The 440,607-nt window shown below is 42.0% G+C and overlaps 4 protein-coding genes and 2 long non-coding RNA genes across 8 annotated transcripts; 1 reads left to right on the top strand and 5 right to left on the bottom strand.

The window, feature by feature from the left end:
* Nucleotides 1–77,256: 77,256 nt before the first annotated feature.
* Nucleotides 77,257–81,222, bottom strand: LOC141982445 (uncharacterized). Its single transcript, XR_012638081.1, has 3 exons — nucleotides 80,817–81,222; nucleotides 78,768–79,011; nucleotides 77,257–77,300 (listed from the first exon to the last, which is right to left on the bottom strand). It is a non-coding gene; the product is annotated as an uncharacterized LOC141982445 (long non-coding RNA).
* A 1,121-nt stretch (nucleotides 81,223–82,343) lies between these two features.
* Nucleotides 82,344–313,425, top strand: GREB1L (GREB1 like retinoic acid receptor coactivator). The gene is made up of 35 exons (XM_074944514.1): nucleotides 82,344–82,454; nucleotides 153,517–153,577; nucleotides 186,148–186,259; nucleotides 201,745–201,904; nucleotides 202,165–202,362; nucleotides 214,376–214,552; nucleotides 219,238–219,414; nucleotides 220,217–220,339; nucleotides 228,664–228,798; nucleotides 229,971–230,108; nucleotides 230,473–230,592; nucleotides 232,547–232,684; nucleotides 234,418–234,603; nucleotides 242,543–242,869; nucleotides 243,826–243,954; nucleotides 244,510–244,644; nucleotides 254,358–254,555; nucleotides 260,345–260,525; nucleotides 262,593–262,785; nucleotides 264,508–264,641; nucleotides 269,053–269,392; nucleotides 279,236–279,351; nucleotides 279,771–280,015; nucleotides 281,612–282,171; nucleotides 282,672–282,774; nucleotides 285,358–285,513; nucleotides 285,716–285,855; nucleotides 287,499–287,660; nucleotides 287,973–288,180; nucleotides 290,579–290,744; nucleotides 291,925–292,152; nucleotides 296,079–296,220; nucleotides 297,475–297,675; nucleotides 307,565–307,703; nucleotides 310,336–313,425. Exons 4-35 carry the CDS (start codon nucleotides 201,748–201,750, stop codon nucleotides 310,497–310,499), a joined length of 5,916 nt encoding a protein of 1,971 aa, XP_074800615.1. The 5' UTR covers nucleotides 82,344–82,454; nucleotides 153,517–153,577; nucleotides 186,148–186,259; nucleotides 201,745–201,747; the 3' UTR covers nucleotides 310,500–313,425.
* On the bottom strand, nucleotides 129,280–138,679 carry LOC141982446 (uncharacterized). Its single transcript, XR_012638082.1, has 3 exons — nucleotides 138,379–138,679; nucleotides 135,824–135,900; nucleotides 129,280–129,385 (listed from the first exon to the last, which is right to left on the bottom strand). It is a non-coding gene; the product is annotated as an uncharacterized LOC141982446 (long non-coding RNA).
* A 6,297-nt stretch (nucleotides 313,426–319,722) lies between the features above and the next one.
* On the bottom strand, nucleotides 319,723–387,330 carry ESCO1 (establishment of sister chromatid cohesion N-acetyltransferase 1). 3 transcript variants are annotated; one of them, XM_074944518.1, is made up of 12 exons: nucleotides 386,996–387,330; nucleotides 383,020–383,124; nucleotides 380,738–382,815; nucleotides 379,934–380,045; nucleotides 376,705–376,771; nucleotides 373,824–373,935; nucleotides 357,126–357,191; nucleotides 352,377–352,508; nucleotides 335,892–335,981; nucleotides 332,915–333,058; nucleotides 331,575–331,762; nucleotides 319,723–320,718 (listed from the first exon to the last, which is right to left on the bottom strand). In XM_074944518.1, the coding sequence occupies exons 3-12, from the start codon at nucleotides 382,811–382,813 to the stop codon at nucleotides 320,571–320,573; spliced, it is 3,135 nt and encodes a 1,044-aa protein (XP_074800619.1). In that variant the 5' UTR covers nucleotides 382,814–382,815; nucleotides 383,020–383,124; nucleotides 386,996–387,330; the 3' UTR covers nucleotides 319,723–320,570. The 3 variants fall into 3 exon arrangements, with proteins under 3 accessions (XP_074800619.1, XP_074800621.1, XP_074800620.1); XM_074944520.1 differs by lacking the exon at nucleotides 357,126–357,191; XM_074944519.1 differs by lacking the exon at nucleotides 383,020–383,124.
* A 6,418-nt stretch (nucleotides 387,331–393,748) lies between these two features.
* ABHD3 (abhydrolase domain containing 3, phospholipase) lies at nucleotides 393,749–431,398 on the bottom strand. Its single transcript, XM_074943121.1, has 9 exons — nucleotides 431,181–431,398; nucleotides 422,771–422,934; nucleotides 420,738–420,920; nucleotides 418,808–418,853; nucleotides 415,191–415,303; nucleotides 408,746–408,919; nucleotides 406,214–406,262; nucleotides 405,961–406,126; nucleotides 393,749–394,675 (listed from the first exon to the last, which is right to left on the bottom strand). Exons 1-9 carry the CDS (start codon nucleotides 431,340–431,342, stop codon nucleotides 394,497–394,499), a joined length of 1,236 nt encoding a protein of 411 aa, XP_074799222.1. The 5' UTR covers nucleotides 431,343–431,398; the 3' UTR covers nucleotides 393,749–394,496.
* LOC141981449 (uncharacterized) lies at nucleotides 398,783–400,932 on the bottom strand. The gene is made up of 2 exons (XM_074943120.1): nucleotides 400,310–400,932; nucleotides 398,783–399,730 (listed from the first exon to the last, which is right to left on the bottom strand). Exons 1-2 carry the CDS (start codon nucleotides 400,890–400,892, stop codon nucleotides 399,189–399,191), a joined length of 1,125 nt encoding a protein of 374 aa, XP_074799221.1. The 5' UTR covers nucleotides 400,893–400,932; the 3' UTR covers nucleotides 398,783–399,188.
* Nucleotides 431,399–440,607: the final 9,209 nt, after the last annotated feature.

Raw genomic sequence — 440,607 nt, 5'->3', positions numbered from 1 at the left:
AAGGGCCGGAACCAAACGCGCATGCGCTGCGGAAGAGCGCGCGAGCGAGCGGGGCGGGGAGGAAGCTCGCTATCCCCAAGCCCACCACTGAACGGCCGCCGAGCACGCGCAAGCGAATCTCCTGCCCGCGCATAAATGAACTGACGGGTGGAAGCGCGCCCCCTACCCGGATGCACGCGCGCCTCCGATCGCTTTCGCCGCTGGAGGGTACGCGAGCGATCTCTTGTGGGCCAATCACCGGTAGCGGAACGTTGAGGTGGCAGGAGGTGAGATGCTGCAGAGAGTAGGAGACTTGTGACATGTCTTGCCCCAGAAAAGCAAAATGTCCAGGGCACTGTAGACTGGGAGTGGACATTTGGCCGGGAAGGAGTGTCTCTAGCGCAAAGTCTGCTTCCCTGGACACATTCCATACTAGTCTGCAGTTTACAATCAGCCAAGAGCCACATGTAGAACAGACTGAGAAAGTAAAAATAATACATCAGGAAGTTTAGAAAGACACCTCACCTGTACAGTATTTCTTGTGTTGCTACTTCATTGTGACAAAGTGGAATAGCTATGGACAAATATTAATTTGTAACATTAATAAGGAACATCCCTTTTAATTATTAATCAAGTGGTATAGCCTCATTACTGGGGCCCTACCAAATTCACAGCCGTGAAAAACATGCCATGGACCGTGAAATCTGGTCTCCCCCTGTGAAATCTGGTCTTTTGTGTGCTTTTACCCTATATGATACAAATTTCACCCACGGAGCCTGGCGCCTATGGCAGGACATACATTGCCTCTAAGGTATGCACATCCGCGGCCATGCAGGAGGCCACCAAGGGCCATGCAGGCATGCACACTACTGCACTCAGGGGCATGTGATGAGGTGGGGGGTGGCGATGGAGAAGCTTGGGGCATGCAGGGCTGTGGCAACTCCTCCAGCCCCGGGGCTGCGGCAGGGCCAGACACCTCTCCCCCTCTCCATCCCCGGGGCTGCAGCGGGGCAGATGCCTCTCCCTCCCGCTCCCCAACCCCGGCGGGGCCAGATGCCTCTCCCTCCCACTCCCCAGCCCAGGCGGGGCCAGATGCCTCTCCTCCCCATGCCCCAGGGCTGCGGCAGGGTCAGACACCTCTCCCCACCCCCAGCCCCAGCGGGGCCAGACACCTCTCCCACAAACACAGCCACGGGGCTGTGGTGGGACCAGACACTTCTCCCCCAGCCCTGGGGCTGCGGCGGGGAGAGAGGGCTGGGGCAAGTCCTCTCTCCCCACCACAGCCCCAGGCAGCCTGGGTCCCAACCCCCTCACCCCCCACACCCGAACCCTCTGCCCCAGCCTTGAGCTTGCTCCTGCATTTCGAACCCCTCAGTCCTACCCCCACCACACATCACTTCCATATTGATGCACATAACAAAATTTATTCCACACATGGATGGGAAAAATTAGAAGGAACATTGGTCAGGACCCCTACAATTCCTTGAAATTTCAGATTTAAATAGCTGCAATCATGAAATTTACCATTTTTAAAATACTATGACCATGAAATTGACCAAAATGGACCATGAATTTGGTAGGACCCTAATCATTGCATATCTTCATGGAGATGTCCATGTGCAGATTCGGTTGACTCCTTGACTCCTGTTGCAGTTATAAAAACTGTTTTATATAAAACTTGTTTTATGAAGACTACTAGTCATTAGATAAGGAAAAGTTTAATGATGTGATATTCTCTATCAAGTGTAGAACCAATGCATTATATTTGTTTTTTTTTCTTAGCCATAACTGTGTACCTCCAATGATATTAATAAAGTATATAAAGTTATTGTTGAAGTACACTTACTGCTGAATACTTGTATTGACATTTGATTTAACTCATTTCCTGCTGGCTGTTACCACAAAACCTTGAGTGCAGGGTTGGTTGTTCTTTGAAATAGCAGTATTCTGTTTGAACAACCACAGTCCAGAGAGAACATATCATGTACCAGAGAGTGTACTGTATGTGCATATTTGTGCAAGGGTTTTGTATGTGACGCAGCAAGTAATCTGTTACAAATACAGCTAAAATTACCTTTATAGCCATAATAGTTAAAGAAAATGGCAGTTAAAGTGTACATTTTAAAAAAATATGAAAGGGACAGATTCAGCTACAAAGACCTCAGAAAGAAGAGAAATTGTAAGTTGAAAAGCAGACGCTGATGGCATAGAGCAGTGGTTTTCAAACTTTTTTTCTGGGGACCCAGTTGAAGAAAATTTTTGATCCCTGTGACCCAACGGAGATGGGGATGAGGGGTTTGTGGTGTGGGAGGGGCTTAGGACTGGGGCAGAGGGTTGGGGTGCAGGGGTGAGGGCTGCAGGGTGGGGCCAGGAATGAGGGGTGCAGGAGAGGCTCCAGGTTTTTGGGGGGCTCAGAGGCAGGGGGTGGGAGGAGGTCAGGGATCTGGGCTGGGGGTGCAGGCTCTGGGGTGGGGCCAGGGATGAGGGTTTGAGATGCAGGAAGTTCTGGATTTGGGGGGCTCAGGGCTGGGGCAGGGGATTGGGGCGTAGGGTTGGGGCATGGACTTAGCTCCAGTAGCTGCCAGTCAGCAGTGCAGCCGAGGTGCAGAGGCAGGCTTCCTGCCTGTCCTGGCACCATGGACTGCGCTGCGCCCCAGAAGCGGCCAGCAGCAAGTCCGGTTCCTAGGCAGAGGCATGCAAGTGGCTCAGTGCAGCTCTTGCCCACAGGCACCACCCCCCAAAGCTCCCATTGCCCGGGAACTGGTCAGTGGGTGTGCGGAGCTTCTGCTTGGGGCGAGGGCAGCACATGGAGTCCCGCGGCCCCCCTGCCTAGAAGCCGGACCCACTGCTGGCCGCTTCCGGGGCACAGCAGGTGTCGGAACAGGTAGGCACTTTTAACGTCCCGGTCGGCAGTGCTGACCAGAGCCACTAGGGTCCCTGGGTGCTGAGCAAGGCGACCCAGTGCTTTACATGCCGCGACCCACCCGAACTTTGAAAAACTGGCATAGAGCTATGAGGTATAGCATGCAGGAGACTCATTAGTAACCTTAATAGTGTATTAGGTCCCACCCTGCAAAGAGACATTTATACATACACGTGTAACTTCACTGGACCTACTTGCACTGGACCTACTTGCACGTATAGAATTAAGTGCATGCATGTTTGCATTGGAACCTTAGCTATTACATCAAGTCTGCAAGAGGGTCAGGCATATCCTGAGCACCCCATCCATGGCCACAGGTGGCGCTACAGCATCCTGCCTCTTGTTTTCTGTTTTCAGGGCCCCTTAAGAACTTCATGCTCTTTCTCATGGCTAATATCACGCTTGCCTGGGGTTGGTTTAATAACAGAAACAGTTCAAAATTATCCCCAGAGTCCCAAAATAAAGTCCAACATTACATCACAAAAGTTCATACTCAGCTCTGGCATCTCCTACCACACCCAGAGCTCTTCTGTCCCAGTCTACTTTTCATGAAGCTGTCACTTCCAGCCTTTCCTAGCTGGAGTTCAACCTTCTGATTTCTAGGCCCAGACTCTTCTCCCAGTCAGGGACTCCTCTGCCACACCTTTCTTTTCTGTGGTGAAGTAGACTTGACTGAGTAGTCTATCCCAACTATAATTCCTCACTACTTAACAGTTTATATCCTCTCACTCTGCCCTATGTCTTTCAGGTAATGTAACAGCATCTTTTTAATAATAATCCAGTTCACCAATGTTGTTACTAAATCACATAATGTTTTTTTTTTTACCTTAAGATATTTTAATTCCTCAAAAAGCTTTGTCTTCTCTTTGTCAAAGCCCTTACATATCCATAAAAGGTGATCAATTGTTTTTTTTCCATCTTACAGAGGGCACATAGTCCATCTTTGTGTCTTTTTATTGGAAAAAGATTTGTTTAAACCACAGTGGGCAGTTAGTACTCTAAACCAGTGGTTCTCAAACTTTTCTTTTTGCAGACCACTTGAAAATTGCTGAGGGTCTCGGCAGACCACTTAATGATCTTTCCATATGTTGTTTGTACTGTTAGCTAACTATTGTAAAGCGCTTTGGATAAAAGTGCTATATATAAAAAAAACCTTAATAATAATAAACATTTTTTTGTTCTACAGATAAAAGCCCACAACTCATATTTTAATATCAGTAGTCTTACCTTTCTAATGCGATGGATGTGCCCTCTCTCCCGCACCGCGGCAGCCCCTGAGCTGGGGCTGGGAAGGAGGTGGGTCTCTCCCCTGCCACAACAGCCACAGAGCTGAGGCTGAGAAGGAGGGCTGTCTCTCCCCGGAAGCCACAGACTTGGAGCTGGGGAAAGTCGTCTCTTTCTCTAGCCGCCACAGCCCTGCACATCCCAAATTCCCACTATTTCGAGGATATTTTCTTTTCGTTCTTGACCATGTGCTATCGGACTGTGCTCATTCCAACAAAAGACTGGGATCCCCATGCTCATTATATTTCCCCCTTAACTTTATTCAAAATTGCATGAATTCGGTTCATTGACAAGCTGCTAATGTTCAAGTATTTTTCCACTGCCCTTGCTATAATTTCTGATTCTTTCACAGTTTGTGATGTACAATTTATCACTTCTATCACTAATGCAATAAACCTGTCTTTTTTCATTAATAGTAGATAGTCTATTCATTCCACAGTGTTTATCATATTCTTTATAGAATGTGACTGTTTCTGCAGTTCCCCTTTTCTTGTGCTGGTTGTTCCTTCCCTCTCCACCTGATGCTTTGAGAGTCTTCTTACAGTTTCTGCATCAGGTATGTTATTAAAATTTTTTGTCTTTTTTATCTCTTTAGCTTGCCTTGCCTCAAGACACCCTCTATATGCCAGAATCTGGGTACCACTGCAGTTCCTACATTTGACCTCTGTCCCTTCTATACAAATTTCATAATCTCTCTTCCACACATTGACTGCATCTTCTTTTGCCTTTACAAGCAGCTGCTACATGCCCATACCTGTTGGTGCTCATAACAGCTTAAGGGAGGGGGATATATGACTTTGTTCTGAATATCTGAAACCCTAGTGTTAATTTCTCAGGTAGAGTCTCTCCCTTAAATGTAATCCGTACTGCTGTTGATAGCTTGCTTTCCTCTCTTTCACTAATTAATCACTTATTTACTAAAACTTTATCTTCTTCTATGCTTTTGATTATCTCATCATTGGTCAGTTTTAATGGCACTCCATATATTAACCCTTTACTTCAGTCATCTTTGGTAGCTGGCAATTTATTTTAACTTTGCTTAGTATTTTAGTTTTTAGCAGTTTATTAGCTTACTTTTTGTTTTACATTCAACTAAAAGATTACCATCCTGCACCCTCCTATTTCTTACAGTATTCACTATGCTTTTTTTAATCCAATCAGCTACTTTCACAGAGTTAACATCACCCAATCTTATTTCTTTGGCTAGGAATCTTACAAATGTAACGTTTTGGTTTATTTCCTTCCTCGGCTTTGCTTTTTTGCTGTTATCATCATCATCTTCTGCTTCTACTCTTTTCTCCCTCACCCCCCCCCTTTGTATCCATTCTCCCTCTTTAATAAACTCTTCAGTTTCCATAGTGACTTTATTTGAGATCAGAAAGTCCTCCATCTCCCACTAGCCCACCCTAGCCACACCAGCCTACCTTTCTTTTCCTGTTACCCTCTAGTTCTTTAGAGAGGACACCTGGTTCTCTAACAGGCTTCATAGGGACTTGTTAATGAGCCACAGTTGGGCTGGAGTAATTCTGTCTTAAAGGGCCCAGTCCACCCTGTGACAAAATCCCATAAAGTATAGTCAGCTATAATAAAACTGAATATAATTGTTTTTACCTAATCTGATGTAAACTGAAAATTGGTCATTTCCTCTTCCTGCATTTGTTGCTTCATTTACTTTAAAATTTAGCTAACTTTTGTTGAGTGAAATGGAAGTTACTCAACATACATGTGTCCTGATAGCACTGAAGAGATGAAGCAAGCTAATGTGAGAGACAAACCCTTCCTGTGTCTGAAAGCACATATTCTCTACTGATACAAGATGTCTTTTTATGTAACCAAATAGCCATGCCTCCTCTTAGTCAAAGAAGTTAATATTCTTAGGAAAGCAGAAATCACTGCTTTTACATTCATTTAGTCTTGCCTATATTTTCTGTAGTATGTTTTAGGTACTGTGGTTTTAATGTGATACAGAGTATAAAAGTTAATATAGATATGAGTGCTAATTGTAAGATGGAGAGTGCAGTTTCCACTGCATGTAGTTTTCCTTGACTGATATAGAAAAATCAATGAAATATAAAAACATTCCTTTGGCTTCCCCTACAAAGATGATAAAGTACCCTGTGATAAATAACTTGTATATAGTGCTTATCATACAGATGCTGCTCCCGCATACTGTACAATAATCAGACTAACAAAAACAATAACACAGTTTTAGATAAATGAAGAGTTACCATAAAAGAAACAAAGCTGAGGAAGGTTAAAGACTAAATTGGCAAATGCTGCCTGGGCCCTCCCTGACTTGGGTTCTACTGTGGCCACCATCTCATGAAAGGACAGGAAGGATTAAGTCAAAGACCTTGCTTTACCTGGCCTGCTAGATTTTTTGGAGGCTGGCCCTTCATCGCTTAATTGTGTGTTTACACTCACAGAAAGAGAAGAGATTGGGGTCTACATTTCTAAGGCTAAGCTAATGATGCAACTACTGACTTCAGTGTTGCTATTTGAGGCACAAATCAGGCCACTGTTGTAGCAGCCAGGCAAGGTACTAACAAACTTCAACAGGACTTTATTTTTTAAAGTGGAAACCTCTTTTCCAAGCTGCTGCTGCACCCTTAGTAGCTCTCCCTCAGCCTCTTCAACTCCTCCCCCCTCCTTCCTGTTTCCTGTCCTTTCAGACTCCCAACAGCCAGTGCTCCCAATTCTAATAATTACAAGCAACATCTAAACACAACAGCGACATATTAGACCAAGTTACTAATATGTAGTCTATCTTCAGCTTCAACTCCCTGTTTAGTCATCATGAAATCAGAAGTAATAAATTCACATAAAACCAGTTCTCTGTTCTTCGCTTTCTACCTTGGCTTCCCACAGAATACTGAGTTAAGTTCAAGGTCTTGGTCCTTACCTTCAAGGCGCTCCATAGCCTGGGCCAGCCAGCATAAGAACATAAGAACGGTCATATTGGGTCAGATCAGTGGTCCATATAGCCCAGTATCCTGTCTTCCGACAGCAGCCAATGCCAGGTGCTCCAGAGGAAATGAACAGAACAGGAAATCATCAAGTGATCCATCCCCTATCCATCATATCTAAGAGACTGCCAAAAGCTTTGGGTTGAAGACCATGGTTGACCAATCCACTCCTCAAGCCCAGTGGAACTTTCTGCCATAAGGATAAAGCTCATCTGTACCAGAAGACAAAGTTTTCTTACAAGATTTCAGAATGAATTTCCGCAGTAACTAAGGACCAATAGACCTTCCAACTTTCTGCTCCAAGTCCAAGATGCACTTCTTCAAACTTGCCTTCTCTAACAGACACATAGCAGCATGTGCATTTAAACAAAAAAAACCCCCAAAACAAAAAACACACAGCTTACCAAAACACTGCACTATTCATACAATTCTCCCTCTGGGGAGAGGATGAGAAAGAAAACAAACTACACGTAAGAGATGTTAGCATCACTTAATGTACTACTGGAAGGCCTTCAACTACTGTAGTGTTGAGGTTAAAGAAGCTAGGTAGAATAGAACAGCACTGACCTAAATAGTAAACGGGCCAGAAAGACGATAAACTTTAATAATTATATTAAAGGTTAAAAAAAACCCTGGGCATGGACTTATCCATTGAGAACTAGTGCCTTTCATATATTTGAAGACATTTTGTTTACAAATAAAGTTAACATCTGAAAATGCTGTTTTGCACATATACATTTTGCTTTTTTTTTTTTACTAAGTTTAATAAACATAGAAGGTTCTAGGTACATGAACTCATACACATCTGATGCATCAGATATTTTAATAGAGCTGCACTTCTCTAATCTACATTTTCAAAATAAAGGCAGTTACAACATGACCGCACCCTGGTTTCTGTAGAAAAATAAATGACAGAATCAGAGCTTATATTAAATTTTAACTAATCCTGAAGTGTATGCATTAGTGACACAGTCTCTCTTGCTGGTGCAGCATGTAAGTGTACACATACTTTCTGTTCCTATATGGTGTTTGGGAACTCAGACTGAGTAAGGGCTTGAGCCAAAGAAAGTGTTTCCCTTGACTTAAATGGGCATTGGACCAGGACCTAAATAAGTAAGAAACATATTGTAGCTGTGTTTATTTTTACAATTGACTAGTAATATCTCTGTTTTTGTGAAGTCCTTTTAAAAGTGTTTATACCTATATGTACTTTATATATGCAATATGAATTATCACCTTGCAGCTAATCCTGTTCCCAGTGAAGTCAATGGGAGCAGGACTGGGAGCCCACTGTATGGACGTGCCAATAGTTATGTTTTTAACATTACACAAAGAAAATACTAATAAAAAGATAGGAACTGCAGTACCACATTAGATCCATGGTCTGTTTAGTCCAGTGTCCCATCTCCAAGAATGGCCTTTATGAGATACTTCAGAGGAAGGTGCAAGAAACCCCACAATGGACAATTATATAATAACCTGTCCATAGGGCAGGTCTACACTAGAAAGGTGTACTGTTTTAACTATACTGGTATAAAAGTGTTTATTACAAGAAGGGGAATAAACTATACCAGTATAAGGCACCTTTATGCCAATATAACTGCATTCACACTAAGCGTGGTACCAGTATAACTATTTTGGTAAAGAAAAAAAACACCACCATGTCCATATGCAAACTAGTTATACCAGTAAAATTTTCACGTGCAGACCAGGCCTAAGTTTCTGCATAAACTTAGGCAGCAGTTAATGGTTAGTTTATGCCCTGAAACAAAAGATTATATCCCTTTAATATTTAATCCTATCTAATGTAACTATGGTTATTCTTCTTATAAATGTTTGATAAAAGACTCAGTGCATTGTTCGGATTAACCCAAATAGCATTAACAATAATTGAATTTTCTATAGTTAAATTAAACAAGTAAACAAAGTAAGCAAGAGGCCTGAAAACCACAAAGAAGATAATTGCTTCTAGCGTGGACTAGAGTAAAATTGTAACAGTAATATTTTGTACCTTGGGATTATTTTATAACATTTATGACTTGTTTAAACCTAATGAAATGTCTTCACTGTTCTAAAATGCACTTGTACTCTGCAATATACAGCTTCGTCTTTTTTTTAATTATTTAAAATTAGGAAAATAAGTGGCTAAAATTTGATCCTTGGTTCTTGACAGGATACTGGAGCCAATTTTACTAAGTTCTAGATAACTAATATGAACCTGAAGATTGTTACTATAAAATAGTACTTACGTCACCCATTTGAGTAAGAGGTGTGGGAGGAAGAATTAAGGATTTTCTGCATAAGCAACTTTTACTATAACAAAAAAAAATCTATAGTCAGACAACATTGCCTCCAAAACTGAATTAATGGAAGGATTAGCCATGGTAGTGCATGGTCTCTTGATATACAGATGGTCTTGTAAGCCACCATCCCCCCCTATTCACAACTGTGCAGTCCTCCTCCCCTCCCATTTATGAACATATAAGGTCCCCGTGGCAACTACAACAACAATTGTTTATGTGGATATTATGAGAAAAGTATTTAGTGCATTATTTCAGTTTAGCAATAGGAAATGAGGAGTGTAAGACCTTTGTGACCAGCCAGATCTCTATGGATCACTGCTAAGTGCTCCATGGACACAACTGACTCATACACCAAAGATTGAGAAACACTGACTGAGCTGGAGATACTGGACCATACAATCACAGGCAGAACAACCAAAATGTTGCTAAGATAACTGAATCTTGTAACAATCATTCTTTCAAATTGCAAACTGCAAACACCCCAAACAACACTGTCCTTTATCAGAGAATATGTTCTCCAAAGTTACATGATTACTTTGAAGGTCAGTTATATAGTGATATATAGTCTCACTTTATTGCTGGACACGGATGAATATCAATATTATTCATATGTTATATTATTTCTTGGGGTCAAGTTTCTGTAAAACCACATGAAATATTAATGTTTTATATGCTTCCATTTCTCTTTCTTCCATTGCATCCCACACTTCAAAGAAATCTTAAGCTTCCATGGCTTTTCCCCTGACTCCACAGCTATTAAATAAAATCAGAAAGTATGGACTGAATTTTCTCCCTTGTTTCTGAAGGCACACTGCTTTTAACTTTCATTTATATTTCCCCCCACCCAAATCCTGTTTTGTTTTCTGCTATTTTTATCCTTTGATTTCTGTTATTAATGACATTTGTGTTGTTTTTTCTTATTACACCTCTGCTTGCTCTGCATTTTTTTCAACCCTCTCATTCTGTCCCCCCCTTCCTACCCATTCTGTCTCACACACACAGATGTATTAATTCTCTACACTCATTCATTTTTCTTCCCTCTCTTTCACATAGCCACTCATTCATTATCACCCCGTTAATCCCATCTAGTAAGACATCTATATTCAAGTACCTGTAGTCACTCAGCCACACATATACCCACCAACACATGCATCTAATCTCCCAGCCATATAGCTACGTACACATGCAGTCACCAAACCCTGCATAGCCACTTGTCACACTTATCTACACAGTCACCAGCGGGAGCCTGAAGCCAGTTTAGAGGCTTGTGAACTGAGGAGTACTTCACTTGAAGCCCCACAGAGAAAATGCTGCAGCAGCCTACCTGGTGGTGGAGGAGAAGAGTCAAAGCTAGGGTGGTCACCTTTTCAAAATGCAAAAACGGGAGACATGCAGGAGCTCCACCCCATCCATGGCCCTGCCCTTGCTCCTCCTCTTCCTTCTGAGGCCCCGCCCCAGCCAGGCCAGAAGCCAGAGCTGGGCAGTGGTAAAAGCCACCCAGGAATCCCAGGCTGCTGTGGAGAGTCCTGGACTCTCTACCTGCCCTGGATGGGGTGGGCAGCTGGGGTGCCTAAGAGCAGCCCCCATCCCATGACCCCGCCCCACCCCGGGCACCCTGCCCAGGGCAGGTGGAAGGTCTGGGGCTGCCCTTAGCAGCCCGGGTGGCTCTTACCACTGCCCAGCTCTAGCTTTTGGTCCCCCATCTCTGCCCCCCCCAGGAAAAAATTGGCACCACCCCGAGCCTCGGGCTGGCACAGAGCAGCACCACAGAGAATCTGGGACAAATGCTGTCCCAGCATAGGTGCCAACTCTGTGGGTACTCTAGGGCTGGAGCACCCATGGAAAAAAATTAGCGGTTGCTTAGCACCCACCGGCAACCAAGTTCCCCTCCTTTCCCCCACCCCACTCCTTCCTGCCAGCAGCCCTGCCAATTAACTCCTCCCCCTCCCGCCCAGGGCCTCCCACCCTCCGCAGATCAGCTGTTCTGCGGTGTGCAGGAGGTGCTGGGAGAGAGAGGAAGGAGCAGGGATAGGGCATGCTCAGGGGAGGGGATGGAACTGGGCAGGAAGAGGCTGGGCAGGGGTGGGGCCTTGGGGAAAGGAATGGAGTGGGGGTGGGGCCTGGGGCTGACTTGGGGTGGGAAGGTGTGGGGGCTTGAGGGAAGGGTTGGAGTAGGGTCCAGGCCAGGGGCTGAGTGGGGATTGAGCACCCCTGGGGGATACTTGGAAGCCGGTGCCTGTGTGTCCCTGAGTTATTCAGTCCAGGGTTGGGACTTGAAATGTATAATTAGGGATGGGTGGTCACCCTAGTCAGAGCGCTGAAAAGTAATCACTTGAATGGTCCAGCTCTGGAGGGATGAAAGGGGGTCTGGAACCTCAGAAAGGAATTACTCCAGCAGCCTGACTTTGGGCGGGAAGTGGGGGACAAAGGAGTACCAGAAGCACACAAAGGAGCCACCCTGTTTACCTGGATAGGCAGAGAGAGGTCTGAGCTTCTCAGAGGAACAATTTTAGCAGCCTGGGTTGGTGGTGGGGCCCCAACCCTGAAGAGAAGTCATTGCAGGCAGGACAGGGGTTAGATCAGGCTGCATGCAGTAATGGAAACTCTGAAGCAGTTTCTGCCAGTAGCCAAAGGGCACATTTCTTTGGACAAACAGCACAGCACAGCAGCTCTCAAAGTAAGCAGTGCTGAGCCTAGAAGGAAAAGCTCTGAGGCCTGAGACAGACACCAGTTCACTGGGCAAATTCCTGGTTGCCAGATAGTTCAGTCCAGTCTTGGCAAAAACATCAGCCATGAATGCATGTTGTTGTGTATCTTAGTTGTATATCTTATAAGTTTAGAAAATCTGTGTAAAATAGACTGCACAAGCTCAGCATGTGATTTGCAAGTCAAATCAAAACAAAATTTCACTGGAACTCTCAAAGGCACCACACCCTGATGAGGCCTATTTCCATGCCAAATGCTGGTTTCCCTCCCCAGCCATTTTGGCTGTAGATATAATAAAAATGTTGCCAAAAATTATTATGGGAAAAGTATATTTTTTCCACTGTCCTTGAGCTTAGAAATGGCCAACCCATTTTTTTGCTCAAAATCTTAAAAAACCCTCCCTTTTTGATTAGAGAACAAGGCTGGAAAATTTCAGCCTGAAAAACAAATATTTCAAAAAGTTATAAGTGAATTAAAATGGAAACCACGATCCAGCATCAAACTGTAGTGATCATTGCCATTCACACTACAAAGCTATTTGTCATTTGTTATTTTAGCCTGATCTTTTGTTCTTAAGCTGTTTGCTGTGAATAATTGATAACTTTTTCTCCTGTTTTTTCCACTTCATGAACACCCCACCACCACCACAAGCACACACACAGAGATTATGCACCCTTCCAACTGCCCATCAGTGCCCTATACACTTCCCGTGGAGGATTAATTCTGCACAAAATTCCCTCTGAAGTCAACAATGACCTTATTCTCAGAGTCAATTATCCTTGATTTCTATGTGGAGTGTGGATGTTCAGTACATCTGAAAATGAAGCCATAGAGTTTTGCTTTAGTAAGGACTACAGTGTCAAATCCACAGTTACTCAAACAACATAATTTAAGAGATGGAATCTTTGAACTGCCTCACTTCATTTTGTCTGTCTTTAGAGATAATCTTTTCTGTATTATTATAAAACATTTATAGAGCAGCATAGAGGTTCACAGTGTTTAAAAGGCCATATGTGTGATATTTATATTCAACACTCTTTACGGTTGGAAATAAGACAACACACACAAACAAATTTCATCCTCTGTCCATGTCATGGAAGCAAGGAAGACTCATTGATATCTTAGACCTTCTGGAATACGTTTAAGCCATCTTGTTTTAGAAAATAAAGTTTCATAAGAGAAACACACACACAAAAACTATGTTTATGTTTGTTAGTTTTGAACAACAAAATATCTGACTTTTTGTTTAGACCATTGCCAGGTTCAATCATCACTAGCATTTATGGTTACCAATTTTTAAGTTCTCAGCCATTTTGACTTTCAGACTAACAAGAGGACTTTATAAAATACAGAGTTACAAATTCCACAACCTAAGTGCTAGTGTAAAATGAACTATAGTGACTTTGCATGACTCTTCTGTGGCTGAAAATTGCAGAATTGTATTTCTTGCAATTCAGAATATAAAGTTTTGAAATATTGTTTAGTAGAAGTTGTTGCCCACTTCTTTTTTATCTTGAAGTTCAAATAGCGTACTGTACCTTGTTTTTGCATTTTTAAACTGGTTTTAATTAAAAACACGTACAGTGCATTGCATGCAAGTCCATCAAATGTTTTAAAAATAAAAAGGTACTTAAGATTTAATTTAGTTCAAAAGAACTGTATATTTCAAAACACTTTCAATCCATATGGTTCCTGTAGCTACCTATTCGTGAGGTATTTAAAAGTTGCAAAAAGGAACTTGCAGATATCTTTGCCACCAACAAATAGTGCAAACAATGCAAGTGTTGCATTTATAAAGAACAATGAATTAATGTAGTAATTTTTGTGGGTTCTAAATAATTAATTAAATTGCAGCTGTTGAACTATTAGGCTTTGTCTATACTCGGGATTTTCTCAAATTCTCCAATTTGATATTGCACTGATGTTGTCTAGACCTGCTCTAAGCAGGGTGAGCTGACACAGTGGATAAAATGCTGACAATTATTTTACACTAGCACTTCCATCACTGTTATCATAGTGGAACTGCATTGGTTGTAGAACAACCGAGAGAGACTTTCATTCTACTCTATTTTTTCACACTCATAACATTCCAAACCCCTTTAGGCTGAAATTCTGTACTCTCTGTCACTGCTACAAGATAAATATTCCTTTGAAAGTTTTAGCTAACTTTACAATTTTGGAGTTATGAGAAGGTTAATCTCTTCTCCCCTCCTATCCCTGTAAAAAAAAACCCACCCTCCTATCCCTATAAAAAAAAAAACCACCCCACCATATTTCTCACTTCTCGTTGCAAAAGACCATTTTTTCCACTGGGTAACTCAAATGACTGAAGTTTAGGGAACTGATTCTGAACTTCATTATACCAATATAATTCCATTGACTGTAATTGAGTGGAACTCTCATAAAACTGTTCAAACAGTAGAGAGTCAGGCCCTAGAACTTCAAATTTGGTGTAAAAATCAGCCCGGATAAGTAGGATGTACTTATCTAAAATGTCCATTTTAAAATATCAAAGTTATGTGAACTTTTGAAATACGTATACCATAGAAAGTTACTTTATGCTATAGCTGTGCAATCAATGATGAAAACACTACATTTGTATGCACAGATAATTAAATTCACACATATTTGCTGAAATAATTTATAAGCCCCACTGTTGAAGTTTATGGAGCAAGCAATCTCTAGTAGACAAAGCAATTTACAAGCTTTGCAAGCTAATTACCTGTAAAGAAATGTATAGGAAATTAAACTAAAAATACCAAATCAAACCAAAGTCCTTAGCATTAACTGTACTAACATCTGCATTGCCTTTTCTGTGGTGTCACCATATGTGCCTGGGACATGCCTCCACCACCACTTCAAGGAGGTTCATGGACCAGGGGATTGGTTCAATATTCCATCATTTGCATAGCAAATGTGGTTGTTATTCAAAACATATATATCTGACTTTGATATATCTGCTATACTTTGCATTAAGGCCTGCAAGACTTTATTATGATGAAAAAATGGTTACCTTTTATTATAAACTAGCAGCTAAACAAAGCTGTTGCATGGGTGTGGCAGTTGGGCAAGTAATCCACCATGCAGTCTCCCTCACACAACCAGTGATATTTTTGCATGCAAATTAGCTGTAGAGTAAGGGTGATGATTGGTTGAGTTACCGCAGATGTCACAATGAACTGGAACTCTTGGCATGGCATAGATCAATGCCTTACTGTGGCTGTACACTGTACAGGTGTAATTCATAAAGTCAAAATGGCTGAGAACTTAAAAACTGGTAACAGACCACAAATCCTAGTGGGGATTGAACCTGGCAATAGTCAAAACAAAAAGTGCTTTCAGCCATGCTTGTAACTGTGTCCATCATTTCACACTGACTCAGAAAACATTCTAGGCTTCAGAAAGATACAGTGTGACAATCCTGTAATTTTATTATATAGATTAACAACAAGGTTGCACACAGATATTGATTTTATTTAACTATTTCAGAACATCCATGGGAAAGAACAGAACTGAATGGAAGTTACTATGAAATAGGAAAGGAAAACAAGTGTTTTGAAGCATGCTTTTGAGAAATTAAAGGCCTGTCCCATGTGTTTATTTGATTATGATATGTCACGCTGACCATGGCCTGCTATTCACTTTAGTGAGAGGCATGCTACATTTTTAGTCCTTATAGCGAGTAGGTGTGGCCTCCCGCAGAGATTGACAGGGAGGGACCAAAACCTATCACCTGCTGGGTGGAGTGAGGAAGGCCCTGCCCCACCCACTGGAAGCAGAGAGGCGGGACAGGAAGTATAAAAGGCCTTGCAGCTCAGTTGGGCTGGAGCCACCAAGGGAGATGGATACATCCCTCTTGCTGCTGGAGCCTGAAGAAGACCCTGGCCTAGTGCTTACCAACAACTGTGTAAGCAATGGGAACAATGGGTTCAACCTAACAAAAAAAAAAAAGGAATTTTCTCAGGAAAACCAAGTAAAAGGAGAAAAAGCAAGCTGCTTTACAAGGGCTAAAAATTGTAGCCAGTACCCTGGGTTTAGAAATAGATAAATTCATAAGAGAAATACAAGAGTTAAGAAAAGAAAAAAAGACATAGGAAAAGAAGTAGTTAGCTTAAAAGCAGAAGCAGATACATTATGAGCAACTATGTTAACTCAGATAGTTCAGATTATTGATTCACAAAATGAACTAAGTGAGATAAAAAGCGAGCAGGAGAAATTGGTTCAATAAATTGAAGCATGGAAACAAAAAGCAAAAGATAGGCAAGCTGCAAAGAGAATTGTACTCTCGGATCCAGGTAAAAAGAAAGAAAGAAATCATGCAGCCTGTAAAAGGCAAATATGTGCAGTAAAGGAGGAATTAAGAGTAAGTAAAGGGGGAAAAGCAGTGATAAAATCTGGGAGGGGTGAAGGAATAGGATTTGTACGCCCCTTGTTATCACTATTTCAAGGAACCTTTCCCAGGATCTTATAGAACTACAAAGACCACCTCCTATGGCTCCAATCATTACAACTACAGTGATTAAAACCACTGTATGTGGTAATGAGGGAGGATGAGAGGAATGAACAGAAGAAAGATCATATATCCCAGAAGAAATTAGGGCTTTGGGAAAGTTTATGGGACTCCTAACTAGAAGTACAGTAGTTGGAAGGTTAGCTAAGGCATCAAGAATGCCTGAGTTAACAGAGAGTGACTTCTCAGATCTAATAAAAGAATGTATAAGTACAGAAGATTTTGCGGGACATACCTATGAAATGCAGGGTGGAGGACATAGAGAGAAAATCTTGAAATTTATCTTCCCTAATGATGACCTGGTTGTGTGGTTCCATAGGGAAAAACAACAACCAAGAGAAAGACCAGCACCATATGTAGCCAGAAGGAAATTATTGTATAAACACTCTGGGATTATCCCAGCAGGTAGAGTAATAATATATGATGTAGTACAATTTAAAAGAGCTTTATTGTTGGGGTTTAATTCAGCATTAAGAATGGCTATGGTTTCTGACTATCCAGAAACTACTGTATTACAGGAAATAGAGGAACAAGCAAAAAGACTGTGTGAAATACAAAGGGAAACGTTCCAGCCTTTAAAAGAAAAGAAAATATTAAGAGAACCATGTTATCCTTTAAAAGAAAAGATACAGTATCAGTGGTGACCTTTTCCAATAATGGTCCACAAGGAAAAGGAAACCAGCAAAGCAAACAAAATAAAGAGGAATTAAGAAGAGAAGAAAATAAAAATAAAAGTTTGTTCCCTCCAAAAAGAAATGTTGGTGACTTAGGAAGAAACTGGCTTTGAAGAAAATTATTACAGTACAAACCTAGAGAGCAAATTAATGGATTACCTATTGAAGAATTTCTTTGAAGATTAGCCAGCCATGAAAGGAGCATACCCATTGCTCCACCATGTCCCAAAGATCAGGTATAGGGAAGCCAGGCACCCTCTATTTTGTCCAATATGAACAAAAGATCGTGCTGATTTTGTGGCACATTTTAAATCAGATGATTGGGGAAGACCCAATGTGGAATTTAATAAGGGAGCATTCGGACAAAATATGTTAATAGATACGGGTGCCACATTTTCTTTAGTTAGTACTAAAAACAAAAATGTATTTGGACCCCCAGTAACAATAAAAAATGTTGCAAGGATTTAATGAAGCAAAGAGTAAGGTGCCATTCAGCCTTCCAGTTTGCTTTCAACTAGGAACTAAACAAGGATGGGAACTATTTGGTTTAATAAATCTGGATGGAGATGGAATAATAGGTATAGATATATTGAAAAACTTTAAATTAATATTAGATTTGGTAAATAAAGTATGAAAAATAAAACAAAGGTCTTAGACCAACCAGTTGTTATTGAAGCAGGATACAGATTAGCTACCCTTAAGGCTGCTGAGGAAATAGAATGGCCCAACTGGCCAGCAGAAGTAGTAGAAATTGCAAAGAAGCATAAAGAGGTTTGGGCCACCAATAAAGTAGAATGTGGGAAAATTAACACAGAAGTTTTAATTATTGGACCTGATCCCCCACCCCAAAAGCAGTATAAGTATCCCAAAGAAGCAAAACCTAGTCTAATGAAAACTATTCAAGGGCTCTTGGAGCAAGGAGTCATAATAGAACAACAAAGTATAAATAATGAAGCCATTTGGTCAGTTCTAAAAGCAGATGGTAAAACCTGAAGGTTAACCATTGATTTCAGACCACTCAACAAAGTAACTCCAATGACTGCTCCAGTGGTAGCTAAATATCCAGAAGTAATAGCCTCTATTATGGAAGGAGCCCAGTGGTTTACAGTTCTAGATTTGGCAAATATGTTCTTTGCTATATCTTTACATCAACATTCTTGCTATAAATTTGCATTTATGTTTCAAGGACAGCAGTATGTATTCACCAGAACTCTATAGGGTTTCCATAATAGTCCTGCTGTCTGTCATATGCATGTGATTAAGATTGGACCAATCTTACAGCCACAAGAGTGGCAAATAGGTGATATGGTTATGTATAGATGAGTTAAAGAAAAGGGTCATGTGCTTAGTCCAACATGGATAGGACCAGCAAGAATAGTTAATAAAGCTAGTCCCAAGGTATATCAATTAGATATACAAAAAGGAAAAAGAAAAGTGTCAAAATGGTTCTATTAGTCACAATTGAAAAGGTGAAAGGGAAAATCAAAATAGTAATAATATCTCTCTTATAGGAAAAGAAAAGAATGGAATAAAAAAGAATGCAACAGGAAGGAATGCAAAAAGAAGTATGGGATGAAAGAGTATGGTATGAATTTCCAGAATTCCCAGAACAAGACCTCAATGACTTATTTGAAAATGTACCAGTTATAGAAACTATTAACTCAAATCCAGTAATAGAACAATAACACTGATAAATCAGGTGATGGAACAACCACTCCAAGTTATAACATAATTGTGGAAAGACCAACATGGAAGACCAATAATAGACATAAATATAGACAAAGGAAAAATTCAACAATTATTTTGCTTAGACAGAGGATCTACATATTCAGTGTTAAATAATACAGTATATATAATACAACAGACTTTCTCCCGTATACTTCTCCAGAAAGAGCAGAAATACAGGGAATAAGAAGAAAATTCTACTGAATGTTCCACTCATAGTTGGCATAAGAAATGAAGAAGTAAAGAATGTGCATTTTGGAATAATGAAACTTGGGGTAAATGGACTTTGAATAGTAGGGGTAGATATTCTCAAAGTATTGCAATACTTAATAGATCTTGTAAAAAACCATTCAATGGGCAATAGAGTAATGTAAGAATAAGTTTTTTAAAACGGGGAAGTGTGTGTAAAATAAAAATAAAATGCGTGCGGAATTTTTTGTTTAATTATTAAATTTAATAGAGAACGAGAGAAAGACAGAAAAAGAAAGGAGAGAGTGAGAAAGAAAGAAAAGGAAGCCTGACAGGAGAGTGGTTTGAGGACCTCCTGGAATCAAATGAACAATAAATATTAAATTAATACTTATGTCATTATGACATATTTATTAATTCTTTAATAGAAGAAGAGGATAGTGGTATAGATAAACAGCCAGAGGAGAATGAGGAGGTGCCACCTATGGTTATAGCCCAGCTGTTTTTCGACCCATCTGGAAGACCTTAACCCAATAAGAGTTAATCCAGCAGAGACAGAAATGCTCTGTTACCTAGATACGGGGTCTAACATTTCAATTTTAAACATAGCGACAGACTTTGACCTTGTGCAGTATGCCTCAGATTATATATATATATATATATATATATATATGGTTATGGGAACATTAGGAGGACAGACCCCAATTTCCCTAACCAGACCAATATCAATTAATATAAGATTTCGACAATTGAGTGATGGACCAGGGGGGGCACCAGTCATATGGAATAATCGACGTGGATATTATAGGAATGTTGGATTGTCTGATTGATGTGGGGAATAAAATATTATGGGATACCAATTAAAAGGAAAAACATTGTTGTTAAAATAGGTAGTCATCGTATTATTGTATTAAAATAGTTGGTTAGCTTATGTAATAGTAATAGTTTAATAATAATTTAAAATAGTATAGTTATAGATAGGTAAAATAGTATAAGAATATATGTTATGTATATTTTTTCATAAATTTAATGGTTAATTAAGTAAATACATACTTTTATAAGGAAAAGGGGTCTTTTGTTATTCCTGTCTTACAGACGAGAAAAGCCAGATGGTGGAAGATGGAGTTCTATTCATTCTGGCTCTTCTGGATGTTTATGGCTACTGGATTCTGCTAATGGTAGTGCGAATTTGGATGTGAAGAAATAAAAAATGACGATTCAGTGGACCAAGTCCAATCAAACGGCTATTGCCAATAGTAATGTGGAGTGTTTTCTTACAATTCCAGAAATAAGTGCTAAACTCAGAATAGTAAAAGTTGTAGTGGGACCTATAAGGGTTATAAATTTTATTGCACAAAATCACTTAGGCAAAATGTTTATTACAGAAAATGCTCATTAATGTTTTATTAGATTCTCCTCTCTAGGCAAGGGAACCTTAGGTTCCCATGACCACCCCTCACCAGAGTCAACAAAACGTGAATTGGCAGCTGAAGAAGGAACAGGTGCAATATAGGGAAAGGCAGTAAGTATCGAACAATGGCAAAGTGCACTAATAGACAAGTTTGAAATATTTGCACGTTCATATAGTCTCTTGGTAGCACTAGAAAGAATAACTAGTACCCCTTCTGTAATTAAAATACCAACAAATAGCATCCAGGCAAAAGAAGAGAAAAATAATATTACAATGATGTGTGAATGGTCTTCAGACAACAATAAGAAGAAATGGAGTTTAGTACATGAAACCAAAATATTAAATATGAAAGAGGGCCATACCCGATGGATAAACCCATCTAATCCATGGGATAAAGGGAAAATTATCTAAAGTTCTGTCATATTAATTGGACAATAATATAAATGGATTTGGGTAAACAAGGAAGAAACATGGGCACATGTGTCAATGACATATTGACTACGACAAAATATGAGAATTATAAATGATGGCCCAGGAAAAGATAAACCTAGGCTGTGGTACAAAGGGGAAGGGGTTTGTATATGGAATGACACAGGAAGAAGCAATTGTACACAAGTTTTAGGAAGAAGCTTTTCATGTGCCTTCATAGCATGGCATGCCCCCAAATGGACAGGAGATGATAAAGAATTAATATTATTAAAATGGGTTCATAACAATGCTAGGATAAAAGATGCTTCATTTAATGTCATTGAGCCACAGGGAGGAGTTAGCAGAATAAACATTCAATGTGAAGTATGACCAAAAAGTTATATTTAGAAATTAATTAAGCCTGCAAGTACCCTGGTTTAAACAAATGATAGGAGGTAGTTGAATGTAAGGGAAACAGTACAGGCCAAATTTTGTTTGTCTGTTAGGGCAACAGTAGTGTAATTATAACAAAAAGATGTGAAAGTGGAACATGGAGAATTACTGGCCCTAATTTCAATTATACTTTTACTATTCTATGGATATTCAAACTAAACAAATCCACATTGGTCCTTATGTAATAAAGGAGGAGGCTAAAAGACAATAATAGACACCGCTTATTCTTTAAAAAGGTAATAGTGAATTTAGCCTCTATGAACATTTCATCCACACAGCCACAATGTATTAAATATGTTGAACCTCAATAGATACAGCGCTAGGTGGAGCGGGCACAGAACTTGGAGTACTAAACAGTATAGATGTACAGGTGTTGGCTAACAAGTTAAGTGCAGTAGGACAGCACCTAGGAGCTTTGTCCAAGCCTTTAAAAACATCTTTAAATGACATAAGCACTAGTCATTTTCTAATAGCTAGCCTACTCTCTAGCTGGGAAAAATTACAAAAAGCTGATCATTTAGCCATACTACATACAGTAGAGGTATTGCAAAGCAATTTATCCATGGCATTGGCTTGCATACAAGCACAGATTTGGACTAATGACGTGGTAAAAGATATTATAAGAGATGGAATGAGTGGAATCTTACCTTTAGAAATAAGAAGTATAGTACAGAAACATGCCACTAAGCCTGAACAAAATTAATATTCCTTGTGGAAGATGGCGAATTTCACATACAATCCTCAACTAAATCAAATTACCACATTCATAGTCATAATGTCTAATGCCCAAATTGAATGGATATCTCCTATTGTAGCGCTAGGGTTAAATGTTAATAACAGCATAATGCAATGTATAGAACACAAATTATGGGCCATAAGGCAAAACTTTACATGCAAAACTGTGGAACTTGAAGCTTGTATGGAAGAACATGGAATTGGATAAAATTGCAATAGTGATGTAATCCAGCCATATGATGTATGTTTAAATGAGGAAAGGGGAAAGTCATTATCAGTTAGCCCCTTAGATCCATTTAATGGATCAGTTGTGTATATATTGGAAATAAATGTGTATGTGTTAGAAGTTGGTGTAAATTGTTTAAAGTTAATAATTTGGGTGATGTAACTCAGAACCCTTATTACAAAAGCATTTGTTTTCATATCACCTCCATGATTGATTGCAATTTCAAATTCATGCTACCTGAAACTGGAAATGAGGAAATTAGGGATCAGTATCAAATATATAAAAAGATTCACCTAATACCCTTGGGATTAAATATAAGCTTAGTTAAGCAATTAATGGATCATCCTGACTTACAACAACTAGAAAAAGCTCAGGAAAATGATTACTGTTCACCACTCCACTAAGAAAATTGAGCAAATTATAGAGTGTATAAAAAGTGACACCAAACATAGCTGGTGGGAAGTATTCTTGGGATGGTCTCCTACAGCTACAAGATTCCTTAATACAATTTTACATCCTGTTGTAATAGTCTTAGCATTTCAGATTGTGATGGCACTGATGCTTATTGTCCTGGTGTGCTGGGTCAAACAAAAATTTAAGCAGCTAAAGCATGTACAGTCCACAAGTATTAAAAGAAACTATAATGGCCAGGGCTTTGGAACTTTGCTCCAGCTCCAGGCAAAAACCTGCAGTTCCACTGCTCCAGAGCTGCTCCGCACTCCAGCTCCGGGCTCTGCTCCAAAGCCTTGATAATGGCACACAGGAAAGTGGATGGTGAGGAACTGTGCCAGTAAGATGAGGTATCTGCTCAGTCCTACGGGAGAGCCTTGAGCCAATACTGGGCAAGACCAAACATCCACTGAACTCACCATTTAAATGAGTGGTGGTTTGGTAAATAAGTATATCACGCACCAAGGAGGGGACTGATACAAGAGGCTTTTAGCTGCTGTATGCTCTGTAAGAAAATCAGCAGCATCAAAGAGAGCAGTCAGCCATGCAGTTGTAAATATTCAGAGAGAGGGAGACAACATTGTAAAATTCTCCTCCCCCAATTAGCATAACAAAAGTGGTGACAGTATCATAATGCTTAAACATGCGTAAAAATGTAATCAGAGATTTAAGGCTTTTGATAAGTAATAAATAGTGATAGTTTAGAACAAGTTTTCCAAAACGGTGGCCACAATGATTTTACATTAGAAAAACTAAAATGGAGGACTCAGGCTGAGTTGACCAAAAGCAGACAGGTAACTGGGGTGAAGTAAAGTTCCGCAGGATGAGACTGAGTTAACTCCAAAATACCTGAAGGGAGGGGTCAGTCAGGTGAGAAGGAGGTTCTCAGCCAGGGCCAGCTCAAATGACAGGTAAAGCTGATTGGCTGAATAGGTATCACCCCAAAGGGAGGAACTATGCTAATTACTAGCATTGAGAGAGCAACCTATCAGAAAGGATCAAAAATTGTATATATGGCAGAGAGCTGACAGGCTTCAGTGTGGGTGAACAGAATAGCAGAACTAGAGAAAGCTGAATATCACTGAAATCCTTGACAGAGCAGAAAGACCATAGATGGTGAAGAAGGAGAATAAGTGTAATTTCTTCTTAATTATAAGGAATGCATAGGTATGATTGTAAATAAAGCTGGATGTCTGTATCTGAATGGATTTTATCCCAGCTATTCTATGATTGCTTGATCACCACTTATAGAATGTTATTTAGTAATGTCCTTTAATGTGTAATCTTGTTTTAAACATATATATAAGGGTTTGGTACTATATTATAACACTGTATTAAGGCTTTATACATATGCATAAAGGGTCTATGGGTACTGTGTTGTGCAGCATTGTATCTGCTATATAGTTTGTGTAGTCTTTTGTGTTGCCTTACTATAATTTATTAATACAATGCAACTGTACTATGCCTATGTGTTATGTATCACAATGCATTCTTTCTCAATTATTAAATGTATGGTAACTGAATATTTCCTTCAAATAAATGTTACTTTGTTTTTTGAAAAATTACTGCTTGAGCATCAGTCCTTTGAGTGGAATGCTGTATCCGTGTCCTCTCATGGGTTAACAGAACTAGTCTGTTCTGGGGAGTCCTCTGAGGGTCAGAGACAAACTCCCTGGTAAAACCAGGCAATTCCTCTAGGATGGGCCACCTCCTGTCACCCATCTAGATGGTCCAAATTGACAATTGGTTTACAGTTATAGGCAGGCCATTATTGGAGTGCCTTGGGTCCAAATTTTGGTATTAACAGCATCCCCCTACCCCTAGCACCCCACCTTAGACCAGGAGGCCTGTGTTAGTCTCACCCCTGCCTGAGCCCCTAGACTGTTTGCTGCCCTGCCCTGACTGAGGGCCTGGGCTTGTAGGCTGATATTGCTTTGCCCTGATTGCAGGCTAAAGTCCCCATAGACTATTTGCTGCCCCATCCTGATGAGGGCTGGGGCTCATAGACTGCTTTCCTGCTCTGCCCGGCCTGAGGGTCTGAACACTAGGAGCAGCTAATCCTTCCCTCACAGGTGCATGCCAGTGAAGAGGCGTGGCCTCCCTTAGAGATTGACGGGGAGAGACAGTCACACACTCTTACAGCCCTTCCTTTGGAACTTGACTTCTTTGCAAGTTGCAATAGGTGCCATTCTCTGGTTAGAAAAATTTTGACCGCAAGAATGACCTTATAAAGTCCAGCACAAATATCCTTCTAGATTCTTACCCAGCTCCATTCCAGTGGTGTAAAGATGATGGAATCTGGCCCCCATTTTCCCTGCAGAGGATGTCTCAGTCATAGGGAGTCCCTAGTGAGCATAAAGGCAGCATAGACGGCTCCTATGCCATCTTTTCCTACAGCCTCCAGAGTAGATTGTGTGCCAGGGAATGGAAGAGGCATGGCTGAAGTGCTCTGCTCTGACTGTCCTACATTGGTGGTCTATCTATTAGCCATTATTGACAGCTGGTGCAGTTTAGAGCAGCCCCCAGTATAACTGACTCCCTAACAGACCCCCTGTCTGCTATACTGAGCAGGAATTTAGCACAGCAAAGTGACTGGACTTACATATCCAGAACAGCCTATGAGCAGCCTGTTGTGGATAGTTAACATTTCTCGCATATTTACCCAAGGTGTTCCATGACTGAACATTATTTCTAAAAACCAAAAATTGTGCATCTGATGATGATATAGGGTTTGTTAGCTGGAAGATAATCTATCTTATTTTGTGTGGAGTTGGAATCAGACAACTAACAAGAAAACAATGCCTAGTGTGGCACCCAAATACTATACGCGAGTCAGTTTTTATACTGAATGTATGTTTGAGACATATGGGTCTATAAACCCATGTTCATATCTAGAACCACAAAGTGAGAGAAAGAGACATGTTTTTAAGGGCAGAATTTAATATAAATTCCTCTTCCCTGATCTCATGGCATGATCCTGTGAAACTTGTTACTCACACTTTTTTTCATAATAAATTTGTGGTGACACTCTTAACATCATGATGCAGCACGAGAAAGGGGTTAGACTGCTCTGTAAACTGTTTGAGAGGATTACAAAAAGTGTAATCTAGCTGACTCACATATGGCCCATAGCCATGTAAATGCTTGCAAAATTGCTTCCTGCTTGTGCTCTAGTACCACTGACCACAGAGAAGCAGAAGGATAACAAAAGGTGGTGTGGCGAGGGAAGCTCTTACTAAATAACCAGCTACATTTTTAATTGCTGGTATAGAAAGAAAATAGAATGTCTGAAATAACGTGTCTAGAAGAATAACTGTATTTGTAAAAAGAATAGCTTTAAGCCATGTATATTCAGTTTGTTTTCTGCCTGTGTCAGGGATCTTTAAACCTATTGAATAATTCAGACCTAGAGTAAACAGGTGCAATTCCATTGACAGCACTGAAGTTACACCCAAATTCCTCGGGTCTGAATTTGATCCAGTGTCATCCAGTACCACATGGTCAGACTAGAAGAAGGATCTCCTTTGGCCTTTATCTGAGTTAGCAATATACATTTTGCAGCATGGCTCACACATCATTATGTATTTTCATTTGAGCACAATAATTGGATTGTCACTGTGAAGCAGTTCCAGGAACTGTCTAGAATTTGACAAATAATAAATGTTCAGACAAAAAAAAATCTGCAAGCATATAGTTTGGAAATAGCATGTATATCTGTTAAACAAGGACATCCTGTGGTCATTTAAGTTAATCTTACTAAAGGTAAATATTCCTTTTAGATACATTGAATAATATGTTAAGTACATATTTTTCTGCTATTTCATGAACCACATAATTTGGTTAGTCATTACTTCTTCCTTCTCACATCATATCTAAAATGTATTAATATATAAAGTTCTAACCAGTTAATGTTTTCTGAATGTATCTTTAAATCAATTCTAAAATCCACTTCTACAGCATCATCTACAAAAAAGGGTGTGTGTCTATTTAAAAAGCCCCCCAAAAAACACATTTGAACTATAAAGATGTATGCATGCCTACTATGAGTAACCAGGTAATTATATAGAGCCTATGGATATGGGTTCATTAGGAAAGTTAGTAAGGAGACATAGGGTCTGGTGTTTTCAGAATACTGTTTGCATCCATGTCCCCTGACTTGGATTACATGGTTTTTCACTTCATCCAATGACTAACCGAGATTGGAGTATGGATGAATGAGCTGGCTGAAGAAGCTCAACCTCGATAAGACCAAAGTAATGATGGCAACAACTAGAGGAAGTGGCAGAAGCACTATTAGTCTCTGACTGAGGGAGTTTGCCATTGGTAACCAGAGTTTTCCATTTAGAAGTGATTTTAGACCTCCAGCTGCTGTTAAATAATTATATTACTGCAGTAACCTGGTAAAGTTTCTAAGGCCTGGTCTACACTGGGAGGGAAATCGATCTAAGTTACGCAACTTAAGCTACGTGAATAATGCAGCTGAAGTCGACGTACTTAGATCTACTCACCGCGGTGTGTTCTACTCACTGCGGTGAGTCGACAGCTGACGCTCCCACATCAACTCCGCCTGCGCCTCTCACCCTGGTGGAGTACCAGTGTCAACGGGAGACAGACTAGATGCGATAAATTGACCCCCGCTGGATCGATGGCTGCCCGTGGGTAATGTAGACAAGCCCTTAAAAACATGCATGGCAGGAGGTGGTCATCTTTTCTTTCAGATACAGACCTTTCCACTGTTATGCATGCCTTTGTTATGTCAAGATCAGATTATTGCAATGCACTCTACATTAAGCTGTACTTTAAAACCATTCAGAGGTTGAATGTGGTACAGAATGCAGCAGCTCATTTATTAAGCAGGGTACCTCCCTACAAATATGTGACATAGGTGCTAAGAAGGGGTCTGCACTGGCTGTCTGTTGGTCTCCAGGTGGACCTTAAGGTATTAATCATAACCTAAGAAGTCCCTGACTACTTGAGAGACTATCTTCAGCTTTATGGCATACTGCTCCAGCTGCATTCTGCAGAGATGTGCAAATTAGATCTCCCTTGTTATAAAAGGCATTCTCCACAAGGGCCCTATCCCTCTGGAACTTGTCCTCCCCTTTGATCCTGTACTGTATCCCTAATCCATGTCTTTCCTCACCTTTCCCCTTCTTAGCATGTGTTATATTTTCATTTGACTGCTTTTAGACCCTGAATCTGCAATAAGCTTCCTTATGTGGAATCTTGTGCCTCCATGGACACCCACTGAAGTCAATGTGTGTACATCTAGAGTTTCAGGGGAATAATGGCCTATTTCTTCCTCTTACCCTTTTTCAGCCTCACCCCCTCTTTTATTCTATATTTATAAAATACCATTTCTAATTACTAGCATTCAGAGAGCAACCAATCCGAGGATTTTCTCCTCTCCAGTCTTGTTATAAAGGCTTATTCTGATCAGAGGTGCTTCTTTCATCATTCTTTCTTCCCAGTTAATTCTAAAGCTTGTTATCACTCCAGAAATTGTTAACCAATGCCCCTGAGGGAGATAACCTATAAATAATCATAGAATAAAAACCTTTAGAGCAACGGTTCTCAATCTATGGCCTGCGGGCCGCATACGGCCCAATTAGCTTAGCTGTGTGTAAAAGGCGGGTGCCAGGGTCTGCCAGGTTCCCGGCTGGCCAGCCCCGCAGGGTCGGGGGCCTGGGGTTCGGGGCAGCCGCCCAGCCCCAAAAACTCCAGGGTCCGGGGCAGCCATGTGGCAGGGATCTGGGGCAGGCAGCCACCCCACCCCGAAGGGTCTGGGGTCTGGGGCTCTCAACCAACCCCGTGAGCTCCGGGGTCCGGGTGCGGGTCAGCTGGCCCACCCTGCATTGTGCAGTCCGGGACAGCCACCTGGCCCCATGAGCTCTGGGCTCCAGGGCAGCCACGCAGTGGGAGTCTGGGGTCTGGAGTCCAGGGCTCCCGGCCAGCCCCACGAGCTCCAGGGGCTGGGTCAGCTGCTCGGCCCAGTCGAGGCCAGGCAGCCAGTTCACCCTGTGGAATCCGGGGCAGTTGGCCCACCCTGCATGGAGGAGTCCGGGGCTGCTGGCCTGCCCTGTGAGCTCCTGGGGCTGGGGCAGCTGCCCCGCAGGGTCCAGGACAGCTGAGCGGCAGGGGTCTGGCCAGCCCCACACAGCAGGGGCCTAGGGCAGGCCACCAGACGGCCCTGCACAGTGGGGGTCCAGGGTCGGGGTCTGGGCTGCCGATGCCCTGCCACCCAGCCCCTGCAGCCCAGGTAACAGTGTGGGACGCATGTGCCGCCCACAATGTGTAATCAGTTGAGAACCACTGCTTTAGGAGGTCAAACATGTTCACAAAACCAACTTTGAAACATAGTGGTTTTGTGTGAGTAATCTTTCCCTCTAGTGGCAAGAAACATACCACATTAAGACCAGCCAAGGGAGCACTCTTTTAGCTGTGTTTTTGGAGCTGAAGGACCAGTACACTTATTGTGTTTTCCCTGTGAGGGAGTGGAAGTAGTCTGTGTGTTTTATCTTTGTATCTGTCAGTAGCAAGTATATTCACTACTTCCCACTGCAGTATCTTGATTCTTTTTAACAGCTTATACTTTATGTAGCTTAACCAAAAAGTTAAGGTACACAGCAAACACTTAAACCCCTACTATGATAAAAATTATATTGCTAAATTTTCAGCTGTGGTCACATGAACGTCCCAATGTATTGTAAATGTTGTTCCTCTGGAGACTGGGTCTAAAGTATCTCAACATGCACATGTGAACATTTTCCAACCAGTGACTGTTGTGACTTGCTGTGCTGAAGTTTGCTGGACAGTTTGCCCATGTTATTTATGAGTGAGATGTACCACTAGTCGCAGGTACTCCCTGGTTTGCCATTTGTTGTCACTAAGGTATGAGAAAAATCTCATGGAACCCCATCTATTTCAAGCCTTACAATTTACACTCACTAAATTACTAGGATCAAAACTATATTCAGCAAATTGTTCCACCCTTACCAGCCTACTTCCTTAGTCTGTTTCAAGGCATCTAATTCCAAATCTTTTTGCATAGTGACCTTATTTGCCGGGAATAAGATATGTAGTGCAGATCCAGAATGCTTTTGTTCAGTATTTAGCTTCTCTTCTTTTTTCAGGAAAAGTGAGTTATAAAACATGCTATATAAGTAGATGTAAAAATAAATAATAATAATACAAATTTAATCCACTGCTCTCCTGAACACCCTTTTTCCTTAGATTTTATTCTCATGGGACCTGTCATAAATATAAAGGGAAGGGTAAACACCTTTAAAATCCCTCCTGGCCAGAGGAAAAACCCTTTAATCTGTAAAGGGTTAAGAAGCTAGGATAACCTCGCTGGCACCTGACCAAAATGACCAATGAGGAGATAAGATACTTTCAAAAGCTGGGGGGAGGGAGAAACAAAACCTCTCTCTCTCTCTCTCTCTCTGTTTGTGTGATGCTTTTGCCGAGAACAGAACAGGAATGGAGTCTTAGAACTTAGTAAGTAATCTAGCTAGATATGCGTTAGATTCTGTTTTCTTTAAATGGCTGAGAAAATAAGATGTGCTGAATGGAATGTAGATTCCTGTTTTTGCGTCTTTTTGTAACTTAAGGTTTTGCCTAGAGGGATTCTCTATGTTTTGAATCTAATTACCCTGTAAGGTATTTACCGTCCTGATTTTACAGAGGTGATTCTTTTACTTTTTCTTCTATTAAAATTCTTCTTTTAAGAATTTGATTGTTTTTTCATTGTTCTTAAGATCCAAGGGTTTGGGTCTGTGTTCACCTATGCAAATTGGTGAGGATTTTTATCAGACCTTCCCCAGGAAAGGGGGTGTAGGGTTTGGGAGGATTTTGGAGGGAAAGACGTTTCCAAATGGGCTCTTTCCCAGTTATATATCTGTTAGACGTTTGGTGGTGGCAGCAATAAAGTACAAGGGCAAAAGGTAAAATAGTTTGTACATTGGGGAAGTTTTAACCTAAGCTGGTAAAAGTAAGCTTAAGAGGTTTTCAAGCAGGTCCCCACATCTGTACCCTAGAGTTCAGAGTGGGGAAGGAACCTTGACAGGACCTTACCTACCATTTCTCCTAATTTGTTAAAGTCTGCATTTTTGAAGTCCCTTGTCCTTATTTTGCTGCTGTCACTCCTTCCTTCCTTAGAATCTTGAAGCCTATCATTTCATAATAATTTTTGCCCAAATTGCCTTCCACCTTCACATTTGCAACCAATTCCTCCCTGTTAATCAGAATCAAATCTAAAATGGCTGTCTTCTGGTAAATGACAATGTGTTGAATAGGAAATTGCAGGGGATCTTTTTGCTCCTGGTCACATTAGAATATTCATTAACACTCCTGAAGAGATGGTGAACATCAGGTTTATTAAATTTGCTATTTGCAGATTAACTTAATTTAAGAGATGTTGCAAGCACCCCTAAGGACTGAGACTTTGCCTGGTTGTTGTATGAAAGCACAAGGTGAAGGGAAAGCTCAAAGAATCATCTCCCCTTACCACCATCCCAATGCCCCACAGTATGTGCAGGACACAACTGCATTCCCTCCTGTCATCCCCCTGAGGTGTTTGCACCCCAAAGAGAGCTGGAAAGAGGCATAATAGTCCCATCATATCAAACTACATGCTGCATCTTGCCCTTCAGGGAGTTCTGGAGAAACAACACCTTCATAGTATCAACTGGGGTGGTGCAGTTCTGCACTACTCTCCATACAAGCCTATGCCTTAAATGTATAGACTGACTTCTAGATTAAATACGTAGGCTGGGAATTATTCTTTTACATTCAGCTTGGGGAGGAATAAATGTAAGCTAATATATCTGAGGAAAATAATTTTAATTATTCTCTAATCAAAGTATTCTCCACTGGCATCCTGGGGTGGGCATGTCACGGTTGCTTCCCCAGTTTCAGTGTCTCCATAAAATTTTTGATACATTTGACATGGCAAAGGTCAAAAAGGGCCATCTTCTGTTCTTGCTGCTGGGATCTCTGGGTTCTACACCACATGACACATGATTCTTTTAAAATTGTGAGCCCTCCCAGAAAGACAGAGCTCATAAAAGCACCATGCCTCCCCAACTCATAAGTGCTGTAGGCCCACAGACTATACTGGAGGAATTCATAACTTTGTTGAGACATCAAATATTGTTGTTCTCATACCTGGTAGAAGCTTGCAAGCCTCCTAAAAATGACAGCTGAGTCTCCATAAAAGTTCTGAATTCTGCCAACAAAGCCTTGCAGAACTCTAAACTCTCATGAGCATCACCTGTTAAACCAAGTTAAAGCTAAAGGCTGATCTTAAAGATACTTTTTGCCAAGCTTATATACAATGTGAATATTCCCAATGAAGGCAAAAACAGGTGATATACAAGACTCCAGATACAAAGTTCAGGGCCATGATTTTCCAGAGTGCTGACCACCCAGTGGCTCCCAAATCAGACTACTTATCTAGATGCCTGTTATGGCCTTAGTCTCACTTTAGGCATCCATTTTAAAAAAATCATTGGCCAGTTATTTAAGATATAGAAATAGATACAGAGATCATGTAATGGAAATTCTGAGGTCTACTGAATTTTCCCACCATAAAGAAGGGGAAACAGAAAGTAGAGTTGACATAACAAAGCTTTTCCAGAACTTAGCAAAACATTTATCTGGCTGTGCGAACAGATATGAATCAGTATGTCTGTGTGTATGAGTTTTAACTTTATATATTAAAAAGGATAAGCAAGAATATACTGGTTAATGTCTCATTTCTTCCTTTCCTTATAAACATTTTTGTGCAAAATCTTTGGAGAGGATTTTGCTTCATCTATTCTGTAGGAACTACAGTGTACTGATGGATTTAAACTTTACTGCAGACTGCTGGACTAATTCACTGAGAGAAGTGAAAATAAGTATTTTCTTCCTTCTTAAAAATAGTACATTCTGGGATAGGTGGGTCCACTATAGAAGGCTATAGCAGGCCAGAATATTGATATTGTCTGCCAGAGTGCTCATTAGAGATTTCTGTAAAAATCAAAATCCAACACTTGTTTTGCAATAACCTCTAATTATATTACTTATTCATCCAACTATCTGCAAACACTTTACAAATAGATCAAATAGAAATCAAATAGCTCTGAAAATACCAAAAAAATCCCAAGCAACTCTCTTTTATTTTGTGTTTACATAATATCTACCAACCTTAGTAACCAAATCCCTGTTTTGCAGATGGGAAAATGGAGGCAGAAAGATTTGGTGACTTGCCTAAAGTCAAGACTGTTTTAAGAGGAGAAACTGGAATCCCTCCCTCCCCCACAGTATCCTGGCTCCCAATCTCAAATGGACCAGGTTGTTAAACCTAGTGTGTGATCACTGCATATCTGGTGGTGATTGTGTGATAAAGGAATAAATGCAATGTAACAATCCCATCAGCACTCTGACCACTAACCCATGTCCACTTGTAGATATGTCTAACATTCCAAACCTGTGAGCAATTTTTAAATAGCTGTCATTTAAAAAAAACCATCCTAAAACCCTACCACAAAAATGCTTCCTCTTTTTCCTATAAATGTGTAATTTCTATCAAAATTATATCAGGCTGAGGTAGAAGCTGGCAATATTCAGTCCTGGCCAGTAACTGGTTTAAGGTTCAGTATCATGAGTTCTAGGATTGGGAGTTTGATATCAGACAGGAGCTGGCAAGCTCCTCTTTCTGATGTGATACAGTACTTGTCACAAGCACTAGGCACGAGCTATCAGACCTTAAGTTCAACATAAGGCACTAGGGCTGGTCTTCACTATGGGGAGATTGATGCTGCTGAGCCTGGGGTAGGGGGTTGGAGTGCAGGCTCCAGGAGGGAGTTTGGTTATGGGAGGGGGCTCAGGGATGAGGCAGAGAGTTGGGGTGCGGGAGGGGTGAGGGATGTGGGCTCTGGGAGGGAGTTTGGGTGCAAGAGGGGTTCAGGGATGGAGCAGGGGGTTGGGGTGCGGGAATGGGTTCAGAGTGCAGGCTCCAGGCAGACGGCACTTACCTCGGGTGGCTCCCAGAAGCGGCGGCATGTCTGGCAGTGGCTCCTAGGCTCAGGGGTGGCCAGGCAGCTGTGCATGCTATCCCTGCCTGCAGGCATTGCCCCTGCAGCTCCCATTGGCCACAGTTCTCCATTCCCAGCCAATGAGAGCTGTAGAGTTGGTGCTTGGGGCGGGGGCAGCATACAGAGATCCCCTGGCTGCGCCTCTGCTTAGGAGCTGCTACCAGACATGCTGGCCACTTCCGGGAGCGATGCGGAGCCAGGGCAGGTAGGGAGCCTGCCTTAGCTCCACTGTGCGGCCAGACTTTTAGCAGCCTAAAATCTCCTGGATTGGCTTCAGTAGCATCCAGGAGATTTAGCCTGATTCTGGGAGACTTCTGGCCAGTCCAGGAGGGTTGGCAACCCTAGGTGCTGGGGTGGGCCCAGTAAGGTGACCAGATAGCAAGTGTGAAAAATTGGGACAGGGAGTGGGGGGGGGGCGTAAATGGCACCTATATAAGAAAAAGCCCCAAATATCAGGACTATCCCTATAAAATTGGGACATCTGGTCACCCTATGGCCCAACCCAGCTCCACCCACCAGGGGGTAAAGGGGGTCTCTCCCCTTCAGGCTATGAGAGAGGCCACTCCAACTCACTACAGTCAATGGACTTTGGAATTATATTGGTGTAAACAAGTGGAATCTTTGAATCTTCCTCAGAATCTCTACCTGGGCCTCTGTAGGAGCTGCCCCGGCAGAGGCTGCAGTGAGAATGTATTGAATCAGTCAGTGACTCCCAGCCTCAGAGCTGGCCTTACCATGAGGCAAACTGAGGCAGCCGCCTCAGGTGCCAGACTGTGGGGAGGTGCCACTAGGACCCAGAGTGGGTCTGTTGCTGGTGCATATGTATTCTCTCTACTCTAGATGCACAGAGATGGTGGAGTGCTGTGCTGGAGGAAGGAGGGCAAAAGAGACATAACAGGCAGGCAGGCAAAAAGGCGAGAGGGAATAACAGAAAGCAGCAGGAGCTGCAGGGAGAGAGAGGAGGAGGAGCCTCTTATGTACCTCTCTAGCAACCCCAGGAGCCTGTACTGATTAACACCAGCTTCTCAGGGAGCTTCCTGTTTCCTGCTGCTTCCCTGAACCCACTTGAGAACAGGCAGTCAACTGAAGTAGTAGGAGCCAGTTAGGCCCTTAAGACTCAGGCCTTGCTACCAGCCTGCTTATTTGTCCCCTTCAATTGAGTGTTGAGAGCCACTATAACTGGCACAGAACAGCAATCATGAGTGAAAGAAGAAAACACCCCTCCGGGGCAGCATTCAGAAAAAGAAAGAAAGCAAAGGAAGCTTTTCTATCTAAGCAGGAAGGAGCTCTCCTGAGATACATAGACACAATACATACATAGATACAAATGTTCACGGTGAACCTTCCGGCCCCCGTGAGGATGTGAGTGGTGAGGAGATGCCTGATCTTCCAGTTAGTCAGAGTGCAGGTGACCTGGCAGCTACTGTAGCATCCATATCTCCATCTCAAATGAATGTAACCATGCACATTCCAGAAGAAAAGTGTAGATCAGAGAAGAGTGTGGTGGAGGCGCAAGAAACAGCTGCTGCTGAGTTTAGTTCCTTAAGTCGAAATGATCCATGACTGTGGACCCACTTAAACAGTAGCCTGAGGGACTTCCTTGTACTGCATGGACCAGAACGAGTGAAAAACTTCATGTTTCCCAAAGACAATGAAAATAGAAGTTTCCATGCAACACATTACTGGCGTGAAATCCCCAATGGTGACAAAGTGGAGAGACCATGGCTTATGTACTCAAAAACCCAGAATGCTGCACATTGTTTTTGTTGCAAACTCTTCCAGTTTAATGTTCCAGCCACATTGGGTTCTACAGGAAAAAAGGACTGGAAAAATCTGGCTAGGTAAATCTGGCTTGCCATGAGAAGGCAGTAAATCACCAGAGAGCATTCCATAGGTGGAAAGAGCTTGAGATGAGACTAAGGTTAAAGGCCACCATAGATGATCAGCATCAAGAGAAGATTGCATCAGAGTCTCTTTACTAGCAAAATGTTCTGAAAAGGCTCATTGCCTTTGTGAGAATGCTTGCTACCCCAAACCTAGCACTGCGTGGCACTTCAGATCAGCCAAATATCCCTAACATTGTGGAGTTGATGGCTGAGTTTGATGCTGTACTCCAGGAGCATCTAAGAAGAGTCACCACCCAAGAATTGTACAGACACCACTACCTTGGAAAAACCATTCAAAATGAGATCATACAGTTACTGGCAATAAAAGTCAAACAGAAGATTGTGGCAGATCTGAAGTCAGCAAGATATTACTCTGTTATTCTGGACTGCACACCTGACATCAGCCATACGGAACAAATGACTAATGGTGCGTTTTGTAACAACAATAGAATCTAGTGAAAATGTCCCTGCAATGGTGACTGTCAGAGAATTTTCTGACAGACAATAAATTCTAGACTTTATTGACATTGATGATACTACATGAGCTGGTATGACAAATGTGCTTCTTAAAAAGCTGGAAGATATGGGAATTGCGATAGCTGACATGAGAGGTCAGGGCTATGATAATGGAGCCAACATGAGAGGAAAGAACAAAGGAGTGCAGACACAGATCCAAGAGTTAAACCCTCAAGCTTTTTTTTTTTCGTCCCATGCAGTTCTCATTCATTGAACTTGGTGGTCAGTGATGCAGCATCAGCTTCTAGTGAGGCTGCTGAATTTTTTAAATGTAATTCAAAGCATCTATGTATTTTTCTCTGCATCAACTCATCGATGCCAAATTTTGAAGCAACATCTGGGAACATCCTCTCTGACACTGAAACCACTCAGTGCCACACAATGGGAAAGTTGAGTGGAGGTGATAAAGCCTATCAAACACCAAATTGGGAAGATAGATGATGCCATAGTTGCCATTATGGAGGAAAATGCTATGACAGGAACTGTTCATGGGAGAACAGTGGCAGAGGGAAATGGAATCACCAGAAACATACATAACTTCAAATTTCTGTGTGGCTTAGTGTTGTGGCATGACATACTGTTTGAAATAAATGTAAGCTAGCGACTCCAAGGTGTTGACCTTGATATATCTGGAGCAATGGGAAAACTGGACAAAGCAAAGTCATACCTACAGTCTTACCGGTCAGATGAGGGATTTCAAAATGTTCTGAAGAGTGCACAGAAGTTGGTAGAGGAACTTCACACTGAAGCTATTTTCCCACCCATTCAGGAATACAAGGGTCACCGAAGAAGAAGACATTTTGATTACGAGGCATGGGATAATCCCATAAGAGACCCCAAAAACAATTCAAAGTTGAATTCTTTAACCAGGTGCTAGATTGTGCAATACAGTCAGTTGAAGAACATTTCATGAAGCTCAAGGAACACAGCAGTATATTTGGGATGTTGTATGATATTCCAAAACTCCTCACTGTGCCTAAAGAAGACCTACACAAGCAATGCAGGGCACTAGAGACAGTGTTGACACATGATGACATGCGCGATATTGATGTGAGTGATTTAGGTGATGAACTGAAAGTCCTTTCAAGATACATTTCAGCAGAATCAACTCCAAAGGCTGTTCTGGAAAATATGTGCATAAATAAGATGACAACCCTCTTTTCAAAAGCTTTTGTTGCTCTGCGCATACTTCTAACACTTCCTGTAACAGTTGCCAGTGGAGAACGCAGCTTCTCCAAGCTGAAGTTAATAAAAAACACATCTACGCTCCACAATGACACAGGAGAGGTTGGTCAGCCTTGAAACCATGCCAATAGACCATGAGCTGGCCCAGACTGTAGACTTCAGCAGGAAGCTGTTTAAATCTTTGCAACCAAGAAGGCACGGAAAGGACCACTTTGATTATTCAAACAGATAAAAATACTAGTGTTTACTATGCAGACAAGAAAAGTTACATTTGCTGTTCAGGCATCTGAAAGTTAAGTGTTACTTAAAATTTTTGAACAAGGCATTTTAAGTTGTTAGTTCTCCTTTATTGGGGCAGGTAGCAGAGCAGTACCATGAGAGGAATAGAACAGAAAGAAGGCAGAATTGAGACCTTTCAAAGTTTTGGCCCAAGCAAGGGGGCGTCATTTGAGCTCCCTGCCTCAGGTGCCAAAATGTTGTGGGCCTGCCCTGCCCAGCCTCCCCAGGTTTTATGGCTATTCTGGCTGCTTATGGGCTCTCTTGCACTTTTTACTGTTACAACCCCATCCCCATGATGATTTTTCTGTTGGGGAAGCGCTGTGCTCTGATTCCAAAAAGACAGATGCGCAGGACAGAGGCAGATGTTCCTCAAAAAGGTGGTGGGAGGGGGAATCAAGAACTGTATGCAGGTCTGGTACAATGACAACATGTGATTAAATAAAATGCTCAGTATTAATCTGTTGTGGATGCTGCCATCTCCAGAGTTTTCTTTTTCTTTGACATCCCATAGCCAGAAACAGAACAAAACAAAAGTGGACAAAACCCCTTTAAAAGCAACATAAGACAAAACACTAAAGCATTTATCCAGCACACTAACAAGAATCTATTTATATATTTCCACCATTGTGTTGTATCTTCATTCTTCCTCAAGACATTTATTTGCAAGTGCGCAGAACTTGATTTCTATATCAAACATTGAGATCAAATGAGAGATGAATTATGTTTTGGCCAAGGCTTTGAGGGGTCACCCCACATCCTGAGAATAGTCAGTATAAAGAGGTGGGCCACACCCTATAACCTATGACACTACTTCACATTATATATACTAGTCACCATTGTTTTCATTATACGGTCTTCATCCAGAGCTTGAACTCTGGTTGACTGTGAAGTTTATATAGGAAGAAAAACAGGCAAACAGCTGCTAAAACAAGCAAGCAGAGATCAAACAGCTCTGAAGGAATTAAAAAACTCCACAGATACTCTTATCTTTTACTTTGAATTTACCAATGTTCAGTTATATCTATGCATATGTCAAACATGATTACATACAAAAATCTCCTATTTTTTTAAGGTTTGCAAAGTCAAACTCTTGAAAGTTAGAAAATGCCAGATTTAAGGTTGCTATGCAATCTTAATTCTGCCCACTAGAATGTCCAGTCTGTGAGGTGAATGAGGCTGGGGTCTGTGAGGAAAATAGTATGTGATCATGAGACTAAAGGCTATATCAAAATGAATATGCACCTCCACCAAAAGGTGTGAGGCTTCTGGTTTCTCTCTTCAGGAGGTGTGTGGTAGGTATAAATACGCCCCCCCACACACACACACACTTTGGATAGGGTTCTAACACACTACTGCTCTTCACTTAAGCTTGATAAATACAGGAAGTACAGATCATTTAGGAAAAAACAAACATCCTGAACGCAATGCCCCTCACTCTGGCCCATCCTTCCCTCAGGATTCCTTTGGGGACCATCTGCTTTCAGGTAGGCAGGATTCCCTCTGCCTCATCAGGCTCCTGCAGCAGCTTCCCTCATGTTGAGCTGGTGAAAAATGGCCAACAGGTCAGCTTCTACCCAAACTTCCTATGTGTGTCCTGTGTCTTCCCCCGTCAGTCCTTTTATAACCTTTCAGTCCCTCTGAAAGGTGACTACTGCATCAGCCTCCTCAGGTGATCCCAGATCTCTTCCGGTTGACCCCTCATGTTGATACATCAGTTTTCCTTGTTTGGAGCCAGTCCATTATCTAGGTTGTTTGTAGTCTAATAGAGGACCATCCCAAGTTAACAACCTTCTAATGTCAGCTCTGTATCACTGTGCCTTGAAACTTCCGTCCCAACATGGAGGTTAAAGTACAGTGGGAAAGGCAACTAGCTCCCACATTCAAAATAGAGTTTGTAATTTCATAAAGATACCTACAAAGAGCTCATAATCTCCCACAGAAGAAATTTTACAGACAGATTTCTAAATAGTGTTTGTTTGTCACAGGGTCAAGGTGCTAGGTCTGGGTCTGGGGAGTGATTGGGGGGCACGTGGTCCAGCTCCAGCTCCCCCTGTTTCCCCACTAAAGCTGCTGCAGCAACAATCAGGCATTCCCAGTGCAGTGAAAGCCTAGCTCTTTAAAATGTTCATGTACACTTATTATTTTAGCATGCTGCCAAAACTTTCCTGAGGAACACCAGCAAGAGAAGGGAAATGGTGATTTTTAACAGTTTATATTTCAGCCAAATCTGAACCGAAACTCATGGAACAAAGAAAAGTTACTTATCTGGCCCATGCCTGCTAAAAAAAAATTGAGGTGTTAGAACTTCCCCCCAAAATGTCAAATATATTTTATAATGGAAAGTGTTAGGCAACCTAGTTATATATAAATAACCTACATTGAATTGTAATTATCTGCAATTTAGTGCACTTGCTGAAAGAATAGGAAAATTTTTCCATGCATACCTAAAAACTTCCTTTCTTTGAGTGGAAGGCCTCAGATCCATTATAATGGGTAATTCAGCCTGTTTGCAGCTTGGGGGCAAAAGCAGACCTGTCAGTCACTGTCAGCAGGAGAATGCTCCACCTCCTGAAGTCCCCTCCAGTTGAGATAACTTCCACAGGAAGGATAATTAAAATCTATTTATTAAATTACAGATGGTCTTAAATATACTTTGAGGAAAAATAATTTGTCCTACTGCAGAGCATTGTAAATTCTACCTCATGACAAGAAACCCCAAACTCAATTTCCATCTCTGTTCTGGATGATCCTTTTTTCTCCAAGATGGGTTGGATCTGTGGACCTTATTACTCGAAGAAAAGAAACTTTCAGGCAAGCACAACCACATTTTCCTTTTTGTCTTCATGCAACATTTGACAAACCTGTGTCCGTCTAGCAGATCTCAGTACAGGAGATGTAATTACGGTCCTCTGAGATTTTCAGATTGTTCCTAGGACCGGGAGTTTGTTTCTTAGTTGAAGGAGGAATATTTCTTGCATTTACTTATTAAATGAACACTAGTATAGTTGTGAGGACTACCTGTCTGAATTAGAAGTATGGTACTGGGTCTTGTTAGAGAAAGCTCCCAACTTCAAATAAAAACCTCATCTGATAGGAGATAGGAGCCATTGGGAGGCCTACTCTAATGGAAAGGAAATATTATGGTACCAGTTGTTCAACCTTGGTAGTTCTGTAAGGAGCACAATGCGGTTTCAAGGTTGTGCTCTATGACCTTGATGTTGGAATCAGGTTGATGCCTTAAAAGATCATTTAATCTTGGGATTTGTCTTTCTTAGTGGCAATTCATAGTCATTCATGCTGACAATAGTGACATAGTCATTCATGCTGAATAGTCAGTGGGCAAGAAACTGTGATTGGCCTCACTAACCCTCAGGCTCTAAAGTCAGTTACCTAGGCTGTGTAAGACCCAAGTTCTAAACCTGGTCCCCTAACTATTTAATTATTATCTCTTACATCCCAGATGAGTACTTTCAGGACCGGCTGTAGGCACCAGCAAAGCAAGCATGTCCATGGGGGAGCACATTTCCAGGGGCGGCATTCCGGCCATCCTTTTTTTCCCCTGGCCCCGCTCAGTCAACCAATGAGCCCTTATGTAGGGGTGGGGGTTGGGTTCAGCATGGGGGTCCCAGCCCAGGGGCGGTCCCTGCCTTGGCCCCCTGCTGCCAGGGGAGTGGGGCGATACGACTCCTTCCCCCCGCCCACCCCTGCCTCACGGGTCACAAGCAACGGAAGAGCTGGAGCCGAGTGGAGCAGAGCCTGGGATTGGGGCAGGACCCGCGGCCAGTAAGGGACCCACTGCCCCGGGTGGCTTGGCACTGGGCGGGCGCCCCGGTCTGCCCCCATCCCCACGGCTGACCCACCCCCCCAGCCACTCTGTCGGTTACTGTCCCCTCTGCGGGGCTGGGTCTGGGTCTGAGATCAGGCTGGGGGCCCCAAGCACCTCACTCCAAACACTGCTATAGCATTACGCATTCTTTTAACATTACCAGTATCGGTGGCTTCTGGTGAGCACAGTTTCTTAAAACTGAAATTACTAAAAAATTATTTGAGGTCCACCACATCTCAAAATCGTTTGTCAGGACTTGCATTAATTTCAGTTGAAAGGACCATTGCAAAAAATTTAGATTTCATTGAATTATTAAAAGACTACACAAGTATAAAAACCATAAAAAATCAGTTCATATAAATTCTTTTAATTTATGAGAAACTGGGTGCACCGGAAGACACTAATGTTTTTCATTACAGTGTATAGTTGAACCCAAATTGTTTGTAATTGTGATTTTGTTAAAATTAAATGAGTACACTCGTCGGAAATTGTTTTATTTCACTAACTACAAATTCTCTGTTTTCATTTTTTAAATTTTAAACAGCCAAACAAACAAACAAACAAAAACATTGCAAAGTGCAAACATGTGTAAAAGACAAAAAAAAAGGGGGTGGGGGGGCTGCCAAAATTTGTTTTGTTTGGGGCTGCAAAAAACCTAGAGCCAACCCTGAGTACCTTAGCCCCAGGGCTAAATCTTATAAAGGAGGCAGAGCTACCTTTCCTTTGTTTTGATTTGCTTTTGTCAAAATGCCTGAAATCAAAACAAAATTTTTCGAGCCAGGTCAAAATGAAATGTTTAAATTTGATCTGACTCAACATGTTCGCTTTTTGATTCACTGAAAGTTTTAGAAAAATTTCATGTTGGTTTGATCCAAAACAAAAACATTTTTCAGTGTTTTGGAATTGCCAGCAAACTGAAAAAATCCATCATGTTCCCAGCTCTAACAGCAACCTGAAACAGAAGCTAGGAACAATAACCTGGATATTAGGGCATGGTGACCCATGGCAGCAGCTGAGGCCAACAGCCCAATATTTTCTCAGTCTTTTAGGTGTGGCAGAAAATCACCATCCCTGTATTACACTTTCCCAGGGTGCATGAGAAAGACTACATAGCTATAGTTTATCTAGGGCAGCCACAGACCTCCAAAGCATAGCCTCACAACACTGAGGCTGTCTGTCAAGACTGCACTATCCTCTGATTTTTTTTTTTAACTGGACTTCACTATTTGATTCTCTAACCCTGATTTTGAATGCTGGCTTTTGTCCCCTAAAGAAGGAAGAATTTCCAGTGCTGGTGGTGGAGTTGTATTTGTGGCTAGAAGAACCAGCCTATGTATATGTTATGGTCTTTACCACATTAAGGTGCCATGCTGCACTCTGGGAGGGTGAGCGGGGGAACCTGGCACTAATGATTATCCCCTATGCTGTTCTTCTCAAAGTCAGCAGGGGAACCAAGTGCTGATTTTATTGTTCATTTATTTCCTCTTTGGGAGTTTCACCCCACAATTCTGCTTCACAGAAGGGAAAAATTGGTTCAGAGATTGTTCTGAAAACATTTCAAGTGGCTAGCAGTCTCTCTTCAAAGAAGCGGGACCTATTTGTCTCCCCTTCCCTACATGGGCCCTTTCTGTGTCTCTCAAGGAAGATAATGGCCTGGGGCTCAAGGATGGGCTTCTCAGAAGCTCTTCCTCCTCTCCACATGGGCCAGATAGGTCTGTGTTTCCTCTGGAAGTCAGCCTGGATTCTGAGCAGGGATCGTGGGAGAGAGGGTCTGTTATAGAGATGGAAGCAAGAGGAGAGAGCTGGGCCCAAAGGCCCCTTACTGCACTCTAGCATTGGGAGCATCTGTGCTGTGCACATTGTCCTCCACCTGTAACCAACGGGGAAATGATGGGGCAGGGGAAGGAGGCAGCTCTGTTCTGCAGTCAGAGGCATGACTGCTGGTGCAGGCTATTGAGACTCAGGCAAGATTTTTCATCTGGCGCACTGACCTTTGGCTTCACTCCCCTCATGGAGATGCAGTGGGGGCGCTGCTTGCCCCTGGAGCCAGTTCGTTTCCAATCCAGCCTGGCTCCTAGGGGAGAAAGGGCACCAATGTAACCCAGTCCAGACTGGGCTATGAGGGAAATTGTGCCCTGCCCAGAAAGCCAGCTGATCCCCCAACCAAGACCCAGGCCCCATGGAAAAGGACGCCATCTGATTTGAATGTAGAGGGGAGAAAAGCTGGACATGGGTCAGGAAAAGTTTAGATGGGGACAAGGAGTCTAGTGAGATAGGGACTGGAGAGTTGGGGAGATAGAAAGTGTGACTGGGAGTCGGAGGAGTCAGAGTTGGGAGACTAGGAGCTGGGATGGAAGATGAAGCTAGGACTGGGAACAGGGGTGGTGGGGGGAGGCAGGGAAACCTGGGGCTTTTTGGCTTGGAAGGTTGGAACTGGCTGGAAAAGGAGACTGGGTCCCAGTGAGGAAAATGTGGGGCAGGACTGGGAGCCAGCTAGCTGGGTGGGGAGGAACACTAGGACAGGACAAGGAGCTGGGGAAAGGAGGTAGACTAGGATTGGCTTATCAAGAAGACTAGGAATCAGTATGGGCAGAGGGATGGGAGACAGATCTGACAAGGAGCTGGGTACAGAGGAAGAACTAGGACTGGCTGGGTAAAGAGATTGGGACAAAGAGCCAGGGAAGGGGGAGAATGAGACAATGAGCTGGTGATGATTGTGTGGAGGGGGGACTGCAATTGGATTAGGAACCTAGGGAGGGAGACTAGGACAAGGATTCAAACTGGATGAATAGCTTAGAGGGGATTAGTTGGGCAAGGAGATGGGGCAGGAAGTGATCATTGGGACTGGTTGGGCAAAGTGACAGGAACTGGGATGAGAAAATTGAGGAGTGGAGACTGGGACTAGGAGGCAGGGGTGGGGAAGAGAGAGGACTGAAATAGGGATGATTTGGAGTAGATCAGGCAAAAGAATCTATGCTCACTTGAGCACACTCTTCTCCAGAACCTGGAATGGAACCCAAGATTTCTGAGTCTAATCATTCCTCTTCAAATATATGTGAAACCCAGTGGCAAGGCGTGAGTCTCTTCCCCTCTCATGTTGATCTAGATCAGTAATGCTCAGACTGCAGCTCGGGAGCCACAAGTGGCTCTTTAATATATGTCTTGTAGCTCTTCGCAGCATGATATTAAAACACTGTGTGATTTAATTAACCAGTCTAAGTTATTAACCAATCAGGATGTTTTTAGTATGTTATTAACCAGTTATCAATTTGCATAAGTTATTCCCTTATTTGCTGCAAGAATAATACTTATATAAAAACTAAATGTCATACTGTTTAAATATGAATAGAAGTCTAATAAATTAAACAATGAATTCACACTATTGTGGCTCTTTGGGTAATGTTGATCACTAATTTGGCTCCTGAACCACTGAGGTCTGAGTATCACTGATCTAAATGAGGATGACAATTTACTATTGCTACCAATTGCTCCATTAGTTCAAGTGGCAGATCTAAATGTTCCAGCTCCACTGATGACCAATGATGGAATGTCTGTATTTCCAAGTTTTCTTTTTCAGAAATATAGGAAATTACACACAAAAAGATATGTGAAAAGAACATTATTTAAGGTTACAAAAATCAAAGCACCCAAAAATTAGGAAATATCTGAACTACAGTTTCCCTGTAGAACACCTGCCTCATTTGTTGCAGAAATTGGAAGTTGCGTAACTACTGTGCTTGCAAGGAGATGGCGGGCCTAAGCCTGTTCCCAGCTAAAGGCCCTCCTCTTCAACAGAGGAGGAGGGGCCATTGAACCCAGGCCATAAGTAAATACAGGGGAGAATAAATGAAAAAACAGGGATGGGAGTGAAGGTCAAAGGGAAACAGTCAGGGAACTGGAAAGGGACATTGAACAGAGAACCACATCAGCTCCTACTGCTCCTCAAAGAAATCTAAGGAGTCAGTGGGCACCACTCAGAGGAACTCCGCTCAGAGGTGTGACTTTGCAAGGGATCAGAAATAGACTCCACAGTCACAGGGCACCCCACCCCCCAGCTTCCTTCTCTTGGAGTGATGGATGGCCATCTTGGCCAGCACCAGGAGGAGGCTGTCAAGGAATCCTGCATCTTTGTGTGGCCATAAATGGGGTGTGCATACATGAGGAAGTGTAGGGAGAGGTGCAGACAGAACCTCAGTCAGAGGTTCTGGAGGAGCCAGAAGAGAAGCTGCAGTCTTACACACCTTACATAGACGTGCACCAATGTCTCCCTCTTGCTGAAGGAGGGACAGGTGTCAGGGGAGGTCATGAACCACACCAGGTACACACCTGTGTTCACAGCTCCACAGAGGAACCACCAACTAATAATCCTAGCGAGGCGTGGAACCAGAGTGGAGTATAGACAGGCTCCCTGCGGCTCCTCTCCCTTCTCAGGGGGCAGCAGGTCCTGCCACTTGGAGATTGGGTGGGACACGAGAGTGAGGAAGTGGATGGCATGAAGCACAAGTGTTTAGAGATGTTTCCTGGGCATGGTTTGGACACAGAGCAGCTGGATGTTGTTCAGACGACAGGTTATGTATCAGAGATGCCAGGAAGACTTATGGGGCAGGGAACTGATGATGAGTTCCAGAGGGCCATGGGTTAATTAGGAAGCATCCTCCAGCAGCGCCCGCTCAAGGAAAGTGAGAGAGGCGGGAGCCAAGGCTGCACTCACCTCCTGAATTACACATGGGGGATGTGCACGGTAGACAACCCATGCACTGGCTGAGTACTGCGGTGTCCGATCAGTCCTTCCAATCATAATCCAGCAAGTCTCCGGGTCTGGTGGTCTCAGCCAGGACCAGCCTCCAGTACAAGGAAGTTTTGTAGTGAATGAGAGGGGTTTATAGGAAGAGAAAAGATGATCTCATGGTAAGGCTGTTGAATGCTGCCCTGGAGAACTGGATTCTATCCCTGCCTTTGCCACAGAGTTCCTATGTGATGCTGTGCAAGTCACAAACCAAACTTTTCACAGGTGGTCACTAGTTGTGTGTTCCTCATTTTCTGAATGCCCAACTTGAGTCCCTGTTTCGTAGAATTGCTGAGCGCTCTGCAACTGCAACTGAAATCAACGGGAGCCGTGCTTTGAATAGACAGCATGCTATTTAATGCTAAGTACTCTGAAAAATCAGGTCCTAGTTATCCCAAATTGGGCACCCAAAATTAGTGGAAACTTTTTACCTTGGGTCTCTGTACCTCAGGCCCCCCATCAGTAAAATAGGGATAATATCCCCTCACCTCACAAGGCTGTTGTGAAGGTAAATTAATGTTTGTGAAGCACTCGGATACTATGGTGATGAGTACCATAGAAAAGCCTAGGAAGAAATTAATAACTCTGTCTTCTGATAATAGAGCTTGCACCACTGGCAGATCAGGCATAGTGTATCTCAACTCCACCAGAGTCCTGGCACACTCCCTGCTCACACCCTTGGACTGTGGGATAGGTGTGAGTAAGTGGGGTAGTAGATGGCTATCCCACTTCAGCCAGATTTATACCAGCAGAGGTTTCCTCTGCACAGGGGGAATTCTACCGTGGGAATCTCCAGCCAGTTTGAGTTCACTGGGCACTGCATAAGTGGAGCAGAGTAACCTGGCAGACTGAACAATCTGTCCCTTAGGAATACTGAAATATGAATGTTAACTTCATTACCTTGGTTTTTCCTGTCTTGTTTGGTTACTTTACACTAACTCCAGCATCTGGAGCCACTTTGAGCAGCAGAAGGAAACATTTTCCTCTGATGGAAGCAGAATATTTTTTAAGTAGCTATTAATAAATCATCATATGAAAGGTTTATCTTAATATAGCTACATGGCCTGCATCCATTAATTCCAGTTAATACATTCAACTCAAGTTAAAGATGTAAACTTATTCCTGGACTTGCCCCCTAACACTTCAGCCCCCTACCCCCCACCTTCACTATTCATTAATCTAGTGTCTTTATCTGAAGGGTGAAAACACAAAAGAAACAAACATCCTCCCTTGGTGTTCACACCTCAACTGCTAGAAGAGGGCCTCATCTTCCCTGATTGAACTAACCTCGTTATCCCTAGCCTGATTCTTGCTTGCATATTTATACCTGCCTCTGGAAATTTCCACTACATGCATCTGATGAAGTAGGTATTCACTCACGAAAGCTTATGCTCCAATACGTCTGATCGTCTATAAGGTGCCACAGGACTCTTTGCCGCTTTTACAGATCCAGACTAACAGCTACCCCTCTGATGATTGGTTAATTAGTTTTCCACATGGGGAAAGCAAACAAAGCTGATCTCCATGCCTGGGAACACTTGAAGGGCAAGCCCACTGCAATATGAAAGCAATGGTCAAAGTTGAAAAGATGACCCTATCCAAAGGGGGCTGATGTGGGAGGCAACATTTTCAGATAGACCACTTTGTTGCGGTCAGATCCATTGGGGGTTGCTGCCTGAATAACTTCATAGCCCCATATTGGTAGTTCACTTGGTATCCTTTAACAGCCATGGTCTTCATTGCCTCTGATTCCTGTCTTCCACATAAAAGACAGTGAGGATTTCAGTAGTGAGGAGATAATTGAGCAGCCCTATAAACCTATGACCCAGACAGAATATTGGAAACAAATGTACATGCTGTAATCTGAATTTAATTGGGGAGTGGTGAGGGAGGGTCCATCTTGATTTTGTCCTTACATTTAGCATGCGTACATTTTTGTTCCCTATGTTTTGATTGGAGCTGGGATTAGAAATTGACCTGAACTAAAACCTCAGATTTAACTCCCTACTACCAACCATTGTTCCAAATTTTAAGTCCAATTTTGTATCAAACAGCTAGATTCACACAACCCTGGACTTTGGAGAAAGTTCAGATTGGATTTTGTATCCTTAGCTTCAAGCCCTTCTCTATCTAAAATTAACACCCTCAATAATATAGTGCATACTAAACAAAAAAATCTTTGCACAGCATCATCATCAAGATATCACTGCAATGCTAAGACACAGTTAGTCAGAGGCAGCCTTTGTTAATTAACCGCTGCTACAGAGCTAGCACAGAAGAGAACATTTTGTTTTCAAGTCCTATTAAAAACAGCTAAATCTTTGTTGGCAATGCAGACGTAGTTTTAATTCTAAAAATAGATGTTTAGAAATCAGGAATTTATTTATTAGATAAAACAATTCTAAGACAAGTTTTCTCCATATCTCATTGAGATCCCACAAAATCCTCTACTTCCTCCTATTTTACTCTCCCACTTGCATTAAGACATATTCCATCTGTCCCCACAAAGGTTCACAAATGGAGAAGAGCCCAGAAAACATTCCCTACCCACTCTTGGACCCCATGCCATGGCTGGACACAGTCGCAGTCCTTGAACACATGATGGACAAACATTGCTTGAGGCTGCCATGAACAGTGTCACTAGTCTTCTGAGATGGAGATGTGAGGTCATATACCCATTTTCCTGTCACACAAGTAAGTGGCATTGACAGTGCATAGTGTTGTGGGGGAGAACCCCACGTCCTTCAAGAGTTTGTAGCAGAGACTGCTTCGTGTGTCTGCACTCCTCATGTCGTGGGGCTGTGCTGTGAAGAAAAATCAAATTCTAAAAATGTGGCCTTGTTTTCTTTTCATTTTCACTTAAATAGATATAAATAAGAAGTAACTTCATTGAAATCAATGGAAATGCACCAGTATAAGTGAAAGGAGAATCAGGCCCTAGGTATAAGCAGCATGTAATTCTATTACTTTTGAGACTGTACAGCGCTATGAAGATATTAATCTATTACTAATAATATTTTATTATAATTATTAAAGTTCTTTGAGGGGATCAACAAACATGTGAACAAGGGGGATCCAGTGGACATAGTGTACTTAGATTTCCAGAAAGCCTTTGACAAGGTCCCTCACCAAAGGCTCTTAAGTAAATGAAGTTGTCATGGGATAAGAGAGAAGATCCTTTCATGGACTGAGAACTGTTAAAAGACAGGGAACAAAGGGTAGGAATAAAGGGTAAATTTTCAGAATGGAGAGGGGTAACTAGTGGTGTTCCCAAGGGTCAGTCCTAGGACCAATCCTATTCAACTTATTCATAAATGATCTGGAGAAAGGGGTAAACAGTGAGAGGGCAAAGTCTGCAGATGATACTAAACTGCTCAAGATAGTTAAGACCAAAGCAGACTGAAGAACTTCAAAAAGATCTCACCAAACTAAGTGATTGGGCAACAAAATGGCAAATGAAATTTTATGTGGCTAAATGTAAAGCAATGCACATTGGAAAAAATAACCCCAACTATACATACAATATGATGGGGGCTAATTTAGCTACAACTAATCAGGAGAAAGATCTTGGAGTCATCGTTGATAGTTCTCTGAAGATGTCCACACCCTGTACAGCGGCAGTCATAAAAGCAAACGGGATGTTAGGAATCATTAAAAAAAGGATAGAGAATAAGACAGAGAATATCTTATTGCCCTTATATAAATCCATGGTATGCCCACATCTTGAACACTGTGTACAAATGTGGTCCCCTCATCTCAAAAAAGATATACTGGCATTAGAAAAGGTTCAGAAAAGGGCAACTAAAATGATTAGGGGGTTTGGAATGGGTCCCATGAGGAGAGATTAAAGAGGCTAGGACTTTTCATCTTGGAAAAGAGGACACTAAGGGGGGATATGATAGAGGTATATAAAATCATGAGTGGTGTGGAAAAAGTGAATAAGAAAAAGTTATTTACTTGTTCCCATAATATAAGAACTAGGAGCCACCAAATGAAGTTAATGGGCAGCAGGTTTAAAACAAATAAAAGGAAGTTCTTCACTCAGCGCACAGACAACTTGTGGAACTTCTTGCCTGAGGATGTTGTGATGGATAGGACTATAACAGGATTTAAAAGAGAACTGGATAAATTCATGGAGGTTAAGTCCATTAATGGCTATTAGCCAAGATGGGTAAGGAATGCTGTCCCTAGCCTCTGTTTGTCAGAGGGTGGAGATGGAAGGCAGGAGAGACATCACTTGATTACCACCTGTTAGGTTCACTCCCTCTGGGGCACCTGGCATTGGCACTGTCAGTAGACAGGATACTGGGTTGGATGGACCTTTGGTCTAACCCAGTATGGCCATTCTTATGTAAGTTCCTTACATTAACTGGCTTCAAAGATAATAAAGTCTTAATTATATATGCTGCACAGTATCAGTGAAGTTTACTGCTGATGTGTACAACATATACAAAAGTACATTATGTCGAGACTTTAAATTTAGTTTGGACCACACAAAAGATATCTTTTTAAATAATAATGTGACGACAGACCTCATTCCAGAACAGATGAAGAGCTAATTTTTTCACTGATCCTAGATTTGGCTGATTAGATTTAAATGTGACCCAAGACGTTTCTTGTTTCTTTGGAAACTACATCAACATACTTGGGCTGGAGATGTCACAGTTAGAGAGAAACTGGTGTTTCTACTAAAATAAAACAAAAGCCCCCCTGGCTCCATGTTTCTTTTTTAAATAGAAAACTAAAAATTTTCTATGTAGCTGTATTTTTTTCAGGCTGAGCAAACTGCAGCAAATTCAAAGGCAGTGGAAACAAGGGGTCATCTGGGCTAGGCCAGAAAAATTAACTATTTGTTTTTTATTGTAAAAAGTTTCTTCATATTAATATCATTTAAAAGAGCCTGGCTATAAATTAAAAGCCAAGTTTAACCTTTACTTTAGTTTTGATTTAAAAACAACAACAATTTTCTTTTAGGAATACGAGACTCATGTTTCAGCAGTGGGTGAGAATAATAATTATAAACAAAAAGGACAAAAAAATCAGAGCTATGCATTTGCTGGATATCATTGCCACAGGATCAGATCTTGTGAGATAAGTGCCCTCATTAGGAACTAAATAGGAGTTGAGGGCACACCACACATTGCAACAGCTGAATAGCCCCTGGCAAAATCAGGCCTGTGCCATGTGAAATACATTACTTACATTCACTCAGAAAGCTCCATTTGTTTCCAGCAATCTGAAGTCTTTCCTAATAACATAGTGTTCTCTGATATGAGAACAATCTCACCCCAGAAAAACAGGACTCTAATACTTAATATGAATAGAACAGACCTCTGCTTTATATAGTGATTCTCATACTTGACATCTGAAAAGGCTTTAAAAAGAAATGTGGTAGGCCTGGTCTACACTATGAGTTTATGTCGGATTTAGCAGCGTTAAATCGAATTAACCCTGCACCCGTCCACACAACGAAGCCATTTTTTTCAGCATAAAGGGCTCTTAAAACCGATTTCTGTACTCCTCCCCAACGAGGGGATTAGCGCTGAAATCGACATCGCCGTTTCGAATTAGGGTTGGTGTGGATGCAATTCGAAGGTATTGGCCTCCGGGAGCTATCCCACAGTGCACCATTGTGACCGCTCTGGACAGCACTCTGAACTCGGATGCACTGGCCAGGTGTACAGGAAAAGCCCCGGGAACTTTTGAATCTCATTTCCTGTTTGGCCAGGCGAGCTCATCAGCACAGTTGACCATGCAGAGCTCATCAGCACAGGTGACCATGCAGTCCCAGAATCGAAAAAGAGCTCCAGCATGGACCGAACGGGAGATACTGGATCTGATCGCTGTATGGGGAGAGGAATACGTGCTATCAGAACTACGTTCCAAAAGACGAAATGCCAAAACATTTAAAAAAATCTCCAAGGTCATGAGGGACAGAGGCTACAGCAGGGACGCAACACAGTGCCACGTGAAACGTAAGGAGCTCAGACAAGCGTACCAGAAAACCAAAGAATCAAATGGACGCTCCGGGACAGAGCCCCAGACGAGCCGCTTCTACGCTGAGCTGCATGCAATTCTAGGGGGTCCGCCACCACTACCCCACCCCTGTCCGTGGACTCCGATGATGGGGTAGTCTCCGCCATGCCTGAGGATTTTGTGGACGGGGAAGATGAGGAGGAGGAGAACGAGCTTGAGGAGAGCAAACGGGATGTTAGGAATCATTAAAAAAAGGATAGAGAATAAGACAGAGAATATCTTATTGCCCTTATATAAATCCATAGTATGCCCACATCTTGAATACTGTGTACAGATGTACTGTGTACAGCACACCATTCTCCCCGACAGCCACGATCTTTTTATCACCCTGACTGAAATACCCTCCCAACCCAACGAAACTGGAGAAGGGACCTCTGGTGAGTGTACCTTTTTAAATATAATATATGTTATAAAAGCAAGCGTTTTTTAATGATTAAGTAGCTCTGAGGACTTGGGATGCATTCGTGGCCAGTACAGCTACTGAAAAAGTCTGTTAATGTGTCTGGGGATGGAGTGGAAATCCTCCAGGGACATCTCCATGAAGCTCTCCTGGAGGTACTCTAAAAGCATTTGCAGAAGGCTTCTGGGGAGAGCAGCCTTATTCCGTCCTCCATGGTCGGACACTTTACCACGCCATGCTAGTAGCAAGTAATCTGGTATCGTTGCATGACAAAGCCTGGCAGTGTATGGTCCCGGTGTTTGCTCGCATTCAAGCAACATCCGTTCTTTATCTCTCTGTGTTATTCTCAGGAGAGTGATATCGTTCATGGTAACCTGGTTGAAATAGGGGAATTTAATTAAGGGGACATTCAGAGGTGGCCGTTCCTACTGGGCTGTTTGCCTGTGGCTGAAAAGAAATCCTCCCCGCAGTTAGCCATGTGGTGGGAGGGGGGACCCATTGGTGTTGAGCTGTTTGCGTTTGGCTAGCAGGGATCTTCCTTGATACCAGCCACGCGGTGGGGTGAGGTGTAAAGCAATCATCCCAGAGAATTGGATGCGGGGAGGGGAGGGTTAATTTGGTTTCTGCTGCTGCAGGTTAACAGGAAAACCACAGCACTAAATGGCCAACTCAACGTGCTTTGCTTGGTATGGGAGAGGAGGGCGCTGCTGTTATGAAGGTTGCAGAAGCCGAAAGACTATGGCTTACCATGGCCACCTGCAAGCTGAATTCTGTTGCCCGGCGCTGCGTGTGTGATCTCTAACACCAAAGCCGCAGGCACTCAATATAAGATGCAAAATACGACCTTGTACCAAAATCACATGTGCTATGTAATGTGAATAGTGTTGTTCACCGAGAAAGAGTATAGCCATTGTTCTGTAAAATGTATCTTTTTTAATACTTCACTCCCTTTTTTTCCTCCAGCAGCTGCAAATGTTTCAAGCCTCCCTCCTCCGTCCCAAAGGCTACCTCAGATAAGGCGGCAAAAAAACCGCACGTGCAATGAAATGTTCTCTGAGCTCATGCAGTCGTCCGGCACCAACAGAGCTCAGCAGAATGTGTGGAGGGACACAATAGCAGAGTACAGGAGAGTGGCTGATGAACGTGAGGAGAGGTGATGGCAGGAAGATCAGAGGAGGCATGAGGCAACGCTGGGGCTACTGCGGGATCAAACGGACATGCTCCGGCATCTGTTGGAGGTTCATGAACGGCAGCAGGATCAAAGACTGCCACTGCAGACCCTGTTTAACTGCCCTCCCTCCTCCCCAAGTTCCATAGCCTCCTCACCCAGACGCCCAAGAACGTGGGGTGGGAGGCTCCAGGCACCCAACCACTCCACCCCAGTGGACAGCCCAAGCAACAGAAGGCTGTCATTCAAGGATTTTTAAAGTGGCCTTTTCCTTCTCTCCTACCCTCCTCCCACACCTCACCTGGGCTACCTTGTGAGTTATCTCCCTATTTTTATAATCAATTAATAAAGAATACATGTTTTTTAAATGATAGTGACTTTATTTCCTTTGCAAGCAAGCTGTGATTGAAGGGGGGAGGGAGGGTGGCGTACAGGGAATTTAGAGGCAACCAAGGGGGCGGGTTTTCATCAGGGAGAAACAAACAGAAGTGTCACAGAGTACTCTGGCCAGTCATGAAACTGGTTTTCAAAGCTTCTCTGATGCGCAGTGCTTTCTGCTGTGCTCTTCTAACTGCCCTGGTGTCTGACTGCGCGTATTCAGTGGTCAGGAGATTTGCCTTAACCTCCCACCCCACCATAAACATCTCCCCCTTACTCTCACAGAGATTGTGGAGCACACAGCAAGCAGCAATAACAATGGGAATACTGGTTTAGCTGAAGTCTGAGCAAGTCAGTAAACTGCGCCAGCAACCCTTTAAATGTCCAAATGCACACTCTACCACCATTCTGCACTTGCTTAGCCTATAGTTGAACAGCTCCTTACTACTGTCCAGGGTGCCTGTGTTCGGCTTCATGAGCCAGGGCATTAAGGGGTAGACTTGGTCCCCAAGGATAACTATAGGCATTTCAACATCCCCAACAGTTATTTTCTGGTCTGGGAAGTAAATCCCTTCCTGCAGCCGTTTAAACAGACCAGAGTTCCTGAAGACGCAAGCGTCATGAACCTTTCCCGGCCATCCCATGTTGGTGAAAGTCCCTTGTGATCACCAGTGCTTGCAGCACCATTGAAAAGTACCCCTTGCGGTTTATATACTGGCTGCCCTGGTGGTCTGGTCCCAAGATAGGGATATGCGTTCCGTCTATAGCCCCACCACAGTTAGGGAATCCCATGGTAGCAAAGCCATCTAGTATGACCTGCACATTTCCCAGAGTCACTACCTTTGATAGCAGCAGCTCAATGATTGCATTGGCTATTTGTATCACAGCAGCCTCCACAATAGATTTGCCCACTCCAAATTGATTACCAACTGACCAGTAGCTGTCTGGTGTTGCAAGCTTCCACAGGGCCATTGCCACTCGCTTGTGAACTGTGAGGGCTGCTCTCATCCTGGTATTCTTGCGCTTCAGGGCAGGGGAAAGCAAGTCACAAAGTTCCATGAAAGTGCCCTTATGCATGCGAAAGTTTCAGAGCCACTGGGAATCATCCCAAACCTGCAACACTTTGTGGTCCCACTACTCTGTGCTTGTTTCCCGGGCCTAGAATCGGCGTTCCACAGCATGAAGCTGCCCCAATAACACCATGATCTCCAAATTGCTGGGGACCGCGGTTTTAGAGAAATCTGTGTTCATGCCCTCATCATCGCGCTGCCATCACCTCCTCACCTGGTTTTTCAGGTGCTGGTTCTGCATAAACTGCATGATAATGTTTACAATGTTCATAACTGCTGCAGTGAGCTGAACGGGCTCCATGCTTGCTGTGCTATGGCGTCTGCTCGGGCAATCCAGGGAAAAGGGCACAAAATGATTGTCTGCTGTTGCTTTCATGGAGGGAGGGAGGGTTGACTGACAACATTTACCCATAATCACCCACGACAAATTTTTGGCCCCATCAGGCATTGGGAGCTCAGCCCAGAATTCCAATGGGCAGCGGGGACTGCAGAAACTGTGGGGTAGCTATCCACAGTGCACCGCTCAGAATGTCAATGCTTGCCACAGTACTGTGGACGCACACTGCCAAATTGATGTGCTTAGTGAGGACACATGCACTCGACTTTATACAATCTGTTCCCAAAAATCGACTTCTGTAAAATTGGAGTACTTTTGTAGTGGATATAAATAAATAAATAAACTAAGATACTAGTTTATTTAGGCACTTATCTGGGCCCTATCACAATAGCATCCAATTGCCTCCCAAGTATTTAAAAATTAGAATGTGCTCAGCAAGAGTTCACACACAGCCTTGGACATTAGAAAGCATTTTGACGAGAAAGGGAATGTTGGCCAGGACACAGTTAACCACCTTTGCTCCCTATTCAACCTAGAAGTAGAGCTGGGCCTTTGAATAAAACTCTGTCCTTGAGACATCCTCCACTGCTCAGATTTGCTGATGTCAACAGGGTCTAAACTCATCTCTCTTTAAAAGCTATTGGCTGTCAGCCAGTCTAATCACAGAGAAGATTGTTCTCTTTTTATTATTCTGCTAGTGTGGCATAAAAAAACCCCAAAGCTGCTTCTAACTTTATTGCAATTATGGTGATTTGGGCCTGGGAAGGCCTCTGTAGTTTGAATACTGTGACAAAGTTCCTCCTCTACCTTGGTGGGTCTTGCGCTTATTGGCCAATTTGCTTGCCCTGGAGATTCACAGCAGCCCTCAGTTTGGCCATTTTCGTGAACCCACAGTCCAGGTCAACTCCTCCTGTGTCTGATCAGGAGTTGGGAGGTTTGGGAGGAACCCGGGCCTGCCCTCTACTCCAGGTTCCAGCACAGGGCCCTGTGGAATGCAGCTGTCTAGAGTGCCTCCTGGAACAGCTGTGCGACAGCTACAACTCCCTGGGCTACTTCCCCATGGCCTCCTCCCAACACCTTCTTTATCCTCACCATAGGACCTTCCTCCTGGTGTCTGATAATGCTTGTACTCCTCAGTCTTCCAGTAGTATGCCTTCTCACTCTCAGCTCCTAGTGCCTCTTGCTCCCAGCTCCTCACACGTGCACCACAAACTGAAGTGAGCTCCTTTTTAAACCCAGGTGCCCTGATTAGCCTGCCTTAATTGATTCTAGCAGCTTCTTGATTGGCTGCAGGTGTTCTAATCAGCCTGTCTAACTTAATTGTCTCCAGAAAGTTACTGATTGTTCTGAAACCTTCCCTGTTACCTTACCCAGGGAAAAGGGACCTACTTAACTTGGGGCTAATATATCTGCCTTCTATCACTCTCCTGTAGCCACCTGGACCGACCCTGTCACAATACCTTACCGGAAAAATTGAGATGGAGAGTCAGTCTTTGAAAACACTAGATATATCCCTTGTCTGTACCTACATTTGCTTTGGGATAGATAATTTCGCTGACGGACAAGGAATTCCAGTTTAGGACAGCAATTGTAACAGTAAAGCCCCATCACTAATTATTCTGCAGTACCAGCAGTGAGTCTGATCCCAAGTCCTGCTGTTAGACTGCCCCACAACTAAGCCATCTTGACATTGCAGAGAAACATTTTATTTGGATTAGATATGGGGAATACTGTAAATATTTTACACTTAAGAGTCCTTTAATCTCATTTGTTTTGCAGGAAATGACTTGACAAGTCAAAAACACTGCAATGATGTGGCAAAGTCTTCTTTGGGAAATGGGTTCCTAGGCTTATGGCATGGGGCAGCTGTTGATCAGTGGGTAGGCCAGACTTCTTTACATTAGAAGTGAGTAAATTTTAGTCTCAAACCCTTTGAGTGGCTCAGGCATGGTTTTTGAAGCTTCCTTAGTCATTGAGAAATGTGCTGCCATAATAAATCCCATATAAATAAATGATTGGACTTACTCATACTTTAACTTCCACAGCACTGAGCACATGTAGCCTCTAAACCAGGGATGGCCAGAATCATTGACCCTCTGAGCCACATACGACAATCTTCAGAAATTCGAGAACCAGGGCTATCTGTTAATGAAAACACTTTTTTGTTTCCTTTAGATAAAAAGTGATACTAGCTTGTATGGCCTGCCAAAAGATACAAGAAAATGTGTCTATTGATTTTTCTTTTAGCATTTTTAAGATTCCTACATTTTTAAATTATGTTTTTGCTTTAAAAGAGAAGTCTGGTCACAAATGCAGTTTTGGCATGATAAGGACCCTCACTGCTCTGACCAAATAGTATGATGTGTAAAACGTTATAATGTTTAATAGACTGCATATGTATTCTACACGGATCACTGTTTCTGAAATAAACATTAAGCCATGATCACTCCAGTGTATAATCTAAGCAAGGTTAGGCTACTAGTTACATGAAAAGCATGCAAAGAAAACTTCATGTCTTGTAGGAAGTTGTGTTGGTAGTAATCAATTAATTACAACACGCTTCTCTAGAAATCAATAAACAGGTATGTTATTTACCCTCTTTCTCCAGTAAGAAAGCACACCATTGTTGCAGGCACAGGGTATATCTATACTACCCGCCGTATCAGTGGGCAGCGATCGATCCAGAGGGGGTTGATTTATTACATCTAGTCTAGACACGATAAATTGACCCCCCAGCGCTCTTCCATCGACTGTTGTACTCCAGCACCCCAAAAGGCGCAGGCAGAGTCGACGGGAGTGTGGAAGCAGTCGACTCACCGTAGCGGAGACGCCACGGTGAGTAGGTCTAAGTACGTCGACTTCAGCTACTTTATACACGTAGCTGAAGTTGCGTAACTTAGATCAATCCTGCCCCCCTCAGTGTAGACCAGGCCACAGTGTTACCCCAGCCCTATTCCCACTCTACATCAACAGCAATAAATCCGACATTAAAATGGACAAGGCCAAATACAATATGGTTGAGCAACACTAGGTGTCACTGTCATCCTATATTTAGGTGTGTTTGCAGCCTATTAGATACTTTAACAGTTGACAATCTATGATCCAAAACTTTTTGGAAGAAACATTGTGGCTATACAGGGCTGTAACATCTATAAAAACCAGACATGTTAGAAAAAGAAGGGTTATTTACTAGTAATTGTTGTTTGAGAGTTGCCCCTGCAAATCCACACTTATGAGAATCTAAGGCCTCTAGCATTGAGCTGCAGAACTCTATTAAAAAAGCCCTATCTGCTGGGGGAGTGCAGGAGCTCTTTCACATGAGGATGACATTACAGATCCCTCTACATAAGCCTGACCACCTCAGTTCCTTCTCCTTAGTCTGCAAAATCCTGAAATAGAAAGAAATGTTTGGGACCAGGCCATGGGCAATCTTGCCTCATGGTCACGGAAGGAGGTTGGCCTAATGCCTAGAACAGATGTAACCAGCTCTAAGGGCCAGAGCCCAAACTAGGAGCCAAGTTACCAAGTCCAGGAAATAAGTCAGAGCCAAGAGCCAGGAATTCGGAGCCAAGTATCAGAGCCATGGTCAGAAGCCAAATACCAAGTCCAGGGAGTGAGCCAGAGCTGAAAGCCAGGACTCAGACACCAAGCTTCAGAGACAGAATATCTGGAGCAAAGGGCAAAGAACAAGGAGCCGAGAGCAAGAACAGAAAGGGAGCTGTGGACCTAGAACTCTACTAAGTAGCTCCAGGCCTGCTGCAGAGTTTAAGAATGTGCCTGCTGGAATCTTCAGCCAATCAGAAGGCCAGGTTCCTTAGCTGAATCAGCTGAGGGCAATGAGCTGGGTCTGGATTCAGCTGCGGATTCCTCACAAGAACTCTGCAGCAGAGGGGAAAGCGCTGAGACAACTCTTGGAGAACAGGAATTATTAATAAGTAATTCTTCCGTCTTCAAGGACTTCTGTGTGCTCCTATTTATAAGAGATTATTAAGTAATGCCCTGATCAGAGGATGGTGGGCAAGGAGTTGTAGGCAAAAATGGAGTGTTGCACCTTGTCGCAGGGTGACGACTCGCGGGTGTGGCACCTCCTGTCGGTCGACCTGGGAATTAGCGCTTTCGGCCAGGAGCACCCTCTGCAGGCCAGTGTCTCGTCTACTGCTGGCCCCTGTGTCCCTCCCGGACCCCAGTGCCCTCCTCATCAGGGTTCCGCCCCAGCAGTAACCCACAATCCAAGTCTCCCCACCCACGGGATCTCCCAACCCTCTATCCCCACCTTGCCTCAGTGGCCACTGCCAGTCACCATCTAACCCCCGCTCCCTAGGGCAGACTGCAGTCTACGAACCACTCATCATCGGCAAGGGTGGTTGGACCAGCTGCCTCTGCCTATTTCTGGGCTGCCCCTCTGCAGCCCCAGTACCCTTTCATAGGGCTTTCACTAGGCCTGCAGCCTGGGGCTTTGCTAGGCTGGAGCCCCCCAGCTCTGTCTGCCCTTCCCCAGCACCGCTCCACTTCAGGTACCCTGCTAGTACCTTTTATGTGTCCTTAACTAGGCCTGCAGCCTTGGGGGTTGCTCAACTAGAGCTCTCCAGCTCCCTATGCCCTTCCCCAGCACTGCTTCACCCCCTTCTTAGCTTCCCAGGCAGTCAGATCCTTCTCTCTCTAGGAAGCTAGAGAGAGTGTCTTTTTTCACTTCTGGCCCACAGCCCCCTTATAAGGGCCAGCTGGACCCTGATTAAGCTGGCCACGGCTGTGGCTGCTTTCCCAACCAACCTGCTTTTCCCATTCACAGCCCTCTCCCAGGCTGCTTTAACCCCTTCAGAGAAGGAGTGGGGTAGTTACCCCGCTACACACCGCTTTCCCGAAATAAGCGTTGGCGCACGATGCTGAGTCAAATGAGTAATATTTAACAAAAGCATGAATGGAACTTCACATTGCTGGTTTGCAAACTTCTACAATAGGAACCTGTCCCGGGTAAGCTGCAGAGGAAACTGTGACCCTAGTAGGGTGTGTCTTTAAGCAAAGAGATACTGGTTTTGTGGCTTAAGAGTAATAATACTTGATACATCTCTCAGTCCAGTGGGAAAGCGTTTGTTTATTAAGAGGTTCCCTCTTACACATCTCCCCACAGGCAGCAAGTAATCAGTGTGATTTTTTTAAAGACTTAGTCCTCTTTAGGTAATAGCACAGGACTCATTTTACATCTAAGGAGTGCAAGGGGGACTTCCCTGGATGAGCATGAGGTCTGGGGAAGAAAACTGGGAGGGAGATATACTCTGACTGATGGAAATCTGAGATCAGTTTAAGCATAAAGCTGGGATGAGATCTCCTAACTGTGTACTACTGTATATGGCGGAAAGGCCATCAAGGCACTGAGCTTGGTAACCCTCCTAGCAGATGTAATCGCTATTAAAAATGCCATTTTTATAAAAAGGTGTTCTCAGAAAGCTTGAGACTGGGAGTCTTAAGGCAGACCTATCAACATAGTTAACACCAGGTTCAAGTCCCATGCTGGGGGGAGGTAGTCTAATAGAGGGAAAGGCATTAGTTATTCTTCTAAAAAACCTGGAGGCTGTGGGGTGAGAGACTATAGGGTGTCAGCCATTCTCCCCATCAGCTCCTGAAATTGCTTTTGTTCACCAGAAGGGGAGACAGACGAAGTCCCAATTTGATCCTCAAGGGACATACCCCTGGTATATTCCTCAAGACTGACTGCTCCATTGCGTCTGAAGGACTCTCCTGCCAGTCATCATAGATATGCCACTCCTCTTGAGAAGGCAACTGGACCAGTGCTGGGATTGAGTGCCAGTTGTATCTGTACTGATTGAAACATGGGTTCCCTTGAAGGCAGTGGTGCCCGAGATGAGGATGGTGCCTGGAAAGCTCTCAGTATGGATGGAGGTACCTCCAGTATCAGTGCAGCATCAGTGATAACGGTATTCCTGGTGTCAAAGTCCGTGTCTGATTCTGGAGACATCGTACAAAGACACTAATGAGTCCTGAATGTAAGGATATATTAACAGTTGGAGGGGGACTAGCATAAGGTCTTTATAGGCAGATGGAGCTTTTGTCAAGGGAAGCCTAGTAGGCTCAGCATGGTTGGTTCTGAGGGAATCCCGTGCTCTTCAAGGATGTTCTGGATTGATTGACAAATATTGCTGCACAGAGTAAAGGACTCTCCAAAACTTTCTCAAGTCCCCAGTCACAAGAAGGGAAATAGAGTCAGAGGGATGTATGCTGGTGTACCTGCCAAGGACAGCTGCAACACCAACAAGAAGTTGCCAAAGGTGACGTGCATCTGGGAGGAGAACAAATGTCCCCCTTCTTTTTCTCCTTAGGCTCCTTTTGTGAATCAGAATCCTTCCACTTTGCTTTCCTCTTCCCTGGAACAGGGTCATGAGGAGATCTGGACGTCTCTCACTTCCAGCATGAACTGGTATCAACTCTAACAGCACCAGAGGAGTTTCTTGTGCCAGTGATGGTGCCAACATAGACCATACTGCCAGAACAGTCTGTTTTGATGGAGTCTGTGTGGCCAGACAGTGAGTAGAAAGCTCTGCCCCAGCAGATGTTTGCCTCAGGGAGCTCAATCCTGGTCCTGACATCAAGGGCGGTTCCAAGGCTAGCATAGCAAGGTGTGTCTCAGATCTCTTTACAGAAGACAGGCTTGGCACAGAGGCTGGCCTCCAAACTTCCAAAGGAGTGTTAGAATGATCCAGTGAAGGCTTAAGGAACTAAGTGCACCTGCAATCTTACCTCTCTGTCCTTCGTCATCTAAGAAGTGAAGCATTTAGTTGTGCACTGGGATACGGCATTAGCCTCTCCCAGACACTCTGGACACTTAAAATGTGCATCTGTTTCAGGAAAGATGGCTGAGTAGACCACACATCTTTTGAACCCCCTACAGGATTAAGGACTGAACAGCCTCCGGCAAGTAGATTAATATCCATGAAAATTTATATCATAGGCATTACATCTGCCATGGATGGGGGGGGGGGGAGAAGAGGGAAGGTTCCCCTTTATTTTTTTTTTTTTAAACACAACAGAAACATTCTTAAGAATTACTTTTTCCTTATAATTAACATTGACTAATAAAAAGTTGTAAGAATGCATTTCCTAGTCAAGAGCTACATGCTTCTGAAATTTCATGATGATGAGATAAGAGTATAGTTTGTTTTTCATTAAGTGCAGGATATTTTGATAATGTCACCTGATCAGCTCCTCCTCCTTCCCCAGTGCCTTCCCCCTGCTGGTGGCCCTGCCGATCAGCACCTCCCCATCCCTCCCAGTACCTCCCCAACAGCCACGATAAGCTATTCTGCAGCATGCAGGAGGTGCTGGGGGGGCAGAGGGGAAGGAGTGAGGACCGGGCTCACTCGGGGGATGGGGCAGAACAGGGCAGGAAGAGGTGGGGCCGGGGGGGGGTTGGGGCCTTGGGGAAAGGGATGGAGTGGGGATGGGGCCGGGGGCAGAGCTGGGGGTTGCACATTAGAAAACTGGTGCCTCTAATTCAAGCAGGAAAATTAAAATGAAGGGAGATTCACTCCATTACTGTAATTAACTGTGAGCTCAGTTTTATGGTATTTTATTTCTGATGTAAATAATTTTCAAGCATTAAATTTGTATAGAACACATGCAACTTTGGGACTAGAATGACGGACATTTGAAAGGGAAAACCCCAGGATGTAGATGAGTTCTTTATTCAATGCAGGTTCTTATACTGTGTTCATCACCATGGTAATCTGAGTGCCTGGATGAGAACTGGTCAGTTTGAGCGTTGGTGCTTGGATGGCTAAGTGTAAATGTAAGTGTGTCTGTGTGTGTTCCTGGCAGAGGGTGGTTGTCTGGCTAGGTGGTGATCACAAATGGTGGGTAGAAAGAAAGGGAAACAGAGGTAGTCCATGGGGGATTAGGCAGCTACAGGGAGGCCCTGCTTTAATATCTGGTCCTGGCTACTATACATTTTGGCTTCATCCCTGATTGAGAAATGAGAGTATGGACCAAGTTTAATGGACTTATTATAAAAGTAGGTCTTTGTGAATAAATTCTCAGATTAAATCATTGATCCAAGTTTTAGGACTGACTGCTGTTTATTTAGGAATGAGCAATAATTACTTATATTTTGTTTTTTCTGTAACTGACTCTCGTTTTCCACACTGGAAAGAAAACACACAATAGAACAAACAGCTAAGGAAGAAAAACATTATGCCCATAGATTAAGTAGGGAGAAATTTAAGAAAATAAGAACGGCCATACTGGGTCAGACCAAAGGTCCATCCAGCCCAGTATCCTGCCAACAGTGGCCAATACCAGGTACCCCAGAGGGAGTGAACCTAGCAGATGGACTTTACAGATTGTTAAATGGTACAAAGGGAATGCAGCCAGAGATTTTGCTGGTTTGTGTAATTTCAATTGAACAAAAAAGGTGTAAAACTAGAAAACCCAGGGAGATTGTTTTGCTTAGCCTGGACATCCTCTCTCTCCAGCTGCTCAGATCCTGGTTTTGGCATAATTGAAAAATTAAAAAAAAAAAGGAACAGATTTAAGATTAGTTTGCCGGTGAATTAATATTTTTTGTTAAATAAAAAAAATCCACAGTATTGCAGCTTTTATATTACTGATATTTTCCCCCCTTCTTTTCCATCTTGGACACAACTGCAGCTGCTCTCAGAAATATTTCTAGCCAGCAGTACAAATAGACAGGTTTTCTTCCCTCCAGACAATAATAATAGTCCTGTATTTTCAGCTGGGAGGAGGTACTGAGCAACTGGCACAAGAAACATCATATAAATAAAATGTGATCTGAAACCTCTGTTGCAGCCATCAGGATCAAACACAGTCAGACATGTCTGAGGATTAGCTATCCACTACCACAGCTTCTGATAGGTAATATAGTGGATTAGTGCCTTAGTCTTCCCCCTGGATAGGCCTGAGCTCAAATCCTAGCTCAGGTCACTACTGAAAGGACATTTAGCATTCTTATTCTAGTTAAGATACATTCATGTTACAGAGCCATACAATTTGGCACAAGTTATAGTGATCCAGCAGAGATCCAGGAGTAACATAGGAAGCATTGTTAAAGATTAGTACTCCAATACACATGGTAGAGCACGGTCTGCTTGAACTTTGCCTGATTTAATGCAATTAGGGTTGCCAGGCATCTGGTTTTTGACCGGAACACCTAGTCGAAAAGGGACCCTGGCCGCTCCGGCCAGCACTGCCGACTGGGCTGTTAAAACTCTGGTTGGCAGTGTAGTGTGGGCCCTGGGTTAAGGCAGGCTCCTTTGTGGCCCTTAGGAGCATGGGTGGCCAGGGCAGCTCCATGTGCCACCCCTGCCCCTAGTGCTGGCACCGCAGCTCCCATTGGCCAGGAACTGTGACCAATGGGAGCTGCGGGGGGCAGTGCACAGAGCCTCCCTGGCCGCCCATGCACCTAGGGGCTGCAGGGACCTGGCTGCCGCTTCCTGGGAGCCGTGGTAAATGCCGCCAGGATCTTGCACCCCCTCCCACACCCCAACCTGGAGCTCCCTCCTTCACCCCAGACCTCTCATCCCTGGCCCCAACCCAGAGCCCACACCCCCAGCCAGAGTCCTCACCTCAACTCCCTGCCCCAGCCCAGAGCCCCCTCCTGTATAACCAGGGAAAAATCAAAACTAAAAGAACCCCAATATGCCTTTCTTTCCCTTTTACAGGTTCAGGTTCTTGGACTTGCTATCAGGGTCTACCACCTGAGGAAGCAGCTCCTGTGTCCCACCCTCCCTCCCAAGTATGGTGTAAGAAAGAAGAGGAGACACAAAAATTATGTTTGAAACAGGTAAACATTGTATTAAGGGTTGGTTATATGAAAGGGGCAAGGGGACAACCAGAAGCAAACATAAAAACCCAGCAAACAGTGGACTGCAACAAAGGAGCTTGAAGCTCAGGCCCGATAGACCCCCCCCGACCCCGGCAACAAATCAAATCAAATCAAATCCCCTGTATAGCCTACTGCTAATCCGAGGTCATCTATGGGCAGGTCAGATGGAAGTGAGTGGTGGATCCAGGACCTTTTACCCTCAGGCCAAATGCTGGCCTTTGGGGAGGAACACTGGATCTTGGCTGCTGGATGATGACAAGCGGGTAGACCAAAGCTGCTGGATGGGGGACCACAGGATCCTGGATAGCAGGTAAATTGATGGTGTCACTGGATCGTTCACAGCTCTTGATCCGGAGACCCGCACAAAAGCCTGACCGCACACGGCTGTCTCCTGGACGAACAGCCCCATGACGACGTGGCACAGTTCCTTACAAAGAAGGAGTGGCGGGAAAATTCTGAGGGGCTGGCAGTTACAAGCCAGTCCCAACTGGTTTGAACCAACTCTCGCGCCACAGCTTTGGCGCCTTAATTTTCCCGCCTTTGGGGACAAAATGGAGATTTGACTCCATTTTGAAAAATACCAAAGTCCAAATTGATGAGGGGAAACCATATAAAAAACCTTATACTAAACATTTAGAATCACTTGTATATAAAATCACCAACACCTGCAGCCCAAATCCCTCAGCCCCGGCTCCACCTCAGAGCCTGCACCCCCAGCCAGAGTCCTCAGATAAATTCCCTAAATAAATTCATGGAGGTTAAGTCCATTAATGGCTATTAGCCAGGATGGGTAAGGAATGGTGTCCCTAGCCTCTGTTTGTCAGAGGGTGGAGATGGATGGCAGGAGAGAGATCACTTGATCATTCATTACCTGTTAGGTTCACTCCCTCTGGGGCACCTGGCATTGGCCACTGTTGGTAGACAGGATACTGGGCTGGATGGACCTTTGGTCTGACCCAGTATGGACATTCTTATGTTCTCAACCCCCCTGCACCCCAACTCCCTGCCCCAGCCTGGAACCCTCTCCCATGCCTCATACCCAGCCCCACCCCAGAACCCACATCCCCAGCTGGAGCACTCACCCCCCTGCCCTAGCCCAGTGAAAGTGAGCGAGGGTGGGGGAGAGTGAACAATGGAGGGAGGGGGATGGAGCAACCGGGGGTGGGGCCTTGGAGAAGGGGTGGGGCAGGGGTGTTCAGTTGTATGCGATTAGAAAGTTGGCAACCCTAAATGCAAGCCAGGGAATTATCATAGTGCATTTAAACACCTACTAGAATCACTCAAAACAAGAGTTTTATAAGGCATTAATCTAAAATACCCATTCAACAAAGCTAGATGGAGGGAGAGAAAAAGGAGAAATGGAGAGGAAGAATTATGACAAATATTTACAATTGCCACATTTGTGTATAAAAAGTTTTTACTAAGGGATTTTAAGGCATATGGAAGAATTAGACCCCAGCTACCTCATTTACATGTACTAATATTTGTGTGCATAAAATAACTGGAGATGCAAATACACATACAAAATTGAAAGCTACATTTTGAAAGTTTGACCATATGTTTTATTAATTTAAAAATGCTTTTAGTGAAAAACAAACCCAAACCAATGCTATCAGTTCAACATACAGGAACAAACCAGCGTGTTTTCTAGTTATAAAGAGTGAGAAAACAAAGCCATTTTTAAGATGGTAAAAAATGTCCTATGTCTATTTGTAACCTTTGAACTATGACCGTGAGTGTTGAAATACTACCGAGGTAATTTGGGATCTCTATTTTTCAGTTTTAAAATGCACAATAGAGGAGTTTCAAATATAACATGATCCAGGACTACCATCTGTGCTATTGTTACTACATATATTCCCTTTAGTTAATTAGCAGTGAATCACTAACAGTAGAATACAGTACTGTTTAATAAAGAGTGAGCCACTCTCTAGCCTCTTTTGAAAATGGAAAAGCAAGTAAACTCACTGCCTTTCACGTCGTGGAAGAAAAACGTAGTCTTCACTCTTAAGTTGTTTGCAACAAGTCAGAGAGTTTATTCTCAAGCAATTGCAAGGGGGAGAGTGCGCACGGACAAGGATTCTCCCTTCCTAGGCAGGTCGCCGCCCGATAAACAATTAGAGCAAGCATTTATACCTTTTGTTACATACAATAATATTCCTTCCTGATATCTTGCTTTGAAAGCAGTTCCTGCTACAGTCTGCATTCTATTCTTATCTAACACAAGGTCAAAACAGCATCTCTTACAGTTTTCCCCACTCGCTTCCCACTTGCCCAGGCCCTGCCTTAAAGTCTCGCGTTATTAGAGTTAGCCTGACTTGTTCTATTCCTAAGGAAACTAAGATGTCTGCACTCAAATTCCCTTTATCCCTTTTTCCACTTCCACAACCTGTTAGGCTCAAGATAAATATCCCAACAAAAAACTGCCAGTATTGATATATTTACATATGAAGATTCACTGGTTTTATCTGACAGTGATAATAGTTGAAGACTTTCAAAAACTCGTTAAATTTTGTTTTCTTTGGAGCTTTCTTCTCTTATATTAAATCTTCCTTAGCCTCCTGGCTGAGGAACTAGGAACTTTTAATATTAAAACACTTATTTAAATTACCTCTTGCTGTTTTCCAATCTATGGAAAACATAAGCCACATGATAGGCCTCCTTGCAACATAAGTGAATAGTTTTATTATGTCTGGCAAATAGGCATCAGCAAAGGGCATTATTTTATATCTCTGTGGTAAATGATCACAGGTGTCACAAAAAGGTCAATTATAAATCGTTATTTCATTCTTAGACCATCAAATGGGGCTTCTTTAGATTAGGTGCTTGCTGATACAGTCATATGATTTAGTGATAATGGCTCAAGCAGCACAGCAAAGTGGAGTGGGGAAAGGTGGCTTTAAGCCATCTTTATGCCTTCTGTATTCTGAGCCCAGCTGGAGTGGTGACAGATTCTGTACATTAAAACACTGCTTGGAGTTACTCTAATTTATGGCAGCTTTGAACACTTCCCTATGGATGCTCGGCCACCCCAGAAGAGCTAAAGGACATACCTGCTCATACCCATTCCATCAGTCTCATGGTGCCCACAGAAGCTCCCATCCCAAAGATAATCCCCAGAGCACAGTAGGGATTTAAGCCAGTTGTGGGTACTTTAGGGCTGCTAATCTAGTGTGAAGGGGGCCACAGCAGAGGGGTGATATCAAAAGCAGGCACACAAAACAATCCAGCAGATTTAGATTACACATGTCATGAGGTAGGGACTGTGGCCCAGATCAAAAAAATATTTAGGCACCTAAGTCCCCATTTTAGGCTCACTGTCATCCACAAAACTCCCACTCAGCTGCTGCCTAGTACTGGAGGCACCTAAACTCACTCAACTCAAAATTACTGTATTAAGATTTCCCTTAGCACCTAAGTTCCTGGCTTTGGGCATGTGCACTGCTGCCTCACTCAAGGCATCTGGGCACCTATTTCCTGCCTATGCCCCAATGAGATCCATGAACTGGGTGAAGATAGTCATTCACCACCTGTCTCGCATGCGAGTCCTAATCCAGTAAGGGTGCTCAGAGGCTACCTACATGATCAAGTCCAAATCAAAATCTAGCTAGTGGTGGAGCCACTACCACTGTTGATCTTATAACTTTTAGCCCGGTAGTTGGTGTACTCACCTGAGACATAGGAGACCCAGGATCAATTCCTGCCTTTGCCTGAGGAGGGGAAAAGAGATTTGAAGAGGGGTCACAAGAGTCTCTAAGCAATGTGGTACAGGATATTCTGATGTGGGGCTTCCTCAGTCTCTATAGTTGAAGCTGTTCCACAGTGTATAAAGAAAGATTTATCCCAGAAAGAAACTCATAAAAGAGAGAAGACTATAAAAGAATATTATCTTGGAACAAGTAACAAAAACATAGTTCCCATATTTCTTTTGTTTGAATTCTATCCTCTGCCTTCTTTTTGTGAGTGTTAATAATTCATATACATTTAATTCTGTTAGCCTGAAGCATTTTTTAAAACAAGCCAGTCAAGCTGCTTGATCTTATAATACAGCCTTAGGCCATTTTTATCATTTTTCCTTGGAAATTCTGCTGGGGGTGTGGTGAGATGATGTGTGTGGTATATCTGCCTAGCCTCTGCTCTATGCCTCCCTTGCAGACAAGGGTTGAAATCTACATGTGAGCTTGTGAGGAGAAAAATGGTAGTGCAAAAGCAATTATAACAGATAAGAGAAGAATGATTCAAGATTCAAAATTCAGTTCCAATGGTTTCTCCTGCTCAATTTTCTGAACTCAAATCTAGTATTTATTGTTACCTACCACCTGTAGTGATGCAACAACTCACTGGTGCGGCACCTCCTGCTGGTCATCCTGGGAATTAGCTCTCCCACATAAGGCGTGCCCTCTGCAGGCCAGTGTCTCGCCTGCCACTGGCCCCCTATGTCCCTCCCGGACCCCAGTGCCCCTTTACCTTGGGGTGAAGTATCCCCATACTCTGGGTCTCCCCTCCCAGGGGAACTCCCAACCCTCTATCACCATCTTGCCTCAGTGGCTACTGCCAGTCATCATCTAGCCCCTGCTCACTGGGGCAGACTGCAGTCTAAACCACTCATCACTGGGAAGAGGGGTTTGGACCTGGTGCCTCTGCCTATCTCTGGGCTGCACCTCCCAGCCCCAGTACCTGCATAGGCCTTTAGCCAGGCCTCAGCCTGGGGAGTTGCCAGGCTGGAGTGCCCCAGCCCCTCTGGCCTTTCCCCAACCTTGCTCCCCTCCAGGTACCCTTTTTTCCCAGGCAACCAGATCCTTCTCCCTCAACTGTTAGAGACTTCTTTGCTTCTGACCCTCTTATAGGGCCAGCTGTGGCCTGACTGGGGCATGCCCCCAGCTGTGGCTGCTTCTCCAATCAGCCTAGCCTTTCACAGCTGAAGCCCTTCTCACTCCAGTGCTGCTTTTATCCCCTGTTCTGCAGGAGTGGGGCAATTGCCCCACTACACCACCAAAATATAGAAGGTGCTTTACAGAAAGAGCAAAGCCACACTCCTTGCCCCTAAAACCTTGTATATTAAATCTAGACATAAGACAGTGACTCATTGGTACTATGTGGAGGAAGGAAAGATGAGGTTTACAGCAATAAAATTATGAAGTTTTAGTTTGCCATGTACATTTCATGGTGCTTGCTTTTTATTTTTGTAATATACATAATCACTTTTTGATGAGCTGAGTTTCTTCATAATATTATTAGTTCACTTATGTTTCACTTTGCATAATAGTTTGACTAGCTATACTGACGGTATATAGACAACAAACAGACCCTGGTTTATCACCATCAAGGTTATCTGGTGCCTAGTTAATTGAGCCACGTGAAGAAATGCCATGCTGTGTTATTAACTTATTATAAATCTGTATTACTGTAGCAACCAGAATCTCTAGTCATAGACCAGCACTCCATTGTGCGTGATGCTGTACAGACACTAGAAAAAGACAGTCCCTATCTAGGGCTGGATTTCCATTTAGGCACAGTAAGGACATGCCTATGGGCACCGGTGTTCTAGGGTGCCTTACCTCTCTAAAACTGTGTGCAATACGAAGGTCAGCTGTAGGCAGGGGGAGAGCTGAAGACGCTGTGCCTAGGGGCGCATAAGGTGTAAATCAGGCCCTGTCCCAAGGAGCTTACAGTGTAAATAATCTCTCTTTTCTTCTTTAGCTGGTGGAAGGCAGAAGGATCTTGAGCAGGGGTGTGCAAACTATTGCCCCCCGTGGTGTTGCAGGCCCCCCGCAGCTCTCAGTAGTGGCTGGAACCACATCCCTGGGGCCCAGGGAAGGCGCAGAGGGCTCCATGTGTTGCCCTTGCCTCCAGGCACTGCCCCCCGCAGCTCCCATTGGCCAGGAACGGGAAACCGCAGCCAATGGGAGTTTCCGGGGAGGTACCTGGAGGCATGGCAAGGGCAGTCTGCAGAGCCCTGTGCCCCCTCCCGCCCCCAGAGGCCACGCAGGTACATGGTTCCGGCCGCTTCCCGGAGCGGCGCCACGTGGGGCCAGGGCGGGCAGGCAGGCAGGGAGCCTGCCCTGGCCCCGGTGCATGCCACTGCCACCCCAGAGCCGCTTTAGGTAAGCAGCACCGGGCCGGAGCCCAAACCCCTCCTGCACCATGCCCCCCAACTCCCTTTCCTAAGCCCCATGCCTGCACCTCACACCCCTCCTGCACCCCAACTCCCTGCCCTGAGCCCCCTCCTGCACTCCGCACCCCTCCTGTACCCCTGCCCTGAGCCCACTCCTGCACTCTGCACCCCAACCCCCTTCCCTGAGACCCCCATACACCCCTCACCCCTCCTCTGCCCCAATCCCTTGCCCTGAGCCCATTCCTGCACACGCAACCCCGCACTGCCTCCCCCACACCAACCCCCTGCCCCGGCTGTGCATACGATTTCCCCACCCAGATGTGGCCCTCAGCTCAAAAAGTTTGCCCACCTTTGATCTTGAGGGTGGCTGAAGTGTAAACTAATCTCAGAAGGGCTCTTATTGCAGATTCATCATGGTGAGTGCTTTCACATAAAAAACTAAACGCTTTCCTTCCTACCCTCACAAGTCTGTATTCTGTGCAGGCCCTGTCTATACTGAGGCTCAAAATTAGGTTTGAAATAGTTTTCCAAAAGTTTGTAACCAATCCTTGCCAGACACAACATGGAGGGGAAATGTCCAAAATGTGTTTGAGCACTTTTTCAAAGCACATAAAATGACATCTCATTTCATTAATTAAATTGAAAGTGATTAACTGGATTATTTTTGTAATCCATGTATATCTTCTAAAAGTTTCTCCCTTGTGGTTTTAAAAATCTATTAATCTTCTGTATTCAATTTCCACTCTATCTTTCCATGTATATTTTCTACTATACTTTGGCCACCTCTCTTAACTTGCCCTGCCCTTCTCTCTTTCCCCTGTCAGCGGCACATTTTTGCCCCCTTTTCTTTCAACAATCATCTTCCCTCTCACACCTGCATGTTTATCCATCTCACTCATCTTCTCAGACATCATATTTCCTCTCTGCCCTCCACAATTTGTCATGGTGTTTTAAAATTGTAGATCAAGGTAGACAGAAATGATATAGTACTTTCTGCATGTTGCTGTTTTCTCAGTTATTCTGTAGCATGTACTACATTTCCTTCAATAGCGATAGCACCGTTTTATCATCTGCCTACTCATATTGCTGAATCACTGAGAAAATCTTTTTCTCCACTAGGAAGAAGGTTGGTGTAACTTGGCTGATACCAGCATAATCACCACTCACCAGGTTTATGCTATCACCAAATGCCTATAAGATAGTACACATACTCTGCATAAGAAACAACTTTGCAGATACCAGGTGAAAACTGGTGTTCTCCTGAACCTGGATAGAGAGTATTACAAACTCTTGTTTCACAACGCGCTATTCATAAAGTATTTCTGACACATATAGTGCAGAATTCCTCTGTATCACTAGTTCCTGCTTCTTCTGGTGGCTAGGAATGCCACCTTGCATCTGGATCTCCTTAAGAAAATACTATGCCAAGTACCAGAGCCTGAGAAGTAGCTAAAGTGGCTAAGATCTTACAGGACCTCATGATTGTGATTGTCCTGTCCATGTTTTTGCTGATCTGTGGAAATCCCTCACAGCTAGGATGAAGCAGCATGCCACATGCAGAAAACTACTGTTAGGTTACCTTTGTCATATTTTAATAGATAATCAAAACACATGAGATTTATGAATTATTTAAACTTGAACAACAAGTTTCTCCGGTAAACTGAAAATCAGTTCCCAACCTTTATCATTTTAATTTTAATTAACAAAATGTACAAACAACATCTTGCTGAGTATTACAGAGTGGAGCATTACATCTTCTCTCTAAGAGAACTCAAAATGGCTTCTGCTAACTCTCCAGAGATAGGCTCTGACAATCAGAGAACCAGAACTATATGAATTAAACCATCTGACCAGTTTCAATCAACCATACTCAAAAGTCACATCTAGATTAGACCCTGTAATGACAGGAGCACTAGATTGATTAGGTAGAAATCTCAAAAATGCACTGTGAAAATCTTATGCAAAATTTACACAAAAAGTGTCAACTTTGACAAGTTTTAACTAACACAACATTCTTTAGCACAAACTGCTCCTTTTATTCACAGTAGCTCTACATATAAAAAAGGGGCAAATTAAGTGTTTTCAGAGCCAATACTTCAGAGCTCTACCTAATAGTCTATAACAAAATTCTACTTCAAAAATATCAAACATAATGGAGAAAAGGAAAAAGTCCAGAAAAGAGATTTGATCATCAACTCTCCTGTGAACCCAATCTCACACGTTCTACAGGTTCTTCTGGTTCAACCACCAACCTTGAGGTAGGCATGCTAACATCTTTTTCTGCTGCTACTGGTATATTCACCAGCATATTCACTATCAAAAATCTCTCTTTTGCAAGACAAGAGATGCCAGTTGCCAACTTGAGAAAAAAGAGCTGTCATTATAGTCCAAACTATTGATTAGCTAGCTGTAAAAAATGGAAGAATCTGAAAGTAATCTCTAGAGTCAGAAGGACTGGGAAATAGTTAGGGGCAATAGTCCATTGGGAGAGTAGGGACTGGCTCCCTCATAGTTATGGAAAATGATGTGACATTTTTCTTTCTTTGAAATAGTTGTCCCATTAACTTTGTCCATTCCACAAAATCTATCTACTGGCTGGCTAGCAGCAAATATAGAACACACATTCTATGTGTCTAAAACAGATAGCTTAACTGACTCTGTGCCGCTGCAAAACCAGCAGCAAAACATCTTACAGGCTAGTTGCTCAATTTAGGCTCTATTGCGAGAGTGATTCAGTGGAAGGAGAGATAAAGGAAGTATGTTAACATTCTCTCATCTTCATGTGTCTTATCTCGTGTCTATTTCTTCTCTCTGTGGCAGCAGTGTTGAATACTAATGCCAGAAACCTTGATGCAAATAGACACTTTTTAAAAAACGTGTTTATTTTTAGAGGATTTTCAATAATGCAGTAAGCACAGAAAAGCTGAGAAAGAATGACCTGGTAGTTAAGGCATTGGATTGGGACTTAGGAGATCTACATTGTTTTCCTAGTTCTGTCATAGACATCTAGCATGACCTTGGGCAAATCACATAATCTGTATGTGCCTCAGTTCCCCATCTATGAAATCTGATTAATTCTACTACAGTACTTTTCCCCCCTCTCCTTTATCTGGTTTGTCTACATAGAATATAGGCTCTTTGGGGCAAGGAACATCCCTTATGCATTTTGACATAGAGGTGCCTCTCAAAGATACTGCAGTACTATTAATATTAAGAGTATATACAACAAATAGTAAATACAGAGTGCTAAGATTCATGCAGATCCACAACATTTGTTTAGATGCATCATACAAAGAAGTATTGATCCCTATGGAGCTTGATCATGTACCAATGAGGTAACTGAGAACTTTGACACTGACTTCAAACAGATGCAAGGTCAGGCCCAGGGAATATTAATATTAACCTTTACCTGCATTAAATATTCAGATTTTGGTAGATTAGTTCGAAAGGAGAACCAAAGTGAAACATTAGCATGCCTAGATTTTTTAGTATGGAAATCTAGAGTTTTAGTTCATATGCAGCAAGCAAAGCATAGCAGAGACTAATATTTTAATAGGACTGCAACACCTAGCCTACCCCCTCTGAGTACAGATGAATCCAGTTATCAGTGAATGTTTGCATCATCTCTAGGTGAGATATAAATGTAAGCTCTAGCCAAGAGAGGGTTCTGAGCTGAACTCCTGATCAAAGTATTTCAGTTCAGAGGCCAGCAAGATTGGGAAATGTGCAGTTCACACACACAGCTCCACAGAGGAAGGGAAGTGCTTTTTATTTTTATCCTGCTTGCCTCCTGTGGCCAATTTTTGTGGAAAGTAGTGCTTGGAAGGGATCTGGTTCCTGTTGATTTACAAATCCTAGGCTGGTATGAATGAAACAGAGAAAGTGAGGAGAAATTTAAATAGGGGGCAAAAAACATCCAGTCATGAAGCTACAATACTTCAGATGTGACATTTCTGTCCTCTCCATTCTAAACCCTGGACAGTGTAGTTATAGGAAGTGTCCATCAGTTTGGGGGCAGGATGAAATAGGAAGTAGTTATGTGGAGGAAAAAAAACTTATGGTGAATGAAAACCGAATCTTCTTTCCAAAATAGCAAAACAAGAACAACTCCATAAAAAAAAAAAAAGTAATTCTGAGTAACATCGGAACATTCTAACTAGTATAGTAAATACTGTTCAGTGATATTAAACAATTTGCATTGTTGATAGAGGAAAAATTATGCTTCAGTATACACACACACACACGAACTGAGTTAAACATATTGCAAGTATTTTAGATTAGAATAACCCAGCTTTGAATGTCACATACTCTATGCCTACACCTTGAACACTTTTTGATTTCTATGCATTGTTAAGCAATGTAATTTGTTGTAATATTTTAATTATCTAAATGTCTTTCTATCTGGTTTCACGTTACATTATCTCCAGAGACCAACACTGATACCAATTAATTATACTTTACAGAATACCAATAACGCCATGGGCATAAAGTGCTCAATGGCATGAGGGTCCTAACAATTTGTGCAGAGCTAATGAAGATATTTACTTGTAACTTTCCAGAAAACTCATCTTGTATCCTAAGAGTATGTGGAGTAACTTTGATTAGGACAAATACTTGTTTTCATCCATAGCAAAGAAACGTAGGGCTTACTAAACTGAGTACTAACTACCCTTGCTGCAGATGAAGCAGATTACTTCTTGTCCTCCCTTCAGTGGACATGGAGAACAATTGATCACCACTATCCTCTTTATAACAGCCCTTAACATATTTGAAGATGGTTGGCAGGTCCCTCATCAGTTCTCTTTTCTCAAGTCTAAACATGCCCAGTTTTTTTTAACCTTTCCTCATAGTCAAGTTTTCTAAACCCCTTTTTCATTTTTGTTTGATCTCCTCTGGACTCTCCAATTTGTCCACATCTAAACTGTGGCACCCAGAATTGGATACAGTACTCCAGCTGAGGCTCCACCAGTGCCAAGTAGAGTGGGACGATTATCTCCTTCATCTTACATACGACACTCCTATTAATACACCCAAAAATGATATTAGCCCTTTTCACAACTGAATCACAGTGTTGACTCTCAATTTGTGATTCATTAAAACCTCTACTTTTTGTAATGTGGCATTTATGCTTGGTGTTAACTAATTAATATACCTTATTTCACAAAATGTAATTTTATTGTGTGCAAATAAACAGGAGACAAAGTTAAAGTTCAACTACACAAAGTTAAAAACATTTCAGCAGCACTATAATAGGGTACTTATAAAAACCAAGATAAAAAAAACTGTATAACCCTTCTGCCAGATGGTGTCAGCAGCAACAAGGGTTGCCGTCAATGTCTAGGGATTCCTCTTACAAAACAGGCTTCAACTCCCACTCAGATATCTGGGGAAAGCACTTGGCACCTCTCATTGGCAATACTTCCCCACCTGCAAGCACTGAGTCTGTGTACAACAACAACAAAAAAGACTTTTTTTAATGGGAGAGGGAACACAGCAACAATGATTAAGTAAAGTAAATACACATCCCACATTACCTTTGGCAGTAGTCCTTTGCCTCAGTGTCCTACCTTGCGGGGTGAAAGTCCAATGGACAAATAGACAAGGTGGGTGAGATCTTTTATTGGCCCAAATAAAAGATATTACCTCACTCACCTTGTCTCCCAAATATCCTGGGACCGACACAACTAGAGCAACACTGCATATAACAATGGACAAATACCTCTTTAATGCACCACTCCCCCTTTCCCTCTGCTGTACCCCAATCATGGTGGTTGTCCAAGGTGAGCAAAATCCCTGAGTCCAGGGGTGCATTCAGATGGGTTGACCTCCAGCTGCCTCCACTGCTGTTGCTTTGCTGCCACTGTCTTTGACACTTTTTGTTCCTCTGCAATGTCCTTGGTCCTGTCCGGTCCTACAGCACCATAACCACCTAGCCCAGCTACCAGTAATCACAACTTTAGGATTTGCTGAGTAAAGGGTGCCTTCGATGCTACTGCTACATCTTTCACCATGCCGCCTTTAGCCGTAATACTGCATTCTGATGTTCCACCACCTAGTCCAGTTCTTATTTGTTTCAGACCTTAGTGAGTTCACTGGGTAGTAGAGAACCTCACTACTACTACCTCTTCTGCATTTCTTTCACCACAACACTGTCCTCATACCAGGCCTAAGGCCCAGTTCCTAAATCAGCATATCAGCTCTCGTAGTTATTAAGAAATAAATTTCTGAATTGATTCTAATGAGCTCTACCTTAAAACACTAAAAAAGACTCATCAGATGGGAGCTAGAACCCTCGAACACCAGGTAGGGACATTTGTCTTGCAGTTGGATGTGGCTCATTACCCTATGCTTAGCAAGTGAAGTTAGTTATGGTGACCCCCTCAATTGGGGCATATTAAATACATTTCTGCTGTCCTTTAGTCATACAATAGAGGTAACAACATTTAATTACAGCTGATTTTATGACTTGTGTGAATTTTAACCTAAAACAGCCAAAATCCATTAATTTGGAAAAGCAGGTATGTCAAGCGATCATCTTGGCAGAGCAGGTGGGTCTATGCAAATAAGGTCTGTTCCGTGAGGTCTTTTCCTCCAGTTCATCAATAGATGGCAGGAGAGAGCTCATTCAGACCTCTGGCTTACATGTTTACATATTAAAAACACATAGGTAATGTGGTGTGTTTTGCAAATGATCCTGTGGCTGTTTTGCAAATGATCCTGTGGAGTGTAGTGTAGTCATGGTTCTCCTTGTTTTCCTTTGGTGTGGAGTGGTAGGGGGTAAGGGTTGATGCCATGCTGCGTTCTATTACAGGGAGTGCAGGGAACACTTTCATGGATTTCACGGGCTGCTGTGTTTGGGATCTTTGGACATGTAACTTAGTAATATTCTGCAACATTTGTGTTTGTTACCTGATCAAAGCCATATCATAGTGCACTTCCTGCTGCACCTCTCAGTCTATTTGACTCTCTTCCAGTTCTTAGTCCTCCCTGGTCTTGTACATTCAGCCCCTCCAGTCTCTGTTCACGGCTGTAAAGGACTGGAGGATCTCACAGAGGATATCCTTCCTAGTTTACTCCTTTTTTTGCCTGATGTCGGTCAGACTTTCAACTGGTGTGGAAGGGGCACCTTTCAAGGTCACTTTGCCAAAGGCTGCTGATTAGAAAAACATGACCATGATCAGATGTGGACTGTTTTTGAATTTATTTTCAAACATTTTACAAATAAATTGGGGAATTAAAGGTTTATGCCTTTGCTTGCTAGATGCATGGATGGGCACCATTTTTAAAAATAAAAGAAAGGAGGCGGAAGGAAGGGAGTAGGTTTTGGTCACTGAAAAGGGAAACAAACAGGGTTATAAGGAATAATGCATCTATACACTTACTGAGATCCCATCCCTTTCATCTGCTGTGCTCACCTGGCAGGCATGGTTTGCATCTTTTTTGGTGTCCTGTCCTCCTAGCCCCACTACGTACTGCAGTGCTCCCTGTACCTGGCTCATGCAAAGTGTCCACAGTTACATTTGGGGGGCTGGCATTGTCCCCACCAAGTGTGGCATGCTATTATAGAAGTGGCAGGTCTGTGGGGTGGCCTCAGCTTTGTCGTCTTCCCTTGCCTTCTGATATGCCTGCCAATGTTCCTTTTCTTTCATCCAGCACCGTTGTGCCCCAGGCTTAGCATCCGCTTCGCAATCTGTGTGTAGATGTCTGAATTTCTTCAGCTGCCTTGACCACCCCCCCGCTTCACCTCTCACCTTTCCCCCTCCCACCCGACAGGCCCTGACCAACCCCAGCTCCACCTCTCACCCCCTGCCCCATGACAGGCCCTGACCAACCCAAGCTCCACCTTTCTTCTCAGCCCTGACCAACCCCAGCTCCACCTCTCACCCCCTGCCTCATGACAGGCCCTGACCAACCCAAGCTCCACCTTTCACCTGCCTCCCCAGACAGTCCCTGACCAAACCCAGTTCCACGTCTCACCACCACCCCCACCCCAAGCTCCAATTTTCTTCCCCCACCCCCAACCCTGTACATAGCTAGACAAAGGTGGGGAGAAACGTATGATACATTGGCTCTTCTGCAATTACTAGTCAACAACAGTCACCTTTTAAGAAATAATACATTTCTTTTAGAATTCCTTTCTCTTTTAAAAACTTGTTGTGAAATGAATACACACACATTTTATGTCATCAATTTTTTTGTGTGCAAGCCAGCAAAAGGAATAAGTCAAAGTTTGGCTGCTAATTTTATTCACACAGGTACACACACATGTGGCAATACATGCATCTTCCTACACAAAGACATACGGTTTCTTACACACATACAATGAATGCATGCATGCGCACAGTTGCCTACACAGAGACAGTTTTTCCTACACTTTTTCAGGGGCTGCCTAAATCACCCAGCAGGAAAGGGAGGAGGGTGGGCTGGAGGGGAAAAGGTGGGGGTGGAGGAGAGAGGATGGGGATGGGAAAAGGCGAAGGACGAGAGCAGGATGGGGGTGAGAGGGAGCAGTGAAGGAGAGAGGAGGTGGTATGGGGGGGTATGTGGGATGGATGGGAATGCAGGCATGTTGGGGGTGATGGTCATCGGGATGGTGGCTCTGGGAGGTGGAGAGAATGGGTGGGAGAGCACTGTAAGGGGTACAGGGCTGGGATGGGTAGATGTGGGGGTCAGGATGGGATGGGATGGGACAGGGGAGGGATGCAATGACCAACCCCAGCTCTACTTCTCACCTCCCCCCACCAGGCCCTGACCAACCCCAGCTCCACCTCTCCCCTCCCCTCCCCTCCCCCCCCCCGGCCCTGACCAACCCCAGCTCCACCTCTCACCTCCCCTCCCCCCCCAGGAGTGTGGGGGGGTTGCGATGGGGAAGGATGCAGTGACGGGGATGGGAGTGTGGGGGGTGGAGACGGGGGTCCAGCCCCCATTCCCAGCATTCAGGGACGGGGATACACATACCTCCAACTCCTGGGTGCTGGCAATGGGGCGACAGACCGCGTGGTTCACAGCAGGGCATGCGCTGCAGCTTGAGCCCAGCCCCACGAGGAGAAGAGGGCCAGGCAGCAACAGAAGAAGCGCGCGCCATGTGATCCCTGAACAGCTGCCTGCTGAGCGCTCGCAAATGGCGCTAGTTCCTCCCCTACCCTGACCCAGCCAATGGGAGCTATGCCTGCAGGCAGTGCTGTCCCTAGCTATTCTGGGGCCCTACGCAGGCCCCCCGGTGGGGTGTGTGTGGCGGGGAACCTCCCCCGAGCACTCACCAGCGGCATGGCTGGGGCCAGGCCACTGCACTTCCCGCTGCCAGTGAGCGCAGTCCCAGCCCTGCCCGCACTCCTCAGGGGAGTGGGGGCAGGGCTGAATTGGAGCAGGGGCGGGAAGAGGCGGGGCACGGGCAGAGCAGGGCCAGGGGCAGGAGCAACATGCAGCTATGCAGGGCACCAGGAAATTTGGTGCCCCAAATTTCCTGGTGCCCTACGCAGCTGTGTCCTTTGTGTGTGGGCAGGGCAGCGTGTGGACCACCCCACCCCAGCAGCTCCTAAGGCTAGGAGCCAGACATGCTCGCTGCTTCCTGACCTAGGAGCTGCGGCGCTAACAGGGAGCCTGCCAGCCTTGCTGTGGTGCTGCAAACCGGACATTCAACAGCCTGGTCACTGTGCTGATCGGACCCGGCAGGATTCCTTTTTGATTGGGTGTTCCGGTCCGAAACCGGACACCTGGTCATCCTACCCCAGCTCCACCTCTCACCTCCCCTTCCCCCTCCCCCGGCCCTGACCAACCTCAGCTCTACTTCTTCCCTCCCCCCGCCCAGCCCTGACCAACCCCAGCTCCACCTCTCACCTCCCCTTCCCCACCCCCCCCAGCCCTGATCAACCCCGGCCCCACCTCTCCCCCCAGGCCCTGACCAACCCGGGCCCCCGGCCCTGACCAACCCCAGCTCCACCTCTCACCCCCCTGGCCCTGACCAACCCCAGCTCTACTTCTCACCTCCCCCCACCAGGCCCTGACCAACCCCAGCTCCACCTCTCACCTCCCCCTCTGCCCCCAGACCAGCCCTGACCAACCCCAGCTGCACCCCTCCCTTCCCCCGCCCCGAGGACCGGCCCTGACCGACCCGGGCCCCACCTCTCACCTCCCCCCCACACCAGCCCTGACCAACCCCAGCTCCACCTCTCACCTCCCCCCCCCCCCCCGCACCAGCCCTGACGAACCCCAGCTCCACCTCTCACCCCCCCCCCCAGGCCCTGACCAACCCGGGCCCCCGGCCCTGACCAACCCCAGCTCCACCATTGTCGCGCTCCCCCCCCCAGCTCCGCCTTTCTCGCGCTCCCACCCCTCGCCCCGACCACCCCCCATCTCTCCTGCCCCCCAGCTGAGTCGGTTCCCCTGCTGTCAGAGCACGAGGGGCGGCACCTGCGGGGTCCGCCCCCGTCTCCTCCCCTCCGCTCCCCTCCTCCAGCCGGAGCGCCCGAGACCCAGCGGGAGAAACCAGCGGCGCTAGCGCAGGAAGGGGCTTCGCAGCGCAGTCTCTCGGCGTGCGGGGAAAAGGGGGCTTTGGGGGGCTCGGAGCGCGCCGGACCCGTCTCTCCGCCCCTCACGGTAAGGGGCGGCCCCGGCCGGGCCCTGCGGTTCGGGGTCCCTGGCTCGCCTTTCCTGGCCCCGCTGGGGAAGACACAAAGCTAGCGGAGGAGAGGCAGGGAGCGGGGTCCGCTGCTCGCTCGCTCTGTCAGTCACCCGGGCAGCGCGGAGCGGGCTGCAGCTGCAGGGGGGCGGCTCTCCGTTCATTGGGCTCTGTCAGCATAACGCCTGTTTACCCTGGCTGCGCATCAGCCCTCCGGGGCTCCGGCCCTTTGTTACCGCGCTGGCCGGGACGGGCCCAGCGGGGCACGCTCAGCTGCGGGCGGGGAGCGGCGTGTAAACCCCTCGGGAGGGAAGGTGGCGCGGAGGCGCCGCTGGGCGTGGGAGGGATTCGGACAGGGGGGTTGCAGGTGGTTGGTTCTTCTGCAGCTTCTCCCTCCCCAAAAGTTACTAGGCCAAAGGCTCGCCAATAGGCGGCTCAGTTGCGTTGCTGTTAGCGAGATGCCGGTATAGCTCGATTAATAAACTAGTGTCAGGGAAGGGGGGTGGATCAGGTCCGTCCTGGGGTGGGGTTTGTTGATGAACGTTTCCCGAAACGTCCGAGCTCGCATTTTGCTCATGTTGACAATGAAGGCGCACTTGGGCTTTGCTCTTTTGCTGTATGGTTTTGAGATCATTTGCTGTGTGCAAAACCCGCACTGATGTGTTGACAGTTGGAGGTGACCGTAGTTTTACTCTGAGACGCGAGGCAAGGGATATATAAATAATGGGAGGATGGCTGCGTAGTATTTTCCTAATGCTGTTGATTAATTTATTTTGGCTTTAGTCTTTATTTGCATGGATAAACTAAGCATCGCTAGACAAAGAAGTTCCACTTGATTTAAAAAAAAGGCAAATGCTTTTGATCATAATATGTCTGCTAAACTACAGGGTACCTCTTGTCACTTTGAAGTACAACCTGGCTTTCTTTTTAGTGATTTCCTTCATTGTCACATTCTCTCACTTGCCTGGCTTCTTTGCTCGTGTAAAACAAGTTTGGGAAACTGGTTCTGAAGTGAATTAGGATGCAGTTTTCAAAAAGCATCTGAGTAATCTGAAAATTTCACCCTTTTATAAATAATTTCCTTTTATTATTTTGAAATATCTGTAAGAACAACACTTTAACCCATCATATTTGCTTTAACTATATGGAGAAGTGTTTGAACTGGAAAGTATTTTGGAGGGTAGACTAATTGCCTCAGCTCACTTAGGCCCCAAACCTGCAAACACTAATGCATATGTTGAACTTTAAGCACATTATGTCACATACTCAAAGTTCAGCACATATGTGTTTGTAGGATCAGGACCATAAATGTTTACTGTCTTTGGCAAATACCTTGAAAGTGTGAGATCAAAACATGCCTTTTGGTTTCCCAGAATTAGTGACTATGGTGGCTTCCTCATGAAAAATGTTTTTCGGGAAATATATTACTTAATTTTATTTTTTCCACACACGTGACACAATTCAAATGAAATATAATTAAAACTATTTAAAATTCTAAATAAAAATGTTAAAGACGAGAACAATAGTCTTGCATAAGTTGAAGTTAGTGGAAGTCACAAATGAAGGATTTTTAAAAATTATTTAGAGCTAATAGACTCAATAGGTATTAACTCCTGTTGACAAGAGTTTCTTGCACTTGACCTGATAAGAGAGAGTTTGGGTGGCCCTTCACAAAGCCCTACCAGGCTGACGGACTGGTAGAAGGATTTCAGCAGTTTTTCATCTGAAAGGCCTAAGTATACAGTATAGCCTGCTTTATTTTTCCTCTGTTGTTTGGTATTTGACCTATAAATAAACGTGAAGGCCTTGTATTGATTGCCAAGCCTATTATGTGAACATAATTCAATGTTATTTCCCCATGATGGAATTAGTGGGGTATAGAGACTTTATTTTCTCTGAAGACATTAATAAACCCTTATCCAAGAGAAATTATCCAAGTTCTTTTAAAAACAAAGCAAAAAGCTATGGAATTGGTGCATTTTGATTTTATTTTGTTTGCAAGGGAAGAAAAAAATCTCTGTATAAAAATCTCAGCCTTTTAGGAGATAAGTTTAGAAAAATCATGTAATGCTTTCAGGCTTGGAATCTAAACATATGCATAATTTTACTTATATAAGTAGTCTTACTGAAACTATGGACTATTCTCATGAGTACAATTAAGTGCATGCTTAACTGTGAACAGGGTTTGGTTTCATACCTGAAAGTACAAATACAGCTATTCAGATAGGTTAACAAATATGCTGTATAGCCTTAAAATTTCACAGTGCTTGCAAAGCATGTATTTGAATTGTGTTTAATAAAATAAATATTAGTATAAAATACTTTGCATGTTTCTGCACATTTGTCACCCCAGTTTATTACAATATTACAGCCAACCAGAAATATTGGGAGTAGGCAATAAGACAGTAGGACTAGATTTGCAAAAGGACTTAGGTGCCTAGCTGCCACTTTATGTGCCTAAATCCCAGAATCAGGTTTCACTGAGATCTAAAAAACCTCCACACCACTGCTATCCAGCATTGTAGGCATGTAAACTCACTTGGCACCTCAATTTTTCAGGTAAACTTTTGCCTCTGAGCATGCGTGTTTCAACCCCTGCTGGGCATCTGGACACCTAAGCCCCAGACGGATGCACAAATGGGGGAAAAATAAGGGTTTGTCTGCCGGACTTGCCTGTGGGGCCCAGTCCAGTTGGTTTGCTCTGAGCTTGCCTACTGGATTGGGTCCTTATATGTGGGCTTGCACAAAATGGAGGAATAGCACACTCACTGGGCTTTTAGCCCAGTGGTTAGGGTACTCATGTGGGAGATGGCTGAGACCTACATAAGAGGGGGAAGGGATTTGTTACCTCTCAGGTGAGTGCCCTAACTGGGATATGGGATCTTTTGATGTGTTTGAAGGGGTTGCATTGTGAATAAACAGTGAAAGAATCATTATGCCAGAGAGAGAGAGAGAGAGAGAGAGAGAGCGAGCGCGCGCGTGAGCAAGCATAAGAATGGCTATATAACCTGGTGGTTAGATCAGTCACTTGGGAGGTGGGAGATCCAGGGTCCAGTCCCCTGGCTCCAATGACTTTTCTTAACTATTTACCCACCATGGAACAGCTTCAATAGGAGAAACTGGGGGAACCCCATGTCACAATATCCCATAACCCGGTGATTAGGGCACTCACCTGAGAGGTGGTAGATCCCTGTTCATATCCCTTCTCCTCTTTGGCTTGAGGGTGGATTTGAACTGGAGTTCTCCCACATCACAGGTGACTACCCTACCACTGGGCTAAAAGTTATAAGGGAGGTGGTTTCCTCCTTTGCTCCTGGCTTCATGCTGAAACTAGGTAGGTGCCCAATGCCAAGACACGGTTTCCAGATAAGAATCCCAAGCAGAAGAAGGTGCCTCTCTGCAGCTTGGATTTTGGTACCTATTTCAGAGAGAGAGGAAGGGTTTAGCACAAGCCCCTCAGTTTGGCACCTCCCATTGGCTAGTTTTGGTGAGGAGTTGCCTAGGGTGCTGGCTTTTGTGAATCCCATTTTGAGGCCTTTGTCCCTCTCCATTCATTACATAGGGAGGCTAGATGCCTAGCCCAGGACTGTGCATCCCACTGATTTTTCTAGGCACCTAAAAGGCATAGCAATGTTCCAGGTAACCACGCCTAAGTTCCTTTGTGAATCTAGCCCAGGTGTAAATTGCAAGTGCAGTATGTGTATGCTGTATTCCAAGAGGGAATATTGAGAGAGCTGGGAGATAATGGACAAGTTGAATATTGAGCTTGTATTATGATATGGTTAAAAATGTGATGTTTTTTATTATCGTGTGCAGAGGCATTATACCATGGAAGAAAGGGATGATAGTATAGCTATGTGAAATGTCTGCATAAATTCAAAACACACCCCAAATCAGGGCTAGTTCAAAGTTCTCTTAAAACCATAAATATTAGCCCTGGTCCTTGAAAGTTCAGGGTTGCTGCACTTTGTAAACACAAGGAAGGAGAAGAATTGTTTAGCATAATTCAAACAGCTATGTCTAGGAGTTATGGGATAACAGTGAGCAAAATATTTTTTTAGGCTAAATATATATGTGTGTGTGTGTGTGTGGGAGATTTCTTGTTGAGACAACTGTAATACTGTGCACACAGTTGCTGAGTCATCTAAAACTAGACTGAAATAGTACTCAAGGATAAACTGTAGGAAACAGTTCACCAATTAGTAGTGGGATAAACAAGAAAATCTAATGGGTCTTTCCCCATAATTCCGTTACATATTTTCAGGACACTTTAATACGGTACAAGGACCTTTGTTATCTAACCTGGATGAAAATAAAAATTTAAGTTTGAGTAGTGTGCCTCTCTTGTGTAGCATCTTTCATTCCAAAAGATGCTAAAGTGCTTTTATGTTCTATGTGTATGTTCTGTTTCTAATTGTTTCATCAACCACTGAAATGCAGCCAACTCTGGGTGAAATGTGGCAGCTGTTAACCAGGCTTAGCAACAGTCCACAGTAATTCAAGATGGGAAGTGAAGAAGAATACCATGTCTAATTGAAACAACAGGGGGCATTTGGATAGGTAATTGACAAAACCTGGAACTTGGGCAAGATGCCAGGAAATCACATCTTTACTCCTGTGAAAAGTGTCATGAAATCTTTAATCTGAAAGTGTATCAGAGCTTTGGTTTTACACCTTAAACTATATAGCCCCTTCAAGACTTTAAACAAATTTTGCATACTTTTGCACCATCATCCCTCTTATGTATTAGGTGGTTGACTTTAGAAGATATGGCCCCTTCAGGACTTACAGTTTTGCATACTCTTGCACCAACTCTCTCTTACATAATAGGTGGTTGAGTTTAGAAGAGACATTTTCAGTTGTTTATAGAAGATAAGCCTGGAAAAGAGAACTGTTTGTGAAGTACAGCTAACAAATGGAAAGACAGGAGTAGGCCTTCACATGTTGACAAGGATATCCTTTGTGGGCTTAGTGCTGTGAACTTCACCTTATTAGATATTAACAAGCAATTAAAATAGTTCTAATATTCTGAAGTCATTTGTATAGTCATGTTACATTAACAAAAGGTAAAATGACAACAAACTTTCACTGTCTCAGTAAAATGGAACAATTGTATTTGTGCAGTGCAGGTTTTGAAAAATCTTATTTTCTCAGAACTTTCCTTTACAAATGCTCTGAAAAGAATGTCTCTGGTATGAATAACAATACATGCCTAGTATAACCTTTGTTAAAGACAGCTTTTTTGAGAGAGAAAAATGGTAATAGTTAATACTGTATTTTACATGCAAGTTCAGGCCCTTAATATACATTTTTGCACACCTCAAACTCCTCTTGACTTCAGCACTCTTAACACACCCCAAACTCCACTGAACAGGATCGTAAACTAATGAGAGAAATACTGATGGAATAAACACAAATAATTTAATGCTGATATTGTAAGAAGTTCATATAGATTTTTCATGTGGGAAAATTTTGGGGTTATTTTTGGTGCCATAATAAAATCTAGATACAGTAGATTTCAGTGAACAAAATGTGATTCGAACAAGGATGTGTTCATAGCTTTATACAAAGTCTGTGTCGCCCATATTAAGTGGATTAAAAACTCGTTAACTGATTGCAAAAACTGACTCTAAATGGAGATTAGTTCTGTAGTGGTGGTTCTGGTGTTCTTGACCCAATGCTATTCAATATCTTTATCAATGAAGAAAATATTAAAATCATTATTGATAAAATCTGCAGATGATACAAATTGATGAGGTCTCAAAAATGATGGGGACACATCAGTTATACAGAACAATCTGGATGGCTTGGTAAGGTGGATTCATTTGAACAACATGCATTTTAATATGGGCAAATGGAAGGTCACACATGTAAGCATAAAGGATGCCGGTTACACTTACAAAATGAGTGACAATATCCTAGAGTGCAGCAACACTGAAAAGATCTTAAGGTAATGGTAGATAACTACAGCATCATTCTGGGCATTCTGTCCTGTTTGGTGCGATTGTTGAATGTATAAACAGGGAAATATCAAGTTAGGATTATGGAGTTGGTGTTACCTCTGAATTTGGCATTAGTGGAACCATTACTGGAATACTGTGTCTAGTTGTGATGTTGACCCTTAAAAAAGATGTTGAGAAATTGGAGAAGGTTAAGAAAGAGCTGCAAAAATGATTTGAAGTCTGGAAAATGTGCCTTACTGTGAGAGACTTAAGAAGCTCAATCTGTTTATCCAAGAGAAGATTAAAGTGTCTTGGTCATAGTCTACAAGTACCTACACGGGGAAGAGATTTCTGATAGTAGATGGTTCCTCAGTGTAGCAGAAAAAAAGGCATAATGAGGTCCAATGGTTGCAGATAGACAAATTCAGACTAGAAATACAGGACTTTTTTTAACATAGCAATAATTAACCACTGGAACAATTTATCTAGGGATGTAGGGAATTCTCCCTCACCTCGAAGTCTCTAAGACTGGATGCCTTTCTAAAATATATACCATAATTTAAATAGAAGTTATGGGGTTGATGCAGAAATTTTTGGACAAGTTTCTGTGTCGCTTGTCATGCAAGAGGTGAGACTAGATAATCATCTGTGTCTTGAAAATATATGAAGAAGGGGTGGTTACAACAAATATCTTTTATCAATTCAGGAAACCTTTATATTAAGAGTTAATCATGCAGAAAAGAATGTTGCTTTATTAGGAAGCTGTAAAGTCTTAATTGAGAACTTTATTTTTAGCACATTTAATGTGAGTGTGTGTGTGTATAAAATGTGACTCTTGCATAAAATGTACCATCATCAAACTAATGAAGGCATTAGGTTCTTCATAATTCTAGTGTCAGTAGAAACCCACTCTTCCAGTTTTAGCCCCCGCTACAATGTCTCTTCCCTTTTCAAAGAACTTGAAGCTTTTATTACTCAGCTTTAAGGACCTCCTGGTCCAAATACATTTGTAATTTTTTAAGATGATCTGCAAGGATGAAGGATTTTTACATGGTATGTCAATAGTGAAAAGGAAGATGGTTCATTATATAATAAGTGATTCTAAAATGTAGTTATTGTTTTGGGTATCTCCTGAAGTCATGGCAGCTGGTTCCTGTTTTATTGTGTAATGCTGTGATGTCCTGGCTTCCATGAAACTCTTTTTGGGACATGCTGGATCATAAAGGGATCAGGTAAGTGGATTTTTTGTTTTAAATATATTATCAACTAATATATAGCACCCAAACTTTTCATGGCACTTCATAAAGATTTAATAGAATTTGTGCCTGCTCTCAAGGGCTTAGATACTATGTAGGTATTTTAAACACTGTTAATTCAATCATTTGGCATATTTAAACTTATGATAAATGGCTACTGTTGTGAAAGACACAAGATTTTAAGCTCTATATATTGTGAAAATAAATCAACAGTGCTAGGACTTTTTGGGGTTTTTCTGAGTCACTGTGACAAGATGTGACAAAAGCCTTCATTTAATATTCTCCATGTCAGCCATTGTAGAGCCATAAGAGTTTTTGGAAGCAGATATAAAATCAACAGCAAAACAGTGTGGGTAGACTTAAAATACTGTTACATGAGAGCATATTAGACATCAGTCATAGTGGTTCCATGAACAAGCCTTCAGTGACTTTAGCTCTGTAAGGATATTGAATAAAGACACACAAATTCAACCCCCAACTGTAGCATGTGCTTCACCTTTAGTGGTTTTCTTTAAGAACAATTGTGTGAGTAGTATATATGATCAGGGCCCTTTGATGTGAAGTGAAATTTAATTCTGCAATGTAACTGTGGTGTGAAATGCATTGAGAGGATGTTGTTTACTTTTTAATAACAAAAGCTGAGCCGTAGATCTTATTGCTCTTAAAGATTAGGCTTTAGCTAGAATGAACAGTGTGAAAGTTGTAAAAAAGTCACTTATATGGATGGCTGTTTTAAATTAGTTTAGCTATATAAGTTGTAATGGAACATTTTGTTAGTGCTTTCTGTGTCTTTTTGCTCAGAATTCATATGTGGGTTCCTTGGCAGTGCCAGTCACCTGAAACTTATTACACCAGTTCTCCAAAGGTGGCACCTTTTGAACCTTGTATACCTTTTTACACCTATTACACCAGGTCTCCAAGGATGGCACCAGCTTCCTAATGGATTCTGAGTGTGATTCAGGCTGTTAATATTTATTTTTATAAAGACCTATAGGATTTGGTTTGGCTACTTAAGAGATGACTTCTCTGCCTGTATGTTTGTTACTCAGGGGTGGCTGAGGCATTCTCTAGCACTGTGTATATTTGAAGGCCTTGTGGTAGGGCATTTCTGATGGACTGTCGTCAACTTTGGAATTTCTCCTGCTAGCCTGATAGAACCTGGAGTCTGTTGCCCTTTAGGGTATGATAGAAGATCCATCTTTTCCTAGAGGCTGAGGGCTGATGGTTTAGCTATGTAATTAACTTAATTTTAGGGAGAGGAAGTTGTTTTTGTTTGGTAACTTAATAGGTGTAGTTTTTGTTTTTACATAAATATAATTACTGTACAACTGTGAGACTAGCTCGGGTGATACCATCAAGGTCCTAAAGTTCCCTTCCAGCTACCAGTTTTGGGAGCTGGTGGTATAGTGTTTAGAGGCTGCTGCACCTTTGTTTCTGGATATTGCCCCAACTAAAAGGGATCTTCTGCTGCACAAAGATTAAAGGTTTGATCGCCATCATTGTGGTCATCTAGTTTGACCTCCTGTACAACATAGGCCATTTGACACCCCCAAAATAACCCTTAGAGCATGTATTTTAGACACACATCCAATCTTGATTAAAAATTGCCAGTGATGAAGAATCTACCTTAAATCCTTGGTAAATTATTCCAGTGGTTAATTATTTCTGTGGCAGGAGGTTGTCCAGCTGCAGTCCTATTCCTAGTGATTCAAAAAGAAAAATTCCATGTTTTGGAACATAAACTCTGCAGTAATTTATTATTTCATAATTTAAAGTGCCCAGAGGTGTACTGTGCATTGTACAGTAAACACAGATGGTTCCCTGCTCCAGAGCAAACAATCTACTTGGTGGACTTGACAAACAAGTGAGGCTGATGTATACATCTGGACTGGGAAGGAGGAACGTGAGTTACAGAAATAAGATTACATTGTTACTCAGTATAGGCATCTGTGTCTCTTAGCAGGATTTTTTTCTTTAATAAAACAAAGTGATAGGGAAATTGTAACACGAGAGAATTCCTTGAAAGGACTCTGATATGCAGCTTGCAGTACCGCTTGGCTAAAGATGACTTGTACAAATCTAAATATTAGAAAAATGTTTATGTAGTCTTTCCTCTTGTATCCTATATAATCTAGACTACATACATCAGTATACACTTGTAATGACTGAATTGTATGTGTATGCTTGGTTTTCATCTTCAGGGTATATTTATATGGTTTGCTCATGTGGTGATGTGATGTGTGGGCGGCAATTTAGCTCTAGCTTCTGCTTGTGCTGTAATAAGATGCTGTACACCTGGTGGGAAAATGGGCAAATGTTGATGGATACTTTTCCCCTTGCTCCAAATGAGTAAATAATCCTCTTCATGAACAACATGTGGTTGAGTCTCCATGAAAAATTGGCATATGTGGCCAGACAGAGGAGGAAGAATCGGAAAATCAGCCGTACTAGATGCCATGTTCACTGAGAAACTCTGTTTTGGGAAGTTCCCTGGCAAGTTAATAATGCATTGAGAAGAACTGTTACAGCTGTAACTCCACCCGAAAAGGGCAAGAAAAGTGTGGTCTGGGACAGTGTATGGAGGGGACAGGCACTCCACAAGGATGCTCTCATGAAAATGCTCCTACCCTTAATGCTCCTTACTTCTATATGCCACCTACACTGTGAGGCGGTCATGTTGCTCATGAGAAGGATAGACTTTCCGTAAAGACACTTGATTGGAACTTGGGTTCTGTTCCTGGTTCTGGTACAGACTGCCTGTGTCACCTTAGGCAAATCACTTAATCTCTCTGTACTTCTGTTCTTCATCTTGCAGGGATATGAGAATAAATCCATTAATATTGCTGTTCTGATATTATAATAATAAATGCCAGAGAAAAAGAAATGTGGAGAAATACAAAGAACTGCGCTTTCTGGGAATAGGCTGGCAACAAACAGATTAGGAAAGAGCTCAGGCAGATCTCTCCTTTTTAGAGGATATTGGAAACAATATGTTTGTGTTCTAGTGAGGTTTAACTGACATGGCTTTCCTTGCCAATATTTGGGGTTTGCACCAGTACAGTACATTGGTTATTGGCAACCTATAGCTGAATTCCAGATATAGACAAGACATTTAGTAATCTTTTCTATACTTTTTTGTAGACATTTGCATTTTTACTTAATAGAATTTTTAAATAATGAGCAATTCCCCCTTTTTTTTTTTGCCTCTTCTCCCCTTTCTCCTTTTTTAAACATGACCTTTTCTTGATACCTTGGAACTCTTCAGGGTCTTGAATTTTGCACTTCAGGCTGACATTTAGACTTCATCTCTGCTATGGCTGAAACATTTTCAGTGGAGCTATTTTTTAAGATAACAATTTAAAAATGGTTCACCTCGCCAGAGTAGACAAGATATAACCAATTCACAATCTTGTGTTCTAGGCTTGGTTGGATGATGATCTGCTGTTTGGCAATCACGATGGGAATCTGGCTAGGATCAGTTTGGATCAATTCAGGGTTTCAGTTTATTTCCCTGAAGAATTTCCTAGTTTAGGGTAGAAGGTCAAATGATGCCAAATACCTTAAACCAGGTCAAGGGACCTGGGTTTCTAAAATAGTTATGTATGATCTAGACCAAACGAGCAAACTGTTTAATCCTTGCTAACAGGAACTTTTTTTTTTTTTTAAAACTGTTTGGAAACATTGTTTCAGTGCCAGCATAGATGGGGAGTTGGAGTAAATGTAGTTTGGAAAAATTGTGTGGCTTTGATATTACTGCTACTTTGTGTGTGGTGATACATTTAAATGTAAATGTATCTGGAGACTTTTAGCTCAGACAGTGGATTTTCATTTGGACCAAGTCATTTTCTATTTGTCCTAGGTATATAGAAGTAAATAGCTTTGACATGCTAAAGTGAAAAAATTCTAGGAATAGCTAATTTTTTTCATTTACTGTTTCCCTGTTTCAGATCTACAGTAAAAGCACAAGTAAAACTAACTTAAAATGTAATTATTTCATGTTATGGCTTACACAGCAGGATATGAAGGGAACAGATGCACTGGTGACAATCAGGTTTCAGGAATACATTTCAAACTATTTAATTACATTGGTGTTAAAATAAATCGTTGAAGTTAATATGCCTATAATTTAACTTAGTTAAATTGTGCAAACATATTAATAACTTGTCTAGTATTTGTTTGTTTTTACATTTAAAAAAAACCCCAGTGTATACATCTTTGTGTTTGTGAATAACGAATGTCTGCATGATGGAGAGAGAGGAATGTCAGTAAAGAAACAGCCTTCAATTACGAGATTATTAAAGGTTTCAGAGTAGCAGCCGTGTTAATCTGTATTCGCAAAAAGAAGAGGAGGACTAGTGGTAGTACTAGTACTTCCGATGAAGTGAGCTGTAGCTCACGAAAGCTCATGCTCAGATAAATTGGTTAGTCTAAGGTGCCACTAGTACTCCTTTTCTTTTTAAGATTATTAACTGTAAAGAAATAAAATCAAAGGTTATGGAATGTGTTGGTCATGTCCTTCGTTGATCTACATTCCTTACCAATTTGATTCACTTTGGGTAGACAGTGTGGCCTAGCGGTGAGAGCACCAAACTGGCGCTTGGGAGACTTGGGTTGTATTCCTGATGCAGCTGTGAGCATGCTTTGTGACAATGGATGGGCAAGTCACTTCATCTCCTTGTGTCTCAGTTTCTCAGATCTGTAAAACGGGGATAATGATACTGACCTTCTATGTAAACTGATTTTAGAATCACACATGAGAAGTGCGAAGTATGAGCTAGATATTATTATTATTCTTATCACTGAGCTTCAGAGTTCTTGTTTCCAGCCTCCCTTCAGGACCCTGGACTTGGGTTAGTGCAGATGCTACGGTGCTGCACTCTTAAGCTCCTGAACTTTGAATGAGACAAGAGTCAAATCCTGCTGTTGTTTTACACCCATGCAGTCCCATTCAGGACAATAAATTTGGCCTTAAGGGGCTTGATCCTGTGCATCCAAAACTCCCATTAATTTTAAAGGGACCTAAATATGTATCTGTTGTGCTGTCTCTAGTTTTTCAGAGATTGTGTTGCAGTAGCTGAAAAATAGAGCCCATCCAATGTCTTGACCAACATACTTTCTCAGTCAAATGGATTTTAATGTCCGCGGCTCTTCACAGGCTGTTGTCAAATAGCACATGTCTCTGACTCAGTTTACCTACGTTTGTTGCTCTACAAGTATCTAGCTCATTTTTAAGAGATTTTATTAAATCCGTTCTGAAAATAAGATGTATTGTTTCCAGCATCAGGTCTTCAGAAATGGTTTGGCAGGCAAGCAGCAGTTGATGAGCAAGTAAATAAAGCATTTGCAGACCACATGCTGTCACAACCTTTCTTCCCCACCCCCGGCCCTGTTTTTTTATGTGGCCATATGTTTTAGTAGTCTAAGTGTGTGTCAGTGGTAATCCAGAGGTCCACACTTTTAAAGGATGATTACCCAGTTGGCAAACTGGTATTTTTCCTTTTAATTTTTGTGGGGGCCATAATTGTAAATCTTTTATTGCAGATTACTCTTTGTATGCTTAAATTTAACTACATCTCTTTTGTGGCTAGCCCTTTCATTACCAGTTTGTATGATATGGGGGTCAAACAAACTGGTTTGTTCTTTCTTGATCCTAATCTGAATTTCAGAGCCATTGTTTTTTACACCCCAGCCTCCCTCCCCCATCCCCTGCCCTCCTCCAGTCTCTCCTCACAGAAACACACTTGGTCCCTTCATTTTTTTTTTTTTTCCCCTGAGGCTGAGCAGAGAAGTGATGTTGGTATTTTTCAAACTCCCTTCTGCTTTCCCCCTGAAAAATATCTGTATTTTGGATCATTGCAGGTTGCAGACATATAGGAGCCATTTGCCTTACATCCAAATGGAATAAATTGTAAATGTGAAGGCTTTATAAGTAATGCTTAGTTCCGGTTTTCTGTTTGAGTTCAGTGAAAATAGATGATTTCTAAGACATATCAACTATACTTTGAATCAAGTAAAACACTGTTTTTATATTGTAAGGACAAAATTGCTGGTGTGGAGTTGTGGATTAATGTAATTTTTAGCAAGTCTTTATAAACAAATGTCATCTTTGACTTTTTTGGGAGGAGGGGAAAGATAAATGAGGGTCCTATAAGTGTGGGATCAGAGTCATGTCAAGTCATACATAAAAATGACTGAGACTCCTGAAACCATTAGGATTTTATTAAAACAGTAGTTGACCACAATGCAGTTCATTTACTAACATTGTATTAGTATATCACTTAAGAATTTTGTAATTCAAAGGTACTTTGGTAGTAGGATGCTTGTCTAGTAATGTAGGAAATACTTGACTGGCTAGGGGATGCACATCAGCTTGATCTCATTTAAAATAACAAAAAAAAGAGAGCCTGCTACTTATCCATTTAAACAAATATTTTTGGTACATATATATATTCTAATAGTTTAATCTATGTATATTGGAGGTGGGAGGAGGAATAACACGTAGTAAAAGATTTATGCCTTCCTTTGGACTGTTGCTTGGTAACAGAAAATGCCTCTTAAGCCTATTTTTGGAGTGGGGAGGGGTGAAACTTGAATCAGTGACCATCTGTCCTGCATTGGTTGATTTCCTGTTGAGCTGTCCTTTGTTTCTGTCAAACAATTGATTGTTACCCTTTACAGATAAGGGTACTGTTGGTGACATTGCACTGGTTTGTGGCAGCACAAAACAGACCCACTAAATGTTTTTTGTTCTTTTGAGGTCACTATCGGTGGCCTCTTTGTTTTTAAATTTAGCCAAATTGCTGATTCTTTTTAAATTTTGGGGAATGGCTAAGATCAATACAAAAATGGGATATGACAAGTCGATTGAATTTAGTATTGAAGAATGTTTCCCTCCACTATGTTTTCAAATAAATAGAAGTTCTTAAGGATAGTTGAAACGTTTGCCTGTGCACTTATTTAGCATTATCAAAAAAAATCTCTCTCCTTGATTATCTCAGCTGTTTGTTTGAAGGTGGTGTTCTGGGTAGATCTGAACTCTGATCGGGTTATTTTAAAATACCTTATTTTTATCACAAAGGGCCAGATTGTGCCCCTAGCGCTGGGCCTGAAGGGGACTCTGGCTATAAAGGAAAGGTGTTGGCGTGCACGTGTGTGTTCCTTCTCCCTGTGTCCCTTCCCCAGTCCAAGACCTCCAAAGGGGGAGCTTCTTGCTTCCAGGAATGCACCAAGGGGGAAGGCCAGGGAATACATGTTCCCTTTTTCTTCTTTCCTACCTCTCAGTGTGTGGGGATTTTGCAAAAACGTTAATGCAGACTCAGGCTTCAGTAACTGTTTCATGCCTCCCCAAAGCATTGAAACTTCCCTTCATGGGCTATTCCAGTGGGCCTCTCTGCCCTGGAGTCAGGGGTTGGTAGAAGGCCCCAGGGCTAGTGCAGATAGCTTTGGCCTCTTGCAGATCTCTGGGGGTTGGGCAGAACCCTTGCTCATTAGATGAAGGGTGGGGAAAAATCTGTTTTTTTCCCTTTATTTTCTCTCCTACTCAGTGTTTCCCATGGTTGGGGTGATCTGGCCCAGTTTTTTTTTTTTTTTTTAATGCTGTCCTAAGTTTGGTCCTGATGCAGTTCAATTTGAAATCAATGGCAGAACTGCCGTTGACTTTAGTGGAAGTTATATCAGGCCTTTAATTCAATCTGATCACATGGAAGCATTTAATCTTTTAGAGTTACTGTAACTTTTTAAAGCAGTTGCCCTTACATGTTTAAAATTGCATAGCTAAAATGGCTCGCACAACTTCTATCAAAGCAGGAATTGCAATGCTAAATCCCAGGCAAACCTTTGTATATGCATGGGTGTTTGTTAGTTTCAGATTATGCAGCATGGAAGCCTATGTAAACTTGATGCATTCAAATGACTAGTATCCTTTAAGTATGGACACTATTCTGTCTTTAATTGTAAATTTATATTTGACATTCATATGCATATCTGTGTAGGTTCTTATATTGTACCCTCACTGTAGTCTGTGTGCCCATCAAGAATTTATGGATTTATCCTGATAACCACTGTGATGTAGGAAAGTAGTGTTAGCCCTCTTTTAAAAACCAAGAACTGAGGCACAGAGAGTTTACATGACTTGCTCAAGGTCAAAGTCTATGGCTCAACTGGAAATTCAACCCAGATCTTCTGAGTCTCAAACCACTGTCTTCAACACAAGATGTCCTTCCTCCATATAGTCTTGATTTACTTTGTAAATGGCTGGACATTGTGTGTCCAATAGTATGTCCTATTATATATATGCAGGTGCTATATTGTAAGAGCATACTTCTGAACAAGTGTTACAAGTACTCCCTTACCTATAGCTATAACACATTTGTGAATGGAAAATTCACAATTTCAACTCTGCCACATTTAATTAAGAAAATTAACTTGACGATGGGTGACAGTTTCCCTTACGGATCCCACTCAGAATTTGCAAAGGTCAGGGCTTATTTGGTGAAATATCTTCTAAGAGGCTGGATTCTTTTTTGCCTTGTACCTTGTGTGGTCATTGATACCTGTTCAAACTGGGTCTGATAATGTAGATTAGGGGTACTTTATTAAGTCAATAAGGTTACACTGCTACAAGAGGAGAATCTGTCTTAGAGTGCAAAGTGGGTGTAAAATGGTATCACCAATGAGTGGAAACTTGATTTGGTAGAATTTTATGTCTACTTTGTATTCACTTTGCACAGGTATAAGACTGCAGAATGTATAACTAAGCAGAGAATCAGACCCAAGATCTGGAAGACTATGTTGAGGTGAATGTAGGGAGAGGTGAAGCTGATGTCTCACTTGTCTTTGCTGCTCCATTACAGATTCCTTAACATCAGGGCTTTTCCAGGTCCATTATATGGTAAGATTATCTAATGGGTCACCTTGTGCCTGGCATCAGAATTGGTCTCTGGTAAAAGGGTATGTTTTTCCCTACAATTGCTGCTACCTTTTAGTTTTAACTTTTTTTTCTAATAGTCATCTTTCTAGATGAAAACTTAGTTTAGATTGAAAAATTGTTTTGGATGGCTATAGGGGTGTGTGTATATACACACACACACCTATATATAAAATTTGTGAATGTATATGACTAGAATTATGAATTAAAAGTGAACTTGTTGTAAATCCCAGCAGAGTGTGGCCTTGTTTTCTTCTAATTTAAAGACACTGTATTTTAGTGATATAATTTAGGGTAGAAGAACTCAAATCATGTTCATTTCAGGACATGTTGGGTGCAAATGCCTGGGAAGTTTACACTGGAGAGAGCTGTTCTGTTTGGCATGGCTAATCAGGAGTGAGGCTAGAATTGCTCATAGCGGTCATTCAGGTTTTGTTTCAAAGTCCAAGGACCTACTGGGAAAAACAAAAAGCTAATGAAAGCTGACTGTATTTCAACCCAAACCCCATGGAATCTGAAATGATGTCCAGATAGTCTGTGTATTCTTATTCATCTACATTCTCATGGTTACTAAGGTAACAGGTTTTTAGAGGCTTTACATCTTCATTGTCAAGTATTTGCTACACTTATTGTTGCTGTTTTCAGATTAGGGCAATTCAGATAATGCCTTTTGAAAGGAGGTTTAAAAAATACAAAAAAGGGATATAATGGAAATAGATGTCATGAATCAGTTTACCTTGTCTCAAATCTTCAGTGCTATGTTTCAGGGTCTGGATCTAAATATTTGTCTCAAACTACATTTTAGTTGACTGATTTGAGTGGGAAAGTGCTAATTTTGAAGACCTTTGAATTTCACATTTTTAGCAAAACTGTATTTCTAATCACAGCAATGTATATTTCCAGTAAGTACTATGAAATTACATTTTTTTTTTAAAATTCACAAAGGATTTTGTGAGATCACCATGAAAGTTACTATACCTAGTAATGAAGTCAACTTTTATAAAGAGAAATACATTTTGATTTATGCCCCCACTATTAGTGATCTGAATAGAAGAAATATTTTTATTACTGCAATAATATTGACTTAACTGCTCTCAGTAATTTCTGCTGCCTATTATAGTTATGATTTACTGTGGCCCTTAACATGGGAATTAGGTATATTTTATTTTCAGAGGAGAGAACCAGAGCAGTACATCTGAAATGCCTACTCTTACCAACCAAAAGAACTTTGGTGGAGTTTGGATCCAGATCTGCATCTGAATGTTGTGTCTGATTCATTTCTAATTATTATACAGTTAAAACAATTACCTGGAGCTTGTTAATCACACTACATTTCTATTAATATCTATAGGAAGAGATTGTCTTTTTATTTATGATTTGATATTTTTTCTACCTTTGTTTTATTTTTAAATACAGAACTTTGTAGTGGCATAAAAGCCATAGATGCTATTTGGAAACCAGCTTTTTCAAGCAGAAACATGCTTATTCTTACTATTAGCTCTTAGAAGCTGCTGAAAATTGGGGCATGGAGGAAACAGACTTGAAAATCATTTTATTGGTTTGGCTTCCCGTAGCAACTTTAGAAGATGCATTGTCACAACCTGAGTAAAGAAAACTGTATTTCAAAAACTAGTACAAATTTTGGCTCCTGAAAGGCTCTAAAACTGGTGATGTATTTCAGTAACTGAATTCTGATCTCATGTCTGCCAATGACTTGCTGTTTGACCTTGGGTAAGTCATTTAATCTTTGTGTTGTCGTTTCCCTTCTGTGAAATGCAGATAATTCTTAACTACCTGCTTGGAAGATAAGTTAGGGAATATTTGTGAAGTGCTTTGAGAACCTTGGATGGTAGATGTTATACATTCAAACCAAAAAAGGCAAAAGCTGAAGTTTGAACTTGCAGTCTTATTTCTGCTTCTTATATGAATTATTAGATTTGAATGCTATGATCGTACTGTTTCTCTAATACATTTTTAAAATTAACCTTGTATGTATAAGTATTTGTAAGATAACATGATACATTCTGTAAAATAATACTTATTCACAGAGGAGCAGTATTATGGTTGTGTGTTAAATCTTAACTTCCACAATTGCTCCATTAACTTGTAGCCTTGATGCTGGATTGATATAGATTTTTACATTTAATTCCCTTGTTTTTTGTAAGGGGGAAAAAAAAAGGAGAAATCAATTTGGTACTGTTTGGCTGGTGCAGTTTAAAAGCTCTGTGGGTTTTGCTAGCAGAGCTTGTTTGCTCCTTGCTCCAGAGCTAATTGGCTCAGAGCTAGAAGAATGCTGTAAACTGGAGTTGAAGAAGCTGGGGAAATTTAGAAGCTAATATGGTTCACAAGTTATTGCTCCAAAGCTGATAAATCACTTAGATTTCTAATCTCTTCCCACCTCTGTAGTTGAATGTTAATATAATTTAATCTAGCATCTGTGCAGTTTAGTATCTGATCATGTATACACCCTGAATTCATCTTAATGCAATTGTGTACAATGCATATTAAATCTTTCTTCTTTAAAAGGTCATTTTATTTTAAAACCTTCTTTTTCAAATTTAGCACAGCTAAATTACTCCTTTAGTATCATTTACATGTCAAGCTTGACTCTTTACTTTGAAGAATTACTCCTACAAATAAAATCAGATTGTTATGAGAAATGTTTTTGTACCCTCTTATTTCTAGAACACCACCACTCTCCAAAAGTATTAATCAACAGCCAAAGATTAATGGTTCCTGAAACTCTGAATATCTGAAATGGACTTTGGAAGGAATTTGTTTTGTAATTTTACCTGTAGCAGTCACAATCCATGTTTTAATCCAGTCAGTGTGTTCAAAATTGAATGTATACAACAAAAATAAGACCTATGCAATGATACCTTTCTACACTTAGCTAAGACTTTGATTTATACTATCTGGTAGTTACTTAGTGTGTTATTCAGAAGGATCCCAAGGGACTTTTGAGGGAACACCCCCCCCCCCCTTCTTCCCAAGCTAGTGCAGTCTCTCTTAAAGTCTCCAGAGTAAATGATCCACCTGTAACCATGGGCAGTATATTGGACAGATCCATGAACAGGTATATGTTGTGGGGCAAAACCTAGCTCTATCAAGTTCTGTGGCAAAATTCCCATTGGCTTCATTGGGACCAGAATTTTATTCAGAGTATATCCCTTCAGGATACATTTGTTAGACTACATTAGAAAAATTGCCGATTGCTGTTAATGGGTACAGCTGAACTGATGATGGATTTGGTTTAACTGATAGTGTAGACCAGAATAAACTCTGAGCACCATTTTACCAATATCATAAATTGTGCTGACTACAGTTTGTTCTTGATATGCTTGCAGTCAAACCATGGTCTACATCAGTTGCTGATATGCATGGTCAGAAATGCATAACTTTCCTGCTATAGACAAAGCTTATGAGGTTGATTAACAAATACTGTGACTATGGAGCACATAATCCCAGCAAAGAGGGTTGACAGATGGGAGGTTGAGATCAGAGGAGTGAGGCAGGATGCAGATTGCATTACTCCCTGTAATCAAGGATATGGAATTAACTCACCAAGCATTTTACACACATTGTAACTTTTCGAAAAGTATGTGTAACATGAAAAAATGAAGTCCACTGAACGTGGCTTGTCCATTTTTCTGAATTTGCTGTGATTCATTTGTTTAAGTCAGGCCCTTAATGAGCCTATGTATGTATTTGTAATGTACCCAATCAGTGTCATATAGGCATTGTGATGGGGTGTAATGACTCAGTGCAGAGACCCTCCCACTCCAGGTCCTCGGGAGGCCACCCCACGTCACTGACACGTCGACCGCCATGGGGAATGAAGCAGTCTCCGCTCGCAGCTGGGGCCCAGGCCTGTGTGCAGGCTGAGCAACAAATGAACAGTCAATTAGCCCAGGCCCTGGATCCAGGCAGAACAGCAAGGAGTCTGAGGCTCAGGCTTCTGGCCTGGGGAAGGGGAGACTGCCACCTCCAGGTAGGGGTGGCAGGGGGACGCAGGACCACCCACTCTACTGCATCCCAGCCCAGGGCCCTAGCAGTGACAAAGCGCTTTGTCACTGGGTCAGCGGGGATCCATGCTGCAACACGCTGACTCACCCTCTGTCAGCGTTGCAGCCAGACAGGGGTCTGCTACCCCTGGGCCACTTCCATACTCCCCTTCTTGGTGTACCTGTTGCTGTGAGGAGGGGTCAAGGTTGACGGCTGCTTCCAAGACTTGCGAGCAAGTCTTTGGGGGTCTGGTCTATTGGTGGGTCCGGGCCAGTCATCATCTCCCTCTGGGGTCAGGTCTAACAATGGTCTGTGCCAGTTGTCTGCTTCCTCCAGGTCTGAATGAGCTGGTGGCCTAGGCCAGTCCTCTGCTCCCTTGGCACCCTCTGTCGCTTCCTAGCTCAGCAGGCCATAGAAGGCATCTGGTCTCTCTGATGATTACCTCCCTACTGAGCTTTCTGGGCTGCCTTTTATACTTCCTGCCCCTCCCACCCACTTCCTGGGGGAGGGGCAACTAGGCCCTGGTTCCGCCCATCAGGGCTCAGTTTGGGGGCCTCCCCACCCTGGGGCCTCGGAGGGCCACCCTGCCTCACTACATGGGGCATACAGCACCCCCCCCCCACTAGGATAGAAGGGGTTAAAGGGCTATACTGGGCCAAACTAGCCTTGTCCCTTGAATCTTGCAGAGCATGGTCCAGCTGGAGACAGGGTTGAAAAGGGAGCAACCCAGCTCAGAAGAGGGAGGCTAGGAAGGAGTGCAGACCTACCCTGAAAGCTGCTGCCAAAAGGGGCTGGATAAGCCTCCCTGAAGGAACAAGACTGTATGCGGAACCCAGCTGGGGCTGGTAGTTTGATTTCCTTTTCCGTTATCTGGGACTGGAAGCTGAGGGAAGGAAGCAGTGGTAAGTGACCCAGGGAAGGTAGCTCAGAGGACCCCTCCCAGTGGCCAAATGCTGCTGACCTTCCCAGGGCCCTAGGTCGGAGCTCGGTGGAGTGGGCAGGTCCGGGCTTCCACTGCCCCACCACTGAGTGGACGCTAACCACTGGGCTCCTCAGCACATCAAAGACCCCATTACAGGCACTTTAGAGTCTGTATATAAATACAAAAAACAATACTAAAGGCAGGAAATGCATAAGTTTCTGTAAGGTTCCAACCATAATGCCAAATTGGTGGTTGTACATCTCGGATGTTTTATGAAATATTGTACATGATAATGTACAGTAATAATCTGTACGGTTAATCAAAACCAGGAAAAGAAAATCCTATATGTGTGCAATGCAGCAGAATTAATGTTGCTGATGGAATCTTAATTTTTTTCTTTGTTACTCTTAGCTGTGTAACCTTAATGTCACGTCTGTGGATTATTCTTTAATTTCCTGAGTGTTGTATAAAGCAGGGATGAGAGGGAGAGAGAGAAAATACTCATCTATTACGCTTCTGGAATTTGTAAGCCCCAATGATAGCAGTATTCAGCCAGCGGCAGTTGTAAGTTTTACCAGGGGAGCTTGTAAATTCCTTAGTTCTAAAATCCATCACTAAGGTGTCATATTTATGACCACAGATCTGCAGAGGATACCACATGAACTTGTCTATTGAAAGTGGGGAGTGCCCATCACTCTTCTACCAATCCAGGGAGAATACTTGCCATTTAATACAGCCTGGGGCTATATTAAGTCCCTTTCATTCCATGGTGACCTCCTGGGAGGGAGAAGAGAGCATTTCAGAGGTGGCAGTACACAGGGAAGAGTACTTGCAGTGCTGCTAGGGTGTTGCAAGTGGGCAGGACGCACAGGAGCTCTTGTGGGAGACACAGGACAACCCGCTGAGCCCCCACAATCCAAGTGGACCTCAGGGAATCCTTGCGATCTGTGAATGGCAACCTCTACTTATTCCTCTCCCCTGAAAGAATGTCTTGTATTCAGTGAGCCCTGCGTCAATGCCAATTTTCAAACAGCCATTTTTATTGTAGTCCCTATCAATTTTTGAAATCAACAGAATACCTTTTTTACAATATAAATTTGTTTTAATTCTTATAGTTCAAAAGTGGCCTGGATATTTTGCTCCAACTCTTTAAAATAATCCATCAGACAAAGACATCTCATGGAAAATTTTGATCCTAAAGGGAAATCTTACTCCTGGGAGAATTCTGTGCCAAAAATTAAAAATTCAGCACATGATATTTTAAAAATTCTTCATATTTTTTGTCAAAATAACAATATAATCATACCAGTTTCAATTATTTTGATAATTTATTTCAAAATACCTGTCGGCAAGTATGCCTGTAACAATACAGACCAGGGCTTTGGAGTGGAGCCCACGGAGCAGGGGAGCTCCTTGTTTTTGCATGGAGCTGGAGTGGAGCCAGAGCACAGCTCCAAAGCCCTGATACAGACAATAAAAAAGATTCAAGAAATGTTTTTTGACAAATAGGTTCCTTAGTAGGCATATTAATACAGAACTTTGAATAATAATTCATTGAAACGACAATACAGAAATGTCCTGCAGCGCTCAGAAGCAGTGCACAGGCTTGGGGAATCAGTAGTAACCAGGGTGGATGTGATTTAAATCAATTTGATTTAAATCACAAGTCAGGAAGACTCAATTTAATCATGGATTTCTACATAAAAGTGCATTCTTGTTAGTTGTTATAACATTAATACATATTCTTCACAACTCAGAGAGAGATGTAGGTTTCATTTTTAGAAGGTACACACTATACATTTTTAAAGTGATTTATTTTGACAACTTTTCAGATTAGTTTTAGAGCTATATCAGAAAATGAATGATTGTTTGGTTATTTCATTTACCAAAGGTAATTGAAGCAGATATTTATGAAGTCAATGGGAGGTGAACTATCTCCATTTTAACAGGTTAATCATTAATATTTGGAGGATTTTCTTGCCATACTGTATTAGGAGGAGAACATTACCAGACAGACATTTAAATTGCTTTATTTAACTAAAACAACAATGTTATGTATTTTGGATTTTTTTCTTCAACAGCAAACATACAGTATTTTAACAAAACAAGCATATGAATTTTTGAATTTAGTTAAACATTCTAGTTTTTTTAAAATCAGGTTTGTTTTTGTTAAAATTGTTTAACTAAAATAGTTAAATGAAATATTTAAAAAACAAAAATAAGATCGACTATGTCAGCCAGGTCAACATGAGAAACTTAAAATATTGGCTTCTGCAGCTAACTCAGTTGTCTTCACCTTCGTTTTCCTTTTTGTTCATAATCTGGAAAAGAAAATCATTTGGGACCTGAAAAAGCAGGAAAGCTCGATTTCTCAATTTGGAATGAATTAGTCCAAAGGAAAAAAATATTCTTTCTACACCGGCAGAAGAAGCTACTGCTGTTAAAAGTGAGATTATCACTTCAGTCTCTGAATCCAAGTGCTTAAGTGACTTCCACCAGTTTGCTGGTGTGACTCTTTAAAATATCATCAGCAAACATATTTCTTGAATGGTTCACCCTTTGCTATGAAGTTTATTTTGTTCAAGGCTACAGAAATAGGCTTCAGGGTACTCGGCATGTGTTCAACATTTCTCTTCAGCCCAATGTTGAGAACTTTGGCTGTGACAGTGTCATCTATTTTTTTCATGATTTTGTTCACAAACTCATCAGATTAGGCCAGTTCTTGATATAGTGCTCAAAACAGTCCACTGCTGAGTTCCATCGCACGTCTTGTGGGAGAGTTAGCTTGGTTCCTCCCACTTTTTTCAGAGCAGCTGCTGCAAAGTGGTTGTTATGGAAGTATTTTGCAATTTCAACAACATTAGCCTTTATTTCTGGAACACTGAAGTCTTTGGGTAGGAGGTGCATCAAATGAGCACTGCAACCGTATGTTGTTCGCTTGGGACTCTCTTCTAAATAATTTCTTCTTATCTTGGATACGTTTGCAGCATTGTCTGTGTCCAAGCAGCATACTAGACATTTGAATTTTTTTTTCCACAGTTTGTTATAGCTTTTACTGCTACTTTCTTGTAAGTATTCTGCTGTGTGTGCATTTCCTGATGTATCAATTTGTTCTTGTAAGGAAGACATTCCCTTCTGTTGTCACACAAGCACATATAACAGGGTCATTGTGGACATTGCTCCACCCATCAAGACTCGGGTTAACAATTTTGCCCTCTAGACCTTTTGCACACTGCTCAATTTCTCTTTCATACACTTTATCCAGCAATTTGCCTGAGACATCTGCTCTGTTGGGTGGACTGTATCCTGGTCTTAATGACTGAACCATGTTAGAGAAGTGTGGGTTCTCAATAATACAGAAAGGAGAGTTTGTTGCATAAACAAATTCTCATCAATTACCTCTTTTTGTAATCTGCTGGTTCTTATCACAAACTTATCTATGGTTGTTTCTGGATGATGGAGATTTTTTTTCCCTTTTTGCTACAGGTGATATACTGTGGCTATGTGACATACATGATGTGACTGAAACAAACTAGAGAAAATGATGGTGATCTTGAAGATGGATAGTCTTCATAATCCTGTATGTTGAGGATGGATTCTCCTAAACAAAATAAGTCAATGCAGTTAATTAAATATTATTACCTGTGATACAGCATGGCCAGAGGGCAGCAGGAGAGTGTTAGAAGGGAGCCTTATTCCCTGTAGAGGGAAGAAAGTTTGCTATAGATTAGAGCACCTGAAGCCAGTCACCTGATAAAACCCCCCTGCTTCAATCAGACAAGGGAAGGAGTTGAAGCAGAGTGGACTGGTGTTGGAACAGAGAGCAGTTTGGAGGAGTTGAAGCAGAGGAGAGTTTGGAGAAGTGCTGCAGTGGGCTAAGAAGACCAAGACCCTAGGTAAAGGGACACCTGGTTTGTGCAGAGGGAGGGCAGGAAGCCCCACAAGCTGAAGGGCCGGAGAGGGAAGTAGCCTACGGGAAGGAACTGCTAGTTCAAGCGGTTTACTGCTATCCCTAGGGCCCCTCCCTCTCCACTCCCCTTCTCTAGGTCACTAATGGGGCAGTTAATACCCCAGTTCAGGGGCGAGAAACGGTGCCCGAACCCTCCCCAAGAAGAGAAAGTGTGAGACCCATCAAAGTAGTGCCAGCAATTTGCCACATACCATACTGCTTATTTAGTATTACTCATTGCATTCACTGACACGCAGTACTACTTTAAAGGTGAAATTGTAAAAGGAAGATCTGCCTGTGTCAACTATTTATTTTTTTTAATCACAACTGCATCTAAAATGACAGTACCATAGAGTAACAACTATATTTTTTGTTCAAACATGAGAATTCAAGAATAGTTCAGAAGGAAGACAGGCAGTCCTTAAGAAAAAAGTATGAAATAAAGACGTTTACCAACCTGAAGATCCTGCATGTTCAGACATGTTCCTTTCGTTACCTTCAATGCAGCTTCATCCTGAGAAGGAACACTTCTCATGATGTTTCATTTGGGAAACCAGGCCTTGCATTTCTTTGTTGCACTGTTTGCATTTTGCATGCATGCCTGTCTTACCTACAGGAAGAGGAACTTCATTAGAATAGTCCCAAACTGGGTCTCTTTTACGGCCTGCTGCCATTATAGGTTTTCCATTTTTGTGAGAAAATGGTATGGAAGATCTCAAAATCAATGAAGGCTACACTCAGAAAGACCTCAAGACTTCTGGAATATGCTGCTCAAACAGTTTCATTTCTGTTTCTCCTGCCTGTCCCTCCCTTCTCACATTTATCTCCAGACTTCTTCTCCTTGTCCAGATCCATTCCACCTCCAACAATCTTCTATTCACTGAACTTTTTGAAACTTTGCACTTGTAGAGAGAGGTAAGGGATTGACTCTGTGTACACAAATTTGCAGAGGGACAATAGGGTTGAGGTCTGTTATTTCTCACCTCTATATATTTAAAACAATTTTGCTGTTAACGAGTATGTTATCTCTGGAGACACAAATCCACAGTTTGAGACCTGCAAAACTAAGCATCTTTGACGGTATCTTCTAGACTGAACACTGAGTCCCAGTGGGTAGATAGAAAGATTAACGTAAATAATCTATACAGAAGCCCCTGGAATCCCATAAGATTGGGTACCTAATCCATGAGCTATTGGAACTCATTTACAAAACTTTTCTTAGACATTACATGAATATTTTGTCTCATACTATAGAATTAGAATTTATAATCCCTATTCCATGATGAGATATACTTGAGCTATAATGTATCTATCTTTAGATATTTTTTGATAAAATGCTTTGAGGGAAAAAACCTATGATTTAAATAAAATTGATTTTTTTAAATAATTGATTTTTATCCACTCTGGTGGTAACACAGCAGTGGAGGTAGAGGGAATTGCTGGGAAGAAGCCTGGGTGTGAACTTGGAGGGTTGTTGGGTGTGGGTGGGAGCAGTATGGAACAGTTCTTTTTTCACTGGGGGGGAAGGGATTGTTAGGAAGCCTCCCCCATGCAGACCCTGTCTGACCCTTAGCCTCTCTCATTCAGCCAGGCACATCTGCTTCTGTCGCCATGGGTTCCTGCATCCCCTGTCCCTATGTGTCCCTGCACGAGCCTCCCCATGTGTCCCTGTGTCCTCACTCAGCCACCTCTCCTCCCCAATCCAATTTGGCCCTCTACCCCCTTCCATTCAGCCCCTGCTCCAGTCTGTCCCCCAGACTAGCTCTTCTGTGACCCCACACTGTCCATCCCCCCATATCCTGTGTCTCCTCATCTGGCCCCATGGGCAGAGTGCTGTGAGGAACACAGCCTCTTCTTTTCCCTATCCACAGCTGGGGCTGCTCCCGCCTGGGAGTGGCTGCTCTCTGTTCTGGTGCCACAGCAGGGAGACAGGCATAATTGGAGCACTTCTCCAGCAGAAAGTATTTTCTGCAGAGAAAACTAAATTCTGCATGGGACATGAATTCTGTGTGTGCTCAATAGCACGTTATGCCCCCAGGACTAATCTCTGAGCATGTGGAATCAGGTCAAAAGCTGGAAACTATTTTTCAGCCTTATCTTTAACAGTAGTTGCCAGGTCCACCTATAGTGGACATGTATAGTATACAGACCTAGGTCAGCATGTACAATGGAGGCAGATACTTCAAATTTAAATCACCACACAACCCTACTTGTAACAGCGATCAAAAACAAAATGCTGACCAGCAGAGAGAAACTAATTTAATCTTCATTAATTTGTCTTCTGGTGTTTTACATTTAATAGAATATAATGGAAGCTCTATTAATGATCAAATAAGATGTAGGGCAATCCAGGCACAAATCGAGTTTAAATTAGAAACCAAAGTTGGTCCAAAAAAAATAATCTAGCTTGTATCTAACCCCTTCACCAAAAACCTCCCCAAACCTGGCATTTGTGAAAGTAACAACTTTTGAAATCGTGGAAAGGGAAACTGAGCACTAATCTGCATATTACAAAATTGCTTAAGAATATATATTTTTCTGAGCTAATATAAATTAAGATTGGTTGAGGTTCTGTGCTGCATCTTTTAGAGGCCCAGCTTGAAGTTTGCAACCCAGGGGGCTATGGGAAGGGAGTGCCAGGATCAGGACCCCACTGAGCTAGGCACTGTTCAAACACATACTAAAAGACAGATCCTACCCTAAAGAGCTTACAGTCTAAATAAACAACACCAATCTTGCTGAGAATGAAGTCAATAGCAATCATTCCATTTGGCAGGCCTCAGTTCACTGGAAATATGAATCTGTGAATTGACAATGTTACAGATTGGTGTTAAACCATGTGTGATTTTTGGTTTCCTAGAAAATATTCTCAATAAAAAGATAGGGAAATTTTATAAAATGTACATGTTCTAGCATTATCTTTAGTGAAAGTATCACAGATTTTACATGTATGTGTTTGACATAGATAAAATTGCATCTACATAGGTCAAGCGTGTCAGTCTAAATGTCTTTATGATTCAATGGTTGAGGGAAAGGCATTATGCAAGTCAATGAGGGAACCAGGCAGCCTTTGTCAGTGGGTGCAGCCAGCAAATATGTGACCCACGTCTTGTAACTAGCTACAGTGGCAAAGGAGAAGTCACAGAGGCCCCCACTTAAAGTCATTAGCAGCACAAGAGATCACTTCACATCTAAAGTGATTTGAGCTTTACACAAAGGTGATGTGGAAGATCAAAACCAAGGGGTGGGACTGTTGACTCCGTCACGAGTAGGCATTGGCTATGCTTGTTCTTGCCACCTGACTTGCCACCTGGATCTGATGTTGAGGTTCCTTATGGGAACTGTGCAAACAAGGTACCTTGAGCTGAGATGGTGGCTTGGTGGATTAAACACTTCCGTAAACGGGGTAGACATGGCATGTCTTGCACCTTAAGGAACAGATTGTGCAAGATGACTTGTCACCTGACGTCAAGAGGGGTGATGTTGAATAGGACTGGCAGCCAGGCCAGGTTGGTCAGTTTCGTGCTACCTATTACACGCATGGTTTCATTCAGCTGAATGTCTACTTGTCCTTTGTGAAAAGAGCTGAGCCACATTGGAGAGCAGTATTCTGCGAACACAAGGCAAATCCAGAGTTTATTAATGTCTCCATATTAGCTTCCCAGATAGAACCAGCCAATCTGCTGATCAGGTTGTTTCTGTTGTCAGTGAGGTCTTGGTAAGATGTTCATTAAAAGTCAAGACATGGTCCAGTAGAATACCTGGATCAGGGATTGGCAACCTTTGAGAAGTGGTTTGCCAAGTCTTCATTAATTTAAGGTTTTGCATGCCAGTAATATATTTTACATTTGCAGAGGCCCCCCGATGGAACCCCAGACTGGCAGTGGGCTGAGCGGGGCTGGTGGCTGGAACCCGGGGCCGGTGTCTGGAACCCCAGACTGACAGCGGGCTGAGCAGCTCAGCGCGCTGCCGGTCTGGGGTTCCGGCTGCCACCTGCGCTGCCAGACTGGGGTCCTGGCCGCTGGCCCCGCTCAGCCCATTGCTGGTCTGGATGGACGGAACCCGGGCCGACAGCAGGCTGAGCGGGGCCGGCGGCCGGGACCCTGGCCGGCAGCAGAGTGCCACTAAAAATCAGCTCACGTGCCGCCTTTGGCACGTCTGCCGCAGGTTGCGAACCCTTGACCTAGATAGATGGGATTATTGTCCAGCCTGTGTCCATTCAGGGAGATGTTGAGCTGTTTACTAGCCTTTTTGGTATAGACGGAAGCAGCTGGAAACTGCTTTTTTGATACTAGGTGTAAGTCTCCATCTTTTACAATAATGGGCCATCTCTTTCATGTCAGAATTCAGGACTTCTTCCAGGTGATTGAAATCCTGTAGTTAACATTAAGTAATGGATTATAGACACTGACTTAAATGAGGCCAGAATTTCACACCCCGCCCATCTCCAAATATTTCCAATGGGATGGTAATCCTGAAGACAATATTCTACACAAATTTTTCTCAGAAGTCACTATTTTCTCATTTCCTTCTTGTTTTAAAATGAAAGTACTGTATATACTCGTTCATAAACTGAATATTTTTGGTAAACAAGTGACGCATCAAAGAGCGGGGTCAGCTTATAAATGGGTCTACACCAAAATTTGATGATTTTAAACTCTATGAAATCATTGAATTGAATACATTGTCATTTTGTTTACCTGGAGCGTTTGCAGGCATGGAGCCCCTCAGATCCCTGTGGCTGCGGTTCACCATTCTCAGCCAATGGGAGCTGCGGAAGTCTTCCTGCAGCTCCCATTGGCTGGGAACGGCAAACCGCAGCCACAGGGAGCTGAGGGGCTCCATGCCTGCAAACGCTCCAGGTAAACAAAACGTCCCAACCTGCCAGTGGCTTACCCTGATGGGCCGGGAGCCAAAGTTTGCCAACCCCTGAAATATAGGGTCAGCTTATGAAAGGGTCATACAGTTTTTACTATTTTTACCTATCCAGCTTTGGGGGTTGGCTTATAAACGAACAGGCTAATGAACAAGTATATACAGTAATGTAAATCCTCCCTAAAACTTTTGACACTTACTGAGTTTGTAGCAACAGCCATTTTGTTTTCTGCCAATCCATTGCATCTGTTCCATGGTAGCATTCTCTGAAATGCTTTCAGTTCCACATGCAGGGCCAGGAACACAGGCTGAACTGCAGAGTCTCAATGTGTGGGTGAAACGATGGTGCAGGGAGGAGGGGTTTAGATTCATAAGGAAGAGAGGAACCTTTTGGGCAAAGGAGGGGCGTATACAGGAAGGGACCTAAACCAAAATGGAACTAAACTGCTGGCATGTAAAATCAAAAAGGATGTAGAGGATTTTTTTAAATTAAGGACTGAAAGGTGCAGAGGACCACACGTTTCAGGCAAAGACATCCCTTGGGGATGAATTTATTAAAGGGGGAACTCTGTATCCTAATAAAGAAGGTAGGAAAGAAGCAGGAGTGCTGGAACAATTTGTATAGTGGGAGTGTTGAGAGCTACTGAAGCAAACTATAAACCCTGTATATAATGGAAACAACTTCAAGCCAGCGGGGCAAGAGCACCCCTAATTCCAGCACCTATGGAAAAAAGTTGGTAAAGCATAAGTAGGAGCTAGTGAGGGACAGTTAACTATAACACTTGAAGGCAAGCAACTGAATATTGACAAAATGTACAAGTGCTTATATACAAATGCTAGAAATCTAAATACTAAGATGGGTAAATTAGAGTGCCTGGCGTTAAAAGAAGATATTGATATAAAAGGCATCTCAGAAACTTGGTGGAATGGGGATAATTGATGGAGTGTGGTAATACTAGGGTACAAAATGAATAGTATTGACAGAGTAATTCGAATTGGTGGGGGAGTGGCACAAGAAAGCCTAGAGTCAAATAAAGTAGAAATCTTAAATGAATCGAACCGTACCACAGAATCTCTATGGATAGAAATTCCATGCTTGAACAATAAAAGGATGGAATATATTATTGACCGCTGACTAGGAAAATGTCAGTGACTGAAATGCTCAGGAAAATTAGTGAGGCGACAAAGGCAGAAAATAATAACGGGGTATTTCAATTTATCCTCATTGACTGGGTGTAGGTCACCTCAGGAACGGATGCTGAGAAAAAATTTCTAGACACTTTAAATGACTGCTTCTTGAAACAGCTAATCTGGAACCCAGAAAGAGAGAGGCAGTTCTTGATTTAGTCCTACATAGAATGCAGGCTCTGGTCCAAGAGGTGAATATAGATGAACTACTCAGTAATAATCACTATAATCTAATTAAATTTCATGTTATTGTAGGGGGAAAGTTGCAACGAATCCCATCACAGTAGCATTTAACTCCAAAAAGGGAAACTGAGCTACACATAAATGAGGAAGATACTTAAAAACGTAAGTTAAAAGGATAGTCCCAAGTATGAAATACCTGCACACTGTGTGGAGACTTATTAAAAACACCACAATAGAGGCTCAAACTAAATGTAAACTGCAAATAAAAAAAAAAAAAAAAGTAAGAGGACCAAAAAAATAAAAATAAAAGAAATTCCACCATGGCTAAACAGCAGAGTAAAAGAGATGATTGAAATAAAAAAGGTATCCTTTAGCAAATCCTACTGAGGAAAATAGAAAGGAACATAAATATTGGCAAGTCAAATGTAAAAGTATCGTAAAGGAGATCAAGAAAGAATTTGAAGAGCAACTTCCTAAGGGGACACATACACATACAAATCCTGCCAAACAGTCAGCGGGCCACTGCAAGATCAAAATTCTAAAGGAGCACTCAAGGAAGACAAGGCTGTTGTGGAGAAGCTAAATTAATTATTTGCAGTGGTCTTCACTACAGAGGATGTGGGGTAATATCCCCACACCTCAGCCATTCGTTTTGATTGACAAATCTGAGGAACTGTCCCAGATTGAGGTTTTATTGGGGGGAGGGATAGCTCAGTGGTTTGAGCATTGGCCTGCTAAACCCAGGGTTGTGAGTTCAATCCTTGAGGGGGCCATTTAGTTGATCTGGGGCAAAAAATGGGGATTGGTCCTGCTTTGAGCAGGGGGTTGGACTAGATGATCTCCTGAGGTCCCTTCCAACCCTGATATTCTGTGATTCTATTCTAATAGAGGAGACTTGGGAAGAAATTGATTAAACAGTAATAAGTCACCAGGATCAGATGGTGTTCACTCCAGAGTTCTGAAGGAACTCAAATATGAAACTACTAACTATGGCATGTAACCTATCCATTAAATCAGCTTTTGGATAGCTAATGTAAAGCCTATTTTTAAAAAAGGCTCCAGGGGTGATCCTGGCAATTACAGGCTAGTAAGCCTCACTTTCATACCAGGCAAATGGATTGAAACTATAGTAAAAAACAGAATGATCAGACATAGGTGAACATGATAGTTTGAGGAAGAGTCAACTCAGCTTTTGTAAAAGGAAATCATGCCTCTTAGAATTCTTTGCGGGAGTGAATGAGCATGTGGACAAGGGTGATCCGGTGGATATAGTGTACTTGGACTTTCATAAAGCCTTTGACAAGGTCCCTCACCAAAGGCTCTTACACAAAGTAAGTAGTCATGGGATAAGAGGGAAGGTCCTCTTATGGATCAGTAATTGGTTACAAGATAGGAAACAAAGGATAGGAACAAATGGTCAGTTTTCACAATGAAGAGCGGTAAGTAGCAGGGTCCCACAAGGATCTGCACTAGGACCTATGCTCTTCACCATATTCAGAAATGATCTGGAAAAGGGGATGGACAGTAAGGTGGCAAAATTTGCAGATGATGCAAAATTACTCAAGATAGTTAAGTCCAGAGCTGACTGTAACGAATTACAAAGGTATCTCACAAAACTAGACTAGATGAGAGAATGCAGGTGAAATTTAATGTTGGTATGTGCAAAATAATGCACATTGGAAAACCTACTCCCTACTATACATACAAAATGATGGGGTCTAAATTAGCTGTTATCACTCTAGAAAGATCTTGGAGTTGTGGATAGTTCTCTGAAAACATCTGCTCAATGTTCAGCTTCAGAAAAGAAAGCTAGCAGAATGTTAGGAACCATTAGGAAAGAAGGGATAGATGATAAAACGGAAAATATCATAATGCCACTATAAAAATCTGTGGTATGCCTACACCTTGAATAATTCATGCAATTCTTGGTCATTTCATCTAAAAAAAAAAGATATTAGACTTGGAAAAGGTGCAGAAAAGGACAGTGAAAATGATTGGGGTATGGAACAGCTTCCATATAGATTCATAGATATTAAGGTCAGAAGGGACCATTATGATCCTCTAGTCCGACCTCCTGCACAACGCAGGCCACAGAATCTCACCCACCCACTCCTGCAATAAACCTCTCACCTATGTCTGAGCTATTGAAGTCCTCAAATCGTGGTTTAAAGACTCCAAGGAGCAGAGAATCCTCCAGCAAGTGACCCGTGCCCCATGCTACAGAGGAAGGCGAAAAACCTCCAGGGCCTCTTCCAATCTGCCCTGGAGGAAAATTCCTTCCCGACTCCAAATATGGTGATCAGTTAAACCCTGAGCATATGGGCGAGATTCACCTGCCAGATACCCAGGAAAGAATTTTCTGTCGTAACTCAGATCCCACCCCATCGAACGTTCCATCACAGGCCATTGGGCCTATTTACCATGAATATTTAAAGATCAATTAATTGCCAAAAATCATGTTATCCCATCATACCATCTCCTCCATAAACTTATAGAGTCTAATCTTGAAGCCAGCTAGGTCTTTTGCCCCCACTGCTTCCCTTGGAAGGCTATTCCAAAACTTCACTGCTCTGATGGTTAGAAACCTTTGTCTAATTTCAAGTCTAAACTTCCCAAAGACCAGTTTATATCCATTTGTTCTTGTGTCCACATTGGTACCGAGCTTAAATAATTCCTCTCCGGTATTTATCCCTCTGATATATTAATAGAGAGCAATCATATCTCCCCTCAGCCTTCTTTTAGTTAGGCTAAACAAGCCAAGCTCCTTGAGTCTCCTTTCATAAGACAGGTTTTCCATTCCTCGGATCATCCTAGTAGCCATTCTCTGTACCTGTTCCAGTTTGAACTCATTCTTCTTAAACATGGGAGACCAGAACTGCACACAGTATTCCAGGTGAGGTCTCACCAGCGCCTTGTATAACGGTACTAACACCTCCTTATCTCTGCCGGAAATACCTTGCCTGATGCATCCCAAGACCGCATTAGCTTTTTTCACGGCCACATCACATTGGCAGCTCATAGTCATCCTATGATCAACCAATACTCCAAGGTCCTTCTCCTCCTCCGTTACTTCTAATTGATGCGTCCCCAGTTTATAACTAAAATTCTTGTTATTAATCCCTAAATGCATAACCTTACACTTCTCACTATTAAATTTCATCCTATTACTATTACTCCAGTTTACAAGGTCATCCAAATCTTCCTGTATGATATCCCAGTCTCTCTCTAAATTGGCAATACCTCCCAGCTTTGTATCATCCGCAAACTTTATTAGCACGCTCCCACTTTTTGTGCTGAGGTCAGTAATAAAAAGATTGGTCCCAAAACTGATCCCTGAGGAACTCCACTGGTAACCTCCCTCCAGCCTGACACTTCACCTTTCAGTATGACCCGCTGTAGTCTCCCTTTTAACCAATTCCTTATCCACCTTTCAATTTTCATATTGATCCCCATCTTTTCCAATTTAACTAATAATTCCCTATGTGGCACCGTATCAAAGCCTTACTGAAATCTAGGTAAATTAGATCCACTGCGTTTCCTTTGTCTAAAAAATCTGTTACTTTCTCAAAGAAGGAGATCAGGTTGGTTTGGCACAATCTACCTTTTGTAAAACCATGTTGTATTTTGTTCCATTTACGAATTGACCTCAGTGTCCTTAACTACTTTCTCCTTCAAAATTTTTTCCAAGACCTTGCATACTACAGGTGTCAAACTAACAGGCCTGTAGTTACCCGGATCACGTTTTTTTTCCCCTTAAAAATAAGAACTATGTTAGCAATTCTCCTGTCATACGGTACAATCCCTGAGTTTACAGATTCATTAAAAATGCTTGCTAATGGGCTTGCAATTTCATGTGCAAATTCCTCTAATATTCTTGGATGAAGATTATCTGGGCCCCCCGATTTAGTCCCGTTAAGCTGTTCGAGTTTCGCTTCTACCGCAAATATGGTAATATCTACCTCCATATCCTCATTCCCATTTGTCATGCTACCATTATCTCTAAGATCCTCTTTAGCCTTATTAAAGACTGAGGCAAAGTATTTGTTTAGATATTGGGCCATGCCTAGATTATCCTTGATCTCCACTCCATCCTCAGTGTTCAGCGGTCCCACTTCTTCTTTCTTTGTTTTCTTCTTATTTATATGGCTATTGGTTTTAATTCCCTTTGCAAGGTCCAACTCTACTTGACTTTTAGCCTGTCTCACTTTATCCCTACATGTTCTGACCTCAATAAGGTAGCTTTCCTTGCTGATCCCTTCCATCTTCCACTCCCTGTATGCTTTCTGCTTTTTCTTAATCACCTCTCTGAGATGCTTGCTTATCCAGCTTGGTTTACAACTCCTGCCTATAAATTTTTTCCCCTTTCTTGGGATGCAGGCTTCCGATAGCTTCTGCAGCTTTGATTTTAAAGTAATCCCAGGCCTCCTCTGCCTTTAGATCCATAAGTTCTTCAGTCCGATCCACTTCCCTAACTAACTTCCTTAATTTTTGAAAGTCAGCCCTTTTGAAATCAAAAACCCTAGTTGCAGATTTATTTTTGTTAATCCTTCCATTCAGTTTGAACTGAATTAGCTCATGATCACTTGAACCAAGATTCTCCCCTTCAACCATTTCTTCTATGAGGTCCTCACTACTCACCAAAACCAAATCTAAAATGGCATCCCCTCTAGTCGGTTCAGCAACTACTTGGTGAAGAAATCCATCAGCTATCGCATCTAGGAAAATCTGAGCCCTATTATTATTACTAGCACTTGTCCTCCAGTCTATATCTGGGAAGTTAAAGTCTCCCATGATCACGCAGTTTCCATTAGTATTTACTTCATTAAAAACATTAAAGAAGGCTCTATCCATATCCCATTTAGATCCCAGCGGTCTATAACACATCCCAAGCACTATCCCAGGGGAGGCTCTCAGTTTTTTTCCCCGATGTAATTTTTGCCCAGACAGACTCTGTCTTATCCATTCCATTGCTTCTTATTTCTTTACATTCTACCTCATCATTGATATACGATGCTACTCCACCACCTTTACCTTTATTTTTGTCTTTCCTAAACAGCACATACCCTTCAATAGCTGTAGTCCAGTCATGACTACCATTCCACCATGTTTCTGTTATCCCTATAATATCTGTGTGACAGGTGTTGGTCGGTCCTCCGAGCCCCTAGGGGTGATGGAGAGCTATGGTCTCTGTGGCAGGCCTCAGCCACACCTTCCGGGCGTTGAGGAATTAGCAGGGACGGTGTGCCGGCCGGAGTCAGTGGCGCGCCCCTCAGGCAGGGGAGCGCCGGCAAGAGTCAGTGGTGCGCCCCTCAGGCAGGGGAGCGCCGGGGTAGGGGAACGCAGGCCCACCCAACTCCACTGCGTTCCAGCCCAGGGCCCTGACAGTGGCGGGAGGCGAAAGTCCCGCCGCTGGGTCAGCGGGGCCGTCCGCGCCCGCTGACCAAACACACCCACCCCACGGTGTAGTTCGGCCCCTGGGCTACTTCCTACCCCATCTCTCAGGCGGGTCACTCCGGTCCCTCCATCTCCTCCGGGTATTCCCTGCGGGCAGCTCCGGTCCCTCCATCTTGTCCGGGTATTCCGCTGCGGGCAGCTCCGGTCCCTCCATCTCGTCCGGGTATTCCGCTGTGGGCCACTCACGCTGGCCCGGGCTGCAGTCAGGCCCCTCCAGGTCCTCTGGGTATTCAGCGGCTGGCAGCCGTGGTTGCCACAGGCCTTCCTCCCGGTCAGGCTCCTCCTTTCCCAGGGCTTCTCCTGGGTCAGCAGCAGGATCATGAGGGAGCAGCCTGTGTCTGTCTCCCTCCCTGGTGCTCTCTTCACTGGGCAGAGGGCCCTGCCCTTTGTACTTCCTGTCCCACCCTTCCCCTTCCGGGGATTGGCGGAAGCTTGGCCTTGCCCCGCCCACTCAGGCTGAAAGGGTGGCTCTTCACCCTCTGGTTCGGAGGGGAGCCACCCTGGTTCCCTACAATCTGGTTTCACTTCCTGCACCAGTAGCTCTAGTTCCTCCATTTTGTTACCTAGGCTCCTCGCATTGGTGTACAAACATCTTAATTTTTGCTGTTTGGCCTCTCTCACATTCTGTACCCTATTAGGCACAGTCATTCTACAGCCAGTATAACCTATTAGACTGGTATCCACAGTGTCCTTCCTCCTTATATACATTCTCCTACCCACGGCTGTATCCTTTCTTTCTTGGTTTTCTTCCTTCTCAATGCTAAAATCCGGCGTGGAGATTACCTGGACATCTCCCAACCATCTCCCCCAAATTCCTAGTTTAAAGCTCTCTTAATCAGTTGTGCCAGTCTCCATCCTAGAAGTCTATTTCCTTCTCTACTCAGATGAAGTCCATTCCAAGAGAACTGTCCTCTGTCCATGAATACCTCCCAGTGGCGATACATCCCAAAGCCCTCCTTATAGCACCACTGCCTAAGCCATCTGTTGATAGTCATAATCTTGTCACACCTTTGTTGCCCTTCTCTAGGAATAGGCAGAATCCCACTAAAGATCACCTGAGCCTCGATTTCCTTAAGTGGCTTCCCCAGCCTAGTATAGTCTCCCTTCATACGTTCCAGTGAGAATCTAGCCATGTAATTTGTTCCCACATGAAGGATAATTAGGGGATTCTCTCCCGCTCCCTTTAGGATCCTTTTCAACCTCAGGTCTACATCCCGTATCTTAGCACCTGGAAGACAGCACACCCTTCTATTCTCTAGATCAGCTCTGGTTACAGGCCTGTCTATTCTTCTCAGTAAAGAGTCCCCGATCCCATAGACCTGCCTTTTCCTGGTGACGGTGCTATTCTCCAGTCTATCCCCTGTTCCCTCTGGTTGCAAGTTCTTTCCGTTCCTATTCTCCCTTGTAATTCTCTTCAACCCATCCTGTATCCTCCTGGGGCTCTCATTTGGTGTAGTCTCCATTGACTCTTCCCCTTTTCCTATCGGACTAGCCGCTCTTCTCTTCTTCCTTGTCCTTCCACCTTCAGTGACTACCTGCTGAGCCCCTTCTTCATTTTCCAGCTCTGCAAACCTGTTCTTAAGCTCTATTTCTCCTTCACTAGCCTGTCTTCTCCTCTGCCTGGTTCTTTTAGTCACATGCTTCCACTGACCACTTTCCTCACCCAGTCTCCCCTCAGAATTCCTCAGTCCTGCTTCCATCTGCAAGTCTGAGCTTTTCCCTTCAGATACCTCATGTCTTTGCTCCATAAGCTGCTCGAACCCCTTTCTAAACTCAACCAGTCTTTCCACCTGCATCTCCAAACCTCAGATCTTTTCCCCATCAGCTCTGTCAGACAGCATTTCATGCACACAAAACTCTTACCAGGTACCCCCTCCAGGATCGTGTACATACCGCAGCTTCCACATCCAGTCATCTTCATTGTGTCTTCCACTACATGGGTCACTCCCACTGTTGCCTCCTTATCTCTCATAGCCTTCCCACCTAAATCCTGTTAATCTGGGAAACACAAACCACACCAAAACACCACCACCCACAGCAAAAACAAACCCCAAACAAGCACCACAATACAAACTCCCACTGAAACTCCCCTGTTTACAGCTCTGCTCACTAGCTCCTGTCCCGCTACAGCTGTCTGTGAGGAGACATTAAAAAGACTGGGACTGTTCCGCTTGGAATAGAGGTGACTAGTGGGCAATATGATAGAGGTCTATAAAATCATGAATGGTGTGGAGAAAGTGAATCGGGAAGTGTTGTTTATTCCTTCACATAATATAAGAACTAGGGGTCACCTGATGAAATTAATAGGCAGAAGGTTTAAAACAAACTAAAGGAAGTACTTCTTCACACAACATACAGTCAACCTGTGGAGCTCATTACCATGGGATATTGTGAAGGCCAAAAGTATAACTGGGTTCAAAAAAGAATTAGGTAAGTTCATGGAGGATAGATCCATCAGTGGCTATTAGCCAAAATGATCAGGACTGCAAAGCCATTTTCCAGGTGTCCTGAAACCTCTGACTGCCAGAAGCTGGATGACAGGGGGTGAATCACTTTCTAATTGCCCTGTTCTGTTTGCTCCCTCTGAAGCGGCTAGATCAGTGGTTCTCAACCAGTGGCTCAATTAGCCCACAGCTGTGGCCCAGCTCAGCTGTGTGCTAAAGGTCGACTGGTTCCTGGCTGACTGGCCCAATGGGGTCCATGTGGCGAGGGTCTGGAGTCAAGGCTGGCCAGTCCCGCAAACTCCAGGGCAGCTGCCTGGTCTCGAGCAGTAGGGGTCCGGGGCTCCCGGCCAGCCCCGCTGGGTTGGGGGTGCAGTGGGAACTCGGTTGGGGGGGATGTGGGCAATGATTATTGTTTAGAAAATTGGTGACAATAAACACTTCTTGTGTTGAAAGGTTATTTGCCAAACTTCAGCTTGGAGTGAACTCTTCTATTAAATTGACAAATCAAGTGTAACCATGTAAGTATCTCAAGAATGGCTGTTCTCTTTTAGACCAGATATTACATTGCATCCATTGATCAGTGCATTTAATATATTATTGCTTTATCTATAATTTTCATGATATTCATCATCAATCTCCTTTTCCAATGTCAAGTTTGCATAGGGTTGAAGTTATGAGCAGATTCCATCCACATCTGTTTTGAGCGAATATATGAGCCTGTTCGGGTGTTGTCTGGATGGTTTCTCTTTGGACATCCAAGGTCTCTCTCTCCATGCACTCTTCCATAGAGAACAATTTTAGGCAGTTGGCTTGGAGTCATTATAGCAGCATGGCTAAACTGGATTGGTTGGTGTCTTTTGATGACTGTAGTCATGTGCTGCGCTTTGTTTTCTACTGATGTCACTTGTCAAAGTCATCTTCATAGTGGCTCTTATGTTACAATGTACCCAAGTAACAGAAACAGTCTATATGTTCAATGTCTAAACCAGTGGTTCTCAAACTTTGGGTCGGGACCCCAGAGTGGGTCAGGACCCTGTTTTAATGGGTCACTAGGGCTGGCTTAGACTTCCTGGGGCCCAGGGCCAAAGCCCAAGCCTGAGGGCTTCAGTCCTGAGTGGCAGAGCTCACGTTACAGGTCCCCTGCCTGGGGAGGTGGGGCCGTGGCTCTTCCCCCTCCCCCAGAGTTGCAGGGCTTGCGTGGGCTCAGGCTTCGGTCCCCCCCCTCCTAGGGTTCTGTAGTAATTTTTGTTGTCAGAAGGGGGCCGCGGTGCAATGAAGTATGAGAACCCCTGGTCCAAATCGTTAGTGAAAAGTTTAGCCCGTTTCAAGGTGTTTCAAGGTGTTTTTTTTTTTAAATGTTCCCTTTAGTTGGTCTTCTGTTCATTTATTTCTACTCCCCATTTTCTGGCTGTTGTGTACAGGTTAGTTGCTGCTTCTTTGTTGTATTCCTTCATAAAATTATCATTATGATATGGTTTGCAAAGTCAAAGTGATTGATAATTTGCCCTGATGTCCTGCAGCCTCCACCAGTTTTACTAAGGGAGTTGGACAAGATGTTTTCTAAGTATATATATATAGAGAAAAAAGGATTGGACTGAGTATGGACTGTTTGAGATCATTTTTCACTACAAACCACTCTTCCAGCTCACTGCTGACTCACGCTGCATGCCAAGCTATGCTGTCCAGTCTCTGCAGAATTTGAATCAACTTGCTGCTAAAATCATATCACTTGGGTACTTTCCACAAAGCCTCCTTGCTAACAGAGTTGAATGTTCAACAAAAGTCTACAAATGTGCAAAATGGGTTTGTTGAACTCTGTCTCTCTCTAAGATTTGACTAAAAACAAATCTCTGATCTACGGTAAGATTTCCTCGGCTTTCTTTCATTTGGCTCAGAATCACTCTGCAGAACACCTTGCTACGAATGCTTATAAGACTTATTCCTATGTAATTGTCGCAGTCTGTGAGATCATTGCTCTAAAAGAGAGGTACAATAATTGAGTATTGCCAGTCTTCAGGGACTTCACTCTTCTTCCAAATGAGGTTAGTTTGCAAAGGAGCATGACAGAGTCTCTTCTGCTGTGTTCTAACACTTCATGTGTTATACCATCTGAACCAACTGCCTTGTTTCTCAGGGACCTGACTGTGGATTCAATTTCTGCTTGCAATACCTGTCCTTCTTTGTTGTTGCCTTTGCAGCTGATAGTCTCAAGGTCAGCTGGGTCATCTTGACTATTCAAGTTCAAAAGCCAGTGAAAATGTTCTTTTCATGTTTTAAGCTTTGGATCTTTATCTACTATATAGCTCACCTGAGCATTGCCTAGTTGACTGGTGAAGGGGCACACCCTCACTCTGGTGGGCCTGTTCAGCACTAGTGAGGTGCACCTGTAAGACTTGTCCTGCCTGGAGTCGGGGGAGCTTAAAAAAGGAAAACCTACCACTGGAAGGGGTGGTGAATAAGAGGAGGGAAAGCTCTGCCACAGAGACTGCTGCCATAGAGACAGGTCAGCTGAGAGGGAGACAGTTGCAGGCCTCACCGCTGCATGGAGCAGCTGCAAAGAAGTAGACCCCACTAAAGCTATGTCTACACTATGAAATTAGGTCGAATTTATAGAAGTCTGTTTTGTAGAAAGCATTTTTATACAGTCGATTGTGTGTGTCCCCACACAAATGCTCTAAGTGCATTTAGTCAGCATTTAGTCGGCGGAGTGCGTCCACAGTACCAAGGCAACCATCGACTTCCGGAGCATTGCACTGTGGGTAGCTATCCCACGGTTCCCGCAGTCTTCGCCGCCCATTTGAATTCTGGGTAGAAATCTCAATGCCTGATGGGGCAAAAACATTGTCGCGAGTGGTTCTGGGTACATATCGTCAGGCACCCTCTTCCCTCCCGCCATGAAAGCAACGGCAGATAATTTGTTTTGCGCCTTTTTTCCTGGGTTACCTGTGCAGACGCCATACCATGGCAAGCATGGAGCCCGCTCAGCTCACCGTCACCGTATGTCTCCTGGGTGCTGGCAGATGCGGTACTGCATTGCTACATAGCAGCAGCTGATTGCCTTTTGGCAGCAGACAGTGCAGTATGACTGGTAGCCATCGTCGCTGTACTCCAGGGTGCTCTTTTAGCCGACCTCGGTGAGGTCGGTCAGGGGTGCCTGGGCAAACAGGGGAGTGACTCAGCCAGGTCATTTCCCTTTTAAGTTTCGTCTCATGGCGATTCAGTCCTGCCAGCAGTCCTACTGCACCATCTTCTAATGAGAAGCCAGGAGACGATGATGGCCAGCAGTCATACTGCACCATCTTCTGCCGAGCACCCAGGAGATGACGATGGCCAGCAGTCGTACTGCACCGTCTGCTGCCAGCAAGATGTATAAAGATAGATGAAGTGGATCAAAACAAGAAATAGACCAGATTTGTTTTGTATTCATTTTCTCCTCCCTTCTTCCCTCCATGAAATCAACGGCCTGCTAAACCCAGGGTTTTGAGTTCTATTCTTGAGGGGGCCATTCTGTTTCTCCTTGATGCAAAGCCACCTCCTTTGCTGATTTTAATTCCCTGTAAGCCATGTTGTCAGTCGCCCCTCCCTCCATCAGAGCAATGGCAGACAATCGTTTGTGCCTTTTTTCAGCGCAGACGCCATAGCACTGGGAACATGGAGCCCACTCAGATTACCATGGCAATTATGAGCACTATAAACACCGTGAGCGTTATCCAGCAGGATATAGAGAACCATAACCTGCAAGAAAAGCAAAACCAGGCGAGGAGGAGGCGACTGCAGCACAGTGATGAGAGTAATGAGGACATGGACATAGACTTCTCACAAAGTACGGGTCCCTGCAATGTGCACATCATGGTGTCAGTTGGGCAGGTTCATGGTGTGGAACGCCGATTCTAGGCCCAGGAAACAAGCACAGAGTGACAGGTTTCAGAGTAGCAGCCATGTTCGTCTGTATTCGCAAAAAGAAAAGGAGTACTTGTGGCACCTTAGAGACTAACAAATTTATTTGAGCATAAGCTTTTGTGAGCTAACTTCATCAGATGCATTCAGTGAATGCACTGAATGCATCCGATGAAGTGAGCTCACGAAAGCTTATGCTCAAATAAATTTGTTAGTCTCTAAAGCACAGAGTGGTGGGACCGCATAGTGTTGCAGGTCTGGGACGATTCCCAGTGGCTGCAAAACTTTCGCATGTGTAAGGGCACTTTCATGGAACTTTGTGACTTGCGCTTCAGGGCAGGGGAAAGCAAGAATACCAAGATAAGAGCAGCCCTCACAGTTGAGAAGCGAGTGACGATAGCCCTGTGGAAGCTTGCAGCGCCAGACAGCTACCGGTCAGTCGGGAATCATAGAATCATAGAATATCAGGGTTGGAAGGGACCCCAGAAGGTCATCTAGTCCAACCCCCTGCTCGAAGCAGGACCAATTCCCAGTTAAATCATCCCAGCCAGGGCTTTGTCAAGCCTGACCTTAAAAATCTTTAAGGAAGGAGATTCTACCACCTCCCTAGGTAACGCATTCCAGTGTTTCACCACCCTCTTAGTGAAAAAGTTTTTCCTAATATCCAATCTAAACCTCCCCCATTGCAACTTGAGACCATTACTCCTCGTTCTGTCATCTGCTACCATTGAGAACAGTCTAGAGCCATCCTCTTTGGAACCCCCTTTCAGGTAGTTGAAAGCAGCTATCAAATCCCCCCTCATTCTTCTCTTCTGCAGACTAAACAATCCCAGCTCCCTCAGCCTCTCCTCATAAGTCATGTGCTCTAGACCCCTAATCATTTTTGTTGCCCTTCGCTGGACTCTCTCCAATTTATCCACATCCTTCTTGTAGTGTGGGGCCCAAAACTGGACACAGTACTCCAGATGAGGCCTCACCAGTGTCGAATAGAGGGGAACGATCACGTCCCTCGATCTGCTCGCTATGCCCCTACTTATACTTCCCAAAATGCCATTGGCCTTCTTGGCAACAAGGGCACACTGTTGACTCATATCCAGCTTCTCGTCCACTGTCACCCCTAGGTCCTTTTCTGCAGAACTGCTGCCTAGCCATTCGGTCCCTAGTCTGTAGCGGTGCATTGGATTCTTCCATCCTAAGTGCAGGACCCTGCACTTATCCTTATTGAACCTCATCAGATTTCTTTTGGCCCAATCCTCCAATTTGTCTAGGTCCTTCTGTATCCTATCCCTCCCCTCCAGCGTATCTACCACTCCTCCCAGTTTAGTATCATCCGCAAATTTGCTGAGAGTGCAATCCACACCATCCTCCAGATCATTTATGAAGATATTGAACAAAACCGGCCCCAGGACCGACCCCTGGGGCACTCCACTTGACACCGGCTGCCAACTAGACATGGAGCCATTGATCACTACCCGTTGAGCCCGACAATCTAGCCAGCTTTCTACCCACCTTATAGTGCATTCATCCAGCCCATACTTCCTTAACTTGCTGACAAGAATACTGTGGGAGACCGTGTCAAAAGCTTTGCTAAAGTCAAGAAACAGTACATCCACTGCTTTCCCTTCATCCACAGAACCAGTAATCTCATCATAAAAGGCGATTATATTAGTCAGGCATGACCTTCCCTTGGTGAATCCATGCTGACTGTTCCTGATCACTTTCCTCTCATGTAAGTGCTTCAGGATTGATTCTTTGAGGACCTGCTCCATGATTTTTCCAGGGACTGAGGTGAGGCTGACTGGCCTGTAGTTCCCAGGATCCTCCTTCTTCCCTTTTTTAAAGATTGGCACTACATTAGCCTTTTTCCAGTCATCCGGGACTTCCCCCGTTCGCCACGAGTTTTCAAAGATAATGGCCAAGGGCTCTGCAATCACAGCCGCCAATTCCTTCAGCACTCTCGGATGCAACTCGTCCGGCCCCATGGACTTGTGCACATCCAGCTTTTCTAAATAGTCCCTAACCACCTCTATCTCCACAGAGGGCTGGCCATCTCTTCCCCATTCTGTGATGCCCAGCGCAGCAGTCTGGGAGCTGACCTTGTTAGTGAAAACAGAGGCAAAAAAAGCATTGAGTACATTAGCTTTTTCCACATCCTCTGTCACTAGGTTGCCTCCCTCATTCAGTAAGGGGCCCACACTTTCCTTGGCTTTCTTCTTGTTGCCAACATACCTGAAGAAACCCTTCTTGTTACTCTTGACATCTCTTGCTAGCTGCAGCTCCAGGTGCGATTTGGCCCTCCTGATATTCATATCCTGATGAATCAATTTGGAGTGACCAAATCTACTGTGGGGGCTGCTGTGATGCAAGTAGCCAACGCTATCACTGAGCTGCTGATATCAAGGGTAGTGACTCTGGGAAATGTGCAGGTCATAGTGCATGGCTTTGCTGCCATGGGATTCCCTAACTGTGGCGCGGCGATAGACAAAACCCATATCCCTATCTTGGCACTGGAGCACCAAGGCAGCGAGTACATAAACCGCAAGGGGTGCTTTTCAGTGGTGCTGCAAGCACTGGTGGATCACAAGAGATGTTTCACCAATATCAACGTGGATGGCTGGGAAAGGTACATGATGCTCATATCTTCTGGAACTCTGGTCTGTTTCAACAGCTGCAGTAAGGGACTTACTTTCCAGACCAGAAAATAACCGTTGGGGATGTTGAAATGCCTATAGTTATCCTTGAGGACCCAGCCTACCCCTTAATGCCATGGCTCATGAAGCCATACACAGGCCCCCTGGACAGCAGTCAGGAGCTGTTCAACTTTAGGCTGAGCAAGTGCAGAATGGGGTAGAATGTGCATTTGGGCGTTCAAAAGCGCGCGGGTGCAGTTTACTGACTCAGTTAGACCTCAGCAAAACCAATATTCCCATTGTTATTACTGCTTGCTGTGCACCCCACAATCTCTGTGAGAGTAAGGGAGAGATGTTTATGGCAGGGTGGGAGGTTCAGGCAAATCGCTTGGCCGCTGATTATGCACAGCCAGACACCAGGGTGGTTAGAAGAGTACAGGAGGGGCGCGGTGCGCATCAGAGAAGCTTTGAAAACCAGTTTCAGGAATGGCCAGGCTATGGTGTGAAAGTTCTGTTTGTTTCTCCTTGATGGAAACCCCTCCCCGCCCCCCCGGTTTCACTCTACTTTCCTGTAAGCTAAGCACCCTCCCCTCCCCCCTTTGATCATCGCTTGCAGAGGCAATAAAGTCATTGTTGCTTCACATTCATGCATTCTTTATTTATTCATTCATCACACAAATAGGGGGATAACTGCCAAGGTAGCCCGGGAGGGGTGGTGGAGGAGGGAAGCACCGGGTAGGGTGGTGGAGGAGGGAAGGAGAAGGCCACACAGCACTTTAAAACTTATTGAATGCCAGCCTTCTGTTGCTTGGGCAATCCTCTGGGGTGGAGTGGCTGGAGGCCCCCCCACCACATTCTTGGGCATCTGGGTGAGGAGGCTATGGAACTTGGGTTCTAGGGCGGTTGGTTACACAGGGGCTGTAGCGGTGGTCGGTGCTCCTGCTGCCTTTCCTGCAGCTCAGCCATACACTGGAGCATATGAGTTTGATCCTCCAGCAGCCTGAGCATTGACTCCTGCCTTCTTTCAGCAAGCTGACGCCACCTACCATCTTCAGCTCACCACCTCTCTTCGCGGTCATATTGTGTTTTCCTGCACTCTGAGATTGTCTGCCTCCACATATTTTGCTGGGCTCTGTCAGTGTGGGAGGACAGCATGAGATCAGAGAACATTTCATCACGAGTTCATTTTTTTCACCTTCTAATCTTCGCTAGCCTCTGGGAAGGAGAAACATATGCAGCTGGTGGAGGGAAAAAAAAAGGGAGAGTGGTAGTTTAAAAAGACAGATTTTATAGAACAATGGGTACACTCTTTCTCGGTAAACCTTGCTGTTAACATTACATCGCACATGTGCTTTCATTACAAGGTCGCATTTTGCCTCTTATTGAGGGTATGCCGATTTGGTGTGAGAGATCACTCACGCAGGGCCGGGAAGCAGAATTCGGCTTGCAGGCAGCCATGGTAAGCCCCAGTCTTTTGGCTTTTTTTAATCTTCATAACATGTGGGAATGGTTTCAAACAGCAGCGCCCTCATTTCTCATATGAAGTAGCCGTTGGGTTGGCCATTAAAAATGGGTTGGCAATTTAAAAGGAGGGGCTGTGGTTTCCGGGTTCACGTGCAGCAGAAACCCAACTTAACACTCTCCCTGCTACACACACAATTCTCTGGGATGATGGCTTCACCCCTCCCCGCACCGCGTGGCTAACAGCGGGGAAGACAACACAGGCAAACAGCCAAGCAGGAACGGGCACCTTTGAATGTCCGCTTACTAAAACCACCCTATTTCAACCAGGTGACCATGAATGATATCACTCTTCTGAGGGTAACACAGAGAGATAAAGAACGGATGTTGTTTGAATGCCAGCAAAAACCGGGACCATACGCTGCAATGCTTTGTTCCGCATTGATTCCCGACTATGTGCTACTGGCCTGGCGTGGTAAAGCGTCCTACCATGGAGGACGGAATAAGGCTGCCCTCCCCAGAAACCTTTTGCACAGGCTTTGAGAGTACATCCAGGAGAGCTTTATGGAGATGTCCCTGGAGGATTTCCGCTCCATCCCCAGACACATTAACAGACTTTTCCAGTAGCTGTACTGGCCGCGAATGCCAGGGCAAATTAATCATTAAACACGCTTGCTTTTAAATCATGTATAATATTTACAAAGGTACACTCACCAGCAGTCCCTTCTCTGCTTTCAGGGTCTGGGAGCCCACCTTGGGTGGGTTCGGGGGGTACTGGCTCCAGGTCCAGGGTGAGAAACAGATCCTGGCTGTTGGGGAAACCGGTTTCTCCGTTTCCTTGCTGTGAGCTATCTACAACCTCCTCTTCCTCCTCATCTTCCTCGCCCCCAAAACCCGCTTATGTGTTGCCTCCCACTCCTTGGATGGAGTCAAAGCACAGGGTTGGGGTAGTGGTGGCTGCACCCCCTAGAATGGCATGCAGTTCATCATAGAAGCGGCATGTCTGGGGCTCTGAACCGGAGTGGACGATTGCCTCTGTTTTTTTGGTAGGCTTGCCTGAGCTCCTTAATTTTCACTCGGCACTGCTGCATGTCCCTGTTATAGCCTCTGTCCTTCATGCCATTGGAGATTTTTTTCAAATATTTTGGCATTTTGTCTTTTTGAACGGAGTTCTGCCAGCATGGATTCATCTCCCCATACAGCGATCAGATCCCGTACCTCCCGTTCGGTCCATGCTGGAGCTCTTCAGCGATTCTGGGACTGCATGGTCTCCTGTGGTGATGAGCTCTGCATGGTGACCTGTGCAGGTGAGCTCGCCACGCTGGCCAAACAGGAAATGAGATTCAAAAGTTCGCGGGCCTTTTCCTGTATACCTGGCCAGTGTATCTGAGTTGAGAGCGCTGTCCAGAGCGGTCACAACTGAGCACTCTGGGATAGTTCCCGGAGGCCAATACCATCGAATTGCGTCCACAGTACCCCAAATTCGACCCAGCAAGGCTGATTTCAGCGCTAATCCCCTCATCGGGGGTAGATAAAGAAATCGATTTTAAGAGCCCTTTAAGTCGAAAAAAAGGGCTTCGTCGTGTGGACAGGTGCAGGTTTAAATCAAGATAACGCTGCTAAATTCAACCTAAACTTGTAGTATAGACCACGCCTAAGGGACAAAAGAACCTGATAAACCAATCTCCAAGAGCTGAATCCAGAAAGACTGCCTGAGAGACAGGCCACCTTTGCCTTTCTTTGTTTTCACTCAGATTCCCCTCTCTCATGAGAGGGAGAGAGAGGGGGGAGAGGATCTTTCTTTTGTCTGTTTTATTTAGAGAATACCTCATGTGCTATGAACTGGAGGGAAGAACTGTGTAAACAACTTGCAGCGGGGTCTGCGGGGGGCTGAAGTGAACCCCTACCCGCCCACCTCTTCTACAGGTGTTAACTTCTTGGGTAGTAATTGGACTTCCTGAAAAAGCCCTCTTGCATTACCTTTTTTGCAAGTGTTGTCCAAGCTCTTTGCCTTCTCTCGAACAGTCTTTCTTAGCCTTTTTAACCATTCTTTTTGGATTGTTGGTGAGTGGTCTGTATCTGGTTTTCTGCTCAATGCAATCTTCAGCTTTCACATGTTTTTGATACACTTCCTTTTTTCTTCTTGATAGCTTTTCAGTCTCTGGTGTTAACCAGTGTTTCCCTTTTGGGTACAGCTTTATCCCTAAAACCTCCTTATCCATCGTATAAATGATGGCTTTCACCTCCACCAAGAGTTGTTCTGCTGTTCTGCCCTCCAAATCTAAGAGGGGGCAAAGCGGCCACTGATGGTGTTCTGAAGGGTAACCATAGTGACTGTATTTTTTTTCCAGAGCTTCCACACTAAAAACTTTTTCCTCTTCAAATTTTAGAGTATTAAGCTTGGTCCTAACTGTAGTGATCATTGCCCGATGGGCTGAGTCTGCGTGTAGGCTTCTGTACACCCTGCAGTCTAGTATACTTGTTTTACCTCTCTTACTAAGATCAAGTCGATCATGTTTTTTGTAGTACCGTGGCTTTTTTTTTAAATGGATTCGCCTATGCTGAAGTACTGGGTTCGTTACAAACAAGTTGTTGATAGCACAGAATTGAAGTAATCTGTAGCCTCTCTCATTTCTTAATCCCATTCCTTCTTTTCCCATGATGTTCCACCCAGTCTGTCTAATCACTCCCAGTCTTGTCATTAAAGTCCCCTATTCTAAGCAAAAAAATTCTGGATGCAGTTCTAGATGGTATTTATATGTGGCTAACTAAAAAAATTGATCCTTCTGTGTCTCCCCACACTCCCTCCCCCAGATTTCTTTAGCTGGTCCCATTTTTGCAATAAATATATGGAAATTTACAGGGAATTTGAAACGGAATAATGGAAACTGAAGTAGTTCCTAGGCAACAGCATACCAGTTTCAAATCTGTGATTTTATTAGATTTAGTTAACGAAAATGTATACTTGGAAGTTTTAAAAAGAGATGTTTGTTTTGTTGCAATTCAGTGGTAGGTATAATATTAGGTAATCCAAAGGAATAATATTAGGTATCCTTGTGTTTGTGGGGATCAGAGTAATAGATTATTCTTCTTCCAGGGTGCCAGTAAATAACAGTAGGAATGACACACCCAGTATATATGGAATGCACTCCCTACTGTAGTAATTAAGCCCTCATTATCTGTTAATTTAAATACCTCCTGAAAACTTACCTTTTCCATGATACCCACATTAAGAGAGTCAACAGTGTGCCCTTGTTGCCAAGAAGGTTAATGGCATTTTGTGCTGTATAAGTAGAGGCATTGCCAGCAGATAGAGGGACGTGATCCTTCCCCGCTATTCGACATTGGTGAGGTCTCATCTGGAGTACTGTGTCCAGCTTTGGGCCCCACACTACAAGAAGGATGCGGAAAAATTGGAAAGAGTCCAGTGGAGGGCAACAAAAATGATTAAGTGGCTGGAGCACATGCCTTATGAGGAGAGGCTGAGGGAACTGAGATTGTTTAGTCTGCAGAAGAGAAGAATGAGGGGGGATTTGATAGCTGCTTTCAACTACCTGAAAGGGGGTTCCAAAGAGGATGGATCTAGACTGTTTTCAGTGGTAGCAGATGACAGAACAAGGAGTAATGGTCTCAAGTTGCAGTGGGGGAGGTTTAGGTTGGATGTTAGGAAATACTTTTTCACTTGGAGGGTAGTGAAGCACTGGAATGGGTTACCTAGGGAGGTGGTGGAATCTCCTTCCTTAGAGGTTTTCACGGTCAGTCTTGACAAAGCCCTGGCTGGGATGATTTAGGTGGGGATTGGTCCTGCTTTGAGCAGGGGGTTGGACTAGATGACCTCCTGAGATCCCTTCCAACCCTGATATTCTATGATTCGTTGATTCTATGATTTATCTCAGATATGTATCTTCTAAAGGAATTTTTTTTTGTCTTTCCGTTCTTCAGTGATTTTACATTTGTCTCCACTTCTTCACGCAGTATTGGAAAGTCATCCTCCTCTGTTGAATCTGGGCTGTCTAGGATACTAGGATCTCCATTTGTCTGGTGGTTGTATAGATCAGAGCAGTAATTTGTCCACCTGTTGATGATGTCCTTTTCTTCTGTAAGACTGTTCCCTTCTTTAGCTTGAATTGCGTTAGCTTTGGTCCATATTTTCTTTGTCAGATCTTTTATGATCTGGAAGGCTCATTTGCTATTTTTATTATTGATGCATTCTTCAATTTTAGAGCATTGTTTTTCGATCCATATCTCCTTGGCTACCTTCATTCTTTTCTTGATCTTTCTGCTACTTGCTCTGTATTTATTAGCTCCCTCAGTGCTGTTCTTGTGTCTCTTGAGTTCTCTTCTAATGTCACGCTTTTTTAGTATTTCATTTGTGACCCAAGGTTTTGTCATCTTATGATGTTTCTCAGGGATGTCCATTGCTGCCTCATTCATTACAGCGCTGAAATTGTTGGAAAGACTATAGGTATTGACAACATCCCAGCTGAACTGATGAAATTCGGAGGATAAATAGTAATAGATGTACTCACCAAGGTCTGCAACAAGATCTGGCTGACCAGTGAGTGGCCTTCGATGTGGACACAGTCAATAATCATCACTCTGCCAAAGAAAGGCAACTTGCAATTGTGTCAAAATTACCAGACCATAAGATTAATTAGCCATCCCAGCAAGGTGATATTGAAAGTCATATTGAACAGATTGAAGCCGCAAGCAGAGAATATCATTGCTGAAGAACGGGCTGGCTTTCGTGCTGGAAGAAGTACCACAGAACACATTTTCAATCTCCATGTCCTATGTGAGAAGTACTTACACCACCAGCAGGATATCTACCACGTCTTTGTTGACTTCAAGAAGGTGTTTGACAGAGTATGGCACAAAGCTCTCTGGGCAGCCATGAGGGAGTACAATGTTGGTTGTAAGCTTATTCTTACCATTAAACAACTGTATGCCAAGGCCAGCAGTGCAGTTCTCGTCAATGGCACAATAGGAGAGTGGTTTTGCACCACTGATGGAGTCCAGCAAGGCTGCCTTCTTTTGCCCATACTGTTGAACATCTACTTGGAGCACATAATGACTGATGCCCTAAAAGATCACATGTGCACAGTCATCATTGGGGGTGGGAGGTGCAAACAATCTCAAATCTTTGGTTTGCTGATGACATTTATGGCCTGGCAGGTAGCGACGATGAACTTGCCAACCTTGTGAAATGATTGGATGAAACCTCTGCAAAATACGGCATGGAAATCCGTGCAGAGAAAACCAAGCTGATGATAGACAAACATGATAAGATCACCTCAGATATCACTGTCAGTGGACAAGAGCTGGAGACAGTGAAATAGTTCAAGTGTTTGGGGGCAGTCATCACTGATGAAGGATCAAAGACAGAAATTCTGGCAAGAACTGCGCAAACAACAGCAATGGTGGCAAAGCTAAAGCCAATTTTGAGAAACAAGAACATCTCCCTGGAATCCAAACTGAAACTGCTGCATGCACTGGTCATCTCCATTTTTCTGTATGTATGCGAGACATGGACCCTTACGGCAGAACTTGAACAGAAAATATAGGTAGTAGAGGTGAGATACTTCTTCTGTCAAACCTGCTTCGACCACGTCACTAATGAAGAGGTCCGCAACATCATCACCCAACCCACTGGGTCATATGAAGACCTCCTGACGACCATGAAGAAGCGCAAGCTGAAGTGGTACGGCCACGTAACAAGATCATCTGGCCTATCCAAGATCATCCTCCAAGGGACAGTACAGAGGAAGAGAAGAAGAGGTAGGCAGAAGAAGAGATGGATTGACAACATAAAAGAGTGGACAGGAATGGACTTCACGGAGACTCAAGCACTGACACACAATAGTCAGGGATAAAGACAATTGGTTGATTGCTCATCAGTGATGGTGCCCCAATGACCAATGCGGTTATTGGAGTAGTGATGATGATATTTTTATAAATTCCCAAAATTTTAACCAACTGAAGTACAATTCAGCGCAACTGCAGGAGTAATTATCTTCCCCAAAGCACAAATTCAGTTCACATTTTCCAAATATTTTAAGTATTTGTTTTTTTCATTCAGCCAAGCAAAGTTATCATGAAAATGTACCAGCCCAGGCATTAAATTTACTCACCCTCCTTTTTCAAAGATGATCAGTAATGGGGTGGGGTCTGGAGGGACGACTGCTAGATTTTTTTTTTTTTTTTTTTTTACTCACCTGTCTTGGAAACAAACAAATCTGCTCCCCTTGGTGAGATGGTCTGAGTAGAATTTTGCGAGTTTTCAGTAATGTTTCTATTAAAATAATTCAAAATTATATTGGAAGAAGTTCTAACACTTTGGATGCTAAATCATAAGGCTTTCTTCCCCTTTTGTCTCCACATATCTTTAAGAAGTGGGCTCTGCAACACTTATCACTTTGGATAGAACATGATTGCCCACAAAAAGATCCAGACACTAGCCTGGAGATGATTTTACATTGTAGATGGCAGCTGGATTTGTATGGCATTCTAATGGCAAGTCTGGAATTGCCTTTGGCTTCTTCACATAGTTCGGCTGCTCATGGAATGTCTTTACTCCTGGCCTTTTGGACCTTATTTACTTTGTAATTACTTTAGTTCTTTAAGATCAATCCCATTTGTATGTTTATCAGTGCAAGAGTTTCTGCACATTGTTCTAAAGAACTACAGAGTGGGATCTGTTTGGTTCTTAGTACAGATGTTTAGCTATGCCGTCTGTACTGCCATTTGGACTAAATATATATTGCTAACAGTTTCTGGTGATTTACAAACAGTGCTCAGCATGAATCCTGTAAGCATGCCATCTGTTACACAGCAAATTTGTCTGTGTGTTCAACATTTTATAGGATTTAATTGGAAGAATCATTTGCCTTCAATTATGTATAGTCACATGCACACACAATGCAAATTTCTGTGACAATTAAAATACTCGATTTTTTTTTTTAGTCTTCAACTATCAACTCTCCTAATTAGTCCTGCCCACAGAATTTGTCCTGAGAATAATTTTTATTCAATGGGAGAAATATTCTAATGTTTTAGTAGATCTAAAGTTAAAATCTAGGTTCTGTGCATTTTTCATATTTAAAGTAGTAATAATATAAACAGTCTGAATCCCAGACTGGGAAAATGTTCCCTCTTAATAGTATTTACTTTTGAAATTGGACCTCTTGATCTGAATGAGGCCACTCCGATGAGTAAGGGTTGTAAGACTGAGATTTGAGACTAACTAAGATTACTAACAAATGTAAGAGTTTGCGAGATCAGTCTATAACATTGATGTTAGCCCATTGGTAAACTTTTAAAAAGAATTTATGGTATTTCACTGACAAACACTCTTTGTTTCCTTTCAGCCTGCCTGGGATAGATAGATGGAAGACATACGGGTTTTCTGGTAGTTTTGGTGGAGTTTATTATTATTATTATTTTTATTATTTATTATTTTTTAGGAGAGGAGGTTGAGGAGAATGTCAGGCAGCCACAAAGTTTTTCTCCACATTACATCCCTTTTGAAGGACCATGTACATCAAAGTGATGAAAATAATCTGTTTTACTCATGATTTAAATTAGCAAGCAGAAAACCTTGATTTTAAATAATTGATTTTGTACTTTAGTTAGTTTTCTAAAGAAGGTTATTTCTCCTTGGTTGGTAAGCATTAAAACGTGTTAATTTGAAACTAAATATAGCCTTTACACTAAATTTGGTGTTTCTTTTTGCAAATCAGGAGACTATACTATATATGCATTTATTTAAAATAGCATAACAAATTCAGATTCTTAATTTTTACATTTTTTTATTTTTAGAAAATGGTGAATGGTTCATTTCTCACTTACTAGATGAATAATTTTATGCTTGTGATTTGTGTCAAGCTTTATTTGAATAGAAATTCAGAATAAATTAAAATGCACAAAAACAGCATTACAAGGTGTTTTTAATTAAATAAAAACTACCTCGAAAGTGCTGGGTACATTTAAAAAAAATTCATCAAAGTTTATCGAAACAAGTTTTGCATTTCAAACTTAACTGAATTATTAAACCAGGTGTTCTATGTCTAGTTAATTAATTGAACTGATTGATTGATTCTGGTCACCATGTCCTTCAGGACTTCAGAGCTAGTAGATCTCCCTCTTCCCCCTTTCCTCTCTCCCTCCCCCTCCCCCTCTTCTATTTTATTTTATTTTATTTTATTTTATTTTATTTTATTTTACTTTATTATTCAGAGATAGGAAGAGGAAAATAAGCATTCATGGTTTTTTAGTTCCCAGTCAGTGTCTCAACTTTGAATGAACATTTCATTGAACTGAACTAGCTGAATAAACTGAAATGAAGAAAATATTCTCTCTGCACCTGCGGAAGAGGCTACCACTCTTAGAAGTGGGTTTAGCACTTTTAACAAACTTCTAGTTCTAGGTGCTTAGGCAGTGACTTCCACCAGTTCAATGGTTTGACTTTCTTTAAAACTTAATACTATTTGTTGTTTAATTAAATGATTCAATACATTACAGTAAGTATAGGCCTTAATATAGGTTGTCAATTTCAAATTTGATTTGAAATAGCTTTTTTTAAACAAACTTGAATTTAGTTTAAGAAAAAAATCCAATTTTTTTTTTTTTTTTAATCCTTGATTTTTTTTATCCACCCTGCATGTAGTGGACACAATCTTCCCACTCAGTGGGTGACTGGATGGCACTGGGTATTCCTTTAAAACCAATTAGTTGATCAGAGGGTCAGTAGTGAATAGTTCAAGGTACTTACAGTTCCTTTTCTTGCCTTTCCATAAGCTGAATATATTGCCTTTATAGAATTCCCAGCCACAGCAACAAGGAACTGAGATCCAGAAACTAAATACAGGTCTTCAACTGGCAGTTCATACCTTCTGAAAGCACAGAGATAGTGCATTTATTCTATATAAAGATAACTTTAGCTCACTTACACAGACAAGAAAAATTCTGCCCTTAGTTATAACACTTGCAACTCCACTGGACAAAGGAATGCTGGTTGTGGTCCATTGGAGCCACATAATGGTCAATCCTCAGCTGACCATAAACTGTGTCATACAATAAGCATGGCCTGAATGTGTTGCTTCTGCAGTGCTCCTGCAAGTTGTGAACTTGGATTTCTTGCTTGATAATGATGTACTGCTACTACACAGTTGGTCTGCCTCTTAGCATTTATTAATGGTCCTACATATCTATGGAATGAATATTTTCAGTGTAAATCAATTTGTCCTTGTGAAGTACTACAATTCTAACTAGCCTTTGCAAGAAGGTCACCTGTTTGCTCATATATGACCTGCATGGAGAGTATTCAAATCTTGACATAGAGGCCATAGGCCAAATCCAAGACCTGTTGTAAATCTGAGGTAAATTTCTTTTGAGTGATTTATGGCATGACCTTCAACTCTGAATAGTACAGAAGGGTTCAAGACTGATGGCTCATACCTTCAGAATATCCAGTTATATACTTCGTATATATCCATTATTATGGTGGTTATTTATTATTTTGGTAAAGTTAGGGTTACCAGATGTCCCAATTTTATATGGACAGTCCTGATATTTGGGCCTTTTTTTATATGGGCTCCTATTACCCCCCACCCCCATCCCGATTTTTCCCACTTGCTATCTGGTCACCCTAGGTAAAGTCCTGTATGTATTTGTATATTGGGAAACTATGTATACTGTTCTGGGAGTACTGTGTAACTGCCTGTACAGTGACAATTGCCTAAAGTGATCAAGGTGTTGCATTCAATATAAAGACCAATCAAGAATGGAAGATTGGTTGCTGCTTACTGCAAAAAGTGTTTATAACAAATGATAAAAACTGTGGCTGAAGAGACATAGGGAGTTGCAGTGGTCTATGCTGAAGAGGCAAGGACATCTAGAAAAAAGAAAGAAAGATGTCCTTGCCCTTTATCCTGGGTTTAATAACGGCAAGTTGGGTCACCAGATGACATGACTTCAATGGCCAAACTGCTTGCCTTGGATGGTGCTTAATTTCACTAATCTTTTCCAGAGTTCAGCTTAAAAATAAAATTCATGTCCTGTGCACTCAGCTCTTTTTTGTGTGTGTGGAATCTTTGACAGTTCAGCATACAGCAGTTTATCCTAAATGATTAGACACACACAAAATGAGCTTCATTTTCAAATTGCTCAAAAGCCAGCAGATATTCTTCAAGAAAGTGGTACAAATTGTAGGGCTGACTGAGGGTTAAAACACTTCATGTTTCTCTCTCTTGCTGCGTATGTTTTTCTCAAATCAGTATCGAAATGATGAGTAGAATAAAAACAGCAAGAAGTTTTAAACCGTGTATTTATCATATGTCTAGGTGAAGAATTACTTTAGGATTTGAGACTCATTTTGACATTTAAACCTCTCAATGCCACTGTGAAATTTCTATAATGAAACCTGATACCAGGTGAAAATGTCCTGGTTTGGGATCAAAGGGGCAAGCCAGCAAATAAGTAAAAGTAGCATGTTTTGTTATAAACTTCAGGCCTGGTTCACCCAAAGGTTTGTTGAGGTTCAGAAACCCTTCCGATAATCTATACTGAGTTTTGAGAGACCTTGGGCTGACTTACATTTTATGATCAGAATCTGTCCCCTTCGTAAAGCTACACAAGTGGGAGGAGGGAACCTGCACAAGGGAGAACCGTAACCCTGTCCTTGTCCTCCTTCATGGCAAGTTGTGAGGAATTATTGTGCTAGATGCCCGTGGCCACACCCTCTTTGGTACTGACTTGCAGACTAGCTTTAGCAGTAAGGGGAGTGCACAGTGCCTTTTCCGAAAGGAGGTGTGGGGCCACTTCCTCATTATGCTAACCCGGAGGCATTCTAGCACCTTGATTTCTATGTAGGCAGAATGCTTCCAGGGACTGACATCAGTGTGATGCCCTTTTTCACACACCCCAGCTGTAGGCTCATAAAGCCATAATATAGCCTTTATTGTGGAAACTGTGAGGAAGATAGAGACGAGCCATTGTGTAGAACATAATGAACCAATAAAATAATTTTTGTACGATGCCTGAAAACATGCAGCTTGTCTGGTTTCCCTGTTTTTGCTCGTAAGTTAGTGGATAAAACCCAAGTGTTTGCTTTAAAAAAAAAAGAAAAGAAAAGAAGCTTTTAATCACTGTTGAGAATATAGATTTATTTTGAACGTTCTAAAACGTTAAATGCAACTTGGGTGTATATGCACCTGAGGCAGAGGGTGTGTGTGTGGTGCCTAATTTTTCTTACGTTATTTGCTTACTGACACAACATGCTGTGTTCTTGCTGGTTGTTAACAGCATCTGAAGTATGAGGCCAAAGAGGTCTTCCTCATGACAATAGCTAACGTCTGTAGAAATGCAAAGGTCATGATCATGAGTACTTTAATGCCAGCTGCATACTGACAACAATTACTGAACTAGACAGATCTTAAAGGGTCAGCTTATTGACTTATCTTCCTTGCTTTTGAGTGTGGATGGTTTCTACACAACTGCTTGGCTTTTGTGTAATGCAAATGTTATGTGGGTTTTGGACTTAGAAATTTTGAGGATGATTATCCATGGAAAATAAGATAGGGAACCATATGTTCATGCAAGCTTTATTCTTTTAAATTACAGTCACATTACTAGTACCATGACCATGTTGTAGGGAAAAATTATAAGTATTGTTAACTGTGTTATGTTTTGTGCTTGAAGCGATATTCTTTTCCTTCTAATGTACAGCTTGTACTTCTCAGTTGTTTTGTGCTTTAAAGAACATATATGCTTTTATTCATCATGGTGAAGTGCTTGCTTGTTTGTGTCTCGACTGTTGGCAATGTCATGTATTTTCTGAAATAAAAATGTTTGTAAGCTCGGACAAATAGGTTTAGGAAAAATTGGTAGGCAAAGCAGCCAAAAGCTCATACAAATGTCTATGCATTTTTGGATTGAATCTGGAGCTAAGGTATTAATACATATAGTGATGTATGCAATGGACTATGTGACAGGTTAAGTAAGAATATCTATACAGTGATTCATCATGGTTTTTTCATGTTGTCGAAAATTCCATAGCTATCTTAATTTTTACATTATATCTTAACTTTCCTAATGAAATCCAGGTATTACCAAGCTTTTCAGTGGCTCATTCATTATGTTCCATAAAATATGGCATGACACAACTATTGCTGTACTATGATTCTCTGAGATTTGAAAATAACCCAACCTTTCACCTGGTTAAATTGAAAACATGAATATGGCATCTGGTTTTGGACCTGTATCAAGGTTGCTATATTTAATAATTATCCTATTTTTCACCCCTCCAGAAAGGGTTCACTATTTATTTTTTAAGTCTGTTCCTGGGAACCGAAAAAATATTTTCAGCTGTGAATTAAGTATCTCATTTTTTATTTCTTGTTCCCTAACATGAAATATGAAGCCTGTTCCTTTTCTCTGCACGATGAAAAATTCTGGCAGTAAAAACTAAAAATGGAAATTATGAGATCAGTTACTTGCCCTGGACCCTAGTTAATGTTGTAACACTTGCTGTTCATCACTGTTAATTCATTATTTTCTTTTATGGCTTTTTGTAGATTACTCAGAATTTTAACAACAAATCTGATTTTGATACTGGCAGGGAAAAGTTGGCACTGTATTTATATTATAGGACTGGTTTAAAGTACAAATTTTAGCTCCTAGATAGAAACTTCTTCTAACGTGTACCTTCCAAGTGCAAATTTCTATCAACTGGTGAATTTCATCAGAGAGAGAGAGAGAGAGAGAGAGAGTTTGTAAATTGTATTGAAAATAAGATGAGCTTACAAGTGAAATATACATATTTTGTCCAGTGAGGATGACATGGCTGGGAAAATTACATATGCAGGGGCATCAAAAAATAGCACCAGACTCACTTTGTAATCTTGCTGATACCACACCATTTGGTATTCACTAGTCCCCAGGTAGGCAAAATTAGAGGGACTTCAGAGAAGAAAAAAAATCTACTTAAGGGTTTGTTTGGCTATCTTCTAGCAGAAGAATAAAAACATATATAGTTAACTAACTAATTACTAAAACCAGATTGGTAGGAATGTTACTGTCACCTAAGTATTAGCAGTATGTAAACATTGGGGAGGTAGCAAGCTTGTTTATGGTGGTACAAGGGGCTATTAGTAGGAGCAATGTGGTGAAATTAAGAAGATGTAAGGTAGTGATTCTCAAACTTTTGTACTGGTGACCCCTTTCACACAGCAAGCCTCTTTGAGTGTGACCCCCCCCATAAATTAAAAACACTTTTTAATATATTTAATACTATTTATAAATGTTGGTGGCAAAGCGGGCGTGGGGGTGGAGGCTGACAGCTCACGACCCCCCCATGTAATAATCTCGCAACCCCCTCAGGTGTCCTGACCCCCAGTTTGAGAACCCCTTATGTAAGGTGACTATCAAGTCAAGCTTCTTCATTCTGACAGGGATTCTCAAACCTTGTTGTAGCATGGATCGTCTTTTAATAGTGTTTTGTAGACAGTTAACTCTTCCATTTGCATTTGCATGGACCAGCTCCTCCCCTTTTTGTGAAGTATTGCTTTTGTTGAAAATTAACAATAGGAAAATATTTAGGGTTAGATTTTCAGAAGTGATCAGCACTCACAACTAGGGAGAACAGGAGGGCAGATTCTTAAAGTGGAAAATAATGGGGCTGCTGAAAATATTTTGAAAATCTCGCCAGTTATTTAGATGCCTAAATGGGATCTCTTGGATGCTGAGCTTTACTGAAAATCTGGAGTTTATTTTATTGTCTGAAAATCTTTATTTTAGCTGGCCCTTAATGCAGTTTAAAAGGGTAAAATGGAAAAAAGAGCCCACACCATGTTACCAAACAGTTCTCCATAGACCACTCTTTGAAAACTGCTGTATTTGACTATGGAATAGTATTCCAAGAGAGATGGTGGGAGTCTCCTCACTGAACCAAAACTAGGCCAGACACAATACTAGAAAATATATTTGATCACAATCCTGAAATGACAAGATGGACTAGATGACCTAATATCTCTCTTCAATCTTCAGTGTCTGCTGTTGAGGTTTTATTTCCCTAGAAATTAGAAAACCTGGGATCTTTCATTAGGATAGATCTTGGCAATCTTTCACTTTGTAGTGAAAGGCTCAGAATATATAGAAGACCATAAATTTGAGTCTGACTCAGGCAGATAGTTGGCAGATATTCAAAATCTATGAACTCTTGTGTGAATATGATGTTAAAACTGAACTGTATCAACCTTACAAATGCATTGCTGTATTTACTGCTCTTTTATTCCCCCCCCCCACCAGTAAACTAATTACAGTATTATTTCACTTTATGGCAAGATGAGAATTTTGCTTTCAAAAGAGATTGGAAATTGTTCAGTAAATCACTCTAAGAAATAGAATTTATAATTCTAACTACAAATGTTAATCAAAAATTGCTCTAAAACCAGATCAACTGCATCTGTCAAATTGCTGAAATTAAAAGCCTTCTTGTTGACCCTTTTAGGTTATGTGGAAAAAAGCAGCTGAAGTTACAATAGGCAACCATAGAGTGTAATGACTTTCATAAACAAACAAGAGGAAACCAATATTTTTGGTTGTACAAAGTGCTTTTTATTTAATTATGCTCAGGGCTGGTAGCACCACCTATTATTAAGGTTGCCTGACACTTCCCATTATAAGGCCCTGTTTTCAGTTGCTTTATAACTTTGCCAAACTTTAACTGTTTTGGGCTGAAATTTTACATTCTAGGTGCTGGCCTCTGTTTGAATTTGTTTGGAACATTTCAACCAAAATAATTCCACTATGGAGAATGATGCTAGGGAAAAAATGTTCTTTTGCCCATGTTACAATTTTCTAGTGACTGACTTTGAAATGTTGCAGTGCCCTCATTATTTGGAGCAGGGACTTGAAATTTGGCAGGTGTGTGGCCCTTGTGTCAGGAATATGTCTTTTGCCATCACTCTGAAAATCCACCCAATTTTTCCCAAGATATAAGCCTTTGAAAAATTGCAGTTTGCACATTATCAGTAGTAACTTGCTAATGTTTAGCAACTGGGATCTCTGAATATTTGATCACTGTTTTAGATGTCCAACTGTTTAACTGTTTTCGTTAAATTTTGAGACCAGTGCTGGAGTTTCTTACAGAGCATTGTTGCAAAGAAATAGATAGTGTTTGAACCTACCACTTAAATATTCTAGCATAGCATGAGATTGCATATATTTTATTTTGTTAAGGTAAGTATCTCTGGGGCATAAGATAAACCTGAAAAGCATGTAGTTTGGTTACATACAATATAGTTACTTTAGAGAATTTTTTTTTAAAAATCATGCAAATAATGGTACATCATACCAGCAATGACTGAAAGAATAAAATATACAACTTCACCCTTCTGGCATGACTGGTGCTTAGCTATGTGTAAACCTTTTTAATCTTCCAGGTTCTTATTCCCTTGGCTTCCACCCAGTGTGTTTGCTGAGTGTCCTTTTATAAGGTCTGTCATTTGTATTAATAGATTTTAAGGCCAGAAGGGACTATTATGATCATCTAGTCCAGGGATCGGCAACCTTTGGTGGGGGCCGAGGGATGTGCTGGCAGCCACTTCCCGCAGCCCCTATTGGCCTGGAACGGCAAACTGTGGCCAGTGGGAGCTGCGATCAGCCGAACCTGTGGACACTGCAGGTAAACACACTGTCCCGGCCCACCAGCGGATTTCCCTTATGGGCCACGTGCCAAAGGTTGCCGATTCCTGACCTTCTGTATAACGTATGACTCAATTTCTCAGTTACTCTTTCTTCCCTACTCTCTGGGTTGTAGGAAAATGCTCTTTATCATGGTGGTAGTGGTAAAGATGTTACCTCACCCATTGTCTCTCTCTTTGTCATGACACAATCATACAGTGTGATGGTGAATTTCCCTACCTTTACTGGTATAAAAAATCCGGTTCTGTAGATTATGAATAATATTTACACAAATACTTAATTTGAGTTAGTTGAATTACTCACTTCCAAAACAATTGGGAGGGGTGTAAACTTTGTTCCTTTCCCTCAGTCCTCCTGCAAACTATTGGTACATCAAAGTTTTAACTTCAGATTTCTCTTTTTTTTTAAAAAAGAGAAGTTTATTGTCTATGAATAATTAACATTTAATAGCAGACAAAAATAAGTCACTTTCTAACCTTATTCTCTTTACTTACAGAGGTTGTAAAAATTGTTAATGTGAATAATGTTGCCTTCTGTTGTGTGATGCTAATAGGAAACAGATCACTGTGGTTTATGAGGTACTTGCCCTTTTTGGTGCATTATAAATAGCTCACTTCAAATGATGTTTCCTCATTGATTTCCTACTATTTGACCAGAAACAACAGAGCAGGAAGAACAGTGGCTAAACATGAAGTTTGCAGTAGTACAGGAAAAAATTATATGACCTAGTCTTCCGTAGCCCTTAATTGCTCTCTAGGCTCCATGTAGCTAAAAGCATTTTTCATTACCCTAATTTATCCTGTGCATCCCTAGCTCTTTGCCTAGGAGAGTAGCTAAGATTTCATCCCCGCAGAGGCTTTCAGCATACTCCTGAATATCTGTTGCCATGCCAGTCCTTGAGAAAAAGCAGACAAGGTGGGTAACATGATATATATTAATATTACATTATCCACCTTGTCCATTTTGTCATAAACGTCAGGCACATTAAGTGTAGTTGCACTGCAGTTAGTTGAAGAATTGCGCTCAGGTAGCTGGTTTGTGATTTTTTTTTTTTTTAAAGGGACACCAACTTAAAAATAATCAAACTTCTGTCTGATTGTTTTTAAGCTACTGTTTTTCCAAAACTATCCACAATGAGAGGGCAGAATTTCCCCCCCCCCCTTTCTTCCCCGCTATTTGTCTGTACCATTTTCCCTTTGTAGTCAGTCAGTAGAACAGTCTTCCCTCTTGTTTATGGGAGGTCTTTCTTTTCCTCTGTTGCTGTCCGAAACAATTTGTTTGCAAAACCCAAATTGGCAGAGTATCCCAGGGACAGGTTTAATACCTGAAATTATTTTTGAAAAAATTGACTAGATTTCAAGTTGACGGTGCCCCTTTTAAAAAGGAAATGAGTTTATTTAAATTAGAACTGCAGGACAGAGCAGTCCTACTATAGACTATATAAGTTTTGCAAACATATCTTTTAGCATTTACAAATTCATTTGAATAATTAAAACAGAATTATTATAATACAACTGGAGGTTTACTTTTCTTTAAATATTAGTATTTTAATTTGATAGAATTCCTCTTTTATATATACCCATACACACACACACAAGCATATTCATCAGTGCATTTTGACTTTGTTGTCCAACGTCTCAGTGCTGATATTGGCAATCTAATTTTTTTTAAATAAATGCACCATCCATTTGTTTTATAAACCTGGGTAATTTCTCATTTATGCTGAAGAAAATAAAACAATTCTGTATGGAATCATTCACGTCTTTTGGATACCAACAGCAGTGGTGGCTTTCACTTTTTCAAAAACTAAAATGAATGATGAAACAAGTGCATTGAATCAATCTACTTATTAAGTGTAAATGTATCCCATTCCAGAGAACTTGTAATTGGTTTTGAAATTCTCACTGTACAATGGAATAGCTGTTAATGATTTTCTCTCATCACTTACCTACTTCTCTAGAGGTGTGATGTTAGTTTTACCCAGCAGGTTGTCACTTTGCTTCTTTGCACTTCAAAAAGATCTAAGGTTACTGATTATGACTTCGCTACTTCCTGTCTTATTGTTATGTACTTACAAAGGATTTGTAGTTTAAAACCATACTGTAAAGAATGCAAGTCAAGTATAAATTCCTCAGATTTGCAAGTCTATAAAGTTTTCATTTTTCCCTTTCTTTTGAAAGTGAAATATTTACTGCAGCCTATGAACATGGATGGCTGAAAATACTTCATGTTAGCCACTTCCCACTCCAGGCATAAGGTGGAATCAAACTTAAAAACAACTCATACATAACTGTACTTTGACTTTCCTCCAAAAATGTGGCAAATGCCTCTTAACTCTGGAAATGATGCCATCTAAAGCACAAGTCCTTTCCAAACTAAAATCAATTTTGCACAAACCTGTTTGTACAATTGTTCCCTCCCAGAATTAACACAGGTTTTGATGTTGCAGTAAAGTATTACTTAACTTCCCCTGCCGTCCCTCCTTTCAGTTATTACTGCCAAACATACATTTGCCTGTGAGGACTGGGGACTCTGCAAGTGAATCTAGTGTAAAATCAGTAAAAATTTGTTCAGTGAGCTTCTTTTCTGTGCGATGGATTCCATGCTTTGTGGAATAGAATCTTGTGCTATAGAAGAGTCATGCCAATTACTGTGGTCTCTTCATTGAAGCCACTACAGCTAGTGACTGGGCTATGATCTATATTTGGATGGGGTTGTTAATTGGACAGGCATTGAGTAATGAGTACTTGTGTGAAGAAAAATAGTTAAAGCATTGGATCAATGGGTATGTTGCAATTCTAATTTAACATACAAATTGAGAACATAGCCTTCAAAATAATTATCCTGCTTAAAGGCAGGGAATGGACCATTCTCTCCTGGTTGTTCTGTTAACTTAGGTGCATGGAGGGAAAGACTGGAAATAATAAAGCAATAGTACAGTTGCCTTTCACTGCTGTAGTACATCTACATAAAAACAATCATAATTCATTTCAGCATATCTACTTTCGTTTGTAGTTTACTGTTTGGAGTACGCACTTGAATAGCACTGAACAAAATGTACTCCTTGAAGATAAGAATTGCTGTAAATGTTCGTTATGATGAGAACAGCATGTACTGAACAAGCACGAATCATCTTAAAACTCAGCTGCTGAATTAAAGTGGATGAAGATTGGGACGAAGCCTTTTCCCCACCCCTTTCTTCTTTTTAATGTGTGTATCTGTTTTCAAAATCAAATGTACAGATGACTTTTTTTTTCCTAAACCCTGGTTTAAAAAAAAATTGTACATCAGTCAGGTGGCAGTGATGATTTTGATCGAGCTGGTGATGCCTTTAAAGGTGTGTCTTCTAAGATTTTTGAATTCATCATTCCCATGGATGGTGGGTATAATAGGCTAGAGGAAGCTAAGCTTCCCCTGGCACAGCTGCCACTGCTGGATGCCTGGGCCGTGGTGGCCCTGCCTGCACTCTACCTCTTCCCCTTCCTGCTCCGCCCCTTCCCCGAGGTCCCCACCACCCGCTGCTGCCTGATGAGTTCCTCCTCTCTCCCCCTCTGAAGGTCCACACTGCTCGCCGTGTCCCTCCTCATGCCCCCTCCCCCACGAGCCCCCCCGCCTGCCGCTCGCCCTGTCTGTCCTCATCCACCCCCTGCACAAGGGAGGGGAGCGGTGGGCTGGGGGGGCTGAGTGGTAGGGGCGGGGCCTGAGGCAGAGCGGGGGTGGAGTGTGGTGGGGCCTCAAGTGGAAGAGGCAGGCAGGGAGCTAGCCTCCCCCAGGGGAAGCTTCACCAGCTGCCCATGATCAGTCTTGGTGGATATATCTTCACCACCCATAGCACTGGCAGAAGCCGTAGTGTAGAAAGGGCTGTGGAGTAAACATTGTTCCTCTAAGTCAGCCTTGTCTATACCCATTAGAAATTTCAGGTTCCAAGAGTCTAACATTCTGGCACTCCCAGTAAAGAGAATTTGAATCCCCATGTTTAACAAGGATTTGGATTAAATATTTGAAAGACGAGAACAATCTGGTGTTTTGTTTGACCTATTTCTAGATGATCCTCTTGTCTATTCTGAATTCAAAGACACGAGGCAGTAATCATGGGCTTGATAGATTTTGAATTCAGTTAACACTGTTCACTTGTTGATATATCAGGTGTGGCCAAACTGCGGCTCATGAGCTGCATGCAGCTCTTTACAGTTAAAATGTGGCTCCTGGAACTCCCCAAACCACCATTCTCTGCCTACAAGACTGGGCGGGGGAACTTGGGGCTTCTGCCCTGTGGCGGCGTGGTGGGATTAGGGGCATGAAACTTTTTTGTTGTTGTTGTCAATTTCATTGTCATTTACATCCAGGGCATAACAGAATCTTAGGTCATTTTCTAAGAATCAAAGGTTACAGGCAGTGATGAGCTGCCAAAATCTTAACAACCGGTTCCCTATAAAAAGTTGTGATTTAAAGGATGTGCCCCAGTATGTATTTTTTGTACCAACAGGGTTACCATATGTCTGTATTTTCCCGGGAGGAATTTTAAAAATTCCTCCTGGACAGCGGTTTAAGAACCAAAAAGCCTGACCTGTCCGCGAAAATACGGATGTATGTTAACCCTGCCGAAAGTTCTGTTTTAAAAAGATGGGTCTGAACTAGAAATGAGCTCCGTTTCACATGTGTGGGTCCCCGCCACTCCCTGGGGGTGTGGTAGGGTGACCAGATGTCCCAATTTTGGGGTCTTTTTCTTATATAGGCTCCTATTACCTTGCCTCCTATTACCCCACCCCCTGTCCTGATTTTTCACACTTGCTGTCTGGTCACCGTAGGGTGTGCACATGTGTGGGTCCCAGCTGCTCCCTGTCCCCTCATTGAAGCAGGTGTGCAGGGTTACTGCCCTGGGAACTGCAGGGCACCAGTGGACGTGGGGCCAGCTGCAGACAGGGGTGTGGGGCAGGGCTAGCTGGAGGCAGGGGGTGCAGGGCTGGCTGCGGGCAGGGCAGGGGGTGTGGAGCTGGCTAGAGACAGGAGGGTGCGGGGTTGGCTGGAGGCAAGAGGGTGCGGGACTGGCTGTGGGCAGGGCAGGGGGTGCGGAGCTGGCTGGAGACAGGAGGGTGCAGGGTTGGCTGGAGGCAAGGGGGTGTGGGGCTGGCTGGAGACAGGGCAGGGGTTGACTGGAGGTAGGGGCTGGCTGCAGGCAGGGCAGGGGGGTGCAGGGCTGGCTGGAGATGGGCTGGCTGCGGGCAGGGCAGGGGGTGTGTGCGGCAGGGGCTGGCTGCAGGCAAAGGGTGCGGGGGTGGCTGGAGACATGGGCTGGCTGCGGGCAGGGCAGGGGGTGCGGCAGGGGCTGGTGCGGGCAAGTCAGGGGGTGGCTGGAGACGGGCTGGCTGCAGGCAGGGGGTGTGGGGGTGGCTGGAGGCAGGGCAGGGGGTGTGGCAGGGGCTGGCTGTGGGCAGGGGGTGCAGGGCTGGCTGGAGGCAGGGCAGGGGGTGCATGCGGCAAGGGATGGCTGGAGGCAGGGCAGAGGGTGGGTGCGGCAGGGGTTGGCTGGAGGCAGGGCAGGGCAGGGGGTGCGGGGCTGGCTGCAGGCAAGGCAGGCGGTGGCTGGAGACGGGGGCTGGCTGCGGGCAGGGTGGTGGGTACTCATGGGGAGAGCAGCAGGATGGAGCCCAGCCCCAGCAGAGCAGCCGGGGACCCACCAGGCAGCAGCGGGAGCCCCAGGGCCAGGGGAGCAGCAGCAGCAACAGGGCTCGTGCCCAGGGCCAGGCGGCAGCCCACATGGCTCCCCCAGCGCAGTGCCCCCGGCGGCCGGAGGAGGAATTACATCACTTCCCGGCCGGAGCCCATCAAAGCCTCAGCGCCCCCTGCAGGGAAGCGGGTTAACAACCAGTTCTAAAACTGCTTCAAAATTTAACAACCGGTTCGCACGAACCGGTGCGAACCGGCTCCAGCTCATCACTGGTTACAGGTATTTACTTGCACAATGCTGTAATGCGTGGCTCTTACCTCCATGTACTGTGCTGCAGCTCACTAAACACTGCTTCTAAATCGTAGTAATAAATCTGCACTCTCATTACAAAACCCTCCTGCTTGGATGGGCATCAGGACAGCGTGCTCCTCCCCAAAGTAATGACAGAGAATTGCAGCCTTCTTGCTGAGAAGGAAAAGAATTTATAGTCTATCCTATGTGGAAGATTGGCTGGTGAAAACCAACTCAAAGGATAAGGTAAAAAAAAATGCATTAATCATGCATGGCACTAGAGATATTCCAGGCCGGGGGTTTTATAATAAGTGTGTGTGTGTGTGGGGGGGGGAAGCTCTAGACCAGATGGCGGGCCACAAGACATTTTGGTGACGTTGACCGTCCTCAGGCACGGCCCCCCGCAGCTCCCAATGCCTGCGGACAGTCAACGCCACCAAAATGTCTCGCGGCCTGCAATCAGATTATCCTGATGGGCTTCCACTACTCTAGACCCCTACCTGTACCTCGGTGCTTTACATTGGTAGGTAGAAGGCACTGGGGTTAGCTTTTCTGAGGGGGTGAAAATATCTGACACTAATCATGGAGGCAAGTTCATAATTAACAATTCCTGGGCTTTATATTTTTGTGCGTAGACTTATCCCATGCACAAGAATCCCATTGCAATAGCTGGTGATTTCCTCTATGTAAATCCTGCGTCTGACTCCATTGTCTTTTCCTCCAATCTTATTTTATGTTTCTGAAGTGTTTTGAATAATTTAAATGGTTTAAAAGTTTAAAAGCTTTGGGATATTATGACTACTACAGTAGTGGTGCAGCTTGTACAAACTTCACATGGGAGCTCCCTTGTAGGGGTCAGCTCTAGGAGTCCTCAAAGTCATGAGCATCAGAGGCTTGGAAATATATATATTGGATACAAATCCATTCAAGACCTCTGGTCTCTGATGGAAGCAAGACTACATGTCAATGAGTCAGAAATGATAATAGGCAAATGGGTATTATCTTAAACAAAATGTCTGTATTGAAGCTTTGTTTACGGTCTCTCCATAAGTACACTAATGGTAGGATGGCTGGAAGTGTAACCCTCAGCTAGGTCCAAAACACTAGCAAAAATGTAATTTCCATGGTTACATTTTTCTTCTCTCCCTGGAACTTAAACATGATCCTCATCATATGCATTAAATTTACCTTAAATGTACCTTTAAAAGACATTTAAAAAATCTTTTAGAATATATTTCAGAGGCATAAATGTCATGAAAATTTTTTAATATTTGTTTGATATTTTGCAAAGAGCATTTTAATCTGATGCTTGGAAAGAGCCTGGGGATACTAATTTATCTTACATAAGTCAAATACTGTAGTATTTAATGTTAACATATTTCATTGCATAAAAGTTCAATTAATGAAAGGTTTCCTTGGTAGATTCCAAATATCTGGTTTATTGTAACAGTAACCACACAAATTGGCTTAATAGTCTACCTAAAAAATTTGTCTTAATGTGATTTTAAAAAAGAGACACAGCAAAGACAGTAAAAGTTTAACGCAGCTGTTTCAATTATTGCTGTCTTTGACCAAGATCTACTTTTACAGTACATAGTCCTAATGTTACAAAGCTTGTTTTTTTTTATTTCCCGCTTGATTTCCTTCCTAAGAATAAAATATAGACTCTGCTGTGCTTACTTGGCCTTTTGAAGGGCTTCAGATTTTTACCTGGAAGCCAGCATATTAGTAAACCATACGTGAATGTGAAAGCTGAGCAATTTTGTTTACTTTGTGCATCTGATAGAGGACTGATGACCCCTATGTAACTACTTTAATAGTCACATAATCCTTCACACAATTCTATCAAGGGCCCATTGGAGCTTTGCCATTTATTTAACTGAATATAGAATTAAGCCCCAAATTTTCTCAGTTAAATAATAATGTTTAGTACTCTCTCTCATTTAATGTTTATGAAGTGTTTTATGGAGGTAGAATGCATTGTTCCAGTACTTGATCTACAACCTTTTGCTGTACAAAGGACTAGAAAACTTTTTTCGTTTGTGGTTTTTCAAAAATGGTGTTTTATTTTAGCTTTGAAAAAAGATTTCAACTTTATTGGCATCACCAACAATTTTTATGGGATTTGGGGAAGAAGTCTATTTGCATTTTGAATAATACATTTCAGCTAGGACTTATATTTACAGCATATAAGAGAAAACGCTCCGTCAGGTTTTGCTTTATCTGGTTTCTCTGTCCTCCTTGCAGACGAAGACTCGCTTGCAGAAGTGTTCGATGACAGAACGGCTTCGGTCCCATATTTTACGGGGTGAGTCCAGAACTAAGCAGTCAAGGTCATAGTGGTGCAGATAAACATAAGGAGTCCGTGAGTTCTAGTGTCTCGGATGAAGCAGTTATTCTTGGCAACCGCAACAAAAGAACACTCAGTCAGCTATAACCTTTTGCTGTTTTGATTGGGTATGCTAGCCATAGCTCCGTGCAGATTCCAGCCTGACTTCCACTTGAAACAGGTCACTGAGAACTGTGCCAGGATCACTTTTATACTGTCTGGGAGCAGTTCCCAGAGAGCCGTGCCCTGCTATGATCTGACTTGTGCTGGCTTGTTTCATGAACTACACCCAACAAAGGACTATGTTTTAAAAGGAGCCCTAAGCAGATAATTTCTAGTGTTCCTGTTTGTGACTGTTGAAAAGAATGAAGCACACCCCTAACCATGCCCCAATTTATTGATTTCTTTAATCAACCTACAGTGTGCATTACAAATGAGAAACCAGAAGGCTTTCTGCACTTTAAACATCTATATGTATTTGTGTACAGAACACTATGTATTGGGCCATCTGTTCTGGGTTATACCGATGCAACCTCATCAAAGCTAGTGTAGCAGGACAGAATCTGCTTCGTTGTATGGGAAACATGCTTCATTTAAAATATGTTTTCCCCAAAAGCAGGTCTCATATTTTTCTTCACAAGTGAACATTTTATGTCCGAACTGGAAGTATGCAAACACAAAGGGTGAAATCCTAGACATAGGGCTTGTCTACAATTGAAATTTGTTGCAGGTTAACGTGAGGTATTTTGCATTAAAGTACCTTGTGGTCACAAACTATTTTTTTTTTCAAGTCATCTGGCTTTTTAATGTGTGTTATTAAATCCACTTGGAAAGTGAGTTACTGAGATGTGGGTTTACACTCAGCAAACTAGATGTGGCTACATCCCCATCCGGAAACAACATTACATAACTGCCAAGTCCTTCCACTGGTATCCTATGCTGCTTTGATGGATATCTATGTGTCGTCTACTGCTCCAGGGTCATCCTGACCAGATGCCACTTCTCCATTTAAATGCTGGTGTGCAGCCAGATTCTGTCTTTTGTGATTACAACTGCTGTGGGGTTTGCAGACCTGTCATACTCTACTCTTGATCATTGAACAGTTGTGCCTCATGCTTCAGCATGGTCTTGTGCTGAGGTCCTGGACTTCATTGCTCTCTGGGGAGAGGAGCATGTACAGGCCCACCTGGATTCTAGCCATCACAAAGCACAAATATACAAACAACTGTCTGGAAAAAATGAAGGTAAGAGGGTACAACTGGGACCCAAGCCAATGCTTTAGTAAAGGAAAGGAGCTCCAACTGGGTTACAAGAGTGTTGGGGACAATAATAGGGCTCTGGGAGAGCTTGCAGAGTCTACATCTTTTGTAATGAGCTGGACTGTATATTTGTGAGAGATCCATTGCTGAACCATTGTATTTGGTGGACACCACTGATGGCACAAACGAAGAGGAGGAGAGTGATAATGAAATCTCCAATCTCAGCAACCCAGTGAACTCTGAGACAAACACAGTTACGTAACACTTCTCAAAAGAAAGTTATTTTAAGGGTATCTACGCCTCCCCCACAAGCTATTGCAGAGTTCTACAAATTTGGCAGTGCAATTTATGCTTATCCATGGGCACTAAAGAGAACTTAAGCTAAAAATAGTGCTCTAATTTGGCATGGAGATTTCATGGCAATGCATCTCTCTGGAGACATGCACATGTAAATCAGGTTTCCCTTTTTGCTCCAGCAGCAGCTCTGGAGACACCATTGTGACAAATGGCAGCATGGCATATTTTCCCAGTTTTGCCCATTGCCTTGTAGAACATAATCCTTTTTTGCCTTTTGGGAACATGCTTCAGGGTAGCCAAAGTAAGCATAGTCTACAGAAGTGCATGCGTAATCATTAGCCTACATCAGCCGGTGCCCTCTCTCCCTACCCACCAACCTCCATCTCACTGGTTACCTACAGGGGTACACATGCAATAACTAGCCTGAGTTTGCTGCACTATCTTTAAGTAGCCCCCACCTTGATGTCTGTTGTGCTTTTCACGTGAATTACCTCTTTCCCCCAAGTTGGTAGAACAACCACCCACTGTATTGACCGCACAGACCCAGGGCCCTGCACAAATGGGGAAGCTTGTGAAAACATCTAACTATCTCCAAACTCATCCAAGATGTGGGGAAAGCCTATGATAATGGAATTCCACAATGAAGGAAAAAGCAACATTTTATCACTGTTGGCATGAAGACTTCAGTTTTGACAATAACTAGTTTCCCCCCATAGCAGTGACCTAGGACAGGAGTGTTAATATTAAGTGAATGGCTGCCCAATCAGCATAGGAGGAAGGAGGAGCTCAAGGAATGACCTATTGAGTGACCTTTATGTATGAATCGCAAAAGAGGAAGGAGTGGATGGAAGGTTTCCTGAAGCATAACAGAGGAGAGAGAGAGAGATGGGGAGGGAAATAGTTAGATTGCACAAGCACAGCTGCTGGGGATGACGGAGAGGCAAATCGTCCTCCTGGAGAACATGGTAACTTTATGGTAAAGGACAACACCATTCTCTGTGTCCCCTGCAGCCTCTACCTCTGAAACTTCCACTTTCTGGGATGCATCATTCACTGCAACAGTGCCCAGAAACAGGTCCTTCTCTAGGCATTCTATGTCACAGAACAACAAAGAAAATAGTGGAAAATGGGAGATTCACTTAACGCCTTCACCAGCAAGGGAGAGGCTCTTCTACCGCTATCCCACATCCCAAGATGCCGAGAACAGTTATGAGTGTCCTGTGTACATACATTTGTGATCCTGGGTCAGGACCTTGTCTGCATGCTATTCTTTGTGACTTCTGAAGGGTTTTTTTAAATCTCTCCTTTTCTGTTTGTGCAATGTTATGTATCGTTAGCTTTTTACTACTCAAAATTGTTTATATTGGTGTATTATTTATTAAAAATACATTCTAAATGTCTTTGTAGTCATGGCTTTATAGCTAGAACAATTCGAGAAAATACACTCGTCCACTGCACTGAATTGTTATGGAATTCATGAAAATGTCTGTGTAACAGGGTTCACGACCCACCCCTCTTCCTGGGGCCCACCTGTTCTCCCCAGTAAGGCTCAGAGAGGCTTCAGGGTTGTGAAATACCCGTGTCTTTATTTACTTAAGGTTGTCCCACCACCAGTGTCTATCTATATACAAGCTTTACAGCAGAGTCAGCCTTCAACTAGGAGGCCTCCAACTCCCTCCCTGACTGACTTCTCCCTTGCTGCCCCCTGCCTTCTGGCTCCCTCCCAGCCTTTATAGCCCTTGGCTTGTCAGGCCAGAAGGTGTTGCCAATCCTCAGGCCGGCATCAGGCCTCTTCCATCAGCCCCAATCTGCTTCCCTTGATTGGAGCTGACTGGGCTAATTAGGTGCTTTTGCACCAGCTCCCTGCTACAGTCCACCTTTACTGCACCTTCAAATGCACTACAATAACATCCATCCATACGCTATGTTAAAATTCCCGTAAAGGATACTAGCGTTCCCGTAAAAAGAACAGAAGTACTTGTGGCACCTTAGAGAGTAACAAATTTATTAGAGCATAAGCTTTCATGGGCTACAGACCACTTCATTGGATGCACAGAATGGAACATATAGTAAGAAGGTGGAAGTTGCCATACAAACTGAAAGAGGCTAATTAAGATGAGCTGTTATCAACAGGAGACTTATCTGCATGGACTCCTCCTGAAGGTCGAAACAACGGACTGGACTTCTACATAGATTGCTTCCGTCGACGTGCACGGGCTGAAATTGTGGAAAAGCAGCATCACTTGCCCTATAACGTCAGCCGTGCTGAACACAACACCATCAACAGCCTCAGAAACAACTCTGACATCATAATCAAAAAGGCTGACAAAGGAGGTGCTGTCATCATCATGAATAAGTTGGAATATGAACAAGAGGCTGCAAGGCAGCTCTCTAACTCCACATTCTACAGGCCGTTATCCTCTGATCCCACTGAAGATTACCAAAAAAAACTAAACCATCTGCTCAAGAAACTCCCTGAAAAAGCACAGGAACAGATCTGTGCAGACACATGCCTAGAACCCCGACCAGGGGTATTCTATTTGCTACCTAAGATTCATAAACCTGGAAATCCTGGACGCCCCATCATCTCAGGCATTGGCATCCTAACAGAAGGATTGTCTGGCTATGTAGACTCTCTCCTCAGGCCCTACGCTACCAGCACTGCCAGCTATCTTCGAGACACCACTGACTTCCTGAGGAAACTACAATCCATCGGTGATCTTCCAGAAAACACCTTCCCGGCCACTATGGATGTAGAAGCCCTCTATACCAACATTCCACACAAAGATGGACTACAAGCCGTCAGGAACAGTATCCCCGATAATGTCACAGCAAACCTGGTGGCTGACCTTTGTGACTTTGTCCTCACCCACAACTATTTCACATTTGCGGACAATGTATACCTTCAAATCAGCGGCACGGCTATGGGTACCCACATGGCCCCACAGTATGCCAACATTTTTATGGCTGACTTAGAACAACGCTTCCTCAGCTCTCATCCCGTAATGCCCCTACTCTACTTGCGCTACATTGATGATATCTTCATCATCTGGACCCATGGAAAAGAAGCGCTTGAGGAATTCCACCGTGATTTCAACAATTTCCATCCCACCATCAACCTCAGCCTAGACCAATCCACCCAAGCGGTCCATTTCCTGGACACTACAGTGCTAATAAGCGACGGTCACATAAACACCACCCTATTCTGGAAACCTACTGACTGCTGTACTTACCTACATGCCTCCAGCTTCCATCCAGGACACAACACATGATCCATTCTCTACAGCCAAGCTCTAAGATACAACCGTATTTGCTCCAATCCCTCAGACAGAGACAAACACCTACAAAATCTCTATCAAGCATTCTTAAAACCACAATACCCATCTGCTGAAGTGAAAAAACAGATTGACAGAGCCAGAAGAGTACCCAGAAGTCACCTACTACAGGACAGGCCCAACAAAGAAAATAACGCCACTAGCTGTCACCTTCAGCCCCCAACTAAAACCTCTCCAGCGCATTATCGAAGATTTACATCCTATCCTGAAAAATGATCCCTTACTCTCACAGATCTTGGGAGACAGGCCAGTCCTCACTTACAGACAGCCCCCCAACCTGAAGCAAATACTCACCAGCAACCACACACCACACAACAAAAACACTAATCCAGGAACCTATACTTGCAACAAAGCCCAATGCCAACTGTGTCCACATATTTATTCAAGTGACACCATCACATGACCTAATCACATTAGCCACACTATCAGGCTCGTTCACCTGCACATCTACCAATGTGATATATGCCATCATGTGCCAGCAATGCCCCTCTGCCATGTACATTGGCGAAACCAGACAGTCTCGATGCAAAAGAATAAATGGACACAAATCTGACATCAGGAATCATAACAGTCAAAAACCGGTAGGAGAACACTTCAACCTCTCTGGCCACTCAGTAAAAGATTTAAGGGTGGCAATTTTGCAACAGAAGAGCTTCAAAAACAGACTCCAGCGAGAAACTGCTGAGCTTGAATTAATATGCAAACTAGATACTATTAACTTGGGTTTGAATAGAGACTGGGAGTGACTGGGTCATTACACATATTGAATCTATTTCCCTAAGTTAAGTATCCTCACACCTTCTTGTCAACTGTCTAAATGGGCCATCTTGATTATCACTACAAGAGTTTTTTTTCTCCTGCTGATAATAGCTCATCTTAATTAATTAGTCTCTTACAGTTTGTATGGCAATGTCCACCTTGTGTGTGTGTGTGTGTGTATATATATATATATATATATATATATATATATATATATATATATATATATATATATATATATAATCTCCTCGTACTATATGTTCCATTCTATGCATCCAATGAAGTGGGCTGTAGCCCATGAAAGCGTATGCTCTAATAAATTGGTTAGTCTCTAAGGTGCCACAAGTACTCCTGTTCTTTTTGTGGATACAGACTAACACGGCTGCTACTCTGAAACCTAGAATTCCCATATGTGATATGAAGAAAGCTTTGCTTCATTGCACGTACATACTCAGATAAGTGCACTAATTCTGATTTAAGCCTTATAAAAATGCATACACATTGATCACAGGTGTCCCCTGAGTTGCCTCCACATGTCGTCGTGGCATCTTCTCTGACTATTCAGAATGTTTAGCAAGTCTGCCAACCTACTCCCATCTTCCAGGCTCTCCCTCCTGCTCTCACAGTGGCTGTGCAAAGCACAGCAAGCAGCTGTCCTAAGAGGCAGATACTTCTCAGTAGCCTCCAGCTTCGACATCAGACTCCTCCATCTGCCTTTCAGTCTCCCAAGTGCATATTCTACTGTCATTCTGCACAGTAGAGGGCATAGTCAAACAGTTCCTTTTGCCCATCCAGTTGCCCAGTAAAAGGTTTCCTAAGCTAGAGAAGAAGAGAGTAGGCTGGATCTCCCAGAGTGACTGGAAGAATGGCAATGTCATCAAATATCCGTAGAGACCATAGGAGCAGAAGTTCCATTTTTCATTCTAGAAAACAGTCCAGCATTTTAAAGATCCTGGAGTCATGGATCTTTCCAGATTATGCTATGTAAATATTGGTGAACTGACCACAGTGCTCAAACAGACCTAGTAGCGCCATAGAGCAATGTTTCTGTTGATGAACTCGTGGGTCTGGCATGGGGGTTAAACGTTAGGCACATGGGTCCCATCATTGGCCCCAATACAGTTTAGGAATCCCAACTGTGCACTTATAACCTCCTATGCATTGCCCAGCCTGATGACTTGGTGGGAAGCACCTTCTTGATTGCAGCAAATATCTCCATCACAGTTTCCCCAATGGCTGATCTACCAAAACCACACTGGCTAGCTACTGACCAGTAGCAGTTGGAGTGGCAAGCTTCCACAAGGCCATGGCCATATGCTTCTCCCTGCTGAGGGGAGTTTTCATTTTGGTGTTCAGCCACTGCAACTCTTGGGTGAGCTCTGCACAGATTTCTAAGAAAAAGGCTATGACATCTTGAAGTTCTGCCATCACAGATGGTCATCCCAGAATTGCCCTGCTGTCCTGTCACAACAGTCACTGATAGCTGGCTGAGCCCAAAAGTGGTGCTCCACTGAGTGAAGCTGCTCCAGGAGAAGGTCTAGGAAAGTGTCTGCTTGATTTCAGCCGCCTCCTCCTTCTCAGGGGGCCGGTATCGCCCTGGATCTGAAGTTACCGCACAAATCTAGATATGCTTGTAACAGACTATTTATATTCATCACCATGAGGATCATAACGTTCACCAATGCTTCCTCCAGGCTGCATGACCATGCTCTGAAAATGGCTCTGGATTGCAAAACTTAGATGGATGATAGCATGAAAGGAGAGGAATCATGGGAATTATTTATTTAACTTGACCCCAAGCTCAGGAATTCGGTTGCCTTCCAGTAGTTGTCCCACATGCACAGTGCAAAAAATCCCTGAATGTATATAGCATCACAGCAGCAGAGCAATGCACCATGTGAGGTCTGACCAGATGTTTTCAACATCACTGTGCTGTGTGGCAACATATGATATGAAGCAAAACTACCTTACTTGTAGGAAAATAATGCAGTGTTTTATGCATTACTTGCACAATACTTGTTCTGGCTCACTTAACATGGATGCAAAAAACCATAGCAAGTTTCAAGTGTAATCACGACCTTACTGAAGTCAATGGGATTTTTGCTACTAACTTCAGTAGGGCCAGGATTTCACGCAGAGGTTGGTGAGCATGGAACAATGCACTTGTGTGAGGAACTTTTTCTTTTAACACTTCGTCTTTAAATAAGTTTTACTGACAGATTCAGTTTGGATACATATCTGGTTTTAAAATCATGTAATTTAGCTAAATTTCTCTTATTAGTTTGGGTTGAGTCAAGCTGTACAATGGTTGAATTGGTTACCATTATATTTGGTTACCATTATATTTGGTTAACTGCTGTAAAGCAAGTTTCTAACAATAGATTGCTTCATTTAAATAGCACTGTAGAGTGCTGGTGCCCTATCAGTCATTCAGACCTTTCCCTCCTGCTGTCTAGTCTGATAGACAGTTGTGCTGATGTGGATATTTGGGAAGAAGGGATCAGGAAGAGGGGATGATGGATAAAGACAATCTCCTGTCTTGGGAGGAAATCAGAAAACCCCTTTCTCAGTCTATCAAAGAATTTCTTTGTCAAGGTGTCAGAAGATTATTCATGCTCATGTGAGAGCAACTTTTTTTCCATTTTGTTGGAATAGGATGTCATTCTTCTGATCTGTGACGCAGAATTTGCAAAGAAAGAGGATTAAAAGATTTCAGTACCGTTACATTGTTGTCTTCTAAGTATTCTTCAACCTCTTTGGAGTTACATCCATGACATTGTGAGGTTCAGCCAGTAATTAATTGATCTCAGTTTTTGTTTCAAGTGCAGTAAGGACGTGATCCTGAGACCTGGGGTTCCTGTTGAAGCAGCATGAGTTTCAGGTGCCCAGCGTATTTAAGGATCAGGTTTTAAATGAGCAAGAGATGTAGAAATCCTTTTTCAAACAGTCCCCCTTCAGAATCAGCATGACTGTGATTTTGAAAATGTGTAGAGGATGCTCCCTTTACCGGGTATAATCCCTCAGCTTGAAAACAAACAAATTAGTAAGTTTCTATGGTTTTTTTTTTTTTTTTTTTTTACTTCAGTTGAGTAAGACTGCAATTGTAATATTATTTTGTTTTATCCTTTATCCTTTCAGGTTTTTGATTTAACTAAACAATGAAATATAGTGCTAAAAATTAAATGATCTTATATTTTGCAAGAATCTTCTGGTAAATGATCTAAAAGTGAATTTCTAGTGTTCATAATAGGCTAGTTCTAAGTAGAAAAGGACAATAAAAATCTTTTTAAAACTAAAGGTTGTTTTGGTCCCATGTTGCTGATATCACTATAATGCCTTCTGTTGGAAGATTAAGACTGGAATTAGATGAAAATTATGACACATTTTTAACGGAAATTTTGAAAGGTCAGAATTTTTGGCCAGCATTAATTAGGACTTGGGATGCATAACAAAACATTCTGTGTTTACTTTTTTTAATTGAATCCTATTTTTGAAGCAGTCTTTTCTTTAATTAAGTTTGCAAGCAGCCCTGTGATAAAGATCATTGTACAAAAATAAATGTGATAGATAAATTTTTTGCAGCTTGTTGGCTTATGCTTTTTTTCTTGTAAGGTTTGAAATTTAGTGTACTATTTCAATTGTATTTAGTGTGCCACATTAGATGTATGGAGCTGTCTTCCTTCTATGACTTGGTATGTCTTGACTGTGATTTCAGATGACACTCTTTTCTTTAATGTTTACGTTATTAGATATATACTAATCAATTCTCATGAATAATGCAGTGGGTTTTTGGAACTGTGTGGAGCTTTTAAGCAAATGGTAAAAAGCTCTCAAACTGGCTTCATTTTAAGTTATGATGAATTATAACCACTTATAACTGAAGAATTGGAACAAAACCAGACACCTAAAACATGGATGTGCCTGACCTTGAAATGTCAGCTGATAGAAGCAAATGCTATTAAATTACCCCTCTTTTTCCAAATGTCTTATGTGTACATTCTCTGTAGGATAAGCTTTGATGCTACAAAGCAACACTTCTTTTACACTCATTCTTTTACCAACATTTCATCAGATCTTTATCTAAAAGTATTCTTCAGTGTTGCAAAGTCTCAGTTCAATGGTGTTAGTCATATGTTTTTCTTTGTATCTGTTCATTGCTCTAATACATCTAGAATAATGAATATCCAATATCATATGCTATTTTGGTGTATAGAAAATTTATTTTCATCTTGAAATTTCATTTTACATAGCTATAAACCTTGGTAGTGCTCATAAGTTCATGAAAGAAAAGTATGAGAAACAATTTATTTAGACTGGACAGGAAAGAAACTTGTAAAATTACAAAATATTGGCTCACAAGCCACGTTATCCGACTGATGGCTTGTGTATTAGCTTGTGAATCAAGACTTTTGCCTGACGAAAAATTGCTGCAAACATCTTCAGCTCTGGGAACAACCTCATCATGACTATTTTAGTAGTTAGAGATTGTTAAATAAATATTTTCAAAATACTTTTGAAGGCATCTATTATATGGCTATTTTGGGTGGTGGTGATGGTAGTAATCATTTGCACTTGTGTGCTGTTCCAGTTACCTTTGTATTGGCCGAGTATAATTACTCGTTAAGGGCATGATCCAAAGCCCACAGGGGTCATTGGGAGTCTTTCCACTTTAGATCAGGCTCTAATAATTTGACTGTTTTTAAACTTAAAAGTTACATTGCAGAAACACATACATATACATTTCCTACTTTTAGTTAGCTGATAAAAGAAAACAGAACTACAGGTTGACACTTGGGAATAGGAGGACATAGAACATATTTTTAAATCAAATCATATCTATGTCAATATGAAAGGATATTTAATAATGAAGAAAGTAATTTGCTAATTAAGTCACTGATCCAGTAAAGCATTTAAGCACATACATAACTTCAAGCATGTGGACATTTTTAATGGGATGTGCTTGGTTACTTTGCTGGATTGGACTCTAAGGCTCACCTAAGCAGTCCTCCAGCACACTGTCCCGCTGAAATCAGTTGAGCTACTTGCATGAGTAAAGATCGCTTGTACCAGTATGTATTTGGTCTGATTGGACTCCCACGTGTTTCCATTTAAAAATGAAAGTTTATCTTTTGACCCTACAATGACTGGAAACAAAGGACCTGCTGGCTTCACGAATTCATTTGGAGATGACATTTTTCTTCCTGTGCAAACCTCTGTGAGAAGTACTAACAGGCTGTAAAGTGAATAGTCTGTGTCCTCCTCTCCAAACTAAAATCTCGGCTGGTCTCTCTGACATCTCTTTGTGGATGTCTAGCTGTCGGCTCAAGCCCAGAGCTCTTAATCTTTCCCCCAAGACCTCCCCAAGCTCTTTTCGTGATTACTGTGGCCAACAACAGGATGATGCCTGTCGCTCAAGTCTGTAACCTGGGTGTCATCTTCAACTTGGACCTCTCTCTGGATCCTCACTTGCAGGCTATGTCTAAATTTTTCAGATTCTTTCCTTGTAACATCTCTTAAGAAACAGCCTTGCCTATCCATCCACACAGCTAAAACTCTCATCCAGGTTCTGGTCCATTCATGTCTTAATTACTACAACATACTGTTCTCTGGTCTTGACAAATGCAGTCTTGCCCACTCATATTTATTCAGAACAGTGCTGCAAAGATCATTCTTCCAGACTGTCGCTTTGACCACATCACCCCTCTCTTTGCATCCTTCCACTGGCTTCCCCTTCTCTATTGCAACAAATATAAGCTATTTGTCTTCACTTTCAAGGCCCTTCATGGCTTATTCCCACTGTACCTATCATCGCTCATTCACTATTGAAATGTTGAGTTCTGCCTCCAGTCAGTCAATGATGCCACCTTTCATCATCCACTTGTTAAATTTTCAAACAGGCACCTTTTGTGCTTTTTCTCTTGCTATCCGTCATGCTTGAGAGGAGCTCCCCGTAAACCTCTGAAAAGCTATGTCATTATCCTCCTTTAAATCCCTCCTTAAAATTCTTCTTTGCAGTGATGCCTACAAAATAATTGAAAGTCGTTAGGCTGCTGGTATTCTGGTACCATAGTGAGCAATATTTTCACGTTAATTCCTTGTACTCTCCCATCTCACTGTATCCATTTCTTATACTTAAGTTGTAAGCTCTTTGGGGCATGGACCATCTTTTTTTGTTCTGTGTTTGTACAGTGCTTTGCATAACTAGGGCGTGTGCCTTCTATGGTAATACAGACGATGATTATAATAAAATATACTTTGCATATGTGTTTCATAAACTTTTGTGAGATTTTTATCTTCCCACCATACGGCCTTTGGAAAAATTCAAAATTAAACACAAAATTTGAAAGGCGTTCCTTTCAAAAAGATTGTTTATAAACTTCAATAGTAGTAGTAATTTTTAGCACTCACAATAATGTTTTTTCACCTGTAGGAGTCAGAGTTGTAGACAACTTTGGAAGTTAGTGTCTCTGGGAATTGAGTTATATTTGTTTGTGTGGCTAGATCCAAAGCTTATGCTCAAATAAATTTGTTAGTCTCTAAGGTGCCACAAGTACTCCTGTTCTTTTTGTGGATACAGACTAACACGGCTGCTATTCTGAAAATAGATCCAAATTGTGTCGGTAGTATAAAATGGCTCACATTGCTCTGGAGACCCTGTTTTTTTTTTGTCACGATGAACATGTAGGCAAGGTTTTGGGTTCATGCCCGTCATGAAGATTTGCAGCAGTTTGGTTTGATAATACTGGAGATGGAGCTAGGCCTCAGGCATGGTGCAACAACAGAACTCCAATCTTGGGAGAACAAATTGCTCCTTGGAAGAATGTAGGGTGACCAGATGTCCTGATTTTATAGGGACAGTCCCGATTTTTTGGGTCTTTTTCTTATATAGGCTCCTATTACCGTACCCCGTCCCAATTGGTAAGTGTGTAAGAATGGGATGCGGTAAGTGTGTGGGAATGTGAATGTAACATGGAGAAATTGTACTATAATGGAAAGTATTTTAGAAAATTGCCAAAATCAGGCATAGACTATAATGTTGTTTTTATTATTCTTTTCCAGCAGGATTAAAGAGCTCAGCAATAGCACAGCGTCTCTCTGAGAAACTAATAGAAACCTCTTGCCCTTTTCTGAAAAGCATTTACACCCTGAGCTGTACACACAAGCACATTGTCTGAGAAAACCCTAACTGCACATGCTTAGTCTAGTGCTAAAAATAAATAAATAAATAAATTACAATCCACATAACTCTGATTATGTCAAGACCATTTTTTTCCATGTCTGGCATTGGTCCTTATTATGGACACATTCTCCAGTCCAACTCTGAGCTCTAAAGCTTTATACCTCCGTGACCTAGCTCTATACAAACCTAAAATAAAAATGAAGAGAAGCTAGAACGTTTGAAGTGGGGAAATTATTTTTTTTCCCCTTCTAGGATTTCACTCAAAACTTTCCAAAAAATATTTTGGACAGGAATGAAGAGCATGATCCTGTCAGGTGCTGAGTTCCCAACAGAGTTCAGTGGGAGTTGAGGGCACTCGACATCTTTGAGAATTGGGCTGTTAAGCAGGAGTATTCTGAGTTTCAGAATAGGAGGTTATATGCAGTAGAACCTGAAAGTTATGAACACCTCAGGAATGTAGGTTGTTTTTAACTCTGAAATGTTTGTAACTCTGAACAAAATGTTATGGTGGTTCTTTCAAAAGTTTATAACTGAACATTGACTGACTTAATAGAGCTTTGAAACTTTACTATGTTGCAGAAGAAAAATGCTGCTTTTCCTTTTTCTCAATAGTTTGTTTAACACAGTACTGTACTGTACTTGCTCTTTTTTTTTTTTTTTTTTTTTTTTTTTGGGTCTCTGCTGCTGCTTGATTGTGTACTTCCAGTAATGAAGTATGTAGTTGATTGGTCGGTTCGTAACTCTGGTGTTCGTAACGCTGAGGTTCTACTGTAATGGGAAATATTTTGCAACCTGAATTCTAGTGGTCAGTGCTGACACAATTGCTGTAATATTTTAAACTTCATTTCCGAACACCATGTGTGGACTTTTTTTTCTCTCATTTGGAAATTTTAAAATTGAATTTATAACTTTTTTTCCAGTATTCTGAGGGAGTGAGTAATATGAAATGTTTGTGCTTAATGTGTGACATTTAAATCAAACAATGCCTAGGTGATTGGATAAAGAAAAATATGGTGTTCTTTGTTGTTCCTGAGTAGGGAAAATAATTTTTTTTGTTTATGTAAGCACTGCTCTGAAAGAGAGTTTATCTTTGCAGAGTTAATTTCTTTTTTTGGTGGATAGTCATGGGTGGCTATTGCATCTTAAAATAATATTAGTGGTTCATTGCGGTCTTCATGGTGCATTTTGTATTTATTGGGGAAGAGTCCCTGAACACACAGTTGTTTTCTGTGTAAATAGTGAGAGAATACTTGGACTGGCAAGGTTGCACTGACCTTACCTAGTGGCCTGTTCCATTGATTGACACGTTTCAAAGGTTAAACTAACTGTGGATGAAATGTAATCAGTCGTGCACTGGATTCTTTCCAGATCACACTGGAAGAGTGCAGTAACCAGCACTGTTAGCTTTTGGAGAGCTAGAGACAGAGGTCATTACCTGTGCAGCTGTGAGCATGAAGAAACAACTGCCCTTCCTCTCTTTAAACAAACAAACAAAAAAAAGCACGGCGGGGATCATTATTTTTCAGAGAGGAGTATGATGAATAAATCGCCAATCTCTCACTCTTTTTTTTGGTAGTTGTCAGAGCTCCTATGGGCCCCCACTCCCTGCTGACAGCTGGGCACTATGTCATTAGCTGGGGGCAGGGCCAGCTTTACTAGCACTAAAGAGGCAGTAAAGGCTGTTGGGAGAGAGAACACAACAATTGCTGCCGCTTCAAACAAAGCGGCAGCCAGAAACAGGCCAAGGAGAAGCCACAGCTCTAGAGAGTGACATACTCGTCCCTCTCCCTGTGCTGTATCTTTGTCTACCCCTCCCTCTGGCTAGGGATTGTGGACGTGTGTGTGTGTGTGTGTGTGTGTGTGTGTGGTTCATGACCTTACAGCAGGCAGACAATCCAACCCTGAAGAGTGAGCTCCTTTCCCTTCTCCTCCAAACAGCCACCATCCCAATTCCATTTCTCACTTGCTGCTGCATTGGGGCATTTTCAGTCCCCAACACTCAGAAGGGACTTGCAGCATGAGTCTCCACCTGGCATCAGATAAAAGGGCTGTTTGGAGGACACCAGAAGTGTGCAAGCTATGGAAGGGGAGCACAGCTCATTGCTCAAGATTGGTTTCATTGCCTGCCAGCCCTGAATTCCCAGTTTGTCCCCCTTACCTAGCTCTGACACAACCCATCCTCACTTGTCAGCTATGTAGTACCAATATACTAGGTGGAGAAAATAAATATTACTCCTTTGAATTTGGTCCAAGGCATTCTAGTTTATCAAAACTGCATGCTCTATAGCTTAGTGTGCATAACACAGTCTTCATATCAACATAGTTAACAACCTTTGACATGTTTTTCCCTGACAGACAATTCTCCGAGTAAGCCAGTGACTCAGTAAACCTGCAGAGTGGTTAGTGTGCATTTTGGTGACACTACTTTATTTTAATCAAATATCTTATTTATTCAGTGTCTAATAACATTTGTGTTATGGTTAAATAACCAGGAGCATGGATGGATATCTTTATCCAAACATATGAATGACCCTATATAATTGCTTTATTTTCTTTGGATTTATATGTATTGCAGTGGTATCTAGAGAAGACCCGGTCAAAAAGAAGTTGCAAAGTACTTGGACTTCATCGATATATATATATATTTTTAATGGGGAAGTAGAATCTCTGTCCTGAGGAGTTTACAATCTAAGAAAATCACAGCCTGAAATTCATGTTAAGTCCTACCCTTATCTGCGATTGTGTTCTTGAGAGAAGCCACCTTGGTTATGTTTAAATGGAGGACAGCCTGTCTTCTCCCTCTGCCCCTTAAAGGGAGAATTCCTTCCCTCTGAATCTTCAGGTGGACCCCCTCTCTCTTTGGTACAGAAGAGTGGTTTTTTCAGGGCTTTGGAGCTGTGCTCTGGCTCCGCTCCAGCTCCAGGCAAAAACCTGCAGCTCCACTGCTCCGGAGCTGCTCCGTGGGCTCCGCTCCAAAGCCCTGATTTTTTTTTTCCCCTTTTCTTTTTCTCCTGAGATCCCCCTCTCCATTTATTCTCTTTTATCCCATCTGTGTGTTGTGTTCCCCTTTCCTTCTCCCTCCCAATGTGTGGGTCTCCTCTCTTCCCTAACTCCTAGAGCTTTGGAGATGTGGGAGAATGATGCGTCGCTAGTGTACAGTACTGTACCTGCAGGAACCCTCTGACTGAATGTTCCCCCTTCTCAACCCTGCCTCTGCCATTTAGGGCTTGTCTACGTGTTCATTGTGTCTAAGCTGGGGTGTAAATCTACCCTGCACTAGCCTGCCATCCAGTAACTGCCCACGTGGCTCCTGCTGCCATGCACTAACAGGTCCTTAAGGTATTTCGATCTAGTTCTACTAGTTTTTGATTAAAGCGCACTAAGTAACTGTTAGTCTGTGTCAGCAGGGTCCACCCAAACAGTTAGTGGATGGCAGGCTGGTATGGGGTAGATTTACACCCCAGCTTGCTGCAAACTTAAATGTTTGTGTACACAGGCCATGAGATCATCTTTGTACAGTAAAATTCTCACATGTAGAGAACAGTTTGGTTCCTGTAGCTCAGCTTTGTGTCTGAACTCAAAAGTGCTCCAGACATTCCGGACCCTGTTTCACTCTGAACCATTTTAGTGTAAGTGTATGTGGTGGTTGCTGGCATAATGGGACAAAGAGTTCCAGTAGTTCTAATGCTTCCTCATAGTACATGTGTGGCCTTCTTGAAGTCTCCTCAGTTCTACTGCTCCTGGTAGCTCTGCAGGGAACTGTGCAATTGGCACTCCCAGGGCTTTGCCACTCAAATGGGTTAGAATCGTTCTAGTGAAGATGTGGGGCAAAACTGCAATAGCTGAGAACATAAATCAACATGACTAGTGTTGGCACACTGGCCTGGTTGTGTTTATCCAGTTCTAGCCCCCTAGTTCAATTAGAAATTGATCAGTTCTCCAGTGTACATACATCTTCAGCTGGAGGCCTCCTGCCTGCACTGCTGAGTAACCGTAGCAACTGGAGGTCAATGTCCTCCCCTCCTCCCTCCCTCCCCCCATCAGTTCAACCAGTTAACTAGGACTGGACTGTGACAGTCCGAGCCAAAAGGGAAAAGTTGCAAATGCGAATCAAGGGGTTGTTTCCATGTCAAAATACCTAGAATACCTGAAACAAATAAAGGTGATTAATATTAGTATTTTTAGCCAGATCTGCTGCTATCGTGTATTTCTGCACAAGTGTACAATAGTTAAGCGGTAAGTCCTGACAGAGATCTGTTCTGCTTGAATATCTTTCTAATGAGGAAACCCAGAACACTCCAAAGAACAGATACTTGAAGTAACTTGTTTAGAAAAGCTTTTGAGGCTGAATGTGGGGCCTGCTTGAAATGAAGCTTCTGAAGATGATTTCTTATATCACAGGTCAGTCAGTTTGCCTCTTTGTTTAGAGTGCTGTGAGATGCCTCAGTACAAAGGTCACTTGTGGGTTTAAGAAGACAATAACCCACACCCATCTAGAGATCACCTCATTTTCTCTATGGAATATAAGAACTAACTACACTGAAGAGCATGATCTTACAAATCTATTTGTACCCGGGTCACCAAGTATCAGGTATGTTTTTCAACACAGGGCTGGGAATGTGTTTGTACAGCACATTGACAGTGGAGTATCTGTTTCTGATTTCAGTATGGCATTAGGTTAAATGTATCCCTTAAAACAATTGGAAAATATAATAGGTTCTGTTTCAGACTTCTGAGATTTTGGATAGTACCTAAAATTTTGGAATAAAAGCTCATGAAAATCAGTAAATATTGTTACCTTTTTTGTTTCTGACATAATTGTCACTAGTTCTATGAGTTAGCAACAGACAGCTTGTTGCTCAGAGTTTTGATGTCTATTGAATCAGTGTAAGTTACTGTAAACAAGGTTCTGGGTTTACAAAAGTTGCTTCTCCAGATGAGAATAGTCAGTTCTCTCAGTCTCTGACTTGGGACTGAAACCATATAGTTATGTATTTATGATTTCTTTTTAAATAAGAATATAAAAATATCAAATAGCTGTGTTTTATTTTTTCTTATTTTTTTAGAACATAAGTTAAGTCATATCTCTCACCATTTGATACTCCCCTCTCAAATAGTTTCCTTCTCTCCAGCATTTCTTAACGCGCCATACTTCCTGCCCTTCCTCTCAACTGAGGGTTTGTCTACACTTGAAATTAATTTGGATTAAGATAGGGTGTGAATTTAAAGTGCAGCAGTTATTCATGAACAACTGTGTATGGGCACTCTTATTCTATAATAAGACTCATTTATTCCTGTTTAGCTTAATCCACTTTCAAAGTGGAGTAAATGAATAGCTATTTTGGAATAGCTCCATGTGTAGACAAGCTCTCAGCCAGATCTCTCTACCAGAATTTCCATCTATCCATTCTTCAGCAGAGGGCCTGGGTGTACTGGAGCTACTAATACTGGAGTGCCACAATGGTCAAACCCCCAAGGTAGAAATGTTTTGAAACTAGAGTAAGTTACACTGGTGCCAGGCCCATTTTACACTAATGCAGCACACCTAACTTGGGATTTGCCCTGATGTAACAACTTTGGTACAAATATCGACAGCATAGATTGTGCTCTAAAGATCTATTAACCCTCTGTATTCCCCCTCTGTTCCAGTTAGCTTGGAGTTTGTGAGCCTGAATCTGAGTTACATTAAGGCGGTGCATAGACAATCCAGGAAGTTTTTGGAAAGCGTAGGGGACAATTTCCTGGTGCAAGTGCTAGACGAGCCAACTAGGGGGGGAGCTTTTCTTGACCTGCTGCTCACAAACAGGGAAGAATTAGTGGGGGAAGCAAAAGTGGATGGGAATCTGGGAGACAGTGACCATGAGATGGTCGAGTTCAGGATCCTGACACAGGGAAGAAAGGTAAGCAGCAGGATACGGACCCTGGACTTCAGGAAAGCAGACTTCGACTCCCTCAGGGAGCGGATGGGTAGGATCCCCTGGGGGACTAACATGAAGGGGAAAGGAGTCCAGGAGAGCTGGCTGTATTTCAAGGAATCCCTGTTGAGGTTACAGGGACAAACCATCCCGATGAGTCGAAAGAATAGTAAATATGGCAGGCGACCAGCTTGGCTTAATGGTGAAATCCTAGCCGATCTTAAACATAAAAAAGAAGCTCACAAGAAGTGGAAGGTTGGACATATGACCAGGGAAGAGTATAAAAATATTGCTCGGGCATGTAGGAAAGATATCAGGAGGGCCAAATCGCACCTGGAGCTGCAGCTAGCAAGAGATGTCAAGAGTAACAAGAAGGGTTTCTTCAGGTATGTTGGCAACAAGAAGAAAGCCAAGGAAAGTGTGGGCCCCTTACTGAATGAGGGAGGCAACCTAGTGACAGAGGATGTGGAAAAAGCTAATGTGCTCAATGCTTTTTTTGCCTCTGTCTTCACTAACAAGGACAGCTCCCAGACTGCTGCGCTGGGCATCGCAACATGGGGAGTAGATGGCCAGCCCTCTGTGGAGAAAGAGGTGGTTAGGGACTATTTAGAAAAGCTGGACGTGCACAAGTCCATGGGGCCGGACGAGTTGCATCCGAGAGTGCTAAAGGAATTGGCGGATGTGATTGCAGAGCCATTGGCCATTATCTTTGAAAACTCGTGGCGAACGGGGGAAGTCCCAGATGACTGGAAAAAGGCTAATGTAGTGCCAATCTTTAAAAAAGGGAAGAAGGAGGATCCTGGGAACTACAGGCCAGTCAGCCTCACCTCAGTCCCCGGAAAAATCATGGAGCAGGTCCTCAGGGAATCAATCCTGAAGCACTTACACGAGAGTAAAGTGATCAGGAACAGTCAGCATGGATTCACCAAGGGAAGGTCATGCCTGACTAATCTAATCGCCTTCTATGATGAGATTACTGATTCTGTGGATGAAGGGAAAGCAGTGGATGTATTGTTTCTTGACTTTAGCAAAGCTTTTGACACGGTCTCCCACAGTATTCTTGTCAGCAAGTTAAAGAAGTATGGGCTGGATGAATGTACTATAAGGTGGGTAGAAAGTTGGCTAGATTGTCGGGCTCAACGGGTAGTGATCAATGGCTCCATGTCTAGTTGGCAGCCGGTGTCAAGTGGAGTGCCCCAGGGGTCGGTCCTGGGGCCGGTTTTGTTCAATATCTTCATAAATGATCTGGGGGATGGTGTGGATTGCACTCTCAGCAAATTTGCGGATGATACTAAACTGGGAGGAGTGGTAGATACGTTGGAGGGCAGAGATAGGATACAGAGGGACCTAGACAAATTGGAGGATTGGGCCAAAAGAAACCTGATGAGGTTCAATAAGGATAAGTGCAGGGTGCTGCACTTAGGATGGAAGAACCCAATGCACAGCTACAGACTAGGGACCGAATGGTTAGGCAGCAGTTCTGCAGAAAAGGACCTAGGGGTTACAGTGGATGAGAAGCTGGATATGAGTCAACAGTGTGCCATTGTTGCCAAGAAGGCCAATGGCATTTTGGGATGTATAAGTAGGGGCATAGCGAGCAGATCGAGGGACGTGATCGTTCCCCTCTATTTGACATTGGTGAGGCCTCATCTGGAGTACTGTGTCCAGTTTTGGGCCCCACACTACAAGAAGGATGTGGATAAATTGGAGAGAGTCCAGCGAAGGGCAACAAAAATGATTAGGGGTCTGGAACACATGACATATGAGGAGAGGCTGAGGGAACTGGGATTGTTTAGTCTGCAGAAGAGAAGAATGAGGGGGGATTTGATAGCTGCTTTCAACTACCTGAGAGGTGGTTCCAAAGAGGATGGTTCTAGACTATTCTCAGTGGTAGAAGATGACAGGACAAGGAGTAATGGTCTCAAGTTGCAATGGGGGAGGTTTAGGTTGGATATTAGGAAAAACTTTTTCACTAGGAGGGTGGTGAAACACTGGAATGCATTACCTAGGGAGGTGGTAGAATCTCCTTCCTTAGAAGTTTTTAAGGTCAGGCTTGACAAAGCCCTGGCTGGGATGATTTAATTGGGGATTGGTCCTGCTTTGAGCAGGGGGTTGGACTAGATGACCTCCTGTGGTCCCTTCCAACCCTGATATTCTATGATTCTATGATTCTAAGGGCCTTCTTACATTGGACTGACAGTGTATAGGAGTCTTAAAGCGGGACAACATGTAATTTGCACCTACTTTAAAGCAGTGTAAAAGGGTACATAATGTAAATGAGAATTCAGGCCTGTCTCTTACACTTCAGGTCTTTCCATTTTCTTTTTCTTGTTCTACCTCATACCTCCCTAACTGAATGAAGATCTGGATGGTCCTCTCTCCTTCCGTCTCCACCTTGCCCCTTTACTGACATCCTGCCAAGTCCATTGTAAATCAGCTGAACTCCAGGATCCAACCTTAATTAAACACACTTGGGATATATCTATACTGTAAATGTCTTACCAATATTTGAACACCTCTGTACCAGTGCAACCAACGGTATAAACTCTGTGGTAGAGTGGGCATAGGCAGTTTAAGATGTTATGGTAGTGAAATCCCATGCACTGAGTCTACAGTGTTCGTAGCACCACTGCTCAAAAACTAGTACGAAATTCACTAGGGTAGACAAGGTCCAGGTACCCCACTCTGCTTTGGAATTTCTAGCAGTACTGCTACCCTTTACTTAATATAGATAGGGTATCTGAAGCCAACTGAGTAGTTTACTTCTTTGCATGTTATTACCCAAAATTCCCTTCCATCCCACAGCTGTTTCATAGCAGTGCTGTTCTCTTGGGAACAAACTGAAAGGTCTGTGCTTGCTTTTGGATGGAGAGAGTTCCTTACTATGTGTTGTGTTGTGACAGGCTTTTTCCTATGTTTTAGCCTCCAAACCTTTATCATTTGTATTGTCTGTACCTGTGTGGAGAGTGTATATGTTATAGGAAGGGAACCTCTGTTTACGCAAATATTCTGTCAAAGAATAGTTGTGTACTTTGAGGGAGACCTCTAGTTGTACTTCTATGTAATGAATTATTTTGCTTATCAAACTCAGCAATCTGAGTCAGACAGTAAACTGAAATGATCTGTACAACAAATCTTAAAATCATTATAGGTCTTTAAAATGTCACAAAGATTCAAAGGGAAGGCAGCCAATTTGCCTGGTAAATTAGCTGCAGTCAAGAACGTGTTACCTTCAGTAGCTTGTCTAAGTCTCTGCACGGTCGTGGCTTCATTGCCTCAAATGTCACTTAAAGTAAGAGTAGTTTTTATAACTACACATAAAAGACAGGATGGCTTAATGAAGATGATTTCTTCATGTGTCAGAATGACCCCTTTGTTTCTCATCTTACTCTTTTGTTGCCTGCAGCTAATCTGCTTTTGGGTTATCAGATCCTGGGATCTGACAATGCTGATTCTAGCAATGGCATTCATCTGGAATGCTGCCTTTTGTTTACTGGTTTTACCAGGCCTCAAATGCTTTCTTTGGTCATCTGGTGTCTCCACTAATGTGATTTGCACTCTCACGCTCTGCAGGTAGTCATGAGGTTTTATATGGGAATTAGACTATGGCCTGCCACCCTGGTTGCTAATGAATCCACAGGGTAGTCTGTTTTTGTTTTGCTTTTCCAACTTTCTTTTAAAAGACAAACTGTATTCTGTTTGTGTTTTTATAGTCTCCTCATTGCTTTGGACTTTAACTTTTAGAGTAGATTTACCAGCTGTGTTGTAAGAAACGTAGTAAATTCCATTTCTTATGGAGCCATTTACTTTTGGTTCAAGGCTTATAAATATATACAGAAAGATGTATTGCCACTTTTAGATCTTCAGAGTTTCTTTATAACTATCATTTGTTTTAACAATAAATATCCCTCATATTTTTGGATATCTGATTATAATACTGGGAGATGGATCACTTTTTAAAAAATGTTGTATATCTAGACTAGAAAAGTGAATCTGTATAATACATAGGGAAATGGAAGTGTTTTAATAATTAGGTTGCAACTGAAGTCTTATCATTCCATAAGCACAATTCAGGAAAGAGTAAAGCTCACATTTATATTGTTGAGCTGGGTTATGATCTTGAACCACCATAGACAAAAGAAAACAGCTGAGGGGTAAACACAAGTACAGTTGTGTAACAATGGGCAAAAGTACTAAGCTTTTTGTTCTAATAGTGTGGGGAAATTACTTGTGATTTTCTTTGTGGTTTGTTTAATTTGAAAAGAGAACGGGATTGAACGTAACACCTGAGATTTCATATATCAAATACCATAGCAGTTGTGCATTATGTAATGTTAGTAACTCCCCCATTCCCTTCTTTTTCACATTAGGGAAGACAACAGGCTCTCAAATGCTTAGGCCTGGTCTGTACCAAAAACTTAGGTCAACCTAGCTATGTCGCTAGGTAGCTGAGAGATGCATTTAAGCTGACCTAAGCCCTCATGTAGAAACTGCTTGGTCAGTGTAAGAATTCTTCCATTGACCTATCCACCGCCTCTCGAGGGGGTGGATTTACTCTAGCAGTGGAAAAATCACTACAGCTGTGCCTCTGTAGAACTTGTAGATAGATATAGCCTTAGGTGTTACATTTGGAAGAAGGTCAGATGCTGAAGCCAACATGGGGTCTGGGCCTACAAACCCTCACTCAGTTCCATTGATTTGAATGAAGCTACTAGAGTGATCAGGAGTCTTCAGGAGTAGTCCTACAAGTATGTAGAGGCTAGCACATGACTCCAAAGTACATTCTGAGCGCGACAGGTTTCAGAGTAGCAGCCGTGTTAGTCTGTATTCGCAAAAAGAAAAGGAGGACTTGTGGCACCTTAGAGACTAACCAATTTATTTGAGCATGAGCTTTCGTGAGCTACAGCTCACTTCATCGGATGTCTCTAAGGTGCCACAAGTACTCCTTTTCTTTCTGAGCACAATGTGTATAGTTTTAACTGCCACCTTCATCATTTTAATTTTTCTTTCAATATATGGTATCATATTTAAGTTTTTTTCTGAACACAGAACTTTAAACATTTTCATGATTAAAGACTGAGCATAACTGAGTGAACTGCATAAAGGGTATAGAACAGGCGTGGCCAAATTGCAGCTCATGAGCCTCATGTGGCTCTTGTACAGTTAGTGTGCCTTGCTGAGCCCCCCACCCATCCCCCATTCTTTACCTACCAGACTGGGGGCGGGAGCTTAGGGCTTCTGCCCTGCAGCAGGGTTGTGGGGCTAGGAGCTTCGGACCTGCGGGGAGTGAGGGAGTCTCAGGGCTTTAGCCCCGCAGGGAGGCATCAGGGCAGAACCCCTGTGCCCCAGCAGGCGCCACCCTGTGAGGAAGTTTGTGCGTGTCTTGTGACTCTCAAACTTCTGAAGATTATTGTATGTGGAGGGTCAGTAAGTTTGGCCACCCCTGTTATGGAATCTTTCTGGTGAAAGACTTAGTATATGTAGGAATATAAATTCAACAGTAAAGTGGCAATAAAACTTCCCACTAGCCTAACTTAAATCTTGAGCCATGGTGGAGAGAGCAACTAACAGGTTTTGTTTGTTTGTTTTTCTTTCTGCTTGTGTCTTTTTAAGTTGGAAAATTTTAGCCATTAAAAAAACCACCCTCAAAACCAAAATTTTGTGCAAACTAATGGCCGTTTCTCACTCAAGGAACAAAATAATACAATAATGGACAATAAAAATAGGAGTTTATGTTCTCTGACAGGCCAGTTCTGTACCATTTAAATCAGTGACAGTTTTGCCATTGACTTTAGTAGGTATAAGATCTGGTTTCTACAGTGGACGAATGTATTGGAAAAAATAAGGGTTGGGGAAGTGTCATTCATAACACACAGAATTTGTCCTTGATAGTTTGCCATATTTTTTATGCATCACAATTGATGACAGGAGCTGGAATTTCTGATCAAAGAATAGCAGCAACATTATTTAGTGTTTGTTTTACTGAAGAAAAATGTTACTGTGTAAAGAATGCAGTTACAGGATGTATTTAATAATGAGGGTAGAACATATAAACTAAGAATAAATCGATTGAGTCATAGTGGCCTGACAGCTGCATAGAAGGTCCTTGTGACCTAGAGGTTTGTGACCCATGAAATTCCCACTTTCCTTGGAATTGGTAATCTATATTGAAATGCAGAAGTTTGAGAAAAGCTTTGAAAGTTACATATTGCATGGCCTGAAGTATCAAGTAAAAGTATAATTGGGATATGAATATTAAGTTGAAAGTGTATTTATGCTAGTTGAAATTATGGTGGGGCTGGATTCTGACTTCACATAGGTGTTACACTAGTGTAATTCCATTGACTTCAGTGAAGCAACAACCGATTCTCACATGTGTGAGATCAGACTAAGGACCATTATATTTGTAGTCAAACAGCATGCTAAAATAATATAAACTTCAAACATGGTGGTTGATGCTTGATTGCTTTTTGACTTTATTTTATGAACTTGTGTGCCAAGGAGTTGAACCCAGAATTTTGCTTTATAAGTTGTTGGTGCATCTGACTGAAAGAGACAAATTATGCAAGTAAGGGCTTGTGTCAAAGAGTTGTTTATAAAATGGTATATATCCAAGGCTACAGGATTTCTTTTTCTTATGTTGGCAGACAGTCCAGAGGCCAAAAGGAAGATAAATCACAACTGGCCCCCTCTCTCATTTTTGAAATGGTTCAACCCTGGGGTTTAGCTGAAGGACTTAAGGAGTTTTTGAAGTGCAAATGGGTTGGTGAAGGGTAAACCTTTTCAGAGTTTCATTTTGATGGATTTTTTTTTTTTTGTGTGTGTGTGGATTTCTGGCACCGGCTGTGATCTGGGAAGGCCAGGGTTTTTTTTGTTTTGTTTTTGATCAATCAAGCAAGAAGAACTTGCCATGGGGGCGTACATTCTCTGCATGCATATTGATCCTATTGTGTTTAAAAGTAGTTAATTTAATCAAGGCTTTTTGAAACCCTCCCCAATAAGACTTGCATTAATGGAGCTGTCATTTCAAGGTCATGCTTTAGTGTCAGTAATTAGTATTAATGACAAAAGTTACCTGTAAGTGAAATGTTGTTAGCTGTTACACTTACTACTTATTAGGTTGTTGGGCTAATTAGGGTGAGATCAGGTTCTAAATATATGCATTTTTTAAATGTTCAGTGTGAATAAAAATGGTGCTCTGTCATCAGGTTAGAGATTAAGACTGTCTTGATTGTTTTCAAGGTATCCTTTCAGCGGTATTGGCTGAAGTCAGGTATTGTTGTAAAGCATATTATTCATTTTACAACTGAGATTTTGCAGTACAACTAGGGAAACATATCTAACCCCCGTTTTTTAACTCAGATGTGTTTTAATATGAAATGTATATTTGAAGAGAAGTTACCCAAAAGTGCAAACTGTCTGTGCCTTCCATCAGTTTCACTTGAGCTAATGAAGGACAACTTACTCAGTGGCTCTTAATATATAATTAATTATTTCCCCCAACTAATACATTTTACCTATATGATGTGTAAAATTCAAACTTATGAAATATAACTAGTTCTTTGTTACTAAATAGGTTGCCAAGGAAAATATTCTAAAAATTGTGAGTGTGTGTACAATACAAGCATGCGCACACATGCACTGGAATGAAAAATAATTTGAAGTTTTATAAGTGGCTCATTGGCCATAAAGCCATTGAAATAAATTATGGCAAGCAAACTACTCCCATCCCCCATGTTCTCTTTTCTTTCACAGAACCAATATGGTCAAAATCTGTTTTGGTTTTTTTTTGCAATAGGTTTGTCCCAATGTTTATTTTGTCAAGGTGGATGTGAGCTGCAAAATTCAGATTTGGATTTCACACACCCCAATATTCAGTGGTGTTTGGATCCAGATATTTGGTTTGACCTGCCATTCACAGTTTTGGATTCCCACATTCTAGTCTCCTCCTTCCAGATAAAATGTCTGCAGGGTTCACAGCCAGTGTTTTTGGTTCAGGTCTATTTCTGTTATTTATGACCATCTGTCTCATTTTACACAATCTTTAAAATATGTCATTTGGAAAAAATGGATGGCTTATGAACTACAAATACTTTCTCTTTCAATGTTCTTAACAATTGAACTGATAACTTCAAGATGTACGAGTGGTCACTAGTATGATATCCTGCATTGTCTAATCAAAAATAGATAATCTTCGGTTCAGTTTTGGCCCAGATCCTACCCAGAGATCCACCGTATTGCCAATCCAAAGTATTGAAAAATCATGAATCAGGCACCCCCAAATCCTGAGACTGATTTTAGAATGATGAGATTTTATTAAGTAATCAGTTTTGGTGGTTTAATTTGTCTCCTGTATTGTTTTGTTTTTAAAAATCTTTTAGGGTTCAAGTTTTACTTCATAATGATGTGGGCTGGAACCTTTTTTAAAGAAAGCTGAGCTTTCTCACCTATTCACATGCCACCAGGAGAAGAGGCTTTAAAATAAAATAACCCACATATTATGAGGCTTCTGACAAAATTGTGATAAATGGCAAAATTGGATCCCAGTTCAGAGAGGGGATGCTCCTCCACTGTACTATTTTCTCTCCATATCTTCCGCATATCTGGGACACTCCTCTTCCCCTCCCCGCCGAGAGCTCTGCCTGGATCAAGATCTGTATGGGCTGTGGTGTAGCTTGGGCAGGCCAGAGCTCTGAAGACAACTGCATGGCTTATTCCACAAAGGCCCTCCCACAAAAATGAAGTTTTTCTGCAAAGTTCCTCCTTTCAAGGGAGCACTCAGTTGCAAGTGAGGCATTGGCTAACAGTGGAAGCCTTGGCAACATGGCTAAATGGCACAACCCAGGTGGTGGAGGGAGCAGGGATCTTGGAGAGCATGTGGGAAGGCAAACCCCACCCTCAATGGACCTACTTGGGAGGAATTCTGTGAGGTGATAATCATTGGGTCTTCCTGCTCTTTGGGGTTCTGGGCCATGGTTTTTACTGAAGAAAGAGACATTCTGGTCCTTTTTTATTTAACTCTCTACACTTTGGATGCTCTTAATATGAGGAAATGAAACCATATTACATGGCACCCTATGTAGAAATGATTATATTAGAGCTTGGGTACCGAGGGCCCAATCCCGTATCAGGATCTGCTAATGTGGACCTTTGCATCTGCTGAAGTCAAAGGGATGCTGTGTAAGTGTAGGGGGCTGTGCTAGTGGATCTTGATGCAGGGTCAGAGCCTAAGGGCAGGTCTATACTTAAAACCCTGCAGCAGCAGCTGTGCTGCTGTAGCACTTCAGTGAAGACACTACTAGTTAATCCACCTCTGCGAGAGGCATGTTGACAGGAAAACATATCAACATAGTGCTGTCACCAGCGGGGGTTAGGTCGATTAGAATTATGTTGCTCAGGGGTGTTGATTTTTCACACCCCTGAGCGACATAGTTATATCAATATAAATTTATAGTGTAGGCCTGGCCTAAGAGTGTACAATTTCCCAAGCATTACTCCAGTATTTATATAAAAAATAACAACAAAAAAAGTCTCCCAACAAATTGGGGAGGATATATCTGATGGTATGTTTTATAAAATCTTGTTTTTTCTGCTCATTTCAAAAAAATTGAGAAATGTTTGTCATGAAGCAAATTGCATATGGCCATTGAATTTATGGCAGTGTTGTGTTCGGCTTTTTTATTTTGTTTTCTCATTACAGACAGCATACCAATTGTAAATTGCCATGCGACTAATAAATATGGTAAAGAAGTGAATGTTGTGATCACGTCAATAGTAACTCATGAGAAAAAATTAGATCACAAGATGTTGGGTTAATTGGCCCCCTGTCTTGACCTTTGTTCTGTGTTTCTATATGGTTTTTGTCTGTAATGCTCATGTGACCTCAGCAATTTTGTATTCTGCAGTCAAGGTTATTTGCCATTATTGGGTGAAAACTGAATATAAGATGCTTTTTAAAACCTTGATGGCAAGGAAGGAGAAGATTTCCTTGCCTCCACACCATCCCTTTCATCAGAGAGGAAAGATTGAGTGTTCATGTCATCTCTCTCATTAGTTTGTGGCTGGAAGATGTTAATGTAACCTTGTTGTTGTTGTTGTTGCAGAAGAGATTTATAGCACCCCTCAGAATTGTTTTTATTTTTTCTCCTGAATTATAGTTTGTGTAGTGAATGCTGTGTTTATTTTATGAGTCAGATGTTTATATTCCAGATTGAAATTGCATGGTACGTTACAGTTGGTGTTAGGAAATATCTCTTAAAATAATTATTCTTTGCTATTTTAATTGAAAAATCTGTGCTAAAATGTGCAGGAAAACTGAGTTAAAATTTTGTTGAGCTGTGGTGTTGACCTGTAGTAAACAATATTTATTTGTGAGCCAAAGAGTTAATACTTCTGGGATTAAAATAGTTACTTGAAGAAGCAGCTCAATCTCTCTCACACATGCGTGTGCTTCCTGTGCCTGTGAATTTCCCTCAGAACACAAGTTTATCTTTATGGAAAAGTCCCACAGAATTTAATTCATAGATGACTTGTCTGTAGAAATTTTAAACCATCCTGTAAAATTTAATTACCAAATAATTGTGTTCTTGCTATAGAACTCAATAGCATGAGTTCTATACATTTTAAAATTGTGCAGAAAAGCCATCATTCTTTATTGAATTTTGTACAGCTTTTAGAGCAATTTATATGGAATCCTATCTAGTTACTTTTTAAACCTATTGGTTTCATCCCGGTTAAATGTTACAGGACTCTTCCATAAGAGTAAATAGTGAAAAGACCATCGGCAACAACAACAGGGGGTGGGGAGAAGCACTCTTTTGTGGCTTTGATTGTGTCAGATTCCGTTCCTTTGCAGTCATTTTCTTTTTTCACTTGAGAGGGGTTTATGGTGCAGTGTCCGTCACAACCCCATCTTAAAGTTGCAGTTGTATTTCTCTCTTGAGTTCGTAGAGGTGATGTTATCTTTTGTTCACTCAGCAGTATGGTCATTCCTAAGAGCATCTGTCACTTGAGGCATTATAAGATGGATGGGTCTCAAGTGAACTGCTGGCTGAAGCAAATGGTGAAAATAAGAAAAGACAAGGGGGTTGGGGCCTTCAGAGATCAGAGAGGACAGACAACAAGGAAACACTGTTAAAAATCAAGAGTAAGCCAAGCAATACTAGAAGAAAGAATCAAGATTGATCACATGTTGTCATATTCTAAGTGTCTTGGAAACTAAGATTCTTCTATGGCTGTAATGATCTGAGGAAGTTTTCTATATCATGGTAAAAATTTATTTGCTTGGCTTTTATATTTTATTTGGACATGAGGGATTGTCAGAACAGTGTGGTGGATTATGAGGAAGAAATTGTGCTTTTTATTATAGGTTTCATTCTAACTTCAGGAGAAATTTAAATTTTGCAATATTCAAAACAAAAAATCCTCCCTCCTCCAAAAAAACCCAGCACATGCTGGTAACACTATTTTGTTTATTTTGGTGTGTCTGTCTATACTGGATGTGCTTACATGTCTGCCGCGTGCCCTCCCCCCATTCTGTTATATTGAATGCTAATTTCGTTTTGTGCAACAGCAATAATCCAAAACCGAGAATATCAATAATTCTGCTTTTGGAGATGCAAATGAAGCTGTTTAATGAATAGAGTGCATCTCATAGTGTTTAATGTAAAAAGGAAACCGTTCTAATACAAGTTCTCTGACTTAGTTGGACTAATTAGGTTTGACATTTTGAACTGAAAATGAAAAAAAAAAATTTTTTTTAAAGCTGCAAAGGTCCCAGTTTGCAGATCCAGTCAGATAAGGACAAAATGAGTTTTTACTTACAGAGGAGCCAGTATATGACGAGGGGTGGGGAGCGATCTAGGCGGATGTTGGCTTGAAAAATTATTTTGTCACATTGTTTGGCGTTAGTCCACGAGGGGAAGCACGGGTTGAAAGGCAAAGAAATTAAGATGATTAGAAGGTTTAAAGCTTCACAAATGGTGGAGTATCTCTCTTCTCAATGGGTGTAAATAATAGATGAAAGACTAAGAGTGACAACAAAGGATCAGGGCATTTAAGAGGATGTGTGCAGCCTGAATAGAGGTCTGTGGCCTAGGGCCAAAGGTCTTAGCTTTGGGTGTAATTAGAAGAAAATACAAAAATGTCATTACTAGCAGGTGAAATGTTCAGCACGTGGCCAAAAAATAGCAATTTCAGACCCGAGAGCTGTTCGAATTGGATTACGGGACTGTTAAAAATCATGAAATTCTTTGCAGAGTCTTATGGTTTGGTCAGAAATGATGTGGTTTAATCTTATTGACCATCTGTGATAGACTTCCTGTTTGTAGCATGGTGAGGTAGTGCAGCTCAGAGTAAGAACTAGAGTCCAGGGGAATGTGTAGGCTTTTTTTGTGTTACAGTGAAACACATTTCTCCTGATTAAAATAAGAAATATAAGGAATAGTTTCAATCTTTAACAACCCATTCCTTTTTTAGGATTGTGGAAAAGAAGAAACAACTCAATTATATTGTTGGGAAAAATTTTTATTTCATTTCAGAGACTTGTTTTTGTATTATTAATGTGCTTTCTAAAATTATTTTATACGTTATCTGACAATATTGGGTCAAGTTGTGCCATCAGCTTTAAGCAGAATATCCCACTTGCAACCAGTTAGGAAAGTTCTCCTTTAAAATCTGCCGGCAGTGTGGCCCATTATTGTAAAGAAAATGAATTGACTGGAGTGACTAGGAAGCGCTTGTGTGGAGATATAACCCACTCAACAAGAAGTCTATTTAAGGCTTTCTCTTCTGATAACAAATCTTATGTATAGTAATAGAATAAATGCAAAGTATCATAGAATATCAGGGTTGGAAGGGACCTCAGGAGGTCATCTAGTCCAACCCCCTGCTCAAAGCAGGACCAATCCCCAATTTTTGCCCCAGATCCCTAAATGGCCCCCTCAAGGATTGAACTCACAACCCTGGGTTTAGCAGGCCAATGCTCAAACCACTGAGCTATCCCTCCCCCAAATACATGTTTTAGAACTTGACATTTTTACTTGCTGTTTGCTACAGCCCTGTTGCCATCCTCTTGGGCATTTTAAGTATATTTATCTTGTATTAAATAGAATTTTTGCTTAAATTATCTTTACAGAAGCAGTTTGCATGTGGGGGAGGGGAGAAATCAGCAATCCATCCTTTGACTTAATTTTTGTCTGGAAATAATTTTTGGTCATTACTGTATACCCTAAACAGACATAAAGATATATTATTAAAAGCAATAAGTCTGAAAAGTAATCTCCTTAGGTTATCACCAAGTACTGATTGTTCTCTGCTTGGAGAATTTTTCCTTTAAGTGATTATTTCATGCAGTACTAGGTCCTAATCCTGTTACCATTGCAGTGAGTAGCAAAGTTCTATTTGACCTCAGTGGTGATGGATCAGATCCTTACTCTGCAGAAGGAACGGATTTTGTTGGAGGATTGTCCTTCGTTGTTTAATGGCATAGAAGGAGCCACAGACATACTGCAGAAAGTGCCATATAGATTATATGGCTATTTAAAAAAACCAAAACATTTTTCTTCTTTTTGTCAGCTTGTGCGTAAAGTGAAGAAAGTGCTGTAGGGTCTGTAAACATATAATTAAGAACAGGATCTATCTGAGAAAATCTCTGTACTGACCAGTTTTGCCATATGTGAACTTTGATAGGCAGGTTTTAATGTCCTGTTGAGGCAGGTTTTAATGTCTGGTTGCTAACTGTATAATATGTTGGATCTGAACTGCCATCAATTATTTTGTTTTTTCCCCCCTCATTATTTTGCAGGTGTTTAAGAACTTTAAACGACCTAGATAACGTGGCAGCGGGTTACCCTAAACTCTTAGCTACAACCCTTAATCATGAATGCATTTCAAAAAGGTTAAAAGAATACAAGAAGGTACTGTACTTACCTCATGTGTTATACAGAATATGTGATGTTTGTTTTTATCTCTCTTTGTCTTCAACGTCCACTTTTTAAATCTGTGTTTTGAGAAATAGGAACTGTAAAAAGGTGTTCTATTTTGGTACTATTGTGATGCACTTATTCCAATCTCCTCCCCCCCCCCAAAAAAACCCTCAAAACATTAATCGATTCACTTAATTAAAAGAGGTTCGCTAGAAAAGGCTTATCAGTATTGCCAAATACGTTCTTTTCTACATATCAGAAATAGCCTCAACTTTATTATTTTGTTATAATTGTTTGATTTCACTGCCATCCTTTACTTGATGTTTGACCTCATAACTCTGCAAGTTTCCAAACTCTGCTAGCCAAATGAATGCTTAGGAAGTTGTGTGCATATATGTATATACTACACACACACATGCTGTATGTTTTTTTTCTGCAATCTCAGAAGAGTTAAAACAATTTGGGTGGAGAATTTGAGTTCTCTAGTTGAATTTTACAGTTTATAAAAATAGATGTGCACTTCCAATTGAGAGCTTCACAGTAGTATTTTCTGATTGGGAGAGGCTTGACTTATTCAAAATAGTACATTGGACTCCTATAGTTTCTTGTTGTATTTAAATGACCCAGCATTTCCAGGAGGCCAAAGATCTATTCCTGTTTTATGACCTGTTATATCCTTGGGGCAGGGGCTGCACTGAGGCCCAATAGAGCAAGAGGGTCATTGCCACAGTCCAGGTCCTAATTGTTGCTTCATAGTTACCACACAGATACCAAAACCTGCTCTCTGTAACATTGTAGCTGGGAACATCTGGAACATAGTAGTAGTCTGAGAGGGGAAAAAAAGCCTCTTGCATTTTGTTTCACCAGGTGCTAGGAGGAAGCAATATTAGACTTTTTGATACGGGAGGCAAATTCTGTGGCCCCTGAAGTTAGGCGACAACAATTGAAGAGGTCAAAGGACAGCTGAGTGGGGTCAATGAGACACCATGGGGTGTATTTTGTTACTTAGTAAAAGGAGCAGCATCCTAAAACCTTAAAGGATTCTCTTGAAAATCTATGTTGTGAAAAGGTTTTATGAGTCTGATGGCAAAAAGTGCTGATTTATCTACAGAATGCTTGCTTTTGTCTAAATGAAAGGATAATCCTTACCAAATGTTGTCAGCTATCATAGTGCAGTCATTACAGGTCTGAAAGGACCGTTTAAGCGTACTTCAGCTTCCCAAATGAATATCATTGTAATGTTTCTCTGTTTGAAAAGAATTCTGAACTGTTTATTTTCTGAGCTTTTCTCCTTTGATATCAACGTTAACACAGTGAGCAAAATATTTGAAAAAGCTGAAAGAAAATTTTTTATTTATAAATTAAAGATTTCTATTCCTTAGGGAGGTTTCTTAGCTTCTGTAAATTCTCTGTGTGTTTCTTGTAAGAGGAAAATCTTAATTTACCAGCATATAGTCCAGTCTAAACTGTAGCTGATTTTAATCCATTAATACTTGTTCAGTGAATGTTTAAACTTGTTAAACTAAGCTTTTATTTGTTTATATAATTTGTTCTGTGTATTTGAATGAAAGAGAAAAATAGTTTTTGACTAAGGAATGCCTATAATTTATTTGGCATTATCTTTTTTTATTATCCACAAGTAATTAATTCTCAACACTTTTCACTGAAGCAGATAGGAAACCAATGTCAGAGTCAAGACCTTGTAAAATATAAGAAAAGAAAATGTAGTAAAGGTTGCCCTCTTTACAGGGAAGGGGGTGGAGGAAAGAGTATATGCGTGTGGTAGAAAAGAGTTTTGCCGCAGCTCACAACCAAGGTCTCAGATTTTGACCCTACCATCTTATACAAGCAATCATAGTCACAGTAGGAAGAAATAGGTGTTCAGAAGACAGGAGGTGATGGTATTGTTGTTATAACAACTGTAGTGTCTTGATCTTTACAAGAATACAGCAGAAAGAGTGGCAATGAAATAATCTCTGTAGCTATGAAAGAATAGGAATCAAAGATATATAGTTTCATGTAGAAAAAAGAAATGCTTGTCTTTTTTGTGAAGCACAGTTGTCCAAAAGGTTTAATTATTACACCTTTAAAAGTAATGTATACGGATGCTTGGCATGATTTATGTCAAGGTTAAGGCACCTTTAAACAAATATCTTGGAAAAGGGTAACCTACTAAAATGCAAATTGCCTATTAAACACAATCCCTGTTTACATAACACTTAAGTTTGCTTCAAAACTGGCACATGCTATTAAATTTTCTTGATACCCCATTGTCTCCTGATGAGTTTAGGATGAGGCATATGTCTGAGGAGTGTGCAAGGGGGAGGCACAGCAAGTTGGAATGTCAGCCTTCACTTTGATTTTCCAGGCCTCCACCAATTAGTGTTGAATTTCTGTACAACAAAATAATGATAAACTAGTCTATAGTAAAAGATAAAAAAATGTTATTTACCCAAGAGAGTGGGCTGGATTTTATCATAGAAACTGGATGGACCTAACTTCTCCAGTCTTGCACCAGACTACCACTGTCTCTAAATACAAAGCTAGATTCTTACAAATACATGTATAGGAACTTGTATCCATCCAAGTTCACGTACATATTAGAAAAGGCATAGATTAGACTGCACCAGTTGTGCTACGATCTTTAATATTGTTTGTAACAATGACACTTAACATATATAAAATGGAGATCATATAGACCTCTGTAAAGTACTTAGCCATCCACTGATGAAAAGTGCTCCATAAGTACCGTATAAGGTATTCATTTTTTTTAATGGAGTTTGACCTGCTAGACAGACAGTTTTACAGGTAGCATTTATATTCTATTGTGTAAATATGCAAGGTAAAGTATGGTGAGGTGTATTTTCTTCCTATTGGATGCTGACATTTAATGGAGGTTTTATCTTCATGAATAAAAGGGTGAATAGAGCCTATATGTGGGAATTATGACTAAGTGATGGTTGTGTGGCAGCTACATTATGTCTAGATTGTAAATACCATTAAGAAATTTTATTTTGGGGAAAAATGAGTAGAAGATGCACAGCAAAATGTCTAAAGTAAATAATTTAGTCCTGTATAATTTCTTCTTCCTCTCATCTGCAAAACCCAAATGCACTAGTTAGCATAGTGAATGATGACTATAACAGGAACAATACGAGCATTTGAGATTGTGTATTCATTCCTATATTACATAAATTTGTTTGGTTTAATTTTTTAGTTAAAAACTGTTTTTTTTCCTATCATGAACCATTGTATGACATTTTATAGTTTAGAAAACAAATATAAATCCTGAAAATAATTGTTTGTCTTGGGATTGCTGAGGTGGTCTTAGCTGAGAGAGGTAACACAAATGCAGATGGCTGTACTTTTTAAGAAGCTTCCCTGTATTTACTGTTTTAGTTTTGTTCTGTTGGGTTGCTTCTGTGTCAGAAAAACTGGTCTCCTGTGACACCTTGGAACGTCGCACGGTGCGTACTAATGATTTGCATCTTTGATCTCTCTCAGCCTCTGGTAGTTCCAGATATTCTTGACAGATTTGTTTATTTTACAGAAGAATTTCTGGTATTTCTGGGAAAAGAGAAAGTAAAGACTCAACCTTGACACACGATAAATGCATGTTACATAGAAGAATAAATAAGAAAAAGCCATTAGGAAGAAATCCACAAAACATTCTGCATTTTCTGATCATTTCCACCAGAAAGTAATGAGAGAGAAGGATTTATTTAATAGAAATGAAATGAACCATGTGGCCACTATTACTCAACAGTGTAAGGCTGTTTCACAGAAAATTGCTCATCCAGCATTAACCTTGACATAGTTTTGAGTTTTGTGGTTTTTAAGATCTCTGTATACCCATATTTTCTTTGTTCGCTTTATTAGCGCACTGTTTTTGGCAAAGAAATAGCCATGAAAACAGATGTCCAATAATTTTATTTTGTTGTTTGGAGCAATGGCTGAACATGCTTAAAAGAAGTGTGATTTGTTAATATGCCTGTTGACTGCAGAAGACTGTAGTGGAGTATCACATACTAAAAGTAAAGGACAAAGTGTACTTTTGTTCTGTTCATATTTTTAATGAAGAATTTTGGAGAAAGATGATGTTTATGCATTTGAAGAGAACTGTTTCTGAACAGTTCTTATTTATAAGCAGTTGAGGATCCAGTCATAACTGAATTTATAAGTGGTCTGGCACAAACACTAAGCCAAAGATGTGTTTTCTAACTCCTTCAGTGATACTTTTTTGAAGCCTGATTAAAAACAAGGAGAAAAGTATTTATTAGCATTGCATTGTTTGTACACAAGGCTGTAAGGAATTGCTAATAAATTTGCTTACTTTTATCCAAGCCTGTTAGACGTGGCAATTTGATTTCTCTGAGTTGTTTGAATTTTTTTTTTTTTTTTTAAGAATTACTTTGTGGATTTTTTGTTTGTTTGTTTTCAAATTTATTTTTAGAGGGGGAATGTGAGAGAACAAACCTTGATTGTGTTTTTGGTAGAATTACACAGATGAAAAGGAGGTGTAAGATACAATGTATCAGATCGTTACATGCAATATGGCCAGTTTGTGCCACATCTCACTTCTGGCCCATTTTGGCCACAAAATCTATCTAATTCTTCTTGGGAGAATAAATAACACCAGTGTAAGGAAAATGCTGAAGTGGCATAAAGCCTGATGCAGGAGCTAATGTGCCCCACACCCTACCTGCTGCCAGCATAGTACGATAAAGCGCGTGTGCTTAGAAAAGAATGAGTGTAGTTGAAAGACTGATCCTGGGCTGCATTTTCAGTCCTTTCTGTCTATTACAGACCAGCCAAAGTCTCTAACATAAGGTATGTCTACACCAGTGGTCCCCAGCCTTTCTTGTGGGAATAGCATATTGCTATTCCCAGAAGACTGTGGTGGGCACCAGACACCCCACCACCAAAATGCCACTGAGAAACTGCAGTGCTTCTCGGCGGTATTTCAGCAGTGGGGTGTCCTGCGGGTGCACAAAAATGCCCCGGCGGGTGCCATGGCGCCAGCGGGCACCGCGTTGGGGACCCCGGTCTACACTGTATGCCATTGGCTGTAGCATATATGCAGCATTTCTCAAATGCGGCCACCAGGGGCTTTTCTTATGGCCACAGCCTCTTGGGCAGTGATTGGGGGGGCGAGCAGCGAAGCCACAAACACCAGAGGAGCAGGCAGCCAGTGTGAGTTCACCACCTTCCCAGGGATGGTGGGGCTCAGGCTTCTGGCTTCAGCTCTGGGGTGGCAGGCTCTGTCCTCTGGCCACACAGCAGCAGGCTCCATCCTACGGCTGCGGCCTCTGGCCCTAGCCCCGGGCTCACCACCCCATCGTCCCTGGACCCTGCTGCCTCCCCTGACCCCTTGCTGCCTCCCTACCCACCTCCCCATTCAAGGCTTAATTTGTCCTCTGGCTTACCAGGCCTGAGTAAGTCTGTTGTGAAAAGTGGTATTTGTATGTTTGTTAATATCACTTTACACTATCTTCTAGCTATCAGATCTGCTGCTGTGAAAAGTGATATTAGCAAACATGCAAATATCACTCTTCACAGAAGCAGACTTACTAGCTAGCAAGTCATAAAAAGAGCAACCGAAAAAGCAAAAAACCAACCAACCAAGAACAAAAGACAGGAACAAGCAAAGCACGTTATATGTGTTTGTTTTCTGTTTAGATCCAGTAAAGAATACATACAACTGTACATTATTTTTATTATTAGGTCTGCAAAAAAAACCCACATAAATAAATTACACTGATTGGACCTGTGTATGTGCATATTTATTTGTTTTTTTCTAAGGTTAATTAAATATTTTAGGAAAAAGTCTGAGAGCAGCCACCAGCAAGAGTTCGTGGCCACATTCTGAGGCCACCATAATTATGTTGTGAGAACCCCTGAGGGTATGTGTAGCTACAAGCCGCAGTGAAAAGTGAGCTGCATCCACAAGCTACATGTGGGCAGTGAAAGGCTCTGGCAGTGGAGTCGGTAGGGAAAGGCTCTGGCAGCTCCCTCCTGTCGGAACTGTTCCCCACAGCAGCAGGGAAAGGCTCCACCAACACGCAGCTGCAGGAGCCTTTCCCTACTGTCTCCTCTCCGTCAGAGCCTTTCCTTGTTACCGGAGCCTTTTGCTTCAAAGGGAAACAGTTTCCGCCAGTGGGGAAACAACACAATGCTATACTACGATATAGACAGGGAGGCACTGCTTGGTCACGTAGAGAGCCGTGTGAGGGAAATACTGTAAGATTCTGGCATGTCTTTATTTACCTAAGCAGTGCTGCATCGTCTACACTACTAGGGGTATGTGACGTGTATGTATTCTACCAAATCTTTGCAAGGAGTGTAGACGTACCGTTTGAGCAGCCCTTAGACCAGAGTGTAATTGTCTTAGTTTGCAACTAGGGAGATTTAGGTTAGCTGTTGGGGGTGGGGAAACTTTCTGCATATAAGGAGAATTAAACACTGCAACAGACTAACAAGGAGATTGTGAAATCCCTGTCATTTGGAAGTTTTTAAGAACAGGTTAGACAAATGCCTGTCAGGGATGGTCTAGGTATGCTGGTTCTGCCTCAACACAGGGGGGAAAGGCTAGATGACCTCTTGAGGTCATTTCTATGATTCTGTATAAAATATAGTATGCACATAACATGTACTTTCATGTTACAATATTTAAAGTTATTCGTTCATTCATTTCATAGTCAAAATGTTTGCATTAAAATTGAGCAAAACTCAGGAATCACTTCAATGACTGTTTTGCTCTTTTAAGGACAACAGAATTTGGTCCAATGTTATAAATTTAATTTGACTTTAGATCGGAAAGTACTCTGTATGTATATGTGTCTTAAGTTCTTTTAGCACCACATCACTTCTGTGCAGACACAAGTACCATCCTTCACACAACCCGTGCCTAGTGTTTTTGCTCTATGATAGCTTATGTTGAGTGTACACATAAATAAACTGGTGGAGTTAATGTTTTTCTTTTCCTTCCTTCTATTGTTGTTGTGCCTATTTACTAAGAAAAACTGCATTCCATGAATCTTGCAATGTGCTTCATTCCTAAATCATCTCTATGCCATCCAGGGATGTCCGATCCCTCAGAATAACCAGCTGGTTGGTTACACCAGTTTTCCTGTCCCTTTCTGCCACAAGAGCAACACAAAGGGGTTGGAATGGGCCCAAGGATGTGACCCCTGGTTTGACTGAGATCATAACCTGAAGTCCTGAAATATCAGCAAAAATTCTCATCTTGTAATATTTCCTGGCCAGGAAGTGGAAAGTACAGACATCACACTAGAAGATTCCCAGCTCAGTTTTGAAGACTCAAGCAGTGTAGATAAGATTATGAACTACATCTGATTTTGTGCACAAAGCTCTATATGGGACTACCTAAACTACATAAAATTACTACGGAGCATAGTGACACATTTTCAAAATACAAAATGAAAACAAGCTGGATCTCACTGTGTTGCCCACTACTGTGAACGATTTTGCTGGACAAGACTTTGCTATTGAATTCTTTGCCTTTGTTGCTTATCATAGGATAGGGGTGTAGATTATTCTCTGCTATATTGGACTCTATATGACCCCATGTATTATGATTAGGTGAGAATCTACTGACTTTTGACCAAAACCACACTGAAAAAGACTCTTCAAATGTTTGTGAGATAAGAAAAAATTCTGGTAATGAGAATACTTCCAAATTTGAGTGGTCCTCCTGACCTGTTTCCTTAGTAAGCAAGCCTTTTTTCCAATTGCTAGGGACAAGGCTGGTTACCTCCTTTAGACTTAAAAACCTCCACTTTTAGCTCTGACAAGGTCAAACTATTTGCTAACTGTTGTCACCTCTGCTGTATGTGTTTGTATGGTAAAAATAGAGAGAACCTAATGATACCCTACTGTAGGAAAAGAAAATGTTTTAAAAACAAAACCCCAGCCAGAGCATCAAGTAAAAGGGATGGTACTGTATGGGTGAAACCATACAAATTACTAGATATAAGCTAAACAGAAAATTCCAAATAATATGTTACAGTATAAACAGTTTTTGGTCTTCCTTTCCCTATGAGCTTCCCTTTGAGGTATAAAAGCCGTAAATAGACCCAGGAGTAGCTCAGTGCTTTTGCCAACGAAACTTCTTTTCTTTTGAAAGAAAATTTTTCCTCAGGGTTAGACTAGATCAGATCCTCAGATTATGCATTTTAGAGAACTCTGTTACGTTATTAGGCTAAAAACCAGGTAAGGACTTTGATATATCCAAGCTAGAGTAGAGTGTTTGCATCAGACTTTGCATTTGTTATCAGGGCAATTGTAAAATTGCTTAAAAAAAACCAACTCCTAACTTCATCAAAAACCCCACCTCAATTCCTCTTCATAGCCTTTGAGGTCATGACCCACCCAGAGGCCAACTGGTGTGTATATCTAGTTTATACTGATGACCTGATTTATTCCTTAGCAGGGCCTTCACTTAATGCGTGGCTTTACCCTGAAAAGTTACTGAGTAACAACACACTTTCCTATTCAACAGATCTTATTGTATGTGTGTTCAGAGGTATGCCTGCCTGCTTTTCTGACTAAAATAATCTTTTAACTGCTTTTTACTCCTGCTGGCACTGCAGAGCCAATACTGTAGCACTATGAGAGAACAAGGTTCTATTCCTCTGTATGCATCAGCAGTGATGTTGGCTACTTAATTCCAATGTCTTACAACTGTGCGAGCCAGTTGAAAGCAGTGGGACTGCACAGACCATGCAGTTGAGATCCTTACTTTAAACGACAAGGCTCTTTTGAGAGTTGAAAGGAAGCTGGTCTGCAGTCATGGTGAGCAAGCCACTACATATTTTCCTGTGTTCTTCACTGGACAGTTTGGAGATATAGCCCTAGAAAATGAATCCTTTTTAAATGTTAAATGTTGTTAGCTCTAATTTTCCCCCTTAATGAAAGACAAGCTGGAACGATGAAGACTGCTGCAAATCATGGATTGTCCCCACGAGTAAATCAATGTTTCACTGTCAATGACTCCTGGCATTAAAAAGTTTCCTTGTTAGGGAGCAGGTGATGGGAAGCTCAAACATGTCTGCTTCTCTGTTCTCTTACAGGACCTCAGTATCTAGATCTGTGGTGTGAGCTCAAAGACCCCATCCAGCTCTCCTGGTCTGTTGGTGCAGGAATTAAGGAAATCTTCCAGCTGCCTGTAAATGCTGTACAGTGAAGTTTTCAGCTATTGAATATCACTATTACATGTGAGAGATTGGTTCCATTCTGTTGTGCTTTTGCACTCTCCAGTGCTGGCAGGGTCCCAAGACCTCCCTTGTTCAACAGACAGCACAACATAGTCATGATGCTGTAAGACCTGGAGCTCCAAAGCCATAGCCATATATTCTCATTCTCGGTGTAAAATGTGTCTGAGGGAGAGAGGAATTTCAGCAAACCATGGATGAACTTGACTTGTATGCACTACTCCTCTTAAAGAATGGATTTCTGCTGATATTTTATCTTACAGGGATATATTAACTTTCAGGTTACAGGAGGCGAATTTGCTCTTCCTGGAAATCGTAGAGGTATATGAGGACCTTTTATTTTTCTTCAGAAATTCTCTTCAATTCACCAAACCACTTTAAAGAAAACCATCTGTGAGCTCTTGTTTGACCAGTTACTCATTTTGTTCTCAAATTTCAGTGTCCCACCTTAATGTCCATAACGTCCCATAAATGAGCAATAGCACTCTTTCTTCTTCTCTCATCTCTGGCCCTTGGCTTGTCTATCAGTCTCTTTTTACCAAATTATGTTTTCCTAAGCTGTTTTTCATATGCAATATTTTTTTGCCCTTTCCAGGTCAAAATCCACTGATATAAAGCTATAATAGGATCTTGCACAGGGTGACTGAAAGGACAGATGATTTTCCCTCTCCCCAGTCTCCCTTTGATTCCAGCTACTACCTCAATTCATCCTTTTATTCAGTGGGATAGAACACTGCAAATGAGACCTGGAAGGAAGGAAACTCTGTAGCCTCCTCTGAAAAGGTGTGATAGTGATGGACATAACCATTGCCTGGCAGATGGTGATGATGGGGCAGAAGCAAAAAACATTTGTTTTGCAAAGAAGTACTCTCAAGAATGACAGAGTTTGGGAGGTGAAGATGAACGCAGATTTTAGAGGATGCAAGGAAATTCAGCACTTTTATGACGGAGTCTTACTACAGGCAGTGGGGATAAGATTTGAGGCAACTAAAGCACAAAAAAAACCCAAACCATTTCTACAAAACCTTTGGCTTCACTGGCATTTTTTCCATGGGCTAGCTAGTGTGTTAGCTTCCAGGCCCATAAGGAGTTGTCCTCGCACAATGATGATCCTTGGTCTAGAGCAGAGGCTCTCAATAAAATTTTTGGTGGCCTCAGAGTGTGGCCACCAACTCTTGCTGGTGGCCACTCTGACAGTTTTTCTTAAAATACTTAATTTAACTTTAGGAAAAACAAATATGCATATATACATGTCCAAATCATTGCAATTTATTTGTTTTGTTTTTTTTTGCAGACTCAATAATGAAAATAATGTACAGTTATCTCTATTCTTTACTGGACCTAAACACAATAGAAACATCTCCCCACCCCCATTGCCCGCTATGTCACCCCGTAACCCAGAGTTCCCTTCTGCGCCCTTGCACCCCAGGCTCACCCTGCTCCCTGCCCTTTGACTACAGTGTGCTGTGTGGTCGCTCACCTGTAAGGCCAGCCCTGCCGGAGCCCCACCACTGGAACCCTGGGGGAAGGGGAGGAAGGTGGGTCAGGTGCAGAGTCCAAGGTTCCTCCCCCACTGCATACAACAGCCCCACATGTCTGCAGAGTTGCTGCTTGAAGGCCCCAGGAGGCTGCGCAGTGCAGGGGGCCGATCCCTTGCTGGTGGTGCCAGCAAACTCCAGGCAGTGCATCCAGGAGCAACAGCTAGGAGCTGCAGGGAGGGGCCACTGCTTTGCCATGCCCCCCCACCCCATCTCCACCCAGGAGGTTGTTAAGGCCCAGAAAAATCTGCTGGTATCTGTATGTGGCCACGGTGGCCGCATGCGGGAAATGCTGGTCTAGTGGCCCTAATAGGAGCTTGACTGAACTGACTGGCTGTATAAATAGTAGTGTAAAATTCATGATTTTGTGAGGAGTACCAACTGCATAATATTTTTTAAAATGACAGCTGAGATTCTAGATCTCAGTTCTGTGGCAAAAGGTGAATTCTGCAGCAGTTTCCTGTATCTCAGAGACACGGTGTAAAGGTGTCTAAGTTTTATATTTACAATAGTAGAGACACTTTTCCCTAACCCTTACTCATACTGTGCATTCTTGCCGTGCTAATGTGTAAATCATCCTCATTTTGGGCCACCTACCCACCATTCTTCTCCATTTCATTACTCCTGTATAAACCAGTATTCCAGCATTTTGCTTCTTGTCCAGGGCTGTAGCCAGGACTGTACAGGTCCAAGTGAAACTATCAACAACCCCTTGGTAGGCTTCGGGGTGGGATTATGTCTCTGCAGCAGCATTTTAAATCAGGTACATCAGGTATGTGTCCTTAAAACCAGACCTTTCTTGTTCCTTTCCCTCTTCACTCTGTCAAATCCTGTTATTTTATCCTTTTTCCCCAGTCTCTTTACTGCACCACCCTGGCTATAGTGTATCTGGAACCCATATGGCAAATCTTAATTATTTTTTAATTCCCCTGTTACAGTCTGATCTTTTCCCTCTTAGTCCTCTTGCTTTTTTTCACTCTGAAGCAAGCACCTCAAATTCACTCCAGGCAGATTCCAAATATTTGCTAGTTCTGTATTGTGCTCTGGTTTTCCTTCTCCACACCTAGCAAGCTAGTACTCCTATAACCCTTCAGCATCATTTTCTCCTCTCTTCTTCTCCTGCCAAAAGAGGTGAGCTAAGGCCATCCTCACCTGATCTTTCATAAATCTGTATTTCTCCGTCAGGCTTGCCAACATGTGTTGGGTGCTTGAGCGTAAGGGAGGGAGAGATATGGGGGAGCTGCCATCACCTCCTGCTGATAGAGAAGAGCAACCCTTAAAAAAATGCTGACAGTCGCTACTCATTCTCTGCTCCCCTGCAGAATTTGGGCATGTGACAACAGCCCTGCTTGTGTTTGTACTGTGCTTTAGAAGAGGTAAACTATTTTAAGTATTGAATATTATTATTATCATTATTATTACTGTTGTCTCTGGCAGTGTTGTGGTTCAGTCCTTGTGAATGACCCAGCTGTCAGCCCCATGAATTACCCACACATTATTTAAGGGGAAGAAAATAAAATTCCCAATAGAACCATGCCTCTATTAGTATGTTCAGTAGAAGAAACACAAAGGTTACTAATCTTCTGAATCACTTAAGATGCCATAGTTTTTTGGGGGGAGCTCAAACAAATAATCTAAATTAGGCAAACTAATTTAGACAATGGCTTGTTGTGCAGGGTGCTGAATGTTAGGACCTACCCAGACTCCCATTCCTTGCAGAGGCTTTCCTACTTCTTCTTTTCTGAGGAGCCCTGCCCTTTTAAAGTTTCCTTGAACTCCAAACAAGGCCCAGCTGTCCTAATTGCCTCAGGCTTTAAGAAGTCAGCTGCCTTGTTATATCTTTCCTGCTCTAAGGGATTAACTCCTTGGGAGCTAGCGTTCCCCTTCTATCACAGCAGAAACTACCCTGCTCAGTTCAGCCAGGCTCCTCCTTTATTAGTGCTGTTAGGCCAAGAATTGTCAGTGGGCACCCCATTTGGGCTGGGAAGCCCTATATACTGTCCACCTGCCACAAAAAATTGAAAACAAGTCTCACTCCTAACTCACTGTCTTGCAATGACCAGACCAACGTTTTTACATCTTGCAGTTCACAAACACCATCCTTTATCCACCATTCCACTATAAACCACAGTGCCCAATCTGTCTTACCTACTTTCTCTCAGCAAACTAGAAATGCTGCTATACTTATATTAATCAGTCTCCTGGTATAGTTGCATGACATCATCACCATCCACCAACAAAGCTATTTATGCAGACCCTACTGTACCTCATTTTCCACAATAGCTTAGACTATGACTGTTACAGGTAGAGGAGAGTTGTCCTATGTGTAAAGTGCATTACTTGATTATTAATAATTTCCAGAATTTGAAAATAGTCATGATGCTTATCATAGATCCATATTTAGCTTAGTATAAGCGTGGTTGGGAGCATGGGCAGGATTAAGCTTTAAAGCTGTTTTTTGGAAACTTACTTCTGAATGTTGAGACTTTTAGAAGTTCAGTTTTTTTAATATGGCATTCTAATAGTTATTTTTGTTGAAATTATGTAGATGCATAAATATTGTATGAGTCAAAGGCGATGCCACACATTTTGGAAGCAAAGAAATGAAATATTAATCAACTTAACTGTACATACTAGGTGAAATCCTGCCCCCGTTGAAGTCAGTGGAGTTTTGCTATTGACTCCATTGGAGTCAAGATTTCACCCACCACACGTACAAATATATGCCACAGATAGGTCATAACAACCTTAGTTCTGCTCCAGTAAGGATGTCAACTTTCCAGTACCTCCTTCCCCACCCGACCTCCCTAACAATGTTTTACCATCACTGTATGTATGCATGGCACTTTACAACTAGAATGAAGACAGCAGTCCGTCTTGGTACTTATGTGGACCCCATATCACAGTCTCAAAACACCTCACAATATTTTTAATATATTGACCCTCACAACATTCCTGTGAGGTAGGGAATTGCTGTTATCCATATTTTACAGAGGGGGAGCTGAGGCACAGAGGGACTGAGTGACTAGCCCAAGGTCACACAGGAAGTCTGTGCTAGAGCAGAGACTTGAACCCAGGTCTCCCAAGTTCTAGGCTAGCACCTTAGCGCAGGACCATCCTCCCTATCTAAATGTGCTTCCTGACATAATTAATACTTCAAATAGTGCTTTACAAAGCAGGTCCCATCATTATACTCATTTTAAAGATGAAGAAACTTAGGCCAGAGAGGTTAAGTGGTTACCTAGCAGGCCAGTGGCCAAGCTAGAAATAGAACCCAGGTCTCCTCAGTCCCAGTCCAGTGCTGTATCCAATAGGCCACACTGCTTCTCTAGTCATAGAACTAGGTGACATCAGGAAGGTGGAAAGGGAATAAGGTCAAGTGGTAGCTTGTTTTGCACTTGTTCCTTTTTTGTCTGATTAAATAAATAGCTAAAAGTTAACTTAGTTGGAATAAAATTTTACAATAATTCAGTCACCAGGATTGCCTATTATTAGTGGATGCTGAGTTGTCATTGTGTCTCTGGAATACATACTGTGTGCTGTGAAAATGCAATCAAATGATAGAATTATGATTTGGTATGTTTTTCCTCACTTCGCTGTAAAATCTTACTTGGCTGTTCCACTACGTAATGTTTAAATCTGAAAGAGTATTCAGCACCATTAGAGACAGCAGTGCAGTAGATCACAGCTGCAAACTAGCACCTAAGAGTGCAGAACAAGTTATGGTTTAAAGTGCGGTTTGTCCTTGACCAACTTCATATATTTTAATACATTCACTATCAAATAAATGAGCGGGAAAATTAACTCTTGAGAAATTTGATTGGTTAAATGTGTACTAGTGAAAAATGTAATGTATAGCTTAAAATAAAAACATTTCACAGCTTTGCCTGTATACTGTGCTGACGTTGTTTGTATTCACTGTTTGATGAAAACTTGTTATATCATTAGTTGTAAGGTTCAGATTGTCTAGTCATAATTATATTGATAACAATGGTGATAAGTACAGAAATACTATAAACTCCGCCACTTGCAGTGTATTAACCTTGCATCCTTTATGAAAAAAGGTCAAGAATCTTTAGAATGAAAATACTGGCCTTTCAGATACTTTAACTTGATATTGGCAGTGGCAACAGACTCAATAAGATGCCTGTGCGTACAATTGTTCTGCAAACATAACTCTTCCATAAATATAGTCATGCAGCCACATAACTGGACAGTTACTGAAATAAGCTAATTTGTAAATTCTGCATATTCCTGTATTCTCTATCTCAACCAACCCTCTCAAATCCCAGAAGATACAGGTAAAGAGAATAAAAGCAGGATTATATACCTTGTGTACTAAAACTCAATTCACATCATTTTAGATGATTTTATTAAATTCTGCATCAGGTAGACTCTTGAAGTTGAGGTAAAATTTAAGGGGAATTAGTGTATAACCAATGTATCTGAGATGGGCTAACTGCAGAAACAAGGAAATAATGGAGGCTTCCAAACCCAAACAGGAGCAAACTGTACTATTTCAAGTTTTTTTTTTTTTTCACTGCATTTTGCATTAACTACGAAATGGTACTGCTAATGTTGATCTTTCATGTGTACTATATGGGCTATTCATTGATTCATAAATGATCGTTTTGAACACATGGTATCTGTGTATATATTTCCCTACCCCCTTAACAGCCAACCCCCCTTTTTTTAAATTTGGTAGATCATGGGGAATTCATATGCAGGGCAACTGAAATCAGCCCGTTTTGAAGAAGCTCTTCACAACTCTATAGAAGCCTCTTTGAGATGCAGTAGCGTTGTCCCACGGCCAATCTTCTCTCAACTCTACCTGGACCCGGACCAACCTCCTTTCCTGCCAGAAGGTAACTATGCAAGTATGGCACACTTCAGTTTGTCATTTTTTTTTCAAAAAGGGGCCCTCAAGCATCGGGGGACTGTGGTTATAAAATATTACAGTTCAATTCATTTTTTGACATAAAATCCATATGCTTATCCATATGACATAAAATCCATCTTTTGTGCCTCTTAAAAGAAAGAGGGTTGTGGTATTTTGTTTCCAAGCGTAGTATTGGTTTGAACTGCTGTGGATGTAGAGATGATTCTGTTTTTGTATTCTTTTCAGATGTAAAACCAAAGGTGGAAGAATTGGACAAAGAGTTGGTACATCGTTACACACAGAATGGTAGTCTGGATTTTTCTAATAACCAAACTGTTAATGAAATGGAAGACGAAGAGGAGGATGAAGACATGTCAGATTCAAGTAGTCCACCAATCCCATATTCACAAAAACCTGCCCCAGAAGGGTCTTGCACTACCGATGGTTAGTTCTCATTCCTGTGCTTAAATCAGTTCTCACTGTAATCTGTAGTGTTTAAGGTTAGAAACTAGTAATAATGGAAACTGATCAAATGAATATGCTGAATTGTGATATTGCCTAGTGACCAAGGAAGTGATTTTTACAAAGGGATCAGGAGTGCACCCTTAGTCGCATGAGTCGTTCTGCTCAGAAATTTGGAACTGTGATCAAATTTTGGCTTTGGACTGAGACTACATTTTCAAATATGGCCCAGAATAGAATGTAATGTAACATTTTCAAACATAAATTTAACTAGAGGCTTTTTAAAGCATTCAAACTATTTTTAAACATTTTTAAAGTCTATAAAAATTATACTAGTTGACTTGCATGAGTAACTAACATAGACAGTCAGCCCCAACCTTTTATATGACTTTGTAGAATTCCAAAAGATTTTAAAATAGCTGTTTAAAAATGTAGCTAACAGTTACTGGGGAAATATTCAAATAAGGGGGTTTGATACAGTGTATAAAAAGGGCTGTATTATTTGTTAAAAGTGGCTAAGGCTCATTATGGCCCTAATTGATTACTAAGAGCCAAATAGTGAACATCTTCCTTACATTAGTGAATATTTACTCAGGTGAGTATTACCATAGCCATAAAGGGGTGCTTGCATGAGTAGCTGCTTACCAGTGTAACAGGTTCAGAGTCACCCCTAAGCTTTTTAAAAGGATAAACAGACTTGTTGACCATGCTAGTTATTGAAAATATGAGCAGGAAGGCAATGATGTTGGATATTGTGTGGATAGAATGGTTAGTGAGATAGCTGTTAGGAGTAAATATTAAATAACGGGTTTACATTCTTATTGGTTTGATATCCTACAGACCTAAAAATTCCTTGAAGAAAAGAACTTAATCATAACTGTTATATAAATTTATTTATGTTAATGTTAAATTTCTGCTGGTTTGTTGGCCTTTTTGCAATAGTTGTTATTAAATAGTCATTGTTTGCCAACAGCTACTATACAGGTTGGTATCTGTAATTACCAGTTTTCTCCCTAAATTAGAACAGAAAATTTCTGTGGTAATTGGTGGCAAATGTTCACTTTTTTTTTAAAAAAAAACCTTATATATTGGTCCCTTCTGGATCCGTCTGTTTTAGATGGGCATGTTTGTCCTCCAAAACAAAGGAACCCCAAAAGCCTTGAATCCAAAAACACTGGGCTGTTATCAGAAATTGGGGAAAGTTATTGAGAGAGGTTTGTTGTGATGTAGTATTCACATTGGCTGATGTGTTCAGAGGGGTTTTTTTTTTTTTTGGTCTACTTTCAGATTTTAGACCTGGGAATGACACAGAAACTAAGTTGGTCTCACTGGTTGATGGTCTTGTAGCAACAGACCAAGATCAAGTGCTTGTGTTGATTCACTTAGATTTGTCACGGCATAGGATGCCATTTATCCTGATACAGCACTGACATGTCTGTGTAACTTGGCAGGGATAGATACAGTGGCTTTGTTGTTTTTTCTCCAAGTGGATTCTGATAGCCTTTGAGCAATTGCTTCCCTGCTCCTAGGTTCTCTCATCGGAGTACTCCGGGGTTTTATTTTTCTTCCTGTTCAGGGTATGCATGTGAGGCTCTTTGGGGTGAAGTGTCCTCAGAATGTTTATGGAAATTAGTTCTGTGCCTCTATTTCATGGGAGTGGTTGCTTGCATTCCCAGTGACTGACCAAGGTCAGGGCTTGAATGACAGCTAGCTGGTAGAAGTACACCCAGTTAAAGCCATGAAGTGACAGTTGTGGATTGTGAGAAACAACCTGAGCCGATGGTGGAAGTGATTTTGTTCCCTTCAGGTCCCTTCCCTTTGGTTGCTCAGTTGCACAACCTTGGGGACCTACTGGATCCCTGGCTGCTTCTAGCTGTCCAGACAGCAGCAGTTGTCAAGAGTGTTCCTTTCCATCTTTGGCTTTCTTTTCATATACAAACTGTGCCACAATCATCCATGCCTTTCTCACCTCCAGTCTGGATTACTCTTTGGAGCTACACTTGAAGACTTGGGGGTACTTTTAGTGCAAGTAGGTGCTCAGATACCAGGGTGCTGAGTGTGATATAAACATCTGCAGTATCCCTGCACATTGTACTTAGTAGGGTTTCACACATGGAGCATTTTACATCCATGTTCTTTAGTTTGTACTGCCTTTGAATTCATTTGTGCATGCAATTCTGTTTGTTGTCTTTGACTTACAAAGCTCACTTAGATTTTGGGTCCTGGTTACCTTATACTCAGACTCAGAATTGACAATTGAGATAAGCTGAGGTGTTGAAGATGGCAAGTCCCTAGATGTCTGTTTCTGGAAGAGGTCGAGGGAGGTGTGGTTTCAGTGGAGGGCTCTTGACTCTGGAATTCTCTTTCTCTTCGGTCTGACAGAGCACAAGTATAATGATATTGGGTGGTTGCAAAGCTTTTCTGTATGGGAGCTCATCAATTGGAAATGACAGAGGAAGAGAGAGTTGGATTTATTAGTCGATCACAGAATGACTGTGCCTCCAATGTGATGTGATCATGAAAAAAGCAAATGTTGATCCTAGGATGTATTTCCAGTAGAGATAGGGAAGTACTAATGCCGGTGTACAAAGCACTAGTAAAATCTTGTCTGGAATGGTGCGTACAGTTCTGGGCACCCATGTTCAAGAAAGCTGAATTCAAACGGGAACAGGTGCATAGAACGGTTACTAGGATGATCGGGGAATGGAGAGTCTATTTTTTTGAAAGGAGACTAAAAGAGCTTGGCTTGTTAACCCGGCGAAATGAAGGCTGAGAGGGGAATATTTTTGCTGTCTATGGTATTTCTAAACAGCTCTTGGGAGTGTGTCTCACAGCCTGGGTTGACAGTCTTGTGGTGGCAGGGTTCATGTTAGTGCACTAGAAATAGCAATGTGGATATTTGGCTCAGGTGGAAGCTCGAGCTTGGGCTCCAGGGTATGGGGTGGGCTTCAGAGCCCAAATTCCAGCCTGAACCGTAATGTAAAAGCATCATCCACACAGCTATTTTAAAAACATTAACGCAAGTGCTAGCAGTACAGGTGTGTGGACCCGTGGTGGGAGGCTCGCTCCCAGATGCTGTGTAGACATACCCCATAAATACATCAAGGGGGTAAAAGACAGGGTGGGAGAAGAGCTATTTAAGCTAGATGGCAATGTTGGCACAAGAACAACTGGGTATAAATTGGCCATGAATAAATTTAGGCTGGAAATTAGAAGAAAGTTTCTAAACATCAAAGGAGTGAGGCTCTGGAACAGCCTTCCAATAGGAGTAGTGGGGGCAGACAACCTAACTAGTTTTAAAATGGATTGTGTTGAATTTATGAATGGGATGATATCACAGAGTTGTCCAGAATAGCAGAGGATTAGACTCGATGACCCAAGAGGTCCCTTTCAGTTCTATGTTTCATGTTCCTATTAAGGGTTTTCCTGAAGATGCTGGGTTGGTGGGGAGGGATTTTATTTTTTGATTGTTGGAAAAGGAGAGGGAAGAAATTTTAAAACATTGCTGACATTTCATCAGAAGTAGTTGTAGACTGACAGATTCATTGATTCTGAGGCCAGAAGGAACCATAGTGATCTTCTAATCCAGGGATTGGCAACCTTTTGGCCCGCGGCCCACCAGCATAAGCCCCCTGGCGGGCCGGGCCGGTTTGTTTACCTGCTGTGTCTGCAGGTTCGGCCGATCGCAGCTCTCACTGGCTGCGATTCACAGTTCCAGGCCAATGGGGGCTGTGGGAAGCGACAGCCAGCACATCCCTCAGCCCACGACCGAACCTGTGGACGCAACAAGTAAACAAACCGGCGCCACCTGCCAGGGGGCTTACCCTGGTGGGCCTCATGCCAAAAGTTGCTGATCCTTGTTCTAGTTTCACCTTCTGTATAACACAGGCCATAGAATCCCCAAAATAATTCCATTTAAACTAGAGCATATCTTTTTTTTTTTTAATCCAGTCGAAGTAAAAATTGTCGGTGATGGAGACTCCACCAAGACCATTGGTAAATGGTTCCCATGGTTAATTACCCTCACTGTTAAAAATGTATGCCTTATTTCCAGTCTGAATTTGCCCAGCTTCATCTTCCAGCCATTGGATCTTGTCTGCTAGATTGAAGAGCCCATTATTAAATATTTGTTCCCCATGTACATACTTATAAACTATGATCGAGTCACCTCTTAACTGTCTGTTAGGCTTGAGGCTACTTGAGTCTATCACCATAAGGCATGTTTTCTAATTATTCTCTTGGCTCTTCTCTGAACCCACGCCAATTGATAGATTGTGTATAATTATATGTATTGTTGTAAGTGCATGGGTACCCAAATATGTTCATGTTCTACACCACGTCTAAACAAAGAAATTGACTCAGTGACTACCTTTCCTCCTATATGTGATCATACAGATCACCTAACCTTCCATTTTCCATTGCATGACGTCCCTGAAGCAACTCAGCAGTTGCTTACAAAGAAAAGTAATATTAGGATCAAATTCAAAATAATAGATAGAAAATTAAAAGTTGAAGTCAGTGGGGCTGCTCAGGGTGCTCCAACCTGAACATGTACTGGATTGGGTCCTTGGTTCCTGAGTCTGCAATTCATGAGTTTTGCTGATTATACAGATACTTTAGGTTAAATGTCTCAAGGGTTGTACCTTATGTGGGGTGAAATCCTGGTCCTGTTGAAGTCAATGGTAGTTGTGGTGTTGATTTCAGTGGGGCCAGGATTTCACTCGTGGTCATTTCATATTCCATATAACATCCTAATTTTTATTAAGAAATCACATAATTCCCCAAATTCACATGGCTGAGTCATAAATCAGTCAGAAACACATGAACTGGTTTGTATTGCCTTTGATAATGAATAAAACACAAGTAACATTTTTGCTGAACATTCTTCCTAACTTGGCAGTAGCAGGAGGTCCTTTATCCTTCTTGTTGGAAGACCATTATAGGGTGACAAATCCACATAATTATTCTGTTTGTAAAAATAAAGCCTTTTTAAGCAATAAGCATAAGTGTTTCTTTTTGGTTTTTGGCAGAAGTTTTAGCTCCAAATGGATTTTTATAGCCCAGTTATAAACTTCTGTGAAGGTTTTTTGTGGATACAGACTAACACGGCTGCTGCTCTGAAACCAATGGAAATACTGACAGCTTTTAGCATAATGACCTCAAATGTACAACTAGATAATACAGTAAACAGTTCTTAACCTCTTCATTGCCATGCCTTTAAAGCATGCTTGTCTTAATTTGTGGAATGGCATTATATGCAAGATATGTGTGAAACACAATAGTAGCACCTTTCTTTTGTTAGTAAATCCTCAATTTACCTGAGGTCTAAAGGAGGTCAAAAGTAATTTCAGAGGCAATTAAGTAAGCAGGTACTTAACACCTGATCAGTTGCTGTGAAGTTACAATAGTGAGTGACAGTGAACTGCAATTCATATGTAATTCCTAGAAGCTAATTTCTTATGCAAATATATTTTTTGCAGTACAGATACAAGTTTGTACCCCATACTAAGGCTGTTGTTTGTTACCTTTAGGTGAAAAAAGAAAACAAAATAGAAAATCTTTGGTTTCAAAAGATTTTAGCCCTTTTGCTTGTATTTCCACAGCTGTGCGGACAAGACTATTCCTTATTGGGCAGACAGGCCTGTGCTAGTTTAAATTAAGATGATTGTGGAATGCAAACATGCTTGTGTGAAGGAAAACATTTGAATTTTCTTCCAAAGAAATGCAGATGATGTCCCTAAGAGCTATTCATTATTCTTCTTTCCCGTTGCTTTTGGCACTTCGCAAATTACTAATCAGGATTTAAGTGCCTGCTCTCTTTTTAAAACAAAGCTGAGGATCCCATGGTAAATTTTTTTTTTTTTGAGCGAGGAGTGAGTCAAAGAGCTCATTTGTATACTTTTATTTTTTTAATATTTTCTAAACATTGTAAGAATTATAGTGGTTGATTTTTGTTGGCCAGATGACAGCTAAAAGGGGGGGGTTAGGGCTGTCGATTAATCGCAGTTAACTCATGCGATTAACTCAAAAAAATTAATTGCGATTAATTGCACTGTTAAACAATAGAATACCAATTGAAATGTATTAAATATTTTTTGATGTTTTTCTACATTTTCAAATATATTGATGACAGTTACAACACAGAATACAATGTATACAGTGCTCACTTTATATTGTTATTTTATTACAAATATTTGCACTGTAAAAATGATAAACAAAAGAAATTGTATTTTCCAGTTCACCTCATACAATACCATAATGCAATCTCTTTAACGTGAAAGTGCAATTTACAAATGTAGATTTTTTTTTTGTTACGTAACTGCACTGAAAAACAAAACAATGTAAAACTTCGGAGCCTACAAGTCCACTCAGTACTACTACTTGTTCAGCCAATCACTAAGACAAACAAGTTTGTTTACATTTATGGGAGATAATGCTGCTGGCGTCTTATTTACAATGTCACCTGAAAGTGAGAACAAGCGTTGGCATGGCACTTTTGTAGCCGGCATTGCAAGGTATTTTACGTGCCAGATATGCTAAACATTTGTATGCCTTTTCATGCTTCAGTCACAAGCCCATTGTTTTATTTTTGAATGAGTTTTTTTTGTATATAATTCTACATTTGTAAGATCAACTTTCATGATAAAGAGTTAGTATTTTTCAATTCACCTCATACAAGTACTGTAATACAATTTCTTTTGTGTTTATAGCAGTAATATTTGTAATCAAAAATAAATATAAAGTGAGCAATGTACACTTTGTGATCTGTGTTGTAACTGAAAGCAATAGATTTGATAATGTAGAAAACATCCCAAAAATTAAAATAAATGGTATTCTAATATTGTTTAACAGTGTGATTAGTCACGATGAATATTTTTAATCACTTGACAGCCCTAGTTTTTACCCCCTCTTCATGTGTACCTATACATCAGGAGATACCTGTATCCATGCAAATAACAGTAAAGGGCTAAATTTCCAAATCTGGCCTGTATTGGTGAATGCATCATTTTTATAGTACAAGTTGCAATCACTTGTGTAAACAACTTGTACATACTGTCACTTGACAGAATTTTCATGTATAAATACCTATATAAATGAGCATGTATATAGTGCAAATACACTTGATATGAACCGAATCTAAAAAAAATTATGCGTGCAAATTACACTAGCATAAATTAGAGGTCAATTTTTGAAAATGTGTGCCTTATTGATGTTTACATGGGTATAGTCGTATCTATCTGATATTTAATTATCAACACAAAATCATGTAGGAAAAAAAATTAGCACTCTGAACTTCCGGCTAGCCAGAAAAATAAAATGTTATGACTGGAATTTTTTGAGAAAACAATTAACAAAAATACTCTATACAAATGAATCATTTTGTTGCTAAAGAAATGATCCTTACATGGGTGGAAAAGAAGAAGAATGGATGGCTCTTGGATACTGTCTACATTTTTTTGGAAGAAAATTCAAGATTTTTCTTCATAGAAGCAGATACGTATTCTCTGATAATCTCTTACTTTAAGCTAACACAGAAGTACCTGGCCAAAATTATTAATCTGCTCTTTCTGATTTGGCTGTTGATGTGTAAACACAAAATCCCCTAAAGTCTTTGTAAAGAAAATATTTTTTATTTGACATGTCTCGAACAGCTATTAATTAAAGCTTCTTGTACAAATGGAAGCCAACTATGGATCCCTTTAAAACTTCAGCCTTAAAGGGTGTGAATTAAATGCATAAAACAAAACTGAAAATCAGTCCTGAGTGCAACCCATTGCTGTCATTTCTTCAACCTCCTCTCTCTGCTGAGGGTGAGCCAAAGACAAACTTTTAACATCGGCTTTGTTTTTCCATGGCTTTTTAAACTTTTAAGCTAAATGGTAAATCTTGTTTAAACATTAGTTTTATGTTCAAAGATCTTTTTGGTTTTTGCATTTGTGGAGCTATTTTTTTAGTAGCGTAAACAAAAGATAATACAAGAGAACAATTATAAAGGTATAAGAAGTGTTTGCAGTTTACTGTGGAATTTGTGAATATCTTGTATATAGTAATGGCAGCTTCTCATCTATTATCTTGGGTAAATATTAAAGACGTATCTACGTTGTAGTATGTACCATTACAGGCTGTGTATGTACAGCATTTGTATAATAGAATGTATTTATCCTAATTGAATAGGGAGCATGAAATTTATACAGATAAAACAGCCTCTCAGATAAGAGGATACTATTGTCTAGACTCTATAGTATCAGCCTCTGATACATAGGCTAGTTTCACTCTGTACTGCTAAGACAGTGGTCCCCAAACTTTTGAGGGTCCTGCTCCCCCTTACGCCTGTCAGCGCCCCCTCTGCCCCACCAGGGCCGGGAACAGGGCTGTGGCTCAGGAGGGGTGGGGGACATAGACACAGGGTAAGGGGGCAGAGGCTGGGGCTGCAGTTGGGGGTGGGTCTGGGGCCAGGAGCGGGGCAGTGGCTGGACTGCAGTGGGGGCTGGCAGCCAGGCCTTGGCCAGGTGTGGCTCTACTCTGGTTTTGCCCCTAGCCTCGGCCCCAGGCCAGGAACGGAGACATAGCCAGTGGCTGAGGCTGGGGACCGGAGCAGGGGAGGGGCTGGGTAGTGCTCCCTCCCCTCCCCCCATGGGGTTGGCCCAGGCTCTGCCGTGCCCCTGCCCCCAGATGGTCCTCCATGCCCCCCAAAGTGTGGCACACCCCACAGTTTGGGGACCTCTGTGCTAATGTATTATGGTGTAACACAGATGTGCCTTGGTGCAGTGGTACATGCTCAGAAGATGACTGTTAAAATGTTATGAACTATTCCTGGTTGCTTTTTCCTCTTGGGGCTTCTTCTAGGGCTTTGAGACCTCATCAGAACTGATGGTGTGAATCTGTCCTAAACACAGCTTAAATTGTGTTCCTACTAACACCTTTTCAACGTGATTTGCTAGGCCTGTCTTAATCAGGGTGGTGTGCATGCTATGGAATTTTATCCAAAAATTCCTACCAGTGCTAACCTGAGTTCAGTGGAATTAGTGTTAGAACATTAGTAGACCTGCTGTAGGTGGGGTTTTAGCTGCTAACAGGATTTTTAGCACAGTGACACCTAGCTATTTTGGCAAGTCAGATTACAACAGTGCTGAAAACTGTTGACTGCCAAAACCCTGGGTACTCTAGATCTCCTAGTGTTGCTAACAATAACACATTTTAGCATAAAGCTCCAACAGTCAGTGTTAGTGCAGTTGGGAACATTTTTATAAAATTTCCTAGGTAAGACAGTACTAAAGAGTAATTGTTAAAACATTCACATCTGTTGTATCATAAGCCTTGTGTATAATAGCAAAATTTTTCATTGCTGACCCCTGATGTATCAGTGGGTAATTTTGCCATTTTAGACCGAGGCATAGGCTAGTATTATCAAAGGAGCCAAAGAGAGTTAGGCACACTACTTCCATTGAATGTCAATGGGATTTGAGTATCTAATGAAGTAAGGCTTCTTTGAAAATTTTAGCCATAATATCTCAGTGGTATGTACCACCCACAGCTGGGTAAGCAGGCAATTTACATTTTGAGTAAAATACAATTTACCCAGAAGAGCTTTTTTTATCTACAACCGGGTTACATCCCCAGCTGTGTGATGTCTACATTGATAACGCCCCTGATTACACTAAACTCGTTTATGCAAAAATATTACGTGTCTTCCGTTTGATTGAGCAAAATAGGACTTTCCTTCACGTGATGGTGTAGTAGTACTGAATAGGCTGTATGTTACTGGAATGCCTTCACCTGTGTGAACTTGTGCACGTATGTGAGTTAACACTGTATGAAGGATGCCATTTTGTAGAGCAAAATGGCATCCTCCATGCGGCATGGCTCAAATTGATGTTAAGGGCACTACTTGCAAGGGTAAAGTTATGTAGATGCATGAATTTTTACAGGATCAGGGTGTACAGTATTAAAGTACATAGATGGTAATGCCTTAGATGTGGCTGTTAAAATTGAATTAATAATGAAGGTTTATAATAGTTTGCTACAACCGATACAGTAGAGCCTTTTGAAGCTGTTCTTTGGTAAACTATACTGTATATGCACAAATAGGCACTGAAAAAGGATTTTCAAGTTTACTTCAATGCACACCAGGAAGGTTCTGTTACTGTGGCAGAGGAAAGACCATACTCCCTGTCAACCAATAGCAGAGTGCCCTGTCACCTGCCAACCCGATATTTGCTAATGCCCTGAAACAAATCTACTTACCCCTCCTGCTGCAGCTGACAGATGGGTGAGCTTTCCTGCACCTGTAGAAGTGGAAATTAGGTAGGGACGTACTATCATAGAGCCAGGTTATCAAAATGGCTTATGAAGTTATTGTGTGTGCTGTACATTAGCCAGGCTACCTGTGCTGAAATTGTGTTCGCATGAACCATTTATAAACCTGGCTTTATAATGCTTCCACTAACAGTTTCATTGCCTATGAAAAGAGAGACCAAAAGGTCCCTTGTCACTATATCCCTTCCTGTGGAGGAGGACAAGAGATAAAGATGGCTCCCTCTGGTGTCTGTCATCTCAGTCTTCAAAGCGGAACTAGAAGTAAATCAGGGAGAAAGTAAGGCAAGATTTTGTTCTGTTGTAAATAGTTTGGGATCAATAATGGAGCTGCCCTGACTTATGCCAGCAGAGAAAGTGGCCAGTCATTTTGATCCCCATAAATCCAATACAGATGCTGTTGACTGGCCCACGAATGGGTTTTTTTTTATTTTTAAAGTTAAACGCAAACATACAAAACTCAACTTCAAAACTCAAATGTTAACCTACATTATGAACCAATGATAACATAAATTCCATCTCTTTCTGATTTGTTCTTAACTCAGAAATTGCTTTTAAATTTTTTTTAAAATTGGAAATTTTGAAAATGCCTAAACAAACAAGTTGTGAATTTTGAAAAATGATTTTAAGTCTCATATGGCTGAGTTTTTAGTTTTTTATGAGGGTAGGGGCAAACAAAAAGCAACAGTCTTCTGAAAACCCCACTGCTGAACTGAATTTTTAAATGCATCTTTTTCTTCAAAGAAAACGTATAAACCTCTGAAAAATGGATTGCATCACATAAGCAGTAACAGTTATATATATTAGACAATGTAATACACAGATGGAAAATAAAAGCTGGAGCACCCCCAAAAAACTTCTATTTGAATAATATATCACTGAAATTTCTTTTATTTCAGTGTGCCTGAGCATAAAGAGTTGGTGTAGGTATAACTTAGGGTCAAATTTCATAAACTACTGATGGGTTTTTTAGTGTTTTTTTTCTTAGTAAACACTGGATATGTAGCCGTCTTTTTTATTATTAATATGTTTGTTTAGCACCAAGACACAAAGTTAAAGACCGTCCCCTTTATAAAGCTTACAATCTAAAGAGAGATGCAGAGAAGATAGAACTCCTTGGGAATAATTTAAGAGGTTTGTTTGTTTTGTTTTTATGAACTCATAACTTTTTTTGTTTAGTTTCAAGTGACATGGTATAGATGAAAAGGAAACACGGGATGAGTTTTGCACACTGTAGGGCTTTTTCATACGTTTGAGTGTTTTAGTGTTTCTTCTATTTAAAACTGGACTTGAATAATGGAAAAGGTATCTGCTTCTTAGCCATTTGATTTCTGATCTCCAGAGTTTTACTTACTTTCTCCAATCAGAAGCCTTTTAGGTAAATAATGGCTATTTATTTTCTCTGAAGCCCCCTGCCAGTAGATCTGTATCCTTATTAAGGACCTGATCCAAAACGCACGCTGAGCTTAGCGGAAGTCTTTCAAAAGACGTTAGTGGGCTTTGGATTAGACCCTAAATGATGATACATTTTACACAATGTATGTATTTTCTAAAAAAAGAATTTAAATTAGATAATAATGGGAAACATCTTCCTTGGCTGCTTTGCATAGCTGAAACAAACAAAAGAGAAAGTGACAGCAAACCACTCATAAAAGTTTAATCACACATCTTTTCTTTTCAGGTTTTTGTCAAGCAGGCAAGGATTTGCGGTTAATATCGCTGTGCGTGGAACAAATTGATATCCCAGCAGGCTTCCTGCTGGTAGGAGCCAAGTCTCCAAATCTTCCTGAGCATATTTTAGTCTGTGCTGTTGACAAGCGGTTTTTGCCAGATGATCATGGAAAAAATGCACTTTTAGGTAAATGGTTTTCATTATTATTCTTGGTACAACAATTGATAACTAAAGGTTGGTTTAAAGTTGATTCAAGAAATGAATTTTTCTTCATGGTATGTTGAAGAGAGTTCCATATTTATGAAACTAAATCTGTAACTGAACTTCTTGAAAAGCCCATTTAAAATAGGGCCCTGGTCCTGCAATTAACTGCGTGGGGCTCTACATAGGTACAGGAGTCCACCCACACAAAGTCTGTTGCAGTACCGGGGCATAAATGTGAAACGTAGTCAATTTTTAACCTCCAGTCAGTGTGTAAAAATTTCATTTCATGAATAAGAAACATGAATTAGCAGACACAGATTATATTTATAATAATTAAAATATGAATTAACACAGTAATGTTTCTTACTAATTGGAGACATGCATCTGCACACCTGCTTTGCCCTCTTGGCCTATGACTGCTGGGTGAACAGACCAATAAAAGTGATGTAAGGTTGTTGTTTTTTTGGCACCATCAATCTCCATCTTGAATCTCCTCTCTCTCTTCCCTGTTCCTGTGGTGCCTAGAATACATTGAGGTGGACTTTTCAATAGACAAGAAATTTCGCTAAAGCTTTAATGGATTTATTTAGCTAAAACTCTAGTCCAGGCCATCATTATCTTACATCCTAACTATTGCAGCTTCCTCATTTTTGTCCTTGACAAATGCCATATTGTCGCCCGTAATCCATTCAAATGCTACTGCCAATTTCATCATCTTGCCTCATCGGTCCAATCACATTATCCTACCTGCCCTTCCCCTCATTGTATCCCTCCACTCGCTCCACCTTTTCCACTTCCATGTTACAAATTGTCTTTCCTTTTAAGACCTTACCTTCATAGTTTAGCCTCTTCTTGCCTGTCATCTTATTTGATAATGAGCCAACAGCTCATCTCTGCTCTGCCGGTGAGCTACTAAAATTAAAAATGTAAAAGTCTATGGGACTGGTAATAATATACACAAGCAGTTTAAAAAAATTGTCTCAGGAGCTCTCTGAGCCCCTGTTATTGATTTTTAATAAATCATGGAACACTGGGGTAAAGAAATAATATTGTACAGTATTTAAAAAGGTAAATAGGATGATCCAGGTAACTAATAGGAAAGTTAGCTTGACTGGGCAAAATCATAGAATCATAGAATATCAGGGTTGGAAGGGACCCCAGAAGGTCATCTAGTCCAACCCCCTGCTCGAAGCAGGACCAATTCCCAGTTAAATCATCCCAGCCAGGGCTTTGTCAAGCCTGACCTTAAAAACCTCTAAGGAAGGAGATTCTACCACCTCCCTAGGTAACGCATTCCAGTGTTTCACCACCCTCTTAGTGAAAAAGTTTTTCCTAATATCCAATCTAAACCTCCCCCATTGCAACTTGAGACCATTACTCCTCGTTCTATCATCTGCTACCATTGAGAACAGTCTAGAGCCATCCTCTTTGGAACCCCCCTTTCAGGTAGTTGAAAGCAGCTATCAAATCCCCCCTCATTCTTCTCTTCTGCAGACTAAACAATCCCAGCTCCCTTAGCCTCTCCTCATAAGTCATGTGCTCTAGACCCCTAATCATTTTTGTTGCCCTTCGCTGGACTCTCTCCAATTTATCCACATCCTTCTTGTAGTGTGGGGCCCAAAACTGGACACAGTACTCCAGATGAGGCCTCACCAATGTCGAATAGAGGGGAACGATCACGTCCCTCGATCTGCTCGCTATGCCCCTACTTATACATCCCAAAATGCCATTGGCCTTCTTGGCAACAAGGGCACACTGCTGACTCATATCCAGCTTCTCGTCCACTGTCACCCCTAGGTCTTTTTCCGCAGAACTGCTGCCTAGCCATTCGGTCCCTAGTCCGTAGCGGTGCATTGGATTCTTCTGTCCTAAGTGTAGGACCCTGCACTTATCCTTATTGAACCTCATCAGATTTCTTTTGGCCCAATCCTCCAATTTGTCTAGGTCCTTCTGTATCCTATCCCTCCCCTCCAGCGCATCTACCACTCCTCCCAGTTTAGTATCATCCGCAAATTTGCTGAGAGTGCAATCCACACCATCCTCCAGATCATTTATGAAGATATTGAACAAAACCGGCCCCAGGACCGACCCCTGGGGCACTCCACTTGACACCGGCTGCCAACTAGACATGGAGCCATTGATCACTACCCGTTGAGCCCGACAATCTAGCCAGCTTTCTATCCACCTTATAGTACATTCATCCAGCCCATACTTCCTTATCTTGCTGACAAGAATACTGTGGGAGACCATGTCAAAAGCTTTGCTAAAGTCAAGAAACAATACATCCACTGCTTTCCCTTCATCCACAGAACCAGTAATCTCATCATAAAAGGCGATTAGATTAGTCAGGCATGACCTTCCCTTGGTGAATCCATGCTGACTGTTCCTGATCACTTTCCTCTCATGTAAGTGCTTCAGGATTGATTCTTTGAGGACCTGCTCCGTGATTTTTCCAGGGACTGAGGTGAGGCTGACTGGCCTGTAGTTCCCAGGATCCTCCTTCTTCCCTTTTTTAAAGATTGGCACTACATTAGCCTTTTTCCAGTCATCCGGGACTTCCCCCGTTCGCCACGAGTTTTCAAAGATAATGGCCAAGGGCTCTGCAATCACAGCCGCCAATTCCTTCAGCACTCTCGGATGCAACTCGTCCGGCCCCATGGACTTGTGCACGTCCAGCTTTTCTAAATAGTCCCTAACCACCTCTATCTCCACAGAGGGCTGGCCATCTCTTCCCCATTTTGTGATGCCCAGCGCAGCAGTCTGGGAGCTGACCTTGTTAGTGAAAACAGAGGCAAAAAAAGCATTGAGCACATTAGCTTTTTCCACATCCTCTGTCACTAGGTTGCCTCCCTCATTCAGTAAGGGGCCCACACTTTCCTTGGCTTTCTTCTTGTTGCCAACATACCTGAAGAAACCCTTTTTGTTACTCTTGACATCTCTTGCTAGCTGCAGCTCCAGGTGCGATTTGGCCCTCCTGATATCTTTCCTACATGCCCGAGCAATATTTTTATACTCTTCCCTGGTCATATGTCCAACCTTCCACTTCATGGAATCATGGAAATCATGGAAAGTAATCAGTAAAGAATTAAAAGATGGCAATATAATTTAATGCCAATCAACATGGTTTTATGGAAAATAGGTCTTGTCAAAGAAACTGGATATTGTTTTTTGACGAGATTACAAGTTTGGTTGATAAAGTTAACTTTTGATGTAGACGTCTGTACAGTATTTGACATAGTACCTCATGACACTCTGATTTTAAAAATTAGCACTGCAAACATCAGTGTAGCACCTATTAAATGGATAGATAGCTCTCAAAAAGTAATTGTTAATGGGGAATCATCATCAAATAGAGATGCTTCTAATGGAGGCAGAGGTGCTGGAACAATTTGTATAGTCGGGGTGCTGAGAGCCATTGAACCAAACTGTAAACCCTGTATATAATGGAAACCACTTCAAGCTAGGGTGTGCAGCAGCAGCACCCCTAGTTCCAGCACCTCTGCTTACAGGGACCTGTTCTTGGCCACTTGCCCTTCAATATCTTTTTCAGTGATTTAAATGAGTTGATGGTAAAATTTGCAGGTGATGCAAAAATTAGTGGATTGGTAAATAATAAGGACGTCAGTTGTACAGCACAATCTTGATTGATTGGTAAACTGAGCTTATTCAAACGTGTGTTTTAATAAAGCCAAATGCAAGGGCATATGGTTAGGAATAAACTTAGTCTTCCCCATCTCTTACTCAGAAGACAATTCTTCTAGTGCACAATTCTCATTGGCCTCAGTGAAAATTACATAGCCCTAATTCTGTTGTCCTACCATACAAATCCTAGTGCAAAGATGTAATTCAGCTCTCTCCACAAAATAATTTTATTATCTCTACTATCAAATGGTCTTCTACCCAGTTTTTGGCTGTATTCCTAAACTGTTAAATTTAATAAAAGCTCTAAATTTCTGTCTCAGTAGAACTAAGGATTTTGGATTAAGTGATTTCTTATTTGTGCCCTTTTAAGACCCTAATAAGGGGGAAAATCATAAGTCATAAGAAAGTAATCAGGACGTGTGTTACACTTTTACATTTGAGAACTTAATAATGCAAAGGTATTACTTAGCCCCCCAGCACCCCTGCTTTTTGAAGGCTCCTTCTTCAGGAAGAACAAAGGGGAATTTCACAGTGCCGTGGGAGTTAAGGCTGCCTTAGGCAGCATTAACTTTATACACAAAACTGTGGATCAGTCAGTTTTGGGAAAGGAAGCATGTTTCTTGGAGCCGGTCCTCCACTATGTGCTAGGAGCAGGGGTGAAAGGTACTGACATGGAGGGTGTTGGATCATCCTGTGAATCCCTTTCTCAGTCTTCATGTACCTATTGTGCTTTCTTCTGAGAATTTGCTCCCTTCTGAGGAACTGTACAGTGTGGAAGATTGGGGGATAATTTTTGGGCCTAAATTAGTAACAGCTAGAGAGAGGGCATTTTCAAACAAAGTGGTGTGAGGCAGCAAAAGTCTGTCTCTGTTGTTTGTCTGTCTTCCTGTCATTCCTGTGCTATGTGTGAAGCTTACCCAGTTACTGTAGTAGATTCAGGTAAGGCTAAAATGGCCTAATTCCCAGTATATTTCAAAAGGAATTTATTTTTGTTTGTGTACCTTTTCCCCCACCCTTTCCTGCAGGGTTTTCTGGGAATTGTATAGGCTGTGGAGAAAGGGGATTTCGATACTTCACGGAATTTTCCAACCACATTAACTTGAAACTAACCACTCAGCCAAAGAAGCAGAAGCACTTAAAGTACTACCTAGTAAGAAGCTCCCAAGGTGTACTGTCAAAGGGACCCCTTATCTGCTGGAAAGGTAAAGAATAACCCATTTGCTAGAAGCATGTTTACAGATTTTAGAAAATTTTTATGTAGTGTTGGGTGAACCTTAAAAGTTTTGGGTTTAAGTATTTAAAAAGCTAGGGGGTGAAATCATGGCCTCACTGAACTCAATGGCAAAACTCTCACTGCTTTCAGTGGAGCCAGGATTTCACCCAAGAGGCTAAAGTTTTAGGTAAAAGGAGAATTTCTCATCCATCTCTCTTCTATCCCCTCCTCACCACATCCCCAGAGGAGGCCTCAAATCCCCCCTTCCACAGAAATAAAGCTGTCCATCAGCCCGATAATCGCCTCCTATGTCTGGGTGTTTTCTTCCGGGATCTGGCAGAGTGGCTCTCAGCCTATTCTCCAGCCGCAGTTCCTGGACTGTTCTGCCAATCTAATCACTTATAAATTCATGCTAGCACCCATAGAAAAACTAACTCCGCAAACTGCACTCTAAGATAAAAGCTGGGGACACTGATCTCAGGGGAATGGAAAGAGGGATCACATACTCAGGTTTTGCTCTCTTGTTTTGCACCCTGGGTGCACCTAGGGTGAATATCTTCAGCTTTAAGTTGAGGGCCCCTTGTTATGAATTTTATGGGGAGGGTTTTTGTAACTAAATAATTAAATTAGGTTGGTTGAATCCTGAGAGATGTTTTAGCTGAACTTTGCTATTTGTTGCATGTCATACCGTATGTGCTTTTAACATTTGTCAATGTTTAACACCGTTGCACTAAACTGTTGCACTGAAAGCCAGGCCTTGTTAATATGTACTGTAGCTGCTTCACTTCCAGAATGTAGAAGCAGACAATCATCTGCTGCTAGCCATTCTGCTAAACCAAATTCTTCAGTGTCACCATCCACGGCCCCAGAGAGCGGAAGAGCTAATGGATACAAATCAGGGTTCACTCAGACAGGTAGGGGCTGAAAGTGCTGTATGCTGTAGAAATGACCACTGGGGGAGATAAAGTACCTCACATGTTCCATAGGATTGCCAAGTAGATTTTTAGCTTGCATCATTTACAACTTAAAGATAGAAAACATATTTCAAAATTTATTCTGTCAGTATTAAGGACCTGATGAGACTGGGATAAGTTTAGCTCTTAATAGTAGCTTGAAAAGTGTTAGTTTTTTTTAAAAATCCATTTTATTTATTTATTTATTATATTATTTTTGCTGATGTCCCAGATGTTGTGAAATACTCCTTTATAGTTAACATCCTAAATAGAATGGGTACCTTGAATTGACATGTTTTTCCTCACTGGAGAAAAAGCAGCCTTTTGTTTTTGATGTTTGACTCCCACTATTGAAGTGTGGTAAAAGTAGTGATAAACTGCAGTGGTTTTCTAAGTGAGCTAAGACACATCATAGCCATATTTCCAAAGCTTTGAAATTATTATCTCTTGGAGTTGTGCATTGATTTAAGTAGAAATAAAGTAGTTTTCTAATAACCATAGCAGTTTCACCTAGAAGGGCTTTCCTTCTGGACTCAAAAGGTGATTTTTCTTTGGTGTGCTTTGTAGGTTGTTGCAATTTTTGAAGCTGATTTATCGCAGTTCATGTTCTTTTGTTTATTTGATAGATTTTAGAAACAAAAAGTTTTTATTCAGCTGAGCTATGATTGAATGGAGTGCACATCTCTGCCATCTCTGAATGATGTAAAAACAGAACAGGATTTGTCATGTCTAAAAATCTCAGTTATCCAGGAATTTTAATTGGCCACATATATTTTAGAATATAGGCTTATATGGAGGGATCTGAAGTGCAAAATTTTAAAAAAAAACTTGTTTCAATAATTCTTTTGCTTACAAGGGATGCTGAAAATAAATGAACAATAAAAATGGAACATTAGCATTCCTATTGGTGTTGCAAATGTTAGTGTGTTCAGGGACACGTTGACGGAGGTGTTGGATTTTATTCCTACTTAAGAGACTATATTTCTAATCTGGAATGAGAATGTTGTGGTGTCTTGGCCTCCAGGTCCTTGCATGAAAAATGTGCAGGCACATGAGAATCCCACTTTATTTGGCATAACAAGTAATCTAATATTTACACAGCTTTGTCTGGGTTGCTGCTGACAAGTTAATAGATACACCTTTTATAGACTGCTTTCTCCTTATCAACTCACCATGATTTTCTTTCTTCTTGTCCTTTTGTATCACTATTTGTTCTCTCAGGTCACAATTATCAAACCCTTTTATCTCCTACCATTGTTACCTTCCAGTGAAGATAGTGCCACATTCATAATACAAATTCCACTTGACAAGGGGGAAAAAGTCCCACCATATTTGTTTGTAATGTATAAGTACTGTTGCAAACCACCTGTGATGAAAGTTCAGGTTTCTCCCTGGAAGTCTCCATAGCTAGTCATACACTGAGGTGAGCTACTTTTCTCTGTTGCTTTCAGGTAGGTGTAATGAAACTGGGTTGCTTTCTGAAAAATGTTCCTTTTATCACCATTTTTCTTTCCTAAGGTATGGACTTGAGTACTTCCCTCTGTCTAGCTTTGTAACTAAAGTACAAGGCCCTAGCTACCTTAGAAGTTATATAACTATTATACAGACAGCTATATACACATGTTAAAAGAACATCAAGGTTGCAAAGTCAAGCACTTCAAATGTAGGAAATGCCAGAGTTGAGGTTGCCTGTGCAACCTTAGTATGGGCCCGTTGTGTGTATGCATTATGATTACAATAAGTGGAATTGTATATTTTTATATTTTTGACATATCAATGCTTATTTGTAAGCATTTTTTCAGTTTTTATCCAGTTAAATTTTCATAGTTGTGGGAAATTATGGAGCTGGTCAAGCAATAATTATTTCATGACAGGAGACATTAAGATTTAAAAATGTAAAGCTTTATAACTGTTAAAACACAAATTGTCAACATCATATGTCAAAGTATACAAAGTAAATATCCTTAAATCAAACTCTAATAAATTCTCAAGCAACATTTTTCTTTCTTTACCTGTCTGTAAATTTTGATTATTATCCATGGAAATACCTTTTCATTGATTTGTGTGTGCATGGGGAAATTGACATTTACCGCCATTTATCAATAAAATCTAATTCTTCAAAGATTTATATATATAAATTATAATTATAATTTATAATTTTATAGAATATAATTATAATTATAATTTATAAATTATATAATTTAATTATATAAGCACATACTGTTTTTTCCACAGGACCACTTCCTCACTGAGTGTATAGGCTGGACTGTGCTCAATGAGCAGCTATCCAATATTTTTTTCTCCTCATTGTTCACTGAGTGCCCCCAGATCTTATTTACTGCACACTATTCAAACTCATCTATGAGGATACAATTATTAATTTCCTCATGGGAAATTTTCTGTGATAGCCATCACAAGAATATCCAAGTGCTTCACAAATAGTAATTAATTTGTCTCAACAAAACCCTTGTGATGTGAAGGGGTGGTATTATTCCCAATTTACAGATGGACAGCTGAGGCACAGAGAGGCTACAGTCAATATTTGAATTTGAGATGTGTAGGACCTGATTTTTTCACAGTACTTAGTATTATGTAGCACTTTATATAGTGAAGCACTGCTTCCATTGACTTCATTTGCAAGTGTGAGTGCTCAGCACTTCTGCAGATCAAGCCCTACAATCTGAAGTTGGGCATGCAGAAAATGAGGAATGCACAATTAGCGACCTCCTGTGAGAAGTTTGGATTAAGTGACTTGCCCAACATCACAAAGGGACCCTGTTGCCGAAACATGGGTAGAATCTCAGAGACAGAATACAGTTCTCCAGGGAAGTGTTCCATGCGACCAACCTTTCTCTTCATATAGTCCTCTGCCTTGTTCATTATGCACCTTCAAACCTACAACAGATGAGACAGAAGTTCTATAGACAACAGCCTCTTTTCACTACACAGCCCTGATTCATCCCCAGAGCAGGTCCATCCTGTGCATTGAGTGAGCCAAGAGTCTTGTGGCAAAATCAGTATGTGATCATGTAATTAAATATTATATCATAATGCTTACACACAGGGGCCCAAATTAAGGTTAGACAAGCAACCTTAATTCTGGCATTTCCTAACTTTAGTTTTTGAGTCTGCAACCTTAATAATTTTCTATTTGATATAATTTTGAGTAATTCTCTGGATTTTTATGAAAGGAAACTGAAAAAACCAGAAACTCCATCATGTGATGACATATGGTCACCCTTGTGGTTCATCAGCAGGGTTTGACCCTTTAGATGGACCAGACAGATGTGTGCTGCTTGATATGCACCCTCTGCTACTGGCTTTCCCATATATGTGCTGACAGCAGTGGACAGCAGGCTATGGAAAGCAGGTTCTCTAGTAGGAATAGACTCTTCCGCTTGTTTTTCCCCCCAAGCTCTGTTTCTTCTCCATGTTTCTTCTCCTTCTCCTCTGTTCTTTCCAACCAGTCCTGTTTCTTCTCCATCCAGGGCTCCTTGTCCCAGTTCCATTCTCCTTGCACACAGAGTCCCAGTCTCCACTCCCCAGGCTTCTTGTCTTAACCCAGTCTCCTGGTCTAGCCAGTCCAAGTCTCCCTACTCCAGGCTCACTGGCTGAGTCCCTATTCCTTCTCCCTGCTGGCTCTTAATCCTAGTCTTGCTCCTCATCCAATCTGGCTCCCCCTCCACTTTCTTCTTGTCCCAGAGTCTTTGCTCAGCCAGTTCTAGTTCTTCCACCACACCCCAAGTCTTTGCCCAGCCAGTTCTAGTTCTTCCACCACACCCCAACTCCTTGCCATCTCTCTCTCTTCTTCCCATACCATTGATTCCTAGTCCTTCTCCCCAGCTCCTTACCAGATCTCTGTGTTTACCCCATTCTCACTCCCTGCGCCAATTGGCTTTCAGTTCAGCCTTCTTGCCCAACCAGTCCCAGCCTCTCCTCCCCTGGTGCCAAATACTAATCTCCTAATCTAGCCAGCCTCAGTCTCCCCCTCTAACTCCTAGTCTCTGTTTCTCTCCAACCCTTCCAGTCCCAGTCTCATCAGACTCCTTGTTTCAGTCTACTTCTCTCCCTTCCCTCCAGTCCATCTTTTGCCCTCTCTGCATTTAAAGCAGGTGGCCCCCTCCTCCATGCTGCCTGGGTTGTCATGGAGTGGACAGGACAGATAAGCTCCTTGCTCTCAGCTCCAGTGCCCAGCCCAGCCCACCTTGGCCTACAGTACCTCATAACAGCTATTACAGGGAAAGTCGAAATAAGCCCTTGTAGCCTGATCCTGGACAATTTTCAGTCACTCTGTAGGGATAGCGTATGCACCATCCTGTCAACATGGATGAGCTATGAGTGGATAGAGCATGCACATTCGCTGTGTGGGGATGGTACTTGCATAGATCCAGTCAGCACTAGGGGTTGGGAGGGGATGGAGCATGCTGAGTGAGGTTAGAATTTTGGAGATTTTAGCTGCAAATATTCAAGAAGTCTCTAATAAGCATGTGCGAACTGCAATTTTTCATACAGGTATAACTGGGCCAAATTTGGGAGAATTTTCATAGGGATAGGAAAAGGCACATCGTTGACACAAAGAACACTCTCCTGCCAAATTTCAGGACACTTCTTCAAAGCATAGGGATGCTAGCATTTTGCAGAGAAGGTCTCAGGAATTTTTTAATATGGAAAAAATGTATTTTCCCCTGGTTTTGTTCTTGGAAATGGCTGAACTGTTTTTTCTGAAAGTTACGAAAACCAGAGGCAGACACCCAGCATGGAAAATTTCAACCCAAGCAGTGAGTTTCATAAAGTTATAAGCAACTGACTATAGGGTCTTAAAATGGGAAGTGTAGGGCAACCTTAACAGGTGTTGCTACCAGCGCTGTATACAATACACTTTTGTGTTTTATGTGAGTGCATATGAAAATACACACAAATACACAATTGTGTATATATAGGTTATAGACTATACATATATTAATATTAATTAGAGAGACACAACTTCCATATGCTCGTACACTGCCCACTTGAAGGAGGCATTGGCAGATGCATTTGCCACAGTGTATTTAATAATAGACTATCAGGTTTCACCAGAGCCTCTGACCTTGTGTTTACTAATCAGCCATTTGGCATATTTCTTGTGAAAATGGGACAAGTCATTCTGCTGGAGTGGAGTCAGAGATTCTGTGACCACTCTCAACCTTGATTATTCCAGCTGGCAAAATAGACTCTCTCCTCCTCCCATTGTTCCAGAGTGGTGTGTTGTTTCAAGGTATATCAGTTTGGCAGATCAGGTTGGTAATGTCCTTGCCTTCTGTTTTCTTTCTGTTTGAGTATGGAGATGTGTAGGTGGAACCTCACATAAACTGCTTACTTTTTACAGATTAATTTATCCAGCGAAATCCAGTTAACGTTCTTTCAGAAAAATTCATCCTTATGTTGTAAGAATTTAGAGCTGCCTGTGTGACAACATCCAAAGTGTAGAATTTGATCTGAATAAAGTTGCAGGTATTAAATGTTTAATGGTTAGAGCAGGGGACTTGAAGTCAGGAGATCTGGGTTCTGCTCCTGATTCTGCTGCTGATTTGTTATATAATCTAATATCTGATTTGTTATATAATTCATTTAAACTCTCTGTTCTACAGTTTCCCCACCTATAAAATGGGAATAATAATACTTATCCACCTTTGTGAAGTACTTTGAGGGAAGTGTGTTCTAGTAGTTTGAACACAAGACGTGGCGTCAGGAACCCTTGAATTCTGATCCCAGCTCTGATACAGACTCTTTCTGTTGTGTGCGCAAGTCACTTAACCTCTCTGCTTCAGCTTCCCAGTCTATAAAAAGGGACAATCATGTTTACTTGCCTATCCCATTGAACTATTATGAAGAACAGTAAGATAATATTTGAAAAGCATTTTGAATGTGAAAAATGCTATGTAGGCTATGTAAATGTTAAGCATGATGAAGAGTTGTTTTTAGTAGTAGTAGTATCATCATCCCTCAGTATTACATCATGGGTATTTTATTTCATGCAAGTAGCCTTCACAACATACAAGAACTGTAAGCATAAAAAGGAGAAAGACACTGTCTAAAATTTACCACGAGTCACCTATAAATCCTGACCATGAGCCAACTTTGTAGGTTTGGGTAGTCAGGAGTTTTGTTAAACCCTCCACAGAATTCGTGTATTTTAGGTGCTCAAAATGTACTCCTTCTTCTTTAACTTTCTTTAAAATTCTCACAGTGCCTAAAAGCACTGGTCGTGATGTCTTGCACAACTAACGCATTCTTGAGGTATTCATTCATGCCCTTAGGGACCACTCCATGAGCTCCAATTATTGCTGGGATCATCTAGTTTTCCATAATCATTCCACTTTGTGGCTCAATTCTTCATACTTCACATCTTCCTTTTTAATATTTCTGTGTGCTGGTATGGCAATATCAATTAACATGGCCTTGCTTGTCTTCTTCTCTACAGCTATGTCCAGCCTGTTTTCCTGCACTGTTTGGTCTGTGACAATTGCCAGATCCCATAAAATCTTAGCTTCTTCATTCTCTAGAGCACTTTTGATTCGATGGTCATAATACCACATGGTTTGTTTAATTCCATACTTGCCACAGAGTTTCCAGTGCAGACACTTGGTGACCTCATTGTGTTTGTTCATATATTCTCTCGCAGCCAGGCTCCTGCAGATTCTCAGCACATGCTCCATCATCTTTTCCTTTTCAGAACATATTCTGCAGTTTGGTATGCAGTTCTATTGGTCAATTTTGTTTAGAACATAATTAAGCCTTAAGGACTCCTCTTGTGTGCTCATAATGAGGCTTCCTGTCTCTCTTTTCAGGTATCCTTTAACAAACTCATGGCTTGTTGATCTTCTATCGCTAATGGATTTGCTTGTTCTCTGCCACTGTCCATGCAATGATTGCTATGTAAATCTTTCAAGTCATTCTTGTAGTCATCCTACAAGAAGGATGTGGATAAATTGGAGAGAGTCCAGCGAAGGGCAACAAAAATGATTAGGGGTCTGGAACACATGACTTATGAGGAGAGGCTGAGGGAACTGGGATTGTTTAGTCTGCAGAAGAGAAGAATGAGGGGGGATTTGATAGCTGCTTTCAACTACCTGAGAGGTGGTTCCAGAGAGGATGGTTCTAGACTATTCTCAGTGGTAGAAGATGACAGGACAAGGAGTAATGGTCTCAAGTTGCAGTGGGGGAGGTTTAGGTTGGATATTAGGAAAAACTTTTTCACTAGGAGGGTGGTGAAACACTGGAATGCGTTACCTAGGGAGGTGGTAGAATCTCCTTCCTTGGAAGTTTTTAAGGTCAGGCTTGACAAAGCCTTGGCTGGGATGATTTGATTGGGGATTGGTCCTGCTTTGAGCAGGGGGTTGGACTAGATGACCTCCTGAGGTCCCTTCCAACCCTGATATTCTATGATTCTATGAATTTGCTTTTTCCTTTCTTTCTTGGATTGGGATGCACACTTAGCCTCGACTTATTATCATGACCAGATGATCTTTTACTGTGACTGACTCCTCATATATTTTGATGTCGTCATTCATTGTCACTGTCCTCCTCCACAGATAGAAAACCTTTTCCACTATCACATCATTGAACATACATTCTGCCCATGTCTTGACTGATGTTCATCTCTTTGTGCATCCCTAGAAGCTTTTTTGTTTGGATGTTAAATTTTTTCTTCTCTTGATTCCATTTGATCATTCTGGCAGTGTACCATACTGCTGGTTTTGCCTGCATATTAATGGATTGGATCAAATTCTTCAAGTTGAGTTTTGTTTGGAAATTAGTTCTTATTCATCTGTAGTATTCTTTCCTCACTTGTTTGTAGGCATCATGCTGAGAGAGATCTTGGATAGAACCTTCTTTAACTTGTATGCCATTTGATTGTACCCATTTTGTCCTCTTTACAGATATCGGCACACATTTAGCCAAACCAACCTGTAGCTTTATATGCTCATCAAAATTTTCTACATGTGTCGTCAACTGCTGTATCTTCTTTTGTGACAGTCCATACAGTATCAGATCATCCATGTATAGTAAATGATTAACTGTTCGTTGCTCTTTGCTAATGTGATAAACAAAATCTCAACTCTCTTGCTTTCGCTCTCGCTTTCGCTCTTTCTTACTTTCTATCATTGGATGAAAAACAGTTAAATATATAAATTTAAGGTAGTACTAGTTATTTGTGAGATAACTCCTTATATGATGACTTCTTAGGGGTGTATGTCTATAGATAATTTCAAATAGTTATTTAATCAAGCAAATTTTTTTGTCAGACTCCACAGTATTCAGTCCAGCAAAATCATCTTCTGCTGTTAATATAAGTGGAACACAAGACCTATCCCGGAACAAGAACATAGTGAAACCACTGGCTTTGTCTGTGCAGCTTGTAGGAAAGACATTTGCCACAGGTAATAATTTACTTTACAGAAAGCCAAGTGGGATAATGAGCTGTCTGTCTAGTAGTGGGTACATTTGTTATCCATACCCCCAAATTTGTGTACCACTTCAATACTCTGCGCATGCACATCTTGCACTACCATTGGTATTCCCACCCTGGATAGTGTCCTGGTTCTCAAACCTGACAGTTTGGTCACTATACTTTAAAGGGGACCAATTATTTCCCTGGCTGAGCTCCATAAGAGAGACGACAACCCTATGGATTCAACCTTGGGTGACATGGCACCTTTAAATAGCTCTCAGTAAAAGAGGTAAGAATCCTAATCTGTCTACATGTTGTTCTCTATGAATGACTTATGTAGCCTCTTCAGAGATGTTGCATGAAATTTACCTTCCTTTAAAGGAGGGCTAGTGTTAGTATTCTTTCATTGCTTGAATTGTGAATCCTTAATCGCAGTGGGATATCTAGACACCTCATTTGGACAATGAAATCAGTAATCAGGCATATAAACTAGGTATTAATACTGGTTCCAAATTTGAGAATTGCCAATTTTAAGACACTTGTGCAGGATTATGATGTCCTGTTGGGTGACTATGGTTGAAGATAGGACTCTGTAGGTAAAGTAAGGCCCCCTTTTATTGCAGAATAATATAACTTTAAATTGAATTGCTCCCAGCCTCACTGCCCACTAATACGATGAAACTCTGTGGTAAACATTCCAAAAATTATAGGAGTCAGAAGAAGAAATCTAAAATTTACCAAGCTAAACGTAAATCTCCCCATGCTGCCTATTGGAAAAATTTGTATCTCTCATCACTTTTAGCCTAAGAAGTGAGGTAAAAGATATATAAAGAGGCCGGAGATCTCCTAGTAGCTAAATTAATGACACACATATTTCTCATTTCCAGTTTTCAATAAGGATGCTTCAAAATCCTTACTAGATTTTATGGTTGTGTTTTTGGCTTTGTTTTTTTTCTGTTTTCCCCCCTGAAATACAGAAGCCCTAATTAAAGATCAGAATTTTGCTGCCAGTGCCTGAGTTATTCTCCAGTGGATGCCCCAGGACGAAAGTTGACTCAGTCACCAGTCTTGTTCTGTTTTTGCTTTACATTCTGAAATATGATTTATTTTGTTTTAAAGATTGTCTAAAGCGGTTCTCTCTGTGTATTTTGTTGTGTTCAGCTCCACTTACACTGCGTAACAGCGATGTTGCAAATGGAAACAGTAGTGGAGGAAGAAATAATGTGTTGAGCTCTACATTCTCTCGGCCCATGCCACACTCAACTTCCCCCAGCCCTGCCTGTTTTTCGGTAGATCAAGGTAAAAGAAAATCTGTGTTTTTATTATTTTATTTTAAACTCTTTACTGTATAAACTGTTGAGCCTGAAAACTGTAGATTTGTTTTCTTTTCCACCGTAGCTGTTTCCACAACTTTTCCCTGAGATGTAGTGTGTTGCTGGCTTGAGTGTTGATGATAATGATACACACCTCATTATAGATATTAGTGTTTCTCAGATCAGAATGTGGCCTGATGTAAATTAAGAGTAACTCTAAACTCCGTAGAGCTATGCCAACATAAAAACGGTGTGAGGTCAAAATCCAGCCCAGAGTTTGTGTATCTGAATGTAAAAGGGATGTGGGAAGAAGAGTATTTTGAATGATCTTTTTCTTTATTTCTCCTCAGCATCAATGTCTAGTTCTGGGCCACCAAAGAAACGACACCGGGGATGGTCTCCTGGGTCACCAGTCCCACCTCCTGGTTTAGTTGTACCTGTTCCGACAATTCGGCCTCTTACAAGAACAGGTAAAACTTGAATAATTATGTGAATTTTCATGACTAAAACTTCTGCTCCTCCAGCTCAGTAGCATGATAGTGCTTCTCTGAACTGTTGTGCAGGACATATGATTACTTCTGTGGAAAGTAATGACCTCAGGTCTTACTCGGGTTGGGGCCTGGTTTTGCTAGGCACTCTATAAACATGTATGATGATATGGTCCCTGCCCCAGATAACTTACAATCTAATTTAAAATGAGGCAGTATGAGAGCATGACAGTTAATGGGGAAGGGGAGAAGTGAGGATGAGGATAGTAGTAATACAAACACATGATTAACCATCCATAACTTGGTGCTTCCAAAATTGTTTGTATAGGTATGTTGTATATACAAATATAAAAATAAATAGATGTAATTTCCATTGGCTCTCAGCTTGAGATTGAACTTCCCAGACTGGCAGAGCATGATGCGGATGCTCCGCTCCTGCACGGGAGAGAGGATCTTGCATAGCTTAACTTTGGCCACTCAGAACAAAATGGCGTTGATGAAAATCCCATCAAGTCATCCTTAGCTCTCAAAGGATGATGACCATGATATAGGGCGTTGAAAGTGAGGGGATTGAGAATCCTTAGGACTCCATCAAGACCATGTAATGTTGGCATCCATATTGAGATAAGAGTTAGGGTTAAATAAAAAGGTATATTAACTACTTATATATTCTGAAGTGGTAATTTAAATCCTATAACTACTTACCGCAATAATACTTTTAAGCTATAGCAGTCAAGGTGTTTTGCAAAGCAAAGTAAGCATCATTTATCCCCATTTTACAGAAAGGGAAACTGAGACAAGAAGTTAAGCCCCACATTTTTAGAACTGCCAATGACGTTTGGGTGCCTCAATTTTTGGGTGTTCAGTTTGGGATACCTTGGGCCTGACTTTCAGAGAGGTTAAGCGTCCATGGGGGAGAGCTCAGCACCTCTGAAAGCGTGGCCCTCTGTGTGTCTACATGGGCACTCAAAATCAGTAGCCACTTCCGAAGACCTTGTCTTAAATGACTTGCTGAAGGTAATACGGAAAGTTAGAACCCTGATCTCTTGACTCCCAGACTCATGCCCTCTTGCTCGACCACTCCGTCCTTTTGTGGTAACTGTGAATACACTTTTACTGACAAAACATTTGAACAACATTTTTAAATTGTCATTTAAACATGGAAGTTTTCAAACCAGTTGCATGTGGTCAGAAGCCATCTTCTCTTTTGTTGTTGTTGTCAGTTTACTTGCATAGATCTATTGCATGCCCATGTTGCAGTCCAGAGAGAAAGTTCTGAATTAAACAAACTTCTAGAAACGGAAAAGTTCCCACAATTAAAAAAAGTTGAATTTCTTTAACACCTTTCATCAGAGGATTGCAAAATTCTTTATGAACAATTTAAGGAAGTCTCATAATATCCCTATGAAGTATGTATTATACTGACAGATTATAATACTGAGGCATTGTGCTTTCTTTTCCTGTTTTCAAAGCTGCTGTTGCTCCTTCATGACTGAAGTGTAGTTTTCATCTTTCTATAGCTTCAGAATAGTATAAAGTGGTATGCAAACAGCTTTGAGATTTTAGTCTACATAGTGTAGGTCAGAAGTTAGGGAGGTCTCTTCCTTCTTTGTGCTGACAGGTAGCATTGAAAAGTGACCTATGTGAACACTTTTCCTAGTACTTGGCTTTGTTAGAAGATGCATATTCAAACCTGGATTTTTCCTCTCCCTCTCCCCGAAACAATACAGTAGTTAGAGAAAAGCTTTATTTTAGTGGTGGGGCCAGAGAAGGATATTGGGTCTTAATTTAAATTCCTTAAAACTGTAATAGGAAATGCAAAGGTATTTTGAATTTTATTGCAGTTAGTGATTTGCAGGAGTGTTTATTTGTTCATAGGGCCAAATCACAGTATGAGCCTTTTGGTAATGAAAGTTTTTCTTTCTTTATTTTATAGAGCCCCTTTTGTCAGTCCCAGTTCCTCAATCCATGTTAACTGGAATTTTACAGCCTCAGCCCATCCCTGCAGGGGAGACTGTAATAGTTCCTGAAAACCTGCTGAATAACTCAGGAATCAGACCAGTGATTCTTATAGGTAAGCTTCACATTGTGATAAGCAACACTGTACCTCTTGAATAACTGCATGTTCAAAAGATTTGAGGTTTTTTGAGGTAATGAAATTCACTTTTGTGATCAGCCCGTAAGCACAACAGAAGGTCACTGTATTTTGTAAGACTTTCAGCAGCCTCTTGTGTTAATTGTGCAATATTTACAATGAGAAGTTGGGTGATTTTTGCCAAGACCTGACATACAAAAGGGTCCTGGCCAGATCAGATTAGACCTCAAATTTGGGTTTTGTATAAACAAGGCTTTTATAAAATCTAAGAATAGACTATTTCCTTGGACTTAAAACAACTTTCCAATACAAACAGTTTTCCAAGACAAATAAACATTCCTCTACAGTGTTTACAACCAAACCTTATAGCCCTGTGCTACTGCCTGAAACCGAGAAAGTGAAATTGATGTTGAACTGACCAATCAAAACTGACTAGCTTCCCCCCCAAAACCCTCCCCCCCGTGTCTAAACTAGGAAAAATGGAAAAAGTAAGCAGCCAGCATGAATAATAAAATATAAATTAGAATATTAAAATATTTCACCTGTATACAGTGTGTTGTTAGTAATATACTATGTGTAAGGACATTGCTGTTACATTAAAAATATGACTTTTAATGTGAAAGTGTCCCTTTGAGGTGTGTTACTGCAAAATAATAATAATTAAAGAAAATTACTCAAACTGGGGAGTTGTGCCACTATTTGAAGGGGTAATTCCATCATTGTTCAATTCAGTGCAATATTACCCCTTTTTATAAAGCACCCTGCATATTAGGGAACCATTTTTACCCATATGACCCCTGGAATTAATTATCATAAATTAAGTAGTGGAAAATTGCTCTAAATCCCTACTCACACAGCTGGTCTTTATACATAGTTCCTCTCGAGTTAATGGGGCTACCTACGTGAATAAAGATTGCAAGGTTAGGATTACAGTTAATTTGTATTTTTTTTATTTTATGGAAGTTCAGCCTAGAGAAAGTCTAGGCCTTAGCATACAGTTCTATAATTTCCATAACTGCATTTCCTTATGAAAGATGAGGCTCCTGGCAAGTTGGCAGTGCAGTCCTCCGGTGGGCCCAGTGTTCGTGTCCCTGGACAAAAAGTGTCCTATTGATAGCATAGTACCAGATGTACTTGAAAAAATTACATGAGAAAAAAGTAGTCTGTCTCTATCTCTGTCATTCTTACCCTTACCAAAAAGATTCTATTATTAATTGATGTCTTAGTGAAACCATTCATGAAAATAACACTTTCTATCTGCATTTAAATTTTAAGATGCTCATCAAAACAGTACACAGTACAGCAGTGTCTGAAGCACATTTGATTCAATTTGTGCTGCTTTTATCAGGTTAAGATTTCTGTACTGCAGTTCTGCAGATTTTGCACACTAAATTATTGGTAACGTGAGCTTTATGCATTTAAAGGTCATGGTAACAACTGAACGGATTACTTTGATATTTGTCTTTGAATAAATAATCACTATCTTGGTGCTGGGCAGACCATCACAGTAACTTTTGGTAAATCGATATTGACATATACAGGGTAATACACTATTGGCATACTTGATTTCTTCTGTAGACAGTAATAATGTCAGTTTGGTCACTGTCCTCCCATCTTTTGCTATGGAGCATTAGACAGAAGTTAGGGAACATAACTGTTGCAAGATTTTGTGTAATAGTTTGTTTTGAGTATTTTTATTTTTGTTTTTGAAGGTTATGGCACTTTACCCTATTTCTATGGCAATGTTGGTGATATTGTAGTAAGTCCCTTGCTGGTGAATTGCTACAAGATTCCACAGCTGGAGAACAAGGATTTGGATCTTTTGGGATTGACTGGCAGTCAGTTACTAAGTGTAGAGAACATGATTCTTTTAACGATACAGTATCTTGTCCGATTAGGTAAGCCATTTCTCATATTCATTCCAGTTTTTATTGTTTACGACTTTTGTTTTCTCCCTTCATCTCCAGGATGTCCTACCTCTTGCTGGTAGCCAGTTTTCTGTCTATCTAGCAGATGGAAGAGATGACTAGTCTCTATCTAGAGTCAGTGCCAGCGCTGTTTTGTAAATCTGCTTGAAAAGGAGCTGAATTTGAAGGGTGATATTGTTCTCTGTCCTCCCTGTGACCAAAGTCACCTTTGTGAAAATCAAATATAATTCTGCATTGCAAATACTTCATTTGCTTAGGGAATCAAACCACCTGTTTTCACAACCGTTTCTAAGAGCACCCAGTCCTTTTTTCATTCAGAGTTTCATGACAGATGCTTACAGATGTGTTGTCACCATTGTTTTGGGGACTGCAACATTTACATGAAAACTACTTCTGTTGTGCAAACTAAAGCAATTTATTTAGTACACAACAAATTCTTGTTTTCTTAAATGTATTTAATATGTGCTCTAGACAGAATTTAGGGTAGTCAAGTGAGTTGCAGATTTTCTAACCCTTTGTGGATAGCCACTTTCCCTACATTAGTGTAAAATGTAGTGAACATAAACGTAAGATATTAAAGGCATAGAGAATAGTGTGGGCAAGTGCTGTGTAAGCCTTCTCCCACAGCTGTGTCAATCTTGACCTGCATCTTCCCTTTCATTTTAGTCCTTGGTCACCCTTGAACAGAGACTGCCAATCACAGTGAGATGCATGGTGATTTTGTAATAGAGATGCATTGCATTTTCTACACTAGATAAATGTTTCCCCCAGCATGCCTCTTCCTGGGGCTTCTTTCCTTATCCAAAAATCCAGTAGAAAAAGATAACCTTTCCATAGATGTTTCGAACCATCTTATAGAGCTTGAGAGAAAATTCTCTCACTGCTATACAAAAAAAGACTATTGTTTTCAATTAAATTATGAATACTTTTAGCATAATTTTCTTACAGCTCTATTGGATGCTTCCCTTCTAAATTCTGTAGGATTTTCCTATAAAAAGTAATGTGGAATTTTCCCTTTTTTGATATCAGGAATTAACGATAAGGGAAATTTTGGACCACTGGTAAAATCATTTTTTTTACTGGGTCCTTGAAAAGTGTCCAAAAAAAGATGATTTCATTGAGAATGTTCATAGTTTCATCTAGAGCAAATTGATTTCAAAAGAGTAAGAAGCAGAGAGGTCTGGGAAGTAGATAGAAGAATGCCACATCCAGAGACTGCCTTAGTTGTATTGGCTTGTTATTGGTACAGAACATTTTTTGCGCAGTTCTACTGCTAACAACTATCTCTGAATCTTGATGGATTTCTGATCACTTTGCCACTTCTTATTCTTAGAATAATTACCCAGGATCCACCACCTGGAGCTTTCATAGAGTCATAGATTCCAAGGCCAGAAGAGACCATTGTGATCATCTAGTCTGACTTCCTGTATAGCACAGGCCATAGAACTTCCCCAGAATAAATCCTAGAGCAGATCTTTTAGACTCTACTTGGTAAGTTCTTCCAATGGTTAATTAAGAACATAAGAATGGCCATACTGGGTCAGACCAAAAGATCCATCTAGTCCAGTATCCTGTCTTCTGACTGTGGCCAATGCCAGGTGCCCCAGAGGCAATGAACAGAACAGGTAATCATCAAGTGATCCATCCCTGGTCGCCCATTCCAAGCTTCTGGCAAACAGAGGCTAGGGACACCATCCCTGCCCATTCTGGCTAATATCCATTGATTGACCTATCCTCCATGTATTTATCTAATTCTTTTTGAACCCTGTTATAGTTTTGGACTTCACAACATCCTCTGGCAAGGAGTTCCACAGGTTGACTGTGTGTTGTGTGAAAAAATACTTCCTTTTGTTTGTTTTAAACCTGCTACCTATTAATGGCATTTGGTGACCTCAAGTTCTTGTGTTACGAGAAGGAGTAAATAACACTTCCTTATTTACTTTCTCCACACCAGTCGTGATTTTATAGACCTCTATCATATCACCCCTTACTCATCTCTTTTCCGAGATGAAAGTCCCAGTCTTATTTATCTCTTCTCATATGACAGTAATTCCATACCCCTAATCATTTCTGTTGCCCTTTTTTTAACCTTTTCCAATTCCAATAAATCTTTTTTGAGATGGGGCAACTGCATCTGCACGCAGTATTTAAGATGTGGGTGTACCATGGATTTATATAGAGGCAATATATTTTCTGTCTTATCTATCCCTTTCTTAATGATTCCCAACATTCTGTTAGTTTTTTGACTGTTGCAGCACATTGAGTGGATGTTTTCCGAGAACTATCCACAATGGTCCACAAGATCTCTTTCCTGAGTGGTAACAGCTAATTTAGACCCCATCATTTTATATGTATAGTTGGGATTATGTTTTCCAATGTGCATTACTTTGCATTTATCAACATTGAATTTCATCTGCCATTTTGTTGCCCAGTCACCCAGTTCTGAGAGATTCTAATGTAGCTCTTCACAGTCTGCCTGGGACTTAACTATCATGAGTAGTTGTGTATCAGGTGCAAATATTGCCACTTCACTGTTTACCCTTTTTTCCAGATCATTTATGGATATGTTGACTTGGGCTGTTAATTACTCTCACTTAAAAATGTACACCTCATTTCCAGTCTGAATTTGTCTAGCTTCAACTTCCAGCCATTGAGTTATGTTGTACCAGTCTCTGCTAGACTGAAGAGCCCATTATTGAATATTTGTTTCCCATGTAGGTACATGTAGGCTGTTATGAAGTCCACCTCTTAACTTTCTCTTTGTTAAGCTAAATAGATTGAGCTCCTTGAATCTGTCGCTATAAGGCATGCTTTCTAACCCTTTAATCGTTGTGGCTCTTCTCTGAAGCTGCTCCAATTTATCAACATCCTTGAATTGTAGACTCCAGAACTGAACACGCTATTCCAGCAGCAGTTACACTAGTGCCAAATAAAGAAGTAAAATAACCTCTCTTGTGTTTACTACTCCTGGTGTTTTTCATTGTCGGTAACTCGGCAGGCATGTGTTACTTGGATCAGCACACGAGTACTGTCTTAGCATTTTTGATGTCCTTAGAAAAAACAGAGCCAGTGTCTCCCGTGGTTTTGTTTAGGGTTCCTGTTCCTCTTTACTGATGCTTGGGGTGATTTATGGTTCATTACCTTGGTGCAGATGTTACTTTGGCAGGTTGCCATCTAACAGTCTCTCTTATTAGCATTGGTGGGTAATTGCTTGACATTCTTATCATAACATTTCTTCTGTTCCAGTAACTCTTCTATTATTACTTCAGAATTAATTGCCTTTGGCTCAAGAAACTTGTTAGGCATTGTCACTATGGTTTTTGCCCTGTTGCCTATGAATCTCTCTGAATGGGGGACCCAAAAAGAATATTGTGAGTTGTGTGGTAATATGCTGCGGCCCGCTGGACTCCTCAGAGTTTTTTTAATCAAGTTATTTGCTCTTTATGCTGATCTTTCTGCTAACTCATTTGACTGTGCATAGGAAAGGCTTTATATAATGTGCCTGAACTGATACCACAAAGAGTACTGCAAAACTGAGCCATTTGTGGTTGTGGGACAGTTTCGGTTGTTGTTTCATCTATAGAAAACTGAAATTTACAGTGAGTTGTTATATTGCTATATTGTGCAATACTTCAATTTTAAAAAAAACTGAGCTGTAATCCGTTAAGAAGTTGTAATCTTTCCAGACCAAAAGTGATCAGGAAACCTGGTTTCAGTGGTTCCTTTGCATTCTTTTTGAAGTATATATTAAGATTTCACATTTGGATACCTTGTCTTTGATGTCAGCATTCATGGGTGACAAGTGTGGGGCACCTTGAGCTCTTTTATTACACCATAGAATACCCAGATGGGCACTGTGGGTTATACTTACGTACTATTTCCAACCTCATGTTTTGTGGTATTATGATACAATGCCCTTTGAACAGAATCTCACCATATGTAGCAATTTAATCTCTTTAGTCCCACTAAATTGTGTGTGGGTTTTTTTTAATTCTAGGAGATATACCTGGCTTTTTTTTGCTGGCCACCTGTTTAGAATTATTCTCTCAAGCTGTTTGGTTCAATTATTTTGTGTTTCTCACCTGTGCTTGCCAAACTTGTTTCAGAAATTGGTAGCACTTGAATCAATTTACTTCAAACCCCTCTTTCTGCTGCTCCCTGCTTTCTTCGGTTACAGGTACTCTTGAAAACATGTCCACATTAAGAAGCTCCTCACCAAATTTGAATTTCACAATTAACGTGCATTTTAAAAATTTCATTATCATTTTCTGAAGTTTAAATGGTGTCTTGCACAGTGGTTTCTGTACTGAGGCTTCCAACCTCTCATCTGTTTTTACCTTGACAATTTTTTGTGCACAAACATATTCATAAAGATGTTCACAAACAAAATCAATATCTAACATTTGTTTTTCCATCTGATCACAGTTCTGTTGAATATTGATCAGTGCTTTTGAAGTATGTGCCACTAGATTATCACCATGAAGAAATATGGCCTAGAGACCATGTGATCACACATCAGTTGTGATAATAGGCTCTTTGTTAATCTGCAAATATTTCCATATTGATGCCTCTTTGACAATGTATTTAATTCTGAAAAGTTTTTCTCTTCATCTTTCAAGTGCAGTTCTGTCTTGTTCTTAAGCAGCATTCTAAGTGGAATACTTAACATGTGGCAAACTGGGGATGAATTTGATAAGGTGTATTAACATCACTTCGAATCTCAGTAAGGCCTCCTTACTTTGGGGTCTTTCCATTTATATAATTATTTCCACCTTTCTTGGGTTTGCTTGAACTCCTTTGCCCTCCAAAGTTTGTGTCCTACCTAACTGATCTCCTTCAGCCTGTCTTGCTTTTGTATCTGGATAGTTTTAGGTTCTTTTCTGTAGTATGTTGCAGATGTTATGTAGTCTCTCATTATGTACTCCTGAGGGAATTCTGTGTCACTACACTTGCACAGAATTCATGTACCCCACAGATTTCATTGCTTCCCCGCAGAAAAATGACTGCTGACAGGGAAGCAAAGGAAAAGGCACAAGAGCAGTCACGCGAAGATCCCTGGCAGTGCAGGCAGGTTTGTTTGGGCACCTGGAGCAGCTGGTAGAGATGTAAATCACTGTGAGGGGGCGGGGGAGGCTGGGCAGTCATGTAACAGAGAAAGACATACATTCTGACCCTATTACTCACTTTTGTGGCAACTTTCCATGGAGGGGAAGGGCTTTGGGTGTTTCTGAGGAGGTAAGCATAGGGCAAGCTCTGTTCCCCTGAGAGCAGAATGTAGCAGCCTGCCTGCTTAGTGAATTGTTCCTATTATCTTTGTGAATTCCCCCAGGAGTATAGAACAGGTGTAAAAGTTTTAAGACTCCTTTACATTGCCAGAGTGGCGTAAAGGACAGTATGGCCTTATAAATGCTTACGGTGCTTTAGTGATTAGAACTGGTCTAAAATTTTGGACTGAAAAAAAATTCCTATGAAAATGTGCTCCATGAACTGTTTCCTACTGCCCTTTCTGGAGATGGTCAGTAGCCAATATAAATTGAGTGTGTGATTCCCAAACCCCCATTTGGTCTTCAGTTGCCTATGATGTAACACTGAGCATATGGCTGCATATATTTGTTGACTAATAACTAGAAATAAAGGGTCAAACCTAGCTACGTTACTATTAGGCAAGAGGGTTTGGGGATTTCCTCCAGTGCTCTCCACTCCCATTCTCCATCCATTGTATTGTAGTTTAAATAAATTACTGAAATAATTGAAACAAGAGTAATTATATTGCATTATTTTTACAAATAAAATATGCAGAATATTGCAGAATTTTAAAATATTGTGTGCAGAATTTTTAATTTTTTGGTGCAGAATTCCCCCAGGAGTTATTATGGTGATCATTCCCTCTCTCCTTCCCCCCTGCCAGTTCAACAATTTTTTCAGCAGATCATTACCAGTTATTTCCCCCTAAACCAGCTCTTCAAAGATCTGAGATGTAATACTTTGGTATATCTCAGAAATTGAGTCAGTTCTGAAGGGAAGGTATAAACATAGATCTACCAAAAGGGGGAATACAGAAGATAACTCAGTTAATGTAACTGCCTACATGCTGGATATAATACAATATTAATGTGGTGTGCACATATATGTATTGGATAGCAGTGATGGTAGAAAGAAAAGGAGTACTTGTGGCACCTTAGAGACTAACAAATTTATTTGAGCATAAGCTTTTGTGAGCTACAGCTCACTTCATCGGATGATGGTAGACTGGTTGTAGGCTTTTGTCATGAAAAACTGTTTCCAGATTTTTGCAATGGACTCTTAACAATTCCTTTCTCCACTTCTCAGAAAACCATTCCATTTCCTTTCCTCTCCCCACCTCACCCGAGGTTTTTTTGCCTTCAAATAACCATAAAGTGAAATTGGACATTTTATATATTTTTGTTGTCTAATGGCTGCTCTTTGGTATTGAAGGTCAAAATGCTGAAATACCAAATCTATATCTGTGAATCTCACTCCTGTGGCACTGGGGAGGAATTGTGGCACAGTATGGCTATTTCTTGTTCCACGTTTATGAATATTGTTTTGCCAATTCTAGGATATTTGCCAATTCTAGGGGTTACAGTGGTTGAGAAAAGCTGGATATGAGTGTGCCCTTGTTGTCAACAGTGTGCCTTTGTTGCCAAGAAGGCTAATGGCATTTTGGGCTGTATAAGTAGGAGCACTGCCAGCAGATCGAGGGACGTGATCGTTCCCCTCTATTCGTCATTGGTGAGGTCTCATCTGGAGTACTGTGTCCAGTTTTGGGCCCCACACTACAAGAAGGATGTGGAAAAATTGGAAAGAGTCCAGCGGAGGGCAACAAAAATGATTAGGGGACGGGAACACATGCCTTATGAGGAGAGGCTGAGGGAACTGGGATTATTTAGTCCGCAGAAGAGAAGAATGAGGGGGGATTTGATAGCTGTTTTCAATTACCTGAAAGCGGGTTCCAAAGAGGATGGCTCTAGACTGTTCTCAGTGGTAGCAGATGACAGAACAAGGAGTAATGGTCTCAAGTTGCAGTGGGAGAGGTTTAGGTTGGATATTAGGAAAAACTTGTTCACTTGGAGGGTGGTGAAGTACTGGAATGGGTTATCTAGGGAGGTGGTGGAATCTCCCTCCTTAGAGGTTTTTAAGGTCAGTCTTGACAAAGCCCTGGCTGGGATGATTTAGTTGGGGATTGGTCCTGCTTTGAGCAGGGGGTTGGACTAGATGACCTCCTGAGATCCCTTCCAACCCTGATATTCTATGATTCTATATCCTTGGGAAGTGCTCATTAGATTTATTTTAGTAAGGCAAATGTTAATAAAAGTGGGTAACTCTAGGGATCAATACTGAGATATAAAGCCTTATACCTCTAACTCAGCAGTTCAAATTCATGACATAGATTTTGAAAGTCCAACAAACAAGTTCCAGCATTATATATACAGCTCTTAAGATTAGAAGTCTGAAGTTTTGTTACATTGCATTATTGAAAAAATCAGAATCAAGTATACATGGTCAGTTAACTTGTAGAAATACTGGGGAAAAAGCAGAATGCTGGACTTTCTGGTATCTTTGGCAAGTTGCAGAGTCATGATTAAGGTTTGAGAGTGAGCACTGAGATTTTTGATCTCTGGATGCCTGGAGACTAGATGTATCTAGTTTACAGTTTTCTGATTATTGAGGGCAAAGAAGCTGGGGAGGAGATGCCATATTTGTTATCTAAAAAACAAAATGGCTTCTACAATGAAGAAATGAGAATATGCTCACACTGGTAAGTATCCATTTAAAAAATGTGAAAAATGCTATATAATGCTAAAAGAATGTCCTAACTAGATGAGCAAAATGATTGATCTTGGTGTGATAACTTTTTGATGACAGATGATGTTATTTTTTAATGTAGGTCCTGACCAGATACCTCTCAGGGAGGAATTTGAACAGATCATGCTGAAAGCTATGCAGGAGTTCACACTGAGAGAGCGATCCTTGCAAATGAGTGGTCAGTGTATCTCAGTGTCACCAGGTCAACTCCCTTGGCTTGCTAGGTTAATCACCAGTGTATCTCGGGACCTGGTGCATGTGGTTGTTACCCAGAATTCTCTGGCTGAAGGCATTTCAGAAACTCTGAGATCTCTCAATGAAATGAAACATCAGCAAAGGCTACCAGATTATGTTGTTGCAATCTGTGCATCAAAGAATAGAGGAAATGAGTTCTGTGTAGTAGTCTTAGGTGAGTAACTTTACAATATGATGCAGTTACATGTGCAGTTGCATTATGCATTTTGATCAAGTGGTTCATCTTTAACCTCTCCTTAATAGTTTTTGTTCCCCTTTTACACTTGTGCAATAATATTTCTCTTTCTCCTTTTATTCCACTAGGACTTTGTGTAGTAGTGTCTACAGGGACATTGGCTGGCGAGGGAAGAATAGCTGCATGATTTCCAGCAGCTCCTCCCTGAAGCAGATTCACTACCCTTACAGGGTCCCTGTGCTTGGGATAGCTGAAACCTTGCTCTTCTGCATGGCTGCCTTGGGGAATGGGCCCAAAGTGTCCCTTATGCAAAATAGTGTGCATATCTTTCCCTACGTTACATGGCAACTATACTATTTTTACATTGTAATGCTGACCACCTGATCCAATGACTAGACTACAATTATTTTGCATAAGAATATAAAATATAGGGCACTGTTTCTGCCAGGCTGTTTTTTCCACAACAGGCCTTTATAACAAAGTTGTGTGCACATGTGTATGTGTATGCCTGAAAGATGAATTTGTGACTACACTCCTCCCTTTATTATGTAAACAAATTAGTCTTGTCCCATTTTTTTCACTCTGGTGGACAACTTCCTCTTCACATTTTACCAGAATTTTCCATCCCTTCTGAGGAGCAAGTTCTTATACTGTATACCTCCTTTTGCTACAGAATAGCTCATGGACCCACATGTCTGTGAACAGTAGCTTGCAAAGAATGTGCTAAAATGACAGAATATATTCTCCTGTGTCCTATTAGAATAGACTTGACTGTGTTTCTTGTTGATACCCCCCAATCTCTTCTGCAAAAGGCAGGAGAGACCCAACGCTGAAGATTAGTAGAGCACGTCACTTCCATAAGGCCATTACGTAGTGGGGAGTTTATAATGAGAATGCACTGTATTTAACCTCGATCTGTCCTTTCTGTTCTCTAGGTCAGTATCAGTCTAGAGCACTGGCAGAAAGCATGCTGACAACCAGTGAGTTTTTAAAAGAGATCAGTTATGAACTCATCACAGGAAAAGTTAGTTTCTTGGCATCACATTTCAAAAACACGTCTTTGGGTGAGTGAGTTTAAGGATCTGAAGTTTCTACTAACGGATGAATCTCCTGATTCTTTTGCGCATCTTCTTCTGTTCAGGGGTTAATGTAAGGCGCAGGGAGCAAAATGCAGCTCCCCATCCTCTATTAAAAGCCGAGGAAGAGCTCTCCTTCTCTCACTGCCTTGGTGTAGTGAGCATGAAGGCGTGTTCTTTCTCTCTTCCTCGGCTGGGCAGCGAGAGCTCCCCATCCTGTTACAATCTATTTTAACTGCTTCATAGGCTGAATCTGATTGTGGGGCATCCATAGTTGCTTGGGGCTTCTGTGTGCTAATCAGTCAACATATTTTCAGAGTATTTGTTCCTTTGCGATCATCAAATGTTACTGCAAGCTGTAAAGGAGCAACTATGAAACATCCAACTGTGGTTTTCTTTTGGTGTTGAACTTTATACAAATGCCCAGTCACTAGAAAAACTGAGGATAGTCAATGTGACATATTGGAACATGTGTTATAAAGATTTTCATCACTTATCTTTAATTCCTTCCAGACATATTTTATTTTTTAAATTCTTAAATAGGTGATGATTTGGACAAGTTGCTAGAGAAAATGCAGCTGCAACGAGGGGACAATGTTGTAATCCCTTTTAATGGAGATGTTAGTGAATGTGTGTCATCTCAGGAGGCAGCTACCATGGTTTCAACACAAGACTTGGGTAATGTTTTTCTTTGCTGGATTTCATAAAATGCATGTGCCACAAAGTAGTCTGAGGACACTGTTCAGCCAGGCGAAAATTGTTAGTATCACTGGCTGAAAACAAAAAGAAAACGACAGCAATAATCTTGGCCAAGTTTCAGAGTAACAGCCGTGTTAGTCTGTATTTGCAAAAAGAAAAGGAGTACTTGTGGCACCTTAGAGACTAACCAATTTATTTGAGCTACAGCTTCATCCGATGAAGTGAGCTGTAGCTCACGAAAGCTCATGCTCAAATAAATTGGTTAGTCTCTAAGGTGCCACAAGTACTCCTTTTCTTTAATCTTGGCCAAGGTTCTTTCATAATAACTTTACTATAGCACAAAAAGCTTCCTCTTTCTACCTTTGACAGTTCTCAAGCTAAAATATTTTTGCTCTAAGTTTGTGCTACAAACTAATTGGAGCATACAGAAATTCCCATTTATGGCTGACTCTCTGGACTGATTGCACCCTGTTACGCCTGGAGAGGAAGTATGGTCTTGAGCTTAAAGCACAAGAGATCTGTATTCTGTTTCTGATTGTGTCTAGACTGCTTATGTGACCTTGTGCAAGTGTCTTAGCCAACTTAGCCGTGATACACCTCAGTTTCCATATGTGTAAAATGCTGATTATACCTACCACACACAGGTGCTATGAGGCTTAATCAGTGTTTGGAAAGTGCTTTAAGTTTCTTGTATAAAAAGTGCTCTCGAAGTACAAATACCACTATTATTTAATTATATTGTTCAGTGTGATATGTAATATACAGTCACAATGGATGAGCTGAAGATGGACTCCCTGTCTTAATGTTGAATTTAATTACCTCTTACCTTTTCAGAACATTACCATTCAACATTTGTTTTTATATAATAGTATTGGCAAAATAAGTAAAACTGATTTTCTATGAGTTCTGAGATTCCTTTGGGGCCAGTAATAAGGCAAGTGATGGATAAATTTGAAACCTTGATGAGGTTTTGCCTTCTCTGGGAAAAAAGGGTGTGTTCTTAACTCAAGCAAGCTAACAAGGTAAAATCCTACTGAAGACAAAGCAGTTTGTAGCCTGAGCAGAGGACAGCAGTTCAAGTTAAAAAGTAGGCTGTCTAGTGAAGACAATACCTTAAAAGTTCAGCTTGGGTTTTATTTGAAGAATGAACAAAGTTTTGGGCCAATTCTTATTTGTGGTTACTGTTCGTATGCAGTAACTTGCCTTTTGTGAAGGGACACACCCTTACACTGGTATGGAGGAAGCTAGCGAGCTCCTCTGGGCCTGTTTCAAGCTAATAAGATGCACCTGCAAGGGTTGTTCAGCCTGGAGGGGGAGGAGCTTAAAAGGGGGGAAACTTACCACAGGAAGAAGGCTCCTCCACCCAGAGACTGCTGGTAACAGAGATAGTCTAGCTGAGGAGAAGACAGTCATGAGATGCACTAACAACAAAGCAGTATGCCCTAGGAAGAGGGGAAGAAGGTAAACCCCACAAAGGGGCAATAAACTCTGAGAGACTGAGCCCTTACCCCTGTATCTCTAGGGGCTGCCTGAGAGACTGGTCCTCGTGCCAGCCAGATCCTCCTCCTCTTGCAAGAGGAAGGGAAGAGGAGGAGCCAATCCCCTGCCCGTGGGCAGTTGCCCTCAGACAGCTTCCCCAAGGGCCGCCAACTGGGGGAGAAGAGAAGGTGAACAAACCACAGTGAGACCTGGGGGGCTGGGTCAGAGAGCCCCACCACCCCCACAAATGGGGGAGAACATGGGTAAACTATGCCTGATACAAGGGGTCAAAAAAAAAAGGGTGGGAAACCTTTGAGGTGTTTGAGCTCAGCTGCTCCACACACATTGGAACTGGAGCATAGTATAAGTGGGTAGCGGAGAGGCAGTAGCAAGGTACCCAACAACAGCAGTTTCTTCAGCAGTGGACCGCCCAGCAGCAGGTTAAAGCCACCCAAAACAATACCTGCTGAGGCAACTGATGACCCTGCAGCAAGAGTTCCCAAAGGAAATGTTACAGCAGATAGTACCAACCCTATGTCCACAAGGGGAGACGGGAGCGTCATGCTTCCACTGAAGGGGTCCCTTCACCTGCACCAGAAAAGCTCACCAAAATGGGGCTGGAGGATGACCTTGAAGCCTTTTTAGTCACGTTTGAGAGGGTGGCACTGGAAGCCCAGTGGCCTCTAGAATGATCTGCTCCAATCCTGGCCCCTTACTTGGTGGGTCTGGCACAGTCCACCTCCTGTAATCTGGATTTGGAGTGGGTGAAAGATTACAAGCAAGTGAAGTCCACCATCTTGGACTATTTGGGTATTTCAGAAGAGACCCACTGCCAGTGGTTTATGGACAAGAGATACCCCAAGGGGGCGTGATCCTGAATAGTAGCACAATAGCTGAAAGAACACTGCTGGAAGTGGCTCCACCCAGAGGAATACTCAGGGACCTAAGTAGCTGAGGCCATTGTAACGGAGGAGTTTATAAAGGTTATTGCCCATGGGGGACAAGGAGTGGGTACTACGGCGTCACTCAGGGACGCTATCAAAAGCAGTCAGGTTAATGGAGGACTTTGTAGAAGCTGAAGGGTCACTAAAGGCAGAGTCAACCTGGACGTCAGCAGGGCAAGGGACATGGGAGGGAGGTGAGCCAGAGCCCACAGCAGTCTACAACAGGGAGTCAGTCCTAACGGCGTCCTCCCAGATGGACAGACTGCCACTTAGGCCCAAGGCAGCCCTGGGGAAAAGGAGGCAGAGTGCAAGTGCAATGCTGCCAGAGGGACCACGGGGTACCCTAGACTACTGAAGCATGGCTCACAGATGGAGGTCCAACCAGCACTCCGCAGGCAGGCTTCCCTAAACCTAGGAAAGAGGCTGGCAACCCAGCCCGTTAACATGCTATTCTTGTGGACAGACAAGGTACATTAAGAGGGAGTGAATGCTGATGGAATGTGAATACACCCAGGCCTGGAAAAAAAACTCCCCCTAAGTTGATGGTACCTGTCATAGTCAAAGGGAAGCTGATTCAAGGATTTTTGGACTCTGACTGCAACCAGATGGTGGTCCAGACCGCCATGGTGGGAAGTGACGCTACTCCTAAGAACATGATTCACCTTCAATGTATCCATGGCGATGTCAAGTCCTACCTCAGCCAGCAGCTACAGCTGATGGTGGGAGCCCATACTGTGGTCACCACCGTAACTGTAGCAGAAAAGTTGGCCTATGCTGTGATCATAGGCTGAGACGGGTGCTTATTTTTTTTTTTGGCAGGTCATTAATACCTAGCTCTCAGGTGCAAACAAGAACAGGGGCAAGTGGGGATACCAGCTCCCCAGAGCTTGGAAAGTCTTAGAGAAGCTGACAACCCTGAGGAAGGGATGTCCCGAGCAACACAGCCACAGACCCCCACAGGGGAGGAAGAGGCAGGCCATCAGGACCTGGAAGCTCTCCTATGGGACAGGAATTTTTTGTTAGAACAGAGGAACAACTCTATATTAAACTGTGCATGTGAGCAACTGGACCGCATAAATGGAGAAGTGACAGAGTCTCAGGGAGGTGAACGATACCCACACTTTGCACTCAAGAAGGGGTGCTTGTATCGAATCGAGAAGATTCAGCAAACTGGGTTGGTGAGGAACCAGCTGCTAGTACCACGCCAGTACCACCAGGCCGTGGTACAGCTGGAGCATGATATCCCCTGTGCAGGACCCTTGGGATGAGAAAATACGTTGGCTTGCATATTAGCCCAATGCTATTGGCCAAGTGCACACCATTAGGTGAGAGAATACTGTTCCTCCTACCCAGAATGTCAGCTAATCAGCAGCAGGGGGATCCCTAAGGCACCCTTAGTCCTTCTGCCCTTGATAGAGACCCCATTGGAAAGGATGGGGTGGACATGGTCGGACCTCTAGAAAAAACTGCAGCAGGGCATCTGTACATACTTATGATGCAACCAGGTATCTGGAAGCTGTTCCTCTCCACTACCCAAAAGTGACAGCCATAGCTCCACAGCTCTCGAAGCTCTGCTCACACATAGGGTGTCCCTGCAAAATATTAACAGACCAAGGGTCTAAATTCACTTCCCAACTGATACAAGAATTATGCTCCCTCCTAAAGGTCAAGTCCTTGGAGACCTCAGTGTACCACCGCAGACCAATGGTTTAATAGAGTGGCTTAATAAGACACTGAAAGGGATGTTGAAGTGCTTTGTCAATGACAACCCCAAGCAGTGGGACCGGCTACTCCCAATACTCCTGTTTGCCATAAGGGAGGTCCCACAAGCCTCTACGGGGTTCTCCCCATTTGAGTTGCTCGATGGTTGCCAACCATGGTGCATCTTGGACTTGCTATGAGAAGGCTGGAAGAAGAAGACATGGGAGCCTTAAGTACGACCCAATATATCTTGCAGTTAAGGGTGCAACTCGGAAACATAGGCGGAGTGGGGGTTGCCAGGGAGAATTTGAGGAAGGCCTAGCACACCTAGGAACAAAATTACAATAGGGAGGCATGACTACGGACTTTTCAGCTGGGTGACCATGTTCTACTACTACTGCCCACATCTGAGTCCAAATTAATAGCCCGATGGCAGGGTCCATTCAAAGTGGTCAGGTAGGTACGGCCTGTAGACTGAGATCAGACTATCTGAGTGGAGGAAGGAAATCAAGGTCTACCACATGAACCTTCTCAAACCTTGGAGGGCGCAGGAGGCCCTGCTGATAACTCCTATTCTAGCAGAGCCAGAATTGAGGCCCCAGGTGCCCCGTGATGAAGCTCCAGGAGCAATACTGGGGGTGAATTGCTGTCCCCTGCAGAAAGGAAACAACTCCTCCAACTAATCGGGGACTTTGCAACAGTGTTCTCCAACTGTCCATGGAGAATGTAATTGGTCCAACATCACCTAGAGACTACTGCAGGCCAGGTAGTTTGAGAGAACCCTTGACCATTGCCACAAAAGATGTAGGATACGGTCTGAGAGGAAGTACAAGCGATGCTGGAGATGGGGATGATTATAGAATCCAGAAGTGAATGGAGGGGCCCCATAGTTCTCGTTCCCAAATCAGACAGTATGGTTCAGTTCAGCATCAACTTCAGGAAGGTCCGTACCATCACAAAATTCAACACCTACTCAATGCCAAGGATGGACGAGTTATTAGAATGTCTGGGACCGGCGGAGCACCTGAGCACAATTGATCCCCTTATCCCCTTCCTTGCAAGAGAAAACTGCTTTCTTCACCCATTTTGGACACTTCCAATTTAAGACCATGCCTTTTGGCCTCCATGGAGCTGCCGCTACCTTGCAATGACTTATGAATAAGATCCCCAACTCCTACCATCAGTATGCGGTGGCCTACATTGATGATATTGTCATCTACAGTCCCTCCCGGGGAAGATCACTTTCAGCATTTAAGAGCAGAGTTTAAAAGCGCTACAGGAGGCAGAAATTCTGGCCAACTCAGCAAAATGTAAGGTAGCTATGAGTAAAGTAACCTATTTGGGGTGCCACATAGGAGGTAACTTGGTGAAGCTGGTGGTCAGTAAGATGCAGGCTTTCAAAGCATGTCCTGTCCACCAAACAGAGGCAGTCGGATGTTTTCTTGGCCTGGCAGGATATTACTGGTGGTTTATCCCCAGCTTTGCCTCAATCCCCGCCTCCCTCCCCCCGCGCCAATGAACCTCATAGAAAACAGCAACCCTAAGAAGATCCATTGGGATGAGAAGCATGAGGAAGTGTTCAGGGAACTGAAAACATGCCAGGCACCCATGCTCTTCAGCCATGATTTTTCTTTGGAATTTATATTATGCACAGATGCTTCTGACATCTGCACCATCCTCTCGCAAGACTTCCAAGGGGAAGAACACCCAGTTCTATACCTAAGCAGGAAGCTATCATCTAGGGAAAAGTCATACTCCATTATTGAAAAGGCAGCATTAGCTGTCAAATGGATGGTAGATGCCCACAGCTATTACCTTTTGGGTAGACCCTTTTCCCTGATCATTGATCTCACATCCCTACACTGGATCCAGACTACGAGGGATATGAACCCCTATATAACAAAGTGGTACCTTGCACTATAACCTTATAGTTTCCAAGTACAATACCAGGCGGGAAAGGACTATGCTAACACCGATTTCTTTTCATGGGAGATTAGGGATGGAGACAACCCACCCCTGAACAGCCTTTCTGTCTTGAGGGGTGGGATGTGTGAAGGGACACACCCTCACATTGTATGGAGGAGACTAACAAGCTCCTCTGGGCCAGTTCGACACTAATGAGATGCACCTGCAAGGCTTGTTCAGCCTAGAGGGAGAGGATCTTAAAAGGGGGGAACTTACCCCAGGAAGGGGCGGTGAACAGGAAGAAGGCTGCCGCACCCGGAGACTGCTGGTAACAGAGGTAGTCCAGCCGAGGAGGAGACAGCTGTGTCAACCAGATCCTCCTCTATTGCAAGGGAAAGGGAAGAGGAGCAGTAAACCTGCCTGCCTGCAGGCAGGTGCTCTCAGAGAGCCCCCGAAGGGCCGCCAACTGTGGGAGAAAAGAAGGGTAAACAGTGGACAGTGGGACCTGGGGTCCTCTTCCCCCCCCCACTTCAAAATCTCAGTATTTAGTTAACTGATTGTTTCTAACTGTTCAGAGTTTATTTTTGGGTTTTAAATTGTACATTTAGGGCCAAATCCTTTCTCAGTTTTTACTCAGCCTTTACTCAGGCAGAACTCTTAGTGAAGGCAGTGGGAATTTGCCTGAATATATAGGAACATAAGAATGGCCATAATGAGTCAGACAAATGGTCTGTCTAGCCCAGTGTCCTGTCTCCCAACAGTAGCCTGTACCAGACTCTTCACAGCGCAATTATCAAGTGATCCATCCCTTCTTGTCTAGTCCCAGCTTCTGGAAGTGAGAGGTTTAGGGATAACATCCCCTTGCTACAAGTTCCACAGGTTGACTGTGTGTTGTGTGAAAAAGTACTTCCTTATGTTTGTTTTTAAGATTGCTGCCTATTAATTTTATTGGGTGACCACTGGTTCTCGTGTTATGTAAAGGAATAAATAACACTTCCCAATTCAGTTTCTCTACACTATTCATGATTTTATAGACCTCTATCATATCCCCCATTGGTAAGCTCTTTTCCAAGATGAACAGTCTCAGTCTTTTTAATCTGTCTTCATAAGGAAGCTGTACCACCCCCTAATAATTTTTGTTGCCCTTCTCTGTACCTTTTCCAATTATTATATATTTTTTTGAGATGGGGTGACTAGAACTGCATGCAGTATTCCAGGTGTGGGCATACCATGGATTTATATAGTGGCATTATGATATTTTTCTATCTTATTGTATATCCCTTTCCTAACGGTTGCTAATAGTGTGTTTGCTTTTTTGACTGCCACCACACATAGAACAGGTTTTTTAGAGAACTGTGTGTGATGACTCCAAGATCTTTCTTGAGTGGTAGCAACTAATTTAGACCCCATAATTTTGTATGTATAGTTGAGATTGTTTTCCAATGTGCATTACTTTGCACTGATCAACATTGAATTTAATCTGCTCTTTTCTTGCCCGGACACCCAGTTTTGTGAGATCCCTTTTTTAACACTTTGCAGTCAGCTTTGGACTTAACTATCTTGAGTTATTTTGTATCGTCTGCAAATTTTGCCATCTTAACTGTTTACCCTCCTTTCCAGATAATTTATGAATATGCTGAGCAGCATTGGTCCCAGTACAGATCATTGAGGGATCCCACTATTTATCTCTCTTCTCTTAGAAAACTAACTCTTTATTCCTGCCATTTGTTTCCTATCTTTTAACCGGTTACATATCCGTGAGAGAATCTTCCCTCTTATCACATGACTGCTTAGTGGCTTAAGAGCATTTGGTGTGGGCCCTTTTCAAAGACTTTCTGAAAGTCCAAGTACAATATACTATATCAACTGGATCAGCCTCGTCCACTTGCATGTTAACTCCCTCAAAGAATTCTAATAGATTGGTGAGGCATGATTTCCCTTTACATAAGCTATGTTGACCCTTCCCCAACACATCATATTCATCTGTATTTGATAATTCTGTTCTTTACTACAGTTTCAGCTAATTTGCCTGGTATTAAAGTTAGGATAATTGGCCAGTATTGCCTCTGGAGCCTTCTTTAAAAATCAGCATTACATTAGCTATCTTCCAGTCATCTGGTAGACAGACTTATTTAAGTGATAGTTTGCATACCACAATTAATAAATTTGCAATTTCGTATTTGAGTTCCTTCTGAACTCTTGGGTGAACACCATCTGGTCCTGGTGACTTATTACTGTTCAGGTTATCAATTTGTTCCCAAGCCTCCTCTGACACTTCAATCTGGAACAGTTCCTCAGATCTGTCACCTAAAAAGAATGGCTCAGGTGTGGGAATCTCCCTCACATCCTCTGCAGTGAATACTGATGCAAAGAATTCATTTAGTAAAGACTGAATAAAACCTGAGAGGCCAGTCTGCCCCACTTACGTACATTGTGTAATGCCTTACTCCACAAGTAGCTGCATGGAAATCAATAACGTAAGCATGGCAGAATTGGCACTCAACATTTGGCCCAAAATATCCTCAAATTGTTACCTAAAATACAAAGATGTTAGTTGTATATTGCTTAAAATAAACAAACTATTACTATATATTATCTTTTTAAATGGTTTTATTTTTGTTTTTTTAAATAATTTTCTCCCAGGCACATCTTTGAGCCAAGTTTTCCATCCATCCGCACTGGTTTTTGTAATAGGAAAACAGACAGAGCCATAACTAAAATGTTACTACAAGGTAAAATTTGGTAGTAGTACGTTAAGAGTTTAAATTGTTCAGGACTAGCGAAGTGTATATAAAAGTGCATAGAATATACCCACTAACTATTTTTAAGTTTAGGACTGAACCTGCTCTTTGGCAGATGTGAACATTGACACATGCTTAGAGAAAACATTTCTCTAAATGATATAACTCCAGGCCCCAAAGTTTTCGTAGCTAGCTTTAACGCAAGTCCTTCCATAAGGTTTCCATGTACATCCATGACTAAGCTGCCTTAAAATCAGGACTTCTGCTCCACCTCTTGATTGAGGGTCTTTGGTCTCTCACTCAACCTTTCATTCCAGTCCATTTCCATAAACAAGTGGCCAGTCTGATGCTGTCATGGTCACACACCCGAGAAGGTAGAAACTATGATGGTTTGACTTTTCAGGTAAGTTCTCACCAATTGGCTTGCCACCCAGTAAATGAGAATTGTTTCAGTGTCGTCACAGCAGAGCAGTAGGTGTCATTCCATGGGGTCTGAGCACAGCAGTCTCAGCGGTGTATGGCTGCTCCACATGTGTTGGCATGTTCAAGGAACTGTATGTGGCAAGAGAAGGTTAGACCTACATGCATTGCTTCCCTTAATGGTTGCAATTCAGGCACTGAGGTTAGGCACTGAGGTTTCACTGAGTTGCAGCCTTGTAAATCACTTCATGCAATGAAAAAATGGCCACTACCCTGCTGAGAGTATCTTGTATGTAACCAAATTTTGATCTGAAAAGTAGATTCTGTGGTGGTGATGTACACCAGTTTCACCATAAATCTAGGATTTATTCTGTTTGATGTACATCTATTTGATGATGTAAACCAGATTACATCTATTGGATGATGTAAACCAGAGTATTTTGAAGGCTGCTGTTTAATGTAAAATAATTTAAATTTTGATGGTTTTTTTTTTTTTTACTAGATTTGGATATTGCCACCTTCCAAATTTATCAGCCACAGCTTACAGTTGCCAGAAAGCTTTTGTCCCAGGTATGTGCTATAGCAGACAGTGGCAATCAAAGCCTGGATCTGGGCCACTTCAGCAAAGTAGACTTCATCGTTATAGTCCCTCGTTCAGAGGTTCTGGTGCAGCAAACCCTTCAACGGATTCGACAATCAGGTAATGGGATGGGGAGGAAAGCAGTGTATTAAATCAAAACTGGGTATGTATGTATCCCTGTTTAGAGTAAACTGCTAAAAAAATTATTCTGGAGGTCCCAGCTTTGTTCAGTTATTTAGTGTCACATGTAAGTTCTAAAGATTGGACCAACTGCATTTACTGTGTAGGTGGCAATAGGCATTGCCATATTTACCTAAAGACTGAAAGAGCTATGACCTGAGCTATAACATCTAGCAGTTGAAATGAGAGAACTGGAATGAACAAATGGCTTTTCATTTTGCCCCCACAATAGTATATTCATAGGAACACAGGCATTGCCATACTAAGTCAAATAGTGGTCTCTCTAGTCCAGTGTCCTGTGTCTGGCAATTGCCAATAGCCGATATTTCAGAGAAAGGTGCAAGAAACCCCTTAGTGGATAATTAATGGAATAACCTGCCTATTGAAGTTTCTTCCTCCCCCTTTCAGTTAGTGGTTGGCTTATGCTCTGAAGCATGAGGGTTTATATCGTTTTTAAAAATTGTCATATTTAGTATAACTATGGATTATTTATATAAATGGCTAATAATTTTTTAATCTTATTAAGCTCTCGGCCTCTGTCTTGTTGCAATAAGTTCCATGGGATAATTATGCATTCTGTTAAAAAAAAAAAGTTTTTATCAATTTTAAACATGTTGTCCTTCAATTAATTTGATATTTCCTTGCTCTTGCTCTCATATAATGAAAAGGTAAAGAGGGATTTCCAATGCAACTTCTCTATACATTTTTTTATATGCCTACCACAGAATCATCGAAATATGTAGGACTGGAAAGGACCTTGAGGGGTCATCTAGTCCAGTTCCCCCCCACGCTGAGGCTGGATCAAGTATACCTAGATCATCCCTGACAGGTGTTTGTCTAACCTGTTCTTAAAACCTCCAGTGATGGGAATTTCACAATATCCCTTGGTAACTTATTCCAGTACTTAACCATCCGTATGGTTAGAGCTTTTCCTAATATCTAACCTAAATCTCCCTTGCTACAGATTAAGCCCATTACTTCTTGTCCTACCTTCAGGGGACATGGAGAACAATTGATCATAGTCCTGTTTATAACAGCCCTTGACATATTTGAAGATTGTTTTCAAGTCGTCGTCCTCCTCTCCTTTTCTCAGGACTAAACATGACCAATTTTTTTAACCTTTCCTCACAGGTCAAGTTTTCTAAACCTTTTTTCATTTTTGTTGCTCTCCTCTGGACTCTTTGCAGTATGTCCATATCTTCCTTAAAGTGTGGTGCCCCAAAACACTGTAACTGAGGCCTTACCGGTGCCGAGTAAAGTGGGAGGTTACCTTCTGTGTCTTACATACAGCACTGCTGTTAATACACCCCAGAATACTTCGCTTTTTTTGCCACTGCATCATATTGTTGCCGCCTATTAAATCTGTGATACATTGTAATGTCTAGATCCTTTTCTACAGTGCTACAGCCTAACCATTTCCCATTTTGTAGTTGTGCATTTGATTTTTCCTTCAAGCGTAACACTTTGCATTTGTCTTTTGAATTTCATCTTGTGGATTTCAGATCAATTCTCCAATTTATCAAGGTCATTTTGAATTCTAATCCTGTCCTCCAAAGTGCTCTAGCAAGCTCTCCCAGCTTGGTGTCATCTCCAAAATGTATAAGCACGCTCTCCGCTCCATTGTCCAGGTCGTTAATGAAAATATTGACTAGTACCAGACCCAGCACAGACCCTTGTGGGAACCCTCTAGATATGTCCTCCTGGTTTGACAGCGAATCATGAGAACTACTCTGGTTTTTTTTAACTAGTTGTGCACCCACTTTATAGAATTTCATCTAGACCACATTTCCCTAGTTTGCTTATGAGACTATCATGTGGAACTGTGTCAAGCGTTTCTGAAATCAAGTCTTCTCATTTATTTTCCCCATAAAAACTAAAACAGTCACAGTCTTTTCAGTGACTCCTGATAAAGAAAGCCTCCCATACATCTAATGTATTTGGTTGTCCATCTCTGAATCCCTTCTCTTTCTGCTTTGATATTATTTTTGACATAAGGTGACAACAACTTAACATATTATTTGAAAAGAGGGTGCCTCATTGATTTATATAATGGCATTATTATTTTCTCTTCCATTCCTCATACAGTCTAACACTATGTTTCCTATTTTGCTGCTCCTGTGCACTGAGAAGAGGTTCTCTCTCAGCTGTTCTTTATGCTCAGGTTGAATATAATAATTTCCAAGACAGCTTACAGGGATTGCAGGCAAGCTGCTACTGTACTTCCTTCCCATTGGAGTAGGCTGGAGGAATATGGCAGTAATTTTAGTTTTGTTTGAGGGGAATAGAAAAGATTGACCCAATATTGGGAAGAGGCATATGTAAACTTATGAATTTTTGGAGGGGATTCACAAGTATCTTTTCTCAGGTATCCATCTAGTGGGAAGAATGTATTAGCCAAGTACAGGGAAACTAAACTTATTGTCATTGAGTCTGACCCAACTCAATGCCATATTGAAGATTCTTATATAGATCTAAATTATTTTTTCTAGTAATGTTATGAGTCTCCCATCTGCTTATAAATCCCTCCCCTTGGAGGAAATCTAGAAGTGAGGAAATAACTTTCACTCACCACGGTGAAAGTAAATCTATCCCAGTAACGCCAAAGTGTCAGTGTAGACACCGCGCTTCGTTTTGTCACAGTAAATGGTCTCCAGGAGGTGTCTCACAATGCCCATCCTGACCACTCTGATCAGCAGTTCAAACTCCACTGCCCTGCAGCCAGGTAAACAAGCATCCACCCTTCCCTCTTTAAAGCCCTGGGACTTTTTGAAATTCCACTTCCTGTTTGCTCAGCGTGGAGCACTCACATCGCATCTTCCCAGCTAACCATGGCGGCTCCACGCAACAAACGCTCTCCCTCTTGGACCACTGTGAAGCAGTTGGATCTGCTGAGTATATGGGGAGACTAGGCTGTCCAGTCCCAGCTTTGCTCCAGTTATAGGAACTTCGATACCTACTGGCAGATTTCCCGTGGGTTTTATGAGAAGGGCTACGAATGGGACATGGTGCAGTGCTGAGCGAAGATAAAGGAGCAGAGGCAGGCATACCAGAAGGCAAGAGAGGCAAACCGTGGCTCTGGTGCTGTGCCCAAGAGCTGCCGCTTCTCTCAGGAGCTGGATGCCATCCTTTGCAGTGATCCCACCTGCTCCACCAGGGACACTTCGGAGGGGCTGGAGGCAGCGGACAGTGGACCTAACCCCGAGGACAAAGTTGTGGATGAGGAGGTGGAGTTGGAGGATGTTGTGGAACCCACGAAAGGGTCATGTGGTGTGGTGAGTCAGGAACTCTTTTCCACTCCGGAGGGATCTAGTCCATCCCAGCACTCCATCTCCGGTGAGCATAATGCAGGAGAGGAGGCCCCTGGTAAGTGATCTTTTTGAGTTGATGCTGCTTGGTTATAGGATGTACAGCTGTCCTTTGCTCTGTATACTGTGGAAGTGGGTGAAGGGAGAGAAATGTGTAAGACTAGCTGTGTTTCAGTGTGCTTCACATTCCCCTGCTGCCCTACTTAGCTGCACAGAACAGGGTGTTGATGCACACCGAGATTTCACGGGACTCCTCCAGAGAAATCTTTAGAAAACTTTCCTGGAGGCACTCAGAAACTTGTGCAGGGACCAAAGCGGCACACAGGCGAGCAGCATAGGGACCAGGTCTGAAGCTGCATGCATGCAGGAGATGCACGCTTTCATCCTTGCTTACCCTCAGGAGTGAGATGGCTTCAATGACCGCTGTCTGTGGAAAACGGTAGTAGAAATTACAATATTGTCCTGTCGCCTTCACTGATCCTCTGAAAACATCACCTATATCCTTTGCCCCATCTTGAACACCCACCCCTCACCTGGGCCGAACTCCCCATGTTTAGGGTGTTCACTGAGATGTGTGCATGCCAAGGGACAGTGAGAAAGTGATTAGTATGTTAAAAGAGGTGTATTTTACTATAATGATTCAATGCTGTGCGTGAACTAACAATCATGCTTCTATGTATTATTTCTTGTGTTACTGCAGATGTGGCCTTCAGGGGAACCCCCTACAAACCGGAGAAGTGCCTCTACCAGATGAGAAAGCGACCAAGGCAGAGCAAGGAGGACATGTTCCGAGAGGTGATCCAATCCTCCTGAGTCAGAAAAAAGAGAACACAGGGAGTTAAGACAAATGGAAAGGTGGGACAGAAAGGACAGTGTGGAGCACATTCTGAAGGCTCAGGAGCAGATGATAAAAGTGATGGAGGAGCAAACAGAGATGTTGAAGTCCCTAATCACACTGCAGGCAGAACAAATGCGTGCTTGCCCACTCTTTCAGCCAATACAGAACTGTTTTCCATGCCCTCCCCAAACGCCTCCCGCACATTCCTTGTAACTTCCTGGAAATCTCGGTATCCCATTCACTCCACCCCTTAGGACGGCTTCCAAAATGATAGCTGGATTTACGCACAGCTATGACAGCCTGCCCTGCCCAATCCTGTTATCTCCCTACTCCAACTCTTTTATGTTTGTTAACTGGTGTTTAATAAAAACAAACTCTCTGAAAGATAACCAGTCTTTATTTGTGTCCTACACGTAGTGATTGCTGCTGGTAGTAAAACATACGTGCATTTTAATAATTCGCTTACTACAAATCCCACCCTGGACTCATCACAAGTTTTAGGCAAAATAAGATAACAGAAATTTATGAAGAAATTTATGCAGATTGCTTTATAGAAATACACATTACTGGAGCTCATTATCAAAATGTTGCCTCAACGCCTCCCTGATTTGAATTGCCCCCCATTATGCCCCTCTAATAGCTGTGGTATCTGGCTGCACAAAATCAGCAACCAGGCGATCTTCCTCAGTGCTCCACCCCTGGGGAAACTTTTCATTCATAGCCTTACAAAGATTTTGGAGCATGCAACAGGCTACTATGACAATGGGAATGTTTCCTCATTCAGATTTTTTAATCTGCCAAATGCACAATTCACGGTCATTCTGCACCTTCTCAGCCTATTGGTGAAGTGCTCCTTGCTGCTGTCCCTTTACCCGCTTCTACAGTATACAGCACAAAGGACAGCTGTACATCCTATAACGAAGCAGCATCAACTCAAAAAGATCACTTACCAGGGGTCTCCTCTCCTGCATCATGCTGACCGGATATGTAGTGCTGGGATGGGCTAGACCCCTCCGGAGTGGAAAAGAGTTCCTGACTCACCGCAAGACTGCATGACCCTTTCGTGGGCTCCACAATGTCCTCCAACTCCACCTCCTCATCCAAAACTTTGTCCTCGGGGTTAGGTCCAATGTCCGCAGCCTCCAGCCCCTCTGAAGTGTCCTTGGTGGTGGATGTAGGATCACCACCGAGGATGGCGTCCAGCTCCTGATAAAAGTGGCAGCTCTTGGGCGCAGCACCGGAGTGATGGTTTGCCTCTCTTGCCTTCTGGTACGTCTGCCTCAGCTCTTTTATCTTTGCTCAGCACTGCACCATGTCCTGTTCGTAGCTCTTCTCACAAAACCCATGGGAAATCTGCCAGTAGGTCAATATGACTTTGCCGCAAAAAGCTCTATGCCTCTCGTCAAGGTGGTTTTATATTGTCGGCAAAACAGGAGAGTTTTGTTGGCAAAAGTAGCACTGTAGTGTGTACATATCTCCACTATTCTGTCGACAAAAGGCAACTTTTTTGACAAAACTTTGTAGTGTAGACAAGGCCTTATTTGTAGATAAAGGCAAAGGAATTTTTCTTTTTTTCTTTTTGGAAGGTGTTCTTGTTGACTTGGGCCTAGAAGAGAATGGGACAGCCTATCAAAGAGCTGAGAAATATGTAGTACGGCTAGATAATGAGATCCAAACTAAGTTTGAAGTTTTTATGAGACGGGTGAAGCAGAATCCATACACCTTGTTTGTGCTGGTTCACGACAATGCCCACATTGATTTAACAAGGTAAGTGCTTCACCATAACAAGGCAAAATTTATTCTACTATATATTATTACTCAGGATTTTTAATAAATCAAAATTATGATCTCAGCCTGATGTCTCCTTGTGCCCCAGGCATTTAAAAATTCATAACAGAAGCCATCATCTTTGTCCGTCCTAGATATTTCTTAAAACTATAATTCAGATTCATTTTAAGATTTAAGGTGAGGTCAACTTTAGACTTTTCAGTCCCTAGCAAGAATGCTCCTAGGGTTCCCTCTTTCATCCTTCTCCCTTTCCTCTGCATAGCCATTCTCATCCAACTTCTCATGTCTTTCCCAGTCCCATTTCTTTCCCATCTGTAACTGAGCAAAGTAGAAGAGAAAATGATAATCTTCCTTCCCCCGATCCCGCCTGTAGCCACAAACCAGTACTCTAGAACAAAGGAAAGGGCGAGGTTTTTTTTCCCCCCTACCGAATGAGATCATCAGGGAGGAAACTGGTCTCCATTCTTCTACCTGTACATCACTGCACAAACAAACCACTTACTGTAATGCCCGGTAGCCACGGCACGTTTAGGGGGCAATCCAGAGCAGTAGTCCAGTGTGCATGGGTGGTCAGGTAGCCAGCAGGTCAATCTGTATTAGAAGAAGTGTGGGGCAATGGTCAGAGTTCTTGGACAGGTCAGCAGCTGGAAAATACAATCCAAGGGACTGGGTCACTGGGCTGGGAAGGTGAGATCAGGTGAGGTGTTGAGGCAGCAGGGGAAGCGAAGCGAGGCAAGGTGGTCTGGTGAGCAACCAGTTGGCACTAGTCTATTGCTCAGACAGCTTCCTCTTCCTTTGTATAGTCCAGGTACACAATGAGAGTGCTGCCTGTCCATCCAATCAGAGGTTTGGGATGTGACTCCTGTAGGCCTCTGGTATGAAGGCTGTTGGTCGTGGGAGCCTGTTTAGGGCATCGCTGTGGTATAGCAACTAAGGCTGCTGCTTAAGGACCTGGTGAGCCTGGGTTCAATACCAAGGTCCTGACATACCCAAACCTTCCCCGTGTTAGCAAGCACAATAGTTAATTGTGATCTTCCCAGTTAGTCAGGTTGTTTAAGCCTGAGTATTTTTGTTTTGTTTTTATTTGAGTAGTACAGAAAATATAACTATTTGCTACAGAGAGATAACGAGAGTCATTTGTTTTCTCTTCCTTTAAATACAACCGTGGTTACTTAAATTCGAAATAGTGATAAAGCATCATGAGCATGGAAGGTAAGTGTCAATGTTTAATCTGAGTGGCACAAAACACAGAGACTTTCTCTCCATGTGAAGTCCCATCATCACATGTCTTTTGGAAAATGAAGGCTATACATAATACTGCCTTGCTCCATGCAAGAATCAGCAAAAATTCTTACTTACGTAAAGACAGAGATAATTTGACCCATGAGAGCAAAATATATTCCTCCTTGTTTCACTGCTCAAGTATTCAGGTACCGTTTGTATGGTTTTGGGACACATTTCGACTGTCGAATTTTAGTAAACAAAATGCATTCTTGTTGTTGTTTTTTCAAAACCAAATTAGTATTATGTTTTTATTGTGGTGCCAAATATGGAATTCTCCTGTAACCTGTAGGTTTATTGAGACAAGTGAGTGTTATGTCCACCTACCAGCAAGTGGAGACAGGAAATCAAACAAAAGTTATGCCCTCAAAGTCTGCTATATAAGGACTGCTTCTGGTTGAGCAATCCAGTTAATTTTTGTGCCTGCTCCCCCATCTTTCCCCCCTCCCCATTCATGTAACAGCCCAGTCCAGCTGATACGCTTCCTTCTCTTTTTAGCTTGTTTTAAACTTTTTTCTATGTTCTGATCCTTTAAATTGGCAGGCTGATTTAGTTGCTTCCCAGTGTGGGACTCGCTCCATTATTTCTCCCACACTCTTGGACTTCTCTGTGCAAAGCACCTTGCTGGTTTTACCATCTCTTGTTCCTTTTCAGAGAGTCTGATGACCTGGGGCGTTTGGTTCCCTATAAATCTAGAGATTTTAATGTTACCAGTTGAATCTGAAGGCGACAATAAAGCCGTTCTGTGTGTTTTTATTTCCACAGTGCCATCTCAAGTTCTCTATCACATGGTGAACCCAGTCATGGACTGGCTGATAGAGTTATTAACTGCAGAGAAGTCACTGAAGCTTTCAATCTCCTGGTCCTTCAAGTCAGCTCTTTCCCCTATGCCCTGCAAACACAGCAGTCCAGAATAAGCTCTAGCAACGAGGTACATTGGATACAATTTGACAATATGGTGAGTGTGTAACTGTTCAGCTAAGAGCTGTAGTGTACTCTTATATTTGCCACATTCTAGAATGCACAACCCAGATGTATAAACAGAAACCGGTGGAGAAATCTCTTTTCCACACTGGAAATTGTTGACTACCTGAAGTTACAGTGGAATCCCAGCCCTTTTCTCCTTGGGGCCATTGGAGGCCAAGGTGGCACTGACATTTAGACTTAGAAATAGCACGTTTTCCTTTGACTGGATAAAGCTTTGTCTATTACAGGGATGAGCAAACTCCGAGTATGAAATTTGTTGAACCTCCTGAACTAATTTTAGGTATAAAAAGGCTGGCAGAACGAATATTTTGATGAGCCTTATACACTATAGGTGTACTGCACTGTACCCTTTTATTCTTCTTCTGAATCCATGTACATAATGACAGATTCCCATACATTAATTACACTGTACCTGCATTGCATGAGAAATAACTGCAGTGCATTTACATCAGTAAGTGCTCCATGTATACTCATTACATAATTCTGTCACTTGAAAAATACCAATATTACAGACCTATATAAGCTAAGAATATGTATTTCTTAGGCCAGGTCTACACTACAGACCTATACTGGTATAAATACATCACTTAGGGGTGTGAAAAAACCAACCTAAACCTCAGTGTAGACAGCACTTTGTCAATGGGAGAGCTCCTGTCTACATAGCTATCGCCTCTCCGGGAGGTGGATTGACTATGCTGACTGGAGGAGCTTTCCTGGCGGCATTGTAGTGTCTTCGTAAAGCCCCAGAGTGGTGCAGCTGCACTGGTGCATCTGTAGCACTGAACGTGAAGGCAAGCCCTTAGTTATTAGACCTGAATATCAGTAGGCCAATGATAGAGTGAGTTTAAAGCAAACTGATTTTGCCCATAACTGGTCTATAGTCTTGGTACTATGATGCTAGCACTTACTATTAATGTCATCCTAGTATCCTGCCCTTGTATGCAGGCAATCACCATAATGCTAGTAACTAATGCTTATATCAGGGAGACTTCCTGACATTAGCTTTACTGGGAGGAACTGGATCCAGAATTAAAACTAAAAGCACCTTAAGGGGGGTGGGGGAAATACAAAAGACAGCAGCCCATGATTAAGCTTGTTTTGTAATAGGTAAATCATCCCTGATCCCATAGGAACACAGGAATTTCCATACAGGATCAGGCCCAGGGCCCATCTAGTCCATTATCCTGTCTCTAACACTGGCTAGCACCAGATCCTTCAGAGAAGGTGTAAGAACTCCCCCAGTAGATATAGGTGGGATAACTTTCCCCCTCATTTCGTCTTATCCTGATCTCTAATAAATACTGGCTTAAGCCCTATTCATGAGGGTTAATGTCACCTCCAAAATTTGTATTAGCATTAATTATGATAATTCTGAATATTCTTTTAATCCATAATATTAAATCCCAAGTATTTGCTGCTAAGACTAGGAATAATGTGCTGGAAAAATTTGTGTGTGTGTGTGTGTCTGTCTGTCTGTCTGTCTGTCCCTCTCTCTCTCTCTCTCTAACAAACTTAATCAAATGTTAAATTAGCAGCAAATATTTAACATCTTGTTTTCAATGGAAGAAGTCATTACTCGGAAGAATGAAAATCAAAGATATTTTCTCAGGAAAAATGCTTTGTTTCATAATACAGGAGAAATGTAAATTGTCTTTAACTTTCATTATGTTTGTGATATCTTTGTTTGGAACAGGAGGAAATGGGCAGTGAGGAGAAGTTATATTTTGGCTTGAATGAATACAGCAAATCTCTACAATGGGGAATCACAAGTCCTCTGCTGAGATGTGATGAAAACTTTGAAAAAATGGTGAACACACTCTTAGAAAGGTAAATAATAAGAGTTTTGAATTGTTCCTAACCATGATCCAAGGTTACATGCCATATAATAAATGGACAGAGAGACAATGTCACAGTGTAACTACAAAAAGAACGCGGAGTACTTGTGGTACCTTAGAGACTAACAAATTTATTTGGGCATAAGCTTTTGTGGGCTAAAGCGCACTTCATCAGATGCATGCAGTGGAAAATACAGTAGGAAGATAGATAGGTGGGGTATTATCAGCAGGAGAAAAAAAACTTTTGTAACGATAATCAGGATGGCCCATTTCAAACAGTTGACAAGAAGGTGTGAGTAATGGTAGGGGAAAAATTAGCAACTACCAACACTACAAAAAGAAGGAATCTGCGAGGCCCCCTCCTAAAGGTCGAAACAACAGACTGGACTTCTACATAGAGTGCTTCTGCTGACATGCACAGGCTGAAATTGTGGAAAAGCAGCATCACTTGCCCCATAACCTCAGCCGTGCAGAACACAACGCCATCCACGGCCTCAGGAACAACTCTGACATCATAATCAAAAAGGCTGACAAAGGAGGTGCTGTCGTCATCATGAATAGGTCGGAATATGAACAAGAGGCTGCTAGACAGCTCTCCAACACCACTTTCTACAAGCCATTACCCTCTGATCCCACTGAGGGTTACCAAAAGAAACTACACCATTTGCTCAAGAAACTCCCTGAAAAAGCACAGGAACAAATCTGCACAGACACACCCCTAGAACTCCAACCAGGGGTTTTTATCTGTTACCCAAGATCCATGGAAATCCTGGATTCCCCATCATCTCAGGCATTGGCATCCTGACAGCAGGATTGTCTGGCTGTGTAGACTCTCTCCTCAGGCCCTACACTACCAGCACTCCTAGCTATCTTTGAGACACCACTGACTTCCTGAGGAAACTACCATCCATCAGTGGCGTTCCAGAAAACACCATCCCGGCCACTATGGATGTAGAAGCCCTCTACACCAACATTCCGCACAAAGATGGACTACAAGCCATCAGGAACAGTGTCCCCAATAATGTCACGGCAAACCTGGTGGCTGACCTTTGTGACTTTGTCCTCACCCACAACTATTTCACATTTGGGGACAATGTATACAAGTCAGCGGCACTGCTATGGGTACCTGCATGGCCCCACAGTATGCTAACATTTTTATGGCTGACTTAGAACAACGCTTCCTTAGCTCTTGTCTCCTAATGCCCCTACTTTACTTGCACTACATTGATGACATCTTCATCATCTGGACCCATGGAAAAGAAGCCCTTGAGGAATTCCACCATGATTTCAACAATTTCCATCCCACCATCAATCTCAGCCTAGACCAATCCACCCAAGCGGTCCATTTCCTGGACACTACAGTGCTAATAAGCGATGGTCACATAAACACCACCCTATACCGGAAACCTGCTGACTGCTATTCTTACCTATATGCCTCCAGCTTTCACCCAGACCACACCACATGATCCATCGTCTACAGCCAAGCTCTACGATACAACCGCATTTGCTCCAACCCCTCAGACAGAGACAAACACCTACAAGATCTCTATCAAGCATTCTTACAACTACAATACCCACCTGCTGAAGTGAAAAAACAGATTGACAGAGCCAGAAGGGTACCCTGAAGTCACCTACTACAGGACAGGCCCAACAAAGAAAATAACAGAATGCCACTAGCCGTCACCTTCAGCCCCCAACTAAAACCTCTCCAACGCATCATCAAGGATGTACAACCTATCACAGATCTTGGGAGACAGGCCAGTCCTCGCTTACAGCAAGCCCCCCAACCTGAAGCAAATACCAGCAACCACACACCACACAACAAAAACACTAACCCAGGAACCTATCCTTGCAACAAAGCCCGTTGCCAACTCTGTCCACATATCTATTGAAGGGACACCATCATAGGACTCAATCACATCAGCCACACCATAAGAGGTTCGTTCACCTGCACATCTACCAATGTGATATATGTCGTCATGTGCCAGCAATGCTCCTCTTCCATGTACATTGGCCAAACTAGACAGTCTCTACGCAAAAGAATAAATGGACACAAATCAGACGTCAAGAATTATAACATTCAAAAACCAGTTGGAGAACACTTCAACCTTCCTGATCACTCAATTACAGACCTAAATGTCGCAATTCTCCAACAAAAAAACTTCAAAAACAGACTCCAACAAGAAACTGCAGAATTGGAATTGGAATTAATTTGTAAACTGGATACCATTAAATTAGGCTTGAATAAAGACTGGGAGTGGATGGGTCATTACACAAAGTAAAAACTATTTCCCCATGCTAATTTTTCCCTTACTGTTATTCATACCTTCTTGTCAACTGTTGGAAATGGGCCATCCTGATTATCACTACAAAAGTTTTTTTTCTCCTGTTGATAATAACCCATCTTAATTGATTAGTCTCGTTAGAGTTGGTATGGTAACACCAATTTTTTCATGTTGTTTGTGTGTGTGTGTGTGTGTGTGTGTATATATATATATATATATATATATCTTCCTACTGTATTTTCCACTGCATGCATCTGATGAAGTGGGCTTTAGCCCACGAAAGCTTATGCCCAAATAAATTTGTTAGTCCCTAAGGTGCCACAAGTATTCCTCGTTCTTTTTGCTGATACAGACTAACACGGCTACCACTACTGATTGTCAGGAAATGGTTAGGTAGCATTCTGAACAAACACTTTAATTTGTTAACTGGGTATCTTTTAAGTGCCATATATTAAAAACTGGCTGCCTCACTTTTCCCTCTTGCCTCAAAAATTTACAGATGCAAATGTGAGTGCAATTTAGCTGGCCAATATTGAAAATTTGGTCCAAACATGTACTACTTATAGTTGGCATTCAGTTACTCTGTCATAAATGGAATCGGATCAATATGCAACAGTAGGTATTTGGTAGAAGGGTCAACGTTCACACAGATATTTTCTTCATATTTTTCAATTTTATCTAGTGTAATCCTCTAGGAAGTTAGAATAATGGATCCTGTTTAAAGTTAGCATTGTCTCACCACTCTTACATGTGCACAACCTGGAATAAACCAAATGTAGATGTTACAACTTTTTTGGCATTTCAGTTACAGGGTTCCAAAAATGCACCAGTCTATTTAGGCTTAAACATGGTGCTTTTGGAATTTGGACAGCCCCTTGATACTGGAATTCCAGGTGTTGGTTTTGTTTTTTAATTTCATAATGAATTTAATGATGACGTAAGGTGTCAGATTGATAGCCTTACAAACTGAAGTCCTCTGCTTATCCAGGTAATTGATACAGCATAAGCAGTGGTGGTCCAGGCTTGCCCATTCTGTTTTACCATTTTGCCTTAGTCCTGACCTAGAAGGCTGAGTGGGTAATTCATTTTCTATGCTGTGGCTTCTCTGCAGAGAGTGAAAAGAAGTTTGCCAGATGTGGACACCGTCCACTAGCAAATGAACTGAGAATTTCAACAAATTTCATGTGGGTCACAGAACAGCCTCTTTACAGTGACAGCTTTTGGTGTGTGCTGACCAGGACCTGACTATAACTCACAATGGCTCCATATCCCCTTATAGACAACAAAGCAATCCAGTTCCACAGAGCCAAGGCTGGATGTGTTGTCACATATAGACAAGAAAAGCTAATCACAGGAAATAAGGCAGTACTATCATTTTCAACACTGCTGATCTCATCCATGCAGCATGCTATCTGTATATGTTGTCATTTGTGATTGTTCAAACCAACTTTTACTCCTATTATATTTCCATGTTTATTAAATATAGTAGTAGATTGTTACAATGACTAGACATAGGATGGTTTTCCCTTAGTTCCGTAGGTTTTCACTTTTTCTTAGTATTTGGTCGTACTTGTTTGGATTTATAGTCACTGAATTTAGCTCCAACATGAGAAAAAGACTGTTATCGTCTTGCTTGAAAGCCAAACTCTTAGTTTGCCCTTGGCTGAGATCCAACAAAGTGTGCTCCTGCACTAGCACATAGGCAAGTCTAGTCTTTTCATGAATTGGATGAGTGGTGTAAGTTTATATCTGCCCCACCCCACCCCAAAACTCCCTTCTTCCACAAAACTTGATAAAAGGGGGGGGAAAAAAGTGGACAATTAAGTGAGACTGGATCATCAGCCTGTGTTATATGTGTTTGTACTGATATTAACAGTGTTTGAATTAGATTGTACCTTCTTCTATAGTTGTACGTGCCATGTATGCCTATAAAAATAATATGATGCACTTATAGCTCATAATTGTTAATAGAGGTTGAGGATTTCTGTATTTATGTACTACACGTAAAATGAGTTCCTTTTTCTTGCCATCCAGGCCTGCTTGTGTCTGAGCTGACTTTCGTGTAATGATTTTATTGAACATATTTACTGACCAACATATAACTGTAATCCTTTGAAGGTACCCCAGGCTGCACAGCATGGTGATTCGCTGCTACCTTCTTATTCAGCAGTATTCTGAAGCTCTGATGGCTCTCACAACCATGGCCTCCCTCAGAGACCACAGCACCCCTGAGACACTCAGCATAATGGATGACCTCATCACTTCACCAGGAAAGAATAGGAATGGTTGCGGCCATATGCTTATCATTAGAGTTCCCTCCGTGCAGTTAGCAATGCTGGCGAGAGAGAGGTTACAAGAAGTGAGAGACAAATTAGGTCTGCAGTATCGTTTTGAGATCCTTCTTGGGAACCCAGCTTCAGAATTTACTGTTGCTAAGCACTTTGTGACACGATTAAAGGTTAGTAGGAATTAAATATTTCTGTGCAAGGCTGTAACTTGTGTAAATGATGATGTAGCCCTGTAAGGGACTAATTTTTAATCCCATCTCACCACTTAATACCTTCTCCCACCCTCTCCCACATAGTTTGTTGAATTTTTATCCCACTTTCGCTACTATGACAGCTGGTCCTACAGAACCCATGGGATCCCAGTCCCACTGCAGGGCTCTAGTAAAAATCTTGTGTGTACCTACACATTTATGGACATATGTGTTAGTTCTTACATGGAAAAGGGACATATTTAGTATAGTTCTTTCTGTGTGGGTGTAGTCTACTTTCGGTCATCATAACCATTTTAAGGTGCAGGAAAAAATACTAAGTTGTTGTTGGTCCTAGAAGTAAAAGATAGCATGTTATCTAACTTTTCCAAGTTGAATAACAAACAGTATGAAACAATCTTCATTAAAAACCAGATTGGTTACTTCCTTGACTCTCTGAGAGCCAAGCTTAAATCCCACCAAATGAACTAATTGTGTTCTGTCCATTTATCTGTCAACTACTCTGTCCTTATAACCATTGTCTACCCTGCCTATAGCTGGTAAAGTATTCTGATAGGCATAGAATTAATTCTTTTCTCAGTCCATTGCATGGCAAAGGCCGCCTCTTTGCAACCTGATGTGCACTACACGAAAAACATTGGTTAGGACCTTGATTTCTTTAGCTACTATGTATTTGCAAGTGCATGACACTGTTTAGCTACTCCGTATTTACAAGTGCATGATGCTAGTAGCAAAGTCTATCTCCCACACTGACTTTACCACCCATATTGAAACTACTGGAGAGTGACTACCTTTTATAGAATTGTAGATATTAAAGTGGAAAGGAATTTCCTGGGTTATCTGGTCCAAGTCCCTGCTTTAAGCTCAAAGGTTCTTCTTCTGACTTGTTTTACTTTGCAAGACATTCAGTGATATACAGCCATATACAATTGGATCCTAAGGGCAACATTTGCCGTTCTAGCCAAGTTGCTCTTGGCACAGGAAGAGAAACTGGGAGTAAAGGTGGCTTTAAACACTGAGATTGCTTTAACCTATGCCTGGCTGCAAAAGCCTCCTTGAAGGGCTGTTCTGGAGAAAAAATTAGCAGAAGTGCAGTTCATGCTGGTTGCAACCCTTACCTTTCACAATACATTCCCAGAAGCTGCAATGGGGACAATGTAAAGCTGCTTCAGTAGCTCAGTGCCACCCAGGGAACACCCTTATGCCAGGAGTATTTCCTAGAGGCTGGTTCCACCCCCTTTAAAACCCTGTAATAGCGATCCTACACAACCTGTGTCATGTGAATTCTCCATTGGCCCGTGGCCATTTATAGCCCCTGTGTGCCACAACAGCACACGGGCCTCAGTAGGAATCAAGATCAAAACTGCTAATGTGGCAGCTGATGCTTAAGGGAATCCTTGTAGTTGTATTAAACTGAGTGGAGAACCACAGTCAAGTGGAGAATGAAAAGACCAGGCTTGAGAACCTCCGAGTGACTTTCTCACTCCTCTCCCACATGGTGGAAGACAAAATGTTTTTGGAAGCCAACAAAACTTCAGGGCCTCAAATTTGTTTTCTTATTTCATGTCAGGTGCTTGGAAAAACCCAATACCAGCGCTGAAGCGTGCGTGAGGGCAGTAAACATGCACTCCCTCCCCTTGCTCCCAAATCACTAATTCTAATTCATTCCAAACTTTAAGGATATGTCTACACAGCAAAGACAAACCTGGTGCTGGCCCATCCTAGCTGACTCAGGCTTATGGGGTTTGGGCTGTGGAGTTGTTTCATTGCTGTGCAGACTTCCAGGCCTGGGCTGGAGCCCAAGCTCTGGGACCTTCCCTCTTCACAGGGTCCTAGAGCCGGGGCTCCAGCCTGAACCCAGACATCTACAGGGCAATGAAACAGCCTCGCAGCCCAAGTCAGCTGGCACGGGCCAGTCGCAGGTGTCTAGTTGCTATGTAGACATATCCTATCCTGGCTGGGGATATAAGAAATGGAGGGTGTTTCCCTGCCTCCCCCACATGTGTATAAATGCAGAGCTCCGGAGCACATCCCATTCACAGCCAAGCATTGCTGCCCCTCCCCCACTTTCCTCCTACACTAATTTGTCCATTGTTGCAACTGATGTAAAATCAAACACATATGAGTCTTTTAGCCATTTTGATATCACAATCTCTTCAAATGGAGCATCACTTCTCCCCTTCTCCTTTACATCTTGGTGTATCTTTCATGTGCCTTCTTCAGTATCTGTTATCCCATTTTCTGTTTTTCTATATTTAATATCATTATTTTACACCTTTTCTTTCTAATACCATTCTTCTTTCTCTTCAGTTCACTTGTTCTTTGCTGACTTTTCCTCTCTCCAACTTCATTTTGTTTCTCTCTTCATATTTGGTACTTTGCTCTTAAAATTTTCATACGGAGAAAAGGAAAGGATTAATAAAGAAAAGAAGCAGTTACCTTCTCTTTCCTCCCTTTTGTCCTCCACTCTGATGGTTGTCTCTATTCCCCCCACCCCCAAGAGACTCTGGCTTCTCTGGTGTTTGTGGAGTGGGGGGAGGCAAGAAAGGGGAGAACAGAGATTGGAGAAAGTTCCCTAGGGTATGTATATCCGCGCTTTCACAATATCTCACTCATTTCTGTTGGGGGGTGGGGGAAGGGGTAGGGAGAGGATCCTGTCTCTTGGGAGGCCTCAGGTCACAGTGGAGACTAGTGCTTTCTTTACTCCATCCTTGAGGAGAACTGTATGTGCAGGGGTCAAGGTGTGTCACCTTCCTGGCATCAGCATAAGTGCTGTCTCACACCACTCATCTTCCCTCTGGTGGTGATCAGCTGTGCAGATGTGTTGGATAACTAGCAAATGTAATGCCTAGTATTCCTAGGGCACGGTTCTGTGGATCTACCCTTCCCCTTTATGTTTTATACCTGGGGCAGCAAAATTGCGGTTAAAGTCTGTTTTAGTTTCCTCACTGTTCATTTTTTTCTTTATTTTGTGGTGGGGACAGCTGCTTGTGGGGCTGCCCCTAGTAAGAGCTGTCAGTTCTTCTTAGTGTGCTGGTCCCTATGTGAATTCCCCTGTGGGGAAACATGCGCACCATGCACCTGAGATTGAAAATTTTTTCAGCAGTGTCCACTGATCCATGCCTGCGCCGTTTGCCTCCTCCTGTTCTGATCTGAGGGCATATGGGGCAGTGTGGTGCAGAGCGACCCCCTCTCCAGTTCCTTCATACCACTGCGTGGTCTGAGATGGAAATTCTCCAGTGTTCTTGAAGATTCTTCTTCTCTTTCAACTTGTAAATATCGTTTTAGATCATTGGGTGTGGCAGCTTGTTTCCGTTATCAGTCTTCCTCTACCCATAAAACTAGCTACTAACAGGGGATTTCTACCAAGAGACGCTGTCAGCAACAAAGGGCCTGATCAACCTCCTGCAGTTGCTAGGAGTGTGCACAAACACTGAAAAGTCCACTTTGATGCCAGTCTAGTCCACAGATTTTATAGGAGCGACGGTGGACTCGAACACAACCAAGGCATTCCTCCCACAGGACACTTTCCAGGCTATCAAACAACTTGCTGCACAACTCAGACAGAGCTCTCAGATGCAAATCTGCTCCTCTCATCTTCCTGGGTCACATGGTGTCATGTACTTATGTAACCCCATTCGCGAGACTACATCTTCACTGTCTACAGATCTGGCTCCCCTCAGTCTACTCACCCAGAACTAGAGCATATTTCAGTAACAATCATATAGTAAAATGTCATAGCTCCATATGCAATGTTGATACAGGACAATGATATTCAGTAGATTGAGTTTCAAATGATACCTCACAAGGCATGCTATGTACAAAATGTATCATAACCATATAAAAGTGGTGACCATGGGGCACAGGGTGTGACAGAGTCCCATTCTCTCCAACTTTACTACAGAAGGCTCTCATCATAGATGCCTCCATGTTTGGGTGAACACTTGGGGCAAGGGATATGGTCAGGAAAAGAAGCCAAAATGAACATAAACCAGCTCAAACTGAGAGCAGTCCGGGCGGCTTCCAGACAGTTTCTCCCCTTCATACATTCTCTCCACAGTATTCTATATAACCAAACAGGGAAGAGCAATCCACCCCTCTCTGTGTAGAAGATGTAAAACTCTGGAACTGGTGTATTAAACATAAGATAACTCTGTCACATTCTGGGAGTACACAATGCCCCAGGGGAGAGCTTCAAAAGGTGCTTCTCTCAGGACCACAAGTGGGAGCTTCATAACTCAGCGATACAGACAGTATTCCATTGTTGGTGTCCCACAAGAACAGAATGTGTGAACTACTGCTCTAGGAGGGCCTTGGGTCTGAACTCCATGGGAGATGTGCTTCTGTTTTCCTGATTAGGCAATCAATGTACACCTTTCCACCATCCCCTTATTACTTGAAGTCCTGAGGAAAATCTGGCAGGACAAGGCATGCGTGATACAGATCGCTCCCAAGTGGCCCAGGTACTGTTGGTTTCCGAGTCTCCTCAGTTGTCGGCTCATCCAAACATCACCTTCCAGATCTTCCCGGACCTTTTGACACAACACAAAGGCAGAATCAGTCAATTCAGTCCAGGCTTATTATAGCTGACAGCCTATTTGGATGGGCATCAAGTCTCGAGAGTGCATGTTGGAGAGATATCTTGGCTATTCTCAACAATAGTAGAAAGGAGTCTACTAGAAAACGTTGTGTGGTCAAGTGGAAATGATTTTTTATCTGGGCTCGTAATCACCACCCTTTTCCAGCAGAATCAGACATATTTGCTATCCTGGACTACCTTCTATCCCTGAAGACCACAGGACTCTCAATACATGTTTTCTTGGCAGCTATCCGCCCTGATTGATAACTGCTCCATTTTTGCCCATCCTGTAATGATCCACTTCCACAAAGGCTTCCTTCAGACATTTCCATCTGTAAGCAAAACCAACTCCAATGTGGGACCTTTAATTTTGTTTTATCAGTGCTTACAAAAGCTCTCTTTGAACCATTGGCAACCTGCTTGCTATGCCATCTCTCCATAAAAGTTGTCTTTTTAATGGCCACTGTGGAGAACTAGGAGCTCTTATGGCAGATCAACCATACATGGTCTTACACAAAGATAGCATCACATTGAGACTGCATTCTAAATTTATACTCAACGCCATTTTGGACATTCTCCTCACTCAAACCGTTAACTTACCTACCTTCTTTCTAAAACTACACACTTCTAATTAAGACAGATGTCTGCAGACAGTGGCTTTCTGTCTGCATAGAGCAAAACCATTCAGATAATTACTGAGGTTATTTGTTAGCAGAATGGATGAGAATAGTAGCTGTATCATCCCAAAAGCTCTCTAAATGGATCTCTGGATGCATCCTGCTGTGCTGCGAGATTGCAGCCAATACTAGCCCACCACAAGGTGTGGTAGCTGTCTGGGCTCTGGTAGAGTGAGCTCTAATAGCCTCGTTGAAAGATGTTCCTGTTGGCAAAATCTGCAAAACTGCTACATGGAACTTGATGCATACCTTTTCCAGATGTTATGCCATAGTTCAGGCCTCGGCAGCGGACGTTTGTCTGGGTACCACTCTAATTGTCTGTTTCCAACTTGTGCTCGCACTGACTTCCATATTCACCAGCAACCACGCAACAGAACCACTAACCCAGGAACCTATCCTTGCAACAAAGCCCGTTGCCAACTGTGTCCACATATCTATTCAGGGGACACCAACATAGGGCCTAATCACATCAGCCACACTATCAGAGGCTCATTCACCTGCACATCTACCAATGTGATATATGCCATCATGTGTCAGCAATGGCCCTCTGCCATGTACATTGGCCAAATGGGACAGTCTCTACGTAAAAGAATAAATGGACACAAATCAGACGTCAAGAATTATAACATTAAAAAACCAGTCGGAGAACACTTCAATCTCTTTGGTTACTCGATTAAAGACCTAAAAGTGGCAATTCTTCAACAAAAAAACAGACTCCAACAAGAGACTGCTGAATTGGAATTAATTTGCAAACTGGATACAGTTAACTTAGGCTTGAATAAAAACTGGGAGTGGATGGGTCATTACACAAAGTAAAACTATTTCCCCATGTTTATTCTCCCCCTCCCCCCACTGTTCCTCAGACATTTTTGTCAACTGCTGGAAATGGCTCACCTTGATTATCACTACAAAAGGTCCCCCCCCCCGACTCTCCTGCTGGTAATAGCTCACCTTACCTGATCACTCTCGTTACAGTGTGTATGGTAACACCCATTGTTTCATGTTCTCTGTGTATATAAACACTGAATGCATCCGATGAAGTGAGCTGTAGCTCACGAAAGCTTATGCTCAAATAAATTTGTTAGTCTCTAAGGTGCCACAAGTACTCCTTTTCTTTTTGCGGATATAGACTAACACGGCTGCTACTCTGAAACCTAACAATAGATACTGTTCATCAGACACCCAGAGTAAAACCCATACAGGGACCAGCGCTTGCAGAAGAAAGGGATGTTACTTACCTGCTCTGTAACCAGAGTTCTTTGAGATTGTGGTCCTTATCTGTATTGCACTACCTGCCCTCCTTCCCCTCTGCTTGAGATCATGACTTGATTTGTGGTAGGAACTGGAGAGGTGATTGGTTCATGTTGTTCTTTATGCCCTCAAATCAGAACATGAAGAGGTGAGTGGCGCAGGTGTGGACCAAAGAACACTGCTGAAAACTGATCTCAGGCACATGGTGCATATGTGTACCCAGAGTGGAATATAGATAGGGACCATGCATCTTGAAGATCTCTGGTTACAGAACAGTTAAGTAACCTCCCCTTTTTCTTATCTTTTTTTGGATGAATGAGAGAGCAGCTTTGGGATATTGAGTTTCCTCTTTTAAGAACTATGAGTGAAATCCTGGCTTCATCAAAATCAATATGAGCTTTGCCATTGACTTCAATGGGACCAGGAAGGACCAATTTGTGGAGTATCTTTTAGTGGCACCAGCTTGGAGGGTCCTGTTAACTCTGTCCTTCCCCTAAGCATCAAGGTACCAGTGCTTAGCAGCGTAGCACAGGATTGGCAGTAGCTGTGTGCTGATGATCTGGTGCTACTCTAGTTACTACTTCTTATATCACTTTTCAGTCCTAGCCTCAGTGACTTGGTCTGCTCTTTGATTTCTCACCTTGGAAGGAAACAAAACAAACAAAGCCCAAAGACATAAACCCACTGGATTTGATCTTGTCGGTGAGGTTTTTGATCCAGATGGTGTTGCATTCCTTCCTGTGGTCCCAGTTTTTCCAGTGTTCTTTCCTGCACTTTCTCAGAAACCTCCAAAGTTGGTTATGTGCTACAGGGTAAATACATCACCTTGCTCTGTACATCTTTGAATCCTGCTGAATAGGACAGTACATTTCTGCCATTGAACCTGCTAACTGAGCTAATACAGAGAGGTGGGTAGGTAGTCAGAAGAATTTGTATTGTTCCCAAAAATATGGTGCACGGAGGGTGCCGAAAGCAGCAGGCTGATGGGATAGGGAAAGTAAATAGAACTAGAGTAGAAGAGATGTGCTACTCCTAACCCTGAGGGGAAAAACATTAATCATAGGTTTTACACAGTGGAAAATTTTAAAAAGCAGGACACCATACTGAGTCATTGATCTACTATAGAGTGTTTCCTTTTTAAGCCTGTTCTTTTTGCCTGAGAAGAAATTACTCATAATACATGACATTTGTGGAGGAAGAGAAAGAGCAAATATCATATACAGAAAGAGAATAGAGAAAAGCTGGGTGGAAAATGTCATTGAAAAGTTCCTCCTTGCTATACAGAACATCCTCCTTGTTCCACAGAGCTTGCGTATAACTAGGTGCCCTCTTAAGATACATTTATGTAAATTAATATCAGCCTTGCAGATTTCTGCCAGCCCCGTAGTTCCAGGAGTAGAATCCTTTTTTTTATGAGCAATTACAATATTACTGGTTTGATTTTTGTTTTTTGGGTTTTTTTAATCGTATTCATGGTTCAGTCAGCAAAGCAGATTTTGTGCCTCAGCTGGTAAATTTCCATGAAGATTTGCAAGGCCAAGTTATAAATATCTCATTCAGAGTTGATTCTTCATCCATCATTAAGAAGATGCAGGAAACGCTTTAATAATATTCTGCAGTATTAATAAGTATTGATTCCAAAGCATCAAGGCTTAATTTTCATTTGTCCTTCCACAGTGAGAAAGACCTTCATCTTTAAAATCATCCAGAAAAGAACATTTTGAGTCTCCAGCTAGTGTTTATGAAGAAAAGACACACTGGTGCAGAGGTTCCTAGCTGATAACCTTGTCTGACTGACCAGTGATCTAACTGACCTAAGTTGTCAATTTTCTCAAATGGTACCCATAGCATATTGGCAATAGGAGCTAGATTTTAGCCTTCGCTTTTGCACTTCAATGTTATAATGTGATTTCAGCATTTGCAGAGGCAGAATAGTTCTTTTTCTCTTCCCGTTAAAGCAGTTGCCTTTGACTTGTAATAAATAATAGATGCTGAAATTAGTATGCCTTGTATATGTTTTTCTTTTCTTTTTATTTTAATACAGCGATTTCATCCCTTATATATCAGTGCACCTTATACCAAGATGGCTCTGTACATGAGCAAACAGCATCACTTGTGTAAATACAACTTGGGAACTAATATCTGTAAACTTCTGTTGTAGAACCTTAAAAAAAACCTTCTGTTGTAGAACCTTCTTTGGTGGTGACACAGTGGATTTTCTCCACCTCTCTCTATAAACAATAAGTAGTTACTATCTAGACAATATACACCCACTAGATTATAAAAACTTTATGCTAGGTTTTACTTTTGGCCTGGCTTCCTTTTAAACCGTTGCTTTAAAGTTGTAAAGCCTATATGGCCACATCCGGCCTCCATCCTCAAGAGGTTCAGGGCACACAGTATGCAGCAGAACCAACAAGCTTCTGCTGCATGATGTGAAGCGAGATCCTGGGAGGCTGCACCCAATACACATAATAGAGCTATGCTCTGCGGGGATCATTGTGCCCCATTTTACACAGGGATTGGGGGATGAGCGGAGCTGGGGCTGAAACTACCAGCCATTTCACTCTGTGGAGGGGAGAGTGTGAAGCCCAGAAGGCTCAGCCATGAAGTGATCCACATGTGAGGATTCTTTGCCCCGGAGTCCATGCATAAAATCTAGGATTTACCCCTTAGGGGAACTTATATCGGCATAGCTACGTCTCTTAGGGGTGTATAAAAGAACATGCTGACCGAGTGTAGACAGTGCTAGGTTGACAGAATAATTTTTGTCGACCTACATACCATATCTTGGAGAGGTGGATTACTTATGCTGATGGGAGAACCCCTCCCATCAGCATAGGTAGTGTCCATGCTAAAGCAGTACAGTGGCTGCAGCTGTAACACTGTAGTGTTTGTATAGACGAGCCTTTAGTGTACCTGTGTTCCCTTAAGTAGAAGAGTAAAGCAAAAATTGAAGTAGTTCTTAATCCTTTTTTCATACAGTAGGGGAAATTATTCCCCTTGGCCATAAACTGCTTTCAGACATCTTATGTCTGTTCAAAAAAGAAATCTAAGACAGATGCCACACCCAGGTATACTTTACTAACTCAGTAACATGCCCTTGGTTATGCTTTTATTGCTTTGCTGGCAGTTGGCTACCATGCAAAATCCATAATTGCCCTTAGATTGTCCCCCCTGTTGGATGTTGATATAATGAATAATGTGCAGAGAACAAAAATAGGACCCCCAGTACTGGGTTAAAATTAAAGTTTAAAAAATGGAACCCAGACTTGATTTAATATTCTCTTTTTGCAGGCTTGGAGGGGAAATGAACAGGAGGATTGGGTCCCTCGTACCTATCAGGATTTAGAAGGCCTGCCTTGTATTGTTATCCTGACTGGCAAGGACACTCTAGGAGAAACTTTCCCTAGGTACTGTTTGAACTGTTGTACAGTGCAAATGTCTGAAAAACAATCAACATGTTTGTAAGAACAACTGTAAAACTTTCAGCTTCTGACTGGAAATAACAATCTTGCTGTTAATGTTGCATGAAAGATACTGTTTTAGAAGACTTTCTTTTTGGTAAAGTGTTTCCTTGGTGAAAAGAAAAAATGGCTTTGTGAAAGATAAAGTACTAGTGGGAGGTTCTACATTGTATAATGAACTGAACAGCTATATTAAGTATCAAGGAACATAGCTCATGTGCTGAGTATTTTAAACTAATCATATTTCCAGTGATTAATGGAATTGCAAATAGACATTGTATAAGCTGTTTACAATTAATACCGAGAGTGACTCTTTGAAGGCCAGAAAATATAAAACATCATCTTTCTTGGGTTTGTTTCTCTAGGTCATTGAAATACTGCGACCTCCGACTTATTGACTCAAGCTATTTAACTCGCACTGCCTTAGAGCAAGAAGTAGGTCTCGCATGCTGCTATGTCTCAAAGGGGGCAATTCGAGGGTCTGTTGTAGCTCTTGACCTGAGTGAGAAGGAGCACGAGAAGGCTAATATTAGTGAGAATGACTCTGATGAACTGTTGATAGACTTGGAGAGACCTCAGAGTAACAGCAGTGCGGTCACTGGAACCTCAGGTCAGTCATTGCTTTTACACTTGCTCTGGAGCATAATGCTTGACCTACATTTTGTAAGAATTTGAACACAAACATTGAAGCATCAAGTAAAATGTCAGCGATTAGCTGCGTTTGATTTCAGATTAGAGAATAAAGACATGGTTTGCAACATCTTACATACCTGAGTATTTCAAGTCTCATGCCACATCACACTGAAAGGCCCCTCTGTGTTCTCCCAGGCTTTCCCTGACTAGGGTGAGGGGAAGGGACTAGGTTGGGAAGTTCAGTTAATGTAGCCTTGTGAGCCAGTTGTGATTATTTTAAATATAATTTTACTTGTCGCTACACCTTGAGCTTTGGGGGAATCTGAAGATCTTAAACATCCAAATAAATAAATAAAATTACCAGTGTAAAATATTAGGAATATCACAGTGTTCAATAACTGTGAGGATGTAGCTGTGTGCTACAAAGGATGGACATTTGCTTGTTTAGAGCATCAGAACATTTAGAGTTGGCCCTGAATATAGGCACAAGGTACAGGGATCCTTCCCTCTTACAGTTTGGATGATGGATATGTGATGCTGTGTATAAACCCTGCACTGACAGGCAAGGGGCTAGGCAGGCTCTGTGCTAAGGTAACCCCACCTCTCTGGCCCTGCCAAATCATGCATGGTAGGGAACAAAGCTTTAAAAGGAGGAAGGTGCAGTCAGCAAGAGGGAAGCCCTGAGAAGGGAGTGGCTCCTGAAGCAGAAGAAGGAACTTCCATGCTAGAGATTCCCGAGCTCTGTGAGGAGTCCAATGAACCCAGAGGTAAGCCCAGTTAGGGAGAAACTGACCTGGCTACCTGCCCGTAAAGACTCCAGTAAAGCTCCAATGGCCCTTTTTGCTTTTTGTTGATCCCAGGAGGGACTTGTTCTGAGTCTGAACTTTTGCTTTTACCCACCCTTAACAAAGCAGGTAAGGGTGATGCCCACTCCAAGGACTAAGAGGCTCAGGCCTGAACTGGGCCAACCCTGTGGAGGTAACTGCGTGTGGCCAGAGGCCTCAACCCAGCTAGGGGAGGCACTCCAAAGAATCGTTTTACTGGGTGAAATTTAGAAACTTTTCCCAGGGCAAAATCTCAACCCTCCCTACCATGTGTCCTTCTACTGCCATCCCCTTCTCCCTCCCTCTCCCTATCAGTTTTCCTGCCTTTAGTCTGTTAAGTGGGGCCTTTGCCAACTATTGTCTTCCCCACATATGCTAACTTTAAGGCTCCCTTACCTTTTCTAGTCCCAAAATGTGAACACGGCCCATAGGAGAGAATTTATTCTGGTGTTAAGAAGGCAGTGCTACTGATACCTTTGACTTGGTAGAAGGGTTTTTTCCCTTGGTTATGGTGAAGATATATAGGTCCAGATTCTTCAGCTGAGGCATAACCCTGTAATTCTGTTGACTTCAGTAGAGTTACATGAACTTCAACCGGTAGAGGATTTCTAGGCACCATAGTGTTTGCTGAACAGAAATATTTGCAATCTTAAAGTTGCATCAGACAGCATTCACACCTTAGCTGTATTTGCTAAGCAGTCTCAATGGGTTTTTTGTTTGTTTGTTTATTTCCTGCTTTATTCCACCAGGTTCAATAGCTGAAAATGGCGTGAGCTCCTCCAGTGCTGCAGACAAATCTCAGAAGCAACCAGCGTCCCTTAACTTTCAGAATGTGGCAGTTAGTTCAGTTGATGAAGGTACTTATCCAAGATTCACTGCTGGAGAGACCTTAAAACAAGAATGTGACTCTCTGGGTAACCAGATGGCAAGCAGCACCACTTCTAAATTATCATCTTCGTCTGTAGCCCGGACATTCCGGTGGCCCAGCCAGTCTGTGAAGGAGTGCGAGACCCTGCATGCAGCACTGCCACGCATTGTCATCTTGTCTAAAGCTGCCTATTGTCTCCTTGGCTCACAGAAAAGTGGGCACTTGCCTTCCTCGTCTTCTCTTCTGCCGCATGCTGATGTGTCTTGGCTGAGCTCTTTGAGACCTTTGCTTCCCAAAGACATGAACGGTGAGGAGCAGTCTCGCTATTACAGGCAATGGACCACAGCCAGGCAACACCATGTAGATTACAGCAATCAGAGCGAAAGTGCAGGCTCTAGGAGTTTTCACCCGCGACGGCTGCTTCTGACAGGACCCCCACAGGTAAGAGAGCTGTCCCCATCTTGGCTAGTCATGTTAGTATAGAGTTTTAGGGAAGGCGAAGAGAGCCAAAGTTAGCTAAAAACCGAGGGCATTGTTTTAGTCTTTAAAAGTCAAGACACAAGCAGCGGTGGTTCCCAAGGCTGCTTTCCGGGGCATGCATTTGGACTTATCCTCTAAACGATGCTTTCATATCTGCTCACAAGCCATGGCTGGCATAAAGCTACGTTAAAAGGATCAAATAGAGAAATGGTTAACTGCTATCCCATTGAAGTCAGCGGGATTGCGCCAGGGTAAATGAGAGGAGAATTTGTCCCACTGTTGATGGTGTATTAATGCTATAGGTTGGCATGTATTCCTGTTTGGCAGTGTCTTATCAGAATTGACCCAGGACTGGAATAGCAAAACAGGAGGAAACAACCCAAACACATCTGTCTAAAATGTAACCCAGCTTTAATACTAGATTTTCTGAGAGTTGGTTTTGTTTTGTTTTTTTGCTTCAGGTGGGAAAAACTGGCTCTTACTTGCAGTTTCTTAGGATTCTCTTTCGCATGCTGATCAGATTACTGGAGGTAGATGTGTATGATGAAGAAGAGATTAATGCCAGTAAGTACTAAGTAGTAGTTCTCAGTACCTCATGTGCATAAATTCTCTTTAATAAAATAGAATGGAGCTGCTATAAGGTGGGTGCATAACTGGTTGGAAAACCATTCCCAGAGAGCAGTTATCAGTGGTTCACAGTCAAGCTAGAAGGGCATATCAAGTGGGGTCTCTCAGGGATCAGTCAACGGTGTAACACTGTTGCAAAAAACCCAAACATCATTCTGGGATGTGTTAGCACAGTGGTCTCCAACCTTTTTATGCACTAGATAACTTTTTGAATTTAAGTGCAACCCAGGTCCTACCCCACCCCTTCCCCGAGGCCCTGCCCTGCTTACTCCATCCCCCCTCCCTCCGTCACTCGGCTCTCTCCATCCTCGTTCAGTTCTCCGTTCCCGGCCAATGGGAACTGCAGGGGCAGTGCTTGCAGGCAGTAGCAGGGTGTGATGATCCCTGCCGCCCCATCCAGGGGCCTCGGGTGTGCTGGCTGCTTCCGGGAGCGGTGTGGGGCCGGGGCAGGCAGGGAGCCTGTCTTAAACCCGCTGTGCTGCTGGACTTTTAGCGGCCGGAGATCGCGATCTACCGGTTGATGACCACTGTGTTAGCAGGAGTGTTGTAAACAAGACAAAAGAAGTATTTCTTCTGCTCTACTTCATGCTGATTAAGCTTCAAATGGAGTATTGTGTCCAGTTCTGGGCACCACATTTTAGGAAAGATATGGATCAACTGGAAAAAGTTCAGAGAAGAGCAACAAAAATGATTAAAGGTCTAGAAAACATGGCCTATGAGGAAAGATTGAAAAAATTGTTTGTTTAGTTTGGAGAAGAGAAGACTGAGAGGGGACATAACAGTTTTCGTGTACGTAAAAGGTTGTTAAAAGGAGGAGGGAGAAAAATTGTTCTTCTTAACCTCTGAGGATAGGACAAGAAGCAATGGGCTTAAATTGCAGCAAGGGCGGTTTAGACTGGACATTAGGAAAAACTTCCTAACTGTCAGGATAGTTAAGCACTGGAATAAATTGCCTAGGGAAGTTGTGGAATCTCCGTCATTGGAGATTTTAAAGAGCAGGTTCGAGTAGACAAACACCTGTCACGGATGGTCTAGATAATACTTAGTTCTGCCTTGATTGTAGGGGACTGGACCTCTAGAGGTCCCTTTCAGTTCCACAGTTCTACAATTCTGTGAAAAGAAAATTAGAGAGACATGGTGGGTGAGGTAATATCTTTTATTGGACCAGTTTCTGTTGGTGAGAAAGACAAGTTTTCAGGCTTACACAGAGCTCTTCTTTAGGTCAACAGAAGATGGTTCAATAAAAGGTACTACCTCACCTACCTTATCTCTCTAATATCCCGGGACCAACATGGCTACGACAACACTGCATAAAATAAAACTACAGTTTCTTGGGAGCATAAAGGCATTTTGTACATTAAAACTGGCATTATCGTGTTACTGGTGTGTCATTTTAACTTGTATGTTAATATGTAGCTAGATTTCCGGCAGGTCTCTAAACATACTCTTCTCTTTTATTATGCTAGATATAATTTTAAATGGATCAACTGAACACTTCTTTATGTAGAAAAGCTACATCTGGACAACATTGCAAAGGCAAAATAGATCAAAGTCATGAAGAGGCTGGATTTGTCTATTATGTCCATACCTACTGTTTTTTAAAGTATTTTTCTTTCTTTCCTTCATTCTCTGTCTTTGTTTTCTTTTAAGCAATCAAGCTCAATTAAATAATGCAGCTTTTTCCTCTGCAACTTTGCTATTGTTGATGGATTTTGTTATAAATTAGACACCAAATTCCTAGGAGAGGTTGCGTAACGTCATGAGTTTACAAGTTTTGTGTTGGGGGAACAAATGGTAATGAGAAACTCTGTTGACTATCAGGTGACACAAATCCATTAATAATTTTCATATTGTAGGAACTAGACTGCGGAAGTATGAACCTATTTAAAGAAACAAGTTCTATTTAGGATATTAATTTATGTAGTGAATAACAAACAAAGTTGTGGTTATGGGACATCCCCTTGGGTGTCTCCTGACGTGTAAGCCTTAACACCAATGTACCAGCACTCAAAAAGTGTAGTTCTCTACTAACCACTCAACAGAGTAAGGTTTGATTCTGCTCAGAAACTGGTATAATTGAGTTTAAAAAAAATTGTAGTGCCCAATAGTTTGGAGATTTTGGGGCATGGTTGTCCCCTGATTACATGAGAAGGAAAGATAGAAGCTGATGACTAAATCAAAGAGAGGCTGGAGAATTAACTATATCTCCTGGACAGAGACCACTCTTAATTTTGTCATCCTTATTCAAAACCTAGATGCCGTAGGGATAGGTACTTCAGAAATTCTGGTGGGTGAAAGTAATGGAAGTCTTGACATTGAGATTCAGACCTGCTTAGTTTCCAAGCAATTTTCATTTTTTTGAAATGGCTTAGTCTGAGTTAATATTTTAGTTTTTGTTTGTATGTTTGACATAGAAACTTCTTCCATTTTTGAATCCCTGTTCAATTGCACAAACATACAGACATCAAAGAAACATATTTCACATGCTCTCTTCCATTGCTTACCCAAAATGTGTTCCAGATTCTACAGAAAGTAGTGAGATCACGCAGTCTAGCAATGACCACTGGCCTGACATAGAGATCTTCAGTAAAATAACTTTTGACCTGAGTGTGCATGATACCAAGTATGGTTCTATGAGTCCAGTGTACACAGAACAATTGTCAAGAGTAAAACAAGGTCAGTAAAGTTCTTTCCATTTTCCTGCTTAGAACAAGAGATTTTACATTGGCTTGACTGGGCATAATGCTCAGGAAAGGTCTAACCTACAAAACACTATAGATGTGCTCAGTTTTTCTCTAAAGTGGTTACAGAATTACATTTTATCTGCATGTTTGTTGGCTGTCTTAAAATTCATGTCATTTATCTTCTTTGTACACAGAAGCAAGCAAAGAAACCAAAGTTGGGGAGCCCAGAAAGAGAGAGACAGTGTCCATGATGTTGACAAAATATTCAGCTTATAATACATTTCACCACTGTGAGCAGTGCCATCAGTACATGGATATTAATCCTGCAGCACAGGTTAGTGTCTCAGTGATGGGACTAGCTGCACCTTTAACCCCTCTGTGATCTTTCAGAGTGCACCCCCACAAGTATTAAGCCTTGGGCCTTAACCTTTCCTGCGGTAGAATCATGTGATTCTCCTGCTTTCAGACCAGGCCCTAGGTTACAGTCCCCTATGGATCAACTGAAGTTATTCAGCAGATGTATCTGAGCTTGGCACTTACAGTTCTTCCCTTTGGGAATCTGTGGTGAATAGAGTGACCAGACAGCCTTTTCAAAACAAAATATTGTTTAATCATAACAGTAGGACTAAACCATATGAGAAGAGAAAAAACAGTATTGATACAACAAAAGGTCTACGTGCCTGGCTAAGTCATGCCACCTGCTGTGTGCCTGCAGTCAAAGCAGCTGTATGCTCAGTCAGGTATTTGCTTATGCAAATAAAATTCATGCACCTAAATGCCAGTTTGTGCATGCCTGAATTGCACATATAGTTGTTGTGATAATTACGCACACAATAAAGAGAAGTTATTCAGCTGGCCTCACTTCAGCCCTGATTTGGCAAAGCACTTAAGTATGTGCTTAAAGTGTATGCACATGATTAAGCATTGGTTAAGTCCCATGGACTTCAGAGAGACTTAAGCCCATACTTAAAGTTCAATAAATGTTCAAGTGCTTTGCTGAATGAAACGTGAGAGAAAGTGAAACACTTATGGAGAATTTAAAATGAAGAATGAAAAGAATATTAACTCATGCGGATGATCATTTTATTGTAACAGTTCTGACTAACAGTTTAAGGAATGAGTTAAAGCCATCAATTGCTAAACAGGGAGGCATAATTTAAAATGGAAGAAGCTCACCAAGCCTTTTCTGCAGAAAGTGCTTTTAGGTTTACTCCTTTGCTTTTCAGACAACTTGTAGCAGACTGATGTAGTTCATAATTTCTAGTTGATTACAAGGTAGGAAGGGTTCCCTTGACTGCACCCTAACTAGCTTGGAATATGTGGATATATTGTATATAAATTGTAATGTGTTCTGTTGGGGTGTTTACAGTACTGACCTGTTGTGATTTTCTGAAGTTTCATCATATTGTGAAACTGGCAGTAATTTAAAGGTAATCTATTTTACATACCTGTGTAATGTGAATCCCAAAGATTTTCTGAAAGCTTGGCCTTTTACATATTTTGTGATAGAAACATGTTCTGTAGGCTATATGTTTATAAGAAGCATGTATAGGCCTGTGCCATTCACTCTCTCTCTCTCTCTCTCATGTATGTATGTGTGTATATGTTTTTGAATGTCCTGGGCAGACTTTGATAGGGTAGGTTGTTTCCTGACTCATTTTCCAGTGCTCTGTGTACATTTGTGAGTAATTTCTAACGCTGACTTCAGCAGGAGCACAATTGGGCCACAGGAAGGTGATTATATTATTAGACTGACAAGCTGCATACCTAATTAATTCTGCTGGATAAGGGGAAAATGTGACTATAACAAAGCCACCTTCAGTTACCATCGGAAAATATATTTTCCATTTGTTTCCAGCTGCTTCCATCATTTCAAAATGCAATTGAAATTGCTGTGCCACATGTTTGTGTTGGTGTGTGGCCTCTTTATCTGATTAGTGTGTTGACCATTTTCTCCTGTTATTCTCTTCAATGCAGATGACTGACTCCACCCTGCATGCGTTTACGTTCTCCTCCTCAATGTTAGGAGAAGAGGTTCAGCTTCATTTTATAATCCCCAAGTCCAAGGAGAACCACTTTGTCTTCAGCAAGCAGGGAAAGCACCTGGAAAGCATGCGTCTCCCTCTTGTGTCGGACAAGGTGGGTGTATGCCTCTTACATCCTCCTTCTGGCTGCCTACCATGAATCTAGTTGGCTTGACTGAAAAAAATCCCTATTTGTCTGATGTCTTCTCGTGACCTTTGTGTTGGACTCTCCTGAGACTGTGAGCTGCTTGGGGCAAGGACCATCCCATCTTGACTGTCTAGAAAGCAACTAGCATGTCGTAGGTGCTACAATAAATAATAATAAAAATAAATGTTACTTGAGCTATTCTGTTTTTTCCGATGGAAAGAGTCAATCAGGACCGAACTGTCTTTCTAGAGTTTAACCATTTCCTGTTTGATCTTTCAGCAGAATTTGAATGCAGTAAAGAGTCCTATCTTCACTCCTTCAAGTGGCCGCCATGAGCATGGCCTCTTGAACCTTTACCATGCTATGGAAGGCATCAGTCACCTTCACCTCCTAGTGGTCAAGGAGTATGAAATGCCACTGTACCGTAAATACTGGCCCAACCACATCATGCTGGTCCTGCCAGGCACGTTCAACAATGCTGGAGTTGGTAAGAGGCACTAAAACGATGTGTTACGTTGAAAGCAGGATTTCTCTAACTCAGAGCTCAACACCTGCAGGGCCGGTGCAACAACTAGGCGAACTAGGTGGTCGCCTAGGGCGCCAAGTGTTTGGGGGTGGCTAAAAGTGTGCTGTGGAGAGGCGGTGGAGTGGAGGTGAGCTGGGGCAGGGGGGTGCGGGGAGGGCCGCCTGGAGCAAGTAACGGGGGGCGGCAGCGCTGCACAAGGGAACTGCTTCCCGCCCCAGCTCACCTCTGCTCCGCCTCCTCCCCTGAGCACGCCGCCCCGCTCTGCTTCTCTCCCTCCCAGGCTTGTGGCGCCAAACAGCTGATTGGCGCCGCAAGCCTGGGAGGCGGGAGAAGTGGAGCGGCGGCGGCGTGCTTGGGGAGGAGTCAGAGCAGAGGTGAGCTGGGGTGGGGAGCTGCCGCACGGCTCCCCGGGCCGAGGAGAGGGAGTGAAGGAGGGGGCAGAGGGAGTTGCCGCACGGCTCCCCGGGCCGAGGGGGGGGAGGGAGGGAGGGAGCGGCGGGGAGTTGCCGCACGGGTCTCCGGGCCGAGGGAGAGGAGAGGGGAGGGGCGGCAGCAGGGAGCTGCTGCAGGGGGGTGCCTTGGGGAGCGGGGAGCTGCCACGGGCTTGGGGCAGGGGGCGTGGGCGCAAGGTGGAAGTTTCGACTAGGGCGCGAAACATCCTTGCACTGGCCCTGAACACCTGCCTCTCCTGGTCATGATCGCATAACACGTGACAACTACAGCAGTCACGTACAGATGATCGTTTAGAAAGGGATATTAGTGCAGTATTTAATATCTTTTAACTCCCTTTAATGTGATAATTGTTTTATCCTTTTTGAACACAGTTAATCTAGCTATCTGCTTCTGCTCTTCATTTCTTCTCTCCCCAGTCACACTCTTCTCTGTTCTCCTCTCTCTGTTTGCTCCTGGCACTTGCTTCTGTGCTCCCTGGGCCCTTTCTCAACCTATGTCTTTATATTTTTTCCTGTGGCCTGTTTTTTTTCGTTGCCCCTGCACATTTCCCTGCTGTTCCATTATATTCCCTCCATACTCCACAGAACCCTCTGTCCAGTTGCCTTCTTACATGGTCATTCTTAACCTGCCAGCAGCTCCTGTTCCACCAGTGATTCAGTTTCCTATTAACCAACAGCTTTTGAAATCACAGTTTGAGAACTGCTGATTTGTAGGCAAATTGCATTCATCTTTTCAGCACTGCAGCCTGAATGCCTCGTCCAGTCACTTTACAAGTGATGTCACTATTTAACAAGATGAAACTGCAGCTGTACGTTCAGGAGGGTCAATTATAGTTGAACTTTGGGTCCAATCCTATTCGAGGTTAAACTCTTCCCACAAGGGATTGAGTTCCCTCAACTCACACAAGATGAAGTCCATGGGGGTGTGTATAAGAGGCTGGGGGAGGCTACCCAAAAAGAGGCTGGCCATGCAGGTGGGCAAATGCCATGGATGCGATGTGGGTCACCTCCCTGTGGAGACTCGCTGGCCCCCTGCCTTTGGAGCACTGGAAGTGAAGCTCCCTAGAAGTAGGGGCCCACCGTGCCCGGACTGTGGCTCCGCCCCTGTTCTGCCTCTTGCCCTGAGGCCCACCATGGAGAGGAGCAGGCAGGCCTCGGGGGAAGAGGCACAGAGGAGCAGGTGCCGGGGGCACAGAGCAGTGAGCACTGGGTGGGGGGAGCTTGGAGGAAGAAGCAGAGAGGAGCGAGCGGTGGGCAGGGGGCATTGGGGAGGGGGTGAAGCAGGGGGTGAGAAGAGGTAGCGCAAGGGCAGGGCATCAGGGGAAGAGGTAGAGGGGGGGCAGGGCCACGGTCTGGTCTCCAGTGGCCCCCCAATTCTAGGGAGCTCCCGGCGCTCATGTGTAAGCCTTCCCAAACGGAAGACTCATGCGCCGCCTATGGTCAAGCCACTATCCTCTCTTGGTTCTAAGTACTCTTAAAATGCCCCATTTTTCTTGATGTCCACATGTGTAATAAAAATAGAAAAATCAACAACACTAAATCATCCTCTCTGGTTTTCCAGTGTGTTCTACCTTCCCTATATCTGTCTTTTACATAGTCCCTATCCCAAAGAGCGTATAAGCTTTCTTTTTGTAGATTGTGCAGTGCCAAACGCATTATTCGTACTAATAAATAATATTTGAAGATGCCACTTACCCCTCCTAGGTGGGCCTGGATTGGCAAATACATTTGAAAATGTACACATGCTAAGACGTGTTTCTGACCTTGTAACTTTCAAGGTGCTGTGCTGTATAATATTGGTGGCTTTCTTTTTTAATATTATATCTTTTTTTGCATGAAAACAGTAGCTGCAGTAAAGTTCTCATTAGTGTCCTACAGAAGTTGTTCTGTGCCATGTATTCTCCCAGGTGCTGCCAGATTCCTTATTAAAGAACTTTCCTACCACAATCTAGAACTAGAGAGAAACCGCTTGGAAGAACTAGGAGTCAAACGTCAGTGTGTCTGGCCGTTCATTGTTGTCATGGATGACTCTTGTGTCTTATGGAACATTCACAGTGTCCAAGAACAGTCCAGGTAAATTAACTTTTCACGAACAATGGAACAGTCAGATGGGTCCCAGCCAAAGCCACAGCCCACCCCAAACTTTTGCAGTATTCCAATCTGGATGCACACTTTGTAGCTTGCGCCCATCTCTAGCAATTGGTGATAACTAAAAAAAATGGCTGCTTAAAATAGTCAAAGCAGAATTTAAAAATTATACTCTGCTTTTCACTTAGGATATGTCTACACTGCCATCAGAGATGTGACGGCAGCACATGTAGACATGCCCGAATTAGTTGTGGTCTAGCTAGCTCAGATAATAGCAGTGAAGCCACAGCAGCACGGGCTGTACAAGCCCACCCAGGACTCCTGGGCATGTACTCAAGCAGCTAATCCAGGTGCCGCAGCTTCACTGCGATTTGTTATTTGAGCTAAGCAGGTTAAAGTTAGCTCAGGAATGTCTACAGATGCTGCAGGCACACCTCTGATTGCAGTGTAGACATACCCTTAGTAATGATTCAAAGCTGTTACTATTGTGTGCATGACATTTCAGATAACTTCACAATTAACAGTTGCATGTCATTTTGCAGACATTTTATCTCCAATTATTTCATCTCAATTAGTGTTTTCTGTCCATTAGCTAGTGTTGTGATTGACTCGATCACTTTCTCTGCTCTCTCTTGTAAAACTGATCAGTTTTTGACATAGAGTTTACCTAAGCCTTTCTATCAGTTGACTTGCCAGTGGGAAAGAACATTTTGGTTGTTTGTTTTTATCGGCTTGACTATTCTGGGGGGTTTTTTGTTTCTCAATTAAAATTCTTTATTTGGGAGTCTTAATTTTCTAGAAGGCATTATGCCATGCCACTCAATTATTTTTACCTTCTCCCACACTGCACCTTATTTAGGAAATGCCTTTCCTAAATTGATTCATAAAGCTACTTCCTTCTGCCTCTCCATATATCTCACCAGTAATACCCACCACTCTTGGAAAGTCTGTATGCTTACGATGACTGGATTGAGGGGTAGAGGTGAGGGTGGCACTTACATTAGCTATTTATAATAATGTAGATGTTCCTTCCATGTGTGTGCATGAATATACAATTATGTATTTGTACAGCACCTAGCAAAAAAGGATCCTTATCTAAACATTACACAATAATATAGTAGCAGAGATCTAAAACACATATGTGATACATGATTACATTTCATAGCCAGTCCATGGAGCCAGGGAGTACCAGTAAGAATGTGTCTTTGAAGAGTGTTCTACAGCACATTGAAGCCACACCAAAAATTGTTCATTATGCAATACTGGGTATTCAGAAATGGAACAGCAAGTTGAATTCCAGGGGATCAAAACCTTCATTCTCCAGATGCCATGTGCATGACTTCATACTGCTCAACGTAGACCTGACCCAGAACGTGCAATATGATCTAAACAGGTATGCAAAAGTGATTCAACAAATACAGTAAAAAAATCTCCCTGCCAGCTAATAGTTATGTTTCATAGCCATAGTAAAAACAGAGAGTGGTACTTTCATGGCTGTGAGGTCAGGGCCACAAAATACCACTTTAAAAAAAACACAGAATGATGTGCGCAGCATTGTAATAAGACTGCAGTATCCAAACAAACTAAAGTCAACTGTATGATTGGTTGAGTTACTTCTGATGTCACATTCGTGTTGCATCAAAATGAGCTGTTCAAAGTGAGAGTTAGCCCCCCTTCTCTCTATGACATAGGAACTGCATACAAAAAAGAAGCATGCATAGGGAACAAATGGATGTTTTGTATATGATTTTAACAAAAACCAGTCGTATGTGATTTCAAGAAATAAAACCACAAAAATCTAAAAATACAGATTATGAGTAACCGTGTTATGTTGTCATCACAAAACATCCATGCACGAACCTACTACAACATTGTGAAAGAGTGGTCACCCAGAAAGAGAGTCTGTATTAAAAGGCTAAAAGAAACATATCAAGCAGTTCTGATAACATCATGGTAACCCACAGCTGCAAAGCTACTGCACTGTAATGGGTGTGCATATTGGGTGTGGTATTGCAGGAGTTCTTTTATCTCCCAGTTCTCTGTTTATTATCAGCACCTATTCATTGACTGTGGGGTTAGGAATAAGGGAAGTGTTGGTCACTATGGCATTAGGAAACTTCACAGTCTTTCACTGGATCACAGAATTCCATTGTATAATTTCATCATGAGACATTTCCTCTAGCATTATACCGTAGGGGTGATTTAACTTTCTAATTCCAAACTCTTCATGGAGTGCTGAGTGAAAAAATGTCCTGCAATGAAACGTACCTAACAAATGACAGCACGACAGTTTGTGTATAACACGACAGGCCCCTGTATTTCATAGCTGTGTGCTGCTGGCTGTAACAGCAAGGGAACATACTGTATATTTTAAAAGCCAAATAAATCTTAGGCACAGGGTTACTTGGACAAAAATCAGGAAAGGGACTCTTCCTGTTAAGATTGGTTATTTCTTTGCCAATCAGTTAGCAACCAAGATTTTCCAGTATTATGAAGCATGGCTAGTGTAGCTCTCGGATCACTGGGAAATCCTGATTGGCCAGTGAGGTTTGTTTTCATACAGGTTTGATGTTCCATTCTAGCACTTGTTAAAGAAAAACTGTACCCCAAAACTGGAATGATTTATAATGAATTAATTTATCCCTGGGGTGGAGGAGAGAAAGGAGTGTTCTCTGTTATGGTACAAGAGGAGCAGCTGACCAAGGTTGTGAACATTTGTGATCATTCTTCCTATTCTCCATTGTGATGTGCCCTTGCATAGTGCTGATGCAATTCAGTAGGACTTAGCATTGCCCGCAGGGAAAGAAAAACAGTCAGTGCATGGAATCTAGATGCAGGGCTTCCACCTCCCCACCAGGTGCTGTTTTTATACCACGTAAGGACTCATCTGAGTGGAGACTGGAAAAATGGAGTCAGGATAGTGAGCACCAGGGTTAAGATGGAAAGAAAGACAGACTGGGAGAAAGACAGACAGTGGGTGGGTGAGGAAGGAGAGAAAAGGCCAGATTGAAGCTACAGGAGTTTAAAAAAAAAAAAAAAAACACACGCAGAGAAGACCTAAAATACAAGAGGGAACCAGGAAGAAATCGGAAGAGGAGAGGCAGAAAATCCATCCTGCTAGGGACAGCACCTTTTGTCAGTCACAGGAAGCTCTGCTTCCAGAAATGCATCGGCAAGTGGCAGGAATCCGTAGGGAAGCGCAACTCACCTGAATGAAGGTAAGAGATCGGGAAAACACTGAAAGTATTTGAGACAAAATACATGAAGGGAGGATGGCTGTTGTATTTCTTATGGAGCTAAATTGCTTCCAGATTTTATCTGTCATTGTTTTACAGAGAAAACCTCTGCTCCCTTGCCTTTATTTCTCACTTTCCATCAGTGTTTGGAATTAAAAACCTATAGCAAATTCACTTGCTCCAGTATTTGCCATTTCTCTCCCTTTCTATCCTCTCACCTGAAGGCATTCTACTACTACAAGTTTGTCCCTGCCACTGGATGAAGCATCTCATTTATGAATAAAATTCATATAAAATTAAAAGTATAAAATTCTTGCATCATAAGTAATACAGATGAGAGAACTGTGGCATCCATACCATGAACAATGCAAGCTGGAATTTGGTCAACACATAGAGAGACAGTTTGTATTGCTGATGGAGGTAGAGACCTTAGAGTCAGTGGGACGCAGACTGGGGTAGCTCAAAGTGGAGGAAATATAAAATGTAGTCTTATTTAGCAAAGGGAGTGGATTCTGCTTCAAATCCTGCTTGTGACAAAGCTCTTATGGAGAACTGTAGAATGGAATTGATGCCTTCAGGTGAGAGGATAGAAACGGAGAGAAATGGCAAATACTGGAGCAAGTGAATTTGCTATAGGTTTTTAATTCCAAACACTGATGGAAAGTGAGAAATAAAGGCGAGGGAGCAGAGGTTTTCTCTGTAAAACAATGACAGATAAAATCTGGAAGCAATTTAGCTCCATAAGAAATACAACAGCCGTCCTCCCTTCATGTATTTTGTCTCAAATACTTTCAGTGTTTTCCCGATCTCTTATCTTCAGTCAGGTGAGCTGCGCTTCCCTACGGATTCCTGCCACTTGCCGATGCATTTCTGGAAGCAGAGCTTCCTGTGACTGACAAAAGGTGCTGTCCCTAGCAGGATGGATTTTCTGCCTCTCCTCTTCTGATTTCTTCCTGGTTCTCTCTTGTATTTTAGGTCTTCTCTGCGTGTGGTTGTTTTTTTTTTTTTAAACTCCTGTAGCTTCAATCTGGCCTTTTCTCTCCTTCCTCACCCACCCACTGTCTGTCTTTCTCCCAGTCTGTCTTTCTTTCCATCTTAACCCTGGTGCTCACTATCCTGACTCCATTTTTCCAGTCTCCACTCAGATGAGTCCTTACGTGGTATAAAAACAGCACCTGGTGGGGAGGTGGAAGCCCTGCATCTAGATTCCATGCACTGACTGTTTTTCTTTCCCTGCGGGCAATGCTAAGTCCTACTGAATTGCACCAGCACTATGCAAGGGCACATCACAATGGAGAATAGGAAGAATGATCACAAATGTTCACAACCTTGGTCAGCTGCTCCTCTTGTACCATAACAGAGAACACTCCTTTCTCTCCTCCACCCCAGGGATAAATTAATTCATTATAAATCATTCCAGTTTTGGGGTACAGTTTTTCTTTAACAAGTGCTAGAATGGAACATCAAACCTGTATGAAAACAAACCTCACTGGCCAATCAGGATTTCCCAGTGATCCGAGAGCTACACTAGCCATGCTTCATAATACTGGAAAATCTTGGTTGCTAACTGATTGGCAAAGAAATAACCAATCTTAACAGGAAGAGTCCCTTTCCTGATTTTTGTCCAAGTAACCCTGTGCCTAAGATTTATTTGGCTTTTAAAATATACAGTATGTTCCCTTGCTGTTACAGCCAGCAGCACACAGCTATGAAATACAGGGGCCTGTCGTGTTATACACAAACTGTCGTGCTGTCATTTGTTAGGTACGTTTCATTGCAGGACATTTTTTCACTCAGCACTCCATGAAGAGTTTGGAATTAGAAAGTTAAATCACCCCTACGGTATAATGCTAGAGGAAATGTCTCATGATGAAATTATACAATGGAATTCTGTGATCCAGTGAAAGACTGTGAAGTTTCCTAATGCCATAGTGACCAACACTTCCCTTATTCCTAACCCCACAGTCATGTGAGCTGTAGCTCACGAAAGCTTATGCTCAAATAAATTGGTTAGTCTCTAAGGTGCCACAAGTACTCCTTTTCTTTTTACAATCAGTTTAGTGAATCTGTGTTTAATATCTAGGTACTTCTGTGAAGATGTAGATTTTAACCTGAGAACAAACAGCAGTGGCCTTCTCATCTGCCGCTTTAACAACTTCAGTCTCATGAAGAAACACATCCAGGTGGGAGGGCAAAAGGACTTTGCCATTAAGCCAAAAATCATGGTGAGTTTTGCATGTTTGAAAACGAGCTATGTGCAGGAGACAAAACTGGTACTTTGCCATTGTTTCCATGAAGGTCAAAATTTGGATGTTTACTTAGTGTGTCAGAGAAAGTCTGTTCTGTGTTTGAACAGCGTCTAGCACTATGGCTGGACCTGCTATGTACTATCTCAATGCAAGTAGTAATAAATATTAATAATTTCTCTATCACTAGCAGTAATCCTGGGAGTCTGTCACAACTCCTCCATTATAATGGAGACACCAAGAACAAACTGGGATTTGAAAGCTGATTAAATAATTACTAGTTAATTCACGGATTTCTTTGGCTGAGTAAGGCTTGAATTAGGAACTCTCAAATCTAAATTCTAATCCGAAGTGGATAAATTTTTCTAAACTCAAGTTTAAAGGTTTTCTAAATTCATGTGGGATAGATAAATATATGTAGTCATTTCCAGTCTCTAGTGGTTTGTGGTGATCTTCAGTCATTGCTGTTGTTGATAAGAAGAAACATTTTACACAGGCTTTGAAATTTCAAAGTACTCTGGAAATCCACCTGCAGACTCTGGCTATTGCAGAATGTGCTGCTTGCTACTAAATGGTGTTTCATGCACAGTTCATTTTACCTGTGCTCGATGAACTGTATCAGCTTTCAGATGAGGTATAATGCAAGGCGTTTGGTTTTAATCTTGAAATCCTATCTTGGTCTGGTTTCCTGATTCCTTTAAACTCTCTCTTGCTACTGTTCATACCTAGTCCTGTAGTTCAGATCAGATGGGACACTGGTGCTAACACCCCCCAGATTTGAATGCTTAGGGGGTAGTGGCTAATTATTCTCTGTGCATCCAACAGAGTTGGAACTAGTTGACTAATTGTACTGTGTGACATTCTGTATATAAAGTCTTTTGCCTAATGGGCCATAAGGGGAGAGTTGAATCTCTGAGGTTGTGTGAGTGGTGTAGGGTGAATGGGGGGTATTGTAGTAAATAGTGTTGCTTTTGAATTTAAATTATTTGTATTTTTATTTTCTGTCCTTATGCATTGAGATATTCACAAACGTGCTTAACAATCAAAGAACAAAAAAATCACAGTTTCTGCTATTTCCATGTGGTACCACTGGGTTGCATGTTCTGGGGTTTTGCAGCTTATTTACCAAGTGGGAATTACAGTAACATAGCCCCAAGAAGGCAAACTGTACATTCAGTGAAGATGCAACCTACAGAGTGTTGGCTGAAAGAGGTTCCATCATTTTCATTGTAGGTATCGGAGAGCGTGGCCCCAATAATGCCTCTTCAGTATGTCTGTGCCCCAGACAGTGAACACACACTGCTGGCAGCCCCAGCTCAGTTCCTTCTGGAGAAATTCCTTCAGCATGCAACATACAAACTCTTTCCAAAGGCCATCCATAACTTCAAGAACCCTGTACTGGCCATTGACTGCTACCTGAACATTGGACCTGAGGTACAAAATATTTCTAGGGGGAAATGGGATCTCTAGCAAATACAAATTGTTATATTTCTTACTTCTAATTTTTTAAAACTTTCTTTTTGTATAATGACTCCTTGCAATCATCAGGGTGGGTATTGAACCCAAGACTTTGATTTAAAACCATGACTCTCTATTACTCAAACTAAAGGGCTAATTCTATTAGCTTAGAAGGAGTAGCAGCAAACCTCTTATGTTGCTTGGACATTGGGAGCGTGGGGTCCAAAGATCCATACTGTGCTAATAGATTAAGAAATTTCAAGGCCAGAAGGGACCATTGTGATAATCTAGAGTGACCTCCTGTATAAGAGAGGCCATAGAATTTCCCCAAAATAATTCCTAGAGCATTATTTATTTTATTTTATTTTTTAAAGTCCAGCCTTGATTTAAAAGTTGTCGGTGATGGAGAATCCACTGCAGCCCTTGGCAAATTGTTCCAGTGGTTAATTACTCTCACTATTAAAAACGTATGCCTCATTTACAGTTGGAATTTGTCTAGCTTCAGCTTCCAGCCATTGGAACATGTACCTTTCTCTGCTAGACTGAAGAGTCCATTTTTAAATATGTGTTTCCCATGTAGGTACTTAGAGACTGTAATCAAGATATCCCTTAACCTTCTCGTTGTTGAGCAAAATAGATGGAGTTCCTTGAGTCTATCACTATAAGGCAGGATTTCTAATCCATTAATCGTTCTTGTGGCTCTTCTCTGAACCCTCTCCAATTTATCAACGTCCTTCTTGAATTGTGGGCACCAGAAGTAGACACAGTATTCCAGCAATGGTCACGACAATGCCAAATAAAGAGGTGAAATAACCTCTCTACTTCTATTCGAGATTCCCTTGTTAATGCATCCAAGGATTGTATTAGCCCTTTTGACCAGAGCATCACACTGGGAGCTCATGTACAACTGATTATCCACTGTAACCCCAAATCTTTTTCACTCACTGCTTCCCAGGATAGAGTCCCCCCCCCCAAATCATGTAAGTATGGCCTACATTCCTTGTTCCTAGATGTATACATTTAGCCACATTAAAACACACATTGTTTGCTTGTGCCCAGCTTACCAAATAATCCAGATTGCTCTGTATCAGCTCTCTTTATTATTTACCACTCCCCCAGTTTTTATGTCAACTGCAAACATTATCAGTAATGATTTTTTTTTCCAGGTCATTGATAAAAATATAAATAGTTTAGGGCAGTGGTTCTCAAACTTTAGCAACCCAAGGACCCCCATTTTGATTTAAAATTTTTTGCAGACCCCCAGTTCAGCCCCAGGCCCCGCCCCCCCTTCCTGCCCCACTCTATCCCTGCCCCTCCTCTTCCCTGCCTCTTTCCACTCCCTCCCCCGAGTGCATCCCATCCCCTCTTCTCCCCCTCCCTCCCAGTGCCTCCTGCATGCCGCTGAACAGCTGCTGTTCTTTGAGTGCTTGCTCATGTACATTCCAATAGGTGTGTGCGCATGCCACGTGCATGATCGTCAGAAGGTTTTACCCTAGCAGTACCCATTGGGTCGGCTGTGGAGCCCTTTGAAGTGGCGCCCTCGTGGCGATGTAGATAGTCCCCTGCTGACCCACCGCCTGCTCAGTTCCTTCTTACCGCCAGTGATGGTCATTGGAACAACTTGTCTCTTGCTTTAGCAAGTGCTTTCCTAGTGGTTTTTTCCTGTACATAGTTGTTAATCGTTCTCATAGTAGTTAGTGAGTGAGTAAGTTTAAGTTGGGACGTTCCCCCTCCCTCAGCTAAGATTTTCCCCATCTGGGGCATGCCGCAGCATCAGGGGTTCAAGCCATGTGATAGGTGTGGTAAGCCTATGCCCAAAGGGGATCCGCACGCTGCTTGTCTGAAGTGCCTGGGAGAGAGATATTTGCAGGACAGATGTAGTATTTGCAGAGGCTTCAAGCCCAGAACCAAAAGACAGAGAGACTATCATCTGAAATTCCTTTTAATGGAGTCCCCTCTCCTGCCTCAACTGGCACAAGAGGCAGCACCAGCCTCGGTGAGGGGCACCAAGGAAGGACTTGCATAAGGAGCATGGGCACTGGTCCCCGGTGCGGAAGGCAGCTTATCAGTGCAACACCCATCACAATCCCTGGGGCTGCATGAGAAGAAAAAGGCAGAGAGGGGACCGTTCCCCCACGAAGAAAAGCACACAGGACACCAGTATGGTGCATCCCACGCTGGGACACCAAATCAGTACTGACACGATCGACTCCAGCCTCGAGAGGAGGTCCATCGAGTCTGGTGTCGGTGGACTCCCCAGTCTGGAAGGTGTTGGAGGAGGACCTGGACCTTCCCTCCACACCAGATGCTTCCGAGGCAGCATGGAACTTGATTGCCATGATGGCACAGTCCCCCACTTTGCATTCCCAGGCACTGGTTCAGGTGCAGACACCACTTGGGGCACCACCTATGTGGCACAAGGGCATGAACACCATGATGCGGCACCGTTCCCCATCGCCTCGGTGCCGCTTCCCAGCATCCTCGGGGTCCACTCCTCCCTGGTCGGGCTCGGACTGTTCCTCTGAGTCAGAGGTGGAGTCATTTGTGTCCTGACACAGCCAGTACCACTCAAGATCCCGGCACTGGTCTTGGCACCGTAGAGCGGAGAATCCCTCAGTACCAATGGTATCCTGGCCACCCCAGTGGCAGGGCCAAGCACAATGGCCCTTTTGGACACCTTGAGCCTATCACCAGGCTCAAGGGCATAGTTCCAGGGCGGCATCAGTAGTTTCCGTTGCCTGTGGTGCCCCTCCCCCTCACCCCGCCCCGCAATGTTGTTCACCCCCGAGACTTCCAGGGCTCCTGAGGACCCACCTCGGGGTCCACACCCTGGGCCTCCCGGATCGGGTGCATTGTCAGAGCCACCAACGCCCGCGGTTCCCAGTCGCAGCAGTGGTGGATGTCGCTGAGCACGTCACCAGGGAACCAGAGGAGCAAAAAGACCCTGTCCCACCTCGAGCCTCATCTTCTTCCTCAGCAGACGAAGTAGTAGCTGGCACTACTACATCCCTCCCGGCAATGGACGTAAAAGCCCACCAGGACCTTCTTAGGAGGGTGGCCCAGAACCTCAACATGTAAACTGTGGAGGTTGTGGAGGACTAAGACCCGATGGTCAACGGAGGGGCAGAAACCACAGAAAGCATCCTCTACAGTCCTTCTCCGGCCAGGGCTCCTGCAAGCAGTCCCTCGGCTCAAAGCCAAACTTTTGAAAGTGTGCCCAAGGACGGAGCATCAGCCCAAGTCTTGGATCCTTTCCCTCCCTTTGTGAATCGTCTGTCCCACTTCTCCCATGCCTAGGCCCAGATTACTTCAGATCGCTGGGTCCTGAGCATGGTGGGGGTGGGATATTCTATCTAGTTCTGTGCCCTACCACCCACCTTCCCTGTCCCTGTTCAGAGACCCCTCACGGGCAACTCTTTCTACAGGGGTGATATAGGAGGTTCCTCAGGACTTCAGGGGCAGGGGATTCTACTCCCAATATTTCCTCATCCCTAAGGCCAGAGAGGGGCTCAGGCCTATCCTGGATCTGCGAAACCTCAACACATTTATAAGAAAACTGAAGTTTCATATGGTCTCTCTGGCCACTATCATTCCTTCTCTGGATCTGGGGGACTGGTACGCTGCCCTTGACCTCAAGGATGTGTACTTCCATATATGAATTATTCCAGTGCACAGATGATTCCTGAGAATCGTGGTCAGCAGCCAACACTATCAGTTCACTGTGCTCCCTTTTGGGCTTTCAATGGCCCCTTGTGTGTTCACAAAGTGCATGGCAGTTGTGGCAGCCTTCCTCTGCAAAGGCAGGGTACAGGTTTTTCCGTACCTGGACGACTGGCTCATCAAGGGCAATTCTCGAGTACAATTGCAAGAGCATGTGGCATTGGCACATGCCACTTTCAGGAGGCTAGGGCTCATTCTGAACAGGCCCAAGTCTACCCTAGCCCCAACCCAAAAAATAGAATTTATTGGGGCTCTCCTGGACTCCACCAGAGCTAGAGCTTCCCTGCCGAAGTCCTGGTTCCAAAGCATCAGAGAGCCTCTGCCGGTTTCCTAAAATTACAGCCAGAAACTGCATGAAGCTTCTGGGACATATGGTGGCCTGCACGTACATGTTACAACACACCAGATTGCTCCTTTGCCCCCTCCAGGCTTGGTTGGCGAGGGTATACAGACCCAGCCGGGACCCTCTGGACAGACTCGTTACCCTCCCACCCTTGATTCTCAAGTCCCCTAAGCTGGTGGCTACAACCTCGGGTGGTCTGTGTGGGAGTGCCCTTTGCTAAGCCTCAGCCCTCACTGTTGCTGGTCATGGACACATCGGAGATGGGCTGGGGAGTACACCTGGGCAGTATCAGAACTCAAGGCCTGTGGTCACTAGAACTATCGCTGCATATCAATGTCAGGGAGCTGAGAGCCGTTCGACTGGCTTGCCAGACGTTCCAGGCCCATCTTCAGGGCAAGTGTTTCTCAGTGATGATGGATAACACCACAGTGATGTTCTATATAAACAAACAGGGTGGTGCTCGCTCCTCTCCCCTGTGCCTGGAAGCTCTCCAACTGTGGGACTTCTGCGTTGCACACTCCATCCAGCTACAGGCCTCATATCTGCTGGGAGCAGAGAACTAACTAGCAGACCACCTCAGCCACTTGTTCAGTACTCAGAGTGGTCACTCAGAGCGGGCATTGCCCTTTCGATCTTCCAGAGGTGGGGCTATTCCTACGTGGACCTGTTCATGACGCGGAGCAACAGAAAGTGTCAGCTGTTCTGCTCCTTTCAGAACCACAGCCAAGGCTCCAGAGCGGATGCTTTTCACCTACTGTGGACGGGTCACCTGCTATATGCGTTCCCGCCTTTCCCCCTCATACACAAGGTCCTCCTCAAGGTTCGGCAGGACAGGGCTTCAGTGATCCTCATAGCACCAGCGTGGCCCCAACAGCACTGGTTCATCACGCTGCTGAACCTATCAGTGGACAGGCCAGTAGCCCTTCCTATGCTCCCGGACCTCATCACACAGGACCACAGTCAACTACAGCACCCCAACCTGGAGTCCCTCCACCTCATGGTGTGGAAACTCCATGGCTGAACTAGGTTGAACTGCAGTGCTCAGGACCTGTTAGGGAAGTCCTATTGGGGAGCAGGAAACCCTCCAGTTGCACAACATACCTGGCAAAGTGGAAGCATTTCTCCATTTGGTCCCTACAGAAACGTATTTCAGCAAGCCCCTATTCCCGTTGTGCTACTACCTTCTCTACCTGAAACAACAGGGGTTGGCAATATCATCTTTTAAGGTGCACCTGGCTGCCATCTTGGCCTTCCACCTAGTTGTGGTGGGTAGGTCAGTCTTTGGACATCCCATGGTTGGTCATTTTCTCAAGAGCTTGGATAGGCTTTATCCGCAGGTGTGGCAACCCGTTCCCCAGTGGGATCTCAACCTGGTTCTCTCCAGACTTATGGGGTCCCCCTTCGAGCCCATGGCAACCTGCCCCATATCCTACCTGTCCTAGAAGGTGTTTTTTTCCGGTGGCCATAACCTCAGCCAGACGGGTCTCTGAACTCAGAGCGCTGACTTCCGAGCCCCCCTACATGGGTTTTTATAAAGACAAGGTGCAGCTATGCCCTCACCCAGAGTTCCTACCCAAGGTAGTCTCCCACTTCCATGTAAACCAGGACATTATTTCTAGTGGTATTCTTTCCTAAACCTCATGCCAGCAACAGATAGCAAGTACTCCATTCTCTGGATGTCAGGCATGCCCTAGCCGTCTACATTGAACACACACAGCCATTTCGTAAGTCACCACAACTCTTTATTGCAATCGCTGAAAGGATGAAAGGGCTTCCCATTTCATCTCAATGCATTTCGTCGTGGATCGCATCCTGAATCAGAACGTGCTATGACTTGGCTAAGATTCCAGCCCTTACACTGATGGCGCACTCCACAAGAGTTCAGGCTTCTTCCGCTGCATTCCTCACGCAAGTCCCTATTCAGGACATATGCAAGGCAACAACGTGGTCTTCCATCCACACCTTCATGCTGCACTATGCCATCACTCAACAAGCGAGAGACGATGTGGCCTTCAGCAGGGCAGCACCTCAGTCAGCAACTTGGTGAACTCCAACTCTTCCTCCATGGAAACTGCTTGGGAGTCACCTCTTGGAATGGACATGAGCAAGCATTTGAAGAAGAAAAAATGGTTACTATCTCATTACTGTTGTTCTTCGAGATGTGTTGCTCATATCCATTCCAAATCCCGCCCGCCTCCCCTATGTCGGAGTATTCCGGCAAGAAGGAACTGAGCAGGTGGCGAGTCGGCAGGGGACCATATACACCGCCATGAAGACGCCACTCCAGGGGGCTCCATAGCTGACCCGATGGGTACCGCTAGGCTAGAACCTTCCAACGACCATGCACGTGGCGCGCGCACGCGCACACACCTATTGGAATTGACATGAGTGACACATGTCGAAGAACAAGAGTTACAAGATGGTAAGTAACCATTTTTTCCCCTGCGTGCAGGAGGTGCTGGGAGAGAGGGGGAGGAGCTGATCAGTGGGGCCCACGGACCTCCTGGAGTACTCTCACAGACCCCCAGCAATCTGTGGACCCCAGTTTGAGAAATGCTGGTTTAGGGCCAAGAACCAATCCCTCCAGGACCCCACTAGAAACAGACCCAGTCAATGATGATTCCCTGTTTACACGTACAATACATTTAAGACCTATCAGTTATCCAGTTTTTAATTCATTTAATGTGCGCCACTATAATTTTATATTATAATTTTTTTTCCAAAATGTCATGTAGTACCAAGTCAAATGCCTTACAGAACTCTAAATATATTACATTAACACTATTACCTTTATCAACAAACCTGTGATCTCATAAAAAAAAATCAAGTTAATTTGACAGGATATATTTTCCATAAACCCATGTTGATTGGCATTAATTGGATTACTCTCCTTTAATTCTTTATTAATCAAGTCCCATATGAGCCACTCTGTTATCTTGCCTGGGAATGATGTCAGTCTGACAGTTCTATAATTATCTGAGTCATCCCATTTACCCTCTTTACATATTGGCACAACATTAACTTTCTTCTAGTCTTCTGGAATTTCCCTGATGTTCCAAGACTCATTGAAAACCATTATCAGCAGTCCAGCAAGCTCCTCAGACAGATTTTGTAAAACTTTTGGATGCAAGTTATCTTGATCTCCTGATTTAACAAGGTTTAACTTTAGTAGATACTGTTTAGCATCTTCCTGAGATACTAGTGAAATGGGAAGAGTGTTGTTATATGATATGACTACATCATCTCTTTTATCCCAAAGACAGAATAGAAGTATTTATTGAACACTTCTGCCTTTTCTGCATCATTATTGATAATTCTACCATTCCCATCTAGTAGTAGATTCATACCATTGTTAAGATTCTTTATGTTCCTGATATACTTTAAACAATCTTATTGTCCATAATTCTGCTGGCCATAGATTTCTGCTTATGTCTGTTTGCTTCCCCTATCAATTTTCTACAATTCCTAGATTCTGGTTTATATTCATTACTATCAACTTTCCCTTTCTTTCATATATATATTTATTTTTAACAGCGGCCTTCACTTCCCCCGTAAGCTAGGTCTGTTTTTTAAACAGTACGGCTGTTTCTCCTCAATTATGGGATTGTGGCTTTTTGGGCTTCTAGTAACTTGTTCTTAAACAAGTCCCAATTATCATTTCACATTTTTCTGAATAAATTCTTCCTCCCAGCTAATTTGGCTCATAATTGTGTTCAGCTTTGTGAAACTGGCCCTTTCAAAGTATCAGGTATATATAGATCACTGGTCTGGACTTTATTCTGTTTGCACAATATAAATGTGATTAAGTCATGATCACTTGTACCTAAGCTGCCATTAATTTTTAGTTCTGTGATCAGATCCTCTTCATCTGTCAAGACAAGGCCTAATATAGAATTTCCTCATGTTGGATGCAACACTTTTTGAGTTAGGAGATTCTCATCCATAATGTTTAGAAAGTCCAAGGATGTTTTAGTACCTCCAGCATATAATACTCAAATTGAAGTTCCCATGATCACACAGTTTTTTTCCATACACATTATAGATAGGTGTGTAATGGAGCAGACATGCTGTTCCCTAGTGTGATTTGGTGGTTTGAGGCAACTAATGCCCCGTCTTATGCTTTACCTGTTAGGATATTGATCCATAAGCATTCAAGATCATGTTCTTCCGAGTTATCAGTGACTCGGAAACAGGTAATACCATTTTTGACAGTGCCACACTGTATTCCCATTTGCCCACTTGATAGTCCCTAAATAGGTTAGAACCATTGATTTTAACATTCCAATCATAGGAATCATCCCACCAAGTTTAAATAATACCAACTAGATTGAATTTATGCTAATAAGTGAGCAATTCCAGCTCCTTTTATTACCCTGGCTCCTAGCATTGATGTAGAGCAGGGGTTCTCAAACTGGGGGTTGGGACCCCTCAGGGGGTCATGAGGTTATTACATGGGGGGTCGCAAGCTATCAGCCTCCATCCCAAACCCCACTTTGCCTCCAGCATCTATAATGGTGTTAAAATATTAAAAAGTGTTTTTAATTTATAGGGGCGGGGTTGCACGCAGAGGCTTGCTATGTGAAAGGGGTCACCAGTACAAAAGTTTGAGAATCCCTGGTGTAGAGGCTATTGAAGTGTTTCTTCTCTTCGTGTCCTTTCGTTTCTTGATTGATTTTTGTTCTCAGTATCTGGATTTTGTGCTCACTGAGTGCTCATGTCATCCCTCTTCTCTCCCTCCTTCCCTCCCTCCCCCAGCTTTTGTTATTAGGTTAAGATAGTCATCCTTAATCTTTTTGTAATCTATCACATATAATAATGTAAGAATTTGTCTGTAGTGAAAGCCCTTATTCTTGGGTGCCCGTTTGCCATTTAGCTATCTGTACAGACCCTGATATTCATCCATATACTTTTTAAGACATGCATCCCCCAAATCTTTACTACTTTTTGTCATGTGTTTCTGATTCACAGTTGTTGCAACTTTGTTCTTGCTTAGCCAGTTTCTGATATTACACTGCTGCACTAGCCTGATTGCTCACTCCAACAAAGCATGGTGTAATTATCCTCCTCTTTCATGTACCCCTCTCTACACCACCTTTGCATTTTCCTTCTTAATAGGATATACTTCAAATGCCATGTCATTGGAACAAATGAAATGATATTACAATCACTGTATGATTATTACACAAGCACAGACCACAGAGGTTTAGATCAAGTCAACAAAGTAATGGAGAAGCATGGGGTTAAATTAGACTACAGTGGGCCCGTTCAGGAGGGTGAATCTATTTGCTAGTGTTCAGATGAGTCTGATGCAATAGTTTTTAATCTCACCTTAGTTGCAGGCATCACTTTTCTTCTGGAAATCATCCCATCAGAAGATTTAGTATCAGAAGATCATCCCACCTAGGACTGAATGCCAGTGCTAGTCTATGCACCATTTTATTTGCATTGCAGATGAATCTTTTGAATTAAAATACGGAAAAAGCTTTTTTAGTAAAGGGAAGGGATTAAAAGGAGAGAATGAGTAAGATTCACAGCAGAGATTTTCTGGCTAGGAACTTGAAAAGGTAACAAATGAGCTAAGGACTTTCTGTGACTGTAATTAGAATTCAGTCAGGAAGATTGCGTAATAGAACCCCCAAATGTGCAAACTGTATCCAAGATTGTGGATATTTTTGTTTTTTTAAACTCACATCAAACAACTCTGGCCTCTTGTAGTTATTTTATGTTCAACCTCCATATTAGGTCCCTCTGGGGTGTTTTCTTAAAACAAAACATTCTTTCTGTTTTGCTTTTTGGTTTCAGGTGGCGATCTGCTATGTCAGCTCCCGCCCACACTCCATCAATGTCAACTGTGAGGGGGTGTATTTCAGTGGACTCCTGTTGTATCTCTGTGACTCTTTCGTAGGTGCAGACCTTCTTAAGAAGTTCAAATTCCTGAAAGGTAATGATTTCTCCTGTTGCATTCAGTACAAAGTAATGGCTCACAAGCAAAATGAAATACAGAGGAAGAAATGAATCCCTACATTTCTCCATCTTCATAATCAGTGCTCGTGTTGCTCCAACAAGTAATGCGTTCTGTTTGCTCTTTCGATTTGTGTAGAGCTCCCACCATCTTAATAGCAAGGCTATAGTGAAGAAAAGCCTTGATAAACAGCATTAACAACAGTGGCATCAAATGGAAATAGGTATGGTATATGTGGAATTCAGTCAGTGCAGCATGCAGCACTAACATATGATTTGGAAATAGAGTTCAGAACATAGACATTGCCATAATGGATGGCACAAGCAGTTCATTCATTCCAAAACTGCCTTTGATGATAGTGAATATCCAGTGCTCTGGAAAAGGTGCAAGAAATCCTGCAGTGAACAATAACAGAGTAACCTGCTCATTGAGGAAGTTTCTTCCTCCCTCTGTTAGTGGTTGTCTTATGCCCCAATACTAAGGGGTTTTATTACTAATTTTGTGTAAAAGAGGGGGGAAAAAAACCTTGTCTAATGCAATTGTGGATGATGATGTTGTCCATAGAAATGTCTCACTTTTCTAACCTGTTGGCCTCAGTGATATCTTGCAGCAATGAGTTCTGAGGGCTAAATGTGCATTATGTAGAAAAGTATTTCCTTTCATCAGTTTTTAATGTATTGCCTTTCAGTTTCATTGAATGTGCACTTGTTCTTGGGTTATGAGAGAGAGTGACAAGGAGGGTTTGACTCCGCCCCCCCAATAAAATTCATTATTTTAAGTACCTCATTTTATTCATTTCTAAACAGTCCCACTCTTTTCAGTCTCTCCTCATTTGGATGTCTTTCCATGCCTTTAAACATTTTCATTGCCTACTCTCTGCATACCTTCTATTTCTGCTATATTCCTGTGAGACCAGAACTGAACCACAGGATTACAGGTGAGGTGTACCATCAATTCATATGGTATATTTTCAGTGGCTGGATTGTGCCCCCTAGATTTGAGCACAAAAGGGATACTTAGCATTAAGCTTTACCCCTCAAAGTATTATTTCCTGTCCCGTTCTTTTATATCCTGATCTTTTTTTTTTTTTTTTTGTATTTTTAAGCAATGATCTTTATTGACCTGTCCACAATGACATGCAGGTCTCTCTTCCTGAGTGATTACAGTTTAACTCAGAACCCAGTAATGTGTATAAGTAGGTTAAATTTGCTTTTGTCAGCACTGAATTTCCTCTCTCGTCATGCTGCCACTGCACCTAGCTTTGTTTAGCCTCCTCTGAAGTTCCTTACAGGTTTCTCTATTGTTGATTCACCTCAGTAATTTTGCCTCATCTGCACATTTTGTGACTTTTCTTTAAGAATGGCAGTCATGTGGTGTGTGTTTGTTTTTGCTAAGGCTGGATAGCATCTACCATGTCATGGGCATGACAAGAAACAATATCAAACAGCACCAATCTTGGGGCATCCCCTTGTTAGCCTCTTGCTATTTCAAAAATAAAACATTTGTTCCTAATCTATTGTCTTTCTCTTAGTCATTACTTAATCCGTGACAGTACTTTGCCTCTCAGCACATGACTATTTAGTTTCCTTAACAGCCTTTTGTGTGGGACTTTAGGAAAGGCTTTTTGAAAGTCCAGGTTAATCATCATAACCCATATTTACATCAGCAAATTGTCCACTATTCTAAAATCATTGCCAGGTTGTATACAGGCCCAGCCACTTAGAAAAAGGCATACTTTAATTTTTTGAGTGGGGTGAGGGAGGAAGCAAATCCCAGGAGTTCTGACTATGGAGTGGATGAATGGGTGACCCACACTTGCATGAGTGGAAACCTTTGCTGGGTCATGGACTCATGTTTGTAAGGGGCCTAGCACAGGGTATAGTTACACTGCAGAAGAAAAAAAAAGTGCTTAACTTGAGTTAAAATAGCAGTGAAGACACCCCAACACAGCAACTCAAGTTCAACCCCAGGTTCCCTTGTAGGCTTTAACTGCTAACGTGTTAAATGCCAAATTGCCATGTCTTCACTGCTATTTTAACCCAAGTTAGATAACCTAGTTAAGAACACACCATTTTCTGCAGTGTAGATATATGCACAGCGGGGCTCTGAGCCCTGACTAGTGCCCTAGGAGCTACTGCAATATAAATAAATAAAATAAATAAATAAATAATGCGCCCTTAGTCCTGCCATGAATCCTCATTCATTTTGAAGTAGCTTTGTCAGACATCTTGTGCATGATTTCAGGCTTGGACTGTAGAGAGAGACTTCTTTCCCCCCTCCTCCCAAATCCCTATTTCATTGGAGACTGCTGAATGTCAAACACATTTTGCAATAGTTTCTTCCCACTGTTCACACACACCTATATTCTTTTCAGTCATTTTTGTAGAGATGTTTGTCCACTCTCTCAGGGCTTACTTTCCATATCTGAGACTGATCATACTGGGTACTCTGTTCATGTCAGACACCTTAACGGACACTTGGGAGCTTATGACGGTTTTATGTGGGGAAGGCCTCCAAGTAGTAGTTTTTATTGTTTTTGTCTTTTTGGAAATGAGGCAAAAAATTGAAGTCTTACATGTTATCTAAAGCTGTATCTTGTTTTTAATTTAAGGTGCCACCTTGTGTGTCATCTGCCAAGACAGAAGCTCTTTACGTCAAACAATAGTCCGTTTAGAGCTGGAAGACGAGTGGCAGTTTCGTCTCCGAGATGAGTTTCAGACTGCCAACTGCATTGATGACAAACCACTCTATTTTCTCACTGGACGCCACATATAAACTTAATAGGAGATCAAATAACAAAGGAAAAGAAGAGAACTTGAGAGGTTTTTTTGTTTGGTTGGCTTTTGGGGGAAGAGTGGGGGTGGGGGGATGAGGAGAAGAAACTACCAAAGTACAATCACTGTGGAGCAAAGTGCAACCAATATTTATCTAGTCTACTCTAAAGGATTCCCCAAAATTCTGAAGTAGGCTTTGTTTCTAGGCATATGTTTATCACTTCAGTTATGATTACAGGAGCTTGGATTCAAGTGAATTCCACTTTAGTCACAGTAAATGAAACTAACACCACAGCCTACCAGCTGTCTCCTGTGATGTGGGAGGAAGACATATTTTGGTTGAAGAGTTCTCTTGGGTTTTTTTGTACTATGCTAAGCTAGGGGAAGAAACTAACTTCAGCATCCACTAGCCTGAATGCATAACACCAGACTCACACCATTGAAGATAATATGCTGAGGAAACTCCTCCGTTTCTCTTCAGATCTGTACTTTGGTACAGTAATACTCAGGGGTTTGAAATTACAAAGTAACTTAGATATTTGTATTAAAAGTAGTCTTGTTCTCTCTCTGTGCAGTGTTACTTTAAAACTTGTAATTGTATATGTATTGAAACTGTGTCTTTGGCAAAATTTCCACAGGAGTTAGAAGTTTACTACTTAAACCTGAACAAATCAGTAAATGCTTGGCAGGCACGGAGCACGCACGCAGGTTCTCCTAGTAACATTCTTTCACTCTAACAAAAATTCTGCTCCGCAATTAAAGAGTAACTGGCTGGCCAGCATAAACAAGAGAAAAAGATTTCTTATGCACACTGGCCCTTCAGTTAGAGCAGTTAACCACCAGCAAAATGACTTCAGATTGTTATAGCCATCAAAGGTTTTAAAAATTGTGAAACATCCCCTTTTAGCGGGTACAATTTACTTGTACATCAAAAACTTTAAGTGTAGGTTTGATTGAATGCAGTTTGCTCCAAGTATCCTTCCTCATTCACCTGCAATAGTGCGTAGAGTCCTGAGGTGAGATTTTTGTTGTTGCTGCTGCTTTTGAAAACTTAAGTACCCTGCCCATAAGTGAATCATAAAGTAGAAAGACAACGTTCAAGAGCGTGGCAGCCGATATGAACTGAATTTGATATCTAAAGTGAGCTAAAATGGGGTGAGGCACAATGGTTTGGGGCTTTTCCGTAGCCCACTGAAAATCACTTCACAAGTGAGCTTGAATCAATCTCAAGAGAATCTGCCCATAATCAAAAAGGTCTGTTTGAATACAGTACCTAGAACAGGTTGGTCCTTTCATTTTGAATATTAAACTTTTGTAAATATGGGCTGTAGTGATTATGCATTGTTCTGGTTTAAAACACATTACTGTGTTCTCTTAAAATAATTGCTGTTCTGTTATAGAATTAACCTGGTGCACAAGCACTTGGTTTCAGGGTTAGAGGTGTTCACCAGTCTCACTAGTGCAGTTAACATTTTTAGAAGTATTCACGGTTTTATATTGGTTACTCAATTGAGATTTCCGTATTTTATAGAAGAGACCCTTCCCCCACACATTCTCCTCTCTCCACTGCCTTCGTTGAAAAAAAAAAAATGCAACCTCCTTTGCAAGCTGGTAAAAATCAATAATATTCCCTGCATTGTGTTTTTATGAAGTTCTTAACACATCCTTTATATGTGACCTGCAAGTCACCTGAGAGGGGCCTGCCAAAACTGCATTTTGAACAAAGTGTTAATCAAGCAGCTTTTTTACCTTGTGAAAAGACGAATGTTTACAGATAATGAAAAACATAATATATTAGACTGAAGCTAAAAAGGAAAATAATGGTTTGCAGATCTGTTGATTTTAATGTAGCTTAACTGTGAGGATGTCAATGTAGCATATTTCAAATGAACAACCCTTTTCTTTTTCTCTAGATTTAAATTGTTTAATTGTCCTTCATACAGCCTTATGTTTTAAAATATATCTTCATTTTAATTTAGCAGGTGTGGGGCGACGCAGGTATACTCTGAAGCTTTTCGTTACACCTGAATGCATTTCAATACTTCCGGTTTGCTAGATGGGCTTAAGGCTGCTGGAATAACTTTTGAATTTTAGTTTGGGGTCAAAATTTTAGAAATGTTACCGGTATTCTGTAAGTCAGAGGATATAAAATGATCACAAGTGGTTTCCTTTATGTTTGTGTACTTGATGTTTGCACTAAGTTCTTAAAATTCCAGGTGCTAAGACTATTTTGATGATTATTTAGCCCTGTGGTAAAGTGGTGCGAAATTGTCCTGATGGTTGAGAACTAAATCAGAAAGCTAGTGTATCTGCCTTCCATTATCAAACAAGCAATTGGTTTCTATAACACTTTATTCTCCAGTGGAGAGGGAAGGTTTCTGGCAACACTTTCTTTTGAAGACTATCACTATAAATCTTTTCAAGCAGACTGACCCTGGATTCTTTTAAGTAAACTATAGCTCATAGTCCTTGAAGAGATGAGAAGGAGACCATACTTTGACATCAAGAGTACAACTGTTCTGTTTTGGTTTTAAGCCTCATCATCAAGGCCATTCTTATGAATGTATTAAATAGGCCAGCATAATATTTTACCTGTTGAAATGTGAAATCTGGACATGATTGACAGTTCACAGGTTAATACTGAATGTAAACTAAGATTTGAATGAAAATCATATTCAGATGCATCTTGCTGTAATTTATGCAATTGCTTTTTGTGACTTTTGGAAGGGGGTTAAAATGTTGCTTTCTTAGTGTAAAATTTTCTTAACCAAAACATGGTGAATTTAGCTTCACTAGTCAGTCTACCTCACATTTTATTGTTTATTAACTGAACTTGTCTGCAGTTGTGGTTACAATATGTTTATGATGTGCTTTCATTAAATTTGATGAACATATTAAATTGCCATTCAAGAGACTGCATTTGTTTTAGATTTGTTGTATAACAGGATGGGTATTTAAATTTTGACTACAAGATGTCCTTGTTAGACTACCTTTTTAATATAATCTTAAATTCGCGTCTATTGAGCCGTTGTGCTGTCAATAACTTACAGTATCTGAGCAGAGCACTCTCTTCCAAAAATGCCATAATCTTTCACGAGTGGTAGCGACTGTGTTGCATAGTGCTTAAAACTGGTAGGATATGGTGACTTTGATTCAGTTAAGCCATTTGTTGTAGTTCCTGTACTCTAAAATTACCTTCTTTGAAAGTCTAAACAGAGTTAACCTGCACCTTCAGCATGGAGGAGTAAAAGTTTGCTGTGTGCCAGGACAGGAGCTGTTTCAGAAGACTGACTATTCCTTCTGACTGGGGTAATGTAGCTTAGTGCCAGACAGGAATTCTTTGCTTGGACTTTCAAGTAGTTACAGTTCCATTAATTTTTACAATTGAAAGCAGTGGGTCACTATATTTTTAATTTATTCAGGAGTCTCAAGTTAGTCCTCAGGAGGACAGTGTTCTACATAAAAATCACACCAGAAAAGTTTTGCGGTCATTACTACCACATAGAGTTGCAAGACGAATTTTCCGAATGGGGTGGGACAAGTTGCCCAATTTATACTTGCTAGTAGCTAGTTTTACACTCTCAGATATTCCTTTGGAAAGCAAGCACCATTAGAACAGCTTAAAACTAAGAATATATTACTCTGCAGTTATAGTTTAACCTCCCCCCAAACATTAGAAACTCTTTAAATTTAAAGTACCAACTGTCACTATCCCCATTTGGGCATAGGGCTTTTTTTACCCAGCTCACCCTGGCTACATTTCCAGTGCAGGAAAACACGGCTATCATCACCTACAGTGAACTGCCACCTCCCAAGAATTTACAATCTCAAACATGCTCATAAGGGGAAGTAAAGAAAGGGTTGGTTTTTTAAACTAATCCAAAAGCTCTCAGCTTTTGTACCTTATATTACCACCTCTCCCACATTGTCTTGTGTTGTTCCCATATAAATTACACATTAACCTTTATCCCAGCTCTTCCCTTTTGCTCACCCACCACACCATCACAGTCCATGTATTATGTAGCTAAAAATGTCAGTGATTGTTTCTGCTGAGATCAGGTACCAGGAGTTCAGTGAATAATTTATCCTCATAACCAGGTCACTAATCTGGGTATGAGAAGACATCTTACATGTCCTAGTTCCTTACTGGGGACTCTGAGAACCACACAGACCTGGTTTCTGGTGAAGCAGAGCTTTTTCTGAAGCCCAGTGTCACCCACAATCGTGTACGCGCAGTTCCAGAGGTGGATCAAAGCTGACGCACGGCTCACACTGGCAAGGCCCCTTTTCTCCAGCTTACCTCTGGGTCTCCAGCCTCTGTGACAGTAGTCAGTTGTGGTTCTCTTTTCTCACGCCCTTTCCTTTGCCTTTTTGTTTTGCTCATGGGGGGATAGTAGCAAGCAGCTTCCCTTCTTTTCTTCTCTGGACTGAGTATTCAGCACTACAGAGGCTGATGCCACAGTTTCCCCACTCCACTTCCTGCCCACTGAGCTCTTCGGTCTCCTTTCAGGATGGCAGAGCAGCCATACGAGCACAGGGCTAAGCCCAAACAGTGCACCATCTGCAAGGCAACTTTAAACAGGCTCCATAGAGGGGAAATTATGCTCTGCCTGTTCTCAGCCAGCCTGACCCTAGCACTGCTTAGAGCACTGAGACAAACAGACATGTTGGGTCTCATATGCCCCCCACAAGAAGCTGTGACTCTACCACCAAAAAGCCTAACAAGGAGACAGAACGGAACCTGGAGTGGCTCTAAGCATGAGGACGACTTCATTCAGTTGACCCAAGAGGTTAATCCTCAGGCCACTCACGGGCTGAGAGAAGGATCATTCCTAGGGACTTCACTAAGGACCCATTTGAGGACTTAGGGTCTCTGGGGAAAGCAGCAGGGCTCACAATGAGCCCCCCTTTCTCCAAGGTTGAGTCATGCAACTCTGGCAGTGAGTTCCCATACCCTGGCCTGGGGAGTGGGAGTCTATAAGGGATGACCTTGAGGAAAAAGTTTACCTAGGGCTCAAAGCCCTGCACAAGGCAAACTGCAAAAGACACCACCCAAAGCATAGCTAGGTAGCCACACCTGCAAAGTGTCTCCCCCCCGCCCCCCAAAAAAGGGTCCAAAATGGTTCATCCTTTGATCAGACCCCTCCCCATCCAGGAGCGTTATTAGACTGATTCTGAGCAGGACACAGACAAAATGCCCCCTGAGATGTTTGAAACCACTTGAAAAAAAAGACTATCCCCTATACAGCTCCAACCTGAGCAGGCCCTTGAGGACAACCCTCAAAGCAAATACCTTCGAGGCAGCAATTCCCCTTCACTTATCCTCTGAGATAATCAGGAGAAGAGGGAACCTCCTGAAAAAGGCAAATACAGTAACACGCATGCTCAAATTCTACAAACTCCAGGAGACAAGAAATGCCATCACTGATGTGGCTATGGTCAATGCTGCCATAGTATCTCTAGCAAGGGATATGGTTATTCCACCCAAAGGAGACTTCTTTCCCAAGTGTCCATCAGATAGGAAGGTGGAAGACACCCTCAGAAGGGACTTTGCTCAGAGTGGCTGAGACGGCATCAAGTCATGGCAGCCACTTGCCTTGTTTGAGCCCAATGGCATGGGTGGAGAACCTTAAAGCCCTTAAGGTAGAAACCAAACCAATTAAGTCTATGTTTAAGAAAATCTCCCTAGCAACAGCATTCATGGCAAATGCTTCAATGGCATCTAGCTCCGTTGCCAGGAGACACACATGGCTTAATCCCTATAAAGTTGATACTCACTCCAAAGAGGTCCTGTGCTCCTCTAAATTAACAGGATCTCTCCTCTTCGGAGAAAAACTGGATAAGATTGGTTTAAGCCTAACTTTCAGCCACAAACAATCCCTCCCTGCTCCACTTAGCGCGCTAAGAAGGGAATACAAACTCACTTTGACGGAGATGTTCCTTTCAACTATTTTCCCCACCGAGGTTCTAGAGGAAAGATCACATATGTCAAGGGAAAACCTTGGAAGTGAGCAGCAACTAGAAAACCTAGAAGATCATGCAACTTCCAAAAGCTTTTTATGATGAATGAATATGCTTTCGCCAGGACCAGAGCCTGGGAGGCAGGATTTCTTTTTTTCTGGATCAATGGTTTGCTTCAACCACAGATAGGGTGGATGCGAGAGTCAGCATGTCAGGGATACTCTCAATCTAAGGGCTTCACCACGCTCCTCCTCCATCCAGTCGTCTTCAGTCACCACCGATCTCAACAAGTACAAGCTATTCCAGGACAAGATCTCCCACCTTTGGTACATGGGAACAATAGGAGTTCCCCCAGAAGAGAATTTCTCAGGGTTTTACTCCATCTTCATTGTTCAGAAGTGCACTGGAGAAGTTCTCCACCTCCAAGGGTTCAACAAATGGATGAAGAAAAACAAAGTTCCGGATGGATATCCTACATTCAGTAATGACATCCCTGTCTCAAGGGGACTTCCTTACCTCAGTGGTCTTGGAAGAGACATTTGTCACATTCCAGTGTTTGCCTGCTACCGCAAGCTTCTGAGATTAGTTTACAGCATGAATCGCTACCAGTACTGAACACTCCCATTCTGTCTCATCGCCCTCGCCTCTCATTCTGAAAATGCTGGTGATGATCCCAGCCAGACTCTGGTCCCAGGGCATTTACCTGTATCCTTTTTTGGACAACACCTTAATCAGAGCCATATCCCAGGCTGTAGGGCATGGCCCCAAGACTTGGAATTTGGAGCTCCTGTAAATGCACAATTCATAATAAACACAAAGAATAGTTCCTTGAACCCCTCGACAAGGATCATGCACCTGGGTGTAGAGATAGACATATCGATCCCTCAGTAGACAGATTCCAGAAGATTCAGAATTTGATATCCACGCTGGTCAAGTGCAGGAGCCCAACCATTGCTCATTGCTGGGCCTCCTGATCTCATGCACAGGGGTCACTCCAAGGGTGAGATTCCACATCAGGTGCCTTTAGGTTTTTCTTGTGAAAATATGGGACCACTCCCTGGAGTGCAGGCAACTTCAGGTACATATCCCGAAACAGGTTCTTAACTCACTGAGATAGTGGACAGTCTGGAAAATTAGCCACAGGTGTCTTTCCATATGCTTTCTGGAACTCAGGGTTCTCACCGATTCCAGCCTGATGGGAAGCATACCTGGATCCCAAAATGGTATAGGGCATCTAGAGCCCAGGGAAAAGGGACCACAGCATTGATCTCTTGGAACTTAGGGCAGCCAAACTCGCTCTTCTGAGATTCCAGAGCCCCCTAAAAGAAAATGTCATGACAATGGCTGCATACATAAACAACCATGGAGGGATAAGGAGCACAGCTCTACATGGAGGAACAATGGAAATAATGTAATAGGCAGAAACAACTCTCCCCAAAGGCAATCCACATAAAAGGAGAACTGAATCAAAAGGCAGACTGGCTTAGCCAGTGCAACATCAGCAACTCAGCATAGTGCCTAAACCAGAAAGTCTTCAACCTGATCTTGCACATGTTCGGTCCTCTATCAGTCCATCCATTTCCCAATCACAAGAATGCAAAGCCATCAAAATACTTCACCAGGGAAGCAGACCACAAGTTATGGGGGCAAATGTTTTGTCAAACAGATGGTCAGAAGTCCTGCTATATGCATTGCCACCCTTTCCTCGGAAGGAAAATGATCCAAAAGTGTGAGAGGAAGCAAAAAAAGTGATAGTGTTAACTCTGCACCGGCCAAAAAGACAGTCTCTCTTACCTGACAGAACTATAGCTGAAACCACCTTTGCACCTACTGGTGAGGTCCTGGTTGAGAACCTTCTGGTATCCAGATGCCTCAGAGAAGTCAGACTGGCCCGATCAGTAGTCATCTTCCCTAAATGGGATCTACCACTCATGCTGAAAGCCCTAAGCACTAATCCTTTACAAAGCCTGACTTCTGTATCACCATTTTAGCACTCCATCAAACCTGTTTTCTGGTGGCCATTACATCTGCCAGATGAGTTTCAGAACTGGCAGAGTTCTCTCTGCGGGAACCTTACTCCCAGTTTCGGTTTGACACGGTGGTGCTAAGGACTCCAGAACATTGTTGCCAATGGTGAATTCTCCTTTCCATGTCTCGCAAGAGAGTCCTCTTTTCATTCTATCCAAAGCCACAGCACCTGATCAAGAAAGTGTGGCACACATTAGATGTCAGAAGAACACTGAAGATTTACATCAAGCACACAGGATTTACAAGGAGGTCAGGTGCCCTCTTTGTCTTCTTCCATCTGAAGTGTCAAGGACTCCATCTCCAAGCTCTTTCTTGCTATATAGATCAGACTATGGTTGAGGGGACATTCCTGTCCCAGAAGGAATCAAGGCACACTCCACAAGATCCATGGTGACCTCATGGGTCGAAAGAGTACGTACTTCCACCACAGAGATCTGCAAAGTAGCAACATGATCACTGGCTAAAACCTTTATCAGACACTCTACTGGACTTTGTCTTCCACAGAGGTCTCCTTCCACAGAAAGTTGCTGTATGAGATTATCCAGTAATACCACCTTGCCTTTTGAGCAATTCTGTAAAAGGGAGGGTTTTTCCCTTTTTCCTTCTGTCTGTTCTCTTATCCTTCCCTATATCTCATGTGTAGCAAAATTGTGGGAAACAAACTGCAGAATGGAAGATTTCTTATCTGATCATTTCGTTTATGAAGAGGTATTAAACTCAAATAGTTTGATAGTCCAAAACTGATTTTTTTGGCCAATAAACTATTCAGCAAATAAAATTCACCCAACTCTAGTCTCACTACTGGTAAAGGAAACAGCTTTTCTCAGCTGCTAGCTGAGACTGCATTCAAACGAGCTGAAGCTACAGTGCTGGGAAGCTTATCCTGTTGACCACCTCTGGACAAGAGCATGCAATAAAATAAAGAATTTATTTGCTGGAAAAGTTTAGGTTTTCTAAAGAGGACTTAAAGAGATGAAATTAATAACTTTCCACTTCTATGACACAGACATTAGACCACCACAGCTACTCCTACAGTATATGCTCCAAAAATGAATTATGGCATCGGGAACTATTCCTTAGGAAGTGTGAGGCTTTGCTGTACTGAAGATTGTTTTGAATCAGGACTTTTCTTTTGGATGTTAATCTGATTAATATTTCACCATTGAACATTTCCTTTGCAGGAGCAAACACCAAAGACTACTTTTTCACTCTGTTAGTGTCACTTAAGAAAAAAAAAAAAAGCTATCAAGTACTTTATTTTTTAATCTACATTATATACAGATAGAGAAAGGCCACAGCAGTTTTTCACCATATAAACCCTTTTAAAGTGAAGGGCTTTATGAAGGAGATACAAAGTGAAGTTCACTAATAAAGGCATATACCCAGTTCAGCATTTCTGGAAAAAAAGGTGAAGCATATACCTGTTTATATTTTGCAAATTCATCTTTCACAAACTACTGCTAAATATCCCCTTTGCAAAATGTGTAGCTTCCTTATTCTTCATATAATTGAGAAATCAGGTTAATTAATCTTTGTTATTCATATTAATGCATAGTAGAACCACCATGTAATTAATTTGTCAAGTCTATCACCTATAAATAGTGCACTGTAATATTTCTGTTATTTAAGTTCTAATTGAGCAGAGTTTTAAAGTTTGAGAAATGATCTTTTATATACCGTACTAAACATCTAGAACTGGTAAAGTACTAAATATTACAGTGCCAAGCAACACTGGTATATCACCACATTAAGAACTTCAGTATGTACTCAGCGAGACCATAGTCCTTGCATTAGTTTACAGTCCACTATGAACAATATCTCTGCATGTAAACATAATTAGAGATAAAAATACATCATAAACTTCTGTAAAAGATAACAAAATATCTTCTTTAAAAAAGTGTTAGACTATTACTGCACAATTTACAATTTTAATAAAATAGTACAACCTTTTTTAGTTACCAGTCCTGAGTTCATTGTAATAATAATAAAAAATATATATATGGCCCTAGCTCCTGGTCAGGGCTGAACTCAATCAGTACTTGTTAGCAGAAGTCTCCCAATACTTGTTGCTGAAAGAATTCCACTAAGTATGATACTGTCCGTTGAGAAAGTTATATACCAGGAACTGGCCAGTGCCACAGTACTGCGTTGCAAAGAGTTTTCCATCAGGAGTGGGATCAGAAAAAGCAATTTCTTCTTTCCTCAAGTATGAGCCATATATAAAATTACTCCTGTTTAAAAAAAAAAAAAAGTAAAATCGGTTAATTTCCATGAAGTGATAATGCGAAAGTATAGTTTTGTATCTTGAAAGATCCCTTTCTTCAATTATTTTTCAGGTGAGCTGATCCTTATAATGGGTCTTCACTCTCCATGGAGTGTTAGGGGCAAAACCAGACCTGTCTGTCACTGGGTGGGTGTTAAACCTCTTTCCCTGAGCAGTCGGCCAAAGTAACTTTCCTAATATGTTTTAAAGTATTTATGGGAGGATGGCTATAGCCATCAAATAGAGAATTCATACTCTACGTTGTATGCAATATATGCACGTGTGCTACAGTATAAATTCTGTATTTTATAGCTAAAGCCTCTTCTCTCCCCTTGGCCCATCTGCATAATCTGAGTAAACAGCCATTGAGATTCCAATTTACAAAAAAAAAAAAAAAAAAAAAATAGGCAGGATCAGTTGCACACAACAGAAGAAGAAAGCTCTCTTTCAGGTAAGAAAACAAGTTCTCCCATTCTTCATATTGATCCTCACAGTCCTTTACACAGAGGGAATTAATTTGAAGCTCAAAAAATGATTTCAACATGAGATGTGTAGAAGAGCAGTCTGAGTTCAATATAATGGCACAGCATGAAGTACCTTCCGCTAAAGGCATTGTGAGAGTCTTGGATGTCTACTTTTTAATGTACAGCAAATGAGGAAGTTGCAGATGACACTAAACTGGGAGGAGAGGTAGATACGCTGGAGGGTAGGGATAGGATACAGAGGGACCTAGACAAATTGGAGGATTGGGCCAAAAGAAATCTGATGAGGTTCAACAAGGACAACTGCAGAGTCCTGCACTTAGGATGGAAGAATCCCATGCATCGCTACAGACTAGGGACCGAATGGCAAGGCAGCAGTTCTGCAGAAAAGGACCTAGGGGTTACAGTGGACGAGAAGCTGGATAGGAGTCAACAGTGTGCCCTTGTTCCCAAGAAGGCCAATGGCATTTTGGGCTGTATAAGTAGGGGCATTACCAGCAGATCGAGGGATGTGATCGTTCCCCTCTATTTGACATTGGTGAGGCCTCATCTGGAGTACTCTGTCCAGTTTTGGGCCCCACACTACAAGAAGGACGTGGAAAAACTGGAAAAAGAGTCCAGCGGAGGGCAACAAAAATGATTAGGGGACTGGAACACATGAGTTATGAGGAGAGGCTGAGGGAACTGGGGATGTTTAGTCTACGGAAGAGAAGAATGAGGGCCGATTTGATAGCTGCTTTCAACTACCTGAAAGGGGGTTCCAAAGAGGATGGCTCTAGACTGTTCTCAGTGGTAGCAGATGACAGAACAAGGAGTAATGGTCTCAAGTTGCAGTGGGGGAGATTTAGGTTGGATATTAGGAAAAACTTTTTCACTAGGAGGGTGGTGAATCATTGGAATGTGTTACCTAGGGAGGTGGTGGAATCTCCTTCCTTAGAAGTTTTTAAGGTCAGGCTTGACAAAGCCCTGGCTGGGATGATTTAGTTGGGGACTGGCATTCTTTGAGCAGGGGGTTGGACTAGATGACCTCTTGAGATCCCTTCCAACCCTGATATTCTATGATTCTACTCACCTTGTGCAGTAACGATGGTTCTTCGAGATGTGTGTCCCTATGGGTGCTCCACTTTAGGTGTCTGTGTGCCCCAGCACCTCTAATTGGAGATTTTTGGTAGCAGTGTCCCGCTGAGCCCGCTCATGTGCTCTCCCTCCCTCAAGGCTATTTAGCACTGCACGGGCCAACCCCTCTCACTTCCTTCTCTACCACAGAGCCCTATAGAGAACTCCGAAGTAGAGGGGAGGAGAGCGGGTTGTGGAGCACCCACAGGGACACACATCTCGAAGAACCATCGTTACTGCACAAGATGAGTAACTTCCTCTTCTTCTTTGAGTAGTGTCCCTATGGGTGCTCCACTTTAGGCGACTCTGGAGCAGTACCCACCACTGGAGGCTGGGACTTCGGAGCGGAGTCTTTCACTACAGAGAGTACTGTGGAGTTGAAGATTGTGTCAGCGGCCAAATCTTCAGTGATCGCATAATGTTCTGCAATAGTATGGACAGAGGCCCCAATCATTGCTCTATAGATTCGGGAGATAGGGGTATCTCTATGGAATGTGACTGAGGTAGGAACTGATCTCATGGACTGCGTATGGAACGAAAGCAAGTTGCACCTTGCTAAGTGATTGATGCAACTAGAGACCCATTTGGATAGTCTTTGAGGAGATATCACAGAGCTTTTGGATCTTTCTGTGGACAAAGGGAAGAGTTTAGGGGATTTTCTGAAGTCCTTAGTCCTGTCCAAGTAGAACACTAATGTCCTTCTAATATCTAACATATGCACAATTGTCTCCCAGTTGTCACAATGTGGTTTTGGGAAAAAATAGGGAGATGGATCTGTTGATTCATATGGAAAGTGCAGAAAAAGTGGGGAGAAACTTGGGATACGGCCTTAGAGTTATTTTTTTATTTATTTATTTTAAAGACAAAGGCAGTGAATGATGGGTGTGCCATCAGGGCTGCTATTTCTCCTATGTGCCTAGCTGAGGTGATGGCAATTAGAATGCTGTCATCATGGACAGGTATAAGAGAGAACAAGTTGCCCTGGACTCGGAGGGAGGTCTAGTCCAAGCCCTGAGAACTAGATTAAAGTCCCAGGCTAGAGCAGATGGTATCACATGAGGGAAAAGAGTCCCAATGCCCTTAAAGAGTCAACACATTAGTGGTTGAGCAAACTCCAAGTGGGAAGCCATTTTCACCACGAGCTGTACCTTAAGGGAGCTGAGTGAGAGTTTAAAATGTAGTGCAAAATCAGAGGGAGGAAAGATGAAGTTGGGTCTGTCCTTTTGGAATGGTACAAACTTGGGGTCATTTCCATTTTGTAGATAGGTATGTGGAGTTGTCAACTTGTGTTGCAACATGTGTTTCAGCTTGTCAGAGCATTCTGCTTCTAAGCCTTGGAACAAAGAAAGATCCAAGCCTGGAGGCGGAGGACCCATGGATTGGGGTGAAGGGTCAGCCCATTGTTTATAGAGAGCAGGTGAGGAATGGGCTGACGTCAGAGGAACAGGAGGGCATACTGCCATCTGCATCAGGAAAGGGAGCCAGACTTGTCATAGTCAAGAGGGGCAATCACAATAACTCTCGCTGTGTTTTGTTGAATTTTCAACAGAATCTCAGATAGGGTAGGAAACAGGGAAAAGACATACAAGTGGGCCCTGGCCGCTGGGAAGATGAGGGCAACTGCCAGTGAATGTTTCCCCAAAGGGTGGCTATATCTTCAAGCACCTGTGAATTCAGTATACACTCACTGTCGTGAGAAAATTCCAACTGAGACTGTTCATTATCCCATTCTGTATCCCTTGTAAACAGACAGCTGAGATGAGCACATTGTGCTCGGTGCATCAGTTCCAAAGTTTGAATGCTGTCTTGCAGAGGGAGGGAGATCCGGCAGCTCCTTTGCAGTTTATACAAAACATACAGGTCACATTAAGTCCATCGTAACCTTTGTGTGTGTTGTTTTTGATGAAAGGCAGAGTTTGTTCACAGGCACTCCTGACAGCCCCTAACCCCAAAAGAGTGATATGGAAGGTCATTTCTGTGGAAGGCCATTTATCCTGAACCTTGCTGTTGTGTAGGTGAGCTCCCCAGCATATTAGGGAGATGTGTCCCAGGGTGGTGAATGTGGGTAGTGAGGGGAGCGCTCTCGCTTGTACTGCATCAGATTGGTGCTGATACAGTCCAGTCACTGTACCGGGGTTAGTATGCCACTACAATGAAGTGTATCTTGGAGACTACCCTGTGTGGAGCAGTCTGTACCTATAATGATCCTGCCTCAAAGGTAAACAGTAGGAAATCTCCTGTATGACGGTTGTATTGAGATATGGAAGTAGGCACCCTGTATGTTCAGGGCTAGAAATCAATCTCTTTGCTCTAGAGCTGGTCCTAACTGCTGTGAAGTAAGGTAAGGTGACTTCTGAGTGGCGTGACAGGTGTATAGATGGCAGCTGATGCTGTAAGGTATTGTTCAGGCCCCCGACCAGCTCAGAGTGCTTATAAGAGGCAGTTTGAGAGGTCATGGACTGGGGTGCAGACTGTTCTCAGTTTTGAGCCCTGGGCCTCTTACACTGTGGCTCATAACAGCACAGAGATGGTGATTATTGAGAAGATTGTGATCTATGGTGTGGTTGAGAGGTACATCTTCTCTTCTGTTCCACAGTGTGGATTCCTAAGGCGTGTAGTGTAGTCCGAGAATCCTTCAGGATGTGGAGAGAAAATCTGTCTTCTCCGCAAAGAGTTTGGCCCTTCAAACTGGAAGTCTGTAGCTCTTTGGGCAATCTAGAGAGGTATAGCGAACCCATAACTCACCTCAGTACCATGGTCATGGAGACTGGGCAGGCAGCTGTAACAGCTACATCCAGTGGTGTCTCTAGGACCGGTCTGGCTATTAACTGACCTTCTCTAAGAATGGTCTGAATCTTCTTTTTGTGTTTCCAGTAATATTTCAGAAACATCCTGGGTTTCCCAAGATTAACAAAATTGTTTTGGCCATGACAGTTTGGTAATTTAGGACTCTAAACAGCATTGTTGATGATGAATATGCCATCTTGCAAAGCCTGATCACATGGAGTTGACTTGGCATTATGTTGCTTGCTTCATGCATTAACCACATCCACTATGATGGAGTTGGGTTGCAGATGTTGAAAACAAAGTCTGCCTCTTTGGGTAGAGATGTAGGGTTGTTTTTGTTTACACTCTGTTGCTGGTTGGTGCGATGGAAGCTAGCTCTGCCAGATGATTTTGGTAGGATCTAGAATCAGCTCATTAATTGGGAGGACAGTTCTAGATGAGAAGGTAGTGGGCAGAATTTCCACCAACTTGTGATGTGTATCTGCCATCTCCTGTAAGGGAATCTGCAGCTTGTCTGCCACTCTCTTGGTAAGATCCAGAAAGTTCTTAAATCTTCACCTAGTGATGAAGGGTGGGCAGCACAGTCTTATCTGGGAGAGATGAGAAGTGTGCTGAAGAGATAGCTTTTTCAGAACAGGAAAGGAGGAGGAAGGGGAAAACAACAAACAAACCAACCCCACACTTGAAGAGGAAGCTTTCTCCTGTCCTGGCTCAGGTGCTCTCCTGCCCTGGCTCAGGTGCCAGGCTGTAGCAAACCATCCGGTGTCTCTCAGGGAGAGTCCACCAGAGACGGTCGCGCCATGTGTGTGTATATACCCGAAGAGTTACAATATGGCCTTGGGAGGGAGACGCAGGAAGGCAGGCACGGGCGGTTGGCGTGATGGAATTGGGGATGACCCTTGTAGTGTGGTGGTGGGCCACCATGAGGGGCCAAGGAATGATCTTCTCCTGGCCAGTATCGGATTCGTCAGTGGGTAAGGGTGCCGCTGACTGGGGTATTGGCAATATACAGCTCAGTGCTAAGAGCGATTCTGGGTGCTGGGACGTGCTCGATACCGGGGTCCTGGTATCAAGTAATGGGCATTGTGGTTCTTCCCCAATCATCAGGTCTCCAGGGTACCAGAGCTCATGCAGTACCATGAGTTCATTTGGTACCACAGAGGAGGGTCCGTGGTACATTGTCAGTACTGATAGTTGGGCAGAGCACTCCCTAAATGAGAGTTTTGCCCAGTGCAAAAAAAGTTTGTTGGTGCCACTTTTTTAGAGACGGTATGGTAATTGTCTCTCCCTGAGTACTGAGGCCACAGGTCTCCAGAGTATCAGGGTACCTGGGTTACCATGGGCTCATCCAGAACCCCAGAGGAGTGTCTGTAGTCAGTATCAATGGTTGGGAAGGTACAGAACACTTCTTAGATAGGAGTTTTGTTGCGTCTGGTACCAAAGGGTTTCTCTATGCCGCTCTTTTAGAGATGGTACTGTAACTGTCCCCTCTCCTTAGGGAACACTTAGGGGACAGTACTACGGTGGAAGCCTCTAGTTTCTCGGTGCGAAGCAGAGCTGACAGCAGGGCTTCTCTGTGTCGCTCTTTTAGAGATGGTACGGTAACTGTGCCCTCTCGGTGCAGTAGTTGCCCCCAGTAGAACTCGGAGCAGCGCAGAAGCCTCTTGTCAGTGGGAGAGCAGAGCTCAGAGCAGGGCAGGGCTCACCGCAGGAAGCCCCTTCTCAGGTTTCAGCTTCCAGGGCTGAGCTCACAGCAGGAGGTTCCTCTGCTGGTATTGTCCTACCGAGATGGCCTGGCCGCACTGGGGAACACTCCTCTGGCTGGCCAGTTGCTCGGGGGTCAGTGCCGAGATGGCCGCACTGGGGAACACTCCTCTGGTTGGCCAGTTGCTCGGAGGAGCCTTTCCAGGGGGAGTCTGCTGGTGGCTTCTTCTTTCTTTCTCTCTCTCTCTCTCTCCTCCTCACCACTCGACCCCTTTTGAAGCAAAGGCTCCAGGGATGATCCGGGGTCAACGCCCAACAGAGTCCCCTGCAGACTGAAGTGTTTTCTCTACAGGGAGGAATTTTTACTTCAGCTCCCAGCTCCTGTGAGGCTGCAGTTTTAGGTGTGTCAGGTAAAGCACTTCTGTGAGGGTCTCCCAGGCAGCGTGAGTGTCTGGCCATTACAGGAATTGACTCCTGGCAAGAGAGGCACCGCTTGGAGCAGAGAGAGCCAGGCAAGCCCCTGGGCAGGGGGTTGTCATCCTCTAGCAGGGAGGAATATGCAGAAAAACATCGTCTTTACTTTTTTTTTTAAACTGAAAAAGAAATAATTGAGACTACTAGATGCCTGGGGTGGGGGGGAATGCCCCCAGACAGGGAAGGAAAGTTAAGTTCTTTTCCTTTTTCTCTCTTCTTTTTAAACCAAAGGACTAAAGATAAAATAAAATTAAACAAAACACAACTAAACACTAGCCTGAGTACTTTTAGGGAGAACAAAGGTGACAAAACAAGGTGGGGGTTCGCCCGTGCAGTGCTAAATAGCCTCAGGCAGACCACGAGGGAGGGAGAGCACATGCGGGGGCTCAACAGGACACTGCTACCAAAAATCTCCAATTAGCGGTGCAGGGGCACCCATAAAGACATTACTTGAAGAAGTAGTACTGATTACCAGGTGCAGGGCTGGCACCCACCAGCAGCCCCCTGCGCCCCCACTCGCCTCCGCCTCCACTCCGTCTCCTCCCATGAGCATGCTGCCACCGCTCCACTTCTCCCTCCCAGGCTTGCCAGCAAACCTGGGAGGGAGGGGGGAGAAGTGGAGCGGCGGCGTGCTCAAGGGAGCAGGCAGAGCGGAGGTGAGCTAGGGCGAGGGGACCGCAGGAAGTAACCTGGGGGGGGGGGGGGGGGGAGAACGTGCAGAGGAACTGCTCCCCGCCCCAGCAAACCTCTGCTCCGCCACCTCCTCCAAGGGCGCTGCCGCCGATCCGCTTCTCCCCCATCCCTCCCAGGTGCGGCAAGCCTGGGAGGGAGGGAGGGAGGGGTAGGAGGGGAAATGCGGCGCGCCAGGGGGAGGAGGTGGGGCCAGGGGCAGGGGTGCAAAAAAAAAAAAAAAGGGGGGGGGGGGGGACGGAACCGAAAGCCAGCCCTGACCAGGTGCCTGCCTTGCATATTTCCTCTTAAATTATTACCACTTGGGCCACAAAGCTATTAATTCAGTGGAGCTCTCAGAGGACAGAGGAGTTCTAATATTCCCTACAGCCATCTTTTTTCCCCCAGCAGCTAGATAAAAATAAAAATCAAATTCTGCCAAGTATCATTTTGATGGATAATATCAAAAACAGAAATTGAGTGGAGTCAGACAATTATTTAGTTACAGTAGATGCTGAAATTCAAAAAGTTAAAGCTTTATAACCATTAAAGCATCAATTGACAAAAATATACAAAGTAAATATCCTTAAATTCTAAATGGTCATGCCACTTTTTTTTTTTTAAACTTTTCCTATCTGTAATTTTTGATTATCAATACAGTTTTGTCAGTCTATGCACAGTAAAAAAAAAAAAAAAAAAAAAACTACATTTACTGACATTTACCAATAAAAATCGAATCCTTCCAAGCCTAGTGAGAGGATTTTTGTTTGTAGGAGGAAGATAGTCTGACTTCATATATGTCTTGAGGGGTCTGTGGACATAGATGGTGCTACCAGGTTTTCATAGAAGGCACTCTGTTAGGAAAAGAATGAAGCCAAGGCAGTTTCTTACGATGTGTAAAAAGGTAGTGTTTAATTTCTGAATAAAAACCAAATCTGGGTCAAGTACTACTTTAACTGCAGAATCCTAGCATTGTCTTCTGTACCAGTACAGCTTTCAGAAATATGACCTATAGCTTTACATGCAAGTCAGTGAGTCCTTAAGAAGGTGTTTGATAAGAGGGTCAAACTATCATGTAATCCTACAATGGAGGTCTTTGGCTGTTAGGTAGAGATGATGCTCTGAGAAACAGACATCAGGATAAAAGTAGATCTTGCCTGCTTTACAAAACAACATGGCTGAGCGATGTACTTTCAAGACGTCTACCATTAAAGGCAATATGAAGAGAGAAAAATTGGGTCTGTGTCCTTTTGTTCATATATGAAGTATAAAAGTGGGTCAAAAGGATTATACTCTCCTTGACTTTTACCATAAGAATATCAGGTTTTTACTCCTGCTTTGCTTGGGGTCTCCTTGTAGGGCCCAGGATTCTAGATTTGGAGCTCTCAAAGACCTTAACTGAAAGGTAGGACCTGAAACAGTTAAACCCACAAAACAAAACCCCACTCTCTTTTGTAAAAAAGAAACATCAAGGGGCTAGCCTGCAAGAATTCCAGAATCTGATGGATGTTTGCCGATCTGGACAGGATCTGTTTATCAAAAATTATATTTCAACCAAATAGACTTGTGGCTGTGGATGAAGAACCTTTTGAGCGGGGGGGGGGGAAGAGTGTGTGTGTGTGTGTGTAAAAAAAAAAAAAAAAACTGCCCAAAAAATGCTGATAAGAATATTTTACTCTGAAGGAAGGCTAGCAGTTACTTTCTCACTACTGCATTTAAGACCATGTTTTCTAGCTAGGAATCAAGGGAAGCTCCTAGAGATCTTACGCAGATTTTCATCTTCTTGTTTTAAGAGCACATATCTGCTGGGGAGTCTGTTGAAGCTAGAATGACTCTAGTGAAACAGGTAACCAATGCTAAATCCAAGCCCTGCTGAGAATACTTCCATTATTTTAGATCAGGATCTATTCAGCTGTCAGAAGGGCCTTTTAAAGCAAGATAACTGTCTTTAATTAAGGAACATTTAGATTTTTAGTGAGCTGCTACGTAAAGTGAGGAAAAATTCCTTGATGGACAGATGAAAATCATTTACATGTTTTTTTGCTGCTTTCTCTCTCTAGCATCTCCTGCATTTTGCTTATCACATGTCACTCAAGAGAAAGGATGGTCTCGAGCAATTCTGAAAAGCAACTATTTTTAGATTTTTACTTCCTCATGATGCAATTCAGAAATTGTTGTTTGTTTGTTTTTTAAAGAGAGACCTCTGCTCCGAAGAGACTTTTTTTTTTTTTTTTTTTAAGTTAAGGAGGGGCAAGGAGTTCAGGCCCAAGGAGGAAGATCCCTAGGTTCAACAGAGAATGCATCCCTAAATTAAAAAAGGGAGGAACTGGTGTCCATGGCAGTAAACCGGTCTTCCAATCAAAGGGGACATTGCAACTGTCAGTGTCTATGGGGACCCTGCTACACAAAGCTGTAGGAGCCCCATACATAAGAAAGCTTACTACTGGAAATGCTGGTGCAGTCAGCAAGGAAGCATTACACTCCACAATTATTTTGTCAGGTTGCTGTGAGAATGGCTGATGAGCTCAACTCTCCATTCACCCTGGACCCAGTTAGAGACTTCTGCTTTCTGACTGTCAGAGCTTTCTACCTGGAAGCAGAAAAGGTAAAAGCTCCCTTTCAATGAAGATCTGGACAAGAAATTGCAAGCAGCATTTTCTGATTCTTTTAGATTTGTCTTATGTTTACCTCAAACAGAAGAGCCTACTGCAGAAGGATTTGAACTCATAGGGTCTCTGAAAATAGCATTAAAGACAAATCATCAGATTTAGGTGTTCGCTTGAAGATACCAACTTTAAAGCAATTTCCAGCTTTAGAAAAAAAATTAATACAAAAGTTCTGAAAACAAATGTTCTACAAAGGGAGCTCAGAGCCTACTGTGGGGAAAAAGGGGCGGGGGGGGGGGGGAAGTGAACAAACTGACTGGTTCTTTGCTGGGGATGATGGGGAGAGGTGGCCTTCCTTACTGATAGACTGGCAGTTGAACACACCTAAACTCCATAGAAACTAAAATTTACTGTAAGGCTCACTGGACCTGAATGGGGTGAAAAAAAGTCAGATTCAGACTAATGTTAAAGAACACTACTTAAGGAGAGGTATAGGCAGGTAAGAAGAATACAATAGGTAGCCCTGCGGTTTTGTGCCTGTTAATGTCCCCTTTTCCTGTTCCCAAAAATCCAGGAGATGTAACTAATAGATTAGGTAACATAATGAAGAATACAATTTGTCTTAGGGTAAGAGTGCTTAACTCCCATTTTCATAAATCACTTAAGCACTCTTGAAGATTTTGTCCCTAGTCTACTTTGACTAATCCATTGTGGACAACATCCTGTCAGCTAATTTGACTCTTTACAATTGTATTCAAGCAAAGTTTTTTAGGTTAGGCAAGCCCTATGAGAATACTCAAATTGTTAAAACTGTGCAAAGTCTGTGTAAAACTGAGCACAACTTTCAGTTTTAGGTTTATATCCACAAATTCACTGAAAAAGGTCTTCATAAAAAAAACACAAAAGATTGTCAGACAAAAAGCCTCAACTTTAAGTCTAATATTGAGCCCCAAATCACTAAAATTATTTGGTTTTTTTAATATTACCTAAGAGACTCTATCATCCGAGAAGCGATTTTCTTCCGACGCATCATACTGAACACCCAGATTCGACTAATCCCACAGATAGCAGGCTCAGGAGAAGTCGAGCAGCACCAGGCTTTTTGTCGCTCAAATATGATTTTCTCATTTTCTGAACTAACTTCTGGAATCTTCTCTTCTATAACTCTATAGCCCTGCAGATAATGTCAAACTTTAAAGGCACGATTCATAACTCCACAATGTATTAGTAATGCTTGTACAAGATAATCCATTCTGCTGTAAACAAACACTTCAGTTACACATATCTTCTTTGATGAGGGGGCATAGCATGTTAATACATGTTATCTCATCACAGTCTCAATGCACAGTCAAACTGTGGAACTCACTGCCAGGGGATGTTGTGAAAGTTAAAAGTATAACTGGGTTAAAAAAAGAATTAGATAATTTCATGGAGGATAGGTCCATCAATGACTATAAGCCAAGATGGCCAGGGACAACCCCATCCTCTGAGTGTCCCTAAGCCTCTAACTGCCAGAAGCTGGGACAGGATGACAGGGGACAGATCACTTCATAATAGCCTTGTTCTGTTAATTCCCTCTGGCACACCTGGCACCAGCCACTAGCCACTGTCAGAAGACAGAATACTGAGCTAAATGGACCTCTGGTCTGAGGCAGTATCGCCATTATTACATTTCACAACTTTAGTTTCAGTTCTGTCCCCTTAATTTCAAAACTAGGGTAGAAGAATCAAAAGTATCAGGGAGATTTCATGTCTGGAGTTTCTTTGGTTTAGCTCCCCAATTGAATGTGAACAAAATTTATTAACAGTAAGGTAGCCATTAAATTGCATTAACTTCTATTTTTTAGATTTTTGGGTTTTTTTTTGTTCCCTGGCCAGAATCCTGGAGTACTTTTTGGGAGGGTTAGGGTATCCCTATTACCACAAGTCTGTAAGATCAGGGCTTAAGTACATGGAGACATGAACAACTACATTTTGGAAATGCTTATGATGGAAAAGTCTTTACCTGTTTGATACAAATTACCTTAGTAAGATCTCTTTTAATAACAGAGTTGTGAGTATGTTCTGTCCCTAGAGGAGTACCTTTGTACAGGACCACATGGTGTAGGATAGAGACTGCTAAATGCTGGGATTTCCAGTAGATGGTAGAATCCCTGAGTTTAGCTGTCACAAATAAAATCCTAAACACCTTAAAATGGGATCATATTAGACATTAATGGCCAGACCTGAATTTTAACTACCTCTGTTGCTCTAGAATGTCTAAAAAATATAACTGGTCATTCAACACTGAATCCCCAGTTTGCACCTCTAGAATTTGATCACTTACCGACTGGATATGTTCTGCAATTAAACAACCAGTCACTTTTTTGTCATTAGAAATAAAGAGAAGTGTCTTTGTTCTAGAATAGCACATGAGCGGAGCCTGTTGGAATCCCAGGTCATTGTCTACCATCTCTCTAATCTCTTCAACCTGTCAAAATAATAAATTAAAATTAACATACAGTAGAAGAGCTACATATAGATATACCACCCAACAAGAACTGCTACATGTTTATGGACAGGTTCTAAACATATTGGAACATATTAAACAGATTATTTTTCCAGAAGTTTGAAGGATTACTCTAGATGTAATATATGAAAGATAGCTACATGAATCTATTTAAAGAATGTTTAATTGCAAATATTAAATTAGACTTTTCTTTTGCTGTTAAGTCTTGTCAATTATCATGAATGTCTTTTAGGCCAGGAAACAGGATTCCTAAAATTAAGTGCAAACTTTGCTTAATTAGGCCAGTAAATGTCCTAATCAAGCGCCATTACAACTCTCAGATCCTAATTTTAGATGAAAGAGACATTTTTTAATCTCAGAAAAATCAGACAACTCTCCCTCTAAGTCTGAATGTGAAGAGCAGGAACGGATTAGCAGAAAAGATATGAACACAAAGCTGGCAATTTTGAGTTGACTGCATACTTCAGATAAGAATATTAGTAACATCAAAAACTCCAATACTATCTATACACATTTAATTTTAAGCTAACCTGAGACATTATCTGTCAAGACTAGAATTCAAGAATAACTTTTACAAAGATGATATTATTGGTTCCATCTCCTAATCCAAGATAAGTAGAAGTTGCAGTTTTATAAACCAGACCTGAACTACTGCCAAACAAACAAACAATCTGATTTCCAGTATTAAATGTACAAAATATTTGAAATCACCAGTAATGAGTGATAAGAATTTTAGACTTCTCTCTCAGCTTTAAGACTTCTTGTACTTTGCACAAAAGTTTGTTGGGTCTTAAAAGATACTCTAGCAAACTAATCAGGAGTTTGAAATGACTGACTGTCCCTCTCTGTTAGGATACATCTACACAGCAAAGAAAAACCCACAGCTGGCCCATGCCAGCTGACTCAGGCTCGCAGAGCTTGGGCTGCGGGGCCATTTCATTGCTGTATAGACTTCTAGGCTTGGACTGGAGCCCGAGCTCTGAGACCCTCCCACCCTGCGGAGTCCCAGGGCCTGGGCTGGAGCCCAAGCATAGAAGCCTACACAGCAATGAACCAGACCTGCAGCCTGAGTCAGCTGGCACAAGACTGTCGCAGGTTTTTCTTTGCAGTGTAGGGACACCTCTAGAGGCTAAAAAGCATCTGATAAATAAACAGGCAATATGCAAAAAAGTCTTACCTTAATGTTATATTAAAACTGAGATTTTAATCCCAAAGAAATCAGGTAGTTCAGTGTACAGTTCAGCATTTCATGTGATGACAATGTAAGCAGTAAGAGTAGTGCATATGTACATTTACTGTAGATGAGACATACTAATTTAGAAAATTCTGTCTCAGTTTTTCATTAGGATCATACTAATAGTTTTGACACACTAGAGTGGAGAGCTACGGTTATCATGGGACTCTAATTCCCTGACTTGTGCAATTAAATTCTCAACCTTACATTTTTTTCTTTCAGGACAGTCATCAACACAATTCATCAAAAATTAGTAAGTGGGGGAGAAGTGTAACCAAAGCTGCAGGAAAAGGTGCCATAGAAAATGCTATCTAGAGCACAAAAAACATACACATGTTCCATCACTAATATCCCTAAAGGTCTCCCATTGATACACTGAGCGGGGTAAAACCAGCTCAAGTTCATGAAATTTGAGCAAGCACCCTGTTTTTTTGTTGCAGTATTCTCTGAAGTCCTTGGAAATGAGCTAACAGAAGCAGTAATCACAGGTCTTACACTTAATATTGCAGAGCACTACTGCTATGCCAAAAGGCAAGTCATAAATTGTAGTAATTCCTTGCTTGTAATATTTTAATCAGTTTAAACATGAATTAAAAATTTGTTAAAGATCTACTTCACAAGTCAAAAGCTATTCCTTCAACCTAACCAAGTCACAACTTCTTGAATATTTTGCTACTACTAGAAATGTAAAATCACAATGAAATAACATTACTTCTAATCATTGCCCAAATCAGATACTTGAATACTCATTATGACAATTTGTCCAACTGCAAGTTTACAGGTATTAGAAAATTTTGTAGAACATGATAAAGAAAAAAGGTAACAGATTTTGATACTAAAAGATTTTTGATACTATGTTACAATTAATTTCAGTCTTGAATCGCTCTTGGATTTATCTAAATTTAGATTGCATGATCTGAACTACAATTAAATTCACTATGTGCATGTCAGTCTTCATTCGTAGAATATGTATTTCAAAAGTTTTTAAACCTAGTATTAAAAAGGTTAGATTTATATTTAAATGTGATATTTCAGTTTAGCAGGCTTAAAACGTCAACAACATTTTACAAAAGCATTGTTTCTCTCTTCTGGTATTTTGGAACCAGCTGCTAATCTCAAAGGCTGGATTTGTCAGTTGTTCCACATGCAAAACTCTAGTTGAAACCAACAAGAGTCTGTAATATATATCAATTGCAGATCAAGCCCCTATGATAATTTCTTGGAAGTAAAATAATGCAATTTCTCATAACTCCCCCCTTCTCATAACTCTATTAATCAACTACAGACTACCCTTAGTGTCATGATCAAAGGGCTTCATGTAGGATAGGGTGAATACATAGAGCTGAATTATCTGATGTGCCAAATTTGGACTTGATGCAGTTGGGGCGTGAGGGAAGGTGGTAACCCTAAACCTGCACTGAAGTGTTCTGATAGTTTTGGCATCAAAGAAAAAAGACTTCATAATAAAGTGAGTGAGTTTAACACCATTGTTCTCCTTACAAAAAAAATATTGTGCAGGACAGAGTATACTTTGTAAGAAATTAAATAGCTTCAATGTACCTTTTTAAGTGCATACTTTGGATCATCAGGAAGAACCATTATTATCTTCCCATCAGGATATTCAGCCAAAATTCTCTCTTTCTTCCATCCCTAGTAAAACAAACATTAATCTATACTGTGTATAAGATAATCCTTTTACAACCAGAAAAGTGACGTACATATCAATATATCTAGGTATAGTCAGCCTGTGCAAACCTATGCAATAACTAATTAGTGATAGTTTACTGGTAAACAACCTGATTAGTCAGCCTTATTTATCCACACAATAGGCATAATGCAGTATCACTCAATGCAACATTCTGTATACCAACCATATCCAGACACATCTCATGAAACTTTTATTTTAAAATTTCCAAATGGATGATTTTTTTTTTTGCAAGATTGTAGTTCAAACTAAATTATCAGGATTAACAAACTCACTCAACTGATATAACTGATTTCTCAACCTACAAGAAATATATTTTCCAGAGTCCAGAAATGGAAATAAACTAAGTTTTTATTTTTAAAAAGTCTTTAACACGGTTACCTCCACAAATACACACTCAGTTTTAAAGTTCTGGCATGCGAAAGACCTCCAGGAGGTTTTAAATGAACTGATTGGCATGCAGTTGCCCAAAACTTAAGGAACAGGGTTTTTTGTTGTTATGATCATAAACTATCAAAGCCACAAGAAGGAGACTATAAAAAGTATTATAACTACCTTCTAAGAATCTAATGGGGAAGGAGGCTACGTTGTGTGTATCTGAAGTTAAACATACTCAAAAAAATAGAGGTAATTAATTCTTCTTCAGATCCACACTCATGATGATTAATGAGCAGTACCTGCATGGAAAAAAAACAAACAAAAAAGCCACTTAAATCTAGTAAGATGGGACAGATCCAGAAATTAGAAATCGAGTTGCTTTGACGGGATTCTGAAAATATTGAATACAAAAGAAATGAGGAACACTTAACTAGCTGACCTGTAAGTCTCACACAAAGCACCTTTATGTAGAAAGCCTTTGAAGAACCAATACAGATGGAACGATTTTCTCAGTGAGATGTACCATCTGGCTTAAGTAAAATTTTACCTGACTAAAAAGCAAACAACTGGATTTGGCACCGACAATGCCACATGTACTATCAAAACAGGACAAGTTTCAGAAGGGTTATTTCTACTTCATTTTTTAATTATCTTGATACTTTCAACCATTCTTTCCCAAACAAGATGCAAGATGACACTTTTAGAAACAACTGGTATCACAGATTTTCACTTGATGCCAACAGTGAAAACTGGTACAAGAGGGCTCGTTAGAACATATGTTGCTCCCGAATGATGCTACTGCCGAAAACTAGTATCACAGGGATGTCATGCACAAGTTTAGTTTCAATCCTGCCACCTTCCCCCCTCAATGATAGCACTGAATACCAACAGAGAGGGGCAGGCCAGTCGAATGATGGTAAAATTCTGCTGCTGGGGCACAGTAAACAGGATTATTATGGCACTAGGGTAGTGGAACAGCAGCACTTGTGAGAACTTGATCTCCAGTTAGAGCAAATGTAAAGTCTCCTAGATGAAGCAGGGATTAAGCCATGATCTGTTTTTTGGTGTCTCACTTCAATCTCCCACAGCTTCCATCACCTACTCCTGACCAACTGAGAATGTCACTCAGAAGGTGTAAGTAACATGACAAGAATCCTACCAAAACAGCATCCGGAGTGCTGTTATCCAAACACAAAGATGCAGCCTTATATTTTTGGTAAAGTCACAGAGGGCATTCCAACTAGAGTCGGTCAGCTATTTTTCATCAAAATGAAAGTTTGACATAAGTAGAAAAAAAATATGAAAATTATATTTTCAGAACAGCTCTTTCAAATGAGTACTGTCTAACTATGAGGAGGGGGCAGAGGGAAAGTACATTTCATGTTACCTCATTCTGCTGCCACTGCTTTCAAGACAAGTAATATTTTAGTAGCATGACTCATCTACAGTGGAGAATTCAATAAAATCAGCAGGAATTAAATCATGAAGGACAAATGAAGCTCTCTAAATATTTTCAGGATTCTTTTTTAAATTGATTTTACTGTTTCTCTTATTTTCTGATTTTTTTAAAAAAGGAACTGAATATATTTTAGTACAAGATAGTGATTCCGTTTTCAGCACTGCCATTATTCATTTCCAAATTCCAGAGGCTTATAATTCAGCCACAAAGGTACAATTAGGGTTGAAAACTTGTATTTTAAAGTCTTACCATGCCAACACCTTATGAGTGTTCAAAGAAAGATTTAGAATTAATACAATTTTATAGCAGAGGGTAGAAAGCAAGTTTAAAAATAAAAGGAGTACTTGTGGCACCTTAGAGACTAACAAATTTATTTGAGCATAAGCTTTCGTGAGCTACAGCTCACTTCATCGGATGCATTCATGTCCCGAAAGCTTATGCTCAAATAAATTTGTTAGTCTCTAAGGTGCCACAAGTACTCCTTTTCTTTTTGTGAATACAGACTAACACGGCTGCTACTCTGAAACCTGTCAAGTTTTAAAATGTTTCCACATTTTGATTTTTGGAGTTAGCTGTGGGCTTTTCCAAAAGTTAATAGGTTTAAACAAATACCTTTTGTCAGCATTCCTATTGTTGTTCATGCTATTGTAAGGAACAAGCCACATTTTTTCATTATACAGTGTTGACAGAAACACCAAAAGAGGTCAAGGTGCTGGTATTATTCTCAGATTAAAGCTTCCAATCAGTAATAATTTATCAAATTAAATATCTGAAAATATATCCAATACGATTTTAATGACAGTATCTTGTATGCATTTTGAGGGCATATTTTCCTTTAAAGAAAACACACCTACCTACACCCATATTAAAATACAATTAAGTGAAAATGTGGCTTCAAAGATCAAATTGCAAATTGCATCACAAGCAGCTGAAGGGAGGAGTCCTTGAACTAAAGGTAGAACACACAGAATAACATATTAAAATTAAAGTACTTGTGCTCTTCTACAAAAAGGGCAAAGGTAACATATCTGCAGATGTAAACACATTTTGTAATATGCTATTGTAGAGACATAGGAAGTTGGCTTTTCTTCTCTCATTTTTATTTACATTCCTTTTAAGGCATCCATTTTGTCAAGCCCAAATTTTACTTAATTTTATAGTAGTACAAGGTGTTTGGAATGAACAAACAAATCTAAATTTAATACTAATGTCTGTAAGAAATAGAAACTTCTTCCTATATGCCTATCAACAAGCATTTGTTCTGCATGGTCAGGGAAAAGGGTATGATCATAGCATATTATACCACATGTGAAAACTCCAGTGATTCAAAACTGCACCATTAGAAATCACAACTATAAGTTGTAAAGGTGCAAATATGTGCCCAAACCAGCACTTCTTCCAACTGCTGCAACACTAGTGCCTGATGGGTATCTATCCTGTAGTTCTCAGCACAGATCCTCAAAGAAGGGGTTTGAGAGACAGTAGCAGTCCACAGGTGGAGAGGTGGCAGACAACAGATTTTTTAGTTTGAACCATACAAATTATTTTTCATTTAATATATGTTTTGTAATTTAAAATGGAATCATTATTGCACTAAAATTCTAATTTTTTATATAGACTGAAAATGGTCTGCATCTTAATAAAACAGAAAATCTGTACACAGAATTATAGACCCAAATATTCAAAACAAGAAATTGTTCAGAAGTACAGGAAACATTGCATATTGCAGAGCAGTTGCTGAAGCAATTGCAGCATTATGGTACTGTGCAGGGAACACTAGTTGTAATGTTGTGGCTTTAGGGCATCATTTTATTTACACCAGGTGCACAGTGACGATTACAAAATACAATTGTGAGCTCTGCTCAAAGCAAGTGCAATTTCGATGGTGCTAGCAACTTGTGCGTGCTTTGTAAGCACTTGTGTGAGTACGTGTGATGTTATCTGATTAAAATATGACCATGCAAACCATTGCTACTACCACTGTTATATAATTGCAGCGAATCTTATACATAGTGTGACACATGGTCAGAAAGGGTTAAGCAGCTTGCAGGCTAAATAACCCAGAACCAACCTTTAGAGATGTTAGAAAGTATGCAAGTGGTCATTAGGGCCATTCTATGCTAGATAGGCTAGAACTTTGAAGTGAAAACCTGTATTGTTACAGAATTAGAGGTAATACTAATTGTGTGTGTTTACATGGTTAACATTAAACCAGATACAAGTAAACAGACCATTCCTGTCTGTCACTATAGCTATTAATTCAGAGATCAAAAGAGAATAAATATTAAGATGAATCTTGGGTGCAATAATGTCATTGTCTATATGTCTTTTTGAAGTTTGTGATAGACTGCCTGATGGATAAATTGCCCTATGTTAACTTGTGTAACTAATTACTGGTGGTGCTTAGGAAATAAGCCTCCATAATTGCCTATTGTTCGCCGAAGTACTCCAACCTGTCAACTGTATAAAAAGGGCTTGGCTCCTAATCCTTTTTATCTCAGATCCGCTTGAGGCTTCATGAAGGGGAAGCATAAGCTACAAGGCTGAGATCCCAGTCCTGACTGGACCACCCTGAATATAAACATCGCACTATAACCTATGGACTAATTCTGAAAGAACTCTTTGCATCTACAAAGCTCACCATTTCTGCTATGACTTTGAACCTCAAGAATTGTACTCATGTCTGTATGTACACTGATCTTTTAACCAATACTCTCTTTTCTAATAAATTTTAGTTTAGTTAATAAAAATTGGCTGTCAGTGAATATTTGGGTATGACCTGGAATATTCATTAACCTGGGAGGTAATGTGTCCGATCCTTTGGGACTAGTAGAACTTTTTTATATGATGAATAAGATTTTCAGTAATCCTCATCATATTTGACTTGGGTGTCTGGGTGGAGGCATGAGGCTGGGTTACTTTCAGGGAACTGTGTTGTTGGCTTCTGGGTAACCAGTGGGGTATTACAGAAGCTGTTTTGTGCTGGTTTGGTAAATCTAAACATTGGATTATCCACCAGTTTTGGGGATTGTCTGCCCCGTTCTTTGCAGTTCACCCTTATTGAGCGACCTCAGTTGGCCCCCCTGGGACTCCGGTCACAACATGAATGGCGTTACCAGCATAGCAAGTGTCTACTGTGGCATTACGCCCCATATACTTCATAATATTATATGAGTATGGCATAGGTGTGATGTATTTTGTGCAAAATAGAGGCATGTGAGATATCACTGAAAAGGTTATGATTTACTGAATAGGATTATCCTACTTGTATGCATGTATCATTTTGGTATCTGAAGTTAGGATAACTTTCTATGCCTCTATTACAAATATGTTTACACCTGGGGAAAAGGTTGTCTGTCTAGATGGCTGGCTGGGAAGGGCCAGTAGGGAGAACAATAGCTCTTAGAAGAATCTAATCTCCCACCAGGGAGCCTTCCTGAGAACACTACAAACAGCCTCTGAGTCATGGCTGCTGTGACCCTACAGGGACATGTGACCAAGTCACCTGGTACTGGACTCCATCTTGGAATACCAGTGCTTTTCCACTGACCACGCGTGGGAACCAAGCTTGGACACAAAGGGTTCCCGCCCTATGCAAAAGCTATTTAAGGCAGGGGAGTGACATCATTGAGGTTCTTCACTGACCCCCCACCCTAAAGAGACTCTTGGAAACACCTGAGGAACAAGGACTGAACTGGGGGGGAGGGATTGCTAGAGCCAGGCTAGAGGGGTTTCTAGCCTGTGAAAGGAATACCTTTTAAGCTGCAAGCAAGGGCAGCTGACCCATTAAAAATCTCTACAACCAGCTTAAATCATCTTTTAGGGTGAGAAATTGCTACTCATATCCAATCTCTTAATATATTAAGCTTAGATTGCATTTTTGTTTATTTGCTAGGTAATCTGCTTTGATCTGTTTGTTATCCCTTTTAATTTCTTAAAATCTATCTTTTGTAGTTAATACACTGGTTTTAGACAAGGCAAAAACAAATGTATGTGGAAGTCATAACTTGGAGCAAAAAACTGTGTATATTCCTCTCCACATTGAAGGAGGGAACGAATGAGCTTATTTTGTACAGTTCCTCCGTGCAGCACAAGACGGTATAATTTTGGGTTTACCCTCCAAAGAGGGGTGTGCACTTGAGTAGCTGGGCAGTTCCTTAGCTGAAGCCTTCTCATACAGAGCTGATCTCAGCATCTGTATGTAGCTGCAGCTGGGTGGGTCCCTACCTGTATGTGTGCTAGAGGGAGCTTGAGGGCCTGTCACAGCAGAACAGTGAAGGGAGCCCAGGTTGGTGGGCCAGGTGGGCTCAGTGGTACCCTAGTACCAGGTGGCATCTTGGGGGAAACCCGTCACAGTCTGCAATGCCAAAATTCTCTAATATAGACTTGCCTTTAAAGCACGTAAGCTAAGAAAACAGCAGAATGCATTAACTCTGAATTTCCCAAGTTTCCCAAGTTCGTATAAACTTAAAAATGCAGTAAGATTCCAAAAATTGTTTGTTTGTGCCATGTAAGAATGGCCATACTGGATCAGACCAAAGGTCCATCCAGCCCAGTATCCTGTCTACCGACAGTGGCCAATACCAGAGGAAGTGAACCTAACAGGTAATGATCAAGTGATCTCTCTCCTGCCATCCATCTCTACCCTCTGACAAACCAGAGGCTAGGGACACCATTCCTTACCCATCTTGGGTAATAGCCATTAATAGACTTAACCTCCATGAATTTATCCAGTTCTCTTTTAAACCCTGTTATAGTCCTAGCCTTCACAACCTCCTTCTCCTCCAAGGAGTTCCACAGGCTGACTGTGCGCTGAGTGAAGAAGAACTTCCTTTTATTTGTTTTAAATCTGCTGCCCATTAACTTCATTTAGTGGCCCCTAGTTCTTATATTATAGGAACAAGTAAATAACTTCCTTATTCACCTTCTCCACACCATTCTGATTTTATATACCTCTATCATATCTCCCCTTAGTCTCCTCTTCTCCAAGCTGAAAAGCCCTAGCCTCTTTAATCTCTCTTCTTATGGGACCCGTTCCAACCCCCTAATCATTTTAGTTGCCCTTTCCTGAACCTTTTCTAATGCCAGTATATCTTTTTTGATTTGAAGGACCTCATCTGTATGCAGTATTCAAGATGTGGGCGTACCATGGATTTATATAAGGGCAATAACACATTCTCCATCTTACTCTCTATCCCTTTTTCAATGATTCCGAACATCCCGTTTGCTTTTTTGACTGCCCCTGCACACAGTGTGGAAATCTTCAGAGAACTATCAACGATAACTCCAAGATCTTTCTCTTGATTAGTTGTAGCTAAATTAGCCCCTATCATATTGTATGTATAGATTCATAGATATTAAGGTCAAAAGGGACCATTATGATAATCTAGTCTGACCTCCTGCACAACGCAGGCCACAGAATCTCACCCACCCACTCCTGCGAAAAACCTCTCACCTACGTCTGAGCTACTGAAGTCCTCAAATCGTGGTTCAAAGACTTCAAGGAGCAGAGAATCCTCCAGCAAGTGACCCGTGCCCCATGCTACAAAGGAAGGCAAAAAACCTCCAGGGCCTCTTCCAATCTGCCCTGGAGGAAAATTCCTTCCCAACCCAAAATATGGCGATCATTATGAGCATATGGGCAAGATTCACCAGCCCGATACCCAGGAAAGAATTCTCTGTAGTAACTCAGATCCCACCCCATCTAACATCCCATCACAGGCCATTGGGCCTATTTACCATGAATATTGTAGTTGGGGTTATTTTTTCCAATGTACATTGCTTTACATTTATCTACATTAAATTTCATTTGCCATTTTGTTGCCCAATCACTTAGTTTGGTGAGATCTTTTTGAAGTTCTTCACAGTCTGCTTTGGTCTTAACTATGTTGAACAGTTTAGTATCATCTGCAAGCTTTGCCACCTCACTGTTTACCCCCTTCTCAAGATCATTTATGAATAAGTTGAAAAGGATTGGCCCTAGGACTGACCCTTGGGGAACACCACTAGTTACCCCTCTCCATTCTGAAAATTTACTATTTATTTCTACCCTTTGTTCCCTGTCTTTTAACCAGTTCTCAATCCATGAAAGGATCTTCCCTTTTATCCCATGACAACTTAATTTACCTAAGAGCCTTTGGTGAGGGACCTTGTCAAAGGCTTTCAGGAAATCTAAGTACACTGTGTCTACTGGATCCCCCTTGTCCACATGTTTGTTGACCCCCTCAAAGAGCTCTAATAGATTAGCAAGACATGATCTCCCTTTACAGAAGCCATGTTGACTTTTGCGCAACAATTTATGTTCTTCTACGTGTCTGACAATTTTATTCTTTCCTATGGTTTCAAGGAATTTGCCCAGTACTGATGTTAGACTTACCACTCTGTAATTGCCAGGATCACCTCTAGAGCCCTTCTTAAATATTGGCGTTACATTAGCTATCTTCCAGTTATTGGGTACAGTAGCTGATTTAAAGGACAGGTTACAAACCATAGTTAATAGTTCTGCAATTTCACATTTGAGTTCTTTCAGTACTCTTGGGTGAATGCCCTCTGGTCCCTGTGACTTGTTACTGTTAAGTTTCTCAATTAATTCCAAAACCTCCTCTAGTGACACTTCAATCTGTGACAGTTCCTCAGATTTGTCACCTATAGAAGATGGCTCAGGTTTGGGAATCTCCCTAACATCCTCAGCTGTGAAGACTGAAGCAAAGAATTCATTTAGATTCTCTGAGATGACTACCGTCTTTAAGTGCTCCTTTTGTATCGTGATCATCCAGGGGGCCCACTGGTTGTTTAGCAAGCTTCCTGCTTCTGATGTACTTAAACATTTTGTTATTACCTTTTGAGTTTTTGGCTAGCTGTTCTTCAAACTCCTTCTTGGCTTTTCTTATTACATTTTTACATTTAATTTGGCAGTGTTTATGCTGCTTTCTATTTACCTCACTAGGATTTAACTTCCACTTTTTCAAAGATGCCTTTTTATTTCTCACTGCTTCTTTTACATGGTTGTTTTGCCACGGTGGCTCTTTTTTAGTTCTTTTACTGTGTTTTTTAATTTGGGGTATACATATACGTTGAGCCTCTACTATGATGTCTTTGTAAAGTGTCCATGCACATGATCTTGACTTGTCTACAAAAATAGGTTCCCAAAAAAATTTGCCCTGAAAAGCAGATGATGTACTCAGATTCTTCTTGAAAATATTTAGTTATGGATGAAAGAAGTCACTCGATACTGTTCATTTCTGGTAAGGAACTTCACAAGTTCTTTTCTTGATTATGCCTTTAACAGGAATGTCTTTCTGAAATTAAATTCTAACAGTGAACCTTTGTTGCATCTTTGACACTTTGTGAAGATGGCAAAGTAACAGGGTCTATTGCTTAGAGTTCAGAACTGAAATAAGGTGACCTGGATTTCTATTTCCAGCTCTGCTACTGATTGAGTGACCTTGGCCAAGTCACAACTTCTCTTTGCCTTCATACCCTCACCTGTAAAATGAGGTGTTACCTCTTAAGGGATGTTGAGATTTTGATTGTAGAATACTTCATCACCCTTCATCCAAGAATCATAAGTACACAGTATTATCAGAGGTTAAAATAAAATTAAGACATTTTTAGAACAGTAAAAGAAAGGTGATATCAAATAGCATGAGCTATCCTATTTGAAATATCAGCAAGTCTTATTCTCCGCTGAGTGTCTATCCTCATACTCAAGGATTCAGTATGGTTAAGAGAAAACGTAAGTCTGCTGTTTACCTCCATCTTATGAAGATAAATGTTCAGTTTTATCTTCAGTACAAATACCTATTAAATTCCCAAATTCCAAAAGAGGTATTAAAAATGCTTTAAGCCAATAGCCATTAAAAACAGTCTTACGTCTTGTCCTTGGGGTCTGGTTACCCTAAGAATTATGAGCATGGATTCTAAGATATATTCCCAGCAGTAAACAGTGATTTACACTTACTATTCAGACTAGACGTGATCCAAGACACTTTCTCCCTACACAGTCATGCCTGACTCATAGTCCTACTGCAACTAGAGATGGACTTCATGTGAAAAAATATTGTGATCATGTAATTAGAGATGGTATCACAGAGCACTGAATTCAGGTTGTCTGTGCAACTTTAATTCTGCCATCTCCTAACTTCTGAGTGCTTGACTTTGCTACCTTAATAATGTTATTTTAAACACAGAAGAGTGTGTGTGCGCGTGTGTGCACATGCGTGTGTAATTTCCTAGTTTAAGAAAACTGAATGAAAGAAAAAAAAACCCAGAAATTCCATCCTGTGGCATATCAACATCTCCACTGATCATTGAGAGAGCCGGAACCTTTAAATTCATCACACAGACCTGTGCCATTTGAGCTAACGGAGTAACTGATAGCAGTAGTATGTTGACATCCTCTATGTTGACAAGCACTGCAAGAGAAACTTTACAAGCGGGTTTCACAGATATATATTGACAGCAGAAGAATGGTAAGTCTCTAGAATCCAGAGTTCCAGTCCAGACTCTGTGCTTTAGTGGGAGCAGACTCCTCTATCATCGTAGCTACCCAGTCCCCATTCCAGTCTTGTCTTCCCCCATCCATGGCTCCTTGTCTCAGTTCCATTCTCCTCACCTCTATAATTCTAGTCTTCATTCCTCAGACTTCTCATCCCAGTACCCAGCACATCCTAGGTTCACCCCTCCAAACTCCATGCCCAAGACCAAGCCTCCCCCCCTGCACTTTAAGTCTTGGTTTCCTGCGTTGCAGCTCCACAGCCAGTCACTTCCCTACTTCCTGCCCACATTTCCCATCCCTACTGCCTCTCAGTGCCCAGTATCCCACCACCACACTTGGTTCCTTGTCCCAATCTTTGTCCAGACAGTACCAGTTCTCCCCTCCACACCCTGGCTCTGTCACCTCTGTATCCCCTTCCACTGGTTCTCAGTCTCCTCACCTGGCTTCCTGTTCCTGTCTCCCACTCCCAATTCATCGTCCCTGTTTCCCTCTCCTCAAAAAAACAAAAAAACAAAAAAACACACACTCTCCCCCCCCCCCCCCAAAATCTATTACCTCCGCCTTTCCCACAGCCCAACTCTTGGCCACTGTGCTTTTGCATCAGGCAGTTTCCTCCTCCACGCTGCCTGGGTCAAGTTGGGGGAGGAGGGAGTATCACTGAGACCACAGGAGAACATGTCTCAGTTCAGGTACCTGGACCCAGAGCCAGCACAGCCTCGAGTAGCCTAGAGCTACAGGGAAAAGACTGCTCAGTGCTTGAACACAAAAACCAGTGCTGACAGACTCCTGAAAATTTAGCTACTAAAATTTAAGGAACCTCATAGTGAGCATGTGTGTGCTGCCATTTTTCAAACGCTTATAACTTGGCAAGTTTGGGCAGATTTTCATGGGGATGGCAAAAAGTACACCCTCACACAAAGGCCACACACTGTGCCAAATTCTGAATCTATATTCAAAGAATAGTGGCACTAGAGCTTTTTGAAGAAAAGGTCATTAGAATTTAGCATGGGCAAAACAACTTATTTTTCCCTAGCCTTGTTCTCAGAAATTGCTGAACCATTTTGGCTGAAGTTCTCCAAAAAAATTTCAGTCTGAGGCAGACACCCAGCCTGGAAAATTTCAGCCCAATTTGTTAGTTTGGCAAGTTAAAAGCAACTGAAAACAGGGCTTTATAACAGGGGCTAGTAGCATTGCCTATAATAATCAGTAATTTTGAACACAATAACTGGAACTTGGATCAATATTATTCTAAAGTTGTGAAGTCTTTGGAGAATACACAAGACTTAAATCTCTTCCTAAAAGTCAAGACGACACAGAGTTGAAAGGAACTTAAAAAAAATAAATAAATAAAAATAAAAGTAAATGTTTGGTTTACCTCATTAAAATGAAAGTTGTGTCAATGACGACAACAAAAAACTTCATATTTGCCTTTTGAAATGAAAGAGTTATATTTAAGGCAAAAAGCAAGTATTCTTGTCTTGCATAAAATAAGATTTAACCTGGACTTGAAAAATCCATATGCCAGTAGTGAGTAAAAGCCTTCCTTGGGAACTGGAGAGAGAATGCACCTAAAGCCATCAATATTTACAGAATTCAGGGTCTCCTGGAAAAATACTTTCAGCACTTCTGGGTGCTAAAACAATCTTTAAAATATGAACCAAAGCAATGTTAGCTTCTTTACTCTGCAGACAAATGGTACCACTGTCTCTACTGTTCGGTTTTCTCCAAGTAGTAGCCAAGTGAAATTGGCAAGATACTAATCAGTGTCACAGCAGTTATTCAGAACCTTGAAGGCAGCCATGAAACTGGGAAAAAAAAAAATATCCCTCTGCTACTACTTGAGAAACTATGAACAGTAGCAATGGAGTTAAGTCACAGGGGAGGATGACCCTTAAATAAAATAAAAAAAACCAAAAAACAAAAAACCATACACCACACAAAAAATAAAGAGGGACTGACCTACGGAGGATAGATGAACAGACAAACCACCTTTTGCAGCAGTCAAAAGGCCATGAGGCTTAGAGCAGCAAAGACACCTCCTGCCCCAACAATAGGCAGAAAGCTTTAGGGTGGGAAAGCAGAAGCGAGACCTTCTTTCTCCTTCTGTGAGTCGTGCAGCTTTTGGTTCTCCCAATGTATTAGATCTTGGGTTCTCAAGAGGTTATCAATCTAACAAATTTTCTAATATCTCACAGTGAGACATCACAGGGTAAAACTTGTGAGTGGTGGTGGAGTGGAAGCAGGTGTCTTGAGATACTGCCCTCCCCATACTGTTAGATGGAAAAATAAAGTTGAGAACCACCGTATTAGACAATTAACAGGGGGCTGATACAAAGATGGAGACTGTAAACAGGCATCAGAGACTGGCTTCCAGCACCTTGCCTTTCTTATCAGGGGTGGATTTCTCATCAAGACTATTACGTGGACCTTGTTGTTTGCTTTCCCTCTCCCTTTTTCCAATCTGGCTACTAGAATTAGCCCTGTAACTAGGAGAAATCTGGTAATTTTGGTCAAATCTTGGCCTAACTCCTTTGGAAGATAGAGGGGGAAAAAAATACATTAGTGAGCGACCAAGTGTGTGCATGTGTGCAGGCACACAGGACAAGCTTCTGGGAGAGAGAGTTTCATCATGGTATTTGCCTCTTCAAATAGGCTTAAGATGGACTAAAATATTTGCTTTGAACATAGTTTAGATTCTTTTAATGAGGACAAGTTTTCATACAAACTAAAGAAAGCATCAGAATGAAAATGGTCTCAGTTAACTGCAAGAAGAGGTTCTATAATAAAATTTTAAAAAAATCTTTAATCATAAAAAGGAACCAGCCACCACATGGGGAAATAAGAGGACATCTGTGGCCATGTGGTAGCTCAACTGTGGCCTGTTCTGACCGATTTTAAAGTACTCTTGGGAATTGTACACTGTGTCCTGAATAGGATAGATCTGTCAAAGGAAACTAGATGAACAGCAGCCAGGAAGCAATTTTAGGAGAAGAATCATGTTTCAGAGTTTAGTTGATGATAGCAAGGGGCTTAATTTATTCTCTTATTCATCTGCTGATTGGCCAAAAGTACGTGGAAGACAAAATTTTCTTTTTAAAAAAAAAAATAGACTGTCTACTTTCATGGTCACGTCATGGTAGCAGCAGGTGCTAGCATGCTAGTTTGCACATTTTTTCTTTCCTATCTGTTTGAGATTTTATTGAGAGATGTTCAGTATCATCCCATGGTAGATAGGGAAGGAAGAGAGAAAGTGTAGCTTTACTTTTCTCCCTAACGATCAGCCTGACAAATTTTCTCATGTCTCCCACTGAGTCATCACAGGGTGAAGGATCTGCGCAGTGGAGGAATGGAGGAAGGTGTCTTGAGAAACTACCCTTAAAAGTAAAATCAGGCTCCAACATGAGCAAGGATAACACTGCTTAAGGATCATGTGCAAAATGACTGAAGAACTAATGAAATGACATCACAGTTTTCAAGAGAGTGAAAGATTAGCAATTTAAAGGGGGAAGAGATCTTTAATCAATGTTTAAAACTCTGATTTTGTTACTGCCTATTTAATTTAAATGATTAACTTTTGGAGAAAGTTAGTTTCAATGCCGTCAACTTACATTAAACATGCAGCAGTTGACAATATATACCCTGAGTTGTCACTCTCTCCAGAAGTTATCTAGAAAAACTAAGATGAGCAAAAGTTGACTTTTCTGATATTTCTAGAATCAGAAAAGTCAACATTTCAGGCTCTCTTTAGACATCAAAGCAGAATAAAAAAGGCAAAAAGGCCAATTTTGAAAAAAGTCCTTTCAAGACACCTTTATAGATGTTTCTATCACAGCCATCATTATAGTATACTGAATCTACCCAGAACACCAAGCCCAAATGAAGCCTGGAAGAGAGGAAATAGAATGGCCAGTAAAATGCAAGTGTGGGTTATAACAACTACAATGAAGAGTATGTATTCATTCAGTTCTAAATTAAATTTCCCATTGTTTGGCCAACTATAGATTTGGTTAAGCATTTTTCAACTAAAAATAAGGGAGGAAATGTCAGACATTCACAAAACTATTTCCCTTGTTTTCAACTCTTTTATATTAATGTATTACATAAAATCATCATCCCAGTTTCCATAGTATCTGTTATTCTACATTCATCTTTAGAAATGACTTGAGGAACCACAACCGGAGTCTCTCAGTTTCAGAGAGATAAGATGTTGTTCTCACTCACTAGGAGGTGCAGGCAAAAATAGCATGCTTGGGTGCAATTTATGTAAAGCTTTTTCACAGCCATAAGCCACCTTTCTAAACACCTTGTCTGCAGCATATTTAAAAATTCTAGCCCTTTTCTTTCCATTTTTTTTTAAATAAACTCTAGCTTTTGAACTTTTTCATTGTAAACTACAAAATTATTCCAGACTGAAAGGGAGAAGAAACTCCCTTAAAAACCACTTACACGCATACCAGTCTTATCCTAGAGACATCTGTGATAGCAAGGAAAGGAAGGTATATCAGCTGTTCCAACTCTCATAATTCTTAAGCATTTTGAATTATTTGTTCACTTCCTCAGAAATTCCTACCACGTCCCCCAATACCACCTGAAGCTATACATCACCAATGCGCTAGCGGCTGTGAATGGCTACAGGACTAGTCTATAAACTGCTGTTCAAAGGATTTAATTTAGTCTTTCCTCATTTGTTCTTATATCAGTTTCATTCCCACACCTGTTTCCTCTTGTCCATAAAAATGCTCTTCCACCAAGGCAATCAAAGCATTTCAAAATCAGATGTGCCTCAGTAGCCTTTGTGCTGTTTGCTACAGTATCTATACTAGTACACCAGACAAGACAAAGAATCCTGGGAAACATCCGAGAACCAAAAATTCTTTAAGATGACTAATTGATGGATTTACTATGGACAAATTGGAATAAGTAGGAAAACAGGTATTAGGTTGCCTTCTATCACAGTCTCTACCTATCCATCCCCTTCAATTTGCCTAATGCTTTTCAGAAAAGATTTTTTAAGATGTTTGGGATTCAGCCAGCCAACTAAGAAAAGAATGAAACAAGTCCTCAATATTTGGCGATAATTGTTTAAAAGCGACTAGATGGTTTCAAAGTATTAGTAATGGATCTTTTTTAGACCACTGATTCAAACTCAGATCAGGATTTAATAGTAGTCTAATTGCTGTTTGGTACCTATATGAAATGAATTGGTGGCCTCAGTTCAATTATCCTGGAGGTCTTATCTACTTGCGTGTAGAGTACTGAAGGTAACATGCGTGATTAAAAAACAAACAAAAAAAACCAACAAAAAACAGACTTTATAGATTCTGTTCTGGATTTCAGACACTTGAACAAGTTTTGAAAGTAGCTGATTTTACAAAATACTTATCTGAAATTGTACAACACTTCAAGCTTGTGTTTTAAACTTGAGTTGACTCAACCATACCTATTATGCGTAAGTAGAGTATGAAATGTGCAGTTATAATTTTAAATTATCCTGTTAAAAATAGTAGTCTATTCTCTAAAGTTTTAATACACTGTAATGCTATGCTCAAAGTTCCAAGATATTCCAACTCTGAATCACTGATATTAATTTAACATAGCCAATATAAAAAAAGTGAATTAGAAGTCATCTGGATGGCATTCTAAAGACAATGATCTTCCCAACTAGTTCTTATGCCAAATGTTGTAGCAATACCAATTATACCAAAAGCTAAATTTAACAAAACTTTAAAAATAGTGATAAATGACTTTATTTTCCCTACAAAACAATACAGAAATACAAAGAAGGGATAAAACTGAACGGGAACGTTGCTATCATGATAATCAATTTTTATAGGTGACTTTTTACCATGAGCGAGGCTCCCTTAACAAAAATAATGTTTACCACAGATGAATTTATCATTTACTGTGATATTTTAAGAGTTTATTAAAAGTAATCTGAATTGCATTTGATGTACAGCAAGGAAAACAAAGCTTATTACTGTTTAAAAAGACATGAAGTTCTCTTACCACATATTTTACAGCACTTATGAATTGGTTGTGGAAGAGCAGATGTTGAGTTTCATCCTCTGGATTTGATGCCGTGTAAAGCATTCCACAAATATTACAGGAAATAGCACCAAATCTTTTCTGTCCTGCATCCTATTTAAAAAAAATTATATATATTGCTCAATATACAGTTAACAGCAGAAATGTTTCATAGCTAGATATGTAATTCACAAACATAAGCACATGTATATTCTGCCCTGAGGCGAAAAGGAAGTGGGGAAGAAGGAAAAAAAGTAGTATACTAAATATATAGTGACTGGAAGTCTACCCTCCAATGGCCAGCACACAAGCAGAGTTACAGCAGAGGCCATAGACTAAAGACACATTAAGACAACTTCTCCCCCACCCAAAGTGTTAATTGTAGCTCTTCTAGGTTAGAGTTAAGACACAGTAGCAGGACCACATGAAGAAACATTGATTGCTCACCTTTTCTTTCAAAAAAAAAAAAAAAAAAAAAAAAAAAATTAAGACAATGACCTCTTTACCTACTTTGCTGCCTACAGAGAGTTTAGCTATCATGTATTAAAAATAATAAATAATAATAATAACTCTGTTGTTCCCTATGCTTTAACTCCTGTCTGACCTTAGATAGCGAGCTTCTTGAGCATGGACCATCATGTCCTGAGTGCCTGGAAAGCATCTAGCAAACTGTAGACACTACCAAAAAAAAAAAAAAAAAAAAAAAAAAAAAAAAAAAAAAACACACACCAAAACACCCAACACACACCACAACACACAACAAAACACCTAACGGTTATGGAAATAAGCATTAGAGGAACAGTAGTACACGTTATGTCTTGGCATTGTATTTCAAATTTCTACGGTGATAATTTAATTTCAAAATATTTAACAAATTAATGTATCTGGTACTGTGTTTTTCCATTTCCCTTCCTCTTCCCTTCTCCCAAAGTTTTAGGGGTATAAGTCGCATTTTATATATAAAAAATCATATGCACCAGTTAAGAATATACCCCTTTACCAGAAATCTAAAGATTCTTAAGTTTATCATGCTTTGTACTGTCTTGTTTTCCCTAATACTGTAAAAAAGTCCCATATAAAAAGGAACACTCAGTAATTTTGTTCTGACATTTAATCTTATTACTATTTTGTAATCTATTACAAAATTCATTTAGCACACAGACAATTCAGTATTTGTTTTGCAATTTGCTGATTAAAACAAGTATTATTCATTATAAAGAGTACAAAGAACTAGGAATCAACACAATTAATGCCTAACAGGGAATAAGACCTTAAGTACAGGGTCTTTGTTTATTTGAACTAAGTAATTCACATGGACGAAGGCTGTTCCAAAGAACAGATGTATATACTGATAAGGTTGGAAACTTATCTTTGGCTAATATATATAAGTTTTGGTTTAAAAAGAATCAAACCTGTATTTGGACTTTGTTTAAAGTGTGTATGAGAAAGGTAATGGATTATAAAACACACAAGCTTAAAAATGGAGTTTAGCTAGGTAGACATTACACACAATATGGAATCCAATTACCATAGTATATAGTAAACAATACTACATAAGTAAAAGGGAATTTTCTAGGGAAAATTTTTAGTGATGTGTGTGAATCTCAAAATATAATACTGCATGAATATTTACTGTGAATTTAATTTCATCTTTTAAAAAAGCAGATATATTTATAGACTTTTTACACTATATTACTGGGAAGGTCTTTTTGCAGTATGACTGGATTTTTTCAGCCTGTTTCCCACTCCCTCTTCAACTTTGAACAATATTTGGTTTAACTGGTCTGAAGAGAATTAGATCAACTATCAGAGAAATGGCTGTAACCTCAAGCAAATCTACTAGTAAAGTCTGAACTTTAAGAATATAGTTTCTTTTCTAAGGAAAAGACACATCTTAGTATACCCTGTAAGTTACCCACTATAACCATGCTCTATTAATTCTAGTAATTTTTCACAAGTTTCACTCTGTAGCTCACAATACACACATGAGTACTGGAGAAAGACAATAGGAGAGGGGAAGGAGATAACATGACAAGGTACATCACTGTGCTAGTGAGGTGCATAATAAGATTTTTAAGCCTCTCTTTGAAGGCATATGTGTGGACCATTGCTGGAAGCAGGAAACTGGGACCTGAAGATCCATTGGTCTATCCTCAGCATGGCAGCTCTTACATTCCTATGGCATGTAATAGAGGGGAAAAAGGAAGAATTCTTCAAAGGAAGAAAAGGAAACAAACGCTGCTCCATGTGTTGGCTTTGGGCTGGAGCATCAGGGAGAGACTTGGGTTCCAAGGGTGTGAAAGTTGAGACTGATGCATTTTGTCCCTTATCTCCAGGCCTCCTTTAAAAAGGTTTAGTTCAGAAGAAACTGCCCTTTTGGCCACAGGAGCGTGCTGAATTTCAACTATTTACACACAAGGAAGGAAAAAAGGCAGTTCAGGAGGAAGGATGCATGTGATTACCTTACGACCCCACTTGAACCGAACCTAATTTTTGCTATCTCGAGGATGGAGAACATGTCCCCGATGCTCAGGGTAGGATAGGTGAGGGGGAAGTCTGCTTTGATGCTTGGAGTACACTTCAAAAAGATAAGACATGTACATTTGAAAGTCAGCTAAATATAAAGCAATTTCTTATATTTAATGTATAAACAGTACTGCAACAAGCCTTGTGAAACACGAAATCCTATTCAAATGATTGGGAAGTTAAAAATTTATTCAAAAAGTGAATGGTGGTACACTAACAAACTAACACCACAAGGAAGTCACTAAAACATTAATGGCAAAGAAATCCTCAAAGTTGCTAGTATTCTTAATTCATCCTATCTTGCCTGGTGCATGTGGTCTTCTATCAGTCTCTATAAGCAAGAGCATAATACAGCCCAATTACATTTTACACTAGGACTGAAATACCAGAATGTTGCTGTATCTGGCAGACAATTTTTTAGGATTTCATTGATGTTACTGTATTATAGGTATTCAAGTGTGTGGACGGGCTTACACAGGGAGATGTTAAGTATTTAAAAAGCTACTAGTATATGAATACTAGAGGAATGCATTAACTACTAGAAAGTGCACCAAGCCTTCTGTAAGGCTGCAGAGTGTGGCAAAGGTTTTTATTTTATTTTTTAAAAAACATATCCGATGACCTTATACAGCCCATAAAGATATTAGCCTGCCAGCATAACTGAAGTACTGTTCCAAATCCAAGAATTGCAGCAGACCATGCTTCAGACAAAAAATTGCTGTGTGAGACAGTATAGACTCTGCAATACAGAATCAGGATGTGCAGGCTAAAATCAGAAGGAGCAATACAGCAGCAGGAATTAAATCTATTTGAGAGACAATAAATCTGCCAATTATTTTTAACCTATTATTACAAGTTATCACCTAACATTACTACAAAAGAAAGAATAGAGCAAAAAAAATATTCTTCCTTTTTTTAAGCATTTGACAGAACGTCGTGAATAGGCCATCATTTCCTATGTATAGTTTTCCTTGGTTGCATGGGTCTCACACAACAGCAGGGGAGGGAACTGCCTATCTGACAATAGCATAGTAATAAGAAAAACAAATTATTATTACTGAAAGTGACAGGAAAAAATTGCTTTCAGTTTATTTACACATTTGAGAGTACCTTGCACATAAAACTCTTTCACTTCTGTTACTCAGCAGTACTTCCTATTCCCATGCACTAGCATGACATTACTCTAACGCAGTGCTCTGAAGGGAATTCACATACCCGCTCTTCCCTCCAAATACGCAGTTTGCCAGTAACAGCCGCAGAGTTGCTACAGTTTCTGGTTTTGGAACAGGATGGTGTCTCCTTTCCCCAGGACAGACTGACAGAGCTGGTTGGTGAGCATCCACCACTCAACTCCTACACAGAGCTGAGGAGTGACTGAAACCTTGAGACCTGGAAGAAACCGATCCTTTTTTCTCCCAGCTCTGTGCATGGACCTTACGGGCAATACGAGAGTCAACCTGTCACTTTTCAATAGGTTACAGGGAGGAATTTGGATGTTGAGGCATAATGCTGACCAATGTTATTGCTGAAACAGCAGGGAAGGAGGCATGTGTCCAGAGCTAAGAAAGACAGGTGAGTGCCTTAACATTGTTTTATTATTCTTAAGATTGCCTAGTCTGCCCCCTTGAAATACACTCAAACATCACCAGAAGAGAAGAAATTCCATTTTTAAAACATTTCAAAAGATTTTTTTTTAAAAATTTTCAAAACAAAGGTTTCTGAAATTAGTTTAAAAATTTTACCTGACATTATCCCTTTAACTCATTCCTTAAATTGACAGTGTCCCTTTAGTCTTCTCCAAAAGCCTCTGTTGGGTGAAGTGAAGCATGAGCTGTTGAGACTTAGGAGAGAGCCAGTCACAGGGAGCATGAAGATTAGTTCTCAGCAATCTGATAGAGCAACGTGGTTCAAGACAAAGCCGCAGCAGAAATTGGGTTACCTGATCTAAAGTCATTCTTCTAGGCACCTGCAAACCTACACTGACTTGATGCAAATTGCATTCATACAACTGCAGAGGGGATAAAGACCCTAAGTCAGGCAAACCCCATTTGGAAGAATGTGAGAAGTTTATACTTCTGAAACCCACTGTTTCAGTCCCTTTGTAACTTCAAGACAACCAGCCATCACATTACAACAAGGCTGTCTTCACACCTAGAAAGGCTTTAATAATTCTCTCTAGATATTGGACATATAAAAATGTCTTACCAATTTCTCTTCTCTGAAAAGGTGCATCTCTGCCTGATCCTCCATTTGTGAGTTAAGGAGCTCCACCTGCAAAATAGGCATTTGGTGCCTTTATAGGAGATGGTAGGGGCCCCTTGTCTTAGGCGTAGGGTGAGGCACTGCCCCTCTTGATTACCCTTGGTATGGCTGCTCCAGGCAGATAGAGCAATACTTTGCTCAGAGAGCAAAAACAGCCAGAAAACATGCAGGCTGTAAGGAACAGGGAAAAAAATGGAGAAAAGCAGGAAGGTGGTCCAGAGAAGAAAATATTTCTTCTTGGGCTCTTCACAAAGAATTTAAAACAAAAAACAAAAAACACAATACCAAAACTTTTGCCCTCTGACTGAAGCAGTAACAATTTATGAAATTTGGAGTCATGTTTTCCCACTCATTTTGCTAAATTCCACAGAATAAAATTCTTCTTTTAAAATCTGTACATCTCCTTTTTGATTGGGTCATGTCTTGACAAGTAAGAAAGCCTGCCCACCAACTTCCTCCCAGAAGCTTCTGCAGCTTCAGGCAATACATATGGCAGCTCAACATGTCCTTTTTAAAGTAAAGGATAAAAAAAGTAATCTTCTTCTAGAAGTTTACTTCTAAGAATTTAAAAAAAAAAAGTAAAAATATGGGGCCATTTCCTATTATGAAATGCTGATTTCATTGGTCATTATAAACGGTAGCAATAAACATGTAAAATAAAAAAGGTGCTAAGTCTAAGTTTGAACATTATGCTGCATGGATAATATTTACAGTATTGATTTTTTCTTATTTGTCAAAGATTGATACTGTAAACGATAGGAATATAAACTTGATGGAGCATGAAGGTTTATAATGTAACGTAAGAGCCAGTAATTAAAATTGACCAGTAACTGTTTTCTTTAGTTTTATACTTCACTGCTTCAAGCCCATTGGTTTTTAAATCAACTTCATTATGGACAGCATCTTCACTTTCATCAATTAAACCCGTGAATTTTTTGAGGCCAAAGCATTTCACCTCTCTCATGAAGTGCCTATGTCACAAAACAGTTAAATGGGAAATTATAAGGAAGTGTAATGAAAAAATAAGAAGGAAAATGAAACACATTTTAGTGTATAAACTTGAATAGTTTGCACTTTGCTACTATGAACAGTGATGTTGAAATGCCAGTACTGATCCTGGGGGACCCAGCCTACCCCTTGCTCCTCTGGCTCATGAAGACGTACACTGGCCACCCAACAGCACAAAGGGAAGATTCAATTACCGGTGGCTCAGCAGATGCAGGATGACAACTGAATGTTCTTTTGATAGATTGAAGGGGTGCTGGCATTGTTTACTCACAAGTCTGGATCTCAGTAAGAAAAATATCCAAATGGTTCTAGCCACCTGCTGTGTCCATCTGTGAAGCAAAGGGGGAAAAGTTTCCCCTGGAGTGGACAGCACAGGTGTTGCAGCTTTTGGCTGAGTTTCAACAGTCAGACACCAGAGCTATCAGAAGAGCTTAATGTGGAGCTATATGGAGGTTTTGAAAGAGCACTTTAACAGCAAACCACAGTAATGCACTGTGATGTGTTCTATCTGGCCCTGCAGTCTGGGGGCTGTTAGGAATTGCGTGGTGCACATCGATGAATGTGACACAGATGCCTACTAGTTTTGTGGTGCTTGCTGTACATTTATGATTATTACACTGTTTATCACTGATCTTATGAGTTGTGTCAAAGCATACAATCATGAGAAGGTGGGTGCTTTCAGTATCACCAGCCATTCCGCAGCATTTTCTGGGAAATGATGACGAATTATTTTCCAAACAAAGAGTAACAAAAACACTTCCAAAAAATTCTGTGCAAGTTAAAAGCAAATACATTAAAACCATAAGAAGTTTATGGAACAGAGCTTAATGAAGGGGAAGGAACATTCATGTCCATTTTAGCAATATAAACATCAACTGTGCCTCTCACAGGTCAGTGTATGTGAAGCTGTGGTTGTCCTTAATGGCCCCCGGTGGGGAGTGGTAGAATTATTGATGTGGCCCCTGATGCCACATGGAACGTAGAGAGGGCAGGTAGGCAGGTGCTACACTGCATTTCTCCACAGACTGCAAAGGGAAGCAACCCCAGGATTGTTGAACCTATAGATCCGCAAGAGCGTGCTGCATCTGTGTTTGCGGCCCAAAAAGCCCCATTAAATCTTTGTGCATCTCCCTGGGACTTCTGGGCCTGGCACCTGTCTGGTCTCTCCTTCTCTATAGGCCAGGGGTCTCAAACATGCGGCCCGTGGAGTTTTGTTGCAGCCCGCCAAGCTCCCCGCTATCCCCCCGCCCCGAGTTACTTCCTGTGGCCGCTATGCTCCCCTCACCCCGGCCCCTCCCCGCTCCTCTGCCTACCTCCAGGTGCTTCCCACCACCGAATTGTTTGGTGGTGCTTAGCACTTTCCAGGGGAGAGGGGAGGAGCGGGAAGCCGTGCACTCAGGGGAGGCGGGAGAGAAGAGGCGGGGATTTGTGGAAGGGGGTGGAATGAGGGCGGGGCTTAAACAGAAGTAATTCTAAAACTAAGTGAGGGTTTTGTCCTTTGAGTGAGGTGCATTACTGAGTGTATATATTTTATTAAAACCGCTCGGAAATAACTTAGTCGAAAAAAAGAACACTTGTGGAAGAAAAAAAAAAAAAAAAGAGTTTTCCAAGACAAATGGGAGAATTTATATTTTTTCACAGAGATAAAATTCAATGCCTTATTTGTCAGCAAATGATTGCTGTTCCCAAGGAGTATAACGTGCATCGGCACTACGACACAATGCACCATGAAAAATATGATGCATTCACTGGAAAAATCCGAGAGGAAAAAGTTCGGCAACTTAAAGCAGCATTTGCCAAGCAAAGAAATTTCTTTTTGGAGATTAACAAGTCTAGTGAAGATTCAATAAGAGCAAGTTTTGTGATACGCGAAATGATAGCTAAATAATCGTGACCTTTTACAGAAGGCCTATTCGTAAAAGAATGTCTTGCAAAGGCCAGCGAAATTTTATGTCCTGATAGGAAGAAAGTTTTTGAAGGCATAAGGTTGTCTGCCAGTACAGTTGCCTGCAGGATAACTGATTTAGCAGATAATGTGCAAAAACAATTGATTCAAATGGCAAAAAAGACTTTGAAGCATTTTCAATTGCTCTTGATGAGAGTACAGATGTATCAGATACCGTGCGGTGTTCATTAGAGGTGTGGATTGCAATTGGAATATAACTGAAGAATTGCTAGACTTAAATGCCACTGAAGGGTACCACAATGGGACGTGACATATTTCAAGGACTGGAAGAGTGCATTGAAAGAGCTGTGCTGCCATGGAACAAACTCGTATCTTTGGCTATGGACGGTGCGCCATCTAGGTGCTCTGAAAACATTGGTGTGGTTGGATTACTGAAGACCAAAACTGAACAGCCTCAATATACCAGGAATTAGCTTCACCAGTATACATTGCATTTTGCACCAAGAAGCCCTGCGTAGTGAAAGTCTACAAATGAAGGAAGCTATGGATGTAGTTGTTAAAACCATTAATTTTATACATGCACGAGGACTGAATCACAGACAGTTCACTTCTTTTCTAGCAAGTATGGACAGCGAATATGGGGCACTTCTGTATCACACTCAAGTTAGATGGCTGAGTCGTGGAAATGTTTTAAAGTGTTCTTTTACACTTAGACAGGAGATGGATTCCTTCATGAAAATGAAGAACAAGGAGGTTCCACAGCTTGCTGATTCCACTTTTATCTGCAACCTTACTTTTCTAACAGATGTAACTTATCACCTGAATGCACTGAACTTGAAGCTTCAGGGTAGAAAACAGGTGATAACACAGACGTATGACAGTGTTAAGTCATTCAAAGTCAAAGTCTCAATTCCTTAGGAAAAGTTGAACCCAAATCCTTGGAAGAATATGCAGATATCATTTCTAGCTTACACAAACAGTTTGATGTGCAGTTTAAAGATTTCAAGACACTTGAACCACATTTTCAACTTTTTTCCACACCCTTTGCTGTGGAAATGGATAATGGTGCAGAGGAAATGCAGATGGAGTTAGTGGAGCTTCAGTGTGATACCATTTTGAAGCAGAAGTATACAGATGTTGGAATTCCAGAATTCTACCAGTTTCTTTCACAAGAAAAATTTCCCATGTTATTCTCTGCTTCCGCAAGGATAATGGCAATGTTTGGAAGTAAATATATCATATGTATGAACAGTTTTTCCTGTTCCATGAAGATTAACAAATCTGTGTTAAGGTCAAGGCTCACTGATGAACATTTGAAAGCAACACTGAGATTGGTTTCGTCTCAGTCCTATCAAACCTAATATTGACGCAAAACGCTGCCAGCTAAATGGCCAAAAATGAAATGACTGTCAAAATTAGCACTGACTTTTTGGATTACAGTTTTTAAAGAGTTAATAAATTGACTTTTAATAGCATACTATATTACTCTCTTTTTTTCCATTTTTGACTATACTTTTGTATCGTTGTATGAAAAGGTTTCAGTGATTCAGCCCTCGGGCCAATGTACGAATCCTCATGTGGCCCTCATGGTGATTTGAGTTTGAGATCCCTGCTACAGACAGTCTGCCATACTCATCCTCCAGGCCCTCTGTTCATGATCTGATACAGCACTGGCTTGTATGATCTTGCTGAACACGTCATCCCAAATTCTCTCTCTCTTCCTTATCTGGCTCAAGCATTATGCAGGTGTGGAGGAACCACCTCTCAAGGCTGCAATGGCAGCAGCTACAGACAAAACAGAGGTACCATTGTCAGTATACTCACAACGGAAAGCAAAGTTAAAATTCAGAACTCCCTTCCCTTGCTCCCCGAAAGTTTTAAGCAATACATGCCTACTGACACTTTTGGTTCAGAGTGCTTGTGCACAATACCATTCTCAGCTCCAGCCATGGTGTGTATGGCCTGCCAAGGGTGAGGGAAATGAAGAAGGGATTGCTCAGTTGCATGAAAGTGTGTGTGATGGGCAATGGCACTGAAAATTGGCACCATTTTCCACAGGCAGTGGTGATTTCAGCGGATATCTCACTCCTGAGGGTAACACAAAGGCACAAAGAGCACAGCTGCTGTTGGCAACCCGAAGCCACCTGGGGCTGTCCATCGCTAGCTTGTTTACTGCAATGGAGACTGCCAAGATTGTTGCCGACTGGTGTGGGAAACTATCCTACCATGAAGTAAGAAATAAGGCTGCCATCCCTAAAAAACTTTCCTGGAGGTGCTCAGCAATCCTCTCCCAAAATTTCATTGAGAGCTCTCAAGAGGATTCAAGGGACATCTCTGGGAATATAAACAAACTGCTCTGCGCAGCCCCTCTACCTAACTCTACAGGGGAATGAAAAGCATATAAACTCTACTTTTCTTTGTTGTACCAATACTTCTTCTAGTACAAGTAAATTAATGAAAATCAATAGTTGTGTCCTGTTAAGCTAGGAGCACCATAACTGTAATGGAAAATAAATGGACACACTTACCCAAGGTTCTTTCCTCTGCATTGGGCTTGCACGTGCTCAACTGCTGAAATTGACTGAGCTGTGCTGGAGTCCCAAAAAGCTCATGGCATAGCTGGACCCCTCAGTTGCATGTCCTCCATTCTCCTCCACCTTCCCCTCGTCCTCGCTGTTCATGCCCGGGGCCTGTGCCTCAGGCTCCCTGGAGATATCCACGGTGGTGGTTGGGTCTCCACCACGTATGGCATGCAGCTCTTTGTAAAAAGTGGCAGGTCTGCAGCTCGGCATCAGATTAATTGTTTGCCTCCCGGGCCTTCTGCTATGCCTGCCACAGTTCCTTTGCTTTCACACAGTGCTGCTGCTGATCCCTGTTGTACCTCTTCTCCTGAATCACCTGTGAAATCTGCAGATGTCCACATTTCTATGGCTGATCTGTAGCTGTGCTTTCACAGCCTCTTCTCCCCACAGGCCCAGGAAATCCAGTATCTCCTGTCTACTCCAAGCTGCAGTTCATCTGGAGCATGCAGCCAACATGGCCAGCTAGGCAGTTGCACACAAGAATGGAGAGCTGCTAGGTGTTCTCGCCAAGTTGGACAATCGGGAAATGGCATTTCAAAAATTTGCAGGACTTGGGGTGTAGGGTCAGTTAGCCTTCTGGTCTCCAAGACCCCAGGACAGGAGTTCACAACTGTGACCTGAGCAGTCAGTGTCAGGCATTGTGGAATAGCTGCTGGAAGACTGTTAGAGTTGACACAGGTAGCACAGTATCTACGTTTGTGCTGCGTCAACCTCAAACACATCGACCATGGCTCAGTGCTGCTTGGGGAGGTGGTGTTACTATGTTGGCATTGAGGAGAGTTTACATTGGTGGGAGACAAATTTAAGTATAGATACATGCACAACTAGGTTGATGCACAGATTAGCTTGTGTAGACCAGGCCTGAGCTAAAAATGGGACAGACAGTTAAGCATAAGGGGTAACATATTATAGGAGGTAATTTGAAATGGGGTGGATAATACGGGTTAGATTGTTATGTAAAAGGAGTTTGAAGTGGGCCATTACGGGTTAGCAGGCAGGTGCGTTACAGATGATTGTAATGAGCCATGAAACCAGTGTCCCTGTTGAATCCATGTTTTTTAGTGTCTAGCAGCATTATTTACAATTTCTTTCCCCAGGCCTGAAAAACCACACTGTGTATTTCAGCAGCTTGTACCTTCCACCAACGGAAGTTGGTCCATTAAAAGATATTACCTCACCTACCTCGTCTCTCTGATAAAAGTTAGGAGACATTTTAAAATTAAGGTGAATTATCCAATTTATCACTACCTTGTCATCCTCTATGTCCTGCACATCACTGAGAACAGTGTTTGCTGTGAAATGCTATTTTGTAAATTCAGAATATAGGTTAAAAAATAAAACTGCATTTTTTTTTAATTAGTGATACTCAGAATAAATAGTCTCTCTCTCTCCTTGAAGAGATGTCAGTATAAAAATCTTAAAAAGCAAATTTCCTTATGTCACAAAAACACCTAATTTTAATAAAATTGAAGACTAAACTGCATAGGGAGCTTTTTTTAAAATTTTGCAGTCCTGTCAACATGGAAAAAGAATTAACTGGACATCAATTTCATTTTCAGATTCCCATGTACTTGCATTTAGAATGGCCATAGCGTGTCAGACCAATGGTCCATCTAGCCTAGTATCCTATCTTCCAGATGCTTCAGAGGAAACATACAGAACAGGCAATCATGCAGTGATCTATCCTGTGTCATCCACTCCCAGCTTCTGGCAATCAGATGCTAGGGATACTCAGAGCACGGGGTTCCATCCATGACCATCTTGGCTAATAACCACTGATGGACTTATCCTTCATGAACTTACCTAATTCTTTTTTTGAACTCCATTAAAAATCTAGGATGCAAATACAGCAAGGGAGTATTTGTTTAAAACTTTCTAAGGCAGGGGGATGGAACATTTCTACTCATCTTAAATTTAACAAAAAAAAACAAAAACAAAAACTTAATTTTGCATAAATGTGGGAGCTCATTTAACCAGCAACATGTCCACTGAATATGTAAGATTTTAGAAGTTATTTAAGGTCTGTCTTCCTATATCATAGTTCATAATATCTCAGACTGGATTGTTATATTAGTCCGAGCACAACAATAATCAGTGACTTAAATTCTAACCCAATCTTTGATAGATTATACAACCTTGAGCAAGTCACTGAATCTTGCTACCTCACTTTCCATGGTCTGTAAAACAGAGATCATACTGACCTGAAAGTTGCTACAAGGATTTAATGTTTGTAAGTGGCTGTGGCAAGATGGCTGATGTTAGTATGGTGGATCCTGCACTTTTCTTGGCAGGGGTGCTAAGACGCCACCCCTTACCCCTGCTTTTGGGCTGCCGAGGTCCCCGCTAGTGGCCCGGGAAGGTGGTAGAGGAGGGACACAGGGGAGGAGTCTGGGTTTGCTCCTCGCTTTGAGGCCCAGCACCTCTCAACCCCTGCGGGTTCTTACCCTCTTCATCCTTGGTGGGGAACCTTCGATCCTTAGATGCTGGGGGAGGGAGTATCCCTTACTTTGGTTCTCTGGTCTTTCAAATCTTACAACACACCTGTAAGCTCCAGTCCTCTCTCCTTCCTCCTCCTCCCCTTCCCTCCCCCCCCCCCACCCCCCGACTGCCTGAAGCAGGGGGTTTTATTAGATTCCTGACAGGGCCTTGATTGACTACAGGTGCTCCAATTAACCTGTAGCAACCCTCCCTAGTCTACAGGGAACCAAGCCTTACTTAGCCTAGTGCTTATATATTTCCCCTCTACCACTGCTCCCTGGCCCTCCTGTACCACATATGCCCCCCCACGACACCACGGGGTTGGGCTACTTGAGACAAGAGACAGTGTTGTCATGACAGGCTGTTCACGTTGCCATGTTGGCTTCCAGCTCTGTGCTGTATCCGGAAGTGGAAAGTTTGTCGGGATAGAAGCCATCTATTCACTCATGCATTCCTCTCCTTGCTTGTGCGCATCCATTGGAGTGGGGTGTGGTCTGTCACAATGGTGAACCGCCGCCCAAGCAGATAGTATCATAGAATTTCTGTGGTCCATTTAACCGTTAGGCATTCCTTTTCTACTATGGTGTACCATTGCTCCCTGGGCAGGAGCTTTCAGCGAAGGTAAAGGATTGAGTGCTCCTCATCCCCCGCAATCTGTGAAAGGATGGCCCCTAGTCCTACCTCTGAGGCATGTGTTTGTAGGATGAATTCCTTTTTGAAATCTAGGGCTATGAGCACTGGATGGCTGCAAAGGGCTGTCCTTAGGTCTGTGAAAGCTTTTTCTGCTGCTTCAGTCCACTTAACTATCCCCGGGCTCCGAGCTCTTATCAGGTCCATCAGAGGCGCTGCCTTTGTGGCGAAGTGAGGGATGAACCGGCAATAGTATCCCACTATCCCTAAGAATGTGCCGACTTGCTTCTTGTGGATCAGGCAGGGCCATTCCTGTATTGGCTTCACTGTGTTTCACTGGGGCTTCACCGTGTTTCACTGGGGCTTCACCAGGCCCCTTCCGAATACATACCCGAGGTATCTGGCCTTGGCTAAAGCTATTGCACATTTGGATGGGTTAGCAGTGAGGCCAGCCTGTCTAAGAGCATCTAGTACCGCTTCCACTTTCCCCAGGTGCGTCTCCCAGTCAGGGCTATGGATTACCACATCTAAATAGGCAGCAGCATACTTGGTATGGGGTCGAAGTAATCTGTTCACCAATTGTTAAAAAGTCACGGGGGCCCCCATGGAGCCCAAAAGAGAGGACGGTATATTGGAAAAGGACGTCGGGAGTAGAGAAAGCGGTTTGTTTCCTTGGCGTCCCCAGCCAGGGGGATCTGCCAGTAACCTTTTGTCAAGTCCAAGGTGGTCAATTATCGGGCCTTGCCTAACTGATCCACCAGCTCATCAATACGTGGTATTGGGTAGGCATCGAATTGAGAGACATTGTTTAACTTTCGGAAGTCATTACAAAATCTCAGGCTGCCATCAAGCTTGGGGACTAAGACAATAGGGCTGGACCACTGGCTGTGTGATTCCTCAATCACCCCAAGTTCCAGCATCTTCCTTACTTCTGTCCTAATTTCTTCGCTTTTTGCCTCTGGTATGTGATATGGTTTTATCGTCACCCTTGCTCCGGGACAGGTGACGATGTGGTGTTGGATCAGTGTCGTATGGCCTGGTTGTATGGAGAATATGTCTGGGTTCCGCTGGATCATATCGACAACCTCTGTTCATTGTTCTGGGGGCTAATTTGGGGGATATCTTTACCTGCCCTTGCAGGCCATCTGCCTGGGATGGAGCCGGCAGGACAGCCAGGCACATCTCCTGATCAAGCCATGGTTTCAGTAAGTTGACGTGGTATATCTGCGCTGGCCTTCGGCGGTCTGGCTGCTTCACCTTATAATTCACCTTCCCAACAGCTTGCATGCTCTCATACGGTCCATGCCAACTGGCCAGGAGCTTACTTTCTGTTGTTGGTACCAGAACCAGCACCTGTTCTCCTGGTTGAAATTTCCATGTTTTTGCCCGATGATTGTAGTAGGTTCGTTGGGCCTCTTGTCCTTTCTCCAAATGCTCTCGTACTAGGGGGGTCACTTGAGCTATTCGTTCTCTCATCTAGGCTACATGTGCAAAGACGTTCTTCCACGGGTTGGGTTGTTCCTCTCAGTCCTCTTTTGCCATGTCTAATATGCCACATGGGTGGCATCCATATAGTAGCTCGAAGGGGGAGAATCCAGTAGATACTTGGGGAAGTTCTCATATTGCAAACATCAGGTATGGGAGGAGGGTATCCCAGTCTTTTCCACTTTGGCCCACCACCTTTCGGATCATGCTCTTGAGTTTGGTTAAATCGCTCAACCAGACCATCTGTTTGGGGATGGTAGACTGAGGTCCGCAAGGCTCGGATGCGGAGCAGGGTACATAAGTCTTTCATTATTCTCGACATGAAGGGAGTCCCTTGGTCAGGATCTCCTTAGGGATGCCTACCCTAGCAAAAACTTGCACCAGTTCTTTTGCGAGCACCTTGGACGTGTGGTTTCTTAAAGGAATGGCTTTGGGGTACCATGTAGCATAATGCAGGATGACAAGTATGCTTCAGTGGCCCCAGGCTATTCTTTCTAGTGGGCCCACTAGATCCATTGCTATGCTTTCAAAAGGAACTTCAATTATAGGCAAGGATACCAGTGGGGCCCTTAACTGAGGTCAGGGGCTATGCAGCTGGCACTCTGGGCAGGAGGTGCAATAGCGCTGGACTTCTGCCCATACCCGTGGCCAGTAGAACCTCCTTAGGACTCTATCCAGGGTCTTGTCTGCTCCTAAGCGTCCCCCAAACAGATGACTATGAGCTAACTCTAATACCGCCCTTGTGTGCTTCCTTGGCACCAAGAGCTGTTCTACTACTCCCCCCCCACCCCATATTGGTACTAGCCAGTACAACAGATCCTGCTTGATTATATAGTGTGGCCCTGGGCCTTTAGTTTTCCCTTCTACTGGCACGCCATTCACCTTTACTACCTCCTCCCTCAAGTTCACATATAGTGAGTCATCAGCTTCGTCCTGCCCAAAACATTTGCATGTGGGACCGATCTGGCCTGATTCTATTGGATTGGGCTCCCCTCCTTCTCTTGGGGGTGCTTCCGCTCATGCTGGGGGCCATCTCTGGGTCTCCACGGGGCCTCCTTCCAACCAGGGCAGCTCTTTGGTTTGCCACCAAAATCCTGGTTCCTAATTTTTTGCCTGCCCTCCTTTCCCCGTCTGGATTTCCGAGACTTCCCGGGGGGTGAAAATACCTCTGGGGAAAACCCAGCAAAAGTTGTGGTAGGGCCATCCATGGGCACCTTGAACTCTGCTTGTGGTTTACTTCCCTCCCCTAACTTGATGGGGAGGTGGGGGGAGAGTAGGCTCTCAAACCCAGGAAAGTCCCTGTCAATTAAGATTGAGTAGGGAGGCTTGTGGACCACCCTTGCAGTCATCTTGGTAGTGTTTCCCTGGATCTCAATCCGTATTGGAATTGTGGGGTAGAAATTTACTGTGCCGTGGACATGTATCACTCTGGTGCTCTTGGCCTGGCTCAGCTGGTCTTGGCCCACTAACTTCCCTGAGACCAGTGTGACAGCACTCCCACAGTCCACCAAAGCCATGGTCTGGATGCTGTTCATCTTTACCAGCCTGGTGTACTGATGTGGGGCCTTTGTGACCCCCACCAGGCTGATTAGGCCACACTGGTCCCCAGGATCCCCCAGATTGCACTGCATGGACTCCTCCCTGTTGGGGCACTGGGCTGCTATATGCCCCAACTCCCCACACCTAATAAAAGCGATCTCATATCCCGGAAGTTGCCCTCTGTCTTGGGCCCTCTAACGTGCTTCCTCAGCCCTCTCCCCCCAGACTCCTAGGTCCCTTTGGGGGCCTCAGGCCGCTCCTTCGTGCCTGTTCTTCCCGTTATGTCTTTCCTGGAGGTCTCGGGGTTAGGACTGGTTTCCTGAAACGCCGTGTTTCACCTCCCAGGGTTTCAAACAGCTCACTGGCTGCCAGCTGTCTCTCGAACTGGTCACCCTTGTAGTCATAGGTGGAGGGATCATTCTGGCTTACCAAGGCTTGGAGGCCTGAGGATAGTCCCCTCCTATAGCGGTCCAGCACCAGGAGCTCCATCATTTTCTCCAAGCCGAGAGCCTCTGGACGTAACCACTTCTGGGCTAGGTGGATTCGGTCAAACGGTTGTGAACACTGTGTCTGGTCTTCGCAGTACTGCCATACATGGAACCTCTGGGCTCAGAAGGCCGTCGTTATCCCTGCCCTGGCCAGGATCTCTGGCTTCAGTTGGGGGATCTGCCAGGATCTGCTACCTCCTCTGCAGTCATATCATAGTAGGCCTTCTGGGCCTCCCCGCACAAAAAATGGGGCAAGGATGCCCGACCACTTGTCTTGGGGCCAGGCCTCCCGCAAAGCTGTCCTCTCAAAGGCCAGGAGGTACGCCTCCACATCCTCCCGGGTCATTTTCTGCAGAAAGTCGCTGGCTTGTATGGTCCACATCCCATCATACCCGCGGCTCAGCTCCATAAGGGCCTTCACCTGGTTCACTAGTTCCTGCAGCATGGCCCGATCTTGGGTGGCCTAGGTCATCAGCAGGTGATTGGTCTCTTGCTGAAGCCGCATGGCCTCCTGTTGGGCAGCTGCCTGGACCCGGGTAGCCTCCTGCTGGGCGGCAGTGGCTTGCACCAGTGCTTCAACCACATCCTCCATCTTGGGGCAAGGTGGTAGTGACCCACCCTGGATTATGTTCCCAGCGCAGAAATCCCACCCCTCACACAATGTATGACAAGATGGCCGACATTAGTATGGTGGGTCCTGCACTTTTCTTGGCAGGGGTGCCAAGATGCCACCCCTTACCCCGGTCTTGGGCCGCTGAGGTCCCTGCTAGTGGCCCAGGAAGGTGGTAGAGGAGGGAAGCGGGAGAGGGGTCTGGGTTTGCTCCTCACTCTGAGCCCCAGCCCCTCTCAACCCCTGTGGGTTCTTACCCTCTTCCTCCTTGGGTGGGGAACCTTTGGTCCTTAGACTCCCTCCCCTGTTGGGGCAGGGTCTCGCCTTACTTTCGTTCTCTGGTCTTTCAAATCTTACAAACACACCTCCAAGCTCCAGTCCTCTCTCCTTCCTCCTCTTCCCGACTGCCTGACGCAAGGGGTTTTATTAGGTTCCTGACAGGGCCTTAATTGACTACAGGTGCTCCAATTAACCTGTAGCAACCCTCCCTAGTCTACAGGGAACCAAGCCTTACTTAGCCTAGGGCTTATATATTTCCCCTCTACCACTGCTCCCTGGCCCTCCTGTATCACAGTGGCTTTTAACATAAAAATATTCCTCCTCCAAAGTATATTTCACTATGTGTGCATGCACACATAATATGGAGGTTTTCACTGCTCTTTTAAGTTTGTTTTGTAACCTTCATAAAAAGAGGAAAGATGATCTTGTTAAGGCACTCAGAAGATCTAGGCTCTGCCAGACTTCCCGTGTAATTTTCTGTGCCTCAGTTTTACATCAGTAAAATGAGAATAATAGTTGTGATGCGAGGATTAATGGTTAGGCAAGCTCAGACACTAATGACATGCACCATAAAAAAAAAAAAGATTGAAAATCAGTACAAGTATTGAGTATTAGAACAACTTCAAGTTCTAGAAGATTTTTTTTTAATATTGAGAGAGAACAATCTATCATTTAAAAGCAAACAGCAAGAATTTTTAATACCTTTTGCAGACAAATTGAGCTTGTTACAGATTTTATACTCACAGGTAATACAAAAGGTATTCAGTACGGATGCACTATACAAAGGAGATAATATGCGATTTTATGGACTAAATTCTTGTAAAACAGATAATATAAAACTGCATATGGGGGGAAATTGTTTTACCCATAACATTCCCTCCAAATACCAAAGAGAATGGTAGAATTTATAAGAATATTTGACAAGATTTATATCATACCTCAGTCCCAAGGACTCTGGCATTGTATGAACAGTTAGAATAAAAAAGGGACATAAAATGCACAATATAAAGCCAAAATACTAACATGGTCACTGCTACAGTAAAGTAGTAGTAATTAATGTTGGGCTTAAGGTCCTAACATCTTACAACAGAGAACACCTCTAAAAGACGAGGGTTTTTTTGGTAAGTTAGAAGAGATGGGGTAGAGAGATAGGGATAGATAGATTTCCAAGAGGATTATATCTCAAACCATAGGAGCCACGATCGGAACAACTTTCTTACCACAGATAAGAACAAAACTCCTAAAAAACTGGATGTTTAATGTTTTAATTAAATAGTGAATAGGTCTGAGATAGGACAGCAATTTGAACTATTTTGTTTAAAATAAGAGTATAATAAACTGCTGCTCCTAACAGCATGCCAGAAATTTTAAGAGATGTAAAATATGTTTTTCAGCCAATATATGCAAGATAATTACTATATATTACATGTTTGCAAACAGTTTTAAATGGGCTGTACACATGGCATACAGCAAAAGCTCATTTACACATTTCTTTAAAAGTAAAGACTAAATATCTAGAAATAGAGTTGGTCAAAAAATAATACTGACAATTATGAACTTCAAAAAGAGTTTTTTTTTAATTTAAATTGCCACTCTTTCAACCAGCTGTATATGCAAAGTTTTAAGAGTCAGGTGCTTTCCTACAGATGCAAGTACAAACATTTTTAAAAACCACACATCAAACTACGACATCTTATCTGTACATATACCTTTATCTGATTCTAGTTTAACATTTTACAAAAAAAGTTAACTTGGAGGTGTAATCTTCTGTGCACCTAGATTGAAGGCTTTAGTCAGTTTTTGCAGATACGACACAAGCCTATAAATCACTGTGCCATATATACTGTTATTTGATTAAAGTGAACTACAGGCATAACAACTACACCGGACCCTCGCTAGAACGCGGGATTTGGGATCCATGCACGGTACCGCATTAAAATGAATTGCAATTAAAGTAATTAAATTTGGGATCTATGGCCGCGACCGTGTTATATGTGAATTCGCGCTATATAGACGCGCATTCTACCGAGGGTCCGGTGTATATCCTTCATTGATAAACAGGGATTGGGTTAAAATGCAAATGTTAAGAGATGTATACAATTAATATTTTGGAGACTTATTTTAATGTGTATTTCTGCCAAAAAGTTTAAATGTCAAGAGTGACACTGTCAGCTTTAACAAAATAAAAACTGTAAAAGCAAAACAATGAACTAGTCTCAGATGTAAACTTATTTTCTCATGTTTTGATGAAGACCCCTATCCTTTTTTCTCCCGCTAAAATTACTACACTAAATACTACATAACTAAGACTTTTCTTTTTCTGTTGTGGCACTGAACAAACCACTCTTTTTTTTTTTTTAAACAGAAAATGAGAAAAATAAGCCAGTCAGTTACAAAAAGTACTGGTTTATGATCAGTGAAGATCAGAGTTATTTTTTCCTGACAAATAACCTATATCAAAGACAGATCAAATTCTATTATTGTACAACCAAAAGTTGGGTTTTAAGGCCCCCCATTCAGCCCTGTTGAAGTAAAGGAGACTATTTGTATGTTTAAAATTAGGCAGCCGAGACCTAAACAGGCAATAATTGAGACTACTGCAAGTAAGTGTTAAATATCACATCTCTGAACAGTTTAATATTCTGGCATTTCTGAACAACAACAACAAAAAAAAGGTTATCTTGTAATCCCACCCAAAGAGGCAAATTTCATACTTTAGGAAAGAGTAAGACTTCAGGCTTGTGTCCTTAGTATATGTTTTTAGCAGATTAAGGACTCTCATGTCTATCTATTTCTTAGAAATTCTTTAATATTACAAAAGTGTGGATAGTCGTAATGTCTGCTTTAATGGGTTCAATTTTTTAATTGTTTCTGCTGCAGCGTTGTGTGGTCCTTCAAACTAGGACAGTGTGTGCGCTTTTGCCCCACTTACCATTTTGAAATTCTTTGGTTGAATAGTTTTTGCTCTACTTTTCCTTTAGTAGAAATAGCTATTTGTTTTTTAGTTTACCAATTTATTTATGCCTCTCACTGTATCAGTTATTGATGAAGCTAGCTCATCAATGATTTGTGGAAAAGTTCTTTCCCTATCTTTAGTTTTAGTCAGTGCCTTACAAAAAATATCCATATATCATTACATAAATGTAATGCATTCATATGTAACCTCACACAGAAAAATCTGCCAGATATACTCGCTTATCCCCACTAGTGAGATTCTATAATTTGCATAAACTAAGGACTAGTTTATATGCAAAGACAAATTTATTTCTCTTCTTTTCCCACTTTCCTTCATAAATAAAGCTCCTCCTTTGTATTTGAGAAAGCAAATACAGCCTATTTAAAAAAAAAAACCCACACACCACGAATTTTGGAAGACTCAGTTTAAACAACATGGATTATAGAATAATCAGTCCAGCACCACTTTTCAATGCCAACAATTCAATGAAAGTGTGAAATGGTTAGTGATTACAAAGTTACAGAAACACTATGTAAGGATAACTACATTTAAGACAAGTTCATAACATTTAAAAGGTGGGACAGCTCATTCAAAAATATTTATTGTAGAGGTTGTGTTAACATTTCAAGATACAGTGTTAGGAAACACAAATTTGACAACATTAAAAGGAAAGTACTTACTATGATCAGCTGTTTGTCATCTTTTCCTGCTTCTCTTAGTTTTTGAATATGCTGCTCTGATGACAGGAAGCTACTGCACCTTGGTGCTAATGAATGATTTGGCAAAGGGATCCTTTAAACAAACATATTTCCTGTCAGAAGAGGCTGACAAATCCTGCTCAGTTTATACAATTTAATAAGGCCCTTCTGACTAGGTATTTTCAAAAATGCATCCATAAATGTAAATCCATTTTCAATAAATTTAAATCCCAAAATAAGAACTAAAAGCATATGTGTTTTAGTTTACAATTTTGATATATTCAAAACTATAGCCAAGATGAACAAAAAAGTGCATCATTTGTGATTATCATAAATTATAAACTATATAGCTAGTGGGAAGAAATGATGATGAATGACTGGGCAATTTACTTATCACGTAACATAACCATTCAACTAGTATAGACATAGTGGTTTATTTACATCTCTCTCAAGATCATTTTCTTGTTTGCTCAGCTATGATTCCTCAGTATTTTCATTGACTTCTGGTAACGTAGAAACATGATTTTTAAATGATGCTACTGTGTGTCTTGTATACACAGAGCTGGAGGCATGTCAGATTCTTTTCTTAAAAATAAATAATGAAGGCAGTTACTGTAATCTTCCCTCTGACTTTCACTTTACAAACAAATTATGGTCAGAGTTAGTAGTGGCCCAATATCACCAGGAGAGGAGCAGAACAGTATCTGTCTAGACCACACCATTCCAGTCCCTTAAGGAAGAGAATTCCTTCCCCCACACCTTTGAAAAGGACCTGTGCACAGGCTATGTATATACACATCCTGCGGCTCTACTTCTCTCAAAAATGTTTTTAAAAGGCACTTTCCCACTGCATGGAGAAGAGAAGCCAAATTGGTACTGCCAACCTCAGAGGCAGATCAAAGTTCTTCCTACTCCCACTTTCCCTCAAACACCACAGCCAACAGGAAATAGAAAAGGGATTGTTACCAACTAACACTTCCCCACAGAGCTCTAGGGAACTTTTTCCAAAAGGAGACAGCAGTAGAATTTAGAATGAGAGGCTCCTAGAGGTCACTAAAAACTCTCTCGCGCAATAAAAATAAAATAATTTTTTTTAACACCACCTCAAGCACCTCTATTTGGCAATTACTAATCTTAACTTTTTTGCAAAGCGGAGATCAGACAGAGCAACATAGTTCTTATTAAGAAGATGCTAATAGTTGCCACAGTCTATTGCAGTAGATGAATTATAAGCTTTTACATACATTGAAATTTTGGCTCTACAAGTTGTATCTAAAGAAATGTTGGCATGCCAGACTTAAGACATGAATTCATGTCTCTTTCACTTGATTCACCATTTCTTCTGACACGTTAATTACTGGAAATAATTATGTTTAAAGAGTGATCTTTCCTACTACATCTTTTCTTCTTGGGCCTAAAGTGAAATTATACCCCTTGTGACATTTTTATGTCAATCATGTCTCAAATAGGATTATAGGAGCAGTATCTGGGACATGTGTTAAGAAAGCACTTATGTAAACAGAAGTATCTAAAATAGCAAAGGGAGCACAAATTTATTAGCCAAGAAGTCTTTTTTCAAGCTTGCAACAATATGAACATCCTCTATTTCCAGACAGAAAACTTAGCTTAGGTGAAATTGAATATAAGACCACACTCACATCAGCAACTAAGAGCAACAATCTTTATAAAACTCTCTAAACTAAAGCAAAAAAAGTTCAAGATTAAATTTGCAAGGAACTCAAACATTTAGAAGTATTCAGTTAAGATATTTAAACTTATATCTGCCCACTTATCAGTCCCAACCTCACTTCTTTGTTCTTTTTATGGCTTTTTTGACAGTGGTGTTATTTTTGGATCAAGAAAATTTTCTAAAGGTTAAGAAGTCCTCAACCTCTGGGTTAATTCTGAAAAGCCACTGTATTTGACCATCTTGTAGGTGAAGACTGAAAATTTGAACTACAGAGCAGTGCTATATAATTGGTTTCATGTCTTCATTGTGAAGATGATTCTGTATATCCAATGACACTAAGATCGCTGGTTAGGATGTGGAACAATAGTGTCCATTACTTTGACCTGTTAAGCATCTCTGTACATTGCCATTTGACACTCTTAATGGAGGTCTGATTAGACAAACAACGCATTGAAAACAATCAGGAGAGAGTGTATGACAGAATGGCCAGAATTGGCACAGCCACTGTATCATTAAAAGTGAAGCATTCTACTTTGTGTCGTTGCAAATGAGGAAAAAAAAGTTATGGATAAGGCAGCCTGAATTTCTGATTTTCTCAGGGCCCCACTGTGCAGCTAGATTTAAGGTAGATTGGGGCACAAAGCTCAGTGTGGGGGAATTGGGGGGGGGGGGGCAAAAGCAAACCCTAAACATTTCCATTAAAAAATGCGTACTGACTATTACAAGATTTTTGTAACTGAAAAGATTACAGGAACCTTCCTCCTCTGAATAATAAACTTCATTTTAGTCATCATCCATTTTCGAGTCTCAGGTTAGGATCGGGCAAAAAGCAAAGCAAAATGTTAAGTATTTTTTAGCTCTGCTAATTACCACTTTTTCAGAAAAAAGGTGTGACTCACATTGCAGCCAGGCTGTATGGTAATTTATTTTTACCAAAGCTGAAGTTAGTGCTTTTTCCACTGACAACCTTGTTTGGTAAACTGGATAACACAGAAGTTGGTCTCTTATGGAAAGGATGAGACACCAATTTTTGTTTTTGTTTTTACATGGAAGTTTAGGATGGCAGTGGAAAAAAGAGGGAGGAAAAAAAAATTGGTCTTATAATGGCAACTTTACCTAAGGAGGGGCTACTGTCATTCCATAAGTATATTAAAGAATAAAAAGGTACTATACCTCTTCTCACTAGTCTCAGATGTCTGATATGTGAATAAAGTGCGCACCAACTGCCTGGGAGCCGAACCTGCAGTTAATCAGGGATGGTCATTTCATTATAAAATTTCTCTTAATAGAAAAAGCAAACTTAGCTAAACAAATGGCAAAACAGGTTAACTTCACTACAGCAAAAAGAGATATTGAAGACCATGTTATACAAGCTGTACTTTATCTGTACAGAAAAAAAAACCCTATAATGAAATGGTGCAAATTTAGTGCAGGATTCTGATATTTCTCCACACCAAATTTTTTAAACTTACCTTACATTAAAAATTATACATATCCACTGTTGCTGAACATGGTTCTCTCTCAATAGCCAAGGAGGAGCAGCAGAATTAATCTGATTTTTAGTTTCAACCCGCTCAAGCTGACATCAATTGGGTACTGCTGTGTACAGCAGCAGAGCCATAAATACGATCCCTGACTTGCTCAGTAGTAGGGTAGGGGAAAGAGACACAGTTAGGAAATGCAATTTGGGGGCAAAGGGGGTTGGGAACGACGGACAGACTTTTTTCTTAACTCACAGCAACAGTAAAGGCTCCTACTGCATACTCTTACTGCATGTGGCACTTCAAAAAGCTGGAGCTGCATTGAAATGAAGAATTGCACAAGTGTCATCTTTTAGTAAACGGCGAGTCCTGCTGATGAAACATTGCATAGGGCACCACAAGGCCAGGCACTATCCATCTCCTTGTGATAGAAGGCAAGAGCACGGCATGCCATCAGAGAGGAGTAAGAGATGTATCAGTGATCTACTAAGGATACTTATTAGTTTAGGACAGAGTTTGGTTCTTTTCCCCCTCGCCTCTCATGGTTCAAGAAGTGAAGTTTCACATTACACTGACCAAGGCTTGACAACTGGAACAGTGCTGACAGGTTTCTGAGAGAGGTGCAGTCAGCCCTCTTCAGACAGATGAATGGTTACAAATTTGTGGGAATTTGGTGGAGAAGGGGAGGTAAAAAGGAGGAACTCTAGCTCCTCCTTGAGAAGGGATGCATACAAATAAATGAAGAGGGTGAAAGAGAGAAGAGGAGATGTATACTGTTAGAAATAAGGTGGTGGTAAACAAAAGACATGGATAAATATCTTTGAGAGTAAGGGAACCCAGAAAAAAAAAAAAAAAGCAAATGTGAGGAAAAAACAGAAGATTCATTGTTTAATTTGTCAAGAACAAAGTAGTAAGGAGAACTGTACAAGTTGCCAATTCAATTAATATTTCTAGTCAGATGGATCATCCAAAGTTTACTCAACTCCATACTCCAGACTGGAAAACACTCACTAGCCCAGAGTGAAAAGGAAGCTTTCCTGGGCAAGTGCCATCAACTGCTACAAAATCCAAACAAATTTAGAAAGTTTCTAACCCTAATGTTTTTGAAGATGGTGTTCCAAGATCAAACTAATAGGAAGATGCACTGCATTGGTTTCTTAAGAGGGCAGAAGGACAACGCCACACCTCTGCTGCTGCTCAGCTCTTCCACAAGAGGAGGCAGAGGAAAGACTGACCAAAGTACTGTTTTCTTTGTCTTCTTGTTCTCCTCATCTGGAGAAGAGTCACTGTGCAAGCATCCATTATCTGCAGAAACTGCCTGCATCCATGTAGTCACTTTGCAGTGTACGTCAGGGATGCCAACCGATACACACAGAGAGAGGGCCTTTCCCTAGTTTAACTCAGTGCATGCCCATTCTCTTCCCACGTTGTTGCCACAGACTTGGTGGACTGCGAACAGATGGCAATCGTGTTGCCATTGCCCAACACAAAGATTCATTTAATCCATGAACGAAGGTTTCAAGACAGTTTTCCTTCTAGTTAGGCTGCCCTCCCAGGTTGAAGAGGGTCGCCTGCTCTGAGCTGTCTGGTTGTTTTTTTTTTTTTTTTTTTTTAAAACGTTGCCAGATAACCACCTTTCACACCACTACTTTTGGCAGGAAGTTGTCATTGCCATTTTTCAGATCCCAGAAAATGGAAGCAAAATGAAGAAGTCAGGTCAGTTTCATTCTACTACAACGTGGGAAAGCTATGAGGGAGACAGGCACTAAGGAAGGGGAGTCTAAATATGGAGTCTAGAGGAAGGGCAGAGCAGCATAAACACCCCCTTGCATCAGCCAAAAAGCTGAGCAGGGGGTTGAATAGCAGACAGTCCCTCCCCTCAGCACATCAGTCCAGAGGAAGGGAGGGTGTACACTAATGAGAACCCTCACCCTTTTAGCAGCCAGAAGACTCGGATACAAAAGGAGAACACAGAGTATGCAGCTCCTCTTCCAGCAGCCAGAGAAGGCAGAGTTTCAAGTTTATCAGACATCTACTAGCCAGAAGCTGACAGGAAAGACGGAACCATTGAATAGAGTCCAGGGATCAACATCCTAGAAGAAATTCAAGCATCCTTCCTTTTAACAGCTGCTGCAGGGGAGCAAGGCTTTTCACCTGAGCATTGCCCCACTTTTTTATCATTCCACAATCAGGCGAATAAGTCTCCTTACTATTAGGTACCTGGTAAAAATTCCAAGTCCTGTGTGTAGATGTAGGAAGGTGGGAGAGAAAGAATGGGTGATGAGATAAATAAGGAGAATAGTGTTGAGAGAGTTTGTGGACGGAGAAGAAAGTAGAGAATATTTGGGGGGGGAGGGGGTTGGGAGAGAGAAAACAGACACCAATAATAACTCACAAGCCATGATCAGTTACTGGACAAAGTTGAGTGAAGACAGGAAGGAAAAGAAGGTAAAAACAAAAAGGATGAAATAAGTCAAGCTGGTAGACTAGTACTCAATTAACATCTGATTTTACTGACAATCATATATTATATCTGATTAATATTTTTCGGTATCCAACTGGTTCTTGTAACTGGCCAAATACTATTCTAATATATTTGATTAATTCCACCAGTAATAATCTAATATAGCTAAAAACATTAGGTATCAACAAGTGCTGTGGGTGTATTACATTTAAACCGAGTACATAACTTTTATTCTTTTACATTACTGGGGATGTGGCTCTGGACGGCATGGTTGCCGGATACCATATTTTTCACCTTGACTAGGCTTAGTTCTAGGACTACCAGGTAAGTTTTCATGCCCTGCTGACACCAATAAATTCTGTAACCTTCCCAATTGAAAAGGAAGAAGAGAATTCCTTCATCCCCACCCTTAACAGACCTCTCAGAGTGCACAGAATTTACAGTTTAGATTTTTTACCTTGAGATTCACTCTCTATCTCCTTTTTGGCTTGCTTAGGTGGTGGTGGTGCTGCTGTAGTACTTTTCACTGGAGTGCTTTCTGGACTTGTATCCAAATGCAAGTTAAAACTCTGAACAACACAATAGAACAGATGATAGATCAAAGTCAAACTGCTCCATCTCTCTCTAAGTTCTGTCCCCATTTCATTAATTAAATATCTTATGAGTAAAAACCATTGAGTTCCTACAAGATCAGTTTAGCACTTTTTCCAGTTCTCTTCAAGACTTTGCTTAGTGAACGGATAAGCAACCCCATGTATATATCTGTGGCACTATCTGACGTAGCAAAATTTTGCTGCATTACATATTCAGTGCATATGGATGCTTATTTGGAAAGAATATGGTTATTACATGTACTCCTATGTTCTTATAACATTACATTTAAACCAACCTGATCATAAGTAGTATTTTGTTCTCCCATTTCCCTTACTGTACACTTTCAACACAAGATAGTTATGGTATTTTAATTAATCAGCCATGACATTTTGATTTGTTGTGCTATGCACTTGAGTTATTGGAGGAGAATTTTATTTTTTAAAACGATTGCCCTTAGTAATATATAATAGATTTGTTTTCCTATTCGATTTATAGGAGAAGCACAAGTCAACTCAAAAGCAGATTAGGGTTCCTATACTGAAATGTTTTAGTTGCACAAAATGTTACTGACAAAGCTAGTTACACGAGCACAGATAGCACCGTTAGGTACTAGAGCAAATTTAGAAAAAGTATCCTCCCACCACATTCCATAAATAAAAAGAATTACCTCATCTAGCGTTGGCTCAGGAACATGTTTTGTCCGATTATCCAACAAACCATTTTCAGCAACTTTTTTTGTTGATTGCTTTGTTTCTGGTGTCACATCTTTAGCTCTGACCGTTTCAGAAGAAACTGCTCCCAATTTCTCCTGTACGTGAGTTGCACTTTTAGTCTCACATGGCTTTGTCACAGACAATTTACCTTGGGCCTTTGAAAGCTGTATTTCTGCACCCGTTGCTTGACTTGACTCTGGAACTTTAGTTTTAGTTTCTAACAAATCCAGCTTTGGAACACTTGCAGAGTTTAATTTATTTTGATGTATATTATTAGCTTTCGTTAGTTTAATTTTGGTCCACTTAGAGTTTTTGTTTGAAGAAGTATTTCTGCCATTCAGAACACATTTGACAGGTATTCCTTTTTTGCTGGGGAAAAAACGCTTGCACTGAGTGCTCTGATTTGGTTCCTTCTGAGTAAGCATTACAGTCTGTGACAGCTGCACGTCTGCATGTTTCTCTTCTCCGTTTTTATATTCAGTGTTGGGAGAATCTCTTTTCACCTCTACTGTATCTGACTCAATTTCACCTGCAATTTCTTCACAGAGTTCAAGAATGCTTACCCGTTTGGACTTCACAACATTCTCCGGCTGATTGGCTAGATCTATTTCATTTCCCGGTGGCTGTGAAACTCTCTTTGCTTTTCCACTGCTTTTCACATTCTGATGCACGGGTTGTTTTTCCTTATTTATTGTCACAGAAGTTGGTTGAAGAGGACTTACCATTTCTACTTTTTTACGATCAAGAAATAATCTTGAGCCTTGCAGGCTATGTTGAGAACTGTAAGAATCACTAGTTTTATGATCCATTTTACATTTTTTCTCTGGTAGAGAGCTGGTTATTCCTACAGTTATTTCTTCATCTCCACTTATAAAATTTGATTTTGTTTTCTTATTTTTCTGTTCAGTTTTCTGTTTAAGAGGTTTAACTGTTTCAACTCTAGTACCCTGAATACATCCTTTTGTTTGAGTGCCCTGTTGCACTTCTGAAGCCTTTCCTTCTTTAATTTCACTATTATGAAGGGATCTTGCTGACGTATCTGATAACTGCTGCAATCTACGTGATCGCCTGGTTAGTTGCTCATCTGGGATAATGATGTGTCTTGGCTTAGGAATGTCTTGTGCTGACTTTTTCTGGCACACTTCCTTATTTTTTGTGGCTTTTGGCTGCTGTTGTGTGTCTTTGACAGTTATTTTATTGTTTGTGCCTGATGATCTTGTCATCATGCGCATTCCTAATTCAGGTTCACGTTTGTCACTGAAAGATTTAATCAATTGCTGTTCAGCATCTTGAGAAGTTGACTTTTCTGCAAGATTCTTTTTAGGACTCTGAACTTGAATCCCTAAATTTTTATCAGTAATTTTTACAACTTTAGTACTTGTAGAAGAATTACTTTCTGTAGAATTTCCCTTAACAGATTTCCTATCCACATGTATGTTCCTAAGTGTAGTTTCATTTAAAGTTTTTACAGACTGCCTAATACTTTGAGGTTTCGATGAATTCTTTTTAACATCTGAAGTTGACTTTAATTGCTGTTGTCTCTTGCTTTCAACTGAAACTTTGGTTTGTAAAGCACATCTGTCCTTCCCTTCAGGACCTCTTTTGGAGGAAGTCTTTGTCGATTTCAAGAAATTAGTATGGTTTATTTTTGAAGATCTGGAGGGTGTTTTTGTAGTAGGTACCCTACTTAATGATTTTAGGGATGATTTTTTCATAGATACTGTTTTACTAGATCTTTTCTTTAACTGAAGTTCACTCTGCTTGGAATGTTTCTGCACTAGTTTAGAATGGGAGGACCGCCTAGCACAATTATTGATGGCTTTATTTATCACTGACCTGTTAGGTTTGACTGAGATTTTAAGCACTGCTTTCTTCTGCATTGCACTTTTATTTGGCTTGGATTTATTTAAGACATGTTTTGTGGCTGACACCTCTCTTTCTTTCTTTGTTGATGATTTGCTGTTCTTATCTAGCTTCCGACGTTTAGCAGAAGGTTCTGCTATTGCAGACTTCCTTTTTTGGGCTGCCATTTCTGCAAAACAATAATTGAACCAAATTTCTACAAACTTTTTCAGCTACTTCTATTGTTAATGTACATTATTAGTCATATTATATAAAAGGAGACATACTGGATTATTAATTTTGTCTATTTACTATCAGTGTATACTAGTCACGATCAGAAAGCAAAATCTGTTAAGCCATTTTAAGTTTAGTATACTACATGTATTTTACTTACAGGTATTTTATAAGAAGCGATCGATGTTTCAGAAAAAGTAACTTATCAAGCTGTGCCAAAAGCATTCCTTATAAATTTGGTTGTAGACAAGGCTTTACATATCACCTATAAAGAATAAAACATTTATGGAGATATTTAGATCCAGTATGTTTATTCTGTTAATTTTTACCTTCTATTTCTCAAACTCTGAATTCAGGCATACAGCTCCTGACCACCTATATTACATTTTTTCATTCTTTCAAATAATAATACTTAGCTTTAAAGTATGAGAGTCTCAGGCAAAAGTGACATGTGAACTTTATGCAACCCTCCCTATTCTGTCTTCATGACAGAATTTTATATCAGGCCCCTTCAGTTACAGTTGTAGCTCTGCATTACATTAGTCAAAGCCCTAAGGAGCAGAGGACTGGACAGGGCCCTTTTTGGAGCCCCATTAGTACCGTAGTCAGATACCACTGTTAAGCAACACTATATGCTCTCATATGTATCGCTCCCAGAGACTAATGATGCACTTCTTTGTACTCCCGATCTCCGAAATGTTATAGCATCAGACAAGCCCTCTAACAAAGACAGTGATGAACAGTACTTTTATATTAGAAGCTGAAAACAGTCCCTTTATTTTTCTAGTTACTCTAACAGCCACCTAAGAATACATCTTATATTTTCAAGCTTTTAATATTTTTTGCCATTTTCCTATTTAACACTTTTTCTCTTGTATTTCCAATGGTGCAAAAATGTTGTAGTTGTTTAAGAACCTATATGGTTATTTAAGAAAAAGTTTCTAGCCCTTATGCATTCTTCCAAAAGCAAACAGAAGGCAAACTGGAAGGAAATATTCTATCACAGCCTTCAAACAAACGGGTCTGCTGCTTTTCCTGCACCTCATAGCATTGTCAGCAATAGCAGACAAATTAACAAAATTCTGGTTAGTTTCACTGCTGCTATTAAGAGTCCCCAAGTTGTCAAGAATTGTTACTACTCATGCTGCTCAGGAAAGCTATAAGTACCAGTCAGAAAACCACGGAAGAAAAGTGGATAGCAAAACCCTCCTCCAGGGAGAGGGAGGTTAAGGTCCAACCTGAGACACTTACTAACCCAAGCCCAATACGAAACATGGAGCTTCTGAGAAGATGACAGGGACAAACACCTGGACAGAAAACCTAGAACTAGCAGTAACGGGGCCTCTCACCAGAAAGTTGCTCCTGAGCCATGTTAGTACAGCCTCTCACCATTGATTTTCAGATCTACATCTGACTAGTATGTTTAAGTTCTCCAACAAGTAGGCTTCTGTTACTCTTTAGGCACAGTCTTATTATGCAAAGATATATTTTTTTCTACATCCACTTAAGTAACGACCACTCAGGAAAAAGTGTTTTTTCAGTTAGTTAAGGCAGAACAATCTCAGATAATTTTACAGTATTGTTCTGGGTAACAATTCTGGGCACTGAAAGATACTTTTAGGTCTTCAGTCAATTTAAAATTTTTAAATTTTAAATAAATATTCAACTACCATTGGTTTCCAATATCAGACTGCTATAACAGTTCAATTTTTTTTTTGCATCAACAAGCTGACAGCAAAGTATTTCTATAGCCCCATGACAAAACTGTCACTCCAACCTCAAAGATCTATAAAACTAAAACAAGTAGTTAAGGCCAGAAAGGAACATTAGATCATCTAGTTTTACGTTCCATATAATATAGGCCATTGGAATTTCCTTCATTTATTGAGACAAATAACTGTTTGTTTGGCTAAAGCATATCTTCCAGTTTATTAGAAAATATAAAAGTTTGTGTCAGGTCCCAATTTACGGTTTCTAATTAAGTTAGAATTTTTCAGACTGTGAAAACAAGCTTCCCCTCTATCAAGTTTAAAAATGATTTATTAAAAAGTCAGTCTGTCAGGCTAACCAACTGATCTCTATTTAAGCAAATTCTAGCTTCTCTACTTTAATCCTGCAATTCGCTGGCTCTGTATTGCCCACTGACTTTGATGGAATCTGCACCCACACACAAGTTGCAGGATTGGGTCCCCAACCTCTGGAACAGAATTTAGAATCCAGATTGTGAATATGATTATTTATAAGATTGTTAGCACTTCTCCCAATTAACTCCATAATTAAAAAAAAAAAATCAAGTAGTTTCTGACGACACAGATGACGGAAGCAGCTATGTGGACAAGATTTACCTCCAAGGCTTTCATCTTTCCTTACACTAACCAGTAGGGAAGCTATGATTCCTGCTAGTAAGAAATTTGACTATCAAGTGCCATACCACACAAGCTTATGTATAGATCCTTGCATTAGCTTGTAAAAAACTATCTTGTTTGCTAATAAATGTAATCTACAGGCCTGTTACACCATCGCAAGGTGTTCAAATGTTCGGAGAACACTTCAATCTCTCTGGTCACGCAATCACAGACATGAAGGTCGCTATCTTAAAGCAAAAAAACTTCAAATCCAGACTCCAGCGAGAAACTGCTGAATTGGAATTCATTTGCAAATTGGATACTATTAACTTGGGCTTGAATAGAGACTGGGAGTGGCTAAGTCATTATGCAAGGTAGCCTAAACCCCCCCCAAGACGTTCTGGTTAAACTTGGATTATTGCTGTGCACATTGTAAGATGAGCTATTGCCAGCAGGAGAGTGAGTTTGTGTGTGTGGTTTTTGGAGGGGAGTGTGTGGGGGGGGGGGGGTGAGAAAACCTGGATTAGTGCTGGAAATGACCCACCTTGATTATCATGCGCATTATAAAGAGAGGTTTCAAAGAGGGATGGGCTATTACCAGCAGGAGAGTGAGTTTGTATGTGTGTATGGGGGGGGGGGGGGGGAGGGTGAGAAAACCTGGATTTGTGCTGGAAATGGCCCTACTTGAAGATCACTTTAGATAAGCTGTTACCAGCAGGAGAGTGGGGTGGGAGGAAGTTTTGTTTCATGGTCTCTGTGTGTATATAATGTCTTCTGCAGTTTCCACAATATACTATGCATCCGATGAAGTGAGCTGTAGCTCACGAAAGCTCATGCTCAAATAAACTGGTTAGTCTCTAAGGTGCCACAAGTACTCCTTTTCTTTTTTCTTTTTACGAATACAGACTAACACGGCTGTTACTCTGAGATCTGCATAAGGTAAGCAAGATGCCCTTTGCACTGTCTGTGGCATTTTTAAAGGCTAGTCATAGCGGTCTTGATTTTTTTCCCCAGCAGTACATAGAGCAGAGAGAAGTCCACTGCCACTTCTGTTCCCCAGATGAGTTACATGGAGGAGAGGTTTATCAGTGGAGACAAAGAGCATCCAATTCAAGTGCCACCCTCCTCCACACACAGCTGCTGCGGTTTAACTCCTCCCTTCAGTCTGATTTCAGTCGAGCAGCACTAGGAGCTTTCTGGACATGCAGACAGGGCCCAGTCTCTGCCCCGAGGAGTTGGCAGTCTAAGGCCTTGCAGACGTTGGAGAAAGCGGGAGAGTGGATAAGGGCTGCCAGCTATAGGTTGAGCAACGGTCCTGGCTCAGGACAGTGAGGGAAAACACCCGCTTCCCTCACAGCTGGCTGCCGGCTGTGGGGCGGATTCAGCGGGGCCGGGGCCCAAGCTGCGGGACAAGGGGCTGGAGTCACCCGCCGCTGACACGGAAATCATTCGCGGCCTGCAGACTTTGCACCCCGCCCCCAGGGGGACACCCCACGGCGGAGGGCGCAAAGCCCGGTCCAGGGTCCCGAGCCTCAGCAACTCCCAGTAACAGCCGGGGCGTCTCCTCATACCCCGCAGACGCGCCGCGGGGGAGCGCCCGTTTGGGGCCGAGGGGGTCGCTCCAGGGGCATCTTCCTTCCCCCACCACAGTCACTGCGCTTGGAAACCAGAGGCGGCAGCAGCAGCAGCCGGGACGTAGGCGCTGGGGGAAGTGGCGCGATCACGAGGGAAGGGACCGCGGCCGCCCAGCCTCTGGCGGGGAGGCCGGGCTGGCGCCCAGCGGTCACTTACCTCAGCGAGTCTCCTCCGGTGCGCGCTCGCGGCACGAGCCGCTCTCTCCTGGCTGTTCTGGGGAGCGGGGCAGGGGCGCGAGCTCGAGGGGGAACGGGGACAGAGAAGCTCGCGCAGGCTGGGTGAGTGGCGCGAGGTCACTGTCGCTCGCGCACCTTTCCCATGCCACCCAGAAGCCTGCAGCCTCTCTGGAGAGCAGAAGCAAGTGGATGGAATCTCTTCACATCCGGGCACCGAGACAACGCTGCCACTGCCCCGCCCCGATTTGTGACGGTTCCCAGTCTGCGACGCTTGTTGTTATTTCTCTCTGATCCCGAATCCGGAAACCGCTTCCCGGCACAACGTAACTTCCGTCGGTGGCTGTTAGATGCGAGTCCTACTCCTGCTAACGAGACGGCTCCGGAACTGGAAGGCGGGAAGGGAGGGCTGGTTGTAGACAGAGCGGCCCCTGGCGGCCGGAACGGGGGCCGACCCAGTCCCCTGTCTGCTTTGGGGCTGTCGGAGGGAGGGTTTTGTCCTACAGGGGCAGCTATTACTCTCACCCCTTGTCCCGATTTTTCACACTTGCTGTCTGGTCACCCTAGTGCCAGCTGCCCTTCTCATAACAGAAACGGATACATCCAAGGATGTTAAAAGGCAGCAATACTAATTCACTTGCAACTCCTTTTCCCCTTTACACTGGCAAAAGCCCCCCCCCCACAATTCGTGGCCATGCCTTCCAGTCAATGGCACCCACTTGTAGCTCTGGGACTTCCAGTGCTGTCCTCTTTACACTTCTTTTGGAAGAGTCTTTCTATCCTAACCTCGGTCCCCCGCACCCTTTTTTGCTGTCCTCTTGCCAATTTTGGTTGGATGTATTCCTGGAGATTTCATCACATGTGGGGCCACCCCTAACTATTCTGGGGCCCTATGCAGGCCCCCCCCCACACAGGGGGTTGGTGGGGCCCCAGGCCTCCGTGGGGGGGGGGGCAGGGCTGCCTGGGGGGGCAGGGGGGAACTGCCCCCCAGCAGTCACCGGAGGCACAGCTGCAGCCAGTTTGCTGCACTTCCCACCACCAGTGAGTGCAGGCCCAGCCCTGCAGCAGTCCTTGGGGTGGGAAGAGGCGGGGCAGGGGCGGAGCAGGGTGGGGGCTTTGGGGAAGGGGTGGAGTGGGGGCGGGGCTGAGGTGGAGCAGGGGCGGAAAGAGGCAGGGTGCGTGGAGCAAGGGCGGGGGCCTAGGGGAAGAGGCAGGGCAGGGGCTGGAGTAGTATGCAGCTGTGCAGGGCACCCGGAAATTTGGTGTCCCAAATTTCCTGGTGCCCTATGCAACTGCTTAATTTTCGTATGGGTAAGGACGGCCCTGATCACATGACATAATCTTTAATTAAAGATTAATCTTTAATTCCTGGAAACTCCAGGCCGGTCCTGGAGGGTTCGCAATTCTAGTCCTCTTCCTCCTGTGCTGGGTGTTCTCCAGTTCTTATCACATGGCAGCCTGCCTCAAACATGCCATCTGCAGTCTATCACTGAGAGCCTCACATTCATCTTCCCCCTAATATATTACATATGCACTGTGTCTCCCCTCCGCTTGCCTGCCATTCTCCTTAGTGTGTTACTTTCTTCCACCTATTTCTCCTTTTCTTCCATCTCTATAAGACTCAACAATTAGGCAACAGTAACATTTTGTTTACATTTATTTCTCGTAATAAAGTACTTTCCAAACAGAAGAGATGGTACAAGTCTTGCCCCAAGGAGTTCATAATCTAAAGACAGTCAAAAAAGGTGGGTAGGGAGGAAAAGGGACAACATACACACAATTAAATGATATTCATTTCAATTATATGTACTATATATGATATGTAAATTATTCCTAAATTACTATTCCAGTTTGTCATTGCCATTCAGCAAATTTTCTATCAGCAAAGTAATAAGAAGAAAATGAATCAAAGGAAACTTTTTCTTAAATATACATACAGCACATGATTAACATCTGGAGTTCATAAATGTGATATCACTGAGGTCAAGAGCTTCCTAGGATAAAATAAAGATTATCTGTAAAAATATATAATGAGAACATCTACAACCTGCATTAGAAGGAAATGAAAAAGTTAGAAGAGAGATAAAACCTCATGTTCCAGGACTTGTGCCAACCTATATCTTCTCTTAAGGGCAGGCTGTGATAGAAGTTGTTCATTTCAGACTTTCTGCCACCTTCTGTTGAAGTATCTTGTTTTGGACACTGTAATGGAGACTAAACTAGTGATTTCATGTATCTTTCCCAGACTTTCAGCACTTATTCTCTGGGTATAGAATGGAATTTCTAAGAATTTCCATATAAATCTGTCAGTTTATTAGTAATATTTTTTAAATGGGCATTTTGAGTATATTTTTATTAACGTGTTTAATCCCCTCTAACAAATGGCTTTCTATAATATTTCAAACTCAGGATATTCTATAGTTTATCTATATTCCTCAACTATCACATTTGTACAGTATACTGTTTGGGAAGAAAATTGCTGAATAGAGTTAGCAGTATAGTGGTGTTTTACTCTTTGTAAATCCTAATTTGTCATTTTAGTGACATTGAAATGAAGAATCTACCTTATTTTGTAAGATCGTCTTTCCATGTACACTTCAGTGAAGCACAATTTGTCCTGGATGATGGATATTTTCAGTAGCTGCAGTTTTTTAAAATAGCTGATAGCAGGAAATGTTATTTATAACTCCCTATAGAGGTTTCAGAGTAACAGCCGTGTTAGTCTGTATTCGCAAAAAGAAAAGGAGTACTTGTGGCACCTTAGAGACTAACCAATTTATTTGAGCATAAGCTTTCGTGAGCTACAGCTCACTTCATCGGATGAAGGTATAGAGATTCTATCCTATAGAGGTTCTCCTTTAACTTACCATAATCCAATGTGACTTTACAACTAAAGTACATGTACCCACACGTGCTCTGCTTCTGTGTTACAATAACCTAGAAGATAGCTTCCAAAAGCAGGATACTCTAATCATTTGGGAGCTTGTAAACCTCCTGGAAAATATTAGAAACATCTCTGCATACTTCATGTTAAGAATGTAAATTCACAGATATATTTTCCCTTCATTTTATTGTTAACATGAAGTATGCGGAGACGATAACATCATCTGGGTGAATGTAAGAAAATAATTTTTTTTTACCATATAATGGGAACCACTACAGAATATACCATTGCTGTTATATATTAAATCCAAAAGTTTGAATAAAACACTTATTGGAAAAAATATTAACAAATTTGCAACTTTGTGTGTAAGGCAACAGCATTCTGAAGATCTGTAAAAATACTAGAGTTTTTCAGTTCAGTTTGCAGGTCTTGTTTGTATGCAGGAATACATGGTGTTCAGGAATTTGTTAACACAGAGAAGTGTGGTGATTTAGAACAGCAATACTATGAAGAGTTATATGTCACTTTACCTGCATATCAGTCTATGCAGGTAGCTGTCACATTGGTAGAGTGCCCACTGTCCACAGCTGAGCCAAAAGGGGGGGAGGGGGGGAAGCCCCTCTTCACTCAAAAAAACAGAAGAATTAACAAACAATATAATTCATATGTAGATCTCTACTTTCCTCAAGGAGCTCTCCCTTTGACTGAGTCTCCCATGCACAGTACCAGCTTCATAACTCCAACCCCCGCTAAGGATAAGTGGTCTCCTCTTTTATATCCTGTTCCTTCCTGATTATTAGCTATAGCTGGAGGGCCATCTCTCTGGGCTTGACCCTGCTTGCTGGTGTTAGGGGTGCAGGGCCAATTTAAGTCACTGTTTCAGAAAAGATCATTAATCCCTTCTTGCCCTGGCTTGGTGTAAAGTTTGTACATTCTGGGCTGGATTCTGTGCTTTGCTATTTTTGTTTGTTTATTGATTTTTGGTTTCTTATTAATTCTACATATTCAGTTAGTGTCGGACTGCTTTGGCTCAGAAGTGAGCTTTGCATTATGTTCTTAAAATGGCTAGGCTTGAGCTCATTATGTTGTCCTTCACTGAGACAGGATGGGTCATGAATCATAGAATTGTAGGACTGGAAGGGACCTCCAGAGGTCATCGAGGCCTATCCCCTATACTCATGGCAGGACAAAGTATTATCTAGACCTGAGAATGGTCTCTGAGTTAGCAAAGACCTTATAGATGTTAAAAATAGAAATTTGCATTGAAACAAACTATAAACGAGTAGAAGTTGCAGCTCACTTGTGTGATGTGTTTGAGAGGATAGTTTTGTTTAAGAGGTTGCAAGTATACAATCAAGAATTTCCATGTTGCCCTACGATTAACCCCACATAGATTTACCGCAATCTAATCTGTAGGTGATAAATCCATAAATCGTGCTTAGGTCCTTGATGAAGGAGAAAGAGAACTCCTGGCAAACTGTACCTCCAAAATGTCTCACCACTGTGTCAATCTAAATTTAGCGAAGCATAAAATAAGAACCTGAAAGTTCATACTGCTTTGATAAGTGGAGGGCAGATACCAGAGGTCAGTGTCTGGGGAGCTTGTGGAAGTGTTACACAGGTCAGTGGTACTTTTTAATTAACTATATGGAAGCTACAGTGAGGTTAAGTGCTGATATTAGGCTTCTATTCATAACCACATCATCCATCAGTGCTACTATAGCCATTCTCATGCCATTTTGCTTTGGGAAAGGTCCAGGATAGTGATACAGATCAGGTTGTTAAAGCTGGTTGGCACTAGTCTGCTCCAATCAATTTCATTATCCTAATGAAAAAGAAATGACTGCACAAAAGTTCAGTATTTATAAAGGTATGGAAGGGTCTTCAGGAAATGTGTCAATGTCGATATATTTAGGTTAAGGTTTAATTCCTGCACATGCTTACACACATGTTCAGCTTTAAACATGTGAGTTGTCACACTGATTTCAAACAACTACAGGATCAGGGCCTAAGTGATATGAGGCAAAGAAAGGAAGGATAGTAAATCTGCCATTGATTATGTGATTTACAGTTGCACTATAAGAAATTTCCTTAGTAAATGTCTTTTAAAAAGGTTTAACACAGAGCTATGTACAACACAATTATGCAAATATAACATGAAGAGCGATGATTCAATAATTTACTTATTGGTTAAGTGACATGTCGGAGCCATGTTTGTATGTGCACAAACCTTGTGTTCTGAAAATCGATATGAGCACACATAAGGCTTCTAAAAATCATTCATGTATTAACATGTGCACTTTCATTTGGCTTCTACATTTCATTTTTCTTGTGTTGGCGCTATAAGGGTGTTGGATCATATTAAAGAAGTTCTGTATTAAAATCACAAATGAGTTTGATTACTAATTAAGAGGTCTCTTGGTTTTTGGTACTGTTTCTCTCCCTCTATGTGTGAAACTTGCAAGCTGTTAATTGTGTTAGTACATTCTAAGACAGAGTCTGTTCTCAAAGCAATTCACACAGAGAGAGACTCAAAGCAATACTCTGTAACAACAGAAACAGCACACAGAGATTCCCTGCCCTTTTGTTGTATTAACAATTGTGATTAAAATAGAGATAGAGGATGTATGTGGATGGATGCTTGGTGTGGATAATAACTGAATGATCAGGGAGGTGCCAGCCTAAGAATCCAATGTCCATCGGCTGAAGAAGGCATCAAGTGGAAATAACCAGAGGACCCTCGGAGGGCAGCCTGGAATCCATCCAACAGCCTCAAGAATGGGAGAACCAAAGAACAAGATAACATCTAGCAGCACGGAGCCGTCAGGAATGTGCTCTCAGCTGATTGATTCAGCAACAGCATGATGAAGCAATTCCCATAGACTGGCACAGGAAGAAATTCCTATAAAAATGGACTCTAGAAAGTGAGAACTTCGGGATCTGATTCTGCAAACCAACTTCCAGGAGCATCAGATGTGCATCTGACAAGGCCCTGCTCCCTCCTCATGTCCAGCCCACCTGGCTAGTGGCTTGGCATGATCAATTCTAAGGCTGGTAACTATGATAACAGAACCTGCTTGTGTGTGTGTGTTTGTATGAATGAATGTGTGAATAAATATGAGATTGAATGGAATGTTATAGCTACAACTAACTGCTTACTATGATTCTTTCTGTATTCACAATAAATGTGGTATTTTACCTTTCCCCTTTAATAAGATCCTGCTGGTTTTTATTTTATTGGTATAACAAAAGAAGTTAATGAATAGGCTCATAATCTTCAGTAAGCACTAGATTCGGACCTTGCAGCAGTCTCAGGGCTGCTCTAAATTATGTGCAGCTGCCTTTTCCCTCCTGCTCGAAAACTATGCCAGAAGCTGGGAAGGAGATGGCATAGAGCCACAAGCAGGTGGTGAAGCCAGCTTTACAGCCCTTGTGCCAGAAGAACTGTGCAAGAGGATCATAGTAGCTCCAAGGATTTGTCAGAGCATCAACAAAACAAGGAAACTGACTATATACAAAGTGCTGTCACGTGCACAAAGCAAGAAAACTGAAAAAAATAGATTTCCCTCTGCCACCATCTCTTTCAGTTACTCATTTTAGGTATTACTTGGGATAATAGCAGAGACAAAGTTTTCAGATGGAAATGTGGTTTTTAAGTTGACAGTGTCATAATCCTCTGACTTCCTAATGTATATTTTTTAAAACTCATATGTTCTTGTAGGTAATATACACATAAATTATAGAATTATGCAATTTGTTATTTGCCACCTTTATATGGAATATGTATTACATATATAACACTACACAGGATTACATAAATAAGGAAGCACAAAATGTGTTGGTTTAAAATGACATAGTTTATTACAGTATTATATTTCAACAGAACCTTTGGTAATACATAAATACTACAAATTAGGTAACAATGTTAAAAATAAACATGTAAGACAAATATGGTATTGGCATTATAAATAAATAACAACATTAATTAATTAATTAAAAACCGGCCCTAAATCTGAATATTTTCACAGGGTAAAACAGCAAATGAAATTATCAGTCTAATACTGCTGCAGTCCATGCTTAAACCTAAAGATTACTTTGACGAATCAGGCCTGTTTTGTATTCCTTCTATTTTCATATTTCAGTATTTTTCTCATCAATGCCCTTAGAAATGGGTCAACTTGTAACATGCTTTAAAATATCATAAATGTGATTTTTGAGAGTTAGTTACTAAAACTGTTATATTGCAAGTCATCTAAATTGAATCTCCTAAAAATGAACTGTCTTAAATTAAACCCCTGAGGAACCTGTTTGCTTAATGGTTTTGGTTAAGTGCAATTTGATATATTTAGAGTGCTGTTTTATTTAAGGTCATTCTTGATAAGGCATATTAAAAAACTACAAAAGTGACAACGTAATATTTATTTCTTGCTACAAAATTTTAGGCAAAAAGTATTTTTTTCACATAGTAATGGATTTCATCCAACTGCTGGCTTATTTGCTGTATACACAGTAATTAAAATTTGTGCACTAAGCTGAGCTGCTCTTGTCAGATCATGCCACTGTGCTGAAACAGTGGGCTGGCCAAGATGCCTCAGAAGAGCTACATGCTGCAGATTTTGTTTCCATGCTCAAACACAGCCTGCACAAACTGCTTGAAGACTCTGTCCATGTAAGTGCACTTCCTTGGCCACATTCCTTCTAGAAAACCAATATGGCCTCCATAAGAAGTAAGAACCAAAGCAACATTTGGATTTTGTTTGGCAGTTTCTATGGGTATAGCTAAAAAGAAAAGAAAAGTATAGTAAGTCCCCCATCTCATTATTTTTCTCTAGTAAATACCATGCATTCTAATCATACAACAGAAATACAGAAAAGGGTATTGCAGGATTGGGACGTTAAGATATCAAAAGATATCTTACTTTGAATCATTACTCACCTCATTTGTGCAAATTTCTAGATGATGCACTGATTGATCCTCTTCTCACTCACACTGATGCAAAATAAATGTAACTGAAGTCAATGCAGATTTACAATGGTGTAAAAACAGTGTAAGTGAGAGGAGAATCAGGTCCATACCTTTACATATGTGCTTCAATACTTGGCAACAGAAAATGATGGATTAACAATGAATAGTCCTGGTTCTTGTTAGATTAGGTATGAACCCTGAAGTCATTTTAACATTTTGTTTTTAATATATTTCTATAAATAGTATTGTAAGAATTTGTTTACTTTGGGAATCTGAGTTCAGTGCTTATCAGAGTGAAAGGCCAACAGCTATAGATAGCGAGATGTTCAATGTACTTACACAGCTACGTCAATGCTCAGCATCAGTACAGGGTTATTAATATCATCATTATTATGTATTATTTGTATTACAATAGCACCTAAAGGCCTCAACCAAGATTTGGGCCCCAGCCAAGATTTAGGTTCCATTGTACTTTGATCTCAATGGGAGTTAGGTGCCTAAATACTTTTGAGGATCTGGGCTCTAGCAAGAGACAGTGCCTGCACAAAAGAGCTTACAATGTAGACAGGCAAAGAGTGGGACGGGAAAGAGGCACACAGAGTGACTTCCCCAAGGTCACACACCAGGTTAGTGGCCCTCTCTAGGTTAGCGAATGCTAGTAAATGAGTTACTCAGAATTAGATCAGCTGTCTAAAATTAGACTCTAAACTGTGCAATGATTTGGGCATATGCATATATAGAGATTACAATGAATGATTTTTTATTTCAGTGAATTCAGATAGTCAAAAGTATTCAGAGGTGAATGGCTAGTACATTGATCCACTGGGTCATCTATTGCAGAACCCTTGATAAAAGAAAAATAAAGGTAAATTAAAATCAGATTAACAATATAGAAAGCACATGTATTCACAAAATGACAGATAAATGCAACTGTCTGACTATTCTCATACGGAATAACTATCTGACATGACATGACGTTACTGCAACTTAATGGAATTGTTCATACTCAGGGTGGAGTGATTAGTTATTTAAAGGAGTTGCTATTGAAAAATGAGTAACAGAGGTTTAATGTGTGTTAAATGTGTTTATTTTTTACATAGCAAAAGGCCCTGATATATATATATACTAAGGGCAGAAGCCTTAAAAAACTGCAGTTTTCAAATATTATGCTTTTTTTGCAGGAATGGAAAAAATAAAACTAAAACAAATTGTGATTAGGTTCTACAAAAAAACAATTTGCATTATATTTTGATGGAAATGAGTAAGTAGAATTAAACTAAATTCAATAATAAATTCACATAATGCAATAGTCTACACATAGGGCCACCGATGCCTGCTATTGAAGGGTTAACTACTCTTTTGTGACACAAAGGCCTACTGATGCCAGAGTGCAAAAGGGTCACTACTCTGTGGGTATGTCTACACTACGGAATAAAGTCGAATTTATAGAAGTCAGTTTTTTAGAAATCGGTTTTATATATTCGAGTGTGTGTGTCCCCACAGAAGTGCATTAAGTGCATTAACTCGGCGGAGTGCTTCCACAGTACCGAGGCTAGAGTCGACTTCTGGAGCGTTGCACTGTGGGTAGCTATCCCACAGTTCCCGCAGTCTCCGCTGCCCATTGGAATTCTGGGTTGAGATCCCAATGCCTGATGGGGCTGAAACATTGTCGCGGGTGGTTCTGGGTACATATCGTCAGTCCCCCCCTTCCCTCCCTCCCTCCGTGAAAGCAAGGGCAGACAATTGTTTCGCGCCTTTTTTCCTGAGTTACCTGTGCGGACGCCATACCACCACAAGCATGGAGCCCGCTCAGGTAACCGTCACCGTATGTCTCCTGGGTGCTGGCAGACGCGGTACGGCATTGCTACACAGTAGCAGCAACCCATTGCCTTCTGGCAGCAGACGGTGCAGTATGACTGGTACCCGTCCTCGTCATGTCCGAGGTGCTCCTGGCCACGTCGGCTGGGAGCGCCTGGGCAGACATGGGCGCAGGGACTAAATTTTTGGTGACTTGACCAGGTCATTCTCTTTAGTCCTGCAGTCAGTCGTATTGAACCGTCTAATGGTGAGCAGGCAGGCAATACAGATTGCTAGCAGTCGTATTGTACCATCTTCTGCCGGGCAGGCAAGAGATGACGATGGCTAGCAATCGTATTGTACCATCTTCTGCCGGGCAGGCAAGAGATGACGATGGCTAGCAATCGTATTGTACCATCTTCTGCCGGGCAGGCAAGAGATGACGATGGCTAGCAATCGTACTGTGCCATCTTCTGCCAGGCAGGCAAGAGATGAGGATGGCTAGCAGTTGTACTGTGCCATCTTCTGCCGAGCAGCCATGAGATGTGGATGGCTTGCAGTCCTTCTGCACCATCTGCTGCCAGCCAAAGATGTAAAAGATAGATGGAGTGGATCAAAACAAGAAATAGACCAGATTTGTTTTGTACTCATTTGCCTCCTGCCCTGTCTAGGGGACTCATTCCTCTAGGTCACACTGCAGTCACTCACAGAGAAGGTGCTGCGAGGTAGATCTAGCCATGTATCAATCAGAGGCCAGGCTAACCTCCTTGTTCCAATAAGAACAATAACTTAGGTGCACCATTTCTTATTGGAACCCTCCGTGAAGTCCTGCCTGAACTACTCCTTGATGTAAAGCCACCCCCTTTGTGGATTTTAGCCTCCTGAAGCCAACCCTGTAAGCCGTGTCGTCAGTCGCCCCTCCCTCCGTCAGAGCAACGGCGGACAATCATTCCGCGCCTTTTTTCTGTGCGGACGCCATACCAAGGCAAGCATGGAGTCCGCTCAGCTCACTTTGGCAATTAGGAGCACATTAAACACCACACGCATTATCCAGCAGTATATGCAGCACCAGAACCTGGCAAAGCGCTACTGGGCGAGGAGGCGACGTCAGCGCGGTCACGTGAGTGATCAGGACATGGACACAGATTTCTCTGAAAGCATGGGCCCTGCCAATGCATGCATAATGGTGCTAATGGGGCAGGTTCATGCTGTGGAACGCCGATTCTGGGCTCGGGAAACAAGCACAGACTGGTGGGACCGCATAGTGTTGCAGGTCTGGGACGATTCCCAGTGGCTGCGAAACTTTCGCATGCGTAAGGGCACTTTCATGGAACTTTGTGACTTGCTTTCCCCTGCCCTGAAGCGCATGAATACCAAGATGAGAGCAGCCCTCACAGTTGAGAAACGAGTGGCGATAGCCCTGTGGAAGCTTGCAACGCCAGACAGCTACCGGTCAGTTGGGAATCAATTTGGAGTGGGCAAATCTACTGTGGGGGCTGCTGTGATGCAAGTAGCCCACGCAATCAAAGATCTGCTGATATCAAGGGTAGTGACCTTGGGAAATGTGCAGGTCATAGTGGATGGCTTTGCTGCAATGGGATTCCCTAACTGTGGTGGGGCCACAGACGGAACCCATATCACTATCTTGGCACCGGAGCACCAAGCCGGCGAGTACATAAACTGCAAGGGGTACTTTTCAATAGTGCTGCAAGCTCTGGTGGATCACAAGGGACGTTTCACCAACATCAACGTGGGATGGCTGGGAAAGGTACATGACGCTCGCATCTTCAGGAACTCTGGTCTGTTTCAAAAGCTTCAAGAAGGGACTTTATTCCCAGACCAGAAAATAACTGTTGGTGATGTTGAAATGCCTATATGTATCCTTGGGGACCCAGCCTACCCCTTAATGCCATGGCTCATGAAGCCGTACACAGGCAGCCTGGACAGCAGTCAGGAGCTGTTCAACTACAGGCTGAGCAAGTGCAGAATGGTGGTAGAATGTGCATTTGGACGTTTAAAGGCGCGCTGGCGCAGTTTACTGACTCGGTTAGACCTCAGCGAAACCAATATTCCCACTGTTATTACTGCTTGCTGTGTGCTCCACAATATCTGTGAGAGTAAGGGGGAGACGTTTATGGCGGGGTGGGAGGTTGAGGCAAATCGCCTGGCTGCTGGTTATGCGCAGCCAGACACCAGGGCGGTTAGAAGAGCACAGGAGGGTGCGGTACGCATCAGAGAGGCTTTGAAAACCAGTTTCATGACTGGCCAGGCTACGGTGTGAAAGTTCTGTTTGTTTCTCCTTGATGAAACCCCCCACCCCTTGGTTCACTCTACTTCCTTGTAAGCTAACCACCCTCCCCTCCTCCCTTTGATCACCTCTTGCAGAGGCAATAAAGTCATTGTTGCTTCACATTCATGCATTCTTTATTCATTCATCACACAAATAGGGGGATGACTACCAAGGTAGCCCAGGAGGGGTGGTGGAGGAGGGAAGGAAAATGCCACACAGCACTTTAAAAGTTGACAACTTTAAAATTTATTGAATGACAGCCTTCTTTTTTGGGGGCAATCCTCTGTGGTGGAGTGGCTGGTTGGCCGGTGGCCCCCCCACCGCGTTCTTGGGCGTCTGGGTGTGGAGGCTATGGAACTTGGGGAGGAGGGCGGTTGGTTACACAGGGGCTGTAGTGGCAGTCTGTGCTCCAGCTGCCTTTGCTGCAGCTCAACCATACACTGGAGCATACTGGTTTGGTCCTCCAGCAGCCTCAGCATTGAATCCTGCCTCCTCTCATCACGCTGTCGCCACATTCGAGCTTCAGCCCTCTCTTCAGCCCGCCACTTACTCTCTTCAGCCCGCCACTTACTCTCTTCAGCCCGCCACCTCTCCTCCTGGTCATTTTGTGCTTTCCTGCAGTCTGACATTATTTGCCTCCACGCATTCGTCTGTGCTCTGTCAGTGTGGGAGGACAGCATGAGCTCGGAGAACATTTCATCTCGAGTGCGTTTTTTTTTCTTTCTAATCTTCACTAGCCTCTGGGAAGGAGAAGATCCTGTGATCATTGAAACACATGCAGCTGGTGGAGAAAAGAAAAGGGACAGCGGTATTTAAAAAGACACATTTTATAAAACACTGGCTACACTCTTTCAGGGTAAACCTTGCTGTTAACATTACATACATAGCACATGTGCTTTCGTTACAAGGTCGCATTTTGCCTCCCCCCACCGCGTGGCTACCCCCTCAACCCTCCCCCCTCCCTGTGGCTAACAGCGGGGAACATTTCTGTTCAGCCGCAGGCAAACAGCCCAGCAGGAATGGGCTCCTCTGAGTGTCCCCTGAAGAAAAGCACCCTATTTCAACCAGGTGACCATGGATTATATCTCACTCTCCTGAGGATAACACATGAACGGATGTTGCTTGAACGCCAGCAAACATACACTGCAATGCTTTATTGTACAATGATTCCCGAGTATGTGTTACTGGCCTGGAGTGGTATAGTGTCCTACCATGAAGGACGCAATAAGTCTGCCCTCCCCAGAAACCTTTTGCAAAGGCTTTGGGAGTATATCCAGGAGAGCCGCGAATGCCAGGGCAGAGTAATCCTTTCACAGGCTTGCTTTTAAACCATGTATAGTATTTTAAAAGGTACACTCACCGGAGGTCCCTTCTCCGCCTGCTGGGTCCAGGAGGCAGCCTTCGGTGGGTTCAGGGGGTACTGGCTCCAGGTCCAGGGTGAGAAACAGTTCCTGGCTGTCGGGAAAACCGGTTTCTCCGCTTGCTTGCTGTGAGCTATCTACAACCTCCTCCTCCTCCTCATCTTCTTCATCCCCAAAACCTGCTTCCGTATTGCCTCCATCTCCATTGAAGGAGTCAAACAACACGGCTGGGGTAGTGGTGGCTGAACCCCCTAAAATGGCATGCAGCTCATCATAGAAGCGGCATGTTTGGGGCTCTGACCCGGAGCGGCCGTTCGCCTCTCTGGTTTTCTGGTAGGCTTGCCTCAGCTCCTTCAGTTTCACGCGGCACTGCTTCGGGTCCCTGTTATGGCCTCTGTCCTTCATGCCCTGGGAGATCTTGACAAAGGTTTTGGCATTTCGAAAACTGGAACGGAGTTCTGATAGCACGGATTCCTCTCCCCATACAGCGATCAGATCCCGTACCTCCCGTTCGGTCCATGCTGGAGCTCTTTTGCGATTCTGAGACTCCATCATGGTCACCTCTGCTGATGAGCTCTGCATGGTCACCTGCAGCTTGCCACGCTGGCCAAACAGGAAATGAGATTCAAAAGTTCGCGGTTCTTTTCCTGTCTACCTGGCCAGTGCATCTGAGTTGAGAGTGCTGTCCAGAGCGGTCAAAATGGAGCACTCTGGGATAGCTCCCGGAGGCCAATACCGTCGAATTGTGTCCACAGTACCCCAAATTCGACCCGGCAAGGCCGATTTAAGCGCTAATCCGCTTGTCAGGGGTGGAGTAAGGAAATCGATTTTAAGAGCCCTTTAAGTCGAAATAAAGGGCTTCATCGTGTGGACGGGTGCAGGTTTACATCGATTTAATGCTGCTAAATTCGACCTAAAGTCCTGGTGTAGACCAGGGCTGTGTCAGCAACTCCTATCAGACCTAGTAAACTCACTACACCCAACACACTACTTTCATATAAGACATCAAAATGTGTCTTACAAAGTCTCAAATAAAAGCTGATGACACACTGGCCATTAATTCATTGTGAAATGTATGTACTGACACTATATAAGGAATTGTGTATATATACTGAAATTATGTTTTAAAGTCTGTAACAAGGCAGAGCAGACAAACAGGTCTTCTGCCAGAAAAAGCACGTCTCTTCACCTATCCCTGTCTCTGATGTAAATTAAGCATTGTAAAACAATGGAAGCCCCATCTGCATGTAGAGCTAACAGGAAAAACAGGTTGATTGGGGGATGTGAAACCAACTGGGTCAGGGAGCACACTGGAGAACAAGCAACAGGGGAAAAGAGTCTTATCTGGGGATGCACTTCCAAAGGGGCATGTCAAAGATTTACTGGACTATACAAGGAAGGAAAAAGGCCCCCTTTCCGATCCTTCACTGAGGGAGCAAAAAAGACATTGCTTTTCACATTCATGAAAATTGGATGCTGGCCATGTGGACTAGTGATGCTGGGAGGTTGCTTTAGCTGAGAAATTGCTTTAGACAAGGATTTTAGCCTGTTAGAGTTAACTTTGGACTCTAAGAAACATGTTATTCCTTTTGCTTTACATGTAACTTGTTGACTTTGCTCACTGTGTCTTACATCTTAGTCTTTGTAAATAAACATATTTGTTTCACTATAGGTAGATTCCAGTGCTGTGTTTTTGTAAGGGACCTGATCCTGAGTTGTGTCAGTCATCCTGTGTGACAATATATTTCTGGGAGTGTCCAGTGACAGGGGATGTAGTGGGACTCTGACAGAGGGAGGGGCTTGAGAGTTGGTGTTTGTCTGTCACTAGCCTGAACAAGAGAGGGAGAGGTCTGTGGAGACCTGGAAGTCAGTGCTTGTCTGTTTCGAGAGGCTGTTGGTTTCAGGGGGCTGAGCTACAGCAGCCATCAGGCAAGACAGCTTCACCCTAAGGACAGGTAGTGGTGGTGAGGTACCTCACAACCCTGAGTACCATGGGGGAGCATCACAATGCTACCTTTGTTCAAAAGCTAGTCTATTCTTTATGTCTTCCATCTCTGCCGAATTAAAAAGACAAACCAAACACACACACCCCAAAGGATAGAGCAGCATGAATTTTGCTAATCTTCTACTCTCATGTTTTCCATCCCCTTCTTTTGACTCATTTCTCTATCGTCTATCCATGAATCCCTTACTCCCATTTTCTGACTCTTACCCCTCTCCCTAATCTTTTTATCCTCTCTTTTTTCCGTTGGTCTTTCCTGACTGCTTCATTCCATTGCATTGTCTGCAGAAAGGGATGCAGAGTGAAACTTAACAATGATGTATTGTAAGTTTAAACTCAAAAGAAACAGAGTGAAGAGAGAAAGATAGTTTAGTAAAATTTACACTGTGGTCTGAAAAGGGCACAGATATTAATGGAGGGGAGTAGTACGAACATGCTGACAGGGCACTAAACTGCAAGGTCAGAGTCTCAGATGTGGTATAGCATTGTCTCTACCAGCACCTGGCAGACCATTAGAATGAGGAAATTTAAGTCACACTGCATAATATGCCTCTGAAAGGTAGTGATCAAAGAAAATGATAATTCAACTATACAGTCAAATGTGACACTATGATACCTGGCACTACTGGTGCCTGTTTTGTTTTGTTTTTGGACAGGTGAGGGTTTTTAGGCAATTCAAAATAAAAGCTGAAATTGGCTATATCATGCCTTTCCTCATACAATGAATTGTCTGGATTACTCTGGGTGAGAAAAATGGCTTGGAGTTAAAAATATTTGATGCAAATGACACTTGCTTTTATTAGTTATATACTTTGAGAACAGTCAAGATTTGTATATATACAGCTGTATGTTCATACAGCTGCATCAGCCATGCGTGCACTAGGTAATTTAAACCGAAACTGCCATCACAGAGGCATGCCTGGAAATAAGAGATACAGCTTCTTCATGTTGGATAAAGACCCCTGTGGACATTTTTCTGATTATGGATCGAGTCCATGATGTCTTCCACCATTATGTTTACAAGTGCAAAAGATATCAAAAACTGCATTTACAGATGATGTGAGAGCAAATGGCTGCAATTAAAGGAAGCAGATGCAGTGTCTGCATTTCTTATGGTCAATCAGCCTTGAACAATTTAAAATGGGGATAAAAGCTTCTAAACTGTAATTAGAATGTTAAGTGACACATCTGGTGGATTTGCACCTCATCTAACAGACAACTTTGCAGACAGGTGTAGCCAGCTTCATACAGGGAGTTGTCTGAATACAGAGCAATCCTGGAGTAGCTCTCCTTAGAGAACCTTCTCTGCTAGGCTGAGGTTGTGTTTCCAAGTGGCAGCATTCTAAGTTTGATACAGTCTGGAACTGTGGAATTCTAATTTTCTGCTACTAATGGGGAGCTGAAGCATGCATGGAAGGTTGAGAGGAAACCTCAGATTTACTGGAAGAAGTATGAGGAGGCATGCAAAAGTAGCCAATTCCTGCAATCAGTGGAAGCCTGGGGTCCTCCTGATCAGAGTCATTCCCAGCTCAGCACAGGTCCCCAAAGTCTAGTAGGGGATTAAACCTCAGAAAGGGAACAGGGGTAAATAGGTTTTTTATCTCTGCCTTGAAAAACTTCTGCTATCCAATACATCATCACTTTCTAGTAGTCAAGTAAGTGACAGCTAAGTTACTAAATTAATCAAAATGAGTGGCTGAACAGATTTCTTGCCAGTGGTTTGATCCCCTCCAATAATGTTTCTCTATTTTCTATGCTGTATGAAACATTACCTACCTTTGACAGTAGGAGGAGCAAGGACCAAACAAATGCCTGAACATACAAGAACTTAATGGAGAAATGCAGGATAGAATCAGATTTTAAGGGGAAAACACAATCACCACAAAAAATTGTAATGTTCTATCTTTCGGTTCTATACAATACCCCCACACCAGGATATGTTTGTCTCTATTATTGTTTGTTTAGCACCAACAATGGGCGCATGATGAATTAAAAAAAACAATCCTTCTGCAGCCCACTGTTCAGTGTGCATTGTGTCCCCCTCCGTGCCAGATTCATAGAGGATATGAACCTGCTACAACTGTCAGTTTTAGCTTACGCTGTAGAAGCTTGTATTTTAATTCGGGGGGTCCTGGGTTCAGTTCCAAGATGATTCTTGAGCCTGAGACCTCGTCTTTAACTGAGGTGGGAGGAGAAAGGAGGTTGTATAGCCCTCACTAGAGGCCCTTGGAAGCATTATGCTGGCAGGAACCAGGAGGAGTAATGAATGGATCATACTACATCCAGGGGCATGGGGAAAAAGTGATCTCAGTGGTGGTTCCACCAATACCCATTTTACAAATGTAGCCTGTGCTTCAAATCACACAGCTCCACAATCAATAGGCAGTGCATGGGTTTCAGGTCTACGGTCACACCAAGATACTCCCAATCAAGAGTGGTGTGTGTTGTTTGCCAAAAGTGGTAGATGCCTGGTCTCCACTTCTTTACACTACCAGTGCAGGAGTCCTAAGAGGGACAAAAGAGGTCTCTCCTTCCTCAGTGTACCTTCACTGAAGCAGGCATAGCTGATTTCCAACAACTTTTTGTGTAATGCTACTTGATGTTAGATTTGTGTAACTTTTAACATATTCATGACACACATATAATCTTCCTTCAGTTTCTTTAAACTTCGGTTCAGTACTCTAACCTATTTGCACAATCTCCGTAGTGTCCTAGATTTTCTTATGAAGATCTGGGTCAATTTACAATGGCAATAGCAAGTTTCCCTGCATCAAACCAACATTTTGTACTTCCAACTGTCAGTGGTCTACTGCAGAAGATTGTGTTGTTAATTAGCTCTTAGCCCTGGCTAGTTCCTCTTTTACAACTTTACTTTTATTCACTGTCATATCACTCCGAGGAAAATATAGCCATCATGCAGACCACAGGACCAAAAAAATCTTTAACCATGTTGTTAACTGACTTAAGAGGGTCAACAGTAAAAGCCTGATTGCTCTGTCGGGTGATCAGGATAAACTATTTTAAAAAATCTATTGTGTTTTTCCAGCTTAACTGTTATTAGCTGGCATTGCTGCCTGTTGGGCAGCTTCATCCTCCAATCAGATTTCTACTAATATTGATATGGGACTTGCTGTATAAGATCACATCATATGTATCCCTTCTGCTGTCCTGGACCAACAACACAGCCATGTCAGCACTTTGGCCCAGGTGCCATCTGAGATTGAAGGATTCTAAACTTCCTTCCTATCTTTAATCATCAAAGGGAACCAAATGATTTTTGCATTAGGCATTGGACTTTTATGTCTCTGAGGTCATTGCCAGCGATGGCTATAGAGGAGTTCAAGTATCCTGAAACATGAGCAAATCACAGTATGACATGTTTTATAGGGGCTGGCTTACAAGAATGCTGATCAACAAAAGAACTAAGCATTTTTCACCTTGTATTAGTTAGGCCTCTCCAATAACTTCAAAGTTTATCAGAGTGGAAAATGGGAACTAAAAATACCAGTAGTGATGTACAGTAGTAGTACTTAAATACATCTCATTCATATATAGCCTGTTCTTAGATCTATGCAGTTTTCCATCTCACTGATTGCATACGTACATACATACAGGTATAAAGAGAAACATAAAAAAGCCACAACTTACCATGACCTGGTGAAAAAACATCATCCAGAGAGTTTAGACATAACACCGGAATTCCTATTGACTTCAGCTTGCGATATGGACTAGCATCTACATAGTAATCATCAACTGTACGGTAGCCAAACATGACTGAGGTGAATTGCTTATCAAACTCCCTAATGGTTTTAGCCTGAAGTAAAGAATTCAAAATCAGGAACAACATCAGTATTTGGAAACCAAAACATAAAATCAAAAGAGAAAAGATCTATCCATCTACCTTCATGACAAGATTCATATCAAATAATTTCTCTAACATTTGTCGATGTCTGGAAAAAAATGAGGGGAGGGGGAAGAAAAAATGATTTTACAGATGTAGAAGTCGTCCGCCTTACAAATATATACTCAGAAATAAATATAATCATAGAGTAAGAACATTTGTTTTATTTCTCAGAATTATAAATCCCTCTGTCCTGGACACTAATCAATGTGCACTTACTTCCAAATACAACCAGAAACTAGGGCTGTCAATTAATCGCAGTTAATTTACGCAATTAACTAAAAAAAAGTAATCGCGATTTAAAAAAGTAATCATGATTAATCACAGTTTTAATCGCATTGTTAAATAATAGAATACCAATTGAAATGTATTAAATTTTTTGGATGTTTTTCTACATTTTCAAATATTTTATTTCATTTACAACACAGAATACAAAGTGTATAGTGCTCACTTTATATTATTTTTATTACAAATATTTGCATTGTAAAAATGATAAACAAAAGAAATAATATTTTTCAGTTCATCTCATATAAGTACAGTAGTGCAATCTCTTTATCAGGAAAGTGCAACTTACAAATGTAGATTTTTTGTTACATAACTGCACTCAAAAACAAAATGTAAAACTTTAGAGCCTACAAGTCCACTTAGTCTGACTTCTTGTTCAGCCAATCACTAAGACAAACAAGTTTGTTTACATTTATGGGAGATAATGCTGCCTGCTTCTTATTTACAATGTCACCTGAAAATAAGAACAGGTGTTCGTATGGCACCCCAGCATTGCTATGTATTTATGTGCCAGGTATACTAAACATTCATATGCCCCATCATGCTTTGGCCACCATTCCAGAGAACGTGCTTCCATGCCAATGATGCTCGTTAAAAAAAAAAAACGCATTAATTGAATTTGTAACTGAACTCCTTGGGGGAGAATTGTATGTCTCCTGCTCTGTTTTACCTGCATTCTGCCATATCTTTCATGTTATGGCAATCTTGGATGATGACCCAGCACATGTTGTTCGTTTTAAGAACACTTTCACTGCGGTTTTGACAAAACAAAGAAGGTACCAATGTGAGATTTCTAAAAGTAGCTACAGCACATGACCCAAAGTTTAAAAATCTGAAGTGCCTTCCAAAATCTGAAAGGGACAAGGAGTAGAGCATGCTTTCAGAAGTCTTAAAAGAGCAACAGTCCAATGTAGAAACTACAGAACCCGAACCACCAAAAAATAAAATCAACCTTCTTGGTAGCATCTGACTCAGGTGATGAAAATGAACATGCGTCAGTCTGCACTGCTTTGGATCGTTATCGAGCAGAGCCTGTCATCAGCATGGAAGCATGTCCTCTGGAATGATGGGCAAAGCATGAAGGGACATATGAAACTTTAGTGCATCTGGCATGTAAATATCTTGTGACAACAGCTACAACAGTGCCATGCAAACACCTGTTCTCACTTTCAGGTGACACTGTAAACAAGAAGCGGCAGTATTATCTCCTGCAAATGTAAACAAAATTGTTTGTCTGAGCGATTGGCTGAACAAGAAGTAGGACTGAGTTAACTTGTAGGCTCTAAAGTTTTACATTGTTTTATTTTTGAGTGCAGTTATTTTTTGTACATAACTCTATATCTGTAAGTTCAATTTTCATGATAAAGAGATTGCACTACAGTACTTGGATTAGGTGAATTGAAAAATACAATTTCTTTTGTTTTCTTTTACAGGGCAAATATTTGTAATAAAAATAAATATAAAGTGAGAACTGTACACTTTGTATTCTGTGTTCTAATTGAAATCAATATATTTGAAAATGTAGAAAACATCCAAAAATATTTAAATAAATGGTATTCTATTATTGTTTAAACAGAGCGATTAATTACACGATTAATCAGGATTATTTATTTAATCGTACATTTAATCTCGATTAATTTTTTTAATCACTTGACAGCGCTAACAGAAACATGAGTGAAATCTGCATTCGTCATTAGAAAGATGACAAGGATAAAAAGGAGAACTTTGATTTTAGGAACAAAAACATCAATTCTTTAAGACTACATATGAGCTACCCTTTCCCCTCCTTTTTGTTTTCAGAGTTGATTTTTTTAACAAATTCATATCTATGTAGCCCTCAAACTAAATGTGTTAATATTGGTTAGTTTATAAAGAAAATCAAATTGGTGCCATACATTCAAATCATGACTAACCTTACAATAATCATTGTGTGCATGAGGTGAAATTCAGTCCCGTAGATAGGGCCAGCACAAAGCCTATACACTATTTAAGTCCCACTTCAGATTTATTTTGAAGACTGCAATGGTACATAAGCTGGTTCTCTGTACAAGAGTGAATTCCACCCATGAGGAAAATCTTTCAAGCAAGGAAACATTTCAGTTTCAGAATTTCCTGAGATTACACACACAAAGAAAAGCATTATGTGAAATGCAGTAATAGCATTCCTTTCCCAGGAGGCCCACGTATCTGGCTTATATTCCATACTAATATCTTCAACCTTTCTGAATAGTTCAGAAGGTGACTCACCTATTAATAGAGGACTGTAAACAAGTAGTCAAGTAGTAGTTAAAGAGAAGCCAATTTAGTGGTTTCTCCAATGATTCTGCAGACTCAAAAACATTCCAACCAGCAGAGAAAATTGCAGCTGCCATCAAAGGGGTTTCTCGGCCAGTTTGGCCCAGGTAATTTAAAAGAAGCATGCTACAAAGAAGAATAAAAATAAAACAAATCAAACTGTCAGATCACTCATTGAAATATAATCACATGTATAACAATCTGCCAACTTTACACCTATCCTGTTCTAAATGGGTTCTTGCACCACCCTCATCACCATGGTATTTCCCTTCCAATAGTGCCTTAAGTGATGTTACTAACATCTGTCACGTTTCATTTTCTCTCGCATCCTGTCCCCAGGAGGATGAGGGTATGCAGTGTTGTGTTTGGGTTTTGTTTTGTTTTGTTTTTTGCGGGGGTGTATTTTTAATATGTACACACTGCTAATTGTTTACATTAGAGAAGGAAAAGTCAATTAAGTGTGCCTTGCTCTTGGAACAGAAAGGGGTAGGTCTTACAATATTTCATTTTTCTTAAAACTTTTGAAAATTGCAATCTACCCGGTGAGACGTGTGGGCTGGCGACAATATTTGGGAATTTTAGCCTCCACCATCGCATCACACTTGGGAGCGTGTATGGTGAGCACAGATCTTGAATGCAAAGAATATGAAGAGTTATTTAAAATTAGGAAAAAATATGGCCTAATTAAAGTCTTGCCTTCCTGAGTACTGCTACTTAATGTAAGGGGACTGTTGCCCCCTTATTAACATTCAGTGGGGGTGTTTTGGTTGGCTAGCTCCCAGTACTAAAAGGAAAAGGGTCTATGGGAAATCAGGACCCTGAAACTGACAGTCCCCAGGAACAATGGGGAGAGGCCAATTCTCCAGGTCAGCCTGAATGACAGGGCGGGCAGGCTAATCAGAGAGTCAGGAGGCCAGGGAGGTCCTGTCCTCCATGTGAGCGGGAATTGCCTGGGTCAGACAGAGTGGGGTCCAGCTAAAGAGAAAGCAGGGGTGCAAGCTGAGCTGGGGAGCAGAGCTGTGCCAGATTCAGAGAGAGCAGACCCTGTCCTGGGAGCAGAGCTACAGCCCCAAAGCCAGAGGCACAGCCCAGAGAGAGCAGACTTGCCGTGGGAGGAGAGCTGCAGCAACCAGAGCCAGAGGGGCCAGAAAAGCAGCCCAGGAAGCAGGTCAGTGCTGGGAGCAGAGTCACAGAAGCAGCCTGCAGAGCAGACCTGCCCTGGGAGCAGAGCTGTAGCCATCAGAGGCAGAGGGGCCAAAGAAGCAGCCCAGGGAGCTGGAGGCAGAGCAGCAGCAGCAGCAGCAGTGCTGAGTGGTGGAGCTGGGGCTGGAGCAGTGCGGATGGGTGCGGTGAGCAGCTGGGGAGAGTGAGGGGGACCCTGGGCAGCAGGCCCAGCACAGGGAGATGCCTCAGCCAAGAGGCTCTGCAGGCCAGGCTTGGATCGTAACCCCGACAGGGCGGGGTCGACACTGGGAAGAAGGGTCCTACCACTTAGAGCCTGAGAGTGTGTGGCCACCATCAGAGCAAGTGTCCAACCCACAGCATCCCTGCAGCACAGCCAGGGCCTGAGAAGAAGGCCTGGGACTTACAAGGAACAGACTCTGAACTGCCCTGACACTCCAGAGACACTGTTTGTGATGTTCCCTGCCACAGAGCCAGTTGATGTGTTTCCTTTCACCTTTCCCATTTTTCCTTATTCTTTTTAAAATTAATTGTTGATTAAATAACTTGCATTTGCTTTAAATTGTACGTAATGGTCAGTGGGTCAGAGAAGTGCCCAGTTCAGAGAGAGTACCCCGGAGTGGGGACACCCTAGCCCCTGTCCTAGGTGACCACAGCAGGGTTGGGGGTTGAGCCCCCCAGGAATTCTGGGCCCAGCCTTGTTGGGGTTACGAGGACTCTGCCAGACAGGAGAGTGGAAGGGGAGTCCTCAAGGGCAGGGAGGCCACTGGGTAAAGGAAGTGGGACCGAGGACTCAGATCCTTTCGCTAGCCCATTTCACTGGGGTAGTGCAGAAGCCAGCAAAGTTCCACACAATAGGGAGACTATTCCTCCACTTACATAATAGTCTCCATAGCTGCTGTATGCCTGAGATGAAGGAAAGCTCACAGGTACTTGCCACTCCAGATGCAGAAAGATTAAAAATAAATCAGGAGGATGGGTAGGATAGCGCAGGAGAAAAACAGAAGATGGCCTGAAAACTAGAAGGTTTGCTGTCTAAGGGTAGATTGGAAAAGGAGGACTTGTGGCACCTTAGGGACTAACAAATGTATTTGAGCATAAGCTTTCATGAGCTACAGCTCACTTCATCAATGAGGTGTAGCTCACGAAAGCTTATGCTCAAATAAATTTGTTAGTCTCTAAGGTGCCCCAAGTATTCCTTTTCTTTTTGCGGATACAGACTAACATGGCTGCTACTCTGAAAACTGTCATTATGTAAGGGCAGATTGTGGCCCATCCTGCCTACTTTCACGGGGTACTATTGGAGTATAAGCCATCCCCTTCCTCCCCTGCACCAGCTAGTGATGGGTACCAGTGCGGAAGGGAGAACAGTCTCCAGGGGCTGGTACATCCCAACCCTATAAACATTTGCAGGGAGCAAACAGGAAAGAATGAGTAACAAGCAACATGCTGGCACAGCTGTACATTCCGGCATACCAGGGGTTGTAAGCTGTGTCTGGGATCGAGCTGATACAAGGTTTGTATCCCCACATCCTTGAAGGGGGGGGGGGGGGGCGTGGGACACACACTGGGAGGTAACACAGCTACCTGCTGCCCCATACACAGAGTTTGTGGAAAAACCCACAATTGATTTCTAAGCCAGTAAAAATGCTGATGTGGTAGAACAAGCCACAAATGGAAGCTGGAGAATATATGTGGTGGGAAAGATATTGAGAAGCTTCATGCTAGAGGAGCAGTGCCCCTTCCAAAACAATACAGACTGAAAGTCAAAGAGAAGTGTACTTTAATTTAAATGTACATCACAGGGAAGTAAAGTCAATGTTTTATTTCCTTCTTAATCAGCCAAATTTAAGTTTCTTCTCGCTCTGCAATCTCCTTATGAAATGTTGTGGGTCGTGTTGCATTTTTTTAAAATGTCTGTCAGGATTCTACTTGTATTTTGTTTTCAATTTAGAAAGTTTTTAAAATTATTGAAGAAATAATTTTAAAAGTACTTTGAGATGAGGATTTTGAATAGCTGCTTCTTATAAGGTCCTGATCCTGCAAAGACCTACACATGTGTTTAGCTTTAAGCAGATCAGTAATCCAATTCATGACAAAGATGCTTAATTTTAAGCATGTGAGTAATCCCAGTGTAGTCAATTTGGGACTACTCAATTGCTGAAAATTAAGCATGTGCATAAATCTTTGCAAGATCAGAGCCTAGAGGAGGAGGTGACAAGACAAAGAAATAGAGCATGAATCTATTATATGATTCAAACACCAAAGACACAGTGAAAACCAGCTAAGATTACAAAGGAACAATGGCAAATTTAAAACCACAACAACCTGAGGGAATGCAGCGTAAATCCATTTACATACATTCATCACCTTCTCACATATGCAAAGCAACAGACAGTCACAAACACAGATTGTTGGTTCGCCTTCCAAATCGAGCCTATTCAACCACAATCTACCAGGTTATACCCACCCACCTCGATTCTGCCATTTGCCAATAACCTATGTGGAAAAAATGTATGTCTCCTACATACTCAACAATACAAATCCAGTACCCAAGCAAATGATACATTCCCAAACAAACTTCAGCGGTACAACAAAATTACACATAGCAAAATAGTTCACCATTTGAATATTAAAAACAAACATGTTTGCATAACTGGTTACGGTTTCTAAAGGGGAATAGTGCCAGATTAAAAATCCAGAACTGGAAGGAAATAAAGATTAGTCTCACAGGCACATTGAAACAGGTGAGTCCATTCCACAGAATTATTCATTATGAGCTACACTATGGAAAGGGGAGTGCAGAAAAATCTGTCATAGTTTTTTGTGATATTTCTTATTTGGTATTTATAACAATAACAGCAAAAACCCTGCAATGGTCCAAATCTTGGTTCCATCGATGGCAATAGCAAAACTCAATGGGACCAAGATTTGGCCCAATAGGGTTTAAAAGCTTCAAAGTTACTTATTTACCTGATTATCAATAACTGTATCCACTGAACAAATCTGTAATTATCCAGGTTTCAGAGTAGCAGCCGTGTTAGTCTGTATTCGCAAAAAGAAAAGGAGTACTAGTGGCACTTTAGAGACTAGCCAATTTATTTGAGCATAAGCTTTCGTGAGCTACAGTTCACTTCATCAGATGCATCCAATGAAGTGAGCTGTAGCTCACGAAAGCTTATGCTCAAATAAATTGGTTAGTCTCTAAGGTGCCCCTAGTACTCCTTTTCTTTTTGTAATTATCCAATAACTTGCAACGGTCAGGATGGCTTAGTAGGTAAATGCCAGTAAAGAGAGCCACATTGTACCCATCCTCAGCACAACCCATAAGAAAGGAACAGAGGGTGCCGGAAGTTCATTCCTGAACTCATAGAATTCCCAGTGAAAGTTTCCCCTCCCTGGAACTCCATAATAAAGAGGCTCTCTGGGTGTTTCCCTTCCTACCTTGCAGCACAATTTTCCAAGAAGTTGTGCTGGCATTGGACATTGTCCATTCTAACTGTGCTGTACTTCCCTTCTCTGGATAGGGGCCAGCACTGAGTGAGTGTTAATAATACTGCTTTTAGCCGCATTAACTCACTGGTTTTGTTGACAGTATTACTTCCTCCTTCTGAATCATACAAAACAGATGCTCTCTGAAGCCCACCCTTCCTCTAACAAACCCTAACTATAAAGTGAGAAGCCCTGCTAGAGTGGAGTTAACTCCTAGTGCTTCCACAGGCTGCTAGGCAGGGAAAGGAACATAATACATTGGCTCCACTTCCTCTATTTTTTGGCTCTATTTTATTTTTTATCTGCTTTCCTGCATCCTTTAGAGCAGATAGAAGTAGAGTTGCTATAATGAGGAAGTTGTGAAATACTGATTTGTGACATTTTAATAAGTGACTGTGTACTCTGCAACAAGATGGACCAACGTTCTACAACCAGGCCCCCAGCTTCTGGGGCACACAGAGAGAAAATTGGCGGAGCTTTACAACAGACTTTTAAACAGAGGCTTTATTTAATTAGATCTGATGCTGAATAATGAAATCAGCATGGGAGCCCCACTGTTATTTATTTTGATATTACCTTCCATTTATTTTACACTGCCCCACACTTTCAGTTTTTCTACAGACCAATGTCTAACTGCAGGGTGGCAGCTGTCAAGGAGAAGCTGGAGTTTTGACAGCTCAGTACTTTTCGGCACCTGGAAAGGTGCAGCTCCACTTTGGGATTGTGCAATAAGCACATTGGGCCTGATCCACAATCCATTGAAGTAAATGAAAAGATTTCCTTTGATTTCAACAGGCTTTGGATCAGGCCTACTAGTTGGCTGTTTCTGCTAAAATAATCAGCAGTGAAATAGTTAACACTAAGACTCTTTGTATTGTCCTGTTTAGGTTTCATAATTAATAATCCAGTGTGATGAATGAACAGTTCACACCTCTCAGAGCTATTGTTTCAGGCTGTCTGCCAACACAGAAAGACATCACTAAATTGGTTATATTCAATTCACATTTTTAGGATTTTCAGTGCAATCATGGGCTTGTCTAGACAAATACAAAAGTTTTTTTAAAGGTGCTAGTTAATGTGCTAGCACATTTGAAAATCATAGTGTAGACAGGTCAAATCATTGTTAACATCTTAGCCAGTCAAAGTGAACTCTAGGCTCCCCTCAAGGTTTTATCTCTACTAGCAATGAGAATTAAAACTGCAACTTGCCCTGTCTATACGAGGTTTTAAAATGTATTAGCTAAAGATGGTTTTCAAAACAAACCTTTTATCTTATTCTAGACAAGCCTCATGAAGTATAGGGACACTACTTTTTTTAAAAAGTGAAATAATGGATTTTAGAGCACAATTTACAACCTGGGTGAATTCCATGACAAATTCCACAATCACGAAACAATTAATGGAGACCTGCCTATATGGATAAAAGTTCAATTTTACACCCATGGGTTTCAAATAAGATTTAATGCATTTGCAAAACCTGTTTGTGGGGGCTGAGAAATGAAATTCAGCCATGTAGATGAGCACCCATCCCACTGAATCATGCATCCTGCTAAACAGAACCCTTAATTAGGATCTTTGTTGATTTTTATAACTGTATTAACTATTTTTACTCCATTTCACTCCATAAAACATTACACTGCACTAAACTACAGCCAAACAGCAGCACTCTTAGCTCATGATTGGTAAACTAAATTAAAGTGATTTCTGTTATATAAATTCTTACCCGCCCATAGAAACACCTGCTGCCATAAATGGAGCTGAGGCATGCATGTTGTGTAAATGATGAATAACAGCTTCCAAATCCTCTGTGTTAGCAGCACAGTAAGTCCTTGGTGTCTGTAAGGAGCCACAAGGAAAAACACTAGCATAAGTATTTGCATCATCCTTAAGGACAAACCAAAGTGGAAGCTGGATGGTTTACATAACATGACACACTTAACATTTCCCATCAAACTACAGTAAGATGAACCTACATAATTTTGGGAAAGAAGTGGCAATAGGAGTCATATTTCTGAGCACAATAACTAACAGCTGAGAGGTATGCTCAATATCTGCAACTTTCCAAAAATTAACTGGACAAATTCTGGACATAGAGTCTGTGGCTGAAATTTGTTCAAAAATTGATAGGCATCATTGCTAGTTAAAAATCTATGAGGAAGTAAAGCACATCATGAAGACTGCAACGTGTAGAAAGGAGAGTGGCCTACAAGAACTCTCTAAAGTGTGTGTGATGCCCATTTCTTCATCTTAATCCACATTTAAACGTGCTAGCAAATATTCAGTAAAATTAAATTTACATATAGAAACTTTTAAAAAACTAGTCAATATTTAGGTACTACAAAAAGTCTTGTTTAAAATAGCTTTAGTACTAATGCTATTAAAACCTCTTTTAAACTAGGCGGTCCCTTTGAGCATTTTCCAATTCTAATACAGACAGAATACCCTGAAGAAAGCATTATAACTTCTGATATCTTAGTTTGTTGCAGAAGTTTAAAATACAAAAATATTTGAAGCTGGTTACACTGAAAGGCATCCAAACAAGAGATCTGTTCATTAAAGCTCTGATTTAGGAAAGCACTTCAGGGTGTGTGTTCTCCATTCCTGTTCAGGACAACACTTAAGCACAAGCTAACTTTAAGCATCTTTTCAAGTTCTGAATAGGAATCCTTTCCCGATCTGGGGCCTGGAGAGACTCCCACTTCGTTCAATGAGAGTTTCACCTGGTCCTTATTGTCCCATCTCTCCTCCACTTACCCAAAGAATAAACAAGACTTTATAATTTTACCTGCCCAGGTTGTAGAAGGCAGTACAAGTGGAGGCATCTACCCTCAGGCACAATAAGAATCCAATAAAATAGCTCCACCCCCATAACACACACACCCACACCCACACATACCCAGTAACCTGTGGATTTCATATATGCCAAAACAAAGATTTTTAACTGTATATTTGTTATTAAAGATGCCAAGGAAAAATCCTGACCCTACTGAGGCCAGTGACAAAACTCCCCTTGACTTCAACAGGATAAAGATTTCACCTCAGGTATTTAAAATATCATACAATATGTTTTAGTTTTGTTCATTCAGAATCTCATGAACCTGAGGCAACAATGTATTTTCAGCTTTTTTTTTTTTAACTGCTTGCAATTAAACAGCCTGGGAATTTGTGGCTGGTTTTAACACGTTTAATTAGACAAAATTAATTAATTACAATTTACCTAACAAGAATATAAAAATACTGAAGTTAAAAATAAAATACAAAAGGAGGAAAAAAGCTGGGACTGGGATAATTAAAACGACATGAGTTACCACTTACTTTATTACAGCTAATTAATTATAAACTGAGTGTGAATGTATTTTATTTCAATTAAATAGGCAAGTCTGCAGAAAGAAAAGTAAATTATTTTCATTAAGGAGATTACAATGTTTTTCATAAGAAAGTATGCTTGACTTAAATACTGTAAAAACAGAGAGATACTGGGCTTATATGACATTTAATTCCTGAAACCCAAGTGCATTTCTATGTGCTGTATGAGGATATTTTAAAACAATAAAATAAACGTATCTGTTGCTTTTTCAACTGAAATGCCTGTGCTCATCTAACATATGATCATTTAAAAACAGTAATTCAATCTAACAGACTAACGTTCAACAGAACACCAATGATAGTACAGTATTTTTTAAGTCCTGATCCTTTAAATAGGCATTGTATAATGGAAATTTAAAGTTAAATCACTCTCTAAAGACAAGAACAAGAATTATTGTCATGACTACGTTTTATTATGTTGCCTGACTATGCTTCAGACTCATTACTTAGGGATTTTATATAAATATGTGGGGGGAAAAAACCTGCAGAAAAAATGTTATAACTTCAGCCGTTTTAGTCCATAGTAAGATCTTATAAAATATGTTAAGCCGATTACACTGAAATAAACACAAAGCATTGAAACAAGAGATCTTTTCACTTACTGAATCTGAAATTCATCAACAAGGACTTTGTGTGTCACAAAACAGCTTTGTATATACATCTCCAAAAGTATGCAGAAAAGTGACTCTTAACATGGCAGTGTTTTCACTGAAACATTTTAATGGGTTAAGAGAAAGCACAATGGGTATTTTAAGTTGTTTTAAAAATCAGTGGATTAAAAAATGCAAACAATACACAGTATTGTGCACACTCATAACAGCTGCAGAACTTGCCAACAAAATATATATGAAGAAACAAAGCTTATTCAGCAATATTTCAGCACATCTTGAGCCTAGCTGCAAAAAGTTCTTAGCTTTAAGATTTCAGTAATTTATCACTAGTTTCTAAAATAATATGCTGTGTAAATCCTGCAAACAACTTCTGCTAGTAGCTCATCTTGTATTGTAATTGTTGGGAAAAAAATAAAAGTAGACTTATATCAAAAAACAAAATGTTTCAGATAAAACTGGTTCATTCATACAATAATGCATAATGGTGGGTCAGTTAATAATGGCAAAGTTTTTAAAAATTTTATCCAGGTCCAGTTAAAATTCATACAGACAATTCAGTTTAAAGTAACTGCCACTGCTTATTTCTGATTTATGTGTTAAAACATTAGAAAATATTGCAATGGATAAATTACAAATGTACATTTAGATACTATAGTATTTTTGGAGAAGAAAATACAAAAGATATTAATTTTGCTGGTAGAGATATTAAATTATTCAAATCTTTATAAAATGAAATACATCAATAGAATACACTCCATCTGTATTGTGCAGATTATAGTACATTTATTTATTGCTGCAAAAGTCATGTTATCCTCCAGAAAAGCAGCTATCACAAAGCATTTTTATTGATGACATCCAACCATCCAAAATTCAGAAAATGACAGTATGATTTCTGAACTTTAAACGTCTATGGTTTGCTCTTTATCAAGGAACATGGAGCCTCTACAAGTAAAGTAGATGCCATATAAGAAATGAATAGCCTTTTTAAAAGGTGAATATATGCCAGTTATAAAATCAAGAACTAAGGGCCTGACCCAAAACTCACAGAAGTCAATGGGAATCTTTCCATTGATTTCCAGGGCTTTTGGTCTGGCCCTAACTGACCAGCCACATTTTAGCATATTCCACTATAAGAACTGAGGTTAAAAATTGAAGATGGGTGCTATCCTAATCTGAATAAATATAATTAGAGATGTGCACTCAGTCAACTACAGATTAGATTCTATACTAGTCATTTATTAGTTTGCCACATCAAGCGCGGTCATCTTAGATTAGAATCCAGCCCTAAGAATTAACACGGATGACTTCAATACATGCTGTCTACACAATGAAAGTTCTTATTTTTTAAAAAATTGATCCTTACCAAGAGAGTCTCACCAGCAGTTCCTCGGTTGTTAAAAACCACACATCTAAAAATTGAGAAGGTAAATCTGAATATATACATTGTTTATTGTATAGACGTGTACAAGAATCATCTTGGAATTACACTTTTCTTTTTAAAGGTCATTTAAAAATAAAAATGTACTGGAAATACATAAAGAAATGTGTTCCAATAAGAAGTCTAAACTTATTTACTCAATATGTAAAGTTCTTATCCCCCAATCCGATCTTCGTGGATGGACTCTTACGCCTGCACAGAGATTCACTGAAGTCAATTGGGCTCTATATGGACATGTATCTGCCCATGAAGATCAAATTGCAGGATCAGAGTCAGCCTATATTATGTTTATTTGGTAGTAGACATGAGCCAGAACCAAAACCACAGATCTAAACACCCCAGAGTTTTGTATGGGTTGTTGCGGAGGGGAGTTTTCAATCGGTGCAGCATGGACCTCTCTCTATTTGATCCTAGTGATAGTGGCAAAGCTTTCTGGTAGTAAGAATTACCTTGATTTAAAGATCTTTAGTTTTCTTGATAAATCTTATTGTTTTATTTTTCCTCTCTACTCTAAAAACTTTTAGTTTTTCAAAAAGTTGATTAAATGCAAAAAAGATGGACTTATCTTTCTTTTAATTCTAGTGATTTTATTGCTTAAAATTAATTAAAAACAAAACCACCCTATTCCGTTGTGATCTGACCTAAACTTTCTTTTTAAAGCTATATTCTTCTTGGGTGCCCTGACGTGTACACATTTGTCATGAATACATATAAATACTTATATTTTTTTTTAAAAAGGTACCCATGTTTTAGGTTTCAGAGAGGGGGTTCTTAAGTTATTTTACAATTTTTTAAAAAGTAATACAGGTATCTGAACCTCCATGTGGAGAATGAGTAGCCAAATATGAATGGTCATACATGAGTATTTGCAGAAGTCAATATACTCAGTGCCAGAACTCAGTCTGAAGAGACAAAACTCAGTAGTCTTGAAATAGGGATGCTGGAGTAACTGTAACGCCGACAGACCCCGGTCGTTGGTGGGCAGGTGGGATTGAACCTGAGACCTCTGGAGTTTAGTGGATGAGCCTCTACAGCATGAGCTAAAAGCCAACTGTCTCCTAGCCAAGGATGTAGAGCAAACTCATTAATCTCTCTCTCTCAAGTGGTCTCGGTGCCACTAGGTGGGCCAGAACACCACACCCAGAAGGTGTGTGGGTTACATAATCACAATGGTACACCATGTTATTTCATCCTGAAGCAGAACAGCAGCAAAGTTATTGCACCTGTCAGCCCTAGTTATGATCCAATTCACTTCCCCAACCCAACTCTTCCTCAAAGCCTGAATAAGTGGGCTATGGGCAGACCAGTTCTTGCATGACAAAATCTACCCCTTAACCATCAGTTACAGGGCTGGAATGCTGCCACTCTACACACAGTAGATAGGGGCTTGTGGTCACTGGATCTGAGTAAGTATGGATCCAGTAGCCCTTGCCTGAGCTGGCACCCCCAACAGTCCCCTCCACATTCGCCTGTTTGGAGCTCAACACAACAGCCCTCCTCTTGAAGGAACAAAGAAAGCTTACAAAAAGAATGAATAAGACACATTTATAAAGAATTAAGGGAATCATTTTCCATTCTCTTACACCTTGTGTGGTAATTTACACCTGAGCAAAGTATGTCTGAAAGCTGCTGCTCTGACATCTTGCATTTTGCACACACTTTGCACGAGGTGGAGGGCAGTAGAGAAATAGGCCCATACAGTGCTCTATACAATTCTTATTTATTATTATCAAATATTATCCTATGTAATTTATTTCTGTGGATATAATTTGCTCTAGTAGACATCTTATACACACACACATACATACAATTTTAGTTGAACAAGCAAAACGCTAGCCAATAAAGCTAGGAGTACCTATATCCCAGCATTTCACTCTGTTGGATCATGTGAAGAATGTAGGATTCCTTGCTTGTTCCTGTGAGGCCAGGCAGTAATAGGATAGTGGGTCTTGTGCTGGCATCCGGAAAACATATGCTGTCATTATTATCAAACCAATCCAGTGAAATCTGTCCTCCATCTGTTGTTTTAATAAGCTCACTGAAAGGAACAGTTCAAGAGACAATATTGATTAGGTTTTTTTTTAAATGTACCATGAAAGGTATTTACAGTTCAGAAAATATTAGTTGTGGAATTTATATCCTTAATCTTATTTTAGTATTAAAAGTATTAGCTAGCAAAATTTGTGTGTAATTGTAATTCATTAAGGGCCAGACCTTCAGCTAGTGTAAGTCAGTATATTTCCTCTGCGGAGCTATGCTGATTTCCACCAGCTGAGGATCTAGTCCTTTGTGAAGTACTGGTGAAATCCTGGTCCCATTGAAGTCAATGGGAGTTTTGCCATTGCCTTCTATAGAGATTCTAATAACATGCTCGTCACTGTAGTATGAATGTCATCTAGTAGGAAATTAAGCAATGTGACTAACTTCTGTCACATGTTTTTTTCTCTCATCATCTCCTTGGGGGAGAAATGTGTGTAGTGGGTTTTGTTTTGGTAAGTTAAGGGGGTTCTGTGTGTGTGTATGTTTTATTGACAGAAACACACATTGCTTAAATGAGGCCAGGATGTCACCCTATGTCAGTGGTTCTCAACCTATTTACCATTCTGGGCCACATATGCGGCCCATAACGTGTTATGTGGGCTGCATCCAATGCTACCTGTATGGCCCTGAGGATATCACATGGGCCACAGCTCTGCGTTGATTGGACTGTAAGTGGCACACGGGCCACAGGTTGAGAACCCCTGCCCTATGTCTACAAATTTTGCTAGTTAGTACTTTTAAAACTCATCTGTGTTAAGACTGCAACAAACTTGATAATATGCCAAGAAACCAAGCAAGGCTTAAACCATCAGATGAAGTTTTGAGTCAGTTTTATAAGCATACTGTATTTTCCCTGTCATCTAGCAACTTTCTGATGAAGAAAGTGAACAAACACTCAAATGCTCTACAAATTACCATAATGAGGCCTGCCTTACATATAACTTTTCTTTCCTCAGCAATACAACACTAGTAGCACTTGCTGAATCACATATTTTAAAGTGAATAAGCCAAATCCTGGGCCCTGCTAAGTCTGCTTTGCACTACTTCAGCAACAAGAAGCAGACTTAAAGCTGCTCTACGTGGCCAGCTGAGGATTCTTCTTGCATGAGGCAAAGCTTGAGTGGCACAAAGTCTGTGTTCCCAGATCTATCCACCTTCCTCACAGACCCGGGAATAAAGGAAATGTTGTGGAGCAGGAAAACAGGGTCTGGCCAAAGCAGTTCTGTGCTCCAGCCATCCTAGTTGTCCTTTAGAATATCCCTTTGGGAGCTGGTGCAAGTTGAAGCTACTCAACATTGCACAAGGGGGCTGAAGTAGCATCTGCCTGGGCCCAGGTTCAGGGGAATTGTAAAGGTGACATAAAACCACTTTTCCCTCACCCTCGGGGCCTGTGCCAAATGCAGCTTTGAAGGACCTGAAGACTGAGCCCCATGTGTGTGTAAGGGAGATTATTAGAGAAAGAGCGATAAATATAAATACCTATTCATGTCCTAACTCAAGCATCCAAGAACAAAGGATAAACCTGGGGGAAAGATTTATCCCTGGCACTCAGAAGAGTTGTGCCTACTTACCAAGGAGCTGAATTTGGCTCTGGTGGGGAGTTAAAAGGAATACTAAAGGAGCAGTTTTTGAGCTAGGAAAAAGAGTAACAGTAAGCTCCCCTCTTCCCCCAAGGTATGGTATACACTACCTGAGACATATACATCTATCTAGGTTATTATACCACAAGCATTACTGTGGTATCTGAGTTCTGGTGGTTCCTAAATTACTAGTTACATGAAATACTATCAGCATTGATGATAATGTGGCTGCAGAAAAATTAGTAACTTGCAAGAAAGAGGCACTCACTTCCTATACTCCACCGGGGGTCTTGAGGTGATGAAGGGACGCAAGAGGGTCTGCACCCGGCCCTCCCAGCACCATACTGTGGGGCAGTAAGTTTCTGTCACTACAGGACAATGTTCTTGGAGAAAGCGGCTGAAGCTCTCGCTGCCAGTCACCAACTGAGGTTTCTAGGAAGAGAGACCACAGTCAGGTATGCAGCATCCATGAACAAAACTCAGGCAAGGCTGTTTCATTCTCTACCAGCGAGCTCATTTATTTTCGTAATTAATTTTTGCTTTCATTTTAAAAACGTAAGTACATCAAAAAGCACCAGCAAAAAGCAAAGAACAACACTATTGATTCTAGACATTATGGATTCATGAGATGGTTCTAAAACAGGTCATTAAAGTACTTATACTCTCATGAAAAATAGTTTATGCTGGCATAATTCCTTCCATCAAAGGATGGAAAGCACTTTGCAAATATGACTTATGTCCCAAAAAAGCTTGTGTAACAGGCAAATATTACCCGCATTTCACAGATGGGGAAATAAAGAAACACAAAGCTTAATCAACACACTCTTTGTACAGGAAGTTTGAGGTCTGTGGGAGTGCTAGTGCTGACAAGCTGCTAGTATTTTAAACAAGATGTTACTTAATCCTCTCTAGCTTCTCAGCAGTAGTGCAACAGTGGGAAATTTGAAGAAAGTGCTAGACACCACCTAAAGCCCAGCCAGCAACAGGACCAAATTCTCCCGGCACCGTCTTTTGCCTTAACCACAAGGGCATCCTTCCTTTGGTGGAAAAGCCTCTGTGTATATTCCCAGTAATCACATACAGTGGTCTCCTGTACTTTCTCAAGAGATGAAACATCAGGCCAAATCCTTATCTGGTGTAAATTACACCAGATGAGGATCTGGCTCATTGCATCCAAATTATTTGAGTCTGTGAAGCGGGGTCCACCCCACACAAGCCCTGACTGTGTTAAGGTGGGACTGGTGAGGTCAATTAACCTTAGATGCTGTACCTGGAGAACTGGGGCTTGATAGGGCCTAATAGCAGACAAAGCCCAGCTGGGAGCAGAGCTGGGCTAATAGTATAAAGCCAGGAAGTGCGAGCAGGAAGGGATTGTAGGGAGGAGGTCTGTAGTCACTCTCTAGCGCAGTGGTTCCCAAACTTTAACAACTCGTTAACCCCTTGTTGTAGCAACCAGGCAAGATACTAACAAACTTCAACAGGACTTTATTTTTAAAGTGGAAACCTCTTTACCAAGCTGCTGCTGCACCCTTGGTAGCTCTCATTCCGTCTCCTCAACTTCCCCCCCCTTCCTGTTTCCTGTCCTTTCAGACTCCAAACAGCCAGTGCTCCCAGTTGTAATAATTACAAGCAGCATCTAAACACCACATTCCCTCCTCCCTTAAGAAACTCTCCCAATTAAAATAAACATTGTTGTTCTAACCACAGGAACAAATATGAAACAAGACACTATACTGTTGGCAGAAATATTACACTGAAAACACTAGATACTACATAACATTGTCTCTAGTCCAGACAGGTGGTCATCTGGTCTGACAGGCCGTCTCTCAAGCCCCTGTTCCAGTGCAACGTCTTGTTGTGTTGATACTACAGTGAAGTCATCCAATGCAGACTGGGTGTTGGCATAATCTCCTCTTGGTGCATAGGCAGGTGCAAGATAAGAAGCATTCCATACCCGCCCATCAGAAAGTCGATAGGTGTAAGGTCCCTTCTTCTCTATGATTTTAAGAGGAGCTGTGAATTTATGGTCCCCTTTGTGTAAAATTCCAGGTTTTCGTATTCTAACGAAGGAACCACACTCAAACTTTGGTTCCTTAGCACCCCGCCGCTTGTCTGTGAAAGCCTTATACTTTGCTGGGTTCTGTTCAACTGTTTTTCTCACATCATCCTTGGTTTGGGCATCAGGTCGTGCCTTTTACAGTCCAGCAATGTTCAGTTTTCAGAGTAGCAGCCGTGTTATTCTGTATTCGCAAAAAGAAAAGGAGTACTTGTGGCACCTTAGAGACTAACCAATTTATTTGAGCATAAGCTTTCGTGAGTTACAGCTCACTTCATCGGATGCATAGAAGTGGAAAATGCCGCGAGGATGTTTTTATACACACAGATCATGAAAAAATGGGTGTTTATCACTTCAAAAGGTTTTCTCTCCTCCCCCCCCCCCCACTCTCCTTCTGGTAATAGCTTATCTAAAGTGATCACTCTCCTTACAATGTGTATGATAATCAAGGTGGGCCATTTCCAGCACAAATCCAGGTTTTCTCTCCCCCCACCCCACTCTCCTGCTGGTAATAGCTTATCTAAAGTGATCACTCTCCTTACAATGTGTATGATAATCAAGGTGGGCCATTTCCAGCACAAATCCAGGTTTTCTCTCCCCCCACCCCACTCTCCTGCTGGTAATAGCTTATCTAAAGTGATCACTCTCCTTACAATGTGTATGATAATCAAGGTGGGCCATTTCCAGCACAAATCCAGGGTTTAACAAGAACGTCTGAGCAACGGGGGGAGGGGAACAAGGGGAAATAGGTTACCTTGCATAATGACTTAGCCACTCCCAGTCTCTATTCAAGCCTAAGTTAATTGTATCCAGTTTGCAAATTAATTCCAATTCAGCAGTCTCTCGCTGGAGTCTGGTTTTGAAGTTTTTCTGTTGTAATATCGCAACTTTCATGTCTGTAATCGCGTGACCAGAGAGATTGAAGTGTTCTCCGACTGCTTTATGAATGTTATAATTCTTGACATCTGATTTGTGTCCATTTATTCTTTTACGTAGAGACTGTCCAGTTTGACCAGTGTACATGGCAGAGGGGCATTGCTTGCACATGATGGCATATATCACATTGGTAGATGTGCAGGTAGATGTTCATCTGTTTCCCATGCAGTAACTCTGAGGGTGATCTTTGCGTTGTGGCATGTTGTGTAGCCCGGTATGCTTGCAAGAAATCAGTAGTGAAGGTTATCCACAATCGCCTGTCCAGTTTAGCCTTTTGCAAACTCTTTTTCAAACTTCTGTTAAACCGATTTCCCCACTGGCTTGAGGGTAATATAGGGATGACCTTCTGTGTAAAATGTTCCTCTCTGCTAGAAAAGTTTCAAACTCCAGGGAAGTAAATTGACTACCATTATCTGAAACCAGTTCTTTGGGGTTACCTTCCCTGCTAAAAACTGAAGAGAGGAACTTAATTACTGTAGCAGAAGAGATTTGCGATGTAAACACTACCTCAGGCCATTTACTGAAATAGTCTATTAAGGTGATGGCTCTTGGAGCAGTATCAAAGGGTCCTACAATGTCAATTGCCACTTTTTCCCAGGCAGATTCAGGAAGAGGAACAGGCTGTAATGGAGGGGTACATGTCACTGCTGTCGTATCATGCATTTGGCAAGTGACACAGGATCGTATGAGTGCTTCAGTTTGAGAGTCCATCCCTGGCCACCAATACAGATCCCGTAGTCATTGTTTGGTTCTGACAATTCCTTGATGAGTATTGTGTGCCAGGTGTATGAGTTTTGACTGTAATTCTTCTGGCACAAGTAGCCGGTGTGTACCTCGTAGCACACAGCCATCAAGCAAAGAAAGTTCATCCCAAACTCTAAAATAAGGCAGCAAAACTGGGTCAAGGTTTTTAGGGTTACTGGGCCATCTCTTTGTCAGAAATTCCCATAATTTTTGTTGAATTGGACACGCTGAACAAGCAGCTTGAAATTGTTCTTTTGCAACTGCAGTAAGAGTGCTTATAATAAGAGCAACTACTACATCCTCATCCTCCAGTAGACCATCTGGTGAAGGCAAAGGCAGGCGAGAAAGGCAATCAGCTACCACATTTTGGTTTCCAGGCTTACATTCCAGTTCATAATTGAAAGAGAGTAGTCTTGCAGACCATCTAGCAATATGATATCCTGCTCTTCCCAGTCCTTTCATGGTGAGCAACATTGTCAAAAGGCTGCGGTCTGTGCCCCACAGGTAAGTTCTCCATTTTTCAGTAGCCCAGACACAAGCAAGTGCTTCTTTTTTGACTGTAGAATATTTTCTCTCAGCATTACTTAGTGTCCTTGAAGCAAATGCAACAGTCCTCTCTGTGTTGTCCTCATGAAGTTGTGTGAGGACAGCCCCAAGTCCATAATCAGAAGGATCAGTAGTTACAATTGTGGGCAATGCAGGACTGAATAGTGCAAATACTGGACTATGTACAATCAAGTCTTTCACCGTTTCGAAACTAGCTTGTGCATCCGTTGTCCACACTAAGGTTGAACTTCTCCGTAGTAATTCTCATAACAATTCAATGACAGAAGCATAATTGGGAATGAATTTTGCATGTCAGGAGGTAAGACCCAAGAAGGAACGTAAGGTTTGCAAATCTGTTGGAGGAGGAGCATTTGAAATTGCCAGGATATGATCTGGATCAGGTTTTAGTCCAGCCTGTGAAATTGTATGCCCCAAAAAGGAGAGTTCAGTTTGTCTAAATTTGCATTTGGACCTATTGAGGTTGAGGCCTGCTTTGCTGATGCAGTTTAGTACCGACTGCAGGTTATTGTCATGCTCCTCCAAAGTATTTCCAAATACGATAATATCATCCAAATAGCACTGAACTCCATGTTGATTCTTCAGAATCAATTACATCATTTTTTGGAAGGCACTTGGGGCTGATGCAAGACCGTATGGGACACGTTTAAAACGGAATAGTCCCTCATGGGTAATAAATGCTGTGAGGTCTCTGCTATCTTCATGCAACATAACCTGGTAGTATGCGGTCTGCAAATCAAGAGTAGAAAACATCTTTGCTCCACAGAGTTCTACAAATACTTCTTCTATGTGAGGAAGAGGATGGCTGTCAATCACAATAGCTTTATTTGGCTCCCTTAAGTTCACACAAAGGCGAATGCCTCCACCCTTCTTCTGCATCACTACTAAAGGTGAAACCCATTCCGAGGAGTTAATCTCTTCAATAATGTTCTCTTGAACAATTCTTGAATGTTCCTCTTGAACAAGTTTTCTAAGTTCCTCTGAAACAGCTTCCCTGACTGAAAATGGTAAGCACCGTAATTTCTGTCGTACAGGCATCACATTATTCCGCATTTTAACTTTATGTAGAAACCCATAAGCACAGCCGAGTTTCTCCTCAACCTGGTGTTGGGTCCCAGCTGAAACTGGTGTGTGTACCACAAGAGTGTTTTGCTGAGGAAGATCAATGCGTCCATTAACTACCCTGAGATTTAAAGCAGCCAATAAATCTCTGCCAAGGATAGGAGTGCCTTTATGGACAATGTAGAACTCTGCAGTTACACAGCAATCACCAAAAGTAACAATTGCTGGCAGGCAGCCATGTACTGGAATATGGTTTTTCAAATAGCACACCAAGTGAAGTTTGGGTTCAGTAAGAGGCACGTCTTTAAAGTAATGCAAATAGATGGAATCAGGTAGTATAGATACTGCTGAGCCAGTGTCCAACATTAGCTGAATAGACTGTGATTTGCCTGAGGGTATGGCGGAAATGTTTACTGTGCACTTTATTTGTTCTGGAATACGTGCAGTAGTGATTTTGTCCACGCTCAGCACAGTAACATCTGGTATTGTAACTGAATGCACCTGTTGATTGAACTGGCTGCTGCAACATACTTTAGCAAAATGCCCAATCTTTTTGCAATCATTGCACTGAGCTACTTTTGCTGGACATCCTGTGTAGCTTTCAAGGTGTTGTGGGGATCCACAGTGAAAGCATACTTTTACTCTATTTTGAATTTGCTGATTCGGTGGTTTTCCATTAGTTTTCTCCTTGTAATCGTTTGTCTGCAGCGATAGTGAACTTTTCTGCAAAGGAGTCACAGCCTGGACTGTTCCTCCTGTATCCATGCTCATTATTTTGGCTTCAGCTGTAGCTGACTCAATCTGGGTAGCAATGGTTATTGCTTTTTCTAGTGTAAGTTGTGGTTCTAGAAGTAAACGTTCTCCTACACGAAGCATGGTTGTTTTCTCAATGAGCTGGTCTCTAATCATCTCATCTGCCATATTCCCAAATTCACAAGTTACAATCAGACTCCTCAGGGAAGCAATATACTGCATTATAGTCTCCCCTGTTTTCTGCTCACACTGGCGAAATCTGTAGCGATTAGCTACTACATTCACTTTTGGCAAAAAATGTTATTTAATGCAGTGAGTGCAGTCTCATATTTATCATCTGCAATGGGAAAAGTGTAAAATATACACTGCCCTTCTGCTCCAAGGCAGTGGATTAGCACAGCACGCTGTCTTACTTCAGAAATCTCTGTAGCAGCGATTGCAAGCAGATAAGTCTCAAACATACAGATCCAGGCAGTAAAAGCAATTGGAGGCTCACCTGGGCTTTGCAGAAAGCGTGCAGGTGGGTTCAGAGGCAGAAGATCCATCCTCATTGCCAAAATGTTGTAGCAACCAAGCAAGGTACTAACAAACTTCAACAGGACTTTATTTTTAAAGTGGAAACCTCTTTACCAAGCTGCTGCTGCACCCTTGGTAGCTCTCACTCTGCCTCCTCAACTTCCCCCCACTTCCTGTTTCCTGTCCTTTCAGACTCCCAACAGCCAGTGCTCCCAGTTCTAATAATTACAAGCAGCATCTAAACACCACACCCCTTTCACGAAAATATCAAATCTCATGAACCTCCTAAAAATGAATATTTCCAGGAATTTTCTCCCTTATCTGAGCATAAATTATAGAAGCAGTGATCTTGGAAATAATTAGTTTTTTTATGACATGCTTATTACACACTTTATTATTACATTATTATTTATCATTACATTATTAATTTTATTACATTATGAAAATGGCAACACTCTTCCAAGATTCCACTTTTGTAGCTCATATCACTTCGATTAAGCCTCCTACATGTTTCATTAAAGAGTACCAGATGTGAAACAGCATGAAGATATTTAAGAAGCCAGCTCAGATAAAGAGTTCCTCCCACAAGGATTTGGGTCTTGAGCAGTTCAGGCAAACAACGCACGACTACAACAAAGCTTAAACTTGTTCTTCCAGGAAGTCATGGTCACAGGGCTCGGGCTGCCCCGGTGGCCAGGGTCCCTAGGGATGGCTCTGTCCACTATTACAGAATTTTTTTCTGAGAACCCCCTGATACATTTTGCGAACCCCCAAGGGTTCATGAACCCCAGTTTGGGAATCACTGCTCTAGAGGGAAAGGGAGTTAGTCAGGGGCAAGGAGGAGAGCTGGGGGGAGAGTAAGACCTGGGGTCCTGTCCTGGACTAGGCAGTCTCACAGGAGGTCTAGAGGGGGTGATGTAGCCACAGGGAGCCGAGGAAGCTCTGCTGATAAACACAGAGACAGGCAGGGGATAAGCGGTGGGGTAGGAAAGAGCAGTGAAACAACAACTGAGACTGAGCAGGTCTGGATTGCTAGTCAGACTTGTCCCTGGATTAGCAGGAGGGCCTGGCTTCCCCTACCAGCCACTGGGAAGTGGTGCAGGACCTAGAGGTGCAACGGAAGACCCTCTGAGGTGGTGTCCTGACAGCTTGTCTAGTGTGACTGGATTACCCTGGAAGTGGGGTTAGGGACTGGTCAGAAGGCTGAGTTAAAAGGGAGCACCCAATTCAGACACAGGGGTGACCAACAGAAGTGCCAGATGGGGTAAAAAAATAATAACCCAGCCACAAGGAGGTGCACCTGTGGTGTGTGAACCCTTTCAGAGTCAATTATTTGTGAAATACAGGGAGGGAAACATAGAAGTGTCTGAGCTGCATATCAAAGTATGTACATCTAACTAATGACAATGCAGGGAACAGAAAAATTGTACAGAGAAGAAAGATAAACTACTTTCTTTGGCTGCAATGTTAGTAAATGCTTAGAGCCAGAGAATAGATGGTTTAGAAGGGGGGGAATTTTCTTGATTTCTCCTTCCAGCACTCCTTGTACCCAAGGTCTGTCTACTGAAACTGACAAAAGGATGCTGTCAGGGCAATTTTCTCACCATCCCCCTGCCCACCCTCCCAAAAAATTGGATACGAAAAAATAGACTTACTAAACCTAAAAATCCCGTAAATCAGTTTGTGTAAGCAAATGAGCATTTCCCCGGCAGTGTGTGCAACCCAAACAAAGGAGCACCCTTCTAGGGCAGGCGACAGTGACATTGACTGGAAGCCGCTTAGAAAGCGGAATCAACGCGGCTTTGCTCTTACTTGTCCAAAGGTGAAAGAAACTTCAGACCAGAAGAAAGGGGGCGAGTGCTGAAGTGTCCTGCGGTTTGCAAACTCCTCTTGGCGTTAGCGAGCGAGCGGCGATTTGTATCAGAGCCAAGGACATTTGCCTTTTTAAAAAAGCGTTTTAACCTGACGGCGACCCCACTGTAAAGCTGTCAGAGCATTATCTGTCCTCTACCCCCAGAACCATCCTACCGCGCCTGTCTCCACTCACCTTGGCGATGCTATTGAGGTAATAGCAGGCGAAGGCGGCGGTGAAGCCCAGCACCAGGGACAAGCCCACACCGGAACCGAAGAGCCCCACCGGCACCTGGATCTCCAGGTACAGGGACAGCTCCCGGGTCAGCACCTGCAGATCGGTCTCCAGCAGCCTCATAGCAGCAAAGGCAGCACTGGTCGGCGCGATGCAACAAACACACACACACACACCTGGGGGCGGGGGGGGGAGGGAAGCGCCCGGCGATGCAGGGCTGGGGACGGGCGCATACACCCTAGGGAAGCACGGGGGGAAGGAGTCCGGCAGCTGACCCCGTTCCTGCCGCTTCTCCGGGATCCAGACGGTGCCGATGCCGCAGCCAGCGGAACGCTCCGGGGCAGCCCCAGCTGCCGCGGAGCTTCCTCTTCTTGCGGCTGCCCAGGCTGCTCCGCCCCTGCCCTCCCCTCCGGTGGTCCAAGGCCGGGGCCGTGCGCTCGGGCGGAGATTACTGCAGTGGGGAACGGGGCGAGACAGCTGTGACAGCGGGCAAGAGCCGCACCCGGGCAGGGGGCTAGAGAGGCAGGGATGTGGCGGTGGGGTGGGGGTGGGGAGATCTGCATTCAGGAGGATCCTGCCGCCCTCTAGCTGGTGATGGGGGCGCAGGAATCAGGCTTGTTGCAGGGTGGGCTCAAGGCCATGCTTCCAAAGCGCTTTGACTCACTAGTAGGTGGGAGCGATGGTGTAGAAAGGGCTTCCCTGCATATCACATGTCCTTACATCGTGGTTTGATAATTCACAAGGAGTGACCATGGGCCTCTCCGAGACTGAGGTGTGGACAGGAAGAACTATCTGGGCAGGATGAGTTTCTGCTATGCCCCATTGTGAGAGTTTAGTGTCCGTGATGGGCCATCAATACACAGCTGTCTTGCACCAATGTAAATTCTGTCTGCTGCTGAGTGTTACCCAGGAATACAACACATGTATAAGATACCTGTACATAGCCAATATTCATAACTTCAGATACAAAAATGATACATGCATATAAACAGGGTAATCATACTTAGCAAATCATAACTTTTCCGTCTACACCTTGTGACATACTTTGTACAAGATTTGTTGCAACTGCATAACAGTTGTAGAAACAATGATAATAATGGTCATATTCAAACATCACACATACCCAGCCAGCTCTCTGCAGAAAATAGTTTGGGAATCACTGCTCTGGCAGAACAAGTCCATTCTAGGCCAAGGCTTTCACCTTCTCGCTTTCATGACCAATGTGTCATTTCCATTCAGTCACTTTGTGAATCGCAATTCTTCAGACAGACCTAAAGCTCCTCACTTTCAGTGACAACAGAGTCCAAGGCAAGGTTGGAATTTAAAACTAACGTGTCAGTTGTCAAAATAGAAAAAAAAACATATTTATTATTTAAGCATGTGTATATTCAGACAGTAATAGTAACTAGTAATCTCTTACTTATACAGGGCCATACATTGGCAAGAGGGCTGAACTGATTTTGTAAGATTTAAAAACATGAATCTTCATGGGCCACGTCATGTTGTACTGTCCCTCAAAATGTGTATTAACTACTTATGCTAAACAATCTGTTCCTTCTTCTTTTTAGCTGTGACACACTGGATATGATCACACTGCAATTAAAACCCTGTGGCTGGCCTGTGCCAGCTGATCTGGACTTGTGGGGCTCAGGCTAAGGGACTGTTTAATTGCAGTACAGATATTTGGGCTCGGACTCTAAGACCCTGTGAAGTGACAGTAGTAGGTGTGCCAGTAACTGTTCTTCCATACAATGTTTCTTTGTACGTAGCCCGTTTAAGTCTTCTAGTAATCCTCTGATATCTTCTGGGAGATACAAGAGAACAGACCACTCCTTGTTCCTATGTACCCAATTCCAAGAGACACTAGAGTTGGGGGGGGAGGGAGAGAGGGGAACCCGGTGTGAACTTTGTTTATAGCTTTTTCAAAGGAGCAGAGTCCAAAATTCCAAAGATACTTGCTACATTTACAATGCTCTTTGCCCTCCATTCCTTAGATACCTATTGGATCAACCTAGCTTTAACAGATTTAGAGGGAAGCCACAGATTTTTCTTTGATTTTGTATGCTTGTCTCTAAACCAGGTTATTCAAACAGCTTACTCAACCTATTGTTTGTCTAGTCTCCTCTGTAACTAGTTGTTTTGTAAAAGTAATTAAAAAAGACCTCACTTCGGTGCTCTGCTATTTTTGCTGCAAAGTGGTTATGTGATGATGGGGGGCTTTGGGGAGAATTATTGGGTTTTTGGATTAGAGAAGGTCTCCAATTACAAAAATAATGATCTTGTGGGTGGAGGGAGCCTAGCTAATTCCTTTTGTACTAGTTTCTTTTTTCAGAGGAAAATCAGATGGCTATTGGAGCTGAGAAACCATCTTGAAGGAAGAGGCTGGTGGGGAGCAGCAGTCTGAGGGGAGAACTGGAACAGTGACAGGAGAATCAGGGTGTCTGGAAAAGGAGGAGTTGAAGCAACAGCCTGAGTAGGGGAGGAGATTTGAGAGGCAGCTTTGGCATGATCTGTAGTCATAGCCACCAATGGACAGGCCAGCTGGCCATAGCGGATAGTTGAAGAGGCTTGTGGGAAGAATTACTTGCAAAATGAAGAAGTGAGAAGAGTCTAGTGAGGAAGAGGGACTGAGGAAGAACAGCAAGAGACTGCCGAAAAAAAGCATCTGAGAGCAAATCGTTTGTAGCATGACAGGAATTTTGCAAGTTCTTTGCTCTCACTGCGATTCTGAATGGGCCACTAAATTGCTGCGTAAGTATGAAATGCTTAAAGGGAAAATTAGGCTTATGCACTCTGTTTCTTTGTGAAGAAGTTCTGAAAGTTTTTAACATTAAATTAAAAGAGGGTGCTTTTCCGCTTATCATTCAAGTCTTGTTTACCCTGGAAGACACTCAGGGGCTGGAGCACCCACCAGCAGCCCCCCTATCAGCTCCCTCCCTCCCTCCCTCCAGTGCCTCCCGCCAGCTGGTGGCCAGGCAGATCAGCACCTCCCACTTCCTCCCAGTGCCTCCCACCCGTTGCAATCAGCTGTTTCGTGGCACGCAGGAGGCTCTGGAGGGGAGGAGCGAAGATGTGGCGCGTTCAGGAGAGGGGGAGGAACTGTGCGAAAAGAAGCGGGGTGCGGGTGGGGCGGGAAGAGGTGGGGCAGGGGTGGGGCCTTGCGGGAAGGGGCGGGGTAGGGAGCGACGGGGCCTGGGGCAGAGCCAGGGATTGAGCACCTTCTGGCACTTTGGAAAGTCGGCACCTGTGCACATGGTTGGCCTGGGTCAGCTGACTTGGGCTTGTAACGCTCAGGCTCTGGGGCTGAAAAATTGCTGTGTCGATGTTTGGGCTTGTGCTGGAGCCTGACCTCTGGGACCCTGGGAAGATAGAGGATAAATTACATTCAGCATCATGTGAGCTAATTGTCATTAAACCTAGCTTAGGCCACTGTTTAATCATTTTAGGTGACATGATGCCGAACACTATTTGTACTGGTTTTTGCATCGTGTCTGGTCTCTGCATCGTGTCATCTAACATAACTGTTCACAACCATGTTAAAACGGTAAAATTCTGTGGCATATACCAGGCTGATATCAGCCATGTTTGCTTGAAGTGCCCCCACTCTATTAGTAAATGTTGATCTTTCTGAGAAGGTTTGTGTTTGCTACTTCCTGAGCAAATGCTAAGCTGCAGAAATGCTAGAATATTCCTCAGTACTGTGGAACTTGCTGCAAAATCCACTTCTTGCCACAGGAATATGATCAAAATGTCATTTCTAGCCCTTATAGTTCTGAAGATTACCTCCAAAAGGTGACCTGAGTACAAACCAATGCAGTGGTGCCTTCCTGAATTTAAAGACAGCATGAAACAATAATTCAGAGAAGGAGGAACTCCCCCATGAATTTGATAATTCTGAAACCTAAAGATGACAATTTGTGGCCTACTGACAATGTGGGACAGCATAAACTAAACTAAATTAGTATAAAAATAAACTACTGCATTGGGTATATTTCTCATATTCATCTCTAATCCAATTAAAACTGCCATTTAAAAAAAATTATCTGAAACTGCCACAGAACTTTGACAATTTTTACCAGACTGCCACAGAATCTAGGGACTTTCCCATAGAATGTGGGTTAAGTTTGCTGTGGAGTACATAGACCCTTGTCTATAGCTACAGTTGATGTAACACTTCCATTTAAACTCCCCTATTTTCATTCCCTTATAAATACCTCAATTTTTTGTCTGAAAAGTTGCATGCTTAAATTAAGCGCAGAAACAAAACATATTATACTGTTTTATAAAACTTTTAGTTATTTAAAAAACATCTCAAAGCAAACAGTGAAATTCTGGCTTCATTGAAGTCAATGGTAGCTTGGCCATTGACATCAGTGGAGTCAGGATTTCACACAAGGAGATTTTTTTTCACTGAAAAAATGGTCTAGATTTCCTTTTGAATGATAGCTATGAAAACTACTTATAAAACTTTTTGTGTAATCTTGAATGAGGTGTGTGTGTGTGTATACACACACATATATATGTTAAGAGTATGCACAGTGTATAACTCATAAAAATTCAGCAACATGCATTAAGGTGTGTGTTTTAGGAAATTTGTAGGAGCATTTGTTCATAAATGCATATCCAAATAACCACACCTGGTATGTATGAAATCTAAGATACTAATCTATTAAAACTTACATTAATGTAATGTCAAGGTTGAGACTTCAATTGTTTATATTCAAACATTAAAAAAATTAAGATTATTGTGTATGCTTGGATTCCTCAAAGTTCATCATTACTTTAACAGATGATTTCATAGCAACTAAGCCATTCTTTGTCAGATATTATTTAGTACTTATATAGGGCCTGATCCAGGAAAGCCCATATGGACATGCTTAACTTTGAGCACATGGCAATGGCAGTCCTCAAGCACTTTTAAGTACATGCTTAAATACCTTGCTGTACCCGGCCACTGATCTTAGCTCTTCAAAGCACTTCAGGAACACGAACTAATAGATTCTGACTTTACCCCTGTGAGTTATGTAGGTACAAATTACTATCACTTTTAGAGATGGGGAAACAGATAACAGAGAAGAACTGAGTTCCTGGATGCTAGTCTCCTGATTGGACCATGCTTCTCTCTAATTTAAGGAAGTGCACTTTTTCCTGTATAAGCACAGATGCACATGTTGTATGAAAATGTAACAAAACCCTACTGCATAATATTTGAAAGCATTTAATTGATACATAACTTTGAACTCTACTAAAATACATTGGACTACTAGGCTGCACAGAGAACTTGTACAGCAGCACAGAGAATAAAGTAATTTACAAATAGAGAAAGCTGGTGTATGTGCTATTGTGTATATGTACGTCACTGGGTGGACTGGGCCCCAAGAGGAAACTGGTTCAGGCCACTTGAACCTCATTAATAGACTCTGGAGAGGGCAGCTGGTCTCTGCAAAGAGCCAGAGGGGAACGGGAACCAGGAAGAAGAAGTTGTAGCAGAGTGAAGCTATCAAGAGTTAGAAGGCTCCTCCAGGCTGCATTGCATAGAACGTTTCATGAGAGTCTCAGACTTCAGGGACCAAAAAATTCTCACCAGGTAGGTCTGGGAGGTCTAGGCCTGCTAAAAGAAGGGAAGAACCAGAGTGAAGCTGGAACTTGAGTTAGATTCTCTCCTGGGAAAAGCCCCAGGACTGAGGTTGAGATGGCAGGGGAAAAAGACTCTAGCCATGGAGGGCTGGGAGTCACCTACCAAAAGCAAGGGAAGACTTACAGGCAGGAAGGCCTGGCAGTGATGCACAGGAGAGAAGGCTTCTCTCCTGGGAGAAGCCCCAGGATTGAGTGTGTGGAATTGGTTATAAATAAATTAGGCCCAAAGGGAATGTTCTACAGACTCTGGACTGGCAGAGTTTATTTAAGGAGCCATGAAAAAGGGGATAGCTGATGCAGGGTATGGCAGAGCCACCCCTGGCTATGAGGAGGTGCTGGGGGGCAGCTAGGGTGACCAGATGTGCCGATTTTATAGGGACAGTCATGATATTTGGGGCTTTTTTTAATATGGACTCATATTCTCCCCTCTCCCCCCGTCCTGATTTTTCACACCTGCAATCTGGTCACACTCAGGCAGCTGACCCTATTGCGTTGCACTAGATTATTAGAGGACTCTTAACTCTGACTTTTTGTCTGTCTTGTGACTTAAAATTTCAGCCTTCACGCTTCATTAAGATTTTTCTCCTCAGCATATAATATAGATCAGCCTAGTAAATGGTTATAAAATCCACTTGACCTGTGAGAGGATTCCAATTTTTGGATTCTAAAGTTGTGCCTGCCTGAGGTGGGAGCCCAAACTCCCAAGTCTACTCCAGAATAGGATCTAAGAATTCATTATTCTTCTCCTCAATCTGGCTCACTTTGCATCGTTTTCTGTTGCCTATTTAAAGAGCACAGCTGCAGCTGCCATCTTGTTTCTGTTTGTGTGTGTGTGTGAGAGAGAGAGAGAGAGAGAGAGATGGGTTTGCAGGAGGCATAGCTCTCTAGAGGAAGATCAATAGCTCTCTAGAGGTAGAGTTTCAAAGCAAATAAGAGAGAAAACCATTCTAAGAGTCTCATGAGCCACGGTTACCTGCCTTAATGGTCCCTGTGACCTTGTCTTCACTAGCATTTTTTGTACAATCTCCCACTATTGCAGTTCCACTGGAATGGCAAAGGTGGGAACACTTGTGTAGACAGGCTGGTGTTGTAGGCCTGAATTACCTGTGTAACTTTAAAAACATCAGTGGCACTAAGCACATGCTTAAACACCCTGCTAAACTGGGATCCTAGCCACTTTTTCATTGAGATAAGATTAGATGACTTGGTGGTTAAAATGCTGAGAGCCTGTCTACACTCCCACTCCCACTTCTGGAAGTGCAAAAGTGAGAGATTTAAGAAAAATGATCACGTAGACAAGGACTCAGAATTTGTCCATATTAATTACATTGCATTTTGTGGCCACCTGTTATGGCCAGAAAAATAGCAGTTCCTTTATGGCCATTATCAACTGACTGTACTGTAAGTGATTGTGACTTTAGTTTGTGTGGGAAAGAACAGGATTAGCCAGGTCGAGTATTGGTATTCTTATGCTGAGGTTTGAAAAGGTGTAATAATAGTTTGTCCTTGCCACTGACTGAGATAGTGTTCCTTTATAGTTCGATAAATGAATTTTGCCATATCATTTAGCACTTATGTAGTGCTTTTAATTAATAGATTTTAAAGTACTTCACAAAGATATAAAAGCATTTTTAGCCCACATTTCATGGGGAAGCTGAGGCAGACAGTGTCTACATAACTTGTAATGAAGAGGGTGAAACTGAAACAAAGTGCAACAGTCAGCTCTCCAACACCACTTTCTACAAGCCATTACCCTCTGATCCCACTGAGGGTTACCAAAAGAAACAACAGCATTTGCTCAAGAAACTCCCTGAAAAAGCACAAGAACAAATCTGCACAGACACACCCCTGGAATTCCGACCGGGGGTATTCTATCTGCTACCGAAGATCCATAAACCTAGAAATCCTGGATGCCCCATCATCTCAGGCATTGGCACCCTGACAGCAGGATTGTCTGGCTATGTAGACTCCGTCCTCAGGCCCTACGCTACCAGCACTCCCAGCTATCTTCGAGACACCACTGACTTCCTGAGGAAACTACAATCCATCGGTGATCTTCCTGAAAACACCATCCTGGCCACTATGGATGTAGAAGCCCTCTACACCAACATTCCACACAAAGATGAACTACAAGCCGTCAGGAACAGTATCCCTGATAATGTCACGGCAAACCTGGTGGCTGAACTTTGTGACTTTATCCTCACCCATAACTATTTCACATTTGGGGACAATGTGTACCTTCAAGTCAGCGGCACGGCTATGGGTACCCGCATGGCCCCACAGTATGCCAACATTTTTATGGCTGACTTAGAACAATGCTTCCTCAGCTCTCATCCCCTAATGCCCCTACTCTACTTGCGCATATTGATGACATCTTCATCATCTGGACCCATGGAAAAGAAGCCCTTGAGGAATTCCACCATGATTTCAACAATTTCCATCCCACCGTCAACCTCAGCCTGGACCAGTCCACACAAGAGATCCACTTCCTGGACACTACGGTGCTAATAAGCAATGGTCACATAAACACCACCCTATACCGGAAACCTACTGACCGCTATTCCTACCTATATGCCTCCAGCTTTCATCCAGACCACACCACATGATCCATCGTCTACAGCCAAGCTCTACGATACAACCGCATTTGCTCCAACCCCTCAGACAGAGACAAACACCTACAAGATCTCTATCAAGCATTCTTACAACTACAATACCCACCTGCTGAAGTGAAGAAACAAATTGACAGAGCCAGAAGAGTACCCAGAAGTCACCTACTACAGGACAGGCCCAACAAAGAAAATAACAGAATGCCACTAGCCATCACCTTCAGCCCCCAACTAAAACCTCTCCAACGCATCATCAAGGATCTACAACCTATCCTGAAGGACGACCCATCACTCTCACAAATCTTGGGAGACAGGCCAGTCCTTGCCTACAGACAGCCCCCCAACCTGAAGCAAATACTCACCAGCAACCACACACTACACCAAAGAACCACTAACCCAGGAACCTATCCTTGCAACAAAGCCCGTTGCCAACTGTGTCCACATATCTATTCAGGGGACACCATCATAGGGCCTAATCACATCAGCCACGCTATCAGAGGCTCGTTCACCTGCACATCTACCAATGTGATATATGCCATCATGTGCCAGCAATGCCCCTCTGCCATGTACATTGGTCAAACTGGACAGTCTCTACGTAAAAGAATAAATGGACACAAATCAGATGTCAAGAATTATAACATTCATAAACCAGTCGAAGAACACTTCAATTTCTCTGGTCACTCGATTACAGACCTAAAGGTCGCAATATTACAACAAAAAGACTTCAAAAACAGACTCCAACAAGAGACTGCTGAATTGGAATTAATTTGCAAACTGGATACAATTAACTTAGGCTAGAATAGAGACTGGGAGTGGTTGTGAAATTACACAAAGTAAAACTATTTCCCCATGTTTATTCCCTCCCCCCCACCCCCCACCCGCTCCTCAGACGTTCCTGTTAACTGCTGGAAATGGCCCACCTTGATTATCACTACAAAAGGTTTTCTTCCCACCCCCCCACCCCCCGCTCTCGTGCTGGTAATAGTTCATCTTAAGTGATCACTCTCCTTACAGTGTGTATGATAACACCCATTTTTTCATGTTCTCTGTGTATATAAATCTCCTCACTGTATTTTCCACTGAATGCATCCGATGAAGTGAGCTGTAGCTCACGAAAGCTTATGCTCAAATAAATTGGTTAGTCT

Source organism: Natator depressus, chromosome 2 (assembly GCF_965152275.1).
Source record: "Natator depressus isolate rNatDep1 chromosome 2, rNatDep2.hap1, whole genome shotgun sequence".
Taxonomy (NCBI): Eukaryota; Metazoa; Chordata; order Testudines; family Cheloniidae; genus Natator; species Natator depressus.
This window is presented reverse-complemented; position numbering and strand designations above follow the sequence as displayed.

Bases quoted from the DNA above. Each gene is read 5' to 3' on its own strand.
- GREB1L (XM_074944514.1), top strand. From the start codon at position 201,748: ATGGGGAATTCATATGCAGGGCAACTGAAATCAGCCCGTTTTGAAGAA. The intron at 287,661-287,972 runs GTGGGTGTATGC...TTGATCTTTCAG, and splicing joins TCCCTCTTGTGTCGGACAAG to CAGAATTTGAATGCAGTAAA. The intron at 297,676-307,564 runs GTACAAAATATT...TTTTGGTTTCAG, and splicing joins ACCTGAACATTGGACCTGAG to GTGGCGATCTGCTATGTCAG.
- ABHD3 (XM_074943121.1), bottom strand. From the start codon at position 431,342: ATGAGGCTGCTGGAGACCGATCTGCAGGTGCTGACCCGGGAGCTGTCC. The intron at 420,921-422,770 runs GTGAGTGCCTCT...TGTTCCTTTCAG, and splicing joins CCCCCGGTGGAGTATAGGAA to TGAGCTTATTAAAACAACAG. The intron at 394,676-405,960 runs GTAAGTTGTGGC...TTTTCTTTTTAG, and splicing joins TGTTTTTTCACCAGGTCATG to CTATACCCATAGAAACTGCC.
- ESCO1 (XM_074944518.1), bottom strand. From the start codon at position 382,813: ATGGCAGCCCAAAAAAGGAAGTCTGCAATAGCAGAACCTTCTGCTAAA. The intron at 376,772-379,933 runs GTAAAAAATCTA...GATTAACTGCAG, and splicing joins GATAGAGAGTGAATCTCAAG to GTTCGGCTCCCAGGCAGTTG. The intron at 333,059-335,891 runs GTACATTGAAGC...TTATTTTGACAG, and splicing joins CAAAGTATGCACTTAAAAAG to GTTGAAGAGATTAGAGAGAT.
- LOC141981449 (XM_074943120.1), bottom strand. From the start codon at position 400,892: ATGCAGAGCTCATCAGCAGAGGTGACCATGATGGAGTCTCAGAATCGC. The intron at 399,731-400,309 runs GTGAGTGTACCT...TTTCTCCACCAG, and splicing joins AGGCGGAGAAGGGACCTCCG to CTGCATGTGTTTCAATGATC.